This window comes from Botryllus schlosseri, chromosome 4 (assembly GCF_051294905.1).
Source record: "Botryllus schlosseri isolate E-star chromosome 4, Bs_hap1, whole genome shotgun sequence".
Lineage (NCBI taxonomy): Eukaryota > Metazoa > Chordata > Ascidiacea > Stolidobranchia > Styelidae > Botryllus > Botryllus schlosseri.
The window spans coordinates 25,739,860-26,270,657 of NC_137239.1; the positions used below are offsets into that span (position 1 = coordinate 25,739,860).

The window sequence follows — 530,798 nt, forward strand, 5'->3', positions numbered from 1 at the left end:
GATTGGAGAATCGATATTCGGGTTAGTTATAGACACGGTACGACGATAGTCCACTTGCTGGAAAACTATCTCCTCGTAAAGCATGGTCTCTTGCAGAGCCCGAAGTCGTTAATCAAGCCTCCCGGTCTTGGCAGTGGTGGGCCATTGCATGCCAAGGCAATATGCCCATTCATATCAGCAAATTATTCCTCAATATAATGATATTATCATGCCGAACCGAATGAATAGTGATATTGGGCACAGTAGAATGGCTTACTTTGAACAACAACAACAATATGTTTAAACTGAAATCAATTTCGGCATTTTGAAATGGCTTACTGACCGTTCTTCCAAAATTTCCCCAAATCAGGCCGCGGGCCGCAAAATATGACCTCGCGGGCCGCATCCGGCCCGCGGGCCGCGTGTTGGTGACCCCTGTGTTAGATCATCGCAATACCGTTAATAAAACCGTCCGTCCACGTGTATGCCGTAAATATCAACAACGCGGTACCACTACCCATCATCAGTAATCCAATATGTAACTTGTGATTATGATTATGATAAATATGACACTGAACGCACCACTTCCATTCTTTTCCCTTTCTCCGGATAACGGTGTAGAGCATCTCCAGTACGATGACAATGGAGAAGGCATAAACCAAATAGTTACTATACTTTCTTTCTTCAACCACCACAACATGCTTCATCACGATTATGATGAATACAAAGCAGACGTATAAAAGTCGAATAAATATGGTTGTTGCTACATGTCGGTGTTCAGTCCACCATGCCCTGATTTCTGATGGGCGACAACTCTTAATGTCTGCCGTACAACATGTACTACAATACCCAGACGAGTAACATCCTTCACCATCTTCAGAACAACATTCCTCGTTTCGTGACAGGCAACACATTATATTCTGTACCATAAACCTGTTGAGAAATCATGATAATATTTACCCCTTGCGACCTGATATAGATCGTTTTTTGAGAATATTGGTCTCATATTTGCAATGATACTCCTTCTCCATACTTTCGAAACTTGAATGAAACTGGTATTTTATAAATGCCATAAAACAACGTGAATACAAGCAAAGAACTCTTTTATACCCCCACCCAACCAAGATGAGATTATGAAGCGAAATATGAAATATAGCTGTACGCCTCGCCTTTATATACGCAAACCCTCGCTAAAAGCTTTTATTAGAAATTCTTCACTTCGGGTATGTGCTCGACTGCTCGTTCATACCATAATGCCTAAAGTATTTTGGTTCAGGATCTAAAAGTAGTTTTACTTTCATTTGCAATTTCTGCAGCAACGCAATGCTGCAATTCCTCAACTGTATAGGCTGTCATCTCATCCGCGTAAGCGGTGTCTTACAAAAAGCCTAGAAGTGGGCCGTGCTACAAGTCGGCATATATGGAATCAAAAACAAGCCATATCGGTGTGGTGTAAATGACCATAGCATTCGAAAAACGCGATAAATACCACAAACAACAGCAACAGTAGGCTGTCCTCGTTGCAGGATATCGGATTGGATTCTTAGTGATATGATATTGCTGTTGTCATTTTGTCTTTCTCACCCTCCTAACAAACATGTGCAGATGTGCACCGATGGTATGGTTTGCAACTTATCCATTCGAATTCGGAAATAATGGGATGGCATTGTAAGCAGGCCGCTGATGCAGACATACGATAACCAACCATCGATCAGCTTATTACCCCTTGTTCCGCTTGATGGCTTAATAGTTATGTAATACAAGCCGGGATGGTCCATGTAGCCTATATACGGCCAGATTCGGCTGATTCCTGTCAATGTAATACTGGATTTTAGAGTGCGGATGCGCAGTAGAATTAACTAATGATATGATTGGTATAAGTCTTATGGAAATATTAATATACACTATTATGACATTATTTGAGGCCTGCTGCAATTTTGTGAAAGCCTGCTGTGCTACCAATCGCATATCGATGTTGCCAACAAGCATTATCATCGAGTTTTTCGTGTGCAGGACATATTTCGTGGCAGAAAGTCCAAGACTGCGCATACAGCAGGTCCTTCTTGGTTGAAGAGTGCCAGCCACGACCCTTGCTTTGGTAGGGTAGACCAACAGGTAAAAATGTTACCGATCAAGAGGACTTGTGGCAGTTGACTCAGTTGGGGAACCATCCACCAAGGACACGATAGTCTGCGATTCGGGACTCGTCTCTATCTATATTTTCCAATTGGTGGGGTTAGTTCTGTGTTCCTCCCTGTTCTTTGCAATAAACTACAGAGAAACACCCGGTGAAGAATGCTTACAAGACGGAAAATCGAAATTCAAGAGTATGGGTAGCTTAATCGTAATAATGTCACACGACTAAATTGCATGCCTCCAACTGAGAAGTGGTTATGCAGAGGTGGTTAGTAACATAGCATTTATATCTTATCCATGTCCCCTAATTGGTTTTGCCCAAGTGTTCTGCTTACTCAAAGGGTTGTATTTGTAGATTACTTACAGTTCTACAGTTTTCTACAAAAAGCTACTTTTAACAGTTTTGATTTTGTAAAGTAAAAAGTAGTTCTATTATAGGCTTCGATTCTTTGTGGGTGGAACCATCATGCGACTAGGTATCAAGGTATATATTTTATAAAATTACAGTTTTTATAGTACAGTTTTCAGTGGTTAGCAACCTTTAATAACATGGTGAACCATTTCGCTAATCCGCACTGATTCTTACCCAGAGTTCGCGGGAACCCCAGAGCTCCCTGAGCCGGAATCGGGAGTTCCACTGGAGGTCACGACCAATGTTCCCTCTAAGCTGCGCACGTGTGCAAATGCGCAGTGCTGACACGGTCTCTGCGCACAGAAAATCTAAGCTGCGCACAAAAAATCCGAAGTGATGACCTTTTTTTAGTCGTTACGCACTGTTGTCCAGGGGTCTGCGCAGTGAGTTGGTGAGAGTGCGCAGACTCCTCAAATATTAGAGGGAACATTGGTTACGACACATACTTGACTCATATATATCTAAATTGATATATATATGATTTGATTAGTGATAACCCTGGTCAACACATATTTTTAGGCTGACAAAGTAAGAGTGGTTTTGGGGGTTCTGAAGGGCACTGATTCAGAATATGACCTTGTTTTTTTCAAATTGGCTCTTGTCGTGGAGATAACCCATGGGGCTATTTTGACCAAAATCTCCCATTTTCGCGGTAATGACTGGATGAAAAATCGGCTCAGTCATACTATAAAGTTTAGAAAGTCTTGTATATAAGTATTTATACCTAAATACTCGAGTAACGTGACATTAAGTTAATCAGTCTTACGTCAACCACCTATTGTAAATTTGAAATTATCTGTTGGAATGTAATATTATTGATATATTTTAAATCACAATTGTTTTTTGTACGATTTTCGCCTGTAAGCTATTTAGTGCAATTTCTCGAAAGTTTCCGGCAATGGTCTGACAAAAAACGTTCAATTGCTCATCTCACTTGCCGTGATATCTTTCTTTTGTTGTTCTGATGTCTTGGTAGAACCTATCTTCGTGCTAATCAACAATTAAGATGATTAGGAAATATATCAAGATGACTGAACAGGAAGTAAACTTTTATGCTCATGTTTGTGCTCAAGTTTTCGATACGCAGATACGAATTTTGGGACCAGCTGTTTGTAGTTGGGTGCTTTGTGATCATCTAAAATATCCTATTTACTACATCTTAGGAGAAATTGGAATCTTTCATCGGTATTCGAATATACCAGATACTAGATACCAGATTTAAGCTCCCCGTTTGATAAGGTTACTAGGTATACCCACTTGGTTGACTCAGCGGAAAATTATTTATTTACCACCTAAAAAAATGAGACGTATATAACTATAGTAGTTAAGCCTTTCAAGGACAAATTTTATAGCTTTATACTCCTCTATAATCTTGGTAGAATGACAGGAGAATATGTATTTCCGTGGTGCAAAAGTACAATTTTGAGGCTTGACAAACTGCTTGTTTGACAAACAAATATTTCGCATCATGTCATGTTAATATTGATAGAATGACCGATAATGACAAGAGGGTTCTTATAGTCAATTAGCTATTTATGCGCAGTATGAAATTAGAAAAAATCTTATATTTTCTTCCTACCAAGTGAAATATTTAAGGCTGAATACAGTAATTTTGGGCTTTTTTAGGGTTATAAATATTTTCTGACAAAGAGCGTATCTGACAAAACTAATGTGATATTCGTAATCAGCAACCTCAAAAACCCTAAAAACGGCTCTCGGATGTTCTGCCTAAAAACAAATTTTCATTTTGTTGACCAGTGTAATCAGTGCTACCACTCCTAGTATTTTTACACAAGATTTAGTGTAATGTGTCTTGACCTAATAGTATTCTAATGTATTATGTATCAAAATTCTGCAAATATGGTGTTTTTCATGAATAAATGTGATACGATTGTTGATATACAATGTTCTTTTTAAATCTCTAATAGATGCTGACGATTACCCCTGACCAGTGTCCGCCAAAAATATTCGGGTTCATTTCAATATGAATATATTATTCAATTGTATAGGTTCCTTGTGGTACAGAATTTAAATATTGCAACGAATAACACATTCATATTCGCAATTTATTCACTCTAAGCTTTTCAACTGACCCTCGTCGGGAGTGGCCGTCAATAAATATGGAGATTGCAATTCGAAATATAAAGATGAAATAGGTCAATCAATCAATCATTTATTTTGTCACACCACTGAAAATGGGTAATGTGACGGAAGAATGGTATAACGACAACAACGAGAGAATCCACAAAACGAGAGCGTTAAGCAAAAATGCAATTAGTGCAATACAAATTGGCTATAATATTTAGCCAGAGACGCAACACTAATGAAATACACGGAGAGAATAGAGTCGGTCCTTTTGCCGACAAAGAATCGGTTGCTCGAGTTTTATTATAGTCGATTCGAGAACATTTAAGTGGAACAGACTACGTCCGCGAGCAAGATTTAAAGATATGTTACCGTTATACGATTCTGCACACTCTGGATGCGTAAGTAGGTGCTGACCTATTAGAGAGTTACATGCCATGGACTGGTCATAGTCGCGCAAGAAAGGGTTACTTGTCTGCGATTGGCTGTCTGAAATAGCATTGACGACATGTAAGATGATTTCGAAGTCAAAAATAACGGGATGAAACTATAAGCGGGCAGCGAGCGCAGACATGCGATTACTATAGCTCCACTTACTATCACTTTTTCCGATTGATTGCTGGTATGTATGTAATACAAACCGTGATGGCCCATGTATACGGCCTGATTCCTGTCAATTTTATATAGAATTTTAGCGACTGGATGCGCATTATAATCAGGGCTTTGGGCCGTAGTCCCGGAGCCGTGTATTTTCAGTAGAGCCGGAGATGGAGCCGGAGCTCTACATAAAATTCAAGAGGAGCCGGAGCTGGAGCCGGTTCTTTGAACAGTAGCTCCGGCTCCGATGTATTTCATAAGATGTTATGCTTTTACTGATGGCTGAATTCACATAATATTACGATATTCGTTCAAAAAATTGAGAATTGTTGCCTCGTTGGTACCACCTTTTCTAAAACCAGTAACCATGTTTAATTGTTTATACACATGCGCCAAACCTGGCTATAGGCTAGATTTACCGCGCTTACTCGATTACTGTATTATAAGTATACCCACAAATTCGTAATCACCACAACACCGATGGCCAATTCGAAAAATAATGAAAACCATGCATGTCACACAAAGGGATTGATGGTTATGTGAGATTAGCAACATACTTAATTAGTATTGAGACGGATATATAAGTGACGCCATAGGATACCATGACATTGCTGCACGTGTTGATTTAGAGGCGCGCATGCAGCACGCCAAGAAACATTGTCTCCTTTTTGAGTTGGACGATTAAATGCACGTTCTTGGTCGATAGTTTTTTAGTCGTGGCGCAAAAGTGGATAGTGTGTTATCGTTTTTGCCTATGAATTGAAATTCATACAAGCGCACAATCGTTTACTCCAGTGACGATTTGCGAACGTAAATAGGAAAATCCATCGAAGCAGCCCAGATCGATTTTATAGTACGCATAGTCTACAGCAGGGGTTCTCAACTTCCCTCGTGTAACGGGCCGCATTTTCACACTAAAAGACGCTGCGGGCCGCAGAACATTATCACCATGTATTTGTAGGCTACTATTAAATTTATGCCTATTTATCAGTCTTATTCGGGCATTTGGTACATTTCTATGTATTCTAAAGCTTTAATGGAGAGCGTTCGTAAGTTTGCAGTTGCTTTTTTTGTGAGAATATGCAGTTGCTGTTTTTTTGTGAAAATATTGATCATCAAGTGGCGCAAGTAAATCCCTTCATGGAGCGTACATTCCATCCGTTGCCATGTTGGTATAGTATATGCACCCTTCAAACCCTTCCACCACCATAGAACCAAACTCTCTGTGTCAATGCGTGAGCGAGCAATCATAAAATTACGGTGACTTTTTCGTTACTGGGGTCATTATCACTTTGAGCTCTCAGTGATATGAGAAGAATTGAGACATTAGGGGTCATTTCTGAGCAAATCAATCGACTCTTCTCTTTTCCTTCCATGGCAGGAGCCCTACACCAAAAGTTACAGAAGTCAGCTTTGTCAAATTGATGCCCTGGTCCCCTTCCGACGTTTGCCCCGTCAGCATTTCCTCTGGAAATATGCCCATGACCACTCTGATAAAAATCACCTGGATAATTAGCTATGCAATGTGGGTGCATTGTGTGCATCGCTGGATAGGTCCAATGCTAGGCTAAAGTAGTCTACGCGGCAACGTGTTACAGAACATGCGATAAAAGATTGACTGAGATCGCTGTTACTCTTCTGGTGAGTGTTGAATCAGACAACTGTAGCTTCGAAATTTGTCAGGTGATGTAGGACTTGCTGCTAAGTTCCGGAAACAGCGAATATTCGCACAGTGCGTTAAAGTTTTATTGAAGTCATACATTCTCTAGCAGATTCTTTGGTTTAGCGATATTCCAAGCAGTTTTGAACAATGCGTCCGTCACGTCGTCGGCAATTTTAAAAATGATTCGAAATATGGATTGCTGGGCTTGAAACCAAGCTAGCAACGTTTGATATGTATAACTCCAGATGAAACTATCGCGCTATCATTTCAAGCTTCTAGGCTTTGTTACAACAACCGTTCTTCGATAAATGTGACACATCGGTCTTCCATAACAATACAGGGCCAGCAGTGATTATATCGAAAGATGCCGCGGGCCGCAAAAAAATCGTCTGCGGGCCGCATGCGGCCCGCGGGCCGCGGGTTGAGAACCCCTGGTCTACAGTTATCACGATGAGAGCTAGTCAATGCGGAGTCCGAACCCTGCCCTGGTGTTGAATATAAGAGGGCATTAGTGATTGGATGCGCGCTTTCCAATTTCCAATCATCAATTCTATGTATTCATTCTTGTCTGCTTTATACACTCGTATTCTTGAATTGTCGCGCAATGTCAGATGCGAGCTTGCAGTATAATTGGTTACTGACTTGTAGCCTACTCTGCCCGACATTGAATCAAGTTCTCAAATATTGATGCACAACCAGATTGTCATTGGCACTAATTTCGAGTTTATTCGATTCGTTTGAAGGGGAACCTTCTATACACCACTAAACTTGATCGACGACGGACGGACTGTTAACGAGCGCAGCAATATCGAATTGGGAGCCATTAGGTATATTTGTAAAAAGTGGATTTCTGCTGATAAGATCGCGACATGCGCTCATTTCTGCAATTAAATCTGAAGCTGAACAAATCGCACCATTTCAAGATTGATTTGGACTGTATGGCTTGATATTAACGAGCGCACTACCGGTATTAAAACATCACGTCACTGTTTTAATGATGTATCATGTGTACAATGTACATTGTACATGCAATGGCATGGAGTAAATTGCATTCTTGTACGGATATGACGTCATCGACAGACGATACTAAGTAATTATTACGTCACAGGACTTTGCATACCCACACAAAATGATGGTTCCTTGCGACGGCTACAACCGAACCATAGTTGCCGGAGCCGGAACTGCAGCGGGCGTAGTGGTATCAATGAGCTCCGGAGCTTGGAGTCGGATCTAATTCATCATAGAAGAGAGCTCCGAAGTCGGAGCCGGGGCAGTTTAAAACTTACGACTGCTCCAAAGCCCTGATAATAATTAACTTATGATATGTTTGATATATTTTTTATGAAAATATAAAGATACACAGTCATTATCTGACACTATATGATGCAATCATTACAACATTACTGTTCACTTTATCAATCTAAAGTGTCTAAAAACTCTTCAAGTATAGGTGGAAATCAAGGATATATAGAACTCTGTATATCCCTGGTGGAAATATTCTAATCAAAAAACTTGTGTATGTAGTACAAGTAGACAAAATCTACTTGAGTGCCCCGAAGAATGGCCACATCTGCTGCACACTGCGTTAATGACCACAGCTGCTTATTCGCGTTGTGTCGTTCTGAAGTATCTCTCGATTGCGGTCATGTTCGTCTAATAATAACATCGACTATAATACTGCTTCATATTCCAGACAATAGTAAGGATGAAAGATTTGCACATATGTGGTAAGAAGTTACGTGATGAACGAAAACTCTCGTCTGGAATTCTATACTAGCAGACGTAAGTTTGCTATGCGCTAAAGAAGCAGTTCCCAGAAAGGATCTAAAGTCGAGTATACTGCTGGGCGTATGGGGTTCGTCAATCTTCATCAGCAAGTAACGCGAAAACTCTTTCACTTTCGATTCCTGGGATGCTTCGTCATGGTCGCATAGTGTGCCGTCAACTTAGCATACTATTCTGACACACATGGTTGAGTTGGTTGCCCGACATATGAGCATGCGACACAATGGAAAACGACAGTTCAGCATGGAACACATCAGCATGCGTCACTTCAGCATGTGACTGTATAACCCAAAAACTTACCCTAACCAGAAACATAGCCTAACCTAACCTAACCTAACCTAGCCTAACCTAACCTAAACCCTAACCCAACCATAAATCCTACCCTAACCTACCCCTAACCCGTAATTTAACCCACATGCTCATGTGTCGCATGCCAAGTTGTCGCATGCCGAAGTCTCGCATGCTGTAATGTCGCATGCTCATATGTCCACGGACCGGTTGAGTTTGAGGAATAATGCGCATGCGCAGCGACTAGGCGGCCACGATTTCTCTCTGCTAAAATATATGTTACGAATCAACGATGCAGCACATTGGTGTATAGCAGTGGTTCTGCAACTAGAGTCTGAAGCTCGCTTGTGGTCCGCGAGACAATTTCCAAAGACCGCGAAGCACGTACCAAAAAATCAAACGATCCAGGAAAAACAAAATATTTGGTAGATTTTCGGTCAGCTTATTTTTACACCAAACTCAATCTTGACCGAACGTTATATCGTTATTCTGCAGAACTATCTAATTTTGAATTTGATTGTCGCTCTGCGCGTATTAGTGTCTCTATATGCATTTCTGATTTTATTTTGCGTATACCCGATCCCACACACTGGTGGCCTTTGGGGTAGGCGAGGTAGGCGGTGGGTTAACGCCCCCTCCGCGGCTTACGCTTTCTTTCAACTATTACCATTTTCTGAAATCGTTGTATCCATAAAGAATATGGTACGGTATCGGAAAGAGGTATCTATCATCACATCTCATTCTAGTCATCATTTTGCGAATAACCTTGAAAATCTATGCACCCATATTGAATCTATGCACCCATATTGAATCTATGCACCCATGTTGAATATGGTACCGTAAACAATGGTCGATAATTAAAATTAAATGTCTGCACCCGTTACAAGAGCTCAATTTTCATTTTACGATTGGCACATTTTACGATTGGCTAAAGGCAACTCTTCTACATTTACGCGATTTGTAGAAGTCATTTAGCGAATGACCGTGAAAATACATGTACCCATGTAGAATATGGTACCGCAAACAGACGTCGATAATTGAATTTCTGCACCCGTTAAATAAACATACTTTGTTCTTCCTAGTTGTACGCGAGTTTGGGCTATCATTTTACTAATAAACGTGAAAATACATGAACCCATGTAAACGCAATTTTTAGTTATCATTTTGCGAAGAACAGTGACAATACACCCACCCATGTCAAATATAGTGCCCTAAACAGTGGTCGATCATTGAATTTCTCCACCCGCTAAATAAGCTTACTTTGATTTTTTTAACTCTATCCATTTTGTGATTAACTAAAGGGCCCCTATTTCTACATTTACGCGATTTCATCATTGTGTGAATAACCGTCCAAATCCATATGCACTCGTGTAAAATATGGTAGAGTAAACAGTGGTCGATCATTAATTTTCAGCACCCGTTAAAAAAGTTACTCTATCCATTTATTGATTAGCTAAAATACCCCTCCTACATTTACCCGAATTTTAGTAATCATTTTGCGATAACTGTGGAAATCCATGCACCCATGTGGAATATGGTGTCCGAAAGAGTGGTTGATATTCGAATCTTTGTACCCAATAATGCTTATTCTGTGTTTTTATGTATAATTTTTATGATTTTGTAATTTGATAAAAAGCATCTTATGCTTTCGAAGCTACCCCGGTTTATTTTTGTGCTTTTCGAACCCCGTTCCTGCAATTTAGCCGCCCTGAACCCTTGCAGATTTAAGGTTTGAAGACCTCGCTGCTACTCCTTATTACCTAATCGGTTTTGTAGGAAAGCTTTCTGCGAGAGATGCGACCGCATCCCAAAATGTATAATTCTGTCTTGAATGATTATAATATCTACAAACCAGAATAATTATTCGACTAGTTTTTAAATAATATACAACACATTTTTCTCAATATTTTAAAATAACAATGACAGTGACAATGGACTATTACAGAGTAGCCTACAGACAGTATATAATATCAGTGACCGGTGCATTCCATTCATTTTCAGTAACAGGCTAATTCCATGTCAGTAGACCTAGAACAAATGATTATTGGTCTCATTCAGTTTTTAGATTTGAGTGAAATTTGGGTCAAATCATTGTGAAGTATATCTCAGTACATAACAATTTTAAGTCTTTAAATTCAATTTCCAACTATTCAAGTTATTGCATGATAAAAAAAAAAAGCTTTTCCTGCTCATTCAATTGCAATATTTATAGAGTTTTATTAAGGTCTGTACATGAGCTATGTTGTAGAAATTGATCTGATATATCATACAAGTTACAATTCATGTTTTTTTCTGGTATCAGGCACCAGCATGTAATTCACGTTTGAGACTATTGCTCATGTAAATCACATGAGTATTCCTATCATTGTTGACAACTTTAAAATTTTCATCAACGGTATCATATGAAAGAACGCTATTGCAGCATAGAATGCTACTAAAAAATGAGTTTCTATTGCATATATCCGTTAAAAGTTGTTACAGCAATGTAAATTGTAGGCAGAATAAGGTAATTCGAGTAATATTCAGTCCATCTTGAAACCAGCGCTCGCAATTTTTGTCTAGACAGAATTACGCTAACAATATTTGAATTTGACGTTGTGTATGACTTGTTTTCGAAAATTATTGTGTGCTAAGCCTGGTCCTGAACTCTGAGCAATGTTGAATCTATAAGCTGCGCGCCTGCGCTGCCGCGCAATGCTGACAAAGTCTCCGCGCACAGGAGAAATCTATGGCGCACCCCAAAAAACCGAAGTGATTATCCTTTTTCTTTAGTCAACGCGCACTGTTGTACAAGGGACTGCGAAGTGAGTTGGTAAGTGCGCGCAGACTCGTGGAAAATTGCTCATTTTATTGTCAGGTTTACGAGCTTCTTCTATTTCATCTTCGTCAATCTTCCTCATTCGCAAGCAGCTCGAAAACTCTTTCACTTTCGGTTCCTGGAATGCTCCATGGTCGCATAATAGTCAAATCGGCATGCTACTTTGACCAACACGGTGTCAATGTTATGCAACAATGCGGAACGATTGCGCGGTAGAGATTTCTTACAGCTAGAATATATGTTACGAATCATCGATACAGCAAATTCATGTATGGCACGGTATTGTAAGGAACGGTGAATGGTGGGCGACGGGTGCTCCGCTTGGAGTCAAATTAGGACAACTAGAGAAGGAGAGAGGAGTATCTTTATTTGCATTCTATTGAAATACAGATCCAACGGACGGCAATAATGATGCATATGTTCATTACGTGTGCAGTGTGCACATTACGTATGCACAGTATTCGATATCGGATAGGAATGATCATTGCTCCCTTGGAGGTCAACTAGTCTGATCACACCCGCATCAAGCAGGTACATTGACTCTGCACAATTTAGCTGGCAGATAGTTAGTTCTACTTGTCTATAATTGGGCTAATTAAAGTGATATGTCGGCAATTTAATTCTAATCTAATTTTGAAAATGTCTCTATGCTCTGATTTTAATTCTAGTCTAATTTCTGATTTTTCTCGAAACGCTACGGGAGAACAGTATAGCACCAAACGAGCAGTGCTTGATGTACACTGAACAGGCGTTTATAATTCTTATGCTTAAGAGAATAAAGTTTGCTTTGACATGAACTGGACTTGGTTTTTGTTGTATTTCCTCCCAATTTGAAATTTTATGTTTCTAATTTCTAATCTAATTTTATTTGTCGTTATATAGCGTATCACGATTTATACCCACCTTAATCTGTCTATACTTGTCGATTGTTAATGTGCATCAGTTTTGTTCCAGCTTACATGTCGCAATTTATTGCCAGACCCACCAGTCGATATTTTGCAATTATCCTAACAACTGCGCAAGTCTTTCAGGCTAAGAGCGGGCAAGCAGCTCTACAACTCAGTCACTAAACAAGCGTTTCACCGTGGAATCCTTGTTCTTGCTGCGAAACGTACGGAATTGAATGTCAATTTCTGTCTCACGACCTACCTTAGCGAACAACATATAAACCACACCGCTGAATTCCTGTATAGTTGGGTAATCGCCATTATAGAACGCCATGTATTTCGTTGAACTCAAACTTTGACCGTGGTGCAAAAGGTGGTAACAAACCGTGGTAACAAACACATAATTGTTTGATACACAACGACAACAACAAAAACAAAGTCACCTACATTAAATACTTCCTGGGAAACATCGTCAATGCATGTGGTGCATAGTTTGCCGTGAGATTGGCATGTAGGCTGTACTTTATATATACGGTAGTTGGTAACAATTAAATGCATTATTTCATTTCTCTTTTCGCAGATATCTAATTTCATTTTTGAGTCTGTTTTCAATTAAGGACACAGATCGAATATATATTTATATAAATATCAGGGGTGGTGTGAGCCCCTAAAAGGCTCTGGCTCGTGTGAAAGTGAACTTATATTAGTGTAGCGTCATATCACGTCTCAATATCAGTTGTAACACAATTCACCTTTTCCTGATTGGAAAAGATATTGTTGATATACAATGTTCTTTTCAATTCATAATAGTTGCTGACGATTGCTCTTCAGCAGCGCCAGCCGACGATATTCGGGCTTATTTCAATATGAACATAGTATTTAAATGGATATTAAGTGTGTATGGATTTCTAAAAAAAGACATTATCTTGAGCATCACATTGAAATAAAACAAACTAGCGCGCTTTTTGATATTTCTTACATACATGTAAAAGGCATAAGTGCTATGTAATTCAAGTATCGTTGAGTTTCCGCGTATATCCGCACATGTGTCTGAAAACGGATGGCGCCGTCATGATCATCCGAAGTGGTTACTCGAAATGTTTTTATACAGGCAACAGGTCACGATCATAGTCAATATCTGTAAACGAGAATCAACGTATCAGTGTTTATCAAAAGTCACGTACACACACGCACGCACATATGCATAGTTTGTTCGGTTAGTAGAGCAAGGACGGATAAATAAAGTTAGTAAAATAGAGTACATATAGGTATCAGATTCCTAGTTGAGTATTAAGCTTCTATATTTGGATTGAGTATTCAAGTGCAATTTATTATTATAACCACTTGCAAATTTCAAATGTGTATATTTTTTCTGCCATGAGGAAATATTGCCTGTTACACGCTATCCAAAGCGTTTTACTATTTCTGAGTCATCACTATTTCGTAGAGCTTTGTGACCATTGCGAGAGTCGATAGCTGCGTGACAGACATGTCGCACCACGCCTATTTGTAGTATCGCGCAATATGATTTTCGATGCTGAGATACGGCTAGCCGAGAAAACGAAGCATTGACACTATATCTATAATTAATATATAATATGACTCTTGGTGGAGAGGCGTATATTTTCGTGACTCGGACAAATCTTACAGTTCCAACTCGCCTCTATTCTGGGCACTCCAATCGTTGTAACCGTTACGTCCAGTCCTGCGGACAATTCTATGTCAGCAAATGAGACGAATCACCTTTCTGACTACAATGATAAATTCACGTCACAAGTAGGTTGCCAACTCACTTCGAGTAACAGGAACCCGAGAGCCGCCCCGCCGATAGCCCACATATAACTTTCAAGTTTTGCTTTGCATCCTTCCGTGTAAATGTATTGTGTTTCTTTATCTTTGCATTTCATTTCGTCCATTATGGCACCGTCGGCTGATAGCCTGTCTATCTTGCAACAAGAGACTGGTAATGGCCTGCTACTCCAATCGGTGTAGTTATTATATCCGCAACAGCCGACCTGAGTCGAAATGAACCGAGTTTATTCATTCAAACATAGACTCGTGGTATTGCAAGCAGGGAACACACACAGTTCACTACAACCACCCGTGTTATTTAGGAGCTACGTTAAGTTCCGGTTTACCATGTTGGATCAAGTTCACACTATGTGCACTACACAACGTCATTGACGTTAGCAGCATTTACGAGCAATATGGGATTTCTGTATTGTAAAGCCAGGACTGTTTAAAACAGCGCCCTAATTTAATACATGTTTTTTATTGGTTTCTATGGTGTTTTTTTTCAGGCCATGACGTCATGAATATTCAATTGTGACGTCATAGTTGACTGACATTGACAATTGAAAATATAGGGAAAAATAGCTCCTACGACAAAATATATATACTATTGCTGTTGAACCAACTATTTTGAGGGTTGCAACCATCCCATATCGATATACGTCGGCTATATCGGGTGGTAATTTTCCGAAGGCTCATACAACATTTTTTTTGTAAAGCATTTACACAATTATGGCATAATTTTTAAAGGCTTTTTTTTAAAACACTGTTTAAAACATATTTTAAACAAAGTGTTTTAAAACACCGTTTGTTTTAAATGCAACTCTAGCTGTAACCAAGTCACAAGGTTCCGAGGAACAAGTCAATTTGACTTTTATAGTTTTGACTCGAGTCAAGTCGAGTCGTTTTCAATTCCCCATTGAGTCAAGCCCGAGTCCGAGTCCACTTCATTGTGATGACTGATCAGTTTAGAGTTAACGTCTTGATAAAACCACCTGTTACAACTCTACTTCGTGATATCATATACGTCGCATTCATATTGTTCTAATTTTTCTCTCTTTAAACAGTTTCTGGTCGCATGATCAAGTGCCAGTACTAGTAGACAAAATATCAACTATCAATGGTGTAGTAGCTTTACTATTCTTCGGAATTACAATGAAATTTCGGTCTTGGCCGTTCTAGTTTCGGGTCAAATGACTTGTTCCGAGTCATGCTCAATGAGTATGACTCAAGTCGAGTCAAATCATTTGCCGTCTTTTGAGAAAACGACTCGAGTCACCAAATAATCGCGACACAAGACGGACTCGAGTCATTACAACCCTTGTGTAAAAAACATAGTGCTATCAAGCACAGCCTTGCAATCCTCCCCGACCCGGAGGCGAACTCTTTATTACATGAACTGCCAAGGAGCATAATGGCGTTATACATCACTAACCTCGCTTTAGAGAGATCGCGTGATTCGGTATCAGGGCACACAATGATAAACCTACCGTGGTTTGCACTGTATTCCAACCGTGCGTGATGAGCTTTCCGGTAGTCGAATTCGTCTCGTACTGGTTGATGGACTTTTTGGCCTCATCGTTTATCTGAGGCAGGTACACGAACACCAAGATGGCTCCGACGATTTCCACGATAAATATTACAAACACGAAGAAGAAGAACTGGACAAATTTAAATTTTTGTTAGATGTGTTGAACAAAACACACACACATATATATAAAGTGACTTATATCAAATATTTCATGTGCGACAGTATGCAGAAATCCAAAGTTGGGAAATAAAATCTCGACATAACAGTATTAAAATTAATTCATTAAACTTTTGTTAAATGGTGCCGAATATACCGCATGGGTATGTTCTTCCCTGCGAAGTACGCGTTACTCCGTCTCCGACTGCATGTATAATTCCCAAACCGCATGTGAAATACATCTTACGCTGAGATCGGAGTTCCAATTCAAAATAAGCTATACTTTCCAATATCCAAACAACGGTTGACGAAGAAATATCTCACCATGCCGAGTAGACATTTATTTTCTTTCGCGGCGCCACAGCATCCCAGAAACCCGAGCAGAAAAAGAATGGCGCCAACAGCGATGATCAGGTAGACTCCGTTGAATATGATCGGATTCTCGACGAGGATTTCTCGGAAAGATTGCCCGTCCAGGGCAGCCCAGATCCCGATTCCTAACAACGCTGCTCCGCATATCTTAAGGTATAAGTGTATATCAAAGTATATGATTTGAACCGATGCTTTAAAATGTGTTTTTGACACAGGCGTAGCCAGGGCCGAAAGCCTGGGGCACTATTGTTTTCATGATCAAGCGAATCTATATAGTATATATCATCATCATCATCATCATTGGTTTATTAGCAATTTTATCAGTTCAATACACCACAAAAATGCGATACAATGAAAAGACAGGAAGATGTCGAAGCGACAAGGAGTAGTCTATGGAATCTGACACCCACCTTGGCCTAGGCGATGCAAAGAGGAGGCTTGCACACTGAATGAAGGTAAAGAAGATAGTATAGAAGAAGAATGCGACAAGAAATAGGGCGGCATGTCATGGGAAGCGACATCGATAGGTCAGTCGTGGTCCGGTAATCTTAAGGATGGACTGTATTTATTTAGTAGTAATTGCTTGTATTTCGACTTGAAAGTGGACATGCTCGTCGACTGTCGGATGGCCGGCGGGATAGGCTATCCATCGTTTTATTTCTAGGAATAGCACAGAAGCCATGTGAAATCTACATTCGATTTCAATACCATATATATGTGGCGTCCACAAACAAAATGCAACTGCCTGTGTGTGTCATTGATTTTTACCCGATGAGTTTTGAAGTACCTGTCATTTCAATTTGCACCATATGTAAGACACATTAGTATACGCATCATTAAACAATGGACTTTGTCGCTGGACACCACTGGCTTCACTTAATATATTTAATGTATACCAAATGCATTACAGATCGCGGCTTAGACTTACGAAAAGCAGCAGATTGAATAAGAACATGAAGTACTTCAAACAGCTGAGAGACGTGGTCTTCATATTTGCAATCCTATTTCTCTATGATAGTAAGTAATATAAACCTGCGGTTTGTAGATCGGATTTAATTTTTCAAACACAAGCGCGTATGTGCATTGTGCAATACGCGTATAGCTACTCTTCCGCATCCAAGTTCTGGATTTGGTTGAACAATACCAGATTCCAGATTAGGGATTGGCAAAATAGAATCCCGAGCACTGGGCTAGGTATGTTCGAAAGGATTATCCTGGAGCTGTTTGGAACTGGCCTTATTTTCTTTGTGGTCGCTCAAAAGCCGTAAATCTTTGACTCTCCACACCATCCATATACTCATAATTTCATTATGAATGATACAGTATAGGAACACTCAAATACTCGATTTTGCGTAACCCTATATTAGTAACCTGTCACACAACGCATTGACCCGAACGACTGCCTAGGACCTAGCATCTGACAACCGTATTCTGCGAACAGTGAAGGCATAACCTCCTTATATACACTCTATATTAATGTAACTAGACTGTTTCAAAAACCGCCAAACACTTTTGCTTTCGATGACTTAGTAACGCAATGCATCACACGGCAGTGACCATACCGTTACCCCTTTAACGCATGATTGCCTCTCACATGATTCGACACGGTTTCGTTAGTTTAAGTATAAATGAGAGTCGCTGGATCATCGGTTTAGGGGTAAGTCGCGGCCTACAGCTGTGTCACATATTTCAAATTTCAAACCTCGTGTTTCCGATGGTAATGTCATAGTGTCCTATGTCAGTACCTCGGCATCGTTTTGCAGTCACGTGACATCATTTCATTGCTTTACAATGCAAGTTAGTTTGTATGGTGTCTTCCATGCTATGTCGAGGAATGCTCTTGCTACTTTAGTATTTTATATTCTCTTCGCTGGTTTCACTTGCGTTTTCGAACGAAAATAAGTGAAGTTTTTTGCGTTAGATATGTCAAAGTCACTGATGGATTTGAAGCCAAGATAGGGAGCAAAAGGTATGCTATTTGCCAGTGTTTGGGCTGATTCAAGATCTGACATAACATGTTCACTGTTCGGTGGTGTTTACGATGAACCTTCTTAATTATTGCATCAATTGATAGCTGTGTCAAGAATGCAGCATAACCCTACACACATTGCACAGTCACACATAACATTGTTCACCAATACCCATGTTCCAGGTATGCGTTCATTCGTCCTTCACACCAGACACATTAAATCGCATTGTGTCTTGCGTGTCGGATTGTACATTCTGTATCTTCGTCGGATGAAAATATATAATCTATACGACGTTTTGATATTCCTAGGACGTTATATATTTTGTCCTTGTCTGCCGACTATAGTACTATAGTACGAATAGCATACTATACCTAATCATGCAAGCGTCGACTTTACTATTTTGTAGAGTGCGACATTGTTGATCATAACTTCCGCTATCGAATAATTGTGTTGTATGGAACTCCTGATGACGATCCCATTACACGATAGAGCGTGCCCTTAATCCGTAGCTACTTTTTCATGCCACAAGATGGGTCTGAGATGAGTCTATGACACGGCACGGTGCCTTTTTGCAATGCTGTCTCCCGTTACGATTTCATTGCAGGTATAGCTTATCATTAGTAGACGATATTCAACAAAACTGATTCAAATGCGTGTGTAATTGTGTATAGAGACTATGTTGTCATATGCGTTCAGCTAACCGACACAGCAGCACTTTTTGCAACTAGCTAGGAACAACGAGAAATTATTTTGTATCGTAAAGCATGTAGCGTATGTGTTGTATTTCTTAAGGTATCAACCATTTCGTTTCGAAAGAACTATGCAATTCATTTTCTAATGTTCGTAGTTTTTCACAAGCCCAAACGAGAGTGAAACAGTAATGTTTTCGAGCGTCCAATACGAGCCGGGAACTTATGCGTGTAACACATAATCGGACGAGATATGTAGGCTACTGTGAGATAAGTATGTTCGATTCGTGAAGATTGATGAAGTATGAAATTCATTTAATATCAAAAATGTTGATCCAGCTTACTGCGAGATATCTACAAATGCCGGTCCCTGAACTAACTTTAAGTGATGAATTCTCAACACCATACGATGCATATCATTTAGAATTACAGAAATATAATCGAAATATGAGCCATTCCACTATAGGCACTGGCATTGCAGGGGCCTTGAGACTGACTCGACAAATATTCAATACACGATCCCCCATAGCGATGGTGTGAACCCCTGCAAGGTTCTGGTTCTTGTGTGCAAATACGTCACAAGGATATAGGTACAAGTCAATTTTTGCTTTACTGTCTGCACCATTCTCCGTACAAAATATTGTGTGAGCAGTAGTCACCAGTGTTGGGATGACTCGAGTCAAGACTTGACTCGAGTCAGACTCGAGTCACCTTTTTCGCATGACTTGACTTGACTCGAGTCACTTTGCTAAAATGACTTGACTTGACTTGACTCGGCGTATCAGGAATGAGGATTGACTCGTGACTCGAAGCAAAATTCACGAGTCAATTTCAAGTCATTGAGTAATCGGTGTCGAGAAAATCACAGTATCTTGCAAATGTTCGGTTTGTTCGCGAAACGCTTGTGTAACCCGCGAGAGCGACCAATCATTCAATGACGGTGCATTTCACCGAGCCTCGATTGTTCTGACAAATAAATTGACCGTAAATGAAGTGATCGAAGCTTGCAGCTTACGTTGTCGTAACTCTATGAGTAAAGTAATAGGATAGCAAAATGTATATTTCTGTTCTCTGTTCTTACCTCAACCAAACCTCTTGTTTTATTGCAATTGAAGTCGAAAGTAGTTTATATAGTTCTCAACCATTGGCGCAGGCGAATGGTATCATATCTATTTGTAAATGGGTAATGTATTCCATCTTATCAATTCGTTTCTCTATTTTGGCTGGTAACTATAAACTGAGGCTATGTGTAGTTTACCAGTTCTAAGTATATGTGAGCGATACCGCGCCTTCTTGCGTTTATATAAAACTTTATATTTGTTTATCGCTTTGGAATCAATGACCACTCAAACTGTATTTCAGACAGCTAGCAAATTGCAATGACGTAATCATGCCTCCTACATACTTCGAAAAGGCAACTTGACTTGAAATGTGACTTGACTCGTGACTTGACTTGACTTGACTCGACTTGACTCGAGTCACTTCCAAAAATCGAGTGACTTGACTTGACTCGAGTTACCTTTGAAAATCGATTGACTTGACTTGACTCGAGTCAAAATGTGCAATGACTCGAAATGACTCGTGACTCGAAGGTAGTGACTTGATCCCAACACTGGTAGTCACATTACGATTGGTTTCATTCGCAAGACACCAGTCAGGGCGATGTAATTGGAGAACAATTTCCTACCAATGGATATCATGATTCTATGATAACTTGTTGGGTAAATTAAAACTGATCCGAGATTAATTTTCGGACTCCAGAGATCCCTTATTTTCACCCAGTAGTGATTGGGATGCTGAAGGAATATTCTGGACCCACTAACAATTTGGAGCAGCAGGATCCAAATACCATTTTGGTGGTTACATATGTGGCACCGCTGCGTGGGAATTTACCAGTGATTCCCAAACTGCGTGCCTCGAGTCTTTCTGGAATTTTGGAAATTGACTGTATAATATTGAAGATAAGGCAATACAAGCATATCCGACTTCAAAGCAGCAAAACTTCTTCAATAGCTGATAAATAAGCAGATGTGACCATGTCCATCAAACCAATCATGGCATTGCCAATGAGTGAGTTAATGTCCGCATCATAATTGGGCTGCTATGTCGTGAAGAAATTAAATTGAATTGCTTCAAATCTACTCATGAACAAGAAATCGTGTCGCAAATCATGAGCACAACGTCTGGACTTCAACTTAAACTCAACAATACTTCTCAGAATTTGCTGTAAACAGGTATAGGTGGGTAGGTAATGGGTATGCGAACATATTTTTTGGTTCGTTTTGACTGAAATTAAAAGCTGTAACCGAGAGACACTGCTTGGAAAACGACGAAATGCAGGTATGTTTGTTAATAACAAAACATCGCTTCGGTCAAATATATATTCATATAAACAAGTATAGCCATTATTACCTCCGTGAATAGATTTCAGTTAACTTTTTTGTAAGTGTGCAGCGAGCGTTTTATAATTTCTCTAGTGTGCCACAAACCGAAATAGTTGGGACCCACTGGAATATACGACCAAACGCGTCGGGATGACGGTCACCATTCCTTATTTCATATTCGCAACAGGAATAATTCGATAATCCAAGCAAACTTCTCAAGAATCAATCATGTTTTCGATTATGCTAGGTTTATCTTAGCCTTGTGTTTACGTTGCTGGTCACCGTCATCCAGGGAGTGATACACTGTATGTCCAATGTCCATAGGTGGAAACAGGTGTATATATCAGATGTCTACAATAACATGGGGTATATATCAGGTAAACGACCCTTTCACGCACCAAATCGTGCTTTCATATCCATTTGAACGGGTTTAAATGAGTCAAATACACCAATTTCTATGGGGATACATCCCAGGGATGAAGTGCGCCTGTTTTCGAGTACCACCCCAGGAAATCCAATATGGTGCAAACAGAGCATATCTGTACCCCTGTGATGCCATAGTTATTGGCGTGTTTTACTCATTTTCACCTGTTGACCGACCAAAACAATTTAATCAAAGGTGGCAAATCACGTCACTTACCCATGACCATTGACCAAACACCGTCTTCCATACTCGCTTGAAGGTAACGCAATGATTTGTCCAGCGATTCCCAAACTGTGTGCAGCCAAGGATTCTCAGGTGTGCCGCGAATCTTTTTGTAATTTTGGAGAAAATCTGCATAACCTTTTTTAAAAGAAGCATGCATTCTGCGACTTGAAAGCGCTCAACTGCTTCATAACTGATTGATAAGCACATGAGACCATTACGATGGAACCAATCATGGCCTTGCCGGTGCTAATTGTTATGGCATAATTGGGCTGCTATATGTGTCAAAGAAAGTCCCTAATTCATTTCACGCACCTAGTGAATCAACTCATAAACGAAAGTTACTCCGCTTTGTGGATTCAAACTTGCAATGCAATATAGTGCTTCTTAGGATTTGTTGTCCACAACTTCAGAATGTGTCCCGCGAGTGTTTTATAATTTTTTTGGTGTGCCAAAAGCTGCAAAAGTTTGGGAACCACTGGCTTTGTCCACGCGTTTTCATCCTGAGACGGGCTTTTTATTGCGTTTAGATAAAGACATTGCGACCAGACTTGGACAACTAGATAATTCTAGTTGTCTAATTTCATTAAATTAGAGCGAATTGCAAGTAATCTAATTCTAATCTAATTTGCGAAATGTTTCTATGTTCGAATTATAATTCTAATCTAATTTGTGATATGGTCCTATGATATAATTCTAATTCTAATCTAATTTATTGTTTTCCTGAAATTGCCTCGTTGTCCGAGGCATTTTGCAGCGAGTTAACAAGAATATCCCTCTCGCGCAGGGAAATCCATAGAGCCACTGCCAAGCCGCCATCGCATTACAGTACACCGTACGTACGATCGTAGTAGTAATTGTGACGAATAACAACCATGCGTTAGTACAACGCCAAAGCCGTTTCTGCTAGTGCGTAATAGTGTTGTTGGGTACAGACGAATGGCTTATTTTGAAAAAACAACAATAATTTGAAACTGATATCAATTTCAACATTTCAAAATGCTTTATTTCCCGTTCTTCCAAAATCACAAATCAGATCGCCGCCCGCACGTGGCCAACGTCTTGGTGAAACCTGCTGAGTGCATAACGAGCCACGCCTGGTGTACAGACGTTAGCCATTCTCAGGCATATGGGAACGTGCTGTGATTTGATGTGAACTGAACTTCATTTTTGCAGTATTTAATTCTCATTCACAATTTCATTTAAATTCCAAGTTTTTGCAAATTCAGTAATTCTAATTCTAATCTAATTGGGAAAAAGCTGTGTAGCTCTAATTCTAATTCTAATCTAATTTGAAAAAGCTGAAAATTTTCTAGTTGTCCAAGTCTGATTGCGACATGACACTGCGAGTTGCTGGAAATTAGTCTACTTCACCGAGATAGCGCAGTCAAAACAGTGGTGATAGAATTCGACAAGTATATTATTTCCACGCAGAAATCGGCAACCATGGAGACGAAAAACACTAACAACCAATATCTGGTAGTATCTTTCGTCGAGCCCTTGTAGATTTCACGAAATCAGAACAAAAACAGTTAGCTGCCGTTTTCTTCACAATATGATTATGCTTTCTAGGATTCCTACAGTCTACAGAGGTCATGATTTTCAAATTTCATTGAAGTCGCACTATCCTCAAGACATTTCTATCTACTGAATTCGGGTCATCCAACGATAGGACATGGTCAAGGAGGCCCATGTCACCATTTAGTTGAGATTCAAGACAGCTCTTTCTCTTATCAAATAATATCGTTCCCTTCCTTACAACAATGTCATATCATGCTCGAGATTTGGTGAATACCATCTGACTATATTCTTTCCGCGCCCAGTAAAACGTCAAACCACATATTACTAATGCGCTTTACGTAAGTTACCATTTGGTTTGCTCGAGGCTCGCATATTTTCCGAGAGTATATATATCAAAGTAACAGCACTTATCAGAAGAACCGGAAATCCCTTTTAGACATAGCAATTTCATTCACCGGTGTGACCCAGCCAAATAGTAATCGGCAGCATTTTTAAAGTCCTGGATAGTTCAATGGCAGGTATATAGCATGAGAAAGGAGTTTTTGGAATAGTGGCTTATCTTCCGAAAACAGATTGAAATACATATGATTATATCTATGTTATAATTTGCGGGGGAATTAGAATAAATACGACCAATCAATCATTGACATAGTTATACTAAGATTGCATTTCAAACAAGTGAAAGTTGTATAATTATGCCATAAATGTGTGAACACTTTGTAAAATAAACACGCAGTATGAGCCTATACGGACGATTTACACCCGATATAGTCGACGTATACGATATGAATGGTTGGTACCGTCGAAATGGTCGTCGGTTCAACAGTTATATCACGTAGGCCTATATAGATCATCGGTACGGAATGGATGTTGTGATGATGATGAGCGCCGATCGTAAAAATGATGCATAACGATGTAGTCCTGGTCAAATATATCTTTTGGTCCGTTTCTGACAGGGGTCGGAAGCCTTTTTCGTCAAAGGAGCCATATTTGCCCTATATTTCAACTGTCAATGTCAATCCGCTGTGACGTCCCAATTAAAGATTCGCGACTTCATGGTTAAAAAACAAAACAGAAAAAATAATATAAACAATATGTTTTGAAATTTTACCGATCCCCCAAGCCAAAATGGTTGAGAACCACTGATATAATCTGCATGGTCTGTTAGGAAATGTTGTAAAAGTATCGTGATACATTACAGCCAATGCGATTGCATATGGTAAATATCAACAGCAGTCAGCAATACCTTGCTTTACGCTAACAACTATTTCCAAACGATTGGAAGACTTCCAGATAATGACTTATCATGAATTTCGGCGTCAGCAAGGAATTGCGAATATTGATCACGGAGTCCAGTCTCAGACACTCAGGTAATTGTCGTGACGTTGGCAAGGAATACACATACAGAGAAAGCAATTGCAAGATTTTAATATAAAGCGGTCATACATAACTCCAACATAACTCCAACAAATTGCCAAGCCGGTGTCAGAGCGAAAGGTTTATAGTTCGGTTGAAATCATATCAGTCGCTTGGAATTAACTGCCATGGTTTCAACTCATAGCATTGTCGTGGTGACTTTGCTCATTGCGTGCGCGGTGCACGCTGGTGACGGTGCTGTCTTGAGAAGACGAAGAACTATTGGATCGGCGAATACTGGCGAGGCTGCGGGAATCGGCAGTGGAGATGTTGAACGCTCCCAGCCAATAGATAATGAACTCGATGGGGGCAGCGGATATTTTGTATCCGGAAGCGGGAGCGGGAACGGAAGCGGGATTGGGAGCGGGGTAGAAGTGGAAGCGCCAGCGGAAGAGGATGCGACAACGGAAGTGGAGATGTTGAATCGGGCAGCTGAAATACTATTGTATTTACTTAGGCTGAGAACGAGCACAATATAATCGGACAGCCTTGACTATAGCAATACGTATATTCCGGGATGCAAACCTCGAATCCGGCATCGCATTAAGTTTTCGAGCCATCATACATATATGAGCGTATCCATCTTATCTTTCGGAAATAAAATCACGACAATTGCATTCGATATACTGACGTGTGTCTTGTGTTGACACTAACCTATGTATGATCTACTAGAGCGGGACATGGACCGGAGTCGAACTGGATATCCGGTCGGAATTTTTCATTTTTGGTCGTAGTCGGATTCATATTTTTTCTGGTACGATCGGAGCAGGAGTTGTACGGAGTCGCTATTGATGAGCATGCCTATTGTAACTGCCAACCACACGCCAATTGCCGCCTACCTGTATCTTTTGTTGTAATATTCAATATATAACCCGGACCCGGACCTGCTACTGCTTATGTAGTCTATTAGAAAAAGGTTCTCGTTGATGATTATTAACGGAGTTATTCGGATCAGATCTCGTTCGTTTCCAGAATTCGGCCTAGGAGTTCGATCGGAAGCGGACAAAAGAATTTATCGGTCCGTCTGCCCCAATATTTACACATGTAATTGATAACTCGCACGGAGGGCAAGTTGGATGTAACCCTCGATAGCATTGTTTTTAAAAATGTCGACTGACTTAGCGTGTTAAAAGCAGTGAATCTCGATTTAATTACGACTCCTCAATAATATGCCGAGATGGCTGGTGACTCAGCATAATGACAAGCTGACAATGATGACAAGCATATTTCGGTTTAAGTCTAAGATATGCCTATGGCGAATGTGCAGAGGTAATTCACAACATCATACAAATCGGTGTGCTATGCATAGATCCGCAACAAATACGCAGAGCTTTATTCTGGATTTCGCACTTAAGCGTGCAGATTTAAGGGCGAATAGGTACGCTAGCATACCGTGATCGACAACGAATCGTATATCATTGTCCCGAAAATTATTATCAATAGGCTATATTTCGTCACGTGATATTCGATAATAATACATGGCATGACTGTAATCCAGTGATTATCAAACTATGTTCCACCACAGATTCTCAGGTGAGAAAAAGGTTGAAAACCATTGGTGTAGTAGTATTATAGTATTATGCTGGCTAACCCCGAAGAAGAAGGTAAGAAGGTAGTCAGCGAATGATGCTTTTGCAACCAATCAGTGAAATTGATATAAAGAATATACCGTTGTCTAATACATCTAGCAGGCATACTGGATCCATCTTGATTTATATGCTTATTGTATCATAAAAACCAGATCCGTGCGATTGGGGTGTTGGTTCCTGTAAAACTTGTTCATGGAGTAATATCGGAAGCAAGTATAGAATCCCGTTTTTAAACTCTGCTCATTATCAATGTAGCAATAGTCAGACGCCGAATACATTGTCCGGTCCGGCATACACTGTTAGGGCGTAAGCTTATATTCCCTTGCAAGTCCTCGTCGTTTAAAAAGTCTGCATGTACTTCAGCATTGTGGCATAATGTGGCCCGAGTCGTCGCTAGGTATAGTTTAGCAATATGACATCACTTGACGTCATAGGTTCACGTTCGCGTTCACACAGACCTGAACTTTTCAGAGGGATTATACCAGCAGCCGCGGATTATACCACAGCGCTATCTCGCCACTATTTGTTACGGTTGATATATCGCAAGGATTCTTGAAAGAAAATTAATAAATAGTCTCAATATGAAAAAAAAATATCGATATGTTATTGGACCAAGTAATTCATACTGCAATGGATGTATATTTTCAATATAACAAATGCGAGTGAAACCACCGTACTGTTTGGGATAGTCCCATTTAAGATGAATTAAATATTCTTCACTTCAGCGAGCAACGCAGAATCGTAAACGCATGTACTTAATATGAGTTATTCGTGGGGAGTGATGAAGTCTGAGATTTATTTATTATCAAAACGCTTATTCAATTAACTCCCAAACTGCTAATCCAGCGGTGGCCAACCTGCGGCCGTAGCGGCAAATTTGTGCGGCCGTGAACACCTAGGCCTAATTCAATTAGTAGGTGTTGGCGGCCGTGGACATGCAAATTGAATTTACGAATTGACTCCCGAATTTTATGGAGCTTTTAATTAATCTTGAAGTTTCTTTGCGCTACGCGCGATTCAGTGCAACTTCATTTTTCCATTTAATATAGTAGCGCCCTTTTTAATCTGAGCCACACAATACAGATACGAACAGCAGAGGAAAATGATGAACCCCATTTAGAAATACCAACTTGCAATCGTATGCTCCTCACGAAGAAAATTTGTTTCTGGTACGTTTGGGCGATTCCAATATATTTCCATTATACCGACAATCCATATAGGTCAAGAAATAACAGCGAATAATAAAATTGGCCCACCCGAAGATGCGTCATCGTGTATAACTTGCCCTCAATTTTTGAAAACACTCCTTCCATCAATTCTACTTGTGAATCTGATCAAATCGGTTGGAAAGGATAAATATTTGATAGTAACATGATAAACTACTAATATTAATGACGAAGTTCATTCTAGAATTTGAAAAAATTTTCAGCGCGACCTTTACCGGCTCCAGTGACTATTCATAACATGACCACCAGTGATTTCGGTGCGTACAGTCGATTAGTCAGGAGTTCGACGGAAATGGACATGAACACTAGACAGTTTAACGTGGATATTTGGCGTCTAGTTAGTTCATTGCGACGATGCCCTGGAACGTAGGTTACATAAGTAGTCGAAAAACAAAAAGGTTGGGCACCCCTATGCTAATCCCTGAAGTAACTACAGGTCATGAATTTCCAACATCATACGTGTTTCGTGCCGGTGCATGTAATTATAAGACATCGCGTTGAAAATACTGTTATATTGCGTATTCAATGAATTACAGCTGCGCTACACTGTAGTAATTGTTACTGATCGCACAAAACAGTACTGTATCTCGATACCAAACGATTCCAGAAATACTATATAGTGATATACTATTTAAGATATCTCGGTGTAAAACAGGGGTCGCCAACTCAAAATGGGTCGCGGGCCACTTTTCCAAATTCCTAGAGGCCGCGGGCCGCATGACATCAATATCGAGATAAAAGTAGGCAACGCAGTTTAACAACCACGTCTGATAACTAATGCTTTGCTCTCTAACATGGGCGACGGTTGTAGTCACCACAAAAGAAATAATATTTTATTGAACAAACACAAATACAACAAAAAATATCATGATCATCAATTTCATTATATTTTGAACTATGAGCTGTACACGATACCTGACAACACTCTGTAGCCGCTAAAACAGGGATGGCCAACATTTTTGCTATTCACGGCCGCATTTCGATTACTCATGTAGCCTGCGGCCGCATACCGGTGGTTAGTCGTGTTAAACTAGCTGGGGCCAAATACCCACGTTAAACTGTCCATGTCCATTGCCGGTGCACTCCGAACTAATCTATTTGCGCATATCGGCTTACTATGCGCACCGAAATCGTTAGTAGTTATGTTGTAAAGAGCCACAGGAAACCGTTCTGTAGTCGCGCCAAGCGCGAAATATTTTTCATGTTCATGAGTGAATTTCGTCAATAAATATTTGTATAGTTTCACATATTACTATAAAATATTTATCCTATCTCGGCCAATGTGATCAGATTCACCGGTAGAGCTGATGCAGGGGGTGTCTTCGAAATCTTAGGGTAGTTAAAAAAAGTGTCGACAGCCGCATAATTTCCCTTCTACTGCCGCAGATTGGCCACCCCTGGATTAAAGAATCAATGATGGGGTTAGCCTACTTGCTGGACAACTATCTCCTCGTAAAGCATGGTCTTTTGGAGAGCCCGAAGTCGTTTTTCAAGCGTCTCGGTCTTGGCAGTGGTAGGCCATTGCACGTCAAGGCAATATACTCATTCGTATCAGCAAATTCCTCATCCATGGAATGATATTACCATGCTGAAGCCGTATCAACTAGTGAGGAATAGTGATATCGGGCACAGTAGAATGGCTTACTATGAACAACAACAACAATATGTTTCAACTGAAATCAATTTCAGCGTTTCAAAATGATTTCCTAAGCGTTTTTCCGATTTTTTTTCATATCAGGTCGCGGGCTGCAAAATAGTACCTCGCGGGCCGCATGCGGCCCGTGGGCAGCGTGTTGGTGACCCCTGGTGTAAAACATACATATACGGTTAGAATAGTAGACTAATTCTTCAGGGGCAGAAAGTACCTCCACAAAACAGTATGAAATTAAAACCAAAACGTTTGTGCTAGTCAGGAAAGTTTTCCGTACCATTCTGCTCTAAAAGACGGACACTATTGCATCGAAGTAAAATCGACTTTAAGACTGTCACGGCCTTATATGAGTTCATTGTCAATTGTTAATGGGTGGATCGACTTTGTTTCACCATAATCACTCATCGTGTGTGAAAACGAACGACGTATAGGGCCTATTACCTAACGATAGGAATTTTGAGCCTGTGTCCGAAGTAATGGGATTTTTTTCGTGCAATATTTACTTTTGTTCCGTTCTCGAGGAATTGATCATATTGGCCAATAAAGCGACTGTCCGGGTTATCCAGTGCCCGGATTAAGCGAAGTCGACTGCATTCTATGCACAATCTACGGCTACCGTATAACGACGGTAAAACCGCGAGGCCGTGGGAAGTGAACATTCTCTTCGGTCATACGCTTATACAGGCATGAAAATTAAACCAATTATTTTATATCCTGAGCCGTGCTATACAAGTCTGCATCTAAAGAATACAAATGAAGCGAATTGGTCTCGTGTAAATGACCACAGTAGTCGACAGACACCATGAATACCACAAACAACATGTCCTGGAATGCATAATCTTCTTGCATAATACAGCGGCAATGATATGATGAATACAGTTGAATAGATTGTGCTACTGACGTGGCCCGTCCTGCAGTAAGGAATGCAGTTCATCTTCATATAGCATCGAGGCGGGGCCTACGAATATCGTAGGCCCCGATCGAGGTGCTTTGACTATGAAGATTCGAATGAACGGTAAGTTTATCCAGTCATCACGTACGTTTTACCTCTCCACGCAATCCCGGAGTGTCGATCGTTTAATGGGGATAGCCGCTGTTACCCGTTTTAAAAGAAAGCCGTGAGTATGACTCGATTGGGGTTCTAACCCACGACCTTATCGTGAAGTCAACGCTCCCCCGCTCCAGCATATGCATACAGTCTCGTCAGCAATTTCCGCCTGACTTGTAAAATGCCAATTTTCGTCCACAAGTGGAAAATGACGTTAACAGCGTGTGAGGCCGTGTGATGCTCAGTATGAGACAGAATTCTAAATAATACTGGTTTCCACGCGCGATTCCAAGAGCATCATATACTTGGACGTTATCCGTTGCGAATGGTCATTCGTTTAACACCGCTACCCAGGTAACGGTAATCTATCGCGTGCATTTCCAGTATCTTTGCAGAGTAAATTTCGTTTTAGTTGGGCCGGAGTAGCATACATTTGGCTTGAAGTCAACTTCAATGTCTTTATCCTCGCTATCCTCCGTGGAAATTTGATACAGGAAACAGGTCACGACCATCGACATCGACTGAACAGTGAAAAAATTATAGCTGGCGCACAATATTTATACAAAATACAACGCATCATCCAGGAAATATAATGAGCTACAGAGATATACCAGGGCTTGTTGTTATATTATATATTATGAAGGTTATCGACATTCGAGATTTTACTTTTATTACCTTCGCAAACCGGCTGCGTTTGATTTGCGAGAGGGCGGAATGCACAATTGAGAGATTATTCAAGCCCGGAAATCGTCTCAGCCAGTGAGCGAAAGGGAGTATCAATATGTTGTACGAATATACAATATATATCAACTTCTTCACTAACCTCTAGTAAAAGGAACCACATAGCGATCGCGCCGATAACCCAAATATAACTAGACAGTTTTGCTTCGCACCCTTCCGTGTATATGAATGATCTGTTTCTCTTTCTGCATTCCATTTTGTTGATTATGGCGCCGTCGGCAGACGGCTTGTTGCGTTTGCAGCAAGATTCGGGTAATGGTCCACCATTCCAGTCGCCGAAACCATCGTATCCACAACAGCCCACCTGAATAGAGATGTACCTAATCTGTTTATTTATTGCTTCAAGTCGAACTCAAATTCCCGTTTTGATGACGTAAAAGAGTCTATGACATATCCCGGGACTCAAGACATTTGGTGAAATGTAGGAAATACTATAAAAGAAGTCTGACGCTTAGACCGCGGATAGACCCTGATTAATACGCCCTTGCTTTCTGTACCGATAAACTCTAGTACTTGCGTCTGTATAAGTGCTCCCTGTCAAACAATAATAAATCTGAAACTAAAACCCTGAGCTGCTCATCTTAACACGTGGTTAGTGGCATTTGTCCCAGATGAATTTTGATAGAATTACGCGAAGTTGAACTTTCAAGATAATAAAGCAGCTCACTGTGAGACAAATGTCACAAATTTACGATAAATTTTAACATATTTTGGAAATTGCCACTTCTACTTCGAATAGTATAGAAATTTACGAATTTACTTCTGCATCTTCTTGAGTAGCAACGCTGACTAAGTTGACCACAGCGCGTACAAGTTTCTGTCTAACAAAAGAGTTACAAATATGTGGGGCTTGTTGTAACATCTGTATATAATAATTAGTTTCTATTTCAACGATATGAAGATGTCTTGCGTCCTAGAAGAAACTCTGATGAGGCCAGTCTTGAATGTCAATTCTAGCATTTCTTCATATAGCACATTCCTGATCTTCGAAGCGCGGGGGATAATGAATGACGTTGCAAGACGCGATCAAGCGTAAAACCAGTTAACGGGTTACAAATCAAACAGACTCTCTGCTACCTACAAAATTCTGAGGCATGAAAACTTTAACTTCGCTCAACAAATCGCTCTAGGCATACGATATCAGACGATCAAGCGTTGATGAGCTTACCCTGACTTGCAATGTATCCCAGCCGTGGGTGATGAGATTACCGGCCGTCGAATTCGTGCCATACACACCGATAGACTTGCGCGTCTCCTCCCTTATCTCGGGTAGATACTCGAAAACCATTGCGACTCCAACAATTTCCGTGACAAATATCGCAAACATACTGTAGAAGAACTGGAAAAAATATAGAACCTTGGTTGAATAGGTGGTTAGTATTCAGGTACGTTACGTGGTGTAGGTGTTTGTTTGTTTTTTGGGGTATTCATGGTGTTTGTCGACTACTATGGTCATTTACACCAGGCCGATATTATTCCTATTTTCCGTAACTGCCGACGTATAGCACGGCCCACCTCTAGGCTTTTGTAAGACACCGCTGACGCGGATGAGGTGGCGAGGAGGAGCCTAGGTAAACCTCCAACACTTAGGTATCGGAATTCGGTAGTCGACCTCGGTCGGACTCGAACCAGCAAGCACCCATTGGTGTTGCAGCCGCGGATTATACCACTGCGCTATCTCGCCACCTGTGGTGTAGGTCTCTAGTTATTATCTGCAGAGATATATATAATTATCAGCAAATGGATATCCGTCATTAGGATTTCATATCCTCATCGAGAACAGCACTTGGATTCCCGTATCTATTCACATTCACAAAAATAACAGTTACTGATGCACAGTTCATTTTATTCGCCAGTATTGTACAGCAATGGATTATATGTGAAATGTGGTAGAATTTTATATTTGTGACTAATCGAACATTTGAGTTTCGCCGAAAGCTTGCAGATTAGCATAAGGGCCACATTACAACATTTAACCCCACCATTCGCAGAATTCTTTTATTGGTCTTCTTTGTCCCGCAACATCCCACAAAGCCGACCGACATCATAATGGCTCCAACGACAATGATCAAGTAGACTCCGTTAAACAAGATTGGATGCCTGATAAGTATTTCTGTGAGATTTTGAGTTTCAGCGGCTGCCCAGATGCCGACTCCCAGCATGACCGCTCCACATATCTTAAGATAGAAATTTTGAGATAACCTGTGATTACATTCTATACGTTTCTAAAATTAGTTTGCTACTGCTACGCCCAGGCTGGCATAACAAACGGTGTTTTAAAACAAACAGTGTTTTACACAAATGTCTTTTTTTTAAACGAAATTGTGTTTTTTCAAACGTTGTATATTATGCCATAATTGTGCAAAAACTTTCGAAAAACATGCAGTATGAGCCTACGAACGAGTTACACCCAATATAGTCGATATGGAGCAGCCGGAACCCTCGAAATCGTCGTTGGTTCGACAGTTATAGCAAGTAGATATAGATATAATAATTGGTACGGAATGGGTGTTCTGATGATGATGAACGCCCACCGTAAAAATGCTGCATAACGATGTAGTCCTGGTTAAAGATATATTAAGTCTGTTTATGATAGCTGTCGGAATCCCTTTTCGTCGAATGAGCCATATTTACCCTATATTTTGGACTGTCAATGCCAAACCACTGTTATGTCACAATTAAAGATTCGTTGTAGTTAAAAGGAAAAATAAATAAAGAAGATGTTTTGAACAAGGACCATGTTTTAAACGCGTTTGTTTTAGATTGATTTTTGTTATAAATGCAACCCTAGCCAGGCCACGATAGTCAAAAATAATAAATGTCTAATTGCAAGTAATGAATGTAGGCAAACGACGCTGTATTCTCGGAGACTTGAGAAAAAGCCGGCTATATTAGATTTAATGAACTTTGGACGTTGCTATGATGAATAGTTTAAGCTATTACCATAACGTAATTCCATTGCACGTATGTTAGAACTAAGTATACAAACAGGAAGTCCCTCATTACAATTTCTTTGAACCAACTGCATCTCAGATTACACGCACTTACGGAGAGCAATAGATTTAAAACGAATAAGCAATACTTCAAGCAGTGAAGAGTCGCCGTTCTGATTTCTCCCATCTGTGTCCTTCCAGGTATAGTAAATAGAACGATATATTAACCTGCAACGAGCGACGTTACAACTTTTCAAATATAATTCGTATGTGATCTACGAATTTCAGTTCATGCATTTCCAATTTCGTGATGAAACGAATTTTCAGGACTGGGCTTCTCAGAATATTCTAGGCTGGATTACAAATAGCAATCCAGTGTCACGAACGTCACAAATCCTGTTATGAATTTTATGACATCTTTATGATGTGCATGATGTTCTTATTTTACAATCTAAATTAATTACCCCCTCTGTTATGGTCCTGACGCAAGACGCAATCCAGTGCAACACAAGCTAACCGCTGTAAAGGTGACAATGGCAACTGTTCTGAAGTTTTTCTGCCACGAAGAACTGTGCAGTCTATGGTGTAGTCTGCATACCATCTACTCTACATATCTTTATTCACGCGACCAGTACCTTGGAATAACATTTTCTGCTTGTGGGACTAACCATTGAGCGCATTACATTCATACCACTTTAATGCATCACCGCTTTTCCATACGATCATATTTGGGCGAAATCTGACTGACGCTTCAATCATTGGCTTAGTTGTACGACGCGATCGCCATTCTCATCATTTACCGGTCTCCATATCAGTTTCGCTTACGGTTTCGAGATCATTGTGTAGACGCGGGGTTCTTGACCTATTTATAGTCGCGACCCCGCTTACTTTTTGAAAAGATCCCGTGGCCAACTTGTAAAGCTAGTCACGAAATATAGAACGAATTCTTTCTTGGTGATGTCTAAACAGATTCGCAAATGACACGGTATACATACAAAACAGTAATGAATATAGCAATGAATATAGCAGTAATGAACAGTAATGAATATAGCGCGTTGCGTCTGTTTTCGGTTATTATAACTGAGTGCGTGCGTTGCCGAATGCTGCTCACGAATCTGTTCACATGTCAGAATTATGCGAACAAAAACTTTACAGCACTGATACGGAATACGGAATGCGGAATAAAACTGCAAATACCAATATTTTGTGGGCTGGCATTATGATATGGAACTGGGAAATTGAGCGAACAAAATTGGTTAGAGACTACTGGTAGATGGAAGGGAAGAGCTCGGCCCATATACCCGTTATGCACGGGTTTTATAGACGCCATATCAAGGCCAGACCGGAAGATTTTAATGACCGGACGACTTCATGACCTCACAGCTTTTTTCCGTGTCGATAATATTTGACTACATGGGATTTAAACAATTTCGACCGATTTACATTTTAAATTTTTTAACCTGGGTATCGGTTTGGTCTCTGACATCAAATTCCAATTGGGATATTTTCCGGGACTTCGATTTCGGCATTATTGAAATATATTCTGGATTTGGATGAATATGCAATCGTAAACCGGGAGGGAAATGCAAACAAATGTGCTAAATCGAAAACTCTCGAATACGATTACCGGATACGGCGCATAGTGAGGTGCTTTGTTGGTATTTCAAAACATTTTGAGGTCACCTCGCGCACTTGCGCTTTGAACTCGCGTAAACTCTTGTAATCCGAGACGAAACACGGCGCAACGCAATCAACGCTTCTCTGTAATATCAGAAATAAACTACGTCGGCTTGTAAAGCAGGGAATACACGATGCCACCAATACGCATGCGACATTGTCTCGTTTTCCAATTTGTGAACAATCAGTGAGATTGCATCATCGCATAACCGTCCAGCGTGACTGTGACGTATTGACGAATATGCATTGAACCTTGGACCGAACGAAAACTTGTGTTATTGCGATATTTTCCGGGCAGTGGTGGTAGACTGTATTCAGGACAGAAACAGCACTCCGTCAGCCCCCCTAAACGTTGGTCTTGGGCCCCACATAGGGTAATAAACGAGACTTCTGGCTGATTTCGCCACTCGGACCTCCCCATCTACCTATTCGTTTTACCGCTATATATCAGCGAGATTTTTTTTGTAATAAGCTGAACGCCTGAACGCTCATAGCGCGAAAAATTTCTATAAGTCATGATTGAATCAGTCGATATGATCGAGAATTGCATATATATTGCTATCAATTATTTATCGTCTCTCTGCTCACGTAATCAACTTTACCGTTAGAACTGAGTGAGGTGGCTTGAAAAATGCAGGGCCCGCAAATAATAATTAAACATATTCGGGCGGACCGTTGGTAAAATGACTTCCTTACATGATGTTATTTGGAGACCTCCTGTCTGTCATGTCAAAAGATATTGAAATCGCCCAAACGTACTAAACTAAAAGACGCACACGATTTCAATTTTGTTTTTTGCACTGGCAAATCATTTTTCTCTGCGGGATGGCATTTCTCTTGTGGTGTTCAGATTGCCAGAACAGGAACATTCGGCGCCACCCATGTTGGCGCCCATGGACAATTAATCATGTATCGAAGTTTTCGGTCATCATAAGGGCAGTCCTTTTCGGCCAAGGTTTCTCGCTGCCGGTGGTTCTGACACACGTCTCGGAGTCGCATGTTATATGGACTAAAACTTCACGTGTCTTGGTGCGTCGTGGCGCGGAAATGGCCGACGCAAAATTCCCATTTCTATGAATCATACGTATTTTTCTTGAGGAAAAGTATGAGGAAAAATAGTGGGAAAGTTCCGTAAATTAAAAAAATATATACCCTATAATTTATAATAATTCACGAAGCAATTTTTGTCCCCCTTCGAGCTCGCCCGCCCCTAATTGGGGGTTTGGGGTGAGCCAGTTACGGTCCTGACTGTATTAGCACCTTGTCGGGGGGATTTTCGCAAGATAAGGAAATGGATATGACATTTCACACTCTTACTCCTGCTCGTCCCTCTTTTTTCTCGCGACGAATTCGTTTGAGAAGATAAAGACGAGAGAAGGTGTGACGTGCATGAACGAGACGTGTATTCTCTACTCAAAGCGGCGTGTAAACAATTTGCAGTGAAGTTGCGGTCATCTTTCATGGACAGGGGAATTGCAATACCTTAGTTTGTTGTTGTTATAAATAAAATGACTTGGATTCTGGTCTGAAGAGAACAAAAACTACAAGTGTAGGCTACATTCTGGTTTGTCTGATGAGTGCTAAACAAAGGCCACTGTCTCGACTGGTGTCACGAAGACGTTGATTTTTACATATTTATGAAAGCATACTTGTCCCAATGCAACATTCTGACAACATAGTCCATTTCGTAGTTCTCGATAAGTGCTACCACATTCAACAACAGTGCAAAAACCTACCGTTCTGTATCGAATTACCTATTCACAAGATACAGTGGATACGAAATAGTTCTATTTTACTCCCTAATACAGTATTTCTAAATCGCCGGTCCGTGGATCGGTGCCGGTGCGTGGCAAGTTCGTTGCTGGTTCGCAAATATATTAGAATTTTAAATCTCAGTTCCAAAATGCTAGAGTTTTATGCTTGTCCGTTAATTAGAGGAATAAAACACGAATTTTAAATAGATTTCATTTAGAAGTATTTTTGCATAGTATCGTAATAGAAATCGGCAGTTGATGTATGAAACAGAATTTTTTTAATTGATTTGAAAATGTGGAACGTATTTTTTCCATCGGGGCGTAATGTAGAATCTCATGGTGTACTATAGGATAGGTACGTCACAATGCCGCGAGTGTTGTACCCAGCATAACTGTTTAAAGTGGTCTACAACTCGTTTAAGACCAGGTACACGTGAAAGCTAAAATTAATTTTGAATATAATTTGTAAAAGTTCGACAATGCAATGTTGCGACATTTGACAGTGTAAGTAGGTGTTGCGACATTTGACAGTGTAAGTATGCAAAGTCCCAGTTATTTCAAAAGAAATCGAAGAATCAAGATGGAATGTGTGGTTTTAACAGGATTTGCCATGCAGAAACTTCAATAGAACCACGTAAATTCGTGTATTATCGACAAGGCAGCAGAGCCCTTCTCATTATATTCAAGTTTCCAATCTTTGCTATTGAGATACATGCATTTGTCCCAATTACATTTTGGGTTATCTTTTATTTTTCCAGGTTAACCAGCCCGTGAAATTTGTTTTGCCACCGAATTAAGTTATAAAGTGAAATAATGTCGGAAAAGTGCGTCGACACATGACTTGGCATATATGATAACACCTGTAAATATCAGCAGGAGTTATCAATACCTAACCAGCTCTACGTAACCGAAATGGCAATTTCCAAATGTTTGGGCGACTTCCAAATATTGATTCGCACGTGTTGAAAAGTTCGGATCGGCGTATTCCTATCATGAATTATGGCGTCAAGAGGGAATCTCGCAGATTGATCACGGTCCACAGAAACTAAGGTGATTATCGCGTCGTTAATTGACCGGGAAGAAAAGCATTGGAGGCATTTGTATGAAAAGTGATACGTTGCAGTCTAAAATCGACAAATCCGAACAATTGACAAGCCGCGGTGCCCGGAAGAAGAGTTATAGTTCGATTGAAATCGTATCGGTCGCCTGGAACTGAGTTGTAATGGTTTCAATGAATGGATTTTTCGCCGTTACTTTGCTTATAGCGTATGCGGTAACAACGGGCGACGGATCGGTAGTGAGAACACGAAGGAATGCTGACGGTGGCAGTGGAAATGTTGAATCCGGTAGTGGAAGCGGAGATACTGAAGTCATAATTGGCCCGACAGAGCCCGGTAAGGGAGATCTTGAATCCGGCAACGGAGATCTTGAATCCGGAAGTGGAAGTGGCAGTGGCAGTGGCGATATTGCGGTCATAAGTGACCCCAAAGAACCCGGCAACGGAGATCTTGAATCCGGAAACGGAGATATTGAATCCGGAAACGGAGATATTGAATCCGGCAACGAAGATCTTGAATCCGGAAGTGGAAGTGGCAGTGGCAGTGGCGATATTGCGGTCATAAGTGACCCCAAAGAACCCGGTAACGCAGATCTTGAATCCGGCAGTGGCAGTGGCAGTGGTAGTGGAGATATTGAAGTCATAATTGACCCAAAAGAACCCGACAACGGAGATCTCGAACCCGGCAACGGAGATCTTGAATCCGGTAACGCAGATCTTGAATCCGGCAGTGGCAGTGGCAGTGGCAGTGGAGATATTGAAGTCATAATTGACCCCAAACAACCCAGGAACCTAGATCTTGAACCCGGTAACGCAGATCTTGAATCCGGCAGTGGCAGTGGCAGTGGCAGTGGCAGTGGCGATATTGAAGTCATAATTGACCCTAAAGAACCCGGCAACGAAGATCTTGAACCCGGTAACGCAGATCTGGAATCCGGCAGTGGCAGTGGCAGTGGCAGTGGAGATATTGAAGTCATAATTGACCCGAAACAACCCGGCAACCTAGATCTTGAACCCGGTAACGCAGATCTGGAATCCGGCAGTGGCAGTGGCAGTGGCAGTGGAGATATTGAAGTCATAATTGACCCGAAAAAACCCGGCAACCTAGATCTTGAACCCGGTAACGCAGATCTTGAATCCGGCAGTGGCAGTGGCAGTGGCAGTGGCGATATTGAAGTCATAATTGACCCTAAAGAACCCGGCAACGAAGATCTTGAACCCGGTAACGCAGATCTGGAATCCGGCAGTGGCAGTGGCAGTGGCAGTGGCAGTGGCAGTGGAGATATTGAAGTCATAATTGACCCGAAACAACCCGGCAACCTAGATCTTGAACCCGGTAACGCAGATCTTGAATCCGGCAGTGGCAGTGGCAGTGGCAGTGGCGATACTGAAGTCATAATTGACCCTAAAGAACCCGGCAACGAAGATCTTGAACCCGGTAACGCAGATCTGGAATCCGGCAGTGGCAGTGGCAGTGGCAGTGGCAGTGGCAGTGGAGATATTGAAGTCATAATTGACCCGAAACAACCCGGCAACCTAGATCTTGAACCCGGTAACGCAGATCTTGAATCCGGCAGTGGCAGTGGCAGTGGCAGTGGAGATATTGAAGTCATAATTGACCCAAAAGAACCCGACAACGGAGATCTTGAACCCGGCAACGGTGATTTTGAACCCGGTAACGGAGATCTTGCATCCGGCAGTGGCAGCGGAAGTGGAAGTGGAGATACTGAATCATAATTGACCGCACAGGTCACGGCAACGGAGATCGTGAACCCGGCAACGAAGAACTTGATTCTGGGTATGGTGATTGATAACCGAATAAACATTAAAACCTGGATTTAATAAATACTTACTAGAGATATAGTTACTAAGAGTTAGAGGTTAGTGTAATACTGGGTAATCCTGGGTAATCCAGGTCTGTAATGCCTCGAATGAGACAGGACTGTATCTGCATTTCTAGTAGGAATATGGCCTATCTGCTTTAATAAGGAAACATTAGTAATGTGTCAAAATCACATGATTTTTTATCGCTATACTGATATCAAGGCTATGATGGTCAGAAAGTCCAACTGCTGTTGATGGCAAGGGCGATAAAAAGATGTTATGACCTATTCACCGTTGGTGAAATTTTTGTAATTATAGTACGCGATTACATTGGGTTTATCTCGTTCTTTTCGTGGTTTTTCAATTGTGTTCTTTTGTAGACAAAAGCCAGGGTTATAATGAATCGAGTCGCGATTTTTTGGTGACTCGAGTCATTTTTTCAAATGCGTAAAATGTATTTGTATTGACTCGACTTGTACTCGAGTCGTTGTGCATGACTCGAACCAAGTCATATGACGGCCAAATACAGACATTTCATTGTGACTTCGAAGAATAGTTAAGTTACCACATTATTGGTATTTCGAGTATCAGTCCTTATATTTGGACAATAGGGCCAGAAACTATTAAGACTGAGGACAATTACTATATTGTGAAGGCGAGCCATTCTACATCACTCGAGAAGAGTTTTAAAAAAGTGGGTTGAACCGGATTGAACTGAAAACCGAACTGGGAACAGAATGACTTAGACTCGGACTAGAGTCAAAACACTATGACTCGGACTCGGACTTGACTCGGGGTTGAATTGAAAATTTCTCGACTTAACTCGAGTCAAAACTTTAAAAGAGAGATTGACTTGTGACTTGGAACCGTGCTGTGACTTGGTTACAGCCAGGGCTGTGGAGTCGGTAGATTTTACCACCGACTCCGGCTCCGACTCCGACTCCACACTGTTTCAATACACCGACTCCGACTCCGACTCCGACTCCTGGGTCTTTAAACGTACCGACTCCGACTCCGACTCCCGACTCCGACTCCAGCATTATTACCAATTTACTTCGAAAATTATATGCCACATTGTCGGTTGAATGCCTATCATATAACCATTAAACATATGCAAACATATGACTAACGGTGGCCTGCTAAATTGTTTCATTGTGGAACAGCTCGAATTATCCACTATACAATTAACATGAAAGAAAGATTTGGTAAATATCCTTCCTTTTTCAAGTTTTTATAACATGGACTCTCTAATATCCTGAAATGTATGAATCATTCAAATATGGCAGATATCCAATCCTGTATAATAAAAATGTAGATAGAAAATCCAAGTGTAGCTCTTGTGTATGAGTCAGCAACTAATGAAGAGATTGAACTTACTAATTTTGTCATTGCACACTATCCTGATTACAAGCACACACACTCTTACTACTAACAGACATTGGTCATAAATGGAATTTAGTTAAGTAGTCAAAGACCATAGCCTATGTCTAGTCTACATGTACTTAATCCAGTATTCAGGGATTGGGACTAGCAGTCTTTCTTAATCATTTGTTCGGCCCAAACAGCTAAGCTACACTACAAATATTTTTAATTTTGTCAAGTGGAAAGCATCGTTTGGTCATATTTACATCATTTTTACAATTTTACAAAACTCGCCGATGCATTTGCTCTGTCACAGTATCATGGTATTATTCCAAAAATTGCATCAATTTTGACTGCATCGCGAAAACGCATATTGCGATTTTCTTCCCTTGTGTAACTGAGTTGTAATTTGCAAGTAATGTATAATTTTATTTATATCAGGGGTGGGCAACTTTTTCGGCCAAGGGGACACATGAGATTTACGAACCATTGCGCGGGCAACTGGAATGTTGATAAACTTTTTTAGTCGTCCGAGAGGAGCGAACTGAATTCCGTAACATTGCGAACAAGACTTAGGCCTATATTAATACGCTCTAAAATTGATAACAATATGTCATGCAACTGTGCAGTGCGCAATCAGGCCCTGGTCGCGCGAAGCGCGAAATTTTTTTGCAAGATAATGACTGAATTATATCAATAAATATGTTGCCAACATACATTGGTGGTCGCATCTGTATACCACTGGGCTCATTTGGCAAGGACAGGATTATTCGACGTTTAGACATAGCAAAATCGACGGTATCAGTGAACCTGAACATGCCTCTATCATTTTGCGCAAATGTTTTGTCGACGATCTCGCTGCGAGTGCACAAGCGAAGCCGCATTTTGGACGACACGTTATCTCCTAATTGCAAATATAGTTAGACTCAGTTCTGTGAATAATATGTATTTATAATTTTCAGAACGGGGCTTAAATACTGAATGCAAGAGATCTAGTGACAATAAATCATGCGAAGTACCGAGAAAAATACCGAGTCATATAAATCTGCTATGAAATATTCTACTTTGTGGTCATATACGAAGATCTGGGATATATGTGGATGGCCCCTGGATACATCAATGCGTCAGAACCGTTGCAAATTTCGCGGTCATGCTAATCAAATTTTGTTTGGCCTTGCAATTGTACCTGATGTCATAAATAATTTCGAGAATTACCTCGCAGGCCACACCTAACCTTCTCGTGTGCCAAATTTGGCCTGCGTGCCACGGGCTGGCCGCACCTGATCTGTATTGTTATTAATAACAGTGATTGGTGGTACATAAAAATTCTATTGAAAATTCTTTGAAAGCAAATGTTTTCATGATAGAGAAGTTGGAGTCGGAGTCGGAGTCGAAGTCAGGGTCATTCTCGCAAACTCCGACTCCGACTCCAGTCAGTATTTTCCCACCGACTCCGACTCCAGCTATTATAGTTTTCACGACTCCGACTCCGACTCCGACTCCATCAAGCGAAAATTACCCAGACTCCGACTCCGACTCCACCGACTCCGACTCCGACTCCGACTCCACAGCCCTGGTTACAGCCCTGGCTAAAACTCAATAAAATGCCACGAAATAGCAGTGTGGCCAAATGCTTCTAAATTGATCTCTTTACTGATATTTTTATACTCCTCGGTAGAAATGCCATTAAGCTCTATCGCATTCACTTACAAATTGTATTGGTAGGTCAATGTCTGTGGATTAGGGTGTACTTCTAATGATTTGTGAAATGTTTCTATGCTCTAATTAATAATATTCCAATCTAATTTCCGTTTTTCCTGAAGATTCTACAGGGAAACTGCATAGTGTGAGCCAAGCTAAGTGTACAAAAATTTGCAATTCTCATGCTTATGAAGATGACCTCTGATTAGATGTGTACTGAACTTTATTTTGTTACAATTTCCAGTTTTTGGCGAATTCAATAATTCTGGTTCTAATCGACTTTGGAATAAAACTATAGCTTTAATTTTAATTATATTATAATTTGGCAAAGATGAAAATTTTCTAGTTGCACACAGAGTTGCAGTCCACCAGGCGGTGTCGCTGCACGAAGGTATACGAAAGCACTCAAGCACTTCGCAACTTCCCCACTATAGTTTGTAAAGGATATGATTTCTTTAAGCGGCTCATCGCATTCCGGCCCACAGAAGCAATGAGGTATCAAAACATGATTATCTAGTAAGACCACCTATATCGAAACACCGTGCATACAACTGGGCCATGGAATCATTGAGCTGGGCCGACTACATTACATTATATATAATCTACCGTCCTGAAAATGTCCACCGAGTTCATGAAAAGGACAAGCATAATTACATGAGTGCTTTCTACCTGTCAAATGCGGTGTTTTTACCATGAACAGACTGTATTTACGCGTGTATATGAACAACGTAGCAAGAGCCTATATAGCAGTGGTTCTCAAATTTTTTTAGACACGCCCCCCTTGATGATAGCGAAAGATTTCGATCCCCCTCCCGCCATATCACAATATATTAAAAATAGCAATCCGAAGGTTTGCAATCTCAACGCCCAGTTAGGTGGAATGGGAGGTTATATGCATGTTGAGAGACTTCTTAAATATGAAATTCAGACTAGCCGGAGAGCAACAATTATGATCTGGAACTAAATCGAGCCAGGCGCTAAATATTTTTTCAGTTGAATAATTTGTCAAAAGTAATCTTGGACAATTGTAGCAAATAGCATATGAATATCTTAGCAATTTTGGTGGCTAATACTTTCTATTTCGTGACTTGGGTTCGGCTCAGACGAAGCGATGCCATCTTGGTAGAAACGTCGATTTCAACCCGAGTGATCTGAGAAACACCATCTCCTCTCTTCATCGGACGAGCAAGTTCACGTTCGACTTCTCTAAAGAATATCGCATTTGCACTCATGAGCGTCGCATTCCCGTGTTCGAAATGATTCGTGGGTGATTGTCGTATTAGTCTTTTTAATTGGAGTTCGAAATTGGACAATGTGTTATTGTTAATGCCTGAGGATTGCATTTCATTGCTGAGCATAATAGTCACTTAACAGGGCTTTGCAAACGTTGATCGTGAAATGCGGCAACTGTGCAGTGTATGGCGCTGAATTACATCAGCTTATCCAAATAACTTGGTCGCCGCTGTACAGTAGGGTTCTTCAAAAATAACTTTTTTCCAAATTTCACTCGCTTAGTGAAAACATTGCCAGGTTGCCTAAAAAACGGTACACACCAAATTTCAGTCAATTCCGACCAGTAAAGACCGTGTAATCTTGAATTGAAATTTCGTCCATTTTTGAATTTAGAGTATTTACGGTAGCAAATTTCGACACTTTGGTATGACCAAACATGTTGTTCAAGGCATGTCTGAAGTGAGAATGATGTTTTTTTTTCACGCGTTTACATCTTGATAAGAGCCTGTGATAGACTTGGGATGAGGAAATTGCTAACATAGGAAAAATGAATAAGACACTGATAAGCTGGAACCACGTTGAAAGAGCCCCGTGGAAACGATGGTGATATACATCGCATATAAATACTTTCAGCACTGAAATCCTGGGCCATAAAGAGAAAATAAATCGCCAAGTAGGTAAAATACAGCCAGCCATATCTTTTGTCGCACCAGTGTGAATTTCCCGTAATCAGAGCAAATAAGCTTGTGCATGTTGTTTTAACAACGCATTATGACATTGTTTTATCCGATATCCTGCGGTAGAGAGAGAGAGAGAGTCTTTATTTTCATAGAATGTCTATATTCCTCTGGCAAGTGAACTACTACTTGCGAGACATTTTGCTGACTTTCAGAGATCCCACATCTTTCTTCAGATATTTATATTAAGGGAGCTCGAGTATTTCGCGATTCGATGTTCAAGGAATCTCAGGTAATCATTAGGCTGATAGCGATGCTGGTTTCATGTTTCGGTATTTGTCTACGACTCCATAGATACCCCATCTGAACTCACTGCGCTATGTTTGCTTACGCCTTATCTTTTCATTGGATCGCAATATTGTGGTGTATTGAACTGATTAATATTGCTAATGGAACCGATTGATTCTAACTTTTTACTGATTCCAATTTCACACTTCCACAAGCATTTGCATCCGTCAGCGGCCCAGACAAACGCTGCTGATTGCGATTGGAAATGGTCTGCATGCCAATTAATGACATATATGGTATTTAAGATGTGGTTTTTATTTGCACGAAAACCCATGGAAACCGAATTGTAACATACCAACTTTATAAAGCGTATTAATCATCTATGGGATCTTTCACTATCGGCAAAAAAACTCTTTTTACAGTAGTGCAATAAAGCGCATTGCCGTATTACTAGGTTGGGTGAAGACAATTGTATGGAAAGACAATAATCAATAATCAGGAGATTATATTTTCATCCGATCAAGACACACACAATGTACAATGCGATAAGACACTATGCGATATAATGAACATATAGGAGGATGCCGAACGACGCGCAGTTGCGGTCTCTTAAACGGACATCCACCTCGACCTGGTACCCGATGTCAGAATTGATTTTCAATGCTGATATTTATGCCGCGGCTCGTTCTACCCCTTCCCATTCCTTGCGAGGGGTTTCTTTCACTACCAAATCTCAAGGATGATATGAAGCGCTTCAGAAGATTCATAGATATTAGGAAGATAAATCATCATTAATATTATCAACCAACTGGTCACATGACATACCTCAAACATCCATTGTTGGGTGGCACGAGTGCACTACGGTACATATAAATGCATGACGATGATGCGGATCCGCTAAAATTCGAAAATAATTCCTCAACATTCGTAATTCCCCTTGTAGAGGTATATAGGAGTCGTGAAAAGCAAATATCATAACGCATTAGGAAGAAAACAGTCACAACGTCGCCAAAGCTACATCGGCACGACAAAAGATACTCTCGGCTGTCGATATTGACCTGGACCTGGGAAATATATTTTACTGTATTTTACCTGTGCGTCGGTTCATTTTCCATTCATGGTGCCCGATTTCAGCCTTAAAAAGTATTTTATTAGCTAATATATATCACGATCGTTTTAACGAGACTATTTCAACTTCGTTGCTCATTTCCAGCAAATCAGTGTCAAATTCATTTTTCAATAAATAGCAATTTCATAATCTCAACTCTATCACAGTCCAGTATCAAGATGTTAACCCGTGAAAAAAGCATCACTTCCCCTTCAGGCATGCCTGGACACGATGTTTGGTCATATCGAAGTGTCGAAATCTGACACCGTAAATGCTATAAATTCAAAAATGGTCGAAAATATAATTTAAGATTGAACGACCTTTACTAGTCAGAATTGATCCAAATTTGGTGTGTAGCGTTTTTTAGGCAACCTGATAATTTTATCAATAAGCGAGTGAAATTTCAAAACAAGGTTATTTTTGGACAACCCTATGCACAGTTGCACACGGCCTGAGCGTAACTCCACAGTCCACAGTCGCGCAGTCGTTTCAGCGATCGTAGTGTTTTGACATCTGCGGTCGTGGATTATGGTCGTTTTCCACCATACCGATATTCGTTATGCGGTTTCCTGGGCACGGCAGACGTTTTTTTGCATGACAACTGTTACGCGGATCAAGTGGCGACGACGAGCCTATATAAACCCTGCACACTTTAGAATGGATTCTTGAGTCGAGCTGGAACCTCGACCTACTGGCTTTTGCAGCAGCGTAACATACCACTATACTAGCCCTACATCTTGGCGGGGTCACACAAGCAACAATGTACCGCATTATGCATCAATACCGCTATGGAGTACTGATGCACAAAACGAATTGTACATAAGCAATCGCGGTAAAAAGAACAAACCCCTAGAACATGATTTTAGCGCAAAACGAAAAGATTATAATTACGATTAGCTGCAAATCATGGTGACTTCCGCCGTATGAGTTGTTGTGTGTCTTGACCTGCTGCGATCCCTTGAGAGTGGCTCAATCAACATACCCCGATTAAGGATAACCGCATTATACATTATATACTCCCACCAGCATAGTCATAAACGATGTTCGCAGCGAGTCATCAAACTTTAACTTCGCACAAATAGCCAAGGTTAGCCCAGCAAGGTATGTCATTCAGCTTGAATTTGTTTCCTGCAATACCGAGGATATGCGCACAATTATCGTCTCCCCAATTTCCGTTAGGCTCATTGTCATCCCATCGGGTTAGTATTGTTATTATATTCTTTATTCACAGTAAGAAACTGGTCAATACACACATAATCCGGGGAGCAACCTGCACCCAAAGGAAAATGGCAAGATTGGAGTAAATTTTTTAAAATTTCAGTAATGCAGTCAAATTGTTATTCCTATGCAATACATGGAGTCTAAGTCAGATTACAGAATTATTACAGAATTATTATTATTAATGAGGAGTTTTAAGTGGCGCGTGTCGCCGTTTTCGGCTTTGTGCACCACGGACAAAATATGTTATCAAGGATAGAGATTTCGTGCTCTGGGACATAGGCTTATAATAAATTTCAAACTATATAAACATTCAAACTATATATACAAGTTACATGAAATAATAAACTCGGCGACCGGCGTTTATAATTGCGGCATAGTAAGTAAATTGGTTAAAGTAAGCGGTACGTGCGTCGGCAAGAAATGTTCGGTGAAAGTCGTATTTTTCGCAATGCAAAAGTATGTGGTCAACCATGTTGGGGACGTAACACACATTACAAAGGGGGGAGTCGGCGCAACCTATTTTGAATAGGTGTGCCGCCAGGCGACAGTGACCGGTTTGGAGGCGAAACAGGATTTTTTCAAATAGGCGATTTCGGCAGGAATCTGGCGCCTCTGTTGCTATAGATGGTCGCAACATCCGGTAGTGGTGCCCTCTCTCCTCTGCAGTGAACTCGGCCTGCCATTGGTCTCTGCAGAGCTGACGGGTGACCGCTTTTGCCTCTGATAATGTTACGGTTGGGATATCGATACCGGGTTCCCGCGATTAACTTGATGCGGCCCGAGCTAGTTTGTCAGCCTTCTCGTTGCCGTCTATTCCGGCGTGGCCTGGTATCCAGGCAAATGTTACCGTGCCACCCGTGGTCTTTATCTGTGAAAGAATATCAAATGAGAGAGAGATTTCCTTATGCGGCTTACGGGTATGCAGGGATGACAACGCCCTCGGGGCCGCCAGGCAGTCGGAAAAGATCACATAGCGTCGAGTTCCATCGGGTTGTTTGTGCGTTCATGTCCTTCCCGTCAATCCACCGGTCCCATTTACCATTGGTCATATTCTTTTTAAATCCCGCCCACTGAAATCCACCTAGTTGCACGAAGTCCCACGATTCGCGATTTTTAATTACATTGGCATATCGTCCTTAGTTGCTGTATGCGACGAAAAAGCCTTGATCACGGATTTACCTAAAAGTCATAGTTGAGGTGACTGGCTGGACAGTGGACGCACATAAATATGATTGTGGAGGGGTCGAGTACAAAGACAACACGCCACTGCACGCATGGACTACTTAAACTGTCCTCGTTATGCGCAATCACACAAGTCGATCATTGCAATATTAAAGCAGTGTAGGCCAAATAAATTGGATATACATCTGTCACTGGATAGCATCCTCATATATTAATCGGCATAGGTCCTGTACTTTGTGATTGTCGGTTAGGCAAGAGATCAACATCGTCTCGTGCTACAATTTCGTATTATCTTGTTGCGATACAAACTAACCACAAACTGCTTGTTTTTACAGGAAGGCGAACTTCTTACCTCACAACATCTGGGTCTCTCAATACCGCGGTAGCCACTCTACCTCCGTGACTACTACAATTAGCCTGTGCGTAATCGAATGATGCACCCGTAGCGAATCTTGGAAATACTCGCCATATCTCTTCCAACCGGCATCCGAGAGTCGTCTGACCGTTGCTGCAAACATATTTACAGATATAAACTAGTGGACAATAGGGCTGTTCAAAAATGACGTTTTTTCTAAAATTGTACCGGTTACTTGATAAAATTGTTAGGTTACCTAATTTAAGCCTACACACGAAATTTGGTTCAATTCCAGAAAGTAGCCGTACTATATAAAAACATATAAACAAAAATTTCAAAAATTTCTGTTCACCCCATGAAAGGGTTAGTTTGTCTATAGAAACGCTATTCACCAAATTTGGTTCAATTCCAACCAGTGAAAGCGGAGGTATTGTCGTCGGAAAATTTGGATTATCAATAAAGTAGTGCTGACGGTGACCAATTCTTTAATTATTTATTTATTCTCTTGATTTGAGATAACTTAGCATATGGCTGCACCTCGCATGTTCGTTGGCACCGAGTGTACCATAGTGTAGCGTACCATAAGTACAACTGATTTGAATAAAGTTTGTCGTCATTCGCCACACGACATATCAATCTCCCAGAAAATCGGTAAATCCAATCCAAATCGTGATCCGCTCAGAAAAAAATCTCTAATCCTAATCCAATCCAAATCCGACAAAATCTCGCAAATCCTAATCCATGCTCATCTCTGCTCGATAACGGAAAGTGCAACAGTGCGTGTCGGAAATTTCGCCACTTGAACATCACAGAGATCGATGACATGCGATGTTTAGAGAATTGGAATGAAAATATTTTTGCTGCAGTTGGACTACTGTGGCTTTCTGCGGAAAGTGTATATTTTCAAAGGCTTTTCGAACTATAAACTTTTAATTAAGGCGACATCATATTTAAAGCGCATCGTCCTTTTAATATTCTGTGATAATTCTGGCACTGCAATTGCCGGGGATTTCCGCCGGCAACCAAGTTCATGACCTTAGAGTTGACACAGGGCATCGTTTTGCGGGGATTTTGTAGATAAATATCACCAGACTGTTACAAATGAGTGCGTTTATAGTAGGGTTATCATATTTTGGTAAACTGAAAAGAAGACACTTTCATAGATGTCAAACAAGAGGACGTATGGTGACCCTGGTTCAAAGTTGAGTATAATCATATGTTTGTTGCACCTGAGCGTTGTTGTACAGCAGCTGCTTTCCTCAAATGCGCCATCGCAACACCCAGTGATGTCTGGCCCTGCAATTGAGGATATCAATCTTATTAAGATTTAATAGGAAACTCGGTACTAAAATGATATTGTCTCAAATTGAAGGGCAAAACGAAAAAAATGGGCCACAGCCGGTTTCTTCAGAACGCCACAGTAATGGAGCTGCAATTTATTTAAATTTCCATAATAACTTCACGCTCCAGCTGTCACGCAGAGATCGAACTTTATATAGTTGTCAGCTGTTGTTATGTTTATGAAGGAAATATGTCGTACACGCCAAGGTGGTTTAGATACCAGGTTCAACGTAAGATGTCCATTGTCCAGTCATTTTGACATCATTTTGCCCTTCAATGTGAGACCACATCATTTTTAGAGTGCAGTGCCAATCTAAAGCCTTAAGCAATGTGTACTAATTTAGGGAAGGTGGAGCACAATAGACACAGGGGCACAATGGGTAATCGATCATATTTTTAAGTCCGACAGGAAGAATATACATCGGTTCGATGATTCAGTAGTGTCATATCAACCGTAATCCTGATGTGGTTTGATTTCGTCAGGGTCGCTGTCTTTGTGAGAAATTGGCGTGTCTCTTAATTTTTCTAACCTGAGTAAATTCACATCGCTACCTCTCAATCGCGTTTTAGATGGATATATCTCGTGTGCTCTGCTTGAAATTAGTACACAGCTCAGCCAGAGCAGTTAAAAGTCGCCATGTATGCTATTTTAGGAATATGAAAATATTGGATTTTACTACTGAAGTTATGCGGAAGCTCTTACCTCACAATCTCCGACAGAAACCCATCTTCCATTTGCGTATCTTCTTGCGCAAAATCTACCTATAATCGACTTGGATCATAAACGAAGTCATTTTCGTGTGGGTCCAAACCAAATCCAAGAACCGTCACGTGCTTATCACATCCTAACGTTATTCCGAACTGAACTATCGGTTAACTCACCATCAGCAGTAGACCACGAAATCCTGCTGTTTAAGATCACAATAATCATATATCCTTTCCATGTCAGCATGATAAGAGTCTTGTTATGTTCTTGGTCTTCTTAGAACAATAACTCATACGAAGAGGAATCAATATATTATCAGCAGAATAACTTTGAGGCATGCAACCACGATCCAGAATGCAGTTAAACGAAAGGCCATGGAGGTCAGAACACAAAGGTATAAGTACAGGCACGACACAGTGGCGAGATAGCGCAGTGGTATAATCCACGGCTGCAACACCAATGGGTTGCGCGTTCGAGTCCGACCGAGGTCGACTTTAGAGTGCCTACCTACCGAAGTCATCCGCGTAAGGCTTACGCCGTAAGCGATGTCTTACAGAAAGCCAGAAGTGGCAGATAAGGAATCAAAAATGCAGGAAATCGGCCTGGCGCAAATGACCGCTGTAGTCGACAAACACCATGAATACCCCAAACAAACAAGCACGACACACGAGGAAATAATGATTCGTGGTAATTACTAATCCTAGGCAAATAACATACAAACAATACCAACGTAAAATACACGAACATAACAAGCCTACGCTGCCCGTACGATGCTCAAAGCTCATGTTCATTATTCATACTTGATGGCGGTAACATACATTGACTCAATTCCATACAACGGCATGATATAGGCCTACATCAACAAAGAGCTCTCTCGTACAGGCTTTCTCGTGGCGCTCAATTCCCGTATGAAAGTTGTTATTATTATTATTATTTGTACAACACAGTGGCGCTTCCACTTCATTTGGTGTCGTGACTCAGTGCGTAACCATCTGCGCCACTCGCTTCCCTCCTGTACGAAAGTGTATCCCTCCAAAATACGGAATATCATTTCTTTTTCACAGGTAGAAGGCGATTAACTTCTAAATGTTACAGTTTCTATTCAATTTGCGAAATATGCCAAACACCTTATCTTCTGACGATCAGACGAGCAAATTAAAGTTCTCTACCTCTAAATTGAATTGTTCTTGCGACCATAAGCGCTGCCAGTCACGTTCCAGAGCCTATACATAATTCGTGTGTCAGATTTCCGTGACAGTCATTTTGATTGGATCGCGAAATTTGACCTGTGTTATTGTGTATGCATACATGAGAATTCGAATTCATCCCTTCCTCCAAGAGCTTTACGAACATCGATTGGAAAATGAAGTAATCGAACCCGATTTGCTGCTAAAATCAGCGATCCTTTGCCGCGATTAGGGTTGCATTTAAAACAAACGGTGTTTAAAACATGTCTTAAACAGTGTTTTAAACAAGGGCCTTTTTTAAAAATAATTGTGTTTTTTTAAAGTTGTAAAATGATGCCATCATTGTGTAAATACTTTCCAAAAAACATGTTGTATGAGCCTATACGGACAATTACGACCGGATATAGCCGACATATATCGATATGCGATGGTTCGAACCCTCAAAATAGTCAGTTCAACAGCAATAGTACAGATATTTCGTCAAAGGAGCTATATTTACATATATTTTTAATGTCAATGACAATCCTCTATGACGTCACAATTGACTATTCGTGACGTCATGGCTGAAAACAATTGAACACATGTTTTAAACAAGTTCTTGTTTTGAACTTGTTTGTTTTAGATTGTTTTTTGTTTTAAATGCAACCTAGCCGCGATGCAAGCTACTCAGAACCTCTTCAACGTAAAAGACGAATTACTGATTGGAAATGCGCTTCCTCGTTTGTAATCATGTTCTGTTTTGTGTATCAATTCTTGTCTACTTCATACGCCGAATTTTCGCGCAATATCACTTGTAAGCGCGGGGAAGCGAGTGGCGCAGTTGGTTAAACACTGTAGTCACGACATCGATGGTTGATGGTTCGAGTCTCGGCTCTGCCATGTTTCTATGTGTCGGAGGTTTATCTGGGCTCCTCATCGCCGATCCCGCTGTAGTACAGCGCATTGAAAAGCCCAGACGAAGCGAGAGCCGAACTCGTGAAAGAAGGCAGCAAATGAGCTGAAAAGAGACTGAAATTCATGAAGACATGCCATTATGCGATTATGAAATTTACCGTGTGGGCGCAAATAACCACGAGTTGCAAGCGCCAATTATTTGAGTTAATAAAAACAACAACAACAACTTGTAAGCGCCTATAGTCACACTCGCACGCCACACCCGAAGTCACACTCGCGTTGAATCACGTTTTCATTAGTTCGGTCATATCTCATAGTGGGTCGCACAACGGAACCTGCGTTAAAAGTAGCTGGGCAACGGAAAAAATTGGGAAGAAATGTACTACGTTATAGTCATATCAGTAACGTGAACAGTGATCATATCGGTAGTAGGGCTGGGCAAAATCGAGTTCCTGAGTGATTCGATTCTGAATCACGTAATATGCTACGATTCGAGTCGAGTAATCGAGTATTATTCGTTATGACGTCATAATAAAATGTAATGTGTCAAAGCTCAAATATGTACCTTTTATGCGATCTTAAAGAATATAATGCCTGTTATCCATCGCATTAAAGATACTTTGGTATTTTTTCGACCATACCGATTTCATTGCACTTGGTGACAATGTTGTGGGATGATCAATGATCATGACCTCGGAAATGTGCTATTCCCAGTAACTTTCGTAGCTTTGTACTACATGTTTCGTATGGTACGATACGGGCAATCAAGTTTTCAAGGCTCCAACAGTGAAAATTAGTATCGAAACTATAATTCTCGTTAATAGATTAACTTTCAGTGGCGAGAAACGTATAATTTCAGTACTCGAAAAAATCGACTTTTACTACTCGACTCGAATCATTAAAATGAATACTCGATTCAGATTCGAGTACTCGAATCATTGTGCCCAGCCCTAATCGGTAGATACGTACGACAGCATGGCTATTACGACATTCAGCAGTTGGAAACAGTTTAACGATAATGTTGTGTCACAGATAGCCTACAAGTTTTCGAAACGCTACAAAAAAAACCCGGTTTCCGATAACTTGTTTTAGTAACGTCCAATGACCGTATACAATTTACATGGTAATCATTTCCAATTTACACGTTCGAATTCAGGACTGTGGAGTGTGGCGAGATAACGCAGTGGTATAATCCACGGTTGCAACATGAATGGGTTGCGGGATCAAGTCCGACCGAGGGCGACACCAAAATTCCTGCCCAAGTGTTGGAGGTTTATTTAGCTCCTCCTCGCCATATCATACGTGTAAGTGGTGTCTTATAAAAGCCTAGAAGTGGGCCATTTTAAAAGTTGGCAGCTACTGAATCAAAATTCAGAAAATCGGCTATTGTCGTCAACAAGCACCATGAATACCGCAAACAAGGGCTATGGAGTGGATTCATTTTACCACCGATTTAAAGTTTGTGAATGTCCGTTTAAGTGAAAAACTTGATAACTTCTGTAGCCGCAACGGCACTTTTTAGTAGTATTCGAGAACAGTTGGCGCATTTTAAAGCAGTTAGAGTCTTAGTCGGGGCCAGCGAATTTTCTCAAACTCCGACTCCAGCCACTAAGTGTTACCAAAAGCCCCGACTCCGACTCCAAAGAGTGTTACAACACTTTTATGACTCCGACTTCATGCAGAGATAATTTAATGAAGCTCCGACTCCACAGTTCGATAATATTTCTGTGTGGTCGACTGATATTGTCTTATTTGACCCCTGTCCGTTGGATCAAGACAATTAAAATATGAATGTACAGTTACAGAGTCATATTGTAACCCGCACCCGTGAAGTTGATTCAGCAGTCATGGATTTTAGACAGCTGGGGTCGGTCATTGGTCGTTTTACACCAGGCCGCTATTAGTCCTGTAGAATTTGGTCTAAACATGGGTCAACCTAAAAAAAATTATTGTGTGATCTTTATGTGATTTCTGTACTCGGCACGCTTTCGCTCTTGGCTTCTCTGCAAGACAACTCTTACTCGAATCGAGTGACGACGAGGATCGGGACAGGGGATCCTACAGACAACACTTAGGAGTCGAGCTCGGTCGAACTTGAACCTGCGACCTATTGGTTTTGCAGCCGTGTAAGATACATCTACACCACATCACCCTCGAATACATTAATAGGGAATACCAGTGAACACAATGAACTGAGCATCCAAAAAAGTGTGAGAAATAAAAGATAGAATCAAAAATGATTTTCACACTAAACAAAAAGACTATAATGAATGTTTCTGCGAATTAGTGTGACTTCTAGAGTGTGAAATGGATATGTTTCTTGACCTGCACCGAACTCCGGCGACTGGCTCAGTGAACCATTGGGTTCGTTTGAACCCTGGTAATTACCACTGTACTATACACTATGTACAACCCCATTAAATAGTTCTAAACACACGATGTTCGCAGCGAGAGTAGTATAGTCGATCGCTCGCGATTCGTAATGGGCTCTTATGGGCGGGGTGGTGAGCGGCTGGAAAACCGGGGGTGGTGAGCGGCTCTTATTTCTTATGGCGGGGGTGGTGAGCGGCTATTGCGTCTTATGGCGGGGGTGGTGAGCGGCTCTTATTTCTTATGGCGGGGGTCGTGAGCGGCTAGAAAACCGGGGGTGGTGAGCGGCTTTTATTTCTTATGGCGGGGGTCGTGAGCGGCTATTGTGTCTTGTGGTCGAACGGTAACCCTTTTCAGTATAGGGATAGCTCGCACGCGGCTTCGTTGTTGGCATGTCGTACTTCGTGTTGAATATGTATCAAGTAAATAGTCATGTGATTGGTCCTTAGGTAATGTGTATATTCCAAATTACGGCGAGTACGACAATGATATATCGTTATTCTTATGGACGCGGCGATGATTCGTACTTTCAGGCATCTCTCGCGCGGTGTTGAATATGTACGAGTCACCAACAATAACCACACAAACGGAAACGTGGTTTGTTGTGAGGATTAAGCAGTGCGACCTATATTTCGAATGACCTGTGCGCTGAATTATTTCCCGGCCAGCCGCTACTATCGATTTTTACACTAGACCAGTCAGTGTGAAATAATTTGATCGTAAATTATGATATATGATGTAGTTTAGTCGTACCAGATGACCGATCGTGTTCTCTTTCGCTATTGATTGCTACCTGAATATTACTTTCGGCTTATTCGCTGTTTCGCGCCTACAGAATAGTCTGCTGTTCACAGTCGCAACAAGAATCACAAGTATACACATTTACACATTCGTTTATTACTCTGAAATCAAACTCTTCACAAAAACACGTACAATCGTATCATTCACTTTTTTATCATCACCAAAATTATCCAAGTATTCCTCGGTTGAAAACCCTTGAGCTCTTTTTATCAAGAATGCGATAGCATGATCTCCACACACATCCGAAGTTTTACTCTGTAACTGTTTGCCAGTCACGGAAAATTCATCCGGCTCCAGGAATTGGAATATCTGAGGTTTTAGTGGTCCGAAACCTAACGAATCATGAAAATGAGTATCGTCATCTCTGTATATAGACACCCAGTGAGATCCAGGCAAACTCGACTCATCGTAATTAATGGTGATAGCGAATTTTCCGTTAGTTGGTTTCTTTGGTAACTGGTCTACTGGATAAGTTCCTAGATATAGACTTTGTGTGTCAGGGTGGTTATAGAGAATATCATCGATCTCAGACGTATTCATATTTCGACGACTTGTCTTTTTTGATTCAGCTGTAGAAGATGTTGAAACTCCTTCAAACATAACAAGGTTACGGAGGTTGGTAAAGGCTTCGACGTAGTCAAAACCAGATGCACAGTTCCTGTCTTATGAAGTTGATAACATCCCAAACTATTATCGGGTGTCAAATCAAACACAAAAAGAGTGTATCCGTTGACATAATCTTTGCGTGAAATATTTAAAGGTGCCTCGGATTCCCAGCGACCTGTCTGGGAGAATAGTGTCATATAACCTTCGAGTCCGCCGTGTTTATCAAAATCGAAATGAAATTCGCGTCCGTTAATTTGACGCCCATCCACACTTAACGAAAGATTTTGAACATCAAAGTGTTTAAAGTTGAATGGATTTTTGGCTCGAACACCGTTAAATGTCGTGGTCTCGACTAAACCAATTACGATCTTCTTTGGCATGGTGCCGCTAACTAACTCTCTATCAATTTTCGACAAGCCCGCCGCGAATGTATGAGTCGACATTTGTAAGCGTATCCAGGGGTACTTGGCAGTATTCTTCTGTAATACAGACTTGTGTGCTAGGCTTACACTTTCAGCGATCTTCATCTGTTTGACATACACCTCCATTTCGAGTAAAACAATTTGTACATCCTCCGCGTCGCCGAGAAGACAGAAATTATCTTCGTTACGTGTAAATTTTAATTTCATGTCGACATTATCCAACATACATCTAGACTGTTCAAAAAGACCCATTCGAATTTTTCCGATCAACTCTAACGGAGTGCTGTTTTTTGTAAGGTCTTTTCGTTTAACATATCCAGTATTCGCTGCACCAAGAACATCCATAGATCCAGCGACATCTTTATAAAAACCTTGTCCTTGCACAAAACTCTCCGAGGCACCATGTGTATCATTCAACAACCGAGAGATATAAGCTTTGTACGCATGACAATTATCCGAATTTGTGATAACCTCATTTGAAATAGTTACATCGATTTGTTTGAAAAGAGAATCCAACATGTTATTGACCAGGCCCACTTGTGTATCGTTTGCTAAATCAGTTCCATCGCGTTTAGTGAGCTTCAAACGTAATCTCAAGAACGTGTTTTGTAGATCCATATATCGATCCGTCCTTGGTAATTGTACTTCCATGACATTACCTAAACTATGGGGTTTGACGACGACATATTGCGATTCCTCAATACTGGTTTGCGTGTGGGGTATACTAAATATGTTTAATCCGGAGTTATGACATTCTCGGGAACCCGCGTGCATCAACATAGTTCTTAGTCGAATATATCCTGTTGTTTACGACGACGTTTGGATGAAGTGTTCTTTGACTTTGTTTTTTTCCTTTTTATAGCTTTTGGGGTTAAAATTTTATCAATCACTCGACCGCCAGCTTGTTTACTTCTCTTGACAACACTAGACTTGATCGAGTTACCCCGTAATAGATCTCTCGCTATTTCACCTCCAGTCCGTAACAATTGACCGCCAGCGTATTTCGCAATAGGTGTCACTAAACGACCGAGTGATTTAAACAAACTCCCGATACCGGAACCGGCTTGAACTCCACCACTAAAATATCCATAACCATCACCTGTCTGGTTATAATGACGATGGACAGAATGATGATCACACGTGAAAACAACTTTCATAATCGCTTCCTAATGTTAAATGTAGCTTGCAATGAACGACTTATTATATTTATAGGTTCCCCAAACTCATCCCTGAGGTAAAGACATACAGAATCTACAACATCTTTTGAAACAGGGAAATAATACGGATTTCTCGCTACCCAATTATGCGTGACATCACCAGGTGTCAGCGGTATAACTCGTAATAAACGCGCTAACGTATCTCCAAGTAAGTGAGGGTGAATAATATCGCAATACACAAACAAATATTGACCAATCGCTGGTTCGGTTAAAGTGAAATCGATCTCCATGAGGGCTAATTCACAATATCTCGTCGGGATGTTGTTGATGGTGAGTAGTCTGTGTTCAAAATCAACACCAAGCATAGAGGTGGTTAACGTCACTATTCTCATCGTGCGTGGAGTGTCAATGTGGTCTCTATATCATGTACTAACTGACCGTATTGGTCGCGGATGGTGATTTTTATATCACGGATGTGGTTAATCGACACTGGGAAATAAAACGGTTTTTCATATACAACTTCTTGTCTCATACACGTCTCGTTATTTACTTGGATCACACGAAGCAATTGACTCATGTAATCACCCACCGGATGATGTCGTAGTACATTCATATACACAAAAAGATATCTGAGGCGGGGTTGAGTTGGTTTAGGTTTGATCGACGCGGCATTACATACTGGTGTCGACACTTGATCAACTACACTGAAATAATTCGTGAATATATCCGTGGGGTGGAGTGTGATACGTTTCGAGTAACGAATTCGGAAAAGTTCATCGTTGATTCTTTCGGTGAAACAGTGTTTGAAACTTTCAGATAATATTCTTCGCGTCAACTCGAGGTTGTTTGCATAATTCCCAAGTGGTGTTAGGTACGCTTCTACTATTCGATCTTTCTCATTATGTAGCTCCCAGAGTGTTTGATCACGATTGATTATAATTCGATCAAGAGATTCACTGACAAAACTCATATCCATCAACGCAAGCTCATTACAAATAATTTCATTCGGTAACACCACCGAGAATTCACCTTTGGTGCTAGACAACGTGATGTAACTCATATTGAATCAACAGCTCTACGACGGAAGCGTAGGGTTACTGTCACTGGTGCTTTTCGAAATTTAATGGGGTTGCCTGCCGCATCACGTAGATAAATTCGTATTGTTCTAAAATTGTTTCTCGCTAAAGCAAAGAAGTATGGTTTTGAGAATATGTTGATTTGGTTTTCATTCGGTTTAGCGGTTACAGTAACCACCCGTAAAAGTTGTTGCAGCTTGTTACCGTGTGGTCTTGGTTGTATCAGATCACAATACACATAAACCTTATCAATCCGTTCCAACTTTATCGCGGGTGTAAAGATAAATTCTACCACTCCGCGGCGACGAGATACAACGCGTCTAAATGTTATTGTATCCAACACAGAACCAAGTGGTATCAATCCGTAAGGTTCGGGTGAATCATGCGTGGTACGGGGTATGTGTTTGACGCTAGAGTCTGCGGTATCGGTATTTATGGGTACACTCCGCTTGTATCTTTTTTTACTCGTGACTAATCTTCTGAATGTGATTCTAAAGTCTCCGAATCCTTGTAAAATGAAAATGTCCCCCATGTAATATTTCTCGTACGATTCTAACATTTCACCGATGCTGTAATACGAGCCTTCGGGAATATAATACCGATCGGTGTATCCATTCGCATCGACAAATCCAAAACCGATACTTTTCGCTGTCACTTCAATTCGCGGTTGAAAATCATTGGGGAAGGTTAGCTCACATAATCCCAGCTCATGGCGACTCATTTCTAATTCTTTGTAAAGTTCCGTTTGAAAATCTGTGCTAGTATTCGGAAATTTATCCAAACTCGCATTCGAAGGTAGAGTCAACAACATTTTATTGTTTCTTTCAACATATACGATGAGGTGATGGATTCGGTAATAAATACCCAAGTGAAGAAGACAGTAGCGTTAAATATATTTCACGATCCACCCCGACAGAAATTTGATATAAGGAAAACACGATTACACACACTAACATACAAATCTGTACAATAAACACAATCTGGTTTTTCAGACTGTTCGAGACTTGACCCATGCGAGATGAGCCGGAATCAGAATCCATAGTTTGGTTGAACAACATTTTCAGCGTCTATTTATACAAATCCGAGACCCAGGAATTAAATGTAGATGGGTAACCCAACCATTTTACAAAATATTGCGTTTTCTTTCCTTTCCTGCGAGTAGACAGGATTTTCTCGATATTGTAAATATTATTATTTTTAGTTATTGGTTGTAACTCTTCACGCTGAAAGCGACCGTCTATAACTTCACCATGGTAGTCTTTCAATTGATAAGTAGGAGGGTCACCTTTACGACATTGAGATACGAAAAAGATTTCTTCGGTCCAACTCGCCAAGGCGCTTTTTACAAAATTACCACGTGATTTCGAAATCCTGACGGGTGTGCCGATAGTTAGTTTGGGTTTTTTAGGGGTCATGTCACCGTATAACCTATGGAAAATTTGTTCTTGATTCGAATAATTAACATCCGCTGGAGGACACCCTATAGCAACGTGAAAAGTAGTGTTATACCCCCGACATATCTCAGACAGGACCTTGACATAATTCAAAGTCTTATTATGCGTGAAATAACGGTATAACACTTGCTTCACAGTACGAATAACACGCTCGCATATCGATGCTTTCAGTTCACTATTTGTATGAAAATGTCGCACATTGTTCTCTTTCAAGAAAGTCTGAAACGCACGATTAGTATACTCAGAACCTTGATCACTTTGAATAACATGAGGTATACGATCCTTAAATATTTCCTTGAATCCGCGAATAATACCTTGCGAGGTTTTGTTTTTGAGTGGATACAGATATAAAAATCGGCTGAAACAATCGATCGTCACCAACACATATTTAAAATTATCGTTTTCTTTTGAAAGATTTTGCATATGCATGAGATCGGTTTGATACTGAACACCGAGACCGGACGTAATCACTCTAGGTCTCTTCAATTTCTTTCGATAGGGAAAATGTTTTGTGTACGCGTCCTTGCTCGAAAGAAACTCCTTGACTTTGGCTCTATTCCACCCTCTAGAGAATACGTATGCACCGCGATAACTACCGGGTAGCCCCGGCGTGAAATACTTAGTATGGCTCCCATCCGTATCGTCTCGGGGTCTTGGGTGTACGACCGCTTTTCGTCGCGGCATGCTGAGTCTTTACTTTGCTTCGTTGGCTACTCGGTGATGGTATAGGAATCCTTGATGGTTCACCCTTGATCAGACGTCGCAGTGCGTCCAACTCACTAGCCGAAAATAGATTCCTTTGTTCTGATATATCGATTTTCATCGGTTGATTCAGTGTGTCGTGTTTTGTTTGATAACGATTTAGTGCGTCGTTATATAAGGCTAATTTTCGTTCTTGGGGTATGTTCATCTGTAATATGTCGCTCATACATTTGTCGATATCCAAATTCAATTTCTGAACGTCAGCTCCGTTGATCGGGCTCGGATTTATGAAGATTTTTTTAAAAGAACTCATTTTTTGAAAAGATTACCGAGTAAACCAGTGACGACGGGTAGGATGCTTGATAATAGAGTCATAAACATACCCCCATTCTGGTTGACCATACGTTTTTTATGTCGAATAGGGATGTCTTTCCTGACAAGTCGACGTAAACTACATTTATGAGCTGATAGTCGCTTTCTTTTATACTTTGAAAGAGGGATGTTACCGTTTAAAATGTTCTTTGTACAATCACATATACACTCGATCAATTCTCTGCTGGCTCCCGATATAATTTGCTTGCGTATCTCGGGTTTACTTTTATGTAGGAACTCTAGTGTGGGAATATGCCGCCGTGTCCGAGCTGGTACCTTGGTCATTTTGAGTTTAAAGTCGTCTCTGCGCTTGGCTATTTATACCATCGGGCTATAAACCACCATGGTTTCACCAGGAAATATATTGGTCATAACTCGTCGATTTTCAGGTGCTTCTTGCGTGAGATCAAGGAATAAATAACTATGAGGTTGTCTAGCAGCGTCACGATAAGCCTCTGTTAAAAATCTAGAGTTTGGGTACATTTGTCGACCAAGAAAACTGATCTGCTGTTGGTCGCGCGGATTCTTGAAAATCACCATATACGAGCTTGAAAGACTCAAGTCACGTGCTCCTTTACCCTTGTGATACAGGTTCTGCGTGATATAGCAAATTGATTTGGCCGAATGATGTGAAAATCTTGTAAAGTAGTCTGCAATTTTCGCTGTCTCAGTCATGAAATCATCCACTATAATCAAGGTGTCTTCAGAGCAAACCTTCAACTCTTCTAAAATATCTAGACCGGCGTGGAATTCTACATTATGCATCGTCTTGAAAACCTCCTGGTAATTATTGTAACAATATACGACCCTGGATACACTTGGTTTAATCATTGATGTGGCATGCCTAATCAGCTTTGCAACGAAAGTAGTCTTCCCACTTCTTGAAGGACCACTCACAATACACGCGAATGGGTGGATCAATTCCATCATTTGTTGTTGTTTATTGAAAACTCGATAAAGTGCATTTGTTTATATATCAACAAGGTTGGGAATATCCACTGTTGTAGTCATCTTGTTCTAGTGGAATATATAAACCCAGTAGAGTTCGATTTAACAATTTTCCCCGGGTTATGAAATCTTCATCTGTCCCTCGTAATTTCGTCAGTGGAAGTTGTAGTGTTACGAACGCTTTATTCAGGTCATCAAGCAGCTGATCCCAATCTGCAAAATAATAAATCACATAAGAGGATTCATAATAAGAGAGGATTCATAGCGCTTTAAAATCTAACAGTGTTTCTATAACAACTATAGACCTCACCCTTGGAACACTCTTTCAAATCTTTATGTTGTCTCGACACGCGTTGTTCGTATAATTCATGCGATATCTCTCGATTCAAATACAGCTCCACGAAGTGTACATGATCGCGGCGTTGTACAAGTGTCTTTTCGTGTAACCGAGTCAGACCTGCTTGTTCCAGAACAGATATTATGTAATCACTAGCCATCTGTAAAACAAGACACAGATTTCAGGAAATATTATTACTAAAACGTTTTAGTTACAACATTTCGAAGGTTTCGAAACAAGGTTTCACCTAAAACTATCAGTGTTCACCACAAGATTATGTTCACAATGACCAAGGGAATCATGTTTGCAAAAATCATCGGTTGTAGCATCGCTACTTTCAGAGTCAGAACGAGTTCGTTTCAAACTGTTTGCAACTCGATGTTGATCAAGGAAAAATTGGAATTTTCGATGTCGCTTGCGAGTTCTCAAGTAGGCTTTCATCTCTTCGTAACCGAAAAGCGGTATCCACGAACAATTTTTTCCCAAGACCACATAATTTGTCAGCTTTGCTCTGTTGAATAGGCTGTGGTTATCACTCGGCGTCTTTCGATCAGGAAATTGTAGTTGAAGTAGCGCTTCTATGCAGACACTTCGGACACGGGTCCATTTCTCGTCTAGTTCCTGACGGCGCGCCTTGGCTGGATCGGATATCGTGCGGTCTTGTGAGTTGTCGTCGGTATCGTGAATCGAGAGCTGTGTTAATTCCTGCTCCAGTTCAAGCGTCTCTTTGTGCAAACTATTTAAACCCAATTCTGAAATTACTGACTCAATATATGAAATAGCGTTATCCATCTGGAAAACAAATGACACATTAGCACGTAAAAAAATACAAGTAAATCATAATAATAGCAGACACACAGATAAAATACAATAGCACACAAAATATACAATTACACATTTAATGGCAGGGTTGACACACCATCCTCGAGCACTCGGCGTTTGGCATAAAAATAGGAAAATGTTTTACGCTGTTGTTTGTATGTATAGACACCCCTATCTCTGCACCGAAACCCCTTGTTCACTCCCCCGACAGATTGCCCAGATGTCAAGACACCCAGAAAAGTTTCGAAATCGACTGGGTTGGATTTCTGGAGACCTTTGGAAGCCAATTTTTTCTTTGGACCATCGCAAAAGTAATTTTTGGATTGGAGACCGCAGAAAGATGTACCACCTTCATACTCCACTTTCATCAAACCCGGTTGACGAAGGTAATACGCATACGTGTCTTTGCAACACCACCTCGAGCGATCAAAAGAAACCGGATCATCCAAAAACTCAGTTCGGTGCTCATCACAAAAATAGCGTGGAAACCAGTTCTCGTATTCAAGATAAAATTCACCCCTTTTCTCGGGGATAAGAATATCATCGAATGAGGCTGAATGCGAAAGATAGAGGGAGTCTGTGTCCATCATTAATAGCATGAAGCACTCGTCACGGAAATATTTACACAAACAGTCATAAAAAAACGAGAGCATCTTGAGCTTAGCATTGTTATACACCCAGAATCCCACTTGAATACAATTACCCCACTTGATCGTTTTAGGTCGCTTCGTTATTTCAAATAGATCTGCGTTCAATTCGTCACATTTCACAAAAAAACGATCCTTCACATTGACACCCAATTCGCTTTTATCACAGTAGGAGGTTCGTTTGAATTTACGTGGGTTCATCAAGACGCGGCCATAGCTGCTATTTCCGGCTAATTTTTGTGTCAGGGCAATGATCTCTAGGCTAGGGTCGCGGTCCCCAGCTCGTCGACAATCTGAGACATTTTTCGCAAAGTTGTCAAAACAGGTCTTTTTTGTGAATTCGACCGCCTCATGAATTTTGGATATAATCAACCCATGCTCTACATACCACTTGATCAAGTCAGAGGTCAACAAGATTTTCTTGCCCCAGTATGAAGCAACTAACATGCGCGTGGGTTTGGTGAGTAATTTACGATCAATGGCAAACTGCTTCATGTGACCTGTCAAATGCTCGCGAGACACCATCGTATTTTTGAATATCGGACATAGTTCAACAAACTTCCTTTGTAAATGTTTTGGCGTAAAAATATCAACTGATAAACATCCGAAGAATGTACCAGTCATTACCATCTCCATCAATTTTTGTGCGGTGACAGACTTGGTTCGAGTCAATTGGGGTTGAATACCATTAAGATATCGCACAATATCAGGATTTTTCTGTTTCTCCGTGCGCCAGTCGCATTCCCATTTACATATGACTTGGTAATTGAGGCTTTTGTAATAATCATGAACACGTTTAGTCCGTTCTCGACGTTCCAAATCATCACAGCCAAATCTGCACTGATGTGCATGGAAATGACATCCAAGAAAAGACAAGATTACCCCTTGACCAGCTGAATTACGATAGAACCCATCAGCAGGGTAATTACGAGCTCCTACGCGGATTTCAGGTCCATTAAAAGCATGGTGGACATGTACATTGTGGGTATACGAATACCAGTTTAGCCATTGAGCTGCTGTCTCCCCCCATTTCGGTGCGGTCTTCACCGGTTTGAATTTAGTACACTCAGCATCGAGTGGTTGCCAATGTACCGGGAAACCGGTTGGACTAGGTTCACTCAAAGCAAAAAGGTATAACGAATTGCTGTCCAGCCCTGTTACATGTTGGGTAATCTGTGCGTTTTCCTTATAAAAAACTTCTTTGATTCGAGTTTCACCCTGTTTTTGATATCGATGGAAAATTACCGACGGTCCGCCCACTAAATTGTCTCTGAATAGCGAAACCAGATCTTGGTGTTTATCATTGAACAAGGTGAAATCACGCGGAATGCTATTGAAAAGATGCCTCGATACAACCCCGGGTAGGGAGACAGCTTCTTTGAATATATCCACACTGAATTGACTTTTGAAAGATTGAAATTGTTTTTCTAACCCCTCAATGAAGTAATGAGTATCGATTGCGTTGTACCATTTGAGATAATCACGTAAAGTGGTCATTTTGTTATCATTCCAAACCTTCAAACAGTTTTCATATTCAGCTGTGGATATATTACGACCTTTTAGCGAGCTGTAAAACTCATCGTGGCTAGGTAGACTCGTATAATCCAGCTTTTCCAAACTAGTCAGAAACTCATACGGAAAATGACCTTTAGCGGCGCTACATTTGAAGGCTTTCAAATAAGCATCGTACGAGAACCCGGGTGCCAAGTAATTTACAATGTCCAAAAATTTGAGTCTCTTGGTTGTCAACGAGAGGAAGTTGTTACCGCGCTTCAATACACTCAGATTTTCATCAATGAGTAAACCCATCAAGTACTCTTTGAGACAGTTCAAGTCATACCGACCACCATTGAACGACAAAACAGGGATTTGTTTTAAATATCGCGTAAACTCCTCTTGTAAACGTTCAAGAGGTATTTTTTTCTCGGAAGGATCGAGTGCTTTCATTTCGGTAATTTTAGTTTCGAGCATGTCCAAGTAGTGTTGATATTCCATCTGTAACAACCTAAATGACTCACTTTGAATATCATGAAAATGATCAACCATTTCCGCGCACAAGTCGTTTGGGTCACCGTTCGAGACAATTACATACGGTTCCAAGAACCCTTCCACATTAGAAGATATGCTAACAGAAATGGGAATATGTTTGCACTCCCACGAAGTTTTGGAGGAATCTGGAATATCACACTTCTCGAACATGCTCTCGATATCAAACGCGATACGGTATTTGAAATAACGAAGCTGGTGAGGAACAAACACCCCTTCTAAATCAAGCTTTTCAAATATGTTCAGAGGAGGTGTATACACGCCGCCGGGAAACACTTCAACAGGTTCCGTTGTACATTTGTGTCTGGTCAATTCATACTGTAAATTGAAAAATCTTTCGCAAACATCACATTGATAGCTCTCCGCGTAACGGAATATATCAGTAATAAGACAGAAATGGTTACTTTCTAAATGTAAGTACACAGGTTTCGCTTCAAACGTACTACGACGGAGTGCGACAGCTTTACCCTCAGTTTTTGTGTACACAAATATGGCCACATTAAACAAGTTCTCGATATCATCCAGCATATCAAGAGTTACACCAGATTCTACATTGATACCATATACCGAAGTGAATTGTTGGGCCATTGCTTTTGTATCTTTTCCTAGCGAGTGACCAATACAGCGAAAAGCACACAGATTGTCTCTGTACCGATTTCGATTTTTTTGATGGGTAAATGTCATTATACATCTCGCTCTCGCAAGCCATATCGGGAGTTTAATACCAGCGCAACCAATCAACATGCCGTCAGTAGGATATACATAAAACTGTACATTAGTCAGACAGACCGGCAGCGACTTTGTGTTTGGTCGAGAATTTCGTAATAAATCAAACGCCGTTTCCAACCTTATAGATTCAACAAATTCGTCGAATTTAGCTAGTGTTGAAATTGCTGCTGGTGTTTCTAATACACTATCAACATTCGCCGATGCATGAAAATAACGAAATCTAAGAGTCTCGATGTGGTACAAAATAAATGCATACGAAAAATTGACTTTGAAACGTGTCGACTCTGAGAAAAATATAGCTTGTATATCGCGGAAAACATCCGCTAGCTCCCGACCGATGACCCGAATATTATACACACGCCGACTCTCATTCACTACATACGATTTTATCGCTTGCCAGTTCTGATTTACAACTTCTTGGCGTTCGTCACCGATCTCTGGTGGTGCATTCGGTTCTTCGCGAACACGATTCCGTCTGCGTCGACTCATCTGTAAAATTAATAACACGTGGTCAAATTCAGCACTTGGGGAACATGAAACTAGTCTTACTTACATTCTAGTTTCTTTGTTGGTGTCTTCGATTCTTTATGCTTAATAAAACAAGTAACACATCAATCTATGTCCACTAATGTTGTGTCATAGCAGATAACTTACCAGTAGACTTGCCTGTTGTTATTAATCCTTGAGTTTGCTCTGTCTGTTCAACAACAAAATCGTTACATCACACTCCTATCATTCTGAACAGTAATAACTCACCGTTTCAATTCTTTAATTCCGACGCTTGTTTTGTCTGTAGGATAAACGAATAACATATTACGTTCATAAATCAAATTAATCGTACCGAATAACTTACTAATTAACTCCTTATCCGCCAATTCGCGATCGAATATACCCAGACAGTAAGCCACGTTGTTCACCGCTCGACACCCGGAGAGAAAGACCTAAACCACTGATTCGAGATTGCAAGAGCACCAGCGCCACTAGTGCTTGTGCTTTCAGAAGCTATTGTTTATTTATGGTTCTAATGTAAAATCTGAAACGGAAAACAGAAATTGAGAATAGACACTCACAACAATGAAAATCATTCAGCCCAATCACAAATTATACTTCAATTTCGTTCTAATTTCTAGAAGTCGATGCAAGTACTCATCGGTGGCGGTATTTAATTCAGGCTGAATCTCATCAAGACTCCAACGCTGACCCTTGACAGTAAGCAATCGTTTGATGTCAGCCATGAGCTTTGTGACAGTCAAATTTTTTTTCCCCGTCAACGAATCAGCATAACATAGTATTGAACGTAAATGCGGCTTAACAACGTCAATAGTCTGGAGGTAGGTGACCATCTTGTCAACTGTGTATTGACATAACTTTTCTTCCTGTTTCTTTTTTCCCTTCGCGTCGTCGCGAAAATCATCGTCACTCGCGCTTTTAGATTTCACAGGTTTCTTACCAACCTTCTGTCTGGGTTCGGTACGATTCAAATTTTTCGATTTCCTATTACGAAGCTGTTTAGCCGGTGGTATGCCCGCCGTTGTCGATATGGTTCTTTTTCGAGTTGGCTTGCTGGTTGATACAGATTTAGGAGTATCAGTCACCGATAGCGACCCCGCGGGGCGCGGTATCGTCATCCCAGAAGTCGACGGTTTCTCGGGATTCGGTAATTCGTTGCTAACGGCTGTCTCGTCGGTCGGTACACACGGCATCGTCACCAAGTTCGTGAGATCGTTAATCGCGCTTTCTCTAGCTAGTTGACCCGACTTCAGCCACGCCTGGCGCGCTATATCTGTATAGTTTGACTGCATTTCGATCGTTGCCGTAAGGTCGCGTTCTGCGGATTCAACTCTTAAATCGGGTGTCATCAGATCACCAGGATTAATCGCATCAAAGATATCCGCGTTCTCTTCAAATTGCGATTCGAATGCATTTGGTTCATAACCAAATTTGTCAAGATTATCTATCTGAACCTCGACCATTGTATAATAATTAATCTAACTGCTCCAACCAGCGTTTATGTCTGCGACAGCGAAGTATAACAATCGACTCGTGGGTGTTGGCTATTTATAGACTTAATTCGCTAGTAGCACGCGGCTGGGCGGGAAATAATTCAGCGCGCAGGTCATTCGAAATATAGGCCGCACGCACACTGCATAATCCTCAGAACCGATCGCGTTTCCGACTTTCAGAACCGGACGTATTTAGTGTGTCACACAGATCAAAACGCAGTCGCGGACATCTGTTTTTTCAAAATCGCACAGCACACTGCGCTTTAGTGAATTTCCTGTTTAGCGAAACGGGCGATTTTATTGTGTCACACATGTCAAACGCACCCGCCGACATCTGTTTTTTCGAAATCTGAGCGGTGTATTTCACCATTTTAACACATTGTGGTGTCATTCTCATGGTTTACTTTTTCAGTTGATAGTTACATATACTCGTTATGGCAACTAGCGCGATTATTGAGAATTACCTTCTCTATTATCATAACTTGACAACCCCCACATTGAGCGAAACGGAAAAATTCATCCACGGAGTACTAGATTTCTATGTACATGGACAAAACGTGAGCCGTGTTCGAAAGTGTGATTTTACCGCATTGGTTAACTCGATTCGATCATACGGCATCGACTGGAATGGGGTTTTTAGTGTCATAAGCATTGCGGCGATGAAAAGTGACATACATACCCTAGCGGCGTACAGAGATTTAGCAACAGACATCTTGAATACTCACTACAGTACATTGATAAGTGACTGGGTAAGAAGAAAATTCATTCGTGTCGTTTGTCACTTGTGAACGGCATCCTTTCTTACAGAACTCCTGTAAAGTTTATTTCAATCCAAGTCTATTCACGCGGGTCATCAGGATTATACAAAGACTGTTAACTCACTCAATACCACGTGCCTAATTCTATAAATATCGACGGATTTGTTGATGACTCCCACTTTATCAAACGATATGACATCGAACAGCGTCAACACTATGCAAGTCGGAGCAACTTCAAATTTTCACGTCGGCGTCAAATTCGTCTCATCACCCAAAAGAGGTGGCGTTAGCCAATATCTCAAAGGTATATTCATCGACGGCAATAACGAAGAGATATCTTTCACGTGTTTCAATCGTGAATTGTTCGGGGTCATTGAGAAAGCATTCTCCAAACGAAAAAAACTCATGGTCAAATCCGGTTGGGTCCAAATTGACAAGTTTACTGGAAAACCTGCTGTATTACTGGGACGGGTTTCGTCAGTAACTCTGCATGGAAAATCGAGACATACGACTGAAGAATACCCATTATTGACCTGTGAATCGGTATACGGGAATAAAGATGAATACGTTTCGATCGCCGCTACTTGTGTTTCTCGAGAGGAGAAGACGGTCAATTCTGGTGTCGGAAAGGAGTTGAAATTATACAGTTTTACATTGAAGGATGATACTGGCGAGGTGGTTTTGGATCAATGGAACAAAGCCTCGCTCGTACCCGGGAAGAAATATCAACTCACTCGTGTTAAAAACTGTGTCGGCAGCTTGAAAATCGATTCGTTAACTAGACTTGTTGAATTGAAAGAGTAGTTTGCATATTTGTATACTCCAATACAATATTTCACGTAAAATGTATGACCTATGTGATTCGACAACTGGGTTAGTGCGGTGTTGTTCTACTGATCGAGGTGTGAAAATTGTACTATCGCGATGAAGTTGTGGTTGTGAACAGCAGACTATTCTGTAGGCGCGAAACAGCGAATAAGCCGAAAGTATTATTCAGGTAGCAATCAGTAGCGAAAGAGAACACGATCGGTCATTTGACACGACTAAACTACGACATCATATATCATAATTTACGATCAAACTATTTCACACTGACCGGTCTAGTGTAATAATCGATAGTAGCGGCTGGCCGGGAAATAATTCAGCGCGCAGGTCATTCGGAATATAGGTCGCACTGCTTAATCCTCACAACAAGCCACGTTTACGTCCGCGCGGTTATTGTTGGTGACTCGTACATATTCAACACCGCGTGAGAGATGCCTGAAAGTACGAATCATCGCTGCGTCCATAAGAATAACGATATATCATTGTCGTACTCGCCGTAATTTGGAATATACACATTACCTAAGGACCAATCACATGACTATTTACTTGATACATATTCAACACGAAGTACGACATGCCAACAACGAAGCCGCGTGCGAGCTATCCCTATACTGAAAAGGGTTACCGTTCGACCACAAGACACAATAGCCGCTCACGACCCCCGCCATAAGAAATAAAAGCCGCTCACCACCCCCGGTTTTCTAGCCGCTCACGACCCCCGCCATAAGAAATAAGAGCCGCTCACCACCCCCGCCATAAGACGCAATAGCCGCTCACCACCCCCGCCATAAGAAATAAGAGCCGCTCACCACCCCCGGTTTTCCAGCCGCTCACCACCCCGCCCATAAGAGCCCATTACGAATCGCGAGCGATCGACTATACTACTAGCGAGTCATTAGATTTGTACCTCGCACAAATAGTCAAGGCGAGCCCAGCAAGGCATATCATTCAGCAGGAATTTGTTCTCTGCAATACTAGACATGTGCGCGCAATTATCGTCTCCCCAGGCGTTGTTTGGCTCGTTGTCGCCCCACCGCGTCGTTTGTGCGTTCATTTCCTTCCCGTCGATCCACAGGTTCCATTTGTCATCGGCCGTTTTCTTTTTAAATCCAACCCACGGAAATCCCCCTAGTTGCGCGTAGTCCCACGATTTGCGATTTTTCGTTGCCGTATTAAATCGGTCATAGTTACTTGCTTCAACGAAAAAGTTTTGATCGCGGATGTATCTAAAAGGAATATTTGGGGTGACTGACTTGTTCTAACTGGGGTGTATGGACGACTTAAACATTCCTCATTTTGCGCAATCCCACAAGTCAATCATTCCAATATTAAATCAGTTTAAATAAATCGGATATCCATGACACTGGCTACCATCCTCAGTTGGCATCTACAGGTCAATTTTATGAGATCCAGGAACTGCATTACTGCATGGTTACTGTCAACTGCTTTTCGTTACAGAACCGGCTGTAAAATTTGACTATTATGATAGAACCGCGTGACAAAAAATGAATTCCACCACTGTATACGTGTATGCATGGATAATTGGACGTGCGTTATGGTGAAGATACTATAACTTGCCAGTATGGCTTCCATTAGTGTAGTGGTTCCCAACCGGTGACGAATTCCCCACTGGCATAGAAGCATTTGTTAAACGTTATATACATGATAGTATATACATATTTATGGAGGCACATGTGCGATTGCCGTTACCAGTTAACTACTCTGGAAAGTATGTATCGGAAATTATAAATAGAAAGTGTCCTCTGATGACGCCTAAATGTCCTCTGTTGGGGAATTTGTCCTCTTTTTCTCTGAAAAGGATTTATATGCCACGAAAAATGCGACTCCGGCGCGGCGAACGTCAGAGTTTTGTAACAAAAAATCGGGAGCCGAGTGAAAGTGGTGACCTTTTTTTAGTCAACGCAATGCTATCGGTCGAAAATTTTTCATAATCCCTAGTTTTCATCGGGCTTTCAGAATTTATAAAAAGTATCCTCTTCTTAGGATCAAAAAATATGGTGACCCTATTTTAAAGGGTTTGTAAGAGTATTGGGTAGTGGGGAATGAAGACTCGGAATAAATCTGAAGTGGGAATGAAGACAAAAACGTTGGGAATCACAGCATTAGTGGCTGATATCGGCATGGTCTCATGCAACAAAATGATATCGTCTTGTTGTGCAACAAACCAATTGTTTTATTGTTTTACGAACCGCTTGTTCGTTGTTCCTAGCTAATAACTTTATGCTAACTTCTCACCTTACAACATCCGGATCTCTCAATACCCCGGTAGCCAATCTACCTCCGTGAGTGCTACAATCAGCCTGTGCGTAATCGAATGATGCACCCGTGACGAATCTTTTTAGGAAGTACTCGCCGTATCTCTTCCAGCCTGCATCCGAGAGTCGTTTGACTGTTGCTGCAAACCAAAACACAAACCAGTGGACATTAATATAATGATTTCAAGACATAGCAAGGTCACCATTCCAAGACAAAAGGAAACGTCCGAAACAAAGTAGTAAAAAATATCATTCCGGCACCAACAGACAATCGGGAACTTATAAATAAACGCATGATCAGCCGTATTCAAGGTGAGAGGACTATTATCAAACGCATCTCATAGATACGTCCAATATATTTTCGACTATAGTTTTAATAACGCATAAATATTCCGAGATAACTCCGAAGCTATAATATCTCCAGAATTCCACTGGTAATGATATTTATGGCCTTGTCAACACAGGGTGTCGTTTTATGACGATTTTGAAGTGAAAAACAATCAAACTGTTACGAATGGGCGAAGCAGAAGCCTATCTTTGTTCCACCTGAGCGTTTTTCTGCAGCAGCAACCTTTCTCAAATGCGCCATCCCAACTCCCAATGACGTTCGGTCCTGCAAATGGATGTCAATCATGATAAGACTTAATTTGGTGACTTACTATACATTCAAGGGCAATTCTAGACAAATTCAAGCCATGAGCAGCAATTATTGTCAAATGTCCATACATAGGCCTCAAATCCGGAATGCCATTTTCATGCAACATTCTTGTAAATTATTAGTGGATATTACTATTGAAAATATTTGGACGCTCTTACCTCACAATCTCCGACTGAAACCCATCTTCCATTAACGTATTTCCTTGCGCAAAGTCTACCTGTAATCGACTTAGATCGTAAACGAAGTCATTCTCGTGTGAGATCAAACACAGACCTGTAACAGCGCGCCACGTGCCAATCACAGCCTAACTTTATTCAAAGCTGAAATATATGTTTAGTGTTTACTCACCAGCAATAATAGGCCACGAAATCCCGTTTAGTATCACCAGAATCATACATCCGTTCCGTGTCAGCATGATGGATAGCCTACGCTGCCCATTCGATGCTCATATTTGATGACGATAGCTTAAATAAGCTTAATTTTATACAACGGCACAAGAGGAAATTAGTTTAGCCTTGTCGTACAGAGGATGATTGGCGCTTAAAAACGATGGTGCTCATTGCCTGTCTGAAAGGGTTTCTGTCCACAGTACGTAGGATCATTTCCTTCTTCGAAAATTAGTCATCCTTTGATTGACGTATTCCTAATCGACAACCAGGGGTATCTAGACTCAAGTCCCCGTCGACAAGGTCATCAAAATATCCAGCATTGGCTGAGATTTCAGGATAGTCTATACCAGGAATATCTTCAATCTAGACATCCCTAGAATGAACCACCGTAACCCAAACCATACCAACTCACCGCGTATAGTCAGTATCTGTTGCGACCCATTATACCTAAAAGCGGACCTGGGCAATGTTCGCGAAATGTTCCTTGGAATTTAGACAATAAAATCTATTGGTAATGTGCCGACGAAAACTACTGTATAAACTGATGCGGAAGTGCGGAAATTTTGCAGTCTAGTTTATTTATGTACCGTGATTACGTAACAAAGTACGTCCTGCATGTGAGTAATCCGGGCTCGAAATAAAGCCTATATAACATATTATGGCGTAACAATTAAAGTAACAAGTCACTGTTTCCATATTCAAGCTCAAATCTTGTTTGCTGCCAGGTCTGTGATTATGATGCTACATCATACCAGTGTTGGGATGACTCGAGTCATGACTTGACTCGAGTCAGACTCGAGTCACCTTTTTCGTATGACTTGACTTGACTCGAGTCAATTTGTTAAAATGACTTGACTTGACTTGACTCGGCGTATCAGAAATGTGGATTGACTCGTGACTCGAAGCTAAATTCACGGGTCGATTCCAAGTCATCAAGCAATTGATTTCGATAAAAATCACTGTATCTTGCAATCGGATTGTTCGCGAAACGCTGGTGTAACCCGTGCAAACTAATATAGTAAAGTATTTTAATAGAAAATTGTCTATTACTGTTCTTACCTTAACCCAGTGGTTCGCAACCTTTTTCGACTCATCGCCCCCTTTTCAAGCTCCACACCGATCATCGCCCCCCAAATTTTGTGAACCGAATAATGAGCATATTTTCGCCCCCTGTCGCCCCCTTTGTCCGTATTCGCTCCCCTATCGCCCCTTCGTCATTTTCGCCATCCTAGACCGCCAAATCGCCCACGTTGGGAACCACTGCCTTAACCAAAACTCTTGTTTTGCTGAAATTAAATTCGAATATAGTTTATATAGTTCTCGACCATTGGCGCAGGCTCGAATTGTACCATATCCATTTGTAAATGGGTAATGTATTGCATCTTATCGATTCGTTTCTCTATTCTCTATTTTGGCTGGTAACTATAAAATGTGGCTATGCAATTATACTTGCGTAGTTTAGCATTTCTACGTATATGTAAGCGACACAGCGCCGTCTTACGTGTATATTTAACTTCATATTCGTTCATCGGCTCAAAATCAATGACCAGCCAATCTGCATTTTAGACAGCTAGCAAAATGCAATGGCGTAGGCATGCCTCATACTTCGAAAAGGCAGCTTAACTTGACTCGACTTGACTCGAGTTACCTCCAAAAATCGAGTGACTTGACTTGACTCGAGTCAAAATGTGCAATGACTCGGAATGACTCGTGACTCGAAGATAGTGACTTGATCCCGACACTGCATCATACGTTTCCAAATCCCAATTCGTAAAATAATGCTATCAGTGCACGTGATTAGCGGCCATCCTCACTCACAAACGATTTGTGTCAAGCTATGAAAGATACGGCTGACATTTCATCAAGATTTGGATCACTATATATTTTTTTACCGAAGTCAGCCGTGAACCGGTATTTTTAGTTTATGGTGAGTACCGAGCAGGTGGTCTCCGTGTTTAAGGAATATAATTTGAGTCGGCATGGATAAAAATCATATTGTTATTACGTACACTCGGCTGATGATGACCTGCTGGTAGAGCTAGCAAAGCACCAAGGCTATTTTGCCAAGCCATACAGAGCTAGGGATTCAGCCTAATATTAACGCATCGATTTAGCAATATGTGTTAACAATGTAATTCACTGCTCGCAATTTAGAAATAAAATTGCACGCCGGGGAATACTTTCTAAATTCGATTTAGAGTGTATATTTTAAACTTTTGTCTCGGCCCGTCAACGTATTCCCTACTTCACATTTGACCCGCCGGAAAAAATAATTCTCCACCCCTGTCTAAAAGAAGTTACTCGAACCATAAGGCGCAGAAGCATTGCTACAATGGAGTAGAAAATATGAAGAGACGAAACCCCGACGTGACTACGAAGTGACGAGTAAGAAAATAACGGTGACCGTGATTATGGCACCACAATGGCCAGATTAAAAGACTGAGGAAAGAAGAATCGTCAGTTAGTCACATCCGGCTATGTTCCCGGTATAACTATTTGGTACGAAATACACTGCGTAGGTAATCTGTCAATTGTGCTTATTCCACCAATCAATTATTGACATCAATAAAATTGGTATACAGAATGTATCGTTGTCAAATTTGAAAAAACTCTATCTTGGTTCAAAATGTTTAATGTATCATTTAAACGAAATCTGTGCGATTGGGGTGCTGTTTGCTATTGTATAACTCGAAACAATAACTTCATATTGTTAATTTATTCGCTAAAAGCTTTTCGACTGACTCTCATCAGTAGCGAACGTCAGTGATAGGGTGAATCAAATTCGAAATGTGAGAACTATTTTGTCTGTATGACGTAATAATAACAAAAACAAAAAAACAGGCAAGATACGGTAGTAACGGTACAAAACAAACGTTAACGAGTACATATTCGGTTATCAATACCCGAGAAAACAACACACAACATTAATGAAATATTCCAAGGGTGTAGAGGCGTTCCTTCTGGCGACAGAGAATCGGTTTTCGCAGCTTTATGTATTGTATAACTTGTTTATGAGGTAATATCTATATAGTAAGTATCGAAACTGGTTCTTACTAACATCTGATGCCTTACGAATACATTTTCAGTGTAGCCATAGGCCCTAGGCCATTGATCCGTATGCTTATATTCTCTTGCAAGTCCTCGCTGAAATTGTTGGCAAAGCGACGGAAGATATTGATGGTATGGAATTATCGTAGAATTTGATTGTAGCAGATGATGCATTTGGTCAATTTATACTGCAGCATTGCGGCATAATGTGGCCCGAGTCGTAGCTAGGTATATATTAGGTCAGGGGTTCTCAGCCCTTTCTTGGCCGTGACCCCTTTCCGGTTTGAAAATGTGCTGTGGCCCACCTTTTATCTTAGAGTCATAACCCTGTTCAATGTGTGGTAATCGACGGCAACGATATGCCTATTTCTCTAAACCAGAGGTCTCAAACTCGCGGCCCGCCAGAGCATTTTGTGCGGCCCGCGACGACATTTTAGATTTTTAATAATTTGACAATATATAAGTGTCACATATATCTTTTCAGGTTATAAAGTGAATATTCCCCCTTAATTGATCTGAAAGCCTGAAACTATTCATCAAACTTTACCATCACATCAATTGCAAACGCTACCATGCAGTGGAAGATTCACTATTTTGCCACATTTCCAATTCATGATGACAAAGCTGACCCTTAGACGATTTGTGACTGAAATTTGTGAGTTGCACTTGGACGCGACCTTTCTTAGAGTTACTCATACTCGGGCTAACTCGATGGCAAAATGAAAATGACTCGAGTGGACTCGGAATGCCGTGAATTTGTTAGAACCATGGGCGCAACAAACTAATCGCGTATCAGAAGGTCGCATCTTGGCATTTCGCTAACTAAGCACGTATAGTTATGGCAACCATTGACAATCTGTTAGTTACATCTTTGGTCGCTAAACCATGTTATTAGTTACATCTTTGGTCGCTAAACCATGTTATCAAGGTCACTTAAAGGTACCGAGTACCGCAGTGGTGCGCTCCAACGATGTAACAACAATGGGCCGTTCGGCGTTCCGACATTTCAATTACTAGGACGCATTCATTAATATATTTATATTATATCTGTATTTTTTCTGCTCCTATATTTGAAGACATTTGGCCATGAGATTAATAGCCTACTTATTAGAAGTATACCCGAATCCTGGATTGGAATTACAATGCCCAACCTAAAAATGATTTGATATCAGATCAGTCTCTATTTATCAATCTGTTAAATTCAAAATATTCATTGTAACTGCAAAATTATAACCCGATAGATTTTATGATGGCATCATAGATTTGTCCGCCCATATGGTGTCTATATCTTATAATTAATATATATCAAGTACAACAACAATTCTATTCAAATAGTTATAAATGTGATGATTCTTTTCATGCCAGGCCTAAATTCATACAAGAGTAAATCACATTTGACGATGTGTGTTTACCGTCAGTCTGCTGGATCGGCTCACTTTCAATAAGACAATTCATTCCCGCCAAATAAGGCCTACTTGGAAAGACATAGAATACCCCTAGAAATGCTGCGGCCCGCGGCGTCGTCAAAACTGGAAAACTGGCCCGCGAGCACATTTGAGTTTGAGACCTCTGCTCTAAACTATGCGCATTTTTCTCTTAATATACTGATGATATTTAAATCTAAACCTCTTGGGACATGAAATCGCGCAAAGCGCGACGAGAATTTTCAAGTTAAATAAATATCTCCCAACAGAAGACAAAAGAAATAATCTTGGGTCCCTTCTAGCTTCCCCAATTGGGGGTTTGGGTGCGGCAGTTACGGCCCTGGTAGATCATATAGGCTAAATCCTCCGAGTATTTCATGGTCGTCCGCTGCTCCATTCGCGTCGCGAAACACATTGATCGAATCCCCGCATACACTGTATGATTGGGATTTTAGTACCACTATTGTGGGGAATAATATAATCATTCTGGGCCAGCTTCAAACAATTCATTGGTGAATGGAGTACTACAAAGCAGTGGAGAAGGATTTTTCAATATGCGTGCTGTACAATGTACATTGTATGTCTCGTACCGAACCAACTGAAGTTGCGATGTTAGAATATTCAATCCAATGATACAATCAATTCATGTGACTCTGACATTATGTACATAGATTTCCAGGCAGGACATTTTAAATCGATTGCGTATGACATCACGAGGTGGGTCTCACTTGTGGTGTTTAATACGATTTCAGTCTTCATTCCACGGCAGAAACACACCTTATTGGATCGCATTATCAATCGTAATCGAACTCGGGGTTTGTATACACAGAATTGCTGATAATCTGCTATTATGGCTATTTTTATCTTACAATAATACGACCTGCCAAAGTGCTGTAAATCTATACATCAATTACACTTTATTCCGAGTTTATTACACACCCCTTTCAACGGCATACCCTATATGACCCTGCCGGAATACTTGGTTACTTCAGTACCTTCCAGTTATGATATACGCGAAATTATTTAATTGGTGTCGGTCGTAGGTGGTCATAGCCAGTGGGAAAAGCCTCCATACGTACCACTACGTCTCATCAGAGTCGGATGAAAAGCTTTATGTAGCCTACGTATAATTAGAGAATATGAATATATATTTTAGCGATTAATACAACAAATATTACTAAACTTACATTATTTCTAATATTTTCTAAATAGCTTTTTGGCCCACCTCAAAACGCTCTTGTGACCCACCAGTGTGCCATGGCCCACCCTTTGAGAAGCCCTGTATTATCATTAATATATTACTTTATGGATATGTATGTTTGGAATTAGCAATATGGCGTCACGTGACGTCATAGGTTCGTGTTCACGTATACCATACCCTTTTGAGAAAGTTCGCATTCACACGAATCAAAACCTTTTATGGGTTCGCACCATCCCTACTATTTGGTGTCTCCATAGGTGTATCCATAGGTGGCTTTATCCAATAATATATACGCACCATGTTTATCTCAGCTTTTTGAAATCGTTCTGACAACTTATGCGAAATCGTATCCGAAATTTCATGCTGCTGGTGACTGCGATACGATTGTTGATATGCGATGTTCTTTTGAATTCTCTACTAGTTGCTGACGATTACCCTTGCTGAGTGTCAGCCGAAAATATTCGGGTTCATTTCAATATCAATATACTATTCAATTGTATATTGAAGTTCCGAACATCCAAGAAGCTGTACAATGTATTGTGAAATAGACGGGCAGACTAATTACTGCTCAATTTAGGGTCCATAATATATGTCAGGCGTGGTCATTGTACGGTGAATATATACTAGATACGGTAGGGTTACCATATTTCTGTGACCCAAATTCCAGACATTCTTTAGCGCCCACTAGTGGATTTCAAAATGAGTTATAAGCACATTGTCTGCCAATTTGACGTCACACTAGCAAAGCTTTGCTTATAGACCAGAGGAGGTCACGAACCAGGTTCAGGAGTATGTGGCTGTGTGTTGTGTAACCGGGACCGAAACTACATTTTTTTTCAGCCCCCTTCCGCCCAAATATACAATGATTTTGAGCCCACCATAGGGTAATCGATGCAACTTGAAGGGTTTTCTATATGCATCTGGTCTTTAGATTATTTTAAATGGCTTATGTCAATAATATTGGTTCTTCCATATTATAGTTTGATCCTCTCTTCGCCACGTGATCAGAGTTAGCGGTAGAGCTGGTGGAGGATAATGACTTCGAAAATGCAGGGAGAGAGAGAGTCTTTATTTTCCTCCAACCGAAATACATAACACACAGCAGTGATGGTGGTACAGAAAATATCCATGCACAGTATTCGGTATTAGATAGGAATGATCGATAAGACCGTGAAGGTCATCTAGTCTGATCACACCAAGACTTACATCTTGCCATATTTACTCGTTTATAACTCCGCTGGGTGGCGACTGAATCTATGACCTTCCGGTCCCCCGTCGTCTCCCAATCCATACCAATTTACATGTTGTGTTTGTTGGTGAGATGAATAAAAGCATACTGACTGACTGACTGACTTACTCCAGCATCAAACAGGTACACTTGACTCTAAACAGTTTGGCTGTAAAAAATGTTAGTTGAAAAAGGAAAATAGAGGAAAAATTAAACGATGGTAGCAAATGATCAATGAAGCAATGTCTGCGCGAGGTAGGGCAGCAGTGTTAGTATAACGACAAGAGGTGATCAAGTAGGTCTTTTTCGAATCTATTATAAGGCAATTCACGGATATTTGGTGGTAATGCATTCCATATGATAGGTACCGAGTAATAGTCGATAAAGATCTTTTAGTTAGGTTGCTATTGGGTGGGGTAAGTTGATATTTCCTTTTGACGAGGATCTCGTGTAATGGTAGTGGACATTTTTAGCAGGCATGAAAAAGTCATTAAACACAGGAGGCAAACTATTGGAAAAATATTTGTGAATAACTTTTGATACTTCGAAGCGACATAGTTCGTCAACTTGCAAAATTCGATGCTTACGGTAGTACGACGATAGTTTGGTACGTAAAGGTACAGATGAGATTAGCCGTATCGCACGGTTTTGCAGGGTTCGAATTCTGCACAAAAATGTTTCGCATGTATTTCCCCATACTACGATTCCATATTGCAGGTGAGAGTGAAAAAGAGGTGCAATTGTACATCGTTAAGTCATGTTCATGTCACACCAATAAGATTGTTTATCAGCCTTATGCCAGTGGCACCACGGAGCTTCATAAAACCCCACCACATCCAGTGGTCTCCTCAAATTTTTGACGAGTCTGCGCACAATCACCAACTCACTGCGGGGTCCCTTGAACAACAGCGCGTTACCACTAGAAGAAAAGGTTACCACTTCGTGTCAGCACTGCGCAATTGGGCGTGTGCGCAGCTTAGAGGGAACATTGCCGTGGCCCAGATCAAAATTTGACGAGATGATTACTATAAGAAGTCTGCACCTTTGCCGAGACTTATTCACGGGCTATTTTGGAAGCCGATTACGTTCAACATTTTTGCGAACCCCATGTTAAAGGCAAACGACCCCCATGTTTGGAACCACCATTTTTGAATGAAGCATTGAAACGACATTAACCATATCTAGGAATATACTGTTCTCCTATAATTGCGATTACAATTAGACTTATATAAGGTTATTTATAATAAATTGCAGTTTTTGCGCGGGTGGTAGTCCCCACATTAAAATTATAAAGGTGATAGTAAATCGCGTGCAGCGCGAAGAAAAATATCATGTAGCATATATATTCCCATAAATAATCATGTTATTATGTTGATTTACGGAAACATTATGAGACTATGTCAAACCTCGAAATTCCGGACATTTAGGAATATTTTAAAAATTCCTCCAAGACGCAAGTTTGAACAGTGAAATTCCGGACGTATGGCAACCCTAAGATATGTGGAATTTCGGTGAACGGGGTATCTGCAATAGATTACCTTGCGATCCTCAAATGTTTCGTACAGGCTGCTGACAATTTTTTCAGAGCAAGATTCGATCGTTAATCACTGTTATTTTGTTTATTACGGAAAATATAGAATGTGTAGATGAATATGCTGAGGTAACTTGAAGGTATGCGTAGTATTAACATGTGCGATTATCTTGATCTGCGTGATCACTCACATGCTACGTATTTCAACCGATTTTCTGATGCAGACAGCCAGTCAGCAACATTGCAATGAACTGAAACGAGAACAGCAGATGAAGACGATACAGAAAGCGTATACGCGTGCACTGGAGTGCGAAAACGCATGGATGAATAAAACTTATCAGCAACGAATGGTATGTTATCGGGTAAGCAATAAGCAAGCTTGGTTTGAAATCGATTTTCAATGTGCTGTGCAGCCATACAGGCTCGATAAGACTCTCCCCCGCTTAGGGTCCCCGTTAGAAATACCTGACACCAATGATGTGCGAGTTTTTACCAGTTTGTAGTCATGATTAGTGACGTATTTTCATAGTGGTCTGGTATTGTCTCACCACTTACAATCGTGATGCTATATTTCTACTCACTTCGACAAACAAGAATGCGGCGCCAACACCGCTTACGGTCCAGAAGTAGTTCGAAAGCTTCGCTTGGCATCCTCCCGTATGTATGTAACGCTGATCCCTTCTCAAGCATTTGCTGATCTCTTCCTCCGAGTTGCTGCCCTTACAGCATGATTGTGGGACGGCACCGGTTAAGTCGACATTACTATCCCAGTCGGTGTAACCGTTGTATCCGCAGCAATTGGCCTGAAATATCATTAAGGCACACGATTAATCACGCGTCATTAATCATATTTATGTTCGTCTTTATCAGGTCGACATAGATCTACCAGCGAAGCTATAATTAATTAGTTTGCGCTCGTCGACTACACTCCGTTCATAACGCAATGATAAAGTTTTCCCGTCGATTTGTTTCGTCGATTTGTCTGTCTTCTAACTTTTACTTAATTTAGTTCTCTTGTATTCGAATTAGTTTCGCATAAATAGCATAAAACTTGAATAAAAAATCCCCAAGCTGGCGAACGCCCCTAAAACAGATGTAGAGAGGGGAATACTAAGGATTGGGTTTCCGGCGAGCCGCATAAAAGATTAAGTATTCTCGTCAGACGTATCACGTAATTGGGACATGTATGTTCTGGCTTTTAAGTCATATTAGTTCACAGCAGCTTTAAAGATTAAAAACTTTAGTAGGCTCAATGCCTCGGTGGTGAATGGTCGAATGTAATGCGCATACATCAATGGAGAGATAGAGAGAATCTTTAACGTCGTAGTTAACAGTATAAATCAATAGAATACATCACGAAATTGCAATTAAGTGAATTGTACTTACAGATAAGAAAGGCACAGGCTCGATATAACAATGTCACCAATGCCGAAACAACCAGGCTAGGAGCATCTTACTATAGAAGTCGTTACACTCAAAACTTTGAACTAAATTACCTAGCAACAATAAAAATGTAGAAAAAAACAGCACCAATAAAAAGTAATTAGAAATTAAATGGATAAACTAAGGTCTATGTTCATTTCGCCATTACAAATATAATTTAGCGGTACCATGAGAGCAGAGAGTCAGAAACATTATATTTTAAACTCAAAATAAGGTAAACTAAGAAGTTCAGACGGTATGTTGTTCCATATTCTAATAAAACTTGTAAACGGGAAGATCGATGCAAGCTGACCAATTGACTTCTGTTGTAACCACAGCTACATAAATTCTATACCACCAACTAGGCCGTAAAGAAAACAATATCTCGATGTTTTACTGTTTGCTGGAATGAGTCCCAAGCGTCGGTGATGCGTTTTACGTCCGTGTTGTTTGAATCGACACGGTAACGGGTGATAGAGTCTACTATGTTGTCTTCAATTCCGGCAAAGTACGCGAGCACCAGAAATGAACAGATGAGCTCCACAACGTACAAGATAAGTATTGCGACGAAATACTAAAAAAGAAAAAGACCTCTGGATGTCGTACGGTGACTATAGTTGTAATCGGTGGCAAACCTACGATCTTATGTAGAAATTGGCTTTCCTTCGTTGAAGCGTAGAATCCGAATAATACCACCATGAATAGTGCGACACCAACCGATACGATTACTGTCACGCCATCCAGGATGGGCGGGCTGCTTGACAAAATCCGGGAAAACGGGTTAGCGCCAACCAGCGCCCAGATTCCGAGGCCCAGCAATGTCGCACCGCATGCCTGCAAGGAAATTACACCGATTTAGATACCTGACTCTGCGCTTTGTCCGAAATGGTCACTTGTTATGACAACTAGGGTTGCTTAAAACAAAAATCAATATAAAACATAATGTTTAAAATGAGACCCTTTATTCAAAACATGTTTTCATTGATGGTTTTTGTGTTTTGTTTTTAACCCATAACGTCACGCATATTCAATTGTGACGTCATCATGGATTGATATTCACAATTGAAAATATATGGTAAATATAGCTCCTTTGACGAAATAGGCTTCCAACCACTATCATATACGGACCAAAAATGTCTTTAACCAGGACTATATCGTCTTGCAGCATTTTTACAGTCGGCGGTCATCTCCATCAGAACATTCATTCCGTACCAATGATCTATTTCTACGCACTATAGCTGTTGAACCGACTATTTCGAGGGTTCCGCTATCCCATATCGTATACGTCAGCTATATCGGGTGGTAATCGTCATCCGTAGGCTCATACAACATGTTTTTGGAAAGTATTTACACGGTTGCCAGTGAACCCGTCCCTCGGTGAACCCGTCCAGTGAACCCGTCCCTCGGTGAACCCGGCCCTCGATGAACTCGGCCCTCGGTGAATTCCGCCCTCGGGAAATTTTGAAATTAAGTGTATTAACAAGTATTATTATGAATTATTAAACTAATAATGTTATTATCAACTGATTTGTCGATCTTGTAAGGAGGTCAGGGCATGCGTAGATCACGCAGTCACGAAGGGATCAGATCACGTGATCACGATTGCGTGGTCGGCTCATTGTTGAATTGACTTGGCGAGGGGCGGACGTGCGACGTTCGACATCCTCGTATCTGTTCATGACATCGCATTGGGTCTTATCGCATTGTATATTGTGTGTGACTTGTTCAGATGAAAAATATATCCCAACGATTGTTATTGCTCACATATCAACCTCGCTTGGTCTGCTCGTTATTGCAACTGTAGGTTGAGGTGGAGTGTTAGGGTTGGGTAGGGTAGGGGGGTAGGGTTCGGGGAGTGGGACATTGGGTTCGGGTAGGATACTAGGGTTGGGGGAGGGGGATATTAGGGTTGGTGGAGGTGGGATATTAGGGTTAGGGTTAGGATATTAGGGTTGCCGGAGGTGGGATATTAGGGTTGGGGGAGGGGAGGATATTAGGGTTGAGGTAGGATATTAGGGTTGCCGGAGGTGGGATATTAGGGTTAGGGTTAGGATATTAGGGTTGCCGGAGGTGGGATATTAGGGTTGGGGGAGGGGGGATATTAAGGTTCGGGTAGGATATTAGGGTTGCCGGAGGTGGGATATGTTGAAAATGATGATTTTCATGTTACATGAGACATTGTTAAACTGTTGTATATATTGTACGTATTGTGTATTCGTTGTATACTGTACTTGTGTTTGGAATATTCTGGAACTTTGTTAGCTAACCACTGGTCTACCTGCAGGAGTGTGAATGACTCATATTGAAAGTGTTCTGGTTTCTCGTGTACGTTCGAGTTAATGTTTTGATACTCGGGTATAATTGGTTTGATTCTGGGTTACCTCGTGGTAGTACGATACGTCGCTCGCTGTATGAACAGGTCCGCTGTAATATACTCTGCTGTGTGTGTTGGACTGATGTCTGTCAAGTGTAAGAAATAGGGAATCTCAAGCCGTAGGTAGAACGGAGTAGATCCTGAATTTCATCAGGATATTAGGGTTGCCGGTGAATACAAAATTTCCCGAGGGCGGAATTCACCGAGGGCCGAGTTCATCGAGGGCCGGGTTCACTGAGGGACGGGTTCACTGAGGGACGGGTTCACGGGACGGGTTCACCGAGGGACGGGTTCACTGGTAATCATTTACACAATTATTGCATAATGATACAACTTGGAAAAAATCAATTTTGTTTAAAGACCTTTGTTAAAAAAGTGTTTTAAACAACCGTTTGTGTTAAATGCAGCCCTATTACACTGGCTACACCAGGGGTTGTAACCATTTTTGACGTGGCCCATTTTCCGGTTTGAAAATGTTTTTGCCCGACCTCTTGGACTAAGGCAGGGTTACTCAACTGGTAGGCCGCAGTCCGAATAGACATTTTCAGTTTTTAATAGGGACCTTATCTATATAACACTTTAGGTATTTATTTAGTTTTTCAACGAAACCAAATCCATTTATGGTCGATTTACAAAAACAAAATAAATGTTTGTATTCTTTCTGTTGAGTTATTATTTCTGTACCCATCTTGGTACTTGGTAGAGCCTAAATATATCCGGGATAACATCTGTATGACCACTGACCAGTGTAACCCTTCACCCATGCCCACGACTCTCGAGTTCACCCCTTTAGACCCATGATTTACAGAAGTAGCAGGAAATAAAAATGACAAATCACCCACTAGCTGTGACTAATAGAACAATAAATTCATTTCGCTAACACTGCTTTACCTGTGTTTTTATAGTCATATGAATGAAAATTTATTTAATATTGCAACGTGTAGTTTGATATGATAGATTAATCAGCAATCCACAAGTTTCGGAAACGATTCTTTATTCCTATTGTATGACGGACGAATGAAATTGTCCATGTCCAGTCCATGCACGCATCGTAATAATTTGATTTCAATCATTAGTTAGTATCGGGTAGTGATAAAACGCGTGAATCGTCGCATTCTCCTGCCTGCATGCGAAAACGGCCCACTGATTGGGGGCTATATATATATCAGATATAAGCTACTTACGAGAAGTAGAAGGTTTGTAAAGAACATCAACGTCTTTACGCAAAGATAGGAGACTTTCATTTCCTGGGTATTCTATCTTCGCTGCACTGCACAAGTAGACAACTCCTCATTCAATATAAATGTATTTTACGGTATTACTAGTGCAGGTTAACGACCATCAGATCCCACTTAACACAGAAATACCGGTTTATTTATTCCTATATAGGTAATTCCTAATCTACACTATTGCAATAATAACATTGTGCCGACAGCCCCGCTTTGCTATCATGCACTATATAGCAAAGCCCGGCAGCCTGGTGTAAATCTTATTAGCGCGATTCCACGCATACCTTTTACATGCTCGTCGAGTTTCGAAAATATGTGCTCATCTGTATAATTAGTGCACTAAGGCCCATTCATAAAAGGCATGCATTTCTAACTGTTATTTACTAAAACGAAATGCGATATGCTCTTCACATCTATATCAAACAGGAATATTTCGCAACGCATTGGATTGGATGGTATAGTAGGCTATCGTAGGAACGACCGTAATCATTGCAGTTACTCCATGGTAAAATATAGTCTACTGATTACAGATAACTCACGGAATTTGATAGCATCATCGCTCAAGACGTTTAAATATATATCGAAACTTTTTCCATTATAGTCAATTGTTCGAGTTTATTTGAATATGCTTAGAATATAATAACTTTAGACTGTATTTCATGACTTTGCGTGATTATCATGGTCAATATTACATTTTACGGGTCGAAAGAATCATTCCAGGTGTGGACATCAAGAGAGTAGGGGTTAAACCCGCTCAGAGGCCAAACGCCAGACGCCAAACGCCGAGCGGCGGCCGAATGTCTATATGGCGTTTGGCGTCTGGTTTTCCGAGACGCCTAGTAGCTATACGGCGTTTGGCGTCTGATATGGTGAAACGCCGAGTAGCTATACGGCGTTTGGCGTCTGCTATGTTCAGACGCCGAGTAGCTATACGGCGTTCGGCGTCTGGTATGTTGAGACGCCGAGTAGCTAATAGCTATACGACGTTTGGTGTCTCGGTAAACTGAGCAGAGGCTAAATCCTTTCATGGCGCGACTATTGAGTTCTCGCAACTATATGATACCGAAGATTGCATATTGTAACATTTTTTTCATAATAAGCGTTGGCAGAATCCCAAATAATTGTATGCTCAGATTCAAAAAAGACCTACTTGATCACCTCCTGTCGTTATACTACTTACTCGACTCACAATTGTTTTGCTGACCTGAGTTATTTTCTTAAAAATGGATTTACTCATTCTATGGCTTATTCAAGAATTGTATATCAGGACTGATAAATGAAAAATAGGCCCTAAACCTGCCTTTTATCTGTTACAATAAACATGTTCAGAGTGGGAAAATTGAACATATGAATTGTCCGAGGCCTTCGATATCACCCATGAGAGTTCCACAGAAGTGACCGGAAGCTGAACTGGATGGGGAAACATTAAACACTATGACTTGAACTCAACTCAGTGCTCTCGGAATTGGCTCTGTGGTGAATTGAAAATGACTCGAGTCAAATTGACTTGGTTACAACCCTGTCACCACCCCATATCAGTGTTGAGATGACTCGAGTCATGACTTGACTCAAGTCACCTTTTTCATATGACTTGACTCGACTCAAGTCACTTTGCTAAAATGACTTGACTTGACTCGAGTGAGTCAAAATGTGCAATGACTCGTGACTCGAAGGTAGTGACTTGAACCCAACCCTTTATTTGTACACTCGCCATGAATTTCAGACCCAAGTCTGTGGATACAGTATGTAATGAAACCACAATAAGAAATATGCAACGAATGCCACAGTAAAAATTATCAAGAAACAAGCAACAAAACCACAGTAAAAGTCACAAAGAAATAAGCATTGGAACCACAGTAGAAGTCACAGAAAAATAAGCAATGGAACCACAGCAAACATCATTGAGAAATCAGCAGTGGAACCATACTAAAAGTGACCGAGATATAAGCAATGAAACCACCGTAAAAATCATTATGAAACAAGCAACGAAACCACAGTAAAAGTCATTAGTAAATACGCAACGAAACCACAGTGAAATGTCCCTAATAAATATATCAACATCAGAATTTACATCTGGGTACATAGCATGCAATAAAAATCAGGATCAGGTATCTGCTGTCCCGGGCAACAGTGCTCCTGCTCCTCCATCCATCGACCACAGCCGTCACACGCATCCTGGAAACAAGTTAGAATCAATATACCTAACAAATGTAATCTCGTAATTGCATAGGAAAGATGTGGTTGTAATGACTCGACTCGAGTCACGATTTTTTGATGACTCGACTTGACTCGAGTCATTTTCTTAAAATACGGAAATGACTCGACTCGAGTCAATCTGCGTATTGACTCGACCTGGACTCGAGTCATTGCTCATGACTCGAACCAAGTCATATGACTCGAGACTCAGACGGCAAAGACCGACATTTCATTGTAATTTCGAAGAATAGTAAAGTAACCACCTTATTGGGATTTTGTCTATTAGTACTGGTACTTGAAAATGCGACCAGAAACGGTTAAATGTGAGGAAAATTAGTATAATATCAATGCAAACCATTCGATATCACCAAATAGAGTTATAAAAGTGGGTTTAACATGACCTTAACTGGAAAGTGAGCAGTCAACACAATGACTTTTGACTCAGACTCGAGTCATAACACCATGACTCGGACTCGAACCTCTGCTCGATGACTTGGACTCGGACTTGACTCGGTGGTAAATTGAAAATGACTCGACTTGACTCGAGTCAAAACTATGAAAGTAAGATTTGACTTGTGACTCGCAGCCTTGTGACTTGGTTACAATGGATCAAAAATTGCAAAATGATCTCTGGCCCCCAAATCTTCAGCCTAGAATATATCTTTTGCTGGCTCAACACTTTGATCCAAGCTCTACGTATCTTGGACATTTACATGAATATCCACTTTTCCAAAAAATATTCATGAACGTTCAAAATTTGTTGCTCGAACGCATCATTGGTCCCCACTCGGTAGGTCCTAAGGCACACAAGTGACACAACCATGGGACCTGGGACCACCTTCGAGAATAAAATAGATTGTTTGATTATATCAACTCAAATGTTGGAGTAAAATCACGTTTCGATTTACGCCCAAAACAACAAAATTATTGGCACATACATATTACCCGTAAATCGACATTTTGACTTTCAATTACCTCGTTATAGCGATAAAGCACCAAAGAAAACTATGGTTTGCAGCCTCTATATGTGTAGGCGTGTTTCTGTTGTTAAGTGATTAGTTGATTCAAACATTTTGCTTGATTTGGTTATGGTACCATAGACCCCCACCCTATAAATATGGTAATTGAATTGAAAATAGTCAACTCGAGGATGGTATTGAATTAAAAAAGATGTGGCATTATATACCCTGATACAAGCCCTACACTTCACATTAAAAATAACGGCTGGTTTGTTAGTGTGAAAGATTCTGCCAGCATGTATTTGTAGACAAATTCGCGTACTGTAATCATAGGATTATCTCAGATAATTTTTCAAGTATTTTCGGTCCCACTGTCTCATCGGTACCACATCTCCCCTACCCATTTCATGTTTTTTTTTTATTGAGTTTGGACCACTGCATTCAATGCAATAATCTCCCAATTCTTATTCATCTGCATGCAAAACATACTACGTATTTAAAATGGTTTTAATCCAACATTGACTAACATACCCGTCGCATCATGTAAGATTTGACCAAACTGCTGGCGGTAGCTTTCGCAAGCTCGTCGAGAATGATCAAAATCCAGGTTTGCATCGGGTAGAGTTCGACGGCCTATTACATGAAAGTAGATTGCAAATCAATTTTCTCAAATCTCAATATGTGAACGCATCACAAACCTTCAAAGCAAGTACTCCACAATTTCATCCATCTTTTTGAACATCAATCCTGGTCTTTAACCTTGAACTTCTCACAACCGAAGATCATTTGGAGTATATTTGTGTAGAATTTTACGGAGTAATATGGAAACGAAATTTTAGGTGTGTCTTGAATACGATCTCAGTGACGCGAACTGTTGATTTACGAAGGATTTTGCAGCTGTTTCAGTCTAGTCTAGAATCAATCACTAACTACGGTAACTATATATAGGCCTACTAGAAAACAATAAAATATCTTGTTACTACACGTCACATACTGTAGTCTTCTTGCGGTAGTTAAGTTCCCCGCAACAAATCATGCAGTATCTGTAGTAACGTGACTGACGATCTGTCTAATACGAAACGTGTATGTTCTCAAGCAGCCAGATCTTCAGTGTGGACCGGGCACCGAAGCACACGCGATGTCGTCACTTAGTAGCGCGTATACGGTACAGTCAGTGTACAGGTACACACGAAACAACCATCAAATCACTTGCCCACTGGCCAATGATATGACATGCTTTGCTTAGATTTAGCTGCAGAAAACTCCTGTTCAAGCCTCAACCTTCAAATCAAACCCTATTCTCAACATACCAGATGCCGAACGCTGGTCGGCGTCTGAACAGACACCAAACGCCGTATAGCTTAGCTACTCGGCGTCTGAACATAACAGACGCCAAACGCCGTATAGCTACTCGGCGTCTCAGAAAACCAGACGCCAAACGCCGTATAGACATTCGGCCGCCGCGCGGCGTTTGGCGTCTGACGTTTGGCCTCTGAGCGGGTTTAACCCCTGTTGCATCAAGAAGCATCATTCACACGAACAGTCTGGTCCGCTTCAATGCGTATCCAAATGTACGTAGCTACGTACTTAACCGAATTATCTCACTATGCGTGCTGCACATGCACATTGCACAATCCAGTCAAAACTTCGGCTTGGTCTCTTTCGTTCACGTATTTATAGATATTACGTCATACACATCGCGGACTTACGTTGCGCAGGTGTAGGCCCTACTCGATATCCAAGTATAAGATGTTCTAATGATCATGAATTATGAACTAATCAGAAGGGCTGGGAAGAACGAGTCTATTTTTGAGTATCGATTGTAACGATTCGAGTTGACTGGTGAAATACGATTTTTTCCGAGTACCAAAATTGGGGCGAAGTATTATAAAATAGGTGTAGTCAGGAAAGTCGACGTTATATTTTACGTGGTGTATCGATGTCACAAATTTTGTAATTGTCACTAACGGCGAATAAAGTGGACATGGACACGCAACTTTGCCGACGCACGTTACAACAGCTGGCTCAGGTGAATGAGTTCTGCGCGGCGGTTCGTAATGATATTATGCCGTGACCCAAAATCGAAACCCTATTCAGCTGAAGCGAAGGAATATACTGAGCGTATCGCCGGGAACCACGTGCGAAGAGCCACTGGTTTATTGGTTTATAACTGTATTCAATCTCGGCCAATCATTGTATTTTACCGATTCAATTTGCTGCGAATAAATGTGTTGCTGCACATAGTAGAGCCATAATGAGCCGTATAATATTCTATATTATGTATTGGTAATGCATGCAGCATCTCAATTGAAACAAAGGTATTGATTTGGAGATTGTTACATTTTGGTGTCAGACCCGGTCCGCTCCATAGACGATCAACCGGTCTGCGCCCAAATGGAGTTTACATCTCTACTCCAGTGGATAAAGTGGCTACTGTCGGAGATAGGCATCATAATTTTTTCCTAGAAGAATCAGGCAAAATACAAACCCTAAGTGATCGCAATTGTGCACTCTGCAAGTCGGGCATGTTCAGGAAACCAGGCCTGATATCTGAGGTAATGAGGCCTCAACAAACATCACAATGAATACACTGCCATAAGTCCAACACCCTTTCTCTGTTATTCACGACATGTGAGAAGTAATAGAGTCGTGGGAACCGAATCCAATAAGACGTTATCAAAGTCCGTGGACACGATCTGCAGAAAATTCTACGTAACTCATTCTCCGTAACATAGCAGTATCGTGACCTGTGACACCTTATCGTCTTTAAGCCATCCAGGTTTTCCTGGTTCTTGAATTTTGCGCAGACTTTCTTCGCTTTGCAGTATACAACTGGATGTATGACATCCATATCGTTGCCATATCAGGCACCTAATACAGCGCACAATCCCTGATCCCACAACGCCAGCGAAGTTATATACCCACTACAATTTCAGTATTTCTGTATTTTATACTTGTTAGAATCTCCGCAAATATAGTTAGGATAAGTGCAAATATACATCTTCGAATCACAATATGAAAACTATAAAACACAGTATTAAAACACCTTCGGTACAGTGACATACCTAACGAGTGAAAATCAAGAAGTACATATATACATATATTTATAGACATATATTTCTAATCAGTAAAATTATGCTGAAGCTATGGTGTTCAAATGATAGATATATTACATCGCCTTATCAATTTAAGAAGTAAAAATCTTAATCGTCCAGTTGACAAAGACAAGCGACCCCTCTGTTCACCCAATGTTTAGAGGGCACTTTCGTCGGGAATCTGAAATATGGAGACCATTTATAGACGTACCATCATACATATGAAGTAGCGTTAATCGAAATTGGTTATTTCATAAAATCTCTAGAAACGAACGTATAACAGCATTCTGAGATAAATTCTTAACCTTCTTCATTGCTCATGACGATGAGACATAGCATATAAATCTCAAGACAACTTACTTGATCGTGAGAACGTAATTGGTGGAGTGACCAGTTGTAGACAGAAGCCCTCTTCGTGCGCTGGTTTTGTACACTGGGCATTCATATTGTGTGTGCTCTTCGTCGATAATATCTTCCGTACGCCTCGGTTGTAATGATATCTTCGGATAGGGTTACAAGTCAAGGATAAATAATTTGAGCAAATCGTATCAGCGGTAGCAGACAGGGTATGCGAGCATTAAGTAGGCTATAGTATGAAGCCCACTGTATCTCGACCACCGATGCCAGTCCATGTCAACTTTCCCGCCAAATATATTATAAATTGTATAGCTCAATTAGGAATTGGAAGAGATTAGATGGTTGTTCGTTACTTTGAGAAGGGAACATCAAATTTTAAATTGGTTTAAGAAGCGTATGTAGCATATGTGGCACTCTCATATGATAATTGTGGTAGAGTTACTTTGAGAAGGGAACATCAAATTTTAAATTGGTTTAAGAAGTGTATGTAGCATATGTGGCACTCTCATATGATAATTGTGGTAGAGTATAAGTACTGTACACGTACAGCACGCTTTAATATACTCTTTAACAGAACTGGACAAGCTAGTCAATCAATCAAGCGTATAAGTAATTCTAGTCGTGTTTAAGCAGAGCATATAGTAAGGCGAGACAACCGGAATAAATTGACGATGAATCAAGCGAATGGAATTGGTAATTTGAGACATCGGAGTGCGCAGCTCGGGAAACGGTAACATACGTGAGGACTCAAGGATTGCACACAGTGTACCGTTGAGTTTGTTTGTTATGTTTGAGGATAACATCATAATTCAGTTGCTAAATTCAATTTGCAAAGGATACAACAGGTAGAATATCGTAAAGGACTTTCGTTTTGCTTTCCGAGATGCTTTTATCTTTCCTACTCCAACGCGCTCCTTCCATGAAAAGTCCGTTGACAAATACGCCAGGAATCTATCGAAGAATAAGAAAATTGCACTTCGTTTCATCACCAATTCCGGAAAATCATATTTATCTGACATTATTCAGGCTTTCGTCCTTGTCGATAACGTAGAACTGAAAATCTAATTTGTCAATCGAGACTTTGTTCCGCCGGGCGTAGTTCTGCAGAATTCCGGTCAGGAACGATTGGGTGAAGAAGAACCCTGATATCCAAAATATGTTGGGCTTCCCTTGATTTATCCAGTTCTGGAAAAGAGGCAAAAAATAGTGACATTATGCAAATGAGTGCTATGCAGGGAAAGTGTAATCAATCAATTAGATAGGTAGGTAGGTGAACAGGCTTGGACAACTAGAGAATTTTCAGTGTTTTTCCAAATTAGATTACAATTAGAATTATAGCTACAGTTTATTCCAAATTAAACTAGAATTAGAAGTCTGTGCTACACAGTTTTTCCAAACTAGATTATGATAGAATTAGAATTACTGGATTCGCGAAAACATAAAAATTGGTTAAGCTCACATCAAATTTGCATTCATTCCCGTGAGCATGAGAATGGCAAATGTATGTACAGCAAGCGTTACTTGCTTCTGTGGCATTTTTTAACCACAAATTGGATTAGAATTAAAAAGACAGCATAGAAACATTGCAAAGCTTAGATTAAAATTAGAATTAGAGCAAAGGAACTTTTCACAAATTATATCAGATTTAGAATACCGACATCTCGCTGTAATTAGTCTAATTAATCAACTAGAATTGTCTAGTTGTCCAAGTCTGGTACTGAGTACTAGAGTGAGTTATCTATCTTGCCAAGGGAGATGTATCACACGTTGATTCGATTGAAATGCGCTACTATGCCGCATCACTGGATGGTTTTTTACCTTCTCATTGTTGAATATTGATGTAGTGGCCACAAACACACATTAGCCTGCATGGTCGCATGATGCAATACAGTCATCTACAGTCTACACTCCTGAAACCACGCGCATTTATGGACTTACACACCGCTACATACAACAGCGGAGTATATGGCAATGTGTCTAGAGTTTTGACTGTAAGGCTTACCCGAAAGAATTGCAGCCTGGTAATGAGATCAGTTATGTAGCTTCCGAGTGGTTTCAGCGATGGGTAAGACTTGGCTGCCCATAACGCCGGAACCTTCCCTACGAGCATGCTGTCCAACACATCGTCCAATTCGGCAGACATCAACACAAGTCCCTTCAACGCTCTCTTCAAATCCTACAGAATCGCACGCGGAAATTATGCACTACTATAGCCGACTATAAAACGTGACAATACATATAAATAAGGTATAGAATAATCGCCGCGTTTCATTTTGTAATATAGCGATATGACCAGCTAATGTTATGCCCTATAGACTGGTAACAAGTTTAACTGAACGGTCGACAGTAAGTTTAAAATAGCACACGTCACATCCATTTTACTCAGTTCAGATTATATTACTAATAATCTTATCATTTTAAAACATCACGAGATTGCTATAAAATGACAAGATAGGAGGGTGTCGACACGACTTCTAATAGTCTTTCAATCATCAGACACCCACGTTTACCCAAGCTACAACGTATATCTTGAAAGGTAAAACCTTGATAATATAAGCGAATTCTCGTAATGTATACTATACAAGAAACAGTTATTGATCTAGTTCGAATTAGGTGTGAGGAGTAAAAATATTGCTAATGAATTCCACAGGCGCATGGAACGATATATATGCTTCGTTCACATGTAGGAATGTATCAAATAGAATATTTTTCCACCTGGAACAACATTCTTAAAGTGGGAAGCTCAAAATTTCTTAACATGAAAAATACGTAGACACAGAACAAGAGTAAACAGTAGATACTTACTTGAAGTGAGTTCCTTATTATGGAAGTGAGGTTGTTAAACCTGATCAGCTCTTGAAGAAGAACGGTATTCATGCTCTCCGCGTAATCAGTGGGGTATTTCTTTTTCACGTCTTCGACAAGGAAATCCGGGGGGAGTTTTGAGAGAATGTCAGATGCAAGGTCTTCCGCGACATTCTGCAAATGATAGTTGAAATCGTCACCGTATTCCCTATAGTGATACATTGGAAACTTCAATATGCAATTGACTAATATATTTCAATTATCTACTAGTTGGTGACGATTACCCTGACGGGTGTCATCAGAAAATATTCGGGTTTATTTCAATGTGAATGTCTTCTTCAATTGTATGCTGATATATTGAGTAAATTTCGGACGATACGAGGGGTTATATATGATTATAATTTTTCACACAGCTGCAGTATTTTCTAGTTGGTCATAGTACTCAGCGCTGCTACTCGACTATAGACGTAGGAGTAACGCAGTAAATTTCTATTCAATTACAAGTACAAGCAGCGATTTTAAAGACAAGCATATATAATGTATATATATATAATTTAATTATATAGGATAACATATAATTATATCATGTAATCATAAAAGTGATGCATACCTATCCCAAAACTCGTTTTCAAAATCGAAATTGTAACAATAACGAGTTCTGCTTAGTATTTAAAATATATTTATTATATGGACCTGCAGAGCGCTGGTGCCTTCGCTTTGACGCGGGAGTGTCACCAAGATCCCGTCAAACATTTGCTGAGTTTCTTGTTGATCTTTCGAAATGTCCGCGTTTTCATGCAAGCCGAACATCTAAAATCAGTAAATAAAACCAGTTCTTTCAGATGAGACGTCAGGGCACACGATCGAAGTTAAATTCGACATCTTCGACTGTCGAATGATAGCTTACCTCAGGATGGGTATTGATAGGCAGTTGTGTGATGAAGTCCAGGTAATCTCTTTGGCTCGTGAACATGGGAGCGTAATATAGTCCGCTGGGAGAAAACTTGTATTCCGGGTCCTTTACGACATTGTCGCACAGGAATATTTCGAGGAGACTCTTTAGCAATCTCCTGTCGCGATTGTCAGTCACGCGCCCTCCGTAGTTGCACTCGCCTTCAATGTAACGAATGAGATAGAGGCTGATGAAACCGGGTCATTTACTTTCATATATTCATATTGCGATAAATCAAAGTTTTGCGAGGTCGTACGTCTCTCTGGAGTTAGCCAGAACCAAAATAATTTAACGATGACCTGGCGACACATATTCTTTTATCATAAAGCGAACGGTGTTTAATTCTTAATTCAGATCACATCGGCGCCTTTGGCACATCAGCGTAGCTAGAGGTTGCTTTTAAAACAAATGGTTATTTGAAACACTTAGTATAAAACCTGTTTTTTGTAAGTTATAAAATGATGCCATAATTGTGTGAATACTTTCCAAAAAAACGTGTTGTATGAGCCTACGGGAAATTACTACCCGATATAGCCGACGTATACGATATGGGATGGTTGGAACACTCAAAATAGTCGGTTCAACAGCTATAGTACGTAGATATTTCGTCAAACGAGCTATATTTACCCTATCTTTTCAATTGTCAATGTCATTCCACTTTGACGTCACAATTGAATATTCGTGAAGTCATGCTTTAAAAAAATGTTTCAAACAATGGCATTGTTTTAAACATGTTTGTTTCAATTTTTTTAATGCAACCCTAAGTGTAGCTATGGCATAGAAGTCAGACAAGCATAATTAAAAATAACTATACTCGATATGTTTTCTCATCAGCCTGATGCAATGATGCGTTATATTTCATCTTGAATTTCATCATAAAATTAAAAATGTCAGCATAAATTCTTGGACTCTACAACTGCAAAACACGCTCACCGATCAGGTAATTCAGAGCGACGAACGGTACGTCGTCATAGTCATTCAGAAACATTTGCGTCTGTCGCATGCTTATTCTCAAGTCGGACTCATTGAACTCGTAAGGAATGTTCCATCCCAAAGCGCCGAATGTCCTTCGCTCTTGTACGAGCGCGTGGAAAAAGCATAATGATAAAAGCAGAGGCTTCCACACCTGAAAGATATGAGACATGTTACAGATAACCATGTGATATACAAAACATTTAAGAGCAGATATGCAATACATGATACATTGATTAAGGTATATGCAACATATGAGACATCTTGTAGCCAATCCTATGTAGGCAGAAGATTATAGCACAATTATGAAAACCATGATATTCGCATCATGCATATACATTATACAACATATGAGAAAACTTATGGCCTATCCAATGTTATACAGAAAACTTAAGCGAAGTTATGGAAATCTAGATACCTTGCTTTATGTAGCTTATATGCAATTATGAAAAATAGTATATATTGCACCCCTGGATCATGTCATTGCAGCCTGTTACGGTGCATACTGTACTGTATATATACACATTTATACATACCTCATCCGACTTGCATCCGTGGAAGAAGGCTGGGTCAGAAACAGGGTCGTTCCTGTAGGATCTGAGTAGATTAGCACGCAAGCCTTTTGGCGGTTCGTTCGTCATCTTAACACTGTTCTGCAAAATCGGTACCGGGAATTTCGGCGACGGGTAACTCGTCAGCCACAGACGAAAGTCCGGTTTGGTAGTGACGCGATCGGTTATAACCTGCGGGAAAACAGCAGATGCTATTGAGCGCATGTGTCGATGAGGACTCATTTGGATTTGGAGGTTTGCTGCCTATGTCGCGAACTGAGATGACTAGAGTAATACGCTTTGCTTCTCAAGGAGAAGCATAAGTAAAGTTTTGCGGGATGATGTTGCTCAATTCCAATACCTTACAAAATTACTTTAGGTAGAACAGAAAATGAACGATCTCCAAATAGCCTACTCAAGTAAGCCGTTTCAAAAAATAACTTGGTTGCTCCGTTCTGTTACTAGTAGCGGAGGTGTACTATACGTCCGACATTGCAATATGCATATTCACGATTCCAAGTAGGGTTACTTCCCGAAAGTATACTTTCATTATTCAGGTACCGTGGTGCAGAGGAAGTTTCGTCTGGTTTTTTGACGACTTCATTATAAAAAGTGGTAAAGAATTATCATTCCAAATTCAGAAGTATACAAAGAGTAGTTTTGTTTCAGAAACTGTCAAAGAGCTTCTTGGAGGTACAGAACTTCAATATAAAATTGAATAGTACATTCATACTGAAATAAACCGGAATATTTTCGGCTGACACCCGTCAGGGGTAATCATCGGTAACTAGTAGAAAATTGGAAAGAACATTGTATATCAACAATCGTATCACAAAATATGACGTCACCAGCATGAAATTTCAAACGAGAGAGCGTTCAATATACTATTTTCAGGTGGTACACAGGTGATACGATTTTTGATATACAATGTTCTTTCCAATTCTCTACTAGTTGCTGACGATTACCCCTGACGAGTGTCAGCCGAAAACATTCGGGTTTATTTCAATATGAATATACAATTCAATTGTATATAGAAACGGTTAAGTAAAACTGGAAGTAGTTCAAAGACATAACTAGGATAGCTATTATATATACCACGCCAATCATGAAATAATATTATAAGAAACTATCTAGATACATTAGCCCCAGACTCACTACAGTTTTAAGACCCAGTGCAACATCTCGCGATGTTATCGCATGCTACCATGGTTCACAATTCACAAATGCTTGACGTCTACTCGAAGAAAAGCTCATATAATTACAACCGCTTACTTCTTCGCATATTCGACGCAGTTCCGGCAACCAGGACGTCGCCAGGTGGCAGTTTTGCAGAACGACCCACGATCCGTTATTCCTCGCGTGTTCAATCATCTTTTCCGCGATGGGACCTTGTCCTTGCCCAAGCGATATGGTCTGCATCCCGGATAGCATGCCTAAAACGTAAACGAGTTACTCACGATTTTATTAGCACTGTATCACATATATTGGGCAACATGCAGTCGCGAAGGCGTGCAGGGCTCACAATGATAGGCCTAACACACTATCGACCTGGTGGATATTTGTGTTGTGACATATGAGCAATGAACATGCGCCACTATATCATACGATACGTCTGCATGCGACACTTGAGCTTGCGAGCGAAAGCTATGGCACGGGTTGTATTTATCATTAGGTTTACAGATAATATAATCATAGTCATCGTCGTTACTTAATGAGTAGAGGCAACGTCGTAAATTTCTACTCAAGTGCAAGTAGAAGTATAGGGATTTACAAAAAGTAACTAAGTAAGTATTCTAAGCCTATACTTGTGCCTAAAAACTGGAAAGCCGTGAAGTAGAAGTAGTCAAACATCATTACCACTTGAGTAAGTAGTACAGGTAGCCAACAATGTATTTGAGTACTCCGAAAGTTAAAAGCACTTCATTGATGGCCACATATTGTTAGGGTTGGGAAAGGGCTATAATGTCACATGCTCGAGTATCGCATTCTAAGTATCACATGCAAAACTGTCGTTTTCATTATGTCGCGTGCTTAAATCTCGGGCTACAAACATTAGATGTGCAGTGCAGTGCAGTGAGGCGATTGTGGTGTTAGAAGACTTCCGTTAGATCATGCAATTTCGTGCGTTCGCCGTGCGACATACTGTAAACGATCCCTTCGTTTTGCTGGTTATTTTCAACAGATTCCTCTTGATCCACGTCCAGCATTAAAGAAGATCTACGCCTTCTCATTCTAGCACTTCTGATCGGCACGCTGGCGGGTATCTGTGGTTTATCCGCTTCAGTGATTTTGTTTACGCATCGCTGAGTTGCATCCTTCTCCTCGTTGTCTGCTACCGCTACGCGCTCGGTGGGCTGGTTTTCCACTATCTTTCCGAGCTTGTCGCTTGAGATGTCGGTGGTGATTGGGAAGTTGGTTTTGAAGGACGACCTTCGGGAAAGCGGCGTTTTGGGCGTGACAGGGGCGCTGTTGGCGATACTGCTAGCGACGGGTTCGATCATTCCTGCGTATCAATTGTGATCGAACCATGATGTGAAGACATGCATGAAGATCGCAGTCATGTGGTGACTATGGCTGGCCACAATCACCCCGAGTTCTCGAATGCGAATCGAGTATCAATTGGAATGATTCGAGTGGAGTAGTGAGAGACTGTACTGTACTATACTGACATTGATATGAGATGAGATGCTACATATAGTACAGGCATGAAATGATAGGTAAAATGAATGAAGGACGATTCCAATATCAATGGATAAGTGCAATCGCAAGATAATAGTCGAAGTTCGTGACCGTAATCATTTAGTGCACACTTATTAAGCTCAAGTCATCACTTGACTTCGATATTATTGATTACATAATCATACCAGCCTATTGAGAAAATCAAAATGAAACAAACAAGAAAGGACTCTAAATTCATAATATCTGAAAGAGTGGCGCATACCTTTTTCCTCGGCGAACTTGACCAGACTTGCCATAGGATCAGCACCGGGTGATAAAATGAAAATCAGAGGCGTCGACGCATTCGAATCCAGATAACTGCTGTTTAAATCGAACGTCGGTGGCTCTATAAAAGTCGCCCCCATATCCGCAACGATGTAATCCTGCAGTGAAATATCAAGGGTAAACGAGTTCCACATTTTTGACACTAGTTAACGTACCTGTACGGCAGGGACAAGCCTATCGGGACGAAGACACCTGACGACGATCAACCGTTGTAGTTTGTTCAGCTCATTCCACTCGCCGGGGAATGGACGAAGATGCGGTGTCGCGGAATCGTGTAGTTCCTTCCATTCATCATTCTGTTATATCAAATTAGGTAGTCAGAAAGTACAAGAAAGCAGGGCCAACCTAACAGTGACAGCATCATGTCATGATATGACAAATAATGATATATTGGATTGCTTACTACATATGCACATTACTTATGTAGCTCGGAAGAAGCCGAAAATGATGCATATTATAAATGCCACATAGGATCCGAGGTGGTCAAAACTTTGGCGTTGCTACTCATGTACAAATAGAAGTAGCTTAACTACGTAATTGTCTGCTTAATTATAAGTAAAAGTATAGCAATTTACAAGACATGTCAACACAACTTTACGTGGCAGAAGAAAACGTCTACAAACCACCTCATATATATGGTTTTAGAATTCAGCAGTCCTAACTCAACATGAAGTTACTGTTTTCGAAACCAGAAACAATCTGCTATATATATGCCGTAAATTTAAACATTTTATAAAACATAACTATACCGTACAATAGCTGTAATCCCCACACGGTCCATTAGTACTTACATTGCTTCTGATGTGATTCATTAGCCCGCTGAAATTTTGTAGATCACTACACCGCACCAATTCAGCCCATGACTTATCCGAAAGCCAAGATGGCGACGGATTTGGAAACGGGTTCTCCAGAGCTACGCCGCCGGTCAACAGAAATTTCCATTCATAGTCGACAATTTCGTTTCTGCGATAAATAAAATAAATAGAATGGTTTATTCACGTCAATTTGTTGGGGGCGCTAGTAAGAATGACTTTTTCGTCGGAATTTGTAAATAAGATATCGTTTTTGCATTGAATTGATGATTATGCGTGAATTCGTGTACCACATTCTGAAGGATAAACATTTTTCTCCCACATTGCTTCAAGTCACTATAATGTTTCAATGTCAAAAGCTCGCATTTCTGAACAGATGAAGAGACAATACTCATATATATATAAGTTGCATTGGTTGTAAGAAAACTGGCGCCCACTTGAGGGTTACTATTCAACAGCGCTCACCTTTACTCTTATATAACATTTTATAAGAGGCGGTCACCGGTCAAAGTACTCAGCGTTGGCACCCAAGTATAGAAGTAGAAGTCACATAACGTAAATCTCTATTCAGTTACGAGTGAAAATAGCGATTGCGAAGACCTTGTAATATATCTCAGAGTTGAGCATATTACCTTCCTCTCGCTATTCCGATGCTCAGCAGAAACGAGAAGAGCAGTTTATCTTTCTCGAAAAGCGACCGGCACACGTTACGGTACATCGATTTCGTGAAATCGTCTTTCAAATTTTCGATTCTCTGCTGAAGATCTGTAGACACTTCGCTGTCCTCGATTGACTGCATACGAGAATAAATATAGGATAATGGAAGACTCTTGAAGGTGCAGAAATGCAATGAACGGCTGAATAGTATTTTCAAAAATTTATATTGAAATAAACCCGAATGTTTTCGGCTGACACTCGTCAGTAATTAGAAAAGAATATTGTATATCAGCAACCGTATCATGTATACTGCACTATTCTATATGTTATTCAATTGTAATAGGATAATTATTAAATATCTTCAGAGTATGTGATCGCAATGTTGCACGTCATACCTGCAGGTATAAATTGATGAACCAAGCCAACGAATACTGATACATGGGGTCGATGTTTGCCAGGTCAGAAATTACGAAAAACAAGATGGAGGAATGCTTTGCGAACGGTCGGTAGCCGTCACGCGTTATGTCGATCTCCTCTTCCGTTTTGCTTGTGATCTCCTGCTTTTCGAAGATTTCTTTCGATAATTTTCTGCTGGACGACAAGATACCGATCGCTGTTTCGTCTTCCAATATATTTCCTGTTGGGAATTTCAAATGGTAATGTTCAACATAGAAAAATATTGTTTGAAGTTGTACTGCTACTATGAAACATCTTTATCGACCGCAATTAGACTATACTGATACGGATATCGTGTATGAAATACATTGAAAAAAAAACGATGTAATAATAGGCCTACTAATTTATATAATGTATATGACACTTCAATCAATACAATAGTATTATAACTGTAACGAAAGTTAAACCGTAATGTGTTAGAAATCATGCAGTTATTATACATATAATATAACATAACATGATGCATAAGAATGGTTTATAGACCCCATTACCTTCCGCAGCAGAGAGAACTTCCAGTATCTTATCCTCAATATCCTTCAGCTGTCGTTTGTTGTGCGCCCCGTCCAATATCAGCTGATTTTTTTTCTCTTCAAGTTCTGGTTTTTCCTTCGCCGCCACGAGCCTGAGAAGCTGGTCTTCGAGGCCAAACGGAGTGATCATGAAATTCAGCAAAGTGAGCTGAAAAAGAGACGGAATACTAAGTATTAGCGATTGGAGCGAATATCAGACGAATAAATTTGCGGAAAGTAATCAGAGGTAATCGAAGCAGTGTTGCTACTCAACTAGGAGGATAAGTAATGTCGTAAAATTTTACTCAATTACAAGTAGAAGTAGCGACGTCTATGGCGCCCGAAAACTACTGCAAGTAGACCTATCGAATAGAAGGTGAGAAAAATACTGGAGGTGGTTGTTCCAATAACATAGATTTGTTCGAGTTGTCGCATACTTTTAGCAGTAAATTGGAAGGGCGGCTTTCCAAATTTCAAGATGCAAATGATTGAAAATGACACCACAAATAGAGCAAATTTCGCATACTGTTTAGTGTAAATATATTGCTACCATCATACAGCCGCTATCTCGCCCGATTCTTATGATAATTTTAATCGAAACGTGATTCAAACCAATCCAAAAGCTACATTCTACTTTTGAACATGCCAAATCTAAAAAGTAAGTATTTAGCGTGAAAAAATTCTTCAGGATAGACGTGAAATTATTCTGGAAACATAACCATTCGAGTATTGGAAGGAGGCAAAACCCACTACATTACTCTGGAAAGTAGAAGTACTTCGTTACTGATCACCTGTGAGAGTATTAACATTAGACTGGAGATGCAATGCGGCCATATTAGTCACAGCCGTTTCACCCAATTATAGATGTGGTCACTATTAGCATTTCAAGTTATTGGCGAGGTATTGGTAGGAATTAACTCAAGATCAAATTACCAACTGTTACAAACTGCGTACGTGATACTTCCTCGTAAACTGATCATTTCAACATTGTCAGAACATTATTCATAAGTTATCAATCATTATATTTTGAGCACGACCCAGTAAAATAGCTTTTCCAAATAGAATTACAATCCGTCAGATTTGATACTTGATATAGACAAAACGCCTTACCTTCACAGCCACTTCAGGCATGTAGTGCGGATTTCTCAGTCTGGTGCTGATGTAAAGCTTGAAATCCGGACTGTACTGAATCGCATTTTCCCCAAGTTTAATGTATTCCATACCGCGCTGCTTGAATGTTTGATGAAGCAGGATAGGGTCCAATAACGGGTCTAGCTGCTCACCAACGTTTTCGATGAGGATTGGATTCCCAAACTACGGAGAAATAACATACATTGATCACAGAAACTTCCTGCACAGTAACGGATTTATACTCTACCTGTACGCAATTTTCGAGCGTCCTGACGTAATTTTCATCGGTCAGTTTACAAATTTTGAGGCTGTTCATCTTTTCCATGTTTTTAATCCATTTGCAGGCTTGTCCCTGCGGGTCAATCATTAGCGGCCAACGGTTTGCATTCGCAATAATGATGGAGTTATCCACAGAAAATCTGAAAGCGGTGAAAATATTGCGTAAGGTTACTATTAAAGCCATAAATTCCTTACGCAATATGTGTAATACTGTTATATCGAGGGTAGGAAATTGTGAAATTAAATCTGCTCAGACGTACTCATCTTTCGGTAGTCCAGCTAAGTGCCATTCGAGTATTTTCACAGGGTCTCCAAGTGTTTTTGACAGCGTGAAATCATCGCTGACCGGAATGCCATGTTCTACACATCCATCGAGCCAACGCTTCATAATGTCCTGAAAATGAAAAGCATTATTGCTCTCTAGCTTCTACACTCAGATGATGAGATGATATCGAATAATTGAGAAATTTTATCGACTATACGTATGAAAATCCTTGGTGATGATCTGTTATTATTATTAATTATTAAAATCATGTTAAGAGGCTTACAATAACGTAGGTCGTTTGCACCACAAGTTATAATTAATTTCATCAACAACACTAGCTAATTGATCAATTTTGTAACGGACTATATGATATTCACAATATTAAGCTAATGGGTTCAATAGTAATTTTATACGTCGTCTATAAATGGTACTACAAAATAATTTACATGTTTTAAAATATTGGTGTCAGTCAATAAGCTGTCAATAATTTCACGCATTTTGGTAAACTTTAGTGCGGTTCATTTGAACTACGATGTCACATAAAAGTTCCCGCTTTCAGTGGACGGCAGAAAGCAGCGCGATGATGTAATGCTGATTCTGCATCAAGAAAATACATTTGGATTCCACTCATTTTGCAACGATTTTTGAAAGAAATCTGGTTTGCTATTAGTGATTGGCTAATTGTCACTGACTTTTCAACTTCTCAGTTTGATTGATCCGATGAGATTCACTTTTATGTCACACTAGATAAACTTATATCACCGATAGAATAATTGGAAACTCACCTGTCTATATTTTGGTGTAAACGGTGCCAGATAAGCAACCACACCGGACGATACAAGGACGTCCCCGACAATATTATCGTAAGTGCTGTCCAGAGAATGAGTCATTTCGGTCCAGCGATCTTTTTCGCCGCCTAAGCCATCGATTAGCTTTTCCGCGCGTACCAGCTTCACTTTAGTCAGATCAATGTTTTGCTCCAAGTTCTGAAGCGAGTTACAGAGAGTTATAAAGTTTTTCTGGTGGATACAACTATATTCGTTTACCTCTTTTTCCCGAATTTTCTCAACCAGATCGTCATTCAATAGTTGCAGTTGCTCGGTAACTTCTCGCAATTCTTCGCGTTTCTTTTCAAGGGCTTGCATTTGTATGTCAAGTTCGCCTTCCGCTGCGTTTAAACTCCGACGCTTGGGCGCCACCACTTTCGCAACCCTTTACAAATCATAAATCGATTTAGTCCCGTGCAGAGGGGGTCAACGTAGCAGTAGGGGGCCATGTAGAAGTGACGCCGCCTGTTTCTACTCAACTACAAACAAGAGTAACGATTTCCAATACATGTCACAACTTCTGAAAGTGCATTAGTAAAAATTCGAAGACCTGAAAGTACTCATGTATGCAAGAGCTTCAAAAATTAGACTTGGCCGAGAGCACAATATTTTCGCAGTTAATAGGCGGTGGCCACTTTCCAAATTGCAAGATATATATTTGTGAGTAACGTGAAATGACCAGTGATGACACTTTACGAATAGGTAGAATCTTCAAAGCTATATTCATTCATCTCGAGACAGGGGCTATATGGGCTCATGTGTCGTTCATAGTGGAAAATCAAGCAAGATTGGTGGGTGTCACTTCAATACATAGATAGACCATGACATTGATGTTGCCAGTAACTCATAACGCATCTCTATTTACTGTTATCAACAGCGTGATTCAGGGGTATTGACTGATACAAAATCAACCCACCTGTCGTAAACTTCAATAGCTCTAACCCAGCGGCACATCCCTTCACAGGCAGACGACACATTTTTAATCAATTCCGGCTTAAAGTTCGGATCGTTGATGAATCTTTCCCGTATCTTTTTCATAATCGATGCCGGAATGTTGTCTTTATCATATTCCTTTAAAGAGAGGATGTTGTGAATTTGGAATATTACAAAAACATTGTGTGCTTTCGTGATAGGCTACCTTCAACGAATCTAACAACTTCAGATCCCCAAGCATCTTTTTCGCGGCAGGCCAATAATCATCAAATGCTCGCCCCATTCCGTCAGTTTTGTGATCAGGCTTGATTCCCTTGAAGAATAGTCAGACTTATAACAGATTTCATTAACTTGATCAAATTTTAAAATCGAGACGATTTCGGTATAGAAATTAAACATGGAACGGCAACGACCGATTTTGCAGCTTCGTTCCGCTTCGCCGAGGCTGGAGTGGAGAGTGGATTTGCGTAAGCGACTGTAGGATTTCTGGCAATCCAAAAGCTATCTTCCCGAGCGCAGAAATTATTGAATCTGGTCTTGATCGAAAGCCACTGTTGCACCGATTCCGAAAATATAAATTAAAATAATGATGAGGCACTGATCCACCTAGAATCCGTCCTCCAAGTCGAAATATCGGCATTGTTCGAACAATCAGAGAGTCGCAACGGGTCATTGTTATGGTCATTGTGTTGCGGTTACCCGATTGTTCTGAACAATGCCGATATTTCAGACTTGGAGGACAAATTCTAGGTGGATCAGTGCCTGATCATCATTTAAATTTATATTTTCGGAATCGGTGTAACAGTAGCTTTCGATCAAGACCAAATTCAATAATTTCTGCGCTCGGGAAGATAGCTTTTGGATTGCCAGAAATCCTACAGTCGCTTACGCAAAACAATTCTCCTCTCCAGCCTCTGCGAAGCGGAACGAAGCTGCAAAATCGGTCGTTGCCGTTCCATGTTTAATTTCTATAATTTCGGCCTATCGGCGAACGGCCAATCGCGTTCACACTAATTTTCATGTAACTCAAGAAATATACATATCATTTGTATTGAAGTCGTATATTATTATCGAGAGAAAAATATCGGTATACTACACTGTGACAGCCATCGTTCTAGGAAAAATTGTTATTTCCGGATCTCTATGGTCATGTTTTGATCACGTGTTTTTACGGACGTGCGTGCTTGTGTTAATATTGCACATGGTTATTCAGTAGCCTACTCACCTAATCATGATTCCGCATTTCTGCAATCAATCACTATCTATAGACTTAAGGTAATTTGACGCAATTGCACAAAAATAGAGTATATCACAATACAAGATGACCATGAAGCAGGCTATTACCACTGAGTAACTTGTGACGAAAGATAAATCTGAATACCTTCAAGATGCAAATAGCTTCCATTGTGAGCTTCACTCCAGCCGGAGGATTTTGCATCGTTTTTATCATTCCAATATCCTGCTGTCTCAGTGTATTCAAAGCATTAACGGCGGCATTTAGGGCCGGCATGGCGACTGCAAGTTTTTCTTCACATTCCTGCTTGATTTGCCTCGCCTCTTCGGCAGCTGTAATCAATGAATGAGCGATAATGTTCTGTCTCAGACATACGCAAAGTTTCGGACCTACTAGAGACAATACGATTCGGATTTTGAAAGAGGTTAGGAGTGTCAGGGAATTACTAGATACCTAAATACTACTGGTTGAACACCGTGATTGTCAACACCATAGCATAGTTTGTTTTAATTATGTATAGTAAAGAGAGCTATCGAAATGTGCTAAATTGTCTGGTACTATAGTACACCAATCAGTGTTGATCAGAAACATGAAATAAGCTCATTTTAGAAATGGTGACAAGACGTGTACGCAACGTATATACCTTTGGCAGCAACGGCTTCGTCAGCTTCGATATTTTGCTTTACTTTCTCCACTTCGGCACTCTCAGCTGTTATTTGCGCTACTAGCTCATCAACTTCCTAAAAAAGTGAGATTATATAATATATACGTCAGGTCCAGCTGTGGTATATCCCTAAAATTTCCAAATAATCGCGTTTGAGAAATTTATAAACCACGGAAAACGGAGAAGTTTTGATAGGGCGATTATGAATCAGAGAGTTTTGGCCAGATGTGTTCAAAGTAGTAATTTTGGGTACTCATGTAGAAGTAGATGTATCGTTCTATATTTTTACTCAAGTGTGAGTAGAAGTAGCATTTCCAAGTAACCAAAAATTGAATATTCCAGGCCTAGTTTTGCCTAAAAACTGTTACGTAGAAGTGGACGAATTTCCCAAATTGAATTCTCTTGTCGTATTTCATGAAAAGAATACATACAGCATTGAAGCAATTGTGATATATATATAGTTCCGTCTTACGTTAGAACTTTGTTCAAGCTGAGGCTGCAGCGCTGTCAGCTCCTGTTGCATCACGCCAATCTGTGATTGAGCGAAATCCAGTTTCTCCAGCCCCACCACGTAGCGATTTTTGAAAGTCAGCAACTCGAGGCGTTGTTTCTGAAGCAACTTCTTGAACGTTTTGATCAACTCCAGATACGACGTCGGTGTGATGTACGTTTTTCTCCGCAGGGAATCGAAATATCTGAATGCGATGGTGCACATAGTATCGATAATAAACGAAATCACATTACATGTTTACTTTTCAGAGAGCAGTCTCACGCTTTGATGGAACTTTTTGCACATGATCACTATCATTTCGCGGGTGTCGCTGCTCATTTCGACTTCATCCAGAAAAGAATTGGCCACCATTTCCAGTGCGTCCTCGGGCCATGCCTGTATTCAATGAACCGTTCAGTTTCGTTTATTGATAATTTCATTCTTTCAGAGCATCACAATATAACATGAAAATATATATGGAGAGTCCAAACAACTTGCTGTAGTCTTTCAAACAAACAACTGCCTTGCCTAGTAGAATATGCAAATAAGTGTCATGCGGGTGGCATGTACCGGTTGTCGAAATTGATATGTCGAATAGTGGTCCGGTACAGGCTACAGTCATGATTATGACGCGTAGTGGCTTAGCCAGTGGCCAGTAACAAATTAGTCTATATATTCTATATAGTCTTCATTTCATATGGTGGAGGTACAAACCTGAAACCAGTCTATAGTACAGCAGTTGATTAGAGACGGATAATTTCTCAATCTGGTTCTGAAAGCTTCTCCGATCGGACTGAACGCCAGTACGATATGCAAGTTCCTGCAAATCAAATACCAAACAGTATACCACAGAAACATTTACATGGTATCAGCACCGGATTTACCTTCTGATACCTTCGATGAACATATTGTACATGTTGAGCGGGCTTATTTCGACCTTAGCATTATCGGCTTGAGCTCTTTGCTGCATTCGGTCGATGATTTCTAAGCGTTCCTCGTTGTCGAATATGTTCGGTATGTCGCCCGAGTTTAGGAGCATGTTGATGTCTTCCAGAAATGATTCTTCCTGAAATTCAAGTTGAACGTCTGAATTAATGAAGTTAAATTACCTGTGTTGGGTGGGAAATAAAGTTGTATCACGTTAGTTGCGAAGAAACATATACCATTTCCGAAAGCGGACACCTAATAACTGCTACAATTATACTACGCATCGAAAAAATCTTCTTTCTTTAACTACTTACTTAGTAGGACTTTTCCTACGGTCGTGTTCTACTACCATTTTAAGAGTATTTGGCATATCTTGGCATTTACGATATTAATTCAACTATAGTACCGACCCCTTTGACCACATCTGCTTATAAATTTAGAAATTACAGGTGATATTATATATTATCTTTTTCTAATAGAGGCGTATAGCTATCAATCCCATGCATACTTTACCTTGATTTGATGATCCCCAAACAGGAAGACCATCGGGACCAGTTCCTCGCCCGTCCTCCGCATCACTTTTTTGAGGTCCGTCCTCCATTCGTGAACTGTATAGTATTTGGTCACGTTCACGCTGAAAACCTCGTAATCGCCCATGAAAGCTGCTACTCTGGCAGAGGATTGACGGCCGCTACCACCTATACCTGTAATAGCGAATAATAGATTTTAGAAAGATGGATCAAGCTTACATGGACAAATGAATTTATTGTGTTAAAATTGTGTAAATTCTCTTATCATTTGTAATCATAATTTACTGAGTACCAACAATGATTACTTGTACCACCTCTAAAATTCAGTAGATATACATAGTGGCAATGTACTAACCGACGAGAAGTGCGTGTCCGCTCGGTTGCTTCAATATCCTGCTGATTCTGCTGATATGTTCAATTGCAAACTGAAATAACACCAGATCCATTGGTGCTTTTGACACGGTGTTATATTCCTCCAGATATCTTTCAATCGCAAGACGCATATCTAGAAAAGCAGTGATTGTGTTTCTGTCAAAATGGGAGGCTTATCGATAACGTTCGTGAGATATATTGAAATTTGACATAGTGTATATCTCGCTCAAGTTGCTATAGTATGATTAGTATCAGTCCTTAAATCTTACCACTCAATTCTTGAACTTCGTCGTACAGTCTCTCGGTTGTGACGTCTTCCATCTTCGGCGACATGTAATCGCCGAAAAACAATCTCCTGATGTGATTGTCAGTGACGTCTTTACGACCCGTTTGATCGAAAACCAAATGTTGAAAGATATTGGACATCTTCTCTTTGAAATGGACTGTACTCGCCGTCTAGCCGAAGATAAATCATAGAATGAATCATCAATAACTGCAGTCTGCACTACATGGGCAACATAGCGTATGCTGAGAGATTCCGGGTCTCACCTATAAGACATAAGGAGTAGTACCGATAGTGATTACTATAGTCTCTACAAATGCTGAAAAGACCCAGCTGGTGAATGGTTACAATAACGATAAACCAAACTCCGTTGGCGGTATCATCCGTACTATGTGAGTTAATTTATCGCAAAACGGCAGAAGCTTATATATTCTGACTCTATAACTATTCAAAGTTTGATTTAGAAGTTGAGCTTTGTAACAACGGAAGTTTGTGATATCCGTTTGAACTGCCAACATAGGATCGCCTATATTTATCTTGAAGACGCCATTATTGACAATATGTTCTTACATTTCATGATTCGTCCGGTGACTAGAAACAGAAGTCAGGAAATCAATCTGCTGTAAACCAGCTTACCTTCACGATCTCAAAGAACGCTTGCCTGTCTTGATCGTCCACGAGGCGGTCGTAAAATACCCGATAAACTTCATGAATCCACAATCGCGCGATTTTCAACGTACCGGCCGTACCCGACGGGCAACATTCGCTTCGGAAAAGCAGAACTCCCTGTATACGAAAACAATCCAAAATAGTTCAAGTCACGTTTTATGTAATCATTATGCGCACCTGAATTACTCTTGCATAGTCTCGCAGGTTGAAAACGTAATGGGATTTGGCAGGCGTCGGTAAGAATTTCGAGATAGCCTGAGTGTATACGTCCGTGGTTGCCCAAATGATAATCCTCCCGAATCGGCGCAATGCGTTGTCGAACCCGCTGAAGATGGAATTTGTGGTTGGACTGATTAGAACCAGACAGAACAGACCGGGTGAATTCAAGGTTCTAATTGGGGATGTATGTCGAGAATTATCCGATTTCTTCGTTACTGACCACCTCTGTTTACAGCTACACGTTTTTACATATAAGGCTGCTGCGGGCCACAAGTTTAAGTGACATTCCACAATTGATCCTCTGATTAACTTACACGATTAGACAGCTATTTAGCAAATTTACATTCAAACTCGTCAACCTGTTGAAATGCCAATCGATCATCGGTTGGAATATGGTCTTCATCGTCTCGTCGTTGAAGGCGTGAATGCTGATCACGTTGAAATGACGCAGCATGCGCGGGGTGATTTCATTTCTCCCTCCGCCTGGCGGGGCCATAGCCCCCACAATTGACACGTCCACCAGATTCAGCGTGCTGGTGTCCTGCAAAATTTGTGTTGAAAATGGATATTACTTGGGTTTGGGTCACAATTTTGTAGTGTTATAATTATGCCCGTGCAAAGTCGAATACGTGAGTGATTCGATTCTGAATCACGTATTTTGCTTCGAGTTGAGTTGAGGATTCGAGTATAATTTTAACGTCATAACAGAATTGATGATGTGTAAAGTTATGTAGCATTTATGCGACCAAAAAAAAAATAATGTCAGTTCTTCACCACATTATTGATAATTCAGTAGCTTTTTCACCATACCTATGACTTAGGGTTAACATATTTTAGAATCCATAACGGACGACACTTTCTGCAAATCGTAAATGTCAGATTACTGCACTACAAAACTACTGGTTTTAAAATTTGTACTACAAATCATGTTGTGCTGACTAAAAAAACGTCCTATAATCCCGAGTGACCCGCTCGAACGTCCTAGTTACAGATTTTACGGCATTAATGGTTTAATGGCGTTTTTAGCCTGTCTATGACCCTGGCTGTCAAAGCTGTTAGGAAGGAAGGATTTCCAGAAAGGAGGACATTTAGGCGTCATCGGAGAACATTTTTGATTTCCTCATATCAACTCTAATTGTAATCATCAAGACAGAACAGAAATTTCATGACAACTGTGGGTGCTCGTGGCAACAGAATACATTTAGTGTTCAATTCAACTATGCCAGCTGATTTGCATGACCAAGTTCATATCATATTCAGTACAGATACGAGAAATATCTCCTTACTTTTTTATCAAACCAATATCCATGATCGACCCACTGTCGCAGAAGTTCGATTGGAGGTTGCGCCCCGTATTTTTCTTTCGCCGGCATGTTCAAGTCATCAACGAAAACGATCATTCTTTTACCAGGCAATGGACCATATATTCCCCGCCTTCGTCTAAAAAGCAAACAGGGTTCAAGAGGTTGCCAATTTCGCCCTACGAATGCCTTAAAAAGACAAATAATAATGTACCACTCTAATCTTGAAAAATAGCGATCATTTACTTATCCAGCTTGGAGAAGATCATATCCTGCGTTTGAGCAGCGCTTGTTTTTGCGGAAAAATTCACGTTCGTGATCAAAAACTCGTTTTTCGGCAACTGCCGCAAAAAGCTGTTTGTGATCGCGCTTTTGCCAGTCCCAGTCGGTCCGATCAATAGCAGAGGCTTGCCGAGAGTGACGAACCTTTCCAGGAAATACGTTTGCCGGAACGTGTCCACGGTGTCGATGATGATGTTACTCAGCTGGTGGATTCAAAATAATTGATCACAAAGGGTTGATGTATAGCGCTACTTGTGTACCAAGGAACACAATGGATAGTCAGTCACAAACAAGTCACACAGCAAGCACCGTTCCATACAAAACTCAGGGCATTGAAGCTTACGCAATATGCATTTATGCCAGAAACAACACGTGATATTCTCATAGAAGCTACATTGAACCGACTCCAAACTTGGGTTCAATCTTTCATACTCTCACACACAGAGACACATTATTATAAAAACATGGCTTGACGATATTTAATTCTGGACTAATGTTTTTCGTTTCATTTCGAGTACAATTCACTGAACTTTAGAAGACGAAAAGAATTCTCCGCCTTTCTCATTATCATTTTAAAAACCATAGCAAAATGAATGTGGTCCATGCTTATGCTAACTTGCGTACATCTTCAATCATTGTATATTGTATAAGAATGACTCTCTCATCGATACAGATCGTATATCGAAATGGAAAAAAACTCAATCTTCATCAGCTGAAATTTAAAGCCTCCAAGGGCGTTAATCTCAATTGACTCATTTTGAAAACGGCTCGAAGGGAAAGGAGGGTGTCTTTCTCCAGTAGAATGAAACTAATGAACAAAATCATCATACTGAACATAAGGAAACCGATGAACACAACGAAATTTCAGACTGTCCATATGAGACAGCAATAGTGCAGAAGAAGAATATGATTGTAATAGACAATGCAGATAACTAGAAAACAATTTATACATAAAAATATCAATCAAGGTCGAAAGAATTTATTAGAGATAAGAGAAAGTAATAAAGATTTTAACGTACAATCACCGTAGAATCAAACAACTAATGGAAGAAAATTGTACAGTGTACTATGTGAATCTTGTGTGCGCATATGATATGCGAAAAGAATAATCGAAGGATAAATTAGCTCACCGTCAATCTGACGATGTGGTGATTCTTCTGCGTCGGTAGGAAACATACAAATTAGATGGAGCGGTGCAAATTTTGCGTGATCATGAAAAAGCAACTAAAAGCGTGAGTAAGCACATATTTTGAAGCGCGGAAAAAGTCAGTGGATATCATGCAACGAAGATAAAATGCAGATGATCGCTAGACAGAAAACGCATTCACGATAGCGAGAATGAAATCAGAGCTACAAGTAAGTCTATCAAATGCTGACTATCGAGAATGGAAAGCATCAGAAGCGATTTCAAATTCCATATATAGTGTTACTGGGATGTGGTCATAAAACACCATCCAAGAAATGTTATTGGAATTTTGCAAACTAAAATATTTCTAACCCCGGCGTTACGGGTGCGTCGTTGCGTATCTTAAGATGAATAATATGTGAAATATATATGTTAGTGGCCTTTAGCAGTAGCAACGTAATAGTATATACAGGTAATAGTCGTAAATTAATAAAGCATTTAGTACCATTAGCGCTTAGAATTGACATGTGTCAAATTAATTCATGCGCGGCATGCTGATTATATAACTGTGTAGCAAATTAAGCGTTAAGTTATTGCAATTTCTGGTTTCTACCATTTACCTGTCGCGTTAGGAATTCCTGATATAAAACATATGAGACAAAAATTGTCGAATGTTGCAAGTGAATCGATTCACATTGATATCCTACCTTAGTGTCTTCGGTCAAGTCTGGTGTCTTCGTCATGTTACCCCAACGATGCCACGAGCCGTAGCTCTTCTTTACGAAGACGTAGTCGAAGATACTTCCTCGCTTCGGTATCAGCAGGCTTCTGGGTAGGCGGAGGTCCTTGGGTGGTGGGTGCGCTCCTTTGCCAGTTGTTGTGTCGAATAGTTCGCGGAAAAAGTCGTTGAACCTGCGACGAAATGAAGGAAACATAAATAATAACAGATCCATTGCGCCATCTAACGGTTCAACATCTCGATTGGATATTACAGCAATTTATCGTCTGGATCAGTGGTTCCCAACCTTTTTCGACTCATCGCCCCCCCTTTGAAGCTCCACACCGATCATCGCCCCCCAAATATTGGGAACCGATTTCGTCAGCCCCTTCCTCCAAAAAACGTTGGTCTTTGGCCCCATGGGGTGATAAACCAAACCCCAGACCCCCCTCAGCCAGAGGGCTTTTTGTCGCTACATAACAGCTATACCCTATTTCCTGTACTGTTTGGTGAGTCACCGTATTTCGCCTAAACGCGCGAAGCGCGACAAATTTATATAATTCATGTTTGAATCGGTCAATATGATCGATGTGGTATGTCGGAAAAGGTAGGACCCCTAAATATTCATTAAACATCTTTGGGCGGAATCGTTGTTATATTGACTTCTTAACAAGATGCTATTTCGTGACCTCCTATATCTGCTATGTCAGAAGATATGGAAATCGTCAAAACGTACCAAACTAAAAGATGTACATGATTTCATATTGGTATTTCTTTACTGGCAAATATTTTTTTCCTTGCGGGATGGCATTTGTCCTGTAGGGTTAAGGTCACCAGGACAGGAACATTCGACGCCAGCCATTGAGGCGCCTATGGACAATTAGACATTGTATATATATCGAAGTTTTCGGTCAGCACAAGGGCATTCCTTTTCGGCCAAGGTCTTCTCGCTGCTGATCGTTCTGACACACTTCTCGAAGTCGCATGTTACATGATATCCAACTTCATATGCCTTGGTGCGTCGTGGCGCAGTAATGGCCGACGCCGAAGTCTTCCATTTGTATAAATCATGCGTATTTTTGTTGGTTGACGGGGACCCCAACATCAAGATACATGGAAATATTAAATCGCGCACATCGCGAGAAATTTTTGAAAAAGTCGCATTCATTTCTAAAAAATTACGATATTATTCATGTTAATTCACGAAATAATTTTGGGCTTCCTTCGATTTCGGCCCCCCCCCCACCCCTAATTGGGGTGTTTGGGGTGCGGTAGTTACGGTCCCGACCCCAATATAGCCGTTTTAACATACCATCGCCCCCCTATCGCCCCTTCATTCTTTTCGCCCCCTATCGCCCCCTTCGTCCGTTTTCGCCCCCCTATCGCCCCCTTCGTTATTTTCGCCCCCCTAGACCGCCAAATCGCCCCCTGGGGGGCGATATCGCCCACGTTGGGAACCACTGGTCTGGATTCATCAAGTCAATGCGATAGACAGGCAGGCTAAATATGGATATTAGACATGCTTGGATTTATATCGCAATAGATGTGGAGAGTACTGACGCACATTTGACATGGTGGTAACTCTCAGTATATAGCATGTATGACCCCAAGACCAGACGTATTGGTCCTGTTTTAGATTTATTTTATGCCTTCAGTAATTCCGTCAACATACCAGCTAAAACTGAGTTGGCTAAGTTCATCATGATGCAGACATGTTGTGTCCCGTCGACGCGATAAGGTTGCTAGAAACGACGGGCCTGTTTCTACAATATTGTAAGGCAAAATAGATTCAATTGGGATACAAATATATGCCCCAAGATTTGCATAACAATCAATGACGATCGAACAAGGTGATGCAAACTTTCCTAGGTCAAGTATTTCAATCAGATTCACGCAATTCATCAATGACCTCTATACGATTAACGACCTATGTATTTAAAACATTGCTAATCTGGTTGGAAACGCGGACAGCTAAGCGTAGGTGTGTTACTGATACCAAACCAATTTCAAGATTGTTATCCAACCAAGGCAGCGCGCTTTTCTTGATTATAGTCAGACGCCTAACAATGCAACATCCGCAAACCCATTGTGTTGAAAGGCGACAGTGGCAAGTGCCGAACGGGCTAACAGAATTTACATTTACGGTATTGACATTTACATAAACGCTTACGTTATGGGAAATTCTAAAAGAATATTCTGCAACTGGCGGCGTTTAGTAAGCGAGATATGAATTACGCTATTCACTGGACTGTAATAACCTTGTTGCCACTATTTATAATTCGGAATTCAAGAGGGAGGAGTCAGTTTTAGAAAGCAGGTTGATCTTAATCGTCTGAATTTACTTCTTTTACTTCTTATTTTGCGGCTAGCTTTTGCCCATCAATGTATCTGTAGTAGCCTACAGTACAATTGTACTTTGTAGAGTGCACTGTGCATAACAAATTGTACAATGTGTATTGTACAATGTACTGTATATGTAGCCGCGGGTAAGCGATGCATATGTACCTTACTTTTACAGCTCCTCAAAACTGCATAACACAGTGTATCTTCGTGTACAAAGTGGTTATTGCTGATGATTCTATGCAAAGTTCGAATGACCTGATTCGATGCGATTATAGAATCAGTGATTCGAATGCGCGATCCATTTTCTAATATTACCACAACTTGACATAACATCGGAGATAGATCCTCGATTTACACAAATCTCATGTATGGAGAAATCACCTCCGCTTCATCACTATATGAGCGAGGCGCAATGTGATTGGCTGCGAACGCGGAAGTTCAAAGGTCATCGTGAAGACATTGGTCATTTCGTTTGAGTGAATATTAGTCAAATACATCCATTCCTGTCACTATACGCTATGGTGGAGATCTGGCAAATACATACATATTCCACTAATGTTTGTACAGTGTGCTACATTAAAATCACGATCCCGTAATACTCACCTTTCTCTGGAAGCTTCTTCGATCACTCCAGCCACGGACCAAACGACAGAAAACAGAAAGTGCGCAATCAACATGTTGCCACGCTCTTCTATAGCCTGAAATAGTGGAATGCATCGCTAACTTTCCATACATAAGAGAATAAAGATGATAGGCCTACACACACCTTCATTTCTGATGCCGACACTCTGTTTGCGGACTGAGTGTCATTGTCGGTGATGGAGGTGGATATGCTTTCCATTTCGCTCTCCTCGCTTGGACTGGATGCGTTACTAAATTGGCAGTCTAAGTTAGAAAGTGCTGGACGCTGTCGTGAGCATAGTTACTTACACATTCGTTACATCGGTTAGGCGTGTGTGCGTGCAAGCATGCCAAAAGTGCAGGTGGTGAATGCAAGAAAAATACTGTTAGTTGCATTCAGAAGAGTGTTATTAGAAAGCATGCCGAGCATGAAACCTATAATCTATACAAAGCGGATAGGAAAGCTTCCCTGTACGTACCGTACAAACATAACTATCATGCACGAAGGAAAACTAGTGCGATGTAAAAGAAGGTTTAAAGATCATGGATTTCCGTGATACATCCATATGACAAACTTCACAATCATCCCAATAAACGACTATAGAATTCTTGAGTTCGAATAGACATTGCAGTGCTTATAAACTTTCTCTATGTGCAGTGAGTGTACTATAGGAAAATGTACTACAAGTGTAGGCTATCAACTACCACTGCGGCATTAATATCATTACCGTACCATAATTCGTTGAGCATGCAGCTGTATAGTTTTAGCATGTCGCGATACATCCATAGGACAAGCTCCATAATCAACCCAATAAAAGTCTGGAATCATTGATATCGAATACAGACTGTACTGTACAGTGTATTGCTCATAATCTTTCTATATACGGAGTGAGTGTACTCGGAAAATGCACTAAAAGTGAAGGCTATCAACTAACACTACGGCATTAATATGATTACCGTACCTTAATTCGTTGAGCATGCAGCTGTATAGTTTTAGCAGGTTGGCTGTTATGTGCATTTCAGAAATATGTACCATTTGATGGCAGTGCTTCAAGACAAACTGAATGCACGGCGGCACCTGAAAAATATCATCATCACATGCACTTTTCGTAATACATTAATATGTTGGCAGAAAAAAGGTAATGCTTACCAGCCATTCAAAGAGAGCGCGCACAGTGTCTTTTTGCTGCTTAGTGAGATATTCAGGTAGAGATTTTTGTAGCCATGATGCTACCAGGGACCCTGACCCTAGCTCTTTTGGGTCCATATAAATCATGCCGCACCTGACAATGTAAAAGAAAAGATCCAGTAATTTCAGAGCTTCTATATGCATTGTGCTGCATTATACTGTCGAAGAACTGGAAACGGCATAAGTAGGATCCTACATTCCCATTGCACCATTGACTTTCAAGTGTCCAATTTTCTTGCAAGACATGTCGGTATTAAAATATTTACCTGCTAACTGTGGCAGGGGAAGCTTGTTCAAGATTCTGAACTTCGAATATAATATTCTGTTTGTTGTTCATCGCGATAATTTCCCCGCTCATCAAACACAGCTGAAACAAATATCCGTATAGGTGTATTAGTCCATCTCAAGTTTAAACGCCTGATCATATACCTTTTTATTGTCGTCAAGCACTGTGTTCAAGTTTTCAACCCATACCGCATCCACCGGGCCATCGAATATCAACCATTTTCTGTTTTCGTCTGTACTGGTCGCGTGTTCTCTGAATGTGTTGGCTAGGATTCCTGCGCATAGTCTTGTGATCAGGACAGTATTAATACATAACTCATAGCTATATTTACCATCAGACCATTCGTGAGAAACGGGATCGAAGCTACCGTACAACTGAGCCATTGTCACGGCTTTCGGGTTGATTATTTTCAATTTCACCTGAAAGTAGAGATAAGAATATAGCCATGAGAAGAAAATTTACCAAATTCGGTATTTTGACTGATTTCTGCTCTACGAACTGCTACAATTATTCATTGGAAGCTATGCAATTATGGTTTCAGATTACAAGTACAGCAAAATGTAACGAGTAACGAGAATGACACACTTATATCATATATTCCACAATAAATTTTAAGGGGCATCAATGTATACTTTAAATAACGATATGGTCAATGGTCAAATATAACTATGTGGTTAAGTAATGAGATACGAGTATGCCTATGCCTATCTCGTACTGAAGTGTAGTCTTCTACATATTTCCCAGACTGAGAGGTGAATCTTTATATCAAGAGGCATCTTTTATCCATTTCTTACTGGATTTTCATTCATTTCTTTCTTCACAGCTGAGTCGCCGAGAGCTTTCGATAAAATGTTGTATGCGGTTGTCTTCCCGCCGATCGCTTTTCCGACAATCATAAACCCGTGTCGCACGAGAAGCATTTCGTAAACTTGAATGATCTTTCCGATAAACCACGGAACGGCCTGCAAAATGATAACACATACCTATATTTTGAGGCTTTGCTGGATCCTCCTAGTGTTATCAATGCTGAATATGATTCAATGGCAGTATCGTTGCACGGATCATAACTTTTCTATGCTTTCGGGGGTTTTAATAGATCTCCCATGTGATAATGATGGTATGAAGCATACCTGAAGATTGTTCTTGCTGATTTCAGACAGTATCGCCGTTTCCAGAACGCCGTGGTCTGGTTCCGGTAAATTCACCCCCGGAAACAAATCTGATATTATCCCTTGGAACAGAGGGATGTCGTGTGACAAAAACTTAGGCAAATTCACGTCGGTGATGGCGCGGAGCATAAGCTCGTCTTCCGGCTCTTCCGGGAACTTGAGCTTGAGATTTCCTGAAAATAGACGGCAATTTGTTACGTTTTATTCCCATAGCCTACATTCCAAAACAATCCTAAATGTGTTAAAGGTTAAATGAAGACTATATGAGCCGGGTTGTAATGACTCGAGTCATGACTCGACTCGAGTCCGTCTCGAGTCACGATATTCTGATGACTCGACTTGACTCGAGTCATTTTCTTAAAATACGGAAATGATTCGACTCGACTCGAGTCATTCTGTGTATTGACTCGACTTGGACTCGACTCATTGCGCATGACTCGAACCAAGTTAAAGGACTCGAGACTCAGACGGCGACGGCCGACATTTCATTGTAATTTCGAAGAATAGTAAAGTAACCACACTATTGGGTTTTCGTCTATTGGAAATGGTACTTGGAAATGCGACCAGAAACTGCTTAAAGCGCTGAAAATTAGTATATTATAAATGCGAACCATTCGATATCACCAAACAGAGTTATAAAAAGCTGGTTTAACAAGACTTTAACTGGACACTGAGCACTGAGCAGTCACCAAAATGACTTGGACTCTGACTCGAGTCATACTGCTATGACTCGGAATTGACCCTCTGATCGTTGACTTGGACTCGGACTTGAGTCGGTGGTGAATTGAAAATGACTCGACTTGACTCGAGTCAAAACTATAAAAGTGAGATTGACTTGTAACTCGGAGCCTAGTGACTTGGTTACAACCCAGTATATGAGTCATCCAGCGGTGGCCAAAGTATAGTCAGTATTGATACTCCAGTAGAAAGACAGTCCCATCGCATACGTCTACTCAGTTACGAGTAGAAGTATCTATTTCCAAGACACGTAAAAACTACTTCATATGGAAGTAGTGTGTTGAAAATGGAGATCTGAAATGCACTCATGTAATATGCTTCATGAAGTAGATTTCGTCAGGGAGTTGCATAGTTTTATTATGACTAATATCACAACAAATACGTGCAATTCACGACAATAAGTTCAGTTACTGTGGTACAGGGGATGCTCAGATCGGTTGTTATGACAATTCCACTCCTAAAGTAGCAAACATAAGCCCTAAAAATACAAAGTCTAAAATGTGAGCAGTTTTCCCTAAATATATGTTAGGTATATGTGGAACTAGTCTGAAAGGGTAACCTCTTAAGTAGGAAAAGTAGGAAAAACCTATATTTGTGAGTGCTATGAAAAAGTAGAAGTACTTCGTTACCGACAATCTCTTGACATTTGTTAATTTTGATTTCCATTGAAACAATGGATGGGTACATTGGTATACAAACCCGCGGCGGTCAAAACTGACTTCACAGCCCTCATTCCATAATCGTAATGATGTTGAGACGACAGCTGTTCCGAGCACAGCCTGTAGGTAGCGGTGATTTTCACTGCTAGGCTTCTCGCCTCCACGAATCCCATCGAATACAAGCTGATCTCGGCGATCAGCGCGTAATCCGGTATCATCATGGCGACGGTTCGGAATAAAACTTTCAGGTTATCGGGCAACTCCGCTCTTCCTGTAGATGAGGTGAATGTTGGGTAAGTAAGTAAGTAGACCAATCCTTATGGAGATATATCCGTGAAGTCTTTTTGCGGTTTCTGGTGGTGCTATACGAAAACACAACCAAATCCACCCCTGGGTTATATCTACATATGGATTAGTGTATTTGATTCAATTTGACCTATTGGAATGGGTGTAAATCGTGATTTTGTTCAAGGAAGTGTGGCAAACCACTCAGAAACGCTGAAAGATAAAGAAGAAGACATTTCTGGCGTTTGGTAGAGCTCATAAATAAATCGTTCGTGCATTATATCATGATATTACCTGTAAAATATCGTAACCCTGTAGAAGAGGTGTTCATGAACTGATGAAAACTGATTTAATTTGTATCAATGACTTTATCAGTGCAACAAAAGTGTTGCATCATCAAAATTAGGCAAGTATGAGAGGGTTTATCAGGATGATTACTACCGATGGCAAATTAATTTTCTTCGCTAGTCCTTTTCTGTTATCATTTATCTCTTTACATCCGGTGTACATGCCTCTTATTTATATGGTCTAAGCCTGGGTGGGTGTCTAATTATACTCCTCCAAGTCGTTTATCAAGGTGTATACCTGCATATCCTGGATTCATAGTAATGAATATTGTGCCTGTCGGGTCTAAGCAAATCTCCGTTCCCTCGAAGACGAAAGTTTCTACCTGGTCAGCAACCGCCCGCTGGATTGTTTGGATCTGTTGCGCCACGACGGACAACACCTACAAAATTTACAAGGTTTTATCATTATTGTTTTACAAAATGCCATCGCATTTTGCATGCAGTTCGTCGTTTGGTCAGCCGTAGAGGGAGGATCTTTCTTATGCGCAATAGTGTAAGGATGACATGTTCTCTTTCATTGTTATTGGTAGATCCTTGTTTCATTTGAAAGTGCGGTATATGATTTCGTATCTGCCGAATTGTATAGCACGGCCCACTGATATTCTTTTTAACCACCGCTTACGCGGATCAGATGATCAGTATTTTACCTCCAAATCGATTCTGTTGAATTCATCGAAGCAGGCCCAAGCGCCTGACTGAGCCAGACCTTTGAAGAACTTCCCCATCGCCTTATAATCGAGACCGTCGGAGCAATTGAAAACGATGCATTGTTTAGCGACCGCTTTCGCGAGGTCCTTGCACGTCTCCGTCTTTCCTGTTCCGGCAGGGCCTTCGGGCGCGCCGCCCAAGTTCAGTTGCAAGGCGCCCATCAATGTTCTGGCAACGAATGAATGGATGAATGAAGAAAACCATTTTTGATTTGATACCTATTACATAAACCGTTAAATAATCAGCTGTGGTCACAGTACAATGAACGTTCGTTCTCGAGTAGAACTAGTTGATATGCCATAACTTTACATTCAAATGGCGATTTTAAAGATATGTCAAAACTACTCCAAGTGGGAGTATAAAATAAACACCTGATAAGTACTCAAGCAATTAGTTTCAAAACAAATTTGGTTGAGGGGTGGCAAGTTTTTAGCAGTAAATCGGAAGTAGTTACATTAAAAAATGCAGGGTACGTCCTCCCGACTGACTAAAATGACCAATGACAATATATGAGCGAAATTATATGAAATATTTTCATTTGCAGTGATACGTGGATTATTTCGACCAGATATATGATAATTTTAGTTATAATAGCAATGTCGACATATCACGAAGTTATACTCTCTACTTTAGAAAACTCAAAGTGTGAAAGCTAAATAGTTTCGTTGAACAACAATTGTTTAGTAGAAGTTGAAGCAATCCAAATACTTGTATAGGTGACACAGACAGGCCAAATCTACTGAGTATTCCGAAAGAGTAGAAGTATTTTAATACTGATTACCTCTGACAACAGACAAAGTACGCGATACCAAAATCGAATGCACGAAGGTCGGTATGACCAAGCATCGAAGTCATTCCAAGTGTGTATTTTTACAGTGTGAAGTTATCGCTGTTGTTGGGTCATCTGCTATTAGCAATGTCGCATTACCTAATCTCATTTCGTTCGCGCTCATGAATGCTTTGAGAACTTATTCCTGACTACATCAATGATCATTTGGAATATATAACATAACTGTTGAATCGAACTTCGAAGTCAGTCGACACGAGGGAAGAAGACAGAAATATATATATAGTTGCTTAATTAACATATTACTATTTAACGCAACAAGACATACCCGTGGAAACTGTATACAGTCGACTAAGAGCTTATAATATTTAGGTCTGCATTGGGAATAATTTACATTGATTGTTGCGAGTTCACACCATGTATATAATCCCACCTATAGCATCGTTCTGTCAACGGCGTGATCACAAGCCTCGTGGTGTTTCCGAGATATTCATAACCGTACATCACGGTCGTGGATATCATCCTGACGGCGATGTCCAGATTTTCCCAGTAATATCGCATTTGAGATATCCACTGAAAGTCCCGAACGTCTCGCACGCCTTGCTCTGCTAGTTGCGCAACTACGTCTCTTGCTGTAAGTGATAATGAGATTTATCCTTAGCTTACTATAGAATTTTGGACATTGGAATGGATATACTATATGTTACGAATGGTGTGAGCCCCTACTTTTTCGGAGTACTTGGGAAGGTATCGCCTCCTTGCAATATATACTCGCGTGGTTATGTTTTCACACTATTTCAATTTCTATTTCACATTTTGTTGGAAAAATGCAACTTTCTATTCTTTGGGCATTTTTAAGTAGAAAATAGTTTGGGATTACGTTTGCATAACTATTATGAGTGAAATTTTCATCAGTCGATCGAAATAGCCCCTGTATCGCGGTAACTGTATATAATCGAGGCGATAATTCATAGCATTGGATTGGATGTACATATGTAAATATATTATATACGTTTATGGGGTGGGCAATCTTTGATAAAGCTAACGATAGCAGTCCGTACCGTGCACGTCGATGGTCACCAAAGCCCCCAGCGTAACTCGAGCCATCGTGGTCAGTTTTCCCCGTACAAGATGAATGATGTCCTCGATACGAGAGTCGCATACTTTCAAGTACTCCTTCAGACCGTTCTTTACCTCGATTGCCTGAAAACATGCGGTACTTGATATCGAAACATAGATGCACAGTTGCACACTTTGGAAACTCGATACTTTCTCCACGGGTTAAAACTGAGGAAGGAATTAGCACTATAAATCCTACGTAGGAGTTTAAAGTTAGGGTACGGATCACAGATCAGTTTCTAATCGTGTCAAAGCATGACCCGTACATCAGGGTTGTAATGACTCGAGTCGCGAGTTTTTGGTGACTCGACTCGACTCGACCAATCATATGACTCGAGACTGGGACGGTCAAGACAGGCATTTCATTGTAACTCCGAAGAATAGTAAAGTTACCATATTATTGGTATTTCGTCTATGAAAACTGGTACATGAAAAATAGGGCCAGAAACAGAGGGAGAAAAATTACTCATGTTTATGAATGCAAGGCATTCTATATCACCAGAGCAGAGTTGAAAAGGTGGGCTGAACGTGGCGTGAACTGAAAACTGAACGGTGAGCACAATGACTTGGACTCGGACTCGAATCACAACACTATGACTCAGACTCGACCGTCTGCTCTCCGACTTGGACTCCGACTTGTGTCGGTGGTGAGTTGAAAATGAATCGACTTGACTTGATTCAAAACTATTTAGAATGGAGGTTGGCTCGTGAGTGGGAAGCATGTGGCTTGGTTACAACACTGCTGTATATCCACAACTTTCCTCTTAGTATAACTGTATCTATTCAGGTTGTTATTTTTGTTGTTCGTGGTATTCGTGGTGTTTTTCGACTGCAATGATTATTTCAACCGGGCTGATGTTTTTTTACTATGATTCCATATCTCCCCACTTCTAGGCTTTTTGAGATATCACTTACGCGAAACATATGGCAAGGAGGAGCCTAGATCAACCTCCAACACTTAGGTAGGTATGTATACAGGTTATTGTGCATTTAACACGTACTATTGAATACACAATATAAAACCTGATGTTTAATCCGCTAAACAATTCCGACATAGCTGTGTTTTCTCATATGCATCAACAGAGGAGTGATCAACAAAATGCAGTGAGAATTATTGCGTTGTACAATGGCTGCAGACCAAGTGACACTCCGGCCTCGAATAAAGACACTATTCACAATACATGCACAGTATACTGCATAGTCGATAGTGAGAATCGCCGTGGCAGGCTCTAGATCCAGTGTGAAAGACACATAGCAATCACACAGGAAAAAAGCCATACATAGCGACACACAGTAATATGCCAGTCATAAGTTGAAATCGCATTACATTAGCCGCATAGTACCCACCTGCGTAACGTCTGCAGTCCAGTAGACAAGACTCGACGCCAGTATCACTTGACCCGGCCATTGCAGGCACCATTTCTTGAAATCAGTAAGAGGGTAGCTTTCAATCGCTTGTTCCATGACGACACGAATGCTGTTTATCATTTCTTGCTCCACCTGAATAGCGATGGTGATAATTCTATTATTACGAAAATGATATGACAATGTTCAACTCGCTAGGTACACACGATGATGGACACTATGAAAATACCCCGATAATCATCATCCAATATCAATATCGTCTTAGCGAACACAAGAAAATAAAGTCATAAACCTTAATGGTATGATAATAACACTTATTATAATCCCACCCGCGATGAACGAAATCATACAATACTCAGAAAACGATCATCAACGTACGTACTAAATCATAATAGTTATATATTCGTAGCGACGGCATTACAATAGTGTCCTAAACCACCCTGAAATGAAACTAAACATAAACACTGATATGACGTCAGCAGCTGACGTGGTGAATGGCTTCGTTCGTGAGTGAAAGTAACCAATTGATTCACACAGGAATAACAAAGCCATACTCCAAGACAGCCTTCATGTATGCTATTGTAAGCGTACACTCTGTGAATACATGAGTGGAAAATGGGTGTATTTAAAAAATTCCAATCATAGTGTGGGGTGCAAATCAGGTAAACGCTACTTTTAGGAGCAAAATTCTGCTTTCTCGCCGTTCTAATGGGTAAAAATGAGTCAAATACACCAATGCTTATGGAGATATATCCTAACTCGGAATTTTAACGCGGTTATAAATCCTACCTGCCTACGTCCCTACGTGCAAATATCATTTGGATTAAAATGTTGTGTTTGATTCATACCGCGGTTCAAGTATGACGTAGGTGCATATGCACATTGCACACCCGTATATCACGGGTGGTACACGGGTGTGAACAGTCTGAACACACACTTTTTACGTTAAGAATGTAGCAACACTAACTGCCGTACCTCCCAAAGCCATTTTTCGACGAGACCACCGGCCTCAGCGGTACGTATCTGGTTCGCCAGCGGCACGCGCTCGTCTTCCGCGCTCAGCATCGCGTCGATACGTTTGTCTTCGGTGAACTCCAGTTTGGCGATTCCCTCGAAGCATTTCTTGAGATGCGGCTGGACGCGGAGCGGGTCTTTCGTCTCCGATAAGATCTCCAGCAGCTCGTCGTTGGATAGGAAGAAAAATCTGCGAATGTCGAAGATATAGGTAATACAGTTGAAGGCACAAACAGTGTAATATATAAAAGCGAACAAGCTGTCCTTGACATATTCTATTCGATGCTATACGCATCCGTACATACTCACGAGGAGAGGTGGTTGCTGACGAAGTACTTTCACTTTTTCGTAGTACCCAAGCATGTTTTTGCCTATTTGCAATGCTTACTCAAGCGGTTATGATTTTTGACTACTTTCGCTTCTACTCAACAGTTTCCAGTTATTAGGCAAATTAGATTTAGAACACTTATTTTCGCTTACTTGGAAGTCGCTATTCTATTTTGAGTAGAAATTAACGTTACTTCTACTTTACCACCAACGATCTCGACTAATCATAATCATCATGGCATGTCAGAACTATGTTTCGCGGAACTGAGGTTGACAATCACGACAAAGGATGATTCAAAAATATTATACTATTAACATTATTGTACGCCACCGACTCCCGTATCCCGTGAAAGGTATTTTACGTTTTATGATATATAGCGGCGACGCCAAACTGTCTATGAATGAAGTGGTGTTGCCAGCGTTGATTCTAGGGGGGTAACATATCGTAACTCGATGTTCAGTTACATTTGATCGATTAGACTCCGAATACATGTTTAATATCTTACCTCGGAAAGAACAGTCTTTTCTTTTCTAGGTAGAGGTTCAGTCCTTTCTGTATGTCTTCTAACAATGCCTCCGAGTCCTTCAGGTCTTCGAGCATGGAGGGATAACTCAGCACGGTCATGACGTTGGGATTTTGACACGTTCGTTTCATGACATTTTTGTACATGTGGTCGACCTGGTGGGAGCGGATAACGTAAGTAATTATGACGACAGCACTGACAGCAATCTTAGAAACTATTTCAAATAACGATATCAGCAGATAACTTCCAGATATCGATATCCATTGACGGCGTGCAATAGAGGATATATCTGCGCTGGAATTCGCATTTTTGCATTTTGAACCCATTAATTATGTGGTATGACTACCAATAATACGCCAAAATCCCCATGTCGAAAAAATAACTCTCAGCGAAGCTAATACACTAAATATGGCCAGAAGTAGCAATGTGGGATTTCGTCAAGAGGAATTGCTATTGGCATACTTATTTCGGATTCTGTTCAAAATTAAGATATAATTATAACTCTTCTTGAACAGCATGGTTCAACGAATGCATCTCCGCATAATCTCGAAGATATAAACTTTATCAACGCAAATATATATGTCAAACTAGTATAGGGCTAACTCTTTTGAAAGATATCAAGTCAAAGATAGCTACTGACCTTGGTAAAAAGTTCCCCTTGCTGTGGAATCTGTCGCCTGATATCTTCGGACCCGAAAATCGGGTCCAGATACAACCACGCCGCTTGTACGACGAGCCAGCAGTCAATGATGTTTCTCGCTTTCTCCTGCAAATTATTCGCGCACCGTGACGTATACCGGGTCGTAAACATATACAGCCCGCGTGGTACAAGGTGAAATCGCACTACCTCGTATCGCATTTATTCTGCGCGGGAATCAGGGATCTATATATGAAACCTATAGTACTTCATACGTTTCACAACTATCGTCGTGTAAAAGTAAGTATTGGGCGTAGGCAACGAATATTTTGAACTAATTACTAAGATGTGCATATGGGGAAAACAAAAGAATCTGAGAGCCCGTGAATTAATTGCGCGTACATGAATACGGGTAGCTTGGATAAAAGTTTCGGAGGGGTGTTAAAATAGTTGGCGGCGGAAGAAAATTTTCAACAACAACACGACGTCATAGATACATTATGACGTAGTGATTACAAATTTCGTCACAATCAGTCGGTCGAAAAGTTAAGGAAAAAGAGGTTTTCGATCCCCACCTCCGCCCCTGACATACACACACAAGTAATGGAAAGCTATATTGAGAGCATTAAAATGCAATATTCTCGTTTTAAGCTACTATATTTCTATTAGGTCTCTGTAAGTATTCTTACCAATGTCTCCTCCCAGACCTGTATCTCCTCTTTGAACGGCTCGATGAAAGGCGAACCTTTCATCGTGTGGGTTTTTACGACGTGGTCATCGAGCAGTAACTGAATATCGTCTACTGCGGAAAGCACGGAGATGTCTTGGTCTCGGTAAGACGCCAGGCCGAATTCAACGTTTTTCCAATCGTCTTTCATTTTCGTTAATGCCTTGGATAGTAAAGTTAGACATAGGTATATAATTAATGGATTATGTGACCACAACTTGATGTGATGCACTTGACGATCAATGAGAATCGATATTCGGTTTATATTACATGCATTTTTGCAATGGATGCTGCTATGAAAGCAATCTTCAGATTCTGTACAACGAAACGGCTATTCTAGAATCGATCATGACAAAATTCACTATTGGAAAGGGATGATATTGGAGTCCTTGGTTTTAATGAGCCCAATCATGTATTGTGCAATTATGCATTTCTTTAAGATTCGATAAGATATACGAGTTATAATAAATGTATTATTCCAATGGATGTTGTGATAAAACCAATATTCACGTCCCATGCCACGAAGCATCTATTGAGAATCGATCAATGAGAATAATGAGGATAGAACTTGCTGGAGGAAAGAGATAGCATTGGAGTGTTTGGTTGTATTAAGTTTAATCATGTACAATTGTGCGTGCATTTATTTACAAGTTACAGTCCGAGTGAATGGTAAACCTGAATATAAGCTCAACTTGGCACTATTATGCAACTCGGCTCGGTTTATTAGCATTTATCAGTTCAATACACCACGAAAATTGCGATACAATGAAGAGATAGGAAGGTGTCGAAACGACTTGGGGTTGTCTTTGGAATCAGACACCAACCTTGGCCTATGCGATGTAAAGAGGAGGCATGCACACTGAATGCCAAGTAAAAGAAAAAAAGTATATAGAAAATGGGGCGGCATGTCACGGAAGGCGAGATCGATAGGTCAGGTCGTGGTCCGTTGATCTTGAGGACGGACTAGTATTCAATTAGTAGAAATTGCTTGTTTTTCGACTTGAATGTGGACACTGGACATGCTCGTAGACTGTCGGATAGCCGGCGGGATACTGAGTTGATGCAACAATACGTCCAGCATGCTTCAACCTATCACTTGGATTACATATGTAGATTACAGATGCGTTTATCACAAACTTTTAGCGTGCTCGAGATTAGTTAAGAAATTCCTCTGCAGTGTTGCATCGATGATTGTTCGTTTTCAACGTCACGAACCTGTTCCAGTGCGTATTCCTTTCGTGCTTGATTACTGATGTGAGTCAAATTCTCAAGATGCTTCTCCAGTCCCATGTCCAGCATTTGAGAGAGTGGAGTGTCTTCTTTGGGGGTTAATTCACGACCGGCCTGCAAGTGTACGTGTCTGTGAGCGGCCACTGCGGTATCCGTAACTTATAACCCGAAGTGTTCAAATTAGTCATAGTTGGTACTCATGTAGAAGTATCACATGCGAAAGTAGCAATTTCCAAGACATTCGAAAACTACTTCAAGTGGAAATAAAAAAGTTCTTAAAAGTACTCAAGTGCGTCGTCACAAATTCTCTAGACTTGGTCGAGGGTGACATGTACTTTTAGCAGTTAATGGAAGGTGACTACTTTGCAAAATGCAGGGTGCATCTTAGCGACTTACCCAAAATAACCAATGACGCTGCATACAGGTAAGATCTTCGAAAATATATACAGTTACCGTTATACAGGGGGTTATTTCACGCGTTTTTTATGACAATTTCACTAACAAAAATGACGCAAAATTATCCCGAAACAACTTTGAATGCCAGCTTTTTAAAATTCAATTTGTGAAATGTGAGAATTTTTACCAAAAATTTTCATGTAGAAGTGGGATTCGTCTGAAAGGTAGACAAAAACCTACTTGAATGTTCCGAAAAAGTACGACTATTTCGTAACTGACCACTGCTTATCACCAACACATACCTGTTCGGACATCAGCTCCCAATGGCGTGATTTGATGCCTGGATTGCACAGTGCGTTGATGAGGGGCATGTTCAGTCGGAACTTCTCGAGTTTGGCTTTGATCATGGCCGCCGCCCGCAACGGTCCCACGAACTCCGGATGTTGAAATCTCCGGGTCAACTTGTAGCTTGTCTTCCACAAATTCGCAACCTTTTAAATAAGCGCGGTGTAAAGAAATTGTCGAATGACACAAAGTGTAACTTGAGTTTTTGCGAACGAAATTTTCGTTTGAACCAAATTACATGCGTGGAACCTTATCAAATGCATACCTTGCTCGCTACCAAATGGATGTAATAATATTTCCGTACATTGATATCACGCTTTGGAAGAAGCATCGGTTTCGTCCAAAAATCGGCAATTTTAGTGACGTCAAAGCATGGTAGTATAGAGTCAGAGAACCATACTGTATTATGTATACATGCGACTTCTAGCTGGGAAAAGATATATTTCTCATAGCTTACTGCTGTCTAGATGCAGCTTGTCTATTTTTTCACCTTCCTGCATTACCATGGCTGTTAAACATTTAAAGTGAATGCTGTATAGTTTCGGAACTGCGCCTTAACCTGGATGGTATATCTTTTGAATATCAGCTGAATACATCAGCGTTATCGGTGAAGCTCCCTGATTATTTATTTTATCGGTATCGGGTCAAATTCTGATGTCGTTTGCACTCTAGTCATATGCAAAACTTGAATCACGCTTTCAAATGTGCATTCATTTCAACCGTGACTACTTTGTTAGGTTAGAAGTCGTTTTTGTACTTGGGAGTGAATTTTCCAGAACATCATTCACCACTATATTCTTGCACCATTACCGACTCGGTTTGGATACGACCTAATTAAATTTGACGTAAATTTGTCCTGGTAGGATTATGATGTCCCAATCAAACCAACACTACGTGCTGCTGTGTGCGTTATGTATTAGTTTTAAACGGCAAATAGTCGCAAGAGCAATACCTCTTCCTCCACGATTTCTGCGTTTACGTTCAGTAACGGCCCGTTCATCCAGCGGTCGTATTTTGCGTAAAAATCAACGGCCGTCCTCCACAACTTGTCGAAAGGCTCCTTCTTTATCACGAGTTCTTGAATTTGAGGATACGAGCTGATGTGACCGACGTTGAGCAATGCTTCTTCGCGATTAACTTGTTGTTTCTGGAAATCATTGAGCAATCTATACAATACTCTCCGCATGCTCGTATTATGTTATCTGCAATGCTTCCTATTACGAGAAAAGCTTTCTTTAATCAGCTAGCTAATATGGTAGTGACAGTTATGTAATGTGGCAACGTTTGTTGGTCAAATACCAAGTCAGATCTTGATAGCTCAGTCTTCACTCTACATATCCTCTGAGGTTTATGACTTATTTTTAGGATATAATAATCTGATAAACCCCCGTACCATCATATCATGTCTTCTGAACATTTCTAGGACGAAATTTGAATACCGAATGATCGTTTCAGAGTAGAAGACACATATTGGATAATTACACATTCCGAGAACCGGTGTATAATACTTAGTATTTACGCAATTTTTGATACGGACCTCTTCCATAAATCCTGTAATCGTTGCTTGAATGTCCTCCAATATCGCCAGATACTTTTGAGCTTCCGCCATTTTTTCTTTCTTTCTGAAATCTTTCAGCGTGACTGCAGTCTCTTCGAGTCGTCTTTCCATGTCTTTTTGCCTCTCCTTCAACCGCTTCACTTTCATGTCGTGTTCTCGTTGCATTCGTTTCTCACTGAATATTAGCGACATGGGACATGAGAGATATGGAGGTGAACTGTCGGGTTGTGACACAGTCAGTCCTTCCTACCTACACCCGTGCCCCGAGTTTGTGTGATTCATAATTTCAAGTACAGTCGGTTTTGGTAAACTGTTAATGGTAGGTCGACTAAACGAATTCTGCGTCCTATGAGAGTTGGGTAATAATTTTGTGATGTTTTGTCCTATATTTTGATCGTTTCAGGTTGCCACTAGCCAGATGTGCCTAAAGTATGGTCAGCGTTGCTTCTCAAGTAGAAGTAGAAGCAACACAGTAGACTTCTATTAAATTACAAGTACATGTAGCAATTTCCAAGAAATATCAAATATACATCAAGCCGCACTGGAAAATGAAAAGTATGAAAATTACTCAAGTATATAGGTTAAAAAATGTTCTATGGTCATATCATATTGGCTACATTCGAGATTGCAAAATGTATCTTTGTGAATAATGCTAAATGACTCACGACACTACACTAAGCTAAAATACTGGAAGAGATATTCGATTGTTGTGGTACACCAGCTATTTCACGCAGTTCCTTTGACAATTTCCATCACAAAAGTGGGGTAAATTTATCCCAAACTACTTTCTATTAAAAAAATCAAATGCAAGACTTCTTGGGGGCACAGAACTTCAATATAAAATTTAATATTATATTCATATTGAGATAAGCCCGAATATTTTCGGCTGACGCTCGTCACGGGTAATCGTCAACATTCTCTACTAGTTGCTGACGATTATCCCGACGAGTGTCAGCCGAAAATATTCGGGTTCACTTCCATATGAATATATTATCAATTGAAAAGGTATGTAATTTCGTCTTACAAAGTGTTCAAGAAAAAGCAAAATTATAATCTATAAACACAAGTACTCGAGTAAGTAGTGAAGGCAGACAAAACCTAGTTGAGTACGTACCATGAAATACCTCTACCTAGTTGAGTGAAGGTAGACGTATTTCATTGCGGACCACTTCTAGAGACAGCATAAGAATATCTAACCCTTTTCAAAGTGCTTCATTGGAACTCAACGCAATAACCGTCCCACTTTGTTATAAACACGGCACACTCTGGTTCAAAATCTCGTACCCTATACACAGAAATATTGAAAATCTCTTTGCTCGCATACCTTGTTCGTATGATGGGAATAATCCTGCTTGGCCACGAGAAAGTATTCGAGTTGAGATGAATGTCCGTATCGGAGAGGTAAGAATACTCCATCAAAAACATCAAATTCTTCCCGGCTAGTTCAAGCATGTCGCGCAGCTTCAGAAGCTGACCGGACGGGAGACCGTCAACGTATTCCTGCAGCTCCACAAGATCAGAGGTCCTACAATGGTACAAAATGAGATGCTTCGGGTAGCGATTGTATCGTTGGTAAACATGTCATCATGGTCATCATCTTGCATCTAATTACGGCACTGATTTCAACAGCATTGAATATACGAAAGTAATACATTCATATTGAATTTTTGTTCTTTCTAATCACCCCTGACGAGAGTCAGCCGAAAATATTCGAGTTTATTTCATTATGAATATATTTGTTCAATTGAACTTACCCGTCGACGTGGGTGGTAATTTTCCGGACGATTTGATCGTATTCATGGCATATCTCGCGGTTGTAGAATCGCGAAATGTCCTCGACATGATCAACCATGAGCTTGTGCAAATTTTTGGCTCTTTCCAAAAGCCACTGTAACAAAAGCGGATAACCTTTACCTTTAACCTTTACATGCGACAGGGAACTGCACACTCTAGCCCAGAACTATTGAATGTATACTCACTTACATATCCAATGATAATAAAGTGCACAGGGGAATTTATATCATCAGAAATACTAACGTTCAATTTATATCGTATAACCTGCAAATGACACCGTAAATGACGTCGATGGGTAACTTAATGGCAAGTCCGGTATAACTGAGGTGGAAGCACGGACACTGCTGCTATCAAACCATTGTGTGCATGAATTGAATCTGAGAGAAATGACAAATTAAGCGTGTTAAAAAAATCTCATAAACAGTGCGATGTATATCACACGTAATAAGACGCTTAACATGAGTTGAATGCCGCGCAGCCGTAACGATTTCATTTTATAAATCGTCGGACAGAATCGACACGATTCATTCGATCATAGAGTCCGTTAGTAATTTTTCATTTACGTACAGCACTAAAGTTGACAATCATACCTGATTCAAGGCAACGCAGTCCAGTAAGAAAAGATTCATCGGCGCGTAGACAGGAAGAAGCTCGATACTGCTCATCATCCTTCGCAGTTTATCGAGCTCCTTCACGTAAGATCGTAACGATGGTTCCTTGCTCAGGAAGTTCTCGACTTTCTTCACCGTCTTATCGTCGAGCAGATAATAGTATATCGGTTCGTACGTGCTGCGGTATCTGTCAAGGAACAACTGAGGAGTTCAAACTAGTGTATGTAGCCTACTACTGGATGTATTTTCGAAATTATAGTTACTAATTTTTAGGGGCTATTTCGGCCATTTCTGTCGACAATTTCAATCATAAACATGATCGGAACACATACCAGGAGGACTACTCTTTACTTTATAAATTACAAAGCCTGAAAGGTAAGTGTACTATAGGCCTACTTGCTTTGCCGAAATACATGTTAATTCGAAGTGAAAGTAGCGTGGAAGTGTAACCACTTGAATGCGTACCGCAAGTGGACGAAATGTCCTTGAATACAGTTCAAGAATAGAAGCGCTTCTTTACTGGCCACCTTTGAGAAATCGTCAGACCTAGACACCGCTCGCGATAAGAAGCTATAAATTTACGCGCTTCAATTTCAAATAAAACATGTTGCACGCAAAGTCGTATCATTGGAAACGGCAGACTCTGTCCGCTATTTTTATAAGTCACATTTTAAGAACACATTCATTCGTACTGGATTCAGGATTTGAAAATTTCACAAACGAACCGGAACGCCAACAAATATAAACAAAGCGGCGTCCAAGACTAAGAAAACACAGGATGTCACGAAACCACACAGATTCATCACAAATATTATCACAAGGGCCCACAGTACAATTGTCTCCTAGTGGGGATAGGTATAATATGCGTGATCAAAACAAGGCATTGTCTCGGCCTTGTACTGGACAGTGGACATAGACATGTTTGTCTGTGACATATTTTACACCGGATGATCTGGCAGTTTGGATCGCGAGATGTCAATTATTGGTTTCGGGTTCGAATCTGTGTAAACGTACACGTTTCATGGGCGAGAATTTGTAGAATTGAAGAATGTTATATAACAAATTCATTATGGCGGAACGGATTTCGTGGTGAATCGATCGTATCGATAGGGGTTGTTTTGATAGCGCCTAACCTCTTTGGGGCTATTCTCTGTTTCCCGCCTGATTCGTGGGATTCATCCGCACATTAGCGTGTCAATTTGATAAGCCCGCTGTCATATCTGCTTACTCGCGCCAGCTATATGCGCCACAGAGGCTTGATATGGATGCCCGTTTCAATGCGTATTACTCCGAACTTACAGGGTTTAGACTTCATAATGTGAATGCATAGGTGGTAAACAGGTGTGTTAGGTGGGATTACTATACTCCCTTAGGATGTATCCATATCATTTCCGCCCATTAATAACCGCTTACTTGTTCGGTCCATGACTGTTGTTTTCGATGACCGCCGCGACTCGTTGCTTGGCGACCGCCACAATTTCTTCATTCACGGTAACGGTGGACAAATAGTGGCCGGGCGAGTCGGTGACCGTTTGAAACAACAATTGTTCGATTCGTGGAAGCTCTTCGACGCTCTGTTGATACAGAATTTTGTTTTCCACGCCAAGAATGTTAACTTCGTTTCGAGTTGACTGGACCGTAGTTAACGGAAGGTCAGTGTTTTTTTAAGTAAACTTGGTTAACACTAATTGATCATTATATACAATACAATGTAAAGATAAGTTCGCATATGTTAGAAAATAAACAGAGGTGGTCAATGTATGCTCAGCACCGCTACTCTCTACGGTACTTCAAGTAGAAGTAGTAGGTAGTTGGCAAAACTTAGTTAAGTAGGGGAGATGTGGTACCGATGGATCACTGGGACCGAAAATACTTGAAAAATTCTCCATGATAATTCCATGATTACACTCCGTGAATTTGTCTACAATTCCATGCTGGCAGAATCTTTCCTCACATGCAAAAAAAATCAACCTGCGTGAGTTATGGGGTCTGTGGCGAATGATTTACGTTTTAGGGGGTTTAAAGTAAATTTGGATCGACATCTGCATTTTTCTATATCACCTTTCGGACTAACAAATCCGTCATAACTTTTGATGTGAAGTATAGGGCTTGTATCAGGGTATATAATGACACATATTTTTTGAATCAATAACATCCTCGAGTGGACCATATTCAAGTCAATTACAATATTTATGGGGTGGGGGACCTATGGTACCATAGCCAAATCAAGCAAAATAAATAGACCAACTATTCACTTAACAACAGAAACTCGCCTACTTATATATAGGCTGTAAATCATAGTTACCTGCTGTGGTGTCTTATCGCTATTACGAGGAATTTGAAGGTCAAAATGTCGATTTCCGGGTAATATGTATGTGGCAATAATTTTGTAAGTTTAGGCGTAAATCAAAACATGATTTTATGCCAACATTTGAGTTGATATAATCTATTTTATTCTTGAAGGTCACGACGAAACATTCTTCATTGGCTTGCTGTAGCTTAGCTTATAGTACACAACAAAACAAGTTAACAAATTTGAGTTTTTGAGCGTATGTCTCCTAGGTCCCATGGTCGTGTGCCTTTGGACCCACCGGGTGGGGACCGATAACACGTTCGAGCAACAAACTTTAAACGTTTATAAATACTTTTTGAAAAGGCGTATATTCATGTAAATGTCCGCGATACGTAGAGCTTGTATCGAAGTGTTGAGACAGCAAAAGATCTGCTATTCTCGGCTGAAGATTAGGGGGCCAGAGATCATTTTGCAATTTTTGATCCACCGGTACCACATCTCCCCTACTCTTCTGATCTAGATACATCGCTGTTGAACATCACTGAAAATACGAGATAGAGGGACACTAACATTGAGATGGCAAAACACATACATTGAGTATAACATGGTATGGTATTCCTGAGTGTAAGACATTGCACAGAGAAAGATTAATACAATGTAGCAATGCATGTACAATGTACATAGTACATAGATTCATTGTACATAGACCATGATAATGTGCAAATGACACACGTGTTTAGGAACCCTCTCATTTGACTTTGAGGTAAATCGCACAATACTGCGTTCGTGTCAACACTATGAGTTAATTCTTTGGAACATAGGACTTAGCTGTTGACCTGGAGTGCTTACCTTGACCAAGACGTCGATGACTTCATGCATCACGACTGTAATTTGTGAGAAATCAGGTGAAAATTGGGTGATAGCATTGACAGAGTCCGCTGCCTGCGATGACACCAGATTAGGTATATGTTTGCGATATTTAATATTAGCATCTTCTCACCATGAATATTCTGAAAGGACGCGCTTTAGTCGGGTGCTGATGACCGCTTTCGACGTACGATTCGTCGTAGTTGTTGCCATTTCTGCGTTATCAAGATAGAGCATGATATATCGGACACTTACTGACAGGAAAATGTAAATAACGGAGAGCATTTTGACGTGTGATCACAACCAAGTCACTTTACTTATATTTATAATGTTGCTTCAATCTGATGGAGAATGAATTGGAGTGAAATTTGTGTCAGCTAAACGTCAGGGTGATTATCAACAGAATATGCAACAACAGAATTATGATACGAAAGAGTTGGAGCTACGTGAGAGTGTCATTTCATCACGTTAGATATAAAGCCCAAGGAAAATATTCTCAAGCTGACCATAGAAAATTTATATCTGTGAGCAGGGAATTAAAATGCGATACTCACGCGTAGATTTCCAACAAGCACACCAAATCGTGGATGGACATCCTCACTATTTCGCGGAGCAAGTTCGACATCAAGCAAGCGACGCAGTTGAAAAACCTGTCCAAAGCTTCCGACCTGGACACCTAAAAAGCGAAATCTTCGGTAAAGAGACAAAGTTGACTTGTATTTCTCAAGGCGGCTATTTATCAACTATAATATCCCTTTTCGGGTAAGCTGATAGGTTCTTCCTACCACCACTTCTTACCTAAAACTCCGTGTCTTTTCGATAACCTGACTTTGAACTTTTTGGATTCGTTCGTATGTAAGTTCGTATCAAGGTATTCGTTAGATTTGGGTTGCACTTACTGAGCATTACTACGAGCACTTTACTTGATTACTTGATTACTCTGGCATTGTTCGTTGTTTTATCGCTGGTGAATAAATATACAACGCAACTGTAGTACTGCGTTACAGCTTGGCGTCTGCTATTATTCACGCGCGTGAAGCTTAGGGCTGAGTTCTATATAGTATTCTATAGGTCTAGTTTTTCCTAAAAACTGAAACCTGTTAAGTAGAAGTAATAGTCTGTAATCATAACCACTTTTGTAGGCTATACAAGTATTCAAAACCTACTTGAGTACTCCGAAAAAGTAGATGTACAATATCGTTACTGAACACCTCTTGGCATTTTCTTGTGTCAAAATAATACAGTTCAAACATGCGGTTATATTCCACAAATTGATATTTGAGGCAAATTTGCGCGCGAGAATTTGGTGGTATTTCATCTTTATAAAATGATTAAAATGACAAGCCCTTCGGCGATTCGGCTTGAAACTGTAATTCGAGGCTATATTTCGCATTTCTGGATCATTAGAAGATATCAATTTCAAAGAAAACCCGCCATGACGTCACAATACCGTCCCAGATTTGGGCGTGCGAATTTGGTTACATTTCATCTTTAAACCGGGTTTAAAATTATATGCCATTAAGACATTCGCTGTAAAAGTCCGACTGGTGCCTGTATTTCGCATTTCTGTGCACTTATAAAGTATGGCAATATGGGTTCAGTGGACACATGAACTGAGCATGCGACATAATAGCATGTGGCTTAAATTATTTCGCGTCAAGATTGGATTATGATTGGATTTAGGGTTATGTTAGGGTTAAGGTTGCGGGCATGGGTGAAGTGTCCCATGCTCAACTCTCTTTTTTCAATGCTATCATATCTGTACCTTCCTTATCCACTGGCATATGCACACCATGCACCCATGGTATGCATGCACATTGCACAACGTACACAGATCGTATGTGCCGTAAAAGCATCGGGGACAAAAATACAAAAAGCCCTTTCCCATTCCATTGTCTCGCATGCTCATATAACGATCAACCCCCAATCTTAAAGAAGATCTGTGAGTACTTTACAATACCTCCCCGGCTTGGTTTTCCACTATGTATTCGATTTCGTGGTAGTATTCCTCGGCAGTGTCGGAACACTCTTTGATCCAATGCTCGGCGAGGTAACGCGCCCTCTCCGTGGCGCATCTCGTCATCTCCTTCAAGAAATCTTCCATTGTAAGCGGCATAATTCGGTATATTCTTCTGAGGTCGATCAAACGGAACGAACGGTACCTGAAGACATCACCGATTCATGCCGAAGCGTACATGAACAACTATAGATAATTCTAATGTTACTAATTAGAAAGAGATGCCGGTAATCCAATTCTAATATAATTTGTGAAATGTTTCTATCTCTGCCAAGCTTGGTGTTGAGACATTTGCTATTCTCGTGATTATGAGAATGAGCCTCCGATATGATATGAGCCGAACTTGACTTTTGTTTTACTTTATAATTCGGAATTTAATACAATTTCCAAATTGAGTGCAAATTCAATAATTATAATCGAATTTGGAAAGCTGAAAATTTTCTAGTTGCCGTCTCTGTTCCCAGTCCAGATATCTCCAATCGGATCATTACTAATATTCCTTATATTACACAAACTACAAGACCTGGTGATTATCACTGGGCCACAAAGGAAAGTCGGTTAGGGTAACATTCCACTGATCTGAGCCTCCATAAGGAGCATGTTCGGAGTGAATATGGAGTCAAGTATAAAATGCTACCGCGTAAAACGAAATACTCGGCTGCACCTGGCAGATAGTATGGAATCTGGAGTTTCGGAATGGAATATTTTATACCTTCGAGATACATGGCATGATTTGACAACTCGAGTTATCCACATTGTAACCGCGGTAATGATCATTATTAAATTTGATTGGATTTATTACATACTTGTTAATACATATATGTAAACACGTTGCTGCGCAATAGTTTCGCTTTTCCCGGTGGGAATTCTTCACATTTGAATATGTACATTACATGGTAAACGAAGATCGTGTATTTTACCGATTTCCACCACAGCGTAGGTTGCATATCAGGTAAACCGCTCTTTCTGGTATAAGATTTAGCCTACGTATCCATTCGAATGGGTGAGAACGAGTCCAATACACCAATTGTTATGTATATATATGCCAGGGATATTCCATCCATATATGCACAATTGTACATTGTATGGGTGTATGCATATTTGCACAATGTACAATGTACAGAATATCAGTAAGTCACAGGTTATATACTGGATACTAATCTTTGGTGTAATCTTTGGTACAATGTACAACATGCATCCGTAGAATATATGAATTTACATGATATATACTGTATCCTAACCTTTGGTGCCAGGCGTTCAGAATAGATGCGCAAACCGGATGGTTCACGTGCAGCGTCATGGCCATATTTCTCCTAGCATGATTCAGCGATTCGTGCCACGGGTACCTCCACCGGCCAGCAGATTGAGATACCTGAAACACGCCAAATAAATATCATCGATATTAAATAAAGCAGCTTAAATGCATCTATACCTTGGAAGGCAGCAATATGCCAAGACGTTCTTGCTCTTTGCGATCGAGGAGGATGTAATCCAGTATTGCCTTCTTTTGACTTTCCACAAATATTGATTCCAATTCCTGCAAGCAAAGTCTTTTTGGTATTTAAAAGCATTAGGATATTTGCCACCGTCAATTCGACTTATCGATAACTTGTTGAGCGTGTGTGACACAGGTTTGAATCAATAGATGTGGTCAACGTAGTCAGCATTGGTACTCAAATAACATGTGAAGTATTACAATAAATTTCTACTCAATATAAAATAGAACAAGCTACTTTTGAATATACCAAAACTCATTGATGTAGAAGAGAGCGGTTTCAAAAGTAATTAGGTGTATAGATTCTAAAAGTAGCTTCGGTTACAGGGTCGGATGATTGAAGTAGTCAATCGGATGTGGCTATTTTCCAACGATTTTCATTTGCAGTGCAGTGAATACAGCACATACTGACCTGCTGTGTATCGGATGCTATTTCAGACCAATTTTGCACCAGATCGAACGAAAGATACCCGTATATATTTTCCAGCCAGTCAGAGGAAAGAGGCGCTATCATCTTCGCGTCGATTGAATTTTTCATGTACTTATAAAACCTGAAACGTGATGTCAATGAGAAGGTTGCAGTATAAAGCTCAAGGTAATGCATAACGTTCGAAGCCTGCGCACTGTATCGTGGCTTTGGAGATGCGATTTACTTACACACTAACAAGGCATTCAATTTCATCGCATGATACGACTATAGCTAGTATGATTTACATTGTATTCCCTTCTACATAGCTTGAGCGAAAAGTGAGAGCATCTTCTTACTTTGGCAGATCTGTTTCTACAGGGGTGCTGGGTCGCGATAGTCCGTGAGTTGAGAAAGTGTAAGGCGGGAACTCAATGTCCAGAGCAGCTTGTGTGGCTTCATCATGATCCCTGTAACGATAATATTGAACTGGAATCGTCGGAGTACAAATTGACTGTAAGAACCGAAAATGACTTCTTTTACTATCCACTATAAGGCTTTATATCTGAGCAGTAACATCAGTATTGCAGTTATGAGTTGCTTGCCCCAGTTCGAAATTGATTTCGGTTAAATTGCAAACTTAATCAATGCGTCTCGACTGTCTACAGTTGAAACAACATAAAGAACTTTTTACTCCCGGCTCACATGCTACATACTTTACTTTATTTGGTGTTGCTCCTAAGCCCAGCGCTGCTCGAATCAATATCATGATAGCGTACATACGAGAGAAAATACTCTAAACATGATATGCATAAATCCTCCAAGATTTGACCTGATGACGCAGGTAATACGTCATCTGGTTAACTACGTTTAAATTATTTATATCATCCTCTCTTGACAGTCTGGATATAAACAGAGTATCGCAGTCTACTTATTGCAAAGATTCTACAAAGCCAACGTGGTCTATGTACGATATTATCTAGGCTACACTTTTAAAAACTCCACATGTAAATTGTTCGGGATTTTACAATGCAATACGGCAAATAATGAACAAAAACACATTTATATTGTTATCCTACAATATACAAACTTTACTGAACATAACAAAGGCAATGCTTTCATGGTGTTTGCAAAACGGTTACATTTTAAAATCCGAATCCAAATATATTCGTCACACAATATCAAGCATATGATAATACCGTTTTGCTAAACTGATACATTGCATATTTATTACACAGAGTACGTGAAAATGCATATACGAATTATGCGTACAAGTAGGTCTGGGCCAAATCGAGTACCTGAGTGATTCGATTTTGAATCACGTATTACGCTTCGAGTCGAGTCGAGTCTTCGAGTATCATGCATTATGACGACGGAACAAAATGGACTATGTCAAAGTTCTGATATGTACTTTTAATGCCATCACAAAGAACATAATGCCTGTTATCCGTCGCCTTGAAGATACATTGATGTTTTTTCGACTATACCGATTTCATTGCACTTCTTGACAGTGTTGTGGGATGATCATGACTTCGGAAATGGTGCTATTTCCGGTAACGTTCGTAGCTTTGTGTTATGTTTCGTATGCTGCGACACGCACAATCAAGGTTTCAAGGCTTACTCAGTGGAAAATAGTATCAAAACTTTAATTCTCGTCAGTAAATCAACTTTCGGTTGCGAGGAGCGTATAATTTCAGTGCTCAAAAAAATCAACTTTTACTACTCGACTCGAAATATTAAAATTAATTCTGGATTCAGATTCGAGTACTCGAATCATTGTGCCCAGCCCTACATACAAGTCGTCCTGTAGTATCAAAATATTATTTGCACCATCTATAATTCAGATTCCAAGTGAAAATGCAAGAATATCAAGATATTCCTGATATTGTAATGGAAGCATTCCACTTGTTGAAAAAAATTCACTGGAAAGGGAAAAACATTTTCAGCCAATTAGAAATCATCATGGTTCAATCACGCTATCATAATCAAGACATCCATACGCCGTCGTTCAATTTCGGGAGTCAGTTAGTACAGCACTTACACGTCTGAGTATATAGAAAGTAATCCATCCTCCTCTTAAAATGGATGCCTGGTACAGTATTGGTCCCTAATCAGACGGATGCGGACTTGAATTTTTGAATAAACCTGTTATATTCTAACAGGACATCTTCACTGATATAAATTAGCAAGATGTATACTAGTGGGCAATGTCAGCCTGTACCTGCCATCCTCATCTTCAATCCCAGAGCTGTGTTCGTCGGTGCTGCTTGCCGAAGACGATTCCCCGTCCTGGTGAATTTGAATGCTTGTCGAGGAATTGAATTGCGACGAAACTCCGCTTGTAGTGTTTGTAGTGCCACGATCCAGGAGTCTGTCGAAGGCTGGGAAGACCAATGAACGGGGGTTGGAACTTGTGCGTAACATGGATCGGGAGCCGGATTGAATCTTTGTCATATTTTGAATATGACCAGGATGGACCAGGGTGGAGTCGGGAGTCGCCGTTACGGTAGTACGGCCAGAGTCGCATCGAAGTCGGGGAGGGATTTTGGTTAGCATCGGAAAAGCGTGCTAAATCGCCTCATGGAATTAATGAATTATGAACAACTTTTATGCAGATAAAGACAAATTGAAGATTGAATTCGTTCCAACAATAAAACACCATCAAATACCTTAGATCTACCATATTTTCGAGCAGTGTTTTGGGTACGCGTGGCTTATGAAAATCTCTCTCTCTCTCTCTCTCTCTCTCTCTCTCTCTCTCTCTCTCTCTCTCTCTCTCTCTCTCTCTCTCTCTCTCTCTCTCTCTCTCTCTCTCTCTCTCTCTCTCTCTCTCCCTCTCGGATAAGGGCTGAGGTATCGCAAGGGGCAAGAATAATAAAATCAGAATTTCTAGAATTTGGTTTGCTATCCCCGATTATCCCAACTGAAACTATTTTAACAGTAACATCTGATCAAACTGATCCAACTGTATCGCAGGCTCGGTACTTTGAGTACTAAATCAGTGTGCAATTGATCACAATGAATGCTCTATGTTCATCTACTAAAGATACGCTGATCTATGGGAAGCGCTTCTTAGAGGTACAGAACTCCAACGTACAATTGAATAGTAAATATTCATACTGGAATGAACCCAAATATTTTCGGCTATGTGATGAGGCAACGATGGCTGAGACCGTGAACTCATCACAAATTATACATATGGTATTGAATTCGAGTTGATCAGCGTTAGATCTGACGAGAAATCGATACATTCACGCGTGAATCACACCAGCCGAAGATTAAGCGAAGAGCGAATAAACTCAATTAATCGGCGCGCATTCGGGACGCGCACCCGAGAGATTTGAGCGCGCTTTCTAAACAAGGTTTCCGAAATGTCAAAGCCATCGCGGCTTCTCGGATTCGATTACTCACATTTTTTCTGCGGCGGGCTGGCGTCCTCTGCGCCGCTACGCGACGAGTTGGCGATTTTGCTTTGAGCGTCCAGGCGCCTTTTTCTCGTCGACAAATGCGCGGGACGCTTGGGACCGCGCGTGTGTTGAGAGAGATCGGTCGGTGAAATGTCGCGCAAATGTATGATAGATGACCGGCCTGAAAAATGAAGAGGATATATATATACCGTAACTCTGGAATGAAGGATACTTGAGTAGCAGTGTATATATCAGTGTTTCTCAAACCTTTGTCGATCGCGTACGACAACTTTTGTTTTTTTACTGATTGGCGTATATCACATGGCTCCTAAATGACTTGATTGAGTCAAACGAACTGGTATTTATTAGCGGATGGCGTTATTATATACAATGACACCGATATCCGTAGATTGGATAATGTGATTCTATTTTGCTCATGTCAAGTCTCCATTCAATCAGTAAGGTTTGCATGCGATTTCCTTAGAGACGAATGCATGGCAAACTTTGTATCTGTTAGTACGAAAATTCCATCCCTGGGCCTACACGCTGGTCGCCAGCCTACCGGACGGTATCCTTTTTCTGTCTTTCTTCCCACTGGCGGGTAGGGAGAAGAACTTCTCCTCCAACACCGACATCGCGGAGTTGCATCGTAAAGTCGGCGAGGAGCGCATCTGCGATTGGACGGCGTTCAGTTGGCTGTAGCTTTTCGCTACGTGATACATGGCTGTGCTCGGCGACTCGCCGCCGTGCGGACGCTGGTGCTTGATCATGGTTTCGAATGTCGTCTGCGTGGAAGAGCATCGTACTATAGTTTGACAACGAGAAAGTTTTTAACTTTTTCAAATTAGATTAGAATTAGAATCATAGCTACCCAGCTTTTTTTTCCAAATTGGATTAGAATTATATGAATTAGAAAAAAATTCAATTAGATTTCGTATTAGAAAGATATTCAACAAAAATAGAGTTCAGTTAATATCAAATCCGATATCGTCTTTTCCGAATCAAATTAGAATTAGAACTATGGTTACACATTCGAAATCGGACTACAATTAGAATTACAGATACACATTTTTTCAACTTCTGTTAAATGTAGAATTATAGCTACACAGTATGTTCCAAATTAGATTAGAATTAGAATTAGTGAATTCGCGAACACTCGGAAATCGAATCATGTTCAGTTCATATCAAATAAAATCAGAGTGCAGTTCCTTCTCAGAAGCATAAGAATGGCAAATGTCTGTACAGCAAGGTAGGTCGTTTCGCACTCTACAGTTCTCCTGCGGAATTTTCAGAAACACCAGAAATTTGATTATCGAATAAAAAGGAGAGCATTGAAACATTTCACAAATTAGAACAGAGTTGGATTATTTGTCGTTATTTCGCTCTAATTATTTTAATTAGACAACCATAATCAACACATCCATTCCGTTTACGCAAAATCGATCATACCGAGTCAGAAGACACGGAACTTTCAGCCGCTCGTTCTTCGGTTCGGTCAAAGTCGTAATGCGGCATTTTCTCCGTCCCACCTAAACGATACACAATAAGCTAACACCACAAGCTTCACCCTTGACGACATGATTTTGTAAAGACCAAGGGTGGTCAAAACAGTCAGCGTTGCTACTCGAGTACGGAATAATAGGAATCGTATGTCCGAAAATTTTGTGCACCACGCACAATGAATATTATTACCGATAACGGGAAGCACATATTGCCATGGAAATAGCTTAAGTTTGAGCGCTATTAGTACGGAGGCAGTTTCCCACCAATCTTTTGATCTTATTTAATTCCGCCCAGCCCGTACGGCTACGCTCGTGCGTTCACATGACAGAAAGCCGACGCCGCATGTGTTGTTTTTGAAAAATTCATATCTTCCCCGACGCGGATGTCGTAACAAAAGGCTTGTATTTGTCACTTGGTAGTTTCCTACTCGTAAGTTACGACTGTAAAAACACTCAAGTTTATTGAATGTGCTTTACGATAAAACGTACGCCATGACTAATATAGAGAAAGTTTGCCGAACGCGTACCGTTGATATAATAATCCAAACAGACGTTGGTTGATTAGCATCGTGGTTTAACAAGACTTGGATGGCAAATATTGGATGTATATTTTTCGATATATCTTTGGGGCTCCGCATCACGTCCAGAAACTTTTATGACGCGCCAAGATTTACAACCTCATAAACCTTTGCTAGTCTAAAACGGTTTGTCACGTGTGATACTAGATTGCCCGACATCTGGTTATGAGCATGTGACTTTATAACCACAAAGTTAACTCTAACCACAACCCTAACTGCATAATCAACCCTTACCTAACCCGAACCCTACCGTAATACTAACCCGGCCCTTAATCCAGGATTCTCAAAATTTTTTGAGCTGCGTATACCCTTTCAAATTACAAGCATGTATGACGCACCCCAAATGAATAATGTAAATCTGAACTCAATGTACGTACATCCGGGTAAGCGGTGTCTTACAAAAAGCCTACAGGTGGGACGTGCTATAAGTCGGTAGTTACGGAAAATAATGAAGAATACCGGCCTGGTGTAAATGACCATAGTAGTCGACAAACACCATGAATACCACAAAAACAAACGTACAATTGTCAGTAAAGTCTATTTTGGAGGTTGGGAGCCACAACTAGGCCTAATAAAACCTTAATATCCACAATAAAACGCTGCATTTGGCAAGCTATAGAAGCTCTTTCTCGCGTGGTACATAAAAGTTAATATAGTTGTGGCAGAAAATCATCACAGTGCCAGAATAATAGTTGCTCGCGCACCCCCCGATACTTTTGTTGCGTACCTCAGTTTGAGCACCCCTGCCTCTAATCAAAATCCAATCCTAGCCATGTGTACATGCCAAAGTGCCGCCTACTGAAGAGTCGCGTATCATCGCGTCGCATGTTGAAGAACAGTAATGCTGTTGCTGTTCATCGCCTAACGTGGAGTGCATACAAACTATGTTTCCATAAACTTGAGGTAAAATACGATTGTTTCCGCCAACGGACTATAATAATTATATCCTATATCTCAATATAACTCTTTTACCGCTCAACATAATCCGTACATCTTGCCAAATCACATACATGGCAGTTTTCGTGCAATTTGTGAACTCAGCAAGGGTACATTTCAGGCTTTTAGGGTTCGGAACACGCAATCCCGTTAGTGGTAGTACAGGGGAACTAAGGAAGACCATACAACCGCTACCTTTGGCTTCCTTTCTCGATACATGCGGCGAACGGTACGATTTCTCTGCTTCGTACTTGCTGCGATGGCCCAGCAAATCGTAAGTAGCGGCTGAGCCTTGTGTAGCGGCATGACTTTGTGCGCAGTCGTAGAGTTTTTGACGACGATAAGTCCTCTCCAACAAGGGGGACTTGACCGATTCCACGTTCCCGCGAAACGACACGGACTTCAAAACGCTGTAACGTAATAGAAAATCACCCACTACTGCACATGATAGACTTTGTTGTCCTTCAAGTAATAAGATGTCAGTGATATTGACAGAAAGGAGCTTTTACAAACAATGTTATCTTTTATAGAACAGGCGACACTTGACAAGGTATAGCTATTAATAAAACACGAGTACTACAAACAAATCTTAATAGCAAGTTAAAGACAGATGTTGATATGATATCGAACCTGTTGTGAATGATAAGTTTAGTAACTTCGACATTAATCAAATAGGATTTAGGCGTTGATAGAAGTCAAATATGATCGAGGGATTGACCAACTTCAATAATAAGTCAGATAACGAATGTTTCAATAAAGTTACAACTAAATCTCAGTCCAGTCATTATATTCGAGATACCACTCCAATTCGGTAAATAGGAGGGCACACCTGCAACTATTTGTGGAACATCCAGGATTGTTGGGGCTTGCCTAAATTGGAAGTATTTGCAAAACCTGTTCTATTTCAAGGAGTGGATACACATTCTGGAATACCGAGGCAATTTCGGCTACCGGTTTTGATTTGAGAGCCAAAATGAGCCCTTCATCTACTGAGCTCACTTTGCAAAGTCTCCATTCATTTGCTTGTATATAAACTTGAATATCATAGTGATATTTATATTTCTTGATAAATAATGCTAAGCAGGGGCATTTAGAATGGTTCCTTTCGAGCCTGGTTCATTATCTGGCCAAGATACTCGAAAGTATGCACCTCAATCATCAGTGGCTAGACACGGCATCGGAGAACGGTATCATCAGTATATATTTAATATATATCGGCAATTATCACTAACCTACTACGGCCATTATGATACTGAGATTCAGTGGATGGGTTCGTTGTCTTCCTCGGTATGGGATCTCGCAGCCTCTCTCTATCATAAAACTGTTCTTCCGGCTCTGAAAAAGAGATACTATTGCACTACGCTGATGGGAAATGCAGCGCGGAAATAAGTTGTACAGTACATTTCTTGATAAGAGTGAAAAGAATTTTGCAAAATTTCAAACGAATAAAACTAGAGTTTAATTGATTCAGCGCAGGGGCAAGCGTCTATCGATTTATGCTTTATTGTGACGTCAACAGTGCCGTCATCTATCCAAATGTTGTTGATACACTGTTCTTTACAATTCCCTGAGAAGTGTCAGCCGAAAATATCCTGACTTACATCAATATGAATATACTATTCAATCGTATATTGAAGTTCTGTATCTCCGAGAAGCTCTACAAATGATTATATTATTTATGTATCGTGGAGCATTTCAATAGACCTTCTTGTTTCACACCTCGATACAAACATAACATACAATACATAGTGAGAATAAACCCATCTAATCAAATGATTTGTCATGATATCGAACTTTCGGTTTATATTTTAATCACTATTTACCTGTCAGGGCCAACAACGTGCGACAAATCCACGTTGATATAATCGTAATAGAAATAGTGTCCGGATCAAACACGTCCCAACTCCAATTTATAGAGGAGACGTTTATCATTTATTTATTTTCCCTACATATGCGCCATAAAATTTAACCTATATCTTCATGACCTGAAATTTGTTGCTATTTATATTTATACTCACCTGGTATCCCTGATGATCCGGCACGTACCGTTTCTAATCGAAAGGGTGAATCGCGAAAGTGCGTGCTGAACTATACATCTCTCAAAATAGTCTGGTAATAACGTTGCAATCTACCGACCACATCCCTCGACTTTGATACGAACGTATGGTAATATCTGGAGACGCTATAGTATTTACCATCGGGCAGCCATAAATCTTGGTAATAACGGTACAAAAAGGTATTACTCTATCCGAGCGTGCTTATCTAGCAACGGTTCTCCGATGTGACACGTACATATAGGCTTATTTCGTGTTTGTGGTGCACAACGCATACACGGCGACTCTTGAACTTTCGTCGTGAGTATGCCGTGCCGTTTGAAGTACCCCTTTCACTTGTCGCAACGGAGCGTTTGTTTGGTTAGCGACAATGCGATTTCGATCTGTCTTCCAAAAGTCGGTTTTGCGGTACTTATGGCGGGCGAGGTGCTATTAGACATTAAACCAGAAAGCTACACAAATCATATCCCAACGGATAATTATGGATCACGTCCGTTACGTAAGAAAAGTGTGATCACTCAGTAAGTATTGTAAATGCATACGTGATAAAGCCGGCAGGGCACACACTTACGGGCACATACCGATATTAAAAAGTAAATCTTGAAACTGAGTTATTTCTACACTCGACGCTACCCACTTATACGGTATGTTTGCGAAGCTAGCTTGTTCAAATCAGATGATGCTAATTATAGTCTACCCAGAAACAACGACTTGTGAGCTATATTTTGATGCGGTAAGACTATTGCTGCAACTTATTTCTCTCCATTCAGTGCGTATGTATCTTATTTACATCGCCTACGCCCGGGTGGGTGTCTGATTTCGAAGACTACTGCAAGTCGTTTCTGGACTTCCCCATCTTTGCATTGCACCGCAGTCTTGTGGTATCGATTAAATTAATAATAAACTGATACTGATGATAAATTAGGGTATCTTGATCTTCAAAACGATAACGAATTGTGTCAGACGACACCAAGTGACTTACCGAGATGTAATTTGGCGAAAATATTTGAAGTCGTGAGATCATTGGCCGATGGAGTGTAGTTGTTACCGATCGAGTCACTGAAGTAAAAGGTTTATGGTAAATATCGGACTTTCCACGAATATGTTGAATATAGAAAATTGAGCAGTGTGACTCCTTATTCACCGACTGTGTGATGTATATAGGCTATCTGTCGATTAATACGATATATAAGATTGTTAATATACAATGTTCATTGCAATTCACTACTAGTTGCTGTCAATTACCCCTGATGAATGTCTGTCGGAAATGCTTCGGTTTATTTCACTATGAATATCATATGCAATTGTACATATGAATTTGCTCGACACGCAAGTCCTAATTTTATCATCCAGTACACGAATTGGTACTGTATAGTCCGGAGGTTTTGAACACGCGTCGAGGTGTGTGCGGACAAGCAACTATTGAAATTCAGCGTAATACAGTGTAAAGGAAAATCAATACTTGGTATACTAACTTGAGTTACGATACCATAAACACTCGTTATATTGAGTATCTATGTGTTGGTGGATTCAATGTGGTGATTCATGCGAGTATATTGCATCATAGTAAATACCCAGTACATAACGGGATTTTACAAGTCTTTTAATATTGGATTTGTGGAGAGCGTCTGTTTCGAAACATGCCATACTCAACAACGATTCGAAACTCTTATTGCGATGTGATGAAACTATATTTGGTGTTACGGATGTGGAGACAGGCATAATTGACACCGATTTTAGAGTTTAAGGGACGTAATGTATACGGTTTACTAGCTCAATGGATCTCAACCGCCTGTGCCACATCGTGTCAACTTTTGTGGTGGCCCGCAAAATATTTTATCTTAATTGTAAAATTCTGTAAGTTGGACACTTGTCCATTTATTAGTGAAATAAAGCACCAAATTTTAAAATGATTTAGAAAATTGGAACTTGCTTTCTGCATCGTGTCGTAAGGAGTTCACGGTCTACTTGAACTTCGCGTACGTCACAATGCTTCAAATATTGTGTCACAATACTGCAAATGCTGTATAAAACTGTTTAATAGTAGAGCCTACAAGTCGTAAGACCAGTTATATGTGAAAACTAAGAAGGCTTTGTACATAAAATTCTTTAAATTTACACAGTACAATTTAGCGCTATTTGGCAGTATAAAATTGGCTATAGCAAACAACGAGTCGAGTTTTCTTTTCAAAAGTTACCTGACAATCAGAATTAGGTCAGTGTTTTTAAATTCGCCATGCACAAACTTCAATAGAATCAAGTACAAAACGTGTAATATCAAAAAAGGAAGCAGCGAATTTCTCATTAAGTTGAAGTTTCAAAAATATGCTTTTGAGCTGCGTGTGTTTGTCGCAATTGTATTATTGGTTAATTTTGACTTTGAAAGATCCACCGGTACGCTGGAGACAATTCTTAACTCTTTCATCCATATTGATAGAATTCGCTATCTAGCAATCTAGTACCACGTTAATCTGGTATCCATATAGACTTAAATGTATACCTGACTCTGCGAAAGTGCTTCTCCTCCTTTGCTGGAGCTGCGCTCGTGCGAGTTCCGGTTTGAAGTATCTTCGGTCTGTCGCTATAGGCAGGCTGTTGATAAAGACCACAAAATTCGAAAAAGGATACTTTTGTTATATAGCGTTAGCTCTGGCGTCGTGTTTTATTTTTATAAAGTATTAGCACCAGGCCATAAAGAGAAATATGTTGTACTCGAGAATTTCTTTTTTAAATGTTTGTTTATCCTGTACTTGTTATACGTGAGGTAACTATATACGGTCATAATGGTGTAGAGCAGAGCTGCTGCAACCGAGATACAATAACATGAAACGAATAAATTAGACAAATCAGATAACTGCCCACTGCAAATGTTGCAGTAAGATTCTCAGTCGACAAGGTGCAAGTGCTATATATGTCTACCATTCATGGGTGACAATCGATTGCAAGCCGCATCCTGTATTTCCCGACTTACATGCCTTACGACAGTTAGCGTATATACTTCGCAATAGAAAAAATGGGAATGAAGGAACGTAGATGCTAATTATTTCGACATCGATGCCATAGAAGAGGATCCTAAAAAAGCCAATGAAACACGCATGTCTCACCTGCGTTGCGTCCAGTGGTGGCAGATGATTTACGATAGACGGTCGTTTTATGGCTCCTGGCACATCGTGCGGTTGACATCGCGGCAGTGACGCTGGACTCTGCATTCTCTTTTTCAGACTCGCATGTTATCGTTACAATATATATTTACCATATCATAGGTTTCATTGTGTAGGTCAAGACACTAAAATACAATAAAAATGAACCCAATAAATCCACTCCTCTGGAAAGTAATGAAGCTATCCCCGACCATGCGATATTTATAATAACCGGCCTTTGTTGGAGCTCCATATTCAAGGCACATTTCAGAGCATGTCGTTACACAAAGGCATATTACCAGCAAGCAGATAATACAGACACAACCACACTTGTAATCTAAATAAAACGGGCGATGTACCGGGCTATCATTCGTCAGAATCAATTCTTTGGACTATGAAAGCCGGGTTCATTCATCTAATTCGGAATGGGGTCTTGATTCGTGATACTATCGAAATTAAACATGGAACGGCAACGACCGATTTTTCAGCTTCGTTCCGCTTCGCTGAGGCTGGAGTGGAGAATTGTTTTGAGTAAGCGACTGTAGGATTTCTGACAATCCAAGAGCTATCTTCCCGAGTGCAGAAATTATTGAATATGGTCTTGATCGAAAGCTACTGTTGCACCGATTCCAAAAAATATAAATTAAAATATGATCGGGCACTGATCCACCTGGAATCCGTCCTCCAAGTCTGGAATATCGGCATTGTTCGAACAATCGGAGAGTCGCAACGGGTCATTGTTATGGCCATTGTGTTGCGGTTACCCGATTGTTCTGAACAATGCCGATATTTCAGACTTGGAGGACGGATTCTAGGTGGATCAGTGCCTGATCATATTTTAATTTATATTTTTTGGAATCGGTGCAACAGTAGCTTTCGATCAAGACCAGATTCAATAATTTCTGCACTCGGGATGATAGCTCTTGGATTGTCAGAAATCCTACAGTCGCTTACGCAAAACAATTCTTCATTCCAGCCTCAGCGAAGCGGGACGAAACTGCAAAATCGGTCGTTGCCGTTCCATGTTTAATTTCTATAGTGATACCGAACTCCACTGCTGTAAAGCGACCTGCGCACGGTTGTGTCACTTCATCACAACAAATGCACCGCGTGTACCTTCTACCTTGTAGCCTTCCTAAACCACCCAATTCTCTTTCGCTTGTGAGAGAATCAAGAGTTGAGAATGTTATGCAAGGTTGACTGTGACAAAGCCATACAAGTCCGGCAACGTGAGACTAAGTCAGTGGTTCCCAACCGGTGTGCCGCGGCACACTAGTGTGCCAATTGGACTGCTCAGGTGTGCCGCGAGCAAATGCGGCAAACTGGGTCGAATTATAACAAAAATCCAAATTTTGAGTGTGTCATTGTTGGATTTTCTATTGAATTTACTATATCAAGACACGCGATGTACAATCCGATGCAGTGAACAGGTACAAGGATGTCGCGACGGCCGTAGTAACGTTATCTCAATCAGGCGTCCCCATCAGGTCATGGATTGGGTCTTTTTCTGGCTTTTTATTGTAAAGACGTTCTGAGCACAGCAACGTATAGGGTCGGAGTCGTCGCGACGCTTCGTAACTTGCTACTTCACTGCCATGAATGAAACTGGGGCCTCCACCGTCAATGGGTGTGATACGCTAGTTTGCCGACATCTGGTGGCATTTAGGACGGTGATAGATAGATAACTAGACTCGGGCTATAGGACCGTGATGTTGAGGTGTGGCCGAAGGTGACCTTTAACTTGTCACCCCATCAGAACCGGAGGCAGAACAGGGACGTGACGTAGTTGATGACCTTTTTCTGTTTCTATTTGTAGTCGTATTCTTGCCATGTCTTCGTTATCGATGATAATTTTATACCATGCCGATATAACATATTTTGATTCCTGAGATGCCAACTTATAGCACGGTCCACTTTTTGTAAGATACTGCTTTTGCAGATCCGAGGACGAGTAGGATCCAATATAAACCTCCAACACCTAGGAAGGCATTCCCGCCATCGAGAAATGTATACTCATTTGGAAGTGATGTTCTCGTTTACAAATTAGAATTGCCGACATAGCCATTCACATTCCGATTGTTAGGTAGCGTGCCAGCATTGGAGGTAAAATGTAGGCTCAGGGCGCAACGAAATGTTGCAGGCGACAAATTTGAGAATTGAGAAGTAGGGGTAGAGTGGGGCAGCGCGCCTACCCTAAGCGGGAAACGTCATAATATCCACCAAACTGGTCGAAACGGGTTGAATTTCGGAATTTGCGCTCGAGATATCATCCCCACTCTACCACAATCGTATGGAAAGTCCAAGTATCAATTATCATATGTAAAATTATCATTCATTTATGTCCACCAATTTGACGTTTTGTTTCAGAGGTGGGGCAAAACGCCTCCAATGGCTTTTACCCCATTATACCCTATTAAATATAGCATACCACTCAGTAATCGATAAATATTTAATCCCTATACATGCTTCTTCGCCCCATCATGGCGTACCGGATATTTTAAAAACAAATTTCACCCAGAAATGCCAACTGATTATGAAAGTCAAAAACAAGTCGGAAGTTATTGAGATATATCTTGTTTAGTCGGAGGAATAGCCTATATTACACAGCTGAATAGCAATTTTGATGGGAGTGACGTTCTCCGAGAAAGCATTCTTGATGAACCCATAAACGACTACTCAGTCCACATTTACTGGACTTGAGGGGTGGGGCGTTTTACCCCACAGAGGGGGTAGGCGTTTTAGCCTCCAGGTCACCATTGTTTGTGGATAAGCTACCAGGTGGTTTTTCTGTAAATTCACCTTCGGACTGTGGCTTAAATCCAGCTACGCGTAGTGAAAGCATAAATGGAACCGAAAAAGTCTCTGTGGCATCCGTTAAAAATGACATTTCACTTAATTGTAAAAGGCTATATTTTGGTAAGAATATGTGTAAAAGTCATAAAATCTCATAAAACATTACAAATCTTCATCCAGGTGTGGAAATCAAAGTGACAGTTTCGTCTGACCATTAGGCGATATTTACGATACTGTGACGCATTCAATGCTCGTTTTGTTCTGTGATATTGATGGTGGGCGTCTTACCTCGCCTGGGCGTTTTACCCCACTCTATCAAATTATATCAGTTAACAAATTTCACCGGTCCTGAGGTTTATCATCCCAGTTTGTTGGAACTGCAATTGAACAGCAGCTGGCTGCCAGTAAGACTCTTGACTGAGGTATTGCTATCCTCACAGAAGCTATTACACGATCTGCATGGAAACGCGTTTGGCTTCAAAGTATAGACATAGACACCTCTATACGCGTCTGTATTTGTTAGTGACGATCGCGATTGGACTCTTCCATGCGACGGTTAATTACATCGACAACGAGGTAGTGGGCAGACTTTGTTGTCAAGCCAATCTTATGAAATTAACCTTCGCCTGAAGTTTGAACGAGATCTTAGCAGGCAAGTTATGTGGCAACAGAGGTAATGGTTGATAATTCAAAACCTCACACGGATTGAGAGAAAGTCCTTATTCCTGCCTGCAATAAAATTGTAAAAAAAGAAGAATTGAAAACGATCCCCATGTCAAATTATATACCATTCGTAGACGTATTTGTGAAATGTCGGCAGAGATAAAAGAAAAGAAAACTTAATTTCTTCTTTGAAGCAGCGAAAAGCCTACTTGAGTACACCGAAAAGGCAGAATTACTTCGTCAGTGACCAGTGACCACCTATATAATATTGTCGTTGCTGCTATACGCATTCTGGTAGTTTGCTTTTGCCGTAACCAAAAGAGTTCAGAACCACTGTGCCAGTGTGCCGCGAACTCTTTTTCATTTTCAAAGTGTGTCGCGAGGTCAAAAAGGTTGGGAACCACTGGACTAAGTAATCGCAGTTTCCTAAATACATCGATGAAAGTCAATCGGCAATATATTGTAATGGCTATCGCAACAATCAATCATCGACTTCAGCTTATTTTCAAGAGCACTAAGGCGTAGCGTAATGTTTATATTCAAGGAATGAGGATTCGCCACTATATACGCTCCATGGTAGTGAATCGTTTCAGAAGTTCACTAACGGTCGGCCTTTAGCGATGATCTTTGCCGATTCTTGATATCCCAGGAGAGGGCTTGCGATTTCAAGCCACAATATTTGCAGGTAATGCTCAGCTCATCGCCGAATAAGCCATATATCGCATTATAGGGATCATATACCAATGGAGACACACAAGTTTAAAGATGCGACTGTACAATTCACGAACAATACAGTTGCTAATGAAGGTGTGTTACCTGAAGAGAATTTACCTAGGCTCTTCCTGTTCATCTTATCGGCTGAAAGTGTCTTACAAAAGCCTAGAATTGGGCCGTGCTACAAGTCGGCAGCTACGGAATCAAAATGAACGAAATCAGCCTGATTTAATGTAAATTACCATTGTAGTCGACAAAACACCATGAATACCACACAAAACCTGAAGAGAATATGTCACTGCAATAATGTTGATCACAAAAACACACCCCTTCTACAAATGTAATTATTTCGGCTAGTGTATTTAACACGGAAGCGCAGCTAATTTGGATGGGGAGCTTATTTCCATACAAATTCTCTGCGTAGGTAAAAATCTTCATACGCTGCACCATGCTCTTTGCACAATGAGACCAATTAATCACAAAATTAATATTATAATCTCTCTATTTCTTTTGCACCCGCCAAATGTGCGTAGCTAAAGACTTTCATAACTCAAGGATATAAAATATAGCCATCAAAATGATGATCTGGCGGTATTGTGAAAACCGTATAAAGGTTTTCCGACTGTAACTTGTGAAGATACCAATGTCAATATGAAATAACTTTGTGATTCCGTGCAGCATTGTTCTGTCAATACATCTTTACTCCATATACTACCCATATTGAACCCAGGGTCCATCAACGATAAAGATCTACCGTACTTTTAAACTGTGCTACCCTATCAGAGAAGTCGATAGAAACTATTCAAATTGATACAATGACTAAATTCTCATCTGCAAACGGTACATTCGAACTCAAGACTGGAATGATTTAGAGAATGTCCAACACAGTTCCCAGCTAAGTGTGTATTCTAAGGTCGTAACGCCGACAAAAACACCATTTCTATCCAATAAATCTCTACTAATATTTGCTGAATCAGAACGCATTCAACGGAAATCACAGTTGAAGCTCTCCGCTTATAGTATGTGCTGCGATAATGTACGTGAAGAACTACAATAAATTTTGACGAAATCCTACATAATGCGCTAGATTTTGTTGGTTTAGGTAATGAATCGTCATCCTTTGTCTCTTTTACACATAAACTCAATTTCTGAGATACAATGGAGCGGAGCGTATTCCACAATGGCATGTTTTCATCGTATATGTCACTAAAATCCATTTCAACTCTCCGCATTAATAAAAGACATTCAATATCTTTTGATACAGTCCCCTAAGAAAATATACTCTGACAGGCGGTTGGTTCTCCACAATAGAATCCGCTCTCCCGTCAATCGATAATTTTTAAGCGAAAACAACCCAAAACGTTTGTGACGCTGTTCCGACCCCACCCGCCATTGACAAACGAATTGGGAGCAAACGCGATACGATATTAAAACAAATAGAATATATCAAATGATGGTCATAAATAATGATGAGTATCAGGATTAGCGTCTACGCGTCAAACCGTCGTCGAAATTATTTACCAATTACCGTTGGCGTGTCACTTCCAATACCTTAAGCTTCAAAACTCTTGGGTACTTAGGATCTGGCAAATACCTATAGTCTACACGGCCGCGTTGCACAATACATTTTGCAGTTGTGGACATGTAATATGTATCGATCGAATAACAACCTGAACATGCGCAAATTTGTACATGACCGGAGATGTGTTACGAACACTCATTAACGAACACCAGTTATTTGTACAATACGATTAGTAATAACCGCTATAGTTTTTGTGAAAAAATATGGAATCTTGTGTCTCCTTGAACAAACTTCGAAGTCGAAATACTTTCAATACTTCATAGTAGAAAGTAGTGTATTTAATATGCATATGGATTGATTAGTATGATTTTTCTGGGCAAGTCATCTCCGCAGCACCCGGCAGCGTGGGCCTCTATATCTCTCTTGGACCAGAAAAATTTCCAAATGTTACCTATCGTATTGTAGAACGGTTGATCATCGTAAAGAACACCTATAGAGTGCATAGTAAGAATATATGCATTTAGAATATAGATTTTCAGATTTTCATGGGTTCTCTGTTATATATTTGAATACATTTCGGGTTTCGGGTTGGAATGCTGGGAGGCCCCAAATCTTTCGGGAATCCAGTTCAAATTCACCACTACTCCCATCATTTCGAAGAAGCACTGTTGTCTATTTTTACCTTGGGTGTAGTTGCATTGCAAATATTTGTCACGGCTCACATATCTTGCTTTCATCTGCTCGTTTTTTTCGAACTTCGTTGATACATATATAATAGAAATATTTTGGGTATGTGGAGCTTCTTTTATAATGGACAATATTGTGGTCAATATCTATTATAATAAACATTTCCAAACGTTAGCACTAATGCCAATGTCTATAGAGACCCCGGCGTCTGTCTCGCGTCTGCGCGTCTATGTCAAATACACGTTCTTTAACGTCACAGTACTCGAATGGATTATACCTTATGTCAGGATTTATTGACTAAGTCAACTTGGCCGACCGGCGTTTTGAATGGGGTGCAGAAAATTCGTGTTGGAACAGGTTGACCTAGGGAGGAAACAATTGGATACATCATTTTGAACATGAAAGGTTGGGCGGACAATATTGCTGGGGGTCAATAGATCAGTTTGAAGGCTGGCCGTTTTGCAGTCATTTAGCTCTACGATCGCAAGGGAGATTCTCCGAATACTATATTATATTAAAGTCTCCCTCATAGACGTCTTCCCTTCCAATTCCAATACTACTATCTGCTATTGTCGATGCCCAATATACTTCTGAAGGCTTTCAAGTGAATAGTAGTTTGTGTTAAATCGATTTCTGTCATTACATGAGCGCAATTTCACCAGATTCGCTAAAAATGTACACCGGCAGATTACATCATATCTTATGCATGGTGTGTGTACGTACGTCGTACATATGAGCATGCGACAATTGAGTATGTGGGTTAAATGTAGGGTTACGGTTGCCTAATGACTAGGGTTGGATTTGGCGTTCGAGTTTTAGGTATTTGGGTGTTACAAACCATACGCTCTAATTGTCGCTGCTCATATATCGCTTATCATTGCGTCGTATTAATAAATTTCGAGAAACCCTATATCTATATCTATACCTCGCCTTTCTTGCCAAAGGCACCGCATGCTACTGATTGCTAGCTCCGTGTTACGCAATCATTTCGCTCTATCAGCGTCATGATGGTGATTAATTGGACCTCCATCGTCAAATGATACACGGAACAAACCGTTGGGCAGATATTTGTATTTCGGCTACATCCAACGGTTTGTTTTCTTAATCGGAGATGTACTTTAAGCAATCTGTTGTCCACACAATCCGCTGTGGGTATAATTCAACGGTTTACGAATCGGGGACGTGACCTCTCTTTGTAGTGATGGTTTCCCTTTCACATGCTGTCTCGAAGTTACAGGAAGAATATGTGTGGTAACGTAGGAGACTTGCTGTTTTAGGGACAATGGATTTTCTGCTATCTTCCCGGAGTACATTTGACTTCAGATTTTTGCCGACGAAACGCCGTAATTTCAAAGTCTCCGATTATTAGCAAATATTATCTTTTGCCGCGTGAAGAACAATGGGGAGGAAGTCCATCGTTAAAAAGGATCGGAAGCGTCAAAGATCGATAGAATCATTTTTAAATGTAAAAACGGTTATCCACACATTGCGTAAAAGAAATTGTGTGTAATGACACGACATGAAACAATAAGTCATTTGTGGGATGGTTTTCCAAAGCTGGGTGGGCCTGCCTGAGTGTGAGCATGACAAGCTGAGTACCCACATCAATCCGTAGTCAAACTTATCGGAAGTATGATATGATTTTAAGACACAATTCCAATATGGTGTGGTTTCAGGCACTGCTGACAAATATAACGACCATCGGTTTGCACAAAAATGGTCATTGGTCGAAGTAGGGATCGCTGCAAAGAATGAGTAACACCTGATATTTTCACTTGATTGTGAGTAGAAGTAGCGATTTTGGACACATTTCAAAACTTCTTCAAGTAGCAGTAGAACATGATGACGTGAAACGTGCTAAAATGAATAATCACACCGCGCATTTGAATTGGGTGAATCTGAGACCCTAGCATCGGCCCTAGCAAAATTTGTTTATAAAGTACATTAGAATTTGGCGACATTTGCAGAAATAATTTGATATCAATGCATAGCGTGTGAGTAGCAAAGCTATGCACGTAGGGTGGACCCACGTAAAATTGAGATATTCAGTTCAGTTCAGTTTATTAACAATTTCATCAGATCAATACACCGCAAGATTGCGATACAATGAAAAGAAAGCAAGGTGTCGAAACGACTTGGAGTATATTCTTTGAAATCAGACACTCACATGGACCTATAGGCGATATAAACTGACTTGTATTCGTGATGTTCAAGATTTTTTTTCCATACGGGACGGATTTATGAAATCTTACTGTACGGGGATCTATTTTGTAACGCGCCGATTCCGCAACTTTACGCCATCGTTCAAAGTCGACGGATTCGCAGAATACTAGGATTGGATCAAAACCTCAGCACCGAATAGTATATGGAACACTGTATAGTAGAATCCATTCAACATGAACATCGCCACACAGTCTTGCTGGAGGTAAATCGTCAACAAGTTTTTCGCTACACATTTACGAAAAGCTTAAGTAGTTCATAATGCCATAAAAATGGTCCTTTATTGCGGTTGCGTGTCAGTTATAACGCTGTTTGCGTATGCGCAATCCCGTACACTGTTTGACGAAAATCTCGTTATCCAGGCTACGGCGTTACGAAGACTCGAAGCTGAAGGTAAACAGAAGTTGTTGAGTGCACGGAACGTGAAAAGGGTGATCTACTTGAGGCCAGTGAAGTGACTTTTCTTGGTACTTCGCGCGTCGATGTCAACAAGTTATGAGTATGAAAGTTCGTTTTGCGCTTATGATATAATCTGCGCAGTGAATTTCATTGATAGCATTCATGCCGAATTCACTAATACGCGAAGCGACCACACTAATGTGATAAAGATTACGTGAATGGACAGACCACTGATTTTCGGTAGCAATTCACTTGGTTATTCTGATTCCTTGAAGATTTAGGGAAACCAAATCTGCGACAAAAAAACAGGTATTTTTGATTACGGCAATCTGGTGATAAAATCAGGGTATACTATACGCGCTTTGATGAACTTTAATTAACTGACTCGCCACCGACGCATTCAACCCAGAAATACACGAAAGGCGACTCCATTAGTAGGCACGCTTCCAAAAATTTGGGATCAAGTGGGATAACCTCATGTCGTATAAACCAAAGATGAATCCGATTTGTAATCTATCGTGAGTTGGATTTGCGATTGGGTTACAGATTTCCAGCCCACGACCGCGTTGAATTTGGCAACGTCGTGATAGCTAATTATGTACAACCCAGCTAAACCGAGCTAGGGATATAAGTCAGTTTTCTTCTTACTTGTGAACCAGTCACTGTTGATGACTACGTGTACGCACTACGCATGTAATTCCATTCTCTAAAAGCAGCACACCACAGCAGAACAGCATGAACGCCGCACCAAAGCGGCATCGTTGACGTTGGCATGAACAAATCCCTTGAACACGCTTCTACGGTTCGATGAACGAGACATAAACACTAAACAGTCACTTAGTCCGCAAATAGCTTGCGCAACCTTCCGCAAATTTTGCTATCATACACAACGCATATGATATCTCTAACTAACACACAACTTTTCGAACTGCAGTAAACAACCTCACTGTACGTAGCAACGAGTGAGCCTACGATAGCGAAGTCGCCCACAGTACTCGAGTGCAAACACCTTAGTGCCCTTCGCAAATAGAGCCACTTACCTTCGTGTTCCATTGAAATCTTGCCACACGATTCATCAAATACTACATCTAATGAGTCCATATCGTAGTAAATATGCTCCCTACCTTGTTCAATACCACAGTAAACGCATTTCAAACATAAAAAACGCGCTTTCTGAAAGACCAAATGCTTATGTAAACAGAAGAAAATCTCGGTATTTCGGAATCAAACCCAGGGTTTCATTGTCGCCAGCATACAAATAACGTGGCCGTGTTAGCTAGCTCAATCAAAAGATGTGTGTGGCCAGCATTTGGCGTGATCTTCACACTAGGGATTTTGTTTTTTCGACCACTTTTGATCATGCCAATGGCGAAAGGAGTGCCAGTAAATTGTTCTCGAATAGTGATTTTTTGACCCGCACAAGGGTGCTACAGTCATATTCAAGAGGCTGTGTCACCGCAAAACTATTCGTATCACGTAGGTTTCGTGCTAGCGTTAAACGTAGGCATACGATACATCGGTTCTTTGGTAAAAACAGAAGTGTACAGCTTGATTCTACAAGGCGACAAGCGCTGTACTCCATTGGGCCAAGTGTTTCCCATTCAAAACTCGGCTAGGCGTAAGCTACCTCCAGGCTCTACGCTTGGCCAGTGGGCAGTGAGCAGTTGAGCAGTGAGCACTCACATACGGTTACTGACGTAAAGGACTTGACCGTTCACGATAATCTTACGTTTCGCTACCGCACGTTTTGGCATATACGAGGTCGATATATTTTCAAGTGGTAATCGTATGATAACGTCTGCATGGGTTTGATATTGTCGGGCCGGACACAATGATTCGAGTACTGGAATCTGAATCGAGCAATAATTCGAATTGATTTGCGAGAGATGACTTTTTCAAGTACTGAAATTTTACGCTTCTGGCCACTGAGAGTTCATCTATTAACGAAAATGAGAATTTCGCTAGATTTTTCCACTGCGGAATCTTTGAAACTTAAATTGGTCGTATCTAGGGTTGCATTAAAAAACAAATGGTTGTTTAAAACACTTTGTTTTAAACAGTGTTTTAACCAAAAGCCTTTTTAAGTTGTATAGGCTAATTATGCCATAATTGTGTAAATACTTTCCAAAAACACTTGCTGTATGAGCCTACGGACGATTACCAACCGATATAGCCGACGTTTATACGATATGGGACTGTTAGAACCTGCGAAATAGTCGGTTTAACGGATCCGGCCCGCAGAGAGTTTCTACCCCGAAAGTGAAATTCTATTTTGAAAGTATTGACAAATTTTATGCGTCGCAGAATGAATCCAAGTTTGCCAACCTGAGGAAGATGGACATGAAACTATATATATTTGCTCTGTTGAGGACTACATATATTTTTGACAATGAACATAAACGAGACAAGGCTGCGTTCCAATATAACTGATGTTCACGTGCAGTCGTGCACTCGTGCAGTCGTTACTAAGGGTTTCTACATACGACATGCAGCCAGTGTTCAAATAACTTGTTGATAACTTTGACCGACTACAGATGTCTGATTGACTTCAACAGCTATTGTTAATAAAATCATTAAATACAGTTTTTGGTCTCTATGCTTCAAAATTAAAGTTAACATTAAATACGATTTATTCCTTGTATAGGTGGAAAAATAAGCGAGGCCAGCCAAGAGCCAAGTATACTTCATTTTTCCATATCCGTACCGCCGACCGGAGAAGCTGCCCGCCCCTGATATGGATCATTGGTACGGAATGAATGTTCTGATGATGATGACCGCAGACCGAAAAAATGCTGCATGACGATGTAGACCTGGAGATATTTTTTGTTCGTATATGACAGAGATTGGAAGCACATTTCGTCGAAGGAGCTATACCCTATATTTTCAATTGTCAATGTCAATATACTATGACATTACAGTTGAATATTCGTGACGTAATTGCTTAAAAATGCTTCAGACAAGGGCCTTGTTTTAAACATGTTTGTTTTAAATGGAATTTTGTTGTAAATGAAACCGTAGTCGTATCACACAACACGAAACATGCAGTCAGGGCTTTGGAGCCGGAGCTGGAGCAAGGAGACGTAGCCCCGGAGTCGTGCATTTTCGCTGGAGCTGGATGCGGAGCTAGAGCTTTACATAGTATTCAGCCGGAGCTGGAGCCCGTTATTTGAAGAGTAGCTCCGGCTCCTACGTACCGACGAACCGACAAGATAGCGTAATGGTGAAGCGCCCGGCCGGGTCAGATCAAAGACCTGATTAGTAACACTCGTGGCCTATCCATGACTTCTGCTTGGCGCTCATGCAGCGCTCATGCATTACTGGGATAGCATGGAGGGGTGGTGCAAGACTTATAAAGCCGTAAAAGGCTATATCTGCAATTTCCTTGTCCAGCGGCATATGCACATCATGCACTCATGGTATGCATATGCGCAGATTGTGGGTATGTGTATCATGAGTCGGTGTATATGCCGCAAAAACGTCACAACGTAAGCTGTAAGCTTCGATCATTGCTTTTGCGGTCAGTTTTTTTTGTTACATCACAATGAAGGCCCGGTAAAACACACAATCATTGAGTGATTGGTGGCTCTCGCAGGTCAGAGTCGCCAGATTGGTCCCAAAAAATTTGTGTGGCCCCTTGGCCCTTTGTTTTCAATATTTAGGTCTTTTGGGAGCAGCAGGCGTATAGCATCAAACTAGTTATCTTTTGGTGAAAATCCAAAATAATTAAGTATATATGTTACGTAAGTTTCAAATTTAAGAAAATTCATGAAAGTTCATTAAAGTTTTCGTAACTCTCATTTTATAAAACAAAGTTAGATTTTTCGATTTTATATTCAGTTGGAAAATGCTTGAAATAATAGCAGTTATTGTAGTTGGATTCGGTGTCCTACAATACTATCAACAGTTGTAGTGAATTTAGTGTCCAACAGTATCCACAATATAAATCTGGAATTCCCGGTGATTGACAAAATGTCTATGCGTAATATTGCAACGATATTGACGTTGTTTACATTATTACGTATTATTATTAACGTTATTAACGTTATTGAACAATTCGGCCCTTTTTTCGACACTGTTTGGCCCTTTTTCCCATAATCTGTCTGACAACCCGGTCGCAGGTCATACCAGCCACGGAAAAATCTGTGGCCAGTAAGTGGCCACGGGAAAGCTGAGACCCCTACTGGTCATTTTTGGAAAGTGACTCGAGTCAAGTCAAGTCATCTGAAGAAGTTGACTCGAGTCATCCCAACACTGGTACTACGTCTTAACAGCGACGTTAGGGAGATGGAGCCCAGATTAACCCCCGACACTTCGGAGCGTACTACTGCCGAGACTTATGACCGGGGTCTATCACGTAGACGTCGGTGTTATCTTATTAACTAAAAACTATTCGTCAACTCCCCCTAGCGGTCAAGTCAAAGCCATGGATCCTCGGACCAAGAAACTCACGTTGTTGCAGTTGTAGCCCCTCGCTGTGACCCAGCCCGCAAAAAATATAACCTGACCACCATTGCTGAGTTCAAACAATTACTTTTTGCAAACTTTTGACCGAGCAGACTTTTGACCGAACAAACACGATAATGAACACTAAAAAGTGTCCCTATACTCCCCGATAGATATTTCCAGGGCGTACCCTGATTAGAAGAATTGGGGGAAAATATAAGGGATGTGACTTACGGATGTAAGATTTTCTTGAAAATGATCCCACTCCGATAATATTATTGAGCGCAAGGCACGGACACGAAACGAACACCGCGAAAGGGCGCTTTAAAATTTTAATCAATACAGTTATACGTCGATGTGACGTCACACTCATATGACTGGAAAGATCCTTTTGAAGTGTGGCCTTATACAAAAGTTAATTTCATGATCTTTTGCGCAACTTCATCTCCGAGAAGCCCAAACGGTTGGAGGCCCTTGCATACCACCAAAGTCCCTTGTCGCGTCTTTTGTTGAAGTTTCCATTCAGATTGCTGTAGCCGCACCGGTCATACCACCAGCCTCCTTCGTGGGCAGAAGCGCAATTCAATGACGAACGATCGTGATCTGCGTCTTTCGTTGAGAATTGACGATGGTTGTTATATGATAAACCACCTCTGGATGCATTTCCGGAGTATCCTGATACGCGCAGTCTGTAGTTGTCGGATCCGGGTCCGATGCGGAAATGGCTGAATTGTAAGAATCGTCACGATTGTGAAGCATATCGGGTTTTACAACGAAATCGGAATAACATGTTGTTGTGTCGCATGCTCAACTGTCGTTTGGTATTGTGCTGCCTATACTCAAAAGTAGGGAATGGAAAGAGGCGGTTTTATTGTCAAAAACGGTACCTGAACCATATTCTACACAGAATATTTGAAGAAAAATAATTAGGCTGACTGCAAAATGCTTCCAACGAAATTTGCCTCAATTCCTACGTGTAGGTAGAAACATTGTGATAAGAGAAGAAAGTTTTGGATTTATTATATTAACTTTTTTCTCACATTTCACTGGCTACAACTTTAAATTTGTTGCGTTTTCTGAAAAAAAACGACGCTTCACGATTTTGCGTGTCATCCTTGCCCGTGTTCTGTATCGCTCCAATTTTAGCATGTGTACTTCCTAAGCGAGTATATCTGTGTTTGTGTAAACATACACGAATTTTGTTCAATTCGATTGATTGAAAGCGAATAAGTTATTGCAGTAGAAAGTTATGGATTTGAAAAAAAATCGGATGGAAATTACCTTATTTATTATTTGAGAATTACCCACCGTATACACCAATTTTTCAACCGAATCGTCTTAATTCACCGTTTGTAAACCTGAATTTCATAAACTACCCTGCTTCCAGGGATTAAAGTTTAAACGCGGGTCCAGAATCATCCATGTGTTGCACATATTCAAACAAGAATGGCGCCAAAAGGAGAAAAACTAGAATTCCATGAAATAGGATGACATATAGACAAATAATCCAGGCATTATGATGAAACTACGGACTTTTGTATGAATGTAAAGGTCGTCCGAAGACTAAATGCATGTCATCGCCTAATATGTATCTATAACAGGGGTCGGCTACCTTTTTCGCTCTGTGGACCGGTTTGAAAATGATTTTTTTTGCGCGAATCGGTCTTTCAACATTCGCGCAAATGAATTGTACCACTTTTGGCACACAGCGGATTACCGACGATCTGAATTAATTCCACTTCGCGTCATGGGTTTTGAATCATCATGATATATACTTTAGATCAGGGGTCACCAACGCGGTGCCCGTGGGCCCCAGGTAGCCCGCGAGGACCAGATGAGTAGCCCGCGAGCCTGTTCTAAAAATAGATCGAATAGCAGCATTTACCAATATTCGTCAGATTATTACAAGTAAGCTTTCAAATATATAGATTGATTGATTTAGCTATTCTTGTTTAAATCACAAACATGTAACTTACAAATGACAATACATATATATAAACACCTAAAATTATAATATAAAATATCCTTAATTACAATTAGTAATATACCAACATGTAATAGAATCATAGGATATCGAAGACGTATAGGACTCGGTGCACTGCTCATACAGGCGACATGACGGAATGCCATCCACGGTCTTTTTGAAATGGCGGGGGGCTCCGTTATGGTAGGTTGACGTCCAGGACAATGCCAAAGTAGTAAACAACATTAGTATTACGTAGCAGATAGCCGTGACGTACTAGCAGATTTTCAATATGTGTATGTTCATTATGTATTGTATCTTTTAACACAGCTTGTTTCTCTTACACTCAACGCAGTTTAGTGCTGATGTCCGGTGTAATGAAATCTGTCATGTCTGGATGCAGAACAGCGGGAAAGATAGCGTAGGGGTAACGATAAGCGCCCGGTTCGATTTCCGTCGGAGGTTTATCTGGGCTCCTCTTCTCCCGCCGTTGCCGTTCTTACGGCGACAAAAAAGCCCAGAAAAAGACCCGAAGAAAGAAAGCACTCACAAGGAATGGAAAGACCTAGTAGAATGGGCCGCGGCTTCAAGAAGATCAACATCGAAAAGAACTGCGACATCGGGCACTCTAGGCCGAGGTGGATGTTAGAGTAAAAGGATCGCTACTGATACGTGTCGTTCGACAGCGCTACGGCGCACTTGAGGCTACAGCTACAGCTACGGGCTACAGCGCACTTGAAACATATATCATGATGTCTCGTCTAAAGTGTGACATGATTTATTTTAAAATTTGAGTTGACTTTTGTTGTATAATTTATACCAGCATGTTGTGAAGTAATTTATGATTAAAAAAATCTAGCTGGCTAGTTGAAATGAGATGTTGTATTTGAAAGACTCTCTTAATAGTCTGGTACGGGTAAACGGTGGGAGTAAATGGTAGCTCGTCGCTTCAATCAGAATCCAAGAAGTAGCTCTTGGTTGCAAAAAGGTTGGTGACCCATGTTTTAGATACACGGTGTATAATTCTAGTTGAGCGTTCTTGCTGTGTTGACATGGTGATGGTGAGGACCATGAACGGTCTAGCGCAGGGCTTCTCAACACACGGCCAGCAACACCTTTGATGATGACAGCAATTACTACCGATCTGTTATTGTTACATATTATGTTAGCTATACTAAGCTCTTTCATCGCACCGTCCCTGTTTTGTTTATTGATTTCTAGGGTGATTTTTTTGTCATGTCAAAATAAGTCAAAATTTTGTCAAAATTGTGACGTTAGGTCAAAAAATTGTCAAAATTGTTTACAAAGTCAAAAAAAAATTTGCTACTAGCATTTGGTTTGTATCGTGGATGTCACACTGTCGGTGAACTTATCATTTGACATTTTATAACTTGTAGCCTACCTTATACGCCTACCCTTGGAGACGGCCCATTGCTCATTGTGAATCATAAACGGTTAAATTAATCAAATAGGTTGACATGGTGTTATATGCTCAACGTACCGATATATACTAACTGAAGCAAGACTTCGTGGGCATTAGTTCTTTTATCAAGAAGCGCAAGATGAAAAAGTGGGATGTAGACAACATTGTCAGAATGAAGCAACATGGTGTGTCACCAGCAGCTGTGTACGCACAACTTCGGTGTTGCCAGCCAACAACTGCTGCTTCTGAACGTTCTTTCTCCCTTCTTGGCAAGCTAGAAAGTAAGGACCGACACATTCTACCCGAGAATGTAGGAAAGTATCTTTCGTTGTACTACAACAAATTTTAATTATTTCTGCCATAATGCGTGATATGGAACTACTGGAATTCTTCATAGGTCCAGATTTCGCTAAAATAAAGTTTTTATTTCAAAAAAGTTTTTTTCATGCCATAAACTACTTCGTAAGGACAGACAGTTCCAACCAGAAATGAAGATAAGTAGTACAATTCTAACATCCAAGTGCGAAAACACCTAATTTGCACAAATGAGTGCAAAATTTTGTCAAAATTAAACTTTAGTTAAACTTTACCGCATTTTATCAGTACTCTTTATCACTATAAATCGAAACCTAATGTATGCGAACTTTTCGCGGACCAGCGGCTGCCGACCACTCGCAATTCATATTCACCTGTATTTAGCAATCCAATATACCCCACTTTTCTTGATCATTCTGATTTTCATCTCCATGTTCCTACCCTTTGTCATTTGATGCAATGCTTCCAGACCTGGAGGAAAGTCGATTGCTAGTTTATCACAAACTAACAAGTGCAGGAGTTCCGGACGTGGGCGCAACGAAAAGATGATGAACAAATATTGCAATTGTGCTCACTCTGAACACACTCTCACTGTCAATTTACTTTACCATAGATTTGCTAGATCACGACCAATGGATACGGACCCTCTTCGTAACCTCATAAAACAATGGAAAATTGTTCAATGCGACGATCGATACCATGCAGTTATGTAACTAGACTACTACACGACGTGCTGTTCAGTAACAATATTTGTGATATTGAATCACGCCTATTAGGTATAAGGATTTCAGTGCCGATTGCTCGATTTACACTAGTTCCAGTCGTGATCCAAATCACAAACATATTTTCGAGCTCCTCACGATGTGTGGCTGGGCGCAATTCATGAGATAAAGCCGATCACAAAACTTCTATATAACAAGTCATACCCAACCAATGATCTCCTTGCAAATCGCCAAACCCATTCACGTAATCCTCCCAACCTCTGTAGAAATCTACTTTGCCGTTCATTCTTCGCTGGAAAACCTTTCATGGAATCGAAAATGAATCACATTTTCTATAAAAATCGCGGATTCAACTCACGGTCCAGTTTCCACCATCGTCAGTTACGTCACAGAACGCATTCCTGACCCCGACCTCGGGAATGATCAATTTGAAGACACCCCCAGAGTCATTGCGTTCTAATGCTGATTCCAAGTTGGCGCCATCACAACTATTCCTGATAATAATTTGAACAGCTAGAAAGTAAACGAATGGAAATAAGCCATTGAACCCGACTGCGTGTATAAGCAATAAGCTTAGAAGTCACCACCAGAGTCATTGATGCGTGCTGATCCTGATTCCAATTTGACGCCATTACAACTATACTCACGTTGAACATTTCAAAAGCAACAAATCATAAAATTCGCGGGCCAGCCTTACCCTGCCTCGTACTCCCCGCGGTGACCAAATGCTGCTCATTCCCGCACCCTTGCTGGCACTGGTTGCAGTCAATTCCTTCGTAATGCGGGGTTCGTACGTCTGTTGCCCACGTTCGCGGTGTGTTGAAGGCAATTAAAAACAGCAGCAAGGGAATAAGGTATTCCATCTAATGTTACAAAAGTTGCAAAGCTGCACAAGAGATTAGAAACGTCCTAGTGAGCTACCACGGTATATGCTACTGTTATAAGTATAGGACGAATAGTTTGACATGTCAAAATAAGTCCAAATTTTGTCAAACTTGGAGCGTTAAATCAAAAATTGTCAAAACTGTCGACAAAGTCAAAATGTTTTTGCTTCCTGCATTTCGTTTGTATCGTAGATGTTAGCACTGTCGGTAAATTAATCATTTGACATTTTACAGCTTGCAGCCTACTTTATACGCCTAACTGTTGTAGACGGCCCATTGTCTGCTCATTGTGAATCGTGAACATGCAATGAAACAAATAGGTTGACATGGTGTTATGCTCAACGTACCGCAATATCTTAACTGAAGCAAGACTGCATGGGCATGGCATGGTTCTTATATCAAGAACTGCATGATGAAAAATTGTGATGTGGACACCATGGTCAGTATGAAGCAACACGGTGTGTCGTCAGCAGTGTACGTACAAGTTCAGTGTTGTCAGCCAACAACTGCTGCTGTTGAACGTTCTTTCTCCATTTGGCAAGCTACTTAGTAACGACAGACACTTTCTACCGGAGAATGTGGGAAAGTATCTTACGTTGTACTACAACAAATTTTAATTATTTCTACCATAGTACGTGACGTAACTACTGGAATTTTTCATAGGGCCAGATTTCGGTAAAATAAGTTATTTCATGTAACAATTTGTCAGCTTCTGAGTTTAAAAAAATCAGGCCAAACTGCTTCGTAAGGACAGACAGTTCCAAACAGAAATGAAGATTAGTGGTACAATTCTGACATTATGTGGGAAAACACCTAATTTGCATACGTTGGGTCAAACTTTGGTCAAAATTAAGTTTTTTAAGGTCAAAAAAAGTCAACATTTTGATTTTGTAGGTCAAAATCTTCGGCTTTTTAGGTAAAATCGCCCTAGTCATCACCGTAACTGCTGGATATTGTTTCAAACATGTCCTTACAGTCAATATGTTTAACGCCAGGCACATCTACTTTTACAAACTACTTACTTGATTGGTTTTGACACCTATCATTTAATTTTTCTACTTGAAGTTTCGATGTCGAAGACTAGTATTTCTACTTAGAAATATGAATTTTCGATGGAAATGTCTTGGACTATCATTTTCTCATTCAATCAGCATTGTTTCGAGGGACGTCAATATAGTGGAATCTCCAGTAATCTCGAGAAAATACCATGGCATCGTGAACAACCATTGATAGAGTCAACTACAAAGTTAATTATTATTATTATTATTATTAACCAAACAGGGTCCATGCTCGAAACTTAAGTGAACTGCATATTATTATCAATCAATATAAATTGCCAAAATTTACGATATATGGTTCCGTTGCATACTGAGCAGTAATTGGTGTAACATTGGTCTACTCTGTGCAACCCTGGATTCGAAAAGCCTGTATTAGAGAATCTCGGTTCTATCAGCTTTCAAAAATCACGAAAGACCGATTCTACCTCGTTGGTAGAACTCTCTCTAACAAGCTCTTTTGTCAGCTTGCCTTTATATAGGCACACTTCTTTTTCAGCCGTCTACGATTTACTATTACTGTGCGCAGGGTAGCAACAAATGACGTAATCCACCCAATGATGAAGCAACCAAAGGTCGTGCTGGCAGTAGTGAAGGACTGTTATTTCTTCAATCGATTTCCAGACGTTTTAATTTTCGCCAAAAGAACTGCATCCAAAAACATGTACGAGTTAGACCCATTTAAGCATCAGTTCTTAAATAAGTAGGTGTGTATGACTCCGGTGCTCGAAAATAATCTCTCGCCACTTGGCTCGAATCATTAGAACTAATACTCGATTGAGATGCGGGTACTATAATCATTGTGCACATCCCTACCTATAAGCGGACACGCGTAGAACTAATGAGATTGAAAGGACGTGGATATATATTCAAGTATAAATTTGGTGAATGCCAAGTTTGGAATCCGTGGTTGCCCATAATTTAGTCAGTCCTAATTAGGTATTCGCGGAGATGGTCAGTTACGAAGTACTTCTACTTCTACTTCTACTCACAGTAATTTCTCAAGTGGTTATGTTTTAGATTATTACTTCTACTCCGAATTAACAGTTCTCGGTTTTCTAGGCAAAACTATAAGTTTAGAGAGAATAACTTGAAACAAATTGATACGGTAAACTCAAATAACTCCGCTTCTACTAGTTGGAATTGAGTCAAATTTGTTTTGCATCGTCTTTGAAGACAACTCAACAATTTCATGGGGTTGACAGAAAAATTTGAAATTTTCCCCAATAAATTAAAAATTTTAATTGGCGGTTATACCTGTTAGAATTGAACCAAATTTGGTGTGCAGCGTTTTTTAGGGTAACCGGACAATTTAATCAGTGAATGGCTGGAAATCGGAAAAAAGGTATTTTTGAACAGCCCTGTGCATGTGTTGTGTTGTGTTGCCTTGGCCTATTCAGCTACTTTAAATCCAACACTTTGCCTATTGACTTGAATGCCGGCATATAGCGCGCCAAGAACTATTCAGAGCGCTGTTGAAAAATATTGTTGCCTACTAAATGATATTTGAAAAACAATCCAAGTAAGCGTGGCTTAACGGGTGATGATGTGCTGTTGAATCTCAAGTACGCGATGGTAGTTTGAATTCATTACCATGACCGTTATCTCTCAGAAGTGGGATTACAGCTCACCTACGCGGCCAAAACTTTTTGCCCCCATCAAAATACAGATTAGGCTACGATATCCAAACTGGTTTCTGGAATATTTCTACGTACGTAGGCTACATATCCACGAAAAGGTCCCATTAGTTTTCGATGTTACTCCTTTTGGGCGTCTGAACCTCGAACTTGAACCTGGTTAGCATTGATAGGTTTCCGTAGCTGTTGAAGGTTCCTGATCTGAATAATTTGAAATTGACAGCGTTTCGTGAATGAGTGTGGTCGACAAAACACCAAATTTCTTTTATGTGGTGCAGACTGCTAAATAAATACAGTCCATTCTCAAGATTACCGGACCACGACTGACCTATCGATCTCGCTTCCCATGACATGCCGCCCTATTTCTTGTCGCATTCTTTTTCTATACTATCTTCTTTACTTTCATTCATTGTGCATGCCTCCTCTTTACATCGCCTAGGCCAAGGTGGGTGTCAGATTCCATAGACTACTCCTTGTCGCTTCGACATCTTCCTGTCTTTTCATTGTATCGCATTTTTTGTGGTGTAATGAACTGATAAAATTGCTAATAACCCAATGATGATGATGATGATGACTGCAGAATTGACATCATTTTTTTTCTGGAGGATCAAAACAGTATCGCCACCTAACGGTATAAGTGGTAGGCCAACATGTAGAAGTGGTGAGTGAAGAAAATTGAGACCCAAGTCGTTACAACCCTGCTCCAGAATCATCTCTCTATCTCTGTGTCCCTCTCACCCACTCTCTCTCCCTTTTGCCCTTTTGTCTGCCACGAAGTGTTTCAGACTTGTATCACGCCGGCAGGCCTACTACCATCGTGTCATAATTGCTGATACGGACATTCAGGCAGCGATACGTTCTCCTAGACTTGCCGACATTTGCATTTTACAATGGTACACAAGTGTTTCGATTCTCAGAGCGCCCAAGCCACGTAGAATGTAGATAACAGTGTATTTGTTTGATGCTGGTGTGATCAGAATCAGACTAGTTGACCTCGTAAGGTTGCATGGATCACTGCTGTACGATACCGAATACTGTTCATGCGTTTCTCTTCTGGATATCATCGATGCTGCCTGTTTGTCATGAATTTCAGTTGGACGAAAAATAAAGACACTCTCTCTATGCTCGACCCTCTGACTGCTTTCCTCTGAACTTGAAGTTCCAGGCCGCGACAATACGCTCAGTTTCGATATTTCCCCCCTAACTCGCTCCGCGCGGCCCAGTTCCACAAGAGAAGCCTCGATAACAGAGTTAATAATTGTGTTTTATATTATTTCCCGTATTGCGACGCAAATTCGCCAAGAAATTACCTAAGAGAATAACGAAAAACAGCACCCAGGACAAGTCACGCAATTGCACATGTAGCGGATGGAGTCGACCGCAAAGCACATGCGCAAGAACGCAGACATTCAGTAACTCGTCAATTAGAACGATACCGCAACGGAAAGGTAGAACGTATCAATTGCAGAAAACAATTGTGGAAGGCTGAAACATTTCCATGTTCCAAATGCAAAGGACAGTCGGTAAGCGCGACATGATATTTTTGAGATTATGATATGGGATTATGTTCCATGTATAGCTCTAAAAACACGACATCGCCTGTAAGCCTTTAGTGGGTGATTTAGAAATTGTATGGTAGGCACAGGAGTATGTTTATGAATACATAGCTGACTACTTGATGGGAAACATACCACGCGAAATACATAGCAACATGAGGCATTTACGTACAAAACTGCCAAGTGCAAGATATGGCTTACCATACACTGCAGGATTAGAACAGATCCGTCCCAACATATTTCAAGTTGGAAATGGACCAGAACTTCACACACAGCGTATTCTGAGGGTAACCGTGAAAAATGCTACAGCAGGTCACAGGATTCAGTCAAATCGAACAATGTCCGCCTTGTCCAGGCACTTTTCAAAATTCCAGTTACAGACACATACCTCGGGCAAAAAAATTCTACCATGTCACGGCATACGTTAACTACCCACACATTAAACGCACGATGTCAAGATGAAATAAAAATAAAATATCAAATGCCATGAAATGTTAAGCAAGTCTCACATCTTCATCGGTGATGGAAATATCATCACTCACTACACAATTTCAAACAGTCTGACATAACGTACACTGCCAGGTATCCAAATAACTCTCATCACATCAAAAATATGACATGGAACGTAAAAGGAACACATTCTTCAATTAGAGCCACTAATCGACCCGTTATACCTCTATAAGTTATGATTCACAACCGATATATTCTAGCGATTTAAAAGCGGAAATATATCCATAATACGTTAAGTCATGCTTTAAATGAAATCTACTATACTGCATGTGGGTATATATAAATATAATGATTTTGAATAGTAAAACCGAAGCGAATGAAGAGTACCGCCAAAAGACAGCAGCCATTATTATATCGCTAAGTGAGAAAAGCAGCAGCCTCAATCAACAACCAACGCCAGTTGGAATATAAGCTGTTGGTGTGGGGGAATCACCAACAGGTTAGTTAAGTTTGCTCTTGAAATGTTGCTCCTAGAGCAGGTAACCCAAGTTGGATCAAAATATGCAGCACTGTAATCACAAAACTGCAAGATACTTCACGTTAACTTAAGAATATATTATGCATAACCCGCCAAAAACCTTTTGTTCATCATGAATTTAATAAGATTACAAATGTGGTTGATTTTTGGCCTCGTTCCCGCTTGTGTCGGTAGGGACCGTAGTTGCATCCAACTATACCACACACATATCGGTTAAATTTTAATAGTTCTAACAATAGATAGCAATGAAGTTCTCTGGATCATCTTGCTTATGAAGGCCTATGGGCCCCTCGTCGTCTCCCAGTCTATTGCGCAATATTTGTTTCGTATACTTCTTTATTTATTGATGTGACGAATAAAAGACTATCTATCTATCTATGGCTTTCCAGAGTTTTATGGATCAGAAACCTGCATAATTCTTCGATCCTGATTGGGTTTGAATCACGTTTTTAGGACCCGGATTGAAGCCGGAGTCGCTCCATTCCACACTATCTCAGAGTGACACAAGGAAATTAACGATACTGCCTCCCTTTTGTTCTGCAAGCATGCATGCATCGTATTCGCACAGGGCATGTTAAAATGAGAGAGAATATGACAGTACGGAGTGAATGATTAATGCTCAAACAGCTTTGCGATAAGTTATGACAAGTCACTGCAAATCATCACGGCACCCAACTTTCGAAATAATTTGTTGCATTTGAGTGCGGAAAATAACGCTCGCTACTGATTTAAGGCGACACAGTGATATTACTTCCTCGACGAGAAAATTTATAGCACGCTTGCTTCTAAATAACCTCGCCGTTGACAATAAAATCTGTGGCTTGTTTCACAGACGGGAGTTCGTCTCGCGAGTCCTGTTTTAAACGCGTCCACTGGCTTTTGCTTTTCTTGACCGCGCTGTTGTGTTCCTGCATCTGACGTTCGAGGGCTACGATCTCTGACCTGAATAGGATAGGGTATACGTGATGTGACATTTATATACCGGATGCGCAAACCAATAAATCCTAGTAGCTCAAATTTTTGGTTAATACACTCAAGTTTGGCTTGTGAAACATTATCACATACAAGCAATCGATATTCGAATTTCAGGCCAGCATTTTGACACGTCTACGGGATACAGAACCTATATACAGGGCTGTATTCCTCCCAGATGTCACAGGGAGTTAAATAAGGACACTAAACAACAAAACTCATTGGAACTTGCAACTATAAATAGCGTGTAAATGCGCAAGTGTATAAAGAGACCTGAGCCTATAAAAATGAATCCTAGGCTGTCTTAATAATAATTCGAAACTGAACTGGGGGGATCTTAACAAAATTGTGCTCCATATGTAACGCTTTGATCATATAAATGTATTTTGTGATGCCTTTTTGTTCTGCGCTGACTCAGAAAGAAATTAATTTCATGCCGGTTCTAAGAGTTGCTTCATTTTGACAAAAACAAGTCACAAACTTTTAGCTATCGTGAACTGAACTTAAATTTGACATGACAATGCCGCCATAATGCAGAAACGGACTCATGACCAGAAAAAAGTATAAAAATTTAAAAAATAACAAAAAATGCTAATTGACTCAAGCTATAAATTGCACATATGCAACCCATACAGTTGAGAAGGAATCTCCAATATATGCAAGTTTTCTGAAGAGTGGTCTCAAGTAGACACAAAATCATGATATCTACCACATACAACTCAGAAAAACATCTCAAAGACATCACTATCCACAGGTTAGTCAACGCAAAACCAGCCGTCAGTCAAGATATCTACCACATACAACTGAAAGCAATAAAACATTCTGTTCTGTACCTCTAGTAGTCAGTATCTGCGGGTTCTAAATTCAATTAATAGGCACAATTCGAAAAAAGAAAACCCCACAACAACATTTGCCAAATTCCACCAAAACCACATGCTACCATACAGCCAACACTCATCTCACTGTCAAAGCATCTTTATTTGTCCGAAAATCTTAACAAGAAAATGTGGGCAAAGCTCATAAACCCGTCGTGAGACTTTGGTAGCAATTTAAAGACTAAAAATACTACAAAAAAGACACCAATATCACGCATTAACTTACTGTAAATCTTTCAATGAGGCTTCTATCTCTACGACGGACGGTGGCAAGGTATTTTTGGACGAGTCCAAACTGGGAACTTTGGTATCTGTAATTGCATTGACCGTGTATCCCCTGCGGCACGCGTTTGAATTCAACACCACATACCTGAGATTGTCTCAGAATGAACCTCTTGTGCGTCGAGAGAGGAATTCGCCACTAGACTCTCAGGCAGTGTGTCGTCAAGGGTGAAATCCTATGAAACAATGACATGTTCAACTATATATAAATCACAAATGGTTACTACGACAAATCATCTGATTCCACAAGGTCATTTTAGAGATCAGGCTTAGCCATCCATGCTATATTGCGCTAGCACATTGCTTTTTAATACACTCAACGAGTGGACATTAGGGCTGTTCAAAAATAACTTTTTTTTCTGAATCTTGCTGGCTACATGATTAGATCGTGAGGTTGCCTTAAAAAACGACGCATGCCAAATTTCAATTCATTCCAACCAATATTCGAGGGTTTCGTACAGTTTGAAAATTTTGAATTTGCCCGAAAATGCAAAAAAAATTTTTTTTCAGATTTTCCTTCCAACCCCATGAAATTGTTGCGCTGTCTTCGAAAACGATGCAGAACAAATTTGATTCAATTCCAAGCCGTAGAAGTGGAGTTATTTCAGTTTTTCTTTGTTAATTCTGGGATTATCCTGGATCGGTGGATCATCCCAGAATTATCATCGAAAAACTTCAATAACTCCGCTTCTACGGCTTGGAATTGAGTCAAATTTGTTTTGCATCATTTTTGAAGACAGCGCAACAATTTCATGGGGCTGGAAGGAGAATTTGAAAAAAAATTTTTTTTGCATTTTAGGGCAAATTCAAAATTTTCAAACTGTACGAAACCCGCGAATATTGGTTGGAATGAATTGAAATTTGGCATGCGTCGTGTTTTAAGGCAACCTCACGATTTAACCAAGTAGCCAGCAAGATTCAGGAAAAAAAAAAGGTTATTTTTATCAGCCCTAATGGACATGTAAGCGTGCAATACTCGAGCATGGGGTTGAAGTTGGGTTTAAGGTTGGGAGTAACCGCCAATTTTGGGTTATAGAGGCCCATGTTCAAGTGTTGCATGCTCGAATGTCTGGAAAGCATACTTCCTAAATGAATAATGAAATAACCCAGGCTGTCACTTTGACCATTGACCAACGAGCGGGTTCTGGCCGAGGCAATTTCGAGTGGTTGCTAGAATGATAGCTATATAATTCAACAAGTACTGCTTTTACTGGGTGGTCCCAGTCAATTTAGTCCCACTTGCTTGTGTACGAGGCATTCCTCGAAAGGTACTACACACCATTTCATTCTAAATGTCACCGATTCACCGGAGTTGTTAGCACACCAACCAGGATTAGCGACCTATTTTATTAGTACACCCATCTACAAAACAAGGTCACTACAGGAAAACATATTGATGTGTACTTTAAAAAAAAAAAATCATCAGACACCCTGGAAATAGTTCGAAACAAATAGATTTAAGATGTAACGTAATCAGATTTGATATTGAAAATTTAATCGCACCGCACAATCTGCGGCTGTGATTTTCACAGTTGGAATTCGGATTTGACTCACGTCGGACATGAACATGCTCTTGTCTTGATTCCCGTTAATCCAAGCGAGAGACCGTAAGCTGGCCTGCAAGCGTCTGGCGCGCATTTGATAGCGAGTTTTCTCTCTTACGGCGACATCGGTTTGCCGAGATCTCTCTGTGAGCTTGACCTGAGTTCACAAGAGTCAGGATTTGTGAGTGTACATCAAACGATTGGGGTAGCATTATACGCAGAGGTAGTCGAAGTGGTCAGCGTTGCTACTCAAGTAGCGGTGAGTCGAGTGTTTGAGTTTCACTCAGTATGACGCCATAAGAGTATGGATATAATTCAATTTTTACACCATATAAAGATAATTTGGTATATTTTCGACCATGTCTATTTCACTACACTTTGCGACAATGCTATTGGTTTACAAGGCTCTTGAGAAATGTAATTTCCGCCAGCATGAGTCGATCGTGTTACATGTTTCGGATGCTATAATACTACTAATCGCGTTTCCAAGGGAAAAATCATCGAAACATATAATTCTCGTCGATATTAGTGGAAAGTATCAAATAACTTCAGAGCTCGCAAAAAATAGTCTGTCTGTCTATTCGAATCACTGCAATTGATACTAGATTCAGATGCGAATAGTCTAACCATTGCGCCTAACCCTAGCGGTTATGAATGAAAGAGAGTGATTGAACCTGAAATGCATGCGAAAAGGAAAGAGTGCCAATGCTTTGTTATTCAAATTAGCATTCGTGCGGGGTTAGCGTTGCTATCAAAAAGATGAGATGTAAATTGGTTAGCTAAAACATGCGGGTTAAAACAGCCTAACAGGACGAGGCAATGCGATATTTGCTCACCCAAGCAAGAATATCAAGAGCAGTATGATCTCAAATACAAGTTTCGCTATCGCCCACAGAGAGACTGCCAAAGCCTACAGGCACGGTACGTGCCTTATAATCAATAACGCTCAATACTTGAGGTTGGCAGCTCAAAAATCTTGGAAGTCAAATTGATACTTTCATGAAAGCTTTTTGAGGAGTTGAAAAGGCTTATTGCAAACTAGTTAAAAATCTAATCAATCTAGGCCGATAAAAGCATCCCGCGAACCAGGCTCGGACAACTGGATAATCCTGGTTGCCTAATTAGACTAATCGGTGGTGATTTGGTTCGATTTAATTGGAGTTGTAATCTAATTTTGAAAAAAGTGCGAAGCCATGATACTAATATTATTCTATTTTGGAAAATCTGAGAATTGTCTAGTTGCATCACTCTGCAGTCCAGGCCAAGAAAAACACGCAGCAAACCACCTGCAAGCTTTCGACGGACGCCCGCAACTCCCCGTTTGCTCCCGTCAAGCCGTCCAGCCTCTCGGACATCTTGGAAGCTCTCAGCTCCAAAATTTTCCTTTCCGCCAAAGCCTTCCGTTTCGCCTCCTGCAGCTGCAACGCCGTTCTCTTCTTTACGTCGCAAAGTTCTCTCTCGAAATCCCTCCCCGATTTCGGCGACTCGCTTTTCGAGTCCACAGACCGTTGCTCGAGTAAGACCTTGGTTTCCGCGCGTAGCTCGTCGATTTTCTTGTTGGCATTTTTCAATTGTTTTTTGAGGACCGCCACCGTTTTCTTGTAGGCCGTCAGTTTTTTGCACTCCATCGCTTGCAAAATAGTCATGGGTGACGGTAGGGTGTTTTCGGGGTTGGATTTTTCCGTCGATGTATCGTTGGACTGTAATTTTTCGGTGGATTTGGGAATATTCTCGATAGGACAGGATTGCGAGGATTCGCGCAATGCTGTAAAAATAGAAAAATAGAAATTATACAAATTATTAAGATACTATATAATACAACTGGTAGCCCGTGGCATTGTTCAGCACCCAAGAAGTAGCTCTCGGTTTCAAAGGGGTTGCAGACCCCTGATTTATACCAACTTCAGATAAAGCACATCAAACTAACCTTTCAAGGAAGACGTTAAAGACAAATTCTCAGAAGTCGCATCTTCCAATTTTTTAGACAGCTCCTCCACTTTTACTGCGGACTTTGCGAGTTCGTCTTTCAAGAGCTCGATTTCCTGCTGAAATATAAGAAAAAATCAATAAAAAAATGTCCGCTTGAAATTTTTCATAAGCGATTTCAACCCAATTCTAGTTTAATGGTACTGTATGGTAGAACCGAAGTTGGAGTAAAAAATTTCGGATTTCAAATAATAGGTTTACGGTGGGTTGTTCTATAATTAATAATTGAAAAATTTACCATGAAAAATACTGTGTTTTTCAAATCCGAAATCTTTACTGACTTCCCTTCTACTGGTTGGAACTGAGCCAAATTTGGTGTGCAGTGATTTTTTAACAAGCCTTACAATTGCATGAAGCAGTTACAAATATTTTAAAATTGGACTCTGATAAGGAGAGTAGCCTACTAATCTAGAACGGATATAGATTGAACATAATATTATTTCTCACATGACTGCCAAGAGATGTGTCCTTGTCACAGTCCGTTTGTGTGGTCTCGTCTTCCAAGAGGGCGTCTGCGATCTGCTGCTTTGTAGATACAAGGGGCGCGTCTCCAGACTCGGTTTGAGCACAGGAGTCTTCTAACATACACGAATGCGACAGTTTCAAATCTAGAAATAGTAGTGACGTAAAACTCTGCGCGACACAAGTAACGACCACGCAAAGTAACTCATAACAGGCTTTGTGCTTGGAAAAAATCACGAACGAATGAAATCATCTTACACCCAAAAACCAGGGGTGGTTGCCAGACGTACGTTGTCATAATATAGTAATTTTCCTCAATCTTGACACTTTCTGGCCCTCTTTTCCAAGTATCAGGACTGATAGACGAAATACCAATCACGTGGTGACTTTACTATTCTTCGAAGTTACAATGAAATGTCTGTCTTGGCCGTCCTAGTCTCGAGTCATGTGACTTGGTTCGAGTCATGCACAATGACTTGAGTACAAGTCGAGTCAATACAATAATTGCCTAGAGTCGAGTCATGACTTGAATCACTGCAACCCTGGTATCCAGTGCGGTCACTCATTTTAAAATTGAAATTGGAGCAGTTGAAAAATGCTTCGTCACATATCACCTTATTCAGTCACGCCTTGGCACTCAATAACAGAGAAGTGATAAAACAGGCCATACCTGACAAGTTCAGTTCGAGCTGAGACACAGCGTCCCGAAGTCTTGCGTTTTCTTTCGTTAAATGCAATATGCGATTTTCATACTCTTTTCTCGCTGCATCCATCTTTTCATTTTGTTCCGCAAACTCCTGAACAATATCGCTTGAGTTGAGTATACAGGTCAACATGTCATTATATTTGTCACGAAATTGCAATGGTATAAGTTAGCTATAGGCCATGACTCGAACCAAGTCATATGACTCGAGACTCAGACGGCCAAGACCGACATTTCATTGTGATTTCGAAGAATAGTAAAGTAACCACAGTATTGGGATTTCGTCTACTGGTACTGGCACTTGAAAATGCGACAAGAAACTGCTAAAAGTGAGGAAAATTATTCTATTATAAATGCGAACCATTCGATATCACCAAACAGAGTTATAAAAAGTGGTTTAACAAGACTTTAACTGGAAACTGAGCAGTCAACACAATGACTTGGACTCGGACTCGACCCTCCACAAGCTGACTTGGACTTTACTCGGTTGTGAATTGAAAATACCTCGACTTGACTCGAGTCAAAACTATAAAAGTGAGATTGAATTGTGACTCGGAGCCTTGTCAATTGGTTGCAACCCTGGTGTGTACTATGCTGTGTATAACTGTGTGCACCACCATATGTGCCTAGCCAGGGGAGGTATTGTAACTTGTATTTTAAAACAGGGACGCGTAGCATGAAAATATGAGGGGACCAGAATATCGATTCCAATCAACATGGTTAAGTGTTGATCTTTGCCAACGTCGGGTTAGGTTACATGTATTAAACTCACCTTGACGACATCTTTAACAAGACAGCTTGTTTGCGTCGTTGCATCATCCAAAAGGGTTTCTTCTTCTCGCGAGTTAATTCGCTGCACTACCAACTCATGAGTCGTTGTGGTATCGATTGTTTGGGTGCCGGCATCTTCCAAAAGGGTTTCCGCGGGCTGCGCGTTGGTTCGAGACGCAAAATCGTCCATTGCCCGCGTACCGCCCAAACTGACTGCACGAAAAGACAGAAAACATCAGAATACATACGCAATTGCACACATTCACAAGTTTTTTTCTCGCAATATTGTTTTCAGGGTTTTGGCGCTGCCCCTACCAGTGTAGAGGATGGAGCCAAAGTGGATATTGGCCAAATTCTGTAATGACAACTCGTATTGGGGCAGATACAACCAGAGTATGTATGCGAATGTGTGTATATTTGCCGGAGCTGGATTCCATTTCAAAGGAACAGGATTGAATAGGCCTCCGAAGTACAGAATTTCAATGTAGCAAACTAAGAATATGTTCATTTTCATATAGCTAAAGTTATTTCACTCTACCATTATAAAGCTACGACAGCCGATCCTCAGCCGCCAGAGAGAACACATCTACACCCCGGGTAATATTCCATCATTGTTGTGGTATTATTCGGCTATTTTACAGCCAGATTTGTCGCTGTTGAACAGGGTTGTAATGACTTGAGTCATGACTCGACTTGAGTCATACACGAGTCGCAATTCTTCGTTGACTCGACTTGACTATCCTGTTGCTATACCGTAACTGTGTGTTGTCATCTGTCGTTTGCAATCTAACGTTCTTGTCATTATTGCAAATTCCTTCTACGTTTTGAATCTGCTTTACAGCATTTACTGACGTTTCCTCCTGTTGAGAGCCAGTCAAAATGCTTTCGAGTGAAATTAATTTAGCAATACGAGTATATTGTTTGTTGCTAAACAGGATTGGAGTCAGACTAGGAAATTTGCCGAACTGCACCCCACTATAACCTGAAAGTTCAATTTTAAAATAATTTTGATCAAAGGAATTTTTATTCTTGAAATAGATTGCAAAGTAAACCAAGTCGCAAGGCTCCGAGTCACAAGTCATGGTTTTGACTCGAGTCAAGTCGAGTCATTTTCCATCCACCACCGAGTCAAGTCCGAGTCCGAGTCATGGTATTATGAATAGGGTCCGAGTCCAAGTCATTGTGTTGACTGCTCAATTTGCAGTTGAAGTTTTGTTAAACCCACTTTTTATAACTCTGTTTGGTGATATCGAGTGTTTGTCATTTATAATACACTAATTTCCCTCACTTTTAGCAGATTATGGTCACATTTTCAAGTGCCAGTACCAATAGACGACATACCAATAGTATAGTAACTTTACTATTCTTCGAAATTACAATGAAATGTCGGTCTTGGCCGTCTGAGTCTCGAGTCATATGACTTGGCTCGAGTCACACGCAATGACTCGAGTCCAAGTCGAGTCAATGAGCAGATTGACTCGAGTCGAGTCATTTCCGTATTTTGAGAAAATGACTCGAGCCAAGTCGAGTCATTACAACCCTGGCGCTGGGACCCCCTCCCTCTTGTAATCGAATGGCCGACGAATGGTTGGCAAATCGTACCACACAAAATATCTTGATATCCACTTACTTCCAGCCCTGCTCTCCAGTGCGACGATCATTTCCGCCTGCTGTGTATTTTCCTGGAGAAGCTGCAGTTTCTCTTCGATCAGAATCTGGATTTCGCGATCGCTACGTTCTTGTAAAACGATGGACCTCTGCTGTAATCACAGACACAACTGCAAAAGAGCTATTCCCGCACGAGAAATGGGCGCCTGAAATCTAGTAACCAAATATATTTAGGCTACAAATTTTTAATAATTAAAGTCATAATAATAAAAAATATGGGAGAAGTTTTTAGGGTATCAATTAATTCAATCCATTCATTTTAAATAAGTCCGAGTCACGACGGTCACATAAAAATACATAGCCCTCACCATTTGTTCGATTTGCTCGGTGGCATCTTTGACACCGTCGATTTCGTCGTTATCGGTTTGGGATGACCTTTCACAAGACACAATCACACCTAGAATAAAAATATCAGTAACATGATAAAATATGCAACACAAAATATGCCTCAAAAATTTTTAGGGCAATATTTCACTCGGCCATATCACAGATTGACAATCGCGACAATAGTGGTTCAGACTGAATTCAAAATTTCAACACGAGTTTGGGGCAGTTGGGTAGAATACATTATCGCTTATAATAGAGATAGCAGTAATACCCTGGACTCAAACAGGACCAGTTCATTTTCAGTACACAATAGACGAGACTTGAGGCCAAAAATCTATCAGATTTGGCAAAGTTTTGTTGTAGCAGCCCTAGTGGAAACATCAGCATGCAAAAAGTTTGAATATGACCACTGTATGTGAATAATACCAATAATAACGCAGGACTAATTTACACCTACACTTACAACATCTCCGCCTCTAGAAACCTTGCCGATTCTTCATCTACCGCAATTATATAATCGAACCTGGTCATGTATTTCATAGGGATAGCAATTAGACTCAATTACTGAAAGTTCACTTCAATCTCGACATTTTCTTTAGAGGAAAGGTTGCTCCCGGGTTGTGTGTGTATTTACCAGTTTTACTGTGAATAAAGAAAATTCATAAATCAGCAATCACCTTTTTCAATGCTTTTTGCCGCAATTTCATCAACTCGCTTCCGATACTCTTCCGCCTTCACGTTGGCTTCGGCCATTTCCGTTCTCATTTTCCCTTCTGCTTCCTTGGCCCAGTCTTGGTAGTGCTTCTGTAGGGAGACGCAATATTCCTGTTGGCGCACGACGGCCGATCTCAGGGTTTCCGATTCTTCGCGAAGCTTGTTCATTTCTTGAATGTAATTCATGTATTTTTAAAGGTTGCACGATATTTGAGCACGCGACACAAATGTAAAAACCAGGTATGCCAGGTAGGCCTTGCATGACAGAAAGGTCATAATTCCTAAAATTTAACCTGTTTTTATTTACACTTGGTCGGAAATCGAGGTGTAACACAAAATTTTTCGCTCAGAAACCTAAAATCATTCAGAAAATACACACAAAACATACCCGCAATATATTTCCCGTCAGTACCAACGTTCCTACTGATCGCGTCGCTTAGCTGTACCATAGTACTGGACAGTTCTTGTTTGACAATGCCAAGTTCTTCGCTACCGTTCTTCAACCGTGACTTCAATTCTTCGATTTGCTGATACAAAGAACAAAAAACAAAAATATTTGTACGTGAATGTATCAGATACGTATTTATGCAAATAAATATTCATATTTGGTGTTACGACTGTCGATGTACAAAGTTTTTTTTTCAATTCGGTGATTGTTACTGAAAACTGCCCCTGACGAGTGTCAGTCGAAAATATTTGGGTTTTCAATATGAATATATTATTTTAACTGAATATATTATCAACACACGCCAACCGAGCCTGTGCCTACAGAAGAATATATTATCATTATTATTGAAATGTAATCTCACTTGGTTCTTGGCGTTTGATTCCAGGAGAGTACGCTCAAAGTCAGATTCCAAAGAAGTAATTTGCTCCTGTACCGTACGACTCTGATCTTTGACCTCTTTCAGTTCGTTTCCCAACAATTTCTTCACCTCCTCGCTCTGCCCGATTTTCTGAATCGACAGAATCGCGTCAAAACCCGGCAAAAATGGTACAAGAAAAGAGTGCGAGAGTATTATTGCGAATTAAACTCGTGAACATGGCGATATGGAGATCAAGGTCAGATTTGTTCAAACTATTGGATTTTCAAAATGCGAAACTAGAACTAAAACTAGAACTAGCAATCTTTAAAAATCTGCAACCATCTAACTAAAACAAGTAACTACATTCAATGCTGCATCGTATCAGAACCCAACCCCTGGCTCCGCTGTTAGTAGTAATGACTAGGGCAAGTTTTTGCAGCTTATGCAACTTTTTCTTTTACAGCTTCCGGCAGCTTCCTAGATACTCCGAAGTTTTGTGGAATGCTGTTTTAAGCTGTTTGAAGGATTCTTATAGCGCGACTTTTTGCAACTTTTGTCCATTTTTTCATGCAACTTTTTCGATTTTTCATGAAAAATTTTGCAACTTTTTTCGTTTTCTCATGCAACCAACTTTTTACTGGAAATACTTGGCAGTATATGTAAATAGATCGCTTGATTATTCGACTGAAATACCGTAAATCAGCACTGACGCAACGCTCTAACGGGTATTACGGGAACTGAGCCGGAAAGTTGACCTTTTTTTTCAGTCAACCAACAGAGAATGTGGATGGAAAACTGTTTTTCGGGAGTGGAACAGGGGAGTTCACCTTTTTTTTAGTCGACCGACCAGAATGTGGCCTTTTCGTGCAAATTTTGCGAGAAATAAATGCAGCTTTCAACGGATTTGACTGCAACAAAAACTTGCCCTAGTAATGACTCTGAGCTAGCAATGACTGTAAGCCAAATGGCGACACGTGTTCTATAGCTGTTTGGCAACTAGATTATTTCGAATTGTGCAGCTGGAACTAGAACTAGAGCTACTGACTTTTTAAAATCCTCAACTACAACTAGAAATATTCGAAAAGTCAGTAATTAGCTGATCTGATTAGCTGAAGATATCAGATTGGTGGTTTGTACCAGTGTTGGGATCAAGTCACTACCTTCGAGTCACGAGTCATATCGAGTCATTGCAGAGTTTGACTCGAGTCAAGTCAAGTCACTCAATTTTCGAAGGTGACTCGAGTCAAGTCAAGTCACTCGATTTTTGGAGGTGACTCGAGTCAAGTCAAGTCGAGTCACGAGTCAAGTCACAATTCAAGTCAAATTGAATCTTCGACGTATGAGTGATGATTCAAAGTCATAGCATTTTGCCAGCTGCGTGAAAAAGATTGATTGGCCATTTAGCTTGAATCAAATAACGAATATAAAGTTAAGTATACAAGCAAAAAGGCGTTGTATCGCACGCGCACACGTAGAACTGCTAATAAAATACGTGATTAACTAGTTGCATGCTACAGTCTGTTATTATCAGCCAAAATAGAGGATCGAATACGAAGCTTCGATAAGTTTAAACAACTTGATATGGTACTATACACTACCCATCTACGCACATCCGTCAGAATATAAACGCATAAACTATATTCATTCGATTTAAATCATAGCGGAGGGTTGGTAAAGGTGAGCACTGCTCAATGTAAGCGCTGAGTCGACTAAGAAACAGAGATACGTTTCTATTAATCTACTACTACTACGACAACGTAGGCCGTGATCATTTCGTTTGCGGTCAATTTATTTGTGATGTAACAATGGAGGACCAGTGAAACGTACAATAAGTGAAGGACTGACTGGTTGCTCTCACAAGTGTCAGCGCCGTATCGCGAATAATCCGAACGTGCACATAATACAATGATTTAGTCGACACAGTTTGCTTATTGATGACTTGAAATTGACTCGTAAATTTTGCTCCGAGTCACGAGTCAATCCACATTTTTGAAGCGTCGAGTCAAGTCAAGTCATTTTTGCAAAGTGACTCGAGTCAAGTCAAGTCATACGAAAAAGTTGACTCGAGTCAAGTCATGACTCGAGTCATCCCAACACTGGTTTGTACAAGTCTGACAAGGGTTGTTCAATCTTAGCTTTGTTTGAAAATATACTTACACCTGTTGGATTAGCTAAAAAAATAACTCCACAAAACAAATTCGACTCAATTTCGACCAGTAGAAGATATGCTATTCGAAATTGAAATTTTGATCATTTTTATAAAAAGTATTTTCATTTCTCTTCAGATACTTTCGCACCCCCAAGGTGGTTTGAGAACCACCGTTTCAGATAAAGACGTTGCCAGCTAACGACATGATTAATAACCTCGTGAATGTGCAAAGAAAATCACTTATATCACTAAGTATATTAAAATTACCTCAGTTAGGTTCTCGATGTCGTCCCTATACTTGTCCTCGATCGCGATATTAGAATCGTTCAATTTCGCAATATCACTTTCGTAAGATTCCTTTTGTTGACTCAGCATAAACCGTAATTCTTCCGCGGTTCTTTCTGCGGCTTCCAGCGACCTCCGCAAATCGACTTTGTCTCGATTCAAAGTTTCGACTTGTTGCGAGAGCTCTCGCCTGGCGGACTGCAACTCGGAGAGCAGCTGTAACTGTTCGATATTGCTCTCTTCTTTTGATTTCTCGTCGCTGTTCCGGTCGCCAATCTCGTCTTGCTTGGTGATCAAGGATTTTTGCAAGCGATCGATCTGTGATATATCGAAACCGCAAATGGTTACCGACATCAGAAATTTCCATCAGGACTAGACAGGAAAGAATATTGCTATCATCACTGCAATAATACATAGATTATGGAAGACTAGTCGCCGAATTCACTATTCAGGTTATACGTGAATATCCTTCAAAATTTGTTGCTGTCATTGTTGCGCTGCAAATTTCAAGGTATTACTGTTTCAATCTCTTTGAAACCTATTAGTGTGCCGATAAGCCTTCGTAAGAGGCACCAGAAGAGCCTTTCATAATATGTATATATGTATTTTTGCAAGGGATGTTGCGAACCAGCTTTCTAAGTTATTGCAGTCTGGAATTTTGGATTTGAAAGAATAGCATTAACGGTGGGTAATCCCAGAATTATCAACGAAAAACTCAAATAACTTCGCTTCAACGGTTATAACTGAGTCAAATTTGTGGTGCATCCTTTTTGCAAACAACGTTTCAATTTCTTGGTGTTGACAGTAAAATTGAAAAAAAAAATTTCAATGTTTTATATTAAATTTAAAATTTCATACTGTAATAGCGATTACCAGTCGGAATGGATTCAAATTTGGCATGCATCGATTTTTAGCCCACCTGACGATTTAATCGCCTAGCCAGCAAGATTTGGAAAAAAGGTGAAACAATCCTACTATTCCTGTTAACCAAACACTAATATATGTCATCTAGTGCTGTAACCCTACATCCAGTTTACCTCTTCGGACAACCAAACGAATCTGTCATTTTAAAACATGCCAAGCCAAAAATGGTAGCGCAAACCTCTTTCGTTAACTCCGTGTTGTTTTGCGCCAGCGTGTCCACTCGACCGTTATGTCTCAATTCGATTTCTTTCTTCTCTTCTGCATTGGCGGCGACCACTCTCTCCAGTTCCCGGATTTCCTGCGAGAGCTTCTGTTTTTCCAACACGGCTTGAGCCAGCTCGGCCTCTGTCTCCCGAATGGCGGCCGCGTGGTCTTTGGTGGTTTTCTGTAGAGGTTGTAGCAGAGTGGTAATCTCTAGTAGAAGTATACCTAACTGACACCGTAAAGGACGGTGAAATCGTACCTCGTAATCTTGAAGCGAATTTTTCAGTTTTGAAACTTCTTCGCGCTCGTTTTTCAACGAGCCTTCCAATTCTTGGATTCTTTCGCCGTGCCGCGATATCACTTCGTCTTTGTCCTGGAGACTTCTGCAGAAAATTTGAACCAAATATCAGAGGGTGGGTCGGACTCGCCCAAGGCCCAGTCTGGCTATTTCAGCGATTACGAATGACAAAATTTATTGGAATCCGATATTCCTAAAAAGGTAGTCTGGATTTGACGAAGTAATTGTCAAAAACATATCTCCTCGATTAAATCTTGTATTTTTCCATTATCATGGCTTAGTGACAATGCCCATCGCTACAATGTCAAACTTCACAAATGTATTGATGATCGCAGGAATTACATTCACTTTTATAGAGAGAGACCTAATTTACGACGAGGCTGCAATTTCAACGTCTGGAAATCGGGTTTCAATATGGCGTTCCGGTCAGCTTATTACCGTCGCAAACTCCTCTCCCTCTCCACCATTTCGACCCACGACTTTTCCTTGTTCTGAACGCGGTTCTGTAACTCTTTCACGCTTCTCTCCAATCGGGATTTCTCTTGCGACGAGCTTCGCGACTGCGTCAGCAGTTGCTCTATCTGAGAAGGATAACCGAAGATTGCACCTTTCACATGACATCAAAGCTACTGTAACTATTTATGACTCAAGATTGCTCGCGTGGGGTAGCCTGCATACAATTACGTGGAACTTTTTCATGGAGGTGCGTTGATACTTATTTTCAGAGGTGATCAAAGTAGCCAGCGTTGCTACTAACAGACCAAGACCTGTCAAGACTGCTTTGAGCGGAAATACAAAATGAAACATCTGAAAGCTACCAGAGCAAGTTGTCCCAGAAAGTAGATTTGGTCGAGGGGTCACACACCGTCAGTGAATCGCAGGAGGCGAGTTTCAAAATTACACCATAGAATGACTAATGACATCACAAATAGACACAATCTTCGAAAATATATTCAGAATTCAGATAACGGAGTATATCTTGGTAACACCATTGTTATTATCCCACAGATAAAATCCAATATATTAGCTTGAAACGTTTTCCAGGAAGTGAAAACCTGATAGGACATGTGCGATAGATACTATGTGTGTCGTTTGAAATATCGATAGGAAAAATTACATGTAAGATAGCTTGTGTACAACCTCGTGTTTCTACGTTATATATATGTGTGTGATACAACGAATATAGTTTTCAACATTACATTTTGGAAACGATTCTTATATCGCTGGTATGATCGGCTCAATAGAATTACAAGTCGTGGAGAGAGTACAAAAAGGAAGCTGTCCGTGTGCTTTTGGGTATAGGTGTGTATGAGACAGCCTCTTTGGCACGTCAGACAATTATGACTGATAAAGACATTCGCCCTGCATTATGAGGAGCTATTTCACACGGTTATAATGACAATTTCACTCATAAGGTTGACTTGACGCTGACTTATCACAAAACTACTTTCTAAAAGTAACTAAGTACATGCGGAAGTACTCTTAAAATATAACAACTTGAGCAAGTACTACAAGCATGTAAACCCGACGTGAGCACTCTGCTAAAGTAGTAGAAGTACTTCATCTCTGACCACCTATGCTTATTCTACTCAGGTAGAGAGCTTCAATACACAATTGATAAATATAGGCTATCGATATTGAAATAAACCCGACTATTTTCGGCTGACACTCGTCTGGGGTAATCGTCAGCATCTACCAGAGAATTGGAAAGAACACCGTATCATTGCTAACATACAACGTCCCCGGATACCTGAATACCCCGGAATAGTGTCAATCGAAAATATTCGGGTATATTTCAATATGAATTTATTATTCAATTACACACATAGCAGGCCTAAAATTCAAGCGCTGTCCAGTGCTCACGAATGACCAGAACGATCAGTGATTGCGACTAGATAAAAATCTACGTCCGTCAGATATTTGGGCAATGGTACTGCCGTAGCATACTGAACAGCGGCTGTGACCAAGTCTGAATCTTCCAACCGAAAAAAATGCGCACCTGTAAATTCTTGTCTCGTATTCGAATTTCGGCGTTGACATTGTTCAGCTTTGAGATATCAGCGGTCAAGGATTTGACCTGCTCTTCCAGTTCGACCCTGCGCGTAGTTTCCTTGTGAGCGGTCGCCGCCTACAACATATTAACCGCCACTTCAATACTAGCTAAAAGCAACAGTTGGAAAATTGATCCCGTGCACGCGCCACTCTCAAATAGCGCGTACCCCAATTCAGCGCTGAAGCCGTAAATACGTTTCCCCGGTACAAGCCACTCAGCTAGGATTGTGAGTGATCCGCCGGCCAGAGGTGGTCAAAGCATTCAGTGATGCTACTCAAGTAAAATTAGAATTAGTGATGTAAATCTCTACTCAATTACAAGTAGAAGTTACAATCTCCAGGTCATATTCAAAACTACATCAAGTGATAGCATAAAAGCAAAGGTCTGAAAAGCAGGGTTGTAATGACTCGAGTCATGACTTTCTACATTTCAATATCAAGAGTGCAAATAGAAAGTGGTTTACAAAGTAAAACGATATCTCGGGGAAAATATCCGACTTGGAAAGCCCGTACCTTCTCCAGAAATTGGTTTTTCAACTTTTGAAAGCCGTTCTCCACCTTGCCCAGGTCGCCGCGCAACTTCTCGACGGCCGCGTTCAGTTCCACCTTCTCCCTGGTCTGGACGGACAGCCTGCTCTGGAGCATGATATTTTCGGCGTCAGCCTCGCGAAAGCGCATCTCGTGCTTCGCAGACTTCTCGAGAAGGTGCTCATTGGTGTGTTCCGTGTCAGCGCATCTGAATGGCAACAAAGTCAATGGTTCAAGAAGGGGGTCTTTGAAACTGTCACACTCAATCCTCAAACCACAAAAAATTCCAATAACAAACAAAAAGTGGAGCCGTCTGAAAAACTCAAGCCTAAAATGCATGAATACCCTCTTTACCAATGCCCCAGTAGAGGCCTACAGTAGGGGTATTCAAAAATGACTTTTTTTTCTCAAATCGTACTGGCTACTTGATAAAATCGTTAGGTAACCTAATTTAGGCCTATACACCAAATTTGGCTTAATTCCAGCCAGTGGCCACATTGCTACAGGAGAAGAAAGTTTCGATTTATTATATAAAAATAAATAACAAAATATTTGAAAATTTTCTGTTCACCCCATGAAAGTGTTGGGTTGCCTATGGAAACGATGTTCACCAAATTTGGTTCAATTCCAACCAGTGGAAGCAGAGTTATTGCCGTCGTGAAATTTGGATTTGAATAAAATAGTATTTACGGCGGGCATCATTATAATAAATAATTCAAGAATTGGTTACCGTAAATACTATTTTATTCATAATCAAACTTTTTCGACGGCAATAACTCCGCTCCCACTGGTTGGAATTGAACCAAATTTGGGGAACATCGTTTCTATCGACAGCCTAACACTTTCATGGGGTGGACAGAAAATTTTCAATTTTTTTGTTATTTTTTTTTATATAATAAATCGAAACTTTCTTCTCCTGTAGCAATGCGGCATATTGGTGTGTAGGCTTAAATTAGGTAACCTAACAATTTCATCAAGTAGCCAGTACGATTTGAGAAAAAAATCATTTTTGAATACCCATAGCCTACAGCCAATACGAAGAGCGATATCCACAAAGAACATTAATTCAATGACCGACTGGTAACTGCCAGCTTTAATGAGCAACCGTCTCCCAATCACGGTAACATACTTTGCGGCTAGCATCTTGTTCTCGATTTGCAGTTTCTCGCACTCCATCACTTTGTCTTGCAGTCTGGCCGAGACGTCGTTTTTCACTTCCGTCAAATGCCGAACAAACGACCCGATGCCCTCGTCCTTGGCGGTCGCGTCTCGCAACAAACTTTCCAGCTCGCGGTTTTTGTCCGATGTGCCGCTGACCTGGTCGTCCCAAATGAGATCAGATTTGGCAAATTTTGGCAGGATAAGAATTTAGGATTAATTCAAAACTGAATTTGGGCATTCGATTTCTAATCATTTTCAATTTTCATTCGGCTATAGACCAAATCTGGGCCGTTAGCGAATTTGGACTTGGAAATCATTTATGGATCGTGAGTTATAAATATTAAACCCACTCATCTCTGCTGGTCGTACAAATAATATCGGGCCTTGCAATTACTCGTCCATCAAAAAGCAGACTCATAAGCAGACGTGGTCTAAAAGTAGTGAACGTTGCTATTCGTTTGCTACTCTAAACCAAACTTTCAAAGTAATAAATTCAGTCTAGGCTTCAGATACTTTTATCGGGTACATGACTCAACAACACGAGGGCCTGCGTACTGATATGAGAATTCTGCAAAAATACTGCGTATACCTAACTACAAAGGCACCCTAGAAGCAATGTTCCCTTCAAGCTGCGCACGTGCGCAAATGCGCAGTGCTGACACGGTCTCCGCGCGCAGAAAATATAAGTTGCGCACAAGGAATCCAAAGCGATGACCTTTTTTTAGCCGTTACGCACTGTTTTCCATGGGTCTGCGCAGTGAGGTGGTGAGTGTGCGCAGACTCGGCAAAAACTAGAGGGAACATTGCCTATAGGTCTGCCTTATAAAATGGGATACAAAACACAGGCTGCGGTCAAAATATGAAGACGCAAGACAAGTCGCGAGTCAAACTGGTTCACCTCCTTTTCGAGTCTTTGCAGCTTTACTTGCTGCTCCGTCGACAAGTGCTTGAGAAGATCGATCTCGGTTTTCCGGGACTCTTCGTTGAACCGCGAGTCTTCCAGGGATTTTCTGAGAAGTTCCATTTCGCCTGTCGAGTGCTGCAGGTGTCCTTGCATGTTGGCCATTTCGGATTTGAAAAATTCCTGCAAGCGATATTCAAATAAGGACGCTCAAATTACAAAATTCGACCCGGATGAGTGTTTGCCGAAAATATTCGGGTTTATTTCAATATGAATTATTATTCAATTGTATACTAAGTAGAAGTGCGTGCTACTAACCACCTCTGTAATTTGGGCAGGGTGAAAACCAGTATCTTGCGCTACTTAGGCTATAAGTGGCCATGATTTTTAACTACTTCACGCTACGAAACGGTTTACAGTTTTTCAGGCAAAAGTAGGCCTATATTTTATATACCTACTTTTTACTTACTCCGATATCGCTAATTCTACTTGCACTTCAAGTAGAAATTTAGTGCTACTTCAACTTCTAGTCGAGTACAAACGATGACAACTTCTGACCGTCTTTGGAAGTGACCCAAACGTGAATCTAGGCTAACAAACTAGCAAGCAGTATTGTGATGCCATAAGAGTAAAAATGATGTGAAAAGTTCAAATATGTACGTTTCATGTGACCTCAATGAATATAATACCAATTCTACATCACGTTCAAGGTAATTTGGTAATTTTTCGACCACATACATCTATAATTGCGCTGTTGCAATGCTGTGTTTTGATCACGACTTCACATATCTTATTTACACTAACGTGCATATCTTTGTACTACCAGTACATGTTTCGTATGCTCCAATACGAACAATTGAGGTTGTCAGATTTCAACAGTAAAGAACTATATCGAACCTATAGTTCTCGTTGATAAATAACTCAGTAGTGGCAAGGATCGTATCATTACAGTAGGCCTACTCGAAAAAATCATCTCAATACTCGGATCATTAGTAACAATATTCGATTCAGGTTCAATCCCAATACATATTGCCACAGTATATCATCTCAATGAAAATCCCAGATAAGTAGCCACTTATGATCCCTTTCACTCACCTCCTTCTGCGACAAAGTTCTTTTGATGTCTTGTTCATTCTCGCGGGCGCCCCGATATTTTTCTTCCAACTCGGCCACGCGACTGGACAGAGTGTTGGCGCGGGCGGTCTCCTTGTGCAGATCTAGCTGCAGTTGTTGCTTTGACGACACAAGAATGGCGATGTCCGCGTCGGCAAGCTGTGTATTGTGATGAGATGGTGGATTTAAGCATTTGAAAATGGATACAGCACAGGTCATACCCAATACCCGTGCCCAGCAGAGGTGGTAATAAGGTGATTCCACATTTTCTGAATACCCACTTGAGAGAAGCTTTCTCTTCCTCAATTTTACTCTACTGCTCAATGCTCATACCAAACGCTCAAGCGATGATATCATATCATGCTTGTGCACTCGTAGTACCTGAGCCACAGTTTGGAACACTTCATTTTCTAGTCTATCAGATATAGTTTATCAAGAGATCATACCAATTCAACGAGCAAGTAGAAGATAGCTTCAATACAACATCCGTTATAATATAATATTTTATTACAACGGATGTTCTATGGAAAGCTATCTTCAAGTTCTGTACCACGAACCAGCTATTTGAATAACTGGATGTGGTCAAAGTAGTCTACATTGCTACTCAAGCGCAAGAATCAATTTCCAAGAAAGTCAAAACTACTTCAAGTAAATGTTAAAAATTAGATCTGAAAGGTGCACAAGTAGTTACAAAATTAGATTCAGCGGCAAGCGTGATACAGGGGCTTTTTCGCTCAGTATTCATGATAATTTCACTCTGAAAAATAATACTAACATATTCCAAACTACTGTTTATGTTAAAAAATCTTGAGAGTAAAAACGAAGCAGTTTTGCATAAAAAAATGTCAAGTAGAAGTGGAAGTAGTCAAAAGTAAGTAAGTAATGTGAGGCAGCAAAACATACTTGAGTAGAAGTACTTCGTTACCGACCATCTCAGCGTGACATTATTACAACCTAAACAACACATCCTGTGTGTCACAGCACTAAAGTTTTACCATCTTTGTAACACTGCTCTTACTCATGGATTCAGTAGCGCAATAAGTGTCATTTTGACGCAGATTGTTGGGAAATTCAAACATACAATACGTCATTTCAATTTACTCAATTGTATAATGTATATGTTGCACAGCACATGCAGAACTTTCCATTTTCAACTTCCACTGCAAACAGTTGGGTTCAACACGCTCATCACAGAAATATCAATAACTACTAGCCCCACATAGTTCCGCGTGTACCATACAGCAGTTAATTTTCAATTCTACATACCCGCAATGATTCTTTCAGTTTTTCATAATCATTCACCATTCCTTCCGTGCATGAAGTTTGAACGGAATCCTGAGCCTCCGAAAATGTTGATAATCCATCGATGTCATCATTCTGAAATGATAGGCAGGTTTGAAGTTGTGAATATATTTAGGTATCATTAACATAAAAAAAGCATCAACAGTTGAAATTTAGTGTGGGGAGCAATTTATGGATAAAATGTAACCTACTATCTGAATAACGCCAAGGAAATGCAAAATAGTCTCGATTTCCTACAGGATTATATTCCAGCTACAAAAGAATCTGCCCAAGGATACATGCCTAAGGCTAATTACACTAAATGCTGCTGAGAGTCAGTGATTGATACACTAACAGATTTTATTTACACAAGCTTTATGCTGAAGTGAATGTTACAATATTTGTCAGCCTAAGCCTACTATCATGTACTGTAGGTATCTCAACTATCTGCTCTCTGGAATATTTGAATTCCAGCAAATTGTAAATACGCATAATATGCTGACATTCCTTACACAAGTTGTAGATCTCTTTCAAATAATGTTTACATCGCAACCTGGTTAACAATTTATGCCAAGTTGAAATCAAAATATCTTTTCTGCTATTATTTTAGGCGTGATGATTGTGTGACAGGTCTGATTTTGCAAAATAACAAGACCAGACCTACGCGACAATTGACAGGTCATAATTTACAGCGAGAAATCTGCCATATGAAATTAGTGACAAGATAACAATTGCGGTAACTGCTGAAATCAGACAAAATTAATCTGTAAGAAGACTAGGGGGCTGGCCCATACCCATTGTTGTGGCCAGATGATATTCTCCTGACAGCCCATACCACGCGACTGCGTGCAATTGCTATAGCTTAGTCAGAAAAAACCCTGCGAAGTCATTGTACAATATAGCCTACATTATTGCTCTTCAAAAATATCGTTTTTTTATTATTGCACAAGAGCCTACTTGATAAAATTGTAAGGTTACTAAAAAAACGCTCAACAACACAATTTTGGCTCAATTCCAACCAGTGGAAGCGAAGTTATCACAGTAGAAAATTTTGGATTTATTTATTAAAAATAGGTACCGGTACCGTATAAAATATTTTCAAATTTTACTGGCTATACCCCATGAAATTGTTAGGTTGTCTAAAAAAACGATGCACAACAAATTTGGCTCAACTCAAACCAGTAAAAGCAAAGTTATTGGAGCACAAAATTTCGAATTTGGAAAAAATAGTATTTACGGAGGCAAATTCTTTCATTATTTAATATAGATTTACCCACCGTTAATACTGTGATTTGAAATCCGAAATTTTGAACACGGCATCAATGACTTCATCTCGTAATTAAAAAAACACAAACATTCTATGTGACTGTATATAGCCTACATCTACATCTATATATTTGTAAATGTCCCATTAGTTTTTGAACATTACACTTTGACCAACTTTTCTGTACGTGTCTGTATGTATCAGAAGTTTTTGCTATTTTCGTTGTTTGTGTTTGAGATGATGAATAAATAATTTCTCTCTCTCATAATTATGCAGCCGCATGTTTGAATCCCCTGCTCTTAAGGTTTGGAACTGCTCCTGAAGCTAGATGCCATATTTTGGATATCAGTTGAATATATCAGCGAAGGCTTTGATCATAATTTCATAACCGGAAATATATCGATCGCAGTTCATACTTACGATAGATAGCCTTGACCCCCGTAAATCACTCATAGACGAGCTTTCTGAAATCGCAGCCCTCGCATCGGTTTGAGACAAAATTTTTGGCACGACAGCTGATGGGGCTGCGCTCCTCGGAAGAGTCGCATTATGAGAAGGCATTGCTGTAACTGGAAGAAGCAAGGACGGCGAAATTTGGATAGTTCTTTCTCTTCTAGGATTGCCGTGAATTGTAGGCTGATTTCTTTGGATACTCCCTGAATTTCCAACGTGCGACGTGGAATCGTGTGAAGATTGCGGTGACATTAGCGGACGAAACTTTGTATCATTAACACTTTTAATCTCATATGATACATTGCTAAGCTCACTGACCGACGCAATGTCTGTATTGTCCGTTAATTCAGAGTCAGATACATCATTTCCATGTAAATATTCGCTATTATACCGCCCAAGCGAATTTATCATTGAATTTGCCGAATCATCTTCCACTTTAGTAGCAGAGCCAGGAAGAAGCTTCTTTTGACTTGTCGATAATTTTGGAGAATGAGGGTATAGCTTTGATGCCGACATAGGAGTTAGTAACAACGGGTTGATGTTTATGACGCGGTGCTTCCCAGTTTTGCATGCTATATCCTGGCTGTCTTTGGTTGGAGTGTAGGAATTGTAAGATGTGCTCTTTGGCTCCATATCGCATTTGCTGGCGGATAGCCTTGGTTTCCGATACTGTGTTACTGCTTTTCTTTTATTATATAACGTAATTACACACAATATCTATGTACTTGTACCGTAAACGGACAGCACTACATTGCAATTGCTGCGACCATAATTTTAGAAACACCTTTTGTAGCCTATTGCTAAAAGATATATCATAGTTTATAGTGCTATCATATCATCCTTTCTTTTTTGAAATAATTGTGCATTGTGCCTTGCAATAGTAAATTTCATTATTTAAAAATATCTGACAGACTGACACCATACCGCCAAACCAATATTCGAATCACAATCACCATACGAATGTAATCGTGATCTGAATTCATATATCTAGTCTCGAGATACCTATCAATCATATATCCACTGAGGGGTATCGGTGTATACGTCAGATGCATTACCATAGATATAGTATTACAATCAGAAGTCCGTCGTTAGACTATAGATTATATCTATAGTTAGACGTTGTACTCGTTGTATGTTGATTTTATGATTGATTCCGTGTGAATGCACATTGCACACCTACCGAGCCTTACCCCTAGACCCAAAATATCACACACACTGACACACGTATGTTGAGTGGTGAATAAATTTTCACCTCACTTGATATCGGCTTGGGCAGTCACACCAGTACTAACTTGTGCAACTGAATTTCGACTATTATGCATTTAAGATTCATTCAGTTGCAATTGAGCATAATTTCTAAAAACTGTACCCACACCCACAGGCAATCTTTCTATTCCTTCTAGATTAGGGTTGCCATACGTCCGGAATTTCCCGGACATGTCCGGAATTTCACTGTTTTTACTGCGTCCGGGAGGAATTTCCGAAATATGCCCAAATGTCCGGAATTTTGAAGACAGCTCATAATTTTTTCGTAAATGAATATAAACAAGATTGTTTTAGGGCAGATTTATGAAATTTTTCTTCGCGCTGCTCGCGATTTAGTATCACATATCTTCGTTTCGATATCGGGACTACCACCCTCTCAAACACTGCGATAAAAAATATAAAATAGCAATTATTTACAGAAATAAGTCTAATTGTAATCGCAATTACAAGGTAACGGTATATACATAGAGTCGGTTGAGGCCGTTTAGATGCTTTATTCAAAGATAATTTGCCTTTATTCTGGGTTTTACGAAGAGGTTGAACGTAATCAGCTTCCAAAATAGGCTGTGAGTATAAATCTGGGCAAATTTGCCGACCATTAATTAGTAATCAGCTGGGCAACGCCAAGTTGGAAATGGAGTCGCGACCATAAAAGGTTGGAAACCACCGGATGTGCTATGTTGCAGTGCGTACCGGCGTTAAGCTGATAAATAATCTTATCGGTGTGACATGATCATGACGACGTACAATTATACGTTACTTGCATTTTCGAAGTCATCATCCTCCACCAGGCACCAGCTCGCCCGCTAACTCTGATCATGTGGGCGGAGAGAAGATCAAAATTATATAATAATATATGGAAGAACCAATATTATTGACATAATTCCTAAAATGTCAACATCTAAAAGAACTGTGACGTCGGGCACTATAGGACTATCTGTTCATTACAACGCATTGCGTCTTATCGCATTGTAGGCTACCTGGTATGTCTTGAAAAAATATATCCCAACAATAAAGTATTATCATCATCGATATTGGTTATCGATTATCGAAGAGGATTATTTCTCCGCACTCTTCTGTAATTCATTCAAATCATTTGCGACCAGATGCGTACAGTACGCCCCCAGAAGCTGCATCGATTACCGTACGGTGGGCCGATCAGTGTTTATTGGCGCGGGAGTAAGGTGAAAAAATGTGGCTTCGGCCGTGGTTACAACTTACAGCACACAGCCACATACTCCTGAACCGGATCGTGACCACCTCTAGTCGGTAGACAAAGCTTTGCTGTTGTGACGTCATATTGATCGGAATGTGCTCATGACTCATTTAAAATCCGCTAGTGGGCGCTATGGAGCGTCCGGAATTTGGGTTACAAAAATATGGTAACCCTATTCTAGATAGCATCTGACAGCTGATCATCTCACGACATGACTCCCGCTAGGTGACGTAATACCCAACGTATGCTATGCATCATCATCATCATTGGTTTATTAGTATTATTATCAGTTCAATTATCGAATGTGAACAAGTCATATTCGATAGTTCAATACACCACAAAATGCGATACAATCAAAAGATAGGAAGGTGTCGAAGCGACTTGGAGTAGTCTATGGAATCAGACACCCACCTTGGCCTAGGCCAGTGGAAAATTCGACAGCGAGCCGAAAAGTTGCCCCTTTTTTTTAGTCAACCCGCCGGTGATTCCAGTTTGAATGCCCATTTTTCGGTTCATAAAATTTGGGGGGCGATGATCGGTGTTGAACTTGAAAAGGGGGCGATGAGTCGAAAAAGGTTGGGAACCACTGGCTTCTCTAGGCGACGTAAAGACGAGGCATGCACTGCACACTGAATGAAAAGTAAAGAAGATAGTGTAGAAAAAAGCAAGCGACAAAAATGGGGTGGCATGTCATGGAAGGCGAGATCGATAGGTCAGTCGTGGTCCGGTAATCTTGAGGATGGACTAGTATTCATTCATCACTCATGCACTTTGGGCATTTGATCACGGGTGACGGCATTCAAGCTTGTGGTAGTAGGTGCGTGAGATAGGAGGTGAGTATCGTCAGCGAATAGTGTGGTAAGTTAACGACCTGTTTCTTATCGCATTAGCCATCTTCACACGCAGCCTATAAGGCTACTAGTCGCCATCTGTCCCAAGCAGTGTCTTAAAAAAGCCTAGAAGGGAGCCGTACTGCAAGTCAGCAAATACAAATATGGAATCATAACATAGAATATCGACGCGATGTATATGACTTTGGCAGTCGAAAACACTATAACGACCACAAACAACGACAACCCAGGATATGTATCACAAACCACAATTTAAGGTTATAGGTATGGTTGGAAATTACATATCAGCTACATCAGTAAGGGAATGTATTTGCTCCACATTTTGTATTGGCCGTCGCTACAAGACCGTTGGCTTCCGAAATTGATCACTGCGCTGCGATTGTCCAATTGTTAGCGAATGGTGCTTGAGGCAGATTCGTTTGTGCCTCACCTGGCCATTGTTTCTCTGCGATGACATTGTCTGTAGGCTAATGAAGCCGAATGTCACATTCCTTGACGATTTGGAGGAAGCTCTGGTGCTCTGAAACTGTTAATATTTGGATTTTCAGAATCAGTGCGACGATAGCATTTGATTGATACCAGTTATTATGAATTACGAGCTGTTTATGAGGAATTGCATTGTCGCAGGTCAGGCACAACCCACCCGTGCCTCACCTCTCCTTTCGCGCTGTATTTTTGAATGATAATTCTGCAAATTGATGATGTTGGGTGAAAAATAATGTTCAAATTTAGTTATTTTTGAACATCGATGGAATAATCATCGAGGGTTTTCACAATTTTCTTTTACTCATCCTGACGACAGGTGAGGCACTGCCTCACTTGCCTCATTTGACCGCACGTCACTGCATGCGACGAAATGGAAAACGACAGATCAGCACGCACCCATGCGGCACTTCAGCATTCGGCACTTTAGCATGCGGCACTTTGGCATGTGATTTCACAACCCCGAAACATAGGCTACCCTAACGGATCCCATCCTAACCTCGAAATCAACACTTATATATATCCTACTAACCCCAAACCTAACCCGATATATTTATAGATAGCTAACCTACGGCGGTTAGTTAACTAAGTCAGTGGGTCCCGACGTGAACGTGGGTAATATCGCCCTCAGTGATTTTGAGAAACAGGGGGCGAAAATAACGAAAGGGCGACTGGGGAACGAAAGCGTAGGCCTACGAATGGGGTGATAGGGGCGGAAATGTTAGAACGGCTATATTTAACGAATCGGCACGAAGTGCGTGTGAAAAACTGGTTGTTCTGGATATGCCTCGAAAGTTGACTAAAAAAGGTAAACTCCCACCAAATATACGTGGAAACGAGTCTTTCGGTAGTCATATCAAAAAAATGATTTTTTTTTCAGTCAATTCACCAGCGATCAGAATTTAGTTGTCAATAATTTCCCGTCTATATGTCCTATTTTTCGGTTCCGAAAATATTGGGGACGGAAATTTGCGTCGAGCTTGAAAAGGGGGAGATGACTTGAAAAAGGCGCGATGAATCGAAAAAGATTGGGGACCACTGATCTAAACGATATACCCGACCCTAACCCCAAATTTTACCCACATGCTCAAGTGTCGCATGCCCATGCCGAATTGTCGAATGCTGAAGTGTCGCATGCGCTGCTCATATCCACGAGCCCTGATATTTGTCATGATATCAAAGCTATGCCGACAGAACGATGTATTCATACTTCTATTTCGCAGAAGGAAGGAAAGGACGTAGTTTATTTTTGTCCTTGATGTTTTTTGCGGCATATAAACCGACTCATGGTAGACATACACACGATCTGTGCATATTCATACCATGAGTGCATGATGTGCATATGCCGCTGAACAAGGAAGGTGCAGATATAGCCTTGTATGGCTGTCTAAGTCTTGCACCACCCCTCCATGCTATGCCAGTAATGCATGAGCGCCAAGCAGGGAAGTCATGGATATCAGTGTTACTAGGTCTTTGGTCTGACCCGGCCGGGGATCGAACCCACGACCTAGCGATCAAGAAGCCGGACGCTTAACCATGTGGAACGTGTGAAGGAAAAACATGTAAACACAACTCCTGCAATCAAAACACTCAACACAAGGTAACCGGCCTGCCGGACGAACCGCCACTCAAAAACTTTGAGTCTTGATGACACTCTTTTCTGAACATCAATAGTAAGATGATAATATGATTTCTAGAGATGGTATGTGAACGTGGGGTTCACGTTCGCGTTCTGTCTGTGGACCTCAGAAATTCACAGGTTACCTTTCACAAACGAACCTTGGTAAGGTTCTGCACTGTGAAGCTTTTTCATATATTACAATTTTCACTTCATAACAGTGTTGGGATCAAGTCACTACCTTCGAGTCACGAGTCATCTCGAGTCATTGCAGATTTTGACTCGAGTCAAGTCAAGTCAATAGATTTTCAAAGGTGACTCGAGTCAAGTCAAGTCACTCGATTTTTGGAGGTGACTCGAGTCAAGTCGAGTCAAGTCAAGTCAAGTCACGAGTCAAGTCACAATTCAAGTCAAATTGAATTTTCGAAGTAAGAGTGATGATTCAAAGTCATTACATTTTGCTAGCTGTGTGAAAGACAGATTAAATGATCATTTATCTAAATCAAATAACGAATATCTAGTTAAATATACAAGCAAAAAGACGTTGTAACCCTCACGCACACGTAGAACTGCTAATAAAGTACGTGAGTAACTGCACAGCTACCTACTACAGTCAGTGCTTATCAGCCAAATTATAGGACCTAATAGGAGGCTTCGGGAAGTTAAAACAAATTTATATGGTACAATAGCCTACACTACCCATCTACACACATCCGTGAGAATATAAACGCACGATATATATTCGTTCGATTTAAATCACACAAGAGGTTTGGTAAATGTGAGCACTGGGCAACGTAAGCATTGAGCCGTCTAAGAAAAAGAGACACATTGCTATTTACATTAATTTTTTACTTTGCGGTCAATTTATTTGTGATCTAACAATGAAGGAACCTTGTAACGTACAATCACTGAATGACTGGTTCTTTCTCACAAGTGACACCGGCGTACCTCGAACAATCCGAACATCCACAAGATACTGGGATTTATTCGACACCGCTTACTTAATGACTTGAAATTGACTCGTAAATTTTGCTCTGAGTCACGAGTCAATGCACATTTTTGAAGCTCCGAGTCAAGTCAAGTCAAGTCATTTTTCCAAAGTGACTCGAGTCAAGTCAAGTCATACGAAAAAGTTGACTCGAGTCTGACTCGAGTCAAGTCATGACTCGAGTCATCCCAACACTGCTTCATAATAACATCTTTGTATGAAATTAATTGCATTTCAACAGTGGGCCACTCTATGCATGGCTCTGGTCGCAAAACAAATCAACACCAAACGAGCATGCACCTTGACAATCTCAAAAAGTTTACTTGCTTTGTTAGAAAAATTTGCTCGAAATATCCAGCTTTCCGTTTGTGAATATTTAGTGACTCTCTGCGGTGAGATGAACCCGCAATCACACAACATCAAGTGCGAAATACACTACATGTCAGCGAAAGATGCTTATTCAATCAATCAATAAAATTGATATCGTTGTCTGATGTAAAAATCTAGCAGGCCTACGAGGTCAATCTTGTAGGGATGGTGTGAACGCGAGGTTCACGTTCGCGTTCTGTGTGTGAACCTCAGATATTTAGAGGTTCGCGTTCACAAACGAACCTTGCTAGGTTCTGCACTGTGAACCTTTTTCATATATTACAATTTTCACTTCATTATAGCATCTTTGGTTGACATTTAATGCATTTCAACTGCGGGCCCGGTATATGCATGTCGCTGGCAGCATAAAAATCATCACTAAACGAGCACGCACCTTGACAATCTCAAACATTTTACTTGCTTTGTTACAATTGTTTGCTCGAAATATCCAGCTTTCGGTTTGCGAATATTTAGTGACTCGTCTCTGCTGTGAGCCTGACACACAATCCCGCAACATCAAGAGCGAAACACTACAGGTATAGTCAGCGAATGACTCTTGTCCAACAAATCAATGAAATTAATATCGTTGTCTGATGTCAAAAATCTAGCAGGCGTACGGGGTCAATCTCGATTTCATATGTTTATTGTATCATAAAAACCAACTCCGCGTGGATTGGGGTGTTGGCTACTGCTGTATAACTTGTTTAAGGCGTAAAATCGGTAGCAAGTAGGGAAACCCGTTTTACACTCTGCTCAATATCAACTTAGCAATACTCGGGACGCCGAATACATTGTCCGGCCTGACCTTGACCGTTAAGGCGTAAGCTTATATTCCCTTGCAAGTTCTCGTCGAAATTGTGGCAAGGCGACGCAAGCTATTGATTTTCTGGGGTGATAATATCAATTGATTGCAACAGTTGATACATCTGTAGACGCTTAAAACATCAATAGGTATTTCAGCATCGTGGCATTATGTGGCCCGAATCGTCGCTAGGTATTGCAAGGCTATCACTTCACTGAAATGTAGGGTTGGAATTCGCAATAAGACGTCACGAGGTTCACGTTCGCGTTCACACAGAACCTTTCAAAAAGGTTCGCGTTCACACGAACCCAAACCTTTCAGAGGCTCACACCATCCCTAAATCTTGACTTCGTACGTTCATTGTATCATAAAAACCAAATCAGTGCTATTGAGGTGTCGGCTACTGCTGTATAACTTGTTAATGGAGTAATATCGGTAGCAAGTATAGAAACACGTTTTACACTCTGCTCAGTATCAATTAGGGTTGGATTATCCGGTTAACCGCAGGTTTTTTTGTTATCTGATATCCGGATATATTTCTGCCGGTTAACCGGATAAAATAGTATCGTTGATAATGCGTTTTACACGTTTTAGTAAGCTTCAATAAGTCGTATTATCAGTGTTTCGCGCGGCCAATTAACGAGATACGTCATGCATAATGTAACGCGATGTAAATGATGAAAATTGTTGATATCCGAACTAACCTTAGTATCAATGTATAGCAATTTTCAGGCAAAGCGACGTAAGATATGGGATTATTAGTTTGTTACATCATTTGATTGCCCCAGTTGATAAATTGCATGTAGTCCATTGGATTGCACGGCTGATGCTATCTTAGGGCCAGTGGATAGTACCATGTAGGGATGGTGTGAACGTGAGGTTCGCGTTCGCGTTCTGTGTGTGAACCTCGGAAATTTAGAGGTTCACGTTCACAAACGAACCTTGGTTGGTTCTGCACTGTGAACCTTTTTCATATATTACAATTTTTGCCTCATTATAACATCTTTATTTGAAACTTATTGCATTTCAACTGCGGACCACTCTATGCATGGCGCTGGCAGCATAACAAAATCGACACTAAACAAACATGCACCTTGGCAATCTCAAAAAAATTACTTGCTTTTTTTACCAAAGTTTTCCCGAAATATCAAGCTTTCCGTTTGTGAATAGGCCTATTTAGTGACTCTCTGCTCTTAGCTTGACCCGCAATCACACAACATCAAGAGTGACATACACTATATGCAGGGTTGCCATACCGTCCTTATTTCTAAGATTTGTCCTTATTTTGAAAAGCCACGTCTTAGAAAACTCAACCGTCCTTATTTCTAAGAAATGTCCTTATTTTTGACTTGCGTCCTTATTTTGTCTTATTTTAAACCGCTAAAGAACTTCGATCGTTTTTCTCTGGTAGTGTTGCATAATATTCTAAAATTATGCTTTTACGTTGAGATTTTATGACATCATAAATGATAGTAATTCTCGTGATTTACACACCACAAGATTTGACTTCTTACTGGTGAGGTTGCCAATTGGCGCATTTGGGAGCTGAATTTCGGAACTGTGGCTCATTTTGACGTGGGTTGGCACCGGAACTTCGAGTTTGCCACGTTGGGACTATTTTGGCGCTTTCGACTTTCTTCAACTATCACAATGACTATTTGTTAAAAGTTGATTGTATCAGTATATCAAAGTGCTGTTTGCTCGTGCACATCAGGAAGTAATTGACGTTAATTAGAGAAATATATAAGTTCAGTAGGCATATACATGTCATATGTCCTATAAATCGTTATTTTGCATTGCCGTACGTACAGTACATATGGCCTACTAAAAACTGCCATACTGTACATGGAAATAGGTCGAAGGTCATTTTATCTGCTCTCCATGAAAAAATCCAGTTTGTAATTCCAACTATAATTCAGCAGTTAGGCTACCAGACATGGTCTCCCTTTCTTGTACATATGAACAATTGAACATTGAAGAATGAACACTGGCTAAGATTAGATCGTTAAGGCATATTTATAATTCGTGACGCCTAAGCGAGCTGATCCATTGTAACGTTTGTCCAGCTCGTTTTCGTGCCGCTTTTGTTTTCGAATTGTGGACTTCTGCATATTTAAATTTACTTGAGAACCCTATATACTCAGGGCAAAATTAATTCCGCCAAGGTATACGATCTTCCTTCTGTAGCCTAATTTAAGCTTAAATGGACTGTTGAAGCTCATTATTCTTTATATATATGGTCATTCCGAACAATTGAGATAATTTGACACTTTTTCAGTCAGTTTGTCACTATTTTACAAAATATTTGGCTCCGAGAGCCTTCCCGTAGTTGGCAGCCCTGGTGAGTGGCGGTATAGCAGTTTCGTATGCACCAAGCTACCGCAGCGGGCGGCATTTGAGCACTTAACAGCAGTAGGCCCTACCAGGTTCCTGCTGTTCGGTCTACAGCAGCTTAAGCTCAAGCTGTGGAGAAGGCAGCATTTATTGATAAATTTTTCTAAATTATATTGCACTTGTGCATATAGTTTCAGCTACTAATAAGGCTAAATCTGGTTAGTTAAAATTAGCAGGCACAAAAACGTTTTTAGTGACGATTATGAGTGAGAATTCAAAGGTATCTAACGAAACTTGAAAGGTTTCGCACATTGTAATATCTGCAATTGTGCCATTAACCCGGAGGCCATAGGAAAGACCGCTATTTCAACTCACATTGATACCCCAAAACACAAGAACTCTGTCATAATGATTAATTTGAGCAAGTCTATGAATAATTTTTTTTACAAGTCGATCAGCACCAACGACCACAAACTACAGGGCAGCTACTACAGAGGGTACCTGGGCATTCCATACTGTCAAACAAACACCAGCAATCATTCCTCACTAACGATTGCACATCGCAATTGTTTAAAACAATATTCCCCGACTCCAACGTCGCAAATAAGTTTTCTCCGGCCAGGACCAAGAGTACAAGCATTGTTACTGGAGTTCTTGCTCCATGCGAATTGGTCTAAACTTGGTGTACGGCATTTTTCCATCTTGGTTGACGCCTCTAATCACACCGAGGTGAAGAAGTTTGGTTTATCACCCTATGGAGGTGGGGGGTGAAGTGCTGTTTCTGTACAAGTAAACCTAGACCTATGAGCTGGAGCAGATTGTTTTTGGCGAAAAGTATAGAATGTGATATGCCACGGCTCGAATAAATACAACGTATGTACAAAAACGCTTTTTCATGTGAATCTAATTTTTCGACTGTCCTTATTTTTGACTCCATGTCGATGGCAACCCTGACTATATGTCAGCTAGCTAGTCAGCGAATGATGCTTATTCAACCAATCAATGAAATTGATATCGTTGTCTGATCAATCAATCAATCAATCAATCAATCAGGTTTAGTAATATTTTCATCGTTTCAAAAACATCACAAGACTGCGATACAATGAAAAGATAGAAAGGTGTCGAAACAACTTGGAGTAGCCATTAAGATCAGACATCCACCTTAGCCTAGGCGAAGTAAATAAGAGGCATGCACACAGAATGAAAAGTAATACCGAGAATATAAGACGCAAGCGACAAAATGAGGTGGCATGTGGCGGAGGGCGAGGTCGATGTTAGGTCGTGGTCAGGTAATCCTGAAGACTGGCTAGTATTGATTTAGAAGAAATTGCTTGTATTTTGATGTAACAAATCTGGCAGGCATACGGGGTCAATCTTTATTTCATATGTTTATTGTATCATAAAACCCAAATCCATGTGATTATACAAATACAGACACCCGATTTACACTCTGCTCAAAATCAACGTAGCAATACTCCGACGCCGAATGCAAATTCCGGTCTGGCCTAGACTATTAAGGCGTAAGCTTATATTCCCTTGCAATTCCTCGTCGATTTGGTTGGCAAAGCGACGGAAGATATTGATTTTATGGGGTTATTATATCATTTGATTGTCCCAGTTGATACATTGGTGACGTTTAAAACGTTGATACATTGTTGACGTTTATGTACTTCAGCATTGCGGAATTACGTGGCCCGAGTCGTCGCTCTAGGTATCGTGTGCAACAGTAAGCACATTATAGGCTACCACTTCACTGAAATGTAGGGTTGGAATTAGCAATATGACGTCACGTGACGTCATGAGGTTCACGTTCGCATTCACGCAGAACCTTTCAAAAAGGTTCAGGTTCACACGAACCTGAACCTTTTAGAGGTTCACACCATCCCTAGACCATGGCTACGGCATATCAATCCAGATTCTATTTACGTACGCCAACTAAACGTTTCTTTCTGATGTTGTGTACGGGAAAATATGGGTGCGGTGAGGGCGGAACCGCCAAGCCGACATTATCTGGAAACCGACCGGAAAGCATGATGCTTGTGTTCTCCCAGTTAGAAAGATGTACATTTTAGGATTACCAGTGAACCCGGCCCTCGGTGAACCCGGCCCTCGGGAAATTTTGTATTCACAGATTGAGTAAGCGGGGGAGATAACGCGACGCTCACATATCAATATCCCACCTCCGGTAACCCTAATATCCCACCTCCGGCAACCCTAATATCCCACCTCCGGTAACCCTAATATCCCACCTCACCCAACCCTAATATCCCACCTCCGGCAACCCTAATATCCCACCTCCGGCAACCCTAATATCCCACCTCCGGCAACCCTAATATCCCACCTCCGGCAACCCTAATATCCCACCTCCGGCAACCCTAATATCCCACCTCCCCCAACCCTAATATCCCACCTCCGGCAACCCTAATATCCCACCTCCGGTAACCCTAATATCCCACCTCACCCAACCCTAATATCCCACCTCCGGCAACCCTAATATCCCACCTCCGGCAACCCTAATATCCCACCTCCGGCAACCCTAATATCCCACCTCCGGCAACCCTAATATCCCACCTCCGGCAACCCTAATATCCCACCTCCGGCAACCCTAATATCCCACCTCCGGTAACCCTAATATCCCACCTTCCCCAACCTTAATATGCCACCTCCGGCAACCCTAATATCCCACCTCCACCAACCCTAATATCCCCCTTCCCCCAACCCTAATGTCCCACTCCCCGAACCCTGATGTCTCCCTTCCCCCTATACCCTACCCAACCCTAACACCCCACCTCAACCTACAGTTGCAATAACGAGCAGACCACGCGTGGTTGATATGTGAGCAATAACAATCGTTGATATATATTTTTCATCTGAATAAGTCACACACAATGTACAATGCGATAAGAGCCATTGCGATGTCATGAACAGATACGAGGATGTCGAACTTCGCACGTCCGCCCCTCGCGCAGTCAATTCAACACTGAGCCGACCACGCAATCGTGATCACGTGATCTGATCACGCCGTGACTGCGTGATCTACGCATGCCCTGACCTCCTTACAAGATCGACAAATCAGTTGATAATAACATTATTAGTTTAATAATTCATATTAATACTTATTAATACACTTAATTTCAAAATTTCCCGAGGGCGGAATTCACCGAGGGCCGAGTTCATCGAGGGCCGGGTTCACCGAGGGCCGGGTTCACTGGGCGGGGTTCACAGGCCGGGTTCACCGAGGGCCGGGTTCACTGGCAGCCCATTTTAGAGCATATAAATCAAGTTCATTCCATATCAAATCTGGGTTCATTCACATTACATTACATATTACAATTAAGATTAAAGCATAAACATTCCACAAATTGAATTAGAATTGTAATTTGTCAAAGTCTGGCCCATGGTAGGACGCATGCAACGCCGCCCACGATATATTGTTGTTATTGTTTCATGTTTATTAAACAGAAAATCAAGTGCTTTTCACCAGTTGGTCTTTGGTCACAGTCACGACCACGGTCAAAGATCGCGCGCAAAGAAAGACGCCAACGATGAATTAATTACATTTTAGGTGAATATCGAAAGGGTGCATTATATTCAAATTGTTACGATTGCAGCAGCGACTTGTTAGTCTGAACGTTAAATTGCTTGCTTTGCAAGAACCACCTTTTTCATTATTCATCAAATAATACGGAGAATGCTTTTTGATTATGATTACTCAGTACAATGAACACAGAAAATATTCCATTGATTGACCTAAGCTGTATAGTGTATACGTAATACTCAAGTTAGCAGGCATTGCTAATCCACGTCGCAGGAATCAGCGATGTATCGTTGACGGTAATTCGAACACAGTCGCTATTGCTATATTTTACTTCAATGTAACACACAATAACACAAATACTACGGCGCCCAAAAGAAGGTCATGCCCTAACATTCCCGGGCCATATTGTCTCAAAGTATTTGCTTGTTTGAGTTCGTAAGGTGGAGAATAAATACGAGAGTCTAGTTCCAGCTCCTCGCTAGCCCTAACCCATTAAAGATTGATCCAAGTCATCTCATCAAACACCACCTTTCATTATGTTCCAAGAAGTCTCAAAATAGAAGACTGATAGAAAGTTGTTATGGTTTATAGCGTGCAAATATCAATGCAGCTCGGACAACGCCGATCGCACCAACGTTAAGGACATTCCTTTCCGATATATGACCGGACATTTCTTTGTGTTATGTTCTTAGTAATGGTAATTTGAATACCAGAAGGTAATTATATCGAGCAAAAGGCACGGGAGTGGTTTTACATGATCATTTCATGGAGACGATGTTCAGGTGTTGAGCGTGCTCTACGGATAGAGTTTTTTGGATATATAAGATATAAAGCGGCATATATTCTTTTATGAATTATGTGTGCAATGTAAACGCAACTGGATTCTATGCTTTTATGCAGTTGATTATTACCGAATAGCTTAGTGGAAACTCCCCAATGGGCTCAGGTGACCAATCAAGTGTCAATGATTTCACTATTGACAAAATACCCTTTGAGACGGAATTAGAAAGGAAAGTCCCCAGGTTTCCGCTATTTTTGCAAGCTTTATTTGTATTGCTCTGCGTTTTTGTGCTTTATCTGCTAATCGGAATTGTGCACAGCCCTTGCAAGGTGAGTTTTATGCCACCAAATATGTGGTTTACGCAAAGTCTACAATATGCACACTCCAAACATGATTTTGCAGAATAGTGAAGCCCAAATGCAAACCGCTATCTACGACTTGCAGAACAAAGTAGCAACCTTGGAAAAGTCGCTTATGCGAACAAATATATCAACCGAGGTAGCGTCAAATTGTTTTTTAAGAGTATGCCTATTCATAAGTATATAGTGCAGTGCAAGTCATATCGAACATATCGTGGCCCATACATGATATCTTGTTCACGACAAATATTGCCCGCATTTCACATCAACTGACTTAATTCTCTTGCAACCTTGATATATAGTTTACTTACTACAGTGACCAGGGAGGACTTATATGTACTAAATAGTTACCACCGTGAGAGAGCACATGTGTCCGAAGTGCGGCCTGCAACTGGCCGTTTTACTCGAACATTTCGGGAAACGCGTGCTGCTGATCCCACGTAGCTCTTGTAGGCCCGTCAATTGAGCAATGTCGATATCTATGACGTACGATGGTACGGTATCATGCTCTTGGATTTGCGTGCTTTGCTACGAACAATGATTGCAGCATACGCTTTGAGTCGGACATTTTATTTTGACTCGTTGCGCAAGGATATTCTATGGTGCATCTACTATGTAATGCAAGAACATAGCGTGCTGGTCCCTCCGTGATGTCACCATCTCATATACCTCCTCACTATATTATGCAATTGACACGTAACCGAGAAACATTCTTAATCAAATTCCAATATTTTCCGTCGCGCTTTGCGCAACCCTTTTCCACAGTTTTTCACGACCATAGCAGTCAATGTAATTTACGAAGAAGACTGAATATATGCTACAAATTACAATATGGTAGGCACCAGACTGAAAATCTTTGAAAAGGGTTGTTAGGAAAATGGTTAAATAGCACTGGTCAATCATAAAAGTTTGCTTGTATGCTTGATCCTTGAAGAGTACAGCCTAATTGAAGGAACTGCAGGATAACGCAAGCTCTCCATAATTCGATAATTTCGGAGGACAGCAAAGCCTAATATACGATCTTATGAATGTTAACGAATCAAGTAGTGAAGCTTCATTAATTGTGATAAATAATCAACTATGCGACGAATTGCATCTGAGTTTATGAGCATGAAACCGTTATATTCAAATACTGATCAGGCCGGCCCATTGTCAAGCATTGAGTCAACAGTAGCCTATATGCGTGGGTGATGGTTGTCAAGCTGCATAAACCGCCGTTTTACCACAAAAAATAAACGGCTACATTGTATACGAATTTATCTTGCTCTAGATGTGACGCTGGTCCCTGTAAGTTTCTGTCTGCACGATAAAACTATATAGTTGAATATTCTGCTGGATGTAGCGATGTCTGTGTATTTTCGATAGTAATGTAATTATAGCCACACAGCAGTGCTGTCTTCACTTTGGACTAATCGCTTCTTGAAACTTTAATTTAATAGAATGCGACTACGGGGAGATCTGCTGCCGCCACAACAAACGTAACAGATATTTTGAAGCGGGCCAAGAGAGGTGCCAAGCGTCGCGGTGAGCCATACGTTTCTCGAGATCGATATGGTGGTACAAGTAATTTCTCTCCGTGAATAAATCTAACTTTTATTTCCATTCTACAGGCCGTGCAGCATTCTGTCATTTGGAAGGCAAGGCTGGCTTGAATATATTCAGTTCACCTATCGCCAATCCGATGCAAATGCCGCGACACAGTGAGTGACAGCTGAATCCAACTAACCACATCTTCCTACATATAATAAATATCGGTATTCGTGTGTATCCAGAATCGGAATGTATTCTGTGGATGGAGCCAGATGGCGAACCCCCGGTTTTATGCAGAATGAACACTATTCAAGATTCAGGACGGAACGGAATACAATATATCAAAATCGATAAGAGCGGAACGTATTACGTTTATAGCCAGGTGGGCGGTACAACAGATTTTCGATTCATTCAAGTCGATATGCTGAATAATAACATGTAGTGATATTTTACCTGCCGCGTTCCCATAAAAAAAGATGGAGGATATAGAAATCCAGGATAGCAACGGTACTTGGTGTACACGTACAATGTTGTGAGTTTGATATAATTAGCATTGAGATTTTATGATGTGCCTTGGAATTTCGTGACAAATATACATGACTCACTCTAATTTTTATTATTATTATTTAACCGCGCACAAACCAATAGAGGTTCTCTAATTATGGAGTCTGACGTGATATGTATGTGTATATGTTGCTAAAACAGGTCATCGGTATATTTTATCCTATTATATGCCATACTGAGCTTAAACTGAGATTGCAGCATCGGTGACTTTTGATCTTACGAAATTAATGGAACGCATACCAGATAATAAGTTCGCAAGACATTCAAAACGCTTATCACTTCATTATATATCACAGCTTACTTACAGAAGTGGTTTTTGGCATCATACTGGACACCGGGTGGAATTATCAAGAGGGTCTCCACGGATCACACAAACTATACTTCAAGTGGCCGCGCCGCGGAAGGAGTTAGTAAACTGAACCATGTACACTCCACCTATTTCGCATCATACATGCGTCATGTTTTTTCTAGACCTGGAGTGCCAGAAAGCGATCGCAACCCTGAGCCGGATCCGTTAGAATCGAAGTACACGGGCGGGATTTTCCAGCTGCGTCAAGGAGACATGCTTGCTGTATACCCAATTCAAGGATACGACGTCTTTGTAATGGATGGGAAAATGTCGTTTTTCGGCTTATATCTCGTGAAGGGCTCCTGATATACTAAATTATAACGCCAATTAACTGTTCCAGCATGTAAGATATGGTACACTTAACAGTATTGCCAGTATCCAATACACATTGATGCTCAGAATCTTTTCTTTTAGTATCCAAAAACTTTATTGTGGTAATAAATTTTGTATATAAAAAGCAAGAGTTGCATAGAAAACTTTAAGCATCATTCTCGAGTAAGCCTTTTCTGTCGCTGAGTGCTACAGAATTTCGCGAACGGCGCGTGACGTACACACATATTACTGCCATCGCCAAGACTATCAGACAAAATACACTCGCTAATATGAATGTTTGGGTACAGTGTCTGTTGTATAGTTTTTCTAGTCGATTTACCGCATCTTCTGCAGACGTAAGTCTTTGTTCGTATGGCCCCCCGAGTAAAGGGACTCCGTTATCTCTTGATTTACTTGATGCAATATGGTAATTATTTTCTGAAGTCAATTCTGTCGCGGCGGATGTCGATTCAGGGGAAACTGATTCTTCGGAATTTTCAAGAACGTCAGCTGGAAAGTAACACAGAATTTAGACAGAGAGCAAAAAGTTATCACTAAAACGTATTAATATCTATTGCATTTGTCATCACATCACTTGCTATATTAATCTCGATGTTATTAATATCATCGACTTCTTTTACAGCAGAATTTTCTGCCCGACACACAGCTGCAGTCAGCTGTAGATATCATTATATCAACGCCTATCAAAATAGCAATCGCATTCCATTCGTTGTGACGCAATCGAGATTGCCAAGTCATATTCGAATGAAGTCTTTGTGAACACACATTATTGAGGAGAATTTTTTCGACTTACATGATATGAAATAGGTGTGACCATCGTCATCAGTTTGTGGTATTAAATGCGGCGCCTTGTACGGTGACCACGACGTCTTGGTACAGTGATGGGAAGCTGGGATTTCAACTTTATGGCACGAGCTTTCTATAGCTAAAGAGTCTTTATATTCCGGATAGCAGTATGAGCAAACAATACAGTCACTTCGCAGGTAGTCCCAATATGTACCTAAATACAATATACATATGAACGGGCTTCTTGGATCTTATTCATATCCGCCTTACCTAAGGGGCATTCACCGCAAATCGCGTCTGATTCAGTTGTACAGGGACTGATGACTTCTCTCAACCCGCAATCGCTGCATCTACGGCACTTTGCCGGATACCGCGAATATGTTGTTGAGTAGTGATCAGATGGACATTGTCGGCAAGTGGTATCAGTAGAGCTCTTGCATCTTGACTTCACGTATGTTCCTGTTGGCATGAAAAATATCTTGTGGTCATTCCACAGGCACGCAGCCGGCCTTGCATAATAATAGCGGTGTCTAACAAAACCATAGAACGGAAGCGGGTCGTGCTACAAGTCGGTAAATCATGAATCACTATAAAGAATATCTATCAGCTTGGTGTAAGACATTACTGGCCAACCTTTTCAGCCAAAGGGCCACATTAGTTTGACGAACTTTTGTGCGGGCCACTATCCGCGCGAAGCGCGAATTTGTTTTGAAGTTCATAGGTCAATAATATTGTCACTTGACTATATTGCGGGCCTGCTGTATATCGCTGGGCTAAGTTTGCGCGGACTGGGCTATTCGGCGCATGGACATTGGACATATCGATATCGAAAGCTGTGACCAACATGCGTCAATCATTTCGTGCCTAGGTCTTACTGCGAGCGCAAACGCAAGGTCGCATATGTTGAACGGCACTCATGATCGCTAATATAGTTCGACTCAATCTGATACATTGGGTGTTCTTCAATTTTCACAAAAGGACAACAATATTAAGAACAAGAAATCGAGTGACAACATACTGCGCTAAGCGTGTAGAAATTTTTTACCTTTGATAAATCTATCGCAAATTATTCTGCTTTATTGTAGTGTACGAAGATCTACCAATATATGAATGGTTGATGGATCTGTCAATGAGTCGAAACTGATATTTTAGTCATCACATCTCAAGTGTTGCGGCCAGACTAATCAAATATTTGGTTGGCCTTGCAAGTTCACAATCTGTGCAATCCGTTTTTGATGATATTAGAAATTTCGGAAATTACCTCGCGGGCCACTCAAAACCTTCTCGCGGGCCACGGGTTGGCCGGCCCTGGTGTAAGATAACCAATGTAATCGAAACACCATGAATACCAATACAACAATTACCTGGTCCGCAAAACTGACACGACTGGCATGACGTGGACGTTTCGTTAAAGAAACTTTGCCTCCCGCAGCGCTTCTTGGATGATTTCAAAGCATCAGTCCGTGAGACGCATGCTATCATCAATAAGAACAACGCCACCTAAAATAGAATTTAATAACTGTTGAGCGATATAATAGCGGCGTGAACAAGACAGAGAGTTAGGCACATATGATTTGATATGACAGGGGAGTACACAATCAGACGACAGTCTTTTGAAATCAGATAGCTTTGAGACATAGCGATAGCCTATCATTGCTTTGAGAACACATGAGTTCCGCTTTTTAGTTTCAGGATATTAATTATTTGCTGACGTAACTTGACGATTCAGTCGTATATTCACCTCCTACATCGACACCCCTTCTCCCATATTCCATGCGACGCGGTGTCGCAATAGTCCACGTGCTTATACTGTCGGTGTTTACTGTGTATTCTATTACACACTGCCTACGCATAATAAAGGAGAATCGCACCGGATCAATAGGATTACCGGAAACGCAATGAATCGGTTGCTATTTTTGAAAGTTAAATCAAGATTGCGGTCAGGAAAACCGCGTCGGCGCGGGGTTTAACCTTCATACGTGACATAGGCATTTGACTATTCAGTAATTGTTTGCCTATCATTACGAGTTGGGTCCTGGTCGTCGGTTAAATCGTCTTTAACTGAACAATCTCAGTAGACGGTGGTGATATACAGCATAAAACTTATTGGAATCAAAGAAAAATATATTACGCTTGTCTTATCTAGAATTCACATTCTGTATCCTGGGTGTTGCATAGAGAAACTAAGCAAGCATGTGATCTACCCCCAGACAACGAGCCGAGTATAATATTTTATGCCCCGGGCCCGAATGGTCGTCCAAACTCCGATAAGACTTCTAAGTGGAATGGCTCGAGCTACCACCCACCCAACTATATGCCTGAAAGTATTCTGCAACAAATATCACCCTCGGAAGAGCACCACCAATCACTATGTTGATAACTAAGGCCCGCTAGACCGTGCATAGTTTCTCATGTCACAAGAGGGATGGTCTCGTGCATTAGCAAGGCCTACAAGCCCTACATTGAAGTCTCCAGCGCACGCTATATACGTAATGAATGATATTCTATATTGTGCTTTCACAATTAAGTAAAAGCCAACCTACATGCAAAATAGACGAGGTACAGGAAAACGATTTTTATCATACTATTCAAGTCGTTTTCAGCTAATATAATTCGCGAATACATACAAAGAGACGCACTAAAACACCTGAATAACACTTACCCTCATTTCCACACAGAGAACTCTAAAATCCTACAGCATATCAAAAACCACGAAAGAAATGCGCTGTTTCATATCGCCTTCAACCCGTTATATCGGGATATCACAGGGGGAATTCCGTTTGGAAATCCCAGAAGCGCTTCTGTTATAAATCGAAAAGAATGTCTCGTTTATGCATCACGTCATGGCTTTCGAACCCTTTAATCAACAAATGACCAATGACCATAGTCAAAAACAGTACATGTCATTAACTAACTGCTTGTCGCTGTTCACGGGTTCATAACTACCATATCTATAAAATTAGCGTAATAGCATTAGCTACATAGGCTACAAACACATTATTATCTTATCTGTTTGTTCGTGTTTTTCTGTCATTGCACCATATGATTGCCAGATTGGCAGACTCAACTATTGCATTGTATCTTTCGCTGTACTATTCCACTGCTGTGTAGATGGGAAGTAATGTGACCATGATTCTTAAGGGGTGGTATGGTTTTCTACGGTCGGATGAGTCAGATAAGCACTATTCATATCCATGTCTATTTACTAGTACCAATAATTTTTTGTTAAATTTGTTTTTCTGGTAAATTGCTTGAATGTCTTATTCGATACCAGAGATACGCAAGTTGACCAGCAGTGACATAGAAGCCGAAGCAATAAGCTCGCACGGATAATTCACAGGGCACAAGTTTAGTAATCTATACTTTTAGGCAGTAGGCAGGGACGCAACTCTAAAGATTGTGTAGCCTACATGGAAGAGAGCCAGCTGGTGATTCCATTGATATCTTCACGAATCCCTGCGTATGTCAGTCATGTCGGGTCAGGTAACTCAGTAATGAATATAGAAATGCAATAGACGATCTGCAGAATTGATCAATATATCCAGCGTTTAACCCAAACAGAAATAGAACCAAATCCGGAAATGTCTGCACAATTACAAGTGGAAATTCCTATTTCCGAGACATGTCAAAAGTACTTCAGGTGATCGGAGAAAATAGAGGTTTTGAAAGTACTCAGGTATATTCGGTCGAGAGGTCACATACTTTAAGCATTTAATCGGAGGTGACTATTTTCGATATTATGCAGGGTGTATCTTAGTGACTAGATCTCAAAATACAATAAGGCCCAATTTTTCGTAAATATACTCAGTTACCGAGCTCAGACTTATAAAACTAGATAATTCTAGTTGTCTGTAATAAGACTAAATTGGAGGAAATTGCCGGAAATGTAATTCGAATCTAATTTGTGAAAAGTTTCTGCGCTCTAATTCTAATCTAATTTGTGAAATGCTTCTATGCTCTTATATTAATTCCAATCTAATTTTTGGTTGTTTCGCCGAAAATGCTACGGCAGAACTGTATAGTGCAAAACGAGCCAAGCATTATGTATAGACATTTGCCATGCTCATGGCTACGATAAGGAACTCTGTTTTGATATGAACTGAACATGATTCAATTTCCAAGTTTTTGCGGATACAGTAATTCTAATCCTGATCTAATTTGGAACAACTGTGTAGCTACAATTCAAATTCTAATCAAATTTTGAAAATGCTGTTTAGCTGTAATTCTAATTCTAGTCTAATTCGGAAAATGCTGTGTAGCTATAATTCTAATTCTCAGCTACTTTTGAAAAGCTGCACATTTTCTAGTTTTCCAATTCTGAAAGTCCAATTAAACAAACAAAAGTGACGCGAAAGTATCCCAACACTACTTTGTAGTAAAGAAAAGCTGAAGCAATAAAAAGTATTTATTTTGCTTAACAAATTATAGATTGAATAGTATATTCATATTGGAATGAACCCGAATATTTTCGGCTGACACTCGTCAGGGGTAATCGTCAGCAACTAATAGAGAAATGCAAAGAACATTGTATATCAACAATCGTATCACAAAATATGACGTCACCAGCATGAAATTTCGTGAATGAGAGAGCGTTCAATGTACTATTTTTAGGTGGTACACGAACTCCTTTTGTTGACAGAGTTTTGGTTGGTGTATTTTGATAAAAGTCGATTCCAAGGCACACAAATCTAATTGGGAACGGCCTCGCCCAACGATTCGAAATCGGTCGTCTCGCGGGGTTCGTGTACCACCTACAAATAGTACATTGAACGCTCTCTCATTCACGAAATTTCATACTGGTGACGTCATATTTTGTGATACGATTGTTGATGTACAATGTTCTTTCCATTTCTCTATTAGTTGCTGACGATTACCCCTGACGAGTGTCAGCCGAAAATATGCGGGTTCACTTCAATATGAATATACTATTCAATGGTATATTGAAGTTCTGTACCTCCAAGAAGCTCTTCAAATTATACATTGAAAGTGGGAGTATAGTCTAGCATCAAAACCACTAAGAATTGCAATAAGTCAGAAAACTTACGTGATTACTTTGAAAAGTAGAAGCAATTCGTTACTGACCAGTATTCACTAGAGCAAGTTTTTGCAACTTTTTTACGGCTTCCGGCTGCTTCCTAGATACTCGGAATCTATGCACTATGTTGTTTTAAGCTGTATGGGGAAATTTTATAGTGCAACTTCTTGCAACTTGTTCTATTATTTTTTACTGCAACTTATATTAAGTACTGCGCAAAATGTAACGGAAAGATTTGAAAAACATGCTATAAACTATTTCTAGTATGGTTCTATTCTCTTTGATTTTGCTAAGAACAAAGATCTATGTGATGGATTAGCTTCATCTCAATGTTATCCATGACGCAATGGCTTGCAAACTAAAAATTAAACTATCCCAGACAAGCGCAGCCGTGTCCGAACAATATGTAAATTGATCGCTTTCTTAATTCTGTCGTTTAAATTTGCGGTAATTTCCATTTCACGGACGCCCGGGAGAGAACGCCGAAAATTACATTTTCGCTCGGTAACATTTCAGGCTATATATTTTGTTAAAGTCGCCAACAGTGAGTTTTTCTACAGTGCCTTGGGTCAAGTTGGCAGACCCAAGTTGGGGTGTGGGATTTGATTTGTTTTAGGGAGAGGTGGAGAGATGGGTAACCGCTATGTTGTTTGACTTTGGGGGGAATTTTTTTTCACTGGATTCAAACCTAAGGAACATAAAAGTGTTGGCATGATCGTGATCGATTGAATAGCGACCAAAGAAACGCAACAAACATACAACCTGCAAAATTTAATAGGTTAGGGTATAAATCGAAACCTTTCCACTATCTCATGCCCTAATAATTTAAAAAGAATTGTCAATGCAACTTTTACTGCAACTTCTGTTGAAATTAAGTGCAGCTTTCTCGTGATTTTAGCACAACAAAACATGCCCCAGGGATGACTGACCATATGCACCCCTAAACAGCATTTTTGGCCCTGCGATGTGGAACAAAAATTCATTTACAAAGAGTAAGTGTTCGACAAAGCGAGACTAAAATTGGTTGATTGATACTGATTTTGTAAATATTCGTTAAAAAAACATATATAAACCTATAAAATACTGAATCAGTTTGTTTGGCTTTTATACCCTACGCCTACAGTATTGGCATATCGACATGAAAAAAAACCTTAGGCATACTATCAGTTTATTTAGCGGTATATAGTCTATGTTAATACGCAGCCCGACTGGCGTATTGGCTACGCTGTCGCTGTTAACGATCAAATTCTGTTCACTCGCTAAATTAATGAATGCATGAGCGAGTCTCAAAGCAACAACGGCGAAACTTGACAACGACAAATCCTATCTTTGTTAATGATTGCCGCGATTCAACCCTAACCTACGCTACATCATGTGACTACGATCGACAGACTTTGGACAGTAAGTGCGACAGCAGTAGGTCACTAGATAATTCTAAATGTATAATAAGACTGATTAGAGCGAAAAGCCCGGTAATCTAATAATAATCTAATTTGTTGAATGTTTCTATGTTCTAATTTGTATTGCAATCTAATTTCTGATTTGCGTGAAAATGCTACAGCAGAACTGTATAGTGCAAAACGGGTAAAGCTTGTTGTACAGACATTTGCCATTATATTGCTTATAATAACGAACTCAGAATTCATATGAGCTTAACTCGATTTTTGTCGTGTTTCTTTTTCGAATTCAGCAATTCTAATTCGAATCTAATTTGGAATAGCTGAAAATGTTCTAAAGTTCACCAATTTCCAACTTGAGTAGGTCAAGTATATAGCTGTGATTCGATAATGAGGAGTTATTTACTCAGCGTCTCTGTAGTCAATTCCAAACGCAGTATTCACCGAAATTCCCCCCATTCAGCTTAGTGCGGTTCGCTTTAAAAAGGTTTTGTGAGTTATTTGTAGTAGAGGAATGTTTGCTGTCCGGCGGACTTATGAGTTCTAGTGCTTATTTCACAATTGATGATTTGTATATGCCTTATAGCGTGAAAGTATTCGTTGATGATATGAATGTAATAGAAATCCTTGGAAATTACCCCATTTAAAAAAATGTTTGCGGTACTCAAATCCTATTTATGTGGTGTACTCAATAATCATCAATAGATTGTTGTCCTTGATGTAGGCTCATTGTATATGTATTATGTATAGCTTTATGTCAAGGGAATTGGTATGCGGGATCCGAAAAGCACCCGTAGGGTTAAAAAAATAACAGCTACCTTTCGAGAGCGGAATGGAGACAAATTATTGTATGTCAATCAAAATCACTTCGGGGTGTGGTAGAACCTATTCGGAGAACTGTCATTATATATAGTTTCAATTGGCTTCTAGAAGTACAGAACGTCAAAATAGAAACAAACGATATAAGCATATTGCCAAATTTAGGTTACTCGAATTTGTATTTACTGACGGTCGCGCCTGTTTGAGGGTCGGTTGAACGGCTTTGAGAGAGATAAAATCGGCGGCCAGACCTAAAAATATATCAAAGTTAGGACAAGAAGGTATGGTGTGAACCTCTGAAAGGTTCAGGTTCGTGTGAACGCGAACCTTTTTGAAAGGTTCTGTGTGAACGCGAACGAGAACCTCATGACGTCACGTGACGTCGTGTTGCAAAGTCCAACCCTACAATTCAGTGAAGTGGTAGCCTATATTAATGTACTGTACACGGTATCTCAGCGACGACATGCCACAACGCTGCAGTACATATTGACGTTGTAAACGTCGCCAAATGTATCAACTGGGGCAATCGAATGATATAATAATCCCATAAAACCAATATCTTCCGTGGCTTTGCCAACAATTTCAACGAGGGCTTACAAGGGAATATAAGCTTACGCCTTAACGGTCTATGCGAGACCTGACAATATGTTCGGCGACTGAATATTGCGACATTGATATTGAGCAGAGTGTAAATGGGTTTTCTTCTATACTTGGTATACCGACATTACCCCACCAAGTTATACAGCTGTAGCCAACACCCCAATCGAACGGATATGTTTTTTATGATACAATAAACATATGAAGTCAAGATTAACCCCGTACACCTGCTAGATTTTTTACATCGGACAACGATATCAATTTCATTGATTGGTTGAATAGGCATTATTCGCTGACTACACGTCGTGTATTTCGCTCTTGATATTGTGTGATTGCGGGTCAAGCTCACAGCAGAGAGTCACTAAATATTCACAAACGGAAAGCTGGATATTTCGAGCAAACGTTTGTAACAAAAAAGCAAGTAATTTTTTTCAGATCGTCAAGGTGCATGCTCGTTTAGTGTTGATTTTTTATGCTGCCAGCGCCATACATAGAATGGCCAGAAGTTGCAATGCAATAAATTTCAACGAAAGATGTTATAATGAAGTGAAAATTGTAATATATGGAAAAGGTTCACAGTGCAGAACCTACCAAGGTTCGTTTGTGAACTTAAACCTCTAAATTTCCGAGGTTCACACACAGAACGCGAACATGAACCTCACGTTCACACCATCCCTAGACAAAATGCGCCCAAACTTTAGCACTGCCCAATTACGTTCTAGCTAGAGACTTTTTATGAATGACATCGCTTAGCGGATTGGTAACGAGAAGTGAATAATGATTACCCGCCCGAAGACTCGTTCCAATTATGCGATTAGTCACAATTACACGAAAAGTGCAGCGGGAGTTGGTGCAACAATGTCATCATCCGCTCTTTAGGCCTTATGACTCCAGCCTTCAGTGTCCAATTGTCCATATAAGGTTCATAGTTTTCGCCTGCTAGAAGTCATTAGTTGTTAGGCTGGTTTACAATTCTTAATGCAACAAGTCTCTGAATCAGCTATCATTGAGACGAATTATCAGAATATAATAGTAGGCCTAAAAGCCAGTATGACACATTTCTATCTTTATATACGTTAGAATGAGTCGTAGTAAATTATTGGATAGCGATCAATTTCCGTTCGATGACGACGAATTCGGAAGTACGTATTACCGACTAGGTGACGTAACTGGACGAGGGCCCGCGGACGGAGCAGATAGCAGCGGTTTACCCGAACAATGCAATAGAACTGATAATGATCAGAGGAATTTGGATTCCGGCGAAAATGCATACAAAAAGGGGGTTGTGGTGTTATCCGTTGTAGTGGTTGTTCTTCTGGTGGTATGCTTCTCGTTGGTAGTGGTGTGCCTCAATCTTAAAAGATCGAACGAATTGCTGTCTGAATTCAAAAACTGCATTATACACGACGCGGTTAAATGCGCGGCATGCTCAGGTGAATTTGGCATCTCATGATGTTGGTAGTGACTTTCATTGATGAATTTGACTGGATTGTTTCGAGATAGGGTTGGTGTTTTTTTTTCAATATGGGGATCTATTACTGTTTTATGTGCGTCTCTGTTCGTTTGTTTTCGGATCGTCGTTGTTATGATTTTACGCCTTGCGTAGTATTTATGTTATTTATCATCAATGTTATGTTCGTGTTCATGTGTGAGCAACTGAGCAATTGAGCATGTTCGTAGTCGTACATGCGATAGCCCGCATGTGTGTCGGAAGCAAATCTTTTTAATTGGAATTTGTATGTCTAATCCTAATCGTATAAACAAGAGTTTCAAAAATGATTAATCGAAATACGGCATCAATCCGACCATTGATAACATCTATTAATCTGTTTTTTATTCAAGCATAAACCCCGTTGTGCTCAACTGCTCACTCATGCTCATCTTTGCAATGTGGGCCAGGCCTCCATCAGACATACTATATTGATGACAACAACGTATATAAACAATCCATCGCGTACAAGACCACCGCATCTGGGTTCATTAGATCTTCATGAAAACAATTTAACACGTTATTTCCAAAATATCGCAAAGATCTGATTAAGCTATATTTTAGTTTCTGTTTGGTATCGGATAATCCGAGATCCATGGCATGGAAAACATCGTGCTAGATTTTAAGCAGAATGTGAATTGTTTTCCAGCACACTGCGCCAACTGAGCAGGGATGAGATTGCTGCGGTGGAACGATGAGAGCGTATTTGATCGAAACTCGGGAATCAGCAAAGTTGACGCATCGCGAAGAAGCCCGAGATCTGATTGGACGTTGTTTGGTCAGAAGGATAAATCGGTAGCTCTACATCGAAATATATCTGCACTTCTGCAGGCCTTTGTCTCTCGCTACAGCAAAAGCCCCTTAAGCAAAACGTTGCTGTCGTCGAGAGAAGAATCGCACATTTTTCACACACTGCACCTGAAGCGTTACAGATTGCCTCTCACGCATCGTTTAGATTTGAACGCTATCAAGCGATTATGTGTCAGAGAATGCAAACACCACCGTCCACCACGTACGCTATATTCACGGTGACATTATGACACACCCTACTTTCTTATTATACCATATGTCTCATGAATGCGCTTATGTGTGCAGATATAAGCAGTAGACTTGTACGTGGGCCAGTTCATGCAAAGTGATGTTATGGTGGCTGATTAGTGAACAGGAACACTCATTCGTCCAACTCTATGAAATCGTATCGTTTTGTATACAAGATTGGCATACCTTAGCGGATAATATACTGTATTTGACTGGCCGAGTAATAATTATCTGTGCAAAGTACACCATGGTTTACGTGCGCAATTTTCTGTGATGACCAGATGCAAATTTTATCGTCTACAACGCTGAGATCTTAAATCACAGTCATGATTGTGGAATCAAATGCGAGTCGAGTATTGTTGGATTGCGTGCCAGTATGGTAAAGATATTCGCGTGGGCTGAACTATTTGTAACACATCCGTGGTTTGCGTGCCATAGACGTTCTGTTTTTTTAACCTCGGGAGGTCCTCGCGTGACAGGCGTTTTGTTCTAACAAAAGGTTTTTCCTATAGTTATACATCTTTTCGATTTCGCGATCGCGCTGATGTCGCTGTGGTTAATCGAGTTTATATCGATCTTGAATACGTTTTATAAAGATAGGAGAGTGGTTTGACAAAAACAGCGGCAAAATATTCTGAATTCCACGTATTTCAAACAAAATATATATGGACAGGAGAATAGGCCTTCTACGCGTGTATTGGTTAGTTGGAATCCCTTTTATTGAACAAACGGTTTACTGTATAGAACAAAGTGCATTTCATACAACTGTTGAGATTCGCGGGGATTGCTCTCAATCATATAGTCTTATGAATTAAAAGAATTTTTGTAACTTGAGTAATAATACATATATCAAAATTTATTATTACCTCGCTGCTGGAGGTGCGTCTATGATGCCTCTACACATGATCCTTTCCTATAGTTGCCACGCATTCTTCATGAGCTAACGAAAGAATTCGCATACGCACTCGATATTTTATATTTTAGATTAGGCTTCTTTATATTTCTTAAAAAATAAACTAATACGCCGGCATTTGCCGCAGTTGAATAGGCCGTCAACTTGGAATTTATTTCATTCATATAAGAATTTTCGAGGAACAAAATTACAAATTATATTCCATAATCGAAATCTTGCTCTAGCAAACCCTAGCAGAATACCATAAATATCGTGATGGATAGAATATAGTGATGTTGTGATTTATAGAGCATAGGGATTGCATCATTTTTTTTCGTTTCGCGGCAAATCATTGGGCTCTAGATTTGAGCAAGAATTCTCTAAACCATAGTGGTTCTCACACTGTTTTGACACGCCACCCCCGTTATGGTTGCGAAAAATTTCGCGCCCCCCTTATCGTCATATCAAGTAAATATGAAAAATATCGAGAAAGTATAATGTTTGCAATGGCAACGCATAGTTTGATGGCATGGAAGGTTGCGATTGTTGAGAACCCTTTCAAATATGAAATTCTGACAATATACAGAGCTATAAGAACTATAAGCTGAAGGTGAATCTCGCAGAGCGCGAAAAAATTTTCAGTTGATTATTTGTCAACAATAACCATGAGCATTGGTAGGACGTACACGTAAAGCATATACATATTTTATCGATTTTGGTGTCTAAAATCTTATATTTCCTGATTTGGGCTTGGCTCAAACGTACCGGACCATAAGCGAAATCAAAAGCCGATGGCGCGGGCAGCACGACGTTTTTCTCTGCGGCTCGTAAGTGATCGGCAAGAGGGCTGCCAAAAATTTGTTTTTAAGAGTGGCGTTCTACAAAATGTTACGTAATAGAGTATACTTCGACGTTCTAAGCCACTTCTATTTAAATCCTTGTTTCTACATTCCAAATGCCTATTAAACATGGCATATATAACATGACCTTTGAGGAAATATATTATTTCTCCGTGACCGTGTGTCTTTCTACGCACTCTGCACAAATGCTTGACATACATACCATAAAAGCATCGGCCTACGCCTACACACATTCCTTATTCAGAGACATCTTCTGATCGGTACAAGGTCCGGTATAAGTTATAATCTGGCACCGGTGTACGGATGGATGGAGCGGCGCAACTATGACATATAAAATCGTCATAAAACTGTGATTATTGCCGTTGTTGAAACTTGGAAGTTTCAGCACAGATCAAACTTATTCCGAGTTCAAGAAGCTTCATTTCTCTTAGGCTGCTCCGCCCCTTCAGGTGCTTTCACGCCCCCCCCCCAAGCGGGGCGCGCCCCCTGTTTTAGAATCACTGCTCTAGAACTATAGAGTCTAGTTCAAGAACATTTGAATAGGTCACCTAAGAGTCGAGCGGTCAGACTGAAATATCAACATGGAATGTGAAACTATGAGCAGGTTCTCCGCGTCCACGGCGAATGCGTGTCAAGGGCGAAGAAATTCAATAATACTGTTACAAATTTGGTTCACACCGACGCCCTTCATAATGCTGAAATTAGTATAGCGAGACTGCTTACCCTTACAGCTTCCGGCTTCTCTTGAATATTCATGTAGAAAAGATAAGTTTTTTAAGAATACGAAAAATCTAACTATAATACTTGTTGCGAATGAATCATAAAATAAAAGTGAGACTGGAAGAATTTCTCATTCAATGGTACCGTCGCTTTCATTGAAAGAAATAATGTACCGGGTCAGCAAGCGTGTAGACAAAATATCAATTTCTCCCTCGCGACGAATCGTAACATGTAGAATTGTAGATCATATTACGGATAATCTAATAAATATCTTATGCTTTTCGATTGTTTTCCAAACAACTGGGCTGTTGTTATCCAGAAAACTTATTTTAGTCAAAACAGAATGACATTACCGATGCAGCAGTACTTGTAATGTCTTTATTCGGGAATGGAGAATTTATTAGATCAGCCAAGACAACCAACAACAGCAAAGTATGCGTACCTGGACAAGGTACAAATCGTGTCGAAAACCACTCACACATGAACAGCGGTCCGTTCCGACGCGACGGCTGGCTGCTATAGCTTTGTTGTAATGTAAGTGGCGACTTCATAGACTTCGTTCGCGTCATCCCCTCTATATACGCGTAGGCCTATACTTCCGAGCAACCATAATGTATGAGTGGGACGGGTCTATATGTTCACGAACAGATTCTACCGTGCGCTCTCGGCCGCAACAACGTACAGCGAATGTCAATTGGAGATGATCATGAGTGCCGATTTATTTGTTGCCACTAGTGGGGGTCTCGAATAGCATGGTTTATTCTCACTCATATGTTTGGTGTCCTCAGGATTTGTTTTATAATTTGGCGGAGGCAAGGATATATTGTGGTGATATCAATCCCGTTCCAGTGAACCATGCATCCTTCCACTAATCTGGACTTCGGTGTTCAATGCGATGGCAATGATAATCAACTACGGTTTCATTTTATCAAAATAACATAGAAAAAGTAGATCCGACTATGCTTCTTCGTTTCACTTATTTGAAAATCTACATATTGAAAATAAAATATGTACTGATAAGCTGACACGACATTGGCAGCCATATGGTGTCATACATTGCTTCACCGTGTCTCCGCACTTCAGGAATTACTTCATTTCACTGCGTCTACATGACGGCTGTGTAGGACAATGTACAATTTCTTATGATCTTCACATATAGGCTTTACTCCGCAGACACATTCGCAGTGGATTCGGATGACTTCGCGACACAATCACTTAGGAAATCAATAACCTCTTGCGATTTATTTTCAATGGCAATGTCAAGCGCCGATTTCGAATTATAATCCTTAGCAGACATGTCAGCGCCACTGCTGGCCCAAGCTCGCAATCCATGCAGGTCATTCCGGTAGGCCAGCGCGCACAGAGTCTCGCCCAGTCGCATAGAAGGCAGTGAAAGATGCGCACCAGCTTCGCGTAGTAATCTGATGATGTCAAATTTACGAAATCGTATTGCATCTTGCAGAGGCGTGCAGCCAAATCTGTCCTTGGCATATACACAAGCCCCTTGACCAAGAAGGTACTGCACTGCGTTGCTAGATCCCTCTGAAGCTGCTACGTGGAGGGGTGTTCTTCCATCAAAATTTGCAACGCAAAGATCAGCGCCTTCATTCCGTAACTTATCCAATGTTTCGACACTATCCTTAATAGCCGCGGAGCAAAGCATTGAAGGGTATAAGGCAGTCTCAAGATTCTTACGTTCTGAATCGGAATTAAGCTTCATAGAGGAGGATATTGCTTCGAACAACTGACTCCTCTTCCTACATGCACCAACTCTTTCTACTTTTGTCAACTCACCTCTCAAGTTTTCTTCTAGTAACTCAAATTTTTGTTCATAGCTTAAGTCGGCACGTCCTAACAAATACGACAACTTCGCAAGAGCAGCTTCCAATGTCATGTCATATCCAGATGCGATACCAGCTTCTGCAAATGCCTTACCCGTCTCGTAAGCTGGCGTTACGCTACCACGTGAACATTGGGAGCAATTTACTATCAATACACGTCGCCTTGAAGCGTCTTTCAACAGCTCAAATATATCTGCTCTATTGCTGGGGCCGTTTCCAGCTCCATAAGTCTGTAACACCACACCGGCGATTGGTGGGTTTAAGAATGCTTTGACAGTATCTGTTGAGATTCCTGGGAAAAGTCGGAGGAGTACAACGTTCTGTTCCATCTCGGTGCGTATGCTACATGCCTTAGGTACCGCACTGCGCCATACTAAATCCCAGTGTACATTAATTTCAACACCCATCACAACTAGCGGGTTGAAATTCGGACTGTCGAATGCTTGGAAACTCGAAATATCAATCTTGCTGCACCTATTACCGCGGTAGAGTCGATGGTGAAAAAACAAACACACTTCAGGTATCGTGTAGTTTCCTGCGATTAATAAGGAGCCGAGTAAATTGTCGACACCGTCGCTTCTAGTGGCACATAGGGGGACTTGGGCACCTGTTAAAATTACAGATTTCCCAAGATTTTCGAACATAAACGATAAATACGAAGCTGTGTAAGCCATAGTATCGGTACCGTGCAGCACAACAAATCCATCGTAATGTTCGTAGTTGGCTTTAATATCGTGAGCGATGCGTTTGTAATCGGTAATATTCATGTTTGCAGAATCTAGTAGCACATCGTATTCCAAAAGGTGATAAATCACACGCTTCTCTTTCACATGAAGCTTTGGTAAGACGAAACAGATGCCTTCGATGAACGGAATACTACAATCGGCTCGAGCTGCAATGTGTTCCGCGAATTCTTTGTCGTGTAATATTGGGCTGATTCCAATAACTCTGTGAATGTAGTTGCTCTCTGTGACGAATACTCCGTTTTTGTTTTTCATGGCGATTGTGCCACCTGTGATGATAACTAGAACAAGAGAGTTCCTGTCTTCTAAAAATGGAGTTGATTCGGCGTTTGGATCATCCATATCTGCTTCGTATACTGCGTAGATACGATTGGGAATTCAGCCCGCATAGGGAGTGAAGGTCATCTTCTCTTCGACCACAATTCCTCCTCAGAAACCCACAGCTGTTGTACTATCGAATGTGACATTGATGTGGTATTGAAAGTGGTAATAGTGGAGTCCTGGTACGGTAGTCGACGGTGTGTTTTCATTTGTGACGTAACACCGTGTTCGCTGGTCCCACTGCGGCTACGAGTTCGATTCTTATTACGTATGAATCGTTTGTTGGGTAAATCTCGTCAATTCAGATGTCCGACTAGGGCTGGGCACACTGATTCGAGTACTTGAATCTGAATCGAGTAATAATTTTAATGATTCGAGTTGAGTAGTGAAAGACGATTTTTTCGAGTACTGAAATTATAAGCTCCCCGCCACTGAAAGTTAATTTATCAAGAAGAATTATAGCTTTTATCGTATTTTCCACTGAGGAAGCCTTGAACCTTGATTGGCCGTGTCGCGGTATACGAGACATTGTACAAAGCTACGAACGTTCCTGGGAATAACACATTTCATGATCATCCCACAACATTGTCAAGAAGTGCAATGAAATCTGTATGGTCGAAACTCGAAAGAAATATCAAAATATATTTAATGTGACGGATAACAGGCATTATGTTCTTTGTGGTGGCATAAAAGGTACATATTGGAACTTTGACATAGTACATGCTGGTGTGACGTCATAATAAGTGATACTCAGGTAATCGATTTTGCCCAGCCCTACCGACAACGGCGACAACCATGCGATGCCGATAGGAGATAACCCTGTTGCAACTACATCTGATTTGTAACATAACCAGACCCTGTTGTTAGTAGAGTAGGACATTCGGTCGCTCGTTTTCTTGGTGAGATGACGCAATCAATTGACCTGTAGATTGATCGGTAGACTAGATAGTGTTGCAAGTCTAATGCCAAACCCCTATAATTCCAACACTTGGAATTATTAATGGTACTTAAATAGGTTTTTCGAAGTACAGAACTTCAATATTGCAGCAAACAATACGTTCATATTGTCATATTTATTCCACTGGAAGCTTTTCGACTGGCTCTCTTCAGCAGTGAACCCAAGTAAATGAGGTTAACCAAGTTCGAAATATAGAAAGAATATTGTCGTTGTGACGCATTGAGCCAGTCGAAAAGCTTCCAGTGGAATAAATATGACAATATAAACGTATTGTTTGCTACGATATTAAAGGGGCACTGCGCTCTAAAAATGATGTGGTCTCAAATTGAAGGTAAAAACGAACCAAAATTTTCGGCCGCGGCCATTTCCTTCAGAACGCCACCGTAATTGAAATTTCTACAAGACCAGCTGCTCGACGCGATTAGGCAGTCACGCAGAGAACGAATTTTAGATAGTTGTCAGCCGATGTTATGAAGGAAATGTGTCTAAGTTTCGTTCTCTGCGTGACTGCCTTATCGCGTCGAGCAAGTGCGACGATGAAGACATCGTGCCATGTAACGGGTTAAGCAGCCGCGGCAGCTGGTCTTGTAGAAATTTCAATAAATTGCAGCTCCATTACGGTGGCGTTCTGAAGGAAATGGCTGCGGCCAATAATTTTTGTTCGTTTTTACCTTCAATTTGAGACCACATCATTTTTAGAGCGCAGTGCCCCTTTAATGGTACGTTCCGATAATCACTTGATGCGATTTGGTGATGTCTTTTGATGTTCCCAACGCTGCACCGCACCAGTCGTTAAGACTGCGAAACTATACAATATGCAAAGACGTGAAGCACGTAGGAATTCAGACTTGGACAACTAGAAAATTTTCAGCTCTTCCGAATTATATTAGAATTAGGATTAAAGCTACAAAAGTTTTTCGAAATTAGATTAGAATTAGAATTAGAGCTACACAGCTTTTCCAAATTAGATTAGAATTAGAATTAGATCAAAACAAGTTTTCCCAAATTAGATTAGAATTAGAATTAGAGCTACACAGCTTTTTTTCAAATTAGATTAGAATTAGAATCACTGAATTCGCAAAAACTTGGAAATTGAATGAACTTGTGATGTGAATGGGAAATGCATACAGCAAAAATCAGCTCATATCAAATCACAGTGCAATCTCATAACCGTGAGAATGGTTAACGTCTGTACACCAAGCTTGGATCGCTTTTGACTATACCCGGGGTCACCGCAATCGCCACAAGATCAAATTGCGTCACGGGCCGGATTCAAGCCTTCAAATCGGCGGCGGGCCGGACCACTCAACTCATACCAAAATGTTACCCCGTGCCCTTGATTTGCACTTTAATTCTTCATTAACAATCTTATATAGATAAATAATACACAGCTCACACGGTTTTATTATAGCTCGTCGCAAGACCTTTATTCGCGAACAATCGAATTGGCAAAAGTACGATGACGCCCCGGTTGAATTATATATTATTACTAGGGCAATTTTTTTTTGACATGTCAAAAAAAGTCAAAATTAGGTGAAAATTGTAGCGTTAGGTCAAAATTTGTCAAAATTGTTTACAAAGTCAAACATTTTTTGACCTCTGAATTTTGTTTGTATCGTAGATTTTGCGCTGTCGGTGAATTTATCACTTGATATTTTACAGCTTGTAGCCTACTTTATAGGCCTACTGTTGTAAATGACCCATCGTCTGCTCATTGTGAATCATAAACGATCAAATGAAACAAATAGTGACATGGTTTTATGGTCAACTTACCGCAATATCCTAACTGAAGCAAGACTGCTTGGACATTGCATGATTCTTATATCAAGAAGCGCAAGCTGAAAAATTGTGATATAGACAACATTGTCAGAATGAAGCAACACGGTGTGTCACCAGCAGTGTGCACACAACTCCAGTGTTCTCAGCCAACAACCGCTGCTGTTTAACGTTCTTTCTCCATTCTTGGCAAGCTACTTAGCAAGGACAAACACTTTCTACCCGAGAATGTAGGAAAGTAAGCTATCTTTCGTTCGTTGTACTACAACAAATCTAAATTATTTCCACCATAATACGTAATGTAGCTACTGGAATTCTTCATAGGGCCAGATTTCGTTAAAATACTAGTTTTTTCATGGGCTTCTTGGAGGTACAGAACTTCAATATACAATTGAATAGTATATTCATATTGAAATGAACCCGAATATTTTCGGTTGACACTCGTCAGGGGTAATCGTCAGCAACTAGTAGAGAATTGGAAAGAACATGGTATATCAACAATCGTATCACAAAATATGACGTCACCAGCATGAAAGAGAGAGCGTTCAATGTACTATTTTTAGGTGGTACACGAACTCCTTTTGTTGACAGAGTTTTGGTTGGTGTATTTTGATAAAAGTCGACTTCAAGTCACTCAAATGACGTCATAGTTTGAGATACGATTGTTGATATACCATGTTCTTTCCAATTCTCTACTAGTTGGTGACGATTACCCCTGACGAGTGTCAGCCGAAAATATTCCGGTTCATTTCAATATGAATATACTATTCAATAGTTTTTTCATGTAAAAATTTGCTAGTTTTTGTGCCCAAAACGTTTTTTCAGGCCGATCTACTTTCTAAGGACAGACAGTTCCAACCAGAAATGAAGATAAGTAGTACAATTTTGACATTATGTGCGAAAACACCTAATTTGCATACGTAAGGTCAAAATTTGGTCAAATTTCAGTTTTTTTAGGTCAAAAAAAGTCAAAATTTAGATTTTTTAGGTCAAAATCTTCCGTTTTTTAGGTCAAAAAAAAATTGCCCTAATTATTACTAACCTAATCTCGGGTCCGGGGATTGATAGGATGGGAAGCGACACAGCAGCGCGATCATAGATATTTGAATTGTATTTTTGTGTAACTAATATATTTTCCATGTGAACTGCACAATGCATATACTTGTTCCGAATTGGCGTTTTCGCTTTTGTGAATAACTACTTTTGGGTCTATTTTCAATAAAACTCTGAACTAAGTGTATACTTTTTGCTTTCTCGAGAGTGAAAGCACAGCGTCACAATCGGGTGTTTATATTGTGACCTATGAACATGCTCGATATTTGCTGTCTTGAGGGATTACTTTATGAAAGTTTACTGCAGAAAATCCCAATTTTGGTTACAAATGTGATGGATAATAAAATGATTTTTCAATCTACTCAGAATTGCTTCGCGGGACGGATGCGTTTGACACCCCTGCTGTAGGGTGTGAGTAAGGCGATTGCGACTTGGCACTGGATTTCCCTACGCGAGAGGGACATTCTTGTTACTCGCTGTAATATGCATCGGACAAAGAGGCATTTTCAGGAAAACAATAAATTAGATTAAAACTAAAATTAGAACATAGAGACATTTCACGAATTAGATTAGAATTAGAATTAGAGCATAAGAACATTTTACAAATTTTATTAGAATTAGAATTAGAGCATGGAAACATTTCACAGATTAAATTGAAATTGGATTAGCGGCATTTCGCTCTAATTTAGTGAAATTAGACAACTAAAATTATTTAGTTGTCCAAGTCTTCGTAGGATTATATGGCCACAGGTATGCGGTATAGCGTATTGCATGGAGGCGGCCACTGGGTTTGAATATAGATTACTAACCTATACGTTACTAATATACGTTAGTAATCTATAGTATAAACACCACGTGAATTTGTTCTGGTATTAATCCGGACTGGGAATTTGTTTCGACAAGCAGGGAATATCGGAATGCTTTCAATCAACTCGAAATTGGGATAGTCAACAATAACATCACAGTTCGAATATCCTTGACCTGTATGGCAAACAAGGCTACGTAGAATCTAGCAGCTGTTTGATTCGAGTCAAGTGGAGTATTACTTGTTATTGAGTACAGGCCTATAACTTATCATTGAAGTTCAAATTACAGCCGCAATGAAAATCACACTTGTCAGATATACACTTCACCAATAGGAATGTCCTATTCGCCAATCGATCCCTATATCATATGCCATTGTGAGATTGATAAGGTTGCACGTCAGCAGTTGCAGTTATGATATAGAAATGTCGGTTACAAGACACGCGTATGTCCGCGTGGTATATATTTTAGATCAGGCTCTGTATCCTTTTCTAATGGTGACCGGATGCAACCAGTGGGATGGAGGCTTTACCAAGACCAACGAAAGCACGGTTGTAGCTTGCGAAACTAGCACACATGGAAGCGCGCTTGGACGAATCCGTTGTTGAAAGGGAAATGTACATGTACTGAACATGTACCGTAGAAATTGTCGTTAATAAAATTATTATTAGTCGCGAGGATGGTACATACTCTGTTGCAATTAGCGTTTAGAACAAATCGTGTACATGTTGTAAAGGTAAACAATGTATTAAACCAGTAGTTTTCAATCTGGGAGCCGCGACCCCCGCGGGATCGTTTGCCTTTGCCTAGGGGTCGCGAAGGGGATGATCGTTTTTTTACATAAACTTTTCCCAGGTAATCAGATTTTCAAACAGCCAATGTGTTGACCTTCTTTACTAATCAACTTACCAAATTTAGAAGCAGGTAAAAAGGTTGAGGATCACCGGTGTAGTCTATACAAACGCCATGTCACGTCAGTGGTAGAATTATAGAACTCTATAGTTAAATACAGCTCTCTATTAATGTTACCGAGTCACTTCCCTGGCACATTGAATTGGTCATCCGATGCAACTATAGTCATTTGATGGCCTGTTGAACTCAAACCGACGAAGCGCATCTATTTTGATACCTACGGATGGTTATTAACCACCAGTTCAGCTTTTCTGATTCACGTGCTGCGATCCCAGCAAAGTTATCATACTGTGATAAATTTGGAATATAGTTTGAAATCGCTACGTCATGCTCGATTTTGCGATCACGGTCATGACATATGATCACTATTGAATTGCGGACATGATGATATCTCTAACCACCATGACGCATTATATTATGAAAACTCAACCACATTCTTACGGCTGGGCTGTATAGTAGTATGGGCAATGGGCATCATGCAGTTACGCACTCTTTCGCCTTCGCTTGTCGTATGCAGGGTTTGGCTCGAGATCTGGTCGTTCGTGACGTATAATATACCTCCGATGTTTGAAATTGCGTAGGGAACCTACAGGGAAAGAACCGTGTTATATTGTCATTACTTCGATCATGAAACGTTGCGTCATTCGGGTTAGCTGCTATTGCACTCAGAAGAGAGTGTCTGTGTCTAGAGTAGAGCAGCGACGAGATGCGTTAGGCTATATAATTTGGTGGATTGAACGTCAATAAAAGTTGAAGGTGGACTTTGACGTATACGTCTTTCCTAAACGAATAAACCATGGCAAATTCGGACTACCCTGTACTGTAAATTAGTAAAGTAGTGTATCGATCGACAGCCAACAGCTAGCAGCTTATGGTATATGATGTTCTGTGGAGTGAGATTGCTCTGTGTGATCGATTTATTCCTGAACTAGATACTTTGGAAATAATTCTTTATTTCTGTATGGTTGTTGGATACAGCTATATCGTAGATTGTTTTCGCACCAGTGCAAAAATACACAGCTTCTAAACTGGTAGCGTATGCGCTTATCCGTAATTCTATATCCACCCAGGTGGTATGTTACTTAAATTAACGCCTCAATATCCACTTTTACTGGGAAAGAATTACTAGAAACAATAAACAAAGATATGCACAAAATACATACGCGTATAGAACAGTTTCACATGTCACTATATAAGCTCCTAGCCTTCATGTTTCAGTACACCCAATGAGCTATCAGACGTTGCTTCCAATTGGCCATTTCCAATTGGTTTACAAAACGGGCGTTTGTAGGTGTGTATGGGCGTCAGTCTTGTGTCATGGTATATGGAATTTCGCGCAACGTGATAATTCCATTGATCCCATTCGTCGATCCAGGAAAAATCTATGACTGACCTTGAAAGCAGGAGCGTTGCTTTTAAGCAAGCTGTTACTTGCTAATCGCGTACTGCAGTTGTGTAGGTTTTCAGCTTCAGCGACAGATCATCGAAGACAGTGCTGTTGCTGCAGAAAAATCACTCTTCGTATCTTGATCAACGACCATGACGATACTCCCTACGTGCTGTATATCAGGGATATCTAACAGGCATATCCCTGCTGTATAAGAAAATTTCTCGGCCTGTGCACTAGCTTGACTGTGATAAGATTTGTGATATTGCGAGTCATTTTTGAGGTTCTGTGATAAGTTTATGTCGGATATTCGGTGACGTCACATTGTTTCATTGTTTGCTTGCTTGGAGTCGTTCTGATCACTTGTAAGCGAATGGTAAAACCACAAGGTCCCTGTTGTTTTTGATTTCTTTCGGTCAGTTATAGTAATCAGCGCAATGTTTCTCACCGGCAGATTAGGCAGAACCACGTATTTGTTTTGTATCAGTATCAGTTTATAAACAATTTCGTCGATGCAGACCACTACAACAAAAAGATAGGAAGGAGTCGAAACCGACAGTTTTTAATCTAACACGCACCTTGGCCTAGAACAGTGGTTCTCAACCTTTTTGACCTCGCGTCACTCGTCTCTCGTAGGGAAAATAGTTCGTGGCACGCCATTGCACTTCGAGTACCACCCTAGGTGGCGAGTAGCGTAGTGGTACGTTGAACCGCTGCAATACAAATGAGTCGCATGATCGAGCCCAGAGTCCCTCGGTAAATGCTGGAAGTTTATCTAGGCTCCTTCTCGCCCTCCGATCTGCATAAGGACTATAAAGGAGTGTCTTACAAACAGTCTGGACCGAAAGTGGGACTTGCTATAAGTTGGTTATCAACCTGCACCATGTCACTGTTCAGCATTCAGTGATGATGGGGGTGACTAGAAAAAAGGTGAACATACTGCCCGAGTTTAGTTGTCACCGTCTCAAACGCTACCATAAGTGAGCGAATTAGCGTATCCCCACCATTGACGGCGGATGCTCCACTTTGATTCATGGCAGTAGCAAATTCCGAAGTGTCAGAAATTTATCTGAGACGCTCCTTCCCTATGTTGCTGGACTCACAGCGTATTTACAATAAAATCACCCGATCAGGGGCCAAGTCAAGAAAGAGGATGAGAGGGCGAGGAAGCGAAGAAGATAGAATACCGACATTAGGCTGATGGGGATGCCAGATTGAGAGACTGTAACTGGTGGTTTCGACTTGACGTCATCCTTGTATATTTGTTCAATGTTCATTGTATCGCATTGTACATTATGTGTCTTGTGCGTGTAAAAATACTAGAACCATACCGACTTTGCCACACTCGTAATTTAGATTCCTTAATTTTTGTTATACGTCTACCTTGTTTACTACATTTGCTCGCGACACCCTTGAGCAGTCCAATTGGCACACTCGTGTGCCGCGAGTAAGTGAGAACCACTGGCCTAGAATATGTACGTACATAGGAGAGGCATGCACATTTATGAAAAGCAACGGAAGATAACATTAAACGACAAACGATCAAAATATAGTTGCCTTCGGCGTTAGGCGAGGTCGATCGTGGTCCAGTGATCTCGAGTACCGCCCAGTATTTATTGCATTGTCATAGGGTAATAGTAACAACGTTGATTCTAATGTAAAGTCAGAAAGCGTCCGTGAGACATCGGCAGATATTTTCACAGAATATGAAAGGATACGCACTAATCAATGTACTTCGTGAATATTCTAGCACTTACTTTATGCCAATTTTACGGTTTACGTACTTCTGTAATGAGCAATATACATAAATGATGAGTAAAACGGCACTCGGAGTTAATTCACTGACAAACTTGGTCGCGTCGTGCGCCGTAAACGACGATATCGAACTGGATGATTCTCCCACAGAAGACATGAACGATATAAATATGGAGTCTTCTCCGGTGCTAGAAAACGGATTTAACGAATATTTAACGCCGCGATCAAGAAGAAATTCGCTATGTGGAGACTCTCAGGTTCTGGTCATCGTCACAGGGGGTACAATCGCCATGAAGAACAAAAATGGCGTATTCGTCCCAGAGAGCAACTACATAAACCATGTTATAGGAAACAGTCCTATACTGCACGACAAAGACTTCGCTGAATCCATTGCCGATGAGTCTGCCGAGAATGATCCATTCGTGGAAGGGAAAAGCTTCGTTTTACCGAAACTACACGTTAAAGAGAAACGTGTAATTTACCATCTCATGGAGTATGAAGTCCTGTTGGATTCTGCGAACATGAGCATCGGCGATTATAAACGCATCGCGCAAGATATTAAAGACAACTACGAATCTTACGATGGATTTGTTATCCTACACGGAACTGACACAATGGCGTACACAGGATCTTACCTATCATTTATGTTTGAGAATCTCGGAAAATCTGTGATCTTAACAGGCGCTCAAGTACCGTTATGCGCGACCAGAAGCGATGGTGTCGATAACTTACTCGGTTCTTTACTCATCGCAGGAAATTACACAATACCCGAGGTGACATTGTTTTTTCACCATCGACTCTACCGCGGTAACAGATGCAGCAAAATGAACATTGAGAGTTTCCACGCCTTTGACAGTCCTAATTTCGACCCTCTTGTAGTAATGGGTGTTGAGATTAACGTACACTGGGATTTAGTATGGCGCAGTACCATTCCGAAAGCATTCACTATACACACCGAGATGGAAGAAAACGTAGTGCTTCTCCGACTTTTCCCGGGTATAACTACAGCTACAATCCGGGCTTTCTTGAACCCGCCGGTCGCAGGAGTCGTTTTACAGACTTACGGTGCCGGAAACGGTCCTAGCAACAGAGAGGATATATTCAGACTGCTGAAAGAAGCTTCAAGGCGGCATATACTGATTGTAAATTGCTCCCAGTGCTCACGCGGTAGTGTTACGCCGTCCTACGAGACAGGAAAAGCATTGGAAGAAGCAGGTATTGTATCTGGGTATGATATGACACCGGAATCAGCTCTTGCGAAGTTATCGTATTTGCTTGGGCGACACGATCTGTCATACGAACAAAAACATGAACTGCTCAAAGAAAACATGCGTGGCGAGTTGACCAGAGTCGAGCCAGTCAGTGAATTCCGGAAAAGAAGCCGTTTTTTCGATGCTATATCATCTGCCATGAAGCTGTGTTCCAAATCGGAACGAAACAATCTGAAAGAAACTCTGTATCCGCCGATGCTTTGCTTCGCGGCTATGAATGACGATGTCGAGTCCCTGGAGAAATTATGTAAAGAAGGCGCAGATCTTTGTATGGGAAATTTCGATCAAAGGACGCCGTTACACATCGCCGCTTCAGAGGGCTCCAGCAACGCTGTAAAATTTCTACTAGGAAAAGGTGCTTCTGTATTTGCGAAAGACAGGTTCGGATGCAGCCCGCTGCAGGACGCGATACGTTTTCGTAAATTCGATATCATTCGTCTCTTACGAGATGCCGGTGCGCATTTATCAATACCGCCGCTGAGATTGGGCGGCACGCTGTGTGCTTTGGCGCACAAGAAAGACCTACAAGGATTGCGCGCTTGGGCTAGCGGTGGGGCTGACATGTCGGCTGTAGATTACAGTTCTAGGTCGGCGCTACAGATTGCAAAAGATAATGGGTCCGCGAAAATCGTTGATTTCCTCCTTGAATGCGCTGGCGAATTGAACTTGAAGCAAAACGGACATGCTCACTCGAATGGAAATTCCAAGAGAGTGAGATTTTAAATCAAACAAAAGTATATCCATATCGAAAAAAACGGCTTTATTTCAATATGAATATTTTATTAAATTGTATGTTGAAGTTCTGTATCTCCAAGAAGCTCTTCAAACAAGAGTGTTTTTCGCGCCATGTAATTTTGTTGCCATGATTTCATGCGCAGTTTTAAATTCAGGGTATTCCATTGCCACTGGTATTTTATCTAGAACTTGGAAAATGTATTTGCAAACCTTTGCCCGCTCCACACCTCTATTGCCTATCACATGCACTGTGCGATTTAATGTGTATAAATTAGAATAGTGATCGACATTTCACATAACTTTACAATCACGAAATACACAACATTTTGATGCGTCTTGCTTGTACCTTGAAGACTTACCATTGCGAAATGATATTCGATATTGCAAACAATATAATGAATATATGGAGACTATATTGCCGTGACGTTTAATTCAAACCGAAGTGTTGCTCGAAAAAGATGTATAATTTGTATGAATATATGTGCGTTGAAGGGCGATGTCAAATGAATTCCGTAGTATGGCATTCATATCAGCTTACTCTGGGCCAATATCGATCGTATATTCGATGACGTTTGACGTTCAGTTTCAGAGAAAATCAGTATTCTTATATTACCATTTTTATCAACTCAATATCAACTCAAGATACAGTCAGAATTCCAGTGCAGTGAAAAGAAAGGCTGGAGTCGAAGCTACTGTATATCGCTGAAGTCAGTAAAAGACCCACTATGTCCTACAAACATAAAAACAAAATGAAACAACGTGCGAAAAAGGCATGCACATTGCACATGCACACTCGATGAGAATAGAATCACAATCAAATCTTTGTATAGTCTTATGCAAGCATCTAAAAATGCAGAGACATACAGGAGTTTAGTTTAATTCCAATTGTCATTATATTCTTTGTGGTTGCACAAAAGGTACACATTTGAACTTTGACACACTACATTTTGTTATGACGTCATATTGAGTGATACTCGAATACTCGACTCGTCTCGAAGCATAATACGTGATTCAGAATCGAATCACTCAGGTACTCGATTTTGCCCAGCCCTAATCGTAATAGGTTTTAAGATGCTTGTAAATCTATTGCCACCGCCATCTATAACTGGTCCAATGCAAATCGCATTTGCGGTCATGATCACTTTCTGGAAATAACTCTTCGGATGGCATGCCTATAGGGTACCATATATCCTCTTTTAGGAGGATTTGTCCTCTTTAACTAATAGAAACTATGGTAGGCCTAATAATGCCATGTACTTCACCGCACGTCATTGATTAGGACGGAATAGAAGAAAACGCATCGCTCTATCAAGTATGCCGGACCTGTAATGTGGAACCATAGTGTCCTATACGGAGGGGTTACCATATTTTAGAATCGGGAAAGGAGGACCCTTTTTCCAAATTTTCAAACTTAGAGGAAAACCTTGAAAAATGGTAAATTTTTCCCACTTCGTGGTCGGTTGACTAGAAAAAAATGTCAACTTTCGCTCAGCTCCCGAAATACCCGCCGGAGCGTTTTCAGTGCTATTTTATGGCATCTCGGTAGACTTTTGCCCTGTGTTTAACCAAAATTCTCTAAAAAGAGGACAAAATATCAAAAAGGAGGACATTTAGGCGTCCTTGGAGTATATTTTCAAAAACCCGAAAAAGGAGGACAAATCCTCCTAAAGGAGGACGTATGGTAACCCTACTATATGGTGTGGAAACAAGCAAATCTCACGGCTCATTGCAATTGGTCTACGTCACACTTTGCATTTGGCCAAAGGCACTTTTACGGTAATTTTTGACCGACTTGCCGAGCGAGAAAATTGGTATCAATCGAAAGCTACCGCGGTCCTGATTGCTAAAGTTATATTCTGCTCGTCGTCCTGGAACCCCCCAAAACAGGATCCAATATTGCATTGTAACGGAGTTTGTTATTGTGAGGCAGCCATGCCATCTGGGAGCAGGTGAGGAGCAGCAGAAACCGCAAACGTATTGGCCATTGTTGCGTAAGCGATTGAGCATTCACACTCTCACTCTATAGTGCAGACTGAATTGCTCCTCAGCTGCGCAGTATTATTCCAGACGGCATTGTTGCGTCACCATACCGAACTCCGTTACAATGCAACATTCGAGGCTGATTTTGGGGGGTTCCAGGACCACGAGCAAAATTATATTTATATTTTCGCAATCAGGACCACGATAGCTTCCGATTAATGCTAATTCTATCAATTTTCGCGCTCGGCAAGTCGGTCAAAAATTACCGTAAAATTGCCATTGGCCAAATGGAAAGTGTGACGTACGTAGCCCATATTGCAGTGAGCCGTGAGATTTGCTTGTGTTCACACCCTAACGAACACTATGATGGAACGGCATCTCGCCGGCTATCCGACAGTCATCGTCGCGCATTTCCGCTGACTAGTATACATTCAAATCGAAATACAAGCAATTTCTACTGAATCAATACTAGTCAGCCCTTAAGATTACCGAACCACAATCTGACTTATCGACCTCGCCAACCGACTCATGCAGCATTCATTTTTGTCGCTGCATTTTATCAAAACTTTGGATTATGAATAAAATAGTATTTACGGTGACCAATTCTTTAATTATTTATTATATTGGTGCCCACCGTAAATACTATTTTATTCAAATCCAAATTTTTCAACGACAATAACTCCGCTACCACTGGTTGGAATTGAACCAAATTTGGTGTGTAGGCTTAAATTAGGTAACCTAACAATTTTATCAAGTAGCCAGTACGATTTGAGAAAAAAAGTCATTTTTGAAGAGCCCTAGTGTACATGCCTCTTTTATGTATAGGCCAAGGTGTGTCTCCGATTAAAAGACTACTGCAAGTCGTTTCGGTAACCACCTATCTTTTCAGTATATCGCAATCTTGTGGTATTGATTTGATAAATGAATAGTGATGATGTCCACATTCAAATCGAAATACAAGCAATTTCTACTGTACTAGTTAGCCCTCAAGTTAAGTTGCCGCACCACGACCTGCCATATCGATCTCGCTTTCCGTCACACTCACATACCCACTCATTTTGTCGCCTCTCACCATGGTGTTCCAATGTCATACATCTCATAGGCAGGGGCGGGCAACATATGGCCCGCGGGCTGCATCCGGCCCACGAAGGGATTCTAAGCGGCCCGGAGGCCGGAGAGAGTGTTCGACTGTTCGGTCTTGCATGATCATGTGGTCCGTGGCCGGAGAAAGGTGGCCATGAGACTACTTGTGCTGTTCGGGTCTACAGACATTTGCGAGCAAACATTTTCAACCATGAAAATGAAAAGACAAAGCTGCGTTCCAATCTAACTGATGCTCACGAGTAGTCTTTACCAAGCGTTTCTACGTCCGATATGCAACCAGAGTTCAAAGAACTTGTTGACAACTTTGATCGACCACAGATCTCTTTGACTTCAATGGCTATTGAAGTATATTACATAAATAAATTCGTTAAATTCTGTTTTTTGCCTCTATGCTTTCAACTTAAAATTCAGGATTACTGTATCCATTTAGGAATCCGGCCCGCCAAGTAGCCTACTTCATTTTCCTATATCCGGCCCGCCGACCCGAGAAGTTGCCCGCCCCTGGCCTAGGCCCAGGTGTGTGTCTGACATCACAGTGTCCTATATGGTGTCGACACAAGCAAATCTCACGGCTCAGTGAAATTGATTCACGTCACAATTTCCATTTGGCTACAGGCAATTTGACGGTCATTTTTGACCGGCTTGCCGAGCATTAAATTTGATGAACCGGGTATCAATCGAAAGCTGACGCTGTACTGCTTGCGAAAATATAAAATTTATTCCGCTCATGGCCCTGGAACCCCCACAATCAGCCCCAAATTATTCATTGTTGAGGAGATTGGCAGTGTGACGTAACAATGCTGTCTGCCAAAATGAGAGAGTAGCTCAAGAGCAAGGATGTGACTGCGCGGCGAGAGTGAGATCAGCTGACGTCGCGGCAATGGCAATGTGCTTGTGCAATGTGCAATGTGCAATCGCGTCGCAGAGAAACGCTGCGCTGTTTTTACTTTTTCTATGCGCTTCGGTAGAAGCGAGCACACCTTACCAGCCTTTCCTTGACTTGTAAGGTTAGAACTGGGTCCACAGAATATATTAGGGCCCTACCAATTTTCGCGCATTATCCTTCAACTTATAGAGATATTTAGGCTACGTCTAAATACTCTACATTGGATATGTCAGATTATTATGATATCGATTGCCTTAGCAAGCTTGTTGCGTAAGGCTCCGCAGAGACACGTCGTGCTGTTGATAGGCCTACTTTCTATAGGCGCTTCGCTAAAAGCGAGCACAGCAAATTGCCAGTCTTTCCTTGACTTGTAAGGGTAGAACTGGGTCCACAGAATGTATTAGGGCCCTACCAATTTTCGCGCATTATCCTTCAACTTACGGATATATTTAGGCTACGTCTAAGTAGTCTACATCGAATAGCCTATGCCACATTATTATGATATCGATTGACTTAGCCCGCTTGTTGTGTAGGGCTCCAGAGACACGTCGCACTGTTGATACTATCTATAGTCGCATTGGTCAAGTGTGAGCACACATTACCAGCCTTTCCTTGACCTGTAAGGGTAGGACTTGGTCCGCGAATGCAGCAGGTAAAATGTTGATTAAAGGTTTACAGCAGGGGTGTCAAAATAAACTAGGATCGCGGTCCGGATTCAATCCATTATTAGATAGCTTGCGGGCCGGGCCAGTCAAAATATTCCAAAATGTTACCACCAAATCCTTACCTTTGTTTTTCACTGAAAAGCTCTATTACCAAGCCGAGGCCTATATAGCACTTGTCAGGAAAATAGGAGTTAAAACCGAACAGTGACGTTCGCGTTGGAATTTGGTTCATCATTATTCAATCACCATTCGGATTTCTCCGAGTGCCAGAGACCTTTTGCGTCAGAAGCAATACAGCGGTATCGTTGCCGCGACGCCAGCTGAGTTTCCCACTCTCCCTGCTCATCCGTTCTTTTGCTCTTGAGCTACTCTCTCGTTTCGCCAGGCAGCATTGTTGCGTCCCAATGCCAATCTCCATAACAACTAAAAATTCGAGGCTGATTGTGGGGGTTCCAGGGCCGCAAGCGGAATAAAATTTATATTTTCGTAATCAGTGCAGAGTCAGCTTTTGATTGATACCCATTTTACCAAATTTAATGCTCGGCAAGCCGGTCAAAAATGACCGTCAAATTGCCTGTAGCCAAATGGAAATTGTGACGTGAATCAGTTTGACTGGGCCGTGAGATTTGCTTGTGTCGGCACCATATTGTAGGACACTATGCTGACATCAAAGACTACTCCAAATCGACATTTTTTCATTTTATCGCAGTCTTGCGGTGTTTTGAAATGGTGAAATTCTTCATAAAACTGATACTCCCTTTCGTTATTTGACTGCATCGCGATTTTGTGATATTTTGAACTGCTACATGATCTTGCTTGAGATAAAAATATTGCTAACGTGATAAATCGTCACCACCTAGCGTATAGAATGACGAGTCCAGTGTTGCGTGACCTGATGGTGGTGCTGAGAAAAGACAGAATATGAAGAATGTAGATAAATCTGATTTAGATGTGGTTCTTTGTTCGGTTGTACTAAAAACACTGATAATAGCAATCAATACTAATTAGCATGATATATTCCGGAAGATTTTTGATAGCCCATAGCATGGTATTGAATTGTTTTAAAATGAAGCCCATCATTCGCGGTCCAGGATCGCCGTCTTGAGGGCGTGGGTTCCGGTTGTTTTTTATTTTAGTCCGAAGGTAGTGATAGGCCTATACTGTAATCTATTACGGTGAATTGCTGAAAATCGTAGTTCTGACTCCTAGTTCGTTGTGGAGTGACTATATCTCATATGAGATCACCTTTCTTGAAGTTTCTACAGCTTCTTGGAGCTGGAGGTACAGAACTTCAATATATACAGTTGAATAGTATATTCATATTGAAATGAACCCGAATATTTTCGGCTGACACTCGTCAGGGTTAATCGTCAGCAACTAGTAGAAAATTCAGTTTCTGTAGATTTTCAAAATTGTTCAATCTGTCATCTATAACTTGTTGATGTGGCTGTGGCACCCTACTGGCTACTGGAAACTCGTTATGTTTTGCGTAATAGCCTATATGGAATCTCTGTCCATTTTTTGGAATAAATCCTGCGTGATGAGAGCTTTTCTATATAGAATAATTAAGGAATTAAACAGAAAATCCTGCGTGACGTTGCCACCAATTCCACTCCGGCGTAATAGGCTATATATAACAGGTGAGCAGCGATGATTCTCCAAGTTGAAGTAATTTATTAAAAAATATTTTTTTTAAATGAAGAATTGTGTGAGCACAGGACACCGATTCCATACATGCCACGATGATACCGGTATAGCTGAGCTGTCAGAAAAGTTAGGTTGGATTTCATTTCCGGGTTATGAATACGCCGTTGCCAAGAGTTTTACGAAACGTGAAGATGGCATGCACCATGCAGCCGGGTTGGAATCCCGGTACGTTTAGCGGTACCGCAATATAACTGGTAAGGCAAGGCAGTTCCCAGCGACCAGCGTCACATACCTGTGTGCCATAATTAGAATCTCTGGTGTGCAAGGGACACCGATTCCAGGATAAGCCGCATTGTATCACTGATACTGTGCTGTATAATGGCGTTATGAGACATATGTGTTCGGACAAGCTTATTGCATCTGAAATTGTGTGCTTTCCTATTAATAGCTGCAGTGTTTATCATACTTTTGACTGTTTCGTCGATAAGGTAATGTCATACCTGTTTGATTTTTTCAACCACACCTGACCTAAATATATCTCTAGACCAGAGGTCTCAAACACGCGGCCCGCCAGAGCGTTTTGTGCGGCCCGCGACGACATTTTAGATTTTTAATACTTTGACAATGTATAGGCCTAAGTTTCACATATCTTTTCAGGTTATAAAGTCAAAATTCCCTCTTAAATTGCCCCGAAAGACTGAAACTATTCACCAAACTTCACTACCACATCAATTGCAAACGCTACCATGCAGTAGAAGATTCACTATTTCGCCACATTTCCAGTTCATGATAACAAAACCTGACCCTTAGACGATTCGTGACTGAAATTTGTGAGTTGGACTTGGACGCGACCTTTCTTAGAATTACTCAGACTCGGGCTAACTCGATGGCAAAATGAAGATGACTCGTGTGGACTCGGAGTGACTCGGAATGCCGTGAATTTGTTAGAACCATGGACGCAACAAACTAATCGCGTATTAGGGGAATAGTAATAGATCAGAAGGTCGCAGCTTGGTATTTCGCGAACTAAGCAAGTAGTTTTGGTAACCATTGGCAATCTGTCAGTTACATCTTTGGTCGCTAAACCATGTTATTAAGGGCACTTACAAGTACCGAGTACCGTAGTTGTACGCTCCAACGATGTAACAACAATGGCCCGTTCGGCGTCCCGACATTTCAATCACCAAGACACAATCATTAATATATTTGTATTATATTTATATTTGTTTCTGCTCCTATATTTGAAGATATTTGGCCATGAGATTATTAGCCTACTTATCAGAATTATACCGGAATCCTGGGTTGGAATTACAATACCCAACCTAAAAATGTTTTGATATCAAATCAGTATCTATTATCAATCTGTTAAATTCGAAATATTCATAGTAGCTGCAAAATTATAACCCGATAGCTTTTATGATGGCATCATACATTTGTCCGCCCATATTGTGGCTATATCTTATAATTAATATATATCAAGTACAACAACAATTCTTTTCAAATAGTTATAAATGTGATGATTCTTTTCGTGCCACGCCTGAATTTATACAAGAGTAAATCACATTTGACGATACTGTCAGTCTTTTGGATCGACTCATTTTCAATAGAACAATTCATTCCCGCCAAATAAGGCCTACTTGGAAAGACATAGAATATCCCTATAAAAGCTACGGCCCGCGGCGTCGTCAAAACTGGCCCGCGAGCACATTTGAGTTTGAGACCTCTGCTCTAGACTCTAGTAGGGCCGGACACAATGATTCGAGTACTTGAATCTGAATCTAGTATCTAATTCTAATAATTCGAATCAAGTGGGATATGATTTTTTTAAGTAGGGTAGGGGGGGGGGAACTTGAGTAGGTGGGGGAATTTGAGTATATTCGACTAAAACTTTCGCTCTCTAAACGTATCAGCTTCAAATTCATCAGTTATGCATTTATTCAGTAGGTGACTATGTCAGCTCTAGATAAGAATAATAACCATTTTTATCAAAGGCAAATTGTAGCTTCCACATGGAATTGAAAGTTTAGGATTTTTTTTTCATTTTTCACTCCATTTTTCAACTTCTTTGCAGACAGCATAAAAATTGTGGTTGCATATTCAAATATTGCTTAAGTTAGTGATAGATGATCATACTACAAGGTATGGCAATGCATTTTGTCGATGGTGGTAATAGTAAGTTTTAATTTGAAGAATATTTTTTTGGGGTAATTGGGGTATAGTATAAATTAGGTGTTGGGTAAATTGAGTATACTGTTGAACGCGGACCTTCTTTGTCGCACCATCATCTGAGAGGTTGTGCATACTCTTTTGAATCTTTTGTTATGTTGATTTTGTTACACAATTAGAGAGTTAAAACAGTAACAGGTGACATGATCAGGTATTATAAGAAGCGAACCCCTAAATATGCACCACAAGAATTGGAGCAGGCTGTCAAAGAAAGCAAGACAGGAAAGAGCTGTTATAATACAGTCTGGAAAGAATCCCTGTGAAACAGTCATAAGAAAGCTAATTAGAGCAACACAGAAATTTGTAGCCCCAACAGCAAGAATCAGTTGAAGAAAGTGACGAGATGAAAAGTTTGACTCAGGCTATTACTACAGTAGTCTCTCAAGTAATGGAGAGAAAAAGCAGAAATGATTTAGCTAATCGTAATGCCAAAAGGAGGCATGTTCACTTGCTCTGGTCATAACTGGTTAGGTGCTGACCAGACATGGGGTGATTACTTCATGAATGTAATCGATTGCGATTACGATTACTTCCGAATGACGCGATTACGATTACGATTACAGCAAAATCAGGAAGTAGTCGATTACGATTACATTGGAAAAGTAATCACGATTACTCACGATTACATGTTTTAAACAGTGAGAGAAAGATAGGATTAAAAATTAATATTAATATATTGAACAGCTTCTTGGAAGTACAGAACTTCAATATACATTGGAATAATATAATGCAATAACTGATATTATAGACGAAATTCAGTCTTCAACTTGAAAATATCACCCTATGGCGGCCAAAGACCAACGTTTGGACTGGGGGACGAATTGCTGTTTTGGTACTGATTCTAGCTAAAACCCACGTTAACATGATATATAAGATCATGGCTATGGCGGCAGGTCCCAATGTTGAGTAAAGAATTATGACATAACCATTGGCGCCTGTTTCGAGTAGAGTCGTCTGAGAAGAAGATGAAGAAAACATAGAATTCTGCCTTCAACTTAATACATATAATGTACTGCAAGCAGCCGCTACGAAAAACGGCAAAAAAACGGCTCGGTTATGATATATATCAGCAGCTGTTGATTTTTATTGCTTCGTTGTGGAAACCGTAATGTTTTATTTGACGAGTACAAAATTTAAAATCTCTATCCGCTGTACGTACGTATACGTACTACATATAGGCCTAATGCTCGCTAAGCGGCAACGGTCAAACTGCGTTTGCATAACCAAACATTAATACAAAAGTTACTCGGTAGAGTCTAGAGTGGTGATTAATTATCCTGCTGCGGGGTACTGGCGTGTGGAACGTGTTGATAACCTGATGTACAGCACGGCGGGTGTTCTTACAATCACATCGAATATCTATTTATTGTGGATACTTCTTGGTTCTTACGCAATGACTAGCAAAGCTGATAGGCTACTTCTGACGTAATGATGAGCAATGGCATTTAAAAATCAGACGTTTGTGCTATCATGAACCTGGTATTATAATACATCTTCCTTGTTCACGAATGTTCAGTTCATGTCATAGTACTTGTATAAATAAAAAGTAATCGTTCTTTCACAAAGAAATCGATTAGATGTGGGAAGTAGTCGATTACGATTACGATTACTTCGGAATTTTTTCGAATGTAATCGATTGCGATTACGATTACTTGAAAATACTGTAATCGTCGTAATCGATTACGATTACTAATCGCGATTACCCCATGTCTGGTGCTGACATCAGAAGAAAGCATGGCCAGACTTTAAGATGAAGAGAATGTATGAAAGCTAAAATGCAATGAAGTTATGGTCAGTGACCATGATGAGCAGAAAGTAGCCACTCAAAATACAGTTCTGAGTTGGACTTGAAACAGTCCAGAAAGAGGAAATCAAGGAGTTGGACTGGCTCGTTATGCAATATAGACAAAAAAGGGTTTCTGGGGCTGGTAGAAAATATGACGAGTGGCGGCGAAACATTCGAACATACAACCAACGGGTTGCATATTCTCCTATCCCTCGAACATTGATGTTGAGAATGTTTTCTATTTCATTCAATGAAGTAATTTTCAAAGTGAAAGCACCAATTTCTGAAAGAAGTGGGATTCTCAAATTTGATTTCAATGCAAACAATTAGTGAAAATTTGACATCAAATTATTTCGTTCAGCTGTTCCTTCTGAAAAGTTCCTGTTTAAGCAACTATATAACAGAGCTTGTTCCAGTTTCTTTTTTAAAAACCTGCAAAATGTGCAAATATACTCAGTTTTCCCATACAATGGGTCATTCGGGTATAACATGGGGATAAGGCTGGCTTCAAGTGCAATTTAGACAGTATACTCAATTTTCCCACAAAATTGGGGTAAATTGAGCATACTAATTTGTAAAATAAAAATCACAATATTTTTCTACTGTAAGCAGATCGAATCTTCAATTGATTTGCAATGGAAAATTCAACCATACAATGTAATAAATATCAACCAAGTGAACCAACCACCTTTTTATTTGACAGTTTATGCAAATGACAGCTGTCCGAACTTGAAAATATACTCAAATTCCCCCACCTCACCCTACTGAAATTATAGTTTCGATGCTGTGTTCCACTGTGGGAGGCTGTAAACCTCAATTGACCATATCAGAGCATGCGAAAAATATAATACAAAGCTATGCAGTATGCATGCTAGTTACATATCTGTGAAATCGTGATCTATCCACAGCATGTTGTCACGAAGTGAAATGAAACAAGTATGGTCGCACTAATACCTAAAAATCTTAAATGGGATGTAGAACTGGGGCATTATATTCTTTGAGGTCGTGTAAAAGGTAGTTCTTACTTTGCCTTTCTTCTTCATTCATGATGCCATAATCAGTGAATACTTCAGAATCAGAGATATGAGATTGAATTTGTTCTTTGAAGTCATCTATCGTAGTTGAAAGGTGAACTTGAAATAGTTTTATTATATCACAATCACAATGAAGACAATATCCATGATTGTAGTGCATTTATACACCAATGTAGTAGACTTTTTCTCATCCTTGGTATATTTGTGTTGCGTATAGCCTAGGCAAGTTAAAATGAAGAGGCTTTCAAGAAAGATCAGAAAGAGATTCAGCTATTCATCGCAAGAACGACGCCACTCTGTCAAAGATATCTACACCGGCGTCACCCAAGCGAGACAACTGCCGATTCCGCAGTTACCGAACCAAAATCCACAATCCGCGTATATATGTTCGCACAATAACGAGATTGAACGCAACAATCGAAGAGGCAGAATGTTATCGGAACCCTTGCCGAATCCAATGGCTGAAGCTTCGGATTCGTTGGATAATCATGACTATAGTACACTAGATGGTGATGAAAATGAAAACGGTGAAGATGTCTTTGATGATTCAAAGCAAAGTGATGACACTGCCGCTAATTCAACACGGAGTTCATCCTCAGAGCCAGACGATGCGAAACAGCCTGATTGCAGCGATACTAATGATACATGTACAGTACTGATAAGTCCAGCTTCCCCTATGCTGCTCGAATTTGAAAAATTAGCCCGGCAAGGTTGGTATTGGGGTCCCATGACGCGCGAGCAAGCCGAAAAAAGACTGAGTAATGCCCCGGAGGCATCGTTTTTAGTCCGGGACAGTTCTGATGATAGATATATACTATCGTTAAGTTTCAGATCACACCATCGGACTTTACACACTAGGATTGCGCATTCCGGTATGAAATTTAGCTTTTACGAAGATAACCCAAAACAAACTTACACCTCCGTTGTAGAGCTCATTGAGAATTCAATGAGAGATACAAACGAACAAGGAGTGTTTTGCTATTCGCGGTCGCGTCAACCATTTGCGCCCACCTTCCCTGTCCGATTGATACACCCCATTTCTCGGTTTACAGAAGTACGACCTTTGCAAGACCTATGCCGATTTGTGATACGACGAGTTGCCCGTGTTGACCACATCCAGAATTTGCCGCTGCCAAAGCCCATAAAAGAGTACCTTCACCATTCGTATTTTTAAGGCTAATTTATTCGAGTTTTGAATTCACAATCGGTGCAAATGAAATAAGATTAACTGTATTAGTGTAGTTGCAACAGGTTCGAGAATTGATATTCCGACCAGTAAATTGTGATTAGGCCTGGCCTATATGGAGTACTGTAGGCTATAGTGGTTTTTGTATTGATGCGAGTACATTATGCCAAATTGAGTTGTCAAAAAATCTTTGGGCTCTAGGTAAATAGGTATGTGTCGATATGCTTTGTAGTTACTTACTGGTGCATGCTGGTTTTCTTTTGATAGGGCATGGATGCATATTTGTGCGAAATTTCTCACATATATAGTTTTGCGTGAATTATCATCAGCCGCATTGTGGTCGCAGAATCTGTTAGTGTCACCCAGAGGTGGTCAGTAATTGAGTATTATCACTTTTTAAGAGAAGGCTACGAATGTAGTTTTAGACTACTTCCATGTCTACTTGAACGATATACGCAAAACTCGTTGCTTTATAAACTTGAAAAGTGGAAATCTAACACTTCTACTGGCAGTCTTTTAGACGAAACTACTTACTCTACGCTTGAAAAGTAGTGAGTAGTTGTAGACTAATTGTGCATCACTATTTATGAGTGGAATTGTCATAATAACCGCTTGAAATCACTCCATAAGATTATACCTAGCTGCAGTGTCACTAATCATATTGTGCTAGTCTCGAAGATACGTCCTGCAATTTTCAAAGGAGCCACCTCCGATTTACTGTAAAGTAAGCGACGTCTCGACGTAATTAACTTTTTGAAAATGCTTTACTTTTCGTACATTTTATTTTCTATTTCCACTTGAAGTAGTCTTGGGAATTGCTTACTGCTTGCAATTGAGTAGAAATTCACTTCAATTCTACTTCTATCCGAGTAGCAACGCTTACTACTCTGATCACCTCTGGCGTTACCATCAATCACTTCACATAGCTTATTCGCTGTCAATTTCACCTGGAACGCTGGGTGTACCATCCAGTTTGGAAAATATTGATGTACGTTTCTTTAATCAATACCTAATATGGTTTCGATTAATCGGTCCTGTTAATAGTTTGTCCTATGCAGCGAGTGGTATTCTTTCTCATGAAGACCAGCCGAGTCCTCGTGAATCACGGTCCTATGACGACCAGGCATTGCAACTTCACCTTGAGATTCTTTCGAAATGACAGTTGTACCATGTGCAGTAATAGTATTCGCTTGCTCAGTTTGCTTACGTAATACCATTCTGTTTCCCAGCTATCTACAGTAAGATAAATGGCCATTAACCATTGTAGCACATCAAGTTGACATGGCTTGAACCAACTTGAAATTACAGCTTTTAGCAGTGTAAAGATGACCGTAACATGGTTATTGTGAACCTTGTTGCATTAGCTGCTAGTTTTCATTTTGTTGTATTTTGAATCTAGTTACTGTGTTTGGGATGAAACTTGCTTGAAGCAGCCGCCAGTGGCTGGCTCGTGTTTTTTTTTCAATGGTTTAATTTATACTTTTTGTCTTGCACTTGTATGGATGTAAATATAAACGTTTTCTGTGAGTTTTAGCTGTTGCGACTGTTTACTGATAGCTGACGTCTTGTGGTCATGTTATCAACGTGGTCAAAGTCGATGTAGTCAGAAGTCACGTACGGTGTGAGTCAAATCGAAATGGTTCCTTCTGAAGTAGTACAGTGAGGCAGATGACACAGCATGAAGGTTTCGCAATACAATCCAGTTGAACAAATGAATAATTTCATCTTTTCAAAACATCATACAAGGGCTATACAAGTATAGTAAGGAACGGAGCGACTTGGACACTTTTTAAATCAACCACCCGCCTTGGCTAAGAACCTGTAATCAAGAGGCATGTACAGTACATTGGACCATGCACACTGGAGAGTAGCATTGCTCGGTCAAATATGCCGGACCTGAAGTTTGGAACAGTATCTCACCTGCTATCCGACAGTCGTCGAGCATGTCTGTCCACATTCAAGTTGAAATACATGGAAATTTCTGCTGAATGAATACTAGTCAGGCCTCAAGTTTACCGGAGCACGACCTGACATATCGATCTCGCCTTCCGCCACATGCCACCTCGTTTTGTTGCTTGTCCTTTTACTTTTCGTGTACAACTGTACAATGACTCCTCTACATCGCCTAGGCCCAGGTGGCTGTCGTTTCGACACCTCCATATATGTTCTTTGTATCGCAATCTCATGGTGTTTTCAAAATAATGAAATTGTTAATTTAAAATGATACGTTCAGATAGCATAGAAAAGAACAAACAACAAAAATGAAGTGGCATGTGTCAGTCGGCGAAATTCTGATGAATATATTGATGAACGCAGTACATCTAGAAGCTTTGCTGCGAAAGATTCGACAGAAATGATTGCATGAAATGAGCGTTGACGCAATTGTAAATGGAATGGAAGTGGCGAAGTGAGAAAAGAAATCCAGTCTCCATTTCTATGATGCAGGGTTTGCCGGCCGCGGTGTACTTATTCAGTGATTGTCATAAAAAAAAACTGACATTCAGAATTCAGCACCGCCTGAAAAATAGTCGACAAGGGGACAAGGCCTTGGGTGACGTTATGGCAAGAAGTTTATTGAAGAACTATGTAATATTTCACTTTACCAGTTTACCTATCTCAGTTTTTAGAACTAGTACCCCTAGAGCTTTCACTAAAATTTTTCATACCGCCTGTCCATTGACAGACCATAGTTGTTTACAGCACTACGGTCAGACCAAAGAATGTCCTTCTACATTCTTTGGGTCAGACCGTCGCCAAAACCTTATTTTGGGCCCCCATATGAGTTTCAACACAGCACACTCTCCGCATCAAATAAAGCCTGGGGTTACACAATTCACGGACGCGAGACTAATGTATTCTTACCATTGATTCGGTGCATCGTACCCTCACGAATCACGAACCCCTGGTTAAGAATAAGAACTCATAGCATAGCCTTATAAAGGCTAGGCTCGATGCTCATTTCGTCAGTGGATGATATTTCGCAGCTCTGTGGTTGAGCGCCGTCATGCGAATAAATGAATCATGCTTGACTTTCCATTGAGGAATCTCATGATAATATTCGAGCGGGATTTCAGTTCATCAGGTTGATTTTCTCTGTATTTGTACAAAAAGTAAGGAATTATAGCAGAATGATCATTCCGATTCGCTGTTTCACATGCGGGAAAGTTGTCGGCAACAAATGGGAAGCTTATCTGGGTCTCCTCCAAGCAGAGTATACTGAAGGGTGGGTTATAATTTCTTGAGTTGAATATATCCATTTAGTCACAACATCAGGTATATGGTAATATCTCAGAAGAAACCTGTTATGAGTGTATAAAACCGCAGGAAATGTGGAATATTGCCACGGTAATGTAGTAAGGCTGTATAACATGTTACTGCACAGTCTTCGATCAGTATAGGCTACCGACGTTTTATAGATAGACCGTCCGAAGGTGTATAAGCAATATAATTGCTGATGCAACAAGGGGGCATGCAAATCTTTTGCATTTGATAATACCAGTATATTTAGTAATGAAATACGAACTGTATTGTGGTAAGCGCAAATTCGGCCACTCCATAACATTGAATGACAAGAATTCTGATTTTTCAACTGTCATTTCTTCTTGTACAGTGAAGTGGTTGTTGATGCTTCCCGCTGACTATCATTGCTCATCTCAATTGTTGATATCGCTGTTCATTGTTATGTACAGTGATTTAACTCTGAACATCACAAGATTACGACACTTGGAAACTATTCCACCGATGATAATGTTTAGGACGGTTCTTCTCAAATGTTCTCATCTCATTTTTGTCATACGGCCATAGCACTTGAAATCGTAGAATATACCATTGCCAATTCCTGCATGAATGCATGCTGTTGTGTTTGAACTCCGTAACTTACCGCCGTGCAAGTTCAAAAACTTTCTTTTTACTTCTCTCAGTTACGCTAAATTGTATATATTTACATTGACATTATATTATTCATTTGTAATTTTCCCATGATGCATAGTGTTGTTTCCCTACATACCGGTATGTATTTTGTTCATCTAAAGTTATGATGATAGCGACATCTGTAGTGAGATGTTCCTGGCCTGGCCAGGTTGTCTCAGCTTTAATGTTATACTAATGTTACACTTATTTCTATGTTAAAATATTATAGATTTGCAGAGTTTGCAAATACAGAGGCTTCTCTCTCTCTCTCTGTCGCACTGTGTTACGCATGCTTTCTTGTCAATCCTGTATTTATTCTGCCATGTTAAATTTTCAGAGATGCCCTGGACGCTTTGGGTTTGAAAAGATATTGCTGTCGACGCATGCTGCTGTCTCACGTCGACCTTATCGAGAAGCTTCTCAATTACGCTCCTCTGGAAAAATGATATTTCTACATATTTCAAGCTCCTAAACAGAGGCAGACGTTTCAGCATTATTGACCATGGGAGGTTACGCGTGCAGCCACGTGCCAGTGGCACACGGGACTTCTTTCGATATTTTTTCCGGTAATGAATAAATGATCTTAAACTGATGTCCTGGACTCCTGGTAATCAATAAACAGATAGCAGCAATGACCCAGATTGTTCAAGTATGTGTATATAAAACAAGTGTATTAGTTAGTCCGTGAGAAATTCATTATGAGAGGGATCAAACGGGTGTATTTAATTTGTCAATGCCGCTCGGGGCCGAAACTGGGGTTGTGATGACTCGAGTCAGCATTTTTTGGTGATTCAACTAGTACCAATTCACATGACTCAAGACTGCATGGGATAACTTAAGGCCTTATCTGGTATTTCTTATTTGTAGAGAACTAACACCATAATATCGTTCTATTGTATGATAGACTTTAATGGTTCAAATCCCGGCCGGGTCGGAACAAAGAATATGCACATCATCCACTCATGGTATCAATATGAGCATATCGTTTCTATGCTGTTGTTTGTGGTGTTCATCTTGTTTGTCGACTGCAATGGTCATTTACACCAGGCCAATTCTATTCCATAGCTGCCGACTTGTAGCAAGGCCCACTTCTAGGAATGACATGAGGAGGGGGAGCCTAGATAAATCTGCACTTAGGTAGAAATTCTGGCGTTGACCTCGGTCGGACTCGAAATCCCTGCTGCAACCCATTGGTGTTGCAGCGGTGGATTATACCACTACGTTATCACACATCGTTTCTATGTAAATATCTTGAGTCGGTTATGCCCCCCCCCCCGGCTAATGCAATTATTCAGATTTTATCTAATTTGTGAACTTGAACTATTACATGCTCTTATTGTAATTCTAATATTAATTCCAGTTATTCTATCTTTGAATCGAATCATAATGCACGCACATGGAAAGAGGAAGGCAAAATAGATACACATCGACATTGACAAATTACTGTGGGCATTTGTCGTCATTGACACATCCCGACTCAAGTCATTACAGCCCGCCCAAGTTTCGGCCCCCAAGCGGCCACGTAGGATAGCATGCTGTTTCATAATCTCACTTGTGTAAATCGATCCATAAATTGCTTTCTCTCTGTTATTAAACATGACGCAGCTTTGGACAGTTCCCACAACGTATAATTTGATGATATTAGAAAGTCAAAATCAACAGAATGAATTGCTTAGCAATTGAGTGAGCACTAACAAAGAGTCGAAAGTCGAGTCTTGAAAAATAACCCAAGATTGGACAGTTGCCTCAAATATACAATGAAAAAGGAAGTATTAATCCTACGCCGACCCGGTATTTCTATAACCGAGGACCAAGCCTTTGTGATTCCTACCAGCAACTACCGAGCTCGTCTGCCTAACCTAACTATCAAGCACCTACCTGTATTAAAATTCTGTTGACAACATTAAAAAATCAAAAGCTGTTGCAGCGAGTATATTCATAGATATCTACAATTATAAAGTACAGTAATGCTTCGTCAATGCTTATATTGCACAGCATTTCCTCGATACCATCTTGAAACAGACAACACAAATATACGCTACTCACTGACTATCCGATTCCAAAAATCAACAGAAAAAAAAACGCGAGGAAAAGCACGCGGCGAACTTATCTGAAACCATCTACGTTAACCAACGACTTATAATGCAGTAAAACCCGCGCCACCTTGGTGCGGAACTCAGCGGAAGAGCACGATACGCAGTTGACTAAAACAGGGTATAAAGTCACGACAAGGTTCCAAATGGATGCATCTACGCTAGATGGGTTTTCTATTATAGACCCCAACAAACTATCCATTGACGTCAACAGTCTCACGCATTCGTTGATTTGGGATTGCGGCAACGGAGTATGTAAAGTCAGGCGTTCTTCCTCAATGTAAGCAGCTAGCGTCGAATGACAACGTTTGATGATGCTCTCCAAAGTCAGATCATTGATATCGGCAGTGGAAGATGACAAGTCACCGTATGTCGATTTAGATTCGGAATCTTTAACTAAAGAAAACTGTAAAAGAGTATCAAAGCAAGCTTGGCTGAGTCCTTCCCTCGATCTGTTGCTACCGATATCTCCGTTATGTTTATCTCTCCGATGAGACGACCCTTTGTTCAGCAGCTCCACAATTTTGGTCACAAACGTCTTCGGAATACAAGAACCTTGCGGCAACACCTCGTCTCTAATCAACCTGATCAGTTTCACGTCAAGATTTTCCTGCGTCAAATGGTCTTCGACTGATAAATCTTTAGGCTCTGGGGTGTTAGGAAACAGGAAAGCTTCAATACACAAGTGTAGATCATCCCACAACGCATCAAAATAAGCAGATTGCGAATGTTGTCTTACGACAGGCATACCGGTTTGGAGTACATGCACTAGCGCGTCTACCGCGAATTCCCAAGTGCCTTTCATAGTAGGATCGTATCGTTTCGATAACGGTACTCGCAAAGACCTTACGATATTATTCAGCACGCCGTGCTGAATCACGGCTTTATGGCAAGCTGTCTTTTTATACAGCTCTACCGCAAGACCGATGGAATACTCTGCAAAAGGTACGCAGTTAGGGCATTGCCACTTTTGTTTTCCGTTCGGCAACAGCTTTTTCGATATCTTTCCATAGGTAGGCGATTTGGTAGCGTATCCCGCGTTTTTTAGTAGAAGCTCGAATATGGCAGGGTACATTGCCGCGTCCGATTCCAGAGATATCCCCTTTTGAATTACGTTAATCGAACGTATGATCACGTCTTGGAGGGGGGTGAGCCTGAAACTTGAAAGTGACGGCAATTCGAATGCGACAGCATCCCAACGCACTGGGACACGGATAGCACCATCCAAAACCCTGGTCAGATCTCGAAAATGCTGTAACGAAAACTTAGCTTGAATATGCTTGTGTAACGTAGAGAACAAGGACACATATGAAGTGAGATATGCTTGTGATATCACAGCGTCCAAGTCATCCACATCATCACCAGGAGGTTCAGTCACTTTGACACCGATACCACACCAGCTGTCCCAGGCTTTCGCCCACAGTTGCGCATTCTCGCTTTCGGACTCCATACCGATATCGGAGACGAGCACATCCTCAAAGCTGCACATAGCAGCTCCCGACACTTCCGAACTCGAGCATAATGCAGCGTTCTCCAAGTAAGCAAACAGTTTTTCCCAAGCCTTGCCGAAGTGCGGCAGGGTCGCCAAAACGCCACGTTTCAGCTTAAAAATTCTCGATAATCCAGCCAAAGTCAGGACTAAGGTTTCTTGCCATTGTTTTCTGTCCGTGTCACGCGAGTGGTGCATCAAAATAGTTGCTTTGCTACGTTCACACGACGCGCCGTCCGACGCTGTCTGTACATTGTCCATCAATACAAAAAGAACATCCCACACGACTCTATCCCACGCAGCTGTACTTAATAAAGCACCGTGCGTGGATATTGTCGAGAATAAGGTTTGTCCCGCGCTTTTACGGACAGCCGGGCGGCTGTCCACGCATAGTTTACCGATTTTCGCAAACAAATCAAGCCACAAGTCATCCATACACAACGGGGTATCGTCAGAGTCTTTATTTTTCAAACTTTCTCCGATTTTCTGCCTGTTTTGGTACATATAATCCGACACGCTCCAGAGTAATCCGATGGCAGTGAGGCTGATGTTGAAATCTCGCATTTGAAGCCCGTACTGTGTCACAACATCAATGCATTGCCGCAGAGATCGATAAGGAATTGAAGGCAAAAAATCAGACACAACAAGCTGCAGACTACGAAACCCGGTGCGTATAGGGTTCTCTTCGGAAGCTCCAGTTGGAGAACCAATGACATGCAATATTTCAGGCCACCCCGAGGATAAGATATCACCGGAAGACTGCAGCATCTGCAAAGTACCGTCTAATTGTTTCTGTTTAACATCCGCATGAGTAACAGAACTGAGTTCCTTCAAAGGATGAAGGAACATATGCAGCATGCGTGGATTATCGCCGAGCGATTTCCCGTGCTTGTACGCTATCGCTGATTTCACGAGCGAAGTTACTCCTTCCGCGCCCCATTCTCGTAGAGTAGCGTTAGGATGCTGGCATACTTCGAGCAAATGACCAGACACGGGCCGCCACAGTATCTCAATGCGGAACATGTTAACCAAGCCGGTTTCTAGGAGTTTCGCGATAGCGAACAGGCTTGGTTCTTTCACGTTACTACTGTAAGCAGCATCCATTGCTTCTAATGACAACGAACAGAGAGCGTTGATAAGATGATGTAACGCCACATCGTCTAGATTTTTCGAAGACTCAAACAACTCAGACAGCATCGAAGATAAAACAGGCAAGTCAGAAAGCACAGCAGTCGTAAGAACCGTGTTACTGCCTGAATTCGGATCACTGCCGGATCTAGGATTCGGCAACAGCTGACCAGACGCGGTAGGCTTCAGTCCGAGTATCCACACAAGATGCTGCAACGTCGTCAAGATAATCTGCCATGCAGTGTTCATAACAGTGCCATGACAGTTTGCTAAATTCAGTACGGTACGCATACACCTTATATTTTTCGCTGTCAACATCACAGACACTTGACTGCTGTTAGCCGCTAGTGGCTGACCCATTGCTACAACTTGTTGTTGTAGACTGCTGTTCAAAACCTGTTGCTGTTCGGATCCGATTGTGATTTTTTGCGGCAAACACGCGAGTGATGCGTTGAATACAGGTAGGGCGTAGTGAACAGGGAGAGAAGCTTTACATAGGATTGTTATGAAAGCGTCGCGGGCAGGTTTATTGTTGAGATAACCGCACACTGCAGCACAAGATTCGATACATTTCAACACGGCTTCGGTGGTTGTGTCTTCAATGCTAGACTCTAACAGTAAAGAGAGAACAGTCAACATACCGCACCATGTAGCTTCCAGCATTTCTTTGTAAATTTCAATCATCGAAGGATTTTCCAATGCTTTTTCAGAATTGCCGCCATCTTTTTCACTATTATCTTTCAAATTCGCAAATTCTGAATCCACCATCGAAGTCAGACCCTTGATAAGATCAAGAAACGCGAAAAAAGCCATTCCCAACACATACCCATCAGGAACCGGAGGCGGGTCGACCTTATCCAGCATTTCTCTGTACAAGTATTTCCCGTTATTTACCGCGCTCACTGGCAAAAGCGGTATTGAAACTCCGCGGTAATCCAGAGTCAGTGTTGTGTATGAGTTTTGTCCGTTGTTGGCTGTAGATGAGCCATTTAATATATCAGCAACCGATGACACGACTGTAGGGTTCGAGGAATAAGATGCCATTAAATTCTGTATGAATGAACCGAGAGAAGTCACTAGATTTCGATAGATCTTGTTATTGTGCGTTTGCATATCGTATGCACTGCAGAATGATCGTAGTAATTTGGGCTGAACGCATAACTGCTGCAAAACCTCAATCGCTAAAACTCTCTGCCAGTTGGGTTTGTCGGTGTCCAAAAACTTGAGTAGCAGCGACAAAAATATCTCGCTCTCTGTAACGAGAGACGTGTAATACTTCTTCAAAAGTATAGACACGACACGCAACAGTCTCATCGAAATCGGGAAAAATGGCTTGTCCTGAGCACCTTGCGATGATGGCGGCGGCGGGGCGCCTTGTCTGTGTTTTATATTCGGAGAGAACAGACGTATCACCAAGGCACACACGCGGTCTTTCAGCAAAAAATTAAATTCAGGATGCTTGCTAAAAATTGATTCGTACTCCGATAGTACCGTTTCGACTAATTCTAACCCGAAAGTACGAGTCATTTCTGTTATTCCAGTAAGCCAGCACGGACTGTCGGCATTCACAAGTTGACATAAGTCCTGAAAAAGCATGTATGCGTCTTTCACGGTTTGGGAGAGATTATCGGGCGGTTTATATTTGGCCGAGCTTTTCGGGATATATTCATCACCGGACCAGTCTTGAACTTGATTCATGTCATCTTCGATTATGACTCGATCGAAAACCAAAGCAACAACTTGACGTATTGTAGCTTCAGCTGTATGATTTGTTACTTCGTTTTTTGTGAAATGCAGCCTAAAGCATAACACAAGCGCTCTGGCTAAAACATCGCCTGACACACAGCTGCGTTTGCTTGTTAGCAACACGAGAGCTGTTTGTAAAATTCGCAATTGAAGTTCTTCAACGTTTTGATCGTAAACTTGCCATAAGATGTTTACGATGTTTACGGACATTGCCGAATCGATGATATCATGATTGATGAGTCTCTGCATGGATGTGAAGCACAGTTGTATGATAGGCAGACTCTTTGTGTCGCACCCCATCAGGAATGGTTGTAATAGATCCGCGCATGACTCTTGTAGACTTGGTAGGTATGTAGCTTTGTCTGGGGTGTCACCCACTGTGCCCGTTAGCGTTCGTATTCTCAAAATGGCGGATTCGGCGGCTTCCTTGACGGGTGGATATTTTCGCTTTGTTTCGTTGGATAAGTTACGCAGATCTCCTTGAAGCAATTCAATCAGGCGCTTCTCGCGAGCCTGGGCCATGTTTTCGTTCTAATATGGCGTGTACATATGTATCTTGCAATGTAATAATCTATGAGTTAAGAGATAGAGAATATTTGAAAATTGTGCAAATTAATAACATAGATAACAGAAATGAAATATGCAGATAACAGAAATGAAATATGCAGATAACAAGATAAGTATGGTCACGAGGCTCGATATAGGGTAACAAACAGAGCCGACAAAGCCAAGCCACTCAGGTAAGAAGCATCTTGGTACAGAAGTAGTTACCCTCAAAACTTCTGGGTAACTCACAAAAATACAAAGGTATGTAGGGAAAACATTGTGTCTAAGGAATCACATATGGAGCTAAAGAATATATGGTTTAGTGTCATATAATATATTATTGCATTATACTTATTCTTATTGGAATATATATTTATAATTATTTCAGATATAGGTCTATATCTTATAATCATTGAAATTGATCCCAGCTGACTTAATTGATGAAAGAATGACATAATGCCTGATGGAAACAGTCACTGGCCCCCCCGATTCATGGACAAGTAAGGGCTACTCAATTATTGTAAAAAAGGTCCATTAAGATTAAAATTGGCTTATAACTTTAATGAAGACGGATGAAGTAATGAACACTACAGTCATACAAATTTAATATGGTATGAATATTCACAAAATCCAGCAAAGTGGCATTCGCAAAAGCGAATGTATTAATTGTTCTGTTAGTGTGGTGCTGACTGCTGAACAGAAAGAATAAAAACGCTGCACTCTGTTTTTGCAAATCAATGATAATGGCTTGGTTTTGTTAAGTAAATTCCTAGACAGATAAAGTCCGGATTCAACTGTGAATTTGCATTGCAGTCCGACAGTTGAGTAGCCCTGATTCCTATATATATAAATAATAATAACTTAATACGCAAATAACGAAATAAGGCAAACTGGAATAACTCCTCAGCGAGATTTCTTTGATCGTAAAAAACTAACACACAATTTCGATAACCAAACCATATATTTTAGCCTGCAATACTGGAATTTGAATATGCCCGTGGCAATGGAAAATAACCTGCTAAAGTGAAAGAACTTAGATAGGCGGAAGGATTCAGTCCAGTGCGACCACTTTAGATCTGGGTCGACGTCAAACGTCACTCATTATGTTCACGAAGATTCTTGCCAGATTTCTTCGGATTGGAAACGTAAATAGAAAACCATAGAATATAGATAATTTTGCTACATGCAGCATTCAAATTCAAATGCGGCTGTTAAACTATACAGGAGTATAGTATATTATTGTTAAATTAATGTGGTTGAACGAACGCCCTAGCTATACGTCCTCACTCAAGAGTTGTCCTCTTTTTTCAATTAATTGAAAATGTCCTCCGAGGACGCCTAACAGAGATGAGCGGATTTGAAATTTCTATGTCCTAATCCAATCGAAATCCGAACCTTCAAATCCAAATCCAAATCCTAATCCATAACTTTTTCATATTCAAGTCCATGTCCAATCCTAATCCGATTCCAACTGGAAATTCAGAAAAATACTAATTTATGCAATGGAGGGACTCGAAAATTTTCTTTCACAACCAACGATTCACTTGATTCAAAATAACTTAGTAACCATAAGTACATTAATAACTGATCTGAATAAAGATTGTCGCCATTCGCCACACTACATTTCAATCTCCCAGAAAATAGGTAAATCCAATCCAAGTCCTAATCCGTTCCGAAAAAATTATCTAATCCAAATCCGACAAAATTTCACAAATCCTGTTTTTTCAAAACCTAATCCTAATCCATGCTCATTGCTCATCTCTGACGCCTAAATGTCCTCTTTTTTAGGAATCTTGGTCACATTTATAGCAGAATTCGACTGAGATGCCGTAAATCAGCACCGAAGTGACGATCCGGCGGGTATTTCGAGAGCTGAGCGAAAGTTGGCCCTTTTTTTTAGTCAACCACCCGACAATGTGAAGGAAAAAACTGTATTTCGGGCACCGACCGAGAAAGGTTACCTTTTTTTAGTCAACCGACTACGAAGTGGTAGAAATTTACCACCGGTATTATGGGTTTGAAAACTTTTAAAAAGGGTCCTCTTTTCACGATTTCAAAATATGGAAACCCTACGTAACCCTGACCATCGTGCATGCAGATATCACGAAATAAATTCACCCATACTTTCCTGCAAGTCACATGGGACTTATCTCCAATCGCACATCATTGCTCTCGATTTTACCCAGCTCGCAATGCTAAATTATTGATCCACCACCCAAACCAGTAACAGAACCAATAGACAAGGCATTATAGGAGCCTTTCAATCACCATCGCCCTCTACCTGAGAACACCAGTCTACATCATTAAAGCAAAGATTTATTGAATCACCAACTTACAGAATGGACATCAAGGGCAGCTGCTGACAAAAACAAAGGACGAATAGCTACTCGAAATCATTCAACATAAAAAAAGGAAAAATACGAGCGGGACAGTCAAATCAGTGGCGTACCCAACACCCATCACGGGACAGGAACCTCGCATAACATAAACTGCACCTGTCACAGTACGCCACGTGAAGCATTTAGCAAGCTGATTTCAGAAGATATCTCACTGCACAGATTAAATACGATGTACAATAACTACAAGTTAATCCCATAAAGGAAAAAGAAATTAACGCACAGCATTCTTCGATATCATATCATCATAGGCTACAAAGGGTATGACTTTTATCACTATATATTTAACCTACAACATCCAATTACCCAAAATCAGCCTTCACCAAGAGTGCACACCACAACCCACAATGTGTTCACATACGCAAAAATTGGCGGGTGAGACGAGACATGGCCGTCGCATATAGTCACACAATAATTTTACGGTTATCGTGACACAATTGTGCAAAGCATGCTGTAAAGAGAAGCTGCAATAACCACAATCAGGGCTGGGCAAATTAGAGTATCACATATTATGACGCTATGAAACCGCGTTGTTTAAGTTCAAATGTCCACCTTTTACGCGGCCACAACACAGTTAATGCCACCTCTACACCGCACAATGATAATTTGGTATTTTTTCGACCATGTTGTGGATTTATCAGTTTAAGAGAAATGTGTTTCTGCTAAAGTCAGTAGCTTTGTACTACTGTCGTTTGCGCTGTGGTACAACAAATCGAGGTTTTGAGGCTTCCACATTGAGAAATTAAACATAAAAACTATGTTTGTTAGTGGAAAGAGGCATACGGTAAACTTTTTGTTCTAGGATCACTATCAGATTCGAATCAATGCGCCCAGCCCAAATCATAATCAAAGCCACGCATCTGGTTTATTTTTTCTCCGAAAAGACCCCGCCCTTCCAAAAGCTATCGTGGCTGCCTTCACAGCCCTAGCAGGGCCGTTCCGTTTTCTCCTCACCGGCGGAGTGGGCACTTGAAACAAATGGTCTTTAGCCCCGGACAGTGCTTTGTTACGCGGCTCCCGCAAGCTCATCATGCTGACCGAAGGCTTCAGTCCATGCCTGCCAGACCCGGGAAAATTTTCGCTGTCGACGTCCATCTGAAAATGTGCGGCAAACATCACACCCGAGTGCACCGGTGAGGTTTAGAAGCATGCAAGAGAGATTTCACACCAACACAGTCCGTCACACAAACACACCACTCCTGAACCGTGCGATATTAACAATTCAGCCTACACCCCACAAGCACAGTGTCCCGATGGCACTTTAGTTGGTTTGAGCCCATATGCTGAGTTATGGTGATTACTGGAGATGATTTACACATAAATTAGGTTACTTGGACCCTATTGTAGAACAGGACACTGCAAAAAATATGTGGAAAATACTTAATTAGGAATCTGACGAAAATTAAGGTAAAAGAACAGGACATTCAGGTCGAAAATTGCTTACAAAAAGAAATATATGGTGATATCGTCAACTGGTGTCACTGTATTTGGCCCAGACTGGACGCATATGTGAAAATTGCTTACAGACATAACTATGAACTAACATTTAAACTCCATTGTATTTAGGGTAACCTCGATCACTCGGGATGTATAAGTCAAAATTTCTTAAGAACATAACTATATGCTGAGATTGCCAAGTACTGACAGAATTGTATATGGCTCAGACAAAAGGTATAAGTCAAAATTGCTTACAATCATAACTACAGACTAACTTTGTTAAATAGTACCATTGCATTCGGCGCAAGCATTTGACAAAGGTACAATTCTTTACAAACAAAACTACATACTGGCATTTTCGACTAGCAACATTGTATTTAGGGCAATCATTGACCAAGGATGTGGCCTATAAGTGAAAATTGCTTACAAACATAACTATATACTAATATTGCCAACCAGCACCACAGCATTTGACATTTGCCATTTGACAACATCCCACATTTTCCTACAGCACAAAGAATCAGATATCGCCGAACACGAATCAGGATTTGATACAAAATTTATCGAATGTATCAATCGAGAATGCTAGAATCATACTCGAAATTACTACAATCCCACAAACTCTGGCTAGTAACCTGCATCGAAGAAGAGCTCGAAAGCCGCGTCTGCCTGCGCTCCGATTCTGGAGTACACAGACTCGTCATGCTCATCTGCGGAGTAAGACCAGACGCCATCGACTGCGACTCCCGGTCCGGGGTGAAGAAAGCGTCTGGACCGGCCCCCGAAATAGGCCTAGCGGCCCTGGACGGTGTTGCGCCTAAACCCGCGGTGATGCCGTCCTTGCCGACGGCGGGGCTCATGGTGGACACGGCCCTTTCCACCATTCGCCGGGGAGTGCGGCTGAACGAGAATGCCCGGGTCAGCTTTTTGTGCGATTTTTTCGCGGCCCTGTTATAAGAGAAGAAAAATTCTTAGAAAAACTGGACATTAATAGAACAGGCATTGTCTATCATATTTTGTGATACGATTGTTGACATACAATGTTCTTTCCAATTCTCTGTACTAGTTTCTGACGATTACCCCTGACGAGTGTCAGCCGAAAATATACGGGTTCATTTCAATATGAATATACCAATCAATTGTACATTGAAGTTATGTACCTCAAAGAAGCTCTTCAATTTGAATATTAAGTAAAAATAGTAATTTGTAAAAGTAATTTGAGGATAAGGTTTGCATTACTTTTCCTCATTACTTTTTAGACTACTTCACTTACAGTTTTTGGGATAACCTTTTCAAATTACTTAAGTAGGTTTTGCATACTTGACTATTTACTCAAGTGGCTACTACTTCACCTTTCCTTACTTTTCCCACTATAAATTTTGTAAAGCCAAACGTAGTTTGGGAACTTTTCAGACCATTTAAAACCTACTTTCATTTCAAGTGGTTTTCAGAGTTTAGAAATCACTACGTCGACCGCAGCCGCCATTTACTCGACGCAAATACCTGACTGCTTTTCCTATCGTCGACGTGATGTCGGAAGTCGAAATGTCCAAATCTCGCGACGCCAACGTGTGTATGAAGTTATCGTCGCTGGTCTTGCAGACTGTGCTGGCGCGGTTTCGCGCAATCATCTCCAATATCTTGTTTTTGGCCTCGTCCGCCAACGGCACACCTCCGCATGCGTCTCCAGACTGAAAGACATTACACATATACATAGGGCTGTTCAAAAAATAGCTTTTTTTCCTGAATCTTGCTGGCTAGGTGATTAAATCGTTCAGTTGCCCTAAAAAACGCCGCACACCAAATTTGAATTCATTCCAACCGGTAATCGCGGATTTCGTACAGTTTGAAAGTTTTGAATTTAACCAAAAATGTGAAATAAAAATTTTTCAAATTTTTCTTGTCAACCCCATGAAATTGTTGCGCTGTCTTCAAAAACAATGCAAAACAAATTTGACTCAATTCCAACCCGTAGAAGCGGAGTTATCTGGGTTTTTCTTCGGCAAGTCTGGGATTATCCTTGATCAGTGGATAATCTGAGTAAACAGTGAAAAACATTAAACATAGAAATAAAACATTGCTGCTAAAATCATCGGTTCTCAACCTTTTTAGCTTTGGTATCGGTGAAATTTCAAAAAATAGAAACCTAAAAACGAACCCACTATCGAGAGTAGAGTGCTCGCAAAAAAAATAGGAATCTGTCAATAAACACCGTGCTCCTTCTCACTTTTTCTGTATTCGTGGCGTCGCCTCCTGTGCACGATAGCATTTTGAAAGTGTAGAGCCAGTCCCGCGTGTCCGTAGGCGTGCGACAGAATAACGCAAACGCGCTTTGGCAGTCTAAAATTTCAAGTTTCAAATGATTATAACCGTTACCAGCATGTTGCACTAAATTCAGGCACAACATTATATGCAGGGCTGGGCAAAACCATCAGATTACTCGAATCGGAATCAAGGATTATTGTGGTGATTTGAGTCAAGTAATGTGAGACGATATACTCTTGTGTACTGCCACACCAAAATATCTTCGATTTCATATGACTAGCATCATTTACCATGTAGTCGAATAAAAGGTAAGGTACGAATTCGAACTCTCACTGCCAGGACCAAATTGTAAAACACACCAGAACCAAATAGGAGAGTACAGATTGATAGCAAGCCCATTCAAGTAATGTGATATTTCTTCCGCCAACTTAATAGTACGTACCTTCTGAATTTTTGATGTTAACCACCTTCTTGATGTGAGACAGAGACAAAAGCTTGATGTGTTTCAAGCACCTGCCCGCGTTAGACTTGGAGTGAACGGACGGGCTTTTAAAAGACTGGTTCCTGACGCCCTTTTTCCTCTTCGTCAGCTGCAGACACGTAACATGGTCATGGTATGCACCGTACACACAGTCAAGGGCAGAAGAGCACATAACCATAGTTCTAACCAAGTCAAGAGGTTCCGAGCCACAAGGCAATCTCACTTTTAAAGTTTTGACTCGAGTCGAGTCATTTCAATTCACCACCGAGTCAAGCCAAAGTCCAAGTCAGCCAGTAGATGGTCGAGTCATAGTGTTTTGACTCGAGTGCGAGTCATTACATTCCCGGTTCGACTAACTTTTTTCAACTATGCTCGAGTGATATAGAATGGCTCGCATTCATAATATCGTAATGTTCCTCCACAGTTTCTGGTCCTATTTTCAAAGTATCAGAACGATAGACGAAATCCCAATAATGTGGTGACTATACTATTCTGCGAAGCCACAATGAAATATCCTTCTTGGCCGTCCTACAAGTCGAGGCAATACAAAAATTGACTCGCGTCGAGTCCAGTCACACAAAAAAATCGCGAGTCAGGTCGGACTCGAGTCATTACAACCCTGCAAATTACCTCTATGCAGTCTGAAAACAGAAGCAGGCATATGTGGTCTCCTTTGCTCGCCAAGTTGTCGTCGATAGCAATCACTTCCGCACGCGTTACAAAGTGCCTGTAGAGATTTCGTACCCGTAAAGGTCGCAAGACGATTTCACTGCCTTTAGATAAGGGAGTAAGCCTTATGGGTTCGCTAACACAATGTCAATGGATGTAATTTGACAATAGAGGATGTGCTCAATTAGTCCAATTTTACAAGTAGCAACGGGTCAAATGCTTCGCAAAGTGACTGGCGACACTGCGAACAGGCAAACATTCAATCACAGTGACTATATCACACGACAATTTCGCTTGTAAAAGTATTGCAAACTTGCCACAAAGGTATGTTGAACTTCTCAAAAATTCAAAGTGTGCCTAAAAAACTTATCAAATTCACATGGAAGGATACTGAGAACGTAACCACCGAGTAAGCAGTGCAAACGCCTACTTGCGTACTCAAAAAAAAGTAGAATTAAGTCGGTATTGACCGGTGATCCCCTCTGCAAATCACAGACTTACTAACTAACCTGTGCGAGGAGATAAAAGTGGGCGGGCAACCCTCGACCTCATTATATATATCAAAAATCTGCTTTTGTGACTCTGTCTTCCTCTTGTCCTCGTTGATGTGGGTCATCGTCTCTTTCACTGCGTCCAGGGCGGCCTGGATGGACCCGATGTCCGGGTGGTCAGGCTGTTCCTTCTGCGTGTGCTTTTTGATGTCTGGAACAGGACAGGTACGGATTACGACTACTCTACGAATAGATTTGAATAGTTTTTAAAACAGAATAAATCTATTACTATTAATTAAAGTTTTTCACGCTGGGACGCCTCCGCAGACTGGGTCTGATTGGATGTTCTGCACACGAAATGACATTTCCTTCATGACATCACCGTAAATGCCAATATTAGGCCGTATGAAACTCCATTTGGCTATAGAAACCTCGCGTGTTTGCCCGGGAAGGCCAACGTTCTACTACAAATATTGCCAGTGAATTCAGCACTGTGAATTAGACATTGGAAATGTAACAACTGATAATATTATGCAAGCGATGCATCAAAATTGTATTCATAAATTCAAAAATCAATGTTTCCATGAACATGAGTTGACATACATGGTGTAACGACAGGATACCATCGTTATTTAGAAGTTGTATCGAGCCATGCGTGCAATCACCAAATCTTGGTCTGTTTGCGTTCTTCATTAGCTTGTATATTTAGTAATTACTAACCTCTCTACAGAAGAAATGATTAATTTGATATCAATGATTGGTTTAGGATTGTTGCCGAAATAAATTGGCCAAGATATGCATTGTTAGAACGGACACTTTAGACAAGTATCTGATTCTGTTCTGTGTAACTTTTAGTTACGTATCACTTCCTTATTCTGTAAGAAGTTTCTGGTGCCTTGGCCGAGTTGGTCAATGAATATATTCAAAAGAGATACAAAGTGTAGTTGTGGGTTGCATCAGCGACCATAATGGAGAGTGTGTATCAATGTATCTGGGTAGGGGTAGGTTGGAATTAGGGCTGCCAAGTCTCAAATTCAATACAAACCACTACAAATCCTCGACAAACCTTGCAGTAGCAAAATAACTCTGGGCAAACGCTGCACGGGGTTGATGAGCAGCTCGGCCAGAGTCTGACGGCCGCACTCTTTTTTCGCCTGGTTGATTTTCAGAAAGGCGTGGAAGCGCGGCATCTTGAGTTCGCAAGCACATATCGTCTCTTTGCTCATTTCGAAGAAGTTCACGAACGGAGGGTAGCACCGGACAAATTCGCCAGCCTGGAAAAAACGATGCAGCGTCAAACCGAAACATAGGCTCTATGCACATGTGTACTACTTCTCTTTTGAAGTACTTAAGCGGGTTTTGTCTACTGTGTGAACAGTGTATTGATGTTGAAATCAACTCGAATATTTTCGGCTGACACTCGTCAGGGGTAATCGTCAGCAACTAGTAGAGAATTGGTGACACTATTGTTGATATACAATGTTCTTCCCAATTCTCTACTAGTTGCTGACGATTACCCCTGACGAGTGTCAGCTGAAAATATTCGCGTTGATTTCAACATCAATATACTATGCAGGGCAGCAATGACTCGAGTCGTGATTTTTCGGTGACTCTACTCTCTAGTCATTTTTTCGAACGTGTGAAATGACTCGAACCAAGTCATACGACTAGAAACTTTTCACGGTAACTTCGAATAGTGACGTTACGACATTATTGGTATTTCGTCTATCAGTCCTGAACCCGACACTTGGAAAATAGGGCCGCCAGCAATTGTTAAGATTGGAAAATTATGATATTATGAATGCGAGCCATTCTGTATCTTTCGGCCGACATTTTGTGTTACGATTGTTGATGTACGCTGTTCTTTGGAATTCTCTACTAGTTGCTGACGATTACCCCTGACGAGTGTCAGCCGAAAATATTCGGGTTCATTTCAATATGAATATTGAATATACTATTCAGCGGAGGTGGACTGTACAAAACTGAACACATTATGACTCGGACTTGACCCAGTGGTGAATTGAAAATGACTCGACTTGACTCAAGTCAAAACCATAAAAGTTAGATTGACTCGAGACTCGGAACCTCGCGACTTGGTTACAACCCCGGTATACTGTACTTGAGTAGCAACACTGACAAAATATACACACCCCTGCCGTTCAGGAAAAGTCTCAAACTCACATATTTCGTAATCACGGAACCGACCGACGATGACTCGCTCCAAGTTTCCATAACATCCTTCAGATCGTCCACCATCCTCGAGTGTACGTCGTGGATCTCCGGCAGCGACCCAAAGATGGCCTTAATGTTTTCTGTGGGCAATATCGGCCCGCTGGCCTGTTTCGGGTCCTCCAAGGGCCGTTTGAAGACCTGCGACGTCGCACAAAAAACGAGATTAGTAGGGCGTTATTTTTTCGACATGTCAAAATTTTGTGAAAATTGTAACGTTAGGTCAAAATTTGACAAAATTGTTCATGAAGCCAAAATTTTTTTGACGTCCACACTTCGTTTGTATCGTAGATTTTGCACTGTCGGTGAACTTATCATTTGATATTTTACAGCTTGTAGCCTACTGTATAGGCCTACCATTGTAAACGGCTAATTGTCTGCTCATCGTGAATCATAAACGGTCAAATAAAACAAATAGGTAGACATGGTGTTACGCTCAACGTACCGCAATATCCTAACTGAAGAAAGACTTCTTGGGCATTGCATCATTCATATATTAAGAAGCGCATGATGAAAAATTGTGATGCAGACGACATCGTCAGAATGAAGCAACACGGTCACCAGCAGTGTACCCACAACTTCAGTGTTGTCAGCCAACAACAGCTGCTGTTGAACGTCCTTGGCAAGCTTCTTAGTAAGAACATGCCCTTTCTACCCAAAAAGGTAGGAAAGTATTTCTCGTTGTACTACAAAAATATTTAATTGTTTCTAACATAATACGTATTGTAACCACTGGAATTCTTCATAGGGCCAGATTTCCTTAAAACATTGGTTTTTCCATGTAGAAAGTTGCCTGTTTCCAAGCCAAAAACGTTTTTTTCAGGCCAAACTACTTCGTTAGGACAGCCAGTTCCAACCAGAAATTAAGATAAGTGGTACAATTTTAACATTTTTTTGAAAAAACACCTCATTTGCATACGTTAGGTCAAAATTTGGTCTAAATTCAGTTTGTTAACGTCCAAATTCTTTTTTTTTTAGGTAATAAAATCCCGCCCTAGCGATAAGACACATTCCACAGTAACACAGACAAGCGCGTTGAAATCGGACGTACGTTCAGAATCGTGCTTAATATCCCGACGTAATTCCTCTCCGTTTGTAGCAGTTCCATCGCGACCTGGAATCTCGCCGACACGCATCGCTTGGCCGGAGAGTCTAACGTACACACAAAGTTAACAGAGGCGGCACAATATAACTATGAAAATGTAGTCCACGAGATCAGCGAATACTTTTCATCTGGACCAGACCAAATTAGAAAACCACAAGTTAGTAGAAGTTTAGTAAGAAGTTAAACCCTAAAGTCCCCAAATCATAAGTGGCCAACCCTTTTTCAAAATTACTTGCATCATCCAATTTATCGCCTACCATAAAAGTTATGGACAACTGTAATACCAAGAAAAGAAGTACGTACTTATTGTTCGCTGACCTTGTCCATAACTACCGTAAACTCTGACTGGCCTTAGCTACAAATTTGGAATGCTGTCGAGTAAATTGAATGTCACCACCTTCGGCCACTCCCAATCACGGCCTCATTTACATCTGGTCACTAGCTGACGAAAAATGAGCTTAATAATGTAACCATTTTTGGCAATTCCCAATCTCTGCCTCCATTCCATATGGTAACTAGACCATCGCTTGATCAATGTCACTTTGCGACTAGATGATAGATAAATAAAATAAAACACAGGGTGACCGATTTTAATCGTGGGCTCATTTAGCTGGATGACCAAACCCCACAAACCATTTTCCGACAATTCCTCCTGCAGCACGCTCTCAAGATTCAACTTCAGACGCGTGTCGCAATACGTTGCAAAAGATTCGCGCGCCGTCAAGCTCGGCTTCTCAGGTCTGCACACTTTCTTAACACCTGCGAACGCGTCACTCCGTAAAACTGCGACCGAGACACGAAATTACGCTTTACCGTCCAAAACATTCGACGGCACGCTAAGCTCTGTCTCGATTTCGGCGCTCTTTCTCTTTCTGGAGTCGCATTTGCGAGCCGGCGGCTTCCGGGAGTCGCCAGACACGACACTCTCAAACGCGGGGCTGTCAAACTTTCTCAGCGGAAACTTCTTGTGCGACAACGGGTTGGGTTTCTTACTTCTGCGCCGTCCCGGGTCAGCTGTGGCACATACGGTCGCTGATGTTATAGTCACCGGAAGCTGCTTCTATTCCTCTATGTGGTGCTTACAATTTTACTAACCAGGCGAGCCCTTACGCTAATCTACAAACCTTTGACATCTTATACACTACTATGGAACACAAATTGATCAGAACAGGCGCGTAGCCAGCCGAGAAATAAGGGGGGGGTTTGAAATAAAAGGGGGGGGTTTCGATTTTTCCCGAATTTAGTAACGTAGCATCGATTCATTAGGGTTAAGTACATGCGATGCGTAAATAACGATTATACAACATCCCCGTGTTGGCGATTATAGGCGTATTATAAGCTTGTCAACGAGTCCGGAAGTGCTGGTAATTAGCGACTCCCTGATCTGTCGTGAACAATGAAATACGCACGCGTCGAACATTTGAATACGAGCGCTTATCAACGCGCTGAACAATTAAATTCGCGCGCTTATCAAAGCGTCCAACAATTAAATACGCCCGCTCATCATTGCGTCTTGTGTCTTACGTAGCCTCGGCGACGATTTGCGCAAGTAAAAATGTACGAGTTTTTATGGAATATGTGCTATAATGACGCCGATTTCAGGTGGTTCAAACCTTACCTCTTATAACTCACGCCTACTGGACTATAACTGAAGACTAGTGGAAATCAATTACGCATGTACGCACGCGTCGAACATGATTGCGGACATTCGATGTCATTCAGTTACGAGATGTCACTCTTTAATCACAATCGCTAATCAGCTTATACTTAATAGCATTTTATCTAAGCCATCGAGAAATAGGAGCCAAAGCATGGTAGGCCCAAGACGCGGTAGTTAGGCTATCGATATCTTTAGTACTAGGCCTATTGCAGATGCGATTGTGTAAGCCAGCGAAGATATCGTGCACATGCACACCAAGCCAATGCAGATGTGATTATGAAGGCCAGTGACGATATCGTGCGCACAGAGCCTATTGCAGATGTGATTATTCAAGCCAGCGGAATTAGGTTTGTCGGAGACGCGGTAAATCAGGCTAGCAATGATTGCCGAACGCGCGACAATGAATGACCCGATTTCGCCAATCATCTCAGCGGGAGATCGTGTCGCGTTACATTGTGCAGTGCAATGCGCACGGACGAATCTGGCTAATTAGCAACACGCCTTTCGTTAATTGGCCGCGACTTTCGTCAATTCGCCGCGCGCAATACAGATAATACGACTTATTGAATTGCAACCGACTATTAGCGTCAGAGCGGTCATTTAAAAAGAGCAAGGTTTCGCGTTAAAGGAGGGGGTTTCGCGTTTCTAAAGGAGGGGGTTTCGACCCCCGAAACCCCCCCCCCCTGGCTACGCGCCTGGATCAGAATATTCAATGCATATCAGCGTGAACTCAGTTGCGTGTGCCTTGGCTTCTGTCGAACCTCCAAGACTAGCTCCATGCTGAACTTTCCAAAACTATATACCCCAAGCACTTATAGGCCCTTCCACAACACCAACTGCCCATTAGGTGTAGAAAGCTGTACTATCCTAGGAGATGGTCACAGCTCATCAAGACCCGAGACCGTTGTACCAATTCAAATACTGTATCCATCCATCAAAATCGCTACCTACAGTTTCGATGTGGCATTCTACACTGTAAAATCGGAAATTCAGACCACTCCAGTAGGCTAGGAATTATTGTTACTATCGATTGCACTAAAACTGACAGATCAAGATGGAATTTCATTAGCGGCAATCCGTAGCCTGCTTAGTAAAGCCAAGACTTGCTAGAGTCCACTTCATCTTATCACATTTCAAATTTTTAACATCAATTTTCCGATGTGCTATCATTAGAGAGCTATCCACGGCTACTATTATATTTTTTCAAATTCCTATCGTGCGAACTCAAGCCGAGAGTCTCACCTTTAAATAAACTTTTAGGCTTCGGCGAGCGAACGGCCGTTGTATTATTCGATATATCCAGCAAGGACTCGTTGATGGTGCCCGAAGTGTCGGTGGACTGGCGTTTGTTCGGAGGCTGTTTTCCTGTCTCCTTATCCGATTCCTGTCAAAAATCATCAAGTATTTTCAACGCGTGCACTCGCTATATCCCGGCAATGCAGCCGGTTACCTGCGACAATTTGGCCAGCGTTTCCTCTCTCACGCGAGAGCGCTTTCTGGAAAAGGAGTGCTTGGACGAGGACGAGGTCCGGCTGACGTTTGCGTCGCCGTTCGAGCCCCGCCATTTGTAAGGAGTGCCTGGCCGAAAAAGAAGCGTAATTCCACGGTGGCGAAACAAGATGAAAAATAACATTTCAGCATGTGACACTCGAGTGGGTGACTTAATGCACCCCAAAAGTAACCCTTACCCTTACCTAGTTACCTTAACCCAGAAATGATGCCTTGATTCATCCCAGACGGCCAAAATTGTGACCTACTCCGAAAAATTCATTGAATAACCAGGGTTGCCGCCGAAGCGCACGAAAATTTTCAAGGGCAGTCAAAAGAATTTGTGAAATAAAGTTATATACAATGCCAATAAGCTAAAAATCATCACTGATAAATACGGGCAATCTCGTTTTATAGTTGCACCCAAAATGATAGGCCTATGGACCAAGTTTGAGAATGCCTCCCCTAAACCTAACCCTCATTCTGGAATGTCCGTACGCTGACCGCCAATACGCAAGCACGGTCAATGCTAAGTACTTCTTCTTTTTCCGAGTACTCGAGTAATATTCGTTACCTAACAGTGACGATGTAGTGGAGCTTCTCGTCAGCATCGGTTTGTTCTCTGGCACGTCGAACAAATACATCGACTCTGCGGCCTTAGCGTCGATTTGTATACTTCCCCAAAACCACTGAAAAATAAATTGAAAAGATCACACGACCACAACCTCAAGTTCAATTCCCATTCTAGACCAGTTGTTGTTAAAATTTTAAAACTAATTTTGAGGAGCCTAGGTAAAGTTTGAAAATCAAAATTAAGCCTACATGTAATAACGACAAATGTATGCAGCTCAATAAAAACAAACACGGAAACTTCGTTTAACGAGAAATTTGCAGACCTCATTTTGAGAATACATGTGTCATACATGATTACCGGTACATGATATATTGAAGTTTCTCGGAGGTTAAAAATCACCAATCGTATATATACACAATGTTCTTTCCAATTCTCTACGAGTTGCTGACGATTACCCCTGACGAGTGTCAGCCCAAAATAATCGGGTTCATTGCAATATGAATATACTACGGTATGAAATTTTATATTGCAGTTCTGTTTCTGTACCTCCAAGAAGCTCTTTAAACAGTTTGTTGTGTGACGGTAGCTAAGAAGTACGTAAAATATGCCATGTACTCACTCCATATTACGACACGACGAAGAAAAATACGTTTCAAATAACTAAATCAAATTTGAACATAACGCTTTCTTTGTCTACTTGATGGACAAACTCCAACTTCTTGCATATAAAATTATATAAAAAATTATACTGTGTTTGGCGGTTGCGAACAGACTTTTACAAACTACTAATCTCGTCAGTTACCTATCAACTAACTACTGGTTTTTGGAGTAGTCCCAGTTCCGTTGCAAATTTTCAAAATCCAGTAATCTGAACAAGTCTTGCTGAGAAGCGCTTCTCTGAGCCACACAGAATCCATTTCCAAGAAGACAACACTTTACTATCACAGTTACACTACAATTACCTCGTGGGTAACCACGTGAAGACGTTCGTGGGGTTGGAACGGGAGATTCTTGACATTGTCCTGATACACGACCAGGTGCGAGCAGGATTCGTCACCCACTTCCACGGACCGACCGCCCTGCTGTTCCGCTTGCTCCTGCATATGCTTACACTCGCCGTCTACAAATATAGCATTGCAAAGATTATAAAATCCCTTCGAAATTCAAAATGTTCCGCACAAAAATCGAATATAACTTTACCGGAAAATCCAAGGAAGCTCAAATTGCACCCTTCGAACGGTCTCGCTTTGGCCGGGTTCACGAATTCATCCGCGTCGGCCCGCGCGTCGTGCCTACGCCTCTCAACCCAACAGTTATGAATCCAATCCTCGCGCATCACTGGTACACCCAAGCTCACGGCAGTCTGAACAAAAGCTGAAGTTCAACAAAAAAATTCTGCACACTCGACACATTGACCTACCGCGTATTTCTTTCCACGCACCGTGTTGGTCACTAGAAAATTGATCTTAGAACTCATGTCTCTTTTGACGCAGGCCCCCATGTAGTGACACAGCGCGATCAGACGCGTCATGTGCTCTTTCGTGGCGAAGTTTGTGAAGCAGAGGTTCAAGCCTTGCATGATGCTGCAGTACTGAGGCCGGTATGTATACGGTAGAGGCTGTGGTCAGTAGAGAAGCAATCTCAGTTTATTCGATTACATGAGCAGATTATAAATATATAATAACATAATTCACTATACTAGGCAAAATCATATCGGAATCGATTAATATTCATTGCAACGTCATGAGTGTGGACGACGCGGAAATTTCAAATAGATGTGACCGAACTTTTACGCGACTACAAAGACAGCAAAGCCAGTGCTACCCAACATCAAAGATAATTTGGTACTTTTCGACCATAACTATTTCATCGCACTTGGTGACAATGCTGCGATTTCATCACGACTTCCAGCAAATGTCATTTCTACAGGAGTGCTTAGCAGGGGTGTTCAAATCTAACTTTTTTTAAAATTGCACTGGCTACTTGATACAATTGTTAGGTTGGCTAAAAAAAAACTCTGCACACCAAATTTGGTTCAATTCCCACCAGTAACCGCATGGCTACAAGAGAACAAAGATTTGGATTTATTATTTAAAAATTATATGAAAAAATTTTCAAAATATTCTGTTCACCCCATGAAATTGTCAGGTTGTCTACAGAAACGGTGCTCACCAAAATTTGGCTCAATTCAAACCAGTAGAAGCGGAGTTACTGCAATCGAAAAATTTGGATATGAATAAAAAAAGAGTAACTAAAATATCTATGGATTGTCTCATATGTCACAACCATGACCTCCTTTGTGCATCGCGAATCGGTTTCGAAATTTGCTGAAGACTTGAATAGGAACATTCAGTGATGACATCTTTATCATACTAGGACACCAAATTACACTAATACGCATCTCATATATTAGGCTTACCATATTTTGGAAATCTAAAAAGAGGACACTTTTTCATAAATTTCCAACTTTCAAAATCGGAGTAGAATTCTCAAAAACCGGTCAATTTTTCCCACTTTGTGACTGGTTAACTAAAGAAAAAAAAAGCTCATCTCAAAATACCGTTTTTCTGCCCACATTGCCAGGTGGATGACTAAAAAAAAAAAAAAAAAAAAAAGGTCATCTTTTCCGCTCAGATCTCAAAATAACGTTTTTTACTCCAAATCGCCAGATGGATGACTAAAAAAAAAAAAAAAAAGGTCATCTTTTCCGCTCAGATCTCAAAATAACGTTTTTTACTCCAAATCGCCAGATGGATGACTAAAAAAAAAAAAAAAAAGGTCATCTTTTCGCTCAGAGCTAAAATCACCGTTTTTCACTCGTCGGAGCTTCACGTCTGTGCTAATATGTGGCATATCACTCGCAATTTGCTCTAAATCTGCTCTAAATCCTAAAAAAGAGGACAAAATCTCAAAAAAGAGGACAAAATCTCAAAAAAGAGGACAAAACGGCGTCCTCCGAGGACACTTTCAAAAAAGTCAAAAAAGAGGACAAATCCTCTTAAAGAGGACGTATGGTAAGCCTATCATATATGTAGAGATACCGGTAACGAAAAATAACAGACGCTGACAGCTTTTGTTAGAAGTGTCTTCCAATTATAATTTCGAACACATCTAAAGCCAAGACATCTGTCAGTCTGCAGGATAGCAATGGATATTGGATAGTGCCCCAGGGTTTTTATGATCAATTCTAACTTTTATCTACTAGACAATATTGATAGCATCAATTGTAGCCATAACCCTAGCGCTTTGGAATGGTAAATTTATTAAAGTAAGACAATAAGAAATGATAAAGCTAATGCCCTAAAGACATAACTCCAGTGCCAGGCATAATCACCACTCAACATCATGTTTCAGAACTACAGCTGGTTTCCAAATTAACCCTGGTTGAATTAAAACAAAAGAATGGTTAAAAACAAAGAGCGGAATGCACCCAATATAATTTTTTTTTCAAGAATCAAATAAACTATGGATTTCCACTCGTTTTTCTTTTTCTTCATACACTATTTGTCAAAACTGAATTGGAGTAAGGTAACGAGTTTGACGTTAGTGGCTACCTTTGCAGGCTAAAGAGTTATTGAAAATTCACATCTCGAGGATATGAAGCTACAGTTTCATAGCTAACCTACTAGCCTAAAACCGTTCAAAGTTCAAACCTCATTAGTAGCAGCAACATGCATCACAACGGGCGATCCCAGGACTCTGTTATCGGAATGCCTCAACCTGTTGAAAACTTCCCCCTCAAATTCCTCCATAACAAACACAGTTTCATATTTTGGGTCGTCGCAGTACGCGTATTCAGAGCCGTCCTCCGAGCACAGGTAAGGTATGTCAATGTCCTGAAAATATGCCACGAAATATTGACCGGATAATATACAAACATAAATGATACTAAACTTATAGCAGTATTATTCCAGTATGGCATTAATGTATTATACCAAAACTTGGTCAGCATGGTTAGTCAAGCAGTGCAAGAAGCAGCCAGGAAATTAAATAAATATATCTGGATACTGTATTAATATGAATTCAAATTGTACTTAACACCACCATCACCGGCATGGTATAGCAACTCAATGGATTTAGGGTTTGTTAATAGGATTATTTCCTATTCCAGAGACCTTACCAGATTAGGTCTAAAATTTGACACAAGATTGCAGAGAGAGGTGAACAACTGAACATGATCTTGGAGCCAGAATAACTGCTGACAATTCTTGTCAGAGCAGTTGAACTAGAAAATTTTCACTTTTTCCAAATTAGATTAGAATTAGAATCACAGCTACGCAGCTGTTCTAAATTCGATTACAGTTAGATTTACTGAATTTGCAAAAATTTAGAAATCGAATTACTCCGAATTAGAAAGAAATACCACAAACCATATTCAGAGATCATCCTCACACACACGAGAATGGGAAACCAAGCTTGCTTACCACTATACAATTATATTCAGTAGTATTTTCAGAAAAACAATAATTAGACTAGAGTTAAACTTACAGGCTTCTATAAAAGTAAGTTGCGGAATATATGCAAGATATATAGCTGAAAGATGGATAGAGTTACACGATTGAAATAGCTCGATGGCTGATAATGGGAAGGAAAGGAGCCATTTTCAAGCTATTTCAAGATTTATTACAGCGTGCATACACCAGCGCACAAACCGTCTTGGAAATAAAGTGTCGATAACACCTCCGATCATCAGAATTCTTGACTATTTTCACTGACAACACCTCCATTTGGCGGATATTCTGTAATTTCATTTCCACGAGCACAATTAGGCACTTCCCGTGTCAGGTTGTAATATGAAATTCAAGAGCATTCGGGGCAAAATAATGCCCGACATTGGAATGTCATTGTTTACCGCAGTAAACTAAGTGCCAAGTAGCATGAAATGAGACAATTCATCGTGCGAGAGAGACTGGATCATTGTGAGACATTCAAGTTGGATATTTGGCCCATATTACCACATAAAAATGCAACTGAGATATTTGGAACATTGGGACACTGCACACATTTGGCAAAAACGTAGGGTGCGAACTTGTCACTAATTCCAGTATCAGTAATTTTCATCTTTTCCAAATTAGGTTAGAATTAGAATTATATATAGCTACACTCTGCACAGTCTATTCCAAATTAGACTAGAATTAGAATTATAGCCACACATTCTTTTCCAAATTAGACTAGTAGGCCTATTGTAGTTACTAGTTAGCTACACAGTGCTTTCCCAATTAGATTACAATTAGAATTACTGAATTCACGAAAACCTAGGAATTGGATAGGTTTAGCTCATACTTTATATCAAATCAAGAGCTCAGTCTCACATGGACGAGAATGGCAAATATCTGCAAAGCAAGCATGGCTCATTTCGCCCTGCACAGATCTTCTGTAGCATTTTTCGGAACCAGAAATTAACGTAGGTTAGAATAAAAATAGTAAGTAAAGTAAAGACGTAGTTTATTTTTGCCCTTGATGTTTTTGCGGCATATACACCGACTCATGATACACATACACACGATCTGCGCATATGCATACCATGAGTGCATGATGTGCATTTGCCGCTGGACAAGGACGTGCAGATATAGCCATTATGGCTTTCTAAGTCATGCACCACCCCTCCATGCTATCCCAGTAATGCATGAGCGCCAAGCAGGGAAGCCATGGATGCCAGTGTTACTAATCAGGTCTTTGGACTGACCCGGCCGGGAATCGAACCCACGACCTACCGATCAAGAAGCCGGACGCTTAACCATTACGCTATCTTGTCGGTATAGAGCATAGAAAATTTCACAAATTAGAATTTTAGAGCTAGGCAACATTTTACAGACTGACATTCATTGTTTCGTCAAACATAAAATGTAACTTACAAATTAGACAACTGAAATTATTCATTTTCATCACAACCATGATGGTAAAGGAAATACAATATGCTTACTTTCAAGGCTTGAATAAGTTGTTTGTTCTCGCCAGCTTCACTGATTAAGCACACTCTCGTCTCGATAGATGGTAGTCTCGGAGATTTCAGCAAGCTTTTATCGGACATTCCAGTCGCTGACAGCTTCAAGCTCTGGTCGGAACATTCTCCGTCTTGTGACATTATGCTCATGTCGCGACGCTGGTCGTGTATACACTGACACTGCGCTATAAATCCTTATTCAATGATACCGCGCTATTTCGATGTATAGTATCATAGAATTGATGTTTTATTCTGTGATACACTGTCAATAAATAAAAGTCAAAGTTTATTGCATCGTAACCATTTAAAGCTGCTAAAAAACTCGTCTAAGCTATACGTATACATTAATAAGCATAATCTAAATCCGAACCAGTCAAGCCGCTTTCGAATCCGTCTTCGAGATTCGAAAGCCGCTTTCCAGATTCGAAAGCCGCTCTTTCGCAAATCCATCATCCAAACACGTCACGTGATATCGCCAATTCACCATCTAGTGGGAAAATAGCAAAACATTACAATGGCTACTTTGACCCCTTCAAATCCACTCAACTAAAGTTGAGTAGCTTTGGACGTCTTGTGCTCATATATACCATTACAGACAACTATCGCTGACTTGCCATTTAATATAGGCTTACCATACGTCCTCTTTTAAGAGGATTTGTCCTCTTTTTTGACTTTTTTGAAAGTGTCCTCGGTGGACGCCCTTTTGTCCTCTTTTTTGAGATTTTGTCCTCTTTTTTTTAATTTAGGTCAGATTTAGAGCAAATCGCGAGTGATATGCCGCAAATTAGCACAGAAGTGAAGCTCCGGCGGGTATTTCGGAGTGAAAAAGGGTGATTTCAGCTCTGAGCGAAAAGATGACCTTTTTTTTCTATTTTTTTTTTTTAGTCATCCACCTGGCAATGCGGAGAGAAAAACGATATTTTGAGCTCTGAGCGGAAAGATGACCTTTTTTTTAGTCAACCGATCACAAAGTGGGAAATATTTACCGGTTTTTGAGAATTCTTGTCCGGTTTTGCAAGTCTGAAATTTCTGAAAAAGTGTCCTCATTTTAGATTTCCAAAATATGGTAAGCCTAATTTATTAGGTCACGACAGAAATAACAGAAAAAAATTCGTATGACCTGGGCGAAATCCGTTCGTCGAAAACAATTCCGTTCAATGCCAGAAACGAATTTACATTTACATTATTTACAAGATTGAACTCTTCTCAGCCTACTTCACCTGAACACAAATAGAGATATATGCTGTGCAATCAATCAACTTATCATCTGCGATGGAACTCTATGATCATCACTCTATGATGGAACCATAAGCATTGGAACAGTTCCAACTTTTGATAATATAGATTGTGAATCCTGAATATAACAGGCTATTATCGAAATATCTGGTGGGATGACGACCTGACCGCTTGACGATTTGCCTTTCCAGTTTCTATATCAGTATTTATATAGGACTAAAAGATACACCGCAGCTACTCGTTTTTTGTGGTGTTCATTGTGTTTTTCGACTACAATGGAAATTTACACCAGGCCAATATTCTTCTTTACGATTACTTATCTGCCGACTTGTAGCACCGGCCGATTCTAGACTTTTTGAGATACCACTTAAGCAGATCATAAATGGCGAGGCGGTGCCTAGATAAACCCCCAACCCTTGGAAAGGAATTCGGGGTCGACCTCGCAACCAATTGATGTTGCAACTGCGGATCGAACCCAGGGATATCTAGAACTCTAGGCATCCTTGCTAGCACCACGGGCCTACCTCGCCACACTACAGGTATTTAAACCTGAATCTGTCAAAGGACAATTTGGAATTAGCAGGCAAACATTATGATCAAATCTGCCTAGGAGTCTTCGAACCACTGATCTCTAAAATTCTTACCAAATATTTATACAGACGACGCGGTTGACCATATACATTTATTTAGTCAATTTGCATGTAACAAAAAAGCTGCCACGACATCGCACATGATATAAGATAAGCGGATAGTTGTTCATCTGGATGAAAACCGTAAAATTTCAAGCTCCTTGATCAAAAAGGGAATCGTCAGCGTCAGGCACGGCGGGCACCCAGAGCAAGCTCCTACGACTTATATACACTAGAGTTGACAGGAACGCTTCTCTGCTCTCCCAGCTCTTGAAAAATGCAAGAGTTGAGAGTCTATTCATCCCGCGGACAGCTTAGGACTGGGGCTGGGCATAATGATTTGAGTACTCAAATCTCAGTCGAGTATTAATTCTAATGATTGGAGTACAGATATTTAACGGCCTTTTCCACTAAAAGTAATATCAACAGCGAGAATTAAAGTTTTGATGGATATTTCAATATGAATATTATTCAATGATACATCAATTGCTGTGATTGGGTTCGAGTGGTGAGAAAAGATATTTGAATACCGAAATATACGTCCCTTTCTATTGAGAGTTATCATACCAACGATAATTACAATTTCAATACATTTTAGTCATAGTGGAGGATTTGTATTGTATGTTGTACGTTGTATAGGGTTACCATATTTTGGGATCCGAAAAGCTCCAGAACAGGAAAAGAAAACTGGCGATTTTGAACTTTTCGCACTGTGTTTACTAAAAAAATTCATCACTTTTACCCCATTTTTTACAAAACTATGACGTTCGGTCATGTTTTTGATCGCATTTTCATACTTTTTCTAGAAAAAGAGGAAAAATTCTCAAAATAGAGGGCATTCAGGCGTCCTCCGAGGACACTTGCAATTTATTGAAAAAACAGGACGTACGGTAACCGTAACGTTGTACGAAGGATAGTTTCGATTCTATTTTCCACTGCGGAAGCCTTGAATCGTCGATTTGTCTCAACACAGCTTCCAAAACACATAGCATAAAGCGTGCAAGTCAGTGGAAATGGTTGAGAAATACCAAATTATCTTCACGTGTGATAGAACTGAGATGAGTGTCTTTGTGGTCTTACGACACTCGAATGATTGACCCGATTTTGCCCAGCCCTTCTTGCGACACGCGATAGCTTATGAAAAAAAGTAACAAACTTAAACAGTAAACAGTAAAAACAGTCTGGAATTCTTCAGAGGTGCAGAACGCTACCGTCCCGACAGTATCTGTTTGGAACTCATTGTTTAAACCTCGCGAGATGCGCTAGATACTGCTGATCTTGCAGGGCGGCCGCGGCCGCAGCCCGCCTGTGCTGCGACTCCATCACGTGCTGCTCGTTGAAGGCTTGAAGATGCTGAGAAAACGGGTGAGGCTGGGAGGCCGCGGCCTGTTCCCTGGCGGCGATGGCGGATAGATGAGGCGCCGCCAGGCTCTGCTGCATGAGCGCGGCCTGAGCGACGGCGGCCTGCTGGTTGCGTATCATGGACTGCGTCAGCAACGGGTTGGCACCTGTGGCAGAAAGGTAAAGTTAAGATAGGCCAAACGGAGATAGATAGATAAACGAATTTCTTTTGCCTTTTGGAGTACTCAAGTAGGTTTGGCTAAGTTGCAAATTTTGATCTCAGGCTACTTCCGCTTCTAGTTAAACAGATTTTTTAGGCAATGGTCTTACTCTTACACTTTGAAATGTAGAAAGTAGTTTTATCGTAAGTAGGGCAAGTTTTTGTTGCAGTTAAATCCGTGGAAAGTTGCATTTATTTTTCACAAAAGTTGCATTAAAAGACCACATTTTGGTCGGTTGACTAAAATAAAAAAAAGGTCAACTTCCCAGTTCCACTCCCAAAATACGGTTATTCTCCATTGATTGACTAAAAAAAATAAGGTCAACTTTCCGACTCAGCTCCCGAAATACCCGAGCGTTACTTCAGTGCTGATTTACGATATTTCAGTAGAATTTGGCCGCGTATTTCACCAAAATTCTCAAAAAAACAGTGACCGATCTATTCAAACATACTACCAAATATTTCCGGTAAGTTGGTTGCATGAAAATCGAATAAACTTTCATTAAAAATCGAAAAAGTTGCGCGAAAAAAATTGGACAAAAGTTGCAAAAAGTTGCACTATAAGATTCCTTCAAACAGCTTAAAACAGCATTCTACATAACTTTCGAGTATTTAGGAAGCTGCCGGGAGCTGTAAAAAAAAGTTGCAAAAACTTGCCCCAATCATAAGTTTTCAACTTGTTCGAGAGAAATTGCATTGAAAACCATGCGAAATAGGCCCTGCATCACGGTAAGTTGACATTTTCGAGGCCTTTCTGTTTTTAGACGCATTCTACTTCTACTTGTAATTGATTTTTTTTTCGACCATGACGTGCATGACATACATATCAGCCTTTTCACATCCTCCATTTTTCTGTGACATCCTAATGAGTGATACTCAAAATACTTTTGCATATCCCTAGTGAGTATTGGACAACTGTGACAACTGGATAAACCTGTAACCTTGCAGTCTCCTTATCAATCTCCGTTGCTCACCTGATACAAGCGGATTCATGGCCTGCTGCATGGCTGCGTACGGGTTCAACAGCGGGTCACCGAGACCCGGTCCTGGTGGCGGCATCCCTGGAAGCGGCAGAGGGCCACCGGCCTGGGGCGGACCGCCAGTCTGGCTAGGCCCGTGTAGGTGCAGGTGCGAGTGTACGTGGGAATGAGAGTGGTGATGCAGCAGTTCGAGCTGGTATTGCTGCTCAGCTGCGGCCAGACGCTCGGCTTGCATTCTAAGTCGAAAAGAGAAATTCCGTATGTAACAGCCGGCAATTTTCTGTCGGATCAAAATTGCACGGAAGAATAAAATGTAGACGTTTTAGAATTTAATGTGTGAAAAGCTGTTTGACGTCTACATTACACTGACCAACAACAAAAAAACGTTTTTTTGAGTGCCAAAGATATTTTGATGGTTTCTAGGTATGTTTGGGCTGCTGAGTCCAAAAATGACATCCGTTTCTCTGAATTGGCTCTGCCTTTTGACTTTGAGATATCGATATTTTTTATGTATTTATATATTATTTATTTAATTTATCGTCGTAAGTAGAATACTTGGAATTACGCAGATTTAGAATCTTCTCGGCGATCCGTTCCTCACTCTGAGGCAGTACGCGACTCATAGACAAAAACTGCCCTCGAACTGGAGCTTGAGTAACATTTTACCGTACAAGAGAGAAAGAATTACTTCCGTATTTTAGCCAACAAGATGAACTTTGTTACTGCAAAGACATGGAAGGGCTTTTACTGAAAATGGAGGCATCTGATTGATTAGCGTGCTCCGACGGCTTACTAACTGAACTTTTGAGCGTTACTGAACGTAGTGTTTGGTGTTTGATTTAGAAAAACATGTTGTTTACCGCTAATAACGCCTAATTTTTATATTCTTTGCTCGATTTTCACATGAAACAGGACTCGCGTATAGAACGCTCTCTGCGTTAACGATTGCGTCTTCAACGATATCGCTTCAGAAATAGAACAATACCGTATGCACAGGGGCGTAGCCAGCCGAAAAAAAACGGGGGATATTTATTAAAACGGGGATATTTTTTGAAAAGATGATATTCTTTATGCTAACCACTTTATCGCGGTTTAATACACACAAATACCGATACAACAAGGGTAAGATAATCTCGTTTGTGTTTACGTCTTTATACACATGAACATTTGCCAGTTATCTTAAAATATAGCTCTATTATGCGCAGTCGCATGCTACAGTTACAAACGGAAGGCGCTTTTGACTTGCGCGCCACTATATGCCGACAGCGAGTTTCATGCGCGCGGGTCTTCATACAAAGCGCGCTCGAATCATGACTCAACGCAGCAGGTGATCGATGATCACCTCGCAAATCACAATGTATCAGATCAGATGGAAGTAGCAAACAAATTTCGATGACAGCGAGGTATCTTGACCTTAATTACCAAAGCGAGGATGTAATCACGAAAGTGCGCGCAGATCATATTACAGCACAGTGGAAGATCTCTCCATTTTGCGCTCAAACACGAACACTCGAACAGTGAAGACACGCAAATGAATTATAGTCTGTTGCCGTTTGATACAAACAATCTGGATTAATTTTGTTTCAAATCAATATGATTTTCACTGTCTGCCAAGATGGTGTAGTATTTTTGGTGTGTGGAGATGGAAAAGACTAATTACCGCTCGAGCTTGTGCGATTGCATCACGTGAATAACAGTGGCCTGGCGCAGGCTTAGGCTCGCGATCAAAATGCATTCCTAAACGCGTTTGCGGTGCAGAAGTGACAATTGCGAATTGTCGAGGCCAAGACTATAACTTCTGGTCATTACAATAGTACATCGAGTAGCACTATCACGCGCTGCGAGTCACAGAGCGGCCTAATTTTCCTAGCCTCCAATGTTTTACTACTGGCCAAGCGCGTTATAACAGGACAATCAGCAGATGCGCCAGAGGTCTGAGACACGAAACGGCTGGAGATCTGGAAACCCACACACAACAACCGAACTAAATGATCGCAAATTGGATCAATACTTAATAGATTCCATACAGAACATTTGATTAGTACGATCTGTTTTGGTACTGTAGGGATCTGCTATCTCTAATGATACAAGCCTAGCGCGCATGTTCTAAACGTTTGTTGACAATAGACTGTCAAACACGAAAACCAACTCGCGCGGTATCGAAATTTCAATGCGAGTGTTATTGTTACTGTCAGAGATGCCACTGGGATATTTCGGAAAAACCCAGAATTGGAGGCGAAATAAACCCAGAAAAACCCAGATCCTATATTTCACTCAAAAGACACGAGGTAGCTGTGAAAATGGAGCCTGATAGTCGTCGAATACACTCATACAGTCATTGAAGCCTTTGATATTGAATTTACAACAGTTCATAATACACATTTTGCTTGTTTAACACTGCGAATCGCACAAAAAACATGTTGTTTTCCTCTCGACACATCACAATGAAACAATTGGGGCGCAGCGTGAATACCTAATACTGTACCGGTACTAACTATATCATCGCGCTGCGAAAGTTCAATACAATGCCATCCGTTCCCTATTTCTAAGGATGATTTCATGTATTTTCAGAGACCTGAACAGATTGAAAGTAGCTTTCGATTGATTAATCTTACGACAATCACTTTTATTTGGAGTAATCACAGACATACCAATGTATAGTGGAAATAAATAACTGCCAAATCATGAAATTCAGGGTTAGGGTTAGGGTTCGAATGTGCTGATAACCAATGCCTCCTATTAACTTGTTAGGGGTGTCCAACTAACTAACTCTCTCTCTCTCTCTCTCCCTCTCTCTCTCTCTGAGTGTCCCTGTTGGAACTATAAATATACTCAGATAACAATAGGATTATATTAGTCGGATCATCACCTGGTCTGTTCATGTGTTTGTGCATACCATACCGTTACATGACATTTATCGATACAAGCCGAATTGTTCACCAAGTGCCGCGTTCGCTACTGGCAATCGTCCTATATGAACATGACTTTCTGCGACCTGGAAGTTACCATTCAATGAAGCTCCCTCGCATCAAGCCGAAGCCTCTCATTTTAGTAGTGAAATAGATTTTCAACACTCTGTCGTTACAATGACAGCAAATTCCATCGACAAAGGCGAACTCAAGTGCGTGCATTTTACGATATTGCGACCATACTAATCTAATAATTAATTTTCGAGCGTAAAACTGACCTGGCGAACTGGATGTTGAAAAAAACCCAGATTTCAAGGATAAAAACCCAGAAACCCAGATGATGCTCAAAAAACCCAGATCTGGGTGGAAAAACCCAGGAGTGGCATCTCTGGTTACTGTGACTTCTGGTTCTGTAACTGGATAATATCGTTCAGATGAGACGGGAGAGCCATGTGACTATGTGAGATGCGTTTTTCGGGCTTCCGTAGACGAGAGAACAATATGAGAAAAAGGCATGACCGCACTGCATTGTTCGATTGATCGATGGCGTAATGATGCCGCGCGGCAATTAGAGGATTATCGAATTGGATCAAGAAATATTAGATCAATGGAAATATATGTAAGACGGGGGTATTTCGAGCTTGGAAACGGGGGGTATCGGACATCGATTACCCCCCCCCCCCCCTGTCTACGCCACTGCGTATGCACACACTTGAAGAGATAGATGTGAACTTACAGAAGTTGCAGTATAAAAAGTGAAATTTACCTATGCCGAAATCTGCGTGTTTTGAGCACTTTTCCCAACAAAAATGTGGAATATCTCAAAGAATAGGGTGTATCCGGAAAAACTAATGTAATTTTTGGTTTCAGCGACATAAGAACGCCCTAAAACAGTAGTATACGAAGAGCCTTTTACCTATGTCACAATTTGCGTATATTTAGCACTTTTTGAACAAAAAATATGGGATATTTTTAAAAAATCGAGCTGGTTCAGGAAAAATAATGTCATTTTTGGATGCAGCGACCTGAAAATACCCCAAACACTTCCTTGGCACCAAAATATGTGTTGACCAGTGTTATCAATACCAATACTGTACTTATAGGATTATTTTCTGTTCACGATATTGGCAGTCGGCGGAATTCTCAGTGAATTTCATAAGTCTCCAATATCGTCGTAGATAGTTGCTTAAAAATGGTAAGAGGCCAAGTTAGATGAAATCTGGCTTTCGCGCATTAAATCAAAAGACACAGAGTGAAAATATTCGGTGACTTGTAATCGAGTCAAAAATTGGAAAATTCAAGATGACTCGACTTGAGTCAGTTTGGCAGTTGAAGACATACCTCTCAAAAGTCAAACGTTCCGTGTTATAGGCCTCGATCTGCGCGGCTGCCAAGACGCCGTGGGGCGTGGCCAACGACGCCGGATGAGCGCCGGGCGGTAAAGAGTTGAGAATTTGGGCTGAAAACAAGAAAAAACACCGTCAATCTCCCTAGCGGCGGCAAGAATTTACCAAAGATAACAAAGTGGGTCGTCATATGTGGATTAGCGTTGTTCAAAAATAGCTTTTTTTCCGCACTTACACGGCTAGTTGGTAAAATTGTTGGATTGGCGCTGCACATCAAATACGGCCCCTTCCAGCATGTACTGTGCGGTGTAGTTATAAAAGTAAATAAATGTTGTCCGAAGAATAATACACGACAAATTTGACTCAAATTCAACCAGTGGAAGCCAAGTTATTGGAGTCGAAATTTTTGGATTTGAACAAAAAAAAATGGTATTTACGGTGGGAAATTCTATCAGTTAGCTATGCTACTGCAACAAGTAACACATTAGGTTTTAGCCAACAACTAATTATTACTATATTATAGTTATCTGCGGCATCAAAAAGCACCAATTATGCCGCTCTAACTGCTATTGGGGAGTCATTTTTATTTTCCCTATAGCATTCTTTGATTTCTATACCGCAAAATTTCAAGAAACAATTGGGAACAGCAGACCCGGGTTGATGAAATCTCCAGTATAAAATCGCAATGTCAGACTTATGATATTGTTGACCTCAGGTGAGGCATCATATTTTTAAAATTTTTATTAAATTAATACACCACACAATTGCGATATGATAAAAAGATAGGAGGGTGTCCAAACGACTTGGAGTATTCCTTCAATTAGATACCCACCTTGTGACGAGCGGGGGCGGCTTACCTTGGTATTGGTGCAGCTGTTCCAAGGTGGGCATGTGCTGCTGTGGTATCCCGTGCAGGGCGGCCAGCTGTCCGGGATGCAGCTGGGCGGCCAGGTTGTGACTCATCATCTCTTGCGATTTCAGTTCGCCCAGTTTCGCGAGTCGCTCTCTCTCGCGAATCTCTCTCTCGGCCGTTTCCGGGTCCACTCCCTGAGAGAAAGGAGAGAGAAAGCGTTATACTCCGTTTCCGTCAGAAGAAACGAAGTGGCAATTACCGAGATGTCAAAATTACTTGAAGAAGACAAAGGAAATTAAATTCCGAATGTATCTCGGTAACTGGTTTCAAAATGTAACATTCTTTCACCAGATAATTTGTGATTGCGATATGCGTCTTCACGACTAATATGAAATAACTGAAGACACTTATGACTCGAGACTAGGACGGCGAAGACAGTCATTTCATTGTAACTTCCAAGGATAGTAAAGTCACGACATTATTGGTATTTCATCTATCAGTTTTGATATTTGTAATAGGGCAAGAAACTGATAGGACTGAGAAAAATTACGATACTATGAATGCGAGACATTCTATATCACTCGAGTTGAGTTCAAAAAGTGGGTTGAATGGCTTTGACTCGGACTTGACTCGAGTCAAAACTACAAAAGTGAGATTGACTCGTGACTCGGAACCTTGAGACTTGGTTACAACCCTGCTACAAACCGGCGTGATTTTTGGAAATCTATCAGCTACGGGACTATTTCAGATAGTTTTCATGACCATTTCAGTAATGGCAATGACAAAAATAGACAGTATAATATAACTGTAACATTGCAATAAACTGACACAAACTTACCGCCAAACGGTAGTATTGGTACAGGGGGTGGGCCTGTCCCATCTGCATGCTGGCCTCCGCGGCCATGGCGTGTCTCTGGGCGTCCATGTTCGCGATGTTACGAAGGTGCTGCAACGCAGACATGTCCGGCCCCAAGCCGGCGCCGGGCGGCACAAATGCCCCGGACGAGGGCCTACATAAAAAGTGCGCTTTGAATCAGCAAGTTTAAGCTAAGAAGACGTTTTAAATAAAACTCGCCACATGTCGAGAGCACAATGTAGCAAATTTTGCATGATGTACCAAACTGCCCAAAACTAGCGTAAGCTAAGGAGGCTTTTCAAATAAAATGAGTTACATTTTGAAACTACCAATTTTTGCAGAATAATAGAGGCTAGCAAACAGCAAAATGAAATCAAAAGTCTTTAAAGGCGGCACTACCTTGCAGCAACTCCACGTCACATAACTCATTTACTATCAAAATCGAATAGAACTTTCTGATACGCCGGCATTTGTCGCCATCATATTTTCGGTTAATTTTGAATTCCGAGGATAAGCAGTCCGTGGAGTTTGCTTCTGAAAAGACTATCGGACCAACATAACATCGATGTGTAACTGAATAATTGATTTATATTAAAATAAATCCAAGAATTTTTCGGCTGACACTCGTCAGGGGTGATTGTCAGCCACTAGTAGAGAATTCAAATAAACCTTGTGCATCTCTGTTCTTTCCCATTCTCTATTTGTTGCTGACAATTACCCCTGACGAGTGTGAGTCCTTTTCAATATGAATATTACGGTATGTGATTTAAAATTAATTTTGAAATGTCACCCTAGGCTGAAAAGTTTGAGACAAAAAAGTAATCCCCACCTGTGGTGGTGATCGAACCCAGCGCTTGTAGTAGGCGTACTCCTTGAAACGCTAGCCCGGCCCGCCGACGACGACCTGTACTGCCCCGGATGATTTAGCCCGGATTGTCCCGGCGGGGCAGCCGACTCCCTCCTCTGCCTGGGCTGCGGGTGCTCGACCCTCTCGTCCCTGGTCCGTTCCACTTTGGGCGGCTGCGGGGTGGCGGGTTTCTTATGCTGCATGAGGCGGACCAGGGCGTCCTGGTCGTTGGGCTTTTTCCTTTCTTCACGCTGCCTGTCCTGGCGTCGTTTTCTGGAGGCTTCGTCCGCGGCGAATACAAAGTCGGTCCGGAAACACGAGTCGCCGCCTCGGTCCAGTGTTTTCACAAATCTGTGAATACATCAACATTGAGTCACAACCAGGGTTGCAATGAGTCGAGTCACGATTTTTTTGTGACTCGACTTGACTCGAGTAAAAAATACAAAACTAAGATTGACTTGTGACTCGCAACCTTGCGACTTGGTCACGACGCTGGTCACAACACCAGAGAGGACCAATCCCAAATCTAGTATCCGCTTAATTTCTGGCGCTTTCGGGGTTGCCGGAATTAATTTCCATAATGGGCCGGATGTTCTTAGATTTGGCGCCCAATCTCAGAGTTACAGAAGTTGGTTGAGATCTAGGGGAAGTCCCAGGCATTTGAGCATGTGACCCTAGTGTCCTATATGGTATCGACACAGGCAAATCTCAAGCCTCAGTGAAATTGTATCACGTCACAATTTCCATTTGGCTACAGGCAATTTGACGGTCATTTTTGACCGGCTTGCCGAGCATTAAATTTGGTAAATCGAGTATCAATCGAAAGCTGACTCTGCACTGATTACGAAAATATAAATTTTATTCCGCTCGTGGCCCTGGAACTCCCACAATCAGCCTCGAATTTTTCATAGTCAAGGAGATTGGCATTGGGACGCAACAATGCTGTCGGGCTCTTTTTCTCTTGAGCTACTCTCTCGTTTTGCCAGACAGCATCGTTGCGTCCCAATGCCAATCTCCAGAACAATGAAAAATTCGAGGCTGATTGTGGGAGTTCCAGGGCCACGAGCGGAATAAAATATTTTCGTAATCAGTGCAGAGTCAGCTTTCGATTGATACTCGATTTATCAAATTTAATGCTCGGCAAGCCCGTCAAAAATGACCGTCAAATTGCCTGTAGCCAAATGGAAATTGTGACGTGATACAATTTCACTGAGGCGTGAGATTTGCCTGTGTCGACACCATATAGGACACTATGATGTGACTCTATAAACACAAAACTGGCCCCAACACTGAAATTACCTTTGAAGAGACTTTGGAGGTTCTGTATACAATTGAATAATAAATTGATACTCAAATAAACCTAAATATTTTCGGCCGACACTCAAAATATCAAATATATCCTCATCATATATACCAAACTTCTTTTCAATTCTCTACTAACCGATGGAGATCACTTCTGAAAGTGTCAGCCGATTCCGAGAATACTATTAGGATTTATTTCAATATAAATATTTTATTCAACTAACCTCTATATATATATATATTATCCTAACCCTAAATCTAACCCCAAGCAAGTGAGTTTGTGTCATATGATTTCAATGTGCAGGAGCGTATGTAGAATTGCCTATGGGCTAGATCACGACTCGAAAATGCGTTACTAAGCCACGAGTCAATCCATATTTTTACAACACTGAGTAAAGAAATTTGAGTTATTCAGATACGTAACAAGGGTCATACTAATAACTGCCCCGGACAAGCAATACACGCAAAGTCTATAAGGCACTTTATCAACATAAGGCACTTTACAACACTTTACAACACTATAAGGCACTTTACAACACTTTACCTTGCACTGTGTCCGTAGCTGCACGGTATCTCCACCGGTACCGGGGTCATTGGTCGGACGTACTCCACGTCCGAATCGTCATCGTCTCGCGAGGGTCCCCGGGGGTGAGCGGGGGGCCGGAAACGTTCGGGCATCGATATATGATTTGGTGGTTGACTGTAAAACGAGGGTGAAATTTTTTTCAAAAATGCAGCCACACCGATTTCGTACCTAGAGTCTCAAGTCACGTCGGGTCGAGTCAATAACTTTCCAGAGGTGGTCAGTGACAAAGCACTGGCTACTTGATAAAATTGTTAGGTTACCTAATTTAAGCCTACACACCAAATTTGGTTCAATTCCAATCAGTAGCCGCATTGCTACAGGAGAACAAAGTTTCTATTTATTATATAAAAATAAATAACAAAAAATTTGAAAATTTTCTGTTCACCCCATGAAAGTGTTAGGTTGTCTATAGAAACGATATCCACCAAATTTGGTTCAATTCCAATCAGTGGAAGCGGAGTTATTGCCGTCGAAAAATTTGGATTGGAATAAAATAGTATTTACGGTGGGCACGACTATAATAAATAATTAAAGAATTGGTCACCGTAAATACTATTTTATTCATAATGCAAATTTTTCGACGGCAATTCGCAAAAGTAGCCTGGATGGTGGGTAATCCCAGAATTGTGAATGAAAAACTTGAATAGCTTTGCGTCAAATTTGTTACACATCGTTTTTGTAAACAACTCAACAATTTATGGGGTTGACAGAAGAATTTAAAAAATACCTCAAACTTTTTTCATAATTAATTCAAAATTTTCGAACTCCTGCGCGTTCACATCTACTAGTTGGAAGCGGGCCAATTTTGGCGTGCAGCGTTTTATTTAGGGAACATAACAATTTAATCAGTGAATATTGTCTTTCTTTTTCTTTCGGCATATCGTGGCCGATGGCCATGTACGGTTAATTGGTTATTGTAATAAAATGAAAATCTTACAAAACTTGATCTTCTAAAACTGCGAAGAATGGACATAAGCTACTCCGAGTGATTCTACAGCGACGTTGTATTGAATAAACGCCATAATTTCACGGAACCGCCTTACCTCAAAGATTGCGATGTTGGAAAACCAGGGTCCCTAGAAGTCTGCGGCTGCACCGGTGCGCCCGATTGTCCCGTCCTCGGGGGCTGATGATACGGGTAAGCCTCCTGCTTAATAACCCGACTAACTGCGTCTCGCGATACATGCGACGTAGAAGCGTGCGCCACCTCTCTAGTTACCGGCGACTGGGACCGGACCTCCTCTTTTACAGTGGGCCGGTCCATGTTTGCGTTGATTATGATCTTGTCCATAAACCGCGGGTCAAAAGGGAAGCCACGTTGGCCGCTAGGACCGGGGTATGGTTTGTAGTTTGACTTGTCTGGGCGGGCAGGGTGGTCCGGTCGTGATGTTGTGGGTTGGTCCGGTCCTGTATCTTGGGGTGGCGGACGTGTGGAGTCCCGGGCGGGCTGTTCGATTGAGGCGGTCGGTCTCAAACCGTTTGCGGTGGTCACAGTGGTGGAGGCGCGCGGCGGAGAATGCTGTAAAACACGATAAATCACTTTTTTTTTTCTAGATGCGCCACGACTCTGATGACTCGACTCGAGTCATTTTCTTAAAATACGAAAATGACTCGACTCGAGTCAATTAGTGTATTGACTCGACTTGGACTCAAGTCATTACGCTTGATTCGAACCAATTCATATGACTCAAGACTCAAGACGGGCCAAGACCGACATTTCATTGTAATTTCGAACAGTAAAGTAACCGCACTATTGGGATTTCGTCTATCGGTACTGGTACTTGAAAACGAGACATGACTTGAGTCAAGTCGAGTCACAAAGAAATCGAGACTTGAATAAAACAGTATTTACGGTGACCAATTCTTTAATTATTTATTATAGTGGTGCCCACCATAAATACTATTTTATTCAAATCCAAATTTTTCGACAATAACTCCGCTTCCACTGGTTGGAATTGAACCAAATTTGGTGAACATCATTTCTATAGACAGTCTGCAACTTTCATGGGGTGAACAGAAAATTTTGAAATTTTTTGTTATTTATTTTTATATAATAAATAGAAACTTTCTTCACCTGTAGCAATGCGGCTACTGGTTGGAATTGAACCAAATTTGGTGTGCAGGCTTAAATTAGGTAACCTAACAATTTTATCAAGTAGCCAGCGCGATTTGAGAAAAAAATTCATTTTTGAAGAGCCCTAATCTACAATATGTACAGTACATCAACAATGGAACTAGAGCAAGAGAGTTTTATGAGACATAAAAACAATTCAAAGTAAGGACAGTAAGGCAACCGTGCATATAATAACGAGTATTTTACCGTGCTATTTCCTGGTCCAGGTATCGCGTTTTGATTCTGAGATATCCCCGTGTGCGCCACAGTGGCGTACCGGCCCCCGGTTATCGCCCCGGGACACATGGCCAGTTTCGATATGGCCTCCAGCTCAGACGGCTTGACCCCAAGTCTCTGCGAAGTCTGCGTGGCGGGGACAAACGGCCCTACGCTGGGCATGTAATTCTCGGACGCTTTGATAACGGGGGTTACGTTGTCGGGGGCCGGCACGGGGGCCGCGAATTTGTCCGTCTCGTGGGGCACGACCCGGGGCTTGACCGGGGGTAGAATTTTTCTGGGTGGGGTGTAGCTTTGGATTTCTCGCTCCGGGCCGGATACGTTGGAATCGGCGGGCGGTCTGAAAAGAAGGACCGGTCAGAGGGTGTCTAAGTTGTCTAAGGTGTCTAAGCAATTGTGACAGAATGACTTGAGTGGAATCGGAAAATGAAAGTCAAAAAGTAGTTTCAAAATTAAGATTTGGTCGCGCAAGCTCAATGATGACGCTATAAACGGGCACGATCCTTAAAAATATATTCAGCAGTTACTCTATTTCACTCGGTTCCAATCACGATTTCACAAATAAAAGGTATACAAACTTATTCCAAAATGATTTTCCGAAGAGCTTCTTGGAGATACAGAACCTCAATACACAATTGAATATTCATATTGAAATGAACCCGAATATTTTCGGCTGACACTCGTCAGGGGCAATCGTCAGCAACGCGTAGAGAGTTAGAAAGAACTTCATGTATCAACAATCGCATCACAAAATATGACGTCGCCCGTATGGAATTTCGAAAATGTGCTACATTGATTCTAATTTGGAATCTCATCTAAATATTAGCTTCTTACAGATTACAGACCTTCAATATACTATTGAGAAGTATATTGGCATTGAAAGTAGTTTTGATTACGACACATTCAGTTATTCAATACGCATGAATTGGTATTAATATCGTAACAGCTATTGATATCTACCAAGCATAAATAAAGGTACGCATATGCGATATCAGTGATGTTTTACAACAAGGACAAACAAACGTACGCCGAGCGATCTTGTAAGAACGATTTGCGCGGAGTATTCTCAGTACGTGGCTCGTCGTTCTGAAAAAAAATACCGCCGGTTAAAAGTTTGACACGTCTAAAATTCATCGGAAAATTGTCGGGGAAAAAAAACGCGAATGAATTTCCGTTACTGGTAGCAACCACGAGAAAAGCTTCCAACAAAATAGGTACCAAATTAGCACCAGGACGTCCGTCGGGTTTCCGCAAAAATTACAGTTAATCACACCTCAATCCACATACGCACAATCATCGTAACAGACTGACTACAGTACTATAGCGAAGGTGTGAGATAATATATCGTTTGATAGCCGCAAAGACCAACCGTCATAAATTTTGATGAATCGTTTTCTCGCAATAGTCTGCTGTGTTTTTGCGGGTAAAACAAGGTAAAGACGCTAAGCCCTTAATGAAAACGCGGGATTTAATAAGCAAAGACCGTTATTAAGACACCGTTTACGTCCTAAGTGACCTTAAAATTACAAAGCACCATTTGTCTATGTACCACGATAATCGCAGGGCAATTACAGCCCAGGAGACACGCTTGCATTGAAATAACTCTGCGGGCCACTCATGTCATCATCTAATTCGATTGATTTAAGGCAGATTCAAGTGCGCAATAACGGGTAATTGATTTTGAGGCTTCGATGCTCGATACACAGGGAAAATAGTGATAAATATGGAATTTAAATTTTGAAAACGGTCCAAAACACCAATGTGTTATGAGCCACTATCGCGGTTGTCGGAATATTTTGAGCCAGATCCAAAACGCTTGCATTCAAACGAAATTCAGGTTCTGGTGTTGGCACACCGTGAAAGAAATTTCAGAGTAGGTAACTCATACCGTCCCGATCTGAAATCTATCAAACATTCAGAATTGACCAGAATTTTAAAATCTAGGATGACTAATTCAACTGGTATTAAAAATGTGCGAGAGGCTGTCACCTCGTCAGATTCGTTTTTAGGCCGCTTTGGAGTAGTAGTAGTGTCGACGTCTTGCTCCGTCTTTATGTCTGCCGGCCATTCCCGCTTTGTCAACTTCTGAAAAATATTTTCAGTTAAAATTTCTGAGAACCTTCAAAAATTTTGTGCGTGAGAATTTCGAGAAAGGAAAACTAAAAATAGGTTTTCCTCCGCACCTTAATATCAGGGCTCGTCTTGACTTTGGCTTTCGTGGGTTTCTTTGGAATTAGATTGTTCACTTTCTCTTCCTTGATAGGCTTGAACAGGAACGGGGGAATGCTGCTTTTCGGCGCCGGCGAGCTGTCTGTTTCCGCCTGAAACGGTAACTTATATTCTCATCGACGCAATCATTATAGCAGCAAGCCACTTTTCAAGGACACTGGCTGAAATAATTTGTCAGAAGGACACTTGAAAATTGAAAACAATCAGAAATTTCGTGCCCAACACCAACTCCAGCTTTAAAACAACAAGATTTTCCATTCTATAAACAATAACGAATCTCACATACTACTCATAATACGACCGCTCGCGATACCAGTGCGTATTGTGAGCTATATAAGTAGATTAGTTCGGAGTCCATAGGAAATGGACACTAGGGGTGTTCAAAAATGACTTTATCCCTGAAATTCTACTAGCTACTTGATAAAATTGTTAGGTTACCTAATTGAAGCCTGCACGCCAAATTTGGTTCAATTCCAACCAGTAGCCGCATTGCTACAGGAGAAGACAGTTATTTATTTATTATGAAAAAATGAATAAAAAATTTTTCAAAATATTCTGTTCGCCGCACGAAATTATCAAGTGGTCAGTAGAATTTGAGAGAAAAAGTCATTTTTGAACACCCCTAATGGACACGGACAGTTTAACATGGGCATTGCACCCAGTTATTTACGACTACGCACTGGAATGCGACCGTAGGCTACATAAGTAATCGAAATGCGGCCGTGAATAGCAAAAAGGTTGACCACCCCTGTACTGGAGTACCGACGATGACTGCCTTATAAACCCACCTCGTTAGCGGATTCCACTTCGTCGACTGATATAACAGGTCTATTCTCCCCATACTTTTTGAAGAAAAGCCGGCAGTCTACGCACAGCTTCAAGTTTTCCTTGCCGCCAGTCTGCAGATCGTTCGTGGCTGCGTACAGATAGAAAATTAGCCATCGAAAAAACGTAATTTCTCGCGAGCGTGCACTCACCGAGCTTTTGGCAGTGCGCGCATTTCGGATTCAGTTCTTTTTCGCTCTCCTCGCTCTCCGTCTCTTCTTCTGTGGAAGTGTGGTCGCCTGGAGAGAGATGGGGCGATCAAACGTTTGAGCACATACTCTAAATGCCGTTCAGTTTAGCATCTATCGTTACGAAGGAAGCATAGTAACTTACGTCCATTTTTTCAAATTTCGAGATCCATTATCAAATTTACAGAATGGTTTTTCGGCAGTATTTCTACCATTTTTATGCTTGTCACGTTGTTTCTGAGATCCCTCGGCTAGTTTTTTGCAAATGTGCAGTAGGGCTCTTCAAAAATGACTTTTTTTCTCAAATCGTACTGGCTACTTGATAAAATTGTTAGGTTACCTAATTTAAGCCTACACACAAAATTTAGCTCAATTCCAGCCAGTAACCGCTTTGCTACAGGAAAAGTAAGTTTCTATTTATTATCTAAAATAAATAATAAATTTGAAAATTTTCTGTTCACCCCATGAAAGTGTTGGGCTGTCTATAGAAACGACGCTCACCAAATTTGGTTCAATTCCAACCAGCGGAAGCGAAGCTGTTGCCGTCGAAAAATTTGGATTTGTATAAAATAGTATTTACGGTGACCGATTCTTTGTTTATTCATTATAGTTGTGCTCACAGTAAATACTATTTTATTCAAACCCAAACTTTTCGACGGCAACAACTCCGCTTCCGCTGGTTGGAATTGAACCAAATTTGGTGAGCATCGTTTCTATAGACAGCCTAACACTTTCATGGGGTGAACAGAAAATTTTCAAATATTTTATTATATATTTTTATATAATAAATAGAAACTTACTTCTCCTGTAGCAAAGTGGTTACTGGCTGGAATTGAGCTAAATTTTGTTTGTAGGCTTAAATTAGGTAACCTAACAATTTTACCAAGTAGCCAGTACGATTTGAGAAAAAAAGTCATTTTTGAAGAGCCCTAATGTGCAGTTACGAAAGTTTTCTCAGGTCTGCCATAACTCTTTACACGTAACACAGTATAACTATCGACACCAAACATGTTCTAAATCTCAATTTGTTTTTACTCTGCTTTTATAGGAATCTATCCAAATTTTCTATGCAGCGTATTTTAGGCAGATTACCAATTTAACAAGAAAACCGTAAAATTTAGAAATAAAGTTCCTTGGAACACCTCTACACCCTCCGAGATCAGATCAGCTGAAAAAAGGTATCCAATAATAAATAATTAAAAACCGACCCGATCCATAACTGGTCTGCTTGGGCTTGCACTCGGCCTTCTTGAGAGTGGCCTGCCTGCGTTGTTTCCGCTGGTGCGAGCGAATCATAAGGTTGTCCTGCGACTTCTTCGACAGGTAATAGAACTCGACCAGCTCGCTCTGCGGCAGAGACGATAGCTGGTTTAATATTTTTGACATCCAAATCCTGACCTCAATTAACGATACAAATTCATTTTTTCAAATTTCACTGCGGACCCCATGAAACTGTTAATTAGCCTAAAAATCGCTGTACATCAAATTTGTCTCAATTCCAACCCAAAGAAGTTATTGGACTAGAAAATTTTACTTATTAATTCATCTCAAAGTTCATTGAATGCCCCTTGGAATTGTAAGGTTACCTTAAAAACTTCGAAACAAATTTGGTTCAATATGAATCTCAGTGGCAAAGATATTGGAGTAAAAAGTTTCGGATTCTCACAAAATAGATTTTTGTACGCAAATTTCGTCGCTGTAAAACAAACTTGGCCCGATTGTAACCCAAAATTATACGCGTTGATTTCAATACGAGTATATTATTCAATGAAACAATTGATACGTTTCTATAGAGACCGCAATTTCTCAAAACCTCGTTATCCCCACCGCTATTCAACTCACCGTTTCCTTAGCGGGCAGCAATTCCTTCCTGATTCGAAAGAAATTCTTTCCGTGATGCCGCAGGCCTTTCTGAAAACGTTTCTGCGACAAGAAAAATAATGCATCACAACCACCGTAGCTCGATGTCATGCTGCCATTGACACTGTTCATTGTGTAATGTCATAAGAAAACCGATTTTTTTTTACCTAAAAAATGAAAAATTTTGACCTAAAACATCAAAATTTCAACATTTTTGACCTTACAAAACTTCATTTTGACAAAATTTTGCCTTCATGTATGTAAATTAGGTGGTTTCGCACATGTTAGAATTGTACTACTTATCTTCATTTCTGGTCGAAACTGTCTGTCCTTACGAAGTAGTTTGGCCGGAAAAAGCTTTTTGACTCGAAAACTGACAAATTTTACAGGAAAAAAACTTGATTTCAATGAAATCTGGACCTATGAAGAATTCCAGTAGTTACATCACGCGTTATGGTAGAAACAATCAAAATTTGTTGTAGCACAACGAAAGATACTTTCCTACATTCTTGGGTATAATGTGTTTGTCCTTATTAAGCAAGCTTGCCGAGAATAGAGAAAACAGCAGCAGTTATTGGCAGACAACAATGAAGTTGTGCGTACACTGCTGGTGACACACCGTGTCGCTTCATACTGACAATGTCTACATCACAATTTTTCATCGTGCGTTTCTTGACATAAGAGCCAATAATCACGCAGTCTTGCTTCAGTTAGAATATTGTGATACATAGAGCATAACACCTTGTCAACATGCCTTCTACAACACCGTGCTAGAAGATGTAAAGTGTCAAAGGATAAGTTCAACGACACTGCAAATATCCACGCCACGATACAATCGAATTTATTTTGACTTTATAAACAATTTTGACAATTATTTGACCTAACGCTACAATTTTGACAAAAATTTTACTTTTTTGATAAGTCAAATAAAATCGCCTCAGCCATAAGTTCTAGAATGGAATGCGGCCGTCAAGTTTTGTGTGATGTGGATGAAGCTTTGTAGACACAATTAAACCAAACAAACAGGGAACACAGCAATAAAACTATAACTTACTATAGCAATACCTGACATGTCAGCATCATATTTTCGGTAGCCAAACCTGATATCATGGATTTACTTGATGTAGAATTGTAAATTTATACTGAAGTTTGAGTAGAAGTATTGATATCAAAGTAAGCAAAAATGTTCGTATTCTACGCCTAGTTTTGCATAAAAACCTGAAAATTTCCAACCAGAAGTGGAAGTAGAATTAAAAGCACATCGTTGCTGAGCCTTTCCGAGTAACGGGAGTTACAGACAGTAGCATACAAAAGAAATAAAGATTTTTACACAAAACATTGCGATCTGACATTGTTTACCGTTGCCGCAATAAAATATATCACGACCACGGCAGTTTTACACGAATCAAGACAAGTTTTTAAGACGGATTCATAGCACAAAGTCTAAGAACATCGCTACTCACGACTTGTTCCTCGGTCCATTTGCTTTCGATTGTGACAGGGACAGGGTTCTTCACCAGGTCGTCGATGGCTTTTCTCGGATTACCATTGTTTTCGAATAACTGGAAGGAAAATACAGTCATTTCTACGAGACATTTGTGAAAATGAAGCGAAAAACTGAACTTCACATTTCAATACCCTGGCTATGCTATACTTGTACGGTATGTACATTTGCGCTTTATTTTTTTAAAGTTTACTGGCTACCGTACTTGATAAAATTGTTAGGTAGCCTAAAAAACGCTGACACGAATTTTGGCTCAATTTCAACCTTAGAAGCATTGCTAGATAAGGAAAAATTTTGGCTTTATTTATTAAATAATTAAATATATCTTTTTTCAAATTGTGCTGGCTACCCTATGAAATTGTTAGGTTGTCCGAAAAAAAAACGATTCACAAAAAATTTGGCCCAATTCCAACCAGTAGTAGCGAAAGTTTTCGAGTGTAAAATTTTGGATTTGAAAAAATCGTGTTCTAATTTTGCTTGCGATTCGACATCGGAAGCAGTATCAGTTTGGGCAAGAAGCATAATTGGTCAGGTATGCTGCACGTATTTCTTTACAAAAACTACCCTAGGCGTGAACTCGATGGTCGAAGACCAAATTTCTGTAGCAACTAACATTTGAAGGTCGGTCTAAAAATTAAGCGGTCTCAAATTAAATTTGAAAGTGCGAAAAATTTTTGGCAGAAGCCGTATTCCCTTCGCGAAATTCCTTCATAACACCCAGATTTGTGCAAACTGCCAATCTGGTTCTAGTTGGCGACCAACGAAGGATGTTTTAGTTATAGTTACGAGTTTTGATTTTTTAGATTTTAGATGGAGGTGAGCCGGTAATATCAAGAAATTCCGCATAAGAAAACTGGCTGCCGCTAAAAAATTTTTCACACTTCCACCATTACCGCAAGACCACATTATATTTAGATCGCAGTGCACCGTTAAGTTGCTTCAAATTTCCAGCACTCCACAATTCCGCGGTGCCTTTCTACCGTTTCCAATCCCGCATAGCGACAGTTGCAAATATATTTGAGCTAATTTCAATTTTAAAAACACGCTACAACGGCACAATGCCAACACGGCGTCATCAATAATGCAAGATCTGTAAATTTTGCGCTCTTAAGACGAGACATTTGATTGTCAAGGTACAGCAACGTAGTCTATACACACATAAGACGATCTGTCGTTTTCAGCCCCATCAAATCGATTGCGCGCGTCACAGCATCTTAATTCTTAACGTAATGTCATCAGAAACGGACCATAACATGTCACAAGGGGAAACGCCGATATGGCAATGTACAGCAGGTTCATTAATCATAGTCGTATCAGTGAAACTTAATTTCCTTCGTGCTGCGCGGATTAGTTTCATTTCCGCATACCGCATCTAATCCAAACTTATATAAATCAGGTATAATTAAACCGTTATAACTCTCATGAAATAATTTACAGTCACACAAATGTTAAACGGTACATACGTAAATGTATTCATTATTGTTAGGCAAAACAACGATAATGGATTTGACACGATTGTTGATATACAATGTACTTTCCAATTCTCTTCTAGTTTCTGACGATTACCCCTGACGAGTGTCAGCCGGAAATATTTGGGCCGTAAGATTCAGAGAAAAGATATACATAGATAGAGGGTTGTAAGAGAGAGATATGTGCCAGAAATGTTCCGCAATGGAAAACCGGCTGCTGCTAAAAAAATTTTCACCAGGGTTGTAACCAAGTCACAAGGCAATCTCACATTTATAGTTTTGACTAGAGTCAAGTCGAGTCATTTTCAATTCACCACCGAGTCGAGTCCGAGTCCAAGTCATTGTGTTGACTGTTCAGTTCCTAGTTAATGTCATGCAGAACCCACATAATAATAGTGAGATAGCTTTACTATTCTTCGAAACTAAATGCAATACTTGTCTTGGCCGTCTCGATTCATATGACTTGGTCCGAGTCATGCACAATGACTCGAGCACAAGTCGAGTCAATACACAAATTGACTCGAGTCGAGTCATTTTTCATTTTCAAGAAAATGACTCGAGCCAAGTCGAGTCACCAAAAAATCGCGACTTGAGTCATTACAACCCTGGTATATTTCAATATCAATATACGATTCAATTGGATTTGGTTTTGTTTAAAAAAAAACGGTTGGCTACATGCCGAGACAGGTAAGTTCTGGATCTCAGACTGAATAGGTCTGCACTCTGCATTTGGACCACGGTTTTTAGTCAAGTAGACCTGATATAATCCATTACATAGAACTATCTTCCCCCCTAGAATTCAACGATGATAAACGATTATATTTTGCACCAGACTACAAAAAGAAATGAAATCATATCATTGTGGCGAAACCAAATTTGACAATTTAACATGTGTTTCTTCCGTCACTTTGGGAGATATACTATTACTTTTCATTTACATCGCCTAGGCACAGGTTGGTGTCTGGTTTCAAAGACTACTCCAAGTCGTTTCAACACCTTCCTATCTTATCTTTCCATCGCAATCTTGTAGTGTATTGATTTGATGAAATGTTTATTAATAAACTGTATTGAGATATACCGTAATTAATTTGTCATTATTTACTTGTCATAGCTTGGCGTAAGTGTGTAATACTATACATTCCGAGGTTTTCGTGATATGCCAACGTGGGTGTTACTTAAATCCATAAATGATTGCACTAGACGAAATGCCTTCTAGCTGAAGAACAGAAATCATGCGGTTCTGCGGTTTGAAAACCTCACAAAGGTATGAACACGGGCGATTAGTCATATTTTGAATTCAAAGAACATTATATCTACCTCCCCATAAATCACTCGCAGCAAATTCATTACACATAATACTTGTCCCATATTGTAATCTCGCTCTCAAAATCAAAGTTTGCCCAGCTATATAATTCGCGTTTACACTGTTCAATTTGTGCTTATTAAGCGGCCGTCAATGTTTGTACAGGCGGGCCGTACTCTGCCGATTCTATTTCAGGAAACCAGCTTGATAACCCACTCAAACATGGCAAGTACTGTAGTTTAACCTTTGCTGTTCGGTCTAACACTGTCAGGTTGTTTATTATTACAGTGTTAAGGACCAAGATATCTTGCTCGCATCAAAAATTACGAAATCCTTATCTATTGTGTAAGCGAAGCTATTTAGATACAGCTAATCTTTATATGCAGAGGAAATTGAACTCCTTGGAGGCACAGAACTTCGATATACAATTGAATGGTATATTCATATTAAAATATACCTGAATATTGAGCTTTGCATTGACTAAGGCAAAATGTAACCAAGATCGCAAGGTAAAACGAGGCGCAAACTCACCACACGTAGCGCGTTGATTGTGGTATCATCTCTGTACGCGGCTATGCAGCCCTCTTCTGGAAGGACGCCGTCGCAGACACCAGCAAACGCGGCTAGACTTCTGCGTAAAATAAGTATATCGTCATATTTAAAATAGATCTATAGAGTATATTATTATCTAACCTGACAATTTCAACGAGTAGCCAGTCAAATTTGAAGGAAAATGTTATTTATGAACTACCCTACCACACATCCATCGGTTCCCATATTAACAATACGATTGTCGACTCATACATATCACATATTTGACTTTTGTGTCTTAGCGTGACAGATTACCTAGCCACAAGTTAAAATTATAAGAACTAGGACAGGCAGACACAAACACAAGATATACATAACAGCTGTTACCTTGCGGCTCTGAGACACACCACCAAGTCGCAGTTGTCGACGTTCGGTTCCCAAGTCATTTCTTCATAGACGCGTTCCTTGGAGTAGCCATCTTCCGAGGCTTGTCTTAACTCAGGCAGCTCGGCCTGAACACACAAGAACCAGTGCTGGAGCGTTCAGACAAGCCATTCGGGATGGGGAGCTACCGTGTTCAAAGTTTAAACTGGTGTTCAAACTAGTGCTCAAAGCTGTGTGCATTGCTACTAGATGAGAAGTTGGCTATAAGTGACTGCGTGAATTTTGTTTGCAAGTCAACAATTTCAAAGACATCTCAAGACCAGACTTATACAACTCGATAATTCTAGTTGTAAATCAGACTAATTAGAGCGAGACAATGATTATTTAATTCTAATCTAGTTGCGAATAAATTGTGTAGCTATAATTTTAATTGCAATCTAATTATTACGACAATATGTTTTCGATATATGCATCATTTACTTCACACTTGACTTCTTCACTCGGCCAGTGCTAAGAAGTCAAGCGTGAAGTAAATGATGCATATGCCCCTCTATATATCTTCTGTATTACTCATATTCTGGTGTTGAGCATCTATTATTACTATTACTCATGCCACGAATAGTGACTGAGAATTCACCACGCTCATCAACTTTGAACCACAGTATTCCTTATACAGTAGACTTTGATATCAAGGTCTTTGTCAAAATCAAATTTGTCTTAACTTATACAATTCATTTTACAATATATTGTATTCCCCAGCTTAAGAGTATCAGAATATAAACATCCAGGGTGTTGAATGCCACAACAGTTGATCCTCATCGAGTCATCAACACCTCAAATAGAACAACACTCCAGACAAAAATGACTCATAGGCGAGCTAATCCATGACCTGACATCGCCAACTGGAGGACTCGTAATTAGTGTACTGTAATTAACACGCAAATCCTTGGTCATGTTATGTTTAAACTTCAAATCTGGATAATCGGGATTAAAGCCGCAAAAAGGTCAGATAAACACAATGTACTCCACACTGATATGTTTTTCCATATTTCCGAACCAAAACCACACATCACACACAGATAGTTATCAATCATATCAAAGTCTTTAAGGTTAAGACCCCGCAACACAACCTTAATCCTACGCCATCGACCTATGAACGGATCACCCTTTTCTCTCAAAGCCAAAAACAGGTAGCTCTACAATTTTCCATTGTAAAATAACCTTCCTCGTAATAGATCGTCAAAGATTACTTAACCCTACAGCATAGATAAGTAGCGCTCATCAATATTAATCAGGCAGACCTTTTGAAACAAGCCACGATTACGAGCGCTCCACTGATGGCTAGGACCGACTTTAGTTTCCCCTTTTGAGCTCGCTAATCTCCTGAAAGGGCAACGAGAGATTGATAAGTCTCTAAAATTACGGAAGGGAATAAGACGGCGTACCTGTTTTCAGTGCTGTAGCTACATATGTAGAAGAAATGGTCTGGTTTCAAATCGAAATTCTTGATCGCGGACACCTCGGTAAAGTGCGACACTTCGCATTTTCCCCTGAAATATTCATTTCTCATTAATTTCACGATTACACAACTTTAAGCCGGTTCAAAATCCAACAACATCATGTAACGCTGAAGGCAATCATATTGATTTGAAATATTTCATTACTAGATTTCAACCAAAGATAAAGTTGCATTTCCATGACACTATATTGTTATATTAGTGCTGAATGGGATATGATCACTGATCAGACCTTTGTTCTTTCCAATTCTTTACTAGTTGCTGACGATTACTCCTGACGAGTGTCAGCCGAAAATATCCAGGTTTGTTTCAATATGAATAATTGAATATGCTATTCAATTGAATATGATCAATAACAATGAATGAAATCAAATATTTAACCCCCATAGAAAAAGTCCAAATCATAAATTAATAACGTCAGGGATTAACAATGAAAGTTGTATATTGACTAAAGCTCAGTATAATTAAACGAAAGCTTATTTCTCAAATACGACCGATTGATAGCAAATCCTATTTCAATCCCGGTATCAAAACCAAATTTCAAAAAGTTAATCACATATCATCAACGTCAAATAAAAGAACGCACGATATGCCATAAAATCAATAGGCCTGTCTTTTTTCGGGTATTGTTACAACTTACAAGCTCATTACTCAGCAGGCTTTGCTTTAAACAAGTAGGCCTATATAATAAAGGTGAAACAATACTCAAGGGCTAAAAATAGACGGGCAGCGGAAGGCTATATAAAAAATAAATATGTCACAATTATGATCTACAATTAGTATGAATACACGAGCATTCGCATTAGGATTGTTCAAAAATCACTTTCCGACTGGCAGATGTGAACGCACAGGAGTTTGAAAATTACGGTGTGAATTTATTGAAAGAAAAGTTTATTTTAAATCTCAAATTTTATTGTAAACCCCATGAAATTGTTAAAGTTGTCTAAAAGAACGATGCTTAACAATTTTTGCTCACTTTCAACTGGTGGAAGCGAAGTTTTTGTTGGAAATTTTGGAATCGTAAAAATAGCCTGGATGGTGGATAATCCCAGAATTTTTGTGGACAACTCGGCAATTTCATGAGGTTGATGGTAAAATTTTTAATATTAAATTAAATTAAAAATTTTCAAACTCCTGTGCGTTCACATCTACCGGCTGGAATTGAGCCAAATTTGTTGTGAAGCGTTTTTTAGGCAACCTAACAGTTAATCAGTGAATCCAGAAATAAGTCATTCTTGAACAACCCAAATGCGCACCAATTTCAACGTGCATTTTGTAACGAATCCGTAACCTTATCTCGTAATACCATGACATTTCGCACACCAAAAATCCTTTGAAATATTTCATTGTATGCCAAGTCTCCGGTCGGTGTGTTTAGGATTACGGCCAAAACTCGAGGCGATAAGGCAAAATAAATACTGGAATTTAACATACTGTCAGCGGGCTCACATACACACGACACTACATCTCCAAAATCAATACGCCGAGTACAAAGGAGATAAGTGCTCATGAAAAGGGTGCCTACGAGTGGAACATTAAATTGTCAGAAAACCGATGATTGATATTAGTCACCAAGACAATGAAATGTGATAGTTCGAGAGCTGAAGTGTTTCCACTGAAATATTTAGTAGATCACGCGAAAAATGACGGATGAAGTGAAATAGTCGGTGGATATTAGTTGCCAGTGTGAAGAAGACCTATTTTGCAAACTAGAGGAGATGTTACGAAAACAAATATCATATTATGAAGGACGTACAGAACTTCAGTATACAATTGAATTACATTACATTCATATTGAGATATACCAGTTGCTGACGAATACCTCTAACGAGTGTCAGCTGCGGGCATATTTCAATTTGAACACATTATTCAATTGAAAACATAATGCAGGAGTACATTTAACATTCAATTCCATGTGTCAATTCCCACTGGATTACAGCATAGAAAATATTAATGAAAAGTTCAACTCAGATTACGACACATCATCATCAAGGCAGTATCCAAATCACCCACAGTATCATTGCAAGATTCAAACAAAAATTCCCACTGGAATAAAGTACAGAAAAATTAATGAAAATTTCAACTCAGATTACGCCACATCATCATCAAGACAGTATCCAAATCACCCACAGTATCATTGCAAGATTCAAACAAAAATTCCCACTGGAATAAAGTACAGAAAAATTAATGAAAATTTCAACTCAGATCACGACACAGTCCCGTTGTGACATCATCAAGACAAGAAACAGAATCACTCCAAAACTCCAAAGAATTCATGCTGAAGGGAGGTGAGAAAGATATCTCCACACGGAACATTTCTGAATGACATTCACAGTCAAAACAAGCCCTGACGAATTACAGACTTCAGACGCTTTTGGCCAGGTTCAACACCGCAAAATTTCATTCCCATACCATTGCAATTCATCAATCACAGAAGAAGATATATCGCATTCAACATAGTCATTCCTACGGGTGCTTGAGAATGTCAAAGTTTGAATTGGTTGATCAATCAAACTGATATGAGGATGTTAGTGGACTTTGATACCGAATTTCAAAACCTTCAAATAAACTGAGAACTCAGGACATACCCGACTGTCACACAGTGGCGTATCCAGGGGGGGGTTTTAGGGGGTCGGAACCCCCCCCTTTTCAAAATCCTAAAAATTGATGTCAAATATAGCCTCTAATATTTGCTAAATTATTAGTTTAACATATTCGTTTTTACGTATGAGAAGGCGAATATGGTGTCTTAATGTTATTTAAGGGGACTAACACCCCTACAAAATATTGGAATTATGCGCCGAATTAGTCGAAAGGATAAAATAGGTCATTATAATTCGCTAATTCCATACGAATTCTGCACTTGTTCAGCTACATTTCAGCTGTGGCAATTGCCGACGTTCTCAACTTTCTTCCCTCGATTTCTCTCTCGCCTTGCTAAAACGAGAGACTCATTTTAGGAAAATCTAATCTAATTGGCCGACGCGATACGTAATTGCAAAGACGAAGTTGTCGGCAATCAACATCGCTCGCGAATTCGCTCCACCTGCTCGCCTTGAAATCCTAATTAAGAATTGCACGCGGCGGCGTGTTGATTGATCAGCGAGACGCAGACACGACGGCACCAGTACGACAATGCTATTCTCAAATCCACATTGTATTCGCGATTATTGGCGAGAAATGGCCTAGGATTGACATTCACATTTCAAAATACAAGCCTAGCAATCCACGTTCCCGATTGTTAGGTGGCTTGCTGTCGTCCAAATACAGGCCTATGTTGTCGCTGAACGGGAGAATTGAGTAGGCCTAGTAGTAAAGCCTAATTATATCGGCTGACAAGTTTCTCTGTCGATCAAGTTAGTATCCCAGTGTGTACTCTGTATTAGTTGACTGACTTGCGTGCTTGCAATTAAGGTCTAATTATCTTCGCGCGTACTACACGCTCAGCCGTATGGCTAGTAAAGCCATCGTAAAGCACACATTCGTGTACGACGTACACTGTTCAGTTCACACCACACCTCTCTGTGGCGATCGCCCTCGTTTATGCTACCGCCCTATTCCGCGCTTGTTCGTCCGCTGCGATACTACCGACCGTGCGCATAATATCGTCAAAACCCAACAAAATCGCGCATCTCTGACCGGAACTAGGCGCTTGAAGACGGGCGGCATTTGCCGGCTCATGACTAAATGTGAGCATTTACGAATTTCTTTCAATCAGACCATAAAAGAAACGCGATTTTCAGGCAATGTCCGTATCGTATTCGTACATCTCCCACTCACCGCAAATCTCTGTTTATTATTAAACTATAATGTATTAAATATTCGCCAGGGCGTGGAGACGATTGATCGTAATGATGACGTCACAATAGCCAATTTCGTAACGCAAAACCCCCCCCTTTTTCGCGCTCTGGATACGCGCCTGCTGTCACATATCACAAAATTGCTGTATAGAAAACAGAAAATAGGTAGTGAAACCTTACTTCAAGTTTGTGATCGGAAAGCTGTCCGTAGCTTCCAAACGCTCGTCCAAAAACAGTTCCCTGTTGATGACTTCCGGATTCGTGAGCAGCTTTTTGATCGATGTGTCGTCTGAAATAGAAAATCACAGGTGAAATAAAAAGGTTTCTTTCAGATACAATCTCAATTGTGATCTAATCACGCAGACACAAAGGACTTTGATTCAAATTTAGAATCTCATCCAGGTAAGAGGCTTCTTGGAGGTACAGATCTTCAATATACAATTAAAAAGTATAGTTCATATTGAAATGAACCCAAATATTTATGGCAGGGGTAATTATCAGCAACTAGCGTACAATTCAGACAAACGTTGTCTATCAATAGTCGTGTATCAATAAAGTTCTTTTGAATTCTCCGCTAGTTGTTGACGATTACCCCTGACGAGTGTCACCAAAAATATTGGGGTTCATTTCAATATGAATAAACGTTTAAATCATCTAAATAACTGACAGGAACTCTTGTACGACCAACAGAGACGGGCTGGATTCAAAATACTTTTGAGATGATCGCATTGAAAACAATTCACTAGACGCATCACATTGAAATAAGCAATTGGGATGGACTGGATTTTTGCCCAAATGCGACCACCGTGAATCAATACTGTGCAATGTAATGAATAACATTAATTCAAACAATAAAACAGTGCAAAAGTTGATTCGAATAACCTGATTCTTAACAAGGTGTACTAAGGCCTTACTGAAAGAAATTATTATTTATAACAGTCAGAAAAGTGTAGTAACGGATATTTCTAGATCTAAAGACTTTATCAAAGCCATAAATACTGTATCTGTATTTGTCGTCCTAATAGCAGCAGTCTATAATTTCAAACATGGTGATAATATAATTGAATAATACATTCATATTGAGATTAACTCAAATATTTTCGGCCGACACTGGTCAGGGGTAATCGTCAGCAACTAGCAGAGAATCGGAGCTTGCTACAATATCCAAAGCAGACGGGCTTATTGATTTTGTAGCATATCGCGCACCCTTTTATTTGACGCTTGATGACATGTGATTAACTTTTTGAAACTTGGTTTTGATACCATGATACAACTTTCATCGTCAATATTTGTTATTATAAATTTATGATTTGCAGTTTTTTGGTCAATATACCTGCTTATTATTTGATTTAATTCATTGTTGTTGATCATATTCAAATAATCAGGGATTATTGTCAGCAACTAGCAGAGAATTGGAAAGAACAATGTGCCTCTAGTAATATTCGGGTTCATTTCAACATGAATATACTTTTCAATTGTATATCGAAGTTCTGTAGCTCCAAGAAGCTCTTCAAATAGTGGGACATTGTTCACCGACAACACCCTTATCTACCCTCGCATACCACAAACCGACTGCTAAATGATCATCAATAAAAGTGCTTTCGCAAGAGATAATCCCGGGAATCGTCTAGGTTCAATTACAAGATCTTATATCATTTGTTGGCATCGAATTTCGAGATTCCTCACAGGAAAAGGAGCCGTTGACACGGATGAGATTAAGAATGATCGGGGTTAAACTGAGATTAAAAAATAAATTAACTATAAAGATGTCAATATCTGCAGCTTAAATCTCTGTGGTGGTGGGCAGTGATAATTTCATCACTGCAATTTTACAAAGTTATTTATCTAGATGCAGAAGTCAAGCAATTACCAGAAACGGGCATTAAAACAGAGCAGCTATCGCTCTTCAAATCGCCCTCAAACAAAAGCCGTGTGACGTTAAAATGTCTGGCTGTTTGCTGTAAATACCCGACTACAGTAACAGTATCTATAATCACAAGACTTGTGTGAACTTTATGTTGGGTGTACAAACACAGGCGGAACAAAAGTACAAACACATTTTATCGTTCAAATTATCTTCACGAGGAATCACCAGCACGCCTTAAAACGGGATGGCACAAAGCCATAAAGATTATGTACACACAATGTTAACAGTAATTCCGTCTCTGGTTTCGCGCCGGCCGAAAACACGTCAAAGAAACACGGTAATTCCGCCGAGTACCTACCGACTTGATTATATCGGTTCTTGATGAGCATTTGATAGACCAAGTCCGGTACTTCAGTGGGTCTGTAGTACCATTTCACGTAAACGATGGCGCTGTCCCGTTTGCTCTGCAACAAAAAGTGCTCGATTTGAAGAATATGATGACAGGCCTGAAAGGACTTCAAGTGTCGCATAAGTTCCAATACAAATTCCGCGATTCCAATAGCGCTGGGAAGAATCAGTCACCGCAAATCCACACACATCACATTTTATAAATGACAAGCCAGACGGCGATGTGATTATAATCTAATGTGTGAAATGATTCTATGGTCTAATTCTAATTCTAATCAAAGTTTAGGTGATCCTTGAAATGCTACAGAACTGTATAGGGCGAAACAAGCCAAGCTTAGTACATAGACATTTGCCATTCTTATGCTTCTGAAAATGAACTCTGGTTTGATACGCACCAAACTTGAATTTTGTAGTATTTCTTTTTTGCGTATTCCGTAATTACAATTCTAATCTAATGTGGAAAAAACTGTGTAGCTTTAAATCTAATTTAAATATGCTGGAAATTCTTTAGTTGCCAAAGTCGGTCACAAGCGCGATGAAACCGATAATGGGAAATTTCATATCATAACATAATATTCCGTTACATGCAAAATAACCTACCGCAAGTCAAGGCATACTCTGATATTAATAAAACATCGTAATTTATCGATGGACGTTAAAGAACCTAATATAAGTTCCTGGAAAAGCACCAACTAAACTGAACACTCGGAATTTCGCGTATTATGTTACACGCCGACATATGGCAAGTTAGGATGTATCAAATTCATTCCTCATTTTGAACAAACAGCGGCTAACGGATGTAATGTGTATAAAGTATACTTTTGGACGTGTTGGATTACTAGCCTAAGAGTATAACGATGAGACAACATCAGTCGACTGGATAACAATTCCCAGCGTATGCATATTAAATTATATATTCACAACACAACAATGACGGATAAGTAACATTTTTAACAGACATGAACAGGAAATTTAACATTGATGTAGCGAAATCTATCGAAAACCACACTGTTTTGTCAGGAACACTACACAAGACCTATAAACAATAATCAAAATTCCGCATGCCATACATTATTCATGGCACGCATGACACATTCAGACTTTTGTTAATAAATCTTTTCGACTTTAAGGACCGAGACATTGAGATTGGATTGCTTCACGGGCTGTTTAATCAATACCGGCAGGCCTATAGTCCGTAATTCAGTCATCAAGAGGCGAGATTATCGCCGCTGTGCAAAACGCAAACATATTTTGGTGCGAAATCACGAGACCAGATTGTACGGATAGCAAAACAATATGACACAATGCGTCAAGCAAGCAAGATTGGACAAAATCAGACACGTACGCAGTAAGAAAACCACTTGATCCGAACGGCTTAAAGCAATTATAGGTCTACATAGTTATCCAACCATGTCACCCAAAGTAATCCTTTTCATCACGACTCCCATCAAATAGAAAAAGGAAATAGCACAACACTGCCAAAGACTATCATGACAGTACTTCTGATGTGGTCAGCATTGTAGATTAAGATTATAACTCAATATTCAAGATAACAATCTCTTACAGTCAACTATGAATCGATTTGTAGTTCATAGTGTATGGTATCATATTCGTGATGAGATTCCGGGTAATATCAAACAGAAGGTCTGACTTTGTAAAGCTATACAGGACTCGGGGTGATGTGGATTCGCTTGATATAGTCTATCAAGTACAATATTGTGTGCAATGTTCATCGCATCTTGTGACAGGATATTCTCGGTAGGACTTGAAAACAATATTATCTCAACGCGACACTAGCAATTACACCACAGGTTTTGATGATCTCAAGTGGATGAAGATATACGCAATATAAAAGTCCATACTGTAATTCCACGACACCATATTAAACTATACTTAACTTTATTATCGAAACGGGTGCCACAGGTACAAAGAAAGTCTCTTTCATATCTAAACACTACCCATTCGACAATGTACCGTTAAGAAGCATTAATATGCCTCTATAAATATTCTAACAACAGTAATCCGAAACTATGATGACACATTAATGTCTACCTTGCAGAGAAAATACATGATTTAAAATTTCACGCTTGGTCTCAACAGATAAAACAGCATTGCCAAAATAAAATAAACTTCGCTCTACATACGATAAGGCGACATATCGTATTTTGATATTTATAGCAGGCACATTCTTACCACCTTAATCTCATGTATGTTGCAAATGGAGTACGGGGCGTCAGATCGTTCGGTTTCCAGGTAGGCAGAGTCTAAAATATAACACAAATATGAAATATTAGCTTGGAAATATGCATATTACAATCAGCTGTTCGCAAAACCAGATAGCAGGGCGGTATGAATGATATGGACTATGACAGTGGTACTCAACCTTTATGACCTCTCGGCAAAACACCAAAACAAATGTTGCGGACCAGTGAACTTGAAAAACATCAAAATTTAACCTACATTCCAATACGACCAGTGTATGCAATTTATGCATAGATTGGAACTTTCAATTGCGGTAATGCTGATCTTTATATTAGATATATATGCATGATTTTATTGAAGTTTCTCTAAGGCGCAGCTCGGGCAGTCTTGTTAAAGACCACAATCGGTAACTTGCTTGTGATCGTTAGGTATTCTAGGAAGAAATGCGACATTGTTGTTTGCTATAGGCTCTATTATGCTGCCAAGTGTATATAGCTTATTGGCACTGTCGGCATTTAACGAAGTTTGTTCAAATGTATCTGTAGCTTAGTAACTATTGCATAAAACTTGTTCAAAGCAGTTTCGTTATTAATAATTCAGATTCGAGTACTCAAATCATTATGCTAAACCCTACCAGATAGCCTAGCGTCAGGAGAGAGTAAGAATGGATCGTGTTCCGAGGTAGAAATCAGGAGACTGATTTGACGGATGAAAATTTAGGCCCTTAATCCTCATTTGGGACATCTGAGGACGGCCTAACCCATGAAAAACATCCCAACACCGCAAAAGTCCGCAAACTTGTCACTATCTCACCAGACACCCGGTACGTCACATCATCCTCAGTGGTGTACGACAACACGTCTCCGTTGGGGCCCCGTTCGACTCTGTCACAACCCTTCTTTTTGTTTCCATCCATCAAGGCAGAGTCCTTCGAAGAGTTTGAACAATTGGATTTATTGCTCTCCGGAATTTCTTGTGTCTGAAAGATAATGTTCACTGTTTAGTCATCATTTACGGGCGATTCATTCGCTAATTCAGATTTTATGGGTTGTAATTCTGTTTACAACATCTTTTATTACATGTTCAATCGCTCGATTGCTACAGCTTCTCATTTCCAAACTCCTATCTCCAAAATAACGGTGTTCTTTCATGACATATAATGATCTATATGCAACCTGTGGTTTTAATCACACCTTAGGGAGTATATTCCCAATCATCAGAATTGAAACAAGTTTATTTCTAATCGATGACAACGCATCAAGGAGTCAAATAAGCACCCTGTCAAACTTCAAGACCATGTCATGAGTGAGGATTTAGAAATCAATATTTCATTACGATCTTCCACTGTAGAGAACGCTGCACTGCGCAGCCTAGGGGAGATCAAGTTGAAAAACACTGTTTAGAACTACTAAATACCAGAATATTACACAACATAAACAATTCATTACTCACTGTCATCTGTTGTAAGTTTAAGCATAGATCGGTTAGGAGTCAGCAGGAAATGGTTTAGGAATTATATTGCTAATCGTTCATTTACTCATACCACAACTCACTTATTGAAAATAGATACTTACTCTTGATTCGCATAAATAAACATTGGTCCATCAGCGCACGCACAAGCAGTGAGGCATGTAAAACTTATTCACTAATCATAACACAATTTGTTTTTCAGTTCAAGTAGGCCTTAAGATGTCAATATGAGCAACTTGCATTTAGAGGTTTTCATAAAGCAAGACAGTGCCCTAGGCCTAGTTTTATATTAAGATGTGATACTATGTTATAAAACTATACAACTGAGGTACACATGTGTCACACTGTTACAGCATTGGTAAACAAACCTCACAAAGAGGTCTCTATCAATACTAATGATACCATATTCAAACACAGATTGACATCCATTCTAAAGCATCAACCAAATGTTCGAGTCTATGTTTCAAGTCAAAAGCATGGCTTATTACAAATCAAAGCTGCGGGGAGCTGGTCCGAGATTTTGCATTGGATATACTGTGTTTTAACTATAAACTGTAATTTTGTATACATAAGAAACATGTCCTACAGACCACCACAAGATAGATATCTTCAACACACTTCAGGAATTTGTGGAAGCTGTTTGAACTATTACATGAACTATACTGTAAGGGCCATAAATGTTCTCTGAAACAACTCGAAAGCAGTCATGACTTGTCTAAAGCTAATCCACTTTTCGTTGGACATTCAAATAAAACTCCAATGTCAAAGACAGAATCTTAGTGAAAATAACGTACGGTACCAAATGTAACTAGAATGAAGACAATCCAAGTAACCACATTTTAACAATATAATGTTATCTACAAAGTCCAATCACCAACAGAGAGATTTTATACTATTCAACAGCAACAGTAATCGTTATCGAGTTTTTGGATTATAACAGGACAGAAATGAAGTAGAATTTCTAGAACTTGATTTGAATCGACCCTCTTATTACGAGGTAGGCTAACGGTAGTGTTGTATGATCATAGGATTCTGAAATATAAATTCATGAAACCAACGTTGCGCGGTCATTGCAGAAGCTCTGAACAAGCCTCGCGGTGATTCTTCAATGCAACACATCACGGCGTTTCACTTCCCATTCGATAGCAGATTTCACACGCAGCTCTAATTAATTGACTTGTTGATAAACTACACTTTGGATATAATGAGACCATTAATATAGTGGTGAAGTCATATTTGATGACACAATTGCTCATATACAATGTTCTTTTGAATTCTCTACTAGTTGCTAAAAAATATTCAGCTTTAGTTCAATATGAATACACTATTCAGTTTTTCAGATATTGCAATCTGAATAAGGTGATTTAATCTATATTAACGCTTGACCTCACAAAAGTATGCAGCACAACTCATTAGCAAGGCTGCTGGTAGAGCAAACAAATTCTGAAACATGACATCTTGAACTACCAAGAAAACCTTATGAAATCAAATCTCAGTAGAGGCAGTCTGGCTGATCAATTCCTAGCAGACAAGCTTTACAAGTTTACAAGCCTTTGGCATGACAAGGTCCGAACGTATGACCTACCGTTTAAGAAACATTTCACTCTACCATTACAAAATCTTGTCGTTAGTCAGGAGTCGTAATTGATAATATTTGTGTCCAAGGCTTGCAGACGTTACCTACCAATGTCTTCAGGTACGAATAAAAACCATGTGATTCAATAGTTCATTTAGCTTTAAAACGTGGTTTCGGATCACAGTCTTAAGACTTTTATTGACGCATTTGCTGCTGCGTTTAAATGGTCATAATAAACTCTACATGGGTCAAATCAATCTCATTTTCAATAATTATGACAATATATCAGTATCACAAACAATTATAGATGGAAATTTGAAAAATCAAGCTCAAAAGGTCATTCAAGTTTTCTACATACATTCAAAAGCATTCGAGTAGTGACAGTAAAAGAATGGCTACTTGATTTGTTAAGATAATCAAAATCTCGTTGCTATGACCAAGTGTTGTAGAACATCATTTTATGGAACACTGCAATGTAACTGATGGGTGATCTGATCATAATCAGACAACAGTTTTCAGTTTGTTTGTTTGTGTGTGTAGTGTGTATGCTTGATATTGATACACAAGAATACATCTCGATTTTTGACGAATCTCTTTACTTTACATTACATCACCACCACCTGATTACACCCTCCCAGAAAATTTACAATGTATCATGTTCAAGAACATTAGCAATTGGCAATATGCTCTAATAGAAATACAAGTAGTAGCAACAACATTAGAAGACTAACAATTAAAAGAGAAAGTTCATGTCAACATGACATGTCAAATATTACAAATTCATCGGCTAACACAACCTTTACTAGACCATATCCCTGTTCAGTTTAGTTTATATTAATAATTTCAAACCCCCATAGGTTGAGTTGAGTGTATGGTTAAAATATATCAAAAATACCACAAGACTGATAAAATACAAATCAAGACGCTGAGATAAGAAAGGTTTGATACAACACCTTTTCCTTCTCTTGATTCGACGTGCTTCTTGTATTTCTCCGTGTAGCATTATCTCCCGATTTTTGTGAGCTCACTGCACCATCCATACCGGCACAGCAACGCTTTGCTGCTTACCGTATATCGCCGGGATATTCCGTTTACATTCGGCACGGCTCAGAGGCTCGTGTCCTGCGCGTTCTTGTTCGTTTTATGCTTTTTTAAACGAGTAATCTACCAGCTCCAAAATAATAAGTATTATATTATATATTCATCACGCAATCACGGCAAGCTGTATCTGCAAAATCGCCTGGCATCTAACTCATAAACGCGGCCACAACGCGAGCGTACTCTGCCGAAGTCAGATCGGACTGAAAGCTGGCAGCATTTCAGCATATTCACCGAGCCGCGGCTCTTTCGTTTTTCTGAAAGTTATTTTACGTACAAAACCATAAGTAGCAATAATTCAAAAGCTTCAAAATATTTGATGAAAATCGTGTGGATGGGGAAATACTTCTGAAGTATATATGTTCAGTCGTCGATAACGTGCATTCGTTTTCGAATAACAAATAAACTATAGGTTATTTTTCTTTTTCATTCTGGTCAAAAATACTACTTGTTCAAATGAATTCATAGCAATTATATTGGAATATTGCGAATATTGTGGCATTTTTAGTGAATCTGCACGAAACTGATTAGGTCCAGCATGGAAAACTTGGTCAAGGACCAGACATATCTATTCCAAAACAAAAACGGTAGGTGGCGATACAGAGCAAGAGTACCCAATGAAAGCGATACATCTGAAATATCGATGACAAGGACGGTGGCAGCGGTAGCGACGCAGGGTACGACAATGGATGAAACCACCTGGTAAGGTCAATGAAGCAAACATAATCAGCGGCTGATATGAAGCTGTTAAAATTTCAACCTCGTGCAATAATCTCCATTATCCAGACACAGTGATGCGTGCATCGTGTCGTAATTTCATCACGCTGAAAACGATTATTCCGTCGATCTCATCAGTGTCAGTATCGGTTTATTAATCTTTTAATCATTTCTAAACACCACAAAACTGCGATAGGTAGGTAATCAATGATCTACAATATATATCTCAATGGTCATGGTCACAGCAAACCAAATCCTGGATGCTACAAATCGGGGACTAAGTAGTGGTGACGATAAGCGCCTACCAATCTGACGGCACCAGTTCGATTCCCGTCGGAGGGTTATCTGTGCTCCTCTTCCCCCGCCCCGCAGTTCTTACGGCGACGAAAATGCCCAGAAAAAGACCCGACGAAAGGAAGCACTCACAAGGAATGGAAAGAACTAGTAGAAAGACTAGAAACATCGGGCACTGTAGTCCGAGGCGGATGTTAGATTAAAAGGATCGCAACTGCGTGTCGTTCCACATCTCCTATCTGTTCATTACATCGCATTGTGTCTTATCGCATTGTACATTATGTGTGACTTGTTCAGATGAAAAATATCACTCAACGATTGTATTGTATTGTAAGCCGATGTGGATGTTAGAGATACCGTGCTTCACCGTTTTGACATCCTGTTCATTACATCGTACGTTTGTGTTCCTTTACTATTTGAAAATTACAGAACCGCTGCCGATGACTATGAAAATTTCGGTACGCCACTAGCATCGTCTTCGTCGATTGCGTCGTTCCCGTCACATTGCAGAGCTTGGGGGCTCCTGGGAGTAGAAGTATAGAGCTAATCCATGGTATTTTGGTTGGATGAAAATAAAGACTCTCTCTCTCTCTCTAATCCATGGAGACTGAATGGTTTTCCCTGGCTGACCAAGGTATCATAGGTTTAGCTGGCTGGCTACTTAACCTGGAACCTGTACCACCATCACTGCCGTGTGTTATGTATTTTGGTTGGATGAAAATAAAAACTCTCTCTCTCTCTCTCTCTCTCTGGAAGTCCTGTTCTCCTGGGCGAGATGTTCTTAAGACACAGCGATTACTCAAGACCTACGAATATATTTCAGCCGTTGATGCGAGTAGATTTAGCAAAATGAACCTCCTAGATTCTCTCGAATCATGGCGTTTTGTACTTGAAGTAAATTACGACAGGATGCTCTATCAATTGCCAGAATACGGCGCGATAAATATAGACGGGGTATTAATTTCGTAGTTGGACGATTAGGGATTCCTGCAATCCACTTTGAAATGGAAAATAAATTAGGTAAAATAAAAATTAAGTGAGAAAGTCAGTTAAAATACGCAACCATGAAATGACAACATCACTTTAAGATTTCAAGTCCAATAAGAATACAGAAAGGGTCTTAACTTTCAGATATCTCGTCCGTCCCCAATAGAATAGAAGGGCTGCACTTGATTAGGCATATTTAAGCATCGAGACAGTTGATTCAACGACCCTTGAAGTGATTACACAATTTGAACGGATAATCTAAACAATTTGACAAGGAATTAGGCCTAAAATTGGTTATTAGGCCTACATTTGAATTTGCAAGAGTATGGTTTTTATTAATGGTTTTCTAATGTACAAGTTAATCTAAATGAAAATGACACTACACAACAACTAACGGTAATAAAAATACGGTCAAAATACATACAAAAACATCCACGTGACGGCTCAAATATTATAGTACAGCCGCCGTTGACATGAAGGCATAATCAACTCCTGTCCATGGCCGTCATATATAAGCACGGCCAGTATAAGTGTATGTAGGCTACATTGTACAATACCTCGATGGGTAAGGTACGACTTGAGTCCGCGATGCACGTCAGCTACTCATTCGCGAGATTTGACTTGCGGTTTATTGTCTGTCCGCGGGCATGTTGAAGGCGTCGGCCATATTTATTGGTTGGGCGAGACGATTTTGTAAATTTTCTTTCAAACTGACAGCAAGGGAATCGAACGCACTCTTTCGCTACACTGCAGTAAGAATCTCAATTGAACTCCCGTTCGTTTCATCGACACTATTACGACGTCATCGTTGAGATGGAACGAGTCGTTGGTCGGCCGCTGAGGAAGTGGCGAATAGCCAGTGTCGACCTTTCCAGCGTTATTGTTCCTAATTGGAATCGAATCCTCGATTTAGTCACCTGAATAGATGTGCCCGACTTTAGCGAAAGCATTTCGTACCTCGAATGTTGAGTGCTTGTAAACGCATCGGTCGTTGCGAATGCGTTAGTGCGGAAACGTGCGCGCCAAATCTGAAATAGCACACGACAGCCAGCATGACTTTGTAAAGAGCGTAATATGTCAGCTTAACACGAATATGACAAGAACAAAATCAAGCAACAATAAAGTAAATTCAAACAATAAGTCTCCACAGCCCTGTAACTACAAGCCAAAGGGAGGATAACTAAACGAAGTAACGTAAGGCCAAGGCCATGTTACGTGACAAGTGTGAGAAACTCTTAAATTGATCAATCTCTCTCTGGACTCTCCTAACTAGAGCAGTTTCCAGAGCATCGATTTGCTCCTGTTGAGCGCAGTCATATTGGTTTTCTGAGTTATTGTGTCCAGCAGTATCCAACATTTGAACAGAAACTAATTGGGTCAAGTAAGTAGGGTTCTACATAAATTCAACTCGAACCTTTCCGAGACGTTTAGCGGGTTTGCATTTATCTGCAGTGATAGAACTGCCTGACTTAACAGAGATAGAACAGCAGAGATAGAACTGCCTGAGCAATGGTCAACATCGTCATTCATTACGTAAGGCTTACATCGGAAAGCTCTTATGGGTTTACGAACGTTAGGATGAACGACTGCCGGGCGTGCAGGTGTAGTTACTAGTCAAGAAGACATTGCATGCACACAAATATATAGCAATATATAACAATATACGAAATGGCTAGGGAATGCGTTGTCGCGATAGCTTATTTCAAGAATGGAAAACGAACACGTCGAGCACGTTACCGCGGATTGAAGAATGTCCGAGTAGTTCGATGGCGAACGTCAAAATTCCTCGTATTCAAACGCAAATCTGTTTAACATCACTCGGGGCACCATACATAGATTTCAAGGGGGTTCCTGAGAGTAGAAGTAGAGAGCTAACCAAAGTATTACAGGTTTATCTGGCTGCTGGCTACTTAACAGAGATGAGCGGATTTGAAATTTCTATGTCCTAATCCAATCCAAATCCGAACCATCAAATCCAAATCCTAATCCATAACTTTTTCATATTCAAGTCCATGTCCAATCCTAATCCGATTCCAACTGGAAATTCCGAAAAAATACTAATTTATGCAATGGAGGGATTCGAAAATTTTCTTTCACAACCAACGATTCACTTGATTCAAGATAACTTAGTACCCATAAGTACATTAATAACTAATCTGAATAAAGTTTGTCGCCATTCGCCACACGACATTTCAATCTCCCAGAAAATACGTAAATCCAATCCAAATCCTAATCCGTTCTGAAAAATGTCTAATCCAAATCCAATCCAAATCCGACAAAATTTCACAAATCCTGTTTTTTCAAAACCTAATCCTAATCCATGCTCATCTCTGCTACTTAACCTGGAAGTCCTTTTCTCCTGGGTGAGATATGCTTCAGACAGAGAGATAACTCAAGACATATTTCAGACGTTGATGCAAGTAGGTTTAGCAAAATTAATCTCCCAGATTCTCTCGAATCATGACCTTTTATACTGCCGTAAATTCAGACAAGATGTTCTATCGATTGCCAGAACCCAGAACACAGCTCGATAAATATACAAGATAAAAATTTCATGGTTGGATGATAAGGGATTCCCTGCGACATACAGTGCCTCCTTCGTCATTTTGGACGCACCTAAGATAAGATTACTGCATCTCTGTTTTGAATTTTTCGAAAAGTTACAATCTCTTACGACCGTTTCCGGCATTAGCTAAGGATGGTTGCGTGGTTGTTGAATAGATAACTCGAAGTATCGTTTTTTCATCATGGAGTCGCATACTCCCACTCATGTCCCGTTAGGCCGGGCAGCCGGAGCCCTGACCTGCATCGTTTTCGGCCTGACAAGTCTGTTTGGATCAATTTTCATCCATGGCCCAGTGCTGCCAATCATGTGTTTATGGCCATGGCTGTACCGCAGACTCGCAGAAATTGCGGCTTCGATGTGGCAATCTTTGATCGTGGTGAGTATAACTAAATGATTTTTGTTCAACTTGAGGTGTAAATGTAGTATTCGATATTTGCAATACTACCTGCTGCTAGTTACAGCGATGACGCCTATGAGCATATGAACAGTTGATATACCATTACTTTTCTATTTTCATGTGCTGTTGCTGATTCCTGGCAAAAGGCTACTTTGGGTGAGTTCCGTTGCGAGTTGTTGGATATGTCCTAAAAAGAACTGGGCTGAATAATTCGAGTACTATAGCATCTGAATCGAATATTAATTCTAATGATAGTTTTGATACCATTATTTATTCTCAACTGTGGAAGTCTGCAACTTCGATTGACGATTAGTTGCATCGCATCGCAGTTGTGTATACACTGCATTATGCAAAGCTGCACACTAGGGTTACGGTATTCAAAAATGACTTTCCGCGTATCCACTGATTAAATTCTTACGTCGCCTGGAGAAAGGCTGTACACCAGATTTTGCTCAATTCCGACCAGCCGAATCCTCGGCAGAGCCAATTTAAATTTTCGAATTTATTAGGAATGATGAAAAGAAAATGTTTTAAAATTTCACTGTCAACCTCATGAAATTGTTGAGTTGCCTAAAAAAACGATGCATAGCAATTTTTGCTCACTTTGAACCAATAGAAGCGAAGTTATTGGAGTTGGAACTTGTGTGCGAAAATAGCATCGATGGTTGGTAATCCCAGAATTACTGATGAAAATCTCAAACAACTTTGGTTCTGCGGGTTGGAATTGCGTCGAATTTCATGGGGTTTCCATTGCTACTCGAAAAAAATGGAATTTTTTTTCTATAAATTCAAATTTCAACTTGCTCTGCCGTGGCTTCAGCAAACTATAATATATTTGAGGTACCGAAAAATGTGTGTTCTTCAGAAAAAGTCTTCCGAGTCAAAGTCGTCATCACAGGCGACGCGATAAAACGCCACGAGAAGACTCTCGTCATTATGAATCACCGCACGAGGCTCGACTGGATGTTCTTTTTCTGCTGCGTCTTCCACTGCCGTGTGTTGAATCGCCACAAAATCACGTTGAAATCTCTGCTAAAGTGGATACCCGGGGCAGGTATGTACTCAAAAAACAATAATGATAGTCATCCTAGTAATACTGAGAATGTGCAACTTGAATATGCTTCAGTTTTCCAGTGATCTGACAACTGTTTACTCTGATGCAATATTTACCAAAACCGGTCTTAATCGAAGCTACTGTCGCATTGGTTCCGAAAATATAAATCATTAACTGTGATCTGGGCGCTGGTACCCAAAAAATCACCAGCGTTATAAGGTGTTGTGCTGGGTTGTAACCAAGTCACAAGGCCCCGAGTCACAAGTCAATCTCACTTTTATAGTTTTGACTCGAGTCAAGTCGAGTCATTTTCAATTCACCACCGAGTCAAGTCCGAGTCCAAGTCAGTGAGCAGAGGTTCGAGTCCGAGTCATGGTATTATGACTTGAGTCGAGTCCAAGTCATTGTGTTGACTGCTCAGTTTCCAGTTAAAGCCTTGTTAAAACCACTTTTATAACTCTGTTTGGTGATATCGAATGGTTCGCATATAAAATATACTAATTTTCCTCACTTTTAGCAGTTTCTGATCGCATTTTTTAGTAGGCCTACCAGTACCAACAGACGAAATCCCAATAGGGTGGTTACTTTACTATTCTTCGAAATTCCAATGAAATGTCGGTCTTGGCCGTCTGAGTCTCGAGTCATATGACTTGGTTCGAGTCATGCGCAATGTCTCGGGTCCAAGTCGAGTCAATACACAGATTGACTCGAGTCGAGTCATTTCCGTATTTTGAGAAAATGACTCGAGTCAAGTCGAGTCATCAGAAAATCGTGACTCGAGTCATTACAACCCTATCAGCCAGAAATATTCGGGTTTGTTTCAATATGAATACATTACTCAAATGTTTCAATTTATATATTGAAGTTATATAAAAAAGGCAATTGAAAGCATTTTTCTGGCTGTTGTAGTGTCCGTGACCAGATAAGAATGAATCTTTTCAGAATCAGTGTGCCAGTTGCTCTTGATTTTGTGAAGTTTTATTGAATTTTGCGCTCTGATCACCTGGTATAAGATAAGATAACCAATTTTCTAAATCAATGGGAGTTATTTTTTCAACTGAGTGCTTATAAAAGATCTGTAAGATGGTTGCAGTTTCGCAGGGTTGTAACCAAGTCGCAAGCCAATCTCACTTTAATAGTTTTGACTCGAGTCATTTTCGATTCACCACCGAGTCAAGTCCGGGTCCAAGTCACCTGGTAGAGAGTCGAGTCCGAGTCATAGTGTTGTGTCTCGAGTCCGAGTCCCTAGTCATTATGTTCACTGGTCCTAGTCTCGAGTCAATGACTTGGCTCGAGTCGTGCACAATGCAGTTTCGGGGCCTCTTTTCTCGCGATCGGGACAATTCGAAAATGGAACCTTCAAATTATTTAGCTTGCGCATCCTATAGCGAAGATGAATATATATCATTTTATTCTATGCGCAATTACGATATATAGCCTAGAAATCAAGTTGAAAAACAGGGTGTCCCTACTGATTTTTTATTATATTTTTTTGTTAAAATTCTATAATCATTTTGGTGTCTGAAATTTATTTCTGACTATGAACTCTCTCACATTTTACATGCATAATTGATCATGTTTTCACAAGTTATTATGATTACATTTGCGCAGTCAGTTCAAAGTTGTCTGTGGTAAGGTATGATAAGAACGGTGTCCTACAATATTCATTTTCGTTATTACATTGAGTCAGAACTATTAACGTGTACTATAAACTAGATATCGGCAAAGCAGCAATATCATTCTGTGTGACTGTTCCAGCTTGTATATTGCCACCTGTATCTGAGTCTGACCTTATTTTAGGCTGGGGAATGCAAGCGTGCGGATATATATTTCTTGACAGGAAATGGGATACCGACAAAGTTCACATCACCAACATGCTAAATCACTGTGTTGCTTTAAAAGCATATCCCAATTATCTATTTTTCCCAGAAGGTAAGACATGCTATATAATGGCGTAAGTAGACGCTCTTCAATCTTGGCTAAATTATGGTTTCTTCCCAGTTTAGAATTTCAATTTGCTATTGGTTGCATGCATTTTTTGAGATGCCTGGTCCTGTTGATTTATAATTTGTGTTGTTTTGGTCGCCTATGGTATGGTTCAGGACCTTGCGGTTATGAATCGACTGTAGTTACATGTCCAGGAGAGTAGCAAGTTACAACTCGCAAACCCTATGGATGGTAGCATCTTGACTACTGTATGGTATCTGTATGCAATAGGCTGTCTATTGATTATTCGATTTCTAGGTTAATCTGCGAGGAGAAATAAGGACAATGTGCACTGATGTATGTAATCCTGTGTTATATAATTTTGGCATTAAAACATCAACACTAAAATACCTAGGGATTTGTTAAGCAGTTGGCTTGACTTGGGACGAATTTATTGGTGAGTGAGCCATTGTATACAGGCTGCTAGGGTTAGAACCTTGCAAAGTTTTCGATAGTACTATGTTTTTTTTCTTACAATTGTAAATGTAATTCAACAGTTCATCGGTCAATGAATATTTCAGGTCTCCATTGTATGCCAACGCTTCATTTGATTTAACAATCTTTATCGCCAAACCTATCCCTATCATTTCCTCAGCCTGTTCCTTTAACATCTACAATAGTAGGCTTAATGGTCTTGGTAAGCATCTTTTAAAGAAATGAAACATTATGAAGTACCTGACATAAACATTTTGTGATAGAGTGTATGTTGAGACGTCAGTCTTGATATAAGCTGCATTTAACTTTTGCTTCATGCTGTCCCCACTCATACACTTGACTATTATTTTGTATCCCCGTATTATGGCAGCTTGCCAAGATGGTGACAGGCTGACAGGTCATTATCAATAGCCATTCTTTGTTATGTTTTTGTTTACCTATGATTAGGTTATTATGTCCTTCCGTCACTGGTATTTTTCTCTTTATCCTTCCACAAGAATCTTTTGCGCCGCTCCGATTGTCATAGATCCAACTTGTTATTCCATATGAGATAACTCACAATGACAGCTAATGGAAAGCAGTCTTTTGCCGTATCTTCCAATGAATATAACTCTTAAGCAGGAAAGACTCTCGGTTAATTGATAGTTTGAAACGTCATATTAATGACATAGTGTCGTATAGTAATTTCAAAGATCATTTTCAGCCATCATAAAGAGCGAAATCTCAAGCTAAAGTAAGCCCGGCTTATAATTTGTTGGCTCGTTCTCCAACAAATAATATCTTATAATTGTATTATGAAGTCCTTACCCAAACAGGTTCTGACTTCAATTCAATACATTGCAATTAATTTCATCATTTCAATGCACCATAAGACTGCGATACACCCACCCTGTCTAGGTGGTGTAAAAAAGTAGGCATGCACACCGAATGAAAAGTAAATGAAAATGATATAAAAGGTCAGGCGACCAAAAAAAGGTGGCATGTGTCGGAAGGCGAGATCGATATATCAGGTCGTGGTCCGGTAACCTAAAGGGCTAACTATTATTGATTCAGTAAAAATTGTGTGTATTTCAACTTGAATGTGGACATTGGCCGTTCAAAGAAAAAATTTATCTTCAAATTTCACTGGCTATGTGATAAAATTGTTAATTTGGTTAAAACAACGCTGCACACCAAATTGGGCTACATTTCAACGAGTAGAAGCGAGATTCTTGCAGTAAAAAGTTTTGAATTTATTATATAAAATGAATGAAATGTCAAATTTTTCTGTCAAGCCCATAAAATTGTTAGGCAGTCAGTAGAGATGATGCACACCAAATTCGGCTCAATTCCAACCACTAGAATCGAATTTATTGCAGTAGAAAATTTTCTAATTCCATGATTTCGTAATAAATAACGGCGACCACTGTAATTCCGTAAATACTATTTTATTCGAATCCAAATTTTTCTACTGCAATGACTTCGCTTCTGGTTGGAATCAAGCCAAATTTGGTGTGCATCGTACTGACAGCCTAACAATTTTTTGTGGTCAGCAGAAAATTTGAATTTTTTTTCATTTTATTTTTAATATAATAAATTCGAAACTTTCTACTGCAAGAATATGGCTTCTACTGGTCGGAATTGGGCCAAATTTGGTGTGCAGCGTTGATTTAGCCAACATGATAATTTTATCACGTAGCCCTATGACTGTCGGATAGCCGGAGAGATACTGTTCCACAAATCAGATCCTGCGTATTTGATACAGCGATGATCTTTCTGTCTGCCATATGGTAGCATGTCGCACTTATGCACTTTTGATACCGAGGTGCAGGAAGTTTTTGAAGTTTTCGGGGCGGTGGCTTGACTTCTTGATTAGGCCTGACGTTGGAACACTCAAGTTCTACTTATACTTGTTTAGGTGACTGGCAGGACCACACTTTATTTTCCTTTCATGATTGCACTCATTGCAGAATAAGACTTTATGTGTGCCCCTTATCAAGAGTAGGCCTACATGGCATAATAAGAAATATACTTACACATTGTTGTAAACTTGAAACATTTAATGGATTTTACGCGCTCATTTGATCCTGAATGTTAACTTCTTTGAAAATCAGCAAAGTGACCTGACAGTATCACTGAATATCGTAAGCTAACGTTTTCCGATTATAATCCTGATAATGATCAACATCACCCTTCTATATTATTCCTATTTTAATCAATATGCTTTTGTGTCAGGTACTGATTACTCAGATAATTCGAAGGCATCTAGCGACAGATTTGCGGAAAAGAACGGCTTGAAACAGTACAGTTACGTGATCCATCCGAGGACCACTGGATTTATTCACATGGTAAACACTCTGCGACAAGGTAATGAGTATATATGTCGTTAATTTGACGTTAATCTCTATACAAGGATTTTCTGCAGTGGGTGAGCTGCAAGCCGTGCACGATGTGACTGTCGCATATCCAAAGTCGTTGGTTCAAGCCGAGACTAGCCTACTGTATGGAGAGGTGCCGGAGGAAGTCCATTTTCATATCAAGAGATATAGCATCGACGAGGTACGGTTGTTCTCTCTTAGTATCAGATCTGGGATGTCTCAAGTACGGATTTGGGCTCGATTGGATTTGATTAGTCCAAATTTTGCTCGGGGCTATCTTGTATGTTGCAAAAGGGTTGCCCAAAAAAAAAGCGTCCTTCGCCAATTTTTGATACTGTTGTTCGTCCTCTGTGTAAGTCAGTAACTTGAAGACTGTTCACCATCATTACCCCATGTTCTTGACTGACAAATGAGAGAAGGGGGTGCACGTGACGGTCGAGTGCATTAATTGCCTAGATCAGTGCTTTTCAACCTGTGTGACAGTTCGCACTTGTGCGAATGAAAATAATCGCAGTGCGAATGACGAAGGTGGTCCGAATTAAAATCCGCATCAAGTGCGAATGAAAATCGTGAATGATTGGTAATTTTTTTGACGTAGCACAATTTATAGAAACCAAATAGGAATTTGAAGGTCAGCGTAACTTATGTAGCTGCGACGCAATTGTGAAAACCTAATACGACGCACCACTAATCGTACTCTCACAAGCTGTAGTGAACTAGTTGGGAAGCTGGTGTAGTGGCAGACATACAGTATGTCAGCCCGTCTGAGCCCGTGACAGGCTAGAAAAATGACGTCAAATTAACTTTCTGCTTTCATTCGCTAAACAATCATCATATTTAATAACTGTCCGAATAGCGCGAGGCACGAGGATAGTAGTAAATACCATAATTACAGACTAATATGTAATATAAATAATATAATTTTGGGTCAACACGGTGCGAGTGCCAAGTGTTATTATGTATGTAATATTTATTGAATTCATTGCAAAAAATTCTGAGATAGTTTTTACATCTCCAAGGTCACTGTGTTGGGTAGTGTAGCCAATACGCGAGACACGCAGAAAATATGGCTTTATCATGAGAAGTGACAAGATTTGTCCGACTGTTTTTTCTGGAAAACATAGTCGAACACCGTTGGGATGAACTATAGTGTAGGGGTGTGTAACGAGCGAGTTCAGGCCTATGAGACTCACTCGTGTCGGGGCACGTGAAGACGTGAAGCTTTGACGAACAAACCGCTGAATAAATGCGGTGCCAAAAAACATAAGCGGCGGAAAAACCTCGGACTAAAAATGACCGATGCTCGATGGCCAAACCTTTCGAGATGGATGGGATATGCTCCGTAGTCGGCACGAAATAGTCCCGTTCTTGCAATCTGAGTACACACAGTAGCACAACTGCGATACGCAGACGAATTTAATTCGCCCTAATTTGAAATTGCTTGCGACAGACATGTAGAGCTGTGTTGGGTATAGAATTGTCATGTGCGCGGTCTGCATGTCGATACACGCCCGCAAAATCGTAGCATACATCCGTAATATTAAAATGAATTCCTTTTCATGCTGGGTGAGGCTCGGGTCGCGAGATGCCACAAAATCTCAGATTTGTGTGAGTCTCTAAAAGCTGCTTTACCGTTATTAAACTGTTATGAATTCTCAAGTTAGATTGAGCTGAAGAGTAGAACACGCAGTATCGTGAGTTTATTTGCTCTTCTCATAAACTCGCGAGACAGAAGTTGGAGCAACGTATCATAAGGTAGCGAGCTCTAATGTGCCTACTATCCTTGATCGTTTTGCATCTTATGTTCCAAGACATAAGGCAAAAGCCTCAACACAAACATTTGAGTTTTTCATCCTTTCGGCAAACTGGAGCCACCGGGACCTTTGTGCCAGCTCTCAAAAACAATTTCTGCCAGCAAGCATTTTTCACTCGCGAAAAATACCCTGTATTTTGGATACGAGTGCAGAACAGATTTTAAGATCTGGCCATCCAAGCACTAATAGACGTTCTTGTACAAATTCCTAACATTGTTTGGCCGAGAAAGGTTTTAATGGAATAGTGGAATAGTTGAAAGTATAACGAGCGGAAAAAGTTGCTTTTTGAATGAGCCACTTGATAGCTTAAGCTACATAGTAGCCAATTTGAACAAATTGTTGTTAAGTATCTTCATCTTCTTTTCGTATAACAATTTTTGATTAGTTTGTGCGAATGAAATTTATTTCACAAAAAAAGTGCGAATGGAGCTCAAAAAGGTTAAAAAGCACTGGTCTAGATAATTGCCTAGGCTAGAGCGTTAATGATATGTTCGGGTAACAAACCGACTTTAGCACTTGACAACATCCGCAAAATCTTACTTGACAACGGTTACCCTGAACACGTCAGCAACCGCGGCATAGAGAGGAAATTAACGCAATTCAACGCGGAAAAGTCAACAGAGCCTACCAAACGGACAACCAAAGACATTTATATCCATCTATTTTGGATTGGTCCTATCTCCACCCGCTTTTAAAAGCAATCGATTTCTGCAGTCAGTAAGTGTTACGACACAGTGAAGACCAACGTGATTTTTACGACAATGTAACTGCTCCCGCAACACGTAAAGATGTGCTTCCTGCACTTCAACAAAGTAATGTTGTGTACAAATATAATTGCCACTGTGATTGAAAGAACGTCAAAGCGTTCGCAGGAACGCATAAATCAGCACATCCCTAGATTTATTAGAACATGCGCTTCACGCTCGGTGAAAAGCTTACCCTCGACTCATCTCCTCCAGCTTGATTCGCAGCAATCTAGGGGCATGAATTCTGCCATTGGCAAGCATCTGTTGAATAATCCTGCTTGTGCGAAAAATTATAGAGGCGACAGATTTCGCGTCGTCGGAAGGGGCCGTTTCACACTTTCATTTGTGTGCCATGGAGTCGACTTTTATTAAAATACACCAGCCAAGGTTGTGTCAACAAAAGGAGTTTTGTGTGCCATCTAAAAATAGTACATTGAACGCTCTCGTATTCGAAATTTCATGCTGGTGACGTCATACTTTGTGATGCTATTATTAATAGAGAATGTTCTTTCCAATTCTTTACTACTTGCTGACGATTACCCCTGACGAGTGTCAGCCGAAAATATTCGGTAAATTGTCTATCAATCTGCCTGTCGAACATCGAAATTCCGATAAGTCAATGTCACCACGTATTTGTTAGATTTCTGATATTGGCGTCATAATTTGCGGTGCGTATTATTTTGATTTGTTTTAGGCCAATGCGTGCTTTATTGATGTTTGGTTTCGATATATGTCGTTTTGATGTATTTCTTGTGATCTGAGTTCTGTGAAGTATTTTAAAAGCTTCTTGAAGATACAGACTTCAATATACAATACACTCATATTGAAATGAACCCGAATATCTTCGGCTGACACTCGTCAGGGGTGATCGTCAGCAACTAGTAGAAAATGGGAAAGAACACTGTATATCAACAATCGTATCACCGGCGTGAGATTTCGATTATTATGTAACGTTTTGTCTCTTCGCCGAGAAGCTTCCGGAAGACGAGGACGGACTCGCGAAGTGGTGTCAGGATCGGTGGGAGGAGAAAGAGAGAACGCTCGACTCGTATTACAACGACGTCACCGAGAAGGTGGAGAAGATTCAAACTGTGACGGCCAATCGGCGTTTTCCCAACGATAAAGTGCCGCCGTTGTCAGACAGAGGGGCGTTGCTCTGGTTTTGTATCGCGGGTAAGAACGCATTTACTATTTCTTGGATTTGTATGAAGCGTCTGCTTTGAATGCGGCCAAAAAGTTTTTTGATGACTCGACTTGACTCGAGTCATTTTCTCAAAATGCGGAAATGACTCGACTCGACTCGAGTCACTCTGTGTATTGACTCGACTTGGACTCGAGTCATTGCGCATGACTCGAACCAAGTCATATGACTCGAGACTCAAGACGGCCATGACCGACATTTCATTGTCATTTCGAAGAACAGTAAAGTCACCACCCTATTGGGATTTTGTCTATTGGTACTGGTACTTGGAAAATGCGACCAGAACCTGTTAAAAGTGAGGAATATTAGTATGTTATAAATGCAAACCATTCGATGTCACTAAACAGAGTCATAAAAGTGGGTTTAACAAGACTTCAACTGGAAAATGATCAGTCAACACCATGACTTGGACTGGACTCGGACTCGAGTCATAACACCATGACTTGAACTCGAACCTCTGCTCGATGACTTGGAATTGGACTCGACTCAGTGGTGAATTGAAAATGACTCGACTTGACTCGAGTCAAAACCATAAAAGTGGGATTGACTTGCGACTTGGAGCTTTGTGACTTGGTTACGACCCTGATGTGCTAAACTATCATTAACGCCGCTTGTAAAAGACTTGTCAACTTCGGCAATGAAGTTTATGAAAAGTAAATTACGAGGTAAATGATGTAATTTAGAACGACTTCTAGCGCTAACACACGGACGCATTGATAGATGTTCGTTTTCGAAATGAAATTTATAATATTCAGCGCCCCGACGATTGATTCGTTTTTGCATATACTACAATTCTGTGCAGCTGGAATTGTTATCTATTAGACCAGGGGTTCTCAACCTGGGGGGGCGTGAAACATCTGAAGGGGGGCTCGTAGAAGCGGTCACCTGAAAAAATCGCGCGATTTACCTCCAATGCACGCATGTTTCTCTCTATATGGACCCAATTTCATATTTTTTATTCTCAATCATTCATAACCTACCATACCACCAAACAATCTGTTGAGGTTGCTAGCATCCCAGTGGGATTTTGTGACATTACGATAAGGGGGGTGCGAAATTTTTCCTCGTCAAAAAGGGGGGCGTGTCTAAAAAAAGGTTGAGAACCACTGTATTTGACTGATTACAGGGGAATGTTAGTGATCTAATTCTAATCTGTTTTGTGAAATGTTTCTATCCGCTAATTTTAAATATCATCCAATTTCTGGTTCTACTGAAAATGATGCAGGAGAACAGTCTAGTGCGGAACGAGTCAAGCATGCTACACAGATATGCTTATGAGGATGAACTCTAATTCAATATGGTTGGACCTTTATTGAATTTCCAACCAATTTTCGCAAATACAGTAATTCTTACCTGATAACCCGATTCTGATTTAATGTCGAACAAACTGTGTAGCTATAATTCTAATTTGTAAATTTATTAGCACAATGTTGATGCATCGCTTTCAAAGCGATATTTCTTACATTTCTAATGCCAAGCTCACCAAATGGCAAATTCACTTGTAAACAACTCACAGCTCAAAGGTGTTTTCTCACGGCGTAATTTCTCTTTCAGGCTGGCTCACTTTTCTCGTTTTCTCCGCTGCGGCCGTCTACACTTCGCCGATAGCCAGGTTTTACGCGTTGGCGATTGTCGCCTTTCATTTGGTGCAATGGTATTTCGTCGACGGCGTGGAAAAACTGGAAATGCTCATGTACGGGATACTGCAGGAATGGAAAGGAACGGGCGCTCCCGCTGTTGGCAGCCCGAAAAACAATAACGTCAACCCTTACGATAAGTACCTGAAATCCGACTGATGCTACGTTACTGATAATCAAAAGACAATCTTGGCAGTCGATCAAGGTCATTGCAGTATAAATACCCAATTATATATATATTAGCCACCTGGTAGTTTATCCTTTGTTTGATAAGAATTTCCTATCCAAACCAATTTCTGCTGCTAATTATTATTAACGAGGAAGCGATATATCAGTAACACATAACCATTGGAAGGGGCAAGTGTGTGTCATGGGGTAGCCGGCTGCGTTTATCATCACATTTCACATATTTTCTAGCTCACATACCATCGGTGAGTAATTTCTTGCTTACGTTGTTAATTTTGTAATATTTGGTATACTATATCCCCACTATTAACAGGTCGATTATCATGAGTTATTATCTGTGTAGCAGATTCCGGGCATAATTTATCGCGACTCAGACAGATGGTTTGTTATTATAAATGACGTTATAAAGTCGATTTGTCCCCATTTTCTCTGATCATGATTACGTTTTAATGGGAAGTCCCGCTCTGTGACAGGTTAACTTGTTTGAACGAGGATCTACCGTTGTAATTGTACGAACGACAGATTTTCAGTCATTGTCGCGCACAAGACTATAGTAAACCTTACCTCACTTGTGATAGTTCATGGCATTACTCATGTGTGTTCGCCTGGCAGCTGTTCTGTATGTTTTCCTGCTTACAGCACTATATTGTGTAGGCGACGATGTGTTTTACTTTCGTAAGCATAAATCGTATAGATTGCTACATTGCATTGGCTGGATCTAAACTTTTGTCAGTGATTGCGTTACACATAGCAAACTAGCGTGTGGCATGAACGATTTACACTGATTCAATCATGGAGCAGCACGAGGAGAGTACTGCTTACCTCATATTCTTACCATGCTTTTGGCCAGGGGTCACCAACTCAAAACGGGTAGCGGGCCGCATTAATTCAATATCGAGATGAAATAGGTCACACAGTTTAACAACCCCATACTCTAGTTACTGCGTATATGAGAAGATCAGAAATCCAGAACCTTAAAGAAAAGATTTGACTTTAAAAATAATGTGTTGAATTGATTGTTGCCAACATGATTCTGCCTCCGTGTGAAAACTCTATCTGTATACCTTCACTTGATATCTTCTGCGACACAGCTTAACAATTTTCAAGCATCAGATCAATCCCTCAACGCGAGATGACCATGTATCTGTCGACAATCAAAATAATCCGCACATAGCTTCAAAATATTTCACGACTGATGTTGTATGTGATGTGTCAATTAATGAATGTGTTACTCTTGATAAAATTTGTTTACTGTGACTTATTTATATCTGTGGTGTTGTCCATTGAGTATATGTGGTCATAATTATAGCCAATGTAGCCCGCCAATATGCCTCTTCATCTGATGTATCCAAATGCGTATCATGAACCTGCGTTGGACCAGTGTATTGTACAATCCATACAAGAGTGAATATTTCTGTGTCTACAATTCATAACATGCTTAGCGTTGCTGTGGCTAGTCAAGTACTTACCAATGCCACAATTTTTACTGTATGGGCAATGGGCATTACATGGACATCACGCGCACATCCACAAAGGAAATTATACCTATGCTGTTTCAGCAATGGAACTACCTTGTTTTTTTTTGTTGCAGTGATTCAATATTCCACACCATAAAATCCTCCAACGTCTGTATCACCAATGGGTTATGATATAAATTTGATACCGCAGTGAGATGTAAGCTTGTGATGCAGTACTTTCGACTTTTTTTCCGTCTGTCCTTATTCATGTGTGTGAATCATTTCTGTGTCGAGTTCAAAAGCACCCGTGTGCAATTTGTCAGTGCTTATTAGGTACCATATGTGAAGTATATGTATGTTAGTCCTTACAGTTTTCACCCTATGTATTTTTGTATGTGTCATCATTGATGTGGGGAAGGGCAATAACGATGCTTCTTGTCAGATTTTAGACTGATTTTTAGACAAGGACCTGCCGAAGTCGTTGCAGGAATAACGTAGCATTCCGATACAGAATTGTTTCCGAAGTATTTTAAATGCCTATGAATGGGTTCCTGGCTTGCAGTAGGTGGAAACAAGAATGTTATGGCTGATTTCGTCGCTCGGGTGCAATTTTAGTTGCATGATCAAGTTAATCACGTAGTCTCGAATCTCGGTTTCTATTCATAATAGAATATCCGCGTGTGACAATCAGGAATGAACACTTTCTACTAGTAGTAGGGATGGGTAGGTAAAAACCTGACTTGTTTCGATCAACGTACAGAAACAGTTCAGTCACTTGCGTGGTCTGTGACTTGCTTCATTCGTCAGCAATCTCACCACCACTCATAACAGAGTAGCCTACCTCAGTGCGATGACTGTTGTATCCCGGAAGCTGTTGTCTAACACAAAATTGATTTACGGTGGGACCAGACCAGACAATAGATCAATTGGACTCTCGAGTCATTAAATTACCGCATTATTTTGACAATACGGTCCACATACGTTCGGCTACTCATCAACATCAAACGATAGGTTTCTCTCGCTCAAAGATTCAAAAGCGTACAAGTTCGACCCACGTCGTCCAAATATCATTTTATCGACCGAAAAGATCATTGCTCTATCAAATATGCCGTACCTGACGTGTGGAACAGTATCCCGCCGCACATCCGACAATCGACGAGCATGTCCATTGTCCACATTGAAGTCGAAATACAAGCAATTTCTACTAGATATAAACTAGTCCGCCCACAAGAATGCCGGACCATGACCTGACCTATCGATCTCGCCTTCCGTGACATGTCACCCCATTTTGTCGCTTGCTTTTCTATACTATCTTCTTTGACTTTTCATTCAGTGTGCACTGTGCAGTGCATGCCTCCTCTTTACATCGCCTAGGCCCCAGGCCAAGGTTGGGTGTTTGATTCCAAAGACCCCTCCTAGTCGTTTCGACACCTTCCAATCTTTTTTGTATCGTAATTTTTGTGGTGTATTGAACTGATAAAATTGCTAATAGACCGAACCGAACCACCCGGGCAGTTCGACCTTATGTTGAGGTTTTGGCGGAAGGTGCTGACCTTTTTCTACTCACCCCCATAAGAACCAAGGGCTAAACATTGAAATGACGTTGGTTGATGGTGATATTTTCTATATATCTTTTTTTATCGTCGTCGTACCAAATCTTGTACTCGGGGTAGGGGAGACCGGGGACAATTGTAACACTTTTTGTATTTTCCAACATTACGTAGTGTTTTTCTCGTGGAAATTTCACTTCCAAAGTTTTATATAAAGAAGCCAACAACTCAATAGTTGATACAAAAACTAATTTGGAACTCAATCAACAATCAATCATGGAAATTTTGGGTCGCAAAAATTGCTGCTCAAATGTTACAATCGCCCCGTACCCAGGGGCAATTGTACCACCCTTGCGGGGCAATTGTAACAGTGTTATTTATAACTAAACACAAACGAAATGAACAACTAAAACGGAAGCACAAATTGTAATATTGCATGAAACTAAAGGAAGAGACGTTTGAACGCTTCCAGGCTATGCCCCATCGCATTTATGACATATGAATGCAATATCACCTTTCGTGTCTTGTTCAAGCTTAAAGTGTACAGGAGACACATTCATTCCATCATCTCCCTACACACATTCGGCCTCTTCTACCAAGTTCTGTTGTTCAGCGTGCATAATGGGCTGGCCATTCGGTCACCTGCGGAGGTGCGAAACCGACCTGGCTAACATATCTTGGTTGAATGGGCCGATGATAGTATAGCAAAACGAGGACGCAACATTGTGTGGCGTCAAAGCTATAATGACATTCTTCTGTGCTGTACAAAATTGAAATAAATTGTTCACATCAAATATCAAAATGTAAGTGATGGGCCATGATCAAAGTCAGAGGACGAGAATTCAGTCATGACCATTGAAGTTCGACACACCAAAAGTCGATCAACATGAGAAAGGGTGGTTGAATCACGAAAATAACCGAACCGCCAGATTCACATCACCACTATTGTATAGCCGTTTCGACAGATGATCATGTTAGAATTGGTATCGCAAGGTTGTATCTGTTCCGGTGAACTTCTAGCTGTTGCAAGATTATTCTGCAGTAGATGAATGGTAATACCAACATATGAACAAAGACATTCAGAATTGATAACATATTGTAACTGGGCAAAAGTAACAGAGTGTTACGATTGCCCCTGACACTCTCGACCATGATTAGAGTCTCAGTATGGTACCTTCCCAACGATGCAAGTCCTATTCTTTCAATCATCACGGTAGACTATAGTGACATTGCTCCAGCTACATATATTACGTTGTAACTACTTGAGTTACTATTCGTCTAGACAAATTATTCCAGGCCAGAAAAACTTTACTAAAGGGTCAAAAATTTCGTTTTTTGTACATTATTCCGGGGTTTCGCATCGTAGCTCAACGTAACTCCAGGTATAATAGGAGAGATAACTACTGCATGCACACTTAAAATATTAAGCTGATTTCTCCATTCTACTAGCGGTGAGGTCGATTGTTACATTTGCCCCTAGTTACATTTGTCCCCGGTCTCCCCTACTCGTTGTTTTATAGTGTTCATGGTACTTCGACATGAGCATTTTACACCAGACCGACATTGCCAACTTATAGCATCGCCAATTTTCACTCCAGAGTTTTTGTAAGACATCGCTTACTCAGATCACATGGTGAGAGGAGGAACCTGCGACCTGCCCCATAATAAACCTTCAGTACGTTCAGGAAGAGATTCTACAGTCGGCCTCGGTCTTTTTTCGCATGCCGTCCTCTTCTTTTGCTTCAAGTTCAAGGAGACAAGACAGCACAGACTCAAAACAGTCTACCCGACAAATACTACACGTTTTTCTGGAACTGCCGCGAAGGTTGACTAAATAAAATGGTCAACTCACCTAGAATCGCAATTATCTGTATAAATTCCCCGGTTTTATGTCTGTTATTGAAACCTGAAGAAAAAGCGTCCTCTTTTTCAGATATGAAAATATGGTAACCCTATCAAACTCTGTCTCACGCGATTCGGGTGCTCGTTTAGCATAGGGTTACCATACGTCCTCATGCTTTGTCGTTCTATTTCAGGTTTTTGAAAAGGCCCTCCGAGGACGCCTAAATGTCCTCCTTTTCGGGAATTCGTCCTCCTTTACAGCTTTTAGAGCTAAGATAGTGGATAGATCCGAGTGAAATTGGGCATAAATGACGCTAAATAGATTCGTAGTTCGAACCAAAGTGACGACATTTTTATTTAGCCGACCAACCACGAAATCGTGAAAAATTCACCATTTTTTCCGGATTTTACTCCAGTATTCTAAGTTTGAAAATGTTTGCATAGTTTCTGTACCACCACCACTGTTGTTATGTACTCGGTTGGATGTAAATAAAGACTCTCTCTCTCTGTCTTGAAAAAGTTTACTCCTTTCCCGATTCCAAAATATGTTAACCCCAGAGCAGCCAATAGAAATGATACCACTCATCTTTGAGCGTAACACATCGTTCATAGTCCGAGACTCCCTATATATCCGTAAAGTTGTTGTTTATTTAAAGCCGTTCAAATACAAACACACCGTTATTCCACAGTCACGAGAAAGCAAGTATATACTCTACGACAACATTGAACCGGTAAGCAAGCTATGCGTTAATGCACTAGAGGTGATATAGTAACTGAGATTTTGCAATAAGGGGGGGGGGATCATCCGGTTCACTTCCGTTTTTTCTTCATTCTCTCCTCCTCCAATTTCGCTTCCCTGGCGTCTTCCTCTTTCGCAATACGGAGGCTGAGGGTAGAGAAGAAATCAAGGTTAAACATTTGTAAAATAGAATATGTAAATTATTGAGGAAAAGAATTTTGGCATTTCATTAGTTTGTATCCGTTCATCGTTTTGGAAAGATCAAGTCGGCATTTGCGGACTGTCGAAATTTAATCGATCGATTAAATGAAATTGATGTTTCACGCGGATCTTATGACAAGTTCAAGATCACTTTGTGAATTGCCAAAGTGCAAGTAGTTTTGTCTAAAAACAAGTAAAGTTGAAAATGTCTGAAAACAGTGAATTTTTGGTAGCCTATCCCACCACCAAGGATTTATCGTGGATATCTCCGCAAGTTCGACTAATAAGTAAGTATTCTGGGCCTGGTTTTGCGAAAAAAAACTGAAAAGTGTCAAGCAGAAATAACTTAAAACCACTGAGCTGAACCAAAGTCTTAATTTCCTATTTCATTATATCATATCATCGTATTTCATTGATGTAACTGTTTGAAACCCCTGACGAGTGTCACGATAATAAATATGAGTAGGGAGAGGAGGCAAGATAAGACATGCAATTCTTTCCCAGAAAATTTTTATGATGGGCAGATTCCTTCAACTATGTTGTTCCCATAATGTCATTCTATAGTCCTACCATATTAACAAGGCAAACAGATTTGAGGTTGGGCAGAAAAATGCCAAAAACTATATTTTCATAGCAGTGTTGCCGCTGTGTTGGGATCAAGTCACTACCTTCGAGTCACGAGTCATTTCGAGTCATTGCCCATTTTGACTCGAGCCAAGTCAAGTCAATCGATTTTACAAGGTGACTCGAGTCAAGTCAAGTCACTCGATTTTTGGAGATGACTCGAGTCAAGTCAAGTCGAGTCAAGTCAAGTCAAATCCCGAGTCAAGTCACAATTCAAGTCAAGTTGCCTTTTCGAAGTTTGAGGCATGCTTACGTCATGGCATTTTGCTAGCTGTCTGAAATACAGATTGAGTGGCCAACTGGCCATTGATTCTGAACCGATGAACCAATTTAGAGTTAAGATACAAGCAACAGGGCGCTGTATGGCTCACATATACGTAAAAATGTTAAACTACGTAAGTAATTTCATAGCTTCAGTTATAGATACCAGCCAAAATAGAGAATAGAGAAACGAATTGATGATAAGATGCAATACATTAATCATTTACAAATTGATATGACAGAATTCGAGCCTGCACCAATGATTGAGGGCTGTATAAATTATATTCGATTTCAATAAAACAAGACGTTTGGTTCAGGTAAAAGCAGAGAACAGAAATACACATTTTGCTATTAAATTACTTTACTACTAGTTTACGAAACGTAAGCGGTAAGCTTCGCGATCACTTCATTCGTGGTCAATTTATTTGCGAGAGAACAATGGGAGCTCAGTAAAACTCACAATCATGGACCGGTTGGTCGCTCTCCCGGGTTACAACACCATTTCGAATCCGACCATTATGTAAGATACAGTGGTTTCTATCGACACCGATTACTTGATGACTTGAAAATTGACTCGTAAATTTTGCTCCGAGTCACGAGTCAATCCACATTTCTGATACGCCGAGTCAAGTCAAGTCAAGTCATTTTAGCAAAGTGACTCGAGTCAAGTCAAGTCATACGAAAAATGTGTCATCCCAACACTGTTTCATAGTCTATGTCAGTCATGTGAATTCATGTTTGTAAGGGCATATCTGTCATAGTACTTCATATTACAAAACAACATTACTGGGGCTGGTTGAGTGCAATATTAGCAGTGTAATCGTGCACTTACCTCTGAAAAGCAACGGACAGAAATTTTTTTATTCAAGTTTATACAATAATTGAGGTGTGGGGGTAAGATGAGACAAAACCATGGGGGTAAGTTGAGACATGGGTATCAGAGGGCTTTTCTATTGAAGGCCTAGCAAGATTAAAAGTTTAATGTTGAAGGCACACAAAATGTATTATTTATCTAGTAGTTTACCAGATGTGACATTACAAGACAAAATAATAACGAAACTCTTAATGTTGCTGGATCTCACGGATAATTGGTTTTCGGTGTCATTTAAATTTGTATATGATGTACAAATTCTTTTTAAAAGTGAGTTATTTCATGATTATTATATTTTATTCACGATGTTGCTAGTTGATTCATCATTTCGGATGAGTTGGTGGTGTAATGAGCAAGAATTGCTTGGTGTCTCATCTTACCCTCACCGGGGGGTAAGTTGAGACATTTGAGCAAGGATTTTTGAGGGCCAAGTAATCCATCAGTATGTTGTTCAATATAACTCAAGCCATAGTCATAAATAGTACAGATCACAGGCTTTCCATTGGTACCAAAAGTAATCCTCAGAAGGCATTACTCTTTGAGTGGCGTTGAATTATCAGAAAAGTGTCTCATCTTGGCCTCCTCTCCCCCTATATTATACAATCCAATTCCAGTTACGTACCTTCGCTTTTCTTCTTTCTCGATGTCTTTATAGCTGGCGTCCATTTTCGATAACTCCCATTCGCTTTCACGGCCGTATTTCGCTTTGTCGTATCCGAAAATCTGCTTGATATGCGATGACACGTCGATCTCCTCCTCCACTGTTAACATTGGAATTGGTATGAATATGGGATTTGAACATATACCGGTGCTGGATATTCGAGAGGCCTAACTACAAATGCAAACCTTTTGACGAGCAGTAATGTCAAATGGTCTTTATGGAATCTATGCCGGGTTGTAACCAAGTCACAAGTCAATTTAACTTCTATAGTTTTGACTCGAGCTCGAGTTAAGTCGAGTCATTTTCAATTCATCAGTGAGTCACGTCAAAGTCCAAGTCGTTATGTTCACTGTTCAGTTTTCAGTTAAACCCACTTTTTCAACTCTGTACGAGTGATATAGAATGGCTCCCATTCATAATATAGTAATTCTCCTCGGTCTTGACAGTTTCTGGCCCTTTTTCCAAGTATCAGGACTGACAGACGAAATACCAATAATGCGATATTTTAGTATTCTCCGAAGTCACAATGAAATGTCTGTCTTGGCCGTCCTAGTCTCGAGTCATATGACTTGGTAGGAGTCATGCACAATGACTCGAGTACAAATCTAGTCACTCGAGTCGACTCATTTTACGCATTTGAAAAAATGACTCGAGTCAAATCGAGTCACCAAAAAATCGCGACTCGAGTCATTACAACCCTGATAAATTCAAATCGAATTAATCCTAAAGAGCATCCTCATTACCCTCGTCGTCATCTGCAATGAAGCCTTCCAGCTCCGAATCATATTCGTCGCTGTCATCGTCAATGACGCCGTATCGCTGCCTTTTGGGGGGCGCAGCTACACTGTTACGTAACTGCGGCGGTACCGGCTTGCCTTGATCCCGCAATTTCCTGACCATCTGCGCCTTGTAGCGCTCGATGGATTCCGGGGTGAAGTTTTCTGAAAACATGTAAGAGATGATGTTGTGATGCAATGATATAGCAATAGTATAGAGTGGGTTATACGATGTGAGAATGTCTTTCTGCAAGTGCGAGCCAGACGTTTGGAACAGACAGCATAGTTATTATGGGTACTCAAATAGAAGTAACCTAAATTTCTATCAAGGAGCAAGTAGCAGTGATTTTAAAATATTTTAGTTAAAGAAGTAAGTAATCCAGAAGTACTCTAAACAATTCAAAGCTCGAGTAGGCAAAACCTGCTCCAACACTCCGAAAAAGCACAAGTACTTCGCCACTGACGACACAACTACAACCCAGCTTCCATATGTCAAGGGCATTAAATTTAACGATGACTTTCAATATTGTATCGACGACTGAAACACTGACCACTCTCTTATTATAATCCAGCCCCTCTCCCCCAATAAAAAAAATAAATCCGAAAGCAGTTCAAGTCACTCACCTATGACTCTTCCGTGTTTTTTGTAAGCTTTGATGTAGGGATCTTCTTTCGCCACACCGGGATAGTTGGTGCGCACCTCTTCGCTTGTGACGCTCAAGGTGCATTTACCTTTACGCACTGGAGGCTGTTCCAGCTTTTTCTTCGCTGCAAAGAAAAAACCACGACTTAGAAGAGGCGTACGTTGGTTACGGCTAAAACGGAATGACCATTCCGCAAAATTCTGAGTATAGGTTTCAATTACTTATAAAATACACAGCTACCCACCTTCTCTCTCCTTAGCCCACGGGTCTATCATCAACTTAGATAAGTCTGGGCGTTTCGGCTTCACCACAGTGTGCTTATAAGGGTTGGAAATCACTTTTTTCTTTTCGGCAGGCACGAACGAAGGTTTCTTGGCTACGACCGGTTCGCTTTTGGGCGGCCTGCTCTCCGAAATCTGCGGCTTCTTCGCAGTCACTTTATCCTTCTTACTGGACATCATCAGCTCCTGCTTTTTCAGGTAGGAAGATATGCTTTGGTCGACGGATGACGCTGGGGGTAACATCTTGGGCTTCTTTGCAGGCGTGCAGGTATCCGATTCTTGCTTTCGTTTTTCCTTCTTGTGCGATAAGGAATGCGGGTTGGACTTGGGAACGTTATCGGCTGAAACTTTTAAATCCGAATATTTCCGTTTGGAATTATTATCGTAATTCTTCCGTTTGGAATCATGATCGGAATGTTTACGTTTGGAGTCATGATCAGAATTTCTCCGTTTGGAATCAGTGTTGTTATTTTTCCGTTTGGAATCATGATCGTATTTTTTCCGTTTAGAATCATTATCATAAGTTTTCCGTTTAGAGTCTATCTCGTACTTTTTCCGCTTGGAATCTTCATCTGGATATTTCCGTGTGGAATAATTATCGGAATGTTTCCGTTTAGAATCTCCGTTAGAGTTTGTAGGCGCCTGACTGCCGTCGGACTTCTTAAACTTCTCCATCAGCGCTTTGACCTTCGCCCTCTTGGCTTCGTCCGACATGCCCGCGGACAGTTTTGCGATTTTGAAATCTCCGAGAGATTTCTGGGAGGATTTTTGCGACCTTTCGGCCGATCTCAGCCGCTCTTCCAGCTCTCTCCTTTTCCGTCTCTCTCTGTGGTATTTTTCTTCCGCGGTCAGAGGCTTGCCGTAGCGATCCGTGCTGCTATCTGTAAAAAAAGCAATTTTTGCTTCAAAATCTGTGTGAATAGTCTTTTCGCTGCAAACACAGTCTGTCGGCAATGCGTACAATGCGGTCGAGCCTTGCAGCGTTATCAGACAAGATAAGACCACAGTTTAAAACCACTCCCTAGTGATAAGAAACTGGATGCTATATCATGTCTACGTCCTAGTGCAAAGTACATGCATTAGTCAGGAAAAAACAAGGTAACCACAATCTAATCTGAGAGACATCGGTTGCTAGCATGTAGTCTCTCGGCTACATGGATGACTCGAAAAGCATGTCGGAATAATACGACTCTTATTCAGGATAAGCGCCATCTTTTTGTCAGATTTGGTGATACGATTGTTGATATACAATGTTCTTTTCAATTCTCTACTAGTTGCTGGCAATTACCCCAACGGGTATGTCAGCCAAAAATAATGGGGTTGATTTCAAAATCAATATATTACCCAATCAATTTAAAGCAATTTTGCAGTTAACTAAAAGGACCGTAGTCAAGTCAGCTTGAATTGCTGAAAATGCCCCTAATTGACACAAAATGAGCATCGATGACAAAATTTGATCGGGTGTGCCAAAAGTCTCAAAAATTAAGACATCCCGCTAGAAATACAGCGTTGAGATCAATTTTGATAGACCTCGACTAGACTAGGCCTCCACAAAACTGTGTAGCTCGCTCAGAACACGGTTACCAGTGAATTCAGCATTAGAAATGTAGTACCGTACAACCACATCTATTATTATTATTATAAAAGCAATTCATGGATAATGTAGTAAATGTTTCATGCAGAATACGAGCGTGAATAAATGAATTGTCGTATACGGCTTTTGGTGAAATTCAGAATGTTGAATTCGGCACTAAGTGTGTATTAATGTATTCGGGTTGTGCAGACTTGTACAAAGTACCAAAATAGTTACCTGACAGTCAACTAACTACTGGTTTGTATCGTACTTCTAGTCACAGTTGCGGATTTTGAAACGCGAGTAATCCCAGTCCTAGTTCTAATTGCCCATTTAAAAAAATTTGGTGGCCGCATAACTAGAAAACGCCGTGATATTGGTTGTCACTAAAAGTGAGTAGGACTAGTTCTAGTTTTGAAAACTGCCGCCAAATTCACAGGTTCAGTAAGACAAGCTGGCAAGGTTAGGACCCACAAATATCGACACCTGGTAGCAGAACTAGCGAAGAAATACAACCATACCATCAGAATCATCGCCAGAGTCGCTTTCCTCGGACGAAGACGAGTCGCTTTGCGCGTGCTTTTTTTTCTCGGCCAGTTCGAGCAGATCCGAAAACTCCAAGTTCGCCGCCATCCGAGCCTTGGCCCGCTGCTTCTCCAGTTTTCTGAGCTTTCTCTCGTCTCGTTGCGGGAGAGGCTCGTTCGAGACGCCATTGTCGATATCATCGATACCGGGAACTTTAAACTGTAAAATTTAAAAATTAAAAAAAAAAAATTAAAAAAATTCCAGAGTATGTAAAGTAGGCTAATTCCACTTTTACTCAGAAGTTTTTTTAGGCAAGAACCGTACATATTTGCTAATGCCGGTGACGTCACATTTGGTGATACAATTGTTGATATACAGTGTTCTTCCCAAATCTCTACTAGTTACTGACGATTACCCCCGACGAACGTCAGCCGACAATATTCGGGTATATTTCAACATGAACACATTATTCAATTGTATATTGAAGTTCTGTACCTCCAAGAAACCGTTATGGGCCATGGATATTGGATTTGACACATTTCATATTAATAACTTGGTAGGCTTTCAACAGCTATAAATATCTTATTATAAGTAGGGCTGAGTACGATGATTAAAGTGCACGAATGGAGAGATGATTTTTTGAGCAATTATGAGAGAAATTGTTATTTTACCTTTCCTATGCTTCTCATGAATGCTTTGTGTTTACGTTCTTCTTCTGGGGTAAGCTCTGGCATGTTGCCATTGGAACGACGTTTCTTCGGCTCAGGATACAGCCCGAGAATGTCCTCTCCTTTGTAGACCTGAACATCAAGACATGATAGTATATTGATATATTTAACTTTGTATGATCTGATTACTAAGCTTACTTTCAGATTATCTTTCGTTCTTCTAGCCATTGAATTGGCTTTCCTTGTGGTTTTCGACGCGGTTCGCAGCTTCAGCAGTTCTTCCTTCTTCTTCATAGCTTCGATGCCTGTTATAAACGTATAGATTGATAACTTTAGGAAGGCAATATAAAGACACTGGTGAAAGACATCAGTCCTTTTCAAGATTCTACAACAAATTCTGAAAGAAACTCTTTTGATAACTATTCAACACAGGTAATATTAATCATAATGATTGTGGCTGGGTAGTGGGAGATGATTTTTTCGAATACCGGCGCTGAAATTATACGATCCTCGACAATAAGAGTAATATTATTAACAAAAATCGCAGATTCCACAATATTTTTCACAGTAGAAGCCTTGAAACCTCAATTGTCAGTATCACAGCAGACGAGACATTTAGTACAAAGATACACACGATAGTGTAAATAATATATATATGTGAAGTCGTAATCAAGCCATGGCATTGTGACAAAGTGCAGTTAAATAGGTATGTTCGAAAGAATACCAAATTCTCTTTATGTAGCGTACAATTGGCATTATTTTTTCATAGCCACACAAAGGGCACATAATTGAACTTAACACATCTGTCAAACTGTTATGCGATACTCTAATCCTAGACTCAAAGCCCAATGCTCGATTCATAATCGCACTCTGGTACTCAATTATGCCCAGCGCTGATAATGATATAGCGGGATTACATCATCTTGAAACTGATAAAAATCTAAACGAGCAACCCTTTACCAATGCATCAGGATTGACAGGATTATTTTAGTACTACAATACTAAATAACAATGTTTTCTTGCATTAATGACAAAACGAGTTTAGAGTATAAGGGAAATCACAGATTGCATTTTCCTAATCGGACCAATATTTTCCACAAGGTTACTCCTATACTGCCACAAAACAACAGATTGAAAAATTATTGTTAATGTTATGATGACAAATTTTCATGCAAATACATAATCTTATATACTCACTTTTCTTCTTTTCCTCATCTTGCTGCTTCTTCAAAAAAGCTTTTATTGCACTCTGGTCCACTTGGCCTTTGGGCAACTTTTTCGGCGGTGCTACTTTCGTACTGTAACTGGACCTCTGCAAGATAAATATAAGGTTACACCATCGTTACTTAAGATTATAATCAGTAACTTGCCCCATGTACCTTTACAGTGCTTGTTTCCATCTGGTTTCTCTTGGCTTGAGCAAGAACTTCATTCAGATTCATCGTGAATCTCAGACAGTCAGTTATAGCAACAAAATTCAAAGTCCAAAAGACAGTAAGCTTGGTTTAACAGCTCCAATTTGTCTTAACCTCCTTCACAAGCGCGACCTTCAACAGACTGAATTACGAATCCAGATTCAGCAGCTATTTAAGGAGAGATTCATGCTGAACAGTTCAACAATCTTATGAACTCATCGAAATCATTATCAAAGACGATGTTCCTGCCGTCAAAAGAAACACAGAGGATTAGATATAGCAATAAACATAGAGCGAGGCAGTTAAGATAACATAAGAAATCCTTAATTGCGTAAGAGAGCACTGACCATTGTCTACCGAGGGTGAAAGATAACGAATCCATTACCTCATTTTCATAACGAGCGTACCCTGTTCAACAGCAGACAGATTAACAATTGAACATAACGACATCAGGAGATAACAATCTGTTCGGGCGACAGTGATGCTAAACCCCACTGATAACACATCCAATCACGTCTCCTCAATTCATTGTATTAAGACAATAAAAGACTCCGCTAATCCTCTCATTAACATGCTCTACGCCAGGGTGGGTGTCTCATTAAAAGACTACTCCAAGTCGTTTCGGCACCCTTCTCTCTTTTCAATATGTCGCAATCTTGTGGTGTTTTGATCTGATTAAAATTTCAATAAAATGGACTAACATCGCCGCCTGCGAGACGAAGAAAATAAAACTTGTTGCGAACAGCTGATGTTAGTGATGTAGCTGCGTGACGTCGTTGCACCCCGTTCTGTATGACTGATCAGTGGTCATCACATCGGTCAGTCACGCTTCTTACGTGCGAAATAGCGCTTCAAAATAAATAAAAATAAATAAAAATAGGTAATGTGAAACATCTTTGCGATATCCAACGAAGCTAAACATAGGCTTAGGTTTCCTGGGCCAACTCATCTCTGAACAAGTGAACATTTCCGTTCAGTTTATCAGATCCACAATACAGCGATACAATGAAAAGATAGGTAGGAGTCGAAACGACATGGATTAGTATTTGAAATAGAAAGATAATAGACACTTACGTGACCTTTGACACAAACCAATCAGGTTGCAGCAGAATGTAAACAAAGAACAAGGCCGGGCAACCTTACTATGAGCTCTTATGGGAAATGGTTGAAAAATGAAGGTTTTAAGCAAATTTACGTTGAATTGGCGATGACTGGCCTTAATAAATAGTAATAGCGTAGAGCTAGTATGTAGTTGCAGCTTTTAGTCTAGGATGAACATGAATGGTGGTAAGTACGCATCAGCATGCTGTGTCCAAATGCATGGTTTTTTGACAACTTTTCGGATTAAGCGATGATTGTTGTATACTATACTATAGGATTATTGTAATGCATATTTTGACGATTTCATAGGCTGCCGGTCTCGAGCGTAATTTTCAAGCATATCTCATGTTCAGAAACATATGCTATAAAATACAGCTGCTGCCACACATCACAATTTTGGTGTATTGATTATGAAACTTGAAAGCTATGGAGATTCCATCGAATTTCTGGATTTGAGTGGAACAGCATCTTCTTCTAGCACCGCGGAGAAAGCTACTCAATGGAAATACACATTCTCAGAAAATCTATTATTAATTCGTCTTGCACTTGTAAGACAGGGTAAGTAAAGCAAAAGATATTTTTTTCAGAAATTCCTGCAACAAATGTTGTAACCATGATTTATTTTCACATTAGGTTCTGATATATGCTCTCATGCATATATGCATTGATTAAGACAATCCAGGACCTGAAGCTACAAGGAGTACATTGTGATTTGCATCAGTCTCAGTGAGCTCGATCGTGATTGACAATCAATTTCTCGACCGTACTCGCAACCGATCAACTCCTGCCTCAAGGTAGATTTTGGTGTATCTGGTGTCTTCAGTTTTATAACATTCCACCAAACACAAATAATCCTAGTACATTTTCACCTGGAGAATTGTTCATTCAACAAATTGGGCCTCTAAATAAGCTTCAATGCACACCACTGGAGTATAGTATGAATAGACATGCACTGTTGGTACACATTGACCATGGCACCGCGCAATTACGATCCGTAGCATGCTATTAGGCATCACGATATTCACAATGGAACTGAATTTGCACGATTGCCGAATATGTTGCGTCGGTCATTTTTAATTTTCAATCTTGAATTAGAGTAAGCAATTAGTTCATATTTGGTTAGTTGATACACAATGCTGCATAGTATGATACCAGACAAAATTTTATACTCCTTGATTCTTCCGATCAGCTGTTCAATATGAATACGTTGTCTCGCCATCTTTCTTGTTGTGGAACAGTCTGGCTCTGGCATTTGACGGTGTGCCAAATCATGTGCATGAATATTTAAATCTAGATTCAATTTCTTGATTTCAGACTCAATGGTGAATCCCTTTTCTGCCATGATAGCATTTCCTGGTTCACCATAGCTGAACTCCATCATTGTCTCACATTTCTTGTCGAATCCACATATTTCACTAATATTTCGATCTGAAATGGTCCATGTGAACAGTTCCTGCACGAAAGTAAGTGCACCACAATCCATCAATCCTTTCAAAGTTGTATGTGATTTATTGACAGTCAATAATCATTCTAGTTTTGAGAAATCATGAATGAATGCAAATGGTGCCTTTTTAAGAACCACATATCTACATGGCCAAATCGAAATCTAATGAAGCAGTTATATACGGTTGACCCAATGGTTTAATACTATGCTTACAGCAATACTATAAATTTGACGTCAGTATGATAAGCAATTCAGAAAGAATTTAATGTAGTCTAGCATAAAATTTCAGCTTCTCCGCATCTTTTGACATTATGATGCTCCTCTGAGAACTAAACTTCACTAGCAATAATTGTCCGTCAATTTGTAATTTTCCTTGACGGGTTTCCTGTTTTGTGCTTCTACTTCTTCCAGAAATTTGATTTTCTTGCGTTTTATCCATCAAATTCCTCTTTCTGCAGCTTCATATAAGATATCCATCAAGCCTGCACAAAATATATAATATGTTTATTTTACAGAGCAACACTGCTGTGCACTTGTGCAGGCACCTATCAAGGCGTACTCGTCCGACTCATGCAACGTATCAGCGCTACCAATTTCAACTATTCATCTCATTATTGAATATATTGCTCTCAACAGTTTCAATCCATTACACACCATCAAGCAACAAAACTGGATTGGAATAAAACGAGACACACTCCAAGTCGATTGTGGCATCAAGTGTGACTGCATTTCAGATTAGACTCATTCTGAAACACAGAATTGTTTCATCTAAATTATGTCACGATTCCATATTTTTAGTTCAATAATAGATAAGTCATTTTATTAATAAAATGAGAATTCAGATGACTACAAGGAAGTCCACATGCCTTTATCCAGATTTTACATTCTTCCATGCATGTTATTGGCTCTGGGAAAGGTACAAGCGCACACCAGGAACGGTCTGGGTAGCCATCTCCAAGTTACACAGGCTATTAGCGCAGTGGTTATCCGGCATTTGTCCTGATTGATTCAATACATGAGCTAGAACAAAAAATGACGATTTCAGCTGGAAACGGATCATGTTGCCTAACATATATCATATTAATATGATCATTGAATATGCAGACGAGTGTCCAGTGTAACAGTAATTTGCTAGATAATGATGCAGACTGTAGACTGTACTATACGATTTCATAAATAGAACGCTTATAACGCCAAGCCCACATAATGAATACCCCACATATCCTGACTCAAGACTAATCTAATACATGCTTTCGGTACGACAATCCCATTGTGTACGACTAAGGATAATACAGCAATAGTTGCTTCATCAGAAAAGTTGTCAGAAATCCATTCATTTGGACATACCATGCTGATGAGTGCTTGTCACCATTCATGTTTATTGTAGGTTAGAACACTGCAAATACATACTAGCTCTACGTTATTACCATTCACCAAAGCCAGCTATTCCCAATTCAATGTAATTTTGCAAAAAACCTTCATTTTTCAACCCTTTTCCATAAGCGCTCATAGTGAGATTGCCCGGCCTCGTTCTTTGTTTACATCCTGCTGCTACCTGATTGGTTCGTGTCAAAGGTCACGTAAGTGTCTATACAAAAGGACAAGCGACAAAATGAGGTGGCATGTGACGGAAGGTGAGATCGATGTATCAGGTCGTGGTCGGGTAAACGTGATGGCTGACAAGACTAGTAGCCTATTCCTTCAGTTGAATTGAAATTGTTTGTATTTCGACTTAAAAATGGGGACATTGAACATTAGGGGGATTCAAAAATGACTTTTTTACTCAAATTGCACTGGCTACTTGATAAAATTGTTAGGTTGCACAATTAAAGGCTGCACACCATGTTTGGTTCAATTTCCAACCAGTAGACACATTGCTACAAAAGAAAAAAAATTCAAAATTTTCTGTTAACGCCATGAAATTGTTCGGTTGTCTATAGATGCTCATAAAATTTGACTCAATTCCAACCAGGGGAAGCGGAGTTGTTGCAGACGGAAAAATTTGGATTTGAATAAAATAGTATTTAGGTTAGCCAATGGACTGGACATGGCCATTGGACATGCACGACGACTCTCGGATAGCTGCTCCACAATTCCAGGGATATCTAAAACTTCTAGATATATATCCCTTCACAATTCAGTTCGGGCATATTTGACAGAGTGATGATCTTTTCTTTCGACCAATGAACGGCGATGACGCGCGTGTGTTGTAGGCTAGCCTACTTAGCACTTTTTTGATACCGAGGTAGGCTATAGCCTATATAGAAGTCATTAAAATTTTTAGGGCAGTAACCGCATTGGAACTGATATATAAACTTGGCAACTTGACATTTTTACATGATATTTGCACTGTAAATTTTACCGATTTTACCACTGTCTAATTTTGAAATGGAACTACTAGAGCCATAGCCTATATACACTCCCCACTTTCTTAAATCGTACGATCTTTTATCGCCTTATATATAGCCTGGTCGCTGACGAAAATGTATACATGATGTGAGATAGTCACGAACCTAAACTCCGTCGAGTGCGAAACAGAGCGCTTTCTTATCGCCCCTCATCATCCTACTTCTATGTCAATTTGGAACGCGCGGGCCTGCAAAAACTCCCGCAAGTTATTAGGCTACCGCTCCTCGCATTAATAAGGGATGATGTCGTGACTGTTGTGACCTAATTATCCCGCTCAGTGCAAATTGCAATGTCGACAAACATCCTTAAAAAGCAGATAATATAGCATATATTTTGGGCGTCCCGATAATTCGTATTAATTTCATTATGTGGATGAAACAAACTTAAAATTGCAGTTATTATAGAGAGATGCGTGCGAAGAATGAACGCAAAATCACAAACTTTCCACTACCATAAAATGTAAACTCGGGTGATTCTATCACTATCGCTATATCATATATCACTCGCAAACACAAAACGAGATAGACAAAACGACACGCCGTGGGTGAAGACCGCACAATTAGCAGAAAAGGACGTTGATGATCATTGTAAATATGCATCCCACAAAAAGCACCGTTAAAGGTTACGATTCATATATATTGCGAAAATCGACTATAAAAAGATAAAAAGCAAACATCTTCTTCCCATAAAATTGCTGATCAAGATATACTCGTCCCAACTTCATTTGATGGATATTATGCCCCATCCATTCACGAGAAAAGTCCCATCTTCGCCCCAAGAAGCCGAAAGGCTGCGGTTGTTGTTGTTGTTGTTTATTAAACATCAATAATGGCGCTTATCGCCTGACGGCCTTTTGCGCCACGGCCAATAACATTGTACATGAATAATGGCGGAAACGGAATAAATTGGATGCACTCAGATCATAACAGGCGGTATCACAAGAACATGAGGGTACATGCGGTTGCACAAGAAAACAAATCAAAGAAAGGCTGCGGTTATTAGGAAGAAGCGCATGGAAAACAACGGGGTGAGACTTTGATGGCAATGAAGTTACACCAAATCAATTCGCTCAGTCAAGTGATGGTTGTTTAATAAAAATGTGTTCTGGTATTACGATTCATAAGCGCTTTATTGTACTTGCGAGAACTTGCATATTACGACCAATGTTCCCTCTAATTTTTCAAGAGTCAGCGCAAACACGCCGACTCACTGCGCAGGCCCTCGGGCAACAGTGCGCAACCACCCTCCAATAGGGTGATAAAACTAACTACTGGGGGGCTTCGCCCCCCAGACCCCCCTGTGGCTCTAGGCTTTTTCCGGTGCTTATCATCTATATTGGGTGCCTAATTAGTAGTAGCGTCCCTAGACGCGCGAAGCGCGAAAAAAATCTATAATTCATGATTGCATCGGCCAATATGATCGGGAATTGCCTATATATTGCCATCAATTTTTATCCTCTCCCTGCTCACATAATCAGATTTACCGGTAGAGCTGATCCAGTGAGGTGTGTTGGAATAGATAGGCCCTCTAAATAATAATAAAACATCTTCGGGCGTACCCGTTGATATAATGACTTCGTTACATGATGCTATTTCGTGACCCCCTATCTGCTATGTCAAAAGATATTGAAATCGCCAAAACGTACTAAAGTAAAAGACGTACACGATTTCAAATTGGAAATTTCTTAACTGGAAAAAATGTTCCCTCGATATGGCATTTGTCTTGTTGTGGGACTCGGATCGCCAGGACAGGAACATTCGGTGCCAGCCATTTAGGCGCCTATGGACATTGGACATGGACAATTACACATTAGGGCTTTTCAAAAATGACTTTTTTATCAAATCGCACTGGCTACTTGATAAAACTGTTAGGTTACCTAATTTAAGCCTACACACCAAATTTGGTTCAATTCCAACCAGTAGCCGCATTGCTACAGGGGAAGAAAGTTTATATTTATTATATGAAAATAAATCATAAAAAATTTAAAAAATTTCTGTTCACCCGATGAAAGTGCTGAGCTGTCTTCAAAGACGATGCAAAACAAATTTGACTCAATTCTAACTAGTAGAAGCCGAATTATGTGAGTTTTACGTTGATAATTTTCGGATTATCGACCGATCAAGGATAATCCGAGGATTATCATCGAAAAACTCACATAACTCCGCTTTTACTGGTCGGAATTGAGTCAAATTTGTTTTGCATCGTCTTTGAAGACAGCTCAACACTTTCATGGGGTGAACAGGAAATTTTTAAATTTTCTGTTCACCCTATTTTTATATAATAAATAGAAACTTTCTTCTCCTGTAGCACTGCGGCTACTGGTTGCAATTGAACCAAAGTTAGTGTGTAGGCTTAAATTAGGTAACCTAACAATTTTATCAAGTAGCCAGTTTGATTTGAGAAAAAAAATCATTTTTGAAGAGTCCTATTACACATATATTTGTATATACCGAAGTTTTTGGTCAGCACCGGGGCAGTCATTTTCTCCCAAGGTTTTCTCGCTGCTGATCGTTCTGGCGCACTTCTTGAAGCCGCATGTTACATCGCCTTTAACTTCATATGTCTTGGCGTGTCATGGTGCGGTAATGGTCGACGCCCAACTGCCCACTTTTATAAATCATGCGTAATTTTTGTTGGGAAAGGGTACCGAATAATCAGATATCTCACAATAATAAAACGCGCGTAGCGCGGAAAAAAAATCCTGAAAAATTCCAAAAAAATACATCATGATTTATGTTAATTCTCGAAATAATTTTGGACCCCCTTCGAGCTCGGCCCCTCCAATTGGGTGGTTTGGGGTGCGAAAGTTACGGTCCTGATTAAATCTTACGCAATGTTCATGCCACGCGGAGAAGACTATTCGTTAGTTTCTCGCAGATTAACTTCGAGCTAGCCCATTGTTATTTATAACCAGAGGTGGTCAGTAACGAAGTACTTCTACTTTTTCGAAGTACTCAAGTAGTTTTCCTCTACTTCTGCTACTTACTCAAGTCGATCTGATTTTCGCTACTTCTACTTCAACTTCGTAATATTTTGTAATTTACTTATACTTACTTTTCGCTATTTTCAGTTTGTCAAGTAGAAGTAGTTTAATCCTCCAATCAGGAAGATAGCCTGTAGAATTTTGGGGCTGTTTTCACGGAGTATCAACATTTAATTTTCATAAAAGTTGAGTAAAGCCGAGAATTTTCGTCACGCATCGCGCTCAGTGGATATGGAGTAACCCAGGGGTTCTCAAAGGGTGGGCCACAGAGCATTTTGAGGTGGGCCACAGAGCTATTTAGAAAATTTCAGAATTAATGTAAGTTCAGTTATATTTCTTATGTTATTCGCTAAAAATACATTCGTATTATCTAATTATACGTAGGCTAGGCTACATAAAGCTTTTCATCCGACTCTGATTAGACGTAGTGGCACGTCTGAAGTCAGCTTGTACTAATCGAAAACGTTAGGGAGAAACGGTGGCTTTTTCTACTGGCTATGACAACCTACAGCTAACAGCAACTAAAAAAAATTCAAGCGTATAATAGGCCTAACTGGAAGATAATGCTGAAGTAACCAAGTATTCCAGCAGGGTCATATGTCGTTTGCCGTTTAAAGGGGTATGCAATGAAGTGCAATTGATGTACAGATTTACTGTACTTCGGCAGGCCGTATTATTGCAAGCTAAAAATAGCCATGATTGCAAATTATTAGCAACTTCTGGCGGAGGTATACTGCATCACCGCAACGAATCGTAATGGATTGAGGATTTAACGGAGCGCATTAATCATGGAAGTCGGTTTAAAATGTCCGGCCTGGAAATCACTGTACATAATGCAAGAGTCACAGGAATTAATTGTATCATTGGATTGAATATTCTGACATCGCAACTTCAGTCGTTTTGGTACAAGACATACAAAGTAGCCTACATCATGCATATTGAAAAATCTTTCTCCACTTCTCTGTATAGTACCCCATTCAACAATGAATTGTTCGATGCTGGCCCAGAATGATTATAATATTCCCCACAATAGTATCACTCAAGTCCTAATCGCACAGTGCGGGGATCTCATCGTTGTGTCTCGCGAAGAGAATGGAGCAGCGGACGAAAATAATCTACTGAAGAGTTTTAGCATATGATCTACCAGGGCCGTAACTGCCGCACCCACACCCCCAATTGTGGGAGCTCGAAGGGGCGCAAGATTATTTCGTTGGTCGTTTATTGGAGGATATTTATTCAACTTGAATTTTTTTTTCGCGCGTCGCGTGATTTCATATCCCGGGAGATCGAGATTTAAATATCATCAGTTAGAGAAAAATGCACACATTTTAGTGAAATAGGCATATCGGCGCTGTCCATGACCACGCATTAAACAGGATTAAGACTGTAATATATCAGGTGGGCCACAGCACAATTTTAAACCGGAAAATGGGCCACGGCCTAGAAAGGGCTGAGAACCCCTGGAGTAACCAGTCTGATTTCACGAAATTATCGGTGAACATAATTTGGGTAGGGGGTTGGCGTGGTTCCGTTCACACCTCATTGTCGTCCTTTGCCCATATGAAATATTTCAACACGTTTGAAACTGATGTTTCGCAATCCAGCATTTTCTTATCATATCGTAATCTAGCAGTCAATAGTGTGTCCTAATCTGGAAAAGTGGACTCTGACTCTTTTTTTTTAGTTTTAGAGCTGTGTTTGCATACCAATATTCGAAACTTTCTGGACTAAAGACATGAAATAGATGTACTGCTTTTAGAAGTAGTATCTATATTTCACTTCCAATTCCCAGCATCATATACTTTGAGTTCTAATTAATATCAGTTCTTTTGTCGCGATAACATATATGACACATGTTGAAATATAAAAGCAATTGTTGCAATGCCTTCAATTTCCGGAAATAAAGCTCCACAATATGGCATTTTTACGATCCACCATATATTTTATTAACGTTTACTAATCGCGCAAAGTGTTCACACCGTATCCTATATAACTTCTCCGTATTGTTCTTCGACTAAACTACGGGCCCCATATTATGGGGAGTGCGCCAAACCATGATATTTTCTAAACGTGCTGTTCGATTAAACAGAGGATTAGCATCGCATTTACATATCAATACTATCATTTTCATCCCATGACGCGGAAGAATACTTATGCTGTCGAAGATTGAATACCTCCTGATATGCATCAATATGAATCAAGCTCGGCACTTTTCGATTTCAATTTGCTCCATTTGACAATCCATGCGAACGAATTACGATAGTTTTCACAACTACTTACTTACTTGAGTAGATTTAAAGTCAGTGAATTCTACTTCTACTTCAAGTAGTTTTAGGTTGCTTATGGAAGAAGTACGTTTACTCGTACTTGAGTAGATCTTTTCGTCGCTACTCCTACTTCTACTTGAGTAGCTTCCTTGACTACTTTGACCACCTCTGTTTATAACTTTGTTAAACCATGTTATTTCGCCATTCCGAGAAAATAATGCGCTATTCAAATGATATCAGTATCGCTCACGCGTACGAGGCCATGCTAAAAAAAATCTTCCGTGAGGCGCACGTGATTGTGAATTCTCATTTCTTCACGGAGCGCAATAGTTACCTTTGCGGGGCGCACTTGTACCTCGGTTTCAGACTTCAGTGATAACACTATTTGCCCCTGGCAATGTTCCATCTTAATTTTCACGAATCTGCGCGCCTGCGTGGTCCATTGGACAACAGTGCGCAACAACTATAAAAAAAAACATCATTTCTAATTTCTTGTGCGCAGCGTAGATTTTCTGTGCGCAGAGTCGTTTCAGCACTGCGCATTTGCGCACGTGCGCAGCTTAGAGGGAACATTGATTACGACTGTGTTCTTTATCAAAAGGACACTGGCATTCCAAACTGCAGCATCGTATCTGGCCAGTCGCGTCGGTTTCCGGTTCTGAAATTGAATGATTTGCTGTTATAAATTCGATTCAATGAGCCGTTAGTTAGAGCGGTGGTTTTATCAATCATGCTATAGCACATCGAAGATAGAGTATTCGAAGATCGAGTATTTGCCGACTACGCGTGGATAAAATATCCGTTGCTAAGGACTTGATGGCGATAGCTAACGCTTGTGGTGAACAGCGAGGCTCCGAAATCCAACATTTCTACTGCCAATGCGATACATCGCTCTATTCCTCCTTCGTGTTCAAGGGCTCTTAACCCGTGGTCCACAAACGAGTTTTAGGGTCCATGAAGGCCTATTTTTAAACCATGTGTAACAACTATAAAACCACAGTGTCCTTTATAAGCCATGTTCTTACTTTTGACTTATGTCATACAGGCGATAGGAACACTAATAATAATTGCATTCCAACAGATATCCAGGCCGTCACCAGGCCGATTTTTAGTCACCGGCTTCTCAAATCTCATGGTTAGGGGCCACGGAGCCACCCAATAGGATTTAGGGTCCACGCTAGTAAGAAGGTTAAGAACCCCGATTTATGGCATCGTCAATAGTTCATGTATAACTAAAACGTGTAGTAATCGTTCTATTACAAAAATACAATCGATTATATACGCTAAACGGTCGATTCTGATTACTTCGAATGTTTCTGAAATGCAATCGATCAAGATTACGAACACTATGCTGTAATCGAATATAATTACAGATTACTCCGCTTCTGCTCACAATATAGTTGAAAATGATACCTTTGCTTTCGGGGTGACTTTCTTGGGTATCTATGACTTTGAATGTGCGTTCGATCGCCCGTTTTGCCAACACCGGTACTTCTTCACAGCTGCTGTACGGCTTTGATGGGGATGGCGACCTTAGAAGAGATTTCAACTTGACCTTTTCACGATCTAATTTTCTCTTATTCCTATAAAATGGGTCGAGCTTCTTTACAACAAGTAATTGCGCCTTTGCTAGCGACCAAGGACTTTTTCGTCTATTTGAAGTGATGTTAGGATTCAGATTCTCCTCGTTTTCGAACGATGATTCGCCGGACTCGGAAAATTTGGTAGAAAAGCTCGATGTCGGAGAAATAATTCTGATATCTTGTGCGTCATCGTAGTGCGTGGTATAGGATCGCTCAAAAGCCTCCTTGAGAAGTTCCTTCAACGAATCAGCATTCATTGCCGTTATGCAACGATGCGAAATATGACGTGGAACGGTGATAGGTACGTCAGGCAGCGTAATAAAATGAGTCTCCAGATATTCGAAAGAGATCGGGTTTTTATACCCGATCGATACGAAAAAGGGTAGCGAAGCTTTCGCAATGCGCGACAGGATAGCGAAGCTTTCGCAATATTGCAGCAAACAATACGTTCATATTGTCATATTTATTCAACTGGAAGCTTTTCGACTAGCTCTCTTCAGCAGAGTTCTAGATATCCCTGTATAGTGTATAGTTACCTCGTAAGTCGTAACAGATGCCTGGCGTTACCTAGGGATATTACGATAAAAAATCCCCACATTGCGTGTGATCCATGAGTCAACATATACAAAACCCTCGACGGTACGTGCTGCGATGCTGGAGTGGGCTAGATCGGGGATTGGTGTCGCTACCGAGCCATGGCATGTGGCGTCATATTTGCGTGCGTGTAGACGTGGACGGTGGATGACCGATGAAACACGATGTGAAATTGCATTTCGGACCTCGGTATCGAAACCGGGGTGATTCGCGCCAGCTGTGTTGCTCCGTTGCCGTATGTTTGAGCTGTTGCAAGTCGGGGGCGAGCGTCGAGTCGGAGCTGGTTGAAGTCGTGCGTTTGAGACAGGGCCGTGAACTGTGCTTCGTTAAGCTGTCGTTGACGGAGTATGCGAATCAATATAGAGGTTGTGTCCATCCATCACGCTGTTTGAGTGGTAGCCAGAATTGACCGATCGCAGGTAAATGTCCTGGTGGCCCAAGCATCCGAAGTCATCTTCAAATAAGCGGCAGCACCGTCGTTCGGGTCGGGGATTATACGCGGGCAGGCTGAAAACAAGCTAGGCGCCAGCATAATGTGATAAAAAGTCTAAGCCTAGACGAAGTACAGGATATACGGAAAGTAAAACAATACAATTACCATAGCCTAATAATCACACACAGGCGATGGGATGTATACGGGAGGTAATAAAGCAGTGCCCAATGTAGGACAGTATGCTGCGGCCGCCGGTTCGTCGATGATTCGGCTCGATCGCTGGAGATAAGCGATGCATGTAAATTGTAAATGATGCGAGTGATATGTGTCGTCGCGTGCGCGGTTTGTGTCGCTTGAGGAGGAAAAATCCCGTCACGTGAGTTAAATCGGGTCACATGTGCAACGTGCATGCATAAATCTGTAGACGTCATCGGAGCTAGAGTGTGCACTCTTACTACGCAATGAACATATGCCGAGTGTCCCGGAGCACTAGATGGATGCTCAAAGGTGTCGTGAGCAAAGTTCAAACGTTATGAACAGACGGAGCTCGAAAGACAGTCCTTGTACTAAGGCAGCGCTAGTTACCAGACCACGTTACGTCACGATAATACTAATATTTGAGGAGAGAACAGAGCGCGACGGGAGATGTGATACGTCAATTAAGTGGAAGCGATCCCGTGGAGAGACGCGCCGGGCGATTGGATACGGTGATCAAGTGGAAGCGATCCCGTGGCGAATGCAGAATTGCGTAATTAGTGATTGCAGGGGAAAATCGACATTCGCGCAACTAGGGCGAAAACAATGAAAACAAAAATAGCGCGTGGGAATGAGATTTCAAATACTCGGCTTGAAAGTGAAAGACATACAAAAGAAGGAATTATTGGCTCATTAACGGAAATTAGTCACACACGCCAAAGTTACATGACCAGGAGAACTGAGATGCAGTGTTGGGATCAAGTCACTACCTTCGAGTCACGAGTCATCTCGAGTCATTGCACATTTTGACTCGAGTCAATTCAAGTCAATCGATTTTCAAAGGTGACTCGAGTCAAGTCAAGTCACTCGTTTTTTGGAGGTGACTCGAGTCAATTCGAGTCAAGTCAAGTCACGTCACGAGTCAAGTCACGATTCGAGTCAAATTGAATTTTCGAAGTATATGTGATGATCCAAAGTCATTACATTTTGCTAACTGTGTGAAGGATAGATTAATTGGCCATTTATCTTAGGCTTACCATACGTCCTCTTTTAAGAGGATTTGTCCTCTTTTTTGACTTTTTTTGAAAGTGTCCTCGGAGGACGCCCTTTTGTCCTCTTTTTTGAGATTTTGTCCTCTTTTTTGAAAATTTAGGTCAGATTTAGATCAAATTGCGAGCGATATGCCGCAAATTAGCCGAGAAGTGACGCTCGGGCGGGTATTTCGGAGGGAAAAGCGGTGATTTTAGCTCTGAGCGAAAAGAAGACCTTTTTTATTTTTAGTTATCCACCTGGCAATGTGGAGAGAAAAACGTTATTTTGAGCTGTGAGCGAAAGTGATGACAATAGGCACTACCCACCTATACCTCTGTGAGAATATAAAGGCACAAACTATATTCGTTCGATTTAAATCATACAAGAGTGTTGGTAAAGGTGAGCACTGCGCAGTGCGCAATGTAGGCCTAAGCACTAAGCTGCCTAAGAAACAGAGATACGGTGCGATTAGATAAATCTACTGCTACTACGACAACGTAGGTGTGATGGTTTCGTAAGCGGTCAATTTATTTGTGATGTAACAATGGATGATCAGTGAAACTTACAATTATTGAAGACTGGTTGCTCTCGCAAGTGACACCGGCGTATCGCTAACAACCAAAACATACATAATATAGGGTGATTTAATCGACACCGTTTACTTAATGACTTGAAATTGACTCGTGAATTTTGCTCCGAGTCACGAGTCAATCCGTATTTCTGAGGCGTCGAGTCAAGTCAAGTCAAGTCATTTTTGCAAAGTGACTCGAGTCAAATCAAGTCATACGAAAAAGGTGACTCGAGTCTGATTCGAGTCAAGTCATGACTCGAGTCATCCCAACACTGCTGAGATGAGACGGCGTGTACAGTAACCTTGTAGTGGTTGCTCTATGGCGCCACTAGGATGTGACGACATCGCAGGTGCTTCGGGGCTTGGTCGTCACTGAATACATGGCTGCTTGAGAACTACACGTCTCGTATACTAGACAGACCGTCAGTCACGTTACTACAAACCCCACGTCACTTCCAAAATAAAACAGATTGATGTTTAATCAGGTGGGAAATAATCTGAAGACACGCGGGGTTGGGCACAAGGGACCGCATTTTCAAACAAGGAAGGGTGCTTGTACGGGCGCGAAGACTGCGAATAGCAGAAAGTATAATACCGCTCACGTAACGGCCTTGCTAAAACTCCCCTTAAGGACTGGATGAAGTGCGAACAGCTCATGAATGCACAGTTTAAATAAGAAAGAAGAAGTAGTAATTTAATTACATGCAGTAAAATGCTTGAAGTATGTAACCCCATAAATTGGAGGATCGCACATTTCAACATGCTTGGCGGTGTCGCGGCGCATATATGCGGCGCAAGGGCGTAGCAAGAAAAAAATATTTGGGAGGGGCGAAAAATTCGATTGTGTAAATGCCCCCCTCCCCTTAAAGTTAAGAGAAAAAATAGGTAAAAAAAGATGGTCCTGGGCCCTTATTAGATGATTAACACAACATCTGGGGCGATCGTTATACATATGTTCCACTCACAGACATGAAGTGATGTGATAATATATAAAGATTGTGTAACACTCGGGTGTCAAAACTTTCGCGGACATTTTTCACGTATAATGAATGGAGTTGGTTCAATATATTGTTACTTGTATACAGGGCTTTGGAGCAGCCGTAAATTTGCATTGCTCCATCTCCGGCTCCGGAGCTTTCTTCTCTCATACATTAACTCCGGCTCCATCTCCGGAGCCGCATTATTATCACTGCTCCGGCTCCAGCTCCGGCTCCAGCTCTGAAAACTATCAAAGGTGTCTGTCTATATCAGGGGTGGGCAACCCACGTCTGCGGGTCATATGTGGCCCGCGAGAAGGTTTTGAGTAGCCCGCAAGCTAATTTCCCATTATATTATCGAAATTGAATTGCTCAGATTGTGAACTTGCAAGGCCAACCAAAAATATAATTAGTATGGCACACTTGGGATGTTGATGACTAAAATGTCAGTTCCGACGCGTTGGCAGATCCAGGGTCCAGCAGTCACATTTTTAGTAAATCGTCGTACATTACAATAAACTAAAAAAGTAGTAAAATTTTTCTTCACGCTTCGCGTGTTTAATTGTCACGCGATTTCTTTCTCTGTAGCCTACCCCCACCTGAAAATGAAAAAAACGCATGATTTAGCCGATTGAGTCCAACTGTATTAGCAATTACGAGAGAAAGTATATTCGCGTTTGCGCTCGCAGAAAGATCCTCGACGATGAAATATAGGCACAAAATGATTGTCGTATATTAGCGGAAATCTTCGATATCGATATGTCCAGATGGTGAATAGTCCTGTCCTTGCAAACTGAGGCCAGCGGGCGGTATACAGTCGACCCGCAATATACCCAAGTAATAATAATATTACCGTTGAAAATTTTACGCGCCTGGCGCGGCTAGTGGGCAACGCACTCGTTCGTCAATTTCATGTGGCCCTTTAGTCGAAAAGGTTGACCACCTCTGGTCTATTAAGATTACTAATTTACCCGTAGGTTAGGTATCTATAGTAATCTAGAGTCTGTCAGCCGTCAGTAACATCGGATGCAGCAACGAACACATAGGTGCCGCCGTGCCGGCTTGTGCACAGTTGCACTAGAACGCACTATACTCCGCGCCATTGCTGTGTACAGCATTAAAATTCTGATGCGGCATTTTAACACTGGCACTGTACTCGTTAACAGCCATACAGCTCAATTCAATCTTTAAATGTGCGATTATTATTCAACTGTAACTCGAGTAAGAGCAATATGGGCGGATATAACGACGTGATCAATAGAAATTCGATTTGTACCAAATGGCCAATGGTTTGACGTTCGATATTGCTGCACTCGTTACCAGTCCATCCGGTGTCGATCAAGTTTATCGGAATATAATATTTTTCCGTTGAAACGAATCGAATATTCGAAATAAACACTGTGCCATGCACATTGCGCTATGCCCATAACGAATTAAACTATGCAGTATGCACATTGCTCATTGCACATTTACAAGTTTAGGAAACAGATGATTACAAATTGGAAATCGCGTATCAAATCAGTAATTTGTCTCCAACATAAAATATCATGGGGTTTTGGGCTACTCTACGGCCATCCGCTATTTACGCTCGAAAATCCTTACTGGAGTGAATGGCGATGATACGCAGATATGAATTCCAATTAGCATGCATAATTGCATACTCAATAACACTGTCCAATTTCGCAGCCCGATTAACGAACTATCACGAAGGAACGAGTATTTGCTCATCCGATTCATAGCAACGGTGAGATGTAATTTCTCGGCTCGTGCTCGTCATATCGACGTGTGCAACGAAATCACGTTTTTATCCTCTCTCCCATTTCGCTGTGCTGATGATGAAATTGCGGGTATGCCGAATACTCACAATATTCACAGGCATATTTTGCATACCGAGGTTCGGCACTAATGTATGAAAATTGAACATTGAACATACGACTGCTCTGCTGTTAGATCCACAGGAACATGGTTAGTCGGAAAAGGTAGCGCCAAAGAGGAAAAGATTCTTAATTTCGCGAAGGCCTGCTGTTGAATTATGTGAACTCAGCAGATATGGTTGTTGCATATATAATAGCATCTTATGAAATACGTCGGAGCCGGAGCTACCCCTGAAATAACTGGCTCCAGCTCCAGCTCCGGCTGAATTTTATGTAGAGCTCCGGCTCCGGCTCCAGCTCCGGTAAAAATGCACGGCTCCGGGGCTCCGGCTCCAAAGCCCTGTTGTATATTGCAAATACGTTTTCCTTCCGGCATTTCGATTACTTATGTAGCATACGGTCGCATTCCAGGACATATTCGCAATGAACTAATTGGACACCGATACCCATGTTAAACTGTCTACGACCATTTCCGATGAACTCCGGACTAATCTACTTTTTCATATCGCCTGACTATAGTGGTCATATAATGAATAGTTACTGCGGTAGTGGTTCTGGTCGCGCGAAGTTCGAAATATTTTTTCAGATTCACGAACGAATTTCGTCAATAATTATAGTAGTTTAAATATATTACTATTCCATATTCATCCTTTTAAGCCCATTTGATCAAATTCACCTGTAGAAATGATGGAGTGAGGGTTTTCGAAAATTTAGAGCAAGTAATTAATGATGATGCATATTCGGGTGAGCCAATTGCTATTAAAATTTGTATTTTATAAATTCGGAAAATCAAGAGGCAGTTTCGCTTCATTACTAGGAAAATTCCAGAGCTCACATCAACAGAATGGCCATCTGAAATGAAATATCCTACTGTGCAGACTCATTCTATTTGCTAAAATACCAATAGCCTACTGACACAAACAGTTTGCTGTTTCGAGATGTTTTGTTGGGGATTCTAGAAAAAAAGTTGGATGAGTAAGGTCAATCACGGTGACGTCGAAATGTTTACGAAAATCTATTTTATTCTGTGATATACACAACCACTTTTTCCATAATAACTTCCAGATAAGCTGCTAGATAGAAATGACCTAGCATGACGTTATATGCTCATTAACGAAATTTGTTTGTCAATTTCGGTGCCATATTTGTTGCGATCATACCCAAATGTGTCGTCGGAAGCGTTACGCGTTATTATTACATTTGCCACCACCGATGTTTGAGGAATATTAGTTCATATCAAATCGAAGGAGCGGAGTTTCAAGACACGACCACGTATTACAGGAAATGCAGTTGCAGAATTCGCTTTGGAAATAATAGTCAACCCAATTTCTACATGAATAGTGTATGATCTTATTTCCAAGAAAAGTCATTTTGTTGCTGTGTATCACTATAGAAATTAAACATGGAGCGGCAACGACCTATTTTGCAGCTTCGTTTCGCTTCGCAGAGGCTGGAGTGGACAATTGTTTTGCGTAAGCGACTGTAGGATTTCTGGCAATCTAAATGCTATTTTCCCGAGCGCAGAAATTACTGAATCTGGCCTTGATCGAAAGCTACTGTTGCACCGATTCCGAAAATATAAATTAAAATAATGATCAGGCACTGATCAACCTAGAATCTGTCCTCCAAGTCTGAAATATCGGCATTGTTCAGAACAATCGGGTAACCGCAACACAATGGCCATAACATTAACAATGACCCGTCGCGACTCTCCGATTGTTCGAACAATGCCGATATTTCAGACTTGGGGGGCGGATTCTAGGTAGATCAGTGCCTGAACATTATTTTAATTTATATTTTCGGAATCGGTGCAACAGTAGCCTTTGATCAAGACCAGACTCAATAATTTCTGCGCTCGGGAAGATAGCTTTTGGATTGCCCGAAATCCTACAGTCGCTTACGCAAAACAACTCTTCACTCCAGCCTCAGCGAAGCGGAACGAAACAGCAAAATCGGTCGTTGCCGTTCCATGTTTAATTTCTATAGTATCACTAAGCCTTCAGTTATCATTAGCAAAAGACAGATGACGATTGCACGAGCTTAATATGAACTAAAACTTCGTGGGGGTCCGCGGGGGTCCGCGGGGGTCCGCGAAGGCAAAAGGGTTGAGAACCACTGTGATTGGACGGCGAGGACGCGCATGTGTTGGACTTAAGCGCTTGTTTATTTTGAGGTATAGATGTCATTGAAATTTTAAAATTTTATGGGCAGTGACCGCGTTGGAACTGATATATAAACTTGGCAACTTGGCATTTTTACATGATATTTACACTGTAAATTTTACAGAGCCTACCACGGTCTAATTTTGAAATGGTACTACTAGAGCCATATACGCTACCCACTTTCTTTAATCGTGGGATCTGACGCTGACGAAAATGTATATACAGGATGTGACATAGTCACGAACCTAAACTCCGTCGAGTGCGAAATAGAGCGCTTTCCTATATCGCCCCTCATCATCCAACTTCTATGTCGATTTGGAACGCGCGGGCCTGCAAGAACTCCTGCAAGTTATTAGTAGGGCAAATTTTTGTTGCACTAAAATCGCGAGAAAGTTGCTCTTAATTTTAACAAAAGTTACTGTAAAAAGTTGCATTTAGAGTTTTTGTTGAATTATTTGGGCCCCAGATCTGCAATGTTGACCTAAGGCATTGCAGAAAACTCACTCTTAGCAACGTTAACAAAATCAATAGCCTGAAAACGGTGAACCGGCCAGTGAAAATGTAATTTTAGGCGGTCTCGCCTGGGTGTTCGTGAAATGGGACACTATCTCAAAGTTGAACGACAGAATTAATATAGCGATCTATTTACATATTGAGCTAGCACGGTCGTGCTTGGCCACTGGCCAGGGTAGTTGAACTTCTTGCTTACAGGCATAACAAGCATAGCAAGCATAGCAAGCATAGATAACAGTCAGATGCAATTAACCCATCATGTAGCTCATTGTTATGCAAACCAAAGAGAATAGAACCATACTAGAAATAGTTATTAGCATTTTTTAAATCACTTCTTTACATTTTCACGCAATATATGAAAAAAGTTGCAGTAAAAATTGGTATGACAAATAGAGAAAAGTTGCACTATACAACCCCTCCAAACAGCTTAAAACATCTTAGTACATGGATTCTGAGTGTCTAGGAAGCTGTCGGAAGCTGTAAAAAAAGTTGCAAAAACTTGCCCTAGTTATTAGACTACCGCCCCTCGCATTAAGAATGTATGATGTCGTGACCGATGTGAACTAATTATCCTGCCCGGTGCAAATAGCAACGACGACAAACATCCTTAAAAAGCAGATAATAGAGCATATATTTTGGGCATCCTGATAATTCGTATTAATTTCGTCACGTACGATAAAACAAACTTAAAATTGTAGTTATAAGAGAGGTTGAAGGCTATATGCGCTATATCAATGCGTGCGAAGAATAAACGCGAAATCACAAACTTTCCACTACCATGTAAACTAGGGTGATTCTATCACTCTCTATATCATATATCACTCGCTAACACAAAACGAAAAAGACAAGTCGACACGCCGAGGGTGAAGACCGTACAATTAGCAGAAAAGGACGTTGACGATCATATTGTAAATATGCATCCCACAAAAAGCACCGTTGAAAGTTACGATTCATATGTATTTGGCATTTGCAATGGAATTTTAGCAACGCTTTCGTAATCTGCGCATAGCTTCAATTTGCTTTCATGAGCAGTCCAACACGATTCAATTTACAAACCCTCCATACATTGCGATGCAGAGTGGTCCCCTATTCAATAGGCCTATACCCCATATACAAACGACAAGCTTGGAAATTATATGTCACTATTAAACAATAATGATATGACTAATTACATAGATAGAAACATGATCATTGATCAATTGCGAAAATCGACTATAAAAAGGTAAAAAGCAAACATCTTCTTCCATAAAATTGCTGATCAAGATATACTCGTCCGAACTTCATTTGATGGATATTATGCCCCATCCATCCACGAGAAAAGTCCAATCGTCGCCCCAAGAAGCCGAAAGGCTGCGGTTATCAGGAAGAAGCGCATGGAAACCAACGGGGCGAGACTTTGAAGGCAATGAAGTTCAAATCAATTTGCTCAGTCAAGTGATGGTTGAATTGTTTAATTAAAACTTTATTCTGGTATTACGATTCATAAGCGCTTTATTGTACTTGCGAGAACTTGCATATTACGACTGTATTCTTCATCAAAAGGACACTGGCACTCCAAACTGCAGCATCGTATCTGGCCAGTCGCGTCGGTTTCTGGTTCTGAAATTGAATGATTTGCTGTAAAAAATTCGATTCAGTGAGCCGTAAGTTAGAGCGGTGGTTTTATCAATCATACTATAGCACATCGAAGATAGAGTATTCGAAGATCGAGTATTTGCCGTCTACGCGTGGATAAAATATCCTGTTGCTAAGGATTTGATGGCGATAGCTAACGCTTGTGGTGAACATCGAGGCTCAGAAATCCAACATTTCTACTGCCAATCAGACATGGGGTGATTACTTCATGAATGTAATCGATTGCGATTACGATTACTTCAGAATCACGCGATTACGATTACGATTACGATTACATCAAAATCAAGAAGTAATCGCTTACGATTACGATTACATTGCCGCAACCCAAACTTCCCAATAAGTTGGGGAGCGTGCTCGAAGGTGACTCAAAGTATTTCGTAAACCAACATAAATTATAAAGTATTTTCGAGCGATATAATTACTTCTTGAAAATATTATTCAAGCTTCGCGATTTAAATGTTTCTAGTACAGGGGTCACCGACGCGTACCAAATGAGTCACCCGCGGTCGCTGTAGCAAATATCCAAATGAGAGATTTGAAGTTGAAGCTGGTTTCATATGAGCAGCAGTTGAATGTGGGTCGGTCGACCCTAAGGAACATATACGAACGCAGTCGGTCGGGGCGTTGCTTGTCTTCACCCATACGCGGCGGCTTAACGGGAATCTATAGTTAATATTCCCGAGTCTCTCCAAATGGAGATTGGCGCTTCTGTGTGCACTCTAGCAACGCAACTGAGCCCGGAGGAGCGGATGTGAGTCCCGGCGAGTGATGAGAGCATTTCGTTCTTGGTAAAGGGCGAAAACCTTGCCCAGTGCTCTGATTGTCTAACTCTAAGTGAAGAAATCCGACTGAGCATTGATAAACCGCACGAAAGTGGTAGCCCGTCGCAATAATCAGTACACAAGAAGTAACTTTTGGTTTCAAGACGGTTGGTGACCCCTGCTCTAGTAAATAGCTTGGTGCATACGCAACGCATACCTCTCCCTCTCAAGAAAAAACATGCGTAATTTATGGAAATACGCATTTCGAAGCCGGTCATTACCGCGCCACGAGCCCACAACACACCAAAAGACATATGCAGTTTTGGCCAACACTAAACTCCACGGTGCATGCTACCAAAGAATCACCTTGGCCGAAACTTAGTGTTTCCGTCCATTTTCATTAGCCGCGCTGGGTCCTGTCCTTCCAATCTGAGCCCACAATGCAAATGCAATCCGGCGCATCCACAAAGGAATAAAGGCATGGCGATTTGTCGTTGCGTCTCACGAAATATTTTGATTACATAACAGACCGGAGGTCACGAATTAACAACATACAATATAGTAATTATAACAACATACCAGATGTTATAATTTTTGAATTACATGCCCCAGCTCTATAGGTAGCCTAATTCTGACATTCGGGGATGAGAGGATTAAAAAAAGATTAGTAATATAATGCAAATAACTATAATATTGACGAAATTCAGTATTAAAAATTGACCAACGTTTGGACTTGGGAACGAATTGCTGTTTTGGTTCTGATTCTAGCTACAACCCACGCTAACATGTCAGGCTATATATAAGCGGATGGCTAAATGGCGGCAGGTCCAAATGCGGAGTAACGAACTGTGAAATAACGATTTGCGCCCGTTTCAAGTAGTCATATGAGAATAAGATAGAGTGAACATAAAAATTCTGCCTTCAATTTAATACAGATAGTACAAGCTGGTGTTACGAGAAACAGCTAAGCACGGCTCGGTTATGATATCAGCAGCTGTTCATTTGTAATGCTTCGTTGTGGAAACCGTAATGTTTTTACTCGACGAGTACAAAATTCCGAATCTAAGTACTTACGTAGGCCTACTGATCGCCCAGCAGCAACGGTCAAACTGCGTTTAACTAAGCATAACCAAACATCAATACACAAGTTACTATTTTAAACTATAGGCAGAGTGGTGATCAATGTCCTGCTGCGAAGTAGTGGCGTCTGGAGTGCATTGATAACCTGATATACACCACGGTGGGTGTTCTTACAATTACACTAAAATGTCCATCGAATATCTATTTACTATGCGTGGATTAGATACTTCTTACGCAATGACGAGCAAAGCTCATACTTCTGACGTAATAATGAGTTATGGCGTTTGACAATTAGACGTTTGTGCCATCACTAACCTGGTATAATATCTCTTCCTTGTTCACGAATATTCAGTTTATGCCATAGTACTTGTACAAATAAAAAGTAATCGTTCTTTCACAAAGAAATCGATTAGATATGGGAAGTAGTCGATTACGATTACGATTACTTCGGATTTTTTTCGAATGTAATCGATTGCGATTACGATTACTTCAAAATGATGTAATCGTCGTAATCGATTACGATTACTAATCGCGATTACCCCATGTCTGCTGCCAATGCGATACATCGCTCTATTCCTCCTTCGTTTTCAAGGGATTCTGAGCCCGTGGTCCACAAACGAGTTTTAGGGTCCATGAAGGCCTATTTTTAAACTATGTGTAACAACTATAAAACTACAGTGTCCTTTATAAGCTATGTTCTTATACTTTTGACTTATGTCATACAGGCGATAGGAACACTAATAATAATTGCATTCCAACAGATAATCAGGCCGTCACCAGGCCGATTTTTAGTCACCAGCTTCTCAAATCTCATGGTTAGGGGCCACGGAGCCACCCAATAGGATTTAGAGTCCACGCTAGTAATAAGGTTAAGAACCCTTGATATATGGCATCGTCAATAGTTCTTGTATGACTAAAACGTTGAGTAATCGTCCTATTACAAAAATGCAATCGATTATGTATACGCAAAACGGTCGATTGTGATTACTTCGAGTGTTTCTGAAATGCAATCGATCAAGATTGCGAACACTTATATGCTACAATCGTAGTAATCGAATATGATTACAGATTACTCCGCTTCCGCTCACAATATAGTTGAAAATGGTACCATTGCTTTCGCGGCGACTTTCTAGGACTTCGAATGCGCGTTCGATCGCCTGTTTTACCAACACCGGTACTTCTTCACTGTTGTACGGCTTTGATGGGGATGGCGTCCTTAGAAGAGATTTCAACTTGACCTTTTCACGGTCTAATTTGGCCTTATTCCTATAAAATGAGTTGAGCTTCTTCATGACAAGGAATCGTGCATTTCCTGTCAACCGAGGAGTTTTTTGTCTGTTTGAAGTGATGTTAGGATCCAGATTCTCGTCGTTTTCGAACGAAGATTCGTCGGACTCGGAAAATTCGGTAGAAAAGCTCGAAGTCGGACAAATAATTTCAACATCTTGTGCGTCATCGTAGTTCTTGGTACAGAATTCCTCATGAGCCTCCAAGAGTTCCTTCAACGAAGCAGCATGTCCGGCATTCATTGCCGTTATGCAACGATGCGAAATATTTGACGTGGAACGGTGATAAAGGCAAGACAGCCTCAAGTACTATACGTGTTATAGTATTGTGATCCCGATTCGCGGCTTAGTGTTATCTTGTTATGTCTGTACCGACTGATCTTTAGTAATTATAGCCGTAGTCAATAGTACCTGAAATACAACAACCCGCATTGTGCAACACTTGATATATCGGCTATATAGCGCTTATCAGTGGCATAACCAAAGCATTATACTAAATAGGAAGTGGATGTGGCCCGCGCCTTTAATTCTCTAAATCAGTTATCGATGTATATTCTCCCATACGTAATATATTGTGAACTTGCCAGGTCAGTGAAAAACTGATTAGCCTGGCCGCGACATTTGGGATGCAAATGACTAAAAATAGTCACAACTTTCCTCTACAGCAGGGATTCCTATTTTCTACACTGATGGCGTACTGGGGTCCGCGGACCACTTAGGGGTTTATGAACTATTTTTAGGGAGTCCGTAAAGGGAATTGCTGAACTACATCATCAAGAGACTATACAAACCCACATCTTTATCCAGCGGCGTAAACCGCGTGTGGCTCTTTGACCAAAAAGGTTGGCCAACTCTCCATTATACGATCTATTCTGCCTGATACCATTCATATTGTTGCTCTCGCGGTTTGATGTGATTCGAAATGGCAAACTACAGATTGTTTACCAGAATAGCGAATATATATTCGGAAAAGTACAGAAAAGTATATTATAAATAGTCAAAGTCGACCTGCAGCGATTTACTCCGATAACTCTGATAATACCTTAGAAGCGAAAAAATCCAGTGTAATGCGCGCCCCGCCCAACAAAAGCCCGCACAGCAATTCGAAAATGCAGACGATCAGTGCGTACCTCATCTCCTCAAACCTCACGATAATGAAGACTCGAATTAGACTTCTCAAGCACGCTGCGAATTTCTTTAAGTCACTGTATGGATTGCAGAATAGGCTAATCAAACCTATAGGCCTACTTTCAGCGTGATAGTGGAACAGCATCATCAATCCTCGGGTTTTTAATCAGCAAGCTCTCCGGAGCACTCATCAAAATCACTGGATCTTGATCTACAATCGGTATGCCCAATTCGTCTGCGCAATTCGTGTACTGAGCCGATAATAGTTTAACCTTCCTGAAAAGAAGGCCTACGCCAGATGAATATCGAATGTAGGGTATAGGGCTGTTCAAAAATAACTTTTTTTTTCGGATTCCAGCCATTCACTGATTAAATTGTCAGGTTAATTACCCTAAAAAGCGCTGCACTCCAAATTTGGTTCGATTCTAACAAGTATAGGACTCCGCAGATCCAATTAAAATTTTTAATTTATTATGGAAAATTATGAAAAAATCTTCCAAATTTTTCTGCCAACCCCATGAAATTGTTGAGCTGTCTTCAAAGACGTTGCAAAATAAATTTGAGTTAATTCCGACCAGTAGAAGCGGAGTTATGTGAGTTTTTTGTTGATAAATCGCGGATTATCCACCGATCAAGGATAATCCGCGATTTATCATCTAAAAATTCACATCTAAAAATTCACAGATCCAAATCAAAATTTTTAATTTATTAGGGTAAATTAAAAAAAAAATTCAAAATTTTTCTATCAACCACATGAAATTGTTGGGCTGTCTTCAAAGACGATGCGAAACAAATTTGACTCAATTCCAACTAGTAGAAGCGGAGGTATTTGAGTTTTGCGTTGATAATTCTTGGATTATCCTTGATTGGTGAATTATCAACGAAAAACTCAAATAACTCCGCTTTTACTATAGTTAAATTTGTACAGTCAATATTGTACACCAGTAATCAATCTAGTATAATGTACAACATGTGTGGTAGATTTCGGTTTTTCTGACTCTATTAAATTCGCGGTTCTCCGAAGGCTTCGCCAGGTTGGTTAGTGGCTCAGAACCACGGGACTAGAGTATCTGAATATAGTATGTCCAAATATCAGAGGATTGCAATCTAATTCCCACCATGATGAGTTAAAAGACCTTATCGTTGACCTGAAGTCACCTACCCTCGTAGCAATTTCAGAAATAAACTTTTCAACCAAACCCACGCAAAACGTTGATATATCGGGCTAGAACTTCGAGTATACTCCGGCAGCGAAGTCAAAGAAATCTTACGGAGGTGTTGGTCTTTACATTGAAGAAAAAATTCCTTACGAAATCTGCACGGACTACGATCTGAATGTCAAAGATTGCGAAGAGCTATGGCTGGAAGTTGATCACCCAATTGGAATTCACAAATCTTTTCTTGTGGCGGTATTATACCGTCATCCCACGAAAAACATGAACCAATGCGCAAAAGCGTTGGAGCGCTCACTGGACAAAGTCAACAGCGACAAAAAGATGTGTTTCATTGCGGGAGATATTAACATAAACCTTCTAAAACACAAAGGCAACGCATACTCCAACGCCGCCAAATCCGCCGGTCTTTACCAAATGATCACCGAGCCTACACGCATAACCGAAAAGTCAAAGACTTTGATCGACCACATATATACCAACTCGCGCGACATGGAAATAATTCCATTTGTCATTTCGGCAAAAATCAGTGACCACAACCATATTGGTTTTCTATCACAAGAACAACAAAGGACACCCCCCGAAACATATCACCTCTGCAGACGACGAGAGTTAGTGGACGAAGAAGCGCTCGATGATGCCGCATTCAATCAATTTAAAACATCAGCCATCCCCCACATCTCGGTAAACAACTTTGACGAAAAATTTGTAGAGTTTATGTCTGCTATCAAATCACTGCTGGAACAATTTGCACCTCTACAGCGCCTTTCGAGAAGTCAAAGAAAATTGAAGCGAAATCCGTGGATGACCACAAAGCTGATTCAACTTATCCGTAAACGTAACCGGTGGCATAACCGAATAGACACCAAGAACTGCCCAGAACATGAACAAGAAAGATTTCGACGTTTCAGGAATCGCACCGTGCATCTCATTTCCAAGGCAAAAGCAAAGTACAATGAGAGATTTTTCAACAGACACATAAAGGACACTCGAAAAACTTGGTCAGGACTTAACTCTCTCCTACATCGAAAAAAAGGCCATAAGTCTGTTTCGGAAATTGTGAATTCGGATACCGGAAACAAACTTTCAGACCCGGCGGCCATCGCGAATCACTTCAATGAATATTTTTGTAACGTAGGCCCAAATATTGCTTCTTCTATTACAAAACCTGTGTCGGCCAGGTCAGAGGTGAGATCGATATCCCAGTAAATTGTGCTTGAACCTACGACCAAATACGAAGTAGAAGTAGCCATCCACAAACTGAAATCGCACAAGGCCGACGGCTATGACCAAATCCCATCATGGTTTTTAAAAATGATAAGCCTGCATATCGGTCAATATATGGCCCATTTTTTCAACTTCATGATAGAAAATGGAGTCTACCCAAGCTATCTAAAAAAAGCCAGAGTAATCCCTGTACACAAAGCTGGGGATAGAACTAATGTCACCAACTACCGTCCGATATCCGTTCTCCCATGCATCGGGATTGTATTCGAAAAGTTGCTCCTCTCCCGCCTGTCCTCATTCCTCGCCAAAATGTCTGTCATTTCCCCTCAACAATTTGGCTTCCGAAACAAACACCAAACCGCTCATGCCCTCCTAACAGTGGCCGAACAGTACTATGATATCTCAGAGAAGCGAAATGTGGGATGTAGCATTTTTCTCGACCTAAAAAAAGCGTTTGACTGCGTAGATCATAAAATTCTCATCTCGAAATTGGCGCGTTACGGACTTCGTGGCCCACAACTTGAGCTCATGAAAAGTTACCTCACTGGACGCCAACAAATGGTTGCGATCTCAGACACCTTGTCCTCTCCTCACCCGGTGACCTGTGGTGTGCCCCAGGGCTCAGTACTTGGACCGGTCCTTTTCACCTTATATGTCAACGACATTTTTGAAACCTCCTCATTGAACACCACACTGTTCGCTGATGATACTCACCTCCTCTCTTCCGCATCTTCGACGGCAGAGCTGGATGCCCTGACTGGTGACCAAATGCCCAAAGTCCATGAGTGGACGGCCCAGAACAACCTTTGCATAAACGCCTCGAAATCGCAATTGCTGACAGTCAATTCAAAAAATAACCTAACCGTTAATATCGCTGGTCAGCCCGTTTCCAACACAGATAATGCCAAATATCTCGGAGTTTTACTGGACTCGAACATGTCCTGGAAGAGTCATATTCAGTCCCTAGAAACTAAATTATCACCGAAGTGCGGCCTGTTCTACAGCCTTGGGCGCTTCATGCCAGCATGGGTTCTCCTGATACTCTTTAAATCCTTAATCCAATCGAAGTTACATTATGGCATCCTCTGTTGGGGGGCTGCCAGTAAAACTGCACTCAAGCCACTGCAGAAACTACAGCATAAAGTGCTCCGAATCATAGCTAGGGTCCCAAAGGGGCCTGGCTGCCCATCCAATAAGTCGCTGCTGAAGAGATTCGGCGTCCTAAACATAGAAGATATGCGGAAACTAGAAATCGCCAAGTTTATGTATCAGTTTCCCTGCGGTCGTTGCCCCGAATATTTCAATGACTTCTTTACCTCTGAATCAAAAGCGCACAAGTACAACACACGCGCGTCCACGTCGTCCAAATATCATATGATCGACCGAAAAGATCATCGCTCCATCAAATATGCCGGACCTGATGTGTGGAACAGTATCCCGCCGGCCATCCGACAGTCGACGAGCATGTCCACATTCAAGTCGAAATACAAGCAATTACTACTAAATAAATACAGTCCATCCTCAAGATTACCGGACCACGACTGACCTATCGATCTCGCTTCCCATGACATGCCGCCCTATTTCTTGTCGCATTCTTCTTCTATACTATTTTCTTTACTTTCATTCAGTGTGCATGCCTCCTCTTTACATCGCCTAGGCCAAGGTGGGTGTCAGATTCCATAGACTACTCCTTGTCGCTTCGACATCTTCCTGTCTTTTCATTGTATCGCATTTTTGTGGTGTATTGAACTGATAAAATTGCTAATAAACCAATGATGATGATGATGATGATGAAGCTCAGTGGTCCGGAGCGTCCTCTTCGAAAATGGCGAAGATGTTGTTGTAACTTGGGGAAGTCCCTGAGTGCACGTGTAATGTGAGGTAGAAGTTGCTTAGCTTACAGCAAAGAATATAGAATATAGAATATAGAATATATACATTCTTTGGCTTACAGTATAGATTACTAACCTACGTAGGTTACAGCCTTACGGCGCGCCATATGGATAAGATTCATATTCGATTAAATAATATAATTCTACTGGATATGGATTTATGCATGACAGAATATGTAATTATAAAGGTGATGGCACACCGTAAATCTCAATAAAACTGGATCTGGTTCGTTTTATTGCAGTTATTGGAAGGTGAAATAATGATGAAAAGACACCCTGCGGTAGGTGTCGAAATGAGTAGGAGCAGAAATTCAACCACATACTCATATTTTGCCTAGCCTTACGGATATTTGATGCACAGGTGTCGTATCTGGAACATACCTATGTAATGTATATTTCGAGCATATGTATCACAATCACATATGGATCAAAATGACCTCGACATGCCATTTCCGGCATTTCGTATACCTGTAAAGTGAGTTTAAATTCCATATCCATATACCATCAGTTTACTTCAACAGATTGATATAGCATATACCCATTTTTTCATCCTGGTATTCAATATTTCCTTCTGTAGTTCATTTGGTAAGACAAACTACAACCGTTACGGTATACACTATGGTAAAATCAAGTTCTAAAAAGACTGCTGGAATGCAAAATATGCCGACGCTAGTAACACGTCTTAAAAGTGTTGCCAAAAGAAGGGCTTCAAGTAGTTCGTCGTTAGAAGAGGATCTCAGAAAAATTTCAAAAACAGAATTGCCGAAAAATAAAAGTTCAAAGGCCAAAAAGCCTGGATTCCGTTTCACACGAGCCAAGTCTGCATTTGCTACTTATGTTAAAGAATCAGATTTATCGTCTGGAAACTCTGGATCCAGTACCAAGGATTCCAACTCTGCAATCACCGAAGGTGTGTCCAAACCTATTGCTGTGGACAAGTCTACGTGCGGCAGCAACCTAAATAGATCTAATGGTGGCTCTGATATTAATGAAATGCAAAAGGATGTAAAGCCTGAAACTCGAACCGCTTCTGAAGCTATTGTGGAATCACTGCAAACAGTTGACAAAGAAACCTCCACAATAATCAAACCAAAACAACGAGCCAAAAAGAAGCTGAAGAAAACATTGAATGCGGAATCCAAAACTGAAGACGCAACCTGCATCGGCCAGGTTGGAGGTGAAATTGATATCTCGTTCTGTTATGCTCAAGCCTACAGATAGCGCCGAAGTAGAAGTAGCCCTCTACAAAACTGAAATTGAACTAGACCCTCGACTATGATCGTCCCATCATGGTTTCTGAAAATGATCAGCCTGCACATTGGACATTTTATTGCTTATATTTTTAACTTCATGATAGAAAAGGGTGTCTATCCCAGCTATCTAAAAACAGCCAGAGTGGTCCCGATTCACAAAGCTGGTGTTAGAACTAATGTCACCAACTACAGACCGATATCTGTTCTTCAGTGTAGTGGGATTGTCTTCGAAATGTTACTCCTGTCCCGCCTATTTTCATATGTTGTCAAGATGTCTATAATTTCCCCTCACCAATTTGGCTTCGGCAACAAGCAATAAACCTCACGTGCACTCTTAATAGTGGCCGAGCACTGTCACTATGATATCCTGGAGACGCGAAATGTGGGGTGTAGTATTTTCCTCGATCGAAAAAAGGCGTTCGATTGCGTTGATCATAATATTCTCCTTTAAAAATTGGCGCGTTACGGATTCCGGGGCCCACAACTTGAGCTCATGAAAAGCTCCCTCACTGGACGCCAACAAATGGTTTCAATCTCCAACATCTTGTCCTCTCCTCAACTGGCTACTTCAAGGCTCAGTGCTTGGGCCGGTCCTCTTCACTTTGTATGTCAACATTTTTTAATCCTCATTGAGTACCACACTGTTGGCTGATGATACTCACCTCGTCTCTTGCTCATCATCTAAGGCTAAGTTGGGTGCCGTGACCTGCGATCAAATGCACAAAGTGCATGAGTGAACGAGCCACAATAATTTTTGCGTCAACGCCACGAAATCCCAATTATTGGCCATAAACTCAGAAAAAAAACTGGCCATTAACATCGCTGGTCAACCTATTTCCAATACGGAAAATACGAAATACCGTAATTTTCCATGCATAATCCGCAAAATTTTCACGATTTTTTGCCCTAAAATCGGGGGGTGCGTATTATACATGGGAATAACACGCTTGAAAAAAATCTCCCTTGATAAAAAACTTGAAATCACACCTTTCTTTATGTTTGTTTCCAATCGCGCATCACTTTCAGCCATCGTGCCCAGTAATTCGTATTATCAGTGTAATGCGCTACTAATTAGCAAAAAGCGTGTTGCCAATTAACGAGAGTCGTCTGCACAGCACACGCAATCTCCTGCTGAGTTGGTTTGCACGCGAGCGAAATTAGGTCATTCATTGATTGCCGCGCCCGCGTTCAGCAATCCTCGCTACTTCATCGACAGGCCGTGTGCGCAAAATATAATCGCTTGCGTAATCAGTCGCACCTCCAACAGGCGTGGTGTGCATGACATAACCGTTGGCCTGAGCAATCGCATCTGACCTTGTGCGCAAGATGTCGCGTCGCCGGCCTCGCAGCCTTTGGCTGCTATTTACTATCGTATAAAGGCAATACCGCTACTTGTATAATGATTAGCAATTGCATCCGTAATAGGCCTCGTGCGCAAGACGTCTTATCGCTGGCCCGAACTATCGCGTCGCCAGCCTTGCAGGCTTTGGCTGCTCTCTGCTATCGTTTAGAGACAATGCCGTTAATTGCTTAATGATTTAGCGATGGTTATGTCATGATTCGCATTGACATCGCGAAACAGAACACCATCGTGTACTAAAAAACAGCTATTCATGTACTGCAAATGCAGGGTGCGTACTATACATGGGTACAGGTTTTTTCCAAGAATTTACATGCCATTTTAAGGGTGCGTATTATACATGGGGGCGTACTATACTTGGAAAATTACGGTACCTTGGTGGTTTTACTAGACTCTTACACGTCTTGAAAGAGTCACATTCAGTCGCAAGAAAAAAAATTATCACAAAACTGCGTAGAGACTACATGCCAGTCCGGGTCCTTTCGATACTCTTTAAATCATTATTCTAATCATAGTCACAATATGGCATCATATGTTGGGTGGCTGCCAGTGATAGCATACTGAAGCCACTGCAAAAGCTGCGACATCAGGTCCTCCGTATTATAGCCAGGGCACCAAAGGGTTCAGGATGTGTGTCACACAAATCACTGCTCAAAAGATTCAGTGTCCTAAACATAAAAGATATGCGCAAACAAGTTTATGCCTCAGTTCCACTGCAGCCACTGCCCCGAAAACTTCATGATCTTTACCTCAGTATCAAAAGTGCATAAGCACGACAGAAGTCCAACTACCATATGGTAGACGAAAAAGATTATCGCTTCATCAAATATGCCGGACCTGATTTGTGGAACAGTATTTCACCGGCAATCCGACAGTCATCGAGCATGTCCTTGTCCACATTCAAGTCGAAATACAAACAATTTCTACCGAATGAATACTAGTTTGCCCTCTAGTTTACCGGAACACGACGTGACATATCAATCTCGCCTCATTACACATGTCACCCTTTTTTGTCACATGTCCTTTTATACTACCTTCTCTTACTTTTCATCAAGTGTGCATGCCTCCTTTTTTACATCGCCTAGTCCAGGTAGGTGTCTGATTTCAAAGATTACTCCAAGTCGTTTCGACACCTTCCATATCTTGCATTGTATTGCAGTGTTGTGGTGTACATTAGGGTTGTTCAAAAAAAATTTTTTTTCCAAATCTCACTCGCCTACTGACTAAATCGTCAGGTTGTCCAAGAAAACGATGCACACCAAATTTGACTCAATTCCAACCAGTCAAGGCCGTGCAATCTTGAATTGAAATTTTTAATTTATTAATAAAAATTTAAAAAAAAAATTCTCAAATTTTTCTGTCAACCCCATGAAATTGTTGAGCTGTCTTCAAAGACGATGCAGAACAAATTTGAGTCAATTCCGACTTGTAGAAGCGGAGTTATTCGCGTTTTTCGTTGATAATTGTCGGATTATCCTTGATCCGGGGATTATCAACGAAAAACTCAAATAGTTCCGCTTCTACTAGTCAGAATTGACTCAAATTTGTTTTGCATCGTCTTTGAAGACAGCTCAACAATTTCATGGGGTTGACGGAAAAATTTGAGAATTTTTTTAAAAATTTTTTATTAATAAATTAAAAATTTCAATTCAAGATTGCACGGCCTTTACTGGTTGGAATTGAGTCAAATTTGGTGTGCATCGTTTTCTTGGACAACCTGACGATTTAGTCACTAGGCGAGTGAGATTTGGAAAAAAAAGTTTTTTTTGAACAACCCTAGTGTACATTTGCAATAAATTTAATTGAATGAAACAGATCCTGAAATGGATGAAGAAATGAACGAATCTGTCGGACCACCAAACGAAACAGCCGGTACTGGGACAGGTACTGAATTAAATTGCTTTTATTACCCTAATTGCTATTGTTTGGTCGACTGATTATTCATTTTAAAACCTCATTGTGTCTGCCGAAATCTGGAATTGCGTACCACATGCATGAATCCGAAACCCATATAGTTAACCTAACGCACACTGATAGTTTAGTTTAGTGCCGAATATGCTGTCTCACACGACAGTAAAAACATGATCCTCGTGCAGAGCGAAACATGGAACCGGACATCTCTCCTTTAACACACCCCAAAAGGGATTAAATACAAATACATATGGCTAAGGGTAAGGGAAGACCCCATTACGTAATAGTAAATGCTAGTTACACTATGGCACATTCATTTTGTGACTGTGGGTTGATCACAAGTATTTTGCGCAACGCAAGCAAGTCCTAAGATTTAAAATACGCAAGTGAATCCAAGGTAAAATTTCTCATTCTGACTAAAGACATTGTAGTAACGTAACTTGATGAATATGTCTCGATAATAGTTATTTGATGTTATGGATTCCAATTGTTCTTGACAGCGTCACTATGTATTTGGGAACGATTTGATTTTCTTTTTTTAGAGGGTGGTGGGCTCCAGACTCGGACAAATAGATGTATATAATTCTAGTTGTTAAGCTCTAATTCTAATCTAATTTGTTTTAATTTGCTCTAATTTCAATTCTAAACTAATTTATTGTTTTCCTGAAAATTCCTATTTGTCCGAGGCATTTTGCAGCGAGTTAACAAGAATGTCTCGTGCATGAAAATCCAGTGCCAAGCCGCCATCGCCTTATACTTACACTTTATCAGTCTTAGTAGATTGTGACGAATAATAGCCTGCTAGCGTAGTAGCTTGTAGTCAGCGAATAACATTCTAGTTTATAAAACTTTACGTTGGTATGGTACAACGCCGTGCTGACTAACATGGACGATTGCTCATGGTTACCAAAAAAGAAGTAATATTTTATTGAAGTAGTACAGATACAGAAAATATCATCATCATAAGCGTCATTTTGTTTTGAACTGAGCTGCGTACGATACCCGACAACGCTTTTCGGCGACTAATAAAGCGATATTGGGGCTAGCCAGACTTGTTACTAGCTGATAGACCATCTCAACCTAAAGATTGATCTCGTGGGGACGTCCCATGCCATTTTCTAAATTCATCGGTCTTGGCAGTGTTTGGGCTGGGCTGTTGCACATAGAGGCCGTAAGCTTATTGATATCAGCTGACTCTCCATCGACGGAATGCTGTTGCCATCGCCGAAGCCGTTTCAGCTAGTGTGGAATAGTGTTGTTGGGCACATGCGAATAGCTTATTTTGAAACAGCAACAATAATTTGAAAAGTTCTGAAATGCTTCCAAAATGCTTTATTTCGCGTTCTTCCAAAATCAAAATCAGATCGCCGGCCGCAATTGCGGCGACCCTGGGTATAGTAAAAAACGAGCCAAGCTTGGTGTACTTGTACAGATGTTACCATTCTCATGGTTATGGGAATGCACTGTGGTTTGATATGAACTGATTTTGCTGTATATATTTCCCATTCACAATTTCCGAGTTTTTGCTAATTCAGTAATTTTAATCTAATTTGTATAAAAACTGTGTAGCTTTAATTCTAATTATAATCTAATTTAGAAAAAACTGTGTAGCTCTAATTCTAATTTAATTCGAAAAAGCTGAACATTTTCTAGTTGTCCAAGTCTGTTGGGCTCACCAGAATCAGTAAAACAATATCGTAGCTTTCAATATCAGAATCAATAAAACAGTGGCTTTCAAATGGAGCTACTTCAAAAGAATCCTAGGTACTGTCAATGAGTGCATGGTTAGTGGCATAGGCGCCGAACCTGGGCATGCCAGGCATGCCTAGACATTTTTTTAGGCATGCGGCATGCCTAGAATTCGGTTTGGCCTGAATCGGCATAAACCCCGATTGTGTTATTTAGAACGAATCGTAATGTATTTCCGTTTACGACATTACCTGCTACCGCTTATGTGAGTGAGGTAACCCGTTGCGCGCGGCCAATTAGCTACAAGCGCGTTGCCAATTAACGAGATTTGTCTGTGCACACTGCACAATGTAACGCGACGCGATCTCCCGCTGAGATGATCGCGAAATTGTGTCATTGATTGCCGTGCGCTCGTCAATCATCGTTGGGGACGCTTGCCTGCTTTATCGCGTCTACGACAAGCCTAGTTTCACTTGCTTGAGCATGAAATCACATCAGCAGTAGGCCCGGTGCCATCGCTGCCTGCACTATCGCATCTGCATTGGCGCGCACGATATTATCGCTTGCCTACACAATCGCATCTGCAACAGGCCTGGTACGAAAGATATCATCGCTGGCCAACTATCACGTCTAGAGCCGAGCATGCGTTGGCTCCCATCTCTCGAGTCTACCATGCGTTAGTTCCAATCTCTCGATGGCTTGGTGACAATGCCGTTAGGTGTTTGTTGGTTAGCGATTGTAATTAAAGAGCGACATCGCTGACCTGAATAACATCGAATGTCCGCAGACAACTCTGACATTTTGCCTTGCGCAAATCGTCGCCGAGGTTACGTAATACGCGTTGATAAGCGGCGTATTTAATTGTTCGCTAGCGATCAGGAACTCGCTAATTGACAGCACTTCCGGCCTCGTTGACAAGCTTATCATACGCGCAAGTTTGTTAACACGAAGATATTGCATAATCGGCATTTATGCAGGCACTTAACTCTCATGAATTGATGCTATATTATCCCTAATTATCAATTCCGTCGGATCATGACGTCATTCCTTCGTGACGTCATCGAACTCGCATGCCTAAGGAAAATTAGCGTTCGGCGCCTATGGTTATTGGTTATCATTAGTATCAATGAGTAGAAGAGTAGCTTTCAAACTTTCAGTGTAGGAATCAATGAAACGGTCGCTTTCAATCCTAGCTATTGTAAACGAGTGCATGGTTCAGGTTATCATTAGTTTTCATGAGTAAAACATTCTCTTCTTCAATGCCAGATACTAATGCCACAACTACCGAGGTAGAGGACTACGATGAAACCTCATTTGAAGAAGAATGCAAAAAATACGAAGAGCAGTTTCTCAATTTGAAAAACGTTCTCAAAGGTAGAAAATTGGAAGTTCTGCCTGAAGTCGTCGTCGTCTCGGCAAGCACGGATGGGTCGAAGGTTTTAGTCGGCTGTGATACCGATATCAATTTGCAAGGGTGTGCAAAAGTGTCGGTGCTCAAGGGTTGCGTATTGGCTCATGGATGTATGCTATCTTCTAAGTCACAAAGCCAAATATTTTATGCTTCGACGCACGATCCTGCTCTTGTGATCAAAATTCAACATGCAGAGGTGGAGGTATTGTCGCATTCTTTGAGGAATACTTTTTCTTCCGCTATTACTGCTGACGACATTGGAAACTTATCCAAGTGTAAGGTAGTCATACTTTTGTCATCTGTGGATGACTGTAAATATCACGTGTATCCAAGATACCCAAATCTCTTTTGTATGCCTACGGAGAATGATATGTCTCGAGAACTATGTACTGGATGCTACCTTGTCGGTTCAAAATCAGTGTTGATCGACTTTCCTGGATACAGTATCACATGTGATGAAATTCTTCAAGAAATGAAAGGTCGATACAGGGAAGGAAATCAATGTGAAGAGACGGGAAGTGAAATTGTTTGGAACAAAGCGTCGGTTGTGACTGTTGGGAATAAAGGCGCTGGGAAATCTACGTTTAACAGATATCTCGTAAACTACTTACTTAACCACTACGACATGGTGAATTACATAGACTGTGACGTAGGGCAACCTGAATTTACGATACCAGGATGTGTGTCTGTTACATATGTAACATCGGCTGTACTGGGACCACCATTTACGCACCTTGAGCGATCTCGCTACTGTTCATATTTTGGCGCTTTGACTGCATCTCAAGATCCGGACCGGTATGTGGAGTGTGTGAATGATGCTATGATGCATATAAAACCAGGATATCCGATAGTTGTGAACACTATGGGTTGGATTAAAGATTTAGGGATGAATTTGCTTGTGGATGTGTTGAAGGTGACGCAACCGGCATTTGTTGTGCAGCTGTCATTGCGAAAAGAATACAAACCGTCACCCCATATCACTAGAGACTACGTTGATGATTTCGGTAGTGTTACAAAGCTTGTGGCTGCCGATATTCCTGATTACCAGCACTTTTGGATAAAGATAGACTTGCCTTATCAACCAACGCTGCATCGTGGAGATATGAGAGACTTGCGGTTACTGTCGTATTTTCGAAGCGTTCAAGAAAAATGCACTGTACGCGATTTCGGTGATAGAAACCCAATCATAAGCATGGATGCGTTGTGCCATGTGAAGCCATATGTAGTGTTACTAAAAGATGTCCTGGTTTCTGTGTGTCACGATAGCAATATTCTGAAGAGTCACGCGTTGTCTGTATTGAACTGTTCCATCGTAGGTCTGTCCACTGTGTCAAAATCTGATTTTGATGAAGGATCGGCAAAGATATACCTCGGGTCTCCGCCTACTTCGAAATGTCATGGTTTTGGGATAGTGAGAGGTGTCTGCCCGTCCAAACAAGCTTTGTATATTATTACAAGCCTTCCTCGTGAAACATTGGTCAAAGTGAACTGCGTATCGGTGGGTTCTGTGTTGATTCCCAACGCTTTGTACGACAATGATGAAAGGAAGTCGGTGATTCAATCGAAAGCTCCGTATGTGGTGAAGGACTTTCCTACTCATGTGAGAGGATCTAATAGATTTAGATCCTACAAAATTTTCAAGTAGCGGGTGGTCTGACTTGATTATGGTCGCCGGTGTTGGAGCTGAGGAGTTCACCTCCGTTACCACGATGAATCGTTCAAAGTGCATTCCATTCGTTGGGCCAGGAATATGGTATAGCTGATACCTGATACCCTCCCGAATATCACTGAGTTGTCAAGCAATTGTAGACAGTCTACGAAGGATGCTGCTCTTTCAAGCCTGACTGTGGTGGGTTGGTGTGACTATTTCAATGAAATGTCTTCCTCCCTCACGTTTAGCACTGCTTAGAGCACTTCTATTTGTGATGGAAATTTTGAAAATGGAGTGCAGTGTATTTCTTAAATTTCTTTGACACTTCCAATTTTAAATGATTTAACAATGAATAGATCATGCACGGTGCATTTATTGTAAGCTCGTAATTGCGATTGTCACAGCATGAAAAATAAGTGAGGCTTGACAGGTTAAGGGACTATGAGATCCAGTACATCTGTTGAGTGACTGTGGATATATCAAGTTTATTGATATATAGACCAGGCAACCTTTTACCAGAGTTGTAATGACTCGACTCGAGTCACGATTTTCTGATGGAAATGACTCGAGTCAGTGCGTATGACTCAAGACACAGACGGCCAAGACCGTCATTTCATTGTAATTTCAAAGAATAGTAAAGTAACCACACTATTGGGATTTCGTCTATTGGTAGGCTACTGGTACTTGAAAATGCGACCAGAAACTGCCAAAAGTGAGGAAAATTAGTATATTATAATTGCAAACCATTCGATATCACCAAACAGAGTTATAAAAAGTGGGTTCAACAAGACTTGAACTGGAAACTGAGCAGTCAAAACAATGACTTGGACTCGAGTCATAGTACCATGTGTATTGTACCGGTGAATTGAAAATCGCTCGAGTCAAAACTATATAAGTGAGATTGACTTGTGGCTCGGAGCCTTGTGACTTGGTTACATGTTACAACCCTCCCTTTTACTCTGTAGTCGAGTCTCCAAATGACATTTTATTCGCTGACCGGTCTTCAAATATTCAACATTGAAAATTTATTGCAGCTTGTACAGTTAGTTCACTCAGTATCACACATTCCGATCGAAGACAACTTCCTATCTATATACGGTATACATTTTTTATTAGTGTGACCAGTACATTTCTAATGCCACACTTTACTTGCAAAACTAAACAAACTTTTCGCGGACCGGTGATGAACTCATCACGGATGACTTGGACTGGCTCATGCGAACCAATGATCCATCTGACACTGTGTGTTCCACTCTGCGACACAGTTCCAACACCACTCGAAGTGACACACCCGGCATGTCATGTGCATGCACCCCCCGTTTCTCTCAGTGGCAGAACCGCAACCGGGACACTTTTTTGCAATCTTTCCGATCACCCTGACACTTTCAAGGTATTCTTCTGCTGCCTTACTGTCACCCGCTTGAGAAGACAGCGCTGCAGTGCAGTCGGTCGTGCCGTGATAGTCTCTCTTGCAGTTTGAACAGAAATGTAATTCACATGAGGGACATGATACCCTAATATTACTCTCCTGAGACATAGAGCTCGCAAAAAGTCCTGCGCAACACCGCGGATTTGGACACACCATACCGTCTTTACTTGACGTGAGGCACTCCTCAGTCGCGTAAACTTGGTACAATTGGTACTCATCGTTTCCGAGGATATGCATAACATGCGTGTCGCTAAGATAAGAGTCTGCGCATCCATCTGGACATGCTAAAGTGTAGCCGTCATTACCGTGTAGCACCATGCTTCGTTCCCTTAAATTAGTCCTCGCGTACTGTTCGAAACAACTCAAACACATTACATGATCAGAGTGGCAAGGGAAGTTAACAACAGGGTCGGTACAATCTAAGCAAGTTAAGCATAAGGAATGATTGATGTTGCTTGTAACATTAGGCAAAGGCACAGTGGATGATTCTTGAGCGCATGCGCTACATTTAAAGTAAAAATCTGCGTCACAAATAGCTCCTGTACATTCATTCGATTTACAGTTACCGGTGATTTGTCCTGGTCTAATGACATCCATCCAACCTTGAGGATCTCGATTAAGAGTTACAGTGTCTTGGTTACAGTTGCCGCACCGCACACGTAATTTGCTAGCTACCACTTTAACACACAGTTTGCAGTACCCGTAGTACCTCGGCCAATTCCTGTCTTTCGTATAATCTCCGTTCACGTTGTCAACAGATTGTTTTAATGTTTGGAACGGTGAATTCCACAGACGATGCATCCATATCCCGGTCAAAAGGGGTAATTTACATGGCATTGTCGCCAATGTGTCACAAGTGTTAGGGCTGTCAACTACATGTAACGTTGTCGCAGATGTGATGTTGTAAGATTCCAAATTTTCGTGATCCTTCATTACCCGGCCGCAGAATATGATGTCATAGTTATGGTTGGGTCTCCCTGTGTTCAGACGCAGGGCATCTTTGATATCCGATATTGTGGTGGTGGTTGGCAAACACATTTGCACTTGTGACCCGCCTTGGTGAAGTCGTAATGAGATAGATACGGTTTGGCCTTGTTGGTGCATTCTCGTTCCTGAATACATGCATGTAATCAGCAAGGACAATTTAAATGGACAATGTATCAAATTTGATTGATTGACTTCACAAAACCAGTTCGACGGCTTCCTTTTGACGTACTGTATTGGAGTTAATGTTTCTTGTATCGAAAAATTTCACAATACGAATGATGATGATCATTGCTGTCGACTGCGGAGTGTGGATATTCACCCATCGCTGGCATACTTTCCAATTGCATCTCAAAATTATTCGAACACAGGTTTGTTCATAAATCACTACCGCCTACACTTGAAGTTGTCAAACGGCAGTTTTACTTGTACGCTGATTCAGTGGCATAAGATTGGTACGGTAGTCATCTTGATCGATTGGATAATAATGGTCTGGGTATACATAAGTCACCTCCGGTGGTGGTCAGTATAAAAGTACTTGTACATTTTCCAAGCTACTCAAGTGTTTTACCTACTTGTACTACTTACTCAAGTGGGTATGCTGTTTCATCACTCTACTTCAACAGTTTTAGGCATCACTACTTCCTTTTTACACTTATGATTTTGTAAAGTAGAAGGTAGATTTGGGATATGCTTGCATCACTATTACAAGTGGAATTGTCTTGAAAACTGGGCTAAAGATATCCTGCATCATTGTAAGTGTACCATGATACATTTTCGGAAAATTGCACCTGTTCGTTGTATCATTGGTCATTTTGCGTTGCTAGCAAAGATGCATATGTAATTTTGAAAATTACCACCTCAAATTGACCGCGAAAACTATGTGACCCATTACTTTTTGAAACTGCTTACTTGAGAACTTCTCAAATTGTCATTTTCTGCTTCTACTCAAGTAGGCTACTTTTGACATGTCTTTGCAATTGCTTGTTTTCCTGGTAATTGAGTAGAAATTGACCATACCTGGACACCACAATGTTCACAGTCGTCAGTAATGAAGTTGGCGACTACTTTTCAGAATACTCCAGTAAGTTTCGTTAACTTGCTGTGCTTTTCAAGCGGTATGCATTTAGATTGCTTCTACTACTAAAGTAGAAAGCAGTGTCTGGAATATGGAAAAACAGGCAGCACTTTTAAGAGTGAAATTGTCATAGAAATGGTCAAGCCCTTGTATTACAACAACAGAATTGTATTTTGAGATACCGGTAACACGTATTTGTGACAGCATCGGTCAATGGTCATCAATGTTAACCCAGGAGATCGCTCTAGCAATTTTGAAAAGCCAAACGCCACCAATTGACCAAAGTGGGTCTGCGAAATTTCATACCAATTGCTTGCTTCAAACTATTTTACAACTTCTCAGACCTGCTTCGCACTTCCGATTGAAGTAGTTTTGATATGTCCTGAAAGTCATTAATGCTACTACTATCTCACCAATGACTGCTTGACCAACTCAGTAAATTACATGTGATATGTTCCAGTAATTCTTTCCGTGGTTATAATATTTCACCGAAGTGTAGATGGTGGCGGTTGATAGTGCTGCAATGCTTCTGCAAACGGACTCCACTGACTCGCCAGACCAGTAATCAGTCTCAACATCAATTCACACTGATAGAACTAATTATATTTGGCTGACCAAAACAAAAAATAACACGTATTAATGTAATGCATTACAGGATGGTGGTTGCTAGTAGCAACTTGCTACTATAAAAGAAACAATTTAATGAAGAAAATTGATTATCGTGACACGTTCGTTGTTGACAATAACTGTACAGAAATAAATCGGGAATATCACAAGCGATTCATGATAATTTGATAAAGTACTAAGCAATCCACTCGAGTAGTCTCAGATATAATCATTTCATCAATTTAGCTGGCTGAATCACATCTCAATAGTAATAACATGAACTTCCTGCCGTCATTAATCCTACTTCACGTCAATTTCATACATTGCATGTTAATTGAAATTTCAGCATGACAATAATCAGGAGCAACCACAGGCCAACAACATGTTTTTTCAAATAGTACATAAATAAAGGCTAGGTACAATATAATTATCAGGCAACAAGCGTAATAAGATGCATTCGTTAATTTTAAGCATAGAATATATGTAGAATAATTAGCATGAAAGCAGTCGTAATGTCAATTGGCAACACTTTGTAAGTTGCATCAGATTGTATTATTAACAGTTAGGATCAGATTATATATCTTCACGTCCCAACATGTCAGTAAGAACATTAATGTTTGGATTCAAACTCAGTGGTTACAACGTATGGCCAACAACAGATCTACTACACAAAAGATACAAAGGTTGTACAGGCAAAATGAAGAACAAAGACACTATTAGGTTAACTATCTGTAAAGATTGTACAAGCAAAAAAGAACAAAGGCACGATTAGGATAAGTAGGCTATAAGTAAGAACAAACGCCAATCAAGTGTGAACAATATCTCAAAAAGTATTATAGGTCCGTCCCCAGATTTGCAGTATTTGGCCTGTCCCAAACAGATAACTGTCTGTTCTCAAATGCTAGTCAATTGTTAAGGATAATTCAGAAGTAATTAGGTATGTCCCTAGATTTGCAGATTGAGTGAGTGCAGTGGTCTAAGTTCTGTTGTGGGATAATCTTGTCCCAAAAACATAATGGCAAACTATACATAGGCTAATGACGATAGGTAGTTATGAGGATAAAAAAAAATTAACACTTTATTCCAATTTGCTAACAACCTCTGCTTTCATTACTGGTTTTGTTTGATGCGTCCCGTTCATATGACCATTCAAGGTCTCACAGGCATCTTTTTCCTTGCGGTTCTGATTTTTAGAACCTTGCAACTTCTGCAAAACAGTAAATGCGGGTACGTCTTTTGCGAGTACTTGAAGAAAAAGGCCAAAATTGATTACGATCATGAGGGGAAAAGAAGTAACTAATAAGATGAAGTAACCAATCGAAAGCTCAGAACGATCAAGTATGACACGTCTTAACATCCAAGAAAGGCTCACAAAGCGGAACATAAAGAATGTGATGATATTGAAAATCTTATTCACAGTGTAGAAAGGACCATCATAAATTTTGGCCATGCGAAAGATTTGACGAGCGTGTAAAAATATTGAATTGATTTCCACAAGTAAGCAGACTATAGCGATTGGAACGTGGTCGCCTGTGACAACAACTACCGTAAAGCATAGTATCACCACAAAATGGTGACACAGTAATATTAAAGATTCCTTCAAACTCGAGCCAGAAAGAACACCGACATCAATTGCGTCGTACCAGAAATATCCAGTCGACATTTCAATCAAGTTGTACGCGAATCTGATGTCATAATCTTGAAGATTGTTCAACAAAGTCGGTTCTATGCTCACACAATAAATACATCCCAGTCCTGCACACAATGCATGTATCCATGATATCCATACGTTGTACCATCTCCATTTGTGCTGTACTGCATCAGGGATCGTGAAACGCGTTATGAGGTATCTCATGATGGAGAAAAATGTGAATGATGCGAACATGATTTCATATGCCATGACGAAGATACGTTATTTGATTGGCCGTTGCTTGAATGAAGTTCCACCAGACTAGTTCAAATTTTCAGTACAAAAAAAACAAAAAAAAATCTGCAAAGTGCCAAAAGAAAACGAATTTTAGAAATTAATATTTCATTTCATTTCAACATGAAAAAGTAAGTTTCCATCAAAACAGAAACGCCTGCATTTTTTATACACAGTAAATACACAGCAACAATGCTGGCGCACAACTACATAAAAATTCAAATCGTGTCAGGCTGTCACAATTAGGCACGGTACCTATTAATCTACCATACCGTACTGGTATATAGAATCAAACCACAACGTCTAACAAATTTCAATCACCCTAATAGAATCAAAATTGCTCAAAGCAATCAAGCATGTCTTACTGCATCATACTCTCGTAGAAGAATTGAACAAATGATTTACGCCCTCACCAATTTACATCTTTGGGTAGAAGTAAAATGACATCGTAAGCAGACATGGACAACTAGATAACAACGCTAGTTATAGTTTGATCTATATTCAGTTGATTTTTGTTGTATTTCTTTGTTCTTTCTAATTTCGATTTCAATCCATTTCGAATTCACTAATTTTGATCCAATTCGGAAAAATTCTGTATAGCTTCAATTCTAATCTTATTGAAAAAGCTGAGTAGTTTCTAGTTTTCCAACTCTGGCCGCACGACAGTAGGACTTGACATGTCTAATTGTCTATTGTCTACCTCTCCAAGTTTCAAGTTAAATGACATTTGGCGTTAACTGAAATTGAGAATTCAAAGGAATTAAGAATACACTATATCGTAAGAACAACGCGACAAGGTTTTTGGAGTGGCAACTGACATTCTGCCAAGGCTGCTGTGATCTAGCATATTGTTTTATGCATATAACGTATACCGTACGCCAAACATCGGGCGGTAATCTATGAATCGCTTGTTACCGTTAACCGTAGTTTGCATTCTAAATTGAGGACCACAGTACACAGTAGGCGGCACATTCTCCAAATTGCGAGGTCCGGATCTGGGTTATCGCATTCCAGTAAATATATAATCGTATGTATGCAGCTGAATATACCACTTTTGTAAGCAATAAAGTAGTGAATATTGCTCTAAGATGATTCTCGGACTCAATTCTCATAACAAGTCTTCCGTACAATGCATTGATGACGACTGGTAATCGGGCACCACAAGCTGGAAGTAGTGAGCAGCGATAAAAAGTACGTTCAAAATGAGATTAGGGGGATCCCCCGCAAGGGTACGATCTCTTGACCTGTGTTAGCACTTAGCAGCTTATACGTACTCGCCGAAGTTAGCAGCGTTGCCTCCCCAGCGTTTTTATGGTACAGGTTTGTGTGATAAATTCACCTTGGTGAGCTTGTAACTTATAACACATAGACGATGTACGAATTTAAAACACCCTTCGCATTAACGGTATTACATCGTTATCGTTGCCCCGAATATTTCAATGACTTCTTTACCTCGGAATCAAAAGCGCACAAGTACAACACACGCGCGTCCACGTCGTCCAAATATCATATGATCGACCGAAAAGATCATCGCTCTATCAAATATGCCGGACCTGATGTGTGGAACAGTATCCCGCCGGCCATCCGACAGTCGACGAGCATGTCCACATTCAAGTCGAAATACAAGCAATTACTACTAAATAAATACAGTCCATCCTCAAGATTACCGGACCACTACTGACCTATCGATCTCGCTTCCCATGACATGCCGCCCTATTTATTGTCGCTTTCTTTTTCTATACTATCTTCTTTACTTTCATTCAGTGTGCATGCCTCCTCTTTATATCGCCTAGGCCAAGGTGGGTGTCAGATTCCATAGACTGCTCCTTGTCGCTTCGACACCTTCCTGTCTTTTCATTGTATCGCATTTTTTGTGGTGTATTGAACTGATAAAATTGCTAATAAACCAATGATGATGATGATGTTGGATTAAGAGACCGCACTTCGTTTTGACATTCTACTATCTGTCAATTACATCCCATCCATTGTGTCTTGTGTATCGCACTTTACATCGTGTGTCTTGCGCAGATGAAAATACTAACCGCGATGAATGATTGATTTAGCGTTTAACCTCTCGGTATATACGTACATAGCTAGATATTGTATATGCATAGAAGTGTCTTAATCGTGGAGATGTGACCTTGGACTACTCATGGACTCGTGGAAATTGAACACGTTGACTAGTTGAACATGGCTTGTCATGTCAGGAACTGGATGTAATGGTAATTATTAGTAGACTATTTTCCATGTGATGTCATAGATTACGAGTTAAAATCCGAGTGAGGTAAAAACTAATGATTCAATTGAATCACTCAAATGTCAGATTATGAAAAGTTTCTTTCATTATGCAAGTTTACCAAACTTACTCAGTACATCATGCCGAAACCAAAGCACTTCTTGCGCTTTTTTCAAGTTTTCAACTTTCGAGAATCGGCGTAGCTTTCATATTATGTTGCTGCTTCTTTGACTATATTTCACATATCCTTTGATTCACTACTCTTACTTAAAAAAATTGGGATTATCTGCTTCAGTAGAATCATTACCTTCAGTCACCATAAATGCTATTTATGGTCCAGAACAGGGACAACCAACATACGGCACGCAGAGAGTTTCTACCACGAAAGTGAGATTCTAATCTAAAAGTACAGACAAATTTTATGCGCCAAAGAATGAATCCAAGTTGCCAACCTGAGAAAGACGGTCATGAAACAACATTTTCTGTTCGGGTCTACATATACATTCGCGAGCAAACATCTTCGACCATGAACATTAACAAGACAAGGCTATGTACCAATATACCTGAGGCTCATGTGCAGTGCTTACTAAGGGTTTCTACATCTGACATGCACCCAGAGTTCAAAAAACTTGTTGACAACTTTGATCAATCACCGATGTCTGATTGACTTCAACAGCAATTGAAGTACGTTTGTTGTGATATTCATTAAATACTGTTTTGGTCTCTATGCTTTAAAGTTTAAGTTTACATTAAATACGTTTTATTCCTAGTATAGGTGAAAAAACGCGATTGTTGCATCGATTCTGTAATCTGGCCTGCCAAGTAGGCCTACTTCATTTTCCCCGATCAGGCCCGCCTACCGGGGAAGTTGCCCGCCCCTGGTCTAGAAGATGATCTTTGGTGCTTTGTTGTTAATCTATAATGAATATGACAAGGCCCATTGAGCACTGTCATGTGCAAATCACAATCAGTAAGGCATCAAGCTTTCTTCATGCGATTCAAATGCATTACTGAATTGCAGAAAGGTACTAGGAATAATCATAATTAATTGTGCTGTTTTCATCCGTCTTGAAAAATGACTCTGACAGTGAGAAAGCTTTAGAACACTGTATGAGTATTTCAGGTTTCATTTTCACTGCATATTGCAGCAATAGATGGGAACTTGTTAAGCTATAACCTATCTTCTCTGGGTTGACCTGTATCAGAATGGTAGGTAACCTTGTATCGTAAGTTCAGCGTATAAGTCTCATATACTCCACGTGGTGTAAGAGACACTTACATACTCCAAGTAGATTACAACAGGAAGTAATATTTTCATGGATGGATGATCGCGATATCATTGTAAAAGCTCAATTAGGATAGGGTTACCACGGAAAACCTGATAGAAATTCGGTATTTTTGGTCAACCAACTATAAACTAGGAGTAAATTTACCAATTTTTACAGATTTATTGTAAGTCTGAAAATTTTGAAAATGTGTCCTCTTCAGATTTCCAAAATATGGTAACCCTAAATTGTGATGATTGTCAATTTGATTTAATTCCCTGTAGTAGTGCAAATACCACTTCATCAATTTTCAGCTTATAGCCTATGAGGCAATCATCTGATGTCAAAATTTGGAGTAGGCCTGAACTTGTACCATATCATTTGGTCTATTTTTACAAAGCCTAATCTCGATACATTTCCGTTACGGTGTATGATCCACTCCCATAGATCAGTCTGAAATTTCAAAACTTTGATCGTCTGCTGCTACTTTGTGGAAAAATGTGATGCTTCGCGGAACAAGTTTGGATATTGGTGCCTTGGCCGAGGTCAGCCTTACTCAGCATAAAAGGCTAAATGGGTGTCTGGACACTGGACAGTTATAACTGGTCAAGCAGCTGTCAGGCGCAATACTTTCCTCTGTCAACTCAAACTTGAGTATAAGTGTAGATTTGTTTCATTACCTTATTTTAGCTGAGTGAGTCATTCTATGAATATTTACTTTGTAGGAGGCAATGTTTTTGAGAGCAAATCAACCATTGAAACAGTCAAACATTCAGAGGTCGGATTGTAAATATATTGTGAACCCAGAGTAATTATTGTCATAGTTGGGAAACTGCAGCTTTATGCTTAGTGATTTGAATGAATGCTAGTCATTTGAAACGTACATATGTTTAGAGAAAATTTCATAAATTTAATAAAATAATGTGCAGAATGTAACTTGCCTACAATGAAATTTATACATGTCTAACAAATTTGCAGTGAGACCAAGAATTTAGATCTATTAAGATAGCCAACTCAATTACCGTTGAGACATAAGCTTGGTAATGATTTGTCTTCATTGTCATCAGTTCATGATATGCATTGGTGACATAGATAGACCATACTACGGTTTTGTCGTGTGGTCTTGGCAATGACTTTGCATATAGTAATGCACCTTCTTGTGCCCATGATGTTTGCATCTATCAAACCTATTAATTTACCGTACTTGATGTTGTCATGCATCAGTAATCAAGATAGAGTTATGATTTCTTGATATCAAATATAGACACATAAAACAGCTAGGCCAATACCTTACCGAGTTCTTTTGATGAGTTTTTATTTCGTGTTACAATCACTCTGATTTTGATTATCAAATGAGTCCAGACAGAGGCATGAAAGTTTGTCGGTGTAATTGTTGAATTTACCAGTAAGATTTCAGTATTTTACTGTATCAGTATCTGCTCTCCACTGAGTTTACATGACAGGCCATACTTACCAGCCTATTTTGGGTTGAACAATGTAGTCATAATAGGTGTCAAGTTCAGATTAGTTTAAAATAAATCATGGCACTTCATGAATACTACCGTTTACGCTATAAACTCAGCTCACTCATGTGTTGTGTTTGATTTTGTCAAGTAGAAAGTAGTGTTTGGATAGATGGTGCATTGATATTCTGAGCAAGATTGTCATAGCAACTGCACGATGTTGCTCCTTAAGCATGGTAATGGAGTGTTATGAAAATGCATTGCTATGCATACGGTACACCATTTATTAGTCTTGGCTGGCTAAAAAAGCTCTGTGACTGTCCCCTCAATATATATTTTAAACGACTTATTTGAGTAGCCTACTTTTCAGTCCGTTCCTTTTTCTACCCCTACTCCGTGTGTAGTTTTGTTATGTCTTGAAAATTTCTAATTGGAATTGACCAGAAAGTTTTGAAGGTCAGCTTGTAATTCAGTATTACCAACGACGACTTTGACAACAGATAAGGAATACCCGTTGGACAATGATCATGCCATTCAGATTCAATTATAAATACTCGACTTTGACAACAGATAAGGAATACCCGTTGAACAATGATCATGCCATTCATATTCAAGTATAGATACTCGACATATAACGACACCTGTTTGTCTCCCGGATTTATTCAGTCGCGGTAATTCGATGACACCCATTAACACGTGACTTCCCTATAATGGTGCAGCTTCCGTTGAGCCTCGTTCAAATTACCACCGCAAATTGACAACCGGTGCAGCTGCGGGTCAGCGCTATAGAATACGCGTCAACAAAATGCGAAAGTCGTCGACTGTTCTGATACTGATGTAGTTTTCGTGTGTTCCAGTGGCGCAAATATCCTTTGGTTACGTGCGTGATGAGTGATTTTCATGCGACACATGAATATTCATGAGAGGATCGATCGTAATTAGCCTTAACAGGAGTCTTATAGCCGTATTTTCTATCTTATTATCGGCGAGGTTGCCGGTGAATTCGGCATGCTGAATTTGTAAAATGTAATGACTAATATTAGTATGAAATCGATGCATAAATATTAAAAATTCAGAAATGAATATTTCACTGAATAATGAATATGAGCTACAGCACTGCAGAGCTGCAGCTACAGCTACAGCACTTCGTGAATTCGGTACTTGCTATGTGGGATCGTGGCTATTAATGTATAAGTCGATTTAGGATAAGGTTAACAGTTAGATGCTATGGTAAGGAGAGGTTAGGGAACGATCACGGGTCGCCAAGTGCCTAATTCACTGGTGACCATCAGCGACATAGTCATGTAGGCGATAGCTTCTACAGGGTTTTTGTCTGACGGAAATTGCGATATCTATGGCTGTGTTATGATATGTAACTTCTATCTGTTGTCTGTGGGTACTGGGTATACAGTACACGCATTCCCAGTTCGATCCGGCAGAAGCTTCCTGATATGACTCGGGATTCAATAATTTTTCAATTGGAAAATATCGCAGCAAAATTTAAAATTCACGCGTCTGTCAATGAAAGAATTGCTCATTTTTCAGTCGCATATCTCTCAGGGTGGTTGTAAAGTAACGATGTACGACAGCTTGAGATGCATCAACTCTCTAAGAAAGCCTCTGAGAATCCGAAAATATACAACTTTTATTACCGGCACAACTTTTGAAATCGGACAATATCCGCTCCGAATCAAATTCAAAATCTGCGCACGCTTGCGACACCGAACCGAACAATCATCGCTATCACCGCCAAGAATTGTAATGCTAACTCCGGCCGTGTTTTTTGTCTGGCCGCTTCTCCGTGTTATTGCACTCCTAGTTTTTGAATTTCAAGAGTAATTACGACGATGAATGCTTAATGCTTATCACTCTCGTTTATCACCTGGCCCAGTTATGCAATCGAAATTTCTGCAAACATTTTGCATTACATAATGCGTGCTCAACAGATGCCACTTTGTGTTTAGTATTATTATCTGAGAATCCGAAAATATACAACTTTTATTACCGGAACAACTTTTGAAAATAGGACGATGTCCGCTCCGAATCAAATCCAAATTATGCACACGCGTGCGACACCGAACAATCACCGCTATCACTGCCATGAATTGTAATGCTAACTCCGGCCGTGTTTTGTCTGACAGCTTCTCCGTGTTATTGCACTCCTCGTTTTTTAATTTCAAGAGTAATTACGACGATGCATGCTTATTGCTTATCACTCTCGTTTATCAACTGGCCCAGTTATGCAATCGAAATTTCTGCAAACATTTTGCATTACATAATGCGTGATCAACAGATGCCACTTTTTGCTTAGTGGTTGGTAGGCTTTCATGTGAGATGCCGTCGTTACAAAATTCGTGCAGAATCATTTCCTAATAGGATGTTTGATCTGAATCCCGCTGTGTAGCCTATATATATACCGTAATTGAAATATCGATTGTAGCAAACAGCTTACTTCTCTTTGTAAGAGATTCAGAGTGCAATTGTGTAAATTAGACGCCGCTATCAGTGAGTTTTGTGATCATGCGGCGCGAAGACGGCGAAGAATGGTCTGCGTGAATACGTTGCTGTTGAGCTAAACCATATGGCGGCGAGCATAACGGAATTGTTCCCGGCGCTGGTGGAATGTTTCACCATCATCCTGTGCGGATATATCTCGGGACGGGCGAACATCATAACCCCTAATCAGGGCCAAGGTCTTGGAAAGTTTGTGGGGAATTTCGCGCTGCCGGCGCTGCTTTTCAAGAACATGGTGGAACTCGACTTCGACACCGTGAGCTGGTTTTTCATGGTGGCTGTGCTGTTAGCAAAAGCGACCGTGTTTGCTATGGTGTTCTTGTTGTCGATTGCCTTGCTTAAAAGTAATCGGTTATCTCGTGGGTCCCTGTATGCTATATTCACAACGCAAAGTAACGATTTCGCTCTGGGATACCCACTCGTGACTGCCTTGTACAGCTCAGACCATCCTGAGTTTATACAGTATATCTACTTACTAGCTCCGATATCGTTGCTGATCCTGAATCCGATTGGATTTATGCTGTTGGAAATCGAGAAAAACAACAACGCAAAACGCCAGGACTATATGATCATAGAAGATGAATCTTCCGACGACGGGAAAGTATATCTGGGCGAATCCATTGCCGTAATCGACGCAGACGACCAGGATGACCTTGAAGATAGCGAGCAAGCAGAAAAGCGCGGGTTTGACGCCCGCGCATGCGCGTCCGTGCTGAAAGGCGTACTTCTAAATCCGCTGGTTTTCATGGTGTTCATCGGGCTGGCTGGGCATTTTATCTTTGGAGGTAAATTACCGCCAATCATATCAGACACGTTAAGCACGCTGTCTAACGCGTTCGCAGGCGCGGCCTTGTTCTTTCTCGGACACACTATGGTGGGTAAAATCAGCAATCAAAAAGGTATGGAGTTGCTCCTACCGGTACTGCTCATCATCGCGAAAATTGTAGTACTGCCGGTAATCATACATCAGTATTGCGGATTGCTGGCGAATGTCATGTCTGTGTCGTATCCGCCACACATTGACCCCGGTTCCCTCAACGGCAGTAGTTATATAACAGCTCTATCAGACTTCGGTTACCTGTACGGTACCTTTCCCTCTGCTCCTACTGTTGTTATATACGCGACTCAGTACGGACTGGAAGCGGACCGCCTCGCTGCTGGTATGGTAATATGCACGACGCTATCCGCTCCGGTTATGTACATCAGCGCTTGGACTCTATCCATGGCCAACATGTCCGCCCAATATTTCGACGACCAGGTCGTGAAAGTAGAAAAAGACGCGAGTATTGTTACGTTGCTTTGTGCTACTTGGTGTATCATCATTTTTATAGTCGGAGGCAAATTCAAACGGGTGCCACACGCAGTGACCTTAGCGTACATGTTTTCTCTTGTTTTATCATCGCTCGGGAACATCGTATGGGACAGCTTCGCCGACACCACTGGTGTTACCGGTAAACTGATTCTGTTTGCGATGATGTTTTTCGGTGTAAAATGCTCCCGTTTGTACGTGGCTTCCATAGCGTTGGTGCTAGTGATGATCATACGAAAAGGCCAAAGAGCAGTCTGGAATTCTTGTTTCATTTTTATATTCGTACCTGTAGTTTTAGCGTTCATCGTCACCGTGAGCCTAATGACCAGCACTGCGGTGCAAAGCGACGGTATCGAAGGCATATTTATTTACGGCCAAGCCCAAGACACAGTGTCGCTCGTAGTATTAGTGTTATGCTTTTTAATAGTTATCTCGTGTTTAATTGCCATCGCGAAATTGCAAGAAGACCATGATTCCGAGTTATCTCCCTCGTCTTCATTGTTAGATAGATCATCAATATCACCCTCTTCTTGTGACGAATCTCCCATCAGGGATCGTCAAACTCTAGCGTGTTGCCTACGCACGAGATGCGTAAGCGGTGACGTACAGAAAGCCAGACACATCGTCTTTTTGGTTGTTTCAACGATATCTATATTCCTGGGTATATGTTTGGTGACTTGGCGGCTGTTTCAGTCCGCGGACGCCGGTGTATACTTCGAAGTCGCGTTTTTAGATGCGGTCTTCAATTTCGGGCAAGGTCTTTTCGTGTTTTTGCTGTTCGGGTTAGATCCGGATTTGATCGTAGACCCTTTCGTGCGTCTATACCGAAAACTACGCTACGGCTCTGAGTCAATCAGCCTGCCAGAACTGAGCGTGGTAGACAAGACGGTGTTGTTACAATGCTTGCAATTCATACGTCACCATATGGACGACTGTAAATTAGACATTGTCGACAGTCACCGGCAAGGTTTGGTCGTTTACGAAAACGCTTTTACCGGAACCGTGTTCTGTGATTGGATTATAGACCGCGGCTTGGTCGGCGACCGGTCCGAGGCTGAGATTTACGGCCATAAACTACTAGTCGGCAGAGTTATGCATCATGTTACGCACAGGCACTATTTTTACGACCGGCCGTATTTGTACATGTTCGAAGAGCCTAAAACTTGTCACAGGGTTCTGAAAAAAAGTGACGGCGTGTCGCCGTTCACTCTGAATACTAACGAGAACAAGGTATTTGAAGGCGATGTGGTAATTAGCCCCAGTCGAAACGTACTCAATGTATCCAGAATCAACGCGCCTTCTCCAAGAAACCAATCCTACTTCGGGTTTAGTTTCGAGGCTTACGTTAGCGACACTGAAGCCCTACCCTCGTCACTAAGAAGAAGTAGAATTAGACGCGACACACCAAGATCAGCTCCTCAAACTAGCGTTGAAACTTCAAACTCTAGTAAGGCTAAATCTAAGGGTAAGAAAATATTCCCGACTACCTTTACGCGTGCCGAATATTCGGATTCATCTGCGGATTGAACGAATACCATTTTCGAAATCTGTTGCACAATAATTGGATTAGGAATGGACATCTTAGCAACAATCATAGCGGGATCCAATGCTTTACAAATATCAAACCTACCTATGTTTGCGTTGCCATTTGAGAGAGTAAAATTTACGGCAGTTGGTGCTCAACTGCTCATATCGGTGATGATTCAGATCTTGATGACACCCGGCATTTAGCATTTTGTTGCAGACTATGTACTACCCTGTTTTTTTAATTTTTACTTTTTAAATTGCCTTGTCTTTATCAATGGTTTGCTTCAATTGCATTCAGCATGTATTGTACCGGAGAAAAAAAAAGACACCATCGATAACCCGTGTTAGTTTCAGTTATATTAATTTTGAAGTGTGTGGGATTTTGGTTGCTCGTATTGGCAACCACCGATTGCGTGCATGGCACTGTGTTGCATCTTTCTCACTGATAATTACGTACGTCATTGCTAGGGTAAATTATCATCAATATATATTTGTAATTGAATCAAGTTCATCGACCAAAATACAACTTCTAAACTTCCATGACAATTTCGTACTGGTGTCCTCGTGATCTCCAGTTGTACAAGACATGTCGAATATTCTTTGATTACTGTTTGATAAATTTCATTTTCACTTCGTAACCCTTCGAATTGCAGAGGACGGAATCGCTGTTATGATGTGATGGTGCAGTATTTTTCGTGCGTGTTCTCGTTTGTATACGCCTCGCCATTTTTGCTTTCTATAGAATCGATGTTAGCGGAATCCATCTTTTCCTAGTTTAAAGCGTCGCCAGCGAGCAGAATAATTTGCAAAATGTATTTCGTAACACTGTGTTACATATGATGTTTCAAAATTGTTTAATTTTAATAATTACAAGAAATGTATTATTCCTTTGCATTGTTACCGCTAAAACTGATTTTTTTTGTTGAAACTGATGACTGACTGTGGTGTTGGCTTGCTGTAGGAGCGTGGGATATTAGGGTATGTGAAAATAATTGTAAGCAGCATAAGGTCGCTCGGGTTATCCAGATTGCTCATAACGTGCATCTGCATATATGCAGATGGTTGTTCTGTTGTAATGAGAGTCTGTGCTATTGCATCGAGTAATCACTAAGAGGAAGGGTATAAGATGGAGGACGCCAAGGGAAGGTGCAACAGTGAATGAATGCGTGCCAGAAATGTTGTAAAGCAGGGGTTCTCAACCTGGGGGGCGCGCCCCCCTTGGGGGGCGCGGGAGGCTCTCGGGGGGGGCGCGAAAAATCGACAAAGTCAGTATAGGGGGGGCGCGAGAAATTGACAAAGTCAGTATAAATTGTACGTGTCTGAACATTTGTTTCACATCCATTATGAGAAGACGATTAATGAAGATGAAATTTATTCCATATTCAAGAAAGTTTGCAAAATACAAACTCTAACAACCGCGCTCAACGGAGTATAGTCTGATTTCAACTTCATTTGAGCAAATTTTTGAAATTCTTCGGAGATATAGAGAGCAATTCCCACGTGTAAGTCATTCATTGCTTCATAGCTTTGACAGTAGCCTAAAGCTTGTCGCGCCGGGCAGCTCTTGTTAGTAGCTTGCGAACTGCACTGCCTAAGACAGACTTAGATGCAACATAGGTTGCCCGGTTTCGCCCTCAATTAGGCTACTCTAAATCAATACAATTTAAATAATTTCCAAAACTGATCAAATTTAGCCGGGCAGGACAGAACGACGCCTTGCTCTCTGTACTCACTACCAGCATCAGGATTAGTCTCAGGGTGACCTACCTTGAAATTAATTAATGGATGTCTTGTTCGATGTTTTTTTGTTATTTTCAAACAAGTTTGGAGAAATTTGTCAGCAATGTAAAAGACTCAACAACTGGAATGCAGATTCAAAATTGGCGTAAGATAGACCTTATGTATACTATTAGATCAGGGGTGGGCAGCCTGCAGCCGTAGAAGGGAATTGGAGTGGCCGTCGACGCCTAATTCAATTAGTATGTGTTGGCGGCCGTAGACATGCAAATTGCAATTACGAATTCACTCCCGCATTTTCGAGAGATTTTAATTAATCTTGAAATTTTCTTCGCCCTCTCCGCAATTCAAAAAGACTTCATTTTTCGATTTTAATGCAGTAGCGCCCTTTTTAATCTGAGCCGGAATGGGAATTGGCAAGAAATAACAATTCGTTCGCGGCCCTGAAAAATTTTCGCGCTCCGCGCGACAATATGCACCTCCCGGCAACTATATTCATAACATTGCCACTCGCGATTTCGGTGCGCACAATAGGCCATTGTGAAAAGTAGAAGTCCAGAGTTCACCGGGAATGGATATGGACAGTTTACCATAGGTATTTTGCGTCCAGATCGTTCATTGCGGCTATGCCCTGGAATGCGGCCTTACGCTACATAAGCAATGGAAATGCGGCCATGATTATCAAAAACGTTGCCCACCTCCGTATTAGATGATGTGCTCTTTTTGATATGACGATAAATGCAAGGGGGTCAGGGGGGGCGCGATTTTTTTGACCATCTCCAAGGGGGGCGCGTGTCAAAAAAGGTTGAGAACCACTGTTGTAAAGGGTTAAGAAGCGATGACGAGTGACCTCAATACCATCAGAGGTAGTCAAGAAAGCTACTCAAGTAGAAGTAGCGACGCAAAATCTACCCATGTACGAGTATAAGTAGTACTTTTGAAACTACTTGAAGTAGAATTGACTGACTTTAAAACTATCCAGGTCAGTAGTTGTGAAAACGGTCGTAATTCGTTCGCGTGGACTGTCAAGAGCATGATCCATCACATGAGGTATCAATTTTCAACGGAATAAGCATTCGTCCGCATCATGGGGAATAATAGTTTTGATATGGAAATGTGATACTAATCCTTTGTTCACTAGAACACCTCGCTTTAGTAAATATCATGGCATGGCACCCTTCCCATGTTATAAGACCCGTAGTTTATTCGAAGAGCAATACGGAAAAGTTGTATCAGATACGGTGCCACCACTTTGCGCGATTAGTAAACGCTAATAAAAAATATGGTGGATCGTAAAATGCCGTATAGTGTAACTTCATTTTCGGAAAATAGAGGTATTACTACACCTGCTTTAATACTTCAACATGTAGCCTATGTTCTCCAGACAGAAGAACTGGAACAAATTAGATCTCTAAGTATGTTACTGGGAATTGAGAGAGAAATACAAATACTATTTCTAAAAGGCGGGAAATATATTTTATATCTTTTGTCCAGAAGGTTTCAACGGTGGTCTGCTAAAACAGGTCTAACGCTAAAAAAAAAGTTGGAGTCCACTTTTCCAGATTAGGACACGCCATGATGGGCTGCTAAATTAGGATATGATAGGTAATTGCTAGATAGCGAGACGGTAGTTTAAAACGTTATGATGGGCCATATTTACTGTGATTTCATATGGGCGACACTGCGTTGTGAACGGAACCACGCAATCCGCTACCTAAATTATATTCACCGATACTTTCATGAAAGCATATTTGTCACTCCATACCTACTGTGCGCGAAGCGTGACGAAAATTATGGGCTTGACTTGACTTTTTTTGAAAATGAAATGTTTGTATTCCGTGAAAACAGCCCCAAAATTCCTCAGGCTGTCTTTCTGATTGGAGGATTAAACTACTTCTACTTGACAAACTGAAAATAGCGAACCGGTAGCGCTCATAACAAGCTTTCACTATCTATTCTCTCAAAGCCGCGCACAATAAAGAAACGGTGATTTACTCTCTCCTATTCGTAAAATGGCCGAGCAAGTGGGGCAACTATGCGTGGTCGCCCCTATGGTGTGATGTAACAATCGTATCTATATCTGAACTCGGTTACCGTAATATGCGTTGAGTCGACCTTTGCTGGTATATGTGGATTTTGACGGTGTTTCGCACCATGATAATTCTTGAAACTTGGTACGATATGTCGTGAAGGTAGTATTTAGCACTGCTCCTAATTTCAGGCTTGCTACTTAAAGATAAGGGTAGTAATTTCGTTTCCGAAGTTCAGTGTGTGCTGATCTATCATGTACATTGTACAGCAAACAGATTTTACTCAAAAGCCGGTATTGGTCTCCATTGATTTTGACGATGTTCCATACCAAGATCGGTCATGACATTTGGCACGGTAAGTCTTAATGTTAGTATCGACCGCTGTAACAAGTTTTAAGTTTGTCACTGAACTATGTGGGTGGTAATTTCGTTTCCAAAGTCGAGTGAGAGCTGGCTCTTCATTTATCGCTAACAGATTTATGCAAAAGCCGTTATTGGTCTCTATTGATTTTAACGATGTTCCATACCTAGATCTGTCATGAGCTTTCGCACGGTATGTCTTGATTTTAGTATCGAACGCGGTGCCAAGTCTCAAAGTTGACACTCAATGATTGAGGCAGTTATTTCGTTTTCGAGGTCGAGTATGCGCGCTGATCTGATACTTAGCCTACCTACATCATTGCGGATCTCACGCAAAAGCCGGTGTTTGTCTGTGCTAATCTAGCCTACGTTCCATAACGAGATCGGTGATGATATTTCCAATGGTATATCTGGATGATCGCACGAAACAGCTAACTAAGATTATCGGTTTGCATTCAAATATTCACATAATTTTATGTTCGCCAATGTGCATTTCACTGTGAAATTGTGGCCATCAAACCATTTGCTTACAATCCCCTGTCAAATGCGATAGCTATTTCATTTTCGATGTCGACTAACAGCTGATTATTCGATCACCCTATTCCTCGATCTATTTTACTCAAAGTTCGGTGTTCGTCTGTTTGTATTGATTTTGACAGTGTACCATGCCGGAATGGGTTATGTGATTGCGAATGCTACATCTCGATGATTTCATGTAACAGCATGCTAAGTTTACGGCTTTCATTCCTGTATTTATTGATTAATATATTTTCCAACGGCGATTTCGCTGCAGACTTATAGACAGTAAGCCGTATGTGTTGTGTCATAATCTCCAGTTTCAAGGCCAAAACGTACTATGTTGTTCCGAGACCGAAGTTCCGAGGCTGCTGTCCTTAGTTCTTCAAAGACCATTCAAATTGATGTTCTGGATTCAATATGACAGGCCCAATCTATGAGATAACAATTGCGTATGTGTCCGAAGTCGTTGACCTTTGCAGTTAGGCTTACGCAATCTCTCGAGTTCTAGTCATTGGAATTAGTCTGGTCAAGTCAAGTGCGAACATGAATCTTATTGAATCTTTGCTCCGTACGTAGGCTAGTTTACGCAGTTGCCTTTAGAGCGAAAATTAGAGGTCTAGAAATTGTCCAGTCCATTGATCCAATCGTACGCCGGGTACCTCCGCTTTGGTTGCCTATCACCTGGTCGTAACTCGTAACCACCATCTCAGCGGTCGTGACTAGAGCCCGACCGATATTGGATTTCTGAGCCGATACCGATAAGACCGATATCCATTACCTCCACCGATAACACCGATATATTCAGCCGATATTCAAAAGATATGGAATCTAGCTCAAGGCCCATATTTAACGCCTTAGAGCATTTATTTCAACAACTTTACAGCCATTGATATGCTTGAACATGAAAAAAATGATCTAGGGGCTATAAAAATATATCAAATGCACCAATCCAGCAGTTGCAGATTACAGTTCATGAAGCACAATTTCTCGGCCATTTCTCCAAGGAGTGAACTTCTGTGGTCTTCCATAAATGATGTATATAGTACTAAACACAGTGAGCAGTCTTTCACTTGGTACCATAGTTAGTGGCACAGCAAGAATTGGAAATCTTTCTTCATTTCGGTTCCACCGCTCCCTTGCAGGGGATCTTTCCTTCAATGGTTTCAACAAATATTGATATTAATATTGATATTCTTCTGGCAGTGCACCTGGAACCTTCAGCACATCATTAACAAATAGCTGAAGAGAATATGCAAAACAACTCAAATTGTCCACGTCTGCAACTGCTCCACCCATCCCCCTTGGGCCTTGACCATGACCAGCACTTCAACAATCAATTGATCAATATTTTACGCTCTTCTGTCAGAATTGGCCAATGTCATCATGGAATAAATGATTTTCGTATCAATTATTGGCTTTATTCCACGTTTGCTTGATTTTCTTGACCTCTATGCTCGCATATTTCCTATCATGGTGGCCCCGCAGCCGGCCGCAGGCCTCAGTCAGACGACTTCATACAACACTGGTATAATTAGCTCTGTTGGTACCGAACCAATAGCACTATCTTCAGAAAAATGTTTCGACGCGACGCTTTCCTCTATCATCACGAGGGTCAGTCCAGCATGATTGAAGTTCTCATTTCTCTTATTGATCGAACTCTTCTGCAGACAACTATCCATCCAGCTGCTCTCTGTCTTTGGTGATCGATTACTACAGGGGGATTCCCATGAAGTCAGTGGGGCATAACGGTGGTTAGTTATCTATAATATTTTTCAGATAGGCACGCTTACTACCCTGTGTGCAGTATGCACTACATGCAGCTTGGCCATTTATTTTTATAATTTACCGTCCTCACGTCTCCAATCGACTTCTCTGACTCCCTGCCACCATGTTGTGACGTCACGAAAATGGCCGATATTTTTTTACCTTCAATGGCCGATACCGATATTTCTCGCCAAGCGTGATATCGACTCGATATTATCGGCGAGCCGATAATCGGTCGGGCTCTAGTCGTGACACACCCGGATCGTGTACGAAACACTTTCGGACGGGCCTAGAAAAATTAGGGCCTATCGATTTGCGTAATCTCTAACTCTACCATGAAATCATAACGCATGCTACTAAGGATGACCTGATAATTGATTCGTGGCATAGGGACGATTCTTAGTTCACGTACATTATGTAAAATAATCCTTTGATTAAGTAAAAATGAATAAAACATTTGTTACCACACTTCAAGTCACGGCTCACCGGCAAACCTCTCGTGGCACCTACGTTAAAATCTTGTGACCATCCTAAAGTTACTTTTTTTACGTTGGGAAACGCCATTGTGACGTCATGTTGATAAAAGTCGCTCGCCGCCCTTGCCCCACCACCCAATATTGTCACGAGCCGCCACTGTACTTGAGTACGCACCGCAAGTAGCGAAAAACTACTAGAGTACTTCGAAAAAGTAGAAGTATTTCGTTACTGACCAGAGTGACCACTTTTCAATGCCACAGAGCTGTACCTAGAGTGCAATGTATATGTGAAAATCTTCTAGCCTCAATACGAATACGGTGGCTTTCTGAAGAAAATGTCTGGTACCGAAAATATATCAAACTTCTGACTTTAATCTGAGACCGCATTCTATTTATAGCCTAGTGCCCCTGCAGCCTGTTTGGGTTCCGGAACTATTCAAGCGTTCTAAAAGAAAACTGGTGAATTTGAAAATTGATCTACCATGGTCATCACTAGGACAAGTTTTTGTTGCAATCAAATCTGAGGAACGTTGCATTTATTTTTTATAAAAGTTGCATTGATTTTTCACAAAAGTAGCACTAAACATTTGCATTTTTGGACAAGCTCCATGAAATTATTAGGGTATGAGATACTCGAATCGACCTGTATCCAAGGCACTGTAGCAAAACTCAACCAAATAGCCTGAAAAATTGGCCCAGTGAAAATATAAATTTCGGCGGTCAAGCCTGAATGTACGTCAAATCAGAAAGGACCTCAAATTTAAACGACAGTAAAATAGATAACATTTAGGCGTCCTCCGATGGCACGTTCAATTTTGTCAAGAAAGAGGACAAATCCTCTTAAAAAACAGGACGTATGGTAACCCTTATCTAGCTTAAGGCCCATTTCCAAGATTCGCATCATTTGTTTGAATAGCTTTACAGTCATTGCTAAACAGTGTTAAAAAATGCTTTATATAAAAATGACAATACACTGTGACGTCACAATTAAGGATACGTGACGTCATGGCTAAAACAAAAACAATAGAAAAACATGTTGTAAACTAGGACCATGTTTTAAACGTGTTTGTTATAGATTGATTTTTGTTTTAAATGCAACCCTATTCATTGAGCACTTGGTTGGACAATGGACATGAAATGAACTATAACGGCTACATCTGTACATCTGGAAGTTATAGGATCAACATTCCCAATCTAGCAATCGCAGATCATAGTTTTTTGACTCCCTGGTGTGACGTTACAAAATTTCCGATTTTTTTTTACCTCTAATGGCCGATACCAATATTTATTTCAAAGTGTGATACCGACTGGATATTATCGGCCGTACTATAATTCTGACCCCGCCTCGAAGCGCATGCAATGAATTCGCTCCATTCAAATACAGGTAAATACGAACTTCGTCAGGCAATTCATATGGCTCATCGCGATAAAGATTGAGATAGGTTCAATGACAGTTCACTACATATTTCACTTAAACGATGCAGCGCCACTTGCTCCCACAGGGCGTGCAAGTTGCTCCGACAGATACTTGGCATGCCATTGACTCGTCTCCCGGTGGGACCACTTTTTCGGATTAGGCAGCGGAGAGTTTTACTTCTGAAACACGTCGTGTAGAGATACCATCATGAAAGATATCTTTGTGACGGTAACCTGCGGTGCTGAATTTTCAATTGTCCATAAACTTCGATATCGAATTATATACATACGGTCTTGCGAGTATGCAATGCTAATAGATGGTGGCGATATGTTGTTCTGAAACGCCTTTTCTTATAGAGGTGCGGCTCAGCTATATAGGCTACCACAAACGGATCATGCATTCTTTATGCAACCAGAACTCGATCCGGATTTCAGATATATGCTTGCGAAATACCACGGATGGCTATTTGATAGCTAATGGATATCATCATCAATAAGATTCGCTTTTCCTTGTTAAAACCAGGGATATCTATTCTAGATATACCTTATAGAATAGTCACAAGAAGTCTCGCCAGAGCATTGGGCGGAAATCGCTGGAACGGGCAGATATTAGATTGATCGCATCTTGGCAAAGTAACCTACTAGTGCAGTGCATTCGACTCAAATGGAGGAGAGACGTTACGAGATTGCAGCTGTTCACAACGGCACACACCGACCATTAGGAGAATCGCCAACCGTTGAAATATGAAATATGACACCTTGACACCGCGCTGCACAAATATTTCGTTGCCATTAAGATGTGTTATGCATTGTAGGATGATCATTGTAGGATGATCAACAAGCATGCTATGAACGATTCCTTATCGGGAAGTAATATTCTTCGCTGTTCAAATACCAAGGAACGGCTTAAATAGAAACAATCTGTGAAGCATAAAACATTGTTCACCGGAACCCCCACGGGAGATAGAGATTCATGTAGTATCAAGGCGCTTAGTCGGCTCATCCGTCATCAACAGCATAGAATAACGATGCTCGGTTCCAACCAGATCCAGATCCAGCTTTGTACAGTCTGAAGCAGGGGTGGCCAACCTGCGGCCGTAGAAGGAAAGTTGTGCGGCCGTCGACAAGTAATTCCATTAATATGCGCTGGCGGCCCTCGACTTGCAAATTTGTATTTACGAATTTTACTCCCGAATCTTTGAGAGATTTTCATTAATCTCGTAAATTTCTTCGCGCCCCGCGCGATTCAATGCGGCTTCCTTTTCGATATTAATATAGTAGCGACCTTTGCAATCTGAGCCCCACAGTACCTATGCGAACAGCAGAGAAAAATATGCGCCCGATACACAAATACCAACTTGGAATCGTGTGCTCCTGAAGAAAGAAATCTGTTTATGGTATATTTGGGCGATTCCAATATATCTCCACTGTACCGACAATCCTGATGAAGGTCAAGAATACACAGCATGCAAGAAAATGACTAATAACAATATGCCCACCCGAAGATGCATTATTATTCATAACTTACACTAAATTATCGAAATCACTCATCCATCAACTTTACCGGTGAATCTGATCACATATGGGTTGAGAAAGGATGAATGTTTGAAAGTATTATTTGAAACTACTAATATTAATGACGAAATTCAAACGTGAATCTCAAAAAATTTTCGCGCCTGCGCGGACATAACCAATCGCAGCGGCTGTTCAGTGTTCATAGCATGACCACTCGCGATTTCGGTGCGTATAGCAAAGCCGATATGAATAAATAGATTAGTCCGGAGTTCGCCGGAAATGGACATGGACACTTGGACAGATTAACATGAGGCTTTGGCGCCCAGTTACTTCACTACGGCTATATGCCCCGTAATGCGGCCGCAGGCTACTCGAGTAATCGAAATGTGGCCGTGAATAGCACAAATGTTGGCCACCCCTGGAATCTGAAGATATAGTGCGAAAACATAGATGAATTGACGATCAACAAATCCGTTGTTATGTTCTTGATCTTGTTTGAACAATAACTCATACGACGAGGTTGCAATACGGAATCAGTATATTGTACAGCAGAATAACTTTAGGCAGCGACACGATCCAGAGTGCAGTTAAGTAAAAGACCACGAGACAACAGAACACAGGGTATAAATACAAAGCACGACACACGAGGAAATAATGATTGGCGGTAATTACTAATCCTAGACAAATAAGAGTGAAAACGATACCAACGTAAATACACGAACATAACAGTCCTCCCCTGTAAGTTGAAGGGTGCAGGGCGATTCACGTTGGCCGATAGAAATCAGTTTGTCTCCTATTTCTAACGGGGTAACGTCTACCCGACGTACGAGCAGGACTAGCTGCAGGACGTTGTGCCCTATTACGAACCAATGGTTGCTCAGCTTGCGACTGTTGAGGCTGAGCAACTTCCTGTGTGGCTGTATCATTACTTGTGGAAATCAAGCGTGGTTGGAGTTGGTTTCGGTGCCTCCTCCAATACCCATGATCTGTTTTTACAATGTACACAACACGCCCCAGAATTTCCGTCACCACGCCAGCAACCCACTTTGGTCCGCTTCGGTAACTGCGAGCGTAAACCGAGGAACCAATCTCGAAATGAGTGACTGATTGTCCAGGCGTAACGGGTTTCGATTTATCAAAGGGCGAGCACAAACTTAGCAAATTGCGCGGCTGTCGACCATGTAAAATCTCGGCAGGCGTTTTCCAGTCTATGCCCGGGTGCGGTGCACATCGCTACGTAGCGAGAAGTGTTTGGAGCGCGAAGTTGAGATCTTTTCCCCCGTCGCAATTTTTTATTAATCCAGCTTTTAAAGTCTGGACGAAACGCTCCGCTTCCCCGTTCGAGGCAGGGTGAAAAGACGGTGATACGATATGGCTGATTGCCAAATTAGAGCAAAACGTATCGAATTCATTCGATGTGAATTGCGGCCCGCCATCCGTGACAATTGTTATGGGCAAGCCTTCGATAGAGAAGACTTCCCTCAAAGCGTTGACTACACACAAGGTTGTGGTAGAACCGACATTCATTACTTTAACGAAAGGATATTTCGAATGCGCATCGACGATGACAAGAAACATTTTATTGTTTATTGGACCTGCGAAGTCCAAGTGAATTCGTTCAAAGCTTTCAGAAGTTTTAGGCCATTCGCGATACTGACGATCAGGCGCTTTCATTACCTTACGGCAAGCGTCGCAACTCTTAACGAGATTTTCAATGTCGCGATTAATGGAAGGCCATGCGATGTAACGTCGAGCCATCTGCTTCATTTTCGCGATACCCCAATGTCCTTCGTGCAACAATGATAAGGCTCGCGAGCGAAGTGACTGCGGAATTACTACGCGCTGAAAACCATCAATATTGAGCATAACTATGTCTTCGTGCAGAGAAAGCGAATGTTTGCGAGTCGAAAACCAAGAAAAATCATCAATGAGCGTCTTTGGATTCCAATTACCATGAGTGACAGATAATTTTACTAGTTTCATGGTTTTGTCCTTCAGCGTCGCGTCGCGAATTTCATTGCGAGTTAACGGTAAGCCATCGAATGCCATATTAATAGCGTGAACGATCTCCGCGTTTTCACGAATTTCCAGTTCGTCAAACTCAGGGTCTGGACCCTTTGGTAAGCGAGATAAACCGTCAGCGTTTCCGTGCTGATTAGTCGGTTTATAGCGAATATCGTATTGGTAAGCCATGAGCGTTAGTGCCCATCGCTGTAAGCGTTGCGCTGTAATCACGGGAATTTTCTTGTCCGGCGAGAAAATAGCTAAAAGCGGTTTGTGGTCCGTTACGAGCGTAAATTTTCTACCATACAAGAATTGACGAAATTTAGTGACTCCGTAAATGATTGACAGAGCTTCCTTCTCGATTTGAGAGTAGGATTTTTGCGAATCGGAAAGTGTTTTCGATGCGTGCGCGATCGGTCTCTCTTCGCCATTGTGCTCGATTGAGAGGACAGCGCCAATTCCGAATTGAGAAGCATCAGTTGACAAAATGAGCTGCTTGTTTACATCATAATGAGCTAACTGCGTAGCGTCGATTACGTCGTTTTTGAGAATGCGAAAAGCTTCGTCACAGTCCGTATTCCAAATGAATTTCGCGTCTTTTTGAAGAAGACGGTACAAGGCAGCGGCTTTATTCGTGAAATTAGGAATAAACGCGCGGTAATAATTGACTTTGCCCAGGAATGCCTGTAGCTGGCGAACATTCTGAGGTTTAGGCAACTGTTTGATTGCTTCAACGGATTTGTGAAACGGGCGTTTGCCGTTCTTGTCGATTATATGACCAAGATACTCGATACTACTTTTGAAAAATTCACATTTAGCGAAGTTGACGGTGAAACCGTATTCGGTGAGGCGCTCAAAGAGTAGCGATAAGTTGCGAAAATGATCGCGTTCATCAATGCCAGTAACGATTATGTCATCGATAAAACTAGCAACACCGGGTAAGCCGGCGATCATGGCATCAATACAGCGTTGAAAATTTGCGGGACTAGATGCGACTCCGAAACACATGCGTCGATAACGGAATAGACCGAATTGCGTGTTGATGACACACAAATTCTTCGCATCATCATCTAATTCTAGCTGAAAATAAGCATCGGCAAGATCAATTTTCGTGAAAATACAACCACCCTGTAACTTGTGAAGAATTTTATCCAAGGAGGGCAGGGGATGTTGATCTATCTGAATTTGTTGATTCAATGCTTTGAAGTCACCACAAATGCGTACTGATCCATTTGATTTAGTGACGGCAACAATTGGTGCTGCCCAATCACTGTAATTGATTGGTTCGAGAATACCTTGATTGACTAATCTATCCAATTCGGTTTGAACAGCGATTTGCCTTGCAAACGGCAAAGGACGTGGCTTGTTGAATACGGGCTTGGCATTAGGTTTCAAGTGAATTGTCACCTTTGTCTTGGTGCATCGTCCTAATACATTAGAGAAAACGGAGGGAAATTTGGACTGAAAAGATACCAATTTGTCGTTCGAATCAGAAATGTCAATAGTATTACATGATTGCGATTTGACCATCTGCGAGGAAATTGCATCCAAAGCAGACGTTCCCTTAGCGGTCATGGAGAAAGCATCGCTCCAATCAAGACCAAAAATGTTTTGCCCACGGTGTTCGTCGAGAACCACCAATTTTAAGCCAACTCGAACTTCAGAACCCACCTGCACGGTTACAGTGCAAATACCTTTCACTTTCAAAGGCTTGTCGCCATACGCTACGAAAGAGCAATGGTATGCTGAGAGTTTCGGAGAGCCTAAAGTTTTGTACCCAGTCAATCCCACCATGGCGGAGGGTGCACCAGTGTCCCACTGTGTCGGCAACGGAATGCCGTTGATGCTGGAGTTGATCCAGAGCTGATTTCCCACGCGTCGATATAGTTGATCGATGTCGAAGGAGAGGAGCGGCACTGAGCAGAAATTGACGGATGTGACCTGTTGCGTGATACTAGGTTTGGTAGACATGCACACAGGTTTGATATGACCTTTACGACCACATTTCTGACATACTGAATGTCGATATTGACAGTCTTTTCTCTGGTGATCGATGAAACAGCGGCTGCAGGATTTCAGTCTTTCTGGGAAGTTGCCTTGGTTGGATTTGGAAGGTTTTTTCCCCTTCTGATAGCTTCCCGTCATTTTGTTGACGACGGAAGTGTCTTTACCGCTACTCTCGCCTTGGATAACCCTATCAGTTTCCAGCGTTCTCACGTATGTTGCGGCTACTTTGAGAACGTCGTCAAGGGATGGATTGGTTTGTGTTAGACCAGTGGTTCTCAACCTTTTTTGACACGCGCCCCCCTTGGAGATGGTCAAAAAAATCGCGCCCCCCCTGACCCCCTTGCATTTATCGTCATATCAAAAAGAGCACATCATCTAATACAGAGGTGGGCAACGTTTTTGATAATCATGGCCGCATTTCCATTGCTTATGTAGCGTAAGGCCGCATTCCAGGGCATAGCCGCAATGAACGATCTGGACGCAAAATACCTATGGTAAACTGTCCATATCCATTCCCGGTGAACTCTGGACTTCTACTTTTCACAATGGCCTATTGTGCGCACCGAAATCGCGAGTGGCAATGTTATGAATATAGTTGCCGGGAGGTGCATATTGTCGCGCGGAGCGCGAAAATTTTTCAGGGCCGCGAACGAATTGTTATTTCTTGCCAATTCCCATTCCGGCTCAGATTAAAAAGGGCGCTACTGCATTAAAATCGAAAAATGAAGTCTTTTTGAATTGCGGAGAGGGCGAAGAAAATTTCAAGATTAATTAAAATCTCTCGAAAATGCGGGAGTGAATTCGTAATTGCAATTTGCATGTCTACGGCCGCCAACACATACTAATTGAATTAGGCGTCGACGGCCACTCCAATTCCCTTCTACGGCTGCAGGCTGCCCACCCCTGATCTAATAGTATACATAAGGTCTATCTTACGCCAATTTTGAATCTGCATTCCAGTTGTTGAGTCTTTTACATTGCTGACAAATTTCTCCAAACTTGTTTGAAAATAACAAAAAAACATCGAACAAGACATCCATTAATTAATTTCAAGGTAGGTCACCCTGAGACTAATCCTGATGCTGGTAGTGAGTACAGAGAGCAAGGCGTCGTTCTGTCCTGCCCGGCTAAATTTGATCAGTTTTGGAAATTATTTAAATTGTATTGATTTAGAGTAGCCTAATTGAGGGCGAAACCGGGCAACCTATGTTGCATCTAAGTCTGTCTTAGGCAGTGCAGTTCGCAAGCTACTAACAAGAGCTGCCCGGCGCGACAAGCTTTAGGCTACTGTCAAAGCTATGAAGCAATGAATGACTTACACGTGGGAATTGCTCTCTATATCTCCGAAGAATTTCAAAAATTTGCTCAAATGAAGTTGAAATCAGACTATACTCCGTTGAGCGCGGTTGTTAGAGTTTGTATTTTGCAAACTTTCTTGAATATGGAATAAATTTCATCTTCATTAATCGTCTTCTCATAATGGATGTGAAACAAATGTTCAGACACGTACAATTTATACTGACTTTGTCAATTTCTCGCGCCCCCCCTATACTGACTTTGTCGATTTTTCGCGCCCCCCCCCCCCCCCCCCCCCGAGAGCCTCCCGCGCCCCCCAGGTTGAGAACCCCTGTGTTAGACAATGCCGTCTCACATCCGCGTGCGGCGCTTCTTTAATGATGAGATCGCGCATTAGCTCATCAACGTAGCTCTGATCACAGCCATCTCTTGAGCATATGAAGTTGCAATCTTTGGAGATTCCGCGTAGAGTAGCGATCCAATCGGCGTACGATTGTCCCGGCTGCATTTTACAGTTGTAAAATTCGTACCTGGCTGCTTGCACATGAATGGAGTCCTTGAAGTGTGTAGACAATTTCTCAGTCAACGCGTCAAAAGTTTGCGCACTGACATCAGCCGCACCAAACAAATTACGTAGGAGCGAGTACGTTTCAGGTCCAACCCATGAGAGTAGACACGCTCTTTTTTTCTCCATGTTGGAAATGCCGTAAATTGCTAGGTGATGGTTGAATCGTTGCAGATATTGGTCCCACCTCTCCTTTGATTTTACAAACGAATCAAACTTGGGAGCGGCAGCTTCAGATGTTGATGCACCGGGATTCAATCTCTGCGTTAATTGCGCCATTTCTTCCTTGTGCTGAGCATTTTGTTGCTTCATGTCTTCTTTGTGTTGGGTTTTTTGCTGTTCCAACCCAGCCATCACTTTCGCCATTGCTTCGTCATGCTGTGCGCGTTGTTCCGCCATCATTTCCTGCTGCTTCTCGAGCAGCTTCAGTATACCTGAATCCATGCTTTATCTTCGTCGCAGAAATAACTATGAATCCGACTTCTGACACCAATTGTTATGTTCTTGAGCATATGAAGTTGCAATACGGAATCAGTATATTGTACAGCAGAATAACTTTAGGCAGCGACACGATCCAGAGTGCAGTTAAGTAAAAGACCACGAGACAACAGAACACAGGGTATAAATACAAAGCACGACACACGAGGAAATAATGATTGGCGGTAATTACTAATCCTAGACAAATAAGAGTGAAAACGATACCAACGTAAATACACGAACATAACATCCGTCATTATTCGCAAGTTTCACAGATGGAGAATCATAAACTTAACAAATAAACACAACGCATCCGCCTTAAAACAGGCAAATTATTGAGCAGACAAATGAGTTTAAGTACTGTTGTGCAGTGAAAACCTAGCAACCGGGATAAACAAAAATACTCTCTCTCTCTCTCTCTCTCTGCCGTAAGCATATAATGCAAACGATCCAACCTTAGAACAATTTAGGTAGAGAATGTGAAAACACACTTCACTTTCGTATCTAGTAACTCCACTTACATTAACTGAAACGCCTTAGTCTGTGTTGCCGAAGTTACTGCCTTTATATCTCGTGGAATTGTGCCAGAAAGTGCGTGGATCACAAAAGTCCCGCAATGTGGCTCTGTTGTGGTATATTCTTTCTGGCTAAGATTTGCATGGTGAAACTGCTGTACGACACCTTCTACATCAATTTCACCGACATATATTTATAGTGGAAAAGTCATTTTGCAAACATATGCGTGGCATTTCAACGTCGTAAATAAGTAAATTTTAAGGCAGTTTGAAATAAAAACGATATTGCGAATCTGTGAATGGCAGGGTTGATGCAATACGTACTGGAAAGGGCTTACTTTGGAAGGCACTCTATACAATCAGGTACAGGTACACGATACAGCGATGTCGCGCTTTGAATACGCCCAACTACAAAATCAATGATTTGATTACGAACTTTATACGCATTCATGCTAAAGAAAGTAAACGGACTGCACAACTGATAAATAACGTTACGAACAAAAAAACATAATAAACGTACATGCCTAATTACTATCATAGTATTTTACCGCTAATATCAAGCCGTTGAGCTACATCGAGTTCAAAACGGAAATCATAGCATAAAGCTTAGCGAACAGTTTTTCATTGTAAAATTGTGGCTGTAAACTTGCGATCAACTATACAGACAAAGAGCTTCACAGAGCAAGAAGCGCACATATTCTGCTCTGTCTTATAATTGCATGTTACATAGTACGTGTAATCGGTGTCTTATAAACGCCTAGAAGTGGACCGTGCTACAAGTCGGCAGCTACGGAACAAAAACGAAGAAAATCCGCCTGGTGTAAATGACCATAGTAGTGGACAAACACCGTGGATACCACAAACAACGACAACAGAGCAAGAAGCGCACATATTCTGCTCTGTCTTATAACTGCATGTTATACATAGTTGGAGTTGGAGTTTTACTGATTTTATGTACTGGTGCTGGAAAGATTCATGGATTGCAAATCCGTAGTATAGTTGTTTGTACGCGCGAATGATGTTGACGTTGATAAATTGAGTACCTGCTCTCCCGAAGAGGATACAGCAGAGATACCGTCGACGTCGTTTTCCAATTTAATCTCCGACAGCGCATGATGCTCAGTTATAGTCGTCTCCGAACACAGCTGCTTTGGTGACGAAATATCGTCCGTTACTCCCTGCTGTTGTATAGATGATTGACTGTTGTTTTCCGGCCATTTTTCTGCACTCTCGTTAGACTCGTAAAGCATGCGTTGAAGGTTTTCTATGTAGTTGATAGCGTTTCGCAAAATCTCTACTTTCGGTAGACGCTGATTGGGATTGGAGCAGGAACATCTCTTGAGAGTCTCGTACGCTTCGTTCACTCTCTTCAGTCGCCTTCTCTCGCGCAAGGTGGCGGCCCGGCGTCTGCGTGATATTGGTGTAATAGTGAGACATCATAAACACCCTTGCTAGGAAATCAGGGCAAAAATTTGGGACAGTTATGCTCGGAATGCTGTTTTTTTTTAGTGGGAAGGGGCGCAAATTCACACAAACAGATTTTGTGAACGCTATTTAGTACGACAGCAACTACATAAAGTACAATATAGACCAGTGGCTCCCAAGATTCCAACGTACGCGATATCGCCTCGCAGTGGGCGATTTAGCGACACAGGAGGACAAAAATAACAAATGGAACAATTCGGGGGCAAAAACGTACGAAGGGGGCGATAGACGGCGAAAATGTTAGAAAATCCAGTCAAATATATTTAACTCCCGGATGCCGGACAAAATACACATGAAAAACGGGTTATTCTGGAACTGCTGCAAAAGTTGACCAAAAATAGGTCAACTCGCCACAAACTATCCTAACATACCGGGATCGCCGCGAAAAGTTGACCTATTTTTAGTCAATTTATCAGCGACCAGAATTAGCTGTACAAATTTTCCCGTTTAAATGTCGTTTTTCTCGGACCCGAAAATATGGGAAGCGATAAATATATATCGAGCATGATAAGGGGAGGATGAGTCGAAAAAGGTTGGGAACCACTGATATAGACGATTCTGTAAAGATAGCCATACAATCAATTTAATAAACTGGTATATGTAATGGAACAGTTTAACAATCTTTCATCTACCTTATACTGATAAGAAAGACAATGCGTCTGCATAGGCGTAGCCAAGACGAACATTTGAGACGGACGGGCGTTAGAAAATTTGGAGAGGGCTAGATATTTTAACAGTGACGTCATATGTCAATTGTGACGTAATCATCACAACTGTCGTTACAGTGAACACGTCGAATTTTGGAGGGAGAAAAGGCCCCCAGTGGTTGTGTCTCTGACCCTTGACCCGCAGATTTGCAGTATATATCTCCATAGTTAACCGGTAACGAAATAGTCTACTTATACTTTTTCGGATCAGTCAAGTAGGTTTTGCTTGCTTCCACTACTTGCTCAAGTTACTATGATTCAAGACTACCTCTACTTCTACTTGAAAGTTTTAAGTTTTTTAGGCAAAACTAGACCTGGAATACATAATTATTACTTACTAGTACTTGGAATCGCTACTTCTACTTCTACTTGGCTGGAAGTTTATGATGTTACTTCTACGTCTGTTTGAGTGCCCACGATGACTAATTCGAATACCTCTGTTCACTTCACCCACAGCGTAATTTACATTGGTTGGTAAAACATTGATTTTACACAAATCTTCAATAATTTGCACATATGTAAATTGAATATATTCATATTACATTGAAACCGGAAATTTTCGGTGACACTCGCCTGGGGTAATCTTCAGAAAATAGGAGACAGTTAGCCCGAAAATATCCCGGTTTAGTTCAATATGAATATATTATTCAACATACTTAAGTTCTATACCTCCAAGAGGCTCTACATATGTAATTGTGTTATGTCTCTGCGTTATTATACCACTAGCATTTCCGACTGCAGTTCAACAGTAAGTAACATCCTACCTATCATGCGGGCCGGATTTTCGCTTGCATGCTTTACACGCCCAGACGAGACACTGCTGGCCGTTAGGATGGCACGCGTGACTGCCATATCCAACACTGAACTCGCCTTGAATAGCCTCGCACGATTGGCTGAGAATATCCGTAGTTGACGACACTGTGGCACCGATTCCACTCGAATCTGGTATGATAGTTGTGGAGAAGTGGTGTGAAGAAGTCGAATGATCATTTGAGTCGATAACGTCGCTTCTTTGAAAATTTACGCCCACGTTATTGATAATTTCGTAATTCAGCGAATGGTTGAAGAAATTCGGCTCCCCGCCGTCGGAATTACTAGAAGATTCTTCGTGATCCATAAATTCGTCTCTGGCATGCTGCATATCACAGTTACTCTGGATGCAGCTCTCTTTTGAGGGCGACGTAGTCATAATTTTTGATCCCGGCAGTAAGGTGGAGCACGGTGCCAGACGGGTGGATGGTTTTACACTGGTTTGTTCCTTCGGAGTCATTAGAAGTTCAGCTAACGAGTTCAAATCGTTAGTATTAAAAGACAGTCCTTCGACTTGCACTTGCTGCTGTGGGATATTAGATAAAAAGTTGAGTTGCTGATTTTGAGCAAGCACATTGCCTTGTGAATACCCTAAATGCCCGATGTTTCCGTGTATCCCATTAGCCACGAACGGTATGTAGTTATTAATGGCGCGGGTTTGTAGACAATTTTCTCGATCAAACCCTCGATCAAGCAAAGATAGATTTAAAACAGTACCGGCGTCTTGAATAGCACCCTTACGTTTGGAACGCACTGATACAGGTGCGTTGACGAATATTTTGTTTTGTGACAATGATGTATCTGATGCTGTGTTTCCCAGATCGAACGGCAATGTGTCGACATCGGTCAAGTCTAGAAATTCCGAATCGTCGTATTCTGCCTTGATATCAGACTTGCTTTCCTCATTATTATCTAGCACTTCAGTGGTGATATTCTCGAAGACATCGCCCGGTTTCCAATCTTCTATTCCATCCGTGAGCTTCAAGTCTAGTATTGTGCTTGGAGAAAAGACATAATCTTGTTGGTCGCTTGAAAGATCAAAACCTTCGAAATCCGGATCGCCCGGGCGACACAAAGTATCTAGCGGTGTGGAGTTTACCGCAAAGTCGTCTAGGTTGAAATCGTGGTCTATCTCCGAATCGGGATGGATAAAGGTATCGCCGAAACGCCTGGATTCATTGGGACTTTGTCGGAATGAGTCGTCAGAGTCGGAATCCACCGGTGAATTCACGAACACGTCTTTAGAAACGATGATATCCTGCTGTTGGTCCATGGACGAGGAATTCATTACCCGTGTGGCTGAGCCGTCAGTTGAACTCAAACTTGGCATTCCAACCTATTGAATTCAGGTTCTAGCGGTAGGAATGATTTAATAGTAACGATGCCTGCTTTGAAAACATTCCACGACGTAAAATTAGATGGAAAATAAAGCCATCCGCAATACTAAATTCGCTCTCAACGATGCAAACGTATAGCAAACTCGTAGTCACCCTAACTGACCTGATATTGCAATAGCCTCACCGGGCGATAATTACTTCTTCGCCTCAACATCAGCTTGGTAATATATCAGGCGATGACGTACACAAAGCTATATCACTTCATCTTTCCATCGTTACATCATTTCGGTACGCGATGTCATCGCTATATATTGTATAGTTGATGAAAGAAAAACCCTTTCTTTTTCCGAACCAAGCTTCCCGAATCCCGTGGAGAATTGGCAGCGTGCGTTGATGATTCGAATGGCGGTTCGCTGATACATAATTGCTTTTCCCATAACTTGATGACATAAAATCGTATAACACCCTATAACTACTCGGTCGGCAAACGGTATGAAGTTCACGGTGGGCGCTAATTTTGTCGATTTCGCGACTTTAAAACTTTAAAGGGGCACCGCGGATTATGGCGAGTATACAAGACAGAAACGGCACCGGCGTACATTCACGGATATACATCTAACTCGGCTAGATCATCCGTAATAAAGCTTTGAAGTATCCTATTCATCTGGACTAAGACATCGATGAAGGAGATACTGTAGTGCCAGGGGTTGATAATAATTTTATGCCACCGTCACTGCTTCAAGCCCTGATCTTATTTAGCTACTTAAACGTAGCTAAACTAAATTTCATTTAGTCAGATATCCTAAAAACTCATGACACCACTCGGTTACCACAGCCGTACCTAAATTGGCCCTACTTAACTCCACTTCAATTCTAACTACAAAAATATGCTCCCTTCAATTATCGGTTGCATTTTAGCGTCAGCCGACATCATCTATGCTCATTGCTCATTGCTCAAATGTCGAACACATAACCGGAATATGTAGGCCTATGAACTTAATTTCAATCAATAAACGTTATCATGAAAAGGCTAATCTTCATTTTTATTTGATGCCATCCTAACCTTTTCGATAGTTTCAATAGTAAATATTTAGTCTCATTTATTTATTAGATTTCAGGTCTACCTACCTCACCAGCAATTCCCATGTGTACTGCGAACGTAATAGTGCTCTCTGAACACTGTAAGGGTGTAGCTGAGTGGATGATCCCGATCCTCACGGGTCACAGGAAATGCTACCATGTTGTCCTACCTTACTTCGCACTTTTTGTATATTGTCGAGTCATCTCAGGGCTATAACCAAGTCACAAGGCTCCGAGTCACAAGTCAATCTCACTTTTGTAGTTTTGACTCGAGTCAAGTCGAGTCATTTTTAATTCACCACTGAGTCAAGTCCGAGTCCAAGTCAGCAGGCAGAGGGTCGAGTCCGAGTCATGGTATTATGACTCGAGTCCAAGTCATTGCGTTGACTGCTCAGCTTCGAATTAAAGTCTTGTCAAAACCACTTTTTATAACTCTGTTTGGTGATATCGAATGGTTCGCATTTAAAATATACTAATTTTCCCCACTTTTAACAGTTTGTGGTCGCATTTTCAAGTACCAGTTCCAATAGGCCAAATACCAACAGTGTGGTTACTTTACTAATTTTCGAATTACAATGAAATGTCGGTCTTGGTGGCTGAGACTCGAGTCCAAGTCGAGTCAATACACAGATTTACCCGAGACGAGTCGAGTCATTTCGGTATGTCGAGAAAATGACCCGAGTCAAGTCGAGTTTCTATTTCGGTAAGAGAAAGGCGAAGAGACAGCTAATTTTCGCCTGTGCGTGAGCGGTGCATGCGGACGACGCCCGACGGGAATGCGAAGAGACTGTAAGGTTATTGAGCACTTCCCTTTTCCTTCTCCACAAAATCCAGGCGTGCTGTGCGCCTTGACGAATCCACGTTACCAGTTTATGATACAGTCCAACCCAGTCGGGTATTGATCCCCCACGACATACCCAGAGGTGGTTAGCAACGAAGTACTTCTACTTTTTTGAAGTACTCAAGTATTTTTCCTCTACTTCTGGTACTTACTCAAGTAGATCTTTTTTCGCTACTTCTACTTCGTAATATTTTGCGAACTACTTACTTACTTTTCGCTATCTTCAGTTTGTCAAGTAGAAGTAGTTTAATCCCCCAAGAAGAAAGATAGTCTAAGGAATTTCGGAGCTGTTTTCACGTAGCACCAACATTTACTTTTCATAAAAGTCATGTAATACCCAGAATTTTCGTTGCGCTTCGCCTACAGTAGATATGGAGTGACAAATATGTTTTAATGGGAATATCGCTGAATATAATTTAGATATTGCGTTGCATGGTTCCGTTCACACCGCATTGTCGCCTATATCAAATATTTTATCACACAAGTATGGCCCCCATAACGTTTGAAACTACCGTTTTGTAATCTTGCAATTACCTATTATACCAGGGGTGGCCAACCTTTTCGACCAAAGGGCCACATGAGGAAGCATTGCGCGGGCCACTTGAATGTTGATGACCTTTTTTAGGCGTCCGACAGGAGTGAACCGGTTTAGGTATCGTTGGAAACCAGACTTAATATGCATCAAAATCGACAATAACTATACGTCATGAAGACTATTAGCCGCCCCATGCTCGAAAATTTATCAAAGTTAATGAATGAATTCGCTCAATAATATTGTTACTTGCATTAGGGATGGTGTGAACCTCTAAAAGGTTCAGGTTCGTGTGAACGCGAACCTTTTTGAAAGGTTCTGTGTGAACGCGAACGTGAACCTCATGACGTCACGTGACGTCATATTGCTAATTCCAACCCTACATTTCAATTAAGTGATAGACTATATTAATGTGCACGATACCTGGCGACGACTCGGGCCACATAATGACACAATGCTTAAATACATATTGGCGTTTGAAACCTCGCTATATGTATCAACTGCGGCAGTCAAATGATATGATACTCCCATAAAATCAATATCATTCGTCACTTTGCCGACAATTTCGACGAGGAGTTGCCAATGAATATAAGCTTACGCCTTAACGGTCTTCGCCAGACCGGACAATGTATTTGGCGTCTGACTACTGCTACATTGATATTGGGCAGAGCGTAAAACATGTTTCGGTATTTGGTACCGATATTAGGCTACCCCACAAGTGATACAACTGTAGCCAACGCCTCAATCGCACGGATTTTGTTTTAATGATACAGTAAACATGAAGTCAAGATTGACTGCTAGATTTATTACAACAAAAAGCGATATCAATCTCATTGATTGGTTGAATAAGCATCATTCGCTGATTACAGGTATTGTATGTCACTCGCGATGTTGCGTGATTGCGGGTCAAGCTCACAGCAGAGAGTCACTAAATATTCATAAACGGGAAGCTGGATATTTCGTGCAAACATTTGTAACAAAGCAAGTAAAATCTTTGAGATTGTCAAGGTGCATGCTCGTTTTGTGATGATTTTCTATGCTGCCAGCGTCATGCATAGAGTGGCCCGCAGTTGAAATGCAATAAATTCGAACCATAAATATCATATTGAAGTGAAAATTGTAATATATGAAAAAGGTTCACAGTGCAGAACCTATCAAGGTTCTGTTGTGAACGTGAACCTCTAAATTTCCGAGGTTCACACACAGAACGCGAACGCGAACCTGAAGTTCACACCATCCCTAACTTGCATATTGCCGGTCGCCTCTGTATGCCGATAGGCTCATTTGGCAAGGATAGGATCATTCGGGGCTTGGACATTGGACATGGACAATACATATTAATATCGAAGATTTGGGTGAACATGCGTCTATATCATTTTGTGCAAAGGTTTCATCGCTGACGATCTTTCTGCGAGTGCAGGCGTGAAGTCTCATGATGGACGACACATTCACCCATAATTGCGAATACAGTCAGACTGTAAATTGGGCGTATCTCTAATTTTTAATTTTCAGGAGGGATGCAAACACTAAAGCACTAAATCGAGTGACAATAAATTGCGCGAAGTGCTAAGAATAATTTCAAGTCAAATAAATTTGCCACAAAATATTCTACTTTATGGTCATACGACGATCTACGAAACATGTGGCTGGCCTCTGGCTTCGTCAATGCGTGGGAACTGATATTTTACTCATTAACATTCCAAATTCCGCGGGCAAGATAGGGCCACAGGTTGGCCGCCCCTGTATTATACCTAGAAGCCCATGACGTGTCCCAGTCTAAAAAGTGGAACTTGGCTGCTTTAACTTTAGACCTGTTTTAGCAGACCGCCTTTGAAACTTTCTGGACAAAAGACATGAAATATATTGTCTGCTTTTCAGAAGTAGTATTTGTATTTTTCTTCCAATTACGAGTATTATATTATACGTTGAGATATTGTTTTAACTTTAGACCTGTTTTAGCAGACCGCCGTTGACACTTTCTGGACAAAAGATATGAAATATATTGTCCGCTTTTCAGAAGTAGTATTTGTATTTTTCTTCCAATTACGAGTATTATATACGTTGAGATCTAATTATAGTTTCAGTTCTTTTGTCTGGAGAGCATACGTGTTGAAGTTTAAAAGCCAGGAATATCTAGAAGTTCTAGATATCCCTGATAAAAGCAAGTGTAGTAATGCCTTATATTTTCCGAAAATAAAGCTATACACTATATGGCATTTTTACGATCTGACATATTTTTAATTAACGCATACTAATCACGCAAAGTGTTAAAGCCGTATTATCATCATCATCATTGGTTTATTAGCAATTTATCAGTTCAATACACCACAAAAATGCGATACAATGATTCACAACACTACTTTTGTATGGCCTTTCCGACAGTTGATCATGCTAGAATGGTATGGCAAGGTAGTATCTGTTCTGGTATTGAACTTATGGCTGTTGCAAGATTGGTCTTCAGTACATAAATGGTTATACCAAAATATGAACAAAGATATTCAGCATTGAAAAGTATTTCAACGGGGCAAAAGTAACAGAGTGTTACGATTGCCCCTGACACGCTCGACCATGATTATAGCGTCTTAGTATGGTACCTTCCCGGCGATGCAAGTCCTAGTTTTCCTATCATCACGGTAGACTATGGTAACATTGTTCCAGCTACATATACTACGTTGTAACCACTTGAGGTACTATCCGTCTGAACAAATTATTCCAGACCAGAAAATATCTACTCAAGGGTCCAAAATTCTGGTTTTTCATATTATTCTGGGGTTTCGCGTCGTAGCTAAACGTATGATATGTTAGGAGACATAACTACCGCATGCGCAGGCGCACTCAAAATCTCAAGGAGACATCTCCACCCTACTAGCGGTGAGGTCGATTGTTACATTTGCCCCTAGTTACATTTGTCCCCGGTCTCCCTTATATACTCTTCCCACAAGAAAAAATACGCAAGATTTATTGAAATGGGCATATCAGCGTCGGCCGTTACCGCGCCACGACGCATCAAGACGTATAAGGTTTTACATCAGGGGTGGGCAAACTACGGTCCGCGGGCCGCATGCGGCCCGCAACACCGTTCTGTGCGGCCCGCGAGAGTCTAAGGAAACTTTGTAAAAATATTGATAAAATGCGTACTAAAAATCGAATTAATGCAGGGACTTCATTAAACTTTTTCTAGGTATATTTCACCATGATAATTCTAAGACAGCTGTTCTCAAACTGGTGGGCGCGCCCCCTTGGGGGCCTGAAAGCATCTGAAGGGGGAGGCGAAGCTGAGCTCAACTGAAGAAATTATCGCGCCCCGCGCGATTTACATCCAATTCCTATTCACTGCTCTGTATTTAGCTAGAATTTGATATTTCAAAGTCTTTCATCCATAGTCGTAACCTTCCATGCCATCAAACTATCCGTTAGGTTTGCTTGCATCCTTGTTGCGTTTTGTGATACGACGGTAACTGTGGCGCGAAATCTGCCACCATCATAGGGGTGGGGGAGGGGGGGCGTGTCGTGTCTTAAAGAGTATGAAACCACTTTTATAAGGTACATAGGCCTACTTCCTATATTAATTTTTTGTTTAATTTCTGGCGCGACAGCCTGATATCAAGGCCCCCACAGTTTGAAAGGTTTCAACTGCTAAACATCACAGAAGTCCTAAACGAGATTGACATAATTCAGATCACGAGTGGGATTTCAGATTGGCCACTCCAGTATTAATTATTTCAGTGATGTGCTTATAAAAAAGGATTCGCGCGTGTAGATTCGTTCTCTGTATGCGTAGACTTCTTGGGGTATTTATATATTATCAACACATAGTAGAAGCGTGTTTGAAGCTAACATGATTATGATGCTGTTAGCACTATGTGTCCTAGAACTGAACCAAAAGTGGAGTTAGTAAATCTAAGAACAGATCGCTGCTCACAGATTTAAATTTCAATCCTTTTAAGAATCGGGACAACCGAGTTTCATCTCTATAGTTTTGACAAATTGGTTATTGAGGTCGACCAGCCTATGAAATCTCGCCACTATATTTCTGACGCGTGTACGATATCATTAAAGCTATGTTTGGTTTGTTTTAAATAAGTACATATATTATCCCCATGTCCCCACTATATAATCAAATACCAATATTGCGTTTAGGTTTATAGTCAATGTTCCATCTAATTTTTTACGAGTATGCGCACACTCACTGCGCAGACCCTTGGACAACAGTGCGTAACGACTAAAAAAAAGTTATTACTTCGAATTTTTTGTGCGCAGAGACCGTGCGCAGCTTAGATGGAACATTGTTTATAATCCCAATTTTATATAGTGCGGCCCGCGAATGGATTCAGATGCTGAATGCGGCCCGCGAGCTCAAAAGTTTGCCCACCCCTGTTTTAGACCATGTAACATGCGACTCCAATAAGTGTGCCAGAACGATCGGCAGCGAGAAAACCTTGGCCGAAAAGGACTGCCCTTATGCTGACCGAAAACTTTAGGTTTAATTGTCCACAAATACCATCCCGCAGGGAAAAATTATATGCCATGAGGCAATACTAATTTGAAATCGTGTGATCTTTTAGTTTAGTACGTTTGGGCGAAGTACTGCTTCTTTCCTGCCAACGGGTCGGGTATACATCCGGAGATGTTTAATTATTATTGAGGGGTCTTACATTTTCAAACACAACTCCCTCAGCGCTACCGGTAAATCAGATTACGTGAGCAGAGAGAGGATAAAAAGTGCTAGCAATATATATGCAATTCCCGGTCATATTGACCGATTCAGTCATTAATTATAGAAATTATTCGCGGTTTGCGCGTCTAGGCGAGAAAAGCCGACCCACTAAACGGACACTCAATGTAGATGACGTAGATCAGCGGTTCTCAACCGGGGGTCCGCGAAGCAATTTCAGGGGGTCCGCGAAGCCTTAAAATATTTGATAACCTGATTTGTATTTTTTTTATTCGGAAAATCGCGAGGAAGTTTCGCTTGATTACTAGTAAAATTCCAAAGCTCAGATCAACAGAATGACCGTCTGTGGTGAAATATCCTACTGTGCAGATCATTTTAATTGCTAAATTGCCCACTGATACAAATATTTTGCTGTTTAGAGATTTGTTGTTGGGTATTGTGGGAAAGAAAGGTTGGATGAGTAAGGTCAATCACGGTGACTTCAAAATGTTTACAACAATCCATTTTCTCATGTTTGTTTGTTTATTTTGAGGTATTCATGATGTTTATCGACTACTATGGTCATTTACACCAGGCAGATATTCCTTTTATTTTTATTCCGTAACAGCCGACTTATAGCACGACCCACTTCTGGCCTTTTAGTAAGACACCGCTTATACGCAGATCAGGTGTCGAGGAGCCCACAGGTAAACCTCCGACACACCTCCAACACTGTATACATAACCATTTTCCAATTATAATTTCAAGATAAGCTGCTAGATAAAAATGACCAGACGTGACATTATATGTTCATTAAAAAAAGATTGTTCGTCCATTTTGGTGCCACATTTGTTACGATCACACCCAAACATGTCGCCGGACGTGTTCCGCGTTAATAATACATTCGCCACCATCTATATTTGTGGAAATGAATTTTCGGCACTCGTTCATGTCAAACCGAAGTCGCGGATTTTCAAGACACGACCACTCATTTCAAGAAATACAGTTGCACAATTTGCTTTGAAATAAGAGAAGTCAACCCAAGTTCTACATGAATAGTATGATCTTACTTTTAAGAAATTACTTTGTTGATGTTTATCACTAAGGCTATTAGTAATTATTTGCACACGACGGTTGACGATTGCACGATAATTGAGCCAAATTTGAACTAAAACCTTGTGGGGGTCCGCGGGGTCCGTGGCGGTCCGAAAGGGGTCCGCGAAGACAAAAAGGCTGAGAACCACTGACGTAGATGATACGCGATTACGAGTAGCTTCCGTATTTTTCACAAAAATATGGATTCGCAGCTTCCTATGTTGTTTATCTGGTATAGTTTACAACAGGTCGATTTCAGGTGGATTCGTCATTAGTGGTAGCTCAATCCCCATCATATTATCGAATGGAAGGGTGCAGGCAATTAACATTCGTCATAATCTACAATTTCTCGATTACCGTTCGGCGACACGAGGATGCTGAGGGCACCGGAACAGTAAAATTTGAAAATTACCTGATTTAATGCATCGATTGAATCGGTTGAAACAAATACAACGCAACTTACGTTTAGCCACACTTGACGACAAGTCTTGAGACAGAATACAACATTTTTGGCTCGCAGCACAAAATATGACGAAACAGGTTGCACCGAAGCGATGTACTCATCTATACCATGATTCAAGTATAGCAGTATACAAAAATACGCATACATACGTCAGAGTAATGCAAATAATGGTAAATGAAATGATTCTAAAAATACATGAAATTTCAGAAACACACAAGCCGTTACGGTTCGTAGTCATGAGCCATATGTAGCAACGCTGCCTCCGTGGCGTGGGATTCTTGGCGACAGGATATTTGTTCAAGTCAGCTGTGTTAGGAAATCTGACAAAGCGGATAAGAGCCAAACTTGAGCTCGAATTTAGTTCTGTATTGTACATAATTGCACATAGACTCATGTCATAGTAACAAAATATTTATTTCGTACTTTTCTCATTACTGAAAGGGGTACAAATGGACACTGTATTGTTTTATCAATGCATCTTTTGTTTTCATAACAGGTCACAGTACTGTCTGTCGCCGATTCGCATTCTTGACCGATGAATCGTATATTAAATACGTGGTGGGGCGAGATTAATTAATGGTCTTGTATATAGATATGTAGAATTTTAACAGTATTTTGCGTCATTTGTGTTTACCCGACATTCCATAATCATATGGAGACTTGGAGGTCAACAAAGGTCAATTTTGCATTGTGGTCAAGAATCAGTATTGGTGTAATTGCCGTGTGATATTGTCCTGTTTACTGTGTGGTATTTGTTCAGTTTCGAACTTGTTTGATCAAAAAAACAGTAGCTTGAGCTTGAGTTTCAAAATAATCTCCCGCCCCTGGGGTTAATCATTAACAGAATTGTCCGCCTATGAGATTATTCATTGTGAGCGCCATTCTTGAAAACAGATCAACACAAAGCGTGGAAAATGCATTTGTGAGAAAGACAGGCTATGACATAGTATTGCTGGTAGCTTTGAGATTATCTTCCACTAGGCTGTAGATAGTTAACATAAAGACTTTGATCTATCATAGATTAGTTATAGATGTTTGCATACCCTATTGGGTATGTAACCTAATGAGCATTTCTTATGTTCGATCCTTCATAATTAGGTGTAAACACCTGAGACCTCTAATAATACATAGGTACGGATGTATAAATATACTAATGATTATCTTTAATATAGAATTATAGATGATTACATTTAATGTTATCAGCTTGTTTGTCTTGGATGAATAATCAAAATATTTGGATATTCTCCTCAAAATGAGTTCCATTTTATCGATGAACACCAGCAAGGGTTTTGGTAAGTAATCTTTAATTGCTTGTACACAGGGTCTGTGCCATAGTTATGTTGATTGATATTTAACTAAGTGTTGGCTCATTGTTTAAATGCTTGTATAGGCCTACAGAGAAGTTGATGTTTAATAACATTGTGATACATAAAATGATAATGTCTAATATGATGCCACTGGTAATATGACATGAAAATTGTGAGAGATGGCCTAAAGTCTGGACAGCAATGATGCAACTTAACAAATTCAGTGTTTTATAATGGACTCAATTCACAAGTACAGCGTAATATCCTTTTATATATGAAAAGTAGTCCTTAAGACATTTCACTCAAGAGCTATTACGGTTGTCTGACATTTTTAACCTCAACCACATTTGCATGGTGCTGTAGTTTGAGTGATCTGGCATGAGGTAATTAGAATCTGTAAACCAGAACTAAGGAAATGAACAATGATGCCAGAATCTTATGTAAAACGAATTTTTTAGCCTGTGATGTCATATTTGGTGATACACACAGATGATTTGAAATCTCTACTAGTTGCTGACGACTACCCCTGACGGATGTGAGCTGAAAATATTGAACTTTATTTCAATATAATATATTATTCAATTGCATATTGAAGTTCTGTACCTCCAAGAGCTTCTTTAAAACAATATTGACATCCTCGTTTCAAAGTACTTCTATAAAATAACATATTTTGAATACGGTATTTATATATTTTGATGATCATGATATTTTGAAAATTTCAGAATATGCAACACCTGCCGCACCCAACAGTGCACGTCCAATGGGAGTACGCCGAAGTAGAAGGCTGAAAAGGGGTGCGGTTTCAGTATCGTCACTTACCGGAGGGGAAAATTCCAGTTGGAATACACACACTGCCGATGTGCCGACGAGCCATAACGACACTGACTCTGTTTTTCGGTCATCTCAGCCGGATCAGGTGTTTGTGCGAAATTCACGCTCCAGACGGAATACAAGGTCGAGAAAGAGCACAGCGGAGAGCTCCATCTCCAGTGACCAACTTGAAAGTAAGCTGTGTAGAACCTGCTGGTCGCCAACAATTCAAGAAATCTGTGGGTATTTCTATAGGTAGTCAGAGTCCATAGTCAGCGTTGCTAGTCAAGTAGAAGTGGAAGTAACGGCATAAATTTCTACTCAGTTACAAGAATCATTAGCTATTTTTAAGATATTTCAAAACTACTTCAAGTGGAAGTAGAAAATGAAAAATCTGAAATGTACTCAGGTTAGTAGTTTTGAAAAATAGATTTGGTTGAGAGGTCACATAATTTTAGCAGTTGATCTGTGCTGGCTACTTCCGGGATTTCAAGATGCAGATTCATGGCTAACGTAATATAAAGAGCAGGAATATAAAGTAAGCCCTACCCCAATCTATTTAATATGCCTAATGAAGTATTAGTCTATCATATATCAAGAAGGTGTATAAAATATATAACCCAAAATACATTTAGACACATGGGAAATACATGAATATAGTTTTCTAGCTGTGATGCAGCTTAGATCCTATAAATCACTATTGACATTGCTTTTATTGCACAGTGCTCGTTCTTAGCTTTCATATGATACCTTACACAATAAATTTGAAGTGTACCTTTTTTCACAATTCACTTGGAAAAATTCGTCACGCATGACTGATTTTTCTCCAGCAATACCTTAAGCCCTTGTTTTAACCCCAAACGGCTAGGTTATTATCATGAAAAAAATATTCAAAATGAGTGTTTGGCTACGTACTTTCTGAAAATGTACTCCATTTACAGAGAAAGACTTATTTACAGTAAAATTCTAAAGTTTATGTTCTAAAAGATCATACGTTTCACGGTTGACTGAGCACAAAAATTGCACTTTTTCAAATCCCCATAAATCGTGCTGAATGGATTTCCACGAAACAACTTTCGTCCAGTTTGAAATTGATCTACGTTGCTTGGAAATTGCATTTGATGTTTATTTTGATTGATTTGATGTTCTGCCTTGGTTGATTTGAGCCGGAATTACCCCAGGGGCACTACAAATATGTAAAATCTTCAGATGTGGTCAATAACGAAGTACTTCCACTTTTTGAAGAGCTTGAAGTAGATTTTTACTACTTGCAGTTATGATTTTAGACTACTTCTACTTCTACTTGACAGTTTTCAGTTTCTTAGGCAAAAATAGGCATGGAAAACCTACTTACTTGTGAACCGCCACTTCTACTTCTACTTGAGTAGAATTTGTGGCGTCACTTCTACTTCTACTTGAGTAGCGACGGTGACTACTTTGACCACCTCTGAAAATCTTTGAACATATATTCAGTTACGGTATTTCACTCGGTTATGCTCACGATTTTGCACATAAATGTGATGCAAACTCATCCCAGAATTACTTTCTACTTTTCAAAATTCAATGCGCAAAAAGTAAAGACGTTTTCATAAACACTGCTCAAGTAGAAGTGGCAATCAGGCGAAACCTACTTGAGTACTTTGATTCGTTACTGACCAATGACCATATCTGGGTATTCCCACTACTTGAAAGATATTGTAATAAGACGGCGAATACAATACAGTCAAACACACAAAAGATTTACTAGATTGCATCTTAGGTGCATATCATATAATAGGATGACGTGTGTAACCAATTGGGGCTGGGTTGTATGCATATGAACAATGAACATGCCCCTCCTTAAAGTTTGTATTTTGAGTGATGCGGCATAAATGGTTTCAATAAACCACTGCTTTGTTTGACTGATCATGCCTGCAATGGATTGTCCTCAGAGTTGTGTAATATTTGAAAAAAATGCTGCCTATCTGACGGGTAGCCCAATGTGTTTGTGGAATACTTGCGTGGGTTTATAGCTAGTGTGACAGTGCGAGTGTAACTTACTGGCATGAAGTCATATCAACATAGATATTTCATCATAATGTAGTAATAAATCTTTCAGTTGTGTCAATATCATGTTGTGTCTATCATTCCAGGACACTTATATCTCAATCAGCATTTACGTTCTACGTTCTTTCGAGTCGTCTTTGTTTGTTGCCACATATTTAGCAGACAATATCAATAGCAGTAAGCCCCTACGTAGCTGTGAATGTGTGTTGTCTTTGCAATAATGTTTGTCACACATATTTGACTTTCATAATGCTGTGTAACGACAAATACCTTTACGGCGGTCTCGAGTGTTCCTGCTTACATATTATCAATTCTCCTTTCAACTGTTGCAGACCCTCGCAAAGGAAGCGATACAGGAAGTCATTCTCCGGCTGTAAGTTCATGTTTTTTATGTGGATCTTGTAATTTATAATCCGTCAGTGGGCGTCGGTGCTGACTGGCAGCCGCGCGGAAAAGGGGATGCCCGTTACTCGAATGCTGATCAGAAACGCTCTTTGTACTGTATGTGAATAGAACTTTATATATTTTCGTCATGTTTTTGCGGAATTATAGATTGACTCATGATGTACGTACATATACATACACACGATCCGTCCATATGCTTACCATGAGCACATGATGTGCATATGCTGTTGTACAAGGAAGGTGCAGAAATAGCCCTGTAGTCTTGCACCACCCTCCATATACTATTCCTGAAATGGTGAGCGCTAAGCAGAGAATCCACGGACACCAGTTTTAATGATCAGGTGTTTGGTCTGACTCGGCTTGGGATTGAAACCACGACCTACCGACCAAGAAGCCATTACGCTATCTTGTTGAACGACCATAAGGATGTGTCCTGCTAATTCTGTATGGGTCACAGTATGGCGTGATAGGCGTGATAGCCTAGGAATATGACTTTATAGTTAGTAATAATTTTGCCTAGAAAGTGTTTTAGTAGAAGTAGAAGTATATTAAACACATTTTCACCCGAGTAAGTAGCGCAAAACCTACTTGATAGCTCCTGAAAAATATACGTATTTCGTTACTGACGTCATCTGGTAGTCATTAATAATGAAATTATCTTAACAGGCTTTGCCTTGGGCGTATATTACTCTGGGGGTAAGATGCTCTAGTCACGATCACCGCTCATTGGTTAGCGCGAGATTGTTATCGCAGCGCCGTGGTATTTACTATTTCGCCTTGAGTCGTTCAATTACGAATACAGTAATATTCAGTATTGTCACTAGCCGTGTCCGGACGGGTAATCACATTATATCATACTTTATTCGGGAACAGGCCCATAGGCAATTAAAGTGCATCACTTCGATAATTTGAAGTATAATAATGTCACGCCCAGCATAGTATATCGGGTTCTTTGAAAAAACAAACAGTCTGGTTTCATGTATAGCAGAGTGTCATATATATCTCAGTGGTACTCAACCTTTCAGCTTGCCGGCCGGTGAACTTTAAGCGAATGTAAACCAACCCAGAATAAATGTACTCACCAGAAAAGTATGCAACGCAAAACAAGGATTTGGAACTGTAATTTAATGATATATTTGCTACCGTCTCTCTACAATTGAATGATATATTGATATTGTTATAAACCCGGATATATATGTGGCTGTAACTCGTCGGCTAATCGTCAGCAACTATGGTAGAGAATAGGAAAGAACATTGCATATCAATGATATATACATTTTTCTTTTCAACTCTCTGCTAGTTGCTGGCGATTAATCCCTGACGAGTGTCAGCCGAAAATATGCGGATTTCAATATGAATACAATATGCAATTATAGTAAGACGGTATCATATGTAGCATTAAATTACGGTTTCATTTCCTCTAGACCTGTGGAACTTCATATCATGTCAGAAAGCTTTCCAAATATCAAAATCAGTTAGTGTTTTATTACTATAATTAATGGACAAGCCTTTAACAGCTCACATTCTGTAACCGACAATAAAATTGAAGTAATATTTGGCGGACCAGCCGAAAAAATAGTTGGAAATCACGCTGATATCGCTTACAATATTTTTCGATTTCGAGTGCGAGATGTGATGAATACCGTACGGCGTACGGTATTTCAGCTGTCGCTTGTTTACAGTTCAACGTAGCGACCTATTTTCACAGATTTACTTCACCTACATGAAACATTGTGAATTTTGGTCAAATTTGAGAGCGCATAAGTCGCCTTTTGAAGCGCCGACGCCTATTTTTGTTTCCGCCAGTCAGTAAACCTGAAACCAAGACCATCGGAGTCACTGTTACGTCACAAGTAACGGAGACTATTATTCAATATGCTGTATAATGCAGAGATATAACGCATACATTAAACTGTTTACCGACCCGCAGGGCATAGATTTTCGGCGTTAGTGTTAGCTATATTCCACTCCATTGTGCACTGCTAGCATCATACTTTCGGAATATACGAAATCGACTTTGCATCTGTCTAGTTAACGATCGTTTCAGTTTTGAAATCGTGGTACTGTCACCAATTTTGTACAGTGGTCAGACTGTAATGCCGATTGCGCACTTTCAGTATGGTAACAGTGTGATGTTGCGTAATACTTTGCAAAATAATCTTCTTCCGAGTATACCAATGTACTGTGCAATGTGCATACGATTCTTTATCGCTTTACAATGACGGATACGGCCTTTTTTCTCCACGTAACCTTGGGATTACACACCCTATTATGAACCGGATATGTATCCGAAAATTAGTGGTTTCATTACGTTTCTGTGCTTATGATCGGAAAGGATGAAGAAAATATATTGTATAGCCAGAGACTTGTCGTATTCACCGGGCTGTATAGGCGACTTTTAGCAGGGTATGAGGCTGTAGTGTGTGGCGAAAGGTGATTAGCAAGTGATCGTTCAACAGTGTGTGTCGTTTGAGGCAGGAACAGACAGATATCCTAGTTTTGATGATGGAATTTCATCCCTTCAATAAAGATTTCTGGCTGGTTCTTGGTCAGATAACGCTAATTAATATCAGCGGATGCGTCTTTTATAATCTGGTTTGATCTAAGATGTAGGAGCTGCGGTGCAGAGTTGAACACCTAGAAAGTTTTAAGCATTTCCAAATTAGATTAGAATTAGAATGATGGCTACACATTATAACACAAATTAGATTGGAATTAGAATTGATTCACTTGGAAAAACTTGGATTAGATTAGAATTAGATTACCGGTATCTCGCTTTCATTAGTCTAATTAGACCACTAGAATTATCTTAGTTGTCCAAATCTGGCGAGGTGTGACGGATACAGATCTCATCGAAGTCACGCGAGTACTGGCGAGAGCAATAATTTTATTTTGAGATTCCGTGACGATAAGATCGCGGTGTTTAATTGGTCGGTGCGCTTCCGATCGGAGCGCCAATGTGCGATTAGCATTTCCAGATTTAGGCATTCCTATATATGACGTAAGATCCGAACATAGTCGGATTGTTAAGAATAGAAGGCGAACTGGGATTATTGGCAATATCGTATTTGCAGAGGTTGTCAGTAACGTATAGTAGTTCTACTATTTCGGAGTAACCAAGTAGGTTTTTTCATTATTTTTGCGTTGATTTGTCGAGTAGTTATGTGTATTAGACTACTACACCATTTCTACTTACCAGTTTTTAGGCAAAGCTAGGCCTAGAACCAAGGCTGTAACCAAGTTACAAGTCAATCTCACTTTTATCAAGTCGAGTCGTTTTCAATTCACCACCGAGTGAAGTCCGAGTCCAAGTCAGCTAGTAGATGGTCGAGTCCGAGTCATAGTGTTTTGACTCGAGTCCGAGTCCAAGTCATTATGTTCACTGTTCAGTTTTCAGTTCAATCCGGTTCAACCCACTTTTTTTTAAACTCTGTTCGTGTGATATAGAATGGCTTGCATTCATAATATCGTAATTTTCCTCAGTCCTAACAGTTTCTGGCCTTATTTTCCGAGTATCAGGACTGATAGACGAATTACCAATATGGTGACTTTACTATTCTTCGAAGATACAAAGAAATGTCTTTGCCGTCCTAGTCTCGAGTCATACGACTTGGTTCGAGTCGTGCACAATGACTCGAGTACAATTCGAGTCAACACAAAAATTTCGCACTATTAGGGTACGTTTCAGCGCAACATTCCGAAAAAAATGTCGCCAACGTTTTAGTGGTAAACAGCCTATGAAGCAACGTGTTATCGCTTCTCCGTCACATTTCAAACTTTGCAGGCTTTGATTTCTTATATTAGGATTATTTGCGACGATTTATATCAAATATAGCCGCAAGACTAATAGCGCTTTCGGTATACACCGCTCTCGTGTTTATGATCTTGGTTATCAGCGCGAGATCGTATTCGTTTTGCCGTACATTTTTCTCCATAGCGTTGTACTATTACGTCACCGACATTCTTCCCGTAATGAAGGCCTTGTCGTCTGCAATCCGGCGAGATGTTTCGAATTTTAGCCTACGGTATTTTTTCGGATAAACGGCCTTGAACGCGCGCCTCGTCTCGCGTAGCCTCGCATAAGATTTTGACGAAGCGTAAAGCGGAATCAAGCATGCAGAGACATAGGTTTTTTGGCTTTGTTTTGCGTTGGTTTTACGATCTACTGTCCGGAACGCTCGTATGGTAATTGCGAGGGATAGGTCGAGTTGTAGGCGGATATCAAGTCAGGGTTTTGCGAGAGATGTGTTGAGCAATATCGAGCGCTAAGCAGGACATATTTGGGATCGATCTTTAGTACGGTTGTGATTCTATTGGACATTTGAGAAATTAGATTAGAATTAGATTGCCAGTATTTCACTCTAATTAGTCTAGTAAGACAACTACAATTATCTAGTTGTATAAATCTGGTGATAATAGTGCATCATATTCCCTGTAAAGTACTTATTTCGACTTTCTGACAAAAATTTTTTGGTACGTAACGCTGATACGAAGCGATTCTTTGTAATGTCAAAACTGCACGGACGATTGAATGTGACAATCATGCAACGTATGCCGAAGTATTTTATTACAGCGCTATCGTTCTGTGTTTCGTAACTAAGACGCAGCAAGCTTATACTTGGAGAGACCTAGTCCACGGTTACAACCTTTACACCACAAATACTTCGCATGGTGGATCGATTTTGATCTGGCCGATACGGTTGTTGATATACAATGTTATCTCCAATTCTCTACTAGTTGCTGGTGATCACCCCTGACTAGTGTCAGTCGAAAATATTCGTGTTTATTTCAATATGAATTTGAATATACTATTCAAATGTATACTTGAGTGCTGTACCTCCAAGAAGCTGTTTAAATAAATACTTCCTCTGGTGCTGTAGTTCGTGACGTATTATTTATAGCCCAAATGCTCTGTTGATTAGTTATATTTACCCGAATATCTAGGCATGATTAGTAATCTGTCTGTTTGAGGCATAGATTTCCTTTCCACATCGCACGCAGATGCCGATTTTCTTACTTACAATGATGGCACAAGTGATGAAAACTAATCCCAAAAAGCCTCTGTACCTTCTAAAAAGCCAAAGATTAAAAAGTAAATAGTTTTTCTGAACAAACTATGAAGTGGAAGTAATAATAAGATAGAATCACTTGAGTAAGTGGTGCAAGCAGGCCAAACTCACTTGATCACTCCGATAAAGTAGAAGTAATTCGTTTCTAACTAGTGACCACATCTGTTTACGCGTTCTAGCCATTTGAGGGCATAAGTATGATGAATATTTCATAATATGAACAACAATGGTGACTTATTGTATTCTATTTTTTTTTAAACATCTGTAGTTCTGAAGGTTGCTTCTACGCACGATAGCCAAAGTAATCTTGAATTCGCGATTTCCCAGGCTCATACCCTAAGTACGCCCGTTGCGACCTTCAAGGAGTCCAGTCAAGTTCAACGCACCCCGAGCTTCTACGAGAGGTTGAAGCGATTCGAAAACGCTGAAAGAGTAGAGAGTTCGCGTTCGTCCACGCCGAATCGACGGAAATACTCGAACGAGTTTAATTCGCCTGGAATATCTCCCTATCAGAGTCCTGTCTATCTCCGGAATCAAGCTGGTGACCAGGAGACTCAGCCTGAACAGCGAACAATATCAGGTGAATTTTACTTGATTGTTTACGACTTCACGTCAATAGTGTAGTAAGCAAGTTTGGATAACCAGACAATTTTCAGCATTTCAGCATTTCAGATTATGATGATAGCTACACAGTTTTTCCCAGATTCCCAGCGCAGTCCTAACTTTTCATGGCGCGACTGTCTTTTGATGTATTAAACTGATAGGATGGATATAAATCAAGCCAACGAACGTATTTACATGGATTCTATATGCCATTGCCTTTGCGACCGCAGTTGAATAATCCAGATTGCTAAAGTATGAGCAGTTACGTACATCCTTGAAATACCTACATGGCAGCCATGCCGTACCGAAATCTAAAGCGTTTAGTCATATTTTGATCATTGTGAAACTTAATTCATTGAGTATATTTGCAGTATTTGATAAAGACGTGTTTTTGGCCTACCAAACATATATTAATAGTTATTTTCACCGCTCAAATATCACCATTGCAGTTATCTGTTTCCAGCATTTTTGAATGGAATATGCGTGAGTATTTGTCATGTCAACGTGGTGTCGTTACGGTGTTTCAACATGTAGGCGTTACTTTCATGTGAAATGATTACTTGTTGATAACGCCAAGGCGTGTACCGCGGCTGATCAAATACATATATATTATACATTCTGAAAAAACATGGATACAATGTCCTGTTATCTGACGGGTAAATAATTGATTACATGGTTTATGATTGCGGAGAACTTGCCGTATGTCAAGTAGATAACGATTTTCAACTGTTAATGACAATAATAAGTCCTGGAATTTATCGTGCTTAATAGAAGCTTCATGGCGTTGTTATTCCAGTCAGTTGCTTCCATTGTGATGTCATCCAGCGATATCTGATAGTTATCCGTATGGGGTACTTGAGTGTTACTTGGCAATGCGGTTATTGCAGGGGTGTCAAACTCAACTTGGGTTTGTTTGTTTGCTTGAGGTATTCATGGTGTTTGTCGACTACAATGGTCATTAACACCAGGCCAATTTTCATTATTTTGATTCCGTAGCTGCCGACTTGTAGCACGGCCCCCTTCTAGGCTTTTATAAGACACCGCTGTCACGGATGATATGGTGAGGAGGAGCCTAGATAAACATCCAATACTTAGGTAGGAATTCTGGACTCAACTTGGGTCGCGGGCCGGGTTCAAACCTTTTGATCGATTGCGGGCCGAACCAGTCAAATGGTTCCATCATGTCACTTCCAAACCATTGGTTTTTCTCTAGAATGATATTTATATCAATCCTATACATCATATAGTCTATATATGTTATCTTACGTAGCAATATCGTATCAATACTTCTATTCGCAAACAACGGAATTGGCAAAAATGCGATGATTGGCCCATTGAGTATGCAGTTATAAACTGCTAAAACATTGACTCTAACGAAGATATAAGTTGGCATGTTTCTCCGCTTATTCGTTACGCGGCGTTGCTCCCGCGTATATGCGTTTGAGGAATACTAGAGATTTAACTGTAAATGAAGACTTTGGGATGTGGTTCATTATTATGGCATATATATGGCATGGCGTTTTCATCTCTGCAAATAACTATTTCTGGTTAAATTGTGGCCAATGAACATGTTCGACATTTGCTGAGGTAATTCTTAAAATCTCAACTTTTATTGTAGATATGCTATATAATATCTAGACTCATATAGGTCTTAACCGTTTCCCATTTCTTCACGGGCCGTATGTTTGACACCCCTGCGCTATAGTATCAAAAGACAGCAGTCACGTCAGCTGGTCTATAGTTGGTGATTTGGTAAAGTCTACACTACATCGAGCGTAGATTTCCGCATATACAAACCTTATCCTAGTAAAACACGTAGGGTCGATATTTCAATAATTCAACGGCGATTAAAAGCCGATCGTGCAGGTACGGAGACACATTACGTCGCTAAATTTTGCTCGTCTCAGCGCTGTGTAATTCTGCGGTAAGAATTTCACTCGTAATGGCCACGCTTGTAATCTGTAATTTACACGTTTGCCCGCGTAAATTGTCGGCTTGTGCCCGCGTTAATTGAAGCACAGTTATGTATTGCAAAGCTCTAATTATAGTTGCGATTCTGGGCGGTTGTCGTATTGTCACGTCATCCGTTGAACTGAGTTTCTCAGACAGATATTTATCGCGTGTCATTGACACGAATATGAACCCCAAACATTTGGATTGTTGACATATATTGCGTCATTGTCTTGATATTCTGACTAATGCGATTGTGATAGTTGAAAAATCGCTGCCAATATGCTTCAAGAGATTATCGGAGGTACAGAACTTCAATAATCGGTTGAATTGTGTATTCGTATTGAAATAATCTCGCATATTTTCGGCTGACACTCGTCTGGGGCAGAGTTTGACATCTAGACGCATTTCAGCTTTTCCAAATTCGATTACAATTTGAGTTATAGCATAATGAACATTTCACAAATTTGATTAGATTAGTTTGCTGGCGTTTCGCTCTTGTTAGATCAGGTCACGGTAATCGTCAGCGACTAGTATTGAAAAGAATATTGTATACCAAGTTCGAGATAAAAATGCAGCCATATGCCACGGGCCACTTGGCGCTAATTCCAAAGCAGAAAACCCGCATCCGTCACACAAATCAAAAATCTTATTTTACGACGGAGTGACTTTACTTAACTAAACTTTTACAACATGTCTTAAATTCCTTTCTCGACTCGCAAACAATACAAATTCCTTACTGCTTTACTGCGGTGACCTTAATACTTAATATGATATTCGTTTCATGTTTTCCCGCTTCTTCCTGCCCTTTAGAAATGACCATCCCACTGTAGTACCGCTACATGGGTGAGATGTCCTTGGTGCAGAATGCATTATGCTATATTTTCGTCAAGTAGCAAATTATATTTTATTTGTGGGGTGTCGACCGGCGCCAAATCCTGAAAGTGTAGTAAAAATAAAGTGTATTTATGCTAGCACTATAACAAGAAGGATGCTGATATCCTGCTTGATATTAATTTACGATTGAATAGTATATTCGTAATGAAGTAAATATGAATACGAATATAGTATTCAATTTTACATTGAAGTTATATGTACCTCCAAGAAACTCTTGATATTAATTAATATCAGAGTTCGTGATCTGTTTCATACGAAACTGATTGTTTTTTGGTATTCGGCCAAATTTTAGAATTCAACAGTAATTGGTCATTTGAAATGGACTTGTAATTCGTCACGGTGCGATTTTATCTTTAACTACTTCGTCGCCTGTCGATTGTGACATTTATAAATCAATTATTTATCGATCTATCGTTGGACGGATAAACTGTTGGTGTTTGGGATGGCGCTTGTGGTGTTCTATACAGTGTTATCTTGAAACGAAATAGAATACATATAGTTGAGACTGATGCTGTAGTAAGTTGAAAATGATTATGCAGTCCATCTGCTCTCGCGGGGTTATCAGTTGTCTCGGAGCCCATCGATAACTTACCGTACGCCCCCGGCTGCCTATAGTTAGCAGAGATACCGGGTTGAACGTTAGGGAACCCATTACCTCAATCTAATAGCTCCAGTACTCATTCAAGTTAATAAACTGACCCAATTTGCTTCAATAAAAAGCATTAAGTCAAGTGATTCTCAATGCTGCGTCATGGTTCATATTCGGGTTTGCAGTTTAAAATTCGCGGCCAAAATCTTGGAATCCGTCCAAACGCAAATCCAAATCCTAATCCATCTGTGATCCCTTAAAAGTGCGTTCGAAGCGAGTCCGTAAACGGAATGAGTATGTAATTTAGGCGTGAAAGTATTCCTGGCATATTTCCAGGCAATTATCCCACCACAAAGTTTTGTAAATAGTCGCGCGCGATTGCGACCGTAGGGGCCGCGGAAAGTATCAAAGTAACGCTGTTGATTCTGTAAACATCAAAAACGGGCGTTTTTAAAAATCTTAGGTGTTTTTTGGAAGATTTGCGACAGCTGGGTCGAATTTCGATTTTCGGAGAAATTTTGATATGCGCCTAAAACGGCGTCTGTACATATGTATCTGCACTGTTGGTTGCATTTAGTATGTTATGGGCAGTAACTTCTGCTACAGTACAGATCGGACTAAGGTTATTCCGATTTCTCCGATTTCCGATTAAGCTTCCTATCATGATATGGCGCTTGTGGCGAGAAGAATGGTTTCGAATTTGGCAAATTTTTGTACAACATATACTTATATATAAGCTCTCAGATACTTAAACTATCATACTGTGTCGAACTTGTATTTGAAGACCAGCGTCCATTGTTCTGAGCTACTTTACGTGGTCACTCATGTAATCCATTCAAATCTAAGCACTCCTGGTCATGATATGTGTGGTTACTGGCTACTATCTTGGATTTGAAAGCAGATATTCCGCATAGAGACACGTTTGCTACCCCAGACATCCCGAATCCAGGTATTTGTGTTGATACCTTACATTACACCCCCGTATTGTTGAGTGATCGCCCTGTGTTTGTGACTCTCAGATGAATAATCCCTCGCGTATGGATTCGTAATGAGGTGGCATTGAATAATCCACGTTTCATTTCTTGTTTAACCGACAGTTTATTTCACTGACTGTGTCTGACGCGGTTTCGTAGATTTCCCGCTGATTAAGTCTATATAGTTGACTTTGTTACGTCATGTGTAATAATATGACACGCAGGTGTGTTGAACGCCCCGTAGACTACTTGTTACAAAGAAAAGTTAATGACGGTCAGATTTCGATGTTTGAACCCGAGCTGCTGCGTAGATGCGAATATCCGTAGAAAGTTTAGTCGCAGCGGGACAGATTACATAGGTATTTAGACGTTGCTTGGGATTAGACATTCGTATGATTACGTGAGTTATCTCCATATATCGTGTGGTATAGTCTTCTGTAACTGGCGCTTGAGGATTTTTTTTTGACAATTAATTATGCGGTAGCTCATAGATGCATGTAATAGTAGATGGATACTGGATAGTCAACTCTCAGAATATGCGTGCCAGTGGCCAAGTGCCTATGCATCAGCAAACAGCCTTGAAATTAGTACAGTCCGACTGAATAATTTCAGGCTCTTGATCTATAGTCCAACTGTGAAGGGCTACACTCGTGGAAATGCATTCTCGAATGCCTAGGCTAACCTGATGTTAAGCAGAACAGTAGAATGTTGTATAATTTGGAGTACTTTCTCACCGGATCCTATCAGGACTGAATTGCCCCGCACTTTCTCTTTTTTCCTGCTACAAGCTAGAGGTCATACCATCACTGCACCCTAGCTACCGTATGTAGATGGTAGATTACAGCGTGAATTATTATGGAACGTTAGTTTAGTATTAGATTGTGAATTCCACCGGCAGACTTGAACAAATTACTTGATTTTCAAAAAGCGCTACTTGAACTAAGACTAGAACTACTCACTTTTAAAAACTCACAACTACTGCTATAGACAGGGTTGCCATCGACATGGACCCAAAAATAAGGACAGTCGAAAAATTATATTAGCATGAAAAAGCGTTTTTGTACATACTTTGTATTTATACGCGCCGGGGCATATCGAATTCCGTACTTTTCGCCAGAAACAATCTGCTTCAGCAACTCTTTGTTATTAGAAAGTGCTTCCTGGTTCTCACGACAGCTCAGGTCTAGGTTTACCTTTACTCAGGGCCGAAACAGCACTTCGTCAGCCTTCCCCCCAAAAAAACATTAGTCTTTGCCCCCCCCCATAGGGTGATAAATTAAACTTCTTGGCCTCGTTGTGATTAGAGGTGTCAATCAAGACGGAAAAGGCCGTACACCAAGTTTAGACAAAATCTTTTTTTGACATATGGAGCAAGAACTCCTATGACAATGCTTATAGTCTTGGTCTTGGCCGAAAAAAAAGTTATTTGCGATGTTGGAAGCGAGGAGTATTGCTTTGAACAATTGCGATGTACAATCGTTGGCGAGGAATGATTGCTGGTGTTTGACAATATGGAATGCCCAGGTACCCTCGTGCAGCATCTGCCTTGTAGTCTGTGGTCGTTAGTGCTGATCGACTTGTGGAAAAAGTATACATCGACTGGCTCAAATTGATCATTATGACACACTTCTTTTGTTTTGGGGTACCAATGTGAGTTGAAATAGCGGTCTCTCCTATGGCCTCCAGGTTAATGCCACATTTGCAGATATTGCAATGTGCGAAACACTCGCCCTTCAAGCTTCGTTAGATACCTTTGAATTCTCTCTCATAATCGTCACGAAAAACGTTTTTACGCCTGCTCATTTTAACTAGTCAGATTTCGCCTTACTATTAGCTAAAACTATATGCGCAAGTGCAACATAATTTAGATACATTTATCAATGATTTATAGCTTTAACCGTTTAACTAATGTGTCGACTGCACTGCGCCTTTTTTCACTACGCAATAAATGCTGCCTTCCACACAGCTTGAGCTTATACTGCTGTAGACCAAACAGCAGGAACCTGCTACTGCTGTTTAACGTTAAAATGACGTCCGCTGCGGTAGCTTGGTACAGACGAAACTGCTATACCATCACTCGCTGCCCTATAGGGGTGCCTTTATTTTGTACATGCAAGCTAATGAAAAGCTAATGCAGCTAATTAAGCTAAGGAAAAGCTAATTAAGCTAATGAAAGGCTAATTAAGCTAATGAAAAGCTAAGTAAGCTAATGAAAAGCTAATGAAAAGCTAATTAAGCTAATGAAAAAGTAAGCTAATGAAAAGTAAGCTAATGAAAAGCTAATGAAGCTAATTAAGCTAATGAAAAGCTAAGTAAGCTAATGAAAAGCTAATGAAAAGCTAATTAAGCTAATGAAAAAGTAAGCTAATGAAAAGTAAGCTAATGAAAAGCTAATGAAGCTAATTAAGCTAATGAAAAGCTAATGAAAAGCTAATGAAAAGCTAAGTAAGCTAATGAAAAGCTAATGAAAAGCTAATTAAGCTAATGAAAAAGTAAGCTAATGAAAAGTAAGCTAACGAAAAGCTAATGAAACCAGCTAATGTAAAAATGAAGCCAATGAAGCAAGGAAGTAAGTCCAGATTAGTATTTTGCTCATATGATTCTGGATGTATCAAATCCGAAATTTTAAATCCAAGTTTAGAATCTGGATATTCGATTCTCAATAGGGATTTTTGAATTATGATTGCAATAGTGCCAATTCAGACCTAACTGCACCCTGCAAACCGGAAGATTTGACGGCACCGACAGGTTTGTTTTTGGGTGTTCATGGTGTGTCTCGACTACTATGGTCATGGTCATGGTCATTTACACCAGGCAATTTTCTACATTTTTATTCCGTAGCGGCCGACTTGTACAACGGCCCACATTCTTGGCTTTTATAAGACACCGCTTACACGGATGAGATGGCACCTAGGTCCTAGGTAGGAATTCTGGAGCCGACCTCGGTCGGACTCGAACCCACAACCCATTGGTGTTGCAGCTGTGGATTATACCACTACGTTATCTCGCCACTACATACAGCGGTGATCTCTGACGAAGTTTTTCTGCCTACTCGGTGCTAAAGTGCCAGCATGCCTAACATGATAATGTGGCCGGTTATGTTTGCAAACTGAATTTGATAGCGTGAACGAACATGAACATTGAACATCAACGACGTTTCAAAGGGAGTTCATTTCTTGATGGTAATTAGTTAGGAAGGCAAGGAGGATTTGAAAACAGCATTGTCTCACAAGCTCCAGCATGCCTGCTATCAATCAACGCATCATACAAAACTGGATTAACCCGTTTCGGAACGCGATATGTCTGGTAAACCGAATTCGCGAGGATATTGGTTGCGGGCTTGACAGTAATTTTTATTTTACAAATAAACTTCACATCATGATCGACAGATTATAATTTAGATTATTGATCGTTTTCTTTAGAACTGAATCATTCTGCGCATAATTTCAAAATTGGGAAGACTTCTTTTTCGTTACCTTTGCGAAACCTAAATGACGTACTAGTGAGACATCGGCACCATTGTCATCCTGATAATGAGCAATGAGTAAACTAAAGTTGAAAACGTCCGGATATGTACTACTTTGTAATTGCATATATTTGCTGCGCTGAATTGGGATATTCACGTATCATTTCTGCTCTATAATATTTCACAGGGAGGGGCAAGGTATAGCCTATCGACTAGCGAGTCGTAACGCATTCACGCTCGTGATCTTTTATTATAATATCCGACAAGAATAATGCTTAACTAGCGCGGAATATACTTGACTAGTTCCGCTTTAGTTCGCTTGAATATAGCCTATTCACAGCTCCGCAGCTGCAAAACGAATTGGTTGGGGATTCGAATCAGGCCCAAGTCGGTTCCAGTATTCCTACCCAAGTGTTTCTGGTTTAGGGTGTGGGCTTGTACTGCTCGTACGATCCGCGTAGACGGTGTCTTGCAAAGGCCCCGACCCATAATAGTCGGTGGATCAGGAACCGTAATAACGAATACCAGCCTGGTGTAAAATGACCAATGACCATCCTATAGTTGTAGAAACACCATTAATACCAACCTACTACGTTAGTGTGACCACTGATAAGTGTGACTAACTGTCTCTAACATTAATTTTGTAATTCACATATCGATACATTTGTACGTGTACTTGAGGTAGAGTTGCAACGTCACCACGTCACCACAGAGTTAACATGTGTTTATCAAAGAACCTGATTGTGACGTCCCCTCGCTTCAGAAATTGTGCAAAATTTGCAACTTTCCCCGCGCGGCAGCGCTCGTAGCAATCCCATTGGGGTCATCATTTGAGGTAGCGAAGGACAGTGGAAAGGATAGCAATTCTCATTGTTTTTTCCGCAACAACGTTGCGTTTTCGTCTTGGATTATGTCTCATCCTTGTACTGTTTGCGGACTTGATTGTTTAAAGTCCGACGAGTACGTCGAATGCTACGAATGCAACAGATACTCTCACTGTTCTTGTGCGAAGATCGGTAGCTTCAATGAGCGGAAAATCCAGATTTTCATATGTCGTTGTTGCATATTCTTCGAAGGTGAATTCAATTATGAGTGGGCATTGCAACATATTAGAGCAAATCCGGAACATTGTACAGCTATAAAACGGATTCTTCGTTTGTATAAAGTACTCGAGCCTGATCGGAGCATGCCAAATGAGGCAGCAGTAGTGGATGAGGTTTCACTTATGATTTTGAAGCAGTTTCATTATATCATCACCACGGATCACACGGCCTTGCGAGTTGATGGCGATGGGAATTGTTTTTACCGCGCAATGTCGCTTGCCTTATACGGCACTGCGAAACACCACTTGCGCTTGAGGCTTCTGACCGCGCTCGAAATTATTGAGCATCCGAAATATTATGACGAAGACGCAGAGGGATTTGTTGACCTTATAGCTGACGTTAGAATTGTGTCATCGCCTTATGCCAGTCTGGTACAAAAAGCAAGCATTCCGGGGCATTGGTCCGAGATGATGCATATTTACGCATTGAGTGCCGCCCTTGGCTCCGCGATTCGCTCATATTATCCGTCAACATTGGCAAATGAATACCTGACAGAACCGTTCACGCGCAAATGTTGCGGCCGGGGTGTGTCGAAATTTGCCATACCAGTTGCGACTCTGATGTGGACACAAACTACCGTGCCCACGACAAGCAATCCATTTCGACCGAATCACTTCGTGCCAATCATCAAAATCACCGATCTGATTTCAAGTGATCCAAATAGTTTATGCGAATCAAAACTGAAATCGGAGGATCAGAAAAGCGACATTGATAAGCCGAATGTACGCGAAAAAGACGACATTGACAAGCCGAATATACGCGAACAAGACGACTTCAAAACGTTTCATAAGAGCGAACTTGGCGATGTGAATGCTAATAAACAACAGCATTCGCTCCTAGAAAGCAGTATCCTAAGTGAAGATTCGCCTATTGACCAAATGAATGGGGAACAGATGAATTCTGAAATAGGAGAAGTTGCTGACGGAGACAAAACCAAATCAGTTCTACCTAACCTGAACAATGAGCTGAACAATGAAACGAAGCTGCCCTTTAACGAGTTTTTGAAAATTGAGGATGTGGTGAAAAAAATTATGGATTGTAAAAACGCCCTTTCGAAGATTCCTCCAGGACGGAAAGACAATTGTTACATTATCGTTGATTTTAAAACAAACATACTTCGAAAGGCTGCTAAAATTCATCGCATATTTTATGATGACATGGGAGCTTGGACGAAAACCAAGCAAACATATTCATATTACTTGAAGACCGAGGACCGACTCAGGTATGTATACAAGCCGCGGTGCCACAGGGGTGCTATTTGTACCCTAAAAATGAAGGAGTACTTGCCGTTATCACCGCAGCCTTCTCCAGGTGACGTACTCATGGTTGGGCGATACTACGCTAAATCAAAGAACAACCCTGGTTACGAAAAACGTATAAGCTGGATTGAAAGCGGACCATCGGATCCATGTAATGTGTGTATCGTGGAGTACAAGGGTATATCTGGGGACTGCAGTCCACACGGAAACAGCTCTGTGAACTTTCAAAATTACATCCGCACTCCGCCCAGCACTATTGAGAAGATAAAGGAAAAGGTTACATACGGGACAGGAAAGCGAGTTTACGTTGATCTTCAAAATGATTCCGAAAGTATTTCGCAAATGCCTCGGAATATAAGTCAGATCCACCACACTAAGCACCGGGAAAAAGTAAGCAAAGAAGGGCACAGTAGCCTGTCGCGAGACTGTTATGCAGACGAACTTTTGGATGTCATAAACATGATGCACACGGAAAAATTTGTGAGAAGAGTCATCCATTCTCCAGCAAAAGCATCCAGCATAATTGTATACACCGATGATCAAATAACAGATCTTAAAAAGATGTGTTGTACTGGAAAAACTGTACTTGGAATTGACAAGACATACAACCTAGGCAATGTGTACGCTACTGTAGCAGTTTTCAAAAACGTGAAGATGATTAGCACCAGAACGCAGGAAAATCCGATTTTCATTGGTCCCATATATCTCCACCATAGGTCAGATAGAGGGACATTTAACGACTTCTTCAGTCATCTTAGCTCCGTTATAGGAGGTACTTTCGATCACCTTGTCGTGGGGACAGACGACGAAATTGCACTACACTCAGCAATAGAAAATTCGTTCAAAAACTGCAAGCACGTTCTCTGTGTCAATCATTTAAAGACAAATTTGGTCGACAAACTTCAGCACGGCATCGGTGCAAGCAAGCATTTGAGAAAAAGTCTGGTGAATCAAGTCTTCAATCTGTTGGATAGCAAGGACGAAATTGAATTTAATCGAAGAGAAGAAGACCTACTCACTAGGTGCCATAGCATATGCCCAATGCTGGTCACATACTTACAAAATAGATTGCTACCGTTGTTGCGAAAAAAGGTCTGGCAAATGCGTAGCTTTGTCGGCGCCGAGCACAAATGGTTCACCAATAACAACTGCGAGAGCATGAACCATGTTCTCAAGCGATTGACAGATTGGAAAAAGAAAAAGTTACCAGATCTAATTAATCTACTCAAATCAGCGATCACTTCACAATACTTGGATGTACGAAAGAGTATCACAGGCCGTGGTACTTTTACCCTTGCTGAGAATTGTAAAAAGTATTTGGTATCTCCTTGGGATTGGGACGACATGCCAAAAGACGAGCAAGACCGTTCATTTCAGCAGTTAATGAATTTTCCCGCCCCGACAGCCTGTAAGCTGCCTAAATCATTATCACTCTCCACTGATGGGCAATTGATGGCGCATAATCCTTCGAAACGAAGTGGCAGCAAGCCAGGAGGAACTAAATGCAAAAGAAAAGTTCGTTGAGCTGTAACTAAAGAAAATCAAGTTCATAAATGCACTGTACATTTGCAGCAATTGTGCCTATACTGCCAGCATGAACAATTGAACATATACAACATGTACAACATTTTCTGTCTGCAAGTACTGAAATCCCTGTCCATATTGGCGTATTTCCTTTCGTTGTCGTAATTTTCTGCAAGTGAATGCTCAGTTTCGTTTTATATGTTGCTATATTTTTCAATACAGTGTTACGCTTGCTCGTGTTTCAAAACTGAAAATTATCACCCAATGACATGAACAGCAAGGATGAGATGGCGTATTTCGGTTTCTCCCTAATGTGAGGTTGCCTCAACGCACCGGTGATCCGCTAAATGAGTTGACAGATTTTTTCACGACGGATTCCTTTTCTGTCGTTATCGTACCTTTTTAACCAGACTGGATATCGGCACTGATGTTACGCGCCTGCGGCTATGGGTTGTCGGGACAGCTATCGTTTGGTAGAGTACAGGTTTAACCAGAGCAAACAGTTCGCAGGAGAGAAAAAGTTCTATAACTGGTCTAGTTAAGCAATGTAGGGTCAATATATTTTGTAAAGAGAAAGCTACGTTTTCATTGGCACAATGTTCAACCTAAAATCGGCGATGTGTAGTGGTTCCAAATATAATAATTTTCATAGTCATTGGGAACGATAAAGTAGCAACATTTTCATAGTCGTAAATGAGTATATCACGAGTATTTTCAATAATATCGCGAGATAGTACTCGCAGCATAGTTTATTTATAAACGAGGCTGGCATTGATGTCGGTTAATAATTATTATTTCAAAGATACCAATTCAGCGTCAATCAACAAACGCACACATTTAGCAATTGCAATCAGCGAAGTTTTTCGATGCGTGGTGTTCAATTAGCTTCCTTGTTACATTAGCTTCATTAGTTTTTCATTACCTTGTTTCATTAGATTTTGATTAGCTTACTTTTCATTACCTTAATTGCTTTTAATTAGCTTCATTAGCTTTTCATTAGCTTACTTTTCATTAGCTTACTTTTTCATTAGCGTAATTAGCTTTTCATTAGCTTAATTAGCTTAATTAGCTTTTCATTAGCTTACTTTTCATTAGCTTACTTTTTCATTAGCTTAATTAGCTTTTCATTAGCTTAATTAGCTTCATTAGCTTTTCATTAGCTTACTTTTCATTAGCTTACTTTTTCATTAGCTTAATTAGCTTTTCATTAGCTTACTTAGCTTTTCATTAGCTTAATTAGCTTCATTAGCTTTTCATTAGCTTACTTTTCATTAGCTTACTTTTTCATTAGCTTAATTAGCTTTCAATTAGCTTTTCATTAGCTTACTTAGCTTTTCATTAGCTTAATTAGCTTTTCATTAGCTTTTCATTAGCTTAATTAGCTTCATTAGCTTTTCATTAGCTTACTTTTCATTAGCTTACTTTTTCATTAGCTTAATTAGCTTTTCATTAGCTTTTCATTAGCTTACTTAGCTTTTCATTAGCTTAATTAGCCTTTCATTAGCTTAATTAGCTTTTCCTTAGCTTAATTAGCTGCATTAGCTTTTCATTAGCTTGCATGTACAAAATAAAGGCACCCCCCTATAGCTATCTCACCACTTGGAAGTCAAATCTCGTGGTGTGTATGTCACGAGAGATCCCTTCATTTATGATGTCATGAAATCTCGACGCAAAAGCATAATTTGAGAATATTATGCAACACAGATACCAGAGGAAAACGATCGAAGTTCTGTAGTGGATGAAAATAAGACAAAATAAGGACGCAAGTCTAAAATAAGGACATTTCTTAGAAATAAGGACAGTTGAGTTTTCTAAGACGTGACCCTTCAAATTAAGGACAAATCTTAGAAATAAGGACGGTATGGCAACCCTGGCTATAGAACTAGAACTAACGACCTTTAAAAACCCGCAACATCACACAACAGAACGCCGGTAACACGATTCACGCCAAACGACGACACCCGGTTTCTAGTCGTTCTAGTTGTTATATTTTAAATGAGGAACTAGAACTACCAAAAAACTAGTAGTTAGTTGTCAGTGAACTAAGTAAATTATTAGTTTGTACAAGTCTGCCAAGGGGTCGTAAACTCATAATTGGCGTTGTGTGCTCGCTCTGAACTGACAGTGTGGATATTTCCCATTAAGGATAGTTTTGCCGACCATTTCCATTGCCAATAAATATTTCATCAATCTAGCTTTAACTGAAAGCATAGATATCTCGCACTTTTAAAAGAAGTTGACTTGCTCCGCTGCTTTTGCCAGTGTTTCATTCATCAGTTAGACATTTGATAAACTTGAGAATGCGTCTCCGAATTCTAGGTTACACGAAGAGTTGATATTTTATGTTCATTTGTCTCGGTAACCCCATTTGATAGATCACAGATTGTTATTTCAATCCAGGCTTTGTTAGATAATTCATCGGTTCTATTACCGCTACGATCTATAGGTCGCAGGGTCTGTGTGATTTATGTTTTGACTGTTTAGATACGACCGCATAATGCGATATCCAGCTTTCTCTGTACTAATGATAACACGAATGTCACAATTATAACGGTGTGTTATTATTGTTCATGGTTTACCATACGATATGGATTTTGTCAGACAATACTTTGTGTCTTAGCTCTGGCGTGCTCACTGCGTTACACCTTTGGGATGCGATGCGTACCCTCTAGGCTTCAATTTGTTTGTTATTATTCTAGCGATTATCTAGGGTCGGTTTATAGTGCGAGGGTAGCAAACGTGCGGGCTCATCTGTAGGATCAGAGTTGGACACCTTGAAAATTTTCAGCCTTTCCTTATTAGATTAGAATTAGAGTTACAGATATCCAGTTTTAAAAAAATTAGATTAGAATTAGAATTACTGAATTTAAGACAACTTGGAAACTGAGTCTAAGCAGAATTGTCTAGTTGCCGAGTGTGTGTGGGATATTTCCATCGCTGAAACGTTAGTTTTGTAACGTCATATGTGATGCACTTGTATGGATAAGAAATGAATTCGTTTGTCGATACTCAACGTAATATATAGGTAGGCCGTATCGTTTTAGAATGAAAAGTGATTAATGCGCGCATTCCGCTACATGTCACTGCAGAGAAACCCACGCATTAGTAAAATATACTGTGTTTTGTGGAAGCAATGAGGTGTGTTTTTTTTTAGGAATTTCGAGATTACGTAGCCCGTTGTATCGTCGGCAGAACGGTGGCTTTTAATCGACGTGTTTTCCGTGAATTTCGACCTCGTGTACGCTTTGATGTCGAGACTTTGTGAAGTGTTTACACTGACTTTGATCGAGAATATGTCGCGCTAATCAATCAATGCATTATGCATTTACTTACTGGATTATTTTATTATGATGTGACTTAAACTAGGAATCACTGTCCAATGTCCATTCTCTGTGGTGTCCATTCTCGGTAATGTCCATTCTCTGTGTCGTCCATTCTCGGTGGTTTCCATTCTCGGTAATGTTTTTTTCGGTATTGACCGGGCACCGTATGGTGAGTAGTATACTCGTTATTCATATTGAAATATACCCGAATATTTTCGACTGACAATCGTCATGGGTAATAATCGTCAGCCACAAGTAGAGAACTGGTTGCTGACGATTGCCCCTGACGAGTGTCAGCCTTAAATATTCGGGTTTAGTTCAATATGAATAATATACTATTCAATTGTATATTGAAGTTCTGTGCCTCCAAGAAGATCTTCTAATATAAAATCATCAATATCATTGTAGATGCACGTTGCGTTTGTAAGCAAAAGGAGAATTTCAATTACATGTGATGATACTAATAGATTGATTGATAGCACGTCAGTTTTTACCATCAATCAGTTGTAATATATACAGAAAATTGGTGGCTTTAATCTGTTTGCTCGTAATACTTAGCCGTCATTCATCTTTAAGAGGGTCAATACGATTTAAGTTTATTGCTACTTCTAGAAAAACCCATTAACATCCGCAATAACTCACGATCCGCGCGGTAGTCAGTGAAATGTGAAATCAAGCACGAAAATAACCCGTAAAAGTTTAAATGCTCGCGCTTTTATTGGCCGCGACCGATGCAAATATTTGGTTTATGGCAGAAATAATTTGAGGAGCGGTCCATAATTTAGCGGCCTGCAACGCATATTTTAAGAATCGGATCTTGGAATACGTCATTGCGAGCGATTCGGTTCGTGACTCATCTGTCGTTTTTAGTATGCTGTAGCAGGTTTGTAAGTTGCCTGCTTTCGCTTATTATGTACCCATTTATGAAACAACAAGTCTGATTTACTTCGTTTACTCCTGGTTTATGCCGCCTCAAATCAGAAAGATCGCATTTATGAGCTTAGAGATTTGATAAGCCGCCAAGAGTTTAGGGTTGTGTGAGCTAGGAAGTCCTATAGGCTACTGTTTTGTATTGATGCACGCAGTACCGGCACGTAAAATCTGTTGTTGTCTGCAATCTGCTAATTTTGCTTGATTGTCTACGTCAAGAACAGTGCAGCAGCGTAAATATATTATAATGATAATTCAGATCTGATATCCATGAGGCTCATAGATATCGATACATGTGCAATGCGCTTGGCATTTATTTTCCAGCAGTCTTTTTCGTTACTATTTGTATCGCAATTGAGTCGATGGTTTATCGTTGAGTAATCGCTATAACGATTTGAGAGTCAGTCATGAATCCATGCTTCGTTGCATAGTCGTTTTCGTACAGAGATTTTTAATGGATATATCTTAAAATAATAATGCAAAATATACCTGCGGACCGAATAACGCCTTGAGAAGCTCGGTAAGTCGTCTGATACTGTATTTCATATTCGCGAATCTGGGTATCACGCGCAAACTTATGATCAAATATTTACAAACTAGTAGTTGTAGTTCTAGTTGCGGATTTTAAACAATGAGTAGTTCTAGTTCTAGATCTAGCTCTGTATTTAAAAAATAAAGTCGTCGGACAAATAGAAAACATATACCGTCGTTCGACATGCATCATGTTACCGGCACCGTTGTTCTTGCAGCCATTGCTAACTCAGAGATGTCAGCTACTAACAATGGCGTAGCCAGAACTTGGCTTTTGGCAGTCGAAACCCCTCCCATTTTAATTTCGAAACCCCGGCCTGTACTGATGTTCATGTCGGAAGCCGAACCGGTCATGATAAAATATGAATTTATGAGTTGCCTCGGAATATAATCTAATTGGTTAGCTGTGGATTTTTAAAGCTCGTAGTTCTAGTTCTAGTTGCGAGTTTCGAAAATTCAGTAGTTCTATTTCTAGTTCTGATTGCACATTTTGAAAATCCAGTTATTCGTACAATTTTGCTTGTGACGACAAATCTGCACGATAGTCGCCGTCTAGCCGTAACAGATACTGGGTCTGCATCATAATAATCCAACCCGACTCCGGATGGGCCGTGCTTGACACCAGATAATTGATATCTCACAAAACAAAGTTCGATTCAAGACTGGTCTCAATGGGCACTTGACTCGATAACTTGACACGGGACTGGTGGCCATCTTTGCGTGTGCACTTTGCCAGACACACTGCCACAAAAAGTGGTCATAGTTTCCTAACAAATGTGTAGAGGATAAGTCGTTGCGGCGTAAAGTAATAACTATATAGTTATATATGAACCCGATGACATTAAACGCGAATGGGTTATGGGAAAATCACACCAATAATACACGAGGAACATTACTCGCTTTACTTTTGATTGTATCGTAACAATCGCTTTGTGCGATGTCGTAAAACACTGATATTAGAAGAAAGCATTGAGGGAATTAAGGATGTAGGATGTGTCAGAGTGTTACTTGTCGGCTATTGTCAATGTATATCCTTTTGTAATGTATTGTAACTTATCCCTCATGCAGAGCTAAAGGTAGAATAACACTACAAGGCTCCCGCGATAATGGTAACTATGATTGACTCACGCGTGGCTTGAAGTGGGCCGTGTGTAATAATAATAATGTTACGTTGGCTCGCTCGGTTGGCTTCATGGCTTGTAGTAATCAGCATTGCAGCCGCCGAGAAACGGGAATGTTACGTAACTCTGACGCTAGCCCCGTAGCTGCTGGCACAAAACATGTGCGCAACCTTACTAGTTTAAACTAAATCATGTCATTCAGGTTGGGATTGGCTAATAAACGGCCAGCATAGGGCTGTGTTGACGTGGACTAATATGCGTTGAGATCTGAACAGTGAACAGCTAAGATAGGACATATTCTGTAACGCAATGCATATATCTATGGTTCTCAATGTAGGCGATATCGTCCCCCATTGAGCGATATTGAGAAACAGGCGTGCGAAAATAACAAAGGGTCGATTGGGGGCGAAAACGTACGGAGGCGACGAAATTTTTAGAACATTCAGTCAGATATATTTAATACCCCGGCAACCGTATACCGGTATAAAATACACGTGAAAAAACTGCTTATTCTGGAACTGCCGCGAAAGTTGACTAAAAAAGGTCAGCTCGCCTAAACTATCCCCAGATAACGGCATCGCCGTGAAAAGTTGACTTTTCTTAGTCAATTTACCAGCGATCAGAGTCAGCTGTATAAATTTCCCGTTAACATGTCGTATTTTTCGGATCCGAAAATATGGGGGCGATAAATATACGTCGAGCTTGATAAGTGGGACGAGTCGAAGAATGCTGGGAACCACGGCCTTGATCAATTGGTATAAATGCCTTACCGGTATTATTCATAAATATAATCACTTGAACAGTTGCTTAGGGAATGTCAAAAATATCCGTATTCCCATATTATTACCGTCTGTCGGCTTCTTGCAGTTCGCTTTTCCGGAGGGAAGTAAAGTTCAAACCAGTTCACGGGGCCCAGCAAACTGTTTAATTATGACGTCAAAATATTGTGATTCCTGAATGGGTTTCATTCATCCGCATTGAAAAGTCGCGGATATCCTTTCACGGCGGTTTGTTATTAATCGGACCAGTCCCTTTCACGGGCAAATCTTTGTGACAAGATAGTGCCAGATAGTTCGATCGTCGTGCCGGAGAGCGGGCTTGACAAAATGGACCTAGGTATGTAGGACTGTAGAGAAAATTAGTGAAATTACCGTTGCCTGATTGTATATCGCGTACGAGATGGTGCATATATAATAGTCCTGTATGCTTGCGAGAGATTGCAATTGAATAGTATATTCATTATTCATATTGAAATAAAGACGAATATTTTCGGCTGACACTCGTCAGGGTTAATAGCGAGCAACTAGTAGAGAACTGGAAAGAACATTGTATATCAACGATCGAAATATTTATGCAAGGGATGCCTGGAACTTGCTTGCAGTCGTAAATTAAGCAATCTTGGAGCAATGTTCTTTTTCTGTTGAAGCCGCAATGCTGGATTTTGTCGAAGCGCTGCTGTTGAAACCTATTCCAGTGTGGCTGTGGCAGGCGTATATCGGCAACTATCCCATATTTCGTGTTCATCTCGAGTCTTGGGCCGATATTATTTCAGCCATCCCACACTATAGATTATTAGAACCTCGGTTTTCAGATGTTCGATCGTTATAATATAATCATGAAGCTGTCAACGATCTAATCAGAACTCATTAATTCTGTATTCCTGAGGGGAAATTTTATATTATTTCCACTTCTACTTAAACATTTTTAGGCAATACTAAATACTTATTACGCTTTTGGTTTGGAGGAATTGATAGTAGTTTTGTGATAAGCATTCATAACTTTTATGGGAGAAATTGTGAGAAAAACCCCGTACAATGCTCCCGTACCAACGTAAATAAATCTGTTTTTGAAGATTACAACCATTTGTGTTGACATTGATCATTTTGTGAAGATGTGCCTTGAATATCAATAGTAGCTTCCTACGATGGAATTTTAAGGCTTGGTTGCACAGATGCCGATCGAAAAGTAATCTCCAATACCGTTAGCCCTAATTGGGGATAGTTGAACGCACGAGCAAGGTCATCTGGTGGCGGTCTCGCACAGACACGGATTCATCTGTGAGTTAAATTACCACAGATCAATAACGTAAATTGACGCCAATGACGTACGTTGGCATCATGCCTAGGGTACGTTCGGACTGGGTTGCTACTCAGGCATCATCATGTCTGGGGTATGTACGGACTGATCTGCGTGATTCGTCGGGGCATCAGAGAGGCGATTACCTTACTGAGTCACCTCAATCGGCGGTTCAAATTTGGCCGATTACATTTTTCCTGTCAAAGTTCAAATATGTACCTTTTATGCCACCACAAAGAATATAACGCCTGTTATCCATCACGTTAAAGATACTTTGGTGTTTATTCTACCATACCGTTTTCATTGCACTTTGTGACAATGTTGTGGGATATTTCGTATGCCACGATACGGCTAATCAAGGTTTCACGGCTTCCAGAGCGGAAAAATAGTATTCAACTATAATTCCCGTTCTAATAATACCGCAAGAAGTGTATACGTCAGAAAATACACAACGAAACAGTGCGTGCACAGTTCACACGTAAAATTACACTCCTTCATTTTGCTGAATTATAACTACGTTTCAGGATCGGCCAGCCACTACAAGACCGTAAACACCCCCTTTCAAGCCCCCGCTTGGAAGCCGACGCCTCAAACCGCGGGAAAATCACCGCAAACACCAACGCAAAAGAGGCAAGGCGCCAATTTCAACACCAACAACAATTCCGCCGGTCTAAACGCAAAACCAAGGGGATGGAATAAGAAGGACGCGTCTATCTCAGATTTAAAATCGAACCATCAGAAACAAAAAGCCAGAGGCGTACTGAAAGCCATCGGCAAGAAATTCTTCGCGGGCAAGCCAAAACCAGCGCAGGACGCCAGTGGGCAGCACAGAGCAGCCCGGCAGAATAGCAGCGATCGCTCCCAATTAGACGGCGCCGATTCCCCGGAAAAACCGAAACTGCACCCGAGCCCCTTTCAGCAGCGCAAGGAAATCTTCGAGAAGCTAGAATCGCGGCCCGCGCGCAAGGTACCAGACTTGGACAACTAGTTAATTCCAGTCTATGTAGAGTAATTCGAGCGAAATGCTGGTAATTCTAATTCTAATGTAATGTAACGTGATCTAATTTTGATTCTAATCTCATTTCTGGTTTTTCTGTAAATTCTACAGGAGAGATGTATTGTGCAAAACGAGCCAAGCTTAATGTACAGAAATTTACCATTCTCGTGCTTATGGGAATGATTTGATATGAACTCCAAGATTTCGCGAATTCAATAATTGCAATTCTTATGTAATTTGGAAAAAAACTGTGTTGCTGCAATTCTAATTCGAGTCTAATTTGAAAAAAAATGTGTAGCTACAATTCTAGTTATAATCTAATTTGAAAAAAACTGTGCTGCTATAGTTCTAATACTAGTCTAATTTGGAAAAAACTGCGGCTGTAATTCTAGTTCTAATTTAATTTGAACCAAAAAGCTGTAGCTATAATTCGAATTCTAGTCTTAATTCGGAAAAAATACAGCTTGAATTCTAGTTCTAATCTATTTTGAAAAAAAAACTGTGCTGCTATAATTCTAGTTCTAATTTAATTTGGAAAGAAAAACTGTAGCTATAATTCGAGTTCTAGTCTAATTCGGAAAAATGCAGCTATAATTCTAGTTCTAATCTAATCTGAAAAAAACTCTGTTGCTATAATTCTAGTTCTAATCTAATTTGGAAAAAAATGCAGCTATAATTCTAGTTCTAATCTAATCTGAAAAAACTCTGCTGCTATAATTCTAGTTCTAATTTAATTTGAAAAAAAAACTGTAGCTATAATTCGAATTCTAGTCTAATTCGGAAAAAATACAGCTATAATTCTAGTTCTAATCTAATTTGAAAAAAAACTGCTGCTATACTTCTAGTTCTAATCTAATTTGAAAAAAAACAACTGTAGCTATAATTCGAATTCTAGTCTAATTAGGAAAAAATGCAGCTATAATTCTAGTTCTAATCTAATTTGAAACAAAAACAACTGTAGCTATAATTCGAATTCTAGTCTAATTCGGAAAAAATGCAGCTATAATTCTAGTTTAAATCTAATTAAAAAAAATCTGTGCTGCTTTAATTCTAGTTCTAATTTAATTTGAAAAAAATAACTGTAGCTATAATTCGAATGCTATTCTAATTCGGAAAAAATGCAGCAATAATTCTAGTTCTAATCTAATCTGAAAAAAATCTGTTGCTATAATTCTAGTTCTAATCTAATTTGAAAAAAAAGCTGTAGCTATAATTCGAATTCTAGTCTTAATTCGGAAAAAATACAGCTTGAATTCTAGTTCTAATCTATTTTGAAAAAAAAAACTGTGCTGCTATAATTCTAGTTCTAATTTAATTTGGAAAGAAAAACTGTAGCTATAATTCGAGTTCTAGTCTAATTCGGAAAAATGCAGCTATAATTCTAGTTCTAATCTAATCTGAAAAAAACTCTGTTGCTATAATTCTAGTTCTAATCTAATTTGGAAAAAAATGCAGCTATAATTCTAGTTCTAATCTAATCTGAAAAAACTCTGCTGCTATAATTCTAGTTCTAATTTAATTTGAAAAAAAAACTGTAGCTATAATTCGAATTCTAGTCTAATTCGGAAAAAATACAGCTATAATTCTAGTTCTAATCTAATTTGAAAAAAAACTGCTGCTATACTTCTAGTTCTAATCTAATTTGAAAAAAAACAACTGTAGCTATAATTCGAATTCTAGTCTAATTAGGAAAAAATGCAGCTATAATTCTAGTTCTAATCTAATTTGAAACAAAAACAACTGTAGCTATAATTCGAATTCTAGTCTAATTCGGAAAAAATGCAGCTATAATTCTAGTTTAAATCTAATTAAAAAAAATCTGTGCTGCTTTAATTCTAGTTCTAATTTAATTTGAAAAAAATAACTGTAGCTATAATTCGAATGCTATTCTAATTCGGAAAAAATGCAGCAATAATTCTAGTTCTAATCTAATCTGAAAAAAATCTGTTGCTATAATTCTAGTTCTAATCTAATTTGAAAAAAAAGCTGTAGCTATAATTCGAATTCTAGTCTTAATTCGGAAAAAATACAGCTTGAATTCTAGTTCTAATCTATTTTGAAAAAAAAACTGTGCTGCTATAATTCTAGTTCTAATTTAATTTGGAAAGAAAAACTGTAGCTATAATTCGAGTTCTAGTCTAATTCGGAAAAATGCAGCTATAATTCTAGTTCTAATCTAATCTGAAAAAAACTCTGTTGCTATAATTCTAGTTCTAATCTAATTTGGAAAAAAATGCAGCTATAATTCTAGTTCTAATCTAATCTGAAAAAACTCTGCTGCTATAATTCTAGTTCTAATCTAATTTGAAAAAAAACTAGCTTTAATTCGAATTCTAGTTTGATTCGAAGAAAAAATGCAGCTATAATTCTTGTTTTAATTTTATTTGAAAAAAATGTGTAGCTATAATTCTAGTTCTAATATAATTGGACAAAAAGAAACCGTAGCTTTAATTCGAATTCTAGTCTTATTCGAAAAAAAATACAGCTATAATTCTCGTTGTAATCTAATTTAAGTAGAAAAAAACGGTGTACCTCTAGTTCTAATTCTAATCTAATTTGAAAAAAACTGTGCAGCAGTAGGTCTAATTCTAGTCTGATTTGAAAAAATAAAGTGTTGCTATAATTCTAATTCTAGTATTACTTCGAAAGAAACTCTGCACCTATAATTCGAGTTTTAATGTAATTAAAAAAAAACTGTGCAGCTATAATTCTCGTTCTAATCTAATTTTGAAAAAATGTAGTTATAATTGTAAATCTAGTCCGATTTGAAAAAAAAAACTGCACCTTTAATAACCCGTATCCGGTCCTGTTACAAGAAAAGCTTGGATTCCTGTTAGAATCCAAAATGCTGATCACGTGCACCTCTTTTAGGTAGCGTACGTGTGGAAACAGCCCAGAGCTAAAATGACGGACGTGGAACAGGCGCCCGCGCACGCTACGGTTTCGACGGGCGTTAGTTCTCCGCCTGTGTCGCCGAAACCAAACGAGGACGACATGGACTCGGACAGCGAGGCTACCGTGGAAGAACTGGAACACATGGTAAGTGGCGGTGTCAAGTCGGACAGAGAAGTTTTGTTACATAATAAGAAGTAGATATCTTGACAAGGCTACAAGCGCTAAGCTGGGTTGCCATCGTCCATCGACATTCGGGCTCTTCAAAAATGATTTTTTTCTCAAATCGTACTGGCTACTTGATAAAATTGTTAGGCTACCTAGTTTAAGCCTACACGCAAAATTTGGTTCAATTCCAGCCAGTAACCGCTTTGCTACAGGAGAAGAAAGTTTTTATTTATTATATAAAAATAAATGATAAAAAATTTGAAAATTTTCTGTTCACCCCATGAAAGTGTTAGGCTGTCTATAGAAACGATTATCACCAAATTTGGTTCAATTCCGCCCAGTGGAAGCGGAGTTATCGCCGCCAAAAATTTTTGATTTGAATAAAATAGTATTTACGGTGAGCACAATTATAATAAACATTCAAAAAATCGGTCACCGCAAATACTATTTTATTCAAATCCAAAATTTTTTGACGGCAATAACTCCGCTTCCACTGGGTGGAATTGAACCAAATTCGGTGACCATCGTTCCTGTAGACAACGTAACACTTTCATGGGGTGAACAGAAATTTTTTTCATTATGTATTTTTATATAATAAATCGAAACTTTCTTCTCCTGTAGCAAAGCGGTTACTGGCTGGAATTGAACCAAATTTGGTGTATAGGCATAAATTAGGTAACCTAACAATTTTATGAAGTAGCCAGTATATGATTTGAGAAAAAAAGCCATTTTTGAATACCCCTAATCGACATGGATGAAACACTAAGACAGCCGAAACAAATCGCGAAATTACTAAACTGCGACAGCTTGGGCCCCGCGTTGCTTGATTTGGTCGCAATTTCATTCCGTCACGCTCGCATTTGGATCGGACGCATTTACCGTAACATCAGCTCGCGTTTCTTTACGCCTATTCGAAGTTTTACGAGGTATTCCTTGCGTTACATATCGCGATATGATTTTTGTGTTACATAAGGCTACACAGCGCGCTCCAAGTCTGGAACTGGACACTTTCTCTGTCGCCTGTCTTGTTTTGATTATACCCTTCAAATGGGCGCGGTCCGTGACCCGTAAACAGGCTAAGCCCCGAGCGTCGAGCTAAATTGGTAACCGTAAGCTGCATGTCAAGTGCGTTAACTCGGATTACGCCGCAATTATGTACACAGACTCCTGTTTGAGAGGTGCGAATTTCCCCTTGACTCATCGCACTCGACAGAGATGCTGACACCGAGATACAATTACATATCACTAGCGAATTTCAAGCAGAGCTCACCATGAGTGTCTGAATTTCCTATCGCACACCACCTAATAGCGGATACCTTCGGGCTGGCAGCGCTAACTTACATGATAAACTGAATTACAATCATTCAAGTTTGCAAAGAGTTCATCCCTGCTTGCCAGTTGACTTGAGGAGGTATTCATTTACCCTCTCACATGTAAGCCTTTAAGGCTATGACATATAGATCCAGCCTAGATGTAGTCAGCAACCAAGTACTTCTACTTTTTCGTATTACTCAAATCCTATTTGCAATACTGGATTCGATATGTTTTAGACTACACCCACTTCTGCATGAAGAGTTTGTAGGCAACAAAACGACTTATGCGCGTTGAGTTACACTTTGAGTTTTTAAAAGTATAGAGAGTATATTCTGGACAAGTTTCGCATGAATTTTATGAGCGAAATTGTAGTAAGAACTGCGTGAAATATCCCGCGTGAAGTATTCTCTGTATTATTGTACAACTTGATATATTTTCGGAGAGTGTATCTATTTGCAGTGACATTTGTTATTTTGCGTTAGTCACGGGAATGCATCTTGCAATTCCGACACTATAGTCACCGCCGATTAACTGAAATCGCTTGTTCTAATTGTAATTGAGTAGAAATCCACGGCTTCTACATCCTCTGCAGAAGCAATGCTGACCACGTTGACCACCTTGTCTTAGTGCGGGTCGCGGTATATGATAATGAACCGCAGATGTATTCGTGTCGTTATCTTGCTGACTCAGGCCGGGCCTTAGTTAATACAATTCGATTATGATTGATTTGAATTCGCTCGCAATTATGAGATAACAGTTATGATAAGAGTTTGTGTGTGAGCAATGACTGTTAATCACACGGGAAAATGAACTACACGGCCTGTGTTACGTAACTTGCGTTGCTGGCCAATACGTATCGATAAAATGTGTTACGTCACACTATAAAACAGCATTTTGCTGTGCGATCCTGTTGCGTCATCATGTCAGTACATCCCCTTTACGCAAGACAACCGCACCCCGAATGTCGAACCCTATTATTTGCAACGATATTCGAGCCTTGATTCGATTCGGAACCCGAATTAGCTTCAGTGCCGCCCGTTCCATTGGCATGGCACTATTTGCTGGGCGGATGATTTCGATAAGGCGCAAGTTTCCGATATTTTGTTTATCCTCTTCAGCCTACTAGGTACACATATCCGGAAGTGATTAGTTAGGGAGAATATAAAACGTTATCTGTTGCAGGCAAACCTTTAGGTGCTTAAGTGGGATTGAGGATAGAGAATGTAGCTAATAAACATGTTTCGTTTTCACGTATGCGGGAACGCAAACAATAATCAGACAGAATTATGTGCTGTAACTTATTTTATGCGTTATTTGAGCGCTCGATGGTCGATATTGGATGTAGTGTTGGTTTGCGGCGAGGTAATTTGTGCTGAGATGTGTAGGTGATATACTGGTAGGCAGTTATTTCACGATATGATACTGTATACAATACGAGATGTATATCAATGACAGTTGGATAGGGGACATGGGACGTGAATAAGCACTAAGCAGCGATATTGAAACACCATCAAAACGATTATGAAGCGGTTGCTTAGACTTGCTAGTGCTTTACATGGCATGCGAAAACTAAGACCAGTATAGAGCTATGGATGGGTATCAGGACCGATATCAAATTAGTATTTCTTCGCTGGCAAATAATCCTTCTCTGCGGGATGGCATTTGACTTGTGGGGTTCAGATTGATTGAACTGAGCTTAATTAAATTTCCAAGTTTTCGCGAATTCAGTAATTCTAATTCTAATATAACTTGTGAAAAACGGTGCATATATAATTCTAGTTCTAATCTAATTCGGAAAACAACAACACTCGACTCGCCTCGTAGCTTAATATTCGACTCTTAATCGAATCACCCAGACACTACATTTTAGCTGGCCCTAATGATGCATACATGGGTGTTGGGTAGCATTGAAAAGTGTATTTCGAATGGTGCTGAATTTCTAGTGCCGTAACGCATTGCCTTGAATTTTAACACCAATGGGCTGATGTAATGCTGGAGGGGTAAACTTTTCGAGTAAAAAGTCGAAGTATTTTGTCACCAATCACATCTGGCTTAATCCCTATGAAAAAGGAAAAAATACACATTTAAAACTAATAGGGCGAACTGTTGAGTTTAGTCGGCGAAATTCGATATCTAACACGAATGTAAATGGATACACGTTTTATCAATCACTCATGTCAAATGATGACACGGGCTGATGTTATCGTAACTTCATCGAAATAGTACGCTTAGGCTTAACATGAATCCTGCAATTTCGAATGCGCCATCGAGAATAGCTAACAACGTGTTTTACTATTTCGCGAGGGCTTAGTGAAACTTTGCGCCTCTTGAGTGCAGATGCCTGAAAGGGTAAACTATCAGACGTAAAATAATAGAAATAAGCTAGAATATTCGTAAGTTATCAGCATCATTTTGGTTCTGATTTACATTTGGAGTTCGTAGATATTATATAATACGCCATGACGTGTGCTGCGTAGTATCGGACGAATGAAGATGTGTGTGGTGTCATAGTGTTTGGGTCACATCAAGTCAGAATTGGTCAACTAGGAAAATTCCAGGAAAAGCAGAAATTAGATAAAATTTAAATCAGAGCATGGAAACATTTCACAAATTAGATTAGAATTAGATTAAAATTAGACAAATAGAATTAAATAGTCGTCAGGCCGCTACAATGCTATAAAATCGAATTTGATAATACATATGTAACTTTCGCCGTAGCGGTATTGGTAATTGGCGGGGCCGGGCGTCGGCTGCAACATTCGAGACTCGTATATCGAACAGAGATGAGCATGGATTAGGATTAGGATTTGAAAAAACAGGATTTGTGAAAATTTTTCGGATTTGGATTGGATTAGGATCAGAGATTATTTTTTGAACGGATTAGGATTTGGATTGGATTTACCGATTTTCTGGGAAATTGATTTGTCGTGTGGCGAGTGGCGACAAACTTTATTTAAATCAGCTATTAATTTACTCATGGTTACTAAGTTATCTTGAATCGAGGGGATCGTTGGTAGTGAAAGAAAAATTTCCAATCCCTCCCTTCCATAAATTAGCATTTTTTCTGAATTTCCGGTTGGAATCGGATAAGGATTGGACATGGACTTGAACATGAAAAAGTTATGGATTAGGATTTGGATTTGAAAGTTCGGATTTGGATTGGATTAGGACATAGAAATTCCAAATCCGCTCACATCTGATATCGAATAAGCAGGGATCTTTAGGGGAATTAGGAATTCCTGGAAATTTCACTCTGAAGTAAAATGGAGCACTTTTGTGCACTGGTTGTATAGGACGAATCAATGTTAGATTAAGCTGGTCGTTTTAATGTTGACTGATACATTTATAATCTACACGTAATATCGTTCGCAGCATTTGATTTTGATTTTTAGGCTTTGATTACGCCCAAACTGATCACGAACGATCTGGATAAGTAGAATTTTCTCTGCCGAAAGTGTCAGTGGTGCGTTGTCCTAATAGCCCCGAGGTGCGTTTGAGATGTTTGTATTTTTTTGCTAACCGGCACATACGCGTCCGTTACAACACCTACTTAAAACGAAGTCGCGAAATATACAGGCCTGAAATGGTAGGCCTCACCGCATCGTGATTTCGTTCGATACCTCGGGAAATAAATAATGAGTGGATTCATCAAAACAGGTACTGATTACCAATGAGTAAGAACGCGTCTGTATAACCGCCGAACTTGTGTTTGTGACATTTTTCGTCGTGTATTGTGTTGTTTGCAACACGATCGCGGTAAGACTCCTGGTTTGGAAGATGTATTTGCATTCTGCGTGATGGCAATTCCGGTGTTTGTCTACAGATTGTGTCGACCGTGCTGTGATTATACTGACCGCGTACATTAGGGCTCTTCAAAAATGACTAATGTTTTCAAATCGTACTGGCTACTTGATAAAATTGTTAGGTTACCTAATTTAAGCCTACACACCAAATTTGGTTCAATTCCAACCAGTAGCCGCATTGCTGCAGGAGAAGAAAGTTTCTATTTATTATATAAAAATAAATAATAAAGAATTTGAAAATTTTCTGTTCACCCCATGAAAGTGTTAGGCTGTCTATAAGAACGATGCTCACCAAATTTGGTTCAATTCCAACCAGTGGAAGCGGAGTTATTGCCGTCGAAAAATTTGGATTTGAATAAAATAGTACTGGCTACTGGCTGGAATTGAACCAAATTTGGTGTGTAGGCTTAAATTAGGTAACCTAACAATTTTATCGAATAGGCAGTACAGTTTGAGAAAAAAAGTCATTTTTGAACACCCCTACTGTCTAGTGACCTTTTGTGTGTATGAGTTGCAATACATTTTCAGTGTCGCACAGTGCATTTTGAAGACCGGTAGGCAGAGCAAAAAGGCGGGTACCCCTGAATTAACCTATCGATAGAAAGCGGTCTTATTTCATCACACGAGTGACATCAAGATATTTAAAACCTGATAAGGGCGAGTCTGTCTGTTGCTGTAACTGCGTAATTGTGACTGTAACAATATCGAATGTCGTCATATCCACAGTTGGCCATTGTCACGTCTGATTTTGTTGATTAGCCGGTAAACCTATTTCAAAAGCGTATCTGGGATATTGGCACGATTCATCGGACGCTGCGATTGGGTTGCGTGAGATATCGCCTCAGACGCGCCTCTGTGTATTTGGTCAGCTTCTGTTCTCCTTCACACCTCTACACAGCGTAGTAATTTGCTCAGGTGTGGTTAATCGCCGGCTTATTTGTTTAACGTTTTGGGGCCATGTTGCTATTTTAAGGTTGTGAATTCGTGGCGCGAGTAAACAGCTAATTTTGTAGGGACGTGCATTGACGAGCATGTTGGGCCGTTACTGTCTTGCGGCAGAATAGCATTTGGGAATGGATTCGACAGCTTTCGCCTAAATGAATTTGGTAATCGGGGTGCAAATATTCCTGAATCGGAGACGGAATAGGTCGGGGTACTGTTTACGGGAATTTGGAATTGCTCTAAATTTTCTCCTGAGTGATCATCTGATCAATGATCATGCAACACTATTTCACTTGTGTAGATGTGAGCGGAGTCTTGAAAAGCCTAGAAGTCACCCGCGCTTCAAGTTGGCAGATACGGAATCATGATAGAGAGTATCGGCCTGGTATAAATGACCAGTGTAGTCGAAAAAAACACCATAAAATACCACAAGCAACAACCGCAACAATTTGTGTACGCTGGCGGTAATAGATCACATGCGCGGCCCGCTGTGAATTGCCGCGTTGCGCGCTGACACTCCTCCACCGCATGTAGGCATATACAGAGGCGTGGTATTTAAGCCATGATGTATTCCAATATTGAATTACCTTAAAGATAATTTTAGGTATGCATATTTAGGCGCGGACCTACCAAGTTTGCCTTGCTAAGAGCGGTTAAGACTTCGTGGGTTATAAGCCCACAAAATCTCATTGTAGACACGCGAAATTCCGTCGAAAATGTTTGCTTTGTTGTCTTTGAATAGATCGCGGTTAGTTTGATCCGCGGGGCAGGTAAATGGGGCCGGCCCTAGTACCTTTTCTGTCGATGCTGGCGTGATACATCATTTTGACAACGGCCCGAATTATGTGAGTGCCATTTCGATACAGTGCCGATTGATCAACGACTCGTAGTCACGAAATGCATTGTATAGGCCAAGATATATCGAACAACTTCCACTTAAATAGTATGTATGTAATGTGACATTTTGGCTGAATAGTGTTGGAATGCTGATTTTGACTTTTGAATTGCTCATTTTGCCTCATTGGGAATCTTATATGTTAGATTCCTAGAGATGAAAAACAGATTCAAATCGATCCACGTTGTATTATAAGTTCAGGCTTAAGTTCCACGCGTAGGGTCTGGTTCCGCCTGAAATATCTGGGTGTGTTCGATTTTAGATTAATTTTGTCCATCAAAGATTCATTCTTTTCTGTCCTTTTCGTATATAGCCGAGTCCGACAACTGATAAAAAATTCAGATTTTCTAAATGAGATTAGAATTAAAATTATAGCTACACATTTTATTCCAAATTAGACTAGAATTAGAATTATTGCAACACATTTTTGTCCGAATTAGATTAGAATTATGATTATAGCTAAACATTTTTCCAAATTAGATTAGAATTAAAGCTAAACAATTTTTCGCAAATTAGATTAGATTAGGAATTACTGAAAAGCATGAGAAAGTCTAGTTTTATTTCGAATCATCTCCAAAATCGTGACCGAACACCGTACGGACCAGACAGCCGATTTAACTTTTCGGAATGTATATTTGAATCACGATGGAAGATAGTGACGAAACTCGAAAGTTTCGTGATTTCCGAGAACTCCCTGTCGCTCGCCTGTAGTATTCCGCGCATGCGCCCGAGTTTTTCGCGCCGCCATAGCAACAACTTGCGTCCTGTCCGGAATGGAATGTCGGCTAGCTAGTATTGTTATGGTCAAGTTACGTACACGAAAGCTGTAATAGATTGAAGCTACAGTACAGGCAGACAAGGAAATCACCTAATTTCCATCTTTTCTGAATTAGATTAGAATTAGAAGTGCTGTATAGCAACACATTTTTTCTAAATAAGACTAAAATGAGAATTATAGCTACACAGTTTTTTTTCCAAATTAGATTATAATTAGAATTACTGAACAATAATTACTTAAATTAAACTAGAATTATCTAGCTGTCAAAGTCTGTCCCAGAGGAGTGTGGTTGATTTCAATATGAACATTTATTTAAATGTATATTGAAGTTATTTACCTCCAAGAATATCTCATATTTCGGACACGTCATAATATATTCAGGTTATACCAGGGCAATATCCTATTGTTCCGAATAATATCCTGTGTGAATTCTCGTCCGCCTCTCATAACATAATTACCGGCACTTGGTCGCTAATTTATCGGCGTATAGTGCGCTTCTCTTCCCGTCCCGGTTGATAACTAATTTGTCATCAGTCGATCCATAAATCGTAAATCATCGAGGTCGCGAGTGGTGTGATCTACAGGTCAAGTGTGGCGTAGGTTCACGTTATTCTTAAGATGATCTACCATGGAATATTAATTACAGACAAAGCATACTGGAACCGTAACAGTTAAAGTGATTTCATACCAGGCTACGCGTTGATTGTTATATTTACTGGCGTGTCGGAAGTTACCTAGGTCATTATATACTGGACTTATTGCGTTGTAGCACGTTGTGATCTTATCTCGCTAGCATGCCACTATGCAATGCTAAGTTTGCGTGGGTACAGAGTTGCTGTAAAGGCGAATGAGCAACGCACTATAGCGGTGTGATTTATCGGCCGTGTATTGTATATCTTTTATCTGCAGACAGTCATTCGAACTGTCAAGCATTGTTTGACAGATCAAGCGCTATCTTACGATTTAGTTTCAGTGAGGTGTCGAGGCGTAAATAGTTGGTATTATACCTCAAGTTGGACTTTTCGCTTTTTTTTTCGTAGTTGATCGGGATGATTCGCTACTAAAGCCAGACTCGAACTATTTGAAAATTTTCAACTTTTCCAAATTAGAATTAGACTAAAATTATAATTATTTCGACACGGTCTTTCCAAAGTAGATTAGAATTAGAATTACTGAATTCGTGAAAACTTGCAAATTGAACCAAGTTCTGTTCTTTTCATAGTTAGTTAGACGAATAATGCATTGTAGTTTATGACAGCAATGTTGAACCGACACGAATTTAACCTCCCGCTCATTGTAACCTGGGAGGATGTCAATATTATGACGTAATCACCTTTCCGATGCCGCTAAGTAACAATGGCCTGTGGCCTCGTTTCGTTACCGAAAATGCCCTGCATCCTTTGTTGTTATGCCTGCAACCCTGATATTGCGGTGTAACTCAGTCTCGTGTGACGATGCGGTTTCGATACCGTTACATTTGCGTCGCAACGTTTCCAATCCATTTATATTTTATAATCACCGGACATTACGCCTAACGTATGCTAGCTACATGTTCTTGCCAAAAAATCAACCTTTCAAAAGCCATTCGGCATTTCATTCATAGAAAGAGTGGTATTCAGCCATGAAGCGAGATTTCCAATTTCCTATCATTGAGAAGCGAGCATCGACAGTTCACTCTGTGACGTAAACCTCCCATGGTTTGACACACGCATTTAACGTGAATTATGAAGATCACTCTTGGAAATATTGAAAATCACAGCAAAATGTACTATCAGGAAGTGTCACTATGATTAGGGCTGATCATTATGTAATAACGCGCTTCTTGCCGCCAAGAATTAATTTATAAACGAAAATTATAGTTTCGATATTATTTTGCGCTGTGAAAGCATTGATTGGTCTTATTGCTGCTTACGAAACATGTAATACAAAGCTACGTACGTTAGTGGAAATGACATATTTATGAGGTCTTGATCAACCCACGGCACTGTCACAGAGTGCAATGTTCGAGAAACGACCTAATTATATCTAATGTAATGCAGTACTTGCGTTGTATTCTTTGTGATCGCGTATAAAGGGTACCGGTACGTATTTCAGCACTCCGCATCTATCTTACTGTTATAAAGGCATAATGAGTGATACAATCGTACTCGATTAGTATTAGATTTTGCACAATACACAGCCCTACCTATGGCCTCTTTGTCATTGCGAAATCGCACGCTGAGTTTGTAAATACAGGCTACTGTTTTTGAATTGCCGCTTGTATCTGATGATTAGCTTGGGACACTTGTTGCTAACAAGTTGTTTACCGGCAGCGCAGCCAGAGTCATCGAGGTTTACTGAGTAATTCTTGTTTTTATGGTTTTGACACCTTGTCTCAATCAAATCACGATAAGTGCGCCCGGGCTGTCCTAACTTTATCGCGAGGCTAGTTACTGTGTTTGGTTAGCCCGGGTTTAGCCTGCGTGCAGCGCGCGATATTGCCGATCCGTCTCACCTGAGGCTGATTTCTTTGACACGCTCGAACACGCTTGGCTCGCGGTTTGCATGAGCCGTATAAGGATAAGAAGAAGGTTAGGTAAAGGCACAGTAAGGCTTCGCAGGATCAACGCATTTCTCGCTGGGAAAGTAGCATTGTCATTTGATAGATAAAACTGCTGTTGTGTGCCTAGAGGTGACAGGTGTTTGCAGACAGAAATTAGGCTGTTATATCTTCATAATTTAGGCTATAAGGATGCATCAAAACGGGAGAGTGTTAGCATAGCATAGTCGGATTAGTATCCAACACTCTGCTGCTGCATACCTGGAATTGTTGGTTTTGGGTATGTTTTTCGACGGGTTTACACTGGTATGCTGTCCCTAGATTGACGCATAGATTGTTGAATAAGGCATTACAGATGAGAAAGCGTGCTATTTGCTATGGCCGTGCCAGAAGAAGTCTCAGATATCTAAGAAATCTGCGTTTTGTCGTAGAACTTTCGTGTTTGTATACATTAAGTGCATTTACACTTCACACTAATGGCATTATTCACTCCTGCGATCCATAGCATACGTATTGTGCACAAATGATGATTCAGTGGGCACATTGTAAGCGGTTTTGTCAGCAAATACCAGCCCAACCTCACGCGGAGCATTCGACATAGCCTGGGCAGACAACAGACATGCTTAGTTCAATTACGTAACAAAGCCGTAATGCTGCAAGCTGTTGAACTAGCATAGCTGGTATGCAGATTTTAGCACTAAAAGTTCCACTTGACTTGTAAAGGAGATACTGTCTTATCTTAGTACAGGTGGGATTTCAGCGTAAGTTGGCGTGATACTGTCAATCGTTCAATATATTTTTGGAATATTATCAGTGCGGTTATAAATCCTGATAATGACGAGATTACAATGCTATACTGTCGAGTTTAAATTGGGATCTGATGGTAGCAATGCAATGCCATATACTTTTTCTCATAATGACCGATGATTGATGTCTTGTCGTGATTATTTGTTTTAGATGCGCCCAGTAGGGTCCTCGAGGGCATAAACACAGCGCAGATGTCAATTAGACAATTATCCATCAGGAAATTGTTTGCTAACCATTGGGTGGCCCGGGAAATTTTGTGAACTGATTTGATACATCCAATATGCTGTTCTTATTCGTATCTCCGTACCTTAGGGTTGTTCAAGAATAACTTTCTTTATGGATCCCGAGAATTCACTGATGAACCGAACATTCTCCAATGTCCATACGCGTGTGCATTACAGTTTCCGGCAGGTCATTCGCGATGATACGCAATCGTCCATTACGTTTCTGACACACGAAACCACCGAATTATCTCATGATCTGTTGTATTGGCGTGTGAGAAGGGCGTTTGCAATGCTCGGTATTTCGTCATAAAGCGTGTGATGTCGGAAAAGGTATCTGCGTAATTCGTAGTTGTATGATAGTATCTTGGAGTATTGCGTTGTATTGATTTGGATTTTACCGCGAGGTCAGCCTTTCTTTGGCTTCCGTTTACTACGCGTAAAACGACTGCTTATCAATTGGAAAGCGACATTTCGCTTGTTCCGATATCGTCAGCAACATTGTAGTAGATTTGTGCATTGCTAACTTCATTGAATAGTGATTTGATTACAACATTATGTAATATCCGTTTTCAGTGTTAAATAGTTAGAATACCTTAATTCAAGTTTATATGTGGCAGCGTGGCATATTAGGACAACTATAGAGAGTTGTAGTTTGGCTAATTCGACTAATTAGAGTGAAATGTGATTCTAATTCTAATGTAATTTCGGAAAAACTGTAGCTATCATTCGAATTGTATTATAATTTGGGAATAACTGTGTAGCTATAATTCTAGTCTAGTCCAAATGTTCTGATGCCTCGGTCCTCGCTATACAATACCACAATAGCGATGATATTATTCATCAATAACTTATCCGAAGTGTCAAGTTGCGTATGAATCCTTGTACTCGACTGATTATTCATCGCGTTTTAGCGAGTATTATTTTTCCCTTCGTCTCGATTTCTACTCGTTCACAAAGCTAGTTTGCTATTTCAAGCCCTCAAATTACGAGGTTTAGAGAAAATAAAAGCAAAGTTACACCAAGCGTGACAGGGTGACGCATCACTAGCCGCGAAATCGTAGATTAAATGGACTGTGTGAAGACGATTTGCCGTAATGCTATAGAAAGCGGTAGCGTATGGTCAGCGCAAGACTATAGAGTGAAAAATTACTATAATTGTGGGTTCTGTAAGACTTGGACATCTTGAAAATTTTCAGCTTTTACCAAGTACATTGGAACTAGAATTATGGCTACAGTTTTTTATCCGAATTAGACTAGAATCAAAATTATAAGTACGGCTTTCTCAAGTTACATTGGAATTAGAATTATAGCTACATAGCTTTTTCCAACTCGGATTAGAATTGCTGAATTCGCGAAAACCCGAACATCGGACGAAGTTCGGTTCGTATCAAATCATCAGAGATCACTCTCGTAAGCATGAGAGAATAGAAAATATCTGTACAACATGGCTTGGGATCGTTTCGAACATTTCACAAATTAGAGAAGAATTAAAGCAAAGAAACTTGATGATAAATTAGATTAGAATTACATTACCGGCATTTCACTAATTTTTCAATTAGACAACTAGAATTATGGAGTCGTTCAAGTCTGTTGTGTATTGCGGCAGAGAGTGGGCGTGTTTGGGGCGTGGTAGCGTAACAGTAATATAGCCGGTCTAATGATAGCTGTATACAGCGTGTAGGTCCTGAAACTGAAGTTAGTACATAACCACACTTGATAAATATCTGTCAAAGGAATTCGATTATCTTGTTGGTATGGACGCGATTTAGATGTCCTTAATAATACCCGTTCTCAAGGAACTTCTGTAGCTAAATAACGGACGGATTAAATTGTAGGTTTTGGTGAGATGCTACGATTCGACCTTACCTAATAGTGAGTTAAGCGATTCTAATTGCAGCCTAGCGGTCGACTCGTGTCTCGAGGCGCATACGCCTCTATCAAGGTCTCTGTCGAGTCTCTTATTAGTCGGGTTTGTTTGTAAGCAGAAAATAGCGGTTCAGGATACGATTTGAAATTTAGGAATGAATCATTGGCTCCTACCTTAGCTTCCGGTGGCTGGCTTGTTTGCATGTTGTCACGCGCGCAGTCACTAAGGTGGGCGCTACACCCGAGAAAGGACGTGGCTTTGGAAGAGGTTCAAATTTTGTGCTAGGCTGTTTCAAATGGTGTGATTGTGAAGTTGTGAAGCCACCAAACTTGCTCAAACTACGAATCTAGTTAGATGGCGATCGACTAACCGCTGGTATTTTGAGTAGTTATTAGTTATGGTTCTAGGTGCGTATTTTGAAAAGTGTGTAGTTCAAGTTGCGTATTTTGTAAATTTTGTAGTTTGTACATAAGTCTGTATAAAACAGGTATAAAGCAAGTATGTGGAGGTATTATGTAGGGAGGATATGAGTGATTTCATAACAGTTATGACGGTTTGAATTGGGATCCGATGGTAGCGATATAATACGCGGAGGTGGTCAAAGAAGTTATCGTTAGTAGGCCCACTCCAGTAGAAGTAGAATTAGATATGTCCAAGGAAAAAAACAAGTATTCAATGTCTAGTTTTTATTATGCAGGTAGGATTTTATATCAGTTATCATGGTTTGAATTGGGATCTGATGATATCAATGTAATTGATGACTGATCGCTTCTCGTGATGTCATAAAATTGCTAACGAGGATGTATTGTAGGTAGAATAACAATAATATCCGGGATTTTATAATCTGTTGGCGTTTAAAGCTCTGTGGTACACATTCAATATGAAATTGAATATATTGCTCAATTGTGTATCGAAGCTCTGTACAGTAGATATGTACCAGTTCAACAAAACCTTTCGGTCATCATAGAGCGATGTGTAAATTCTCGGATGTTCCTTCTGATCTTGGCTTTACAACAGCCACGCGCTTTCTCGCCTGGCCAAGACACGTAAACACCGGCTTTCTGTGTTTATTTTACTGGCGGACCGCGCTGACAGACGATTTCACGGTCGGCCGCTGCGGAGACGGATTCCGGTGGATTTTGGCGGCGATAATCGCGCTTTGTTTTGGTCCGGTTGCAGATACGCGCAGCGTGGCATCTACGTGTCCGCAGCGGTTGCCCGACATATGAGCATGCGACACAATGGAAAACGACAGTTCAGCATGGAACACATCAGCATGCGTCACTTCAGCATGTGATTGTATAACCCAAAAACTTACCCTAACCCTAAACATAGCCTAACCTAACCTAACCTAGCCTAACCTAACCTAAACCCCAACCCTAACCCAACCATAAATCCAACCCTAACCTACCCCTAACCCGTAATTTAACCCACATGCTCATGTGTCGCATGCCAAATTGTCGCATGCCGAAGTCTCGCATGCTGTAATGTCGCATGCTCATATGTCCACGGACCGTCCGCAGCATAATTGGACTGGAAACTTTTCAGCTAGTCAAAGTTGGGTTCATTAGAATTAGCGAATTCGCAGAAATCTTGGAAATTAAATTAGGTTCCGAATGACTTAAGTCCAGTTCATATCAAATTATTTTCAAGCACGAAAATGGCAAATATATGTACTGTAGCCTACGTGTACAATTGTAGAGCTTCTTGGAGGTACAGAACTTCAATATACAATTGAATAGTATATTCATATTGAAATGAACCCGACTATTTTCGGCTGACACTCGTCAGGGGTAATCGTCAGCAACTAGTAGAGAGTTGGAAGGAACATTGTATATCAACAATCGTATCACAAAATATGACGTCACCAGCATGAAATTTCGAATGAGAGAGCGTTCAATGTACTATTTTTAGGCGGTACACGAACTCCTTTTGTTGACAGACCAACCAAAACTCTGTTTCCAAGTTTTCGAGAAGTTAGTAATTCTTCTTCTAATTTAATTTGACAAGCTATAATTCTAATTCTAGTCTTATTTGAAAAAAAAACTGTGTAGCTATAATTCTAATTCTAGTCTAATTTGGAGAAAACTTTAGCTGTAATGCTAATATAATTTGGATAAGCTTGAAATTTTCCAGTTGTCAACTATTCTCGAGGGCGCGGCGCTATTGTTGCGTGATGAACGCGCGAATATTCGATTGTTACTTTCACGAAACCGCGCGATCGCGGTTTATTTTCGTCGCGCCGTTTATTTAGTAATGTTTAGATTTGGCCAGACACAATAACTCCGCGCCTACTGAACCCGAAACATTCAGGTGGCACTGCGCAGGGATGCGAGGTAGCTGTTGAACGCGTACATTGCCACAGTGGCTTGTAGAGTGATTTTCCGTCGCTTATTGGTTTACAAGGGGATTGCTTCGGGCTTACGCTCAGCTTTATCAATCATATTAAAAGTGTTTCAGTTCTAGTTTTAAACTTTTAGGATTTACTGTCCGAGTGATGATGAGGTAATGGCGCTGCGTTATTAAATGACGTAAATGTGACGTTTACACGAGGCTCTACCCTGTGCCTATTCCAGATTATACGGAGACCATTTGGAGTATGAAACGATCGGGAGTTATTTCTTAAGCGGTAACCGATAACCCTGCTCTGAACACTCGGTCCGTAAAATTGATGCGCCAGATTAGTCAATTGCATTTGACTAGAGCTGGGCGCAATGATTCGAGTCGCGTGCACGCTCACGTATTCGATTTTGCCGATCCCAATTTGTAACTTGATTCTAAAAACTTGGTTCGCAAACGGTTCGGTTTCATCAATCGCGGTTATGAGCCTACGCGTCTTTCTGATATGCGGATGGATTCGCGTGCATGTCCGCCGACAGGATGTTGTTCATACGTTGCGTCTGCCGCGTGTTGCGGATTGCAGCGGTGGAATATTTGCGTAAAAATCTGCCGCGCATAAGCGTGTCCGACGGGCGATCCGTGCTGCGTTTGTATTTTCGAACACCGCAAAACCATTTTATTCTTCCAAAATGGTCAGGAACGAAACAAAAGTAAAAATTGCGCGTCAAAAACTCTAGTTAATTCGGACAAATACTCGCGATTGTTATCGGACAGTTTATCGTTGGTTTATTAGCAAGTTTTATCAGTTCAATACACCACAAAAAATGCGATACAATGAAAAGATAGGAAGGTGTCGAAGCGACTTGGTTCGTTTTAACACAAGATTAGTTATTATAGTAAAACAATGACCTTGACCATCCATGCAGTAACAATCGACATTGAACTCATGCAAGGCCGTGCCAGCTTCATACTCGCTTATAGTCCCTAGCGCTGTCGGACCCATCTGGAATAGTTGTGACGTAATATCGATTATGGCGTCACTGACATGCCCCAATCATTAGTTGATGGCAATTGTTCGCCGACGCGATGGCTTTGACCCATGTCCGAAACATTTCCTGCATAAACTGTTGGCGTTTAGATAAGCAGTCACTCAAAGCATTGTCATTTTTACGTTGCGATGGACCGATTTGACTTGAGCCGTCTCGCCTTTGTTTTTCTATCAATCGGTCGACAGAAGCTGGTTCGCGTAATCCCGGCTTCAATTACCTGCTGCTCGTAATCCCGCCCGAATCTTTCCTTCAAACTTCAGCTGCACGCGAACTTGCTTGGTTCGCGTCGGTTGCATCATCTTTTCTTCGAGTAGAAGAAGCCACGCGTATAATTTCAAATCTCCGGTACACGACCTGTATTCTTACACAAGTACATACGCTGCGTCACGTAACGCCAGCGCACTAGAGTCGAGCACATAATTGCGTAGCGTGCGCTTTCGATGTTGGTTGTTTGTTTGTTAGCGATCGCGTTTTCGGCTAAACGATTTTTCGTGTTTTCCCGCATTTGCTAAGTTGACGAAGTGGGTATATCTGCTAATGTCTGAAGAGCGTATTTGGATGCTTGTTCGCTGCAGTTTCTGTCCAAATCAGATTGGAATTACGATAATAGCTAGAGTTTTTCCAAATGATATTAGAATTGAAATGCGCAAATTCATTCTCGTAAGCACGAGAATGGCAAACGCCCGTAGTCCAGGCGTAGCTCGTTTTGCACTGACCATGCAGTTCGCTTGTAGCATTCTCAGGACAACCAGACATTAGAATCGATTTAAAATTAGAATATAAAAGCGTTTTACAAATTAGATAAGAATTACCATGTTCAAGTTTGATAAAAACCATGTTAGTGATATCTGTTATAATCGAGTGATATTTGTGCGTTTTCCGTCAATTTTCACGACAAGCAAGCGTCCAGCAGTATAGTGTCACAAGATTTACTGCCGTAATAGATGCGGGCTGTTCTCGCGGACATTAAGAGTACGCAGAAAAAAATTAGAGGAAACATATGAAAATTCAGCGTTTCTGCATATTTTTAGAGTGTTTGATCGGAAATGATTGAGTGCGTCTTATATTGGAGAGTAATTCACTGTTCATAGTTAGCGAACACGTATGTTTGTATCGGGAGATGCTCCCGGAGGTGCAGAACGACAGTACACCATTGAATAGTATATTCATATTGAAATAAACCTGAGTATTTTCGGCTGACACTCGTCAGGGGTAATCGTCAGCAACTAGCGGAGAATTAAAACGACTTATGTAGGCTATGTCAACAATCGATCACCGATTGCAGTCTAAATGTATTTGATAGCGCGATCTCGTGGCAGTTCCACATTAACTACCGTTACTGGACTTACACTACCGGGAAAACCGACTTCAATTCAGTCACGTTAATTCGCGGCATCATTAGCGGCAACGTTTAATCCAATTTGGAACTCGAAATCGTAGTAATATCGATGGAAAAGTATTGCGTCGCGCCGTAAATTTCATTGAAATGCAATTTAAGCGCGCGTTATTGACCGTGCGTCATCGCGCACTAGCGATACATCTGCATTACCCGTCAACTGCGGCCTTCCTCGGCCCGGTAATGGCGGTTCATTTCAGGTTGTAGCCTAGATTCTAAGTTCTCGTGACAGGAATTACCTTCCAGATTGGCCTTCGTAGAATGTCGAGTCTAGACCGACTGTTTTGCATACTGGTACAATCAAGCGAATGCAGACATCTTACGTTTCTAGGTTCCTATTGATCAAGTATTGGTAGTAGCGCGTGTTTTTCAAGGCGATTTCGTCCGTTGGCTATTATTATCAGATGGGGTTTCGCCTATGTCTTGATACAGTCCATAATCACGGCGCAATTGACAGCTTGCTGCGAAATAGTGTGTGATTCGAACGCGTGATCAGCACATTCACTTTGCAAACTGACCTTGAGACCGAAACCGTCGGTCAATTATGCGTTTTCTTTAGACTAATTATTCTCACATTTTTCACACAAACCTAAGTGCGGCATCGTAAATATTTTGAGGCTTTTCAGTACAGTTTAAACATATAGACAATGGGTTGTTACAGAATTATTTGTGCTTATAAGGGTTCTGAATGAGTTACAATTAGGCCTGGGCTCAATGATTCCAACAGTGAGAGATTATTTTTTCAAGTACTGGAATGGCATGGTCCTTGCCTCTAATTGCGAATAGTTAACTTATCAGCAAGAATTATAGTATCGATACTATTTTCCACTGTGGAACCCTGTAACCCTCGATTGGTGGTATCATACCATACCAAACATATAGTACAAAGCTACTCGCGTTTGTTGAAATAACATTTATTTATGTGCGTGCAATTTGAGTGCGTATCCGCACGCATTGTGCAACGCCACCCAAATGGGACAAGTAAGCCTGCTAAATGTCGCGAGTCCGCAAACGTGGATCGGTATTTTTGTTTGTAGCGCAGATTTAATGTTGTTGTTTCAAGTGCGCACTTAACGCGGTCGAACTTAATACAGACTGTCGGGAATCCGCGTTTAGCTCTGTTGGCGAGGCTTGGAATCTTTGATACGATTAGAGATTTAATACTGTATTAACCCGCTTATGTGTATTCTCTCTGTTTTTCGCAGCTTAAACAGTTTACAGACCGTGACAAGCGGGTTAAGATAAAGGAGACCATCCGACTTCTGAAGCAGAGTCTTCAAGAAGGAGGTAAGAGCTTTGAATCCGTTTGGGACTTACAGATTTTTGTAGTTTTACGAGATCTTTGCCCATTGACGTGGCCGCGTTTTTGCGGAGTGTACCGATTCGCGCTTGGGTTTCGTAGCGTCGACTGGCCAAGTATATGCAAATTCACATCTCGCAGTATAACAAGCCGTAATATTATCTATATAGCACATTTTTATGACCTTTGCATCATAAAGAGTGGCGTCGATGTTGTCATGAATGCAGCTTCCATTTTGTGCGACAAAATCTGAGACAGCATTCTACTCAAGCATATATATCGTGGCGACTTGATATCATACTTTGAACCTGTACGTTTTTACAGAAACAACGCCCACAGCCGATACCACCAAACTCCCAGACAGCGCGGGCGGCGAAGACCTAGTTTCGTCCGAGGTGAGAGAACCGAATTGAATCATTTAATCAGCTCCTGTCATTCTCTCATCGTACCGGCTTTTATGTGCATTGGCTTAGAACTAGAATTGGAGCTACACAGTTTTCACAAATTAGATTCGAATCAGATTTACTAAATTCGCAAAAAATTGGAACATCTAAACGTTTTGCCAATCAGATTATAATTAGATTACCTGCATTTCTCTATAATTCGTCTTAATTAGACAATTAGAATTATCTAGTCGTCCAATTGTGCTCAGAGGCGTACGTATTTACGTTTGCCTTCCGGAAATAGCTGGACTCGCTCGACTTTGTCCGTGGAAGATCATATTAGGATATTCATTGCCCTTACTGAGGTATTCTTACGGAAGTTCTTGGGATGTCTGTAGGAACCTCTCGGGGTGTTTTTAGATGGTTCGCTTTTCACGAATATACCGTAACGAAAAACGACGCGCTACTGCGTACGCCCTTCGCCTCTGCTTAGTTTTATACGCATCTATTCACCAGACATCCATTTGCATTCCAGAAACCGCCAGCCGCCGCGTCATCCCAAAGGTCGTCTTCGCTGAGAAACCCAACTCCCTTCAACCATCCAGCCTACCCGGTAGCCAGAGCGAGTTCCTTCAACTTCACCAGGCCGAAGGATTTTATCTTGAAAAAAGTCGACAGCTCGCCGTTACTGACCAAAGCGGGCAGTTTCAAAGAGTACGCAGACTCGCTAAACAACAACGTACCAAAGCGTACAGCCAGCCACAACAAAACAGCGTCTCCTTTCCCGTTTTCGGTTAAACCGCCTGTACCTACGACAAAAAACGATAATTCTTCAACACAAAGAGTATCTGTGACACAAACTAGCGGCGATACAGTCTTTAACACGCCCGCAACACCGTTTTCTGCTATAAAACGCAGCGAGAGTACAAAAGAAAACCATTCTAGCGGATATTCCCCGATATCTGTAGTACCAGGGAACGTACGAAGGTCGAAAAGCATCCTAGACCGAATTTTGGGACAGAAAATCGACTCCGAAAAATCGCCTTACAAACCCGATTTTGGTGTTGTAACCGAACGAAAACCGGTTGCATCTCCGGTTAAAAGCGCCTCTCCCACCCCCACGCCTAGAAAACGCGTGTCTCGCACGGAAGACTTGGAAATATTACCGAGTCCTGCGCGTAGAACTCTATCGAAATCCGACCGGCGTAACTCGCTAGAATCTAGCAGCAGCGAGGAATCTTCGTCAGTTTCGAGCGATCAGGTTTACGAAGTCGCCGGATCCGAATCCGAGTCCGAGTCCGAACTCGAACCAGGTGAAACGTCGCCCACTTTGTCCGAGATCGTAGAAGCCAGCAAGGTCGAGGTTGCGCACGACGAGAGTTGCTCGCAAGAGGCGGAATCTTCGCACGCGGAAGAAGACAATCGCGATATCTTATCTGATAAAGCTGATAACATCGAAGAGGTAACACAATCAGATAAAGCGGATTATATTGAAGAAGCAAACGATTCAGATAACGCTGATTACATTGAAGAAGTAAAAGAATCCGATAAAGCTGACAACGCCGATTGTATTAAAGTAAACGATTCAGATACAGCTGACAACGCTGATAACAGTGAAGAATCAGATACATCGGATAAATTCGAGAAGGAAGTTGATTTGGTCGAGACAGTTCAGCCTGTTGAAAGAGCGGCGAAATCAAAACGCGTAATACAGGCGCCTGTGACGTCACATCCTGTCATAGAAACGGAGACAGCCGACTTGTTCCACGTGCACATAGTCCGTCCAAGCCCGCGGAAAACGGGCGACGCCGCGAAAAAGCGCACGATAAAAGATTCCAAACGGAAATTATCGGAAAACTCGAAAAAACACGAATCTGAAGAAGAAATGGATCGCTACTCGACGCGAGCCTTGCAGAACAGGATCAGCGTGAAAGCGCAGATTTCCGCCACCGAGGAAGGGAAGATCGCGCGGGGCGCGAAAAAAAGCGAATCGCGCCGTGCGCGCGATAAAACCAGCAACCCGGCTGGCGATGACCTTCGCAGCAGACTACAGAAGTACAAGACTCAAATGAACGATGATCTAGAGAAGGAAAGAGCGCCGAAACGTAACGGCGACGTCAGAGTTAAGACATCTAAAGAGAAAACCGTGGTCACTCTCGAGACTACCGCGCCGAAAAGGTCTGAGATCAGAAACGGATCTGTGAAAGTGTCTGTGGTTACAGATAGAAAGACCCGTGTGACCAATAACCAAGCTGAAGACGGGTTAAAGGTCAGATCCGCGCGGCGCGCGAAAAACGAAGACGCGGCCGCGATCACTCAAGCCGAAGACAGAGCAAAGGCGAGATCGGCGCGACGCGCGAAAAACGAAGACGCGGTCGCAAAGCTGGACAAAGCGTCCGAGATTGCGACGCGCGAAATGCGCGACATAACGGCGCGCGTTTCCGCGAAATCGCTGCGCTCCAGACCGCACAAAGAAGATTTGAACAATAACGACTCCGCAGCGCCCGCTAACGGCGTGGAGGATAGTCTCAGCGGTTGGTCGGCTCGGCGGAGAAAGCAGCGGGAGCAGAGGAACGAAGGAGGCGAGGATGTGAAAAAATCTACGCGCGGAGACGATGACAATGAGGAAGGCGTAAAAGAGAGAAGGTGGGTGGGATGGTGATAGTTTTAGCGGGAAAGTTCGCATAAGTAATGTACCTTTTATACGACCGCAAATAATATAATCCCAGTTCTACATCACGATAAAGATGATTTGGCATTATTCCGAACAGGGTTTTTTGACCAAAGGGCCATATTCGATGTGCAAATGATCGTGCAGGCCGACTCGAAGCACGCAGAACAACATTAAGTTGAATAAGTCTGCCGAAAATGCTCCACTTAATGTTAGTTTTAGGTGGAAAGTTGTTTGGAATATGCGTTGCCTTTTCATTGCCATCGAGTCGACATGCTTGCGTGCTTATTTCAGGGAGATACGAGCCACGATGAAACATCAGCACTCTTCGCCGTCGTTAAGCGGGATGGACGGGTATACGCTTCACCTGGACCTGAACGGGAGCTCGCAGTTTAAGGTGCATCCGAAAGAGGACACTCTTGAAGAGGTAACGTTACTCAATTACAACTAGAAGTTGCGATTTCTAAGTCATGTTGAAACTAATTTATGTGGACTTGGAAAACGATGTCATAGCTAAGTAGTTTTGAGCAGTGGATTTGGTCACTGGGTCGCATACTTTAAGGCCTTTAAGCCGTCAATCGAAATATCAAGTTGTATATTCGCGATTAACAGGAAACCACTACTGACCCTACAATCAGGAACAATTTTCAAAAATATATATTCTGTTACCGCGACGCAGGGGCTCTGCAAACATCCTAGAAGTACTTTATCTACAAAATTCAAGTACAAAGAATATATGGCTTTTCGTAAGAGTTTGCCAAGTAGGAGTAGGCGTTGTTTAAACTGCTGAAGTAGAAGTAGTTCGTTACTTACCAGTGATCACTAGGGCGGTGTTCGAAAATGATTTTTTTTTTCAAATTGAACTGGTTACTTGATAAAATTGTTAGGTTGCCTAAATAAAGACTGCACACCAATTTTGGTCCGATTCCAACCTGTATGGAGACATTGCTTTAGGAGAAAAAGTTTGGATTTATTTAATAAAAATTAATATATATTTTTCAATTCTACTGGCTTACCCCATGAAATTGCACCGAAATTGGTGTGCAGCCTTTATTTAGCCAACCTAACTATTTTGGAAAAATAGCGATTTTTGGACTCTACTTTTCCGCCCTTCGCGCTCGATTTATTATTGGTCTTTCGCGAAATCAAAGTTGCATTTCTGCAGTTTTTCTTACTTTATTTTTTTCATAGCAGCAAGCGGCTGACATCGTAGAAGATAACGACGAAGGTTTGGTGGCGTCCTCGGATGTCTGTAGCGAAAGAAAATCGTCCGCTTCATCATCTGAAGGTAAGACTTCCGTTAGCGCTGGGATACGCAGGCCCGAAATTAATCGGCGCTTAATTACGAACGCGCTTCGCGGCTCTTTTGTAGTACGCAGTAATAAAAAGCGGAGAACATCGAGCGTGGTGTCTTTCAGTATGATGTCCGCATGAATATTTTATCCTCGCATTACGCGCGAGTTGAACCGATGTGCGCGCGTCTTAGACGGTTAGCGTGGCAGAGATGCTTTTCGCCTTGTTTGTGAGGTTTTGAACTCTCGGGTTGCGGAAATTAGGTGATATTTTGCAGTCTGTAATACTGTTGTTAGATGTCAAGCTGTTTTGCGACCGCGTGTTGATCAGCTGCGTGAAATCGATTGTTATGTTGCAGAAATAAAAGCTGCACACCAAAATTGGCTCGATTCCAACTTGTTGATGTGAACGCACAGGAGGGAATTTATAATAAAAAAAAAAACAAATTTTACCTTCAACCCCATGAAATTGTTGAGTTGTCTAAAAAAAAACGATGCTTAACAAATTTGACGCAATTCCAATCCGTAGAAACGAAGATATTTCAGATTTTCATCAATAATTCTGCGATTACCCACCGTCCAGACTATTTTTACGAATCTAAAATTTTCAACTGCAATCACTTCCGCTTCTACGGGTTGGAAGAGAGCAAAAATCGTGAAGCATCGTTCTTTTGAACAACTTGGCCACTTCATGGGGTTGACGGTAAAATTTGAAGAAAAAAAAACATATCTTTTTATAATAAATTCAGAATTTTCAAACTCCTGTGCGTTCACATCTGCCAGTTGGAATCGAGCCAAATTGGGTGCGCTTTTTTTAGGTAGCGTAACAATTTAATTAGTTAATCGCCGGAATCCGGAGAAAAAGTTATTTTTGAACAACCCTAGTGATCAGTAACGAAGTACATCCTCAAATGGTTGTGTGTTTTTTTGACCAATTCTAATTCTACTTAACAGTTTTCAGTTCTCTAATCTAAACTAGATCTAAAATACTTAGTTTCAGTGTGCTTTGAAATCACTACTTGTGGAGATCGATCGATTGATACAGTTACGCGTAGTGTGTTTAAGTCGCACCCATTTGTATTGCGAAATGACCGCATTTCCGAACTTTTATCAATCTTGGACGGGTTTAATATAAAGGTTTCGATTTTCGGATAAAAACACTCAACTGACGACAAGTATCAATGACCCATCAGTCCGAGGTAATAATGCCCTGTCTTCGCGTATTTACGCAGAAATGATGGGTGTCTAGAACAACAGCACTTTATTGGAATTATTCATAAGCTCTCGCGAGGTATCGATTAGGGATTTTATTTATATCAAAGGGCTTCTTGCGTGCTAGCCGACGGGTTTGATCGCGAGATGCGTAATTCGGGTATAGTTATCAACAATCTTGATGTATGTTGTCCCGTGTTTGTTGTGTGTGATAAAGGTTTTTATGTTTATGGGTCGTTAATGAACAGCTCTGCAAATATGATTGAGAAAGCGTGCACTTATGTTGAGTTTCGTGTGTGTGATGTGTGTCAATACAGCGGGTTATCGGCAAAATAATTTTGCGACTCTCGTTACGTCACTGTATACCTTTTTGTGTGATTTGTGCATCCGTTACCTTGAGAGCACCCCTATTCTGGAAATAAATATACAGAGACGCGAAATCGCGTTTTGATAAATACTGCGTCTTGGCACTCCACGGTAAACAGGCTTATACGCATGCGTAGTATTAATGATGCTATAAGTATAGTATTAATACGGGTGCCTTTTCCCATTTTTTTGCACAATGCGGGACTGTTCGATGTTTCGTTGACTCATCCATTACGTGGGAGTGATTCGGTTTTTGGAGTGGCTTTCGCGATCATTGTATAGCGTCCCGTTCGCCAAGGTGGTGTATTGTGCTCGGATATTAATAAACGTGCACGTGCGATGATTTAATTTCATTCAGTTGATTGAATGGGATTGTGGGTTAATTCTGGGATGTGTCGGTAACTTCGTTCTCGCGAATATCGGTATCGTCTGGCCGGAATACGTAATCGTTTAGGGCAGAGTCTACATTCTACAAATTGACCTGTACTATAACTTTGTACCCATGTCCCATACACGAGAAGGGTAGAAAACACTCTTGGACGCGCGGAGTTAATCTAAATATCTGGCACACGCCAGTGCAACCAGACCCTAGACCCACTTCCCTACGCTTATTAAGCCTGAACTTGAATTACCTCTTGTAAAATAGCATTCGCGATCCTAACCCGTCCGGTCCAAAAATTTCGAAGTTTTAAATTCGATGCAGACTTCATTACCTTGCAACGGTCATATCGTTCCTAAGCCTTGATTAAAAGTAGGCTACCACAAATTCACAGTCAATTCTGTTGAGCTACTTCGCCGTGTTCTTGCGGCTTCGCGTGCAAACAATAAATACCTGAGCATTGCATTAGACTTGTTTTGATCGTCAACGTTGTTCCGCATTTTACAAGTGCGCGAACTCGGTTTGACAATCTCAATGTCAGCGATTGGTTGTGATTGATAAGCGATCCATCGCCACTGTGACGTCAGTTGTCAACGAATGCTTCCGACTGAAATCCTTTGCTAGCGGAAATGTTGCTTACCGCACGTTTGCCGGGGCTGCGTTATTCGCATCCATGAAAGCTGTTAAGAAAATGTGGTCAGTGAAGAAATATTTCCATGATTTCGAAGTATACTTAAGGTAAAGTTTGGCTTCTCGCACAACTTACTCGAGTGGTTATATTTTAGGCTTCTTCAACTTCTTGAACAGCGTTTTTTTGGCGGAACTACTGACTTCTAAAAATTCGGATTTTGAATATTAGAAAGTAGATCTTGGACTAGAATTTTACTGCGCAACTTCTATCTCTAGTTCAGCAGCAACGCTGACACTTTGACCGCCTCTGTTGATAATTATGGGTCTGTTGCCATATTGACAAATAGGATTCACGTATTTCACCCAGGTTATGTATGCTATGCTGGTCGCAAATTCCGGAGTTGCATAATAACTTTCAGTGATGGATTACCGCCCTTGACCTTTTCGTACTAGCTTCACAAAGGCCCTTTTTTGAGAAAAAATTTTAGAACACGGCATAAAGTCCCGAGTCTATGTATAGACGGGATCGATCAAGTATAACTTGCGTCAAACTGCGGGCTCGCGCATGCCCGACGCGTTCGCCCCCTTATACAGCACGCCCTGTCGCAAAATCAAGAGTTACAATACGAGATTTTCGATCATAATCATCAAGACTATCGGTATTTTAAACGCACAATCGCAATATAAAGTGATGGTGGCAGGGTGTTGCAACTTTTTAAATGCGAATGTACGTGAAATAATGTAATGTATATAAAATTTGTATCTTTGTGATGTTAGCAGAATTGGACAACTAAATAATCTAATAATAATCTAATTATATAATCTTAAACTGATTCTGGTTTTCCTGAAAATGCTACAGGAGAACTGTCTGTGCGAATCGAGCCACGCCTGGTGCACAGACATTTGTCATTTTCGTGTTTGTGAGAATCAATTCTGGTTTGCTATGATCTGAACTTCGTTCGATGTTCAAGCTTTCGAGAATTCAGTAATTGTAATTCTAGTTTAATTTTGCGAAAACTGTGCAGCTATAATTCTAATTCTGATATAATTCGGAGAGGCTGAACTGAATATTTTCTAGTTCTTTAAGTTTGCTCCCTAGTCACATTGTAACTAGCAGGATTGTGATTCTCCTTGAGCGAAATGTTTTTTTTTTTCAATATGATTCCATTTACTTGGCTTGTGTATATGGTTCATAGTCTCGATTTTCTGGAAGAATCGCGTTACGAAAACGCGACTCATATCAGCTGCAGATTGTGAAAAGCTTGGTTATTTTTCCCCCGCGTCCATTTCAATTAACGCCCGTTCTTCATTAGTTACATAAGTGGCTGACTACTTTGTTACATTTCCCGATGACGTGTGTTTTGTAAAATAATACCATTGTGACAGTACCTTTCTCTGTATACCGACGGCGTGCGTATAGTATTCTATTGTGTCGTCGATATGTATCATTGTCTGTGCGTGACTTCTGGACGTTTGGTAGCCCGTTCAATGTACTGTATTGGACTAGACATAAATTTCCCTGTTTATCACTATGCCACTTACGACTGAATTAGTCCCACGTTTTCGTAATTGTAACATGTTTTCAAATGTCGTGATCACCCGTCACTGCAAAGTCCTTTTCTCAACCTGTCAAATCTTGTTGATTCCGTCCTCGATAGCATTTTTACGGCTCGCGTTACGGTTGAAACGTTGCGGGCGAATTGAAACGATCGTTTTTAAGCATTAATCGTGACCACCGCTTTTGGGGGTTGACGCATCTAAATTTGTTTTGATGCATCGCCACGAAATTGTAATTTGAGATTTCCCCGAAGCTAGAGCGTTGACAGTGTTTTGGTTTGGCCATCCGAAATCATTCCGATATGCTCTGTTTAAGGGTTGCTTTGGTCGTAAAAGTTGACCGATTGTGTTGAATTAAAGCGCATCGGCGCCCTATTGGTCACCACGGGGCTTTACGGCCGTTCCCATGGAAATACGCCGCGATTTCGGCTGTTTAGAATCGGTTTGTCGGGTTTCTTTGACACAGAGGTGGTCGGGAACGAAGCACTTCTACTTTTTCTGAGCCCTCAAGCCAGTTTTCATTTTTTAGCTAGACCTAGCGCCTTACAGATCTACTCACTTGGAAATCGCTAGTTATACTTGTACTCGAGTTGAAATTTACGTTATTTCAACTTGAGTATGAGCTATAACTACTTTAACCGTGTCTGCCAACAGTATGCGCAAAATTGACATTGAAGAGGGTATTTCGCAATCCTCATTATTTCGATTTTCATTGCAACGTCTTCTTTGTTGAACTTACGTTTGCAACACATTGCTAAGTGCGGCTTACTCTCGGACGGGAATAACGGCAATATTCTTTGTGTTTGATAGTTTGCGACTTAGTGCCTTAATTCTATCGGTTCAGTTAAGCTTTTCGAATATACCTTGTAACACATTGTTTATTGAAGCAGACTTCACTTATCATTTATCAATATGCCTACAAATAATGCACTTGAATAATGGTGTATACTCGTATTGATATACAGTTGTTAGAAATCGTAATACTTTACTAGTGGCTAATGATTACCCGTTACTAGTCTCGGTCGAAATATTTGGGTTTATTCCAATATGGGTGTATTATGCAATTGTTTACTAAAGTTGTGTGCCTCCCAGAGACTCTTCAAGTATAAATAATACACAATATGCATGATACTGTCATTACGCATTGAAACGGGCGTAGCTATTATAACGCAAACGCGTAATTTCGCAGGTAAAGACTTGGATTCAGCTGGTAATGCCTCTGTAGAGAGCAGCGCAGCGGAAGACAAGATGGCCGACGTTAAAACCGACGCTTGTGACGACACAGTCGCCGACGAACCGGAAACTACGCCGGATGTTGATGTAGAAAAAAGGGAGAGCGTAAGCTCTCTCGAAAACGAGAGAGACGACGATAAAAAAGAAACCGAGGACGAGGCCGAGGAAAAGAGTGAGTCGGACGAGGAGAAAAGTGTGGAAATAGCGGCAGACGTTGTCAGCGACGAGCCCTACAAAGAATTATCGCTAAACAAAAACGATACCGTGTCAGAATCGCCACAAATTGAAATCGATGACGAATCGCCCCCTCTGTCTCCTTATAAATCACCTGCCGCTACAGAGGAACCACAAATTCATACCGTCGAAGCAGCGCAGGTAGAGGTAACACCACAAGACAGCGTACCCGAAACAGTTGACGTGGAAACAACCGAGGATAAGCCAGAAGATACGCCGGACACGCCGAAGCCTAAATCCCGCAAGGCCAAGAAAAGTAAGAAAGAAGAAGTGAAGGAAGAACCGAAAGGTATTTGGCGCATTTGCGTTTTGCTATGATGGATTAACAGACGAATATGCAATTTGTTGTGGATCTTTTTAGCGCTTTGGATTGTAAAGTGCATAAGACTTTGAGCAACTATAAACTTTTCAACTTTTGTAAATTAGATTATAATTAGAATTATAGCTTCACATTTGTTTGAATTAGATTAAAATTTGAATTACTGAAGTCGCAAAAACCTGGAAATTGAATGTAATTCCAAATTATAAAGAACTACAACAAAAATCAAGTTCATCCATACAATCATGAAAATGGGAACTATCTGTACGCCGAGCTTGGCTCGTTTCGCACTATACAGTTCTCCCTTCGTATTTTCAGGAAAACAATTAGATTAGAATTAAAATGAAAGCTTAGAAACATTTCACAAATGAAATTTCGCTCTGATTAGTCTGGCACGCACAGTTGCACAGTGAATTAATAGTACCAGAAGACACCATAAAAAACACGCTACGTATTGATTAGGGTACGGACGCGCTTTGTCTGCAAATTGCGCGTCTCGGTGTAACGTTTGCCGCTTTGTGTTGCAGAGGTAGAACCAGAAACGAAATCGAGCGATCAAGTCGAAGAGACGCCGGTTGTCAAAGAGGAAGATACAAAGAAAAATATATCTCCACCCGCGAAAGAAAAAGAGGTCAGTATACTATGGTGAATGTTGATTGAATCTAAACATATTTAACGATTTCAAGTCGTAGTTTGTATCGGTACAAGTATCAGGTTTTCGTGAATTCATGAAGTGTGTACTATTCCATCAGAGGGGGCCAGTAACTTAGTCCATTTTAGTGCATTGTAAAATTTGGATTTTTGTGAAGAGACAGTAGCAGCATATTCATATTCATCAGAAATGGTCGGTAACGTAGTACGTCTACTATCTTCAAGTACTCAAATACGTTTTGCGTTCTTGAACTGCTTACTTAAGGGATTATTATGATTTTGAACTACTTTTTACTCTTATAGCTGACAGTTTTCCGGGCCTAGAATACTTACTGTTTACTGACTTTGAAATTTCTACTTTACTTGAGTAATGACTAGTTGTTAAACCATCAACCATCCCTGTATTACACTCAGGTCTAATCGTTTATGATTTAATAACAGCTTGTGTTCATTGCTGTTATATAACCCGTTAAGATGGATGCCCGCTTGCGATAATCTACCATTAAATGGTACGCGATGTGTACCTTACCATTCCGTCATTCTCTTGTTGGAATGCCTTTGATGCTATTAACAGAAATGATCGCCGTTATTGATGGGCGCGTGTAGGTTTTTGGAAGCGGACACTTGACACCGAATTAATTGGTCTTTGTTGCCATTCGCGTAACGCGCGTTTGGACGTCACAAGGGGCGTTTTGTGCCACGAACAATGGCAATGTCGAAAGCCACACGCTGATCTGATGTTCGTCCTGCTGACTCTGTTAATATGTAGCTAATTCCCATGTCGATTCCTCGTTTGTTTTTAAGTAGGGCCATCATTTTTGACCTAAAATTGAAACTTTTGATATTAAAATCATCAAGTATAGCACTCCTTATACGTAAGTATTGCTAAGTTTCATATCTATTAAATCTGTTACACTGAAGAGTTGAACTACGCACCAAGCTTTCCTTTACATGTTTCCAACGATGCTCCGTAATTAATGAATTTGAAATTGTAATTGCAATGGATTTGCATCAATGCGAGAATTTGTTTGATATTCGAGAGTTTGTGTGTCGTATTTATGAGGATTTCATTTTCCCGGTTTGGTGACGTTTTGCCTTTATTTGTGTCGACGCAGGAAACGGACCAGATGCGTAACCTGGAGTCTATTTCGGATATCAAAGTCCTGGAGAAAATGGTATGTGTTCAACTTATTGGTTGAGCTGGTTCCGTTTTCGGTTTTTACGCGTGTTTCGGCCTGATTGTAACGCGCTGAATCGTTTTCGTTGCAGCTGGACGCGACCGCCGAATACGAGCAGAGACGGCAAATTAGAAGCGCGATACGGGCTTTGAAACGCGGCGTAAAACGTATGTATTACTTGTCTATTCAGGCGCACCATGAAGGTCGTTAGGAACAGTCTTGTGTAGTGTAGTCATCTGTTTGCGGTTAGATTATAATATAGTAATAATAAAATGTAATCTAATCAAATAATTAATGGATTTGGTGAAAAGCTCGTGTACGCGTGCCATTGGTCGATAAAACGCGAAGCTATTTCGAAAAACTACCACACTTCTCTAATTACCATACGCTGTAAATACATGGGTGGTTAATAGGTGTATTTAGTTGGTAAAATAGGCCTATTTCGGTGGTGAATGGGTATCTTTAGGTGACAAATAGGTGTATATATAAATATGTAGGTGGGAAATAGGTGTATCTTCCAGGCTTCCGCCATAGCGTAAGTTGTTTTGTTGTTTGTGGTATTCATGGCCTTTGTCGACTACTATGATCATGATTTCAAACTACTTGTACTTCTAGGTAACAGGCCTAGAATACTTACTTCTTGCTTACTTGGGAATCGCCACTTCTACTTCTACTTGATTGCCAACTATGACTGATTTAACCAATGACCACCTTTGATTAAGCCATCCTATTTCAGCTGTTATAACCCGCGAAAGCGACCCCAGCAAGAAAGCCTCCATAGCCAAGTTGAGGGCCGACTTGCAGGAGACAAAGAAACGCAACGAGTGAGTTCCTTTTCCCGCCGAAATCTTAACCGCAATTCCGTTATCCGCTTTTCCGTTTCAGAACCAAATCTTCAACGACTGCGTCGCGAGATGGGACGAAAGAATCGAGAGCGTCGTCGAGGTTGACAACAAAATCATCAGGTTTGTTGGTTGGTTGAATCCGTATTTATTAGAGCAGACTGCGCATAATTATCGGCTTTTAAAATAGTTATTGGGCTCTATGAAATGTTTTGCCTGCAAAAGTGGAAGTAGACCGAGTAAATGTGTTGCTTAATTTCCCAAAAATTACTAATTTTAAAAATTCAAATCGAAAAAAGATATAGTCGGGGGGCCGGGGCCCAGAAATAGTTTTGGCTAAAAAAATGCCCTAGTAGCAGAGGAAGTCCTCTACAAACTAATACTTGACTAAAAGCAGTGCAAGCAGGCAAATTCTACCCGAGTGCCCCGGAAAGTGGAAGAGCCTAATTACTCTAACGCAAAATACCCCTTGCTAACTTTAGAAACGCCAGTCTATATCTTCTATACTGCTACGCGCGACCGTCATTTAGTACCAGCTCAGTCACCGCCGGTTATTTATAGCGTTGACAGGTAATGAAGTGGTAGATACGGTGCCTTCCTGCAGCGTTATCAAATGCAATCGTTCAATTCCCATAAGGGACTATTTTCATGCGGGTGAATAGCCTTATACGCTTTATTCCCGGGCCAGGTTTATGTTGAGTTTACGTCAAGGGTGGCTGATAAGGTTGTTAACCCGTACGGCGCGCGTTAGATTCGACTTGATTGCCTGTTTTGCGACGGGTCAAGGGTTCCTGCATAGGTAATTGGAAGGCCACCTAGAGCACTGCGGTTGTAGAAGAGGATTTCGTTGATAGCTAATGAGTTGACAGACACTGACTGCACGCGCTGGGTAACGCAGACGCTTGCAATCTGTGCGAGATTATTGCATGTTAATTGAAGCAGTTTATTCGGATGTAGGTGCGGATTATAGTGAAATATTCAGGCCAGGGTTGGGCGGCAGGCTCGGTATCGTAATAGGAAAGTTTGTGGTGGTCTGTGGTGTCTGGTCGCGTGTCACCATCGCGTCATTTTACTTTTGCAGACAAGTCTGCCACCGACCTCGCTTCTAAATATTTGTTGAACAAAACGGAGAAACCATCCACGCGTATGGCGGCGTCTGCCGGCAAAAAGAAGGTGAGTACGAACGATATTTTTGTGTTGTTTGGCGGGGTCCGGATCTGGTTACACCCGATTTTATTGAATTTTTCAACCGATCACAACGCCGCAAGTTTGCGATCAGATGAAAAGATAGGAGGTTGTCGAAACGACATGTAGTCTTTTTATGAGACACCCATCCAGGCGAGTATGGGTCGCCAACTCAAAACGGGTCGCGGGCCACTTTCAAAATTTCACAGAGGCCGCGGGCCGCATGTATTCAATGGACTTGAAAATAGGTCACACTGTTTAGCAATCACGTTTCTAAAACTTTACGTCAGTACAACGCTGTGCTCTCTATCATGGGCGACGGGCATAGCACCACTAAAGAAATATTAGTATACTTGAGAAATACCAATGCAACAAAATAATATTATGATCATGACTTTCATTGCATTGTGAACTATGAGCTGCGCCCGATACATGACAACATTTTTCAGCGACTAAAGGATCGACGTCGGGGTTAGCTAGACATGGTGCTCGCTGGAAAACTATATCCTCGTAATGCTGGGTCCTGTGGGCATCCGAAGTCGTTTTCCAAGCGTCTCGGTCTTGGCAGGCAAGGCAATATCCCCGTTGTGGCATTCATGCCAACTAATTCTCCCATCACGGGATGCTATTATCTTCGCCGAAACCGTATCAGCTAGTGAGGAATAGTGATGTTGGGCGACCAACAACGACAATATTTTTAGGCTGCCATCAATTTCATCACTCAAAATGCTTCAACAAGCGTTGTAGCGAGTCCTGTAACCCTAATTATAATGTGTGAAATGCTGTGAATCTTATAGCTGTCCAACGAAGTCTCCGTGTACGTATAGTTAACGAATGTTGAGTTGATTGAAACGAGTGTAACGTACACTAATGAATGTTGTAAAACCGATGCGAAGTCGAAAATACTATGTCGCGCAACATTGCGTAGTCAGTAGCAATTCGCTTTTACCCAGGTGGGCAGCATCTTCGACCGCGGCGAAGAGGAAGAGGACACGAGGCGACGCAAGCCCACGTCGCGTATGGCCGACGTGGAGAAGCGTCAAGCGGAAAGGCGGCGGGAGCTGCAGCGTAACAGATCGATGCCGGCCACTTCGTCGAAGGACGCGCGCAAGGCCTTCGTGGCCAAGCTGGAGGCCGACGCGCCAAAGTAAGTGTAGGAAGGCTTGGGAGAATACCGCGTGTAGCAAGTCGAAGCAGAGTTGAAACTAGGCTATTTTCAGTTTTTCCGAATGAGATCGAATTAGAATGACTAAACTCTAGACTAGAATTAGATCGCCGGTATATTGCTCTAATTATCGCAATTAGACAACAAGGGCTTCTATTTGTCCAAATCTGCGTAAAACTGAATCGCGTGCTCCGAATTCGAATCGAGTGTTAATTGTAAAAGTTCGTAAATGCCTTCTATTAATCGCCGAAACAAGGCTACTTCGAACAATTACCATACTTCACGGGTTACCCTGTAAGCCTACCCTATAATTACATATATGGTAAATGGGTGTATTTAGGTGGTATTTACCAGATTCCCACCGTAGCTTAGGGTGAAAATAGTCTTTGGCTCTTTCTGGTGTAAAGTTCTGTTTTAAACCCAATTCTGAGTCAAATACGCCAGTTCTTATGGAGATATTTATAATTTCCAACACATGCAGAAAAAATAACTACTTTACACCTCCCCAAATCCATATTTGCTGCGTGCGAAATCGTGTTCATTTGTTCAGCGTTTAAATTACTATAGTACTGGCCTTAGCCGTGACTGATCCCGTTTTTTTATGACACAGATCCCAGCCTAAAAAAGTCGGCCGCAGCCCCACTTTCGTGGTACCAAACGCTAATAACGTGAAGCAGCTACTGCTGAAGTGGTGTCAGTCGAAAACGAGAGGATACGAGGTAAGCCCGTGCCGCGCTCATCCACTTTGCGATGTTCTAATCACGATTGCGTTCTCTCCTTTTTCAGCACGTAGACATCATGAACTTCTCCAGCAGTTGGGCGTCTGGCATGGCGTTCTGCGCGCTAGTACACAATTTCTTCCCTGACGCTTTTGACTACAGCAAACTCGACCCTAAGAACAAAGCCGAGAACATGGACCTCGCATTCAAAAAAGCCGAGTGAGTATATAAACGGGCTTTTATGCCCGCATCGATGTAGAATAAAGCTGCGTAATTTGATACGTTGGTTGTGTAATTGGTCGGGAAGCCTTGGTGTTTCGGAGCGCGGGGCAGTGCGAACCGCGAGTGTAGCGTTTTGCACGTTTGCATCATCGCAAAATCGCTGTAGGATTCGATGGCTTGTAGCGGATGTAATCGTTAGCGATTCCATTGCGTAGGACAGATTTTTTAGTGTGATGCATGTACGCACAGTTGGTCAAAATTGTCTTAGTTGGTACTCCTGGTAGAAGCATTGTCGTAAATGAGTACTCGATGAGTCGTAAATGAATTATGAGTAAGTTAGCGTAATTTAAATGCATTCACAATTGAATAGTATATTCGTATAGAAATAAACCCGAATATTTTCGGCTGACACTCATCAGGGGTAATCGTCGCCGAAATTAAGTTTGTGTAAAGTTCATGTTCTTATGGCCATATGAAAATTCGAATTATAGAATTAAACAGATGGCTTAAACTCAATGCACTGGACATAGTTTAAAATCATTACCACTCTTGATTATTAAGAGCGAGAAGGCAAAAACTTATTTTGGTACTCCAAAAAGTAGCAATACTTGAGGTACCGTGACTGAACTTGCATCCGGACCCGGTGCTCCGAATGACCAAGGTATTTCCGACCGCCTGGCACGCTCTGTACGACGTACAACACACAGCATATTGCCGATCAGGAATGACCGTACCTATAATTGTAGGTTAAGAATGTTAATTGCGAGAGAATTGTGGAATTGTGATTCGGGAAAAAATGGAAACCTGTTTCCGGCCAGATCTCTTTTTTCTCTTCGCTTCCTCTCTCACTTTATTAACACCGAAATAACCCCGCTCTTTCTCTATCCCGGAATCGGAGCGCGCTGAAATCGTTGGTGGATTTCGGCGCAGCTGCAGCCTTGTTGCGACAAAATGAGAATTGTGTGAATTCAATTGATTATTATGTGCTTGATATGATGCATCGCGGTATAGGGTTTTGATTGAATTACCGCGGTACTGTAAATTGAGCGTATATGCAGACTTTGACAACGTGAAAATTTTCAGCTTTCCCGAATTAGATAATGATTAGAGCTACAGCTACACATTTTCCAATTAGATTATAATTAGAATTGCTGGATTCACAAACAATTGGGAATTGAATTGAGTTACGAATTACAAAGAGCTTATTTAGTTACAAAGTATCAAATCAGATTCGTTTGAATTATGCCACCGCGAATTAAGCGCATACAATGCAGTCTTTGACAAATAGGAAGTTTTCGGCTTTTCCGAATCAGATTAGAATTAGAATTACTGAATTCGGAAATACTTCAAAATTGAATCAAGTTACGAATTACAAAGAAGCACAACAAAAGTCAAGTTTCCCGTTGTCCAAGTCTGCGTATACGAGTATAACTAAGACGCACTGTGCAGTTCGCAACTTCGAAGCACGCCCGAATGACTCACTCGTATTCGTATTGTGTGCTCGACAAATTTCGGGCGAAATAGAATATGATTTGCTATTCCGGCGCGTTTTGGAGTACGAAACTGTTACGGGCCTCGGGACCGACAGCTGAAGTATAGCTTGCGCCGATGTCTGTTCAGTGTTCGGCTGATATGCGAATATACTTGCATGGAATGGTGTGTGGATTATGTGGCCCGCAGTGTCCATTTGCATCGTCACCGTGTTTTTTATTTCGGAGCAGGCATTCTAGGAGTACATCTGGGTATAACAAAGTGGGAGTTTATATCCGGTTACAATTCGATGTATCAAACATGTCGGCGGCATTATTTCTTGATATAATCTGGTTTGTTTTTCGTGGATCCTCTGATTTGGGTCCGGTGATGAGATTGTGGAATATGTTTTCGTGCCGGATGCTGTTCCGGCCGTGCTACGGAAATTGGACTCCGGTCCATCTCCGGATAGTAGTCCGAAAACTGGCCCCTATCAAGCTCCATTTGCCCTTGCGTGATTTGCTTAAAATCTGCGATTTTGACGCAGTACACGGGCAGTGTAAAGATAATTCGCCCTTGAGTATTACGTCAAGGTTAGATTGTTGCATACAATTAGCTTTCCAGGATTACATTGGAATTTGAGTTACTGAGTTACTGAGTTACTTGAGTTAAATTAGGAATTGTCCAGTTCATATCAACCAGAATTCATTCTCATAAACACGAGAATGACAAATGTCTGTACACCAATCTTGGCTCGATTCGATTCGCACTATACGGTTCTGCTGTCGCATTTTCAGGAGAACTCGAAATTATATTATAGAAATTAGCGCATAGAAACATTTAACAAATGATATTAGAATTAGGTGGCCGGCATTTCGCTGTAAGTAATCTAACCATGCAACTAGAATTATCTAATAGTCCAAATCTGCATATAGCGTCACCGCGCGGCGAAAACCCCATCATTCCGATGACACAGCGCACCATTTCACATTCTTACACTTTCACAAAGGTCGAACATCATTTCCGCCTTGCTCTACCGTTCCACTGGCCGCGAATTCAATTGGTTACACGTTCTCATGTTAATTAACCCGACTCTAACCGACATGACATCGCCTTGCGTTCCGTTCATGTTAATAAGGACAGTTATTTTATCATTAGGATTGCGATACGCGTGGCCTTGTCTATACCCTATGGCTTACACGCCGTTGTTGACGCGTGGATTTGTACTATAATTCATTTAACCCTCAAAATTAGCCTTATCAGGATGTAGACAAGGCCATATCCGTCGTATTTATGTAGTGCGCCAATTCACTGTTTCCTGTTTCACCTGTTTATAGCGAACTCGGCGATATTCCCCAATTGCTTGACACGGAAGACATGATAACCATGGCCGAGCCGGATTGGAAATGCGTTTACACGTACATTGGCGAGTTTTATAAGCGGATACGCGACATGGGCCTCTTATGAGGCCCACAGCTGCGACCCCTCCGCCCGCACTTAACCCCGTGTATAGTCTGTTTTCAAGTGCTGAAGTTTTTCGTCTGTAAATCCAATCATTTTTTGTATTTCGTATTATATCCGCCTTTGGCTGTGTTTTAATCTCTTCTTGCCCTGTTCCGGCATATACTTGCCCCGGTTTTATTCAAAATCGAGCCGACTTTGGAGGTCTAACGGTAGCCGACGCTTACCAGCCTTCGCGAAGATGTGAGCAGTTTGATGCGTTTTCGTAGCCGGTATTTGTGATGTGACGCTAACCGCACGCGAATAAAATTCGGTGATTTGCATTGCTCACGGAGAGATTTTATTCGCGATTTCACTTCGCCTCACGCGGGAGCAATCACGCGCTCGCGAATCACGTGATTTTGTTTTTGTGATCACGCTTTGCCAATCACGCCTCATCTTGCATGCTTCACTTTGGTACCACGTGCATGTTTTTAACCGCTACCGGTAGTCTGATTTTGGATCGTTTTTTCGTGTTTGTTTGTGTGTTATGTAACAGACACTCCACGCCCTTTCAGTTCTGAGCTTTGCGTAGTATCGTGCGAGCTATAACGTCACTATTTCTCAGAATTTTCTTAAATTTGCCCAGATAGTTAGTTACTCCTGCAATATCCAATTTTGTTGATCATAGCTTGACATTGATACCGCGTAGTGTATATGCAATCCCTACAACCAGCCATTCGATAGCGCATCCTAGAGATTTCAAGTTGGAGCGAGGCCGAAATCTTACATAGGCTTACAACGTGCCCCATGACTTGGCTGTGAGTTTAAATCTTCGTAAAATATTAGGGATGGGGAATTCTTGGGAATAGCCTTTGACAGACATTGTTATATAATGATATTCGTGAACGTGAATTCGGTGTCGTGAGGTTTTATCGTCCTAGTTCAGATCGGTCATTCGAGACCTAAAATCCAGGGTACGAGATTCGTTATCCCGTTTTGATAGTGGGAATGATCTTATAACGATACAAAGCCGAATTGAGGGCTGTAGTTTGACTAAAAGCTTAAGTTTTGGACTCGCTTCATTCTAAAAAAAACTTCATTCTGAAAAAAAACTTGAAAAACGGATTTTATATTCGCTTGCCTAACCTCGGTTTTGTCAGTCGTCTGGAAACTCTTGCATGCGTCGTCAGCCGCATGGCGATTGGCTCTCCTAACGTGGTCCGCTTGTGACGTAACAGCCGCTTATTGTTACCGCGCAGAGAGCTGGCCGATATAGCGCCGCTGCTGGAGGTGGAGGACATGCTGATTATGGGAAATCGGCCCGATTCCAAGTGCGTGTTCACGTACGTGCAGTTTATGTACAACCACTTGAAAAAGTATGACCAGCCCCTCGTGGTGCCTGAGAAGAGCCAGAGCTCGGACGTGACTTCACTAGAATACAAAATTAAAACTCTGGGCGAGTCGGAGGACCTGTAGTCACCAGTGGGCGTGTTTTTTTATTGAAAATAATCTTTCGTATGACTCACAAAACTCTGCAGCGGCACGCGTGTGTGTAGAAAGAAACGACCTGACGACGTTTTTTCGTTTTGCTGTGAAGTCACAATCGTTTTATATCGCATCGCTCTACCTTTTTCCTTTCCGGGATTGATTTTGTGTCGCGTTCATATCTCAGCCCAAATCTGGTTGTGGCTGAAATTTCATCAAAAAGTCGGCTGAAAATGGAAAGTTACACAAGAAATTTTTTGTCCGAGTCCTAATTCAGGTCAATATCCGAACAAAAATCCGATTTTCTCAAATCCAAATCCATGCTCATCTCTGCTAGAGCTGGTGGACGTCATTTTATTGGTAACGCGCCATATCTGTACTGATGTGGCTTGAAGTCTTGTTTCTGAAAATTTTCAGCAAAGTTCTGTTGTCGCGCGCTTACGGAATCACGCCAATATGTCCTTCGAAAGTGTTACTTTTTTACCGTTTTTTGTTCGAATAAAGCTATTATTTGCTCGCGTTTTCCGCGCTTTATATTTACCGCCAATTTTCAAACGCGCTACAACTCCGGTTCCATTGTATTTCGAACGAAATCGATACCCGAGTATCGAAAAATGGCGCGTTCTGCCCCAGCAGTATTCTTGCCAGTTCTTTAGTCTAGATACCCGCGCTGCGCCGAATGGCGATTTTTGTGTCGTCGCTGCGCGAATTCTTAGGACGGTAAAGTGCTATTTTATCCGTATTCGCTCAGCATATCACAATAAAATGCTATAAATTCAATCTGGTCTCTTTGGTATGGGTCGTGTCGTCAGTGATTTTATCTGTGACAGGAGAGTTTGTATTCTGTGATTGTAATGCGGTGCGTGCGAACAGCCGAGTCTAAGGGCGTATGACTATGGGATGCGTTGTCGACCGCGAGTTTTATACCGTATTCAAGCTTGTCAGTACATTTCAGCGGTGCTGTAGCTTGTAGAAACCATGATAGTACGTTTTTGCAGAGACTTAGCAAGCGCATTCAGAACAGGCTACATAAATTGCAGTATCCACAAGGTCTGTAGCGGCTTCATTTCGTAGTACATTTGTAGAATACCTGATACTGCAGATATCGAAGACAGTCGATATCAGAGATACTATATTATTTATCGACCTCATATTTTGGTGTTCAAATAAGAGAAGACGAGAGCCACCGCTGTAGGTTCGGAGTTTCGTCAAACTTTCACTAGGTCGAGTCGTGGTCACAAAACTTTTGTTGGAAATGTTCCGACTCCATCGAACTAAAGAGTGTCGCTGCAGTCACTGAAGATATCAAGTTTTTCGCACAGGCGAACTATCACATACCGAACTCAGTTACTCGAGCACAAATTTGTTTTGAATCCACAAAAATAAGTTGCTTCGCATGGTAATAATATTAATAACTGAAAATGTAATGAACGCATATTTTTCTGAGTAGATTTAGTGGAATTTCGGAGTCCCATGAAGATAATACTAGGATCGGATCTGGAGTCGTAGACGGTGTGATTTAGATTTCCAGAGTAGTAGGAGCAGAGGTGGTCAAAGTAGTCAAGAAAGCAACTCAAGTAGAAGTAGAAGTAGCGACGAAAAAATCTACTCGAGTACGAGTAGAAGTACTTCTTTCATAAGCTACCTAAAACTACTTGAAGTAGAAGTAGATTTGACTGACTTAAAATCTACTCAAGTAAGTAATTGTGTAAGTAATCACAATTCGTTCGCATGGATTGTCAAAAGCTGCAAATTGAGGTATGCGGAAGGTGTAGAGAGCTTGATTCATATTGATGCATCCCACGAGGTATCAATTTTTGACAGAATAAGCAGTCGTCCACATCATGCGATGTAAATGATAGTATTGATATGGAAATGCGATGCTAATCCTTTGTTTACTCGAACACCCTGTTTTAGAGAATATCATGGCATGGCGCCCTCCCCCATATTATAAGGCCCCTAGTTCAGCCGAAGAGCAATACGGAGAAGTTGTGTCGGATACGGCTTTAACACTTTGCACCATTAGTATACGTTAATTAAAAATATGGCAGATCGCAAAAATGCCATATAGTGTATAACTTTATTTTCGAAAAATATAATGTATTACTACACTTGCTTTTATACTAAAACATGTATGTTTTCCAGACAAAAGAACTGAAACTATAATTAGAAATCAACGTATAATAGGCTACTCGCAATTGAAAGCAAAATACAAGTGCTACTTCTAAAAAGCGGAAAATATATTTCATGTCTTTTATCCGGAAAGTTTCAACGGTGGTCTGCTAAAACAGGTCTAACGTTAAAAAAAGTCATTCTTATTTTCCAGATTAGGACACGTCATGGGCTTCTAGGTAAAATAGGTTATTGCTAAATTGCGAAACGATAATTTCGAACGTTATGGGGGACCATACTTACTGTGATGAAATATTTGTTATAGGCGCAATGCGGTGTGAACGGAACCACGCAACCCGGTATCTAAATTATATTCAGCGATACTTTCGTTAAAACATACTTGTCACTCCATATCTACTGTGCGCGAAGCGCAACGAAAATTCTGGGTATCACATGACTTTTAATAAATTTTCAAGACGACGAAAATAATTATTCTCGAGGCCAACATGTCTTTGAGAGGACAAGACAGTGTGGTATCCAGGATTAGGGGCACGTGCCACCCTCTTTTCAAAATCGCCAAATGCAAGTTGCTGTCGCACCGGCGACTAACACCGCTCGCGAATTCGATCTACCAACCATCGCGCGCCTAGAAATCTTGGATTGTGCGATACCTTGATTGACGAAAGAAAATAGCAGACATGGCGACAGTTGTAGGACAATGCAGTAGTTAAATACACAATGTCTTCCTGATCTAAACCGAGAAATAAAATGCCGTGGAAGTGACATTCACAATTACAAACTCAAATTGAAAACAACGCCATAGGCTACCTATCCATTTTCGTGATTGGATATTAGCTTTCTGGCACCGCCCTAAAAATGTGGATGTGTAACGCAACGTTATGTTACGCTGAATATTTTAGGAGTCGATCAATACTTATATTTTCAAAATCAGCGCGACAACTACATTTGATTAATATCAATGAATACAACTTCTAAGCTATTTGCGATGAGTTGCGCTGTCACAGGTGAGGCTTGGCCTGTCTGTGCCTCATCTGAATCTTACCTCTCCTTTCGCGCTTTATTTTCGAACAAAAAATTTGAAAATACCGTGATTTTGGGAATAAAAATGTTCAAAATCCAGTCATTCATAAACATCGATAGAAGATACCAATATCCATTGAAGGGTTCACAATTTTACTTCACTCATCCCCGCCTCACTTGCCTACCCTAACCCCACGACACTGACGTATCACACGGTGGGTATATACTGCTGTAGGGACCATATTTGGCTCCACCTATACCCATATGGGCAGAAAATATGGCTCACACTACGAATCCCACATATTAGTGCTACCAATACGTCACGGATGTTCAATTGTTACGTAGCAGTTGATTGACATGTATGGCAGGGTGGAGTGAAAATGACTTTTTTTTTCAAATCGAAAAAAGGGCTTCCTCAATCCTGACAAATGACCTAAAACTTCAATAAAAAGTGACTTCAGGGTGTTGCCCCCATTTTCCAGCCGGCAACCCCCCAATTTCTGCGCGTGGGGGGGTAAAATGGCCCATCTCGGCAACCGCTGGTCGTAGAGTCATGATATATAGCTCAAAATCTGCGGAAGCATCATGTTTCTATCTGTCTTCAGAAGAAAGTTTTCTCTATTGTGAACACAAAATGAGTTATAGCCAAAAAACAATATATACGCACTTTTTTGTTGAAATTCAGCATTTATTCTGACGAATTACAGCATAACAGCATACCCGTAAGTACTGTCAGGATTGCATTTAAAACAAACGGTGTTTTAAAACACTTTGTTTTTGTTTTAAACAGTGTTTTAAATAAAGGCCTTTTAACAAAACAATAGTGTTTTTTTAAGTTGTAAAATTATGTCATAATTGTGTAAATACTTTCCAAAAAACATGTTGTATGAGCATACGGACAATTACCATCAGATATAGCCGACGTTTATCGATATGGGATGGTTGGAACCCTCAAAATCGCCCGTTCAACATTATTAGTACAGATATTTCGTCAAAGGAGCTATATTAACCCTATATTTTCAATTGTCCATGTCAATCTACCATGACGTCACAATTGAATATTCGTGACGTCATGGCTTTAAAAAACAATAAAAAAACATATTTTAAATTAGGGCCTTGTTTTAAACATATTTGTTTTAAATGCAACCCTAGCTGTCAAAGTCCTCAATAATGCCGCGGAAAGAGGTCAGAAGGTATAAGCGCAGACTATGCTGGTAGCACCAGCAAAAAGACAGTGTGCTTGCATAGCTTAGCATGTCCGTAATGAATCTTAGATCATTACCGGCTGCATCACGAGTATTGCTTGAATCAAACCAGACATGGATATAAAAAAAGAATGTATTGAAGTGGTGCGGTAGTTACACTTCTCCAGAGTTCCATTGTAAGCTACCTGGTCGGCCCACATATCTTCTGAGCATACCGAATTGTGTCCATCATCCATCTCACATATGGTGGGCTGCACCAGTTTGGCGATGACTAAATATACTTTACCTGCACCCAGAAAAGCAGGAACACTCGGCGTAATCTCGAGCATGTCAGATAGGTATTCTCCGATTTATACTCAGTTCTATATAAGTTCACAATCATTCGCTGTTTCACCTTTGTCATGCCTGCAATAGGCTGCTGTTGCTCTAAACCAGGGGCGGACAACTTCTCAGGTCGGCGGGCCGGATATGGGAAAATAAAGTACTCGGCGGGCCGGATTACAGAATTGATACATTATTCACGTATTTATCCACCTATACAAGAAATAAATCGTATTTGATGTAAAGTTTTAGTTCAAGCGAAGAGCCAAAAACAGTATTTAATGGATATATCAGCCTAATGTACTTAAATAGCTATTGAACTAGTTGAAGTCAATCAGACATCCGTGCTCATTCAAAATTGTTAGCAAGTTCTTTGAGCTTGGATAACGTAGTAATAACGATAAGCGCTTGCCGCCCGGGCGGCCCGGGTTCGATTCCGGTCGGGGGTTTTCTGGGTGTCTCTTTCCCTGCATCGCTGTGCTTGTTTCGTCGACAAAAAAGCCCTGAAAAAGACCCGATGAAAGAGCGCACTTACAACGCATGGAAATACCTACAGAGAGCCGCGGAATAGAGACAAAACATCGAAGAAAGAACTGTGACATCGGGTACTAGGTTGAGGTGAATGGCAGTTTAAGAGACCGCAGCTGCAACCGCAACTGATCGTTCTGCATCCTCCTATCTGTTATTACATCGCATTGTGTCTTATCGCATTGCACATTGTGTGTGTTTAGATAAAAATATAATCTGACGATTTTGCGATTATTATCTCTGGCTGCATGTCGGACATAGAAACCCTTCGTAAAGACTGCACAGTGCACATGAACATCAGAAAGCATACTTGTCTTGTTATGGTCATGGTCGAAAATGTTTGCTCGCAAACGTATGTATTGTAGACCCGATCAGAACATTATTGCTTCATGACGATCACTCTCGGGTTGGTCAACTTGGATTCATTCTGTGACGCATAGAATTTGTCAATACTGTCAGATTAGATTTTCACTTTCAGGGTAGAAACTTTCTGCGGGCCGCACAAAATCCCGTCGCGGGCCGTATATATGTTGCCCGACCCTGCTCTAAACCTGTCGTTACCTAGTTTTAACACTAAAACATTCACTGACCATGTGTCACATTTTATTATTAAATCACCAACATACAATGCACTTACAGAATCATACGTTAGCGAACGGCTTGAACTAGTAGAAGCACGTAATCAGCCAACCGCTGCGGTCATGATCATTCAAGCACAGCAGATTAGCTAACCAAGCGCTGTGATTTCGTGATTACTAGTCTGCTTGTCGTTCTATGGTCGCTGACACGCCCACTCTAACGCAGCTACTTTCAAACGCATTTAGACAAATCTGAACTAATTTCCTGTGACCTTATTGCAGGCTCATTGACGTTTATCAATAATCTGTAGAATGAGACATGGATATTGGATATGCATCATTTTGAGATTTTCCAAATTATGGACAACACTAATGGACGCTCTCATAGACTGTCATGAAGTCCATATATGATGCAAACTTGCTATTGAATCTTTGTTGATGTGAATAGGCTTCTCCGAAAAAGTCACTTGCAAACACAATCGCCTCGCGTGTCGGGGTTTCTGAATGAGGAGTCAGCAATATTTTCCATTTGTTCCGCATAAATGGAACAAGGCATCGGATAGGCACGATTCATTCATTCCATTATTTTACACAAGGAAGTGAGCTGATAGATTCCGATAAAATGCTTTTGTGAACCTACTGCTAACCATAGTGTTGGGATGACTCGAGTAATATTTTTCACATGACTTGTCGTGAAACGAGTAATTTTGATAAAATGACTTGATTTGACTCGACGTAACAAAAATATTGATTGACTCGAAATTTTAGAGTCAATTTCATGTCGGCATCTCGACTAAATCACTCCTCCTTGTGCTTTAATTCGCAGTAGTATACGTTTTATTTTTCGTCAACAATTTGTGCAGGCTTACGATGTGTCTCATGTGTGCTTGAGTTGTGTATTGCATCGTATCAATTTACTCCAACTTTCTGAGCTTTAGTATTCCATCCTCTATTTTGGCTGACAACTATAGTCCTCATATGTAATGTTATTTACGTAGTTTAACAGTTTTACGAATGCGTTAGCGAGCGATAAAATGGCCGTTCGCACGTATATGATTACCTCTATAGTGTGGAGAGACAGCGAAGTGGTATA

General features: G+C 40.6%; 28 protein-coding genes and 7 long non-coding RNA genes across 60 annotated transcripts; 13 read left to right on the plus strand and 22 right to left on the minus strand.

Moving 5' to 3' along the window:
* Positions 1–12,970: 12,970 nt before the first annotated feature.
* LOC145437582 (tetraspanin-18-like) lies at positions 12,971–17,577 on the minus strand. The gene is made up of 5 exons (XM_080314847.1): positions 17,429–17,577; positions 16,453–16,647; positions 15,932–16,102; positions 14,444–14,665; positions 12,971–13,788 (listed from the first exon to the last, which is right to left on the minus strand). The coding sequence occupies exons 1-5, from the start codon at positions 17,489–17,491 to the stop codon at positions 13,726–13,728; spliced, it is 714 nt and encodes a 237-aa protein (XP_080170973.1). The 5' UTR covers positions 17,492–17,577; the 3' UTR covers positions 12,971–13,725.
* An 11,182-nt stretch (positions 17,578–28,759) lies between these two features.
* On the minus strand, positions 28,760–35,063 carry LOC145437583 (tetraspanin-18-like). Of its 2 annotated transcripts, none has more exons than XM_080314849.1 (5): positions 34,464–35,063; positions 33,364–33,558; positions 32,550–32,720; positions 31,464–31,685; positions 28,760–31,161 (listed from the first exon to the last, which is right to left on the minus strand). In XM_080314849.1, the coding sequence occupies exons 2-5, from the start codon at positions 33,541–33,543 to the stop codon at positions 31,006–31,008; spliced, it is 729 nt and encodes a 242-aa protein (XP_080170975.1). In that variant the 5' UTR covers positions 33,544–33,558; positions 34,464–35,063; the 3' UTR covers positions 28,760–31,005. The 2 variants fall into 2 exon arrangements, with proteins under 2 accessions (XP_080170975.1, XP_080170974.1); XM_080314848.1 differs by having other exon boundaries at positions 34,430–35,063.
* Positions 31,040–33,689, plus strand: LOC145437584 (uncharacterized). Its single transcript, XR_013914691.1, has 2 exons — positions 31,040–31,168; positions 33,373–33,689. It is a non-coding gene; the product is annotated as an uncharacterized LOC145437584 (long non-coding RNA).
* Positions 35,064–38,722: 3,659 nt separating the features above from the next.
* Positions 38,723–338,148, plus strand: LOC145437617 (uncharacterized). Of its 4 annotated transcripts, none has more exons than XM_080314895.1 (3): positions 38,723–40,294; positions 40,403–40,528; positions 337,820–338,148. In XM_080314895.1, exons 1-3 carry the CDS (start codon positions 38,968–38,970, stop codon positions 337,840–337,842), a joined length of 1,476 nt encoding a protein of 491 aa, XP_080171021.1. In that variant the 5' UTR covers positions 38,723–38,967; the 3' UTR covers positions 337,843–338,148. The 4 variants fall into 4 exon arrangements, with proteins under 4 accessions (XP_080171021.1, XP_080171022.1, XP_080171023.1 ...); XM_080314896.1 differs by having other exon boundaries at positions 38,723–40,288; XM_080314897.1 differs by having other exon boundaries at positions 38,723–40,282.
* Positions 55,740–73,319, plus strand: LOC145437588 (uncharacterized). Its single transcript, XR_013914692.1, has 2 exons — positions 55,740–56,287; positions 72,849–73,319. It is a non-coding gene; the product is annotated as an uncharacterized LOC145437588 (long non-coding RNA).
* LOC145437586 (uncharacterized) lies at positions 64,576–68,961 on the minus strand. Its single transcript, XM_080314850.1, has 2 exons — positions 68,924–68,961; positions 64,576–68,859 (listed from the first exon to the last, which is right to left on the minus strand). Exon 2 carries the CDS (start codon positions 68,857–68,859, stop codon positions 65,017–65,019), a length of 3,843 nt encoding a protein of 1,280 aa, XP_080170976.1. The 5' UTR covers positions 68,924–68,961; the 3' UTR covers positions 64,576–65,016.
* Positions 72,849–76,014, minus strand: LOC145437587 (hepatic lectin-like). Its single transcript, XM_080314851.1, has 5 exons — positions 75,239–76,014; positions 75,049–75,107; positions 74,779–74,845; positions 74,213–74,372; positions 72,849–73,182 (listed from the first exon to the last, which is right to left on the minus strand). Exons 1-5 carry the CDS (start codon positions 75,303–75,305, stop codon positions 72,852–72,854), a joined length of 684 nt encoding a protein of 227 aa, XP_080170977.1. The 5' UTR covers positions 75,306–76,014; the 3' UTR covers positions 72,849–72,851.
* Positions 83,781–89,015, minus strand: LOC145437589 (tetraspanin-18B-like). The gene is made up of 5 exons (XM_080314852.1): positions 88,692–89,015; positions 85,773–85,967; positions 85,531–85,707; positions 84,293–84,514; positions 83,781–83,962 (listed from the first exon to the last, which is right to left on the minus strand). The coding sequence occupies exons 1-5, from the start codon at positions 88,749–88,751 to the stop codon at positions 83,915–83,917; spliced, it is 702 nt and encodes a 233-aa protein (XP_080170978.1). The 5' UTR covers positions 88,752–89,015; the 3' UTR covers positions 83,781–83,914.
* LOC145437590 (uncharacterized) lies at positions 89,485–92,768 on the minus strand. Of its 2 annotated transcripts, XR_013914693.1 has the most exons (4): positions 92,590–92,768; positions 92,423–92,524; positions 90,569–90,911; positions 89,485–90,442 (listed from the first exon to the last, which is right to left on the minus strand). It is a non-coding gene; the product is annotated as an uncharacterized LOC145437590 (long non-coding RNA). The 2 variants fall into 2 exon arrangements; XR_013914694.1 differs by lacking the exon at positions 89,485–90,442 and having other exon boundaries at positions 90,460–90,911.
* Positions 94,817–158,136, minus strand: LOC145437591 (dynein axonemal heavy chain 3-like). 4 transcript variants are annotated; one of them, XM_080314855.1, is made up of 86 exons: positions 157,749–158,136; positions 157,145–157,236; positions 155,627–155,703; positions 153,823–153,925; positions 152,786–153,000; positions 151,024–151,103; positions 150,137–150,359; positions 149,579–149,755; positions 148,389–148,548; positions 146,527–146,637; positions 146,174–146,312; positions 145,699–145,803; positions 145,508–145,638; positions 144,210–144,411; positions 142,804–142,925; positions 142,383–142,464; positions 142,232–142,324; positions 140,503–140,663; positions 139,069–139,276; positions 138,439–138,572; positions 138,009–138,209; positions 136,664–136,859; positions 136,079–136,273; positions 135,084–135,272; positions 134,371–134,499; positions 133,118–133,318; positions 132,432–132,557; positions 131,774–131,946; positions 130,902–131,130; positions 129,909–130,061; positions 128,504–128,645; positions 127,876–128,074; positions 126,595–126,823; positions 126,186–126,327; positions 125,356–125,586; positions 123,880–124,091; positions 123,544–123,711; positions 123,081–123,168; positions 122,893–123,023; positions 122,730–122,830; positions 122,425–122,557; positions 122,237–122,352; positions 121,420–121,513; positions 121,257–121,351; positions 118,300–118,504; positions 118,213–118,230; positions 117,597–117,623; positions 116,431–116,669; positions 116,170–116,323; positions 115,243–115,424; positions 114,842–114,989; positions 114,632–114,781; positions 113,982–114,168; positions 113,696–113,845; positions 113,324–113,514; positions 112,768–112,949; positions 112,598–112,703; positions 112,146–112,279; positions 111,866–112,088; positions 111,373–111,469; positions 110,877–111,061; positions 109,701–109,808; positions 109,479–109,633; positions 108,782–108,947; positions 108,521–108,721; positions 107,731–107,864; positions 107,439–107,610; positions 107,171–107,374; positions 106,043–106,229; positions 105,491–105,732; positions 105,071–105,231; positions 104,418–104,589; positions 103,782–103,922; positions 103,565–103,724; positions 102,767–103,126; positions 101,896–102,056; positions 100,609–100,815; positions 100,034–100,226; positions 99,056–99,261; positions 98,842–98,958; positions 98,149–98,322; positions 97,346–97,519; positions 96,361–96,528; positions 96,184–96,294; positions 95,347–95,486; positions 94,817–95,167 (listed from the first exon to the last, which is right to left on the minus strand). In XM_080314855.1, the coding sequence occupies exons 1-86, from the start codon at positions 157,851–157,853 to the stop codon at positions 95,095–95,097; spliced, it is 13,458 nt and encodes a 4,485-aa protein (XP_080170981.1). In that variant the 5' UTR covers positions 157,854–158,136; the 3' UTR covers positions 94,817–95,094. The 4 variants fall into 4 exon arrangements, with proteins under 4 accessions (XP_080170981.1, XP_080170980.1, XP_080170983.1 ...); XM_080314854.1 differs by having other exon boundaries at positions 121,420–121,525; XM_080314857.1 differs by lacking the exon at positions 102,767–103,126 and having other exon boundaries at positions 121,420–121,525.
* LOC145437592 (uncharacterized) lies at positions 151,795–152,776 on the minus strand. Its single transcript, XR_013914695.1, has 2 exons — positions 152,163–152,776; positions 151,795–152,017 (listed from the first exon to the last, which is right to left on the minus strand). It is a non-coding gene; the product is annotated as an uncharacterized LOC145437592 (long non-coding RNA).
* On the minus strand, positions 171,639–176,530 carry LOC145436798 (angiopoietin-4-like). Its single transcript, XM_080314021.1, has 5 exons — positions 176,346–176,530; positions 176,007–176,161; positions 175,853–175,949; positions 175,301–175,397; positions 171,639–171,950 (listed from the first exon to the last, which is right to left on the minus strand). The coding sequence occupies exons 1-5, from the start codon at positions 176,509–176,511 to the stop codon at positions 171,647–171,649; spliced, it is 819 nt and encodes a 272-aa protein (XP_080170147.1). The 5' UTR covers positions 176,512–176,530; the 3' UTR covers positions 171,639–171,646.
* LOC145437593 (uncharacterized) lies at positions 182,151–206,454 on the minus strand. 5 transcript variants are annotated; one of them, XM_080314861.1, is made up of 26 exons: positions 205,459–206,454; positions 203,760–203,870; positions 202,476–202,652; positions 201,378–201,563; positions 200,448–200,635; positions 199,304–199,526; positions 198,738–198,866; positions 197,177–197,319; positions 196,700–196,823; positions 196,415–196,621; positions 195,295–195,630; positions 192,882–193,028; positions 192,461–192,599; positions 192,036–192,242; positions 191,340–191,428; positions 190,994–191,123; positions 189,365–189,576; positions 188,560–188,686; positions 187,875–188,035; positions 187,369–187,486; positions 186,728–187,206; positions 185,452–185,598; positions 183,986–184,073; positions 183,842–183,926; positions 183,704–183,732; positions 182,573–182,710 (listed from the first exon to the last, which is right to left on the minus strand). In XM_080314861.1, exons 1-25 carry the CDS (start codon positions 206,122–206,124, stop codon positions 183,717–183,719), a joined length of 4,635 nt encoding a protein of 1,544 aa, XP_080170987.1. In that variant the 5' UTR covers positions 206,125–206,454; the 3' UTR covers positions 182,573–182,710; positions 183,704–183,716. The 5 variants fall into 5 exon arrangements, with proteins under 5 accessions (XP_080170986.1, XP_080170985.1, XP_080170984.1 ...); XM_080314860.1 differs by lacking the exon at positions 183,704–183,732 and having other exon boundaries at positions 182,151–182,710; positions 187,875–188,005; XM_080314859.1 differs by lacking the exon at positions 183,704–183,732 and having other exon boundaries at positions 182,151–182,710; positions 187,369–187,483; positions 205,459–206,453.
* On the plus strand, positions 219,555–223,000 carry LOC145437596 (uncharacterized). The gene is made up of 7 exons (XM_080314865.1): positions 219,555–220,066; positions 220,140–220,235; positions 221,536–221,620; positions 221,707–221,796; positions 221,869–222,008; positions 222,487–222,596; positions 222,662–223,000. Exons 1-7 carry the CDS (start codon positions 219,893–219,895, stop codon positions 222,843–222,845), a joined length of 879 nt encoding a protein of 292 aa, XP_080170991.1. The 5' UTR covers positions 219,555–219,892; the 3' UTR covers positions 222,846–223,000.
* Positions 222,943–226,478, minus strand: LOC145437595 (uncharacterized). The gene is made up of 5 exons (XM_080314863.1): positions 226,321–226,478; positions 225,023–225,158; positions 223,929–224,117; positions 223,666–223,872; positions 222,943–223,361 (listed from the first exon to the last, which is right to left on the minus strand). Exons 1-5 carry the CDS (start codon positions 226,324–226,326, stop codon positions 223,018–223,020), a joined length of 882 nt encoding a protein of 293 aa, XP_080170989.1. The 5' UTR covers positions 226,327–226,478; the 3' UTR covers positions 222,943–223,017.
* On the plus strand, positions 228,441–234,381 carry LOC145437598 (uncharacterized). The gene is made up of 2 exons (XM_080314867.1): positions 228,441–232,939; positions 233,645–234,381. The coding sequence occupies exons 1-2, from the start codon at positions 232,588–232,590 to the stop codon at positions 233,659–233,661; spliced, it is 369 nt and encodes a 122-aa protein (XP_080170993.1). The 5' UTR covers positions 228,441–232,587; the 3' UTR covers positions 233,662–234,381.
* On the minus strand, positions 236,870–240,206 carry LOC145437597 (L-asparaginase-like). The gene has a single exon (XM_080314866.1). It carries the CDS (start codon positions 239,429–239,431, stop codon positions 237,668–237,670), a length of 1,764 nt encoding a protein of 587 aa, XP_080170992.1. The 5' UTR covers positions 239,432–240,206; the 3' UTR covers positions 236,870–237,667.
* LOC145437599 (60 kDa lysophospholipase-like) lies at positions 245,388–250,569 on the plus strand. The gene has a single exon (XM_080314868.1). It carries the CDS (start codon positions 248,109–248,111, stop codon positions 250,047–250,049), a length of 1,941 nt encoding a protein of 646 aa, XP_080170994.1. The 5' UTR covers positions 245,388–248,108; the 3' UTR covers positions 250,050–250,569.
* LOC145437600 (suppressor of cytokine signaling 6-like) lies at positions 261,117–264,108 on the plus strand. The gene has a single exon (XM_080314869.1). The coding sequence runs from the start codon at positions 261,622–261,624 to the stop codon at positions 262,561–262,563; it is 942 nt and encodes a 313-aa protein (XP_080170995.1). The 5' UTR covers positions 261,117–261,621; the 3' UTR covers positions 262,564–264,108.
* LOC145437601 (DNA-directed RNA polymerases I, II, and III subunit RPABC5) lies at positions 265,603–267,076 on the plus strand. Its single transcript, XM_080314870.1, has 2 exons — positions 265,603–265,798; positions 266,822–267,076. Exons 1-2 carry the CDS (start codon positions 265,704–265,706, stop codon positions 266,928–266,930), a joined length of 204 nt encoding a protein of 67 aa, XP_080170996.1. The 5' UTR covers positions 265,603–265,703; the 3' UTR covers positions 266,931–267,076.
* LOC145437602 (protein MON2 homolog) lies at positions 268,403–273,534 on the minus strand. The gene has a single exon (XM_080314871.1). The coding sequence runs from the start codon at positions 273,460–273,462 to the stop codon at positions 268,591–268,593; it is 4,872 nt and encodes a 1,623-aa protein (XP_080170997.1). The 5' UTR covers positions 273,463–273,534; the 3' UTR covers positions 268,403–268,590.
* Positions 275,783–294,516, minus strand: LOC145437616 (protein ECT2-like). Of its 4 annotated transcripts, XM_080314890.1 has the most exons (21): positions 294,205–294,516; positions 292,934–293,020; positions 291,935–292,117; positions 289,702–289,899; positions 289,482–289,644; positions 289,244–289,401; positions 288,282–288,396; positions 287,670–287,797; positions 287,462–287,603; positions 285,373–285,573; positions 285,193–285,318; positions 284,506–284,606; positions 283,407–283,595; positions 282,292–282,499; positions 281,244–281,436; positions 280,696–280,792; positions 280,027–280,174; positions 279,547–279,659; positions 278,823–279,010; positions 277,955–278,267; positions 275,783–276,977 (listed from the first exon to the last, which is right to left on the minus strand). In XM_080314890.1, the coding sequence occupies exons 1-21, from the start codon at positions 294,373–294,375 to the stop codon at positions 276,729–276,731; spliced, it is 3,471 nt and encodes a 1,156-aa protein (XP_080171016.1). In that variant the 5' UTR covers positions 294,376–294,516; the 3' UTR covers positions 275,783–276,728. The 4 variants fall into 4 exon arrangements, with proteins under 4 accessions (XP_080171016.1, XP_080171017.1, XP_080171018.1 ...); XM_080314891.1 differs by lacking the exon at positions 292,934–293,020; XM_080314892.1 differs by lacking the exons at positions 285,193–285,318; positions 285,373–285,573.
* LOC145437604 (uncharacterized) lies at positions 296,130–334,020 on the minus strand. Of its 3 annotated transcripts, none has more exons than XM_080314873.1 (26): positions 333,767–334,020; positions 330,581–330,746; positions 329,759–329,829; positions 327,516–327,621; positions 325,471–325,579; positions 321,419–321,523; positions 321,275–321,356; positions 319,977–320,101; positions 319,590–319,689; positions 316,246–316,344; positions 314,765–314,845; positions 314,131–314,269; positions 312,887–312,973; positions 312,698–312,825; positions 311,864–312,013; positions 311,670–311,765; positions 310,708–310,766; positions 309,651–310,020; positions 308,374–308,849; positions 307,289–307,444; positions 305,425–305,793; positions 304,578–304,749; positions 303,744–303,933; positions 302,882–302,999; positions 298,626–298,867; positions 296,130–297,598 (listed from the first exon to the last, which is right to left on the minus strand). In XM_080314873.1, exons 1-26 carry the CDS (start codon positions 333,851–333,853, stop codon positions 297,327–297,329), a joined length of 4,155 nt encoding a protein of 1,384 aa, XP_080170999.1. In that variant the 5' UTR covers positions 333,854–334,020; the 3' UTR covers positions 296,130–297,326. The 3 variants fall into 3 exon arrangements, with proteins under 3 accessions (XP_080170999.1, XP_080171000.1, XP_080171001.1); XM_080314874.1 differs by having other exon boundaries at positions 329,762–329,829; positions 333,767–334,019; XM_080314875.1 differs by having other exon boundaries at positions 311,864–312,001; positions 333,767–334,016.
* LOC145437605 (uncharacterized) lies at positions 322,927–325,460 on the minus strand. Its single transcript, XR_013914696.1, has 2 exons — positions 324,475–325,460; positions 322,927–324,440 (listed from the first exon to the last, which is right to left on the minus strand). It is a non-coding gene; the product is annotated as an uncharacterized LOC145437605 (long non-coding RNA).
* A 508-nt stretch (positions 338,149–338,656) lies between the features above and the next one.
* LOC145437619 (lysocardiolipin acyltransferase 1-like) lies at positions 338,657–352,122 on the plus strand. Its single transcript, XM_080314898.1, has 7 exons — positions 338,657–338,840; positions 339,717–339,926; positions 341,727–341,858; positions 344,562–344,693; positions 344,752–344,885; positions 348,239–348,437; positions 350,020–352,122. Exons 1-7 carry the CDS (start codon positions 338,657–338,659, stop codon positions 350,259–350,261), a joined length of 1,233 nt encoding a protein of 410 aa, XP_080171024.1. The 3' UTR covers positions 350,262–352,122.
* Positions 352,123–355,765: 3,643 nt separating this feature from the next.
* On the minus strand, positions 355,766–365,006 carry LOC145437606 (uncharacterized). 2 transcript variants are annotated; one of them, XM_080314878.1, is made up of 10 exons: positions 364,341–365,006; positions 364,159–364,273; positions 363,160–363,266; positions 362,965–363,093; positions 362,290–362,512; positions 360,159–361,076; positions 359,895–360,038; positions 359,238–359,435; positions 358,456–358,594; positions 355,766–356,023 (listed from the first exon to the last, which is right to left on the minus strand). In XM_080314878.1, exons 1-10 carry the CDS (start codon positions 364,401–364,403, stop codon positions 355,948–355,950), a joined length of 2,112 nt encoding a protein of 703 aa, XP_080171004.1. In that variant the 5' UTR covers positions 364,404–365,006; the 3' UTR covers positions 355,766–355,947. The 2 variants fall into 2 exon arrangements, with proteins under 2 accessions (XP_080171004.1, XP_080171003.1); XM_080314877.1 differs by having other exon boundaries at positions 364,332–365,006.
* A 964-nt stretch (positions 365,007–365,970) lies between these two features.
* On the plus strand, positions 365,971–367,773 carry LOC145437608 (uncharacterized). 2 transcript variants are annotated; one of them, XR_013914700.1, is made up of 3 exons: positions 365,971–366,035; positions 366,111–366,271; positions 367,437–367,773. It is a non-coding gene; the product is annotated as an uncharacterized LOC145437608 (long non-coding RNA). The 2 variants fall into 2 exon arrangements; XR_013914699.1 differs by lacking the exon at positions 365,971–366,035 and having other exon boundaries at positions 366,086–366,271.
* LOC145437607 (uncharacterized) lies at positions 366,967–368,510 on the minus strand. 2 transcript variants are annotated; one of them, XR_013914698.1, is made up of 3 exons: positions 368,269–368,510; positions 367,788–367,941; positions 366,967–367,403 (listed from the first exon to the last, which is right to left on the minus strand). It is a non-coding gene; the product is annotated as an uncharacterized LOC145437607 (long non-coding RNA). The 2 variants fall into 2 exon arrangements; XR_013914697.1 differs by having other exon boundaries at positions 368,349–368,507.
* Positions 368,511–375,140: 6,630 nt separating this feature from the next.
* LOC145438027 (uncharacterized) lies at positions 375,141–376,440 on the minus strand. The gene is made up of 2 exons (XM_080315389.1): positions 375,994–376,440; positions 375,141–375,238 (listed from the first exon to the last, which is right to left on the minus strand). The coding sequence occupies exons 1-2, from the start codon at positions 376,418–376,420 to the stop codon at positions 375,141–375,143; spliced, it is 525 nt and encodes a 174-aa protein (XP_080171515.1). The 5' UTR covers positions 376,421–376,440.
* Positions 376,441–394,988: 18,548 nt separating this feature from the next.
* LOC145437609 (polynucleotide 5'-hydroxyl-kinase NOL9-like) lies at positions 394,989–404,359 on the plus strand. The gene is made up of 3 exons (XM_080314879.1): positions 394,989–395,872; positions 399,124–399,192; positions 402,175–404,359. Exons 1-3 carry the CDS (start codon positions 395,314–395,316, stop codon positions 403,962–403,964), a joined length of 2,418 nt encoding a protein of 805 aa, XP_080171005.1. The 5' UTR covers positions 394,989–395,313; the 3' UTR covers positions 403,965–404,359.
* A 764-nt stretch (positions 404,360–405,123) lies between these two features.
* Positions 405,124–409,018, minus strand: LOC145437610 (E3 ubiquitin-protein ligase parkin-like). Of its 3 annotated transcripts, none has more exons than XM_080314881.1 (2): positions 407,875–409,018; positions 405,124–406,511 (listed from the first exon to the last, which is right to left on the minus strand). In XM_080314881.1, the coding sequence occupies exon 2, from the start codon at positions 406,501–406,503 to the stop codon at positions 405,184–405,186; it is 1,320 nt and encodes a 439-aa protein (XP_080171007.1). In that variant the 5' UTR covers positions 406,504–406,511; positions 407,875–409,018; the 3' UTR covers positions 405,124–405,183. The 3 variants fall into 3 exon arrangements, with proteins under 3 accessions (XP_080171007.1, XP_080171006.1, XP_080171008.1); XM_080314880.1 differs by having other exon boundaries at positions 407,806–409,018; XM_080314882.1 differs by lacking the exon at positions 407,875–409,018 and adding an exon at positions 407,404–407,778.
* Positions 409,019–409,048: 30 nt separating this feature from the next.
* On the minus strand, positions 409,049–410,155 carry LOC145437612 (TLC domain-containing protein 2-like). Its single transcript, XM_080314883.1, has one exon. The coding sequence runs from the start codon at positions 409,965–409,967 to the stop codon at positions 409,146–409,148; it is 822 nt and encodes a 273-aa protein (XP_080171009.1). The 5' UTR covers positions 409,968–410,155; the 3' UTR covers positions 409,049–409,145.
* A 5,447-nt stretch (positions 410,156–415,602) lies between these two features.
* On the plus strand, positions 415,603–421,237 carry LOC145437613 (lysosomal cholesterol signaling protein-like). Its single transcript, XM_080314884.1, has one exon. The coding sequence runs from the start codon at positions 417,537–417,539 to the stop codon at positions 420,303–420,305; it is 2,769 nt and encodes a 922-aa protein (XP_080171010.1). The 5' UTR covers positions 415,603–417,536; the 3' UTR covers positions 420,306–421,237.
* Positions 421,238–437,826: 16,589 nt separating this feature from the next.
* LOC145437614 (uncharacterized) lies at positions 437,827–441,522 on the minus strand. The gene is made up of 2 exons (XM_080314885.1): positions 439,943–441,522; positions 437,827–438,393 (listed from the first exon to the last, which is right to left on the minus strand). The coding sequence occupies exons 1-2, from the start codon at positions 441,316–441,318 to the stop codon at positions 437,937–437,939; spliced, it is 1,833 nt and encodes a 610-aa protein (XP_080171011.1). The 5' UTR covers positions 441,319–441,522; the 3' UTR covers positions 437,827–437,936.
* A 9,620-nt stretch (positions 441,523–451,142) lies between these two features.
* On the plus strand, positions 451,143–524,700 carry LOC145437615 (uncharacterized). Of its 4 annotated transcripts, none has more exons than XM_080314886.1 (22): positions 451,143–451,282; positions 452,020–452,301; positions 454,486–454,526; positions 459,955–460,207; positions 480,498–480,940; positions 483,842–484,009; positions 503,190–503,271; positions 503,609–503,679; positions 504,203–506,313; positions 506,633–506,765; positions 507,530–507,626; positions 512,964–513,530; positions 514,088–514,191; positions 515,327–515,386; positions 515,481–515,556; positions 516,126–516,213; positions 516,275–516,354; positions 517,313–517,404; positions 518,370–518,563; positions 519,192–519,300; positions 519,368–519,519; positions 523,695–524,700. In XM_080314886.1, exons 1-22 carry the CDS (start codon positions 451,243–451,245, stop codon positions 523,909–523,911), a joined length of 5,460 nt encoding a protein of 1,819 aa, XP_080171012.1. In that variant the 5' UTR covers positions 451,143–451,242; the 3' UTR covers positions 523,912–524,700. The 4 variants fall into 4 exon arrangements, with proteins under 4 accessions (XP_080171012.1, XP_080171013.1, XP_080171014.1 ...); XM_080314887.1 differs by having other exon boundaries at positions 507,533–507,626; XM_080314888.1 differs by lacking the exon at positions 523,695–524,700 and adding an exon at positions 522,330–523,088.
* The last annotated feature ends 6,098 nt before the right edge of the window (positions 524,701–530,798 follow it).

What these genes read in the sequence shown, in the direction of transcription:
- LOC145437582 (XM_080314847.1), bottom strand. Translation starts at nt 17,491, where the DNA reads ATGAAGACCACGTCTCTCAGCTGTTTGAAGTACTTCATGTTCTTATTC. An exon ending in TATTCAATCTGCTGCTTTTC is followed by an intron (nt 16,648 to 17,428) that starts GTAAGTCTAAGC and finishes TTATACCTTAAG; the next exon opens with ATATGCGGAGCAGCGTTGTT. An exon ending in ATAAATGTCTACTCGGCATG is followed by an intron (nt 16,103 to 16,452) that starts GTGAGATATTTC and finishes AAATTTGTCCAG; the next exon opens with TTCTTCTTCTTCGTGTTTGT.
- LOC145437583 (XM_080314848.1), bottom strand. Translation starts at nt 34,501, where the DNA reads ATGGGAGAAATCAGAACGGCGACTCTTCACTGCTTGAAGTATTGCTTA. An exon ending in TTTTAAATCTATTGCTCTCC is followed by an intron (nt 33,559 to 34,429) that starts GTAAGTGCGTGT and finishes TTCTATCTTAAG; the next exon opens with ATATGTGGAGCGGTCATGCT. An exon ending in GGGATACATTGCAAGTCAGG is followed by an intron (nt 31,686 to 32,549) that starts GTAAGCTCATCA and finishes ATCTCTATTCAG; the next exon opens with GTGGGCTGTTGTGGATACGA.
- LOC145437617 (XM_080314894.1), top strand. Translation starts at nt 38,968, where the DNA reads ATGGTTTCAATGAATGGATTTTTCGCCGTTACTTTGCTTATAGCGTAT. An exon ending in CGGAAGTGGAAGTGGAGATA is followed by an intron (nt 40,529 to 337,819) that starts CTGAATCATAAT and finishes GCTGCTGGCTAC; the next exon opens with TTAACAGAGATGAGCGGATT.
- LOC145437586 (XM_080314850.1), bottom strand. Translation starts at nt 68,859, where the DNA reads ATGAGTCGACGCAGACGGAATCGTGTTCGCGAAGAACCGAATGCACCA.
- LOC145437587 (XM_080314851.1), bottom strand. Translation starts at nt 75,305, where the DNA reads ATGCTGACACGGAACGGATGTATGATTCTGGTGATACTAAACGGGATT. An exon ending in TTTCAGTCGGAGATTGTGAG is followed by an intron (nt 74,846 to 75,048) that starts GTAAGAGCGTCC and finishes ATCCATTTGCAG; the next exon opens with GACCGAACGTCATTGGGAGT. An exon ending in AGAGATCCGGATGTTGTAAG is followed by an intron (nt 73,183 to 74,212) that starts GTGAGAAGTTAG and finishes TATTCCTTTTAG; the next exon opens with ATACATCCGCGATCAAAACT.
- LOC145437589 (XM_080314852.1), bottom strand. Translation starts at nt 88,751, where the DNA reads ATGAAAGTCTCCTATCTTTGCGTAAAGACGTTGATGTTCTTTACAAAC. An exon ending in TTACAAACCTTCTACTTCTC is followed by an intron (nt 85,968 to 88,691) that starts GTAAGTAGCTTA and finishes ATTTCCTTGCAG; the next exon opens with GCATGCGGTGCGACATTGCT. An exon ending in GGGACTCATTCCAGCAAACA is followed by an intron (nt 84,515 to 85,530) that starts GTAAAACATCGA and finishes ATGATATTTCAG; the next exon opens with GCCAATTGCTGCGGATACAA.
- LOC145437591 (XM_080314854.1), bottom strand. Translation starts at nt 157,853, where the DNA reads ATGCAGAGTCCAGCGTCACTGCCGCGATGTCAACCGCACGATGTGCCA. An exon ending in TGAATCACATCAGAAGCAAT is followed by an intron (nt 103,923 to 104,417) that starts GTAAGTACTAAT and finishes TTGATATAACAG; the next exon opens with AATGATGAATGGAAGGAACT. An exon ending in AAGGCACCAGCGCTCTGCAG is followed by an intron (nt 98,323 to 98,841) that starts GTCCATATAATA and finishes TATCATTTGCAG; the next exon opens with AATGTCGCGGAAGACCTTGC.
- LOC145436798 (XM_080314021.1), bottom strand. Translation starts at nt 176,511, where the DNA reads ATGGAATACCTTATTCCCTTGCTGCTGTTTTTAATTGCCTTCAACACA. An exon ending in CGCGGGGAGTACGAGGCAGG is followed by an intron (nt 176,162 to 176,345) that starts GTAAGGCTGGCC and finishes TTTACTTTCTAG; the next exon opens with CTGTTCAAATTATTATCAGG. An exon ending in TATTGGATTGCTAAATACAG is followed by an intron (nt 171,951 to 175,300) that starts GTGAATATGAAT and finishes CTTACAATTCAG; the next exon opens with CCATTTCCGCATCGGACCCG.
- LOC145437593 (XM_080314858.1), bottom strand. Translation starts at nt 206,124, where the DNA reads ATGGAGCCAAAGAGCACATCTTACAATTCCTACACTCCAACCAAAGAC. An exon ending in AGGGAGAGGAGTTTGCGACG is followed by an intron (nt 196,824 to 197,176) that starts GTAATAAGCTGA and finishes AATTTTCTGCAG; the next exon opens with AAGTCTCCAGGACAAAGACG. An exon ending in ACACGGAGTTAACGAAAGAG is followed by an intron (nt 195,631 to 196,414) that starts GTTTGCGCTACC and finishes GATATATCACAG; the next exon opens with ATCGATCGCTTGCAAAAATC.
- LOC145437596 (XM_080314865.1), top strand. Translation starts at nt 219,893, where the DNA reads ATGGGCTCAGGTGACCAATCAAGTGTCAATGATTTCACTATTGACAAA. An exon ending in GAACAAATATATCAACCGAG is followed by an intron (nt 220,236 to 221,535) that starts GTAGCGTCAAAT and finishes TTAATTTAATAG; the next exon opens with AATGCGACTACGGGGAGATC. An exon ending in CGTATTACGTTTATAGCCAG is followed by an intron (nt 222,009 to 222,486) that starts GTGGGCGGTACA and finishes TATATATCACAG; the next exon opens with CTTACTTACAGAAGTGGTTT.
- LOC145437595 (XM_080314863.1), bottom strand. An exon ending in GTGTCAGTTTTGCGGACCAG is followed by an intron (nt 224,118 to 225,022) that starts GTAATTGTTGTA and finishes TCATGCCAACAG; the next exon opens with GAACATACGTGAAGTCAAGA. An exon ending in TCACACCTATTTCATATCAT is followed by an intron (nt 223,362 to 223,665) that starts GTAAGTCGAAAA and finishes GTTACTTTCCAG; the next exon opens with CTGACGTTCTTGAAAATTCC.
- LOC145437598 (XM_080314867.1), top strand. Translation starts at nt 232,588, where the DNA reads ATGAGTCGTAGTAAATTATTGGATAGCGATCAATTTCCGTTCGATGAC.
- LOC145437597 (XM_080314866.1), bottom strand. Translation starts at nt 239,431, where the DNA reads ATGGATGATCCAAACGCCGAATCAACTCCATTTTTAGAAGACAGGAAC.
- LOC145437599 (XM_080314868.1), top strand. Translation starts at nt 248,109, where the DNA reads ATGATGAGTAAAACGGCACTCGGAGTTAATTCACTGACAAACTTGGTC.
- LOC145437600 (XM_080314869.1), top strand. Translation starts at nt 261,622, where the DNA reads ATGAAGAGGCTTTCAAGAAAGATCAGAAAGAGATTCAGCTATTCATCG.
- LOC145437601 (XM_080314870.1), top strand. Translation starts at nt 265,704, where the DNA reads ATGATCATTCCGATTCGCTGTTTCACATGCGGGAAAGTTGTCGGCAAC. An exon ending in CAAGCAGAGTATACTGAAGG is followed by an intron (nt 265,799 to 266,821) that starts GTGGGTTATAAT and finishes TTAAATTTTCAG; the next exon opens with AGATGCCCTGGACGCTTTGG.
- LOC145437602 (XM_080314871.1), bottom strand. Translation starts at nt 273,462, where the DNA reads ATGGCCCAGGCTCGCGAGAAGCGCCTGATTGAATTGCTTCAAGGAGAT.
- LOC145437616 (XM_080314890.1), bottom strand. Translation starts at nt 294,375, where the DNA reads ATGAGCATAATGTCACAAGACGGAGAATGTTCCGACCAGAGCTTGAAG. An exon ending in AACTTATTCAAGCCTTGAAA is followed by an intron (nt 293,021 to 294,204) that starts GTAAGCATATTG and finishes ATGAAATTACAG; the next exon opens with AATATCCGCCAAATGGAGGT. An exon ending in GGAGGAATTGTCGGAAAATG is followed by an intron (nt 284,607 to 285,192) that starts GTTTGTGGGGTT and finishes TGTGTACGTTAG; the next exon opens with ACTCTCCGGCCAAGCGATGC.
- LOC145437604 (XM_080314873.1), bottom strand. Translation starts at nt 333,853, where the DNA reads ATGGATGGTGCAGTGAGCTCACAAAAATCGGGAGATAATGCTACACGG. An exon ending in TTTCCGATCACAAACTTGAA is followed by an intron (nt 321,524 to 325,470) that starts GTAAGGTTTCAC and finishes TGAATATTTCAG; the next exon opens with GGGAAAATGCGAAGTGTCGC. An exon ending in CCAACATCGCAATCTTTGAG is followed by an intron (nt 307,445 to 308,373) that starts GTAAGGCGGTTC and finishes CTCGTTTTACAG; the next exon opens with TCAACCACCAAATCATATAT.
- LOC145437619 (XM_080314898.1), top strand. Translation starts at nt 338,657, where the DNA reads ATGGAGTCGCATACTCCCACTCATGTCCCGTTAGGCCGGGCAGCCGGA. An exon ending in AAAGTGGATACCCGGGGCAG is followed by an intron (nt 339,927 to 341,726) that starts GTATGTACTCAA and finishes ACCTTATTTTAG; the next exon opens with GCTGGGGAATGCAAGCGTGC. An exon ending in GCTCTGGTTTTGTATCGCGG is followed by an intron (nt 348,438 to 350,019) that starts GTAAGAACGCAT and finishes TTTCTCTTTCAG; the next exon opens with GCTGGCTCACTTTTCTCGTT.
- LOC145437606 (XM_080314877.1), bottom strand. Translation starts at nt 364,403, where the DNA reads ATGAATCTGAATGAAGTTCTTGCTCAAGCCAAGAGAAACCAGATGGAA. An exon ending in GCACTGTAAAGGTACATGGG is followed by an intron (nt 364,274 to 364,331) that starts GCAAGTTACTGA and finishes TTTATCTTGCAG; the next exon opens with AGGTCCAGTTACAGTACGAA. An exon ending in AGATGAGGAAAAGAAGAAAA is followed by an intron (nt 363,267 to 364,158) that starts GTGAGTATATAA and finishes CGTTTATAACAG; the next exon opens with GCATCGAAGCTATGAAGAAG.
- LOC145438027 (XM_080315389.1), bottom strand. Translation starts at nt 376,420, where the DNA reads ATGAATGCTGATTCGTTGAAGGAACTTCTCAAGGAGGCTTTTGAGCGA. An exon ending in AAGTCACCCCGAAAGCAAAG is followed by an intron (nt 375,239 to 375,993) that starts GTATCATTTTCA and finishes ATTCAATTTCAG; the next exon opens with AACCGGAAACCGACGCGACT.
- LOC145437609 (XM_080314879.1), top strand. Translation starts at nt 395,314, where the DNA reads ATGGTAAAATCAAGTTCTAAAAAGACTGCTGGAATGCAAAATATGCCG. An exon ending in CTGCATCGGCCAGGTTGGAG is followed by an intron (nt 395,873 to 399,123) that starts GTGAAATTGATA and finishes TGAATGAAACAG; the next exon opens with ATCCTGAAATGGATGAAGAA. An exon ending in AACAGCCGGTACTGGGACAG is followed by an intron (nt 399,193 to 402,174) that starts GTACTGAATTAA and finishes CTTCAATGCCAG; the next exon opens with ATACTAATGCCACAACTACC.
- LOC145437610 (XM_080314880.1), bottom strand. Translation starts at nt 407,854, where the DNA reads ATGACTTTCAGGACATATCAAAACTACTTCAATCGGAAGTGCGAAGCA. An exon ending in CAATCGGAAGTGCGAAGCAG is followed by an intron (nt 406,512 to 407,805) that starts GTCTGAGAAGTT and finishes GCATGTATTCAG; the next exon opens with GAACGAGAATGCACCAACAA.
- LOC145437612 (XM_080314883.1), bottom strand. Translation starts at nt 409,967, where the DNA reads ATGGCATATGAAATCATGTTCGCATCATTCACATTTTTCTCCATCATG.
- LOC145437613 (XM_080314884.1), top strand. Translation starts at nt 417,537, where the DNA reads ATGGCGGCGAGCATAACGGAATTGTTCCCGGCGCTGGTGGAATGTTTC.
- LOC145437614 (XM_080314885.1), bottom strand. Translation starts at nt 441,318, where the DNA reads ATGCCAAGTTTGAGTTCAACTGACGGCTCAGCCACACGGGTAATGAAT. An exon ending in AAATCCGGCCCGCATGATAG is followed by an intron (nt 438,394 to 439,942) that starts GTAGGATGTTAC and finishes AATATCACGCAG; the next exon opens with ACGCCGGGCCGCCACCTTGC.
- LOC145437615 (XM_080314886.1), top strand. Translation starts at nt 451,243, where the DNA reads ATGAGTTCCATTTTATCGATGAACACCAGCAAGGGTTTTG. An exon ending in CAGGAAGTCATTCTCCGGCT is followed by an intron (nt 454,527 to 459,954) that starts GTAAGTTCATGT and finishes GCGATTTCCCAG; the next exon opens with GCTCATACCCTAAGTACGCC. An exon ending in TCAAAGTCCTGGAGAAAATG is followed by an intron (nt 515,387 to 515,480) that starts GTATGTGTTCAA and finishes TTTTCGTTGCAG; the next exon opens with CTGGACGCGACCGCCGAATA.